General features: G+C 51.3%; 21 protein-coding genes across 26 annotated transcripts in view; 13 read left to right on the forward strand and 8 right to left on the reverse strand.

Annotated features, from left to right (window-relative positions):
- VWA5B1 (von Willebrand factor A domain containing 5B1) overlaps positions 1-17,798 on the reverse strand; it is a 43,777-nt gene extending 25,979 nt beyond the window's left edge. The window contains exons 1-10 of the mRNA XM_054394852.1: positions 17,761-17,798; positions 17,622-17,729; positions 17,263-17,325; positions 10,176-10,348; positions 8,972-9,133; positions 7,716-7,938; positions 7,423-7,565; positions 7,023-7,154; positions 6,037-6,161; positions 624-800 (exon numbers count right to left, since the gene is read on the reverse strand). Of these exons, the coding sequence (XP_054250827.1) occupies positions 624-800; positions 6,037-6,161; positions 7,023-7,154; positions 7,423-7,565; positions 7,716-7,938; positions 8,972-9,133; positions 10,176-10,314 (1,101 nt within the window). The 5' untranslated portion in view covers positions 10,315-10,348; positions 17,263-17,325; positions 17,622-17,729; positions 17,761-17,798. The remainder of the gene's footprint in view (positions 1-623; positions 801-6,036; positions 6,162-7,022; positions 7,155-7,422; positions 7,566-7,715; positions 7,939-8,971; positions 9,134-10,175; positions 10,349-17,262; positions 17,326-17,621; positions 17,730-17,760) is intronic.
- A 5,631-nt stretch (positions 17,799-23,429) lies between these two features.
- Positions 23,430-39,152, forward strand: LOC128977561 (ATP-dependent RNA helicase DDX19B). 3 transcript variants are annotated; one of them, XM_054395133.1, is made up of 13 exons: positions 23,430-23,486; positions 24,455-24,503; positions 24,666-24,719; positions 25,773-25,908; positions 29,394-29,486; positions 30,372-30,374; positions 30,570-30,672; positions 31,613-31,727; positions 31,884-32,061; positions 33,736-33,973; positions 36,033-36,195; positions 37,430-37,621; positions 39,091-39,152. In XM_054395133.1, the coding sequence occupies exons 1-13, from the start codon at positions 23,430-23,432 to the stop codon at positions 39,150-39,152; spliced, it is 1,443 nt and encodes a 480-aa protein (XP_054251108.1). The 3 variants fall into 3 exon arrangements, with proteins under 3 accessions (XP_054251108.1, XP_054251107.1, XP_054251109.1); XM_054395132.1 differs by lacking the exon at positions 30,372-30,374; XM_054395134.1 differs by lacking the exons at positions 29,394-29,486; positions 30,372-30,374.
- A 4,676-nt stretch (positions 39,153-43,828) lies between these two features.
- Positions 43,829-44,683, reverse strand: UBXN10 (UBX domain protein 10). The gene has a single exon (XM_054395099.1). The coding sequence runs from the start codon at positions 44,681-44,683 to the stop codon at positions 43,829-43,831; it is 855 nt and encodes a 284-aa protein (XP_054251074.1).
- Positions 44,684-56,406: 11,723 nt separating this feature from the next.
- LOC128977535 (phospholipase A2, membrane associated-like) lies at positions 56,407-58,975 on the forward strand. The gene is made up of 4 exons (XM_054395095.1): positions 56,407-56,449; positions 57,724-57,868; positions 58,098-58,204; positions 58,830-58,975. The coding sequence occupies exons 1-4, from the start codon at positions 56,413-56,415 to the stop codon at positions 58,973-58,975; spliced, it is 435 nt and encodes a 144-aa protein (XP_054251070.1). The 5' UTR covers positions 56,407-56,412.
- Positions 58,976-61,551: 2,576 nt separating this feature from the next.
- On the forward strand, positions 61,552-67,689 carry LOC128977346 (basic phospholipase A2 sphenotoxin subunit B-like). The gene is made up of 4 exons (XM_054394855.1): positions 61,552-61,591; positions 61,856-62,000; positions 63,382-63,491; positions 67,565-67,689. Exons 1-4 carry the CDS (start codon positions 61,552-61,554, stop codon positions 67,687-67,689), a joined length of 420 nt encoding a protein of 139 aa, XP_054250830.1.
- A 1,562-nt stretch (positions 67,690-69,251) lies between these two features.
- LOC128977347 (basic phospholipase A2 A-like) lies at positions 69,252-70,859 on the forward strand. Its single transcript, XM_054394856.1, has 4 exons — positions 69,252-69,291; positions 69,453-69,585; positions 70,484-70,590; positions 70,735-70,859. Exons 1-4 carry the CDS (start codon positions 69,252-69,254, stop codon positions 70,857-70,859), a joined length of 405 nt encoding a protein of 134 aa, XP_054250831.1.
- A 3,559-nt stretch (positions 70,860-74,418) lies between these two features.
- On the forward strand, positions 74,419-76,720 carry PLA2G2E (phospholipase A2 group IIE). Its single transcript, XM_054395031.1, has 4 exons — positions 74,419-74,446; positions 74,641-74,788; positions 75,281-75,387; positions 76,578-76,720. The coding sequence occupies exons 1-4, from the start codon at positions 74,419-74,421 to the stop codon at positions 76,718-76,720; spliced, it is 426 nt and encodes a 141-aa protein (XP_054251006.1).
- A 5,314-nt stretch (positions 76,721-82,034) lies between these two features.
- Positions 82,035-90,590, reverse strand: OTUD3 (OTU deubiquitinase 3). Its single transcript, XM_054395003.1, has 8 exons — positions 90,418-90,590; positions 89,368-89,516; positions 87,786-87,898; positions 84,940-85,062; positions 84,366-84,491; positions 83,726-83,822; positions 83,297-83,478; positions 82,035-82,309 (listed from the first exon to the last, which is right to left on the reverse strand). Exons 1-8 carry the CDS (start codon positions 90,588-90,590, stop codon positions 82,133-82,135), a joined length of 1,140 nt encoding a protein of 379 aa, XP_054250978.1. The 3' UTR covers positions 82,035-82,132.
- A 4,840-nt stretch (positions 90,591-95,430) lies between these two features.
- Positions 95,431-96,306, forward strand: RNF186 (ring finger protein 186). Its single transcript, XM_054394857.1, has one exon. It carries the CDS (start codon positions 95,431-95,433, stop codon positions 96,304-96,306), a length of 876 nt encoding a protein of 291 aa, XP_054250832.1.
- A 7,041-nt stretch (positions 96,307-103,347) lies between these two features.
- Positions 103,348-141,661, forward strand: TMCO4 (transmembrane and coiled-coil domains 4). The gene is made up of 13 exons (XM_054394858.1): positions 103,348-103,526; positions 104,232-104,406; positions 110,849-110,876; positions 115,336-115,468; positions 120,664-120,761; positions 121,330-121,473; positions 122,546-122,665; positions 125,565-125,729; positions 126,754-126,890; positions 128,021-128,105; positions 131,308-131,425; positions 135,867-135,984; positions 141,362-141,661. Exons 1-13 carry the CDS (start codon positions 103,348-103,350, stop codon positions 141,659-141,661), a joined length of 1,800 nt encoding a protein of 599 aa, XP_054250833.1.
- Positions 141,662-145,090: 3,429 nt separating this feature from the next.
- On the reverse strand, positions 145,091-149,617 carry HTR6 (5-hydroxytryptamine receptor 6). The gene is made up of 3 exons (XM_054395090.1): positions 148,889-149,617; positions 146,525-146,683; positions 145,091-145,504 (listed from the first exon to the last, which is right to left on the reverse strand). Exons 1-3 carry the CDS (start codon positions 149,615-149,617, stop codon positions 145,091-145,093), a joined length of 1,302 nt encoding a protein of 433 aa, XP_054251065.1.
- Positions 149,618-156,301: 6,684 nt separating this feature from the next.
- Positions 156,302-172,916, reverse strand: NBL1 (NBL1, DAN family BMP antagonist). Its single transcript, XM_054394859.1, is given in 6 exon segments — positions 156,302-156,556; positions 158,055-158,166; positions 158,815-159,009; positions 164,603-164,667; positions 172,444-172,624; positions 172,909-172,916. Coding segments are annotated over 6 exon segments (816 nt in total).
- Positions 172,917-186,935: 14,019 nt separating this feature from the next.
- On the reverse strand, positions 186,936-204,330 carry MICOS10 (mitochondrial contact site and cristae organizing system subunit 10). Its single transcript, XM_054395015.1, has 4 exons — positions 204,243-204,330; positions 191,653-191,700; positions 190,955-191,064; positions 186,936-187,172 (listed from the first exon to the last, which is right to left on the reverse strand). Exons 1-4 carry the CDS (start codon positions 204,307-204,309, stop codon positions 187,164-187,166), a joined length of 234 nt encoding a protein of 77 aa, XP_054250990.1. The 5' UTR covers positions 204,310-204,330; the 3' UTR covers positions 186,936-187,163.
- Positions 204,331-214,770: 10,440 nt separating this feature from the next.
- On the forward strand, positions 214,771-291,180 carry CAPZB (capping actin protein of muscle Z-line subunit beta). Of its 2 annotated transcripts, XM_054394803.1 has the most exons (9): positions 214,771-214,794; positions 239,490-239,579; positions 255,046-255,167; positions 259,864-259,977; positions 276,094-276,235; positions 277,389-277,505; positions 285,826-285,891; positions 287,527-287,603; positions 290,647-291,180. In XM_054394803.1, exons 1-9 carry the CDS (start codon positions 214,792-214,794, stop codon positions 290,732-290,734), a joined length of 819 nt encoding a protein of 272 aa, XP_054250778.1. In that variant the 5' UTR covers positions 214,771-214,791; the 3' UTR covers positions 290,735-291,180. The 2 variants fall into 2 exon arrangements, with proteins under 2 accessions (XP_054250778.1, XP_054250777.1); XM_054394802.1 differs by lacking the exons at positions 214,771-214,794; positions 290,647-291,180 and adding an exon at positions 288,743-288,850 and having other exon boundaries at positions 239,472-239,579.
- Positions 291,181-293,739: 2,559 nt separating this feature from the next.
- SLC66A1 (solute carrier family 66 member 1) lies at positions 293,740-298,428 on the reverse strand. The gene is made up of 7 exons (XM_054394860.1): positions 298,259-298,428; positions 297,451-297,580; positions 297,159-297,243; positions 295,348-295,502; positions 295,061-295,153; positions 294,517-294,702; positions 293,740-293,967 (listed from the first exon to the last, which is right to left on the reverse strand). Exons 1-7 carry the CDS (start codon positions 298,426-298,428, stop codon positions 293,869-293,871), a joined length of 918 nt encoding a protein of 305 aa, XP_054250835.1. The 3' UTR covers positions 293,740-293,868.
- An 882-nt stretch (positions 298,429-299,310) lies between these two features.
- Positions 299,311-304,036, forward strand: AKR7A2 (aldo-keto reductase family 7 member A2). Its single transcript, XM_054395131.1, has 7 exons — positions 299,311-299,518; positions 300,446-300,633; positions 301,197-301,301; positions 302,244-302,340; positions 302,442-302,538; positions 302,870-302,999; positions 303,855-304,036. The coding sequence occupies exons 1-7, from the start codon at positions 299,317-299,319 to the stop codon at positions 304,014-304,016; spliced, it is 981 nt and encodes a 326-aa protein (XP_054251106.1). The 5' UTR covers positions 299,311-299,316; the 3' UTR covers positions 304,017-304,036.
- Positions 304,037-304,611: 575 nt separating this feature from the next.
- Positions 304,612-307,439, reverse strand: MRTO4 (MRT4 homolog, ribosome maturation factor). The gene is made up of 8 exons (XM_054395129.1): positions 307,406-307,439; positions 307,269-307,327; positions 307,098-307,201; positions 306,933-307,014; positions 306,485-306,552; positions 306,113-306,264; positions 305,255-305,331; positions 304,612-304,907 (listed from the first exon to the last, which is right to left on the reverse strand). Exons 1-8 carry the CDS (start codon positions 307,431-307,433, stop codon positions 304,749-304,751), a joined length of 729 nt encoding a protein of 242 aa, XP_054251104.1. The 5' UTR covers positions 307,434-307,439; the 3' UTR covers positions 304,612-304,748.
- A 154-nt stretch (positions 307,440-307,593) lies between these two features.
- EMC1 (ER membrane protein complex subunit 1) lies at positions 307,594-323,817 on the forward strand. 3 transcript variants are annotated; one of them, XM_054394909.1, is made up of 24 exons: positions 307,594-307,674; positions 307,831-307,955; positions 308,223-308,288; positions 308,877-308,970; positions 309,465-309,593; positions 309,722-309,848; positions 310,554-310,703; positions 311,312-311,479; positions 312,301-312,372; positions 313,203-313,262; positions 313,509-313,631; positions 313,840-313,936; positions 314,605-314,721; positions 315,068-315,076; positions 316,531-316,730; positions 317,238-317,387; positions 318,587-318,748; positions 319,006-319,125; positions 319,558-319,695; positions 320,016-320,189; positions 320,999-321,209; positions 321,810-321,894; positions 322,362-322,491; positions 323,168-323,817. In XM_054394909.1, the coding sequence occupies exons 1-24, from the start codon at positions 307,595-307,597 to the stop codon at positions 323,345-323,347; spliced, it is 2,967 nt and encodes a 988-aa protein (XP_054250884.1). In that variant the 5' UTR covers position 307,594; the 3' UTR covers positions 323,348-323,817. The 3 variants fall into 3 exon arrangements, with proteins under 3 accessions (XP_054250884.1, XP_054250882.1, XP_054250881.1); XM_054394907.1 differs by lacking the exon at positions 315,068-315,076; XM_054394906.1 differs by lacking the exons at positions 313,203-313,262; positions 315,068-315,076 and having other exon boundaries at positions 313,440-313,631.
- On the forward strand, positions 323,671-451,357 carry UBR4 (ubiquitin protein ligase E3 component n-recognin 4). Its single transcript, XM_054394861.1, has 108 exons — positions 323,671-323,682; positions 324,221-324,639; positions 329,361-329,458; positions 330,097-330,200; positions 331,540-331,669; positions 331,770-331,909; positions 332,119-332,221; positions 333,647-333,788; positions 334,337-334,461; positions 336,218-336,342; positions 336,967-337,026; positions 337,197-337,387; positions 337,627-337,726; positions 337,820-337,957; positions 338,884-339,001; positions 340,004-340,191; positions 341,517-341,676; positions 341,790-341,875; positions 343,760-343,929; positions 344,935-345,217; positions 346,302-346,434; positions 346,859-346,938; positions 347,959-348,087; positions 348,863-349,045; positions 349,758-349,880; positions 349,974-350,203; positions 350,812-350,936; positions 352,389-352,486; positions 352,603-352,760; positions 353,681-353,890; positions 355,275-355,376; positions 356,474-356,574; positions 357,381-357,579; positions 358,781-358,969; positions 359,747-359,810; positions 360,001-360,192; positions 360,827-360,897; positions 361,643-361,790; positions 362,277-362,504; positions 363,274-363,444; positions 365,131-365,313; positions 367,459-367,617; positions 368,674-368,826; positions 369,106-369,333; positions 370,740-370,897; positions 371,953-372,124; positions 372,292-372,493; positions 373,252-373,415; positions 374,064-374,280; positions 375,430-375,646; positions 377,070-377,102; positions 378,760-378,823; positions 379,313-379,447; positions 380,483-380,657; positions 380,854-380,991; positions 381,183-381,304; positions 381,865-381,976; positions 382,485-382,615; positions 382,756-382,933; positions 383,405-383,509; positions 386,974-387,129; positions 388,702-388,870; positions 389,536-389,632; positions 390,664-390,771; positions 391,238-391,354; positions 393,427-393,636; positions 394,582-394,731; positions 395,417-395,644; positions 395,745-395,823; positions 396,779-397,021; positions 398,837-399,005; positions 399,853-399,997; positions 401,022-401,107; positions 401,874-401,961; positions 402,692-402,885; positions 404,249-404,488; positions 407,384-407,522; positions 408,355-408,480; positions 409,270-409,398; positions 410,403-410,746; positions 411,231-411,321; positions 411,717-411,801; positions 412,923-413,050; positions 413,697-413,826; positions 415,660-415,817; positions 415,911-416,020; positions 416,875-417,016; positions 417,757-417,838; positions 418,613-418,786; positions 419,203-419,324; positions 420,908-421,105; positions 421,218-421,298; positions 425,152-425,239; positions 426,551-426,678; positions 427,200-427,307; positions 427,525-427,644; positions 430,168-430,358; positions 430,735-430,908; positions 432,117-432,216; positions 433,519-433,737; positions 434,010-434,123; positions 434,412-434,554; positions 435,540-435,665; positions 436,626-436,820; positions 439,577-439,801; positions 446,347-446,437; positions 448,174-448,336; positions 449,369-451,357. Exons 1-108 carry the CDS (start codon positions 323,671-323,673, stop codon positions 449,431-449,433), a joined length of 15,840 nt encoding a protein of 5,279 aa, XP_054250836.1. The 3' UTR covers positions 449,434-451,357.
- A 15,351-nt stretch (positions 451,358-466,708) lies between these two features.
- On the forward strand, positions 466,709-522,601 carry IFFO2 (intermediate filament family orphan 2). Its single transcript, XM_054394997.1, has 9 exons — positions 466,709-467,337; positions 505,241-505,301; positions 506,197-506,292; positions 509,481-509,621; positions 512,149-512,291; positions 516,246-516,366; positions 519,378-519,467; positions 520,539-520,669; positions 522,496-522,601. The coding sequence occupies exons 1-9, from the start codon at positions 466,709-466,711 to the stop codon at positions 522,599-522,601; spliced, it is 1,518 nt and encodes a 505-aa protein (XP_054250972.1).
- Positions 522,602-530,604: 8,003 nt separating this feature from the next.
- Positions 530,605-545,399, forward strand: ALDH4A1 (aldehyde dehydrogenase 4 family member A1). Its single transcript, XM_054394935.1, has 15 exons — positions 530,605-530,639; positions 532,186-532,279; positions 532,670-532,762; positions 532,874-532,921; positions 533,259-533,414; positions 534,423-534,572; positions 534,666-534,740; positions 536,911-537,098; positions 539,808-539,881; positions 540,933-541,129; positions 541,617-541,664; positions 542,277-542,429; positions 543,135-543,256; positions 543,828-543,946; positions 545,278-545,399. The coding sequence occupies exons 1-15, from the start codon at positions 530,605-530,607 to the stop codon at positions 545,388-545,390; spliced, it is 1,665 nt and encodes a 554-aa protein (XP_054250910.1). The 3' UTR covers positions 545,391-545,399.
- The last annotated feature ends 7,623 nt before the right edge of the window (positions 545,400-553,022 follow it).

A 553,022-nucleotide genomic window follows, 5' to 3' on the forward strand; every position in this document is an offset into this window, starting at 1 on the left:
GCTCTTCCTCACTGCTCACCCAGTCCCTCCCAGTACCACCACTCAGCTTGGCTCTATCTCAACCAAGCTCTTCCTCACTGCTCACCCAGTCCCTCCCAGTACCACCACTCAGCTTGGCTCTATCTCAACCAAGCTCTTCCTCACTGCTCACCCAGCCCCTCCCAGTACCACCACTCTCAGTGAGGAAGAGCTTGGTTGAGACAGAGCCAAGCTGCAGACCATGCATTAGAATCTTAGAATGGTCTGGGATGGAAAGGACTTTCAAAAGTCAGCACACTGCCCTGAAATGTCTCCTGGAGTTCCCTGGAGGTTTTTTCCCTTAAGCAGGGATGGCCTCAAGCCCTCCCAGAGGTTGGGAGAAGGGGACAAGGGATGCACAAATCCTGCACTCCAGCAAGAGGGAGAAGGGAAAAGATCTTTGCATTCAATGAGCTGGTAAAGAAGAGAAGGAGGAAGAGACTGAGGGGGGAAGCAGCTTCCCTGCAGGTTCCTGACAGGCCACAGAGTTGAGCTGAGCCAAGCTGCAGCAGATAATTCCCCCTCCAGCCCCTCCTGGTGACACTCAGCAGTCCCCCACTGCTCAGTAAGGTTCAGCCCTTGGCACTTCCCCTCCTGGCTGGTACCTTGACACGGTTGATGTTCACTCCACTCATGCTTCTGCTGCAGTCTATGAGGAAGATGAACTCCCCTTGGGCTTTCTGGAGGTCAGGCTGGATGGTCCTCAGGTCAGGGCAGAAGTTGAGCATGATGACAGGGTGGTGGGGGATGTCCTTGTTCAGCCTCTTCCTGATGATTTCCGTCTGCAAGACAGCAAAGGAGAGCTCCAGAGGTTGGGGGCTCTGCCCCTCTGCTCTTTGAGAAGAAGACAAGCAGGGAGGTGTGGGCAAGATGTGAGTGTGTGGCTTGTCCTGGCCTTGGTGCTGACGACACCTCAGCTCCACAGGTTCTTCTGTCCACCCTCCCTGTGGGGCTGCTCCGTGGGTGAAGGAGGTTCCTGCCTCCTCCCCGGCCATGCTCGAAGGCAGAGCCCAAACCAGAGCCCCCCCTGCATGCACAGTGGCAGCCTGGAGGAGCAATGCAAAGGGCTGACCCCACAGAGCACCTTGCAGAGCTGATTCTCCTGATCTCCTGATCTCCTTCCTGAAAACCTGGTTCATTAGAGCAGTTCAGTGTCTCCCCAAGGCACACCAGAGGCTTTGTCTGTGCCTGCTCAATAATGAGGTGTCAGATGCAGCCCCGGGTGTGCTGTCTCCATTCCTGCCACCTCTGCCTTGCTGGCTTTGCTGCCCACCCCTTTTCTCTTTTCTCTTTGTACAGGTGGAAAAGGTTTGCAAAGCCAAGCCAGTAGCTCAGGACATGGATAGGAATCAGCCTGAGCTGTGTCTCTGTACTGCACACAACCACACAGCCAGAGAATCCTTCTGCTTGGGAAGCTCACCCAGCCCAACCATCCCCTAACCCTACCAAGGCTGGGGCTAAACCATGGCCCTCAGCACCACATCTCTGGGGCTTTGAAACCCCTCCAGGGATGGGGATTCAACCACCTCCCTGGGCAGCCTGTGCCAGTCTTTGGGAACCCTTTCAGTGAAGAGGTTTCTTCTCATGTCCAACCTGAACCTGCCCTGGGGCAACCTGAGGACATTTCCTCTTCTCCTATCACTTGTTCCATGGGAGAGAGACCAACCCCCAGCTGGCTCCAGCCTCCTTTCAGGGAGCTATAGAGAGCCAGAAGGTCTCCCCTCAGCCTCCTCTTCTCCATGCTAAGCACCCCCAGCTCTGTCTCAACCAAGCTCTTCCTCACTGCTAACCCAGCACTGCTCACTCAGTCCCTCCCAGCACCACCACTCTGCAGCTTGGCTTTGTCTCAACCAAGCTCTTCACCTTGCTCCTCCCCAGCCCTGTTCTCCAGACCCTTCCCCAGCTTTGTTGCCTTTCTTTGGCCCTGCTCCAGCCCCTCAACATCCTTCTTGGAGAGGGGGACCCCAAAATGCCCCACAACAAGCAGCTCCATTGTCAGAGGCTTTGCTGGCCTCTCCCCTCCTCCTCTTTCAAAGCCTTTTCTTTCTTTCACCAGGAGTAAACCAGACCCCAGATAACCAGGCTGGTTTTCTCCAGCCCTGAGTCTCATTCCTAGCTCTACAGGCTAAAAACCCCAACATTTCTTTTTATGGCACTCACCAAGCTCCAGAGTCCCTGTGGATCACAAGGAGCCTGGCTTCCAGCTGTGCTGCCTGAGTGCTGCTTCCCTGACCCCTGTGAAAAGGCAGCTCCCATTCACAGCAACAGGGACCCCACCATCACCCCAGCTCTGGCTCATCCTCCTGCACTTCTCCCTCATGCTTTGGAGTATAAATCAGTCACTGGGAGCTCCAAGGGCTTTTTCCACCCCTCTTTCCCTCCAGCCATATGACATCCTTCTCTTTAACATCTCAGGTGTTCAGCAGCTTTCAGCCTGGAGGGCTCCTAAATGCCTCTGTCTGAGGGCAGAATGGTGGCCCTGGATCCACAGCATTCCCTGGGATCACAGAATGAGTCAGGTTGGAAGGGATCCTCAGAGCTCACCTTGTCCACCCCCCCTGCAGGCAGCAGGGACACCTCCAACTGGAGCAGGCTGTCCAGGGCCACAGCAAGGCTGACCTTGAATGTCTCCAGGGATGGAGCCTCAACCACATCTTTGGGCAACCTGTTCCAGGGTCTCACCACTCTGTTTGTGCACAACTTCCTCCTGATGTCCAACCTAAACCTCCCCTGCTCCACTTTCAAACCACTGCCCCTGGTCCTATCCCCACAGCCCCTTCTGAACAGTCCCTCCCCAGCCTGCCTGTAGGTCTCTTTCAGATATTGAAATGCAGCTCTAAGGTGTCCCTGGAGCCTTCTCCTCTCCAGGCTGAACAGCCCCAACTCTCCCAGCCTGGCCCTACAGCAGAGGTTCTCCAGAGCCCTCTGATCATCTACCTTTGGACCCTCTCCATCAGGTCCATGTCCTTCTTGTGTTGGGAGCCCCACAGCTGGACACAGCAGTGGAGGTGAGGTCTCCCCAGAGCAGAGCAGAGCAGAGGGGCAGGAACACCTCTGCCCCTCTGCTGGCCAAGCTGCTTTTGATGCAGCCCAGGCTATGACTTGCTGCCTAGGACCCCTGACTGTGATGGGGATGAGCCCACAGCCTGGATTTCCTACTGACTGCAGAGTGGATTTTACAGGTCAGGCTTCAACAAACCCCTTCAGAGCCAGCAAAGGAGGCATCTCACCTGCACTGCCTCCTCTCCTCCCCTGCCTGCCCTCCTGATCTAATCACAGCAAAGGAATTGGGTCCTGCCCACTGACAGAGACACTTCCAGTGCACATCCCCCCCCCCCCCCCTTGCCCAGCACCCTTGCCAGCTGATGGGCATCCAAGGCTTCTGCACAAGCAAGCAAGGGAGGAGAACTGATGATCCTTCACTGCTGACATTTCTGGGCTCCCTCATTGAAGAGGTGCTCAGTGTCCTGCTTCAGCACAGCACCAACAACCTACCCCCGACCATCCAGGGCATTGCTCTGCTTCTTGCCCTTCCCTGGAGGTGCCAGTGCCCCCGTGGGGCAAAGAGGTGGCTTTCCTGCAGGGGAATGATCCCCTCACTAGGTAATTTGCCATGCTCAGAGACTCAGGCACCATCAGAGAGGCAGCTGAGCAGGAGTGTGGGAGCTGTGCTCTGTTCCACCTGCCGCAGGCTGGGCACAGCCAGAGCAGGCTCCTGCTGAGCCCTGGTCCCTGCACCCACTGCCAGGGAAGGGGAAGGGCAGGAGGGGTGAAAAGAGGCTTGCTGGGCCTCCAGTGCCAGGAGAAATCGTGGCAGCACAGGGAGGCAGCTCTGCAGCAGCTTTGGGATGTTTGCCAAGGGCTGAGCTCAGGCACCTGGGGAATGAGTCACAGGATCATGGAACTGCCTGGTTGGGAAAGACCTCAAGGTGATGGAGTTCAGCCATAACCTAGCACCTCCCTGGACACAGCTGTCAGACTGTGGCCCTGAGCTCCTCATCCAAACATCTTTGACACCCCTCCAGGCATGGTGACTCCAGCACCTCCCTGGGCAGCCTGTGCCAGTCCTTGAGAACCCTTTCAGTGAAGAAGTTTCTTTTCATGCCCAGCCTAAACCTCCCTTGGTGCAATTTGAGGCCTCTTGTCCTACCACTTGTGCCTTGAGAGAAGGGGAATATTCCAGGTGAGGCTCAGCAGGGCTCTTGGGCAGCCTGATCTAGCTGAGGATGTCCCTGCTGACTGCAGAGGGGGTGGGGGTGGATGACCTTTGGAAGTCCTTTCCAACCCAGACCATTCTGTGATGCTCTGGAGAAGAGACCATCACCCACCTGGCTCCAAGCTCCTTTCAGGGAGTTGTAGAGAGCCAGAAGGTCTCCCCTCAGCCTCCTCTTCTCCAGGCTGAACACCTCCAGCTCCCTCAGCTGCTCCTCACAGGATCTGCATTCAAACCCCCTCAGCAGCCTTGTTGCCCTTCTCTGGACTCCCTCCAGCACCTCAAAGCCCTTCAGACACATGGAGAATGAGCAAACTCTTCTCAAAGGGACCTTTAGAGGTCCCTTCCAACCCAGACCATTCTGTGATGCTCTGGAGAAGAGACCATCACCCACCTGGCTGCAAGCTCCTTTCAGGGAGCTGTAGAGAGCCAGAAGGTCTCCCCTCAGCCTCCTCTTCTCCAGGCTGAACACCCCCAGCTCCCTCAGCTGCTCCTTGTGTTCAAGCCCCCTCAGCAGCCTTGTTGCCCTTCTCTGGACCCCCTCCAGCACCCCAAAGCCCTTCAGACACATGAAGAATAAGCAAACTCATCTCAAGGGGGATGAACTCAAGGGAGATGCTCACCCCTGGTCACAACGAGCAGGGAGCTGGCACAAGCACACCCAGGGCTGTGGTTCCACAAGCCTGGCTCTTAGATGGAGACAACCAAGCTGGGAAAAATCAGCTCCACTCCAGCCCTCACCACTGAGCCCAGGCACACTGAGTGCTGTGGCAGCTCTGAAGTGCTGCCTGTCACTCACTGCCTCGGAGCTGCTGGGAGAGGAGACACAAATCCCCCAGCAGAGGTTCCTTATTTGCTGATCAGCAGAACAAAGAGAAGCTTTCTCCTGCCTTGTCTGCTGCTCAGCTCATTATTTCCAGCACAGTCACTTCTCCCTCTCTGACAGCTCTCCAGAAAAGGTAAACATTTACTGAGCAATTAAAAGCATATTTTATTCTGTGCAGTAATTACACTCCCCCTAGTGCAGTGACAATGCACCTAGCTAATGATGCTAGGCTAGAGCAGCACTAATTACACACACAGCAACCACCTCCCAGCTCCTTCCACACTTGGTCCAGCAGCAGCAGCAGCATAGAATGGTTTGGACTGGAAGGGATCTCAGACATCATCCACTCCAACCCCCCTGCCATGGGCAGGGACACTTTCCAGCTTGACTTGGTTGCTCAAGGTCTCATCCAACCTGGCCTTGGATACCTCCAAAGAAGGGGAATCCACAGCCTCTCTGGGCAGCCTGTTCCAGAGTCTCACCACCCTCCTACTGAAGAACTTCTTCCTCAGCTCCAGTCTAACCCTCCTCTGCCTCAGCTTCAAACCATTCCTCCTTGTCCTCTCTCATGGAAAGTCCCTCTGCAGCCTTCCTGCAGGATCCCTTCAGCTACTGGAAGGCAGCTCTGAGGTCCCCCTGGAGTATTCTCCAGGCTGAACACCCCCAGCTCCCTCAGCCTGTGCTCACAGCAGAGCTCCTCCAACCCTTGGATCATCTCTGTGGCCCTCCTTAGGACCTGCTGCAACAGCTCTGTGTCCTTCTCCTGCTGGGGACCCCAGAACTGGAGGCAGGATTGGAGGTGAGGTCTCAGCAGAGCAGAGCCAAGGGGCAGAATCCCCTCTCCTGCCCTGCTCCTCCACACAAGCCCCTTCTGAGGGAGGATGCTGCAGAACTTCTTGGCCCAGTGTGATATCTGATGCTTGCACAGCTCCAGCCCCAGGGTGAGCCTCAGCTGGCACCTACAGCTTCTGCTTCTCACCTTTTTCTCAGCACTGGAGTCTTTCTTAGTGCCTTTAATGAAATCATTCTTCCCCTTCAGGTGTCGTTCATACTCTGCAGGTGTCATGTCACCTTCTTCCATCAAGATGTGAGGCATGTGGGGCTCTGGAAATGCAGAGAATCAGGTGAAAACATCATAGAATCACAGAAGGGTAGGGGCTGGAAGGGCCCTCTGGAGATCATCCAGTCCCACCCCCCCCTGCCAGAGCAGGATCACCCAGGGCAGGTCACACAGGAACACATCCAGGAGGGTTTTGAAAGTCTCCAGGGAAGGAGACTCCACAACCTCTCTGGGCAGCCTGCTCCAGGGCTCCAGCACCCTCACAGCAAAGAAGTTTCTCCTCCTGTTTAAGTGAAATCTCTTGGGGTCCACTTTGTGCCCACTGCCTGTCCTTGCCCTGTCCCTGGGCACCACTGGGCAGAGTCTGGCCCCAGCCTCTTGCCCCCCACCCTGTAGCTCTTGCTGAGCATTGCTCAGGTCCCTTCCTCAAGTCTCTCCTCATGCTGAGGTGGAGCCTCCTGGGTTCCACCCATTGTTCCTTGGCCTGTCACTGGGTACCATTGAAAAGAGCCTGGCACCTTCATCCTGACCCCCACCCCTCAGGGATTTATAGATGTCAGCAAGATCTCCTCTCAGCCTTCCCCAGGCTCAACAGCCCCAGGGCTCTCAGGCTTTCTCCACAGGAGAGATGTTCAAGCCCCCCAGTCATCCTCACAGCCCTCTGCTGGACTCTCCCCAGCGGATCCCTGCCTCTCTTGAATTGGGAAGCCCCAAACTGGATGCAGAATTCCAGGTGTGGTCTCAGCAGGGCAGAGCAGAGGGGCAGGAGAACCTCCCCAGCCCTGCTGGCCACGACTTTGTGCTGCGCCCCAGGAGACCATTGGCCCTCTCTGGCCACAGGGGCACATCACTGTCCCCTGGAGCACTTGCTGTCCGCTAGGACTCCCAGGTTTTTCTCCACCTACCACTGGGATGGATGAGGATCTCCACAGGCCTGTCAAAGGTGTGTTTGTTGGCCAGGGTGATCAGGATGCTCTTGGCGGAGCGGGCGGAGGGGTCGGCGTCCGCCCGGATCTCGTGGGTAGGGCTCTCAACACCTGCCCAGGGAAACCAAGGGGAGGTCAGAGGCTGAGGGTGGGAAGCCCATGGAGAGGAGACAACCAGATGGCAGAGGAACAGGAGCCAAGCAGGCTGTGTGATGCCTCTGCTGTATCACCCTCCCCACGGTAACACCAGCGCTCTCCTGCTACATCCACCCCAGCACGGTGAACCTGCCAACACTGGCTCCACATGGAGGAGGCAGAGAAGGAGGAAGAGCTTGGCTGTTGCCTGGAGGTGGTGATCAAGCAGCCTGGCAGCCCCTACCTGCCAGCAGGCATGGCCCCCGGATCTCCAGATGGAAGCTGAACTCATACTCAAAAGGGTTGGTGACCTCCCTCTGCAGCAGCTGAGCCAAGCAGGACCTGCTCCCTTGCTCCTGCCTCTTCAGTCCACAGTGGTTCTTGTCCCTGTTGGTGAGGGGAACCCCAGTCAGCACCTTCTACCCCCCCCAGGAACTGCAAATCAGCTGCAGGTGGAGCCTGCAGCAGCTCTCCAGCCTCCCACGGCAGCTGCAGCCTTCCCTTCCCCGCCAGAGCCCATCCCCTGGTTTTCCATACGTTCGGAGCTGGTGGCTGGAGAAGCTGCTGGTGTTCTCCAGGCTGGGCTGAGGGACCCTGGGGACACACACAGCTGGCAGAAGGACCCTCACAGCCCCGCTGGGCAGTGTCTGCAGCTCAGAGGAGGTGCTGATGAAGATGGAGACGCTCTCCAGGGGAGGAATGACGCCCAGGTTAGCCACAAAAACAACCCTCTCCAAGTCCTCATCCATCAGGAGCCTTCCTGCACAGGGAGAGGACCACACCACAGGGAGATGCGGTGTCACAAGCAGGGAAAAAACTGCTGCCCAGGCCTCCTGTGACCACCCCAAAGCAGCCCTCAGTGCACACAGCAGCATTTCCCCACACAGCCTGAGCCCCAGCCCTCTGCACCACTCCCTTGGCTGTCCAGAATGGAGGAGACTCTGAAACATGAGCACCAGAACCCAAGGCTCAGCCTTTGGAAGGAACCTTCTTGATGCCATGGCATGTGCCAGGCAGCCAGCCACCCTCTGCCACCTCCCCATGCTTTGCTTCCCCATCACAGGATCAGAGGATGTTAGGGGTTGGAAGGAACCTCCCAAGATCGTGGTAAAGATATTGACCAAGACCAGATCCAGCCCTGCCCCCTGGGGATCACCACAAGCTCCAGCCACAGGAGCAGAGGATGTTAGGGGTTGGAAGGGACCTTAAAGATCATCTCAAAGGAGCAGAGGATGTTAGGGGTTGGAAGGGACCTTAAAGATCATCTCAAAGGAGCAGAGGATGTTAGGGGTTGGAAGGGACCTTAAAGATCATCTCAAAGGAGCAGAGGATGTTAGGGGTTGGAAGGGACCTTAAAGATCATCTCACAGGAGCAGAGGATGTTAGGGGTTGGAAGGGACCTTAAAGATCATCTCACAGGAGCAGAGGATGTTAGGGGTTGGGAAGGATCTCCAAAGGTCATGGAGTCCAACCCCCCTGCCAGAGCAGGAGCATAGAATCCAGCACAGGTCACACAGAACACATCCAGACAGGGCTGGAAAGTCTCCAGAGAAGGAGACTCCACAACCTCTCTGGGCAGCCTGTTCCAGTGCTCTGTGAGCCTCCCAGAGAAGAAGTTCCTCCTCATGTTGAGGTGGAACCTCCTGTGCTGGAGTTTATATCTGTCATCCCTTGTCCTATGCCAGGGTGCAACCGAGCAGAGCCTGTCCCTGTCCCCTCCCTCTTCACCCCCAGCCCTCAGCTATTTATAGACATTTATTAAATCCCCTCTCAGTCCTCCAGACCCCCCTCACCACTTCCATCAGGAGCTCTTCCATCAGGGAGGTGGCAGCCCTCGAAGCACTTGTCCCCCAGCTTGGCTTTGTCCTTGATCTGCACGGTGATGGCTCTCCGGGACACGGCCGCCTCGAACCCCACGATGGTGGTGCACTCGTCCAGGGGGTACAGGAAGAGACCTGCCACGAGAAAGGCTTTGTCACCCACACCAAGCACTGTGCCCACACCCACCAGCCAGGACCATGGCAGGGCAGGTCCCTGTGTCACTTCCCTGCATGCCTCTGGGATCTTCCAGGCTTAGAAATTCACATTGGGTGGGAAGGGAGCCTGAGAGGTCATCTGGTGCAACCCCCCCTGCAGGCAGCAGGGACATCTCCAGCTAGAGCAGGCTGCCCAGGGACACAGCCAGTTTGACCTGGAGTGTCCCCAGGGATGAGGTCTCAACCACCTCCCTGAACAACCTGTCCCAGGGTCTCCCCACCCTCATTGTGCAGAACTTCCTCCTCATGTCCTGCAGAACTTCCTCCTCATGTCCAACCTAAACCTCCCCTGCTCCAGTTTCAAACCACTGCCCCTGGTCCTATCCCCACAGCCCCTTCTAAGCACTCCCTCCCCAGCCTGCCTCTAGGTCCCCTGCAGATATTGAAATGCTGCTCTAAAGTCTCCCTGGAGCCTTCTCCTCTCCAGGCTGAACAACCCCAACTCTCCCAGCCTGTCCCCACAGCAGAGGTGCTCCAGCCTCTGATCATCTTTGTGCTCCAGCAGGTCCATGTCCTTGTGCTGGGGGCTCCAGACACAGCCCTGCAGGTGAGGTGTCACCAGAGCAGAGGGGCAGGATCCTCTCTCTCCAGCTCTGGCCACACTGCTTTGGATGCAGCCCAGGCTGCTCTTGGCCTTCTGTGCTGCCAGCACCCATTGCTGGCTCCTGTCCAGCTTCTCCCCCTGCAGCACCCTCAAATCCTTTCCTGCAGGGCTGCTCTCAATCTCATCACCCTCCCAGCCTGGATAGATCCCAGAGATTGCCCTTTCCTAGGTGCAGGACCTTGGACTGTGCCTTACTGAACCTCACAGTTGGACTGCAAAGGATCAAAGTGAGGAGGTGACAGACTTGGTCACCCTTCCCAGAGAGCATCTAAAGGTTCAAGGCCCACACAGAACCCCAGCACTGTGGTACCCCTGGCTCTACAGCTCCTGTGGTAGCTTCAGCCCCTTGAAACTTGCCTTCAAAAGCCTGAGCTTCTGGGTTGTGGTAGGTGAGCAAGGCTGTCATCCCAAAGGCATAGCCACTGACACAGGAGGTCACCTCTGACGTGGTGAGGGGCAGTGGGGAGCAGGTGGTCCAGTTAATCAGCCCTGGCATCTTCCTGGGGGTCTCCTGGTGATGGTGGAGTCACCTGGGGAGAGGTGGGAGGCTGAGAATGAGTGAGGAGCCCCCCAGGTGCCCACTACACCTCTGCGTCCCCGCATCTCGTTTTGGCTTCTGCAGCTCTGAGGAGAGAAAGGGGACAAGAAGAGAGCTGGGGCTGGAGAGAAGATGCTGGGGGGAAGGAGCAAGGCAAACACCTGCCTCAAATCCTCTCCTGTGCAAGGGGGGAGGTTCAGGCTGGCCCTGCCTGGCTGAGGAGAGGCAGATCCAGAGGTCTGTGTCGCAGTGGTGGATCACAGAGCGGTTTGGGTGGGAAGCTCCAAAGCTCACCCAGTCCAAGCCTCCTTGCAGTCAGCACAGACATCTTTGGCTGGATCAGGTTGCTCAGAGCCCCAGAGAACCTGACCTGGAATGGTTTCAGGGATGGAGCATCTCTCACCTCTCTGGGTAGCTTGGGCCAGGGTCTCACCACCCTCAGCATACAAAAGTTCCTCTTTCTCTCTAGTCTGAATCTCCAGCTTTAATCACACATCTCACCAGCTCCTGCAGCCACCTCCTGCTTGACTCTGGCCAGGAGGGGGTTAATGGCTTTTTGGGTTGGTTGGTTATATTTTGACCCTCCTGCTTCTCATTATCCCCCAAAGTGACAACTCTCTCCAGGCTAAGACCACGACCTGAAGGATTTTTCTTTAGCCTGTGGAGAAGAGGAGCAGGCAGGGCCAGGCATCCTCCCTGCCCTCCCACGCCCTTGCCCATCCTCATCCTCACTGCATTTCAGGAGGTGGCATGGCTCTGCTGCCCCACACCTCCAGATCCTTCCTGCAAAGGCTGACTCATCCCTCAGCTTTGCTCAGCTGAGACATTCAGATGCAAAGTGCCTACTTCTGCCAATTACAATCTCAACTCTTTTCCCCGAGCAGCTTTTCCTCTCTTCCAGCTCCATCCTCCCCCCAAGGCTGGGGGTTTCAAAGGAGACCTTTCAGGCAGCTCTGGGGCCACATCCACCTCCCCTGGGGCATGGGGAGAAGTTGCTAGGCAGCAGTTCTCCCTGGCTGGCTCTGCAGTGCTTCATGCAATGATTTACAAGGCCCAGGAAGAGCCAGCAGCAGTGGAATCCATCAGTTCCTCACCAGTTCCTCACCAGTTCCTCACCAGTTCCTCACCTGTTCCTCATCAGTTCCTCACCAGTTCTCATCAGTTCCTCACCAGCTCTTCATCAGTTCCTCACCAGTTCTTCATCAGTTCCTCATCAGTTCCTCACCAGTTCCTCATCAGTTCCTCATCAGTTCCTCACTAGTTCCTCACCAGTTCCTCACCAGTTCCTCACCAGTTCCTCACTAGTTCCTCACCAGTTGCTCATCTCCTCACAGTCCTGCCTTATTAAAACCACCTTGCTATGCAACTGCCATGGAGGACACCAACACAGGCATCAAGGCCAGGAGCTCACCAGGAAAATGGCATTGAGGGAGGAAAAAGGGAGAGCAAGCAGGGCTGGCAGGGATGGAACAGAGCAAGGAGGGATGACAGGGATGGGACAGGGCAAGCAGGGATGACAGGGATGGGGCAAGGCAAGCAGGGCTGGCAGGGATGGGGCAAGGCAAGCAGGGCTGGCAGGGATGGGACAGAGCAAGGAGGGATGACAGGGATGGGACAGAGCAAGCAGGGCTGGCAGGGGTGGGACAGAGCAAGCAGGGCTGGCAGGGGTGGGACAGAGCAAGCAGGGCTGACAGGGATGGGACAGAGCAAGCAGGGCTGACAGGGATGGGACAGAGCAAGCAGGGATGACAGGGATGGGACAGAGCAAGCAGGGCACCTGAGCAAATCAACCAGCAGCAAAGATCATAGCATTGTGGAATCATTGAATTGGAAGGGACCCTCAGAGCTCATCTTGTCCAACCCCCCTGCAGGCAGCAGGGACATCTCCAACTAGATCAGGCTGTCCAGGGACACAGCAAGTTTGATCTTGAATGTCTCCGTGAATGAGGACTCAACCACATCCCTGGGCAACCTGTTCCAGTATTTCACCACCCTCATTGTGCGGAACTTCTTCCTGATGTCCAACCTAAATCCACCCTACTCCAGTTTCAAACCACTGCCCCTGGTCCTATCCCCACAGCCCCTTCTGAACAGTCCCTCCCCAGCCTTCCTGTAGGTCTCCTTCAGGTACTGGAAGGTTGCTCTAAGGTCTCCCTGGAGCCTTCTCCTCTCCAGGCTGAACCCCAACTCCCTCAGCCTGTTCCCACAGCAGAGGTTCTCCAGCCCTCTGATCATCTTCGTGGCCTCCTCTGGACCCACTCCATCAGGTCCATGTCCTTCCTGTGTTGGGAGTGCCCTGCAGGTGAGGTCTCCCCAGAGCAGAGCAGAGTGTCACAATCAGCTCTCTCCACCTGCTGGCCACACTTCTGATGCAGCCCAGGACATGGTCTGCTTGTGACAGAAGGCAGCACTCTCAGGGCACACTCCTGAATCCTGGCCAGCAGCCTTGGCTGTCCCACATTTAATCCTCTTCTCCTGATTTTTTTCCTCCTCTCCTTACTCCTCAAAGGCTGCTCACACCAAGAGCTGCCCACAGAGGTTGTGTCCAGGTCCTCTCCATGAGCCCAGGGGATCCATCACACCCTAGGATGCTCCAAGCTATGCTACCAGGGCTTGTAAAGTCAGAAGCTGGCAAGAGTTCAGCTGCTGCAGAGAGATAATGGAGGTGGAGATGTGGCAGTGGCCACCAGGACATTGGGAAGTGACTGAATGCTGGGTGGAGGAAGGAGGAGGGGGATTGTTGTGCCCTAGGGAAGGAAGTGAGCAAGGAATGGCCTGGGGAGGATGCTCTCCATCAGACAGAGGCACACCTGGGGTTCATTATGGGGTTGCCAGAGAGCAGGAGTTCAGGCTCCAGGAGCCTGATTTCATCCTGGCAGCTCTCCTGGCTGTGGTGATTTATGGCAGAGCTATGAGATCCAAGCCCCTCACCACTCCTGCACTCATAGGAGTCCAAGGACATGCTCTGCCTGCAGGGATCTCTGCATCACCCAGGCCAGCACAGCCCTTGGTGAGACTCAGAGCCCCATGCCTCCATAAAGCAAGCCAGGGCAGCTGCCCCTCTCCTGCAGCTCTGGCATGGCTCAGAGGAGCCCTTCTCCATGCTATGCCAGTTGCAAAATCTGCCCCACAAGGAGAAGAAGGGCTCAGGGAGGCCCTTCCTGGCTGCTTCCCCAGCAGAAGCCCTCCTGATGGGGCTGGGAGGCAGTGGCAGCTCTGCACAGCTCGTAGCACCAACGCCATCAAGTGTCAGCAGTGTGGAAAGGGGAGAGCAGTGAGGGAGCTGGCATCTCTCCTGTGCCCCCTAGGAGCCCACCACTGCCTCCCCAGCTGCTCCCCATCCTGCCTTTGCTGCTCTGGGCCCTGCACTCCAGGTGCTGGACCCTCAGGATGGGAGCTGGCAGGAATCCAGGTCCCCAGAATTCCCACCAGCATCCCTGCAGCCAGCCAGACCTCAGTGTGTGGCCTCCCATTAACCCCCAGCAGCCCTGGGGCCAGCACACAGAGCCAGCCAGATGCTTCCTGCCCCATGGCCTCGTGCTGCTGCATCCCAGGAGCAGAAGGGGACATTCCACTGGGGAATCTCTTCAGCCAGAGGTCCTTTTCCCATTGCTGAAAATACCTCCTGGCCATCATCCTGTCAGCAGGGGACAGAAACCATCCCCTGGCCAGCCACCTCCTGGCCTCTCACACTGGGGTGCTGCCATGGTTTGCCTCTGTTCCTTGCTCTGTAAATGCTTTTTCCTTGACAATTTCCCTACAGCTCCTTGAAAGGTGGGAGCCAGGTGGGGGTTGGTCTCTTCTCCCTAGTAGCAGGGGATAGAAGGAGAGGAAATGGCCTGAAACTGGACCTGGGGAGGGTTAGGTTGGACATGAGGAACAATTTCTTTGCTGCAAGAGTGGTCAGGGATTGGCACAGGCTGCCCAGGGAGCTGGTGGAGTCCCCATCCCTGGAGGGGTTCAAGAAACCTGTGGCCATGGCACTTGGTGGCCATGGTGGTGCTGGGTTGAAGGTTGGACTGGATGATCTCAGAGGCCTTTTCCAACCCAAACAATTCCATGATTCCCTGATTACAGAGGTAAGCTGCTCACCTGGCTCCAGACCATGCCCCCAGCCCATTTATGGAGCAGACACTGATGCTGCACCAACAGGTCAGGATGGTCCTGGTGGCATGCAGCATGGGGAAGGCTTTGCTTCAGAGCCCAGACTCAGCCAGAGCTTGCAGCAGGCACTCCAGGCACCTGCCCTGACACAGGGGGGGGGAGGCTTGGGGCTGGATCTTCAAGGCCTGGCTTGGAAGGGCTGTTTCTGTGCCTCAAAGAGGGCTGTGATGCCTGGAGAGCTGACCTGAGCTGCCTGGGTGGCCATCTGTGTCCCCAAGCACTGATGTGCCCTCAAAAAAATCTGGGTTTTGAGCACATGGGGTAAAGAGGGAGGCAGAGAAATGCTCTTCTGAGGTGGATTTTCATGTGGGGGATAGGAGAGCAACCAGTGAGCACACAGCCTGGCTTCTGCATGCCCAGCAGCTCTGGAGCCCTGTTCCAGGAAGGATCTGGAGGTGCTGGAAGGTGTCCAGAGAAGGGCCACGAGGATGAGCAGAGGGCTGGAGCTGCTCTGCTGTGAGGACAGCCTGAGAGAGTTGGGGTTGTGCAGTCTGGAGAGGAGAAGGCTCCCAGGAGACCTTTTTGTGGCCTTCCAGGATCTGAAGGGGGCTCCAAGAAAGCTGGGGAGGGACTTTGGAGGGTGTCAGGGAGTGACAGGACTGGGGGGGATGGAGCAAAACTAGAAGTGGGGAGGTTCAGATTGGATGTTAGGAAGAAGTTCTTCCCCATGAGGTTGGTGAGACACTGGCACAGGTTGCCCAGGGAGGTGGTGGAAGCCTCATCCCTGGAGGGTTTTGCAGCCAGGCTGGATGTGGCTGTGAGCAACCTGCTGTGGTGTGAGGTGTCCCTGCCCATGGCAGGGGGGTTGGGACTGGCTGAGCCTTGAGCTCCCTTCCAACCCTGACAATTCTATGACTCTAAGCAGGGGGTCCCAGCTGTGCCACCACCACCACCACCACAGTGACCCTGGCACCCACACAGCCAACAACAGGCCAGTAAGACCCAAACCAGCAGCTGGCATAAAGCTGTGGTGCTGCCTGTGGCACATCCCCACCCAGCCCTGCTGCCCAGAGCAGGTGTCCAGGGGTTGCTTTTGCTCCCCCAAACACAAACACAGAGCTGTGAAGCCCACCCGTGGTGCCGCAAGCTGTGAGAGACGTTTTGGAGCCACACACAACCCTGCAGCATCCTCTTAGCAGCTCCAAATGGGGTCCCTTGGCGGGGGTCTCACCTCCAGGTCCAAGCAAGCCCTTGGCCAAGTCCACAGCGCCCGGGGGGTGGCTGCTCTGCTGCAGCGGGGTGGAAGAGTCCTCGCTCTTCAGCAGCATCAATCAACACTGACATCCAGTGGCTCTCAGCATGATTACAGCTCGGGGACAGACGGACAGCCCCGGACAGAGCTCTCCGGCTGCTGGGAGCCCTTCTTATACCGCAGCCCTGGGAGCTGCTGGGCCACCGGCACAGGGAAGCAGACTCCCACCTGATGGCAAAACCAAGGAGGGGAACCCGGCGCCCCCCAGACCTCTTGGGGGCTCTCAAGCAGAGCTCGGGGAGCAGCTGTGGGATCCCTGACTTCACCTGCCTGACCCCCAGCAGGGGCAGGTCACACCTAAGGCATGCAGAACCCCTCCAGCCACTGTACCCCCAAATCAGGAGGCTCCAGCCTTGCCAGGGGGCTGGGATTCAACCCACTGAAATATCTCCAGGAAGCAAGAGGAGAAAGCAGTGCCCAAAATGAGCCCCTGCACAGGGCAGGGAAGGGAGGCTTTGCTGGTTGATGGCAACAAATCCTGGAAGAGACAGGGATCCACCAGAGCAGACCTGTGGGAACCTCTCCTGAGAAGCTCAGGGAGCTCTTCTCCCACCTCCAGCCTCTCCTCATCTCCCTCTGCAAGCATGGGGCACCCAACCTGCCAGCAAAGCAGCCCCTGGGCTTCACCCCAGCTCTGCTGCAGGGGGACAAGGTGGCACCCCACTGCCAAGGGGTGACCAAAGTCTTGCTCAAAGGCACAGCTCCCCAGCAGGCCCCTTGAAGCCTTGGGTGTGCACCAGGGGAAGGTTGGGGAGCAGCTTGCTCCTGCCAGCACCCTGCTGAGAGGGGCACCCAGTGGGAGCAGCCTGGGCTCCCCCTTTCTGAGGCTGAGACACCATCCACAGAGCCAGATGTTGGGAGCCATCAGTCCTACCCCTGGCAGGGGCCTTGAGCTATCAGCTTTGCCCCAGAGCTGGGTCTCAAGGCCCATGGCTGATGTCCCAAGCCCTGTTTCTAGAGCAGTCCATCACGTCCCTGTGCAGACAGCATTTCTGAGCCTGGTTTGGTTAACCCCTGCCTGGCTGAGCTGGGTTGAGCTGGGGAGGGAGCTCTGAGCCCTGACACCTTTTGGCTCACCTTAAACTGCCACTGGCCTGTGCATGGGACACATCCAGAGCCAAGCAGGCACACAGGGCCCCCAGAAGCAGCACAGCCCTTCTCTATCCACCCCTGTCCTACCCTGCCCCAGCCAAGCCTGGTGAGTACAAACCAGGTCCTGGATGCTTACTGGGTGGGGGGAATCAGAAGACTCCAAGAACCCTGCCAAGGAAAGTCCTCTTGTCCTCCAAACTGGTGTGGCCACAGCTGGGACACCCCATTGGGCTGCTCAGGGGAGGAAAAGCTCATCCCCTTCCCAGCATCATCCCCTTCCCAGCATCATCCCCCCCCCCAAATCCAACCTCCTTTGCTCTCCCTGCCTGCAGGGAGCTGAAGACGGTCCCTTGATGATGGCTGGAGGATTTTGGGGAGGGGAGGGCTGCTCAGGGGGCTCAGCATCCAGCTGGGAAAAGGCAAAGCAGGGAAGCAGCAGCTTGCAAAGTGTGGGTTGGTGCCTGCAGAAATATTGTGACAGGGATGGCTTTCACAGAAGGGTTTGTGCTGAGACTGTGCCCAACCCTTGGGAAGGGACAACGCTGGGATGGAGCAGCCCTGCGAAGGGGTAGCCCTGGGATGGGAGCAGCCTCGGGAAGGGGCAGCCCTGGGATGGAGCAGCCTCGGGAAGGGGCAGCCCTGGGATGGATCAGCCCGCACCCAGACACACCTCCCCCCTCCCCCTGCAGAGCACACACCGCCCAGCCTGCTAAAAAAGGTGCAGCAGCAACAGGAGAGCAGCCACTGCTTTTCTTACCTTTCCTGGAAGAGAGGAGAAGGAAGAGGAGAAGGGATATGGGGGGAAAGGGGTTGGAGCAACTTGACCCACTCCTACCAGCCCCTGCAGCTGGGTTTGGAGGGGAGAGGAGCTGGGAGGGGATGCAAGGAAGGGCAGAAGAAATCCCGAAGGCGACAGGCACGGCTTCAGCCTGCTTTTGTCTCTGGAAGACACCGAGAGACGAGATAAGGAGAGAGAGAGAGAGAGAAAGGGAGGGAGAGAGAGGAAGAGAGAGCAAGCGCCAGGGCTCGGGGTGGGGAGCGCCGCACGACAGCCACCTCAGCAACCTGTGGCATTCAGCACCCCTCCCGCTGTGCCCTCCCCGCCGGGCAGCGAGGCTGGGGTGATGCTAGGGCTCTGAGGTGGTCCAGGGAGGTCTGGGATGGGGATGGCTCTTCCCCAGCCATGCAGCAACATGTGCCCCACGGGGAAGCTCCGCTGGCAGCTGGAGGGGGGGGTGGGGGGGTGGTGGTGTAGTTGCGAGCCCCCAGCTGGGAGCTGCGGGGTGGGCACCCAGGTCCCCGGGGAGGGCCAGCTGGCAGCACACGGGGTGTGTGGAGCTGTTGGGGTGACCATCAGCGAGCGGAGCCACTTGTTTTGTCAGGGAGGTAACCATGACAATCACCTCCGCTGGTGCCTTCCAGCCTCCTCCCCTCCCGCTCCCGGGGGACGCAAGGGAAGGGCTGAAGCCCACCCAGGCAGAGGAGATAGACGGGAGAGGAAAGAGGATGTCCACTCCTCTTGCATGTCTTCACAACTTGCCTCCCCAGGGTGAGATTTTCTGCAGCAGGGGCTGGCAGAGGAAACGAAACGAAACAAAACAAAAAAAACCCCCAACCTTACTTCCCATTGCCTTTCACTTCTGCTCTCCAAAATATAAAAGAAAGGCTCCCCCCCCAAAACTCCCCCAAAATCAGGGGGTATCACCTTTCACTGGCTGCTTCTGCAGCCCTAGGCCAGACCTCCCTTCTTCCCCCTTTGCTTGTCGCATCCCTATCTCTGCTCCTCCACCCTTTCCTCCCCAGGCACATCCCATAAGCCCCCCAGGCAGCAGCTCCCAGGCCATGGGGCACACAAGGGCTCAAAGGGATCCTCTCCGTGGGGAAAGGGGAAGGGATGCAGGATGTGTGTGTGCAGGACACAGCCTCTGCCTCCCGCAGCTGACATCTAAATACAGGAGGGGGAAAAAAATAAATCTGTAGATGAAAGGGGAAACTGAGGCAGCAGGAAGGCACTGGGCAGAGCTGGGCATCAGGGGTGGGTCAGAGCCCTCAGGTGGAGCTGCTCCTCCTCACTGCCACCTGCCCTGGGTGGGAGTGGAGCAGGCAGCTCACTGGCACTGCAAATATCACTGTGTCCCTGGAGAGGAGCTCTCTGGGCTGCAGGAAGACAGAGGTTTTGTCCCCACCTCACCCCCCCCCCCCCACAGACACACCCACCAGTCTGTCTGGCTTCAGTGCCCCACCACAGACCTGCCCCGGGGAACTAAATCCACCACCAGCAGCAGGCTGAGCTCCTAAATCAGCCTCTGTGCTGAGAAACCTCCAACCCACCCCAGTCCCCTTCCTTGTCTGCATCCAGATGCACCTGGAGCATTTTCCTTCTCCCCCTCATCTCCCAGCACAGGTCTGGGCTCCAGGAGGCCCAGGGTGAGACCAGATGCATCATATCCCTCACAAACCATCCTCTGCTAACCAAGGAGGACATGCCCCAGGGGTGAGGGCAAGGAACTCTGCAGCAGACAAATGCCTAGTTGAGAGCTTCTTCCTCAAGCCCAGCTCCCAGAGGCTGCCTTAAGCCCTGAAGCTGGAGAATTTATGGCTCTTGCTAGACAAATAAGTCAGGCACCAAGAAGCACAGGTCCCACGCTTCCAGTGCCTGACCAAATGTTTATTCAGGGTGGCTTTCAGCTCCTACAAGGAAAATAACAGATGTCAGGAGAAATCCTGGGATTCAGACAACAAATGTTTATTGATTAAACAAGAGAAGGATCTGATGTGGAGGCTGAGGCAGAGGTGGGTCCTTGGGAGAACAGAAGCAGAGTTGGTTTAGAGGGGGGGAATATGAAGTGCAAAGGGTGAGGCATCAACCTCTGAGGGTCAGAAGTGCTGCCATGTGCCAAAGGAGCTCACAGGGACCTCCTCTTCTTCCTCTCCAGTCTGGCCTACCACCAGTGATAAGAACCACATCCTCTCAGCTGAGAGTTCAGGAGCATACAGAGGTAAAACCTGGTGAAGGAGAAGCTAAAATTAAGAGTCTGAGCTCACCAGAATCCTCACCTTGCAGCTTTTGTCTTCCACATGTGGGGTCAGACAGTAACCAGTGGAAGACAGAGTATCCAGGCACCACAAAGGAGTATTTCCAGTCCTGCTCCAAGCCTGGAACCAGCTCTTGGGGGGGGGGGGGAATATAAATCATCAGCCTGTTGGTAGATAGTGATGATAAAAAGGGATAACAGAGGATGAAGCCTTCTCCTTGGAGCAGGTAATCATTTGGGCAAGGAGCCTCCAGCCTGTCTGGTGGGGGAAGACCACAGAGAATCCCAATGAAATTCCACCTGCCCTTGCCAGACCTCGAGTTCCAGCACAGCCAAAGCCTGCTGATGAGGGCATCTAAGCATTAACTGAATGTCAAATTAACCTGAGCATTTATTTGGGGGTTTTCAGTGGTGCCTAGGGACAGGACAAGGGGCAGTAGGCACAAACTGGAACCCAGGAGCTTCCATCTGAACAGGAGGAGAAAATTCTTCGGTGTGAGGGTGCTGGAGCCCTGGAGCAGGCTGCCCAGAGAGGTTGTGGAGTCTCCTTGTCTGGAGAGATTCCAACCCCCCCTGGGCCTTGTGCTCCTGGACAAGCTGCTGTGGGTGCCCTGCTGGGGCAGGGGGCTTGGACTGGATGATCTCCAGAGGTCCCTTCCAACCCCCCCAGTGCTGGGATTCTGTGAAAATAACAAATATTCATTTATTTGACAAGAGAGTCCCCAGCAAAACCAAGAACCCTGTTGGGGTAGCTACACATCTCCATCCCTACAGGCTCCAAGACCCCACCCCTGCCCCAGAGGCTTGCTGCAGGAGTCTCTTCCTTTCTTCCCAGGAGAAACATGACCACCAGCACACTGACACCTCACTGACAGCCCCCAGAGCCTTGGAAATCCCCAGCAATTGCTGCAGCTAAGGTAGAGGATCAGAGGAAGGCTTGGAGAGCTCTGCCTCCAGCTAACACTGCCAGCCAGAGGCAGTTCTCCAGTCCTACAACTTGATGTTCCCAACTCCAAGATTAGGCTAATCCCAATTATAGCTCTTTACTGGAGGGCTGTGTGCCCTGCAGGGGGGGAAGCAGAAGCATCTGAGCAGCTGAAGTGCCCATCCCATGGGGCTTCCCAGGTTTCTTTTTGTTTTACCCTAATTAAGTAACCAGCACCCCAGCCTGGCTTTTGGCTGCCTGCTCCATCCATTGACAATCTCCTCACGTTCAGCTCCTGCACTCAGCATCCTCCTGGGTTGCCATGGGAAAAAAAAAAAAAAAAAAAAAGCCATGAAGTCACCTCTCCAAATAAAGCTGCCAGACCCCAAAGTTCCTGTGTGTGGCTGGGGGTGGGGGCAATCCTGATAAGCAGAGGGAAGCAAGGCTCTCACTCCTGATGAGGAAACCTAATTAGATGGGGGAGGAAATATCAGATAAGAGCTGATAATCATGGGGAAAACAGATCAGAAGGGGGTTTGAAAGAGGAATAGTGAAGGGCTCAGGTCCTGCCTGGCCTAACACATCAATATCATCAAAATTAGGAGGTGTGGAGAAGAATTCTCATGCACAGAATGAGCCAACAGCTCAGACAGAAAGTTCCAGGGTGTGGGAATGAGCAACATGGCTCTGTGTCTTCATTAAAAGGGAGAGTGCAACTGAGACAAGGAAGTGATCACTGCCTTGGGAACTTCTGGCTGCTGCCTACAGGCTTGGCCACTTCACCTGTCCTGGAACATGGAACAGAAACACAAATTAAGATCCTCCCCGAGGGCTGCTCCTTCCACACAAGGTTCAAGGAAGCAGAGGGAATGCTGCACAGGGAAGAGTAGCCCAGTGAGGAAACCCCACAGGCTCCTCCCACAGCTCTTTCTGCTTTCTCTTTCTCTCACCTTTATTCCAAGAGCTTTGCAGAGCAGGTTTGATACTGGGTACAATCCAGCTCCTGCTCTACAGAGAGCAAGAGGACACAAATGACTTTTCCATGTTCCTGCCACGTCTACACCTCAGTGACTCATTCTACAACCTTGTTTTTCACCTCTGGTTCAGACCCAGACAGCTGCAGTTCCTCACAACTATCACTGACTCCCTTCCTCCCAGCCTCAGCTCCCAGAGGGAATCCATTACATGGGAAACAAACCCCAGCCCCAAAACACGTAGTGTGGCAGGCCCAGACCCCAGCCCCACAGCACACGGGGGCAGGTCTCAGACCGAGCAAGCTCTGACCCCAGCCCCACGGCACATGGGGGGCAGGTCTCAGACCGGGCAGGCTCTGACCCCAGCCCCACGGCACATGGGGGGCAGGTCTCAGACCGGGCAGGCTCTGACCCCAGCCCCACGGCACATGGGGGGCAGGTCTCAGACCGGGCAGGCTCTGACCCCAGCCCCACGGCACATGGGGGGCAGGTCTCAGACCGGGCAGGCTCTGACCCCAGCCCCACGGCACACGGGGGGCAGGTCTCAGACCGGGCAAGCTCTGACCCCAGCCCCACGGCACACAGGAGGCAGGTCTCAGACCGGGCAGGCTCTGACCCCAGCCCCACGGCACACGGGGGGCAGGTCTCAGACCGGGCAAGCTCTGACCCCAGCCCCACGGCACACAGGAGGCAGGTCTCAGACCGGGCAGGCTCTGACCCCAGCCCCACTGCACACGGGGGGCAGGTCTCAGACCGGGCAAGCTCTGACCCCAGCCCCACGGCACATGGGGGGCAGGTCTCAGACCGGGCAAGCTCTGACCCCAGCCCCACGGCACATGGGGGGCAGGTCTCAGACCGGGCAGGCTCTGACCCCAGCCCCACGGCACATGGGGGGCAGGTCTCAGACCGGGCAGGCTCTGACCCCAGCCCCACGGCACATGGGGGGCAGGTCTCAGACCGGGCAAGCTCTGACCCCAGCCCCACGGCACACAGGAGGCAGGTCTCAGACCGGGCAGGCTCTGACCCCAACCCCACGGCACATGGGGGGCAGGTCTCAGACCGGGCAGGCTCTGACCCCAGCCCCACGGCACACGGGGGGCAGGTCTCAGACCGGGCAAGCTCTGACCCCAGCCCCACGGCACATGGGGGGCAGGTCTCAGACCGGGCAGGCTCTGACCCCAGCCCCACGGCACACGGGGGGCAGGTCTCAGACCGGGCAGGCTCTGACCCCAGCCCCACAGCACACGGGGGCAGGTCTCAGACCGGGCAAGCTCTGACCCCAGCCCCACGGCACATGGGGGGCAGGTCTCAGACCGGGCAAGCTCTGACCCCAGCCCCACGGCACACGGGGAGCAGGTCTCAGACCGGGCAGGCTCTGACCCCAGTCCCACGGCACACAAGGGACAGATCCCCTTATGGACACCCAACGCCCCCTTCCCGTCCCCTTTATCGCCGCCGTGCTGCGGTCGGAACTCGCCGCTGCCGGAACGCTGCGGGCCGGGGCGCGGTTGCCGCCGGTCGGCGCCGGGCTCCGGGCGGGGGCAGCCTGCGGCGCCTGCGCCCTTCCCTCGCCCGCCGCCATCGCTGTCTCTGCTCCCGGCGAGCCCGGCGCCAGCGTCCCCGGCCCGGACATGGCCACCGACTCCTGGGCCCTGGCCGTGGACGAGCAGGAGGCGGCGGCCGAGTCGGTGAGTGGGGAGCGGGGAAGCGGGGGGAGAGCAGCCCGGCCGGGCCGTGCGGCGCGGGGTCCCCGGGGCTGCGCTGCTGCTGCCGCCGCCGCCGCCTCGCAAACAGCCAGCCCGGAAAACCCTTTCCCCCTCCCCCACGTTTTCTGTTCTGAGGTATCAAAGGGGCAGGGAGAGCCTTGTGCTGAGCTACTGAAGTGGGGTCCTGCTGACAGCAGCGCCTCGGGGCGACCCTGGGCTGGAGGTGCCGGGATTTAGGAGGATTCAGCAGGATTTAGGAGGAGGAAAAGAAGCAACCTTCCTTCCTTTTGAATTTTGTGATCGTTCTTTGAGCTAATTGGAAGCCTCTGTCTGTCCCCCACCTGCATTCAGACACAGCCCTGCCAGCAGGACCTCCTCACAGCTGGTCACCAAACCAAACCAGGAGCCCCAAAATTCCCTTTTCCCTGTCTGTTTTTTAATGGCAAAACTAAATTTGCGTAAGGTGTTGGGTCTGGTTTGTTTTTCTGAGCCACTCGAGTGCTGCTCTTCAGCACAGAGAGCTTTAACCCAGCTCCAGGAAGACCCTCAGGGCTCCTCTCCCTATCTCACATTTCTGGTGGTGAAAGCAAATCTCATTGAGAGGGATTCATCCTGGAGCAGCTCTTGGCACCCAGGACTGCCCTCTGCTCAAAATTCCTATCCTTGGAGTGGGAATCTCTTCCTGTTTGTGGTCAGGAGAGCAGAGACACAGGGGCCAGCAAACAAATTTCTTCTCCATGTTGTCATCACAGCTTTGAAAATGTCTTAAAACTCTTGGAATTGAGCTCATCTCCTCTCACTAACCTCTGCACATTCACCTTGGGTTTTCACTGCTGAGTCTGGAAGCCTTGGTGGAAGCTCAGGTTTTCCTGGCCAGCAGTGGAATTCAGGCACAGTGGCTCTTGCACAACTCTGATTTTGTGTCTTTTTTTTTTTTTCCTCCCTTGTAGCTGAGCAGTTTAAACCTGAAGGAGGAAAAACCCAAAGTAGATGCCAATGGTGAGTTGCAGCCTCTCAGAAGGGGGTAGAAATGTTTCTAAGGTGGTTTTGGGCTGTTCCTGCTAAAGTAAATTCCCCATTAGTCCAGAATTTCCAGAAAAAGGGAAACATAAAGCTGAAATTAAACAGCACCACCCCTAAACTGTCTTTGTTTTCATTTAGGTGCTGTGATCAAGGCTGATGACAATGTGGAGAAGACAGAGGATGAGGAGAAGGGTAAGTGCTGCCTTGGGAAAGGCTTCCTCAAGGAGTGTTGGAAAGGAATTAAGTTACATGTGCTTAGTGAGTCTGCCTTGTGTCCCTGATCCTGCGTCCTGCATGTCCTAACCCTTTTAAAGCTACTGAGTCCTGTAATAACTTAGGAGACTCCTGAATTAGAGTGGAATAAGGGGATAGCAGAGTCCTCAAAAGGCAGGACTGGCTACAGGAGCAGCTGGATAACCTGGGGCTGGAATTGCTGGAGCAACACCAAGTTGCTTTTATGGCTGTGAAGAGGTGGGTGCTGGCTCTGCATCTTTGGGTGGCTTTGAAGAAAAAAAAAAAAAGGTTTATTAGCAAAACCCCCAAAGTGCAGGGGTTTAACCTTCAGTTTTGATCTCCCTTCTCCTCAGCCCTTGCTGCTTTTCAGCCCGGGATTTTTTTTCAAAAGTACTGTTTTTCCTCAAAATTTCCTGTAAAAAAAAAAAAAAACAACACACCTGAAAGGTCTTTGCCCACAGGTCAGGTAAGGCTGCAAGAGGTTTTGAACCCTGTCCTGCCTTCCAGCTGGGTGCAAAGATTCAACATCTAGAAAGAAATTCTTTCCAGGGAGGGTGGGGAGACACTGGAACAGGTTGCCCAGGGAGGTTGTGGATGTTCCCTCCCTGGAGGTGTTCAAGGCCAGGCTGGATGAGGCCTGGAGCAAGCTGGGCTGGTGGGAGGTGTCCCTGCCAAAGGCAGGGATGTTGGAACTGGATGAGCTTTAAGATCCCTTCCAACCTAAACCTTTCTGTCTATTCTGTGAATCTGAAATAAGCAGAGTTCTGCACTGGGTAAGATTCCCCTTCAATCAGCACTCGCTTGGGTTTGTTTTCCTGGATATTAAATGTGGATCTGTGGGATACCTTGAGAGAGAGAGATCCAGAGAGTTTGGGCTCTCCTGTGACATTGCTCTGTAACAGAGGATTTCAGTGCTTGGATCCACCTCGGCCTTTTGCGCTGCCTCGGTAACCTCCCGCTTCAGCGGGGCAGGCTGTGATTTCCTTCTCCTTGCCCCTCCTTTTCTGGCAGAGGACAGAGCTGCCCAGTCCCTGCTGAACAAGCTGATCCGCAGTAACCTGGTGGACACCACAAACCAAGTGGAGGTGCTGCAGAGGGACCCCACATCACCTCTCTACTCCGTCAAGTCGTTCGAGGAGCTGCGACTGTAAGTGCCCGCAGGGATGAGCCAGAGGCTCCTCTGCCCTGAGCTGTTAAAACCTAGGGAGGGAGATTTCCTTAAAGAGGCTCCCTCCTGGCTGTGTTTTTCAGCCTACTCAGTGGTAGGCAGCCTTGTTCTTGGACTTGGGGAGAGCCTTGCCTCGTTTCTGGTGAGGCTGCAGGAGCAGGTGGGAGTTTGGAGCTGATCAGATGGAGCTTTTCCTCATGTCCCAGAAGATTCCTTGGCTTAGAAGTGCAGGGGTTTCTCTTTCAAGTTGCTTCAAAGCTGGTCATTAATAAATTAGCTCCTCATTACTGTTTAAATGCAAGGAGAAATGTTTTTGGTTGTGAAAGCTTCCATCTCCACCAAGCCCATTTCCATTCCTGCTCTCTCTCATCAGCTCCTCTGAGTTTTTAACCTGTGGGTTTTGGTCTGGTGTGTGATAAGCTGAGTGAGGAGGAGGAGGAGGAGGAGGAGGGCTGTCTTTCCACACCACTGTCACTGGGTGATTGAATTGCAGAGTGAGACATTTGCTGTGTCCCAGGTGGGGTTTCAGCACCAGCTCCCCAGCAGAGCAGGGGAGGCTCAGGCAGGTGTTTGGCAGCTGGTGCTGGTGTTTTGGGAAACCAGGGATTTGGTGGGTTTTGTTGTTTTTTTTTTTGGCAGAAGCAATGAACCCAACCATCTCCCTTCCTGCTCTGAGGGCTATTTGTGAAGGTCCTGAAGCAGCAGAGGGGGAAAGCTCATCTGGGCTCTGCCAGTGATACTGGAGATGCTTCTGGTGTTAGTATTTGTGACCCTTCCTACTGAATACCTTCACCCATGGGGCTTTCCAAGCTGTGTTTAAGGCATGATAGGTTTGTGGAGCTTTTTAATGTGCTAAAGAAGCTGCCCTGCTGGGACTGTTGTTGGTTACAAGGGTCTAGAGCACAAGTGGTGTGAGGAGCAGCTGAGGGAACTGGGGTTGTTCAGCCTGGAGAAGAGGAGGCTGAGGGGAAACCTTCTGGCTCTCTACAACTCCCTGAAAGGAAGGTTGGAGGCAGGTGGGGGTTGGTCTCTTCTCCCAAGGAACAAGTGATAGGACAAAAGGAAGTGGCCTCAAGTTGTAACAGGGTAGTTTTAGGTTGGACATGAGGAATGAATTCTTCTCTGGAAGTTTGTCCAGGCCTGGCCCAGGCTTCTCAGGGCAGTGGTGGAGTCCCCATCCCTGGAGGGGGTTTCAAAGCCATGGAGATGTGGTGCTGAGGGCCATGGTTTAGCAGCAGACTTGGCAGTGCTGGGTTAATGGTTGGACTTGATGATCTTAGGAGTCTTTTCCAGCCTAAACAATCCTGTGATCTCAGGTTTGTTGCTCCTTTCTGCAGCTCCACAGGGAAATGTGAGCTGGTGAGACTGGGAGCTGTCAGGATGTTGTTTCCCTTGGTTATTGTTAGGGGTTGAACTCCTACAAAAGAAAAGTAAAAATAAATAAATAAATAAATAAATAAAAGCCAAATTGTGCAGTGCCTGTCAGACTGGTTCCCAGCTCTCAAAAGCCAAAACTCCAAGTGGGTTAATGATGAGGCAGTTGGACTAATTGAGTCTTGGGTTTGTTATGACTTGGTGTGTCCTTGGCAACTGTGGCAGAGCAGCTCTGCAAGTCCTCCCTGCTGAGCACCACAAGGTTGTGTTTTCAAAGAGCTTTTTGTTCCAGCCCTCCATACAAGGTGTCTGAAAAGCTTCTTGTGCTGACTGGGAAGCTCTCCATGGAAGCTCTTACCTGCACTGAAGGGAAAGCCTCTGCTTCTGAGCACCATTTCAGCACTCCAGTAACTCTTTTGGGGGGGGGGGGGGGTCAGCAGCAGCAAAGAGTTCTCTGGCACCATAACCTGGGTTTCAGGTTGTTCTTGGATCTCTTTTTCTCTGCACAAGGCTCTGCTGAGATTAGAAATGTGTCCTCAGGTCCTTTTTCTCAACTCTTTGGTTTGAGTGCTGGGTTATGACTGTGGACCACCAAGTCCAGTCTCAGTGAACTAAGCTGACCAGGCCTGGGCACTAAGCCAGGATTGCTCTGGTGTTATGATGCCAGACAGAACCCATCACAACCTGCTGAAGTCCTTGCAAATGGTTTCATGATGTCGTTCTTCCCTCTGTTCCTCCTGTGCTGAAGTTGTTTTGTCCTTTATTTGAGTCTTCCAAGAGGTGGTAATTTTGGAGCTGAGATTAGGCATGGCTGAGGGAAAGGGACTGGCCTGGAGGATGAGATTTTGGAATCAGAGAGCCAAGCAGAGCCTGGGCAGCAGCAGGAGAAGTGTGGCCAGGAGGGCCAGGGAGGGGATTCTCCCTCTCTGCTCCACTCTGCTGAGACCCCACCTGGAGCTCTGGGTCCAGTTCTGGAGCCTCTGTTCCAGGAAGGATCTGGAGGTGCTGGAAGGTGTCCAGAGAAGGGCCACGAGGATGAGCAGAGGGCTGGAGCTGCTCTGCTCTGGAGACAGCCTGAGAGAGTTGGGGTTGTGCAGTGTGGAGAAGAGAAGGCTCCCAGGAGACCTTCTTGTGGCTTTCCAGTATCTGAAGGAGGCTCCAAGAAAGCTGGGGAGGGACTTTGGAGGGTGTCAGGGAGTGATAGGACTGGGGGGGATGGAGCAAAACTAGAAGTGGGGAGATTCAGATTGGATGTCAGGAAGAAATTCTTCCCCAGGAGGGTGGTGAGAGACTGGCACAGGTTGCCCAGGGAGGTGGTGGAAGCCTCATCCCTGGAGGTTTTTGTAGCCAGGCTGGATGTGAGCAACCTGCTGTGGTGTGAGGTGTCCCTGGGCATGGCAGGGGGGTTGGGACTGGCTGAGCCTTGAGGTCCCTTCCAAAAAATTTTAAGACATTTTCAAAGCTGTGATGACAACATGGAGAAGGAATTTGTTTGGTGGCCCCTGTGTCTCTGCTCTGCTGTGGGATTCCTGGGAAAGCTGCTTTAGGAGGAGAAGCTCAATGCTGGCTGGTGGAGCCTGGCACTGCTATGAGGACAGGCTGAGGGAGCTGGGGTTGTCCAGGCTGGAGAAGAGAAGGCTCTGTGGGGACCTTAGAGCTGCCTTCCAATAGCTGAAGGGATTCTACAGGAAGGCTGCAGAGGGAGTTTTCAGGAGGATTTCTAGAGATAGGACAAGAGGGAATGGTTTGAAGCTGAGGGAGGGCAGGGTTAGACTGGAGCTGAGGAAGAAGTTCTTCAGTAGGAGGGTGGTGAGACTCTGGAGCAGGTTGCCCAGTGCTGTGACACCTGGCTTGCCACAGAGCTGGGAAGGGCTGATTTACTGATGGATTGGCTTCTGCAAAGCTTCCTCTCCAGATTTTCTGCTGCCACTGGTAGCTTCCAGGCACTGATGGCCCTGGTGTGGCTGTAGGGGCACACGGAAAGGGGCAGCTCTAGCTCTAGTTGCAAGGATTTTTCCTTCTCACCTCATTTTGTGAGAAAAGCAAATGTGCTTCAACAGGTCGTGGTAGAAGACTCTTCTGTTTTTCAGGAAACCACAGCTGCTGCAAGGAGTCTATGCCATGGGCTTCAACAGACCATCTAAGATCCAAGAGAATGCCCTGCCCATGATGCTGGCTGAGCCGTATGTACACCTGCTCCCTGCTCCCTGCTCCCCTCCTCTGCCACAAGCATTTGAAGGATTTGCTGTGCTCTGAGCTCTGGAGGAGAGGGTAGTATCCATCTATGGGACAGCCAACATCAGAGAGACCTGAGGAGGGCTACAAAGATAATCAGAGGGCTGGAGAATCTCTCTTCTAAAGACAGAGTTGGGGCTGTTCAGCCTGGAGAGGAGAAGGCTCCAGGGAGACCTTAGAGCTGCATTTCATTATCTGAAGGGACCTACAGGCAGGCTGGGGAGGGACTGTTCAGAAGGGCTTGTGGGGACAGGACAAGGGGTAGTGGTTTGAAACTGGAGCAGGGCAGAGTTAGGTTGGACATCAGGAGGAAGTTCTGCACAAGGAGGGTGGGGAGACCCTGGAACAGGCTGCCCAGGGATGTGGTTAAGACCTCATCCCTGGAGAACTTCAAGGTCAGACAATGTGGCCCTGGACAGCCTGCTCTAGTTGGAGGTGTCCCTGCTGCCTGCAGGGGGGTTGCACCTCTGAGGGTCCCTTCCAACCCCATGCAGTCTGTGAATGATGATGGGGGAGCTGTCCAGGCTGTGATGAACAAGCTCCCATGCCACAGTGTTTCTGTGGTCACAAACTGTGTGACAGCAGCCTTGGATTTGTCCTCTTCCTGGGGCTGGTAAGATGTGCTGCCACCGAGGTCAATCCCAGTTTCCCAGTCAGTGCAGTGGAGAAACCATGAGGCTGCTCCAGGAACCCTGGGAGGTGGCAGCAGGGAACTGCCTGCAGGGCTGCTCTGCACCCCTGAGCTGCAGCCTGTGCAGACACTAGGGGGAGATGTGCAAAAGTGGGAAAGTACTGGCAGATAAGAGCAGCTTTCCTCCAGCTCTCCATACCAGGAGGTGCTGGAAGGGGGGCAGGAATGAACTTGTGCCTTGTGGAGTGTAGCTGGTGGAGCCCTGCACCCGTCCAGAGCAGTGGTAGAGCTGGAAGGTGTTCAGATGCCACTCTCTTGAGTCTTCTCCATCCTTCAAGCCCATGATGACGTTGTCTGGGTGCTCCACCTGTTGAGCTCATGTCTCCTGTGTGTTCTGCAGCCCACAGAACTTGATTGCACAGTCTCAGTCTGGTACTGGCAAGACAGCTGCCTTTGTCCTGGCCATGCTCAGCCGAGTGGAACCTGGGAACAAGTACCCACAGGTGATGCTTCTGCTTTGGGGCTGTTCTGGGGGGGCTTCATGAAGGGGTAGAGAAGAGGCTGAGACTTTTGATAGTTCATAGCTTAATGAACCTTCCTCTGGGGTGCCTACTGTAAAGGGCTGGGCAGGGGCTGGGGATGTGAGGATCTATGAAAATGCAAAAGGTAAGGGTTTTATGGCAGCAGAGAGTGACAGAATCTTTTAGGTTGGAAAAAGACCTTCAAGATCTCCAACTTGTTCCTGCCAGTCCCTTCCTTGCATCACTCAGGATGCCATTGCTCTGTGAAGAGTTGGATCAGGGGAATATCATTCTGGGAGGAATTGAAGCAGAGCAATGCTGTGGGCTGGAGGGGGCTGACTAAGTGGAATTTGGGATGCAAGAGAAGAGATCTGTGACAGTAGTGCAGGAGTTCCAAGGAATCATAGAATCACTAAGGTTGGAAAAGACCTCCAAGGTCATCAGGTCCAACTGTTAACCCAGCACTGCCAAGACCACCACTAAAGCATGTCCCTCAGCACCACATCCAGACCTTTTTTGAACACTTTCAGGGATGGTGGTGCTACCACTTCCCTGGGCAGCCCAGAAAGGGCTTTGTAACCCAGTCTCCTTACGAGATGGTTGAGCAGTGTAGCCAAGGGGAGAATTCTTCCCTCAAAAGATGCCATTCTTATCTCTTAGTCTAACTGTAGGCATTGGGTTCCTTGTCACTACTGTCCCCTGGCAGAGGATCTGCACTCTGGGGCCTGAGAAGCAGAACTGGCTGCAGAAAGCCAGCAACTTAGCAACTCATTCCCCTGGTCTCAGGCTCTCAGAACCTGTTCAGCTGCTCAGTGCCTTAGTCTTCAGGAAAACTTCAGCAACAAAGATTTTTCCAAAGCCAGTGTGCTGGTGTTGCCCAGGATCCTGACATCTCCAACCTGTTGTCCTTCTGTCCCTCCAGTGTTTGTGCCTTTCCCCAACCTATGAGCTGGCTCTTCAAACAGGAAAAGTGATCGAGCAGATGGGGAAGTTCTACCCGGAGCTGAAATTGGCCTACGCCGTCCGAGGCAATAAATGTGAGTGAGCTGAAAGCAGCAGCAGCAGCAGGCTGTGAGCGAGGCTCTGACTGTCTGTTGTGGTACAGAGCAGCAGGGTGCTGAAAGAGGCTCCTGCAGAGCGTGTTGCTGGCAGTGCAGCCATCCCCTGACAGTCCTTCCTTTCTGTCTTGGCAGTGGAGAGAGGTCAGAAGATCTCGGAGCAGATCGTGATCGGCACGCCCGGCACGGTGCTGGACTGGTGTTCCAAGCTCAAGTTCATAGATCCCAAGAAAATCAAAGTGTTTGTCCTGGATGAGGCTGATGTGATGATAGCAACCCAGGGCCACCAGGACCAGAGCATTCGCATTCAGAGGTAAGGACTCCCAGAATCATTAAGCTTGGACAAGGCCTCTGAGATCATCAAGTCCAACCTTCTACCCAGCACCTCCATCACCACTAGACCCGGAGTGCCACATCTTCCTTCAACATGGGGACTCCACCACCTCCCTGGGCAGCCTTGTTCCAATGCCTGGCCACTCTTGCAGGAAAGAAATTGTTCCTAATGTCCAACCTAAGCCTCTCCTGGAACAGCTTGTGGCCATTTCAAGCTATGGGACTGGCTTGAGAGCAGCCCTGAGGAAAAGGCCTTGGGGGTGCTGGGGGAGGAGAAGCTCAGCAGGAGCCAGCAGTGAGCACTTGCAGCCCAGAGAGCCAAGCAGAGCCTGGGCTGCAGCAGGAGAAGTGTGGCCAGCAGGGCCAGGGAGGGGATTCTGCCCCTCTGCTCCACTCTCCTCAGACCACAGCTGGAGCACTGGATCCAGTTCTGGAGCCTCTGTTCCAGGAAGGATCTGGAGGTGCTGGAAGGTGTCCAGGGAAGGGCCACGAGGATGAGCAGAGGGCTGGAGCTGCTCTGCTCTGGAGACAGCCTGAGAGAGTTGGGGTTGTGCAGTCTGGAGAAGAGAAGGCTCCCAGGAGACCTTCTTGTGGCCTTCCAGGATCTGAGGGGGGCTCCAAGAAAGCTGGGGAGGGACATTTTGGGGTGTCAGGGAGTGATAGGACTGGGGGGAATGGAAAAAAACTAGAAATGGGGACTCTGCAGAGAGGGCAGGGGTGGGCAATTAACCCCATCCATGATGAGTTCCCCTCTGCTGCACCCAGGAGCTGTAATTAGTGCTTCCTGATTCCCAAGTGGTGGCACAGAAGGTGATGGCCACAGCTCCAAAGCCCCAGGACAGGCTGGTGAGGCTGCCCCTGCCTCCCCCTCTCCCCTCTCCCCCAGGTAATGGTAGGGCTGGGGGGGATGGAACAAAACTAGAAATGGGGAGATTCAGATTGGATGTTAGGAAGAAATTCTTCCCCATGAGGGTGGTGAGACACTGGCACAGGTTGCCCAGGGAGGTGGTGGAAGCCTCATCCCTGGAAGTTTTTGCAGCCAGGCTGGATGTGGCTGTGAGCAACCTGCTGTGGTGTGAGGTGTCCCTGCCCATGGCAGGGGGGTTGGAACTGGCTGAGCCTTGAGCTCCCTTCCAAGCCTGACAATTCTCTGATTCTATGATTTCCTCTCATCCTCACTGCCCGAGGGGGTTTCTGTTTCTTTGGCTCTGTGGCTGTACTGCCATGGAGGGACAGCAGGGCTGGATTCTAGACTGGTGTCTTCACTGCCAAAGCAGCAAGATTAAACTGATATATTTAGCTTTAATCCAGGTGGTTAACAGAGGCAGAGTGGCAGGGCATGAGGAACAGTTTTCTTTTCTTACAGAACTAAAAAAACCTGTCCCTGGCTTGATTTAATTTTTCAGATTTCAGGACTTGGATCCCTCTGCTCCAGGAGGGAACACCCAGGTGGGATAAGATGAGCTTTAATCCTTCCAGCCACCAAAAGAACTGGGTCTGGGGCTTTGCTCATAGCATCACGGTGGTGTTAGGTTGATGGCTGGACTTGATGATCTCTTTTCCAAGCCAAAGAATTCTTTGATTCTAGGATCAATCCCATCAGGATATCAGGAACAGCCATGTTGAACCCTGCTCCTTTTGCTCCCTCTTGCAGAATGCTCCCCAGGGACTGCCAGATGCTTCTCTTCTCAGCCACTTTTGAGGACTCCGTGTGGAAATTTGCTCAGAAAGTTGTTCCAGACCCAAACATCATCAAACTGAAGCGAGAGGAGGAGACTCTGGACACTATAAAGCAGTACTATGTGCTGTGCAATAACAGAGATGAGAAGTTCCAGGCTCTCTGTAACATCTATGGTGCCATCACCATTGCCCAGGCCATGATCTTCTGCCACGTGAGTCCTGCTTGGGGAGCATTAGGGTCTGCTGGTGCTGAAAACTGCCCTGTGAGAAAGAAACCAAGAAGATGAATTCCCTTTTCTAGCTTTTTTTTTTTTTTTTGAGGAACTCTTGAAGGACACAGAGCTGGTGGAGCCTGGCACTGCTATGAGGAGCTGAGGGAGCTTCAGCCTGGAGAAGAGGAGACTCTGTGGGGACCTCAGAGCTGCCTTCCAATAGCTGAAGGGATCCTACAGGAAGGCTGCAAGAGGGATTTTTCATGAGGGGTGTCCAGAGACAGGCCAAGGGGGAATGGTTTGAAGCTGAGAGAGAGCAGAGTTAGAGTGGAGCTGAGGAAGAAGCTCTTCAGGATGATGGTGGTGAGAGTCAGGTTGCCCCAGAGAGGTTGTGGATGACCCCTCCCTGGGGGTGTTCAAGGCCAGGCTGGATGAGGCCTTGAGCAGCTGAGTCTAGTTGAGAGATGTCTCTGCCCATAGTAGGGAGGTTGGAGCAGCTGATCTCTAAGGTCCCTTCCAACCCAAGCCATTCAGTGAAATCTTGAGAGCCATGATAGCCAGAGCAGGTTTGTTTCTCTGGGTTTGGCCATTCAGGTTGGTTTTAGTCTTGATTTCTCTGAAAGAAAGATCAGAGCAATGCAGCTTTCCAGAACAAATTATGATTGAGGACTACTGGAAAAAAAAAAAAAAAAAGAAAAAAAAGAACAAACTCCCAAGGATGGAAAATGGATGAGAACAGGACAGAGAGAGGGATGGGGAAGTCTTGGATGCACCTGGGACTCTGTAGTTGGGGATCTCCTCTGGGAGAGGCTACACTGAGCCTTTTTTTTTTTTCTGGAGGCTATCATAATAACTCTTAGTTCAAAACCAGTGCTGACAGCACCAGAACAGCCATTGTAAAACTATCCCAGGCAGGATAAAACCTCTGTTTGGAGTCTTGTTCTGGCTGGCTGCTCAAGATGTGATCGTATCAGACATAGCTGGAGCTCAGAACACAAACATCCTAATGGTAAAATGTTTAATTCAAACCTTCATGGAGCCTCTGCTGGATTTCACAACTGGGCTCAGCTCTAAGCCTGACATTTCCAAGCTGAGTGGTTTTGTTTACTTGATGCTCCTTGGGAGTTTTCAGTCTCTAAATGTAATCCCTCGGAGTGATAGCTGAGGAGCAGAGCACAAAGAAAACATGGCCTTTGAGGAAGGGTTCCTGGGTGGCTGATGCACCCTTTCCAATTTCTGCTAGGAGAGGTGGGAGCAGAGTTTGTAAAGGAGCAGGGGTGAGCACAGCACTCAGAGCTGTTTGCTTGGGAGGTATAAAACCTGAGCAGCCACAGAGCTTCCAGTCAAGCTCAGAATTAGACAACCACAGGATGCTTTGGGTTGGAAAGGACCTTAAAGATCATCTCATTTCAACCCTCCTGACACTTTGCACTAGACCAGGCTGCTCAAGGCCTCATCCAACCTGGCTTGGAACACATCCAGGCTTGGAGCCTCCACAACTTCTCTGGGCAACCTGTTCAGTGCCTCACAACCATCATGGGGAAGAATTTCTTCCTCATGTCTGATCTAAATCCAGCTTTTTCCAGTTTGAAGCCACCATCCCCCGTCCTATCACTCCCAGCCCTTGTCAAAATTCCCTCCCCAACTCTCCTGTAGCCCCCTTCAGGTACTGGCAGGCTGCTCTAAGGTCTCCCCAGAGCCTTCTCTTCTCCAAGCTGAACAGCCCCAACTCTCTCAGCCTGTCCTCACAGCAGAGGTGCTCCAGCCCCCTGCTCATCTTCATGGCCTCTTTTGGACCCACCATAACAGGTCCACATCCTCCTTGTGTTGGGAGCTCCAGGGCTGGCCCCAGCAGTGCAGGTGGGGTCTCAGCAGAGCTGAGGGGCAGAATCCCCTCTCTGCCCCTGCTGGCCAGGCTGCTGGGGATCAGCCCAGGACAGGATTGGTCCCAGGACAGGGTTGGTTTCTGGGCTGCAGGTGCACGGTGCCAGCTCAGGAGGGGCTGGTTCCTGCTGTGTTAAAGCTCCCTGCCAGAGCTGGGCCCCACTTTGTGTTCCAGACTCGGAAGACAGCGAGCTGGCTGGCAGCAGAGCTCTCCAAGGAAGGCCATCAGGTGGCATTGCTCAGTGGGGAGATGATGGTGGAGCAGAGAGCTGCTGTCATCGAGCGCTTCCGAGAGGGCAAGGAGAAGGTGCTGGTGACCACCAACGTCTGTGCCAGAGGTAGGGGCTGGGGAAGGGCAGGAGCAGCCAGGCCCAGTGCTGCTGGCTGGCTTTGGAATGAGTTCACATCCTCAGACATTCCATTCTGGACAAATCAGAGTCCTTCAAGTAATTCCTGGACCTCTGGGCACAGAGAGGTGCCTGTGGTAAACAAAGGATTGCTTGTAGGCTACTTGCAACTCGAGATGAAAAGTCCATCCTGTGAGAACTTCTGGCATCAGAGTCTGGCTGGGACCTCTGACCCTCAGGGTTTAAAATAAACATGTGCTGAATTATGGAAAAGTCCTGAACACCAGCAGGAATTTGTGTTGCAATTTGACGTCCTAGAACAGTTCAGGCAACACAGCACTTGGGGGAGGGAAAAAGCTTTGGAGAGGAGGAGTTTCCAAAAGATGGAACTGGAAGGGACCTCTGGAGATTGAGTCCAACCCTCCTGCCAAGGTAGGTTCACCTAGAGAGGGTCACACAGGAATATGTCCAGCTGGGTTTTGAATGTCTCCAGAAATGGAGGCTCCACCACCCTTAAATTCAAAAAGTTCCTTTGCATGTTTAGATGGAACTTCTTATGGTCAAGTTCCTGCCTGTTACCCCTTGTCCTGTTGCTGGGCATCCTCCTGACCCCCACCCTTGAAGTATTGATCAGCATTGATGAGATCCCTCCTCAGGCTGCTCTTTTCCAGACTAGAAAGCCTCAACTCTCTCAGCCTTTCCTCACCACAGAGATCTTCCAATGCCCTCAGCATCTTTGTAGCTCTTTTCTGTACCATCTCCAGCAAGTCCCTCTCCTTCTTGAACTGGGGAGCCCAGAATTGGACACAGGACTCCAGATGTGGCCTCAGCAAGGCAGAGTAGAGGAGGAGGAGAACCTTCCTTGACCTGCTGGCCACATTCATGATGCAGCCCAGGCTGCTACTGGCCCTCTTGGGTGCATTGCTGGCTCGTGGGCATCCTGTTGGGTTAAAGCATTTCCAGCTGCTTTTCCACTGTCTCTGGTGTAACACCCCAACAGTTCTTCCTTCAGAGTGCCCTGTAAGGATCTCATGAGAGGGATCCATTTTGGAGTTTGGCTTTGAACCCTTTGCTCAACGTGGAGGCAGCCACCTGGCAGCTCTGAAAGCCGCTGGGAATTCCCCCGCTGGGTACCCCGAACGCGGGGCCCAGGCTCCAGGCTGGAGGCAGGCAGGTCCTACTTCCAAGTGCAGCTGTGTTTGATCTGCTGCTTTCTTCTGAGCAGGGATTGACGTGGAGCAGGTCTCTGTGGTGATCAATTTTGACCTTCCTGTGGATAAGGATGGCAACCCAGACAACGAGACCTACCTGCACCGCATCGGACGCACAGGGCGCTTCGGCAAGCGAGGGCTGGCGATCAACATGGTGGACAGCAAGCACAGCATGAACATCCTCAACAGAATCCAGGAACATTTCAGTATGTACCCTCAGAGGCACTGAATGGTCAGGGTTGGAAGGGAGCTCAAGGCTCAGCCAGTTCCAACCCCCCTGCCATGGGCAGGGACACCTCACACCACAGCAGGTTGCTCACAGCCACATCCAGCCTGGCCTTGAACACCTCCAAGGATGAGGCTTCCACCACCTCCCTGGGCAACCTGTGCCAGGCTCTCACCACCCTCCTGGGGAAGAATTTCTTCCTAACATCCAATCTGAATCTCCCCACTTCTAGTTTTGCTCCATCCCCCCATTCCTGTCACTCCTTGACACTGCCAAAAGTCCCTCCCCAGCTTTCTTGGAGCTCCCTTCAGATATTAGAAGGTCACAAGAAGGTCTCCTCAGAGCCTTCTCTGCTCCAAAGTGAACAACCCCAACTCTCTCAGCCTGTCCTCATAGCAGAGCTGCTCCAGCCCTCTGATCATCCTTGTGGCCCTTGTCTGGACACACAGAATGCCTTCTGCCCCCAAAATTTCATCTGATTCCTGCAGAATTTTGCCCAGATGGGAAGTGAGCAGGAATTTATTGAGCCTTAAACTGACCACAGAAGAGGACATCAGCTTGGGTTTGATTGGCTCTTAAGATTGTGAGTTGCTGCATATGAGCAGAAATCAGTTGAGTTGTTTGCTCCCTGCCTCTCTGGACATTCCTTGAAATGGATGTTCCAGAGGTAGGTAATGTTTGAGGTGGAGCTTTCTAAGTTTTATCTTGTAGTTTTAAAACCTGACTGAAGATTAAATGGAATCACAGAATCATTTAGTTTGGAAAAGAACTTTTAAGATCATCAAGTCCAAGCCAGCACTGCCAGGGCACCACTAAGCCATGTCCCTCAGCACCACATCTCCACAGCTTTGAAACCCCTCCAGGAATGGGGACTCCACCACTGCCCTGGGCAGCCTGGGCCAGGGCTTGGCAACCCTTCCAGGGAAGAAATTGTTCCTCATGTCCGACATAACCTCCCCTGGTGCAACTTGACACTGTTCCTTCTTGTCATTCCTTGGGAAACCAACCCCCACCTGGCTTCAACCTCCTTTCAGGGAGTTGTAGAGAGCCAGAAGGTCTCCCCTCAGCCTCCTTCTCTCCAGGCTCAACAACCTCACAACAGATTCATAGAATGGTTTGGGTTGGAAGGGACCTTCAAGACCATCCAGTTCCAACCCCCTGCCATGGGCAGAGTTTTCTCACCAGCCCAGGTTGCTCAAAGCCTCATCCAACCTGACTTTGAACACCTCTGGAGAGGGAGCATCCACAACCTCCTTGGGCATCCTGTTCTCCAGACCCTTCCCCCAGCTTTATTGCCCTTTAATCCTGACCTCCTCCAGCCCAGCTGAAGGGAAGCAGCTTTCCCCCTCTCTGCTCTGCATTACAAAAATCTGACTTTGAACTTCTCCTTTTTGTTTTGTTTTGTTTTGTTTTGTTTTGTTTTGTTTTGTTTTTTCCTTCCTCCCCCAGACAAAAAGATCAACAAATTGGATACTGACGACTTGGATGAAATTGAGAAGATAACTAACTGAAGCCCAGCTGCTGGCACTGGTGTGGAGCCTGCTGTGGAAGCTCTCCCATTCCAATTGGATCAGTGTTCAGATTGGCAACGCTGCTCAGCTAAGTCCTTCCCCCTCCCCTCCCTCCCACCCACCCACAACAAAAGGACTTTTTTTGAGTACACACACAAAAAAAAGAATTACCTCATTTCCAAATTGCAGTTGGGACTTTTCAAATTGTGCAACAGTGGTGGGGGAGGAGGGGGAAGGAAGGAAGAAGGAAGGAAGAGGAGATGTTTACAGAAGCTTTGAACATTTCTTAGTTTAGCCTTAAAAATAGGGGGGGGGGGAATCTTTTTTTTTTTTCTGGTTTCTATACACTTGCCAAAAAAAAAAAAAAGAAAAAGGGCAATAGGTTAATTATCTGAAATCTTAAACTATCAAAACCAACCAACCAACAAAGTTTTATTGCCTTGAATTGGAGGAAGGTTCAGCATTAATCCCATCAGTTAAAATTCAGCAGAGAGTAAGTAGAGAGGGGGGAAAAAAAAAAAAAACACAAAACCAAACCCCAAAATCCCAACCAAGGCAGCTGGTTTTGGGCTAAATCCTCAATTTAGGTGCTCCCCTCAGCTCTTTAAGCCTCATTTTCCTGGCTTCCTGATGGATTTTCCCTACTTTTCCTTAGATAGATTGTCCCAGGGATGACTCCAGTAGCTCCTCCTGGCAAACACAGGTGCCATCTTGCTTTTGCTGGGCATTGGTTTCTTTTTGTTGTTGTTGTTGTTGTGCTTCTCCACTGAACTTGGTGACAGGGCTTCAGGTCCTGCTCTAGGAGCTGATCTGAAGCGTTGAGGCTTGCCAAGGTGAGGGGTGGGGAGGTGGGGAGGGAAGGGCAGGAGGAAGGGAACTGTACTAATGAATTGTGTGGTGAATTCACCTCCATAAAATGCTAATGACTGGTGCAGTTAGTGGGGGTGGGGGGGTGGGGGAGTTGATCTCCCTTAGCCAGGTGGTGCCAGTTCTAAGATGCTGCTGTGAAGCTCTGTGTGAATAATGTCCAGAGCTGCTGGGCTTCACCCATCAGGAACAGGAAGAAAACTGAACACACACACACACACACACACAAAAAGATAAAAATAATAATGATCATGAGAGCTCATCCTGACCAAAAAGCCACCTGTACAACACCAAAACTGACCTGGTACAGCATGTTTTAAGTTCACATTGCTCAGCCAAACTGCAGAGGGGAAGCTGCTCCTTGTAGTTCCTTGCCCCAGGGTGATCCTTGCAGGAGGAGGAGGAGGAATGATCCACATCTCCTGTCCCCAAGACTGTCAGGAAGGATCCATCCTTCCTCTTCCAGGACTGTCGGGAAGGATCCATGCTTCTTCTCCAGGCTGACAGGAAGGATTCATGCTTCCTGACCCAGCACTGTCAGGAAGGATCCATGCCTCTTGTCCCTAGCCTGCCAGGATGGATCCACACCTCTTGTCCCAGGGCTGTCAAAAAAGATCCACATCTCCTGTTCCAGGACTTTCAGGAAGGATCCATGCTTCTTGTCCCTAGCCTGCCAGGAAGGATCCACACCTCTTTTCCCAGGGCTGTCAGAAAGGATCCACATCTCCTGTTCCAGGGCTTTCAGGAAGGATCCATGCTTCCTATTCCCAGGCTCTTGGCTCTGCTGGGACCACTCCTGTGCAGAGCCACAAGCCTGTGGGTTCTTGCTCAGCTTGGGATCCAGGAGATGGAGGTTCCTCAACTCCAACTCTCCAACTTTAGGATGCACAGGTCCTTTTTTTTCTTTTTTTTTTTGGAGAGGGGGTTTAAAAGGGACACCAAGTGAGCAGCCATCAGCCTGCTACTGGGTGCAGGAATTACTTCTTAAAAAAAAAAAAAAAGTGTATAAATTGTAAATTTATTAGGACTTTTCTTTGCAATTTTGGCCATCAGATTCTGTTCCAAGACAGGAAAGTGGATCCTTTTACCAAGTAAAAAAAAAAAAAAAACCAAAACAAAACAAAGAGCAAAAAACTAATAATAATAAAATAATGATGATAATAATAATAATAAAGGCTTCATTTAAAATGTACCTAAAATTTTAGGAGAAAACACAAAAAAAAAAAAAAATTGTGCACCCTTTTATCAATTTGTATAAAGGCTTTAGTGAAAAAAAAAAAAGGTAAAAAAAAAAAAAAGACAAAAAAATGTTAAAACTTTTTTGTATTCTGGGGGGTGTATCTATTTTTATTCTGTTGGAAACCTATTTAAAGTGGCAGGTGAGTGAGTGCTTGAGTGTTGAGTGGCAGACGTGTTGCAATCACCTACTTTTGAGAGTACAGCTGAATGGACCTGGTGACAGCAGAGAATTGGGTTGAGTTGTCAGGAAAACAAATCAAAGCTGCTGCTGCTGCTGCTCCTGTGTGCTGTTTCTAATGGACTTTTAATTGGAATAAAGAACACATCCTGAACAAAGCCTCTGCTTCCTTCTTCCCTCAGTGCTGCTGCCTTGTTCTTTTTTTCACAGAATCTCGGCGTGGTGGGGGGTGGGAAGGGACCTCTGGAGCTCATCCAGTCCAAGGGACCTCTGGAGCTTGTCCAGTCCAGGGGACCTCTGGATATCATCCACTCCAAGCCCCCTGCTAAAGCAGGGCACCCACAGCAGCTTGCCCAGGAGCACAATGCCCAGGTGGGGTTTGGAATCTCTCCAGACAAGGAAGCTCCACAACCTCTCTGGGCAGCCTGCTCCAGGCCTCCAGCACCCTCACACTAAGGAACTTTCTCCTCCTGTTCAGGTGGAACCTCCTGGGTTCCAGTTTGTGCCCATTGCCCCTTGGCCTGTCCCTGAGCACCACTGAGCAGAGTCTGGCCCCAGCCTCTTGCCCCCCACCCTTTAGCTCTTGCTGAGCATTGCTCAGATCCCCTCTGGGGATGCTCTTCTCCAGGCTCTCAGCCCCAGGGCTCTCAGCCTTTGCTCCTTACAGAGCTGCTCCAGACCCCTCAGCAGCTTTGTAGCCTCCACTGGACTCTCTCCAGCAGTTCCCTGTCTCTCTTGAACTGGGGAGCCCAGAACTGCCCCAAATAAATGAGTCAGATGAAGATTGCACCAGAACAAGAGGACTCAGTCTCAAGCTGCGCCAGGGGAGGTTTAGGCTGGAGGTGAGGAGAAAGTTCTTCACAGAGAGAGTGGTTGGCCATTGGAATGTGCTGCCCAGGGAGGTGGTGGAGTCACCATCCCTGGAGGTGTTCAAGAGGGGATTGGACGTGGCACTTGGTGCCATGGTTTAGATAGTCATGAGGTGTAGGGTGACAGGTTGGACTCGATGATCTTTCAGGTCTCTTCCAGCCTTCTTGATTCTATGATTCTATGATTGCCTCTTGTGCTGGCCTCACAGAGCTCCCCTATGTCCCTCCATGGCATTGGGTCAGAGGAGAAGCAGGAAAGAACTGAGGTGTCCTCCCTGTGCTGGCCTTGAGCAAGCCTCGATGTGGTTTGTGGAAAAGGAAGCAATCAAAATGAGCATTCCTGGAGGCAGCTTTATCTCAGATGGAGACAGTGAAATCCCTCCAGCAGCACAAGTGCTGTTTGCTGGGATCCAAGTTGCTCTTACCCTTCTGTTCTTGATTAAAGATCAGCCTTTGCATGCTCCCAAAGCCATGTGGTGGTCACCATGTCTCTGTTGGCACCAGGCTATCACTGATCCAAATCATTTCCTTCTTTGCTCTGAGCTTGTGTTTAACAGGGCTGCAGCTGACTGCCCACACTGATTTGGACAGTCCCTGAGGTCTTTCCTATCACATTAACAACATTTCTTCTTCAAGAGGGGAATGTGATGGCTAAACCACCACAGAAATCACCCTCCAGTTAAGTTTCAGCCTGAAAGCTTTTCTTGCTGGCCCCACAACACGGTGTGCAAACACTGAACTGCAGCAGCATCACAGGGGTGCAAGGGAATCATCCAGCCAGGACTGAGTGAAACACAGAAAACAGCTCCTGCTGGAGTTTGTAGCCCTTTGCTGTAACCTCTCCAGCAAGTCCCTGTCCTTCTTGAACTGGGGAGCCCAGAATTGGACTAAGAACTCCAGGTGTGACCTCACCTGGGCAGAGCAGAGGGGCAGGAGAATCTCCCTGCTGGCCACATGCTTTTGAGGCGCTCCAGGCTGCCCTTGGCCTTCTTGGACACATTGCTGGACTATGGTCATCATGCCCACCAGTTTAATACCTCACAAGAATCATTAACATGTTATTCCTGTTATCTCCAGGTGGTTTGGGGGGTTTGAGCTCCTTTTCAGTCACTCTCAAGAAGAAAACTGATGACAACCTGCTGAAGATGCTCCTCTAGAGGTAAACCACTTCTAGTTCCACCTTCCCAAACAGGTGCAGAGGCATCCAGATTCACTCTGGGAAGTGATTTACCTTCCTGAAACATAGAAAAGATCCCAGAAACCTCAGTCTCCAAGGAAGAACATCAACAGGTTTCAAAAGGCCAAAGGCTGGTGGCACTCAGGTAGCAGTTTGTGATGGCACAGGCGAACAAGGTGCTGCTTACAGCACAGGTGGCTTCACCTGAAATACTCTCTCAACACACAGGTCTGCTTCAAAGGGGACTCTGAGGAAGATGGTGAGATGAAGAAAAGCCCAAGAGAGGTCAAGTATCAGAAGTTCAGTATCTCACTCAGCAGAACCACCCCCGGTGGTGCCTCTGCACCTACAGGTCTGGGTCGCGCTGCCCCTTGAGTCGGATGCAGAGCACAGACTTGTGGAGGATCCCACACTCCTGGAGGGACCTGGTCAGGTCAGAGAAGCTCCTCCGGGGCACCTCCATCGTTTCGAGGATGCAGTGTTTGTATCTGGATGATGTCTTCTGCTCAGCCACGGCCAGGACGGTTCGGAGACTGTCAGTGGGCTTGAAACAGTGCTGGAATCTCTGGCCAGAGGGAGATCGAACTGCGAGCAGCAGCTCTGACTCTTCTTCAGGCGACTCTTCCACACCTAGAGTCAGCCTTGGAGGGCTCTCCTGCCTCGTTTTCCTTCCTGGCTTCTCAGGAGGACACTGCACATCAGGACCAGCCCTTTCTGACAGGGCACCGGCAGGCCCCTGCTCTCCAGCAGCAGCTCTGGTTCGGGGAGTGCCCTCCTGCCCCTCTCCCACGCTCAGCCGGTCGGTTTGCTCGGCCAGCAGGTCCACGGCCCCTCTCCAGCCGATGGAGGGGAGCACCCTGTACCTGTTGAGGGAAGAGCAGCTCCTCAGAGGCACTTGCTGCAGGAGTGCTGGCACCTCCCCAGGAGACAGCCGGCCGGCCCGGCACGCCGGGTTTGTGGCCAAGACTCTGCGGCTGTTTGCCAAGCCCTGGCGAGCCGCTGCTGGTGAGGACGGTGGCACTTGGCAAGGACAGGCCCGCAGGCTCTGGGAGCAGCTGAAGCTCGGCCTCCTGCGGCCCTTGGCAGATTTTGGCCTGGTGACGTGCATGCTGCCGGCGTTTGCCCAGGAGGAAGGGGCTGCTGTGCCCCGAGGGGAGCTGAGCCGAGCTGGTGCCGAGTTCAGGAGGGCTGCTGTGGCCATTGCTTCTCAAGGCACCTGTGGACGGGGCAGCAGAGGGACATGTTCCAGTTCCAGCTGGGAATGGCATGATCTTTAAAGGTCCTTTCCAACCTGTTCTGTGAAAGTGATAATCTAACCACAGGTTTAGGGACAGGGAGGTTGTGGATGCCTCCCCCCTGGAGGTGTTCCAAGGCCAGGCTGGATGAAGCCTTGAGCAGCCAAATCGAGTTGAGAGGTGTCCCTGCCCATGGCAGGGAGGTTGGAGTAGATGATCTCCGAGGTCCCTTCCAACCTGAGCCAGTCTAGGATTCTGTGTTACAAGGAACTGGCCAGAAAGTTTCTCAAGAGCGTCATTGCCCACAGCTCCCACTTCTGTGATGCACAGCAGCTAAAAATAAGTCACCAGCCTGGTGGTGTCAAGCCCACAGAGCAGGGATGGTGAGGTTGGAGGTGGTGGGGTGTGAGGATTTATCAGTGCTGGCAGGAATTGGTTAAAGCTGAGCCAAAGTCATGCCCTTCCCAACTTCAAGTGTTCCATGGGAAAAGCAGAAATGAATGTTTTGGTTTTTTTCTCAAGCTAAGAAACTCACTGCAAATGGGAAGTGAGTGAAGTTCAGAGCCCAATGGTGGCATTTTGGCTGTTCCTGCAGTGACAGCTCAAGTTCCTGTTGTGGCCTTTGGGGTAAGACATCTGTGAACAATTCTGATTCAATTCCAAGAAACCCATTTCAGCCTTCCGTGAGCAAAAGCTGCTTAGCAAAGATGGACATCAACCTCCATTAAAGATGAAACCTGAGGGACACTGTTTAGTGGTGACCTGGCAGTGCTGGGTCAACAGTTGGGCTTGAGGATCTCTTCCAACCAAAATGATTCTGTGCTGGGCTGTGTGTTTCCCCAGCTCAAGCTGTGCTCAGACCACTCATGCTTCAGCAGGATAGCACAGCCCAGCAGCCCAAACAACCAGGCCACCACCTCACAACATGACTCTGGAGAAGTGTGACACCTCATCCTTCCTGTGGTTTGCACAGCAGGGTTTGTCATGGGGGGCAAAACAAGTGTCAACGTTGATGGCACCAGCAGTGATGAAACTGGACCTGACTGCTGCTCACCACCCCAAGCCCAGTCAGAAGGGAAGAGTCACTGGGGATGTTCTCCCTTTGGCCAGGGATGTCTTACTTAACCCTGGGATTCATGGAATCACCAAATGGTTTGGGGTGAAAGGGACCTTCAAGATCATCCAGTTCCAAACCCCCTGCCATGGGCAGGGACATCTCTACTAGACCCCATCCAAGGGCCTCATCCAACCTGGTTTTCAACACTTTCAGGCTTGCAGCCTTCACAGCTTCTCTGGGCAACCTGTTCCAGTGCCTCACCACCCTTATGGGGAAGAATTTCTTCCTCATTTCTGACCTAAATCCATCTTCTTCCAGTTTGAAGCCATCACCTCTCATTCTATCACTCCATGCCTTTGTCAAAAGTCCCTCCCCAGCTCTCCTGGAACCCCCTTCAGGTACTGGAAGGCTGCTCTAAGGTCTTCCTGAAGCCTTCTCTTCTCCAGGCTGAACAGCCTCAACTCCTTCAGCCTGTCCCTATAGGGGAGGTTCTCCAGCCCTCTGATCATCTTCATGGTCTCCTCTGGGCTTGCTCTAACAATTCCATGTCCTCAGAATGGACACACTCAGCAAACCAAGGCTGAGCAAAGCCAAGGCAGAGTCCCAGCATGCCCTGACCAGCACTTGGAGACAGAGGGACCTGTCCCTCTGCAAGCCTGGAGCTGAGCTATGGACAGGGACATGCCACCCAAGTGACTCATAGAAGTTTCCTAGGAGCCCACAGCGGGGAGCAGGGTGGGGGTGGGGGTGTGCCTTTTGTGTATTGCCTCTAACAAATAAACTCCAAGGCAACACACTGTAGCTTGGCATCCTCTGAACTGGAAGTCCCAAGCACATTGGAGCACTTGTCAGATATCCCAAATAAGGATAAAGAGTCTATAAAGAATCAAAGAACAACCAACCTGCCAGAAGCCACAGCAGGATCTTGCTGGCCAAGGGTCTGTACCACCTCATCAGGGGTTATATTAGACATTTACCATAAGCTGCTGGTTAAATATGGTGGGGTTTACATCTGGGTGCCTGGGGGAGGGGTTGGGGATGGGGAACTGTAGTCAAGGAGGGCTTTAGCCATGGCTGCCCACAAACACGGTGACCCCAGAGCCTGGCCCTACAGCACAGCTCCAGCCCAATGGCAGAGCCTTCAACGCCAGAGCCTGGCCTCAGCCTCACAGCTAAACCTAGTCCTGTGTGGGCAGGGCCCCACAGCCAGGCCCTATAACCTAATTCCACAGCCCCACAGCCAAGCCCTAGCCCTAAAGTCGGCTCTGGGGCCTACAGTCTGCCCCTGCAGCACAGGCCTTGGCCCCACAGCCAGGCCCTGACGCTATAATGAACCTCCACAGCCAGGTCCTGACCCTATAACCTACACCCACAGCCAGGCCCTGACCCTATAACCCACACCCACAGCCAGGCCCTGACCCTATAACCCACACCCACAGCCAGGCCCTGACCCTATAACCCACACCCACAGCCAGGCCCTGACCCTATAACCCACACCCACAGCCAGGCCCTGACCCTATAACCCACACCCACAGCCAGGCCCTGACCCTATAACCCACACCCACAGCCAGGCCCTGACCCTATAACCCACACCCACAGCCAGGCCCTGACCCTATAACCCACACCCACAGCCAGGCCCTGACCCTGTAACCCACACCCACAGCCAGGCCCTGACCCTATAACCCACACCCACAGCCAGGCCCTGACCCTATAATGAACCTCCACACCCAGGCCCTGACCCTATAACCCACACCCACAGCCAGGCCCTGACCCTATAACCTACACCCACAGCCAGGCCCTGACCCTGTAACCCACACCCACAGCCAGGCCCTGACCCTGTAACCCACACCCACAGCCAGGCCCTGACCCTGTAACCCACACCCACAGCCAGGCCCTGACCCTATAATGAACCTCCACAGCCAGGCCCTGACCCTATAACCCACACCCACAGCCAGGCCCTGACCCTATAACCTACACCCACAGCCAGGCCCTGACCCTATAATGAACCTCCACAGCCAGGCCCTGACCCTATAACCCACACCCACAGCCAGGCCCTGACCCTATAACCCACACCCACAGCCAGGCCCTGACCCTATAATGAACCTCCACACCCAGGCCCTGACCCTATAACCCACACCCACAGCCAGGCCCTGACCCTATAATGAACCTCCACAGCCAGGCCCTGACCCTATAACCCACACCCACAGCCAGGCCCTGACCCTATAATGAACCTCCACAGCCAGGCCCTGACCCTATAACCTACACCCACAGCCAGGCACTGACCCTATAATGAACCTCCACACCCAGGCCCTGACCCTATAACCCACACCCACAGCCAGGCCCTGACCCTGTAATGAACCTCCACACCCAGGCCCTGACCCTATAACCCACACCCACAGCCAGGCCCTGACCCTGTAATGAACCTCCACACCCAGGCCCTGACCCTATAACCCACACCCACAGCCAGGCCCTGACCCTATAATGAACCTCCACAGCCAGGCCCTGACCCTATAACCTACACCCACAGCCAGGCCCTGACCCTATAATGAACCTCCACAGCCAGGCCCTGACCCTATAACCCACACCCACAGCCAGGCCCTGACCCTATAATGAACCTCCACAGCCAGGCCCTGACCCTATAACCCACACCCACAGCCAGGCCCTGACCCTATAATGAACCTCCACACCCAGGCCCTGACCCTATAACCCACACCCACAGCCAGGCCCTGACCCTATAACCTACACCCACAGCCAGGCCCTGACCCTATAACCCACACCCACAGCCAGGCCCTGACCCTGTAACCCACACCCACAGCCAGGCCCTGACCCTGTAACCCACACCCACAGCCAGGCCCTGACCCTGTAACCCACACCCACAGCCAGGCCCTGACCCTATAACCCACACCCACAGCCAGGTCCTGACCCTATAATGAACCTCCACAACCAGGCCCTGACCCTATAACCCACACCCACAGCCAGGCCCTGACCCTATAACCTACACCCACAGCCAGGCCCTGACCCTATAACCTACACCCACAGCCAGGCCCTGACCTTATAACCCACACCCACAGCCAGGCCCTGACCCTATAACCCACACCCACAGCCAGGCCCTGACCTTATAGCCTACACCCACAGCCAGGCCCTAACCCTATAACCCACACCCACAGCCAGGTCCTGACCCTATAATGAACCTCCACAGCCAGGTCCTGACCCTATAACCTACATCCACAGCCAGGCCCTTGAGCTATAACCCACACCCACAGCCAGCCCCTGACCCTATAACCCACATCCACAGCCAGGTCCTGACCCTATAATGAACCTCCACAGCCAGGCCCTGACCCTATAATCAACCTCCACAGCCAGCCCCTTGCCCTACTTCTAGACCTTGGGCCTTACAACTCGGCCCCACAGCCAGGCCCGGACCCTATAGCTCACCTCCACAGCCAGGCCTTTGCCCCACATCTAGACCTTCGGACCTATAACCCAGCCGCACCGCCAGGTCCCGCTCCCGCCGCCCCTCACCTGCCGCCTCGGGCCTCCCGCGCCCGCCGCCAAACACTCGCAGTGTTGCCACGGCGACGAATCCACTTCCGGTCTGGCGGCAGGCCCCGCCCTAGAACCACCGAGACACGGAGGGCAGAGCGTCCCGAGCGGCTGGCGGCCCTCCAGCCGCCGGGGTGGGGCCGGAGGACTGCGCCCCGGGCGAGGCACCGCCCCCCGGGACACGTACAGCGCCGTGGGGGCGGAGCGAAGAGCGCCTTGGGGGTGGGCTCGGGGATAGCTGCGGCGTCCTGATGTGGGACTGAGGATGGGACAAGGTGTGGGGACAGCCAGGGTGTCCCAGTGTGGAACTGAGGGTGGGACAAGGTCTGGGGACAGCCAGGGTGTCCCAGTGTGGAACTGAGGTTGGGACAAGGTCTGGGGACAGCCAGGGTGTCCCAGTGTGGAACTGAGGGTGGGACAAGTTCTGGGGACAGCCAGGGTGTCCCAGTGTGGAACTGAGGGTGGAACAGATTCTGGGGACAGCCAGGGTGTCCCAGTGTGGAACTGAGGTTGGGACAAAGTCTGGGGACAGCCAGGGTGTCCCAGTGTGGAACTGAGGGTGGAACAGATTCTGGGGACAGCCAGGGTGTCCCAGTGTGGAACTGAGGGGTGGAACAAGGTCTGGGGACAGCCAGGGTGTCCCAGTGTGGAACTGAGGGTGGGACAAGGTCTGGGGACAGCCAGGGTGTCCCAGTGTGGAACTGAGGGTGGGACAAGGTCTGGGGACAGCCAGGGTGTCCCAGTGTGGAACTGAGGGTGGAACAGATTCTGGGGACAGCCAGGGTGTCCCAGTGTGGAACTGAGGGGTGGAACAAGGTCTGGGGACAGCCAGGGTGTCCCAGTGTGGAACTGAGGGTGGGACAAGGTCTGGGGACAGCCAGGGTGTCCCAGTGTGGAACTGAGGGGTGGAACCTGATCATGCACAGCCAGGGTGTCCCAGTGTGTTCCCAGGGCACATCTCCATGTCTGGGGACAGCCATCACACCCTGGTGCATACAGGAGGGACATGCTTGAGCTGCTGTGCCCTGTGCAGGCTCTGCACTGGGACAGGATGTGCTGTCGGAGTGCAGGGGCAGTTCCCTCAGCTCCTGTGGGGCTGAAGGCTGCATCCTGAGGGGCACAAGGGAGATGGAGCTGGGTGGCAGCAGGTTCCTGGCCCCAACAGCTGCTCCAGCCCCTGTTGGTTAAGCGTGGTACTGAGGTTGTCTGCTCCCCTTCCACAGAAACTCAGTTCCTCATCTCACCCAAAGCACTGTTGTCACCCTGCTTGAGTACCAAAAAGCCTTTTTCTTTAAGCCTGAAAGTTTAAACCCACAACATTTCTCCTTCTGCTGAGCAAAGGCAGCAGGGTGGGCACCGCAGGACTGGGTTTTCAACAGGGTGTTAGGGGTTGGGAAGAGACCCCTGGAGATCAGAGAATCAGTCAGGGTTGGAAGGGACCACAAGGAGCAGCCAGTTCCAACCCCCCTGCCATGGCCAGGGACACCTCACACTAGAGCAGCCTGGCCAGAGCCTCATCCAGCCTGGCTGCAAACACCTCCAGGGATGGAGCCTCAACCACCTCCCTGGACAACCCATTCCAGGCTCTCACCACTCTCATGGGGAAGAACTTCTTCCTCACATCCAGCCTGAATCTCTCCAATTCCAGCTTTATTCCATCCCCCTCAGTCCTGTCACTACCTGACACCCTCAAAAGTCCCTCCCCAGCTTTCTTGGAGCCCCCTTCAGATCCTGGAAGGCCACAAGAAGGTCTCCTGGGAGCCTTCTCTTCTCCAGACTGAACAGCCCCAACTCTTTCAGTCTCTTCATAGCAGAGCAGCTCCAGCCCTCTCATCCAGTCCAACCCCCCCCTGCCAAATCAGGACCACCTAGGGCACCCAGGAACACATCCACAGGTGGGTTTGGAAGCTCTCCAGAGAAGGAGACTCCACAACCTCTCTGGGCAGCCTGCTCCAGGCCTCCAGCAGCCTCACATTAAAGAAAGTTCCTCTTTGTGTTTGCACTTCCCTGTGGCGTGAGTGTGACACTGGTGGGACTGAAAGAGCTTCGCTTGAGCAAGCACTGAGCACAAAATAACTCGTGGGTTTTTTTTTTTTTTTTTCCTGACAACCCTTAATAAATAAACCCCAAACAAACAAGACATTAAAATAAAAATTGTACTTTTATGCACAAGATCATCCCAGGGACCTAACACGGCTTCTCTGGAGGACTTCCTAAGCCTGGGTGGTAGAAGAGCTGCAGCTGACAGGGAGCCTCCCTCATCCCCCCTCAGGCTATAAAGGATCCCTGAGGGAGGTTTTCCTGGTGGGAACACGCCACACAACTGCTGACATTTCCATCTCTCCCTCTTAATCCCTTTTTAAAGCCACTCTTATTTACCCAGATGCTTCTCCCACTGCCAGCTGCCTACCAAAGGGCAATAAATAACTGCAGATAATGCATCTGCCCTGCAGCTGGGAGGAGATCAAGGCCCTGACTAAAAAGGGAGGAAAAATCATTGTCTGTCAGCTGGTCCCATCCACGGGGTGGTCAGCAAAGTCACACCCAAGGCACCATTTGCAGATCAAAGCCTTGGGCACGTTTGCATTTGAAGAAGGCCCCCAAGCAACAAAGAGATGTGTGAGTGGATCATGGAATCATGGAATCATGGAATCAGAGAGTCATAGAATCATGGAATCATAGAGTCATGCAGTCATGGAATCAGAGAGTCATGGAATCAGTCATGGAATCAGAGAGTCATGGAACCATGGAATCATAGAATTATAGAACCATAGAATCATGGAACCATGGAATCATAAAATCATAGAATCATGGAATCAGAGAGTCATAGAATCATGGAATCATAGAATCATGGAATCATGGAGAGTCATGCAGTCATGGAATCAGAGAGTCATGGAATCAGTCATGGAATCAGAGAGTCATGGAACCATGGAATCATAGAATTATAGAACCATAGAATCATGGAACCATGGAATCATAAAATCATAGAATCATGGAATCATAGAATCATAGAACCATAGTATCATGGAATCATGGAATCATAGAACCATAGAACCATGGAATCATAGAATCATAGACTCATGGAATCATGGAATCAGGGATCATAGAATCATAGAACCACAGAATCATAGAGTCAGAGAATCAGGCAGGGTTGGAAGGGACCACAAGGCTCAGCCAGTTCCAACCCCTCTGCCATGGCCAGGGACACCTCACACTACAGCAGGCTGGCCACAGCCTCATCCAGCCTGGCCTTAAACACCTCCAGGGATGGAGCCTCAACCACCTCCCTGGACAACCCATTCCAGGCTCTCACCACTCTCATGGGGAAGAACTTCTTCCTCACATCCAGCCTGAACCTCCCACTTCCAGCTTTGTTCCATTCCTCCTAATCCTGTCACTACCTGAGATCCTGATCCCTCTCTTTGCTCCACAGGAAGGCTGAAAGATTCCATAATTCCATAGCTCATAACTGCCAGGGGTGGTTTGCAAGCCCTGGGTTGGTGGCTTGGTGGAAAAGAGAGTTTAGCTTTGTGGGGTCACTCCCCTGAGATCCTCTGCAGAGAGAGAGAGCTTAAAATGAGAGGATTTGGTTAAAAGCCACCTGTGGATCCCCAAGCTGCATGATTCCAGCCCTTGGGTCTCCATTTTGAACCCCCAGACTGTGCCTTTCACGCAGGTTTGACCAAACTCCACAGCAAATACCCAAACTGGGGCCATCATTTCATGGAGGCATAGAATTGTTTGGGTTGGAAAAGCTCTCTGAGACCATCCAGTCCAAGCAGCAACCCAACCCCACCATGGCCACTAAACCACATCCCCAAGTGCCATGGCCACACATTCCTTGGAGGCCTCCAGGGATGGGCACTCCACCACCTCCAGTGTTCCACTGCCTGTTCCTCTATGTCCAACCTAAAAGCTCCCCTGGCACAATTCCAGGCCATTGCTTCTTGTTCTATCACCTGATACTGGGGAGAAAAGACCAAGCCCCACCTCACTCCAACCTCCTTTCAGGGAGCTGTAGAGACCCAGGAGGTCTCCCCTCAGCCTCCTCTTCTCCAGGCTGATCAACCCCAGCTCCCCTCCCCCAGCCCTGTTCCCCAGACCCTTCCCCAGCTTGGTTGCCCTTCTCTGGACCTTCTCCAGCCCTGTTCCCCAGCCCCTTCCCCGGCTTGGTTGCCCTTCCCTGGACCTTCCCCAGCCCTGTTCCCCAGACCCTTCCCCAGCCCTGTTCCCCAGACCCTTCCCCAGCTTGGTTGCCCTTCTCTGGACCTTCTCTGGCCCTTCTCCAGCTCCTCAATGTCCTTCTTGCAGTGAGGGCACCAAAACTGCCCCCAGTGCTTGAATTTCTGAACTGAGCTCACCTCAACACCTCAAACACTGATCCAGACTTGGAGGTGCAGCCTCTGCAGTGCTGAGTCAGGAACTGGGCACACCTGGCCCCACCTCCCCATGGCCAAGCCCAGGCTGGGGGTGCAGCTCCCACCCTCTGAGGTTACTCAGGTCATTGCCACAGCTCTATGGCAAAGCAAAGAGGCTGCTCCTGCAGTTGTGACCTTGGCAGCCCTTCTCCTGGGGCTGGCTCTGGGCTTTCTGCTGCCCTAGGCAGACTGGCAGGAGTCTGCTGTTAGGAGCAGAACTCCTCCTTGGAGTGAGGAGCCCCAAAGCGACCCCAGTGCCCAGTTTCCTCACCCCCCCACCCCTGTCCCCTGCTGCATTCCCTTTCCCAGCAGCTGATGCCCCCAGGGCAGGGCTGATGCTGCTCCTTTGTCCTCCTGTTTGCTCTCTAGCCCTGCGGTTTCACCACACCGATAAGAGCTTTTGTTCCTTATCTCCTCTGCTCTTCTGCCTCCCTCGGGCTCTTTTCCAGCAACCTCTCAGCTGTGCTGATTTAATGACCTCTTCCCAAAGCATTCCAAGTCGGCTCTCCACGGGGGAAACCCCACGGGGCTGTGATCTTGTGACCCTGTCCCCCACCAGCCCCTGGAGTCTCCTGTGCCCTGAGGGCAGGGCTGGCAAGCTGCAGACCCCCCCAAAATGCAACCCTTGGCTCCCTTGCACTCAGGTGTGGGCAGGTTGGGATGCAGACAGGGATCTGGGGGGGGGCTATAGCAGGGAAGTATCCCAAGGGAAACCACCTCGGAGGGAGGGTGCAGAGCGTGAGTTGGCAAAAGCAAGCACCCACTCATGGCCCAAGTGCCACCTCTGTGGGACCCAAGTGCCACTCTGTAGTGCCCAAATGCCCTCTGTGGTGTCCAAATGCCACTCAGTGGTGCCCAAATGCCACTCAGTGGTGCTCAAGTGTCATTCTGTGGTGCCCAAGTGCCCTCTGTGGTGCCCAAATGCCACTCAGTGGTGCCCAAATGCCACTCAGTGGTGCTCAAGTGTCATTCTGTGGTGCCCAAGTGCCCTCTGTGGTGCCCAAATGCCACTCAGTGGTGCCCAAATGCCACTCAGTGGTGCTCAAGTGTCATTCTGTGGTGCCCAAGTGCCACTCTGTGGTGCCCAAGTGCCATTCTGTGGTGCCCAAGTGCCCTCTGTGGTGCCCAAATGCCACTCAGTGGTGCCCAAATGCCACTCAGTGGTGCTCAAGTGTCATTCTGTGGGGCCCAAGTGCCACTCTGTGGGGCCCAAGTGCCACTCTGTGGTACCCAAATGCCACTCTCTGGTGCCCAAGTGCCCTCTCTGATGCCCAAGTGCCACTCTGTGGTGCCCAAATGCCACCTCTGTGGTGCCCAAATGCCACCTCTGTGGCAGAAACAAGGATCCACCAAGCTCTGCAGTGCCAGCTCAGCACCTCCTGGCCACAAACCTCTTTTGCCATGACCTTTCAGCCCCCAAACCCCAGCCCCCAACCCCCTTGGCTGGCCTCAGCCAGGAGCTGCACGATGCCAAGGTTCTGCCAGCGTCATGCCTGGGCAGGGAGCAGAAGGTGAGACGGTGGAGGGGACTCGAGTTCCTTCAGAGGAGAAGGATGAGGGCCCTGGGCTCAGCAGCAGGAGCCCCGGGGTGACAAATTGCACCATCAGCATGGGCAGAGGAGGGTTGGACCTCCCCCAACATATAAAGCCACCCACTCAGGCAGGGGGCGGGGAGCTGCCAGGCCCAGCTGGGGTAAGGAGAGGAGGGGGCTTGGGTTGCCCTCGTGTTTCATTAGCTGGTGTGAGGAGAGGGGTGAGGAGAGGAGGGGGCTTGGGTTGCCCTCTTGTTTCATTAGCTGGCTTGAGGAGAGGGGTGAGGAGAGGGGTGAGGAGTGAGGAGAGGGGTGAGGAGATGAGGGGGTTTGGGTTGCCCTCTTGTTTCATTAGCTGGCTTGAGGAGAGGGGTGAGGAGAGGAGTAAAAAGAGGAGGGGGTTTGGGTTGTCCTCTTGTTTCACCAGCTGGCTTCAGGAGAGGGGTAAGAAGAGGAGTAAGGAGAGGAGGGGGTTTGATTGCCCTCTTGTTTCATCAGCTGGCTTGAGGAGAGGAATAAGGAAAGGAGTAAGGAGAGGAGTAAAAAGAGGAGGGGGTTTGGTTGCCCTCTTGTTCATCAGCTGGCTTGAGGAGAGGAATAAGGAAAGGAGTAAGGAGAGGAGTAAAAAGAGGAGGGGTTTGGTTGCCCTCTGTTCATCAGTGCTCGAGGAGGATAAGGAAGGAGTAAGAGGAGTAAGGGAGGGGTTTGATTGCCCTCTTGTTCATCAGCTGGCTTGAGGAGGCATAGGAAGGAGTAGAGAGGATAAGGAGAGGAGGGGTGATTGCCCTTGTTCATCAGCTGCTGAGGAGGATAAGGAAAGTAGGAGGGTAAAGAGGAGGGGGTTTGGTTGCCCTCTTGTTCATCAGCTGGCTTGAGGGGTGCTGGTGGGACCCTGAGGAGGGGGAGCTTCTCCATCAGCGTCCCTCTAACGTCCCTGGTCCCAAAACCACAACCCAAAAGGCCCCAGCAGGAGTCAGCTGTGGGACCTTCACGATGCTGGGCATCCACAGGGACCTTCATATCACCCTGTGGTGCTGCCAGGGTGCCCCCAGCCAGCTCTGGGCACAGGAGCAGTGTCAGTCCTGCCCTTGGGGTGCTGCTCCTGGCACATCATTGTGGTTTCCTCCTCCAGGACCAGCCTGAGGATGAAGAATCTCCTTTTTGCTGTGCTCTTGGCTTGTGGTAAGTGCCCCCAGGCTCACTGGGGCTGGGTTGGGATCCCATCTGGGTGGCAAAAAGAAAAACCACCCCAAACCCACCTGAGTCTTTGTGCATGGTTTGGGGCTTTTGTTGCAATTTGGCTGTTTCTCTCTAACATTTCATAGAGCAGTGCTGCAGTCTTGGGGCTCTGTGTGACAGTGAAGCTTTGGGGTGCCCAGGTCCATAGTTTTTATGTCCAGGGGCCCTGCAGCTGTCACCTGAGCTGATCCTGGCAAGGTTGCATCTCCAGCAAGCAGAGACATCTTCTGCCAGACTGGAGCAGCCCCAGAGAGGTTGTGGAGTCTCCTTCTCTGGAGAGATTCCAAACCCACCTGGATGTGTGACCTGCTCTAGGTGCTCCTGCCCTGGCAGTGGGGTTGGACTGGTTGATTTTTCAGGGGTCCCTTCCACCTCTTACCACTCAGTATCTGAAAGGGGCTCCAAGAAAGCTGGGGAGGGACTTCTGAGGGTGTCAGGGAGTGATAGGACTGGGGGAATGGAGCAAAACTAGAAGTGGGGAGATTCAGATTGGATGTTAGGAAGAAATTCCTCCCCATGAGGGTGGTGAGAGACTGGCACAGGTTGCCCAGGGAGGTGGTGGAAGCCTCATCCCTGGAGGTTTTTGCAGCCAGGCTGGATGTGGCTGTGAGCAACCTGCTGTGGTGTGAGGTGTCCCTGCCCATGGCAGGGGGGTTGGAAGTGGCTGAGCCTTGAGCTCCCTTCCAACCCTGACAATTCTGTGATTCTATGATTCTCTCTGCTTTTACAGAGGTGACTCTGGATCAGTGGTGGTTTGTTCTGACCCACAGAACTGGGATGCTTGGCACCCTAATTTAGGTGAAAAACAGAAGCTGTAGGTAACAATTCTTTGATCAGTTGCAAGCAAAGATCAGGAGCAGCTCTCAGGGTACTGCCACAAGCCCAGTACCTTGCACAGTCACCTCTATGGGCAAGCTGGTTGATTTTTGTCAAAGGAAAGAGACAATGAAAGACTTCAGTCCAGCAAGGCAGCAGAGGCTTGCAAGGTGCCAGAGAAACTTCAGCTGAGAAGCTTCCCAGAAGCTTTTTTTTTTTTTTCTTTAAACCCTGACAATTCCACGATTCTGTGACCCTGGGAACTGGGAGGCTGCAGAAAGCAGACATCCTCCTGGAGCTTCTCATGGTTCACAGCCCTGGCAGGATCAGCATCCAGCAACCCCAGACTTTATTCAGCCCCCTGCCCCACAGTCACCTCTGTCCTTCTGTCCTTCTTTCAGGGCTGCTGCCAGCTGACAGCAGCGTTCTGGAACTGGAGCAGATGATCAAGACAACCACAGGGAGAAGTGCTCTCCTCTCCTACAGCTGGTACGGCTGCTTCTGTGGCATCGGGGGCAGAGGGACCCCAGTGGACCCGACGGACCGGTGAGTACCTGCAGAGCATCTCCACTCCCTGCCCCAGCCCCCCAAAACCTCCTCACAAAAGCAGCCTCTGGTGCTGTGCTCTGAGAGGGGAGGGCTGAGCCATGCCCCAGCCTCGTCTCGCTGCTACCTTTTCCCCCCGCCCTGAAATTTGAGCTGGACCCTCAGAGGAAGCTCCAAGTGCGGTGAGGGAGGCTTACAGGGCAGCACTTCGATGTGGTGTCTCCCCCAGCTGCTGCCAGGCACACGACTGCTGCTACAGGAGGCTGAGGGAGGGCGAGTGCAGCCCCCTGGTCACCCCCTACCACTTCAGCAGTGCCGAGGGAGACATCGTCTGCAGTGAGTACTGCCAGAATGCAACCACTGAATGCCTTGGCTTGGAAGGGACCTTCAAGATCAGCCAGTTCCAGCCCCCCTGCCCTGGCCTGGGACACCTCCCCCCAGCCCAGGTTGCTCAAGACCTCATCCAGCCTGGCCTTGAACACCTCCAGGGAAGGGGCAGCCACAGCCTCCCTGGGCAACCTGTGCCACTGTCTCCCCACCCTCACTCTATAAAGCATTGCCCCCTAATCTCCAGACTCAATCTCCCCTCTCCCAGCTTCAGTCCAGTCCCTCTTGCCCTTGGGAAGAGTCCCTCCCCACCTTTCTTGTAAAAAAAAAAAACAAACCAACCCTTCAGGCATTGGGTCCCACAGAGGTGGGGAACCAGCACTGCTCCCCACAACACCCCAGCCCCAGAGCAGGGCACATGGGAGGGCATCCCCCTGGGGACAAACCCAGCCTGGTGCTCAGCTGGGGGGGTGGACACAGGGCATGATAAATAAATGAGCATTGTGAGGGGCACAGGCAGCCTGGAGCCTCCCTGGGCACTTCCCCTGGCCATTGGGGTGGCCTGAGGGGACCCCATGGCTGCTGGCAGCCAGCAAAGCCACCTGAGAGCACTGTGTTTGCCCCCCACACACAGGTAAAGAGCAGAGCTGGTGCAGGAGAGAGACCTGCCTGTGTGACAAGGAGGTGGCTTCCTGCTTTGCCAGCACTCTGGAATCCTACAACGACTCCTACCGCTTCTACTTCAGGCTGAGGTGCAGAGGAAGCAAACTGCAGTGCTGAGGGAGGCCAATCTGTGCCCAGCTTTGCAGGGTGGGACTGGTTTTACCCCTTGCTGCAGCCTGAGGGTGGGGACTGAACAGACCTGGAGCCACCAAGGCTCCCTTCGAGGTGGCTTGGGGTGAGGAGAGGTCACAGATGGACTTCCCCCAGCGCCCCCAGAGGCACAGCAGCTGCCCCTGTGCTGTTCCTTCCCCTTCTCTTCTCTCATGTCGTTTCCCAGCAAAGATGACTCAATAAAAGGTGTTCAGAAGGATTCTCTGGGGTGCTTTGTCTGGAATGGGGGCATCTGTGGGCAGGTTTGTTGAGGGCAGTCCTGGAGAAAGAGCCTTGGGGGTGTTGGGTGCTGAACAGCTCCCCAGGAGCCAGCAGTGCCCTCATGCAGCCCAGCAGGCAGCTGTGTGCTGGGCTGCAGCCAGAGGAGTGTGGGCAGCAGGGCAGGAGAGGGGATTCTGCCCCTTGGCTCTGGATTCTGCCCCTTGGCTCTGGATTCTGCCCCTTGGCTCTGCTCTGCTCAGACCTCACCTCCAATCCTGCCTCCAGTTCTGGTGTTCCCAGCAGGAGAAGGACACAGAGCTGCTGGAGAGAGTCCAGAGGAGGCCACAGAGATGATCCACAGTGTGCTCAGGGCCACATCTAGTTTGGCCTTGAATGTCTCCAGGGATTTGGCTTCCACCACCTCTCTGGGCAGCCTGTTCCAGTGTTTCACTGCCCTCATTGTGAAGAACTTCCTTGGAAAGAAGCCAGAACTCACCTCCACAGCATGGCCAAAGGACATCCCCCAGACCCTGCCAGACCTTGAGGAGCCCAAATCTGCCTCACTCATAGAATGGTTTGGGCTGGAAGGGACCTCCAAAGGGCATCCTGTCCAACCCCCCCTGCAGTCAGCAGGGACATCCTCCACTAATCAGGCTGCCCAGAGCCCTCTGCAGCCTCACCTTGAGTACCTCCAGGGCTGGGACCTCGACTCCCTCCCTGGGCAACCTGTTGCAGTGTTGCACCACCCTCACGGTTCAGAACTTGTTCCTCCCATCCCATCTAAATCTCCTCTGCTCTCATTTCCAACCATTGCCCCTGGTCCTGCCCCTGCAGCCTTTTGCCCACGGTCCCTCTGCAGCCTTCTTGGAGCCCCCTTCAGACCCTGGGCGGCTGCTGCCGGGCTGCAGAAGCCGACTCAGGGTTTTGTTTTCCCCCTCCCCCAGCACACCACTGTGATGCTAGAAAAAAAAAAAAAGGCCCTGGAGGCATCTCCAGCTGGGGGCAGAGTGTGGGCTTCCTCCTCGGGGTGGAGATGCTGCGGCTTGGCCAGCTCACCCCAGCCAGCCCCAGCCCCCGTGCGTGGGGCACGGTGCCAGGGTGCTGGGGGTATTTCTTGAATTCCTGGGAAGAGGAAGGATGGCACTTGGCCTTCTGCAGAAGGGCCCAGTCAGCAGCTTCTGGGTGAAACACCCATCCCACAGGAGGGAGCAAGCCCTATATAAAGCAAGTCCTGCTGGCTGCGGGGTCCTGAGAGCAGGTGGAGGCTTTCCCGAGGTAAGCAGGGATGGAGGAGAAGCTTTTCCTCCTTTTCCTCCTTTAACCAGAAGCTGTGGGGAGAGGGATCCATGCTGGAAAGCAGGAGGAAAAGCCAGGCTAGCTGGGATGCCAGCCCAGAAGCAGAGTGGTGGGCTGCAGCCCACAGCCCTCAGGGGCTGCTCCTTCCTTCAACTTTTCTTCCTTTCCCTTCATTTCGCTTTTCCCCACCCTTCTGCCACCCCATTCCCATCACTTCCCACCCCTGACACACTGGGGGATCTCTGCCCCTCATTTCCCCACCCTTCTGCCACCCCATTCCCATCACTTCCCACCCCTGACACACTGGGGGATCTCTGCCCCTCATTTCCTCACCCTTCTGCCACCCCATTCCCATCACTTCCCACCCCTGACACACTGGGGGATCTCTGCCCTCATTTCCTCACCCTTCTGCCACCCCATTCCCACCACTTCCCACCCCTGACACACTGGGGGATCTCTGCCCCTCATTTCCTCACCCTTCTGCCACCCCATTCCCATCACTTCCCACCCCTGACACACTGGGGGATCTCTGCCCCTCATTTCCTCACCCTTCTGCCACCCCATTCCCACCACTTCCCACCCCTGACACACTGGGGGATCTCTGCCCCTCATTTCCCCACCCTTCTGCCACCCCATTCCCATCACTTCCCACCCCTGACACACTGGGGGATCTTTGCCCCTCATTTCCCCACCCTTCTGCCACCCCATTCCCACCACTTCCCACCCCTGACACACTGGGGGATCTTTGCCCTCATTTCCTCACCCTTCTGCCACCCCATTCCCACCACTTCCCACCCCTGACACACTGGGGGATCTCTGCCCCTCATTTCCCCACCCTTCTGCCACCCCATTCCCATCACTTCCCACCCCTGACACACTGGGGGATCTCTGCCCCTCTCCATCTCCCCCAGTCCCTGGAGGTGGGAAGCATCTCTGCTCCCAGACCAGGGGGGAAGTACAGCAGAAAGAGTAAGAGGTGTAAGAGCTAAATGGGTTTGGTTTCCTCCCCCAGGGCTGGCAGAAAGATGAACTCTCTCCTGGCCTTCACCCTGCTGCTTGCTTTGGGTAAGTTCCCTCTCTCACACCATCCCCAGGCCCTCCTGCAGTTACATCCCTGGCAATTAGGACTGGGCTGGTGATTTCTTCACCTTTCCCCATCACCACCTCCCCCCCCCCTGCACTCAGCTGGCAAGAAGTTTCCTTTTCACTGCATCTCTTCATTTCTGAGCCACATCACCAGCCTGGTGCCAATCTAGGGGCTGGGGGGGGAGGGGGGTGTGGGGATGGCACTGGACAGGGATGTGAGCCCCCCTCTGGTTTTTCATCCAGGCTTGGCCCCAGCTCACGGGAGCATCCTGCAGCTGTACAAGATGATCAGCAAAGCAACAGGGAAGGATGCTCTGCTGCATTACTCCTTGTATGGCTGCTACTGTGGTCTGGGGGGCAGAGGAACACCCAAGGATGCCACAGACAGGTAAGTGCCCACTTGAGAATCACAGAATCACAGAATGGTAGGGGTTGGAAGGGAGATCATCTAGTCCAACACCCCTGCCAAGGCAGGGTCACCCAGGCCAGGTCACACAGGAAGGCATCCAGATGGGTCTTGGGTGTCCCCAGAGAAGGAGACTCTCTGGGCAGCCTGCTCCAGGGCCCCCAGCACCCTCACACCAAAGAGTTTTCTCTTCATGTTAAGGAGGAACCTCCTGGGTTCCAGTTTGTGTCTGCTGTGCCTTGTCCTGTCACTGGGCACCACTGAAAAGAAAAGCCTGGCCCCTTCTTCTTGCCCCCCACCCTCCAGATTTCTATAAACCTTCACCAGCCCTCCTCTCAGGCTTCTCTTCTCCAGGTTAAACAGCTCCAGGGCTCTCTGCCTGCACACATCCTTCAAATAGGGGCAAAGGGATTGACATCCTTCAAATACAGGGGGCAGAGGGATGCAGGTCCTGCAGCTGGGTCAGGGCAATCCCAAGCACTGATACAGGCTGGGCAGGGACTGGCTGGAGAGCAGCCCTGAAGAAAAGGCCTTGGGGGTGCTGGGGGAGGAGAAGCTCAGCAGGAGCCAGCAGTGAGCACTTGCAGCCCAGAGAGCCAAGCAGAGCCTGGGCTGCAGCAGCAGAAGTGTGGCCAGCAGGGCAGGGAGGGGATTCTCCCTCTCTGCTCCACTCTGCTGAGACCACTCCTGGAGCTCTGGGTCCAGGTCTGGAGCTTCTGTTCCAGGAAGGATCTGGAGGTGCTGGAAGGTGTCCAGAGAAGTGTCACGAGGATGAGCAGAGGGCTGGAGCTGCTCTGCTATGAGGACAGCCTGAGAGAGTTGGGGTTGTGCAGTCTGGAGAAGAGAAGGCTCCCAGGAGACCTTCTTGTGGCCTTCCAGTGTCTGAAGGGGGCTCCAAGAAAGCTGGGGAGGGACTTTTTAGGGTGTGAAGGAGTGATAGGACTGGGGGGGATGGAGCAAACCTAGAAATGGGGAGATTCAGATTGGATGTAAGGAAGAAATCTTCCCCAGGAGGGTGGTGAGAGACTGGCACAGGTTGCCCAGGGAGGTGGTGGAAGCCTCATCCCTGGAGGGTTTTGCAGCCAGGCTGGATGTGGCTGTGAGCAACCTGCTGTGGTGTGAGGTGTCCCTGCCCATGGCAGGGGGGTTGGAACTGGCTGAGCCTTGAGCTCCCTTCCAACCCTGACAATTCTGTGATTCTAAACATCCTTCAAATACAAGGGGTAGGGGGGTTGATTAACATCCTTCAGATACAAGGGGCAGAGGGATTGATTAACATCTTTCAAATACAAGGGGCAGAGGGGTTAAAAAAAAAAACCAAAACCCTCAAAACAACCCTTCCAAAGCTCTCTCTGCCCCTCAGGTGCTGCCAGGTGCATGATCAGTGCTACAGCAACCTGCTGAAGAAGTACCACTGTGATGCCAAGGTGCAGGAATACCACTACAGATGGCTCGGGGGTCTCCCTACCTGCAGTGAGTAAGACCTGTGGTGGTTTTCTTTTCAGGCTGTACCTTTAACATTTGCCACAGGTCTTGGACAGAAAGTGGCAGCATGTGAGTAAATCACCACTGGGTGTCAACAGGAAAATCATGGTGTAAGTTCTAAACAATCCCATGGGAGGGAGGAGAGACATGAAGCTAGGTGTGGATGTGGGGCAGGCTGTGGGTGTAGGTCTGCCTGGACTTCAGCAAAGCCTTGGGCACCATCTGCCACAAGAAGCTCCTGGCAAAGCTGGCAGCTTGTGGCTTGGGCAGGTTCACTCTGAAATGGGCCAAGGGAGTGGTGGTGAATGGTGCCACATCCAGCTGGCAGCCAGTCACCAGTGGTGTCCCCCAGGGATCAGTGCTGGGCCCCGTCCTGATCAATATCTTTATTGATGAGCTGGATTGAGTCCAGCATCAGTAAGTTTGCAGGTGACACCAAGTTAGGAGCAGCTGTGGATCTGCTGGAGGGTAGGAGGGCCCTGCAGAGGGACCTGGCCAGGCTGGCTGGGTGGGCAGAGGCCAATGGGATGAGATTGAACAAGGCTGAATGCAGGGCTCTACACTTTGACCACAACAACCCCAAGCAGTGCTACAGGCTGGGGACAGAGTGGCTGAGAGCAGCCAGGCAGAGAGGGACCTGGGGGTGCTGGGTGAGAGTAGCTGAACATGAACCAGCAGTGTGCCCAGGGGGCCAGGAGAGCCAATGGCATCCTGGCCTGGATCAGGAATGGTGTGGCCAGCAGGACCAGGGAGGTTATTCTGCCCTGTGCTCAGCACTGCTCAGGACACACCTTGAGTGCTGTGTCCAGCTCTGGGCTCCTCAATTCAAGAGAGATATTGAGGTGCTGGAAGGTGTCCACAGAAGGGCAACAAGGCTGGGGAGGGGTCTGGAGCCCAGCCCTGTGAGGAGAGGCTGAGGGAGCTGGGGGTGTTCAGCCTGGAGAAGAGGAGGCTCAGGGCAGACCTCATTGCTGTCTACAGCTCCCTGAAGGGAGGTTGTAGCCAGGTGGGGGTTGGGCTCTGCTCCCAGGCACCCAGCAGCAGAAGGAGGGGACACAGTCTCAAGCTGTGCCAGGGGAGGTCTAGGCTGATGTTAGGAGGAAGTTCTTCAGAGAGAGATTTGCCATTGGGATGTGCTGCCCAGGGAGGTGGTGGAGTCATCATCCCTGGAGATGTTCAAGAGCAGCCTGGAGGAGGCACTTAGTGCCATGGTCTGGTTGATTGGATAGGGCTGGGGGATAGGTTGGACTGGAGGATCTTGGAGGTCTCTTCCAACCTGGCTGATTCTATCATTCTATGTGTAGACTCATTTCCTCTTTTGCTTTTTTGGCTTCTTTGCTCTGGGCAACACTACCTTGGTGCTTCTGCTGGCCCTTTGCTGGCCTTGGCTGCATTGCTTTGGGTTGGCTAAGTCCAGCTAAAGAACTCTCTGCTCTTGCCTCTTGCCCCTTTGTGTGCAGGGAGGGCAAGGAGGGCAGCCGGGAAGGGGGGAAGCTGTTAGCAGCTCCCAGGTCTTGGACCCGGGGGAGGGGAAGTTCTCGTGCTGTTCATGGATTGCAAATACCTCTAAAAATTGTAAATAGCTGTGAATAATATTATAAATACCTCTAAAAATTGGAAATAGCTGTAAATAATATTGCAAATACCTCTAAATATTGTAAATAGCTGTGAATAATATTGCAAATACCTCTAAAAATTGGAAATAGCTGTGAATAATATTATAAATACCTCTAAATATTGTAAATAGCTGTGAATAATATTATAAATACCTCTAAAAATTGGAAATAGCTGTAAATAATATTGCAAATACCTCTAAAAATTGTAAATAGCTGTAAATAATATTGCAAATACCTCTAAATATTGTAAATAGCTGTGAATAATATTATAAATACCTCTAAAAATTGTAAATAGCTGTAAATAATACTATAAATACCTCTGAATATAGTAAATAATATTATAAATACCTCTAAATATTGTAAATAATATTATAAATTCCTCTAAATATTGTAAATAATATTATAAATAACTCTAAAAATTGTAAATAGCTGTAAATAATACTATAAATACCTCTGAATATTGTAAATAATATTATAAATACCTCTAAATATTGTAAATAATATTATAAATACCTCTAAATATTGTAAATATTATAAATACCCCTAAATATTCTAAATAATATTATAAATACCTCTGAATATTGTAAAAAATATTATAAATAATATTATAAATACCTCTAAAAATTGTAAATAGCTGTAAATAATACTATAAATACCTCTGAATATAGTAAATAATATTATAAATACCTCTAAAAATTGTAAATAGCTGTAAATAATACTATAAATACCTCTGAATATAGTAAATAATATTATAAATACCTCTAAATATTGTAAATAATATTATAAATTCCTCTAAATATTGTAAATAATATTATAAATAACTCTAAAAATTGTAAATAGCTGTAAATAATACTATAAATACCTCTGAATATTGTAAATAATATTATAAATACCTCTAAATATTGTAAATATTATAAATACCCCTAAATATTCTAAATAATATTATAAATACCTCTGAATATTGTAAAAAATATTATAAATAATATTATAAATACCTCTAAAAATTGTAAATAGCTGTAAATAATACTATAAATACCTCTGAATATAGTAAATAATATTATAAATACCTCTAAAAATTGTAAATAGCTGTAAATAATATTATAAATACCTCTGAATATTGTAAATAATATTATAAATACCTCTAAAAATTGTAAATAGCTGTAAATAATATTATAAATACCTCTGAATATTGTAAATAATATTATAAATTCCTCTAAATATTGTAAATAATATTATAAATACCTCTAAAAATTGTAAATAGCTGTAAATAATATTATAAATACCTCTAAATATTGTAAGGAGCTGTGAATAATATTATAAATGCCTCTAAATATTGTAAATAATATTATAAATGCCTCTAAAAATTGTAAATAATATTATAAATGCTCTAAATTTTATAAATAATATTATAAATACCTCTAAATATTGAAAATAATATTATAAATACCCCTAAATATTGTAAATATTATAAATACCCCTAAATATTGTAAATAATATTATAAATACCTCTAAATATTGTAAATAATATTACAAATACCTCTAAAAATTGTAAATAACATTATAAATGCTCTAAATATTGTAAATAATATTATAAATACCTCTAAATATTGTAAATAGCTGTAAATAATATTGCAAATACCTCTGAATATTGTAAATAATATTATAAATAACTCTAAATATTGTAAATAATATTATAAATACCTCTAAAAATTGTAAATAGCTGTAAATAATATTGCAAATACCTCTGAATATTGTAAATAATATTATAAATACTTCTGAATATTGTAAATAATATTATAAATAACTCTAAATATTGTAAATAATATTATAAATACCTCTAAAAATTGTAAATAGCTGTAAATAATACTATAAATACCTCTAAATATTGTAAATAGCTGTAAATAATATTATTATAAATGCCTCTAAATATTATAAATAGCTGCAAATAATATTATAAATACCTCTAAATATTGCAAATAATACTATAAATGCCTCTAAATGTTGCAGACAGCTGTAAATAATATTCTAAATGCCGTGGATTTTTGTCCAGATTCATTGCATTCCATCCTAGATTGTAGTTTTTTGCTTGTGAATGCAGCTTTCATTTGCTTCCAGCTGGGCTGGGCTGGCAGTTTAATGTTTTGGGGATTAGGGGGGGAGGGTGTTGAATTTTCAACCCACCACAGTCAAGTAAGGGAGGTGGTGGAAGCCTCATCCCTGGAGGGTTTTGCAGCCAGGCTGGATCTGGCTGTGAGCAACCTGCTGTGGTGTGAGGTGTCCCTGCCCATGGCAGGGGGGTTGGAACTGGCTGAGCCTTGAGCTCCTTTCCAACCCTGACAAGTCAATGATTCCAAGCAGGACCCTGGCACAGGAGGAGTGTCCTGTGTCTCTCCCCTATCTTCCCCAAAAGCCAAAGCTGACCCTGGGGCTGTCTTCTGCCTGCAGAGGAAGAATCCTGGTGTGGGCACCACTCCTGCCAGTGCGACCGCAGCCTGGCGCTCTGCCTGCAGAGGAACATCAAGAGCTACAGCGTCTGGTACCTCTTCTACAACAAGAAGAAGTGCCACTGAGGGCAGCTGACACGTGGGGCTGGGCCACCCCTACGTCCTCCCCACCTCAGTGCTGCTGGAAATGCAACCAGAGTGAAAATAAACAACCTGCTCAAACCAGCCCAGAGCTCTGTGAGCTGCTGCTGGCCAGAGAGAGAAATCCTCAGGAGTTAAAGGGATTCATAGAATGGTTTGGGATGGAAGGGACCTTAAAGATCATCCAGTTGCAACACCCCCTCCCCCCCCTTCCATGGGCAGGGGCGCCTCCCACTGGAGCAGGTTGCTCGAGGACTCATCCAGCCTGGCCTTGAACACAGATTTGTGATCTGGGGCATCCACAGCCTCCCTGAGCAACCTGTCCCAGTCTCTCCCCACCCTCACTCTCAAGAATTTCTTCCTCATCCCCAGTCTCAATCTCCCCTCCTCAAACTTCAATCCATTGCTCCTCATCCTATCACTCCAAGCCCTTATAAAAAGTCCCTCCCTAGCCCTCCTGTAGCCCCCTTTCAGGTACTAGAAGGCTGCTCTAAGGTCTCCGTGGAGCCTTCTCTTCTCCAGGCTGCACAGCCCCAACTGTTTAAATGTTCTGATAAAAGCCTGTCCTGCAAATACTCCAAATCATCCTCCTCAAACCACAGGAAAACTCCAGCTCGGCCCCTGCGTCACTTGGGGCCCATGGGGAGATAAGGGGGGGGTGGGAGGTGTTGGCCAGGGAGGGAAGGGGCGTAGCATGAAGTGGTTTTGGGACAGAGGAATCATTCCAGTGCTTCCAGTTGGGAGCCTGCAGGCTGGAGACGGAGGGCAGCAAGGAAACAGAGCTGGAGCAAACCCCTGGTGAGCAACTCCCACCCTGGTCCCACTCCAGGGAGGGGTAGGGGGGGGGGAATGTTGGGAGGAGGAAGCAGAATTGCTGCTTTCTGCTTGGTTTCCATGCCAGTAGAGAAAGATTCAGATCTTTCAGACTGATAAAAAAACCTCCAAAACTCCAAACAAATCAGCTGGGAAGTTGCAGCCCTGGAAAAATTGCTGCTCTGCTGTTGGGAAGTGATGGGTGCCAAAAGTGGTGGGATGGGAGGTGGGAGATGCTGGGGAGTGGGGGTGGGGGGACAGCTTCAGGAAGGGTTTGCTTCTGGCCAGGAGGCAGCAACATTTGTCAACAGGACAAGAGCAGATGGCCTCAAGCTGTGCCAGGAGAGGTTTAGGTTGGTCCTGAGGAACAATTTCCTCCCCACAAGGGTTGTCAAGCCCTAGTCCAGGCTGCCCAGGGCAGTGGGGAGTCCCCATCCTTGGAGGGGGTTCAGAGCTGTGGAGATGTGGTGCTGAGGGACACTGTTCAGTGGAGACCTGGCAGTGCTGGGTGAAGGGTTGGGTCTGATGATCTCACAGGTCTCTTCCAACCAAAATGATTCTGTGGTTCTAACACAGATGCAAGAGGGCATTGGCTGCCTTCCTCCCTCCAAATTTTGGGGCAGTCTGACTTGTTTTCAGAGGGAGAAGGTTTACACAGCAGCACCTGTCAACCAGCCATGCTGTGGGGCTCAGCCTGTCCTCTCCTTCTCCTCCCAGGCTCTGGTGAGAGGAAGATGAAGGTCCTGCTGATGCTGGTGATGCTGTTTGCCTGCAGTAAGTGCAGCCTGGGAACCAAGCTGTGGCTCCCTCCCAACATAGGGAGCTCTGAGCTCCACAGGGAACCCCCCAGCAAAGCCTTCCTCTCCCTGCTGGTTCCCCAGGCCTCATTACAAACAGAACCTGCCCCCAAAAATGCTCTTTTCTGGTCGCTCCAGGTGTGCTCTCAGCTGATGGGAAGCACCCACGTGCCTTTGCCCCAGGACTCGAGGGGAGCACTGTAGGAAACCTCACAGCCCAGAGCTGCTACTCAGGACGGGGCAGAGGCACAATGAGGGCTTCACTGGACAGGTACAGGCTACACTACCCAGCTGGGATAATGCTGGCCCTGGAAGGGCTAATGCTGGCCCTGGGAGGGATAATGCTGGCCCTGGAAGGGCTAATGTTGGCCCTGAGTGGGCTATGCTGGCCCTGGGAGGGATAATGGTGGCTTGGGAGGGCTAATGCTGGCCCTGGAAGAGCTAATGTTGGCTTGGGAGGGCTAATGTTGGCCGTGGGAGGGTTAATGTTGGTCCAGGAAGGGCTAATGCTGGCCCTGAGAGGGCTAATGTCGGCCCTGGAAGGGCTAATGCTGGCCCTGAGAGGGCTAATTTTTGCCCTGGGAGGGCTAATGCTGGTCCAGAAAGGTCTAATGCTGGCCCTGGGAGGGCTAATTTTGGCCCTGGGAGGGCTGATGTCAGCCCTGGGAGGGCTAATGCTGGCCCTGGAGTGGCTAATTCTGGCCCTGTCATAAGCTCATGTCTTGGAGCAGCCCCAGCATCCCCTTCTGAAGCTCTGCAAAATTGCAAACCGAGGCAATGGGCAGCAGCAGGAAGGGAACAGGTTCTAAGGAAGGATGGGGGGTGAGGGGGAAGCAAGGTGGTGTTCACCCCCTAATGACCCTGGGGGCAGGAGGGTCGTGTCAGTGACAATCAGCTGAAGTCAACGGGATGGCACCAGAGGATGTGGACAGTTCCCAGCCTGAGGCCGGCAGGCAGAGGGGCTCTGGGCAGGGGTGGTGTGGGGAAACGAAGCAGCAGCTTGGCATGGGAAAAGGGCTGGAAAGAGCAGCTCCTGGGTGGCTCAGAGCAGGAGGAGGGACGCAGACGGTGGTGGCTTTTCTCTCCCCGCTTGCAGAGCCTGCTGCAGGTAGGTTAGAAGCAGCCGGTGCCACCCTGGGGATGAGGCCAGGCTCTCCTTCTCGCCACAGGTGCTGCCTGCTCCGCTCCTGCTGCTACGCCAGGCTGGCTGCTCGGCGCTGCCGTGTGGGACCCATCCAGCCCCTCTCAGCATCCCAGCCCGGGATCCCCAGCTGCAGTGAGTTGCCTGCAGCCTTGGCTTGGGATGGCTCTTCCCAGACCGCCTCCCTCCTTTGCAGTGCCCTTTTTTGGGGGCTGGGAACAGCACCCTGGGGATCTTGAAAAGAAGGTCTGAGAGGTGCTTTCTGTCTGGTCCCTGCAGGATCTGGGTCCTGGTGCCAGCGGGGTGCCTGCAGATGCGATCGGGCAGCTCGGCTCTGCCAGATGCGCGACCGGAGGCTGCGGCAGCCTCGCCGCAAGTGCCGGGGCCGAGCCGGGCGGTGTTGAAGCCACAGGGCTCTTTGCAAAGCCACCTCCGGGCCGATAAGCGAAGAGCCGGCGGCCGGAGCGTTTCCCAACCCTGGCGGGGCTCCTCCTTGGGGCCTTTTATTTTGTGTTGGCTCGGGGCAGGAGGACAACAACCCTCTGGTGAGGTTGCGTCAGCGGCCGCTGGATGCGAGGAGGGCGAGCGGCGCAGATGCAACCTTTCAGCCGAGAAAAACAAGGGAGGGGTGGACACCTGCGCTGCGGAGGGTGAAATGGAAACCAGCGAGAGCCTCTCTGCTGACACTCATTTCCCCTTGGCTCGGCTTCCCACGCAGCCTCGCAGCTCCCTCTGCTTTTTGGTTGGTTTGAGTTTGTTTTTGCTTCACCGCAGATTTCTCTTCTGCTGCCGGGAAATAAAACCAGAGAGTGCAAAACTTGGGTCCTGGGTGTGATGTGAGCCCAGCCACCACCCCTTGCAGGCAGCAGGGTGAAGATGACCTCTTTAGCTCCAGAGGAAATCATAGAATTCCAGCGTGGTGGGGGTTAGAAGGCACTGCTGGAGCTCATCCAGTCCAACCCCAGTGCTCAAGCAGGGCACCCACTGCAGCTTGCCCAAGGGCCAGGAGGGGTTGGAAGCTCTCCAGAGAAGGAAATCCACAACCTCTCTGGGCAGCCTGCTCCAGGCCTCCAGCACCCTCACACTGAGAAAGTTTCTCCTCATTTCCAAATGGAACCTCCTGGGTTCCACTTTGTGCTTTTCGGCCTGTCCCTGGGCACCACTGAGCAGAGTCTGGCCCCAGCCTCTTGCCCCCCAACCTTTAGCTCTTGCTGAGCATTGCTCAGATCCCCTCTGGGGCTGCTCTTCTCCAGGCTCTCAGCCCCAGGGCTCTCAGCCTTTGCTCCTCACAGAGCTGCTCCAGGCCCCTCAGCAGCTTTGGAGCCTCCACTGGACTCTCCAGCAGTTCCCTGTCTCTCTTGAACTGGGGAGCCCAAAACTGGACTCAGTACTCCAGCTGTGGCCTCATCCATGCACAGCAGAAGGGATACCCACCAAAAGATGACACCTGAGGGGTGATACACCTCCCACCAAGAAGCCTCTGCCCCTCTGCTCAGCCCTGAAGCCTTCAGGCTCTGAGAACTTGGGGCTGGTGCAGGACAAAGCCATCAGAGGTCAGAGGTGGTGCAGAGGGCTGCAGGCAGGCGAGGGGCTGCGGCAGGGCCGGGCGCTGGCAACCTTTGCTGCAATGGGGTGGCCACAGCTTGCTTCACACCCAGAGCACAGCAAAACATCTCTCTCACCAGAAAAGAATGTTTTGGCCCAATTCTGCATCAGCCCCCTAGGAAAAGGCAGTTCAGGCAGTGGCTGCTTCCCCCCTGCCCACTGCAACATCCCCACAGTGCTGGGTTTCTGTCCTGCACAGCAGCTCAGCAGGGCTGAGCCTTGGGAGAGCTCAGTGCTGCAACTCACCCTGTGGGGCTGAGCAAGGGAATCTGCAGAAGCAGCCATGAGACACTTTCTTTCCATGAGGACTGGTGCTCTGGGCACTGGCAGCTACAATTCCAACCTTGGTTTGCCCCAGAGCTGAAGCCAGCAGCGCCAGGAAGTCTGCCTTCAACCAGGATTAACCCAGGCAGAAAACTTTGCCACCCTCCTCACCGAGCAGCATTCAGTCCTGGGGATGACAAGGAACAAAGAGCTGCTGTTTGCAAGGCATAAATCATGGCTCAAACTCTCCCTGAGATGGGGAGAGGGTTGGCCACACAGGCAGGTTGCAAGCCAGGGTGAGCTGAAACCTGCTCTCCCTGTTTCAGGTCGAATTTTAACTTGGTCTTTTTCTGCTTGGACCTCTGGCTGCCCAAAGATGTTCACACAGAGCTCCAGCTGCTGATGGGTTGGCTCAGACACTGCACCCCCTTGGTCTCTTCTGCCTACTATCAGGTGACAGAACAGGAGGAAATGGCCTGAAATTGTGCCAGGAGAGCCTGTTCCAATGCCTGGCCACTGTCTTTTCTTACCTTTACCCCTTTTTTTACCCCATTATACACCACTTCCCCTTCTTACCCTGCTGCCTGCCTTCTTTTGCCTCTACATAACCAAGACATCAAAAAACTAATCATGATTCAGGAACATGAATCATGTTCTCCCTCAAGGTCTCCCCCTTTGCTCAGGGGTGCTGAAACACCCAGAGCTGTGCACAAACTCCATCCCAGTCTGTCCCACTCATCCCAATCCACCAAACCATTCCTTGCCAAGGTATTGAGATCCTGCTAGCAACACCAATTTGCCATGGAATAAGTGATGAAGGATCCTCAACCAGCTCTGAGACAGCAGCAATTGAATTTATTTATTAGCACTGTTATGGTAGTGCCCAAGATTAAGTTGTACGACACTTAATTATCAGCCAGTTCTTAGAGTGGATTAATTAAATTTGCTGTGATCAGCAGAGTGACTTAAAGATTAGAGGATGGCAAAGTTCCCACAAGACTTACAGCAAAGTTTCCTAAGTCAAATCAGCAAAGTCACAGAATTGTTTGGGTTGGAAAAGTCCTTTAAGATCTTCCAGTCCAACCCCTCTCTAATTCTACCAAGGCTGGGGCTAAACCATGGCCCTCAGCACCACATCTCTGGGGCTTTGAAACCCCTCCAGGGATGGGGATTCAACCACCTCCCTGGGCAGCCTGTGCCAGTCTTTGACAACCCTTTCAGTGAAGAAGTTCCTTCTAATATCCAACTTAATCCTCTACCTGGTTTAATCTGAGGCCATTTCCTCTTGTCTTATTGCTTATTACTAGGGAGAAGGGATCAACACCCACCTGGCTCCAACTTACTTACAGTACAGAGCCAGAAGGTCTCCCCTCAGCCTCCTCCTCTCCAGGCTCAACACCCCCAGGTCCCTCAGCCACTCCTCCCCAGCCCTGTTCTCCCTTCCCCTTCCCCTTTGTTGCCCTTCTCTGGACCTGCTCCAGCCCCTCAATGTCCTTCTTGGAGTGAATGCCCCAAGGCTGACCCCAGGGCCAGGTCACACAGCCCCCTGTGATCCCAGAGAGCTCCAAGGCTCTCACTTAGGGCCCTGAGATGATCGACTTGGAGCAGTATTTTTCCATTTTGGCCCCAATTCTTTGTCATGGAAATGCTGATCCTTTCCAGGGCAGGCTCTGCTCCAGGCAGCAGGAGCTGCAGGTTAGGGAGTGCCTAATTGTCCCGACTGCCTGAGCTGGTAACCAAGACAAGAAAGTAGCAGATTGGAACCCAGATAAGAAGGTGCCAGCTCGTCCCAGCCCACTGCTCTTGTAATCAAGACAAGAAGACAATGTTGGCTCCTGCTGGCAGTGCAACATGGCCCAGGGGGTCTGCACCACCAGGCTGCCCCCAGCACAGGGCATCCCTCAGCCAGGACCTCCTTCCACCCCTGCAGCCACAGCGGAACACCTCGGGGGCAGGATTGTCAATATTTGCCCACTTTGGGCTCTCCAAAGGAGGGGCCTCCCCAGGCAGGCACAAGGTGGCCTTAAAAGGTGTGAGCAGCAGCAGCAGCAGCACCTGGGGCTCAGCTGAGCAGTGGACCTGCCACCACCAGCCATGAAGGTCTTCTTGCTGCTCCTTTTCTGTGAGTAGCCCTTCCCTGCCCCGGGCCAGCTCTCACCCTGCTGCATGAACTGCTGGAGGGAGCCCAATGCTTGCAATTTCCTCTGTATCAACATCATTCTGGGGGGAGGGGGAGGGGGAAGATGCTCCTTTTTGCCCCAGCAGGGTGGGCTGGGTGGTTGCTCTTCCCAGTGCTCCTCACCCCCCCATCTGCAGTGGCAGGGCTGGTCCCTGCTGGCTGCAATGTGATTCAGTTTGGCTCCATGATCAAGCACAAGACAGGGAAGTCACCGCTGGCCTACAACGGTTATGGCTGCTACTGTGGTGTGGGGGGATCCAAACAGCCAGTGGACAAGACTGACTGGTAAGTGAGGGCGTGGAGAAAGCCCAGAGAGTGCTCCCCCCAGCCCTTCTCACATCCCCCACCCTGGGTGCAGCTCCTGAGAGCTGAGGTAGCAATGGGGGTGGGTGGGGGAATCATTGCTCATCCTCAGCTCTTGAATTAAAAAGTTGCTGGGTGGCAGGAGGTGATGGGAACAGTGCTTGGGGGTCCAAGCAGCACCTGGGCTGGGGGCCAGCCACCACCTGGGCTAGGAAAGCAGCCATGAGGATGTTCTGCAAAGCTGCTGCAGCAGCAGAGCGCTGGGAGAGCACTCAGAGAGCTGTGCTGAGGGTGCCAGGAAGGCTTTGAGTCACCCTCCCTGCCTCCTGCAGCGTGGGCAACACCCAGGAGAACAACCCTGCACCTAAACCCAGCACCAATGGAAGAGGTTTCTCAGCAGGGCTGGGTCCCCACTGGATGGTCACCACCGTGGCACTGTCCCCAGTGCTCCCCCTCCTGTCCTTGTGCTCCCAGGTGCTGCCATGCCCACGACTGCTGCTACAGGAAGCTGTCCTCTTCCCGCTGCAATGCCAAACTGGCCACCTACAAATACTCCATCAGTGGAAGCAAGATAACCTGCAGTAAGAGGCAGGGTGGGCTCTGGGAGGGCTTTCCCTTCTGAGACGTCCTGTAGACCATCCTGGCTCGGAAACCACTTCCTGGGGAGGGAGTGGAAACGAGCAAAAAGTGGCAGGAATCGGGGAGGGTTAGGTTGGCAGAGGCTGCTCAGGGAGGTGGTGGAGTCACCATCCCTGGAGGTGGTCTGGGAATGGGATGGGAACATGGGAACATGGTTTAGTGGCCATGGTGGTGGTGGCTGGACTGGGTGATCTTAGAGGTCTCTTCCAACCCAAACAATTCCATGGTTCTATGCAGAGGGCAGAGACTTATTTGCCAGGAGCAGGGTGAAGGCTTAGAGCTTGGAGATCTGCCAAAGGAGGGGCCTTGCCCTTCTGCAAGAGACCAAGCACTGAAGGTTTGAGGAGACCCTCCCCTCTTGGATGGGGACCTGGCATTGCTCCCATGGTTTCCACAGAGCAAACACTGCTCTGTCAGGGTGACAGATCAAAACAAAGCCCTTCCCTGCACAGATGCATACATTGTATAGATATTTATCTATACATTCCCAGGGAGAGGAAGTAAATTAAATGGCCCCTCAGGGCCTCAGGTAAGAGAAGGAGCAGAGGTAAGAAAAGGCCTGAGCTAAGAGGAAGACCAGAGGTAAAAGGAGAGCCAAAGGTAAGAGAGGGCCAGATAAGAGGGGGAGCAGGGGCAAAGGAGAGGGGGAGCAGGGGCAAGGGAGAGGGGGAGCAGGAGCAAGGGAGAGGGGGAGCAGGGGCAAGGGAGAGGGGGAGCAGGGGCAAGGGAGAGGGGGAGCAGGGGCAGGAGAGGGGAGCAGGGCAAGGGAGGGGGAGCAGGGGCAAGGGAGAGGGGGAGCAGGGCAAGGGAGAGGGGGAGCAGGAGCAAGGGAGAGGGGGAGCAGGGGCAAGGGAGAGGGGGAGCAGGGGCAAGGGAGAGGGGGAGCAGGGGCAAGGGAGAGGGGGAGCAGGGGCAAGGGAGAGGGGGAGCAGGAGCAAGGGAGAGGGGGAGCAGGGGCAAGGGAGAGGGGGAGCAGGAGCAAGGGAGAGGGGGAGCAGGGGCAAGGGGACGACTACCCAAGACGCCTCAACATCAACCTGTGTGCTGCATACACCGCAGGGATGGTCCCAAAGCCACCTCCCCAGACCCTCACACCCCTCACCTGAGCCCATCTCCCCCAATCTCCTTCTAGAATCTGGGAACTGGTGCCAAAAGCAGAGCTGTGAGTGTGACAAGAGGGCAGCAGAGTGCTTCCAAAGGACAGCCAGGACCTACCGCAACTCCTACAAGAACTACCCCAACTCCCGCTGCAAGGGCAAGGCTCCCTCCTGCTAGGCTCAAAACCAGACAGAGGTGGGGGGAATTAGGGGGGCTGAGGGGGAAGTTTACCTCCCCCATGGTCAAATGGGGCACAGCATAACCCTGTGGCACCAAAAAGCTGTCCAGAGCCTTTCCCTGGAGCTGCTGCCCAAGGGGAAAAGCCACTCTCTGGGATTAAATCAATGAGAAACCCAAGGGAATGCCTGCAGAGAATAATCAAAAAAAGATCTTTTGCAAAGCAGTTTCTGGAGTTGTTGTTTGTGCTTTGGAAGGGGTAAGAAACAGCAGGGAGGTTCCCAGCTGGGGGTTTTTCCTGAGGTTAAATATTTACACCCAGTGAGTTCTGCAATTTTTCTTTTGTCCTCAAAAACGTTTACCAGCAGGGACATTCTAGCAGCCAAGTGGGAAACCCCAGAGCTTCCCAGAATCAGAATGAGCAACAGAAGCAGCAAGTGGCTGCTGAACCCCAATCCCAACTCCAAATCCAACCCTAACCTCAGATCCAACTCCAACCCCAGAGCTTCCCAGAATCAGAATGAGCAACAGAAGCAGCAAGTGGCTGCTGAACCCCAATCCCAATCCCAACTCCAGATCCAACTCCAACCCCAATCCCAACTCCAGATCCAACCCCAACATCAGATCCAACCCCAACTCCAGCTCCAACCCCAACCTCGGATCCAACTCCAACCCCAACCCCAACTCCAAATCCAGCCCTAACCTCAGATCCAACTCCAACCCCAGAGCTTCCCAGAATCAGAATGAGCAACAGAAGCAGCAAGTGGCTGCTGAACCCCAATCCCAATCCCAACTCCAGATCCAACTCCAACCTCAGATCCAACCCCAACTCCAACTCCAAATCCAACCCCAACCTCAGATCCAACCCCAACCCCAACTCCAAATCCAATCCCAACTTCAGATCCAACTCCAACCCCAGATCTAACTCCAACCCTAATCCCAACTATAAATCCAACCTCAATCCCAACCCCAACTTCAAAATCCAAATCCAACCCCAACCTCAGATCCAACTCCAACCCCAGATCCAACTCCAGCCCCCATCCCAACTCCAAATCCAATCCCAACTCCAAATCCAACTCCAACCTCAGATCCAACCCCAATCCCAACTCCGAATCCAACCCCAACCTCAGATCCAACTCCAACCTCAGATCCAACCCCGACCCCAATCCCAACTCCAAATCCAACCCCAACCTCAGATCCAACCCCAATCCCAACCCCAGATCCAAATCCAACCCCAGATCCAACTCCAACCTCAATCCCAACTCCAGATCCAATTCCAACCTCAATCCCAACACCAACTCCAAATCCAACCCCAATCCCAACTCCAAATCCAACCCCAATCCCAAACCCAGATCCAACCCCAATCCCAACTCCAAATCCAACCCCAGATCCAACTCCAACCTCAATCCCAACCCCAGATCCAAATCCAACCCCAGATTCAACTCCAACCTCAATCCCAACTCCAGATCCAATTCCAACCTCAATCCCAACACCAACTCCAAATCCAACCCCAGTCCCAACCCCAGATCCAACTCCAACTCCAACCCCAACCCCAGATTCAACTCCAACCCCAATCCCAACTCCAAATCCAAACTCAACCCCAGATCCAACCCCAAGCCCAGATCCAACCCCAACTCCAGCTCCAACTCAAACTCCAACCCAACTCAAACTCCAAACCAAGCTCCAACCCCAGCTCCCCTCAGGCAGCTTGACCACAGCCCAACCCCATCCTGCTCCTAATGAACCTTTAAGCCACTCAGCAAAGCTGTGGTGGTGGTCTCAGGGGTTTGGGTGGCTCTTTGCTGTTCCTCATCTCCAGAAAGTCCTCTCCAGGCAGCTCTCCTCAGGCCACAGCTCCCCTGCAGCCACTTTGTTCCTCACCACACCTGCACAGAATCATGGAATCTGTAGGGGGGTTTGGGAGGGACCTCTGAAGAACATTGAGCCCTTCCAGGGCAGGGTCACCAAGGGTAAATCAGCCAGGAACATGTCCAGGCAGGCTCTGGATGTCTCACCTGATACTGAAGTGTCACTGCACTGCAGTGGGAGAGGACCCAGGGCTGGGGCTTAGGTCCCAACCTGAGAGAGATCTTGAAAAACCAGGAAATTAACTTTTTTTTTGTTGGTCCCAGATGGCCTGGAATTGCCTAGCAGCAGACAGCTCTTTGTGCAAAGACTTGGTCTTCAAATTCAAAGAGCATCTCTTCCACAGTTCCAGCCCACATTCCAGCAAGGAATGGTAGATCTGATGCTGTCAAAAGGGCAGTCCAAGCCTTGCAAGTCTGAGAACTTCATCCATTCACACACCTGGGACCAGGCACAGAAACCCTGAGCTATCTTCAAGCTGCTCGTGGCACCCAGGGCAGAGCAGGGTCACCTGGAGCCACACTGCTGCTGTAAGAAGCTGCAGCAACCTCCTGTTTCAACCCAAAGAAGGGGAGAAAGAAACTATTTTAGCACAGCACCAAATCAATGCTCAGGAGCAGCTGCCCCTCACACCCAGGGCCCCCCATGGAGGCATCTCCCTTTTCAATGCCACCTCTGAAGGCTTCAGAGCAGGGAGGTCCTAAAGCAAAAGTGCTTGGAGGGTGTTTGTGGAGTTTCACTGCAGGGCTCCTGCTTGACTCCATGAAGTGTTTCACTGCCACCAACATCTCCAGCACCTTCCTCTGGCTTCCCACAGGGATCTCCGTGTCTTTGTGACTCCCAAACGCTCATCTGTCTTCTTACTCATCGTCTGGGCTTTGGGATGAGGGTGGAGAGAGCAGGGAGAGAGCAGAGGAAGCCGATGCTGCCCTCTAAGGTCTGTGCCTGCACACAGGCTCCCTGCCGGTAGAAACCATTTCTGCTTCACACAGCCAGGAGCAATGACTGCGATGTCCTCCCCTCACTCACAGAGCCACAGAATCGTTGTGGATGCAAAAGCTCCTCAAGCTCATCCACTCCAACCATTCTCTAACTCCACCAGGGCTGGGGCTACACCATGGCCCTCAGCACCACATCCCTGGGGCACTGAAACACCTCCAGGGATGGGAATTCAACCACCTCCCTGGGCAGCCTGTGCCAGTCTTTGACAACTCTATCAGGGAAGAGTTTTCCTCTAATGTCCAACCTAAACCTCCCCTGGGGCAACTTGAGGCCACTTCCACTTGTTCCTCAGGAGAAGAGACCTGGCTCCAGCCTCCTTTCAGGGAGTTGTAGAGAGCCAGAAGGTCTCCCCTCAGCCTCCTTTTCTTCAGGCTGAACACCCCCAGCTCCCTCAGCTGCTCCTCCCCAGCCCTGTTCTCCAGACCCTTCCCCAGCTTTGTTGCCCTTCTCTGGACCAGCTCCAGCCTCTCAATGTCTTTCCTGGAGAGAAGGGCCCAAAACTGAACCCAGTGCTCAAGTTTTGGCCTCACCAGTGGCCAGCACAGGGGGACCATCACTTCCCTGCTCCTGCTGGCCACACTTGCTGATCCAGCCCATGCTGCTGGTGGCCTTCTTGGCCACCTGGGCACTCCCTGGCTCATCTTCAGCTGCCTGTTGACCAACACCCTCAGGGTGTTTCTCTGCTGGGCAGTTTCCAACCACTCTGCCTCATGCCTGGAGTGTTCATGGGGTTGAAATCCCAGGAAGGTGCCCTGCCCTACAACCACACATCACTAAGCACAGTGAGCTCCACTGAAGAGCAAACAGGAGCTGTGATCCTGTTCCTCTGCTCTTGTTTCCTGCTTTCTTGCCTCCCACAAGGAAAAACTCCATGACCTGTACAGAAAGCAAATTCTTTGCACAAAAGTGAGTTCCCTGAGGAATGTTGCACAAGGATTCCCTAGAAAAAAAATACACAGAGAGTCCCAGAATGTTAGGGGTGGGGAGGGATCTCTAGAGATCATTGAGTCCATCCCCTCCCCCTGCCAGAGCAGGATCACCAGGGCAGGTTACACAGGAACACATCCAGGTTGGTCTAGAAAGTCTTCAGAGAAGCTCCACAACCTCTCTGGGCAGCCTGCTCCAGGGCTCCAGCACCTTCAAGGTGAAGAATTTTTCCCTTAAGTTCAAGTAAAACACCTCCACTTACAGCTCCTGTCCTTTTACCCTTGAGAAGCAGTAGTAGGAAGAAGTTTTAACTCAGATCAGGGTAGCTCAGTCCAAAAAAAGGCCTTTTTATTTCCATGATGCTTTGGAAAGTTCCAAGAACACACAGGATTTGTTCAAAGGCAACCTTCTTTCCTCTCAACCAACCCATTTCACCCCTGCCCTGGCTGATGAGGTGTCTCCTGATATCTGCTGTGCAAGTGGTTCAGCCAAGTCCAAAACCCTGAGTGGAGCTGAAACCCTGAGGGTCTAATCAATCCCAGAGTCCTCATTCCAGTCCTGTGGTGGGAAGCATCCCAGGACTCAAGTTGTAGATTTTGCAGTACTTGGTGACCTTAAGGAAGAGGAATTTAAGACAAACAAATCCTACCCTGCAAAAAACTTGACTGATGGAGTGAAGCAGGCAGACTTCCCACTCATTACCACTACTTGGAAGCTTGTTCACAGAACTCCTGATCCCTTGGCTACACCAATTTCATTGAGGCTACTGCCTGGCTTGGAAGAAAGCTCTGGAGCAGCCCAACAGCCCCAGAGCATGGCAAAGGAGGTGAGATTCCAGCTGTCCACATCCCAACACTCAGTGGAAGTCTGCTGGCTGCTCCTGTCATGTTTTTACAAGCTCATTAGGCTGCACCAGGTTGGATTAATCAGCCCTCTGCTCCCAGGAGTCCACTGGGATGATTTCTTCCCCTTAACAGACAGCAAAGGAGCTGGACCTCAAGTTAAGCCAGAATCAAGCATGGACAAAGCAATCCCCTTCTCCTTTCTCACTCCTGAACAACCACTGGGCAGATCTAAGCTGATCCCAGCATTCCCACGTGGACAGGAATGAGGAACCTCCCTCTGGACACAGAGCTGGCTGACACCCTTGGCTTTGGAAAGGATTCTGGGATCCTGTTCACTTTATTTACACTTAAATAGAAAAGAAGAAGAAAAAAAAAACAAACAACCAAACAACAAACCATTCCTGAGGTAAGACTTGTTCAGCAGGGCAAACCAAAGCTCCTCCGAGCACAGCCAAGTCCAAAGTTGATGTAACCCCTAAAAATAAGCTGATGTCAAAGCAAATCTCTCACCTCCACCTAATTCCAAAGCCATCAACCCAAGGCTCTACTCCCTGTGAAGTTCAAACAGCTCTTCTGACACAGAGATCAATGCAGGAGCACAGAGCAATTGTTTCCCCCACACCCCCCCCCCCAGGTGAAGCAGCAGGAAGTTCACCCTGTGCTCAGAAGGGACCTGCAGGTCACAATGGGTGCTTGGACATGTGCTCAAGGGCAGCTCTGTCTCCATCAGGTTTATTTGCTTTTCTCCCCAGGGCTCCCAGAAGACATTCAGTCATATGTTTAGAGCTGCCATGGCCTTCACCAAGGTGACATGGTTGTTGGAGTCTGTCTCTCTCCTGCTGCTGTCTGCACAGTTGCCTTTGGTGGCCAGGACCTTCTGTCTGTGCCTCTCCTCCTGACGTTTCTTCTTCTCCAGCCTCTGCTGCTCCTTCTTCTGTTTCTTAGATACCTGAAAGGGAGGGAGGAAAACACAGAGTTGAAAACACATCTTCTGTTCAATGGGGGAAAAACAACACAATCCTTGAAGCTCAGCATGGTGGGGACCTCTGGAGATTATCCAGACCAAACCCCTCCTGCTAAAGCAGGGCAACCACAGCAGCTTGACCAGGAGTACAATTCCCAGGAGGGTTTGGAATCTCTCCAGACAAGGAGACTCCACAACCTCTCTGGGCAGCCTGCTCCAGGCCTCCAGCATCCTCACACTGAGAGAAAGTTTCTCATTTCCAAATGGAACCTCCTGGGTTCCACTTTGTGCCCATTGCCCCTTGGCCTTTCCCTGGGCACCACTGATGAGAGTCTGGCCCCAGCCTCTTGCCCCCAACCCTTTAGCTCTGTCTGAGCATTGCTCAGATCCCCTCTGGGGCTGCTCTTCTCCAGGCTCTCAGCCCCAGGGCTCTCAGCCTTTGCTCCTCACAGAGCTGCTCCAGGCCCCTCAGCAGCTTTGGAGCCTCCACTGGACTCTCTCCAGTAGTTCCCTGTCCCTCCTGAACTGGAGAGCCCAGAACTACACCCAGACCTCCAGATGAGGCCACACCAGGGCAGAGTGGAGGAGGAAAAGAACCTTCCTCAACCTGCTGGCCACCCTCTTCTTGATGTACCCCAGGACACCACTGCCCTTCCTTGGCCCTGAGACCAAATTTTGGGCTCACGGTGAACTTATGGGCACCAACACACTGAAAAGCAGAGCAGCAGATAGCAAAGCAGCTGCCAGAGAATGCTGATTGCAAACTAGCTATCAGGACTTTACTGAGTGTCCTTCTGCCACATGTCACTGGGAAACGTTTGCACTGGAGAAGCCACAGCTGTGGCAGCAGTGCAGCAGCAGCAGCTCTCTTTCATTCCTTTCATTCTCCTTCATTCCAAGCAGAAGACAGTTGCTGGCTGAGCAATCCCTGCTGCAGGGTGTGCAAACCCCTGCCAAGCCATCCTCACACACCTTTGGGTTCCTGCCAGCTCGCTCCTCTTCATCAGGTCTAGGCTGTCCTTTGTTGTCTTCAGTTTCCCCTGGATGCAGGCTCTGACCTCCAAGGCTTCTGGAACCACTCCTGGTCTCCCTCTGCAGCGCTCTGCCACACCACTCCTCATCTTTGCTCTGGGGATCAGCCTGCTCCTCAGGACCTACCACCAACAGAGGGTTCTCTCAGACACACTCAACCCAGAAGCTGCCTCACCATCAGCCTTCTTCCAGAATCCTGGAAGCTGGATGGAACCTGCCCTCACTACCAACCACGCTGAGCACAGAAGGGCTGAAGCAGCAGCACTGCTGACAGCAAGCTTCAGACCCTGCTGTCCTCATTGAAGTGCTGTCTGCAGCTAACCCTTCACTCCAGGAAGCCTTCTGAGGTGCCAGCCTCCATCTACTCACCCATTCTGTCCACTTCAGTCACTTGCAAGATGGCAAAGATTGCAGAGTCTACATTGTAGTCTTCCTCTTCCAGAACCCGGCTGACTAAATCCATGTCCTGTCCACAACAGGAGAGAGAGAGAGAACTCAGGGGAGTTCACCTCACAGGATCACAGAATGGTTTGGGTTGGAAAAGGAGGAGAGACCAACCCCCACCTAGCTCCAACCTCCTTTCAGGGAGCTGGAGAGAGCAGGAAGGTCTCCCCTCAGCCTCCTCTTTTCCAGGCTGAACACCCCCTCCAGTTCCCTCAGCTGCTCCTCACCAGCCCTTCCCCAGCTTCACTGCTCTTCTCTGGACCCACTCCAATGTCCTTCCTGGAGTGAAGGGTCTCAAAAGAGTCATTTGGGAACCTCAAACCATTTCGAATATTGCAGAATTCATTCCCAAGTGAATTTTCAGAGAGACTGCAACACAAATCTTCCCAAATTCTCTGGTACCCACAGAGAACACCTGGTTTCATCTGGCTTTAAGGCTTGGGTCTGGGTTGAAAACCATCTTGATTTGTGCTCCTGGTGCTGAAATGCTCCAGGATTGGTATTGTTTAGAATTTTTCCCCCTTGTCTCAAGCTTTCAAGCCCAACCAGGCTCTTCAATACTTACTGAACACCCTGTTGCATTACAGACTTTTTGTATTGCATCTTCCATTTCACCTTCAGTCTCATCTTCAGAGTCACCCCTCTGGGCCTTCACTTCCTCCTCCTTATCAGATTCATTTTTAGGAAGCATCTACAAGCAGAGCAAAGCCCAGCAGATCACACAACCATGCAACAATTTCATCCTCTGCATCAAAAACCCATTGAACATCACCCTCAGTTGAATGGGACATGGAAATAGGACTGACAAGTGAGGTATGGAGAGGACTGCTGCACCCAGCTGCTGCTTTTCCAGCTCCTTTTCCAGCTCCTTCCTCCCTCCCCTTTGTTTCTGAGCTCAGAGTGCATGAGTATGGGGTTCCTTCATGACATCCACAGTGTCAGCTTTGATGTAGACACTTCCCAGCCTGTCTCAAAAAGGCAAACAGCACTACTCATGATGGCCTTGGGGGCTCTTCTATCCTCAGCATGACACAGGGACCAAACTCTTCTCAGCCTCAACGGAAGGAAATCCCCTGGCAGCACTCCTCTGTTTGATTTCTCCCCCAGAGGGTGACTCAGGTCATTCTGTCACAACCCACCTCCATCTGAAGATTTGCTGGAGCTTCAGAATCATCATTGATTCTCCTCACACTGTCATAGTGCTCTCCATCACGATAGGCAATGTGCAGCTCCCTCACATTGCTCTTGTCTGTGCCCCGAATCTAAAAGGAAGGAAGCAAACTGCAAATGAGGACCTGGGCCTCAACTTCAGCACTGCTTTATTATTTTGCTGAAGCCATGAGAAACTCTGTGATGGGGAAACAAAGCACTGAAGCATCTTGAAGCACAAAGTGTCGAGCAGATGCACCTGCAGCAGTGACAGAGCTACTCAAGGATGAGGCAGAGACACAGCACTGGGGCAGCTGCATCACAGCAAACACAACATGGAATGAAAAGATCTGAGTGGAAAGTTTTCACACTTTCCACAGGAGCTGCTGTTTTTCAGACCATCCTGTCAGAGCCAGTCCAGTGGCACTGAGAGGACGATGCCTTTTTGCCTTCCAACATGAAGGAAAAAAGAATCTGTTCCAGGTTACCCACAGGAGGTTTTGCTCTGCAGCTGGGACAAGAGGCTGAAGCAGGTCACATTAGTGTGTGTGGTTTTTAAAAGATTAATAGAATCCTACAATGGGTTGGGTTGGAAAGGACCCTCAAGATCATCCAGTTCCAATCCCCCTGCCATGGGCAGGGACACCTCCCCCTAGCCCAGCTTGCTCAAGCCTCCACCCAGCCTGGCTTTCAACACTTCCAGGTTTGAAGCTTCCACAACTTCTCTGGGCAACCTCTTCCAGTGCCTCACAGCCCTCATGGGGAAGAATTTCTTCCTCATGGCTCATCTAAATCCAGCTTCTTCCAGTCTGAAGCCATCACCCCTTGTCCTGTCACTCCATGCCCTTGGAGAAAGTCCCTCCCCAGTTCTCCTGCAACCCCTTTCAAATCCTGCAGGCTGCTCTAAAGTCTCCCTGGAGCCTTCTCCTCTCCAGGCTGAACAACCCCAACTCTCTCAACCTGGCCTCCCAGCAGAGCCCTTCCAGCCCTGCCAGCATTGCTGTGGCCTCCTCTGGCCCTGCTCTACCAGGTCCCTGTCTGTGCTGTGCTGATCCAGAGCTGCCCCAGCACTGCAGGGGGGTCTCAGCAGAGCACAGCAGAGGGGCAGAATCCCCTCCCTGCCCCTGCTGCCCACACTGCTGGGGATCAGCCCAGGACAGGGTTGTGTCTGGGCCGTGAGAGCACATTGCCAGCTCACGTTGAGCTTCTCATCACCCAGCACCCCCAAGTCCTTCTCCTTCACAGAAGCAAAGCCAATCCATGAGAATGCATGAACTCCACTACTCAGGAGCCCTGTTACCAACCAACTCTTTCCTTGCTTTGTCAGCACTGAGCACAGCAGCTTCCCCAGAAAATTCCTGCTCGGAGTATTACCTGAGCTTATGCAAGAAGACTTCTGACCCCGATCACCCCTGCCTCAAACTGCTGGCTGAAAGCCTGCAGCACTCCCAGCTTTGCAAGGAATGCAGAAAAAAAAATCACCCTGCAATGGCAGGTCCCCTCTGCTCCCCTGCTGAGCCAGAGTTCAAAGAGCTGACAGCTCTCCTGGGGAAGACGTCAGTGAAGCCAAGGACAGGAAACCCTGGCTGCAGGGCCCCCCAGTTTCCCAATCCTTTTACGTCTTTGACTCAGCTTATCCCAGCTCACAGAACATACCCCCAGGCACCTCTCCACCACCCCTGTGGCTTGGGTGCCACTGATGGCTGCAGAGGTCACAACAGAGAGTTTCCAGTCATCAGTTCCACACTTCGAATCGTGGAGTCACAGAAGCAGTTTGGTTGGGAAAGATCTTTAAGCTCGTCCGCTCCGACCATTCTCTGGCTCCAGCAAGGCTGGGGCTAAACCATGGCCCTCAGCATCACATCCCTGGGGCTTTGAAACCCCTCCAGGGATGGCAATTCCACCACCTCCATGGGGAGCCTGTGCCAGTCTTTGAGAACCCACTAAGTTCTTTGAGAACTTCTTCTAAAATCCAACCTAAACTTCCCCTGGTGCAACTTCAGGCCATTTCCTTTCCTCTTATCACTTGTAAATAGGGAAAAGAGACCAACCCCAACCTGCCTCCAACCTCCTTTCAGGGAGCTACAGAGAGCCAGAAGGTCTCCCCTCAGCCTCCTTTTCTCCTCAGCTGCTCCTCACCAGCCCTCTTCTCCAGACCCTTCCCCATCTTCCTTGCCCTTCTCATTCCAAATCCCACAGAGAACTGATGGAGCTTCATTCCAACACACTGCAGGGACAGCCTTGCTGTGTCTTCCCTTCCATATTCCTCACTCACCATACAGGTTTCCTTAAGCCTGGCTCAAATTCCTAGCAGAAAATCACTCATGTGCAGTCTGACCTTCAGGAGAGACATATCATAGAATGGTTTGGGTTGGAAGGGACCTTCAAGATCCTCCAGTTCCAACCCCCTGCCATGGGCAAGGACACCTCCCCCCAGCCCAGCTTGCTCAAGGCCTCATCCAGCCTGGCCTTGAACACCTCCAGGGAGGGGACATCCACAGCATCCCTGGGCAAGCTGCTTCAGTGTCTCTCCACCCTCACTGTAATATCCTTAAGAGCAATGTAAAAATCTTTCAAATCACACAAATGCTGTAATCTCAGCAGCCTAGACCCAACCTATGCTGCTGTGTTTCCACAGGCTCACCTTTCAGGCATTCCAAGTTTTCTTTCACTCCCTCCCCCTCTCCTGGCTGAAACCTGGAACATTTCACCCCAAGGCTGAAAGAGCAAACACAGCTGTACCCCGTGTCCAGCCAGCTACACCTACCCTCTTTAACAGATCAGGAAGCTTCACCAGCTACAACTCAGGCCAAAATGGGGAAGTTTGGGTTCTCACCTGCCACAGGGGAGCATTAAGTTGATGAATAACCACATTCATCTGATTGTTCCTTGCAAAGGCCACAATAGCATCGTTGCCAGCAAAGGTACCAGGCTTTGCCAGGTTGGTAACTGAAGGAAAAAAAAAACCACAAAAAAAACATTCACAAGAGTTGGAAACCTTTCTGACACTTGCAAAAGGAGGGATAGAGAGGAAAAAATGTCAGCACAAGCCCAAGAAAGGAAATACCAGCTGTGAAACAGTCTGCTGAGGCAAGAGTTTGGCATCAGCGGAGGTTAATGAGCCTTCAATGGCCACAGAAACCTCTGAAACACCCAGCACAGCCTTAGGCTGTGTGAGGCTATCAGCTCTGGGTTAGCTCAGAAGGTAGAGTGCCATGCACTGAGCCTTCCATGCACCAAATAGCTTCCATGTGTCACCTGAATGGCACTAGCTAAGGTCATAGAATCACAGAATGGTTTGGGCTGGAAGGGTCCTCAAGGATGGGAGGGACACCTCCACTAGAGCAGGTTGCTCAGGACTTCATCCAATCTGGCCCTGAACACCTCCAGGGAGGGAGCATCCAATCTGTTCCTGGATTTCACCACTCTCATTGTGCAGAACTTCCTCCTGATGTCCAACCTAAATCTGCCCTGCTCCAGTTTCAAACCATTGCTCCTTGTCCTTCCTCAACCTTCCTGTAGCTCCCCTTCAGATACTGAAACACAGCTCTAAGGTCTCCCTGGAGCCTTCTCTTCTCCAGACTGAACAGCCTCAACTCTCCCAGCCTGTCCTCATAGCAAAGGTGCTCCAGCCCTCTGATCATCTTTGTGGCCTCCTCTGGACTTTCTCCAGCAGGTCCATGTCTCTCTGGTGTTGAGGACCCCAGAGCTGGACACAATACTCCTGCTGAGGTCTCCCCAGAGCAGAGGGGCAGAATTCCATCTCTGTCCACACTGCTTTTCATAGAATCATAGAATCAAGAAGGTTGGAAGAGACCTCAAGGATCATCGAGTCCAACCTGTCACCCTACACCTCATGACTATCTAAACCATGGCACCAAGTGCCACGTCCAGTCCCCTCTTGAACACCTCCAGGGATGGTGACTCCACCACCTCCCTGGGCAGCACATTCCAATGGCCAACCACTCTCTCTGTGAAGAACTTTCTCCTCACCTCCAGCCTAAACCTCCCCTGGTGCAGCTTGAGACTGTGTCCTCTTGTTCTGGTGCTGCTTGCCTGGGAGAAGAGACCAACCCCCTCCTGGCTACAACCTCCCTTCAGGTAGTTGCAGACAGCAATGAGGTCTCCCCTGAGCCTCCTCTTCTCCAGGCTAAACACCCCCAGCTCTCTCAGCCTCTCCTCATAGGGCTTGTGCTCAAGGCCTCTCACCAGCCTCGTTGCCCTTCTCTGGACATGCCACATCCCAGGCTGCCATTGGCCTTCTGGTGTGCCAGCACGCATTGCTGGCTCCTGGCCAGCTTCTCCCCCAGCAGCACCCCCAAGTCCTTCTCTGCAGGGCTCTTAATCATCGAGTCCAGCCCTTAACCCAGCCATGTTCCACAGAGAGCCCTCTCACCAGTGCCCCACAGAGGCCATACCATGCTTCTCAAAGGGCACATCATCCTCCACAAAAGGCTCAAAATCCTCCCGCTGCTTGATCATGTAATCCACCGTTTCCTGGCGGTGCCTGAGGTGGCTCCGGGAGTGTCCCTCCAGCTGGTCCCCCAGGGCTCGAAACAAACAGTTGCTGGAGGGAGAGAAACCACAAGTGGGAGGGACTGAAAGAGAGCTCACAGGCAGGACACGGAATCAGCGACCTGGAAAGAACACCGTGGATAAGGGGGAAAAGGGAAAAAAGTCAACCTGAACGAAACTCTGCTCCCTGTGCCTGCTGCGATGAGGAGAATTGTTGGGAAGGATATAAGGTTTGGAGCAAACCTCATCAGCTCCAACAGGGCAGGGACAGCACTGGGCCAGACTGGCTTAAACTGCCACCAAATGACAGAATGCAACAAAGGACACCACCATGACCTGCTGAGCAGGTGCTCAGCACACACATCCAGTGACCCTTCCACCCCAAGCTTATGGACCTTCCTCTGCTCCGCTCAGCAGGGCAGTGCAGACCCCCAGCCCCTCGGGGCACCAGGCCCAGGACCAGCAGAGCCCTCAGATCAGGAGATGAGGGGCTAAGGGAGCACTCATCCTGCCTGGGGATCAGGCTCAGGACCAGCAGAGCCCTCAGCCCAGCAGGTGAGGGGCCAAGGGAGCACTCATCCTGCCTGGGATCAGGCTCAGGACCAGCAGAGCCCTCAGCCCAGCATGTGAGGGGCCAAGGGAGCACTCATCCTGCCTGGGGATCAGGCTCAGGACCAGCAGAGCCCTCAGCCCAGCAGGTGAGGGGCCAAAGTCCCGCAGCCCCAGGGTTCTCGCCCCACCCCCGAGCAGGTCCCCCCGGTCCCGACGGCTGCCGGGGATCAGCCTCACTCTTGCAGATCCTTGGTCCCACTCCACCCTGAGGGGAAAGCCCTCAGCCCCCGGGGACCACAGGCTCCTCCTCCCCACCCCGAGGAGGAGAACCCCCCGGAAGCAGGACGCGCAGGGAGCCGCCGGCCCCGGGGGGTACCGTGCAGAGCGGTGGCGGCGCTCACCCATCGCCGGGCACCTCCCGCAGCTTGAGGCCGAGGGTCCGCAGCTGCCTGGCGAGGCCCCCACGGCCCGGTGCGGGGTCGGGAGCCTGGCCGGCCGGGGGCTGCCGCGGCCGCCGCGTTTTCCTGGCTCCGGCAGCGGCGGGCCGGGGCTTGGCCGTCGGCTTGCGGGACATCCCCGGCGGCAGGCAGGGCGCCTGCGCCGCCTGCTCCGCGTCACTACCGAGCGGCGCAGCAGCGGACGGCGCGACCGCCGGCGGGTCCTCCGGGAGCGGCTGGGGAAAGGGGAGAGCGAAAAGAGGGGTCCTGGGAACTCAGGCTGGGGGAAGCAGAGGGAAAGAGGCTGCTGCCGAGAGCCTGGAGCGGCTGGGAGAAGAGCCTGGAGAAGAGGAGGCTCAGGGGTGACCTCATTGCTGTCTACAACTCCCTGAAGGGAGGTTGTAGCCAGGAGGGGTTTGGTCTCTTCTCCCAGGCAACCAGCACCAGAACAAGAGGACACAGTCTCAAGCTGCGCCAGGGGAGGTTTAGGCTGGAGGTGAGGAGAAAGTTCTTCACAGAGAGAGTGGTTGGGCATTGGAATGTGCTGCCCAGGGAGGTGGTGGGAGTCACCATCCCTGGAGGTGTTCAAGAGGGGACTGGACGTGGCACTTGGTGCCATGGCTTAGATAGTCATGAGGTGTAGGGTGACAGGTTGGACTCGATGATCTTTCAGGTCTCTTCCAGCCTTCTTGATTTTATGATTCTAAGGGGGAGCCGTGGGGAAAGGGCTGGGGAGGGTGCCAAGCACCGTCAGGTCCGAGTGCTGACCCAAAGTGCTTCACCCCAGCTGTCAGGTCCCACACCTCCTTAGCTTCTCCTCTTCCTCAGGGACAGGGCTGAAGCCCCGCCGCTGCCCCAGCACAGCTCCCAGTGAATGCAGTGAGGAGCTGGACGCTGCCCTCCATCTCCAGTTAACTCCAGAATGTGCCTGTTCGGCACCAGACCAGCGCTGCGGAACGGAAGGAGCTGGGATGAAGAGAGTGGGGAGAACATCAACTACCCGCGAGGTGGCACCATGGGAGCATGGCTGATGGCAGGAGCAGACCTGGGAGCGACAATTAATTAACTATTCTTACGTGTAATAAACGGAACCCTGGCGTCTGATTTCCCTGAGGGAAACTCTGGGATGCCAAAAGGGCACGGCACGATGGTGGGAGGGGTGATGTCCTGCCGGCCTTGTGTTCTGCCATCATCCCCACAGCCACCAGTTAAAGAAGTCTTCCATCACCACCCCTCTTCCATCTGGCCCCCATCAGTGTAACTATTCTGCTCCTTTCCTTTGTTTTCTCTCACCCTGCTTCACCCTGTGGGTATCGTGACAGAGCCTGCCAGATGCTGGGTGGTGGTGGGGACCCCACCAGATGTGTTGTGGTTATACCCCACCAGATGATGCGCAGTAAACTGCCAGCTCTCTACTTTGCTCGCACGTACAGAGGGTAACAGGATACAAGCAGAGGCTTCACATCAGCCATTGGAACAGGCTGCCCAGGGAGGTGGTGGAGTCCCCATCCCTGGAGGTGGTCAAGAAGTCTGTGGAAATGGCACTATGGGGCATGGTTTAGTGGCCATGGTGCTGTCAGGTCGATGGTTGGACTCAATGATCTTAGAGGTCTTTTCCAACCAAAACAATTCTATGATTCCACGATTCTGTGACAACCATTTTTACTTTAAGGCCCTCTTGCCCAGATCACACCAATGTGAAGTGCAGCTTGAGCATGGCAAGAAGCTCATGGGGCCATCACCAGCATCTCCTTGGGTGTTTTGAATGTTCTCGTGCTCCCTGCCCTACGCCGAGCCAGGGTTTGACTCCAAAATGACACAGCTGCTGTGTTCTACCCCTTTCCTGTCATAAACAAGGCCACAAAAGAGCCACATTTGCTTATGCAAACAGACTCAAAGCGGGAAAACGAGATGAGCAAACTGACTGCAAGTGATTAATCAAACAGCAATTCGCCCAAGTAGCATGGAAGGGCTACAGGCAATCAGGTTAAATGCAACCTGCATCACTCACGACACCAAGGACAAGCCCAGTCGAAGTTAGGCCAAGTCCTGTGACACTTGGTGGACAGTTTCATCAATGGAGGACAACAATGAATGGACATTTCTAACCCAGAATGACTGGTAAAAAACTGGGCAGAGGGCCCACACCCTGCCTGAACTGCACTGCTGAAATCGCACCCTGCGAATCAGAGAATGGTAGGGGGTTGGAAGGGACCTCTGGGGATCATCCAGTCCAACCCCCTGCTAAAGCAGGGTACCCACAGCAGCTTGCCCAGGAGCAAAATGTCCACAGGGAGGTTTGGAATCTCTCCAGAGAAGGAGGCTCCACAAGCTCTCTGGGCAGCCTGCTCCAGGCCTCCAGCGCCCTCACACCTAACAATTTTCTCCTAACGTTAAGGTGGAACTTCCTGGTTCTAGTTTGTGTCTGCTGTCCCTTATCCTGTCCCTGGGCACCACTGAAATAGTCTGGCCCCAGCCTCTTGCCCCCAACCCTTTAGCTCTTGCTGAGCACTGATCAGATCCCTTCTGGTGCTGCTCTTCTGCAGGCTCAACAGCCCCAGGGCTCTCAGCCTTTGCTCCTCACAGAGATGTTCCATTCCCTTAATCATTCTTATAGCCTCTGTTGGACTCTCCAGTACTTCCTTGTCCCTTTTGAACTGGGCAGTCCACAGCTGGACACAATACTCCAGCTGTGGCCTCATTAGGGCAGAGTAAAGCTTGCATGGCTCCTGAGGGGCTGCCCCCATCACATTTCCTCCCCTGGAGTATCTGACCCCCCAAGTGCACACTGCCCTCTATGTCCCTTCCCCTTCATCAAGTTGTCCTGGTTGCTGACACATGTCTGTAGCCAAACAACCACACCTGTATACCAGCTCTCACCCCCACCCACTGCTGGAAGACAGAGCAAACAGGCATGGAGGCAGGATTCATCCCACCCAGTTTGAAACTGAAACATTTGAGTTAATATTTAAGTTAGTAGATGCTCCTCTTGGTGCCTGTTCTCAACATCTCCACGCCAGTTTCATGCTGGTCTAATGATTTTTCAGTCTGTACATTTTAGGGGCAGGAACTAAATGTTGAAGCTTCTAAAGCACTGTGAAACTGGCAGGTCTGTTTGCCCAGACCTTCTCGTTCTGACTTCCTAAAAATGAGGTTTGTGAACTGCAACAGAAAATTCTCCTCTTTTGAAACCCAAAGGAGCCCAGCAGCTCGCCAGCCCGCTCCTTGCACTTTGAATCCACTTCTGCCACCTGCAAGACCTTCAGGCTCCTAAAATCTGGGGTCACCTAAAAGTTCCACAAACACCACAACGTGCCACGGCAGCAGAAACAGAGCAGGAATGCCCCAACACTCACGGTGAGTTTGCTTACGACAAACCTGCTACTATTTCTCAGCAAAGAACAAGGTCTCCTCACCTCACCCCCCTCCCCACCAGTGAGTTCAGGAGATTAGATTCTTCCTGAACTCCCTGCCCTCCTCAACTGCTGTTGTTTCACCTCCTTCTGCTGAAGGTAGGGGCTGGCAGCACACAGCTTGAAGTGGTCAGGTGCACTTGAGGCTACTGGCTCAGGGCTGGGTGTTTTCAGCTGGTAACACCAACCTAATCCAGCTCTCTGGGACCCTTCCTTCCACAGAAGCACAGAATGGAAAGGACCTCTGGAGATCATCAAGTCCAACCCCCCTGCCAGAGCAGGATCACCTAGAGTAGGTCACACAGGAATGCATCCAGCTGGGTCTTGAAAGTCTCCAGAGAAGGGAGACTCCACAATTTCTCTGAGCAGCCTGCTCCAGGGCTCCAGCAGCCTCACACCAAAGAAGTGTCTCCTCATTGTTGAGGTGGAACCTCCTGGGTTACAGTTTGTATCCATTGCTCCTTGTCCTAGCACAGGACACCACTGAAAAGAGCCTGGCCCCTTCTTCTTGCCCCCCACCTTTCAGATATTTATAAACATTCCTAAGATCTCCTCTCAGATAAGCTCTCCATGGGATTCTCGCTGAGAAAACATTTGTGTTGCATCCCTCAAATAGAAACACAGGGAGGAGAGTGAGGGATTTTCTCCAGGCATTTATTTTCCAGCTGAGATGGCTAATCACAAAACCACCTAACAGCAGGGTGTTCCTGAGTGCAGGAGGTTCTCCTGTGAACACCATGGCATGGTGAAGGTGGTCCCAGCACAACACTAACCTTGCTTTTCATCTCTCAGGCATTCTCTGGGACCTGATGTGACCCTAAGTCATGGTCAGTTCTCATCTGGAGCCCTCTGATGACTGAAACCATGAGGGATGCTCTTTGGTTAAAAGAGTAGATAATAATTGGACATTCAACACTCAATAATCATGGAATGGTTTGGGTTGGAAGGGAAATCAAAGATCATCTACTTCCAACCCTCTACCATGTGCAGGGACACCTTCTACTAGACCAGGTTGCTCAAGGCCTCATCCAGCCTGGCCTTGCACACCTCCAGGGAGGGGGCAGCCACAACCTCCCTGGGCAACCTGTTCCAGTGTCTCCCCACCCTCACTGGAAAGAATTTCTTCCTCACCATCTCATTCTTGGTGCTGCAGGGTGACAGTGCAAGATATTCAACACATCAATATTACAGTAATTTCCCCTAAACTTTCATTGTCCATCAAAGCAGCATTTAGAAACCAGTTAAATTGCTTTCAATGATTAAAGTACTAATTTAATAACCCTTGTAGTGTCTGGCTCTAGAACTGCTCTGCCACAGGGTCTATTTCTGGGAAGAAATTACTCAGGGATGTTATCAGCCATTGTAAAATGTCTTGGCCACAAAGTTAATCATTAATTCAGGTCCCCATGTCATAAAAACATCATATTGTCAAAGCACAACACACTTAAAACTGTCACTAATCAATCACCCATGCAACAGGAACAGAGCAGCAGCGCATAAAAGGAGCCAGAAGCTCAGCAAATGCTCAGCTGTGGGCAGCCAAACTGCTCTGAGGTTTATCTCCATGGAGAAATCCACAGAGAAGCCAAACAATGCTCCTGGGAAGGACAGTCCTGTGCCCACAGAGGTGAGCAGAGTGGGACCCCTCAGAGAAACTACTGCAGATGTGAACAGGCTGGAACTCACTGAAGAAGGCACTAAAGAAATTAAGAGTCCTGCAGGCACAGAGCAAGACAGTCCTGACACCTTCACACCAGCCCCTGCTGAAGGAGACTGTCCAAACTCAAAGCATCTCATTAGGCTAACGAGCTCCGAGCCTCCTGAAGTGTACAGCTTTGACGTGAACCCCTCGAGCTCACCCCCAGCACCCAGGGACATGGACTGCCTGATCTGCTTCAACAAGTACAACATCTACCGGGTGCCCAAGCTCCTGGAGTGCCAGCACAGCTTCTGTGCTGTCTGCCTCAAGCTGATCCTGCGCAGGGAGCAGGGCACCTGGCTCATCACCTGCCCCCTCTGCAGAAAGGCCACCACGGTGTCAGGAGGCCTCATCCGCACGCTCCCGAATAAAGAAGACATCATGGAGCACTTGGAAAGCCCAGATTCAACCCTCGAGCTGCACATCTCTGCCCTAGGGTTGGACAGCACCAGCTGGACTCTGAGCAGCCCAGACACTTTGCACGGAGAGGAAACTGCCCCAGCAGACAACAGACTGGCTGTGCAGAGACTGGTGCTGCTCCTGCTGCTGGTGGTGATCCTCACCATCCTCATCCTTCCGTTCATGCACTCTGGGGTGATCAAATGGGTGATTTGCCTCATGCTTGCTCTGGGGTTGGCCATGTCAATGGTGCTTTGCTGTACCCCTAAACTCTACTGGAGGTGTAACAGGGACTCGCTCACCTCCTGCCACAAGGAGACTCACATCACTGCTATCGCCTGAGGCCACTCACCAGTGCTGCTGCCAGACATTGTGGACTGGTTCTGCTGGAAAAGCTGCTGCCAGGCAGTGACGGGACTTTGAAAGCAATAATTCATGTAATTAATTCAAGAGGTGACTACTCAACTGTACCTCAACAGCTGTGCGCTGTGTGGTTCAGTTTTATGACTAGAAACACTGTCAAATATTTATATTTATGAGACAAAACCTGCAGGGTTTCCTCACAATGTCTATCCCAGACTAATCCTGTTGTTGTTTTGCCTTTGTCGTTTTGTTCTTGTTCCAGTCACCTCCTGATTAGTGCTGGTGAGGCTACTCCTTGAGTACTGGGGTCAGTTTTGAGCCTCTCACTCCAAGGACATAGAGGTGCTGAAGCAGGTCCAGAGAAGGGCAACAAAGCTGGTCTGGAGAACAGGGCTGGTGAGGAGCAGCTGAGGGAACTGGGGTTATTCAGCCTGAAGAAAAGGAGACTCAGAAGAGACCTCATTGCTGTCTATATCTCCCTGAAAGGAGGTTGGGAGACAGGTTGGGGTTGGTCTCTTTTCCCTAGTTACAAGTGACAGGACAAAAGAAAATGGCCTGAAGTTGCACCAGGAGAGGTTTAGGCTGGACATGAGGAGAAACTTCTTCACTGAAAGGGTTCTCAAACACTGGAACAGGTTCCCCAGGGAGGTGCTTGACTCCCTATCCCTGAAGGTGCTTAAAAGTCACCGAGATGTGGTGCTGAGGGCCATGGTTTAGCCCCAGCCTCGGAAGAGCTAGAGAATGCTTGGACAGGATGATCTGAAATGTCTTTTCCAACCAAAGTGTCAGTTGGTGCCATTTTAAGTTACACGTGAAATGGAGAGGAAGAGGTAAAATGAACACTGAGCACTCCTCATCTTGAGTTTATGGCTTGCAAACTCTCAAACCCTCTTGAAACTCCATTCCTGATGTTATTTAAGACAGAAATAATCCCTCACACCTCAACCCTTACATCTTGTTACCTGCACCACCTCTCTTCTCACCCTCTTCCCATGACATTGCCCAGAATTCTCCTTCTAAACAGCAATCCACCAACTGCTACACCTCCCATGTGCTATTTTTATATGGAATGTGGCCATTAAAGTTTAATAATGTTAATTGCTTGCTGACTTCTGTGTTTCAATTCCTCCCTGACAATGAACTGTCAAAACATTTCAGAGTTTCCTCATTGACAGGGAACTACAGCTGAGGAAGCAGATTCAGGAGTCTGCACAACCAAGGTGGTGGAGTAAAGCAAAGCAAACTGTTAGGTTTTAATTTTTTCCCCCTTTGATTTAAAACCCTCTGAGTTGCTAAGAAAATATCCAGTAAGCCAACTAAAATTAAAGTGGGGGGAGAAAAAGAGGTTTGCTGCAGTTAAGTTAAAGTTTCATGAGTGCCCTGGATCCCAGCAGACCTTGGATCAGCCCTCTGGTAAATATTTGAGCTCGATAAGGATGGAAACTGAAGTGCTCCACTTGCCCAGTATATAAATATACATAGTGTCTCCCCAGCAGATAGAACAGATTAGACTGAGAGGGTGAGGAGCTGCCCTCTGCCCAGAGTTTGGCAAAACCAGGTCTGTTTCTGCCTAAGAACAAGAACCCTCAAGGGAAATAAATGCTTTGGTTTTCCTTATCTACTTGGACAGCAAATGGCTTATTGCAGAGCACACAGGGAGTGACATTTGCTAATAACCAGCCAGAAGAATAAAATAAAATAAAAAAAAAAAGCAGCTTTGCAGGTAGTTTGAAACCCAAATACTTACTGAACTGTATTATTTCAACTACAAAGACCTGACAGACATTAACCTGTCCTGAAAATAACTTCAGAAACTCTTGGCAAGTTTTTCACTCACCGAATCATTTTGGTTGGAAAGGACCTTTAAGCTCATCCAGTCCAACCATTCTCTAACTCTACCAAGTCTGGGGCTAAACCATGTCTCTCAGCACCATGTCTCTGCAGCTTTTAAACACTTAGAGGGATGGAGATTCAATCACAGAATGCTAGGGGTTGGAAGGGACCTCTGGAGGTCATTTAGTCCAAGCCCCTTGCTGGGGAAGGATCACCCACAGCAGGCTGCACAGAGCAGCATCCAGATGGGTTCTGATTGACTCCAGAGATGGAAACTCCACCACCTCTGTAGGCAGCCTGTTCCAATGCTCCACCACACTCGAAGTAAAGAATTTTCTCTTCCTGTTCAGATGGTACCTCCTGGGTTCAGTTTGTATCCATTGCCCCCTGTCCTGTCCCTGGGCACGACTGACAAGAGTCTGACCCCAGCCTCTTGCCTGCCACCCATTAGCTCTTGCTGAGCATTGCTCAGATCCCTCCTGGGGCTGCTCTTCTCTGGGCTCAACAGCCTCAGGTCTCAGCCTTTCCATTTATAGGGCCAAAAAATAAAGCCAGCAGAAAAGGTCTTCCCTCAAGGCAGTATACATGAGTGAAAGATGGCTCCTTTGAAATAACCCCTATGGATCCACACAATGAGATCAATAGCCCTGGACATCCAAGTTTCCACTCTAACTGCTTAGCAGTTAGCTTTGTAGCAGTTAGCTTTGCAGCAGTTAGATTTGTAGCAGTTAGCTTTGCAGCACTTAGCTTTGCAGCAGTAGCACCTTCCAAGCCTGCATTCAGCAGTGCAACCAAATTGTTCCTTCAGTCTTTGAGAGCCACCACTAAGCAACTGATTCCAAGTTCCAGGCTGTTGGTGGAGTCACCAGGCCCCAGAACCCAATATTTTATGTTGTCACCTGACAAGCTAAGGCTTGAGGACAACACAAAAACCTCTGAAGCATCAACAAAAGGCCATCAGAGCTGTATTCCCATTCCAAACCACGAAAGCCACCCTCATGCCCAGTTTTCATCCATGCCAGTCTTTCCGGCCAAGCTCCCATGGAAGAGACCTCTAAGCTCCCAAATTCCAACCTTCTACCAATGCCTCCAATTAACCACAATTGAATGAAGCCTCCTGTGCCAGTAACTCCAATCCTATTAAAAGCAAAACATGGCCCTCAAAACGTTTTACCCTGACGGTGGTGAGACCCTGGTCCAGCTTGCCCAGAGAGGTGGGAAATGCCCCATTCCTGGCAACATGCCAGGTCAGGTTGTTTGGGGCTCTGAGCGACCTTGCTCTAGTTGGGGATGTCTCTGCTGACAGCAGGGGGTTGGACTAGATGAGCTTTAAAGGTCCCTTCCAAGCGAAACCAGTCCGTGATACACAGACACACATAATTCAGCTTCTCTTCATCCAGCTCTGGGCACACAGCACAGAGTGCCAGACACCACTGAAGCTTTAACTTTCCTCAGGGACACCAACCTGTCCTGCACGAAGGTGGTAAAGAAGTCTTGGGGCAGCAGCCTGAGAACATCTTCACCAAACGGCCACCGTTCTGTCTGCCACCCTGTTCAGGGCGGGAGGAGTTGTCCCAAGGAAGGGCTTTAAAGGGAAGCGAAAGGCCTGGGGCCCAGGCAGGCCTTCATCCTGAGCAGCCCACCAAGGTGGGGGACAAGGTCCGGAATGGCAGGAAAGGTGAGCAGCGAGGAAAAGGGCAGCTACACCCATCTCGTGGTGGAAATGGTCCTACCACCCAGCCCGTCAAGGGGCCAGGAGCCGGGGAAGGGACAGCCCAGAGCCGAGCGCCAGCCTCCCGCCATCACCTCGGCCCAGCAAGGCTCCGCAAGCTGCGCGCCGCCCTACGCCAGTCGCGTAGGGAAGCCCAGGACAGCCCAGCGCCACCCACCGCCGTACGCAGACTGCGCAGTGTCGGACGGCCGGGCAGGAAGGGGCGGCGGGAGGCGGTGGGAGGCGGCGGAAGGGAGCGCGGCGGCTCCCCTGCGAGGCGCGGCCGGCGGCAGGTCGGGGTCAGGCCCGGGAGAGGGGCTGGGGACGGATGGGACGCAGCTCGGCGGGCTGAGGGGACGGGCGGGCTCCTCTCCTCAGGGAGGGGAGGGCTGGAGCGGCGGCACCCTGCTGCTGGGAGCTGGTTTGCTGCCCGCAGCGGCTGTCGGAAGCGCTGCTTTCTGCTGCCCAGGGCCTGTACTCCAGCAGCAGAGGTTTCAAACGCAAAGGAACTGCTCTAAAAGCGCATCTGGGCAGCTGTGGAGATGTTGTGCCTCACAGCTTTCGCAGCTCAGGTGTTTCCTTGGTGTGTTGCCCTGCCGGTCGCTTCCTGCTGCACAGCTTCGCCCTCATCCCCAAGCCTGACATCACTTCTGCGGCTCAACCAGGCTCGGGTTTCCTACTCTGGAAGCTTTTATCTTTCCCATATCCCCGGCCCCACACTCTCTGGGCTCTCTTTGACATCTAACAGGCGTTTCTTTGGCACCTGGCTCTAGCCCAACTGTGTGGTTTTATGGCAAGGTAGGGTTTTATCTGGGGCTGAATTAATTGCTGCCTGTGTTTGAATGTCATATCTAGGCATTAAAAGCGAAGGTCGTGGTAAGCATGCCATGTAAGCATGTCTGTCTCCATGCCAAAAGGTTTCCACAGACAGTGGTTGATGCTTAAACCACGGCTCAGCTGTGCTGTCCCATGGTAAGGAACTTTTTGGCCAGCCCCATCTGAATGGTTATCTACAGACGACGTCTCTGAGGTTCATCAGATGCCTTAGCAACTTTTGAGGGGCTCTGAGATGAAAGCTTGGCCACTTTTGTCCTAGTTGAGGACAAATGTGATGCCAGCTTTTCTTTTTCCAGCAGCAAGGAGCACGTGTGTTGTACAGCTGTAGATCACAGAATCACTAAGGTTGGAAAATACCTCTTAAGATCATCAAGTCCGACCCAGCACCTCCAGGACCACTAGACCATGTGCTGAGGTGCCACATCTGCTCAGGTTTTGAGCACCTCCAGGAAAAGTGACTCCAGCACCTCCCTGGGCAGCCTGTTGCAATGCCTGACCACTCTTTCAAGAAAGAAATTGTTCCTAGTCTCCAACCTGAATCTCCCTTGGCACAATTTCAGGCCATTTCCTCTTGTCATTAGTTACTTGGGACAAGAGGCCAATGCTGGCCTCACTACAACCTGCTTTCAGGTAGTTTTAGGGAGCAATAAGGTCTCTTCTCCTCTCCTGTACTTCAGGCTAAACACTCTCACCAGTCTCATACTGAAGAACTTCTTCCTCAGCTCCACTCTAACCCTGCTTTCCCCCAGCTTCAAACCACTCCCCCTTGTCCTATCTCTAGACACCCTCATCAAAAGTCCCTCTGCAGCCTTCCTGTAGGATACTTTCAGGTATTGGGAGGCAGCTCTAAGGTCCCCCTGGAGTCTTCTCTTTTCCAAGCTGAACAACCCCAGCTCCCTCACCCTATCTTTATATATCTCTAGCTCTCAATTCCTTCATCTTGTATTTAGTGGCAAAACTTCTTGGTGCAAGTTTTCTCCACTAAACAACATTGCTCTTTGTTTTCTTAATGTTTCCTGTCTGAAAAGCCAAGCCCTGTTTTTTTTTTTCTGGATATTTATGATGAAGTTGGTGTCTTTATATTGAGGGACACACACTGAGTGCAGTGATCAGGGCATCTTCAGAGCAAAGTCATTCAGAAGTATTCTCTGTGTGTTTTAGATGCTCAGCATTGTGAATTATTTGCTGCATTACAGCACTCAGGTTCCATGCCAGAAGCCTCTCTGGTGTCACTCCATAATTGGTCTCATCTTACCTTATTGGGAAATGAGGTTAAATGGTTGTGCTGTTTCTGAGTCCTTTTGAGCTGCTTCACTTTTCACATGAGGCTGTCTTAGCAAATCAATAACTCTGTTGCAGCAGGGACTTTTGATTTCAGTGCTGTCTCCCATAATAAGCTGATAAATCTGAGGTGAGGAGACCTGTCAAGGAATTTGTTTGTAAAGTTCTTGAAATTTAAGGATTAGATTATTTCTGGCCAAAACGGGCCCTAAGTCTGGATGGTTTTGGAAGATCAAAGTGATGGGAAATGGATTTTGGGAGGGTCCAAGTGAGGGCTTTGGAGCTCATGAGATGGTAAAACACTCTTGGGATTTTGTATGAAAGCCCTGGAAGGGATGGAGAGGCATCTTGCTGCAGCTCAGCAACTGTAAATGCTCCTGGATTTTGAGCTTGGTGCTGGAGTGGGATTGATCCCAGGCACTCATCTTCCCCAGGGAAACATAATCTGGCCCTTCCTTTCTCTGGTTGGTAGGGAAATGACAGAGTTAGGGTATTCCTGTGGATTTGGTGTTACTGAATGTGATCCTTCCATGGTGCCTTAGGTCCATGGCTTAGAGGGGTGCATGGTTGTAGGAGGCTGAGCTCTCCCAGGGAAAGTAGTGAGAGTTACAGTAACTGTCACCCTCAAGTGAGGAATTTGCCTTCCCTTTAGACATCAGCAGTTAAACAGTGCAAACCTTGAGAAGTCTGAATCACCTCAAATACATTGCTGAGCAGGAAGGCAAGTCAGGCACCTTTCCTACAAGACCATGACAGTTGCAGGCGGAGAATACAATCTCTTTAAAATGAGCCACACCCGTGTTCATGGATTCACAGAATGCTTTGGCTTGGAAGGGCTCACCCAGTTCCAACCCCCTGCCATGGGCAGGGACACCTCCCCCCAGCCCAGCTTGCTCAAGGCCTCGTCCATCCAGCCTGGTCTTGAACACCTCCAGGAAGGGGACATCCACAGCCTCCCTGGGCAACCTGTTCCAGTGTCTCCCCACCCTCACTAAAGAATTTCTTCCTTATCTCCAGTCTGTCTCCCCTCCTCCAGCTCAAAGCCATTGTCCCTTGTCCTGTCACTACAAGCCCTTGTCAAAAGTCCCTCCCCAGCTCTCGTGTAACCTGCTTCAGGTACTGGAAGGCTGCCTTAAGGTCTCCCTGGGGCCTTCTCTTCTCCAGGCTGAACAGCCTCAACTCTTGCAGCCTGTCCCCACAGGGCACACTGTCACATAGGTGTGACGATGACAAAAAGCAAAGGCACTTTTGTCCCCTTGCTTCCTGCTTTCCAGCTGTTTGTGGTTGGGTTTTGTTTGGTTTGTTTTTTTTTTTTTTCCCACTTCTGCTTTTTTCCTCTTTCAACTTGCAGGTAAGAAATGGCAGCAGAAGAGAAACAGAAAGGTTGGACTTCAGAAGAGCATGGTGGGGCTGAAGTGGCTGGTGAGAAGGCAGCAGGTGAGCTGCTGGGCCAGCAGCTGGGCGAGCCGGCAAGATTTGCTTACGCGGCGCTGTGTGGGATGGCCCTGGCATGGCTCTTCCCTGAAGAAGAACAAAGGTACTGCATGGGGTGAGCAAAAGAGGAGGCTTTTGGGGAGCAGCTGGCATGGAATTGGTGTCAGACTGAGTGTGAGACTTGGGGAGTGGAAAATCGTAGAAGGAGAGAATGGTTTGGGTTGGAAGGGACCTTGAAGATTATCTAGTTCCATCTCTCCTGACATGGGCAGGGACACCTCCCACTAGCCCAGGTTGCTCAAGACCTCGTCCAGCCTGGCCTCCTATATCTCCAGGGAGGAGGCATCCACAGCCTCCCTGGGCAATCTGTTCCAGTGCCTCCCCACCCTCACTGGAAAGAATTCCTTTCTAATCTCCGGTCTCAATCTCCCCTCCTCAAGCTTCAATCCTTTCCCCCTCATCCTATCAGTATAAGTCCTTGTAAAAAGTCCCTACCCAGCTTTCTTGTAGCCCACTTCAGGTATTGGAAAGTTGATCTTTTTTTGACGTCAGTTGCTTTCTTAAGTGTATTTCCTTTTGCTCTTACAGACATTAATACTGCAGCACAAATTCCATCCCTTAATAGTGCAGACTGGCACTGCAGACAGGTCACCTTCATTCAGATTACTTGCTTGTTTATTTAGCCTTCTTGTGTAGCAGCTTCTGCTGGCTTCTTACCATGCTTTGATTTTTGTGTGAACAGCAACAGACCAACATCTGAATCCTCAAGCTCTGCAGAGCTTTGACTGCTGCCATTGTTGCCTTCCAGCTCCTTCAGGACAGAATTCACTGAGGCCTTTGTGAAATGGCTGAAGCTGCCTGATGCTGTCTTACCTGCCATGACAGCATTTGCTAGTGGCTTAGGAGGTGAAGGCACAGAAACTTTTGCCCAGGTGTTACTGAAGGATCCCATCTTGAAAGAAAACCCATCTGGCATTACCCAAGTAAGTTCCTACACTCTCCTTGCCCTTGTTTGCTTGGCAAAAGAGATTTCCCATCCATGTCTGTTTGCAACTCAAGCTCTGTTTGCACAGGGAGGGACAGACAGAGAAGTCTGAGGGGCTGTGTGGGTGGGGAGCAGCCTCCCTGTCCATAAACAGCTCAGGGAAGTGATAAAGGTGGGTCACAGTTACTGTCTGATGAATGAATAATAGAATCATAGAATGGTAGAGGTTGGAAGGGACCTCTGGAGATCATCCAGTCCAACCCCCCTGCCAAGGCAGGGTCACCCAGGGCAGGCCACACAGGAATGCATCCAGACAGCTCTTGAATGCCTCAGGAGAAGGAGACTCCACAACCTTTCTGGGCAGCCTGCTCCAGGACTCCAGCACCGTCACATTAAACAAGTTTCTCCTCATGTTGAGGTGAAACTTCCTAAGTTCCAGCTTACACCTATTGTTCCTTGTCCTATCACTGAACACCACTGAGAAGAGCTTGGCACCTTCACCTTGGCACCCACCCCTCAGCTATTGATAGACATTGATCAGATCCCCTCTCAGCCTTCTCTTCTCCAGACTAAACAGCCCCAGGGCTCTCAGTCTTTTCCTCATAGGAGAGATGTTCAAGTCCCTTCATCATCCTCATAGCTCTATGTTGGACTCTCTCCATTAGACCCCTTGAACTAGGGAGCCTAAAGCTGGAGCCAGTATTTGTATGTCTTTGATACTTTCTCTCTAGAGAACAGACACCTGCCAGACTTTTTCCTCTGTGTTGCTGCAGTGATTTTGCTTCATGTATGAACCACTGCCCATGGCAGAGTTGATTTTTTCATCTGTTTCAAAGCCCCTTCACCACACCAGCAGCACAAACCACCTCTGCATGCATGCTCCAAACAGCACCATTCCCAGAGTCAGCTTTGGCTGGAGGGAAATCAGTTACTGTGACTCTTTCCTTTCACTGAGAAAGTATCAGTGGGACTAGGACCACCCCCACCCCAGGGCAGTGGTGCAGCCCCCATCCCTGAAAGGGCTTCAAAGCTGTGGTACTGAGGGCCATGGTTTAGTGGTGATCTGGCAGTGCTGGGTGAAGGGTTGGATTTGATGATCTTAAAGGTCTCTCCCAGCTAAAAAAATTCCATGATTCTGTAATGTGCTGATGTCAAAGCTGACACGAAAGAGGCAGAGCGTTGCAGTGTCATCTGACAGGGCTCTGGTGTTGAGTAATAGCACACACCTTGAGCAGTGGCCTGGCAGGTGTGCCAACAGGGCCAGGTAGGTGAAGATACGACAGCAGTGAACTCCTTTGGTCATCCTGGCCAACTCCCATCATGTTGGCCACCTTTCCTTGTTAATCAATAAAAGTCCTCAGATGATCTGTTCCAAATACCTGACTGTTGCAATGCCCAAAGCCCTATAACCATGAGCCAGCAAGGTGCCCTCATGGCCAAGAAGGCCAATGGCATTCTGGGATGCATGAAGAGGAGGGTGGCCAAGCAGCAGGCCAAGGGAGGTTCTTCTCCTCCTCTGCTCTACTCTACTGAAGCCTCATTTGGAGTACTGGGTGTAGTTCTGGGCTCCCCAATTCAAGAGAGACAGGGAACTACTGGAGAAAGTTCAGTGGAGGGCCACAAAGGTGCTAAGGAGCCTGGAACATCTCTGTGAAGAGGAAAATCTGAGAGCCCTGAGGCTGTTGAGCCTGGAGAAGAGCAGCACCAGAGGGGATCTGAGCAATGCTCAGCAAGAGCTAAAGGGTTGGGGGCAAGAGGCTGGGGCCAGACTCTTGTCAGTGGTGCCCAGGGACAGGAACCTAAGAGATTTCACTTAAACAGGAGAAACTTGTTTGGTGTGAGGGTGCTGGAGGCCTGGAGCAGGCTGCCCAGAGAGCTTGTGGAGTCTCTTTGTCTGGAGATCTTCCAAACCTCTCCCTGGACATTATGATTCTGGGCAAGCTGCTGTGGGAGCCCTGCTTTAGCAGAGGGGTTGGGCTGGATGACCTCCAGAGGTCCCTGCCAACTCCCACCATGCTGGGATTCTGTGCTAACATTAAGCTTAATGAAGAAGTTAGGCCACATCCTCTGAAAGAAGAGCAGCTGGTTTGATGTTGTTTGCTCACAATCAATAAAGCCACACTTGGTTCTTTCTGTTGATATTTACCAGGTTGCTTCCCTCATTGTCTCTGCCTTAGGATGGGCTCTCTAGCCTTAGGCAAGTCTTTCTGCCTTGCTGCTGAGTGAAAAAAAAAGGAAGAAAGGATAAAATTTGGGTGAAACTCAGCTTGTGTGGTAGAAGGGCTCCATGTTGAGAGAGTTGGGGCTATTCAGTCTGAAGAAGAGCAGAGAAGGCTCTGAGGAGACCTTATTGTGGCCTTCCAATATCTGAAGGGGGCTCCAGGAAAGCTGGGGAGGGACTTTTTAGGGTATCAGGGAGTGATAGGAATTGGGGGGGGGGGGGGAGGGGGGGATGGAGCAAAACTAGAAATGGGGAGATTCAGATTGGATGTTAGGAAGAAATTCTTCCCCATGAGGGTGGTGAGAGACTGGCACAGGTTGCCCAGGGAGGTGGTGGAAGCCTCACCCCTGGAGGTTTTTGCAGCCAGGCTGGATGTGGCTGTGAGCAACCTGCTGTGGTGTGAGGTGTCCCTGCCCATGGCAGGGGGGTTGGAACTGGCTGAGCCTTGAGGACCCTTCCAACCCTGACAAGTCTCTGATTCTATGATTCTCTCTGCTTTTACAGAGGTGACTCTGGATCAGTGGTGGTTTGTTCTGACCCACAGAACTGGGATGCTTGGCACCCTAATTTAGGTGAAAAACAGAAGCTGTAGGTAACAATTCTTTGATCAGTTGCAAGCAAAGATCAGGAGCAGCTCTCAGGGTACTGCCACAAGCCCAGTACCTTGCACAGTCACCTCTATGGGCAAGCTGGTTGATTTTTGTCAAAGGAAAGAGAGAATGAAAGACTTCAGTCCAGCAAGGCAGCAGAGGCTTGCAAGGTGCCAGAGAAACTTCAGCTGAGAAGCTTCCCAGAAGCTTTTGTTTAAACTTCTTGCCTGAAAATAAACAAGCTGTGGGACAAAGCTTTGTGAATTCTTCCTCTGTGGCTTTGTGGAGCTTTTGCTTCTCAGCACTCAGCTGCTGTTGATGCAAATTTTTTTTTCCCTGGTGGTTTAATAAGGACACTTGAAGTGCTCAGCATGTTCAGTGGCAGGGTCCTGTCTGCATCTCTGAATGCTCTCCAGTTTAGCAGTGCTGAAGGGATGATGCATGAGGTCAGGAGCTGAGAGGTGAGCTCACCACTGATTCAGTGGAAATTGGAGGACTGTGGAGTTTTATCTGTTTGCATTCATTGCACTCTAGCACAGACAGATGCAGGTTAACCAAATACCTTGGGGACTGTAGCCAAGCCACACAGGTTGTGGGTGCAGTATGAGAAGGCAGCAAGACAGAGCTGAAGAAGTGATGGTAGGTGTAAAAATGTTGGAAGTTCTTATTATGAATGATTTTTCTTCTTTTTTTTTTTTTTCTCTGAACATATGTAGAAGACCATTTCCCTCTGTTTTTTTCTACACACATCCACTGTGATGTGGAACACAGGCTCTCTGTGGATGAGGAAATGGGGTTGGAATCATAGAATCCTAGAATGGCTCAGGTTGGAAGGGAGCTCAGAGATCATCTACTCCCAACCTCCCTGCTATGGGCAGGGACACCTCTCAACTAGACTCAGCTGCTCAAGGCTTCATCCAGCCTGGCCTTGAACACTTCCAGGGAGGAGGCATCCACAATCCCTCTGGGCAACCTGTTCCAGAGTCTCACCAGCCTCCTACTGAAGAACTTCTTCCTCAGCTCCACTCTAACCCTGCTCTCCCTCAGCTTTAAACCATTGCCTCTTGCCCTGTCTCTTGACACCCTCAGGAAAGTTCCCTCTGCAGCCTTCCTGTAGGATCCCTTCAGCTATTGGAAGGCAGCTCTGAGGTCCCCCTGGAGTCTTCTCTTCTCCAGGCTGAACAACCCCAGCTGGCAGCAATTCACTCAGAGCTGGCAGAGACTCTTACTCGAGGTCCTTTCCCTTGCTCTGTAAGGTTTGTCAATTATATGGGTGGGAATCTTGTGCAGAGAATTCACAGGGAGAGTCAAAACAAGCCTGCAATATAACAACTGCTGCTTACAGGAAGAAAACAAACTACTTGTGAGCTAATCTAATCAATGCTGATTGCTGGCTGGCTGACTGCACAGTAGTACGTGCAGAGCCCAAACCAACTGGAAACAGCTGAGAGTGCTCCTTGGCACTGATGCCATAAAAACAGTAGTTCCTGTCTATCACCAGATTACCTCTATCTATCCTTCACCTTTTGAAATGCACCAATGGAAAGGCTTAGGCCATGTTTTGAAAGGGGTTATTTGATGTGTTGAGTGATGACAAACTCACCATGAGCCAGCAGTGAGTGCTGGCAGCCCGGAAGGCAGCTGTGTGCTGGGCTGCATCAAGAAGTGTGGCCAGCAGGACAGGGAGGGGATTCTGCCCCTCTGATCTGCTCTGCTGAGACCCCACTTGCAGCACTGCCTCCACTTCTGGTGCCCCCAGCACAAGAGGGATGTGGAACTGCTGGAGAGGGTCCAAAGGAGGCCATAAAGGCTGGAGAACCTCCTCTATAGGGACAGGCTGAGAGACTTGGGGCTGTTCTCCCTGGAGAAGAGAAGGCTCCAGGGAGACCTTAAAGCTGCCTTCCAGTACCTGCAGGGACTACAGGAGAGCTGGGGAGGGACTTTTGACAAGGGCTGGGAGTGACAGGACAAGGGGGAAGGGCTTTGAGCTGGAAGAGGGGAGATTGAGACTGGAGATTAGTTAGGAAGAAATTCTTTCCAGTGAGGCTGGTGAGACACTGGCACAGGTTGCCCAGGAAGGTTGTGGATGTCTCCTCCCTGGAGGTGTTCAAGGCCAGGTTGGATGAGGCCTTGAGCAAGCTGTGCTGGTGGGAGGTGTCCCTGCCCATGGCAGAGGGGTTGGAACTGGATGAGCTTTAAGGTCCCTTCCAACTACAATGAGTCAGTGATGCTATGAAGCAGGAGACTCTTCTCATTTAGAATGATCCTCAGGGTCCAGGCTCTTCCTTCTCCCTGGATAGCATCACCACTTTGCCCCTCTCCTAGCAGCAGCTGGGTAAGCCTGCCCTGTTCTCTCTCCCACCCTTCCCATGCAGCAGGGAAGAGATTAAAGACCTCTTTACAGTACCAGTTCTGCTGAGGAGCTTGCAGGACTAATAACCATAAAGCCTTTGGCAGCCTCCTCCATCTCTGGCTGCACTTTTTGTGCTCCCAGAGGGCTGCAGGACTCCTTGGAAAATTCAGCCATGCTTTATTTGTGTGTAGGAGAGGGAAGCAGCTAGGCTGAGCTACTGCTTGGTGTTGCAGTTACACAAAGGACTTGTTGTCCAGTGACCATAAAAGAGGAGAACACACCCTGTACAAACCCTGGCTTCTTATTTTTTCCTGGCTTTGTCCATAGAAACCATCTCTTGGATCAATTTGGTTTCCTGATTTTTGTCATGGTGAAGAGCCAGCAACAGAAGTTGAGTCCCTCAGTCTTAACAGATGGTCATCAATTATCATTTTTCTGTTTCTGAGCACTGAATCCCAAAAGAGCTTTGTGCCAGTTCAGCCTTACCACCCAGAGCTGTGTGTTCCTTCAGGGCCAAAGTAAATAGGAGCCACTGGTCCATCAGAGGGGCATCCAACCCTGTTGAAAATAGGAGGATTCATAGACTGACACACAAGCACAGAGTGGTAGTGTTGGAAGGGACCTCTGGAGATCATCTAATCCAACCCACAGCCTCCATTCATAGATTCATAGAATGGGTTGGGTGGGAAGGGACCTCAAGGAGCATCCAGTTCCAACCCCCTGCCATGGGCAGGGACACCTTCCACTAGAGCAGGTTGTTCACAGTCACATCCAGGTCTGGAGCCTCCACAGCTTCTCTGGGCAACCTGGGCCAGTGCCTCACCACCCTCATGGGCAAGAATTTCTCCCTCATGTCTGATCAAAATCCAGCTTCTTCCACTCTGAAGCCATCATCCCTCATCCTGTCACTCCATGCCTTTGTACCAACTCTCTCCCAAGCTCTGCTGTAGTCCCCTTCAAATCCTGAAAGGCTGCTCTAAGGTCTCCCCAGAAATTCTTCCCCATGAGGGTGGTGAGACATTGGAACAGGTTGCCCAGAGAAGCTGTGGAGGCTCCAGGCCTGGAGGCCAGGTAGGATGAGGCCTTGAGCAATCTGCTCGGGTGGGAGGTGTCCCTGCCCATGGCAGGGGGTTGGAACTGGATGATCCTTGAGGTCCCTTCCAACCCAAACCATTTGATTCTATAATTTTGATACCTCCAGACCAACATCATCAGTTTGAACTTAAATATTCTTTTGCTTTTTTTTTTTTTTTTTTTTTTTTTTTTCCTTTTTCAGGACCTTCTGTCCTTCTCTCTTCGAGATGGTAAGTTCACCAATTCTTCCTAGGAATAATATCCATGACTTTGATACCTTTAAAATGCTTTAAAAACTCAAGGTGCCACCTGGTTTCTAGCTTAGCTCTCATCCTGGCAAAAGCAGCATGCTCCTTCCCTGCATCCACTGCAGGCAGAGCAACAATTAAATGGGCAGGATTAGTAATACCAATAAAAATTGAGCAACTCTTCACCTCCCATCACGTGCCAGGAGTGTGTGTGATGGCAGAGAAGTTTTGACCTGAAATACCTGGGAGTGGCCTGGTTTTTCTCCAGGGTTTCCAAGGAAGGAAGTGATCTCTTCCCTGGAGAAGGCAGTGAGGCCATGGTGAAAATCTTGAGTGCTGATTCACATCGTTGTCAGTGATGTGGGAAGTGGCATTGAGTGCACCCTCAGCAGGTTTGCTGGTGGCATCAAGCTGGGTGGGGTGGTGGATTCACTTCAGGGAAAGGATCCATCCAGAAGGATCTTGACAGGCTTGGATGTGGACCAGTGACAACTGCAGGAGGTTCAACAAGTCACAGGACAAGGTCCTGCAGCTGGGTCAGGCCACTCCCAGACACAAATCCAGGCTGGGTGCAGAGTGGGGTGAGAGCAGCTCTGAAGAAAAAAACTTGGGGCTGCTGGATGCTGAGCAGCTCGCCAGGAGCTAGCAGTGCCCTCATGCTGCCCAGCAGGCAGCTGTGTGCTGGGCTGCAGCCAGAGCAGTGTGGGCAGCAGGGCAGGAGAGGGGATTCTGCCCCTTGGCTCTGCTCTGCTGAGACCTCACCTCCAATCCTGCCTCCAGTGCTGGTGTCCCCAGCAGGAGAAGGACACAGAGCTGATGGTTGGCTTTTGTGAATGGTTGTAGGGGCACTCTGGGATGAAAAATGCAATTGGATTTCTGGGGGTGGTGAGGGAGGAACCATCCCAGCAAAGACCCAGCTGCAAAGTGTGGGTTTGAGACCTGCTGCACACAGAACCAATATGGCAGATGGCAATTTATGAGGTTTGTTTGAGAGTATTACTAGCATCATTAGGTTTACTTGAGAGCATTAGTAGTAGCATTAGGTTTATTGAGAGTAGCTCTGAAGAAAGAGGCTTGGGGGTGTTGGCTGCTGAGAAGCTCTCCAGCAGGCAGCTGTGTGCTGGGCTGCAGCCAGAGGAGTGTGGCCAACAGGGCAGGAGAGGGGATTCTGTCCCTTGGCTCTGCTCTGCTCAGACCTCACCTCCAATCCTGCCTCCAGTTCTGGTGTCCCCAGCAGGAGAAGGACACAGAGCTGCTGGAGAGAGTCCAGAGGAAGCCACAAAGATGATCCAAGGGCTGGAGCAGCTCTGCTGTGAGCACAGGCTGAGGGAGCTGGGGGTGTGCAGCCTGGAGAGGAGAAGGCTCCAGGGGGACCTTAGAGCTGCCTTGCAATAGCTGAAGGGATCCTGCAGGAAGGCTGCAGAGGGACTTTTCATGAGGGTGTCTGAGACAGGCCAAGGGGGAATGGTTTGAAGCTGAGGGAGAGCAGAGCTGAGGAAGAAGTTCCTTAGTATGAGGATGGTGAGACTCTGGAATAGGTTGCCCAGGGAGGCTGTGGATGTCCCCTAGCTGAGAGGTGTTGAAGACCAGGTTGGATGAAGCCTTGAGTAGCTGAATCTAGTTGAGAGGTGTCCCTGCTCGTGGCAGGGAGGTTGGAGTAGATGATCTCTGAAGTCCCTTCCAACCTGAGCCATTCTGTGATTCTAGGAAAAAAAACAAACAAACCTATTCAGGGAATAAATTCCTGGCTGTCCTGTGAAACCTCTTTAGGAATAAATGTGCTTTTCCTCATCCATTCTATTACACATAAAACAATTTTCTGCTTTGCAATCCATAACCTGGCTCAGTCTGATACAATTAATGAACTCAGGTCTGCCTGCTGAACAAAAATGTTCATTTCTGCAAGCAGCCTGCTTTGTGTCACTGCTGGCCTTGCCCAGATCTCTCTGGTTTTACCATGTTCTCACCAGAAAGAACTCACTGCCTGCTGATTAGCCTCTTTCAGTGCATAACAAAGCACACCAGGTTTGTTCTTGCTTGATTTTGAATGGAAAAATTGACAAAACCAGTTGTTGCTTAAACTTGCTGCTTTTGCTAAGCTGGAATTACAAAGCAATCTGTTTCCAAGCCTGACTTAGTGCCAAGCTGGCTTAAGGGAAAAGCTGAGCTGTGTGTGAGCAGACAGCAAGCACAAAGGCTCCTGGTTCAGACACCTGCTTGGGCTCTCTAAGATGTGGCTCCTATCAAGGATGAAACAAAGATAAACACTGTCCTTGTTTCTCAACAGAGCACAGATCCTCACCAAAGCCTTCCCAGGCAGTCTAGTATCTTGCTCATGATGGTAATAAATAAATAAACCTCAGAGATTGCCATGGGTCATACTGGATCTACGTGCAGCAGGTCTCAAAAGCACACACAGAGAATTATAGAATCATTAAAGTTGGGTGGGACCTCAGAGATCATCTACTCCAGCCTGCCTGCCATGGGCAGGGACACCTCTCAGCTAGACTTGGTTGCTCAAAGCTTCATCCCACCTGGCCTTGAACATCTGCAGGGACAAGGCATCCACAGCCTCCCTGGGCAACCTATTCCAGAGTCTCACCATCCTCATACTAAGGAACTTCTTCCTCAGCTCTGCTCTCCCTCAGCTTCAAACCATTCCCCCTTGGCCTGTCTCAGACACCCTCATGAAAAGTCCCTCTGCAGCCTTCCTGCAGGATCCCTTCAGCTATTGCAAGGCAGCTCTGAGGTCCCCCTGGAGCCTTCTCCTCTCCAGGCTGCACACCCCCAGCTCCCTCAGCCTGTGCTCACAGCAGAGCTGCTCCAGCCCTTGGATCATCTTTGTGGCTTCCTCTGGACTCTCTCCAGCAGCTCTGTGTCCTTCTCCTGCTGGGGACACCAGAACTGGAGGCAGGATTGGAGGTGAGGTCTGAGCAGAGCAGAGCCAAGGGACAGAATCCCCTCTCCTGCCCTGCTGCCCACACTGCTCTGGCTGCAGCCCAGCACACAGCTGCCTGCTGGAGAGCTTCTCAGCAGCCAACACCCCCAAGCCTCTTTCTTCAGAGCTACTCTCAATAAACCTAATGCTACTACTAATGCTCTCAAGTAAACCTAATGATGCTAGTAATACTCTCAAACAAACCTCATAAATTGCCATCTGCCATATTGGTTCTGTGTGCAGCAGGTCTCAAACCCACACTTTGCAGCTGGGTCTTTGCTGGGATGGTTCCTCCCTCGCCACCCCCAGAAATCCAATTGCATTTTTCATCCCAGAGTGCCCCTAGAACCATTCACAAAAGCCAACCATCAGCAAGCAGCAGGTGCTACTGTGAGAGACACATGAAAAAAGCAAGAGCTGGTACATATAATTTAAAATCTATTACATTAAAAAATGTCTTTCCTTAGAGGACAGCTGCTTGTAAGCCTAGGGGTAATCATTTCTCCTCTCACCTGTTGTCTGGGTGCAGTGTCCTCTCCTGCACCTCCAGCAGTGAACTATAAATGCAAACAATTGTCAGTGGTGCTGCTGGCTGAGCTGGTGTGCGTGTGGCTTGAAGCTCCACAGTCCCTCTGGTTACCCACAAGGTGGACTGAGTCTGCAGCTTTTGCATGGAGGTGCATTTCTGACAGATCATAGATCTCAGAATGCTATGGGTTGGAAGGGACCTTCAAGATCAGCCAGTTTCAGCCTCCCTGCCTTTGGGACACCTTCCACCAGCCCAGGTTGCTCAAGGCCTCATCCAGCCTGGCCTTGAACACCTCTGGGGAGGAGGCATCCATGACCTCTCTGGGCAACCTGTGCCTCACCACCCTCACAGGGAAGAATTTCTTCCTCATGTCTGATCCCAATCCATCTTCTTCCACTCTGAAGCCATCACCCCTCGATCTGTCACTCCATGCTTTTGTACAAAATCCCTCTCCAGCTCTCCTGTGGCTCCCTCCAAATCCTGGCAGGCTGGTACAGTACCTTGCAGTGGTGCACAGCAGGGGGGTTACCCATACACACATTTGCTGTTTCCACTTAGGGCTGCTCTTGCTGCAGCATTTCTTTGGTAAGAAAGATGCAGCCAGTCCAGAACCAAAAGGCCTTTGTCACAGAGGATGAGAACCCAAGGATCTGTGATCCTTTTTCTGCCATAGTGGCAATTTCCTGCTGTAGTGACTCTTTTGCAGGGCAGAAGGATTTCCAACCCTAAAATCACAGAATGGGTTGGGTTGAGAGGGACCTTCAAGATCATCCAGTTCCAACCCCTCTGCTGCGGGCAGGGACACCTTCCAGTAGCCCAGGTTGCTCAAAGCCTCATCCAGCCTGGCCTTGAACAATTCCAAGCTTGTAATCTCCACTTTTCCATGGATCAGTCTCTTCTCTAGTGGTGTTCCCTCACTTGGCAGCCCTGTGCCATGCAGGCTGACTGATCTCCTCACCTTCCCTCTCTTGAAGGGTACTACGATGCCCGAGCCAGGGTCTTGATCTGCCACATCACCTGGATGCTGAGAATCCCCTTGGAGGAGCTGGATGTCCTGGAGGAATCTCTGCTTGAGAGCCTGAAGGAACAAAAAGAGGAAGAGTCAGAGTAAGAATGTTTGGGTTGGGGATGGGATGGAGAAGTACTGCTGGAGGTGGAAAGCTCAGCAGTAATGACTTGTGCCTGAGTGCAGTCTCTGGTCATTCCCAATTCTTCTGGTCATTTATGGCTTGGTGAGGATTGCAGAGCCCTCCCAGCACTTCAGCTCCACTGAGAATCACAGAATGTTAGGGGTTGGAAGGGACCTCTAGATGTCATCCAGTCCAACCCCCCTGCCAGAGCAGGATCACCCAGGGCAGGTCACACAGGAACACATCCTGGTGGGTTTTGAAAGTCTCCAGAGAAGGAGACTCCACAACCTCTCTGGGCAGCCTGCTCCAGGCCTCCAGCACCCTCACAGCAAAGAAGTTTCTCCTCAAGTTGTGGTGGAACCTCCTGGGCTCCATGTTTTACCCATTGTTCCTTGGCTTATCACTGAGCACCACTGAGAAGAGCCTGGCACCTTCATCCTGACACCCACCCCTCAGCTATTGATAGACATTGATCAGATCCCCTCTCATCCTCCTCCTCTCCAGACTAAACAGCCCCAGGGCTCTCAGTCTTTTTCCACAGGAGAGATGTTCAAGTCCCTTCATCATCCTCATTGCTCTCAGAGCTGAGACCCAACCTTGCAAGCTGCCAAGGGCCACCCTGCTCTGAACTGCTTCCTCTCCTTGTTCCACTTTCCTCTCCTGCACTGTAGATTATGCTTAAATGCATCAGCAGGTATGCAGAGACAGAAGATCTCTACAGAGGGACACAACATCCTAAAGAGAGGTGGAAGTGTCTCTTGCAGGGTGAAGTTCTGAAAAATGTCAGGATTAGATCCTCAGTTTGTATGTTCTGTGGGTCTGTCCTTCTCCATCCTGCTTGACAGCTTAACTGTAGTCTGGAGACAGCTTCAGGAGTCAAGAGAGGCAGCTTCTGAGGACAACAATCTGCATCTCCAGCTACTTACACACCTGACTCCTAATTCTGTGTTACCAATAAAACATTAATTGCCTGAACCCCCAATTCTTAGCCATGGAACAGCCAAAAAGATGCCAGCTCTAAATGTGGTGAGGTTTTCATTCCACTCCTCAGGCAGGGATTGTGAGAAGGTTTAGCAATCTGCAAGGCAGTAAAACATCTCCAGAGTGGACTTTCAATATTTTTATCTGTCAACTCAGCAAGCAGCTTGCCAGATTAAGCCAAGTGCTAATAAAGGCTTTAATCAGTGTCCCTGACACAGAAGACTTCAGATGTGGGGCTCAGCATGTGACAGGTAGCTTTCTGTCATAGATTTCTTGAAATCAAGCTTAACTTTACAGCACACTGTAAAAAGGGAAAGTCAAAATCATCTCAAAGATCACTAATTGCTAAACAGGAGATGTTTTGACATGCAGGAGCAAGGGTTGGTAGTAATGGAGACTGTTTTGCTGTGGCTTGTGAAAACAAACTCAGTCCTGGGCCTGTAGTGCAGCCAAATTGGTTCCCAGGCTGGGGGTATGGTGGCAAAGATGATGCTCCAGTACCTCACTCTGTATCAGCTGGACTGTGGCTTCTGTAGCAGGACCCAAAGTCATGGAATCACAGAAGGGTTTGGGTTGGAAGGGACCTTAAAGATCATCCAGTGCCAACCCCCTGCCATGGGCAGGGACACCTCGCACTACAGCAGGTTGCTCAAGGCCTCATCCAGCCTGGCCTTGAATGCCTCCAGGCAGAGAGCATCCACAGCCTCCCTGGGCAACCTGTTCCAGTGTCTCCCCACCCTCATTCTCAAGAATTTCTTCCTAGTCTCCTGTCTAAATCTCCCTTTTTCCAGCTGAAAGCCATTCCCTCTCATCCTATCGCTACAAACCCTTGTGCAAAGTCCCTCCCCAGCTTTCTTGTAGTACTGGAAGGCTGCTCTAAGGTCTCCCTGGAGCCTTCTCTTCTCCAGGCTGCACAACCCCGTCTCTCAGATGACAAGCAGTGCTCCTGCTAAGGGCAGGAGCAAGGAGAATCCTGCTGCACACTCACAGCTGTGGCCTGCAAGGGCTGCAGCCAGCCCAGTGTGGTTTCTGCTTACCCAGTGTGGTGAAAGCCACAGATTCCAGTTCTGATCTTTGCCCAGGTTGCAGCTAGGGAAGGAAATTAGATGAAAGGAAAAACCAAGCTGCAAAGTGAGAGCAGTGTGAACACTTTCATCACTGCAGTGCTAAAACAAGGCTGAGCTCTGTGGGGAATCACAGAATCATTAAGGTTGGAAAAGGTCTCTAAGATCATCAAGCCCAACCTTCTACCCAACATCTCCATGACCACTAAACCATGCCCTGAACTACCACATCTGCTCATTTTTATGAACACCTCCAGGGATGGCCTTTTAAAACCACAAAGTTAGGAGTCAGTAGGGGAAGGAAGCAGAATCTAAACCTGTCACTGCTTTGACATCACAGAATTTGGGGGCAGGCAATACATTACCATCTGCTCAGGATGCTCCCAGCTTTGACCATCCACTTTTGGATCAGTAACAAGCTAAGAGGTAGTTTTGGCAGCTTGTGCAAAGCTGATCTTTACTGATGTTTGTTAACAGGAGGTTTTACTCCTGCCTTTGCTGCTGGGAATGTTGGCCTGTGGCCCAGACCCTGCAAGGTTAAAGGTCCAATCATCTACAGAGCAATGCTCCAAACACTTCAATCTCTTTGACTAGCACCAAACATGTTTTGACTTGGAGGTGGGAACCTCTCCTTTCTACCTAGTTCTGTCAGAAACTAGAAATCTGTCAGAAACTAGAAATCCCTAACCTGCACTCCTGCCACTTTTCTTTGTTGGAAAATGACCTGAAATGGCCATCTGGAAAAATCTGTCCAAACATAATTTGTGGATCAGGCAAGAAGCTGAACATCCAAGATCAGTGAGGGCAGAGAGGAGGCAGTTAATTACCACAGTGGATAGAAAGCAGTCTGGTAATCAAGTGATAATTGTCATGCAGAAGCTATTAGGAAAGCTACTGATAGAAGCAGTTGCTAGCAGTGAAAGGTAAAAACTCCTCTGACAGCAGTTTTCCTGACTGCACCTTCAGGCAAGATGTAGCTGCAAATTCTCTTTTCAACCCCCAGAGCTCAAGCTGCTCATTACTGCACTAAAGCCAGGTGAGCTGGGTTTCAGCTCCCTCCCTGCCATTACTGCCAGCTCATGGACTAGAAAAGCTGAGCAGCCACTGTGTAGAACACAAAGTGCTGGATATTGCCCACGTGGGTATTGAGAGGCAGGCTGCAGCTCTTGGTGAAACAGCTCCAGGAGGGATTTTTCCCAAAGCCAGGTAACTGCAGGCACAAACTAGGGCATGTCCCATATGTTTAAGGGGCAATGGACACAGGCTAGAGCAGAGCAGGTTCTACCTAATCATGAGGAAAACTTCAAGGCCAGGTTGGATGAGCCTTGAGCAACCTGGGCTAGTGGAAGGGATCCCTGCCCATGGCAGGAGGTTGGATCTGGATGATCTTTAGGGTCCCTTCCAATCCAAACCATTCTTTGGTGTGAGGGTGCTGGAGCCTTGGAGCAGGCTGCCAAGAGAGGTTGTGAAGTCTCCTTCTCTGGAGAGATTCCAGACATTGTGATCTATGAGAGTTGGGGCTGTTCAGGCTGGAGAAGAGAAGGCTCTAGGGACACCTTACAGTGGCCTTCCAGCACCTGAAGGGGGCTACAAGAAACCTGGAGAGGGACTTTGGACAACGGCTTGGAGTGACAGGATGAGGGAATGGATTGAAGCTGGAAGAGGGGAGCTTGAGACTGGAGATGAGGGAGAAATTCTCTATAGTGAGGGTGGGGAGACACTGGAACAGGTTTCCCAGGGAGGTTGTGGATGTCCCCTCCCTGGAGGTGTTCAAGGCCAGGCTGGATGAGGCCTTGAGCAAGCTGGGCTGTGGGAGGTGTCCCTGCCCATGGCAGGGGGTTGGAACTGGATGATCTTGAAGGTCCTTTCCAACCCAAACCATTCAGTGATTCTGTGAATCCTGGGCAACCTGCACTGGGTGTCCCTGCTTTGGCATGGGGGGGTTGGACTGGATGATCTCCAGAGGTCTCTTCCAACCCCAGCAGCCTGACTCTGGGACATCCATACACTGCTTTGGCTGTGGGGCTGTAGAAACAGCACCTGGCTAGCCAGAAATGGCTGAGGAGACAGCCAGTGCAGGCTGCACTGTCATTATTCCCTGCAGGCAGCCCTGTTTGCAGCTGCAGAAGGTGACACAGGATGGGAGTTTTGGAGGACCTCTGTCTGTGGGAGCTCTGCCACTGACTTCAGGGATTTCACCTCCTGCGCTGCCTTCTCCTCCTGCTGCCTTCTACAAAGCTGCACATTGTTTGGGCCTCCTCTACAACTGGCTTTATCAAAATGACAGCATGCTGAGGGTGTTCCAGAAAGGATTAGGCAGTTACGTGGATAATGAAAAATCCACAATTAGGCTAGGATTAAGAGGGAAAATATCCAACTTGGGAAGCCAGATAAAATCCTCACGTTTCAAGGCCCGGATCAACTGCTGCAGAAGCAGGCTGGGAGGAACCCTCCTCTCTGAACAGCTTCAGTGTCCTCTCTTTAAGTGGCAACTAAGAGAAGAAGCAAAAGTGGGGCCTAATATTTGCTTCTTTTAGGTTTGTTTACCTGTTTCTGAGAAGCTTGTTAAAAAGGTAGCTTAAAAGCACCCAGACAAATGAACTCCTGGCTGTGTTTTGATGCTGATTAAGTTATCATATTGTGTTCTGCAATTACAATATGCAGCTCAATGGAAACCCTGCTGTTGGAAAATGGTTTAATTTCCTTTCTGCTAGCACAAATGATCCCTCTGTTGCCTTTTGCTTCAAGCACTTCCCTGGTTCCTCTTGGCCTTCTTGTGTTTTGTTTGGGGTTTTTTGTTTTTTTTCAAGGCACTACCTGGTTATGGAAACACTTCTGACTCTCTGTTTCTTTCTTTTTACAAGCTTCAGCCCTATTAGGAAAGGGGTTCCAAGTAAGTAACATCTGTTGGCTTTTGTCAGCAACTAAATCAGTTGAAAGCTGGGGGGTTTATGTCCATGCTCATAAATCTGTGGCTGTTGTCCCAGTCCACACCTGCATGTTCCTTGTTTTTCCCTCTTCCCAGCAGAGAAATTACAGTGAGGAGAAAAAAAAAGCCAGTTCTGGTGCAGCATTGTTATCTGTCAGGCTTTTCCATCAGCTTGTTGTTGTTCTCATCCCCTCACAGAACTGCAGAAGTCTCAAGAAAAAAGAAGGAAAGAAGAAGGAAGCTGAAGAGATACCTGCTGATTGGCTTGGCAAGCGTTGGGGGTGGAACAGTGATCGGTGAGGCTGCCCTCGGCCGCTGGGGGATGTACCCTGAGGAGGGCCACCAGGATCATCCAAGGGCTGGAGCTCCCTCTGCTGTGAGGACAGGCTGAGGGAGCTGGGGGTCGTCAGCCTGGAGAAGAGAAGGCTCTGGGAGTCTTAGAGCCTTCCAATAGCTGAAGGGATCCTACAGGAAGGCTGCAGAGGGACTTTCTGTGAGGGTGTCTGAGACAGGACAGGGGGGAATGGTTTGAAGCTAAGGGAGAGCAGGGTTAGAGTGGAGCTGAGGAAGAAGTTCTTCAGTAGGAGGGTGGTGAGACTCTGGAACAGGCTGCCCAAAGAGGCTGTGGATGCCTCCTGCCTGGGGGTGTTCAAGGCCAGCTTGGAAGAGGCCTTGAGCAGCTGAGTCTAGCTGAGAGCTGTCCCTGCCCATGGTGGGGAGGTTGGAGCAGATGATGTCTGAAGTCCCTTCCATTCAATGACTGATTCTATGACTCTCTCAGTAGTACTCACACAGCACAGGGAAATGCCTGCCTGTTTTTTGTGAGTGCTAACAGTCTGCTGCTGTCTCTGCTTGCATCTTCAGGCTTGACAGGGGGTCTGGCTGCCCCTCTGGTTGCTGCAGGAGCTGCTACCATCATCGGGAGCGCTGGAGCGGCTGCTCTGGCTTCCACTGCTGGCATTGCTGTCATGGCATCACTTTTTGGAGCAGCTGGAGCTGGCCTGACTGGTAAGAGAGTGACCACACATTTCTCAGCTAGGGAGGGACAGGATCAGGCCTGAATGCAGAGCTGAAGGCTTAGCTGACCTCTGCAGAGCAAGGGAAGCAAGCTGAGGTGAATTTTCCTTTCAGTGCTGATTAAGATGCTGTGTAGCCCCTGAAGACCAAGTAGAAAAATAGTGTTTGGTTTGTGGCTGAGGAAGGAAATTAAAGCTTGCTGCTCTGCTTCAAAGGATGCTGCTGTGGAGAGCAGCAGCTGCTGCAGTTGATGTCTGATGTGCAGCAAAAAAAAGCCTTCTGCTGGGGTTCCCTCCAGTCACACAAGCTCAGAAGGATCATCTTGGCTCCATACCAAGCTCTAAGTAACACATGGACTGGCTGAGGGCTTTGGAAGGGAAAAGAACCTGAGTTAAATTGCCAATCATGTCCTGAGCTGCATCAAAAGAAGCCTGGTCAGCAGGATGAGGGAGGTGGCTCTGCCCCTCTGCTCTTGTGAGACCTCACCTCTGCAGCACTGCTTCCAGGTCTGGGGCCCCCAACACAAGAAGGACATGGAACTGCTGGAGAGAGACCAGAGGAGGGCCACAAAGACAGGCTGGAGAACCTTTCCTCTAAGGACAGGCTGAAGGAGTTGGGTCTGTTCAGCCTGGAGAAGACAAGGCTCTGAGAAGACCTTAAAGCAGCCTTCCAGTACCTGAAGAAGGCTACAGGAGAGCTGGAGAGGGACTTCTTCTAAGGGCCTGTGGTGATAGGAGGAAGGGCAATGGTTTGAAACTGGGGAAGGAGAGATTGAGACTGGAGATTAGAAAGAAATTCTTTACAATGAGGGTGGTGAGACACTGGAACAGGTTGGTCAGAGAAGTTGTGGATGTCTCATCCCTGGGAGTGTTGAAGACCAGGCTGGATGAGGTTTTGAGCAAACTGGGCCAGTGGGAGGTGTCCCTGCCCTTGGCAGGAGGGTTGGAACTGACTGATCTTTAAGCTCCTTTCCACCTCAAGCCATTCTGTGATGATTCTCTGCTGATGGTGATGATTCTGTCCTTGTGATTTCTGAGCCTTGCTTCTGCCTTGCTGCGGGTAGGATACAAGATGAAGAAGCGTGTGGGAGCCATAGAAGAGTTTGAATTCCTCCCACTGACTGAAGGCAAGCAGCTTCACATCACCATAGCAGTTACTGGGTGGCTCTGTGCTGGCAAATATGGTAAGAAGACAAGGAAACTGACAGGAGCCTAAAGGTCTGGGTCTGGGTCCCACTCTAGGTAGTGTTTGTGCTTTAGAGCCTTCCCCACGCTTGGCCTGGAACCTACAGCAGGTTGGCTCTCAGGACAAGACTTTTGTCACCCAATCTGCCATCCCAACCCAAAGAGAGGCAAGAGAGGGCAGTGAATTGGGAAGGGAAGGGCAGCAGCATTGTCTCTGTTCATAACTGCTGTGTGGTTTGGCTAGGAAAGCTCTCTTTGGGCTGGCTGGTTTCCAGCACTAGCACAAAATGTCTCACCTATCTCTGAGCCCTTCTGTTTATCCCCCAGCAATTAACAGCAACAGTGCCTTTGCTTCCTCAGTGTCTGCCAGATAATGAGGCTCATTGGCAAGAAAACCCTGTCAAGTAAATCCTGTTCAGCACAGCTCTTGGAGGTGAGCAAGCAGGCAACAACCTCGAGCAGGCTGCAGTGTTTTAGTTCCCAGTGTAGCTTTGTCATCTTACATATGTCAGCTGCCTGCTGCTGTGTTCAGCAACCTGCCTGAACAGCTGCCAGGGTGTTCAGAAGCATCACAGATGGGTGGTGTTGCTGCTGAAGGATGTCTCTCTCCTGCTGCTTGTCACAGTAAGGGTATTTTCACTTTGGAGCACTGCAGTTTGGCTTTTCCCCTTGTCTGCTAGCCAGGGGTCCACATCCTTGGGGGTTGGAGGGCTCCTAGGCACTGCTACAAAGACAAGGGTCTGCTTGCCAGGGGTCCACATCCTTGGGGGTTGGAGGGCTCCTAGGCACTGCTACAAAGACAAGGGTCTGCTTGCCAGGGGTCCACATCCTTGGGGGTTAGAGGGCTCCTAGGCACTGTTATAAAGACCAGGGTGTCCCTTCAGGAACCTTTTTGTGCCTGTTTGCCCTTAAAAGGGAGTTCTGCAAGTGGCACACATTCTTCTTCCATAACTAGCAATCCACTCTGATGTTGAGAGTCATAGACTCATAGAATCATTTAGGTTGGCAAAGGCCTTCAAGATCATCTCTCCAATCATTAACCCTGCTCTACCAAGCCCATCATTAAGCCACATCCCCAAGCAGCACATCTCCACAGCTTTTAAACACCTCTAGGCACGGTGACTCCACCACCTCCCTGGGCAGCCTGTTCTAATCCCTGACAACCCTTTCAGGGACAAAATTTCTCCTAATGTCCAACCTAAACCTTCCCTGGTGCAGCTTGAGGCCATTCCCTCTTGTTCTATCACTTGTTCCTTGGGAGAAGAATTCACTCCACTTGGTACTGCCTCCTTTTGGCAGGGTTGTCAGCACTCTTCTCAGTGGTGCCCAGCAACAGGCCCAGGGCCAACGGGCACAAACTGGAACCCAGGAGGTTCCATTTGAACAGGAGGAGAAATTTCTTTGGTGTGAGGGTGCTGGAGGCCTGGAGCAGGCTGCCCAGAGAGGTTGTGGAGTCTCCTTCTCTGGAGAGCTTCCAACCCCTCCCTGGGCATTGTGCTCCTGGGCAAGCTGCTGAGGGTGCCTCTGCTTTAGCAAGGGGGACTGGGTTTAAAAAAAGGCAAAACTAGAATTGTCACCCAATTTTCCTCCTCAGAGCTGTGTCTGTCTGCTCACAAACCTACAGGACTCCTTCAAAGAGGGACTGAGAACAGGACTGTTACAAAATTCATTGCCCTGTGACTGTTGAGCCTCCAGCAGCTGCCCCTCTGTGTGTTCACAGCCCTGAACGTGGTGTGAGCTGCCACAGGCCTCTCTTGTGCCATTTTGGTCAGCAGCTGCATTGTTTGGGGTGTGTTGGACCAGTGTGTGAAGGGCTTTAGTCAATCAAGGTAAAAATTCTTTGCCCTTCAGAGTTCAGCTGCCATCAAGAGCATTGCCAGGCCCCTCCTGGTACAAACTGCACAGCAAACAACAGAGAGGATGGCTTGGAAATGAATTCTTTCAGCCAGAAATTAGGCTTGCAGAGTGGAAATTATCCATTACCTCTCAAACATCCAGGCCCTGCTGTTGGTTAGCACCTGGAAAGAAAGAGAAAATTAAACTGAAGAGCTAATTAGGCAGGATGGCAAAGTGAAACTAATTGCAGCAGGTTTGCAGCAGGGCCATTACTGCAGCCCCTGCCCACCACACTGAAGTGCTAGGAGGATGCTCTGGGCTGGGGTTTTGGTAAGATCTTTTCCATGCTTCTGGGCCCACACTTCATCTTTCTCAGGCCAGGCTTCCTCTGCTCTGCACGAGAAGCTGGAGCTGCAGGACTTGGCCTGATGGCTGATGGGAGGAGGACAGTCCTCAAGGGCTGACATAATTAGTGCCAATGTCCCTCTGAGTCATCAAGTCTGAGCCTGGCCATGCTGAGGACTCTTTGGCAAGGCAGTCAGGGCTGCATGGTTGTTTCCAAAGCCCACATTTCTTGTAAACCAGTGGAAATATGGAGTCTAAACCTCCTGGTAGATGTTTCCTTTGTATTGCATGTTTGAGGGGTGCTGCAGGAGAGCTGCAGAGGGACTTTGGACAAAGGCAGGGAGTGGCAGGAGGAGAGGTGATGGCTTCAAGCTGGAAGAAGCTGGGTTTAGATCAGACATGAGGAAGAAATTCTTCCCCAGGAGGGTGATAAGGCACTGGAACAGGTTGCCCAGAGAAGTTGTGGAGGCTTCAAGCCAGGCTGGATGAGGCCTTGAGCAACCTGGGCTAGTGGGAGGTGTCCCTGCCCATGGCATGGGGTTGGAACTGGATGAGCTTTAAGGTCCTTTCCAAGCCAAACCATTCTAGGATTCTGTGATCATTGTCTCCCAGTGTGCTGCTGGTTCTTTTCTGGTCCTCTGTGGGACTCATTTGCCAGGGGTCAGCTGTTGTTGGCTTTGCTCTGAACATGAATTCCCTCTTTGCAACCTTCCTCAGGGAGCTTCACTGCACCGTGGAGCAACATGCTGCAGTCAAGTGAGCAGTACTGCCTGGCCTGGGAATCCAAGTACCTGATGGAGCTTGGCCATGCCTTAGACACCCTGCTGAATGGCTTTATCAACATGATGGCTGAAGAAGCTCTCAAATTAACTGTCTTGTCAGGTAAGAACCTAAAGCACATCAGGCCAGTGGCAGCCTGGGCCAGAGATGGAGGGAGGGGACCCTGCCCCTCTGCTCTGCTCTGCTCTGGGGAGACCTCACCTGCAGGGCTGTGTCTGGAACCCCCAACACAAGGACATGGACCTGATGGAAAAGGTCCAGAGGAGGCCACAAAGATGATGAGAGGGCTGGAGCACCTCTGCTGTGGGGATAGGGTGAGAGAGTTGAGGCTGTTCAGCCTGGAGAAGAGAAAGTTCCAGGGAGACCTTAGAGCTGCATTTCAGTATCTGAAGGGGAGCTACAGGCAGGCTGGGGAGGGACTGTGGGGATAGGTCCAGGGGCAGTGGTTTGAAACTGGAGCAGGGGAGGTTTAGGTTGGACATCAGGAGGAAGTTCTGCACAAGGAGGGTGGTGAGACCCTGGAACAGGTTGTTGAGGGATGTGACTGAGGCCCCATCCCTGGAGACCTTCAAGGTCGCCTGGAGAAGAGGAGGCTCAGGGGAGACCTCATTGCTGTCTACAACTACCTGAAGGGAGGTTGTAGCCAGGAGGGGTTTGGTCTCTTCTCCCAGGCAACCAGCACCAGAACAAGAGGACACAGTCTCAAGCTGTGCCAGGGGAGGTTTAGGCTGGAGGTGAGGAGAAAGTTCTTCCCAGAGAGAGTGGTTGGCCATTGGAATGTGCTGCCCAGGGAGGTGGTGGAGTCCCCATCCCTGGAGGTGTTCAAGAGGGAATTGGACGTGGCACTTGGTGCCATGGTTTAGATAGTCATGAGGTGTAGGGTGACAGGTTGGACTCGATGATCCTTGAGGTCTCTTCCAGCCTTCTTGATTCTATGATTCAAGCTTGATGTAGCCCTGGGCATCCTGCTCTAGTTGGAGATGTCCCTGCAGGGAGGTTGGACAAGATGACCTTTGACAATCCCTTCCAACCCCATGCAATCTGTGACTCTGCCTTGCTTTTGACCTTTCCCTAAGAGCAGCCCAGGTGGGTGACTGTGCTGTGCTGTTTGCTTTGGGTGCTGCAGGCATTGTGACAGCCTTGACTTGGCCAACATCACTCCTGACTGCTGCCAGTGTCATTGACAACCCCTGGGGAGTCTGCCTGCACCGCTCCGCTGAGGTGGGCAAACACCTGGCACAGGTCCTGCTCAGTCGACAGCAGGTAATGGGCTGGGAATCACCCAGGCAGGATGGCTGGAGGGCATTTGGCCCTTGTTAGGGGAAGTTTGCTAAGTAACTGTCAGGTGCTGTCTCTACAGGGAGCCCAAAAGTGAATAATCAGCTGAGAAATGAAAAAGTGCTGCGTGAGGATGGGCAGCAGCTGTCTGCTGCAGTGGGCAAGAAGTGCCAAGTGAATCAGAGGAATCCTGCCCACATTTGTCCTGCTTAGCTGAAAGCTTTTCTAAAGCTCTGTGTCCAGCTCTGGCCTCCCCAGCTCCTAAAGAATGTGTCCTTGTGGCCAGGAATGCCAATGGTGCCCTGGGGTGCATCAAGAAGAGGGTGGCCATCAGGGCAAGGGAGGTTCTCCACCCCCTCTACTCTGCCCTGGGGAGGCCTCATCTGGAGGACTGGGGCCAATTCTGGGCTCCCCAGTTCAAGAGAGAGAGTCCAGTGGAGGCTACAAAGCTGCTGAGGAGCCTGGAGCAGCTCTGTGAGGAGCAAAGGCTGAGAGCCCTGGGGCTGAGAGCCTGGAGAAAAGCAGCCCCAGAGGGGATGTGAGCAATGCTCAGCAAGAGCTAAAGGGCTGTGGGGGCAAGAGGTTGGGGCCAGACTCTTGTCAGTGGTGCCCAGGGACAGGACAAGAGGCACCCAGGACAGGACAAAATGGAACCCAGGAAGTTCCATCTCAACAGGAGGAGGAAGTTCCTTAGTGTGAGGGTGCTGGAGGCCTGGAGCAGGCTGCCCAGAGAGGTTGTGGAGTCTTCTTCTCTGGAGAGCTTCCAACCCCCCCTGGGCATTGTGATCCTGGACAAGTTGCTGTGGGTGCCCTGCTGGAGCAGGGGGGTTGGACTGGATGATTTCTAGGGGTCCCTTCCAACCCCTCCCTCCCCATGCTGGGATTCCAGGATTCAGTAAATAGAGATCCAGGTCATGAAGGACAAGTGGCTTAAGGGTATCACCAGATAGCCAGGCCAGCTTAACTCCTGGGACTCTGAGAACAGAAAGTAAAGATTGGTGCAAAGGAAAAGAGAACAGAGAATGTTAAAAACATTCCCTGGTAGTGCAGGGGCACTGGCAGGCCCCTGTGGGACAGGAGTGTTGATGGTGTTTGCTCCTTTCCTTCCTCCTTAGGGCAAGAGACCTGTCACACTGGTTGGCTTCAGTCTGGGAGCAAGAGTCATTTACTTCTGCCTGCAGGAAATGGCTCAAGAAAAAGGTAAAAGTCATCTTCTGACCCTTTGTTTTCCTTAATGCTAGTAGAGAAGTTCTTCTTCCAAGAGGAAGAGTTCTTCTGGAACAGTACTCTGTGCTGGGTTCAGTTCTGGGCTCCTCACTCCAAGAAGGTCATTGAGGAGCTGGAGCAGATCCAGAGAAGGGCAACAAATCTGGGGATGGGTCTGGAGAGCAGGGCTGGGGAGGAGCAGCTGAGGGACCTGGGGGTGTTCAGCCTGGAGAAAAGGAAGCTGAGGGGAGACCTTCTGGCTCTCTACAACTCCCTGAAAGGAGCCAGGTGGGGGTTGGTCTCTTCTCCCAGGGAACAAGACGTAGGACAAGAGGAAATGGCCTGAGGTTGCCCCAGGGAAGGTTTAAGTTGGATGTTAGGAGAAAATCCTTCACTGAAAGGGTTCTTTAAGACTGGACCAGGCTGCCCTGGGAGGGGGTTGAATCCCCATCCCTGGAGGTGGTCAGAAGCCACAGAGATGTGGTGCTGAGGGCCATGGGTTAGCCCCAGCCTTGGTAGAATTAGAGCATGGTTGGACTGGATGAGCTTAGAGGTCTTTTCCAACTGAAACAGTTCTGTGATTCTTGTAGGACAGGACAGAAACCTGAACCAAATTGTTTTTAAATGTCTTTGGAGCCAAATTCTGCTGTCCTTTGCATCAGTCCTGTGGTTTAAAGCCACCACCTCCACTCAAGGTGCTCCAGTCCCTTTGGTCTCCAGCCTGCAAACAAGGAGGTGACATTTTGTGCCACTGGGCTGCCAGATCAGTCTGTGAGCTGCCCACATGCCACCATGCTCTTGGCAGAGGATGCTTTGCCTTTCTTGGAAGCTCTGAGCAGCTCTTGTGTCTCATTCCTTGAGTCCTCCCTTCCATTTTAAGTCACTTGAGATGCCACTGTCATCTGCTGTGTTCATGGTGGTTTCTCCCCAAAGCCAAGCAGCAAACCATCTGTCAGTTTCTGACCCCTTGTGGGTCTGTTTATTAATAGATTCTATTTTTAATTGAGAAAAAGAAAGAAAATGATTATGATCAGTTGATGGAAATTGCATCTTGGAGTTGAGTCAGCAGTGAGTGTGCTTGCAGCCTGCCTTCCCCCCTTCCCCCCCCCCCCCCCCGACTCTGTGCAGCTAATTTAATTCATTAACCATTTAAGCCTCTCAAAGAGTCACTAATGAATAAGGAGCTTGATAAAGGCAAGTGTTCAATAAAGGCCAGGCAGGTGGGCATGGAATCAGCTGAGCCTGGAGGTGTGCAACGTGTTGCCTCTGGACAGCTGTGCACCAGAACTTCATTGCTGGTTTGAAATGGAAGTCCTCAAATAGAGGAATTCTGGTCTCAAAATAAATCTAAATCAAATCCAGAGTGAGCCTACCAGAGCCATACTGAAGCCAGACCCTGCTCTGCTCCTTAGATCTCTTCTTGTCCTAACAGATTTTCAGGCTTTGCTTTAAAGGTCTGCAGCCTCTTGCTTGCACTAACTGCTAAGAGATGTGAAAGGAAATCCTTAGGGGGCTGGAGGGTTGGCTGCCATGCTCAAGAAATCCCAAGACTGTCATTATGGATCAGAGCAGCTCCCCACCAGACACTCATTTTTCTGTTCTTGAATGGAATTCACAAAGCTGAGCTGTCTGTGAGCTGCAGAGCAGCAAGTTTGGTGCAGGAGTTCTCTCCTATGAGGACAGGCTGAGAGAGTTGGGGCTGTGCAGTCTGGAGAGGAGAAGGCTCCCAGCAGAGCTTCTTGTGGCCTTCCAGGATCTGAAGGGGGCTCCAAGAAAGCTGGGGAGGGACTTTGGAGGGTGTCAGGGAGTGATAGGACTGGGGGGGATGGAGCAAAACTAGAAATGGGGAGATTCAGATTGGATGTGAGGAAGAAATTCTTCCCCAGGAGGGTGGTGAGACACTGGCAGAGGTTGCCCAGGGAGGTGGTGGAAGCCTCATCCCTGGAGGTTTTTGCAGCCAGGCTGGATGTGGCTGTGAGCAACCTGCTGTGGTGTGAGGTGTCCCTGCCCATGGCAGGGGGGTTGGGACTGGCTGAGCCTTGAGGTCCCTTCCAACTCTGACAATTCTGTGATTCTTCACAGGCACATTCCAGCCCAAGCCACAGAAGGAATGGAGCTGGCACCTGGCACACCTGAGACTGGGTTGGGTTTGGACTTGGCTGTCTCCCACTACAGAAATCCAAAGGCAGCTGGTGCAGGCCTTTGGTGTCCAGGTGGCAGTGGCATTGCTGAGGCCAAGTAACTCATCCTGGATCAGCAGGGAAGCAGCAGAGCTGCCCAAGATTTCCCCTTCAATCACTCTTTGGACTGAAATGCCCCTTTCTGAATCAGAGGGGAGGATTTATTATGCCTCAAAGTCAACATTCCTTTTCAGCAGCTCAGTGCCCTGGGTCAGGCTGAGGTTCAAGTTGAGATTAAAGTGCTCTTGAGGAGAATCAAACCAGTTTGCTCACTTGGTGTGGCCAAAAGCCTTCATTGTTGCTTGTCCCCCATCAGTATGAAGAGCCTGGGGAGGTTCTGGTGTGTTTGCAGCTCACCTTCTTCACCAGCTCAGCTCTGAGGGCTGGCTGTGGGAAGGGTTTTCCATGCTCAGTGCACAGCATTTGCTCACTCTATGCAGTGTCAGGCCCTGTGTGCTCTGTGCAAACCCAGATCAGCAGCACCTCTGTGGAAAGAACTTCACAGAGGTTTGCTGCTTGAGCTGCATCTTTCTGCTCAGAGGCCAGGCAGCTTCTTGCCATCAGCCTCATGCCTTATTCTGCCCCAAGATCTCCAATTTCCATATTTAGAGATTCCAGCTGGAACTGTGGACACTTAACATCACCAGAAAATGATGTTCAGGATCCTCCTTTCCATTGCTTCTGTCTTTAGATCATGGAATCACAGGATGGGTTGAGTTGGAAGAGGTCCAACATGGGCAGGGACACCTCCCACCAGCCCAGCTTGCTCAAGGCCTCATCCAGCCTGGCCCTGAACACCTCCAGGGAGGAGGCATCCACAGCCTCCCTGGGCAACCTGTTCCAGAGTCTCCCCATCTTGAGTGGAAAGAATTTCTTCCTCATCCCCAGTCTCAATCTCCCCTCTCTCAGCCCAAAGCCATTGCCAGATGGGTTTTGTAGTGCACAGCTGAACACCTAAGGAGAGATTTTTCTGACCCAACTTCTAAACCTGAGCTGTTCTGCTTTCATCTTAACAGACTGTGAAGGGATCATTGAAGATGTGGTCTTACTGGGAGCTCCAGTGGAAGGAGATGCCAAGCACTGGAAAGCCATCACCAGAGTGGTGTCAGGCAGGATCATAAATGGCTACTGCAGGTCTGTGTGTGTGCTCAGTCCCCTGCTTCCTTCTCCTGCTGTCACTCTGAAATGATTTGGGACATTTTCTCTCTTTTTAAACATTTTTTTATATGGGGGAGTACTTGGGAAGTACATGGGTTCAGAGACAGCAGGGGCAGAGCTTCTTTCCTCTGGAGGTCTTTCCCTCAAGTTCAATCTCCAGGACACACTCAGAGGCTGCTCTGCCTCCAGCTGGGAGCCTGAGGGCCTCAGTATGGTCAGGCACAGGCTGCCCAGGGAGGTGGTGGAGTCCCCATCCCTGGAGGTGTCCAAGAAATGTGTGTCCATGGCACTTGGGGACATGGTTTGATGGCCATGGTGGTGCTGGACTGGATGATCTCAGAGATCCCTTCCAACCCAAACAGTTCCCTGACTCTGTGTAGGTCCTGTCCATTCAGGGCTCTGCCACCCTGGCAGCTTCAGGCTGGGTCAGGGTGTTTGTGTGTGCCATGTGGCACGTTCTGAAGCCTCTCTGAATCTCACCTTGAGCTACAAACACAGCCCTGGAGTTTGCTGGCAGTTAAAGAATGCAAATTCAAACCTATGAAAGCTCTGAGATACAACTCACCACGGGCTGCTTATGGGAACTAGAGGTGAAAATTGCAGTGGAAGGGAAGGAGCTCAAGCAAAGTGAAGAATTTATTTTGTATCTGGAGTCAGTCTCTGGGCTAGTCCACCCAAACAAGATCTTTTACTGACAGAGGAGGTGGAGCTGTAGCAAATTTCCTGAGGATGTGAAAGAACAGAAAGGTTTCCTTGAAAGTAAATATCAGCCTTTCAAAAGAGAGGTGGCTGAGGAGAACATCATGAGGTTCAATAAGGCAAAGTGCAAGGTCCTGCAGCTGGCTTGGGGAATCCTTGATATCAATCCAGGCTGGGGGGGGTGATGAGATTGAGAGCAGCCCTGCAGGAAAGGATTTGAGGGTGCTGCTGGGTGAGAAGCTGGACAGGAGCCAGCAATGGGTGCTGGCAGCACAGAAGGCCAAGGGCAGCCTGGGCTGCATCCAAAGCAGTGTGGCCAGAGGTGGAGAGAGAGGATCCTGCCCCTCTGCTCTGCTCTAGGGGGACATCACCTGCAGGGCTGTGTCTGGAGCCCCCAACACAAGGACATGGACCTGCTGGAAAAGGTCCAGAGGAGGCCACAAAGATGATGAGAGGGCTGGAGAACCTCTGCTGAGGGGACAGGCTGGGAGGGTTGGGGCTGTTCAGCCTGGAGAAGAGAAGGCTCCAGGGAGACCTTAGAGCAGCATTTCAGTGTCTGAAGAAGACTACAGGCAGGCTGGGGAGGGACTGTTCAGAAGGGGCTGTGGGGATAGGACCAGGGGCAGTGGTTTGAAACTGGAGCAGGGGAGGTTTAGGTTGGACATCAGGAGGAAGTTCTGCACAAGGAGGGTGGTGAGACCCTGGAACAGGTTGTTGAGGGATGTGGTTGAGTTTCCATCCCTGGAGACATTCAAAGTCAGGCTTGATGTAGCCCTGGGCAGCCTGATCTCGTTGGAGGTGTCCCTGCTGACTGCAGGGGGCTTGGACAAGATGACCTTTGAGAACCCCTTCCAACCCCATGCAATCTGGGTGATAAGAGTGAGGTTCAGAGGCACAAAACAGCTGCAGAGAGCTTAGTAAAGCTGTTTAAGAATTCAAGTGACATTATCAGCTCTAATGACTGTGTATTGGAAGCTCATTGTGCCAAGACTGCTGCCAGCACAATTACAAGAGGGGAGATTAAAGTGAAGGAATGAAGCTGGGAAAGAAGCAGGCAAGAAGATCAGCAAAGGACATGGCAAAGACAAGCTGCCAAAAGCTGTGAGCCCTCAGGCTGGGGACAGCTCACAACCATTGGGATGTCCCAGACACATGGAGAGAGAGAGAGAAAAAGGAGGGAGAACTTTAGAGAGAAGAATTCAAAGCATTCAAGGTTAAACCAACAAATTCTTAATCCCATCTGTCAGTGAGGCTGCAAATTGTTGCTTTGTCCCTTTTTGGCTGGCAGGAGGTTCCAGGGATCCCGGATGCACGCCCCAGTTCCAGGATTTATTCATGAGGCAGAAGGAAAAAGCAATTGCTGCCTCCTTGGCACTGCTTCCATGCCCTTCCAGGAAGCCATAAATGAGAGCAGTTGTGGCACCCAACTGCATTTGCCCTGGCACAGCCTCCTTGTGCAACACAAAAAATCAGTTTCACTGCCAGCAGCTCAGGGGATTCACATCCTGTCAGCAAGCAAAGCAGCAGCCTGGTTAGTTCTGTGATACTCTGAAGCTCCTCCTGGCTCCAAAGCCTGCAGGGCTGTAGCTCTGCAGGGGCACTGATTTGCTTGGTCTCTCTGCTTTGCCAAAGAGATCCTGAGTGCAAAAAAATGGTGTAGAAATTGCAGCTTGTTGCTCCCAAATTGGAAGAAGCAGGCAGTATTCAACTCCTTTGCCCCCCTCAGGTGCTGCACTTGGAGGTTATTCTGTTAGCATGAGGAGGCAGGTGAGGGGCACAAAGAGTTTCTGTGAGGATATTAGATGGGGGAGAAGGGTTGTAGAATGTTTTGTGGGCAGACCTCACCTCACCTGCTTCTGATTGCTCTGCTCTCTTGCTTTTACAAGCTGTGGCCTCGTTCTGTCACTTCAGGAGCAACTCTGTTTAGGTCAGATTGAGTTTCATTGAAGAGAAATTCCTGCACCATCAGATTTGGGCCTCATTTGTAGAGCTTCAGCCCGAGTGGTGTTTGTCTTCTTTGGCTTTGAAGTCTGGAAGGACCTGGAGGGTGCAAGCCAGCTGTCAGAGCTGTCCCATCCCATTTCATAGCAGGGTTGACAAATCCCTAGTGGGAAACCTTAGCCAAAGGAGTTAAGAGTGGCTGAGCTGCTGCAGGAACTCCTGCCTGAGTGGTGTGGATGTGGTGCAAAGATCTTACAGAGCTCTGCTTAGACTTCCAGCCTCACATGGAGACCATGCTGGGGTGCAGAGGAGCAGCCAGAAATGGGCATCTGTGCAGGTGCAGTTCCACCCTGCTGCCATCAGAGAGGAGAAATTCCACTGGCATCCAACTGACATCTGCTCTGCAGAGTGCAGTGGCACTCAGGTGCACAGCTTCCAGCATGGAATCACAGAATGGCTCAGGTTGGGAGGGACCTCAGAGATCATCTGCTCCAACCTCCCCACCATGGGCAGGACAGCTCTCAGCTAGACTCAGCTGCTCAGGGCCTCATCCAGCCTGGCCTTGAACACCCCCAGGGAGGAGGCAGCCACAGCCTCCCTGGGCAGCCTGTGCCAGAGTCTCACCACCCTCCTACTGAAGAACTTCTTCCTCAGCTTCCTCAGAGCTCTAACCCTGCTCTCCCTCACCTTCAAACCATTCCCCCTTGGCCTGTCTCAGACACCCTCATAAAAGTCCCTCTGCAGCCTTCCTGCAAGATCCCTTCAGCAGCTCTGAGGTCCCCCTGGAGTATTCTCCAGGCTGCACACCCCCAGCTCCCTCAGCCTGTGCTCACAGCAGAGCTGCTCCAGCCCTTGGATCATCTCTGTGGCCTCCTCTGGACTCTCTCCAGCAGCTCTGTGTCCTTCTCCTGCTGGGGACAGCAGAACTGGAGGCAGGATTGGAGGTGAGGTCTGAGCAGAGCAGAGCCAAGGGGCAGAATCCAGAGGTACTGTGGGTTGGAAGGGACCTTTAAAGCTCATCTTGCTCAACCCCCCTGCAGTCAGCAGGGCCATCTGCTACTCCAGCACTTGATGCTGCTGCTCAGCACAGGAGAAGAGGTTCTGTGTTTCCAGAGGACACATCACCTTCTCTTCAGGGTTGTCTACCCTGAAACTGTGACTTGTGGCAGTGCTCTGCAGTGGGAAGAGACTCTTCCTGCTTCTGGCATTGAAGCCCTGTGGTCATACAGAACCTGTAGATCAGGAGCACTGCCAGCAGCTTCCCAGTCCACCTCTCTGTCAGCAGCACTGGGATCACAGGCCTCAGCCTGTCTGCAGGCTGGAGAACCTCTGCCTAGTAGTGCATTGAGAAGATTCCAGACAGGAGTGTGTGGCCACCTCTAAGAAACTACAGAAATGCTCAGAAGGGTCAGAGGTCTGGAGCTGCTGCCAGAAGGAGAATCAGGATTCAGTTCAGATGCACACTGCTTGTGTCCCAGCAGCCTGCCCTCAGCTTGGCAACTGCTCCACTTCCTAGAATGGTCTGGGTGGGAAGGGACCTCCAAAACTCATCCAGTCCAACCCCTCTGCAGTCAGCAGGGACAGCCTCAACTAGATCAGGCTGCCCAGAGCCCTGTCAAGCCTCACCTTGAATATCTCCAGGGATGGGGCCCCATGTCTTGGCCCACACATCCCTGTGCTTCCTGGAGCTCCACAGGCTCCTTCCTTGGAGCCTGTGACCAAGTCAGCTGGCTTGGTCACAGGACTTCTTCATGCTCTTCCTCTGCTCTGCTCCCAGGGGAGACTGGCTGCTGGGCTTTGTGTACAGAACCTCTTCTGTCAAGATCAGCGTTGCAGGCCTCCAGCCAGTTGACTTGGAGGACAGGAGGATGGTGAACATGGATCTTTCATCTGTGGTAAGGAGGACTTTCACACTCTCTGCTTTTTCCATCTGTCCTCAGCACCATCACTCAGTGATTAGGAGAAGATAGGAGGCTGAAGGGACCACGTAGTTCCACCTTGCTTTCTCTGAGACAGCTCTCAGACCTCACTATAGATTGAGCAGGGCCAGGCAGTGCTCAGCATCCAGCAAAACAATGACAATTGGCCTCTCTTGTCCTGCAGCTGGGTCAGGCCAGTCCCAGGCACAAATCCAGGCTGGGTGCAGAGTGGGGTGAGAGCAGCTCTGGAGAAAGAGACTTGGGAGTGTTGGGTGCTGAGCAGCTCCCCAGGAGCCAGCAGAGCCCTCATGCAGCCCAGCAGGCAGCTGTGTGCTGGGCTGCAGCCAGAGGAGTGTGGGCAGCAGGGCAGGAGAGGAGATTCTGCCCCTTGGCTCTGCTCTGCTGAGACCTCAGCTCCAATCCTGCCTCCAGTTCTGGGGTCCCCAGCACCAGAAGGACACAGAGCTGCTGGAGTGAGTCCAGAGGAGGCCACAAAGATGATCCAAGGGTTGGAGCAGCTCTGATGTGAGGAGCTGAGGGAGCTGGGGGTGTGCAGCCTGGAGAGGAGAAGGCTCCAGGGGGACCTCAGAGCTGCCTTGCAATAGCTGAAGGGATCCTGCAGGAAGGCTGCAGAGGGACTTTTCATGAGGGTGTCTGAGACAGGCCAAGGGGGAATGGTTTGAAGCTGAGGGAGAGCAGGGTTGGAGTGGAGCTGAGGAAGAAGTTCTTCAGCATGAGGCTGGTGAGACTCTGGCACAGGCTGCCCAGGGAGGCTGTGGATGTCCCCTGCCTGGAGGTGTTCAAGGCCAGGCTGGATGAGGCCTTGAGCAGCTGAGTCTAGCTGAGAGGTTGGAGCAGATGATCTCTGAGGTCCCTTCCAACCTGAGCCATTCTGTGATGCTATGTTTGGGGTTTGTTTTTTTTTGGTTCTGCAACATCTCCTCCTGGAGACACAAACCCAGCCCTGGCCTCCAGGAGAGCCCTCAGTGCCCTGCACAGCAGAGATCAGCAGGGGCCAGCAGCTGGGCAACGTGGAGCTCACACATAGGGCTGGGGAGGAGGTGCAGCCTGCAATCTTATCTTGGTGGAACCTTCACCACCCCTCAGCTTTACACGTGGCCTTGTACCTTGGTCCCCAGGGCCACCATGGTGCAGGCACCAGTTTGTGGCCACAGCAGATCTGTGATCTCCACAGCTGGGCTGCAAGGGCCAGTCCTGGGCTGATGCCTCCAAGGGTGCTGGTGGCCAGGAAGCAGGAATCAATCCACCTGCATTTCTGGCAGGCATCTGGTGCCCTCAGGGCTCTCTGGGGTCCTTCATGACAAGCCACTGGAGGTGGTTAGCAATATTCAACTCCATTACCTTCAGCAAACTCATGAGCTGGTTGCCTTCTCACTACTCACCCTGAGCTCCTCACTGCCACCCATGCAGACCTGAGCTTGTGTCTTGCTGCTCATGCTCAGCCTGGATGTGCAGTTTGCTGTCCCACACCCCAATGTTTCACCTCATTTCCTGGCAGATGCTCAGCACTAAGCTACTTCCATGCTCTTTGTTCCTGCCACGACTCCTCCTGCGTGTCCCCACAAGCTGGTGGGGATTGCTCTGGAGCCAAAGGCACTTGTGAAGGGCTTTCAGATTATTTTTGGAGCACCAGCCCACTGAGCCCATAAATACCCAACTGTCAGCAGCTCCTTTCATTCATTCGAGCTGAGCTGTGTGCAGCCCCTGCCAGCAAACCCAGGGCTTGGTGCTGAGCAGATAAAAAGAGACACTTGGCAGAACAAAACAGAGGCTTCCCACAAGGAAGTGCTCCAGTGGAGGCTTTTAAACGTGCTCCAGCACTGTAGCTGTTCTTCTCTCTTTGCATCTTGATGGGCTTGGACTCCCATCAGCATCCTCACAAGCTCCCACATCCATTTCTTCACCATTCCCAGAGCTGCCAAGCACGCAGTGACATCTGCTGCTGGCATGAAAAGAAGAATGGCCAAAGATGTGAAGCAGTGGATGGCACTGGGGTGGCTTTTCCTCACTCCATGTCACCCTCCTCTTTATGACTCCTCTTCAGAGACCCTCTTTCTGCTGACCTTTTGCTTGCTGGACTTCAACCCCCCCACCACCCCACCCCTCCAGATTGCTGCAGGCTTTATCCTGCCTGGCTCACAGCAGCTTCTCTCTCTCTTTTTTTCCCCCCTCCAGAGGAGCAGGATTTGCATTTCAGCTCAGTGAATGATGGCTGCAGAGCTGCTCTCTGCTCATCTGCTCTTCTGCATCTGTAGCCCTGCTGCCAACAGCCCAGCACTGCTCCAGCTCCTTTTCTGCTGACACTTTTCACTTGCTTCATCTCCCTGCAGAGCACTGAGGGGAGGTGGAGGGGAAGAGGAAGCCCTGCAGGGGGAAAAGCCTGTATTAAATAGGGGTCATCCTCTTGATCCATTTTCCAGCCTGTGGAGCTTTATGAAAAGAAACACAGAGCATTCTGAGGGGGGGTTGACAGGGAAGAGGAGCAAGGATGGGGAGGGAAGCATTCAGGGGCAGAGATAATTCAGAAAGCAAAGATGGATTCTGCTGCAGACAGTGCAGTGGCATAGCAGAAAGAGAGAGAGAGAGATGATTGCTGTTCTGGGGACCAGCTCCATCCCTGCAGATGCCCTTGCTGGAGGTCCCCAGGGATAAAAAAGGACAAGCTGGGAGCAGGCTGCCCAGGGAGGTGGTTGAATCTGCATCCCTGGTTTCAAAGCCACAGAGCTGTGGTGCTGAGGGCCATGGTTTAGCCCCAGCCTTGGCAGAGTTAGAGAAGGGTTGGAGTGAGTGATCTTAGAGACCTTTTCCAGCCAGCTGAATTCTCTGACTCCAAGCTGTGATGGAAGGACAAAGCATGGCTGATGCAAAGGAGCTCAGGGTGAAGAGGTTTTTGCAGGCAGCCTCAGGATTTTAGGCCTCTCCCAGTCCATCCATGGTGCAAAGTGGACTGGATCCAAAGGGCATCATAGCTCTCATGGCTGTGGCAGCAGGAGAACCCTCAGAGGAGTGGAGAACTGAGAGACCTCAGCACAAGCAGGAGCTCACCTCCAGGGCACTCCCCACTGGTCTGCCTCCCTCAGGGTGGTTTTCATCTGACTGTCAGTAAAGCTCCAGGGAGGGAATCGTCCTCCCCCTCAGCACATGCAGTTATAAAAGGCTTCCTGATGGCTCCAGGGGGGGCTGATTGATTTGACAGCACCTGTTAGAGAGACCAAGGCAGTGACTGAGCTGTGCTGGATTAGGCTGATTGCTGCTTGTTCAGGTGGCAGCCTGCACCTGAGGGCTGGCAACCACCTTGGGGTACTGCACAACTGCACGGGGGCAGGACGTGGGCAGAGTGTCTCACACAGGCTCACCAGGCAAGACTTGGGTGCTTGGCTTTCTCTGGGCACTTCTGATAGCCACACAGAATGGGGAGGGTTGGAAGGGACCCTAAAGATCATCCAGTTCCATGGGCAGGGACACCTCCCACCAGCCCAGCTTGCTCAAGGCCTCATCCAGCCTGGCCTTGAACACCGTGGTGGTGGAGTCACCATTCCTGGAGGTGCTCAAAAAAGCTTGGATGTGGCACTTGGAGCCAGGGTTTAGTTGCCAGGAGGGGTAAGGGGTTGGACTTGATGATCTCTGAGGTCTTTTCCAGCCTGGTTGATTCTGTGACCTCCAGGGAGGGGACATCCACAGCCTCCCTGGGCAACTTGTTCCAGTGCCTCACCACCCTCACTGGAAAGAATTTCTTCCTAATATCTTCCCTCTTCCAGTTTCAATCCATTCCCCTTCCTCCTATCACTACAAGCCCCTGCAAAAAGTCCCTCCCCAGCTTTCTTCCAGGACTCCTTTGACTTTTACCACAGCAGAAACCAGGAGTGAACTTGCAAGCTTGGAGGCAGCAGGAATGCCTGGCTGGAAGGCTAGCAGCCAGCCTGGATGGATTGGACTCAGGTCTGGATGGATTGGACTCAGGTCTGGATGGATTGGACTCAGGTCTCCTATGAGTCCAATCTGAAGATTGTCTCCAAGATCCTTAGACTATGGACTGTGATCCAAAGATCCTTAGACAATGGTTAAGTTTTGCATGGATTTTAAAACTCCTTGTGATAGGACAAGAGGAAATGGCCTCAGCTTGCACCAGAGGAGGTTTAGGTTGGATATTAGAGACAATTTCTTCCCCAAAAGGGTTGTCAAGGCCTGGCCCAGGCTGCCCAGGGCAGTGGGGAGTCCCCGTCCCTGGGGGGGTTTCAAAGCCCTGGAGATGTGGTGCTGAGAGATGTGGTTCAGTGGTGCCCTGGCAGTGCTGGGTGAAGGGTTGGACTGGATGACCTTAAAGGTCTTTTCCAGCCAAACCAATTCTGTGATTCCATGATTCCTTCCTTTCCCATGCTTTCAGTGGCAGCTCAATTCTCCTTTTCTTCCTCTTCACCAACCTGTTGTCTGGGTGGCAGCTTCCTTCCTGCTGCTGGTGCTCACAGATTCCCTTAAAGGCAACACCAACAGCAAGCAAACCCCTCCTGGTCCAAACACCACAGCCAGAGCTCTGCACAGCCCACAGACTAAAGACACTGCCACTTCTGACCCTCCAGAGCAGTTGTCACATGGAGAAGATCTGCAGGTGCCCTTCACAGCCACCTCCTTCTCCTGCAGCACCTCTGCCCCAATGGAAGGCAAATCCAGAGAGCTGCTTCCCAGAGGAATCTCTTTCACCCAGCAGCTTTTTCTTTGTCAGATCCCTCAGGAGCTTTGTGCCTCCTCTTTTCATTGCTGCTGCAGCACTGGGCCAGCTCTCTTTATGGCAATGCTTAAAACCCAGCACTGATTCCCTCTTCCCAAAAGCTCTCTTAGAAGAGGGGCCTCAGATTCCCTTACTGAGGGCAGACAGACAGCCTGGAGGCAGTCTGGCCTCCAGCCAGGCAGGTACCCAGGGTACACAAACACCACAACAGATGAAAAGGCTGAACCTGGGGAAAGAAAACTGCTCCAGCACTGCTCTGACTCAGGCTTTCCCCCACCCCAAATGCATTAGAGGGTTTTTTTTCCCCCCTCTGTAACCCCAAGACTCACAGCAAAGAATTCACTGTGGATTAATTGAGAACCCTGAGGAGTTCAAAAGGTTGCCTGTGCCTCCTGACACCTTGTGTGTCACTGGTTTCAAAGGAGCAGTGCCACCTCCTGTGGTGACAGGCACTGGGCAAGGGCAGAAGAGCCAGAGCTAGGAGCAGAACTGGGCTGCAGGGAGCCTGGAGAGCCTGGAGGGAGCCTGGAGAGCCTGGAGGGAGCCTGGAGAGCCTGGAGGGAGCCTGGAGAGCCTTCACTCCCATCTGGGCACTTGTTCTTGCAGGTGAAGGGGCACCTGGACTACATGAAGCAGATGGACACCATCCTGAAAGCTGTGGGCATTAAAACCAAGGAGTGCTGGCAGGAGGAGAAGGGCAGCAGCAGCCTCTGCAACCCTGCAGCCAAGAAGCCTCAGCAGGCAGCAGGCAGTGAGCCTGAGGAGGAGGAGGAGAGCAAGGAGGCAGAGCAGGATGGGGCTGGTGGTGAGGCTCTGCCAGCTGCCCAGCATCCCCCCCAGTGCCCTCGGGGGGAAACCTCAGAGCCCTGTCCCAACAGTGGGGACAGGCAGCAGGTGAAGGAGTGAACTAGAGCTGCCTGTGCTGGGCAGAGATGCTGAGCCAGCACTGCCACTGCTGCCAGCTGGCATTCCCAGAGGATTGTGGGCAGGGCTGGAGCTGTGGTTCCACAGCCTGGAGCGTGGCACCGGCTGGCACCGGATCAAAGCTTCTGGAGCAGCCACCCACAGCAGCTCCCAGGGCTGAGTCCTGCCTGGATGGGCTGAGTCCTGCCTGGCTCCTGAAGCAGCAGCTCTTCCCTCCTCACACAAGCCAGCTTTATCCTGGAAGGAAGCAGCTGCTAGGTTTATCCCTGAGGGAAGCAGCTGCCAGGTTAGAGGCTGTGCCTCTGCTGTGTAGCTCCTGGGAAAGCAGGTGGCTCAGGGGGGGGATTTTTTAAGCTGATGGTGGAGAGGGGCTCATCACTAAGGAATTAAAACACATTTTTTTTCCATCCCTGCTCCATCTAGTTGCTGGTTTTCAGGTGAGCAGGTGGGAGGCAGGCTCTGGCTGCCCAGCTGTGTGTCTCAGTGCTCTGCTTCTGCTCTGCTGCCCAGGGAGGTGAAAGGCTCAGGCTGCCTGGCTCCTTTCCCCAGCCTGCTGCAGGTTTGCTGCCAGGGCTTCTTGGGCTCTTTCCAATCACCAACTTGATTTCCCTATCTGCAGGCTGAGGGTGCTGAGTGTGTGAGGCCTCAGTGCTATCAGCAACACACTCTTGAGTCCCCAGGTGCAAGACAGCAGAAGAAACAGAGTGGGATTTGTAGGGTTTAGGACTTGGAGGAATTTCCTGCCAGGCTTTGCAAGCCAGCAGAAAAACCAGAGGGGGATTTGTAGGGTTTAGGACTTGGGGAAACTTCCTGCCAGGCTTTGCAAGCCAGCAACCCACAGTGACTTTGTTTTGGGTCCCACACTCATCTCCAGCCCTAAAAACCCCCTTCTGGACATACTCTGAGTTGGCTTTGAATAAAAGCAACACTTGGCATAGGATAAACACAAATCTGTTTGATTTCTACCTCCCAAACTGGCCTCCACCCACTTCTGCCCCAGCCTCAAGCCCTGCTTTAGCTCCCTGCCATCCAGAGCCTTCCAGACCCATAGAGGACTGAGCCACAGCTTCCACCAGAGCTCCTCCTCTGAGCCCATGAAAATGCACCCAGCAGGACCATGGCAGGAGGGACCCAACCCTGCTGAGAACACCCTGGTGGGTTTGTGGTGTAAAGCAGACAATAAATGTGAATAAATACCTCCCACATCCAGGGCTGGTGGGGCTCCATGGCTCAGGAGAGAGGCAATGGTTGCAGCTGCTGATTTCAGTGGTGGTGCTGCTGGCTGCAGGAAAGTTCTCCACCCTGCCAGAGGAGTGGTCCAGGAGCAAACAGCTGATCACAGAGGACTGGCTTGATGAGTTCCAGAGCAGGGAACACTTGGCTGGCAGAGGCTGGACCCTCTGTGTCCTTCCTTGTCTGCTGCTGCCATTCCCTGATAGACCTTCAGAGCTCAGTCTGTGTTCTTCTCCCTCCCTTTTTTTTCCCTGGTGGGGTTTTCTGTTCTAGAAGATGTCCATCAGATCTTCCTGCTTGACCCCAAACCCAAGCTCCCTGTGCATGGATACGTGGCCAAAAAAAACCCCACAACTGTGCTAAAGAGTTGGGTGTTTGAATCTCTGCTCAGTCCTCTGCTTCCTAGTAGTAACCACTGCTGGGGCAAGAAATGTCCTAGAAACACTTAGGGGGGGCAGGTCTGGAACACAGCTGGGCAAGGTGGAAAGGAAAACTCAGGAGACTTGCTTGGAGTGTGGCTGCTGCTTCCAGCATCTCCTGTCCCAGGAGACATTGGAAGAGGCTGTGGCTGCCCCCTCCCTGGAGGGGGCTTCAAGGCCAGGTTGGATGAGGCCTTGAGCAGCTTGGGCTGGTGGGAGGTGTCCCTCCCCCTGGCTGGAGGATCTCTGAGGTCCCTTCCAACCTGAGCCATTCCCTGACTCTCAGAATCATGAGCTCCAGGAGCACCAGCACTGGTGTGAGCTGGGCAAGAGGCAGCAAAGCTTGGAGGGTCCAAGTCCAGGGAGGGCAGTGACCAAACACTGCCCCAGCCCTGCAGCCAAAGGCACTTGAGGAAGGGTTTGCTGGAAGCATTGGTGGTGTGTTGGGTTTTTGAGGTGCCCACTCACCACATTACTCACTCTTCCCTCCACTCCTGGCTCTGAGGAGGGCTGGGGGCTGTCATTTAGAAGCCAATATTCCTCTAGATCCTCACTGGCAGGGAAAAACTCTTATTTTCTAATGGCATCATCTACAACCTGATGGCTTGTCAGGACAAAAATAGGAAGCTGGAGGATGAAATCTGAAGGGAAGCTTCTCTGGTTAGTTCCTCCTGTCAGGATACCCAGAGAGCCACAAACACATCTCACACCCACGGCCTCCAGGAGCAGCTCTGAACGTTCTGCAGCAGCTCCCATCCCCCCTGCTGCAGCCTGCTGGTGATTCCACACCCAGCTCCCACCCTGCTGGTGATTCCACACCCAGCTCCCACCCTGCTGCAGCTCCTCCTGGTTTCTGCAGGAAGCAGAGGCAGGTCCAGCCCTAGCCTGGCCAGGACACGAAGCTCCAAGATGTTCTGTGGGCTGCAGCAGCCCCAGCCCTCTCCTCTCTGAGTCAGGAGATGTGGCTTCCACTGGGGCTCTTAGAGGTGGTCTGCTGAGCTGGGAGAGTGGAAGCTGACTCTGAGCTGTGGTCTCAGTGTAGGGAGGTGTGGGCTGCTGGAAGGGTCTGGAGTCTGAGGGGCAGCCTAACCAGAGAGGAAAAGGCCACAGGGATGCTCTGGGCACCAGGGAGACTTGGGATGCTCTGGAAGCTGGGATGCACAAGGTGCCAGGGATGCTCTGATGCTCTGGATGTGCTGGGCTGGGGAGTAACCTTGACTCCAGGATGCTTTGGATATTCTGGATGCTGGGATGGGACCTCAAGGTACTTCAGATGGTGAGGATGCTCTGCCCTCCAGGGTACTCCAGATGTTAGAGATTCTCTGCACTCCAGGATGTTCTGGATGCTGGTGATGCTCTGAAGCCAGGATGCTGACTCTGAGCTGTGATCCAAGTGTAGGGAGGTGGGGGCTGCTGGATGGCTCTGGAGTCTGAGGGGCAGACTAACCAGAGAGGAAAAGGCCACGAGAAGCAGCTCTTGAAGAAGGCTGAGGAACTGGTGATGGTGAGCAAAGGAGGGATGGAGCAAGGCAGATGGATTCAGCCAGCAGGTGGCTTTGCACTCTTCACACCTCCCCCTGGAGCACTCGGTGGGGACAGCTCCAAGGAGATGCTCACCTTGTTCAGAGGGGCTCCAGCAGCACTGGCTGGGCAGGGAGGTGTCTTGTGGCAAAAGTCCCCTCTGGAGCCTTCACACTGAGCTGGGGGAGCCTCCCCAGCAGGCAGAGGTCCCTAACCCCTGCTGTTGGGGTGCCCTAACTCAGGCCAAGGGGGTGCTGAGCTGCTTGGGCTGCAGCTCCGTGTCCGGAGGCTCCACATCGAACAGGCTGAGCAAGGGGGCACGGGGCAGGGCCCTGGGGCCCTCACCAGCTGGCAGCAGGCTCTGCTTGTTGCCCAGCACCCCTGAGTCCACTGAGTCAGTCTCAGCCTGCAGGGTGAGGACGTTCTTGAGGGAGGTGGCAGCTCGGGGCCCACTGTTGGAGTTCCTCATGGAGAGGGAGACGGCGCTGGGACGAGGCTCCCCCGAGCGCCGGCAGCAGGGCAGGTACTTGCCCATGGCCCTCTTGAAGTCCCTCATGAAGAGTGGGTAGATGATGGGGTTCATGGTGCTGTTGCAGTAGCCCAGCCAGGTCAGCACGTCGAAGAAGCCAGCAGGGACACAGCCACAGACTGCCTGGAGCAGGGACACAGCAAGGGTTAGCCACGGCTGCCACCTCGGCCCCGCTCCTCAGGGGTTCCCCAGACACAGACTCCCAGACTGCTTCGGGGGGGAAGGGACCTTTAAAGCTCATCCAGTCCAACCCCCTGCAGCTGGCACAGCTGCAACTAGAGCAGGTTGCTCACAGCCCCAGTCTGACCTGTGATGGTGCCAGGGATGGGACATCTCCCACCTCTCTGGGCAGCCTGGGCCAGGCTCTCACCACCCTCAGGGTCAAACATTTCTCCCTTCCCTCCCCTCTGCATCTCCTTCTTTCAGTTCCAAACCATCACCTCTTGTCCTGACACAGCAAGCCCTGAGAAAAAGTCTCTCCCTAACTTGATGATGGCTCCTTGAAGCACTGCAAGGCCACCAGAAGGTCTCCCTGGAGCCTTCTCTTCTCCAGGCTGCACAACCCCAACTCTCCCATCCTGGCCTCCCAGCAGAGCCCTTCCAGCCCTGCCAGCATTGCTGTGGCCTCCTCTGGCCCTGCTCCACCAGGTCCCTGTCTGTGCTGTGCTGAGGGCTCCAGAGCTGCCCCAGCACTGCAGGGGAGGTCTCAGCAGAGCACAGCAGAGAGGCAGAATCCCCTCCCTGCCCCTGCTGCCCACACTGCTGGGGATCAGCCCAGGACAGGCTGGGGCTGGGCTGGCAGTGCTCAGTGCCAGCTCCTGTCCAGCTTTGCACCCTCCAGCACCCTCAAGTCCTTCTCATGCCAACATTTCCCTTTTGAAGGTCCAGGTCAGGTTGTTTGGGGCTGTGAGCACCCTGCTCCAGTTGGGGATGTCCCTGCTGACTGCAGGGGGGGTTGGGCTGGGTGAGCTTTAAAGTTCCCTTCCAACCCAAAGCAGCCTGGAGAGGTTTTTCCTTGCTGTTGCTCCCCTCATTGGTCCTAGAGGTTTTCCAGCAAGACCTGCAGCTGCCTAACACTGAACCCAGCTGGAATGGAAGTGCAAACCTCTAGAGACCCCAACACAACCCCCCTGACAGGTTTACCTGGGTCACATTGGTGACAAAGAAGGGGAGCCAAGCCACGAAGAACATGCCCAGGAGGATGCCCAGCGTCAGGCTGGCCTTCAGTGCCTTCTTGCTGTGCTTGTTGGTGAACCTCCTGCTCTCACTGCTGGCCACAGGCTGGCTGGGGGCACAGGGGACCTGCAGTGGCAGATGGGTGCTCAGTAAGTGGATCTCCTGGCATCAGCACCAGCCTCCTGCCCAAGGGTGCTGTAAGTCCTGCACCAAACCTCCTCTTATTTATTTCCCTTCTCCCAGGGGGCAGGAGGATGGCACAGAATGCAGACCCTGACCCATGGGTCAGGAAGAGGAAGCAGCAGAAATCCCCAACCCTGAAAGGATTTGGTGGACAAAAAGTTATCCATGGGACAGCAATGTGCCCTCGTGGCCAAGAAGGTCAATGTTGTCCTGGGGTGCATGAAGACTGTGGCCAGCAGGGCAAGGGAGGTTCTCCACCCCCTCCACTCTGCCCTGGGGAGGCCTCATCTGGAGGTCTGGGGCTAGTGTTGGGCTCCCCAGTTCAAGAGAGACAGGGAACTACTGGAGAGAGTCCAGGGGAGGCTCCAAAGCTGCTGAGGGGCCTGGAGCAGCTCTGTGAGGAGCAAAGGCTGAGAGCCCTGGGGCTGAGAGCCTGGAGAAGAGCAGCCCCAGAGGGGAGCTGAGCAATGCTCAGCAAGAGCTAAAGGAGCTGTGGGGGGCAAGAGGCTGGGGCCAGACTCTGCTCAGTGGTGCCCAGGGACAGGACAAGGGGCAGAGGGCACAAACTGGAACCCAGGAGGTTCCACCTGAACTTCTTTGGAGAGAGGGTGCTGGAGCCCTGGAGCAGGCAGCTCCTCCCTGTGTAACTGAAGAAGGCCTCATGACCACTCAGCTTCCTGCCCCAAAAGAGAACCAAAACCCAGCTGCAAAGATGGCACTTGAGTGGTCCCAGGGTGGAGCCCTCATTTCCAGCTCATCCTGAGCCAGGTTGGGAATCTCAGCAGCCTGCTGGGACACTGTGGAAATACTGGGGAGGGAGGGGAGAGCTGCTGCTGCTTTCCCAGGGCAGAGAAGAGCACCGAAGCCCCGGGTGCTGCAGGGCTGTGGCAGTCTGAGTGCAGGGGGGGAAGAAAATCGACATTCTGTGCTATTTTCTGTTCATTCTTTAATTCTCCCTCTCCTTTTGGGAGCCTGGCAGAAGCCAGCAGCAGCAGCAGAGCTGGCAGGGTCAGAGTGCTGGCTCCTTCCTTAAGAGAGGAGAAGAAGAAACTCAAGGAAGGGATTTCAAAGCAATTAAGTTTGTCTTTTCCCTGTAGGATGGGAGGTCAGGGAAGCCAATTAGCAGGAATTAAAGCTGTTAGTTGTTAGTGGCAATTAAGCTGCTCCTGGGGAAGCCCAAATGAGCTTGGGTCACGCTTTGGGCTCTAAACGACCAGGGGCAGGGCTTTGGAGCCATTTTGCTCTTCCCATTTCTGGCCCAAGTAACAAAAATAGAAGCTGGCTGCTCCAGCACGAGGTGCTCCCCAGAATTTGGTGCTTGCTATTCACTCAGCTCCTTCTCCTCCATACGTCTCACACCCACCAGGGCTGAGATTTACGAGCAGCAAGGCAGAGAAGATGAAAACCCTCCGGGATGACGCCGAGAGGAGAGGGAAAGGGAAGGCCAAAGCTGAATTTATTTCGTGCTGCTGAGCAATTGATTTTTTTTTTTTCCCCTGGATCTTCATTTTATTTCCTCTGCTCCTGCTGTTTGCTGTGCTCCTGAGCAGCTTAAATGCTGGGACAAGACACAAAGCGCTCTGGAGGACACCGTCGGGGAGCTGGGGCTTGCCTAAAAACCTCCCTCCCCCTCCGTGGCCTGGTGGCCAAAGCCCTTTGTCAGCTCCAAGCCCCTGAGGGCAGAAATCCTCCCCCCAAGGAGCAAGGTCCCTGTGAACTCCTTCCCTGCAGTGTGGTGTCCTCAGTGGTGCTGGTGACCAAACCCTTTATCAGCTCCAAGCCCCTGAGGGCAGGAAACCTCCCCCTAAGGAGCAAGGTCCCAGTGGCCTCCTCACCTGCAGCATGGTGTCCTCAGCCCTTTGTCAGCTCCAAGCCCCTGAAGGCAGAAATCCTCCCCCCAAGGAGCAAGGTCCCTGTGACCTCCTCACCTGCAGCGTGGTGACCTCAGTGGTGCTGGTGACCAAACCCTTTGTCAGCTCCAAGCCCTTGAAGACATAAATCCTCCCTCCAAGGAGCAAGGTCCCTGTGGCCTCCTCACCTGCAGCGTGGTGTCCTCGGTGGTGCTGGTGACCAAACCTTTTGTCAGCTCCAAGCCCCTGAGGGCAGAAATCCTCCCCCCAAGGAGCAAAGCCCCTGTGGCCTCCTCACCTGCAGCGTGGTGTCCTCGGTGGTGCTGGTGGCCACGTTGGAGGCCAGGGAAGCCACCTGCACCGCCTGCTTGCGGGCGGCCAGCAGGATGCGGCAGTAGGTGAAGGAGATGGCGGCGGAGGGGAGGAAGAAGGTCAGGCAGGAGGCCACCAAGGCGTAGGGCAAGCTGACCAGCAGCCTGCACTGCTCCTCGTCCCCCCGGGAGGTGACGTTTGGGGCCCGAAGCTCGAAGTCCAGCTCGTGCCAGCCCATCTTGATGGGCAGGAAGGAGGCCAAGGCGGCCACGGTCCAGGTGGCCAGGATGAGCCAGAGAGCTCTGCAGGAGGTCATCCGCAGCTTGTACTTGAGCGGGGAGAGGATGAGCAGGTAGCGGTCCAGGCTGATGAGGCAGAGGTTGAGGATGGAGGCGCTGCAGCACATCACGTCGAAGGAGTACCAGAGGGAGCAGAAGCCGCCCTGCAGCACCCAGCGGCCGTACAGCTGGTTCAGCATGGCCGGGGGCATCACCACCAGCCCCACCATCAGGTCGGACATGAAGAGGGACACCAGGAAGTAGTTGGAGGTGTTGCGGAGGGAGCGCTGCGTGACGATGAGGAGGATGAGGAGGAAGTTCCCGGCCGCGGTCAGCAGGATGATGAAGCAGAGGAAAGCGGCCAGCCAGCTGCTCCCCGCCAGCAGCGAGCGCTCCCCCAGCACGCTGGCGTTGGGGGTCCCCAGGTCGCCCTCCATCAGGAGCTGGGGGGGCAGGGCTGGCTCTGGAGCCGGGGAGGGAACTTCTCCACTGTCGCCTCCGCTAGGTGATCATTGCCGGAGCCGGCTCCAGGGGCAGAAGTCCCACCTCGGACTGCCCTCCCTGTCCAGCTTCCCTTCTCCTCTCCCGCTCTTCCCCCACGCTCCCTCCTCACTGGCACTCAGGGCAGCAACATTCCCAGGAGCCCAGCAGCAGCAGCACAAGTTTCCCTTCCCCGTTACTCACAGCCAGGCATTCCCTCCTCTCCCAGTGCTGGGATGTCCCTGGAAACTGCTTCTGGATGCTGGGGATGCTCTGGGCACCAGGGAGACTCGGGATGCCCTGGAAGCTGGGATGCACAAGGTGCCAGGGATGCTCTGATGCTCTGGTTGTGCTGGACTGGGGAGTAACTTGGACTCCAGGATGCTTTGGATATTCTGGATGCTGGGATGGGACCACAAGGTACTTCAGATGGTGAGGATGCTCTGCCCTCCAGGTTACTCCAGATGTTAGGGCTTCTCTGCACTCCAGGATGCTCTGGATGCTGGTGATGCTCTGGACCCAGGATGCTCAAGGTTCCAGGGATGCTCTGGATGCTGGGGATCCTGTGGATTCCAAGATGCTCCAGATGCTGGGGATGCTCTGCACTCCAGGATATTCCAGATGGCAGCAATGCTCTGGGCTCGGGGTACTCTGAATGCCAGGGATACTCTGGACTCCAGGATGCTCCAGGATGCTGAGGATGCTCTGGTACCCCCGAGGCTCAGCTCTTGCTTCCCCCAAGCTGTGCCTGGCTGCCCGCAGAGCTCTGTCCCCCGGGGCCGTGTGGTCCCACTGAGCTCCTCCGTGCCTGAGCCGTGCCGCTGCAGCCAGCCAGGAGAGGCAGAGCAGCCCTGAGGCGAGCCCGGGGATGCTCCCAGCCAAGCTCTGCCCTGAAGAAGAGGAAGATGCAGACGAGAGAAGGTTCCTTTCCCCCGGCAGGGACGTGTGTGAGGCTGGGTGCAGGTGCCGGGCAGACCTTTACCTGCCGCTCTGCGATGCACAGCAGAGGATGCAGAAACGCTGCTTCGGAGGAGGTGGGGCTGGGAGCGGGGGAGAGAGGAGGCGATGGAATGAGATGCTGATGAAAGCAGCGAGGCTGCTGGAAACTCCACAAAGTAGCAGCCAGAGAGTTCCCTTTTCCCACCTTAAAGAGACAGCCAGCACCGTGCTCTGCCTGCCCTCCACCTCTGCCAGGAGCAGAGACCCTGCGTTTGCCTGGCCAGCAGGCACAGACCCAGGGGCTGGCAGGGCTGTGGCTCAGCCCAGCTGGGCAGCAGTGAGCACCAGGCTCCATCCATCCTCTCTCCTGGTCGAGGAACAGAAAGGGTTTGCAAAGCCAAAGAAAAAGCAACAACAGCTCACAGCTGCCTGCCCAGGAGGCAGCCAGGGGCACGGAAGGGACTCGCTGGCTGCATTTGGAGTGACCTGCAGCCAGGGATGGAGGGGTGTGAGCAGAAGCCAAAGGGAATGGCTGTCCTCATGCTGGGACAGCCAAGGGTCTTGCCCCTCCACCCCGGGGTTCTTTGGGCTGACCTCAGAGCAGCCCAGGCCCTGCCTTGGATGGACCCAGGAAGGAGTCCTTTGGCGACTGGGAGGCAACAAGGAACCAGAGACTCACAGAATCATTTTAGCAGGAAAAGACCTTCAAGAGCATCCATTCCACCATTCTCTGACTCTACCAAGGCTGGGGCTGAACCATGGCCCTCAGCACCACATCTCTGGGGCTTTGAAACCACTCCAGGGATGGGGATTTGACCACCTCCCTGGGCAGCCTGTGCCAGTCTTTGAGAACCCTTTCAAGGGAAGAAGTTTCTTCTAATATCCAACCTAAACCTCCCCTGGTGCAGCTTGAGGCCATTTCCTCTTGTCCTGTCACTTGGTACTAGGGAGAAGAGACTGACCCCACCTGGCTCCAACCTCCTTTCAGGGAGTTGCAGAGAGCCAGAAGCTCTCCCCTCAGCCTCCTCTTCTCCAGGCTGAACACCCCCAGCTCCCTCAGCTGCTCCTCCCCACCTCTGTTCTCCAGACCCTTCCCCAGCTTTGTTGCCCTTCTCTGGACCCATTCCAGCATCCTTCTTGGAGTGAGAAGATAACAGAGAACCAAGGGGTCCTGCTGGCTTCTTCATCCCTTCTGGTTCAGAAGACACTTCTGGATCTTTAAGGGCTGCTAGGTATCCCCTGCCACCACCTCCTCTTCTCAGCACCAGCACCTCAGGGTGCTTGGCAGGGACTGATTTGTTGTGTTGGTTTGGTTTTGGTTTTTTTTCCATTAGCCAGCTGCCAAAAGGTGTTTTTTCTCCTCAAATAAATGGCTGCTGTTTCTGCTGTGGGTTGAGCAGAGCCAAGAGCACTGACTCCAGCACAGACCCAGAGCCATGTGTCTGCCCCTGTGGTGCTCCTGGCACCTAGCCCTGAGGTCACAGTGCCAGCTGCTGCTCTTTCTTCCCCTTGGCACCTCCAAAGCCCTCATCAAAGTGCTTCCCTTGGGAAGATGCTGCTGCAGATGTGAGGGTGAGCTCCAGCTGTGTGTGCTGCACGCCCCACCAGCCTCCTCCTGCTGCCCAGGACCCCACCCTGGGGCAGAAATTTGCCTCTTTACCAAGATCTACTCATCTCATCACCTTTTCTGGAGAGCAGAGCTGGTGGAAACCATCCCCTGCAGATGTGTTGAGGAACCATAGAATCAGAGAATTGTCAGGGCTGGAAGGGAGCTCAAGGCTCAGCCAGTCCCAACCCCCCTGCCATGGGCAGGGACACCTCACATCACAGCAGGTTGCTCACAGCCACATCCAGCCTGGCTGCAAAAACCTCCAGGGATGAGGCTTCCACCACCTCCCTGGGCAACCTGTGCCAGTCTCTCACCCCCCCTCATGAGGAAGAATGCAGTGCAGGGGAGAGAGCAGAGAGAGGCCATCAGAGATGCTGCAGCTGAGAGGCTTCTGCAGGGCCAAAGGGAGGATGTGGACCTCGTTTTGAGGCAGGTTTTATTGGTTTGAAACTAAAAAAGGGGAGACTTAAGCTAGATGTAAAGAAGGCATTTTTGACAGTGAGAGTGGTGAGACCCTGGTTGCCCAGAGAGGTGGGAGATGTCCCATCCCTGGAACCATTCCAGGCTCTGTCATGCTTTCCTCAGTGGCTGAAGGGGCAGCTGAGGGGCTGTGAGCAAGGCAAGAGGCAGAGCAGGACTCACCTCTGTGCCTGGCCACAGCCCACAGGCAGCCCAGCACCTCCCTGCCACTGGCAAGCTGCTCACTGGCAAACAGCTGCTGCCACTGGTACTGGGACAAGCTCTCCTGGGAGCTTGCACACAACATCTGCCCTCCCTCTGCTTCCCCAGGATTCATCTCCCTTTGGATGCTCCCAGCCAAGCCTCCCCTCCCAGGCCACCTCTGCGTCACTGGCAGGCAGCCCCGGGGCAGAGCGCCCAGGCGAGGATCTGGTCGCAGCAGGAGGTTCCTTCAGAGGAGCTCTCCCAGCACAAAGCTTCACTTCCTCAGCCCATCTGTGCTGGGAACAAGCAAGAAAAGCCCAGCCCAAGCCCAGGCTGCAGCAGCCTGCTCGGCACAGGCTGATCCCAGCTGGGGGCAGGCTGGTGCTGAGCGAGGCAGTGGTGCTCAGCCCCAGGACACGACTGCTGCTCAGCCCTGCTGCCCCCCGAGCTCAGCACCTTCCCTGCTCATCTCCAGAGCCTTTGCTCCACAGAAGGATGTGAAGTGTGTGACAGCATCACAGGATAACAGAATGGTAGGGGTTGGAAAGGACCTCTGGAGATCATGGCTCTGAGCAGCCTGATCTGGTGGGAGGTGTCCCTGCCCATGGCAGAGGGGTTGGAACTGGATGATCCTTGAGGACCCTTCCAACCCTGACAATTCTATAATTGAGTCCAACATCCCTGCCAGAGCAGGAGCCCCTAAAGCAGGTCACACAGGGATGCATCCAGGTGAGCCTTGGAAGCCTCCAGAGATGGAGACTCCACCACCTCTCTGGGCAGCCTGCTCCAGGGCTCTGCCACCCTCACAGTAAAGAAGTTCTCTCTCATGTTTAGAAGCAAGTTCCTATGCTCAAGGTTATGCCAATCACCTCTTGTCCTGTCACTGGGGACCACTGGCCCCATCCTCCTGACACCCACCCCTTAGGTATTTGTAAGCATTAACAAGATCCCCCCCTCAGCCTCCTCTTCTCCTAGCTAAACAGCCCCAGGTCTCTGTGTCCTCCAGGGCTTCTGTCCTCCTCAAGTGGGGATGTGGGGGTGCCCAGGCATCAGTGGGACTGGAGGTCTGCAAAGCCAAGCTGTGCCCTGCCCAGGGAATGCTTGATGATAGAATCATAGAGTGGTAGAGGTTGGAAGGGTTGAGGAGAGGCTGAGAGCCCTGGGGGTGGTTAGTCTGGAGAGGAGAAGACTGAGAGGGGATTTGATCAATGTTTATCAATATCTGAGGGCTGGGGGTTAAGAGGGAAGGGACAGGGACAGGCTCTGCTCAGTTGCATCCTGGGATAGGACAAGGAGCAATGGATAGAAACTCCAGTACAGGAGGTTCCACCTCAACATGAGGAGGAACTTCTTCACTGGGAGGATCAGGGAGCACTGGAACAGGCTGCCCAGAGAGGTGGTGGAGTCTCCTTGTCTGAAGACTTTCCAGCCCCATCTGGATGTGTTCTGTGTGACCTGTGCTGGATTCTCTGCTCCTGTTCTGGCAAGGGGGTTGCACTCGATGATCTCCAGAGGTCCCTTCCAACCCCTGACATCCTGTGATGCTGTGTACCTCTGGAGATGATCCTCAAGTCCAACCTCTCCACCAAAGCAGGGCCGCCTAGGGCAGGTCACACGTCCAGGATCCAAACGCCCTTGGACAGAGCCTGCTGGGTTCCAGCCAAGGCCCTCTGAGTCCCATCCTCACTCACAAAGGAACATCCATGGCCGTGTCCATGCCCAAGTTCATCTTCCTCCTCTCCGGAGGCACCGCTGGAGGCCACCAACATCTGGACGCCACAGACCGCCCTGGACCGACAGCGCCACCTGGTGGCCGCAGAGCAGATAAGGGCTGCGTGACGCCGCGGGGACCCCACACGCTTCCCACCCACACCAGTGGGAACAACCAGTGGGAACAACCCCAGGCTGCGGCAAGATGGGACCCTGAGGCCACACATGCCTGGGCACAGCTGGCAGGCAGGCTCCACATGCAGCCCAGATGGTCAGCGTTTGGGGAGGCTTTTCCCTTTAGAATCACAGAAGGGTAGGGGTTGGGAGGGACCTCCAGAGATCATCCAGCCCAACCCCCCCTGCAGGATCCCCTAGGGCAGGTCGCACAGGAACACATCCAGATGGGTCTTGAAAGTCTCCAGAGAAGGAGACTCCACAACCTCTCTGAGCAGCCTGCTCCAGGCCTCCAGCACCCTCACAGCAAGGAAGCTTTTAGCATCTTCCTCCCCTCCTCCTCCTTCTCCTCCTCCCAGATGGAAAGCAGAAAGCCAAATGGAACATCCCAATCCCATGCCTTGCTGTCCCCTCTGGTGTCCTGATGCCTACAGCCTCTGCCCCATCAGCACTGGGGTGCCTGCTGCCAAAATCCCCAGAGAGGCACCAGAGCCCTGGGAAGTGGAACCACAACTAATTTATTTCAGAAAAAAAAAAACAAAACAACAACAACCAACCAACCAACCAAAGAACCCAACCAAACCTTGTAAAAAGGAGGGGGAGGCATGGATTACAAGCTCTGGAAGCTCTTGTCAGGACAAAGAAATCAGCTTTATACAGCAGAGAGAAAGGGGCAGCAGGAGGGGCCCAGGGCTGTCCCCCCACCCCAAGCCTCCCCCTGCAAAGGGACATCAGCATCCCAGCCCTCAGCCCCCTTCTCCCTCCACCACCATTAAAGTGCAGCAGGGAGAGAGGGAGAGGGGCTGGCTCCCACCCAGAGCAGCCCAGTACCAGCCTGCTCTTGGCCCTCCCCTGTGGGCCACAAGATGTGAAGCCTCACACCAGGATCCAGCTCCCTCAGGTAGTTGTGGTGGCTCTGAGGACCACCAGGATGAGGGCTCTCACCACCAAGCTTCCAGCAACCTCAGGCATGCAGCCCCTGAGGCACATCCTGGGGCAAATGGCTCCCCAAGAGCTACCAAATCCAGGGGCTTGGGGCAGAATAAAGGTCCAGATGGTGCCAGGAGGAACAGAGTGTCCAGACTGAGCCCACATGTCCCCAGGCAGGGAGAGGAAGGGGTGCTGCTAGTCCCACACAGCCCAGCAGAGAGGTGTGGAACGGTGGAGAGGCTGCAGCCCTTCTTCCTCCACCCCAGGGATGAGCTGTTGACAAGAGACAAGCCCAGAAGGAGCCAGCAAGGGCTCCACAGCAGGTTGAGGAGCCCAGCCCAGCTCCTGCTCCTCTCAATATATTAGAACTATGATGTGCAAGTGGGTTTGCAGCCCTCCTCTCTCACCCTGCAGCTCCAGCCCCACGGCCACCCCTCAAGCCCCTCTCCTGCCTCAGAAGGCTCCTCCAGCCCCGGGGTGTGGTGGAGCAAAGCCCGAGGGGAGCTACTAGACAGGAAAGACTCCACCACCACCCCCCTCCCTCCCCAAGCCCCAGCCCTCTCCCTCGCACACAGCCCCCCTGCCCACGCTGCAGGGACAGTCCCCAAGGGCCAGGTCACTCCTCGCCCTCCTCCTCGTGGTGGTGGTGGCTGGAGGCAGGAGGCTCCTCCAGCTCCTGCTGGGGGTGGGCATAGTGGTGGGGGCTGGGCCCTTCGGGGGGCAGGCTCTCCTCGGCGTTCAGGTAGACGTTGAACAGAGCTCCCTCCTGGCTGGGCTCCTTCCCACAGGCCTGGCAGCTGCAGTGCAGGATCTTCTCCACCAGCTTGTCGACCCTGGGGATCTCCTCGTTGCCAGGGCAGTCCAGGGTCACCTGGGCAGAGCAAGAGGACAGGGTGAGGGCACACTGCTGAGGGGGAGGTCTGGCCAGCCCCGTCCCCTGCAGCGGTGGAACTGTCACAGAGTCACAGAGTCACAGAATCAATAAGGTTGGAAAAGACCTCAAGGGTCATCAAAGTCCAACCTGGCACCCAAGACCTCAAAATAATTAAAACATCTTTTCCTCCTGAAGTATTTCCTATCTGAGCTCGCTGGTCAGTGAGAGTTTCAGCCTGGAGACTGTAAAACCACAGAAGAGTTGGGGTTGGGAGGGACCTTAAAGATCAGCCAGTTCCAACCCCTCCTTGCCACGGGCAGGGACACCTCCCACTGGACCTGGGTGCTCACAGCCTTACCCAGCCTGGTCCTAAACACTTCCAGGGAGGAGCTGTCCACTTCTCTGAGCAACCTGTTCCACTCTCTCCCCACCCTCACTGCAAAGAATTTCTTCCTCCTCTCCAGTCGAAATCTGCCCTGATCTAATTTCAATCCCTTGTTCCTTATCCTGTCACTCCCAGCCCTTGTCCAAAGTCCCTCCCCAGCTCTCCTGCAGCCCCCTTCAGGCACTGCAAGGCTGCTCTGATGTCTCCCTGAAGCCTTCTCTTCTCCAGGCTGCACAACCCCAACTCTCTCAGCCTGTCCCCATAGGAGAGGTGCTCCAGCCCTCGGATCATCTTTGTGACCTTCCTCTGAACCCCCTCCAACAGCAACATTCCCAGGATTCTGGACACAGTGCTGCAGGTGAGGTCTCACCAGAGCAGGGCAGAGGAGCAGAATCACCTCCCTTCACCTGCTGGCCACATCCAAAGCAGGACACTGCTGGCTTTCAGAGCTGGGGTGTTTTAAGGCAGAAGTGATGGCTTGCTGCCCACACAGACAAACCAACCCAGGCAAGAGGCCTCTGGGAATGTCTTGCAGCATCACAAGCTGTAGAGACCTGAGGAAAATGCTCCAGGCCAAGGAGAATGCTGCTCCCAAGCACTATCAGCACAGGAATATTGGTGGTTGCTGAGCATCTCAGGCAGCTTGGACCAAAGCATCTACCCAAAGGTCTGGGCTGAAAGCAGAACTCAGCTGCCTGGCTGCCCAAGCTTGCTCCCAAGGCAGGGTGTGTGGCCCAGCCAGGATCTGTGGTGGCATGAAGCAGTGAAGCCTGAGGGTGAGTGGCAGATGGGCTGTGGGAAGGACATCTGGGAAGGCAAAAACCCCCAAGTGGGAGGAGGAGGTGACAAAGGTGGAGAAGAGGCAGGGGGTGAGCACAGGGATGAATAATGCAGGGACTGACAGGGATGCTTCTGCAGCCTGCAGGCACACTGCTGCTGCAGCCCCTTCCAGCCAGGGTACACTCACCTGAGAGCCACCCTGGAAGGACCCTAGGAGAGGGGAAAGCTCAGGGAAGGAGAAGGACTTGCCCTAGGGTGGGGGCAGAGGAGAGCTGCGAGCCCCTGAGGCAGGCTGGGCAGGGAGCAGCAGGAGCAGGGCAGGATACTCACAATTTCCCACATGGACTGGGCTGGCATGCAGGAGTCACAGTGAACCAGGGACTCTGTGGACTGAGGGAAGGTGTTGGGGACGCTGTAGCTGAAACACTGCCCCAGACAGGCCCTGCAGAGACAACAGGAGGGGTGAGGGCTCAGCAGGGGGTGCCTGCTCTTCCCAGGGAAGGTGGATTTGACCTTCCACCGGGACAGAGAGGAGGCAGCTGGGCAGAGGTTGTGCCTGGCTGCTTGTGTGACAGTGCCCAGAGCCACTCTGGTGCCACCAGCAAATCCCAGAATCAGAGAATGGTAGGGGGTTGGGAGGGACCTCTGGAGCTCATCCACTCCAACCCCCCTGCTCCAGCAGGGCACCCACAGCAGCTTGCCCAGCACCACAATGGCCAGGGGGGGGTTGGAAGCTCTTCAGGGAAGGAGACTCCACAACCCCCCCTGCCAAAGCAGGATCCCCTAGGGCAGAGGACACAGGAACACATCCAGATGGGTCTTGAAAGTCTCCAGTTCTAGAAGGAGACTCCACAACCTCTCTGGCCAGCTTGCTCCAGGCCTCCATCACCCTCACACCAAAGAGGTTTCTCCTGCTGTTGAGGTGGAACCTCCTGGGTTGCAGTTTGCATCCATTGCCCCTTGCCCAGCACCACAGAGAGCCTGGCCCCTTCTTCTTGCCCCCCCAACCCTCCAGAGGTTTATGAGGACTGCTCAGACCTCCTCTGCTGGAAAGCAGCTGGCTCCAGCCCTGCCCTGGGGGTGTCTGTACCTGTTCTGGATGGACTTGGACTCGCAGCCGCTGTGCCCCACGATCTGGGTGATGTTCTTGGCCTCACACCAGGCACTCTTGTCTGGGAAGAGGGCAAGCTTGTTTATGGGGGGTGGTGCAGCCAGGAGCAGTGCTGGGAAGAGGACCCCAACCACAAACCATAGCATCATGGCCAGCTCTGCCAGAACCCTACAGCTGGAGACAGAGAGCAAAGCGTCAGCAGGAAGCTCAGACCCATTTGTCCAGTCTGAGGGCAGGTCTCAGCTGTGACAAGAGCAGATAGGTCCTCACAGGGAGGGAGCTCCACAGCCAGGAGGGCTCCCTGGAACACCACACAGGGCTGGGCACACTGCTCTGCCTCTTCCCTCTTCCAGACAAGCTCTGGGGCAGGCAGACACCCACAGTATTGCCCCCCAAGCTTTGTGCCAGGAGCAACAAGCAGGCTCCTCATCATTTCCCACACGAAGCTGGACCAGGAGAAGTTTGCAAAACAAAAGTGTCACCACCACAGGCTGAGCCAGGAGAAGTTTGCAAAACAAAAGTGTCACCACCACAGGCTGAGCCAGGTTGGAGAAGCTGCAGAGCACAGCAATGCTTTTATTTGAGGAAGGAGCAGACTTCAGAGAATCATGGAATGGTTTGGGTTGGAAAGGGAGCTTTAAAGCTCATCCAGTCCAACCCCTCCTTAGTCAGCAGGAACAGCTGCAACTAGGGCAGGTTGCTCACAGCCCCAATCTGACTTGTGATGGTGCCAGGGATGGGACATCTCCCACCTCTCTGGGCAACCTGGGCCAGGCTCTCACCACCCTCAGGGTCAAACATTTCTCCCTTCCCTCCCCTCTGCATCTCCCTCTTTCAGTTCCAAACCATCTCCTCTTGTCCTGACACAGCAAGCCCTGAGAAAAAGTCTCTCCCCAGCTTTCTTGGCCCCTTGAAGCACTGCAAGGCCACCAGAAGGTCTCCCTGGAGCCTTCTCTTCTCCAGGCTGCACAACCCCAACTCTCCCAGCCTGGCCTCCCAGCAGAGCCCTTCCAGCCCTGCCAGCATTGCTGTGGCCTCCTCTGGCCCTGCTCCACCAGCTCCCTGTCTGTGCTGTGCTGATCCAGAGCTGCCCCAGCACTGCAGGGGAGGTCTCAGTAGAGCACAGCAGAGAGGCAGAATCCCCTCCCAGGGAACAGGATGGCTCTGGCTGGGAGTCCTCAGTGCCAGCTCAGCTCCAGCTTTTCAACCATCACTTCCCCAGCTCCTCAACCATCAATTTCCTAGCTCCTTTCTCTCCCACCTTAAACACCAAAGGTGGCCTTGCTGCAAGCCTTCCTGGAGCAAAGGGACCATCCCTGGTCAGGGAACTCTTCCTCCTCTTGGAAACGTGCAGCAGGTGTCGCTGCAAGGCAGCAGCAAGAGGTGGAAGCCTCAACCCAGGGGCTGGAAACCTCAACCCAGGGGCTGGAAACCTCAACCCAAGGGCTGGAAACCCACAGGAAAGAGCAGCACAGCTTTTATTTGTGTACAGCCCCCCAAACCCAGCAGAGGGTGATGCTGAGGATGGAACTCGGTCTGCAGACAAGGAGGGGGAGCCCAGGCACAAACCTCCCTCTCCAAGGTGGTCACAGCAGAGGAGGTTACTCACCCCCTCCTCCCCCCCTCCCCGGGAGAAATCCCACGCAGGATTCCCGAGCCAAGGTGCCTGCCCCAACCCTCCCAATCGCTGGGGAAAGGCAGATGGAAAAGCATCAGAGGAACAGGGACTTTTTTTTTCCTTTGTGGGGTTTGGATGGAGTCAGAGTGAGAGGCAGACATTTGTGCTCCCAGAGGCAGCTGAGAGCCACATTATTTGTTACTGCCTTCTGTTTGTTTAGCTAGAGCAGGATCCAAAGCCCACACTGGAAAGACTCCCATGGATTCCCATGGCTCCTGGGCCTGGCTCTCTAACACTTGCTGGGAAAAGGAGAGGAAAATTGTCTTGTTTATCAGACACTGGTGAGCCAGGCAGCTCTGCCCTGGGGACTGCCAGCTGGGTGTTGGCCTGGCTGCTCAGTCTGTCTGCACCATCACCACCAACACATCCTCAGCTGGAGGACCTCAGCTAGCACCTAGCAGCTCCAGCTAGGTGTCTGAAGGTCATCATGGGGCAGAGGAGCTTGCCCTGTTAGCCCCACACTAAGCAAAACCTCCTGGATCTGAACCATAGAGACATAGAGTCATAGAATCATAGAATCATAGAATCATGGAATCATAGAATCATAGAATCATGGAATCATAGAGTCATAGAATCTTAAAATCACAGTCATAGAATCATAGAATCTTAGAATCACAGTCATAGAATCATAGAGTCATAGAATAAAACTAGAATCACAGTCATAGATCATGAGCCATGACATAGTCAGAGTCAGAATCATAGAATCATAAAGTCATAGAATCATAAAATTATAGAATCATAGAATCATAGAATCACATAGAGTCACAGAATCATAGAGTGGTCTGGGTTGGAAGGGACCTCCAAAGCTCATCCAGTCCAACCCCCTCTGCACTCAGCAGGGACATCCCCAACTAGCTCAGGCTGCCCAGAGCCCTGTCCAGCCTCACCTTGAATATCTCCAGGGATGGAGCCCAAAACCACCTCCCTGGGCAACCTGTTGCAGTGTTCCACCACCCTCAGAGTGAAGAACTTCTTCCTGACATCCAACCTAAATCTGCTCTGCTCTAGTCTGAAGCCATTGCCCCTGGTCCTGTCCCTGCAGGCCTTTGCACACAGTCTCTCTCCAGCCTTCCTGTAGGTCCCCTTCAGGTCCTGGCAGGCTGCTGTTAGATCTCCCTGGAGCCTCCTCTTCTCCAGGCTGAACACCCCCAGCTCCCTCAACCTGTCCTCATAGCAGAGCTTCCCCATGCCATCCTCCATCCCAGGGCAGCCAGCATCCTCATTCCCTGGCCCCAGGATCTCTAGAGGAAGGAGGAGGAGCCTCTGCTAAACTTTCTTGTTTCCTGGTGATAGAGGAACCATAATGGCACCACACAACATCACCTTTAATGCCCTGGCTTCCCAATCCTCCCAGCACTCACAGTTCCTGTGAATCCCACAGGTCCTTGGTGAGGACACCTGCACAAACTGGGCTCTGCAGGTCTTGGTTTGAGACAGGCAGAGGGCTTTAACCCTTGAATTTGTACTAATTAGAGTTCAAGTAACTAATGAGATCGATGTGGTTAAACACATTTGTCCTGAAGACAACTCTCAGGGTTTACTTCTGCTCCCTGAATTCTTTTTCTCCATTCCAGAGGGGGAATTCAGCAGGTTCTGCTCACAAGCAGCCAGGTAAGCTCCACACACACACTCTTGGTTTGCTTGGTTTTCTGAAACCAGCATCACTCATTCCTCAAATGCCAGCAGCTCCCTGCTGAGGAATCCTGCTCCCAAAGGCAAGCCCGAGATCAGAGCTGGGATGTGACCCAAAGAGCAATCACAAGCCCCAGGGGAGCAGCTGAAATTCCTCTGGAGTCAGGACACAAGTTCAGTTCCACATGCCCCACTAAAGAGCAATTTCCTTCTGCCCAAAGAGAGCTGGTGGCTGGAGTCTGGTTTTTTTCCAGCTTTCTGAAGTGTCTCTACCCTGCAGCAAAGAGACAAACATTTGTGTCTGTGCTGACAGCCCTGCCTCCCTGGGACCTTTGTTTGCCTGGAGGTGTTTCTGCTCAGAGCAGAGGCTTGAAGGATCATCTCTGAGCATCTGGGCTGCTCTCTCAGATAGCAAGAGGAGGATGAGTGAGGTTGTGCTCTGCTCCAGCACAGGGCCTGGCCTGGCTTCAGGAAAGCACTTTACCATCTGTCTGAGCCCCCTCCTTTCCTCAGCTGGGATGTCTTAGTAACCAGAGCCCCAGGCAGCATGGCCACTGGGATGGTTTGCAGAGGGGCAATGTGTGAGCAGAGGATCTGGGCAGCTCTACAGAGCTGGAGCAAACACAACTCTACCCCAGTTCTTCACAGCATCACAGAATGGGTTGGGTTGGAAGGGACTTTAAAGATCATCCAGTTCCAACCCCTCTGCCAAGGGCAAGGACACCTCCCACCAGCCCAGGTTGCTACCTGGCCTTGAACCCCTCCAGGGAGGGAACATCCACAACCTCCCTGGGCAACCTGTTCCAGTGTCTCCCCATCCTCACTGGAAGGAATTTCTTCCTCATCTCCAGTCTCAATCTCCCCTCTTCCAGCTCAAAGCCATCCTGGCACTCCAAGCCTTTGTCAAAAGTCCCTCCCCAGCTCTCCTGGAGCCCCTTCAGGTACTGGCAGGCTGCTCTGAGGTCTCCTTGGAACCTTCTCTTCTCCAGGCTGAACAACCCCACCTCACCCAGCCTGTCCCTGCAGCGGAGGTGCTGCATCCCCTCTGACCATCATCTCCATGGCCTCCTCTAGTCCCTCACCAGCAGCTCCATGTCCTTCAGGGTGCTGAGCACTGCTATCCCCCAACCCCTGACGCTAAGCCTCCAGCAGCCCTCAAGCCACCATCCCCATGGTGTTTTTTTCCCCACTTCCAAGAAGCCTCTGGAACCCCGAGGGCCACGTTTCTAGTAAGTTCAGGAGGTTTACACCACCAGCACCCAGGAAAAACATCTGCTGCAGCTGAGTTTGGCAGGGAGCTGGGGCTGGACACAGGCTGCTTGCTACCTCGGCTTGGCAGAGTTCAACCCAATCATGCGAGCAGGGCTGCCGCTCAGACCATTCATCTGACAGCAGCCACCGGGTGGGGAGACAAAAGCACCGTGTTCCTTCTCCCCCCAACCCCCTCCTCCCGACCCCCAGACCCAGCTGGGAAGGGAAGGAAGGGAAAAAGGAAGATGAGGCACCCGAGCAGGTTTGCAAACCCCGCGATTAAAGGCAGGCATTGAGCGCATTCCTCCGTGACAAGCTAAATTACACGTTGCAGCCCCGAGAGCAAGGAGAGTGCGCTCCCCGCCGCTGACCCCAGCCCTGGCCTGCACTTCCCCGCACACACAGGGGCTTCTTTCTCTTCTCCACAACCAAAGCACTTGTTGTTTGCCTCTCCCCCCGACCCCCTCCACTCCCTGCTAGTCAAAGCTCTTCAAGCAGAAAGTTCAGCTCAGTTCCGGCAGAGCCATCAGCCCGTGAGGGTCTCCCCCGGCGGGGAACCGTGGGGCAGCTTCCTCCTCCTCCACCAGCCCTCAGCAGCACACATTGGAGGAATCAAATGACTCAGCCCTCCAGCCTGGCACATCCCAGCCTCCAGAGACAAACAGCTCACAGCTGCAGCCCTCTGCTGAGCTGCCCCACAGCCCTTTTCCAGGTTGCCTCTGTGCCCAAGGAGCTGAGGGGCACAACGTGCAAGGCTGGTGGGTCCCAGCCGTCCCAGCTCAGCTTCCCTGCAAGGAGTCCTGCTGAGGGCTGAGCCTCCAGAGAGCCCCGATGGGAGTCAGATATTCTTTCCAGTGAAGGTGGGGAGACACTGGCACAGGTTGCCCAGGGAGGCTGTGGATGCCCCCTGCCTGGAGGTGTTCAAGGCCAGGCTGAGCAACCTGTGCTGGTGGGAGGTGTCCCTGCCCACGGCAGGGGGTTGGAACTGGAGGGTCTTCAAGGTCGCTTCCATCCCAACCCACTCTAGGAATCTGATGGTAGCACGCTCAAGATGGTTTGCATCACCTAGAACTGCTCCTCCCTCCCATCCCAGCAGTCCCGGGGTCCCTCAGGAGCCCCACAGGCAGGACAGTCCCTGCCAAAGGCTGGAAGCAGCTGGGAAAATCTCAGTGGATCCAGCGGCCGGAGGACAATCAGGGGGATTACCTTGGAGGCCACGTTCCCACCACAGAGCCCACAGCTGTTCCCAGCCCTTTGGAAAGCAAACACTTCTGGAGGAGAATAAAACAGATCTAATCAGTTTTACTCTCTTTTTCCAGCAGGAAGTTTACACCAGAATACAAGACAAGCCTGCAGGTGGACATGGGGAATGTTTCCTGAGCAGTTGGATCTATTTATAGGCATTTTTCTTATCCAGGATCTTGCAGTTTTGCCAAGTTCAGAAAACCACAGGCACAGGTAGGTTGTGCTCATGGCCACACACACAGCATCTGGGCTTCTGAGAGACAAGAAAGGCCTGGAGCTCTACAAACACTGCTCAGCCAAGGCTCCAAGCCTGTGGATGCCCCCCAGGAACAGTGACAGCTCCTCCCTACAGCGAAGGAAAATGAAGGATGAAGCCTGGAAATGGCCTGGCCTCAGTGCCTGAGTCAGGGATTCAAGTGCTTGTGTGAAGTGCACACAAGGTGATGGTGGTGTTGGGCTGATGGTTGGACTTGATGATCTGAGAGGTCCTTTCCAACTTTAATGATTCTATGAGTCTGTGCATGACATCTCAGTGAGATGGACACAGTCAAAGCTTCAGCTCCTGGTCTGGATGACTGCTGGGATCTCCACCTTCCTCTCCTGCCTGATGGAGCTGGCTTCCCACCCAGCAGAGCTGGGATCTCCACCTTCCTCTCCTGCCTGATGGAGCTGGCTTCCCACCCAGCAGAGCTGGGATCTCCACTTTCCTCTCCTGCCTGATGGAGCTGGCTTCCCACCCAGCAGAGCTGGGATCTCCACTTTCCTCTCCTGCCTGATGGAGTTGGCTTCCCACCCAGCAGAGCTGGGATCTCCACTTTCCTCTCCTGCCTGATGGAGCTGGCTTCCCACCCAGCAGAGCTGGGATCTCCACCTTCCTCTCCTGCCTGATGGAGCTGGCTTCCCACCCAGCAGAGCTGGGATCTCCACCTTCCTCTCCTGCCTGATGGAGCTGGCTTCCCACCCAGCAGAGCTGGGATCTCCACCTTCCTCTCCTGCCTCCCTGTCCTGCCTGATGGAGCTGGCTCCCCAGCCAGCCTGGCTCTCAAGCTACACCACTCCAAGCTGCCAAGGGAACCCCTAAGCTGGTGTTAGATGTGAGCCACAGCAGGTCCAGGTCCTGCCTGTGTGTTCAAGCAGTGGTTTGGGCCATTCTGCTGAGGAAAGCTGGAGCACAGGTGAAGAGGAGGCCCCAAAGATGTGCTGCTGAGTGCACTGCTCTGTGCCTCAGTTTCCCAGCTTGTAGAAGCAGAGAGAGGGGAAGCCCTCCCCATGAGGATGGTGAGAGACTGGCACAGGTTGCCCAGGGAGGTGGTGGAAGCCTCATCCCTGGAGGTTTTTGCAGCCAGGCTGGATGTGGCTGTGAGCAACCTGCTCTGGTGTGAGGTGTCCCTGCCCATTGGAACTGGCTGATCCTTGAGTTCCCTTTCCACCCTGACAATTCTGTGACTCTGTGATTCTCTGCAGTGAGCTGATGGGTGTGGAGAGGGTGGGAAAGCACAGGGAGGTCTTTGGAATGCCAGATTTCCTTCAAGGGAAGAGGCTGCTGGGGCAGAAGGAGAGGGATGGCTGCCAGCAGCCCTTGCCCCACACGATGCAGAGCACATTCCTCGATGGGAAGGTGCTTGAGGGAAACACAGGGAAGGTGGGAGTCAGGCCAGGACATCACTGCATGGTGGGGGAGTCACACAAGGACACTGTGCTGCAGGCCAAGGTGGGAGGGTTGCTGCCTGGAGAAGAAAAAGCTCTCCAAGGACTCAGGGGGGACTGCTCCTGAGCATGGAGGTGGCCAGGAGCAAGCTCCTTGCAGGTGGCTGTAAATGCTAAAAGCCAACTGATGGTTTAGGCACCTGAGAGGAAGCAAAGCCACAGCAAGTGGCTGATTTGGTGGCAAATGTGGCTCTGCTCAGACACAGCAGCTTCCAAATACCACAGGGAATTGCCTCTTAGGGATCCCAACTCAAATGGTCAGGCACTGGAACAGGCTGCCCAGGGAGGTGGTGGAGTCCCCATCCCTGGAGGTGTTCAAGAAATGTGTGGCCATGGCACTTGGGGACATGTTTTAGTGGCCATGATGGTGTTGGGTTGATGGTTGGACTCAGTGATCTTAGAGGTCTCTTCCAACCAAACCAATTCTAATATTTGCTTACACCGAAGAGAAAAATATGAAAAGGCAGAATTATCAGCAAAAAAAAAAAAAAAAATCTAAGCTGTGAAAAACCTGAAAAATCACTTTGTACTGAAAAAAAAAAACAAACAACCAAACCAACCCTATCAAAACAACAGCTTTTATTCACTGCTTGTCCTTATTCAACTCTTCTCCCTCTGCTGACATCTGCATTTAGCTAAAATTTTACATGGTTTAATTTGGCTGCAAACAAACAAACAAACAAACAAAACAAACAAACAAAAAACCCACAACCAACCAAACAAAAAACACAAAAAAAAAAAACCACCCACAAAAAAACACCAAACCCCAGAAAATACAAAGCACAACATCCTTTGGAGACTGCTCTTGGGCCTGCAACAGCCTAAATGAATCTGATTAGGGCTGGAGCACCTTCCCTATGGGGACAGGCTGGGAGAGGTCAGGCTGTTCAGAGAAGAGAAGGCTCCAGGGAGACCTTAGAGCAGCCTTCCAGTACCTGAAGGGGCTCCAGGAGAGCTGGGGAGGGACTTCTGATAAGAGCTTGAAGTGACAGGATGAGCAGCAATGGCTTTGAGCTGGAAGAAGGGAGATTGAGACTGGAGATGAAGAAGAAATTCTTTAGAGTGAGGGTGGGGAGACACTGGCACAGGTTGTCCAGGGAGGTTGTGGATGCTCCCTCCCTGCAGGTTTTCAAGGGCAGATTGGACAAGACCTTGAGCCCCTGGTCTAGTGGGAGGTGTCTCTGCTTACAGCACAGGGATGGAACTGGATGAGCTTTAAGGTCCCTTCCAACCCAACCCATTCTGTGATTGCTGTGACAAGAATCTCAGCAGGGAGAGGGAGCAGAACTCAGCACTGAAGATGTCTGGAGGTGATCCCCCAGGACAGCAAGCCAGAGGAGTGCTTACCCATACACAGAAGCCTCTCCTGAGCTGAGAGCTTCAGCCTTGCTTTGCTGAGCTGCAAACTTTGCAAAGGAACTACAGCCACATAAAACATTTGATATTTAAAGTGTACAACCCTCCCCTATCCTAAAAACCCTTTGATGATGGAGAAAAAGCTGTGTCACTTCTCAGTGTGCTTCTGGCTGCTCCTTTCCAGGAGACCTTCGAGCTTCCCTTTCCGTAAGGTATTAATTTCCACTCAAGCATGGTTGGGTGATTCACAGATAGAAAGCAGACATAGAGCAAAGCAGAGCAGCAGGGATTGGGTTTTTTTTAAGCCCTCTCCCTTCCCCTGCTTTGGCCACCATTTCAAAAGATTTGATACCTTGAGAGTTGAACTCTGGCTCTGTGATCGTGCACTGAGCACTCCGCCAACTCATTTGGTGCAGCTAAAAAAAAAAAAAAAAACCCAAACCCTAAATCCAAGCTCCTTTACTTACATAAAAGTCATTGGAAAGCTACCTATGGACTTAGATAGGCTAAGATGGGATCCTAAAGGAGCTCTGCTGGAAAAGGGACACTCTAATAGCCTGTGGAGGAGGCAAGAGTAACATAAACAAGTTTCTGGCAATTTATTTCCATTGCTCCATTTCTTCAGCATTAAGAACAATCACAGCCAGGGAAATACATCAGCCAAAAGCATCAGAACACAGCCTGGCCCCACACCACCTTCCACTCCCTCTAGGAAACGTGGCCACAGCACTTTGGGACATGGTTAAGTGGCCACAGTAGTGTTGGGCTGATGGTTGATTCAGTGATGGTAGAGGGTCTGTCCCAAACCAAACAATTGTACAATTCTCCAAGCACCTGCTCGAAACGTGGGGCACCACAGCCCCCTAAAGGCAGCAGGAAAAGCAGGATGGAAGCAAGGATCAGCTGTGTTGGGGACCTGGAAAAGAAGCTTCCAGCAGCTGGCAGTTGTGGGGTGCCTCAGTAAACTGGGGAAAGGGAGAGGATGGAGGTGCAGTGTCTGACCCTGCACAAGGACAGAGCAGCCTGCCACACGCTGGGGCTCCAGCAGTCCCCAGTGGTAGGTCGTATCTGAGAGAAGAGGAGGAGGAGGAGGAGGCATTTTCAAAGCCAGCTGTGAGCAGCCTTTCAGCCAGAGGCTCTGCTCACATGTCTGGACCTGAAGGAGGCTCAACTCCCTCCTGTGTTTCCCCCAGAGCTGGTGTTTCCCACACGCTGGCTGTGGCAGAGCAGGCAGAGCCACCCAGCACAGCCAACTTCAGCCACGCAGCACCACCATAGGTGTCCAAAAGGGCACCCAAACCCCTCTGAAAATCTCACATGATGGCAACAGCTGCTGCTCTCCAGCCAGGCTGCTATCTCTAGAGCCATCCCTGACCACTGCAAGCATGGAAAAAGAGTTGTCTTCTCCTCCACCACAGCTCACTAACCCCAGAGCCTGACCACCATCACCTGGCCAACAGCATCTCCCCCAAGCGCTTGGCTCACTCTGGAAGCCACCATGGTACCACCTCCCCCCTTCTGACCGAGCCACAGCCTCTCCCCTCCTCTTTGGGTGAAAAAGAGCTTCCATGGGGCCGGTGGCAAAATCCTCCCAGGCTCTGGGAAAGGCCCCAAGAGTTTGATTTGCAGGCAGGCAGCAGCCATGTCCCCGGGGAACGCTTCTCCCAGCAGGCTCCAGTTCTGCTTTCACTTAGGGTGAGGTAAACTGGGACCGGCTCCTCCGAGTGACTCCAGTGGTGCAAATGAGATCAGAATCTGGCACCACTCATCTTACTCCAAACAGGCATAACTGGAACCAGACAAAACCAGTTCCAGGACCTAGTGGCCACCAGGATGAGGGCTGCTCTAGCGCAGGGCAGCCATGGGGGGCGGCTGGGATGCCAAGCGTGGCTCCAGGCCTTGCCTGGTCATCCATTACCAAACTGGCACAAAAACATCCAGCCCTGGCCCACGCAGCGGGGCTGAGCTCGCAGGATCAGGTTCCCAGCTGCTGGAGCAAGAGGTGGAAAGAGGGAAGGGGAAAGGGCTTTGCAGCTGAAGCTGTGGATCTTTGGGTGATGATGCAGGATCCTTCCCGCTGCTGCCCTCTCCCTTTCTTCCCTGTTTGGGTCACATCCTGGCCACTGTGGTACAAATCTCCTTGGCTTGAGTGCTGCTTTTTCCCCTCTTTTAATCTCTGCCTCATGCTGCAGCAGTTTGGAGGATACAAAACCCAGCGTCTGTGTCAGGTACCCATGGCACTGACCTCCAACAACAAAGCACAAAACCCACCTGGCCCTGCAGGGAAAAGGCTTCTGGGGGGAAGGCAACAGCTCACAGCTCAGGTTGGGGCATCCAAACTGATACCCCCCGGTGCCAGGGGCTGACCTCACATAACACTGGGACCTGCCTGTCCTCAAACTGCAGGATCAGGCCCAGCAACCACAACTAAATCAAACCACAAACTGAATGCTGATCTTTTCTCCTCTCTGGCCAAGGCATCTGAGCTCCAGAGCAGAGCAGAAAGAGGCTTAAAGCTTCATCTGAGAAAGTGCCCAAGACGAGGGCCCCATCCTGACACCACTTCCAAAACTCAGCTCCGAAGGATTGAAATCTGGGCAATGTGCAATAGGAGGGAGGTTGCAGCCCAGCTCCATAACTGGTAGAAAAGAGTGTTGGGGTTGTTCTGCTCCAACCATCACAGCTAATTTACACCCTGGAAAGTCCTGGCCCCCACCACCCCCCCGTGTCACTCCCTCCCCATGCAGCGCGGTGCGAGGAACAAAGGTCTGGTGAAGCAGCAAGCACAGCTCCTGCAGGGCTAACGGGAGGCGCAGAGCTCAGACCAGCCCTCCTTCCAACCCAAATCCTCCCCCAGGAGCACCATTTGATCAGCCACTCAGCTTTTTAAGAGTCTGATTTGAGGCTGAGAAGTTGCTTTGCCCTAAGCTGTGCTGGATCCATGGGTTCTCTGCTCCTTGCTTTATCACAGAGGACCTTCGAGCCTGGGCGACTTCACAGGAGGTTGGTTGGGGTTTTATTTTCCAGCAGACTCCAAAATACAAAGAGAAGGATCCAGGCCCTAGGATGGAGCAATTCCTCAAGCTCTGCTTGCCCCACAGTGACTGCAGCTAGGATACAGGAGCCAGTGGAGGTGTTGCTAACACTTTAATGGGAACAGCACAGAGCCGGGCAGGAAGAACTGCCCAGGAGCTTCTCGGGCAGGTTTCCCACGGCTACACCAACTCACCACGACCTTGGCAGTGCCACCACACACCACGAGCAAAGTCACTCCAAACACAAGCAGGTCTTCAAGGCTACTTTAAAAGCATTTTGGCCCAGGGCCCAATCCTGTGCTTCCCAGGCACCCAACATTCCCTCCAGCTGGACTCTTTTCCTCGCTGCGGAAAAGACAACCGGGCGCTCAGGAAGGCTTTGCTCCTTTGCCCCTTTTTTTTTTGTTGTCTTTTTTTTTTTTTTTTCCCCTGCAAGACCACAAACTCCCCAAGCTGGAATTTGGCACAGAGAGGTCATGCCAAGAGCTTGGATTCTTCTCAGGGCTGTTTGCAAACACTTGGGATTTTTTATACCGAAGGCAAATTCCATTTCCCATCCTGCGGTTTGCAAATGGGAGGCGAGCAGCCTTTCTTTCTTCGAGATGGGAGACTGCCTTCCAAAAGCACAAGTGCCCAGCACTTATGGCTGGTTGGACATTGCAAAGAGGTTATTAAATTTTCAGGGGGGGGAGGGGGGGAAGAAAAAAAAAATGGACCTCACCATATCACAAGGATCTTGCCCACTCGTTCCCAGGTGCAGATTTTCTACCCCCAAAAAAAACCCCAACGAACCCTGCATGGCAAAGCTATTGGTGCCCCGAATCCATAACAACCTCACAAAGGCTGAATCTGGAATTGAATGGAGTCAATCTTACACGCAAAAATTCGGCTGTGGAGCAGAGCTTAAGAGTGTCCTCATCAGAGAGCTGTTAGGAGGCAATAAGGGATTGCCTGGATCAACTTTAATGCAGCCTGGAAATGAGTTGAAGCATGTTCAGTGCCCACAACATCTCGCAGAGAAGAGGAGAAATCCCCACGGCGCATAAAAGGCAGAGATTATTGTCTGTAACAAACAGAACTTGCCCCAAATCCTCAGGCGAACTGAAACGGGAAGTTATGCCTCAAGAAGCAGGTAGAGATAAATCGGATGTAAACCTTTGTGATGTTCCAGTAAGCACAAAACTGTTTGTAGGACACGGAGGATGGAAATTCATCCTCGGCACGAACTTCCCGACTAACAGAAAGTCTACTGCTTTGCCGTCAGGAAGATCCTTCCTTCAGCACACGTCTGTAGTGAATCCACGCACCAAACCTTCCCGTTCTTTCCTCTGCACTTTTGTCCGAACCCCAAAGTAGCTGGGGAGGGCTCTGCCCCGCAGATGTCTGACCCACGCAGCGCCGCTCCACACAGCCCACTCCTTTATTTTCCTTGCCCTAAAGCAGCGGTGGAAATAGCAGAAGGATTTGCACAGCAGATCCTCCACACACACACCCCCACACACCCCTCCTCATGAAGTCCTCCTCATCTGCAACTGATTTCTGCTCGTGGCAAAGCCTTCATCCTCCGGCCATCAATTACCGGGGGAGGGAGTGGGGGAGACAGGAGGCGAAGGGAAAGAGGTAGAAAAATCTGGTGGTGCTCAGCAGCAGGTCCGGGGTGTGCTGGAAAAGGGGACACACACACAAAGCCGAGGGGGTACTCACCGGCCAGGCGACGGCGGGCACATCCCATGGGATCCGGGCAGCGGGCAGCTACAGCCCCGCGGTGCCCGGCGGCTGCCGGGGCGGGCGGGGAGCTGCCGCCTCCCTCCCCCCGGTGCCGGGCTCCGGGCGGTGCCGCCGGCCCCGCCGATTGCACAATCGGGGCGGGACGGGGCTGGTTGGGCTTGGGGGGGGAGAGAGAGGAGGGGAAAGCAGGGAGGGAGGGACAGAGTGGGGAGGGAAAAGAGCGCTGGACCGCCCCGCCGGGGCTCCGCCGGCCGCGGGAGGTGCGGGGGGCAGCGGGATCAGCAGCCGCGTCCCTGGGCTCGTTCTCCTCCTCTCCCGGGAGGTCATAGACTCATGGAGTCGTTAAGGCTGGAAAAGGTCTCTCAAAGGTCTCTTAGAGGTCTTTTCCAAGCGTAATGATTCTATGATTCTAAGATCACCCAATCCGACCATCAACCCAACCCCACCATGGCCGCTAAACCATGTCCCACAGTGCCACGGCCACGTTTTCTCCAACACCCCCAGGGATGGGGACTCCACCACCTCCTTGGGCAGCCTGTTCCAATCCCTGACCACTCTTGCAGCAAAAAAATTGTTCCTAATCTCCAACTTGAACTTCTCCTGGTGCAACTCGAGGCCATTTCCTCTCATCCTATCACCTGATACTAATGAGAACAGACCAACCCCACCTGACTCCAGTCTCCTTTCAGGTAGCTGTAGAGAGCCAGAAGTTCTCCCCTCAGCTTCCTTTTCTTCAGGCTGAACAACCCCAGGTCCCTCAGCTGCTCCTCCCCAGCCCTGTTCTCCAGACCCTTCCCCAGCTTTGTTGCCCTTCTCTGGACCTGCTTGGAGTGAGGAGCTCAAAACTGAACCCAGTACTCAAGCTGTGGCCTCACCAGTGCCCACCAGTACAGGGGGATCATCACTTCCCTGCTCCTGCTGCCCACACTGTTGCTGATCCAGGCCAGGCTGCTGGTGGCCTTCTTGGCCACCTGGGCACCCTCTGGCTCATCTTCAGCTGCTGTCCACTGACACCCCCAGGTCTTTCCCTGCTGGGCAGTTTCCAGCCACTCTGGGTTTATCTTCTTTTTCTTTTTTTTCCCTTCCATTTCTCATCTTTTTCTCTTTCCCCCTATCTTTCAGCCACACACAGTCCCAGTGAACCCCACTCACTGCTCTCTCCCAGCCAGGATGCCTGTCAGGGATCACTGGGGCTGTTTCTGTCGAGGCACAATTCACCTCAGAGGCCTCCCCACGTTAAACACTGGCACTCCCCAAATCAAAAGATACCTGCAAGGCTTGGATGTGCTTTGCTGGCTCCTGCTGGTGTGAAGATTTGCAGAGAGATCAGAGAAGCAGGTAGAGGAGGTGGTAAGGGAAGAGCAGAACAGAGAGAAGTGCTGGCACTGCCCTGGCAGTGGTGCTGGGAGGAGCCAGGAAAGGCAGTAAAGGAATGGTTCCTGCTGCTCAGTTCCTTCCAGCTTTGGGACACCAGGATTTTGTAAACAGGATGGCCAAAAAAGCCTGCTTCCAGCATCAGTTTCTTAACATGTTGGATCCAACCTACCTGGCCCCAAACTGCTCGGAATTACTGAGCTCCAAAAGGGCCAACTACAGACAAAAGACCACATCCTCCATCAGGAGCCTGAGCTCCCAGAATCAAAGACTCAAACCATGCTGGGGATTGAAAGGCACCTCTGGAGGTCGGCCACTCCAGCTGCCCTGCCAGAGCAGGTTGCACAGGATGGCGTTCAGATGGGTTTTGAATGATCCCAGAGTTGGAGACTCCACCACCTCTCTGAGCAGCCTGCTCCAGTGTTCCACCACCCTCAATGCAAAGAAGCTCCTCCTGATGTTTAGTTGGAACTTCTTTGCTGGGAGATCTGATCTCTTAACATCTCCATCCACTGCTGAACTTGGGCTGCTGACTAACCCTTAGCTGCTCCTCATGGTCAGCATGGCCAGCTGTGAGCTCCTAGCTAGGAAGCCTCCCTCAGTTCTGAATAATATAATGAGTGGATGAGGAGATGCCAAAGACTTGGAAGCAAGTTCTCAGGTCTGGGGATAAATGAGTCAAAATAAGATGCAGAAGCAAACAGCTACGAAGCAACAGAGCAGGGCCATGAAGGTGAAATTCACTCAGGTGTGTCAGACCCATGGTGCAGTGTTTGGATGGTTTTTGAGGGATCCTCAGCACTGGGGTGTGATGACTCTGAGCAGAGCAGCAGGCTGTGTGCAGAGGTGTGAGCTGGTGTGCAGCTCAGTTGCTGCTTCCCATCTGTGTTCAAGTTCTGCAAACAGCAGAAAGGGGAAACACGGCAGGCTGTAAACCCAGGGTGAGGAGGCACCAGCAGCAGAGCTCAGGTCTTCTGGTGTCAGAAGCAGCAGGCAGAGGTGCAGCATGACAGAGTGGGCTGGCTGGAGGATGAAAGAAGCTGCTGAGAGCCTGTCAAAGCCCTGGGCTGTCACTTTTCCCTTTCCTCTTGGCAGTGCAGCCAGAAAAAAAGGAGAGAAAATCTGATGCCTGCAGATGTCATTTGGACAGGCACGAGCTGGGAGCGGATGGGAGGCAGAGCAGGGAGCAAGGAACCATCCTCACCAGCCTGGCCCCTCAGCCCTAGCCAGGGTCACTGCCTTCCACAGCATTTTTAGCCTTTTACTCCACACCACCCCCTCAATAAGCAGCTCCCACTCCCCACAGGCTGGGGAGGGCTTTCTGCCTGCTCCTAACCCCCCATGGTTTTTCCTGTGGTGTGACAGATGGTATCACACAGCTCTCCACTCTGAGCCCCTCGAGGACAGTTCACCAGCCTCTTGCTCTCCAGCATACACAGACAGAGAGCCACAGAGCCTTGCCCCAAGTGCCCACACTCCCACAGCACAGGAGGTTGTACCTCAACGTGAGGAGGAACTTCTTCTCTGGGAGGGTCACAGAGCACTGGAACAGGCTGCCCAGAGAGATTGTGGGGTCTCCTTCTCTGGAGACTTTCAGGACCCATCTGGGTGTGTTCCTGTGCTGGATTCTATGGTCCTGCTCTGGCAGGGGGGTTGGACTTGATGATCTTCAAAGGTCCCTTCCAGTTCCTAACATCCTCTGATCCTATGTCTTGCCCCTCAGCCCTTTCCCCTGCTGCTGGATCCCCAAGGCTTTCATGCACTGAGACACAGCAGAAACCTGCTCTCTGCTCTCCAGGAGCTTCTTTCCTTCCCTCCCTTCCTCCCTCCCTCCCTCCCTCCCTCCCTCAGCCTCTGTTGCTGTTTTGGGCCTGCTGACAAACACCCACAGTGCCAGGGGCTCCCCGCTTGTCAGGACAGGACTAGGAACTGGCTGGGTGTGAGAATTGAAAGGGTGGATTTGTAAGTTAAAAATAAAACTATTCCTTTTATTTGTGTTTTCAGGCAGGTTCCAAGGCTCCCTGCCCATAGCTGGATGCTGGGGAACACGTTGCATGGAAAGGCAACTGGGAGAAAAGTGAGCCTGTGTGGCCAGGAAGGGCTGCAGGGAGCAAGGTGGGAATTGTCCTTCACCCATCCCTGCAGCTGGGCTCAAGCTCCATCTCTGCCCCAGTGACCTGTGCTTTGTTCTCTATCACCCAGCCACACAGTGTAGGGATCAAAGAAGCACCCTCTAGGGTTGAACCCCCTGGTGTGACCCACAGGATGCTTGGGAGATTGGAGCCTGGGTCTGCTGAGGACCACTTTGCCTCATCTCAGTTCACATCACCTCCCCACATCTCCTTCACTAAAGGGTACAGAATTCCACTGCAGCTCTTTGGCATAAAGATGGCTTTTTATCAGCTCCCTTCTTCCACTGCTGGAGCTGAACACCTACTTTTTGGTTCCCAAACAAGCCCTGAGACAGCTCTAAAAAGAGATCAGGACCTCAAAGTGCTGTGTGTTGAGGGCACACACACTGGAGGTGGAAGGAGCAGCACTCATGGCAGGAGGCAGAGGCAAAGGTTTCACTACAAAAAAAAAAAAAAAAAAAGCTAGGGGGTGATTTCTCATCACCATTTTGGAACAGGCTGCCTAGGGAAGTGGTGGCTCCCATCTCTGGAAGGACTGGAAAGCCATGCAGATGTGGTGCTGAGGGACATGGGTTAGGGGTGGACTTGGTAGTGCTGGGTTAATGGTTGGACTCCATGGTCTTAAAGGTATTTTCCAACCTAAATTATTCCCCGATTCCATGGTTTTGGGTAGACAAGAGGAAGGGTGGAAGGTAGGGTGTGAGGAGTATGTGCTTCTCACATCTGTGCAGTTCCAGCAGCCACAGGCAAGCAGGGAGCAGTCCTTACAAGCACCATCCAAGATCTGACCACTTCCCTGCTCTTCCAGCCCACCAGCTCAATTCCCCCTCAGCACTGCATCTGGTTTAGTGAGACAGAGGCAAGGAGAGGCTGGAGGGGAAGGTTCAGCCATGGAAGGAAAAACCTCTCAGTCTGCTCTTTTCACAGCTTCACACAATCAGACTGCATTGGGCTGGAAGAGACCCTCCAAGGTCATCTTGTCCAAGCCCCCTGCACTCAGCAGGGAGACCTCCAACTAGAGCAGGCTGCCCAGGGCCACATCAAGCCTGACCTTGAATGTCTCCAGGGATGGAGCCTCCATCACCTCCCTGGGCAGCCTGTTCCAGTGTCTCACCACCCTCCTTGTGCAGAACTTCCTCCTGATGCCCAACCTCAGTCTGCCCTGCTCCAGTTTCAAACCATTGCCCCTCCTCTTATCCCCACAGCCCCTTCTGAACACTCCCTCCCCAGCCTGCCTGTGGGTCCCCTGCAGATAGGGAAATGCAGCTCTAAGGTCTCCCTGGAGCCTTCTCCTCTCCAGGCTGAACAACTCCAATTCTTTCAGTCCGTAGCACGGAATTGGGTTCAAGACCAAACCAAGACTAAGATGACTCAGTTCCCTCAGTCTTGCAGATGTAGGACTGGGGCTGTCTGGCAGGGGCTGGGTAGTGAAGGAGAAGGCTTTATCCTAGAGCTCATTAGCAAACATCTGGGCTCAGCAGATGACCTGGAATGTGCCTGGGCAGCGGGGAGCTCCTCTCTTCCGAGGGCTGGGAATGTGAGTTCCCGCAGGGCAGGGCTTGAGCCAGCTGTTTCCTCTAATCCCATCAGCCTTGCCTTCCATGGGGGGCCAGAAAGTCCCATTCCTCCCCCCCTCCTCCCCTTTTGGTGACTGGAATTAATGGTTTCTCTGTAGTGCCAACGTGGTTTTGGGGCCCTGGGGCAGCAGTGATAAAAAAAAATGTCCCCTTCCCACCTCTGAGCAAGTCCAAGTTCAGTGTTCAGTTGCTTGATTTTCCACCTTGCCCAACTGCTCCCTGCTCCCAGGCACTCCAGTCCCCTCCATCCCTCCATCCCTCACTTCCCCAGCAACTCAGGTCATGCAAAATCCTTCTCCTGTTCAGTTCATGCCTGCAGGGGCAGTTTCTGTCAGGGAGGGCTGTACACAACTCTTAGAACATGGCCCTGAGCTTCTCATCCAAACACTTTTTAAATACCTCCTGGGATGGTGACTCCACCATTGCCCTGGGCAGCCTGTTCCAGTGCCTGGTGACCCTTTTGATGAGGAAAATTTTCCAAACATCCATCCTAAAGCTCCCCTGGTGCAACTGGAGGCCATTCCCCATGTCCTATAGGAGAAGGGGCTGCTTCCCACCTGGCTCCAAGCTCCTTTCAGGCTCTGAATTATAAGCAGAGAGAAAGGGATCAGCTATTAGAGGACTTTTCAACTCTCAAAGGCAAGTTCCTGTGCTCCACCTGGGAGTGTCTGGGTGAAATCAAGTGAGCTGTGACACACATGGATTTGTATCAGATGATCTAACTTGCTGGCCACAAATTCTCTTGAATTTCCAAGGCCCTAAAGGTTGGTTGCATGGTTCCTGCTCTCTTTCCTGTGGCTGAATCTGGTGTGAATGAACTGCAGAAAGGTTCAGCTAAAGGGCCCTGGGTGAAACACTCCTTGAAGATGCCCCTGGGTTGGTTCTTGGGTAGAAGACAACCTCTTTCCATGCTGATCATCACTGCTTTGTTCTTCCAGCTCCTCCCTTCTGTTTTCCTTAAGTTTCTTTGAGGGAATGGCTGATGGTGTGTGCTGCCCTCACTCTTTTTCTGGGCACAGGGCCCAGTTTTTGTTTAATTCCCTCTGAAGATGAGCTGGGTTTGTAGATACACTGCCAGGCATTGGGGTATTTCATGTGCCAATAAATGCATCTCTCACAGAATCACAGAATAGGTTGGGTTGGAAGGGACCTTGAAGCTCATCCAGTTCCAACCCCCTGCCATGGGCAGGGACACCTCCCACAGCCCAGGTTGCTCAAGGCCTCATCCAGCCTGGCCTTGAACACATCCAGGGAGAGGGCAATACATCCAGGGAGGGGGCAATACCTCCAGGGCAAGGGCAATACCTCCAGGGAGGGGGCATCCATCTCTGGACAATGGGTGGAAGCCTGGGGCTGGCATTCCAGGGGTGTTTGTAGGCTGGGACTGGAGGTGCCCTGGAAGTTCTGGATGGAAGTCCACAAAGTCCTGCTGCCTGCAGCATGTCAGACAGAAGAGAGAGAGCAAATGTGTTGAGTTCTTTTAAGGCCTGAGAAACAATTCCCTTCAATCACTGGGAGCATCCTGGTAGGGGACACACTGGTGGGAGGCTCTGGTTGACTATCTGCTAAGCTGTGGATTTTATATCCATATTAGGTAGAAACAGAGGTGGGCTGGCAGATAGAGAGAAGGTCATGGTGACTCTTGAGCACAGGATGAGCCTGCACTTATCTGCCTGAGGCTTTGGTGTTAACTCTTGTCATCCAGGGGAGCAGCCACCCAGGCAAGCCCTGCTACCAAAATTAAAAGCAGAACGATGAAGGATTGGTCCAGGGGGCATGAAGGTTGCTGAGAGGTCTTGAGCACAAGTCCTGTGAAGAGCAGCTGAAGGAGCTGAGGTTGTTCAGCTTGGAGAAAAGGAGGCTGAGGGGAGACCTCATGGTTTTCTACAACTCCCTGAAAGGAGGTTTGAGCCAGGGATGGGTTTGGTCTCTTCTCCCAAGGAACAAGGGATAGGACAAGAGAAAATGGCCTCAAGGGCAGCTTCAAGTTGTTCATGAGTTGTTCATTTCTTCCCTGCAAGGGTTGTCTAGGCCTGGAACAGGATGCCCATGGAAGTGGCTGAGTCACCATCCCTGGAGGGATTTAAAAGCCATGTAGGTGTGGTGCTGAGGGACATGGCTTAGCAGTGGACTTGGTAGTGGTGGGTTAATGATTGCAGCTGACAAACTTACAGGGCTTTTCCAGCCTAAATAATTCTATGGTTCCGTCTTGCCCTTGTCTCAAAGATTCACCTTGCCCTTGTCTCAAAGACTCACCTTGCCCTTGTCTCAAAGATTCACCTTGCCCTTGTTTCAAACACTCACCTTGCCCTTGTCTCAAAGACTCACCTTGCCCTTGTCTCAAAGACTCACCTTGCCCTTGTCTCAAACACTCACCTTGCCCTTGTCTCAAAGACTCACCTTGCCCTTGTTTCAAACACTCACCTTGCCCTTGTCTCAAACACTCACCTTGCCCTTGTCTCAAAGACTCACCTTGCCCTTGTCTCAAAGACTCACCTTGCCCTTGTCTCAAACACTCACCTTGCCCTTGTCTCAAACACTCACCTTGCCCTTGTCTCAAAGACTCACCTTGCCCTTGTTTCAAACACTCACCTTGCCCTTGTCTCAAACACTCACCTTGCCCTTGTCTCAAACACTCACCTTGCCCTTGTTTCAAACACTCACCTTGCCCTTGTCTCAAACACTCACCTTGCCCTTGTCTCAAAGACTCACCTTGCCCTTGTTTCAAACACTCACCTTGCCCTTGTCTCAAACACTCACCTTGCCCTTGTCTCAAACACTCACCTTGCCCTTGTCTCAAACACTCACCTTGCCCTTGTCTCAAACACTCACCTTGCCCTTGTCTCAAACACTCACCTTGCCCTTGTCTCAAACACTCACCTTGCCCTTGTTTCAAACACTCACCTTGCCCTTGTCTCAAACACTCACCTTGCCCTTGTCTCAAACACTCACCTTGCCCTTGTTTCAAACACTCACCTTGCCCTTGTCTCAAACACTCACCTTGCCCTTGTCTCAAACACTCACCTTGCCCTTGTTTCAAACACTCACCTTGCCCTTGTTTCAAACACTCACCTTGCCCTTGTCTCAAAGACTCACCTTGCCCTTGTTTCAAACACTCACCTTGCCCTTGTCTCAAACACTCACCTTGCCCTTGTTTCAAACACTCACCTTGCCCTTGTCTCAAACACTCACCTTGCCCTTGTCTCAAACACTCACCTTGCCCTTGTTTCAAACACTCACCTTGCCCTTGTTTCAAACACTCACCTTGCCCTTGTCTCAAAGACTCACCTTGCCCTTGTTTCAAACACTCACCTTGCCCTTGTCTCAAAGACTCACCTTGCCCTTGTTTCAAACACTCACCTTGCCCTTGTCTCAAAGACTCACCTTGCCCTTGTTTCAAACACTCACCTTGCCCTTGTCTCAAACACTCACCTTGCCCTTGTTTCAAACACTCACCTTGCCCTTGTTCTTCCAGCAAGGAGCAGAAGCCAAAGCATTTTGCAGCCTTGTGGAGCGTGATTGAATCCAGCACAGACAGGCAGTGAGCTGTTGGGTCCCAGAACTGGCTGCCTGTACAGAGCCAGATTTTACCTGGCAATGAAGTAGGTCTTAAAGCCATGGAGCAAGTGGGAGAGGGCATCACCACTTCCATTTTACAGGGGAGAAAACTGTGCTGTCACAGCTGGAGTCCTGAATCCTCGGGAAACACATGGCTCATGGGATTAGTAATGATTTTGGGTTAAGCTGTTAGTCACTGCTAACAACTTCAAGTGCAACAAGGAAGTTGGGGAGGAAGAATACCCTTGAAAAGTTCTTAACCCACCCACCTCCCCCCCCCCCCCCCCCACTACTCTTCCACACAACAGAGATTTATGAACTGCATTTGAACTGATAAGGACATGACCTTTTCCAGGGAGGGCCACACACTCCTAACCCTGAGCTTGGAGTCTTTACAAGCACTACCAGGAAAGCCTGGAGATGAAGAGTGATTTATTAGCCACCAACAACTTTCTCAGCATCTTTATAAGCTCCAGGAGGTTGGTATCCACCACCACGAGGAACATCCAGCCCTTAATAGCTAGTGGTGCTGTACAGCTAAGTGCTGACAGCCAGAAGTCACAAGAGGAACAGTGATCCACAGCTGAATTTCCATAAACTGTGTTCCCATTTAGCTGCAGCCTCACTGAAGCCTTTCACTGTGGGTGGGCTATAGGCTGGACTCTCATGAGCAGTTAAGACTGCATTGCATACAGCTGCCTACAGGAGCTGCTCTGCCAAAATCTGCACCAGTCCCATTTACAAAGGCAGCGAGGAGGAAAAAGTTTGCTTCTCACTGTTGGGATGTGTGTAGGGGGAAAGCAACAGACCCCAGGCAGCTCAGAGCAAAAGGAAGGCTCAGCAGTGGCTCAGCAACTCGAAATGCTGCTTTGAAATGGGGGTGTGCCTGGTGGGGCACTGCTCAGGTGTTCCCCAGCTCTGCCACCACCCTCTCCCTTTTGCAGCATGAGAGCTGGACCTTGTAGATCCTTGAAACTCCCACAGCCCACACAGCCCCTTTCATAGAGTCATTAAGGTTGGAAAAGACCTTTGAGACCATTGAGTCCAACTCATGCACCCACTGCTTGCATTTGCAAACAAGCAGCTGGGGGATTTCTTTTGCATTGCTCCAAGAACTCAGAGGGAACCCCAACAATTGTGTCTGGGGAAGCAATTCCTTCTGCTTTAGAGAATTCTCAGTGTGAGCCCCCCAGAAAAGCTGAGTGACAGCATCACTGCTGTGTTTTCACAACTGGAGTGACACTGCCTGCTTGACATCCTCCCTCCATCTTGCTGTGTTGCCTAAGCTCATACTGAAGGTAGATCTGCTAAGGCAGGGACTGTCTTCTGGCACTTCTCTTAGGTTAGACCTAACTCAGTGCAGTCCTGTTCCAGGAGGTGCAAAGAGCTGGTAACACACTGGAATATTTTCTCTCCTTAGCAGACTCAGATTTACACCAAGGTCAGTCCTGAGGATCTCAGCTGGTTCACTCTTATCAGTGGTTCCCTCCTGGACAACAAACCAAGAGTCCTAACTTAACAGAGCTTTGCCATGAAGAACTGGGGACGATCTGAGGACAGCAAATGGTTGCAGAACACAGCTTTGTACATCCATAGAATGGGTTGGGTTGGAAGGGACCTTGAAGATCATCCAGTTCCAACCCCCTGCCACAGGCAGGGACACCTCCCACCAGCCCAGCTTGCTCAAGGCCTCATCCAACCTGGCCTTGAACACCTCCAGGGAGGGAGCACCTACAAGCTCCCTGGGCAACCTGTTCCAGTGTCTCCCCACCCTCACTGGAAAGAATTTCTTCCTCATCTCCAGTCTCAATCTCCCCTCTTCCAGTTTCAATCCATTCCCCTCTCTTCCTATCACCTACCAAGCCCTTATCAGAAGTCCCTCTCCAGCTCTCCTGTAGCCCCTTCAGGTACTGCAAGGCTGCTGGAAGTTTCCCTGGAGCCTTCTCTTCTCCAGCTGAACAGCCTCAGCTCTCTCATCCTTCTGGAGTCTCCCAGACTATGAACTGAGCAGCCTTCCCTGAGACTCCACCACCTGTAGAGTGAAAAAAAGCAGTCAGAAATGCTCAGCTGATGGAGTCAGTGGCTGAAGACTCAAAGTCCCAGCTGCATACAACCTTCCCTCCAAGACTCACCGCTGACCTTGCCTTACAGCTTCTCCCATCTTTGCAATGGGAACTGCAAACCTTTCCACTTCCCTCAATCCCATCTGTTTAGCTTGTAAAGTCTCCAGGGCAGAGACTGGTTTTTATTTGTGTGTACAGCACCACATACAGCAAGGTCCTGCTCTTGGCTGAGGCCCCTCGGCGTGAGTGGAGCACAAAGAAATGACAGCGCCATGAGCAAACACGAGCAGCTCAGATCAACAACAGAAAAGCAGCTAGAGAGGGTTTCATTCCTGCAGCCTCTGCTTTTCTGTCACTTGAATAATCACCTCAAAGCTTCAGCAGACATCTAATCAAGCTGTTAAAAGAGTCAGATTTGCAGCCAGGCAAGCACTTAGGGAGTTGTGAGAGGTTCAAACCCAGTTCTGTTCAGCAAACAGCTGCTTCTTGCTTCTCCTAGAGTCATAGAGTCACAGAATGGGTTGGGTTGGAAGGGACCTTAAAGATCATCCAGTTCCACCCCCCCTGGTATGGGCAGGGACACCTTCCACCAGCCCAGCTTGCTCAAGGCCTCATCCAGCCTGGCCTTGAACACCTCCAGATGGGGGGCAGCCGCAGCCTCCCTGGGCAACCTGTTCCAGTGTCTCCCCACCCTCACTGGAAAGAATTTTTTCCTAACCTCCAGTCCCAATTCTCTCCACTTCCAGCTTCAATCCATTCCTCCTCATCCTATCACAACAAGCCCTTGTCAAAAGTCCCTTCCCAACTCCCCTGCAGGTTCCCTTCAGTTATGGAAGGCAGCTCTAAAGTCTCCCTGGAGCCTTCTCTTGTCCAGGCTGAACAGCCCCAACTCTCTCAGCCTGTCCACACAGGGGAGGTTCTCCAAGCCCTCTGGTCATCTTGGTGGCTTCCTCTGGACCAGCAGCTCCATGTCCCTCTGATGCTGGGAGGCACCAGACAGTGGTATGCTTTCTTTACTGGCTGTGATCTCACTTTTTTTTTTGCTACTAAACTTGGATGGGCTGAAAACTTCTCTCCTAAGAAGGTCTGACAAAGTTTTGGGTAGGGACACCTGATTTTTAGGCCTATCTTGGTTGCACTTTTTGGTACTGCTCCAAATCACGCCACAGTTAAGACGGAGCAATGATTCCAGCAGGCTTAAGAAAGGAGGAAAAATGTGATAGTTTCCAGATGAGTGCATTCTACTCAATTTAACATGCCTTTTGGTACTTAGAATTTCCACTTCCCCCCCCCCTTCCATTTATGTAATTAGAAATCAAGCAGCAGGAAACTGTTCCTAGTCCAACCTCAGTTGGGAACAAGATGGTCTCATTCCCATAGAGGGAACCAGGAGCCCTGTCCTCAGGAGATGTTTTGCACTGCATACATGGACAGCATCAAAAGGAAGGTTTGAATAGCACAACTTTAATTAAGCCAAAAAACCCCAAATACAGGCCATGATGTGCTGGTTCTATGTGCAGAGGTGTAGCTCTTAACACAAACAACAAGCAAGGCAGCTGTGAAAAACAAACATTAAGTTCTTCTCCCCCCATTTCAACAGCAATGACAATGTTCAGTTCCACTTCTTCAACTCTGCAGTCTTTCCACTCTCACCCACCCCAGTGGATTTCAGATTAATCAGCAAGATCATTTGTTCTGCTTGTTCTCACTCTGGCAGTAAAGGACACGTTGAGAATTGATGTCAGCAGTGGTACCTCTGAGTTCCAGGTCCAGAAGAATCACTTTAGCACAGGTCACAGCAGATCACATGGAGAATTAACCCTAGGAAGTCGTATCTGAGCTAAGGCAGGACAAATCCTTACCAAGAGTGGAAGCCCAAGTGACAACAGCACTAAGTGAAGGCTCTGTCTGCATGCTGGCAGCTGCTCCAGGCAGTGCTTTTGGCTCTCCTGTTTCTTACCCAGCTTGGTGCTCTCCTCTCCAGCTGAACCCACTGGCTCACCAGACTGCTAGCAATCGCAGCACACCCACAGAGAACTCAATAAAAGCCCTTTCCAAACCACAGAAGAGCTGAGGCTCCAAAGTACATAGCTCAAATTAAAAATTGGGGCCAGATAAAATGATTCAAAATTGGGAAGAAAGCAAAGAGATCCTGTTTCCAATAAGCTGTTTTGACCTGACTGATGAACACAGGCCGGCGAGGGAGGAGGTGGAAAAACAAGGACATGCTCAAGCAATGGTCCTGGCTGGTATCATGCTTTGACAGCCTCTAAGGCTGCTCTGGCATTGAAGCTATTTTATTTCACAAGTCCATTGCTCTAGGCAAGCTCTTCAGCTTCTGTTGACTCTGGGCACAGCTCAACAGGTTTCTTCAGTGTGTGATACCCAGGAGGATGGGAGGGGGAAGGAGGGTGCAGGGCTGCTGTAGCACCCAGGCCCAATCTCAGAGCTGTTGCTCACAAAGCAGTTTCTCAAGCTCTCTGAACTCTGAAGGCTGCCCCTCAGCCCATCCCTTTCCTTTGTTGGCACGGTTTGAAAAAACAAATATTGCACAACTTGTTTTCCATTGTGTTTTCCTTGCTGGGGAGGAATTCTTTTGTCCCTCTTCCATCTGCCAGCGCTCCCCATGCAGCAGAGAAGGCTTTCAGTCAGTTCCAAATCAATCTAGAGCACTCCCTTTCTGTCTCAGGAGATGTGCATTTACATCTCATGCTGTATGGACAGCATGCAGCCAGCATGGGACAGAGAAAAAAGGGCCCCTGAGAGCCAGCTCCCTAGCTAGAAAATTGTGCTGAGTAAAGAAGTGGTGAAGACAACCCCTTGAGTCAGGAGAAGAGCAGCAGACAACATGCCAACAAGTGACTGCATGGAGAGGGGCAAATGCAAGCATGGGACAGAGGAAAAAGGGCCCTTGAGAACCAGCTCCCTAGCTAGAAAATTGTGCTGAGTAAAGAAGTGGTGAAGACAACCCCTTGAGTCAGGAGAAGAGCAGCAAACATGCCAACAAGTGATTGCATGGAGAGGGGCAAATGCAAGCATGGGACAGAGGAAAAAGGGCCCTTGAGAACCAGCTCCCTAGCTAGAAAATTGTGCTGAGTAAAGAAGTGGTGAAGACAACCCCTTGAGTCAGGAGAAGAGCAGCAAACATGCCAACAAGTGATTGCAGGGAGGGGAGCAAATGCAAGCAGGCAGGAGGACTTGGCCCAGTGACTTGCCAAAGTAACAAAGACCTTTGTGACCCATTCCCAGGCACTGAAAATCTTGCTGCTCCTCCCCAGAAGAGGTAAGCTGGGAGCCAGAGGCTCTGTTGAACTCACCCACTACACCGAGGAAGTTCCACACTGGGGTCACTCCATGACTCAAAGCTACAAGAGGCTGCACTGGCTCCCTGCATCAGTCACATGGCCAGGGTCTGCCCTTTGGGATTCTGCCTCTTTGCAGAGGACAAAACTCCCCATTTGAAAGGGCAACTGTACAAACAGGACACAGGAGTATTTATATTCCTCTCCAAACAGCGGCACAAGCAGCAGGGGGCCAGTGGGTGATTTATGAGGTGGGAATGCTTCTTTGAACTGAACCTTGGCTTGGGGGGTGCCTTTCCAGGGTGGAGAGGAACATACCACGGCTGTCTCTGCTGAAGAGCTCTCCCAGTGCCTTTAGCCAGGTGGACACAGCTGCTAGGTACTCAGAATGGAGTCCTCTCCTTCCATTCTCTCTCTCTCCCTCTCACTCACATACAAAGCCAAGACACCAGAGAAGGCCATTTTGCTTTTATTTATTTCCCAGAAGAGCTCTTCCTTGCACTTTCCAGACATGATACAAAACAAGCAACAGAACTTTTGTTTCATGTACAGAAACAGTTTGTTGGAGTATAAAGAGTTACTGGTGAGCGTTACTGAAGAATGTTGGCTTATTCCAGGGCAGCTTCAGTATTCCTGAGGAATAATCATTGATTTCTCCTTCCTTCCCACTGGGATAGTCTTAGTCATTAGTCACTGTTCCTGTAAAGCAAGAAGGCTTATATTATTAAAAAGCCATTTGGGTTCCTTACAAGGAAGGTGCTGCACGATGTAAAACAAAGCCACTTAAGCTCTGTAAGGTTTCCAGAAGGCAGGTTAACATTTTCAGCCTCTGCCAGACTGAGAGGTTTGGCATGGAGAAGCTAAGCAGCTTATTTCATGCCACGTTTTCATGCACAGAACCCTCCATTCTGAAAGAAATGGGGACTTCAAAAAACCTCAATGTTATTGTTCTGGTCAACTATTTACTGAAGAGAAGTCTGAAACATTATTCTTCTGGTGAACTATTCACTGAAGGCTGAAGAGAAGTCAGAAACCAAAAGCAAAAGGCAGGAGGAAAGGCTCCAGTTCTTGTATTCACAGCAACATAATCCAGGCTGCAATCAAAGCACAGGGTTGTGCTAAATAACCTGAAAAATAGGATGCTCTCCATTTTGCAAGGAAACCTAGGCCATGCAATTGAAATAATTGCTAGATGTTGATTTTCTATTCAGCTGAAGTCACAGTGAAATCCACTCGATCAAAATAGCTTAAAAGCTCTCAGCATCTTATGACCACAAATTACAACTTTCCTACATTTCAAGTGGTCTTTTGGCCTAGCTGAATGGGTCTTGCAGAGGTGTCAGTGTTTCATGATCAAATGACCAAGCCACAGGATGAACCATCACTCCAAGTGATGGTCCAAGTCACAGCTAGAAAAGCTGCAAAGTCACTTGGTCATCTCCTAATTATTTGGGATCACGAGGGTCCTCTGTCCTCTCTTTGCCTCACTCCAGATTCAGAATTAAGAACTTGATCCTGAAGAATCAAGATTCCAGACTGGATAAAGGGCCAGGTAATCTGGTCTGACCTGACCCTGGTTTGAGGCCAGACTAGATGACCTCCCACTTGAGTTATCCTGGGATTCTGTGAATTTGACAGGTTCAGAGAACAAGAAATCATTTTGCTCCAGTTAATCCATGTTACACTTTTCTCTCCTGACAGAGCTGGGTTGCTTGCTGAACCTCACATTGTGCCAAGCTAGTGTTTGACCAGAACTCCCTTTATGCAAAGGAGCTCCTCTGGAGCTTAGCTAAACCAGGATTTTCTAGGAAACAAACCAGATGAGTGATAATGCAACAATATTTTCCATGTTCCCAACCAGGAGAAATGAAATAATTTTGTTGTAATAACCCGGGAGCCATTACCCATGACACGACATTTTGGAGAGAATTAATGACCTTAACCCTCAGATGGCTTCATTGGGCCTCTTCCTCCTCTCAGCATGTTCAGCCTCTTTGTGCCAGAGCAAGCTCCTGGAGACAGAGCACTGGAAACTATTTGTCTAGTCTTGTGCCATGCAGGCAGCTGCGCTTCTTCTGCAGTGTCCCTTCGATTACCTCATGCTTCCGAGGACCACCCTGGCTCCAGAGCACAGATCAGTCCTTAATCCAAACAAAATCCTTTAGCTAGGCTGACCTGAAAGGCAGTTTTCAGTTGCTCACCATCCCTAGTAACAAGCATCCTGGAATGAGTAATGCTTCCTTAGTAAGAACATGTGAGAGAGGCCTTTGCTATCCACAGGAACCACACACGTGGCATCCCAGATCCTTTCTGGGCATAAATGGGAGGAATCCCCCCAGGATGGAGTGGAAAGCCAACATGTTTTGTTGTTAACAAATCCAGCCAGGAGAGTCACACACACATTTTGGATTCTGGGCTGTAGCTGGCAGTGTTGTAATCAGCTGCACCTCAGCCACAGTTTCCCTATCTTGTACCCAAAATATTTAATTCTGAAGTTGTTCAAGAATCTTCTTCTTGTTTCCCTTTCTTAAAAGGCAGCTTAAGGTAGCATTTGTAAGAAGGCACTGGAGCACCTCCCCTATGGAGACAGGCTGGGAGAGTTGGGGCTGTTCAGCCTGGAGAAGAGAAGGCTCCAGGAGACTTTAGAGCAGCTTTACAACACCTGAAGGGGCTCCAGGAGAGCTGGGGAGGGACTTTTGATAAGGGCTTGGAGTGACAGGATGAGGGGGAATGGCTTTGAGCTGGAGGAGGGGAGACTGAGACTGGAGATGAGGAAGAAATTCTTTAGAGTGAGGGGTGGGGAGACACTGGAACAGGTTGCCCAGGAAGGTTGTGGATGTCCTCTCCCTGGAGGTGTTCAAGGCCAGGCTGGATGAGGCCTTGAGCAAGCTGGGCTGGTGGGAGGTGTCCCTGCCCATGGCAGGGGGGTTGGAACTGGATGACCTTGAAGGTCCCTCCCAGCCCAAACCATTTTATGAATCTATAAGGTATGGCTGGTAGGGCTGTAGAAGGCTGGCAGAAGTGCATCTGCCAGCAAATCTAAGGAGGAATGGACTCAACTTACAGCTCTAGGAAGCCTAAAAACACCTCCAAGTCTCCATCAAGCAGACGAGTGATGCAGGAGCAATTTCTGCATTCTGTGTACTTGCCACGGAAAGCTCCTGGCAAAATAATTTCTCTCAGTGCTTTCTGAAGTGCTAAATTCACTGTAAATAATGTCCTGCTGGATGCTTCTCCAGCAGCATCACTGAAATGCTTTTAGCAGTGTATGGCTTTGTGAATCCAAAATACACACACTCCTTTTTTAGCCAGATGCCACAATGATTAAATTACCATCAGAAGAGCCCCAATTTTCACATGTGAATAAAGAAAATCCTAATGGAGACATTTTTGTGGAGCAGATGGCTCCTGCTAATTAATCTGCTTTTAAATACTTTATTTCAGCATGGTCAGTGATGACACTGAACTCATTTAAACTGTCCTCCTCAAAACTGACGTGCACAATTTCTTCAGACTAATTATGACTTTACTGTCCAGCCAAACAAGCCACAAAAACTTAAAGTGATGAATGTTGCCATGTTAAAAAAACAACCCAACAAAACCAAAACAAAACCAATCCACTGAGGATCAAATCTCTGCTTCCACAGGCAGATCAAGCTGACACACTGACATGACTTTTTGTTTCTTCCTAGCTCATCTCTTTCAAACTCTGAAGACAGAATTTTCTAACACGTATTTTTGGTAGACTTGGGTTCAGGCTGCACAAAACCCTGCATGATCTGTTAAACTGATTTTGCAGATTCAACTATGTCCAGGTATAGGACCCCAGTGTGCAGCAGGATCCCCAACACTAGAGGGTCCTGTTGGAGTGGGTCCAGAGCAGGCCATAAAGATGATCAGAGGGCTGGAGCACCTCTCCCATGGGGATAGGGTGAGAGAGTTGAGGCTGTTCAGCCTGGAGAAGAGAAAGCTCCAAGGAGACCTTAGAGCTGCATTTCAGTATCTTAAGGGGACCTACAGGAAGGCTGGGGAGGGACTGTTCAGAAGGGGCTGTGGGGATAGGACCAGGGGCAGTGGTTTGAAACTGGAGCAGGGGAGATTTAGGTTGGACATCAGGAAGAAGTTCCGCACAATGAGGGTGGTGAAATACTGGAACAGGTTGCCCAGGGATGTGGTTGAGTCCTCATTCACGGAGACATTCAAGGTCAGGTTTGATGTGGCCCTGGGCAGCCTAATTCTAGTTGGAGATGTTCCTGTTGTCTGAGGAGGGTTGGACAAGATGACCTTTGAGGGTCCCTTCCCACCCAATGCAATATGTAACCAGTGTATTCTACAGAGCAAAGGCACCACCTTAGCTTCAGCAACACAGATGTCTTCTTACCTACTGCTCTGGCAGAGGAATTTCCATTTAAATGGTGTCTAGGTGTACTGCTTAATGCTAACTTATAAAGCCATTAATAGCAACTAGCACTGATACTTACTTTTACAAATTTACCATGGAGAAGATATGGAGACTGGAAGTCATGTTGACAATTGGAATAAGCCATTCCTAACCCCATCCCTGACCCAAAAGCAATAGGCCACGTCTTTCCTGGGGTGAGGGGGAAAGCAAACAAAGAGGAGAAGTCAGAAGTCATGAAGAGCTTCTTGTTCCACATTGTTAAATAAGCACCAAGAGAGAATAAATTACTGGCAAATGCATACTGGGCATGTTCGAGTTCTACAAGCCTTAAAAGCAGCTAAAAACCAGATTGGATTATTTCAGAACAAGAGTAGCAGTGAGCATGACATCAGATTTGGGATTTAATGGAGGGCACTCCCTGAACTCGAGCTATTATTGGGAAAATTATTGTGTTACCAAAGCATAAATAAAACCTAATTTAGATGAGTTTTAAAAGCCTGGCAAGGCTGATATAAACTGGTGTCTAGAGCAGTCACTGGGCTCAGGGTTTCCTGCAGCTCCAGGATCTGAGTTGAGCACAGCAGGAGCTTTGAGAGATGCTGTGTGTAACAAGTGTGTTACACAACAGTTTAAGTCAATTTCAGCTGAAGAGAGGTGACCAGTAAATAATGAGGGAATTGGTCTGACATGCTGATTAAGTTCTGCATGCCTTGGGTTTAAACTGCAACTACAACAGACATCAGAAAACGAGGCAGGCAAGCTCACTGCAGTACTTACTTTTGAAGAAGATGACTGAGAAAACAATTCCTAATCCAAACCCAGCACCTGTAAGAAGAAACACGGTGAGTAAGGACCAAAACAATGCAGAATCATTTAGTTCTTGACAGAAATTCCAACTCAGGGAGATCAGACTATGTTATTTCAGCACATCAAAAAAGATGTTAGAATCACTGCATCGTTTTGGAGAGCAAAGACCTTTAAGCTCATCCAGTCCAACCAATCTCCAACTCTTCCAAGGCTGGGGCTAAACCATGCCCCTCAGCACCACATCCCTGTGGCTTTGAAACACCTCTAGGGAATGTGGATTCAGCCACCTCCCTGGGCAGCCTTTGACAACCCTTTCAAGCAAGAAGTTTCTTCTGCTATCCAAACCTAAATCTCCCCTGGTGTAACTTGAGGCCATTTCACAGATTGCACTGGATTGAAAAGGATCCTCAAAGGTCATCTTGTTCAACCCCTCTGCAGTCAGGACACCTCCAACTAGATCAGACTGCCCAGGGCCAGATCAAGTCTGATCTTGGATATCTCCAGAGATGGGGCTTCAACCACACGTTCCAGTGTCTCACCACCCTCATTGTGCAGAACTTCCTCTTCATGTCCAACTTAAATGTCCCCTGCTCCAGTTCCAAACCACTGCCCCTGATCCTATCCGCACAGGCCCTTCTGAACAGTCCCTCCCCAGCCTTCCTGTAGGTCCCCTTCAGATCTTGGTCCTGTTCTTGAACAGCAATTTGGAAAGAAATAATTCTTGTTTCATTAGGTAACAGTAAGCAGCTAATTCAGGTTAGAACCCCAACAAGTACATCATCAGACTGATTTGGGAACAAATCAGACCCTCATTCCAGGGCAGTTTACTGAATTTGTGTCACCATCTGCAGTGTGGAATCAAGATTTATTTGGCTCGTTGTCAGCAAATGAGAAACACTTAAATGAAAACTTTTTGTGTCCTTGAGCTTCACATTTTGCAGATGAATATCTCATTGTACTTCATTTATCTCACTACTTTTAACTGCTTCAATGTGTGTCCTGAGGGCATCAAAACGTTGATGCTCTGTGTTACCCTATACCTTCCAAAAGAAAGCTCCAGGCTGCTTATCTTCCACATCCACAACATTCATTATGGAGCAGATTTAAACACATTAAGGAATGAAATGACTTTTCACATCCTTCTACTATATATAGAAATAACTGCAGCAGTTGGAAAAAAAAAATAATTATCCAGCACCATTAAAAAAAAACTCAGCTGGCATGTTTAAAAATAATTGTGACTTTCCTTGGAAGGTGTGCTTAGGATTCTTTGCAACAAGTCAGCTGCCCAGTAGAGAAAGGCCTGGGGGTGCTAGTCAACAGTGGCTGAAGATGAGCCAGCTCATGCCCAGGTAGCCAAGAAGGCCACCAGAATCCTGGCTTGGATCAGCAACAGTGTGGCCAGCATGAGCAGGGAAGTGATGGTCCCCCTGTACTGGGCAAGGGTGAGGCCACATCTTGAGTCCTGGGTTCGGTTTTGGGCCCCTCACTCCAAGAAGGACATTGAGGGGTTGGAGCATGTCCAGAGAAGGGCAAGGAAGCTGGGGAAGGGTCGGGAGAACAGGGCTGCTGAGGAGCACTGAGGGACCTGGGGTTGTCTAGCCTGGAGAAAAGGAGCCTGAAGGGAGACTTCAATGCTCTCTACCACTCGTTGAAAAGAGGCTGGAGCCAGGTGGGAGTTGGTCTCTTCTCCCAAGGAACAAGAGAATGGTTGGAATCAATGATCTTAAAAGGTCTATTCCAATCAAAGTGATTCAATTATTCTATGAACTACTGAGGGGCAAGGAGCATCTCTGTGAGGAGCAAAGGCTGAGAGCTTGGGGCAGTTGAGCCTGGAAAGGAGCAGCCCCAGAGGGGATCTGGGCAATGCTCAGCAAGAGCTGAAGGGTAGGGGGCAAGATGCTGGTGCCAGATTCTTCTCAGTGGTGCCCAGAAACAGGACACGAGGCAACAGGAACAAACTGGAACCCAGGAAGGTTTCATCTGAACAGGAGGAGAAACTTGTTTGGTGTGAGGGTGCTGGAGGCCTGGAGCAGGCTGCCCAGAAATGTTGTGGTATCTCCTTTTCTGCAGGCATTCCAAACCCCCCTGGGCCTTGTGCTCCTGGGCAAGCTGCTGTAGGTGCCCTGCTTTAGCAGGGGGGTTGGACTGGATGAGCTCCAGAGGTCCTTTCCAACACCTTCCTCCCCACCCCACCCCTATTCCTAAAGCCTTTGCTCCTTGGTTAAGCTCCTGTTGAACACGTTACTGACTGGGTTGTGTCCAGAATAGCACCAAAGAATCCTGGACCTTCCTGGTGTACAGGAGCAAGTTTCTTTTTCTTTTTAAGTTTCCTTCTGCTTTTTAAACCTTTTTCCTTGCTAAAAGCACACTAGTGGTAACTTCTACTGAAGCAGAGAGCATTGAAACAGTACCTGCTGCACTTGCTAATAAATTAACTAAGAACCTCACATTTTTCATTGAGTCTAAAACCTATCAGACCAGAAATGACCAAACATGATCAAAGCAAACCCTCTCATGCTGAGTCTCCTGTTAGGACTTCACCTGTTTACCAAAAGCTGGAAATCAGAGTTGCTCTTTTCACTGTACTACAGTTTTTCACTGCTGACAGAGGTAAATAACTACTTTAGCAGGTCATTGCAACGTTGGAGTAGGCTTACAAAACATGCAGTGCAGGGAAGAACTCTGACAGCCTGCCAAGTGGTCCTGACATAACTCCCCCAGACAGTTTAGAAAGCATTTCACAGAAGGTCAGGTTTTCACTCTAATCATTTGCACAGCTAAGAGAGAGTCACAGCTCCTCAGATGTCTGCTCAGAGCTTGAGGCTTTTGCTGCATTTCAGACAGTAAGAGATATGCTGCTTGGAGCATCTCCTACAAACAGCTAACTACTCACAGTGTGTCATCCACCAGCACTTCTAGGAGGACTGGAAGAGACATCAGGCATTATAGAGAGCAGCAGCTCAGCCGTGTGAGTGTTCCATTCCCCCTCCCTGGGCAGAGCCTTCCTGCTCTACCTTTGCTATGCTACAGCTGCTGTTGGCTCTCTCTGAATGTTTATGCTATTAGGGATAATGACTATCTGTTAGAATTCATCCAGAGGACAACTGCTTGGCCCTCTGACCTGACTCCCTTGGCCAGGCTTTTCCTCCAACACACAGTTACAGTACCTTTTCCTTTGGGGCTGTTGTGCTGCAGGTCTGAAAAGGACCTTCTGGAGGCAATTTCTTTCTGTTCAAACAGCACCAGGCATGGGTTTGAACTCTCCAGTTCGGAAGGCAAATCACACACTGAGCTATACTGGTGGCAGAAAAGATCCCTTCTGCCAATCCAAACAGTGCAATGATTGACAGGATGACAAATCCTGCATCATCTCCACACAGAGCCTGGTTGGTTTCTAATGTTACAGTGTTTTCCAACGTTTCCAGTCAAATCCACATTCTTCTTACCAGCATGGTAGGGAGGGACTTTTTACAACGGCTTGCAGTGACAAGACAAGTGGAAATGGCTTTAAGCTGGAAGAGGGCAGATTTTGACTGGGTATTAGGAAGAAATTCCTTACAGTGAGGGTGGTGAGACACTGGAACAGGTTGCCCAGAGAAGCTGTGGATGCCTCATTCTCGGGAGTGTTCAAGACCTTGAGCTGCCTGGTCTAATGGGAGGGTTTGGAACTAAATAGTCTTTAAGGTCCCTTCCAACCTAAACCATTCTATGATTCTATGAAACTGTTTCCTCTCTTGTTTTCAGAAAGGTCTGCACTAAATCAGTTATCCTCAATACCTTTTCTTTCCATCTGCTTCCTCTTGTACTCTCTTCACCTCCTTCAGATGCTCTCTCACATTACCATCCCCATGTGTAAGGGCTCCACTCAGGTGCCATCAGTGCTGCTTCCTGTTGGCCACAGGGGGAAGCTACACTTAAAGGTGAAAAACTTACTATTTCTGCCAATTTTAGCCTAAGTCTAAATCAGAGCCTAAATTTTGCCTCACATTAATACTGAGCACCACTGTTAAGCAGACGTGGCCCAGCATGACAGGCTTAGGAAAGACATTTAATTTCTCAGCCCTTCTCATGAAGAACCTCTTTCTGTGGACAATTTGTCACTCGTCTTCATTTCACTAGAAAGTATTTGTGGTTATGTGGTCATTTCCTGTATCTCCAGGACCAAGGGGCAGCTGAAATCATCTTGTCTTGGGGGAGCCAAGTAACACGTTTCACTTTAATTCTATATAAAGTTACACCAGAGATAAACAATGGCAGGGCTGCTGATGAGTTTTACAGGTTTAAGTTCTCACATGCTCAATTTCCTTTTAAAGGGGTAACACGTTGCTTCAAAGAGCCTCCCACCTGACCAGGGGACACTGGGTCTGCAGCTGTTCCTACTAAAGAGCAGCACCTCTAGGCCAGGTTTTACCTTCGTAACAATAAAACGTGAAAGGTTTCTCTTACAATGAAAACAAAGGGAACAAGGAAAAGCTAAGGGCTTGATCCATGCTGGGCACTTTTCCCTCCTTTTCTTGCATGACAGACTCTGTGCAGGAAAAGGCCACAGGAAAGAGTTCAAGGCATTTTTCACCTCCTCTTGACAGTTTAAAATGTTTAACTAGAAAACCAGTCGCTTCTACCCCACATCTATCACTTCAGCTTAAACTCATTTACAGTCAGTGTCAACAGGGCACAGGATGGCTCTGTGGACATCTTACTTCTGATTCCCCAGGCAGAGCCACACGGAATTGGTATTAGGCAGAAAGCCCAAGCTCCAAACCTTTTTTTTTTTTTTTTTTTATTCTCCTGCTTTTTTTTTTTTTTCCTTTTTGGCTCGTTCACCTCCCAAGAAAAACGTCCCAGCACCTCAAATCAATCTAACACACAGAAGAGCACGCGCCGCATGCCCAACAGGACATCATAAAAGTGTCTTGGAGAGAAACACAAATCTTCAGGATGGGCTCCTGCCCCAGCAAGAACATCTGGGAAAGGCTTCTTCTATCAATTCAATCAACAGGCCCTCCAACAGCGATACTACACGGTTCTCTCCTAGGTTACCCAAGTAGCTACAGACTGAAGCAGCTGTCACACCTAGACAGAGTTTTCTTCAATAGCCTGACACTGAAAATAGAAAGATCCAAACATGTTTGTTGACATCTGCAAAATGTGCTGCTGTTACTATAGCAGCTGGAAGTTTTTACATTACTTAACAGTTTTCTTCTTGCCACCAGATAATTTTCACTCTGCCATTCCTTACACACAAACACAACCTACAGAGCTTCAGCCTCTTTTTCTTCAGGTTCTGTTATTTTATGATTAAAAGAATTAAATGATTGAAATAAAATGAAGGTTGAGCTCCTGGAAGATGGCTTCTTGTTCTAAGAAAATGGCAACTGCTCTGTAAAATCACTGAATTGTTTGGGTTGGAAAAGTCCTCTAAGATCATCAAGTCCAACCATCAATCTAAGACCACCATGGCCATCAAACCATGCCCAAGTGCCATGTCCACATGCTTTTTCAATACCTCTAGGGACAGTGACTCCAACACCTCCCTAGGCAGCCTGTTCCAATGCCTGATCCCTCATTCAGTGAAGAATTTTTTCCTAATATCCAACCTAAACTTCCCCTGGCACAATTTCAGGCCATTTGTACAGACAAGACTCTCAAAATAGGTCAGGACTTGTTCCAACAGAGATTTCTTCCAAGCTAGAAAGACAGCTCCCATTAGGATCAAGAAAATCTGTCGAGCTCAGTTAGCTTCTCTCTGAGGACAGTGAGAGCTTCAAGGTCCAACAAGCAGATCTCACCCACGGGCCTGATGCACTGGAAGTTTCAAAAGAGCATCGGCTCAATCACTGGCTTCAGGAAAGGACATACCCAAGAAAAGTCAAGATCTTCAAAGCAAACAAAAACCTCAAGCAACTCTCAAACTATATGCTACTTCCTACTGCAGGGTGTTCCATCCTGTCCTACTCCAATCCCACTGGGAGAAGATACAGAAACAGCTGTGTAAAAATGGGGACATCCTTCTTCATGTACCAGGACCTTTATCACAGGCTAGAAATCTGAGCCCATGAAATCACTTATTTACAGACAGAATTAATTTTAAGCAGACTCTTAGCAAGGTCTTGCATGGCAGGAACCAGATTTTCTTCAACTTTGAAGCTTTCATTCTCATCTCCCCTGTTGTGTGGATTGTTTACATAGCAGAGAGAAAAATGAGCAAGGACTCTAGAAGAAAACATCACGAAACTACATACTGAGTACTCGAGGAAGAAGTAGGAAAAAAGTGTGTTTTGTTTTCTTCTAGCATTTGACTGTAGTACCACAGAATAGTTGGAATGTCAGAATATAAATATCCAAATCCTGTTATGATACAAAAATCCTGACAGGCTTTCAGGGGCCGCTTTCACCCTTGAGCACTCCTGCAGCCTGATAGTAGATAAACATCAGCACTTCTGCAGATGGACACACAGCAGTGGGAAGCATTGCTGCCAACCCATCATGGAACCACAGAATCATTAGGGTTGGAAAAGACCTCTAAGATCAAGTCCAACCTTCTACCCAATACCTCCATGACCACTAGAACATGTCCCAAAGTGCCACATATACACATTTTTTTAAGCACCTCCAGGCATGGGGACTCCACCACCTCCCTGGGCAGCCTGTTCCAATGCCTGACCACTCTTGCAGGAAATTGTTACTAATATCCAACTTAAACCTCCACTGGCACAGCTTGAGGCTACTTCCTTTTGTCCTGTCACTAGGTACCTGGGAGAAGAGTCCAACACTATCCTGACTACAACCTCCTTTCATGTAGTCAAGTAAACACAGCCAGAGTCTCTCTGTGGAGCAGAAACTTTTCACCCTTCCACAAGTGAATGAGCTGGTGAGATGAGAGGGCACACTTTTCCTTCCTCTTACTGCATCAAGCTTTTAGAGAAGATCAGGGTTGCACCTCACTTTAGAAGCACACAAATAAGAAATCAACTAACTATTCCTAATATGAAAGCCACACTTGTGACAGAAAGCAATGTCTTCTCTTACTGCAACATAATAATCCACTAATGAGAACAAAGCATTGCTACAAAGAAACGTTTTGTTGGAGCAAAACCCTCCAGGTTTAGGGCTCTTGCAAGCCTAACTGTGAGGGTTAGCAGTCGTGCTTCTTCTCACCCATCCCACCTAGGCTGACCACTACTGATGTCTACTGGCCCAGCTAAGAAATAGAGGCAATTTAGAGCCAGAAGTGTTATGGTGGCATCTCGCTAGCAAAAATGCTAGTGAGAAGCTTGATCCTTCTCAAAGCTCTTACTATTAATTTGTTATCATCAGGGATGTGCCAGCAGCCCTGGAAGGATTTCCTCAGAGAGCTCTATCTGATAGAACCAAGAGTTGGTCCCACCTACTGCTGTAACATCTCCAGGAGCAAAGGAGTGGTTTAGGGTATCACTTGGCTGGAGTCCCCTTCTCTTGGACAGTGTCACCATGTGCCATCTCCCAAAGAAGGCCCAGCTGGCAGCTTATCAGTGCAGGGGACAAGTAAGTCGGTGCACTTTGGATTCATTTCCAGCACAGATCTTACACAGCCTGGTTTTTAAACGGCTGCATTATCAGATGGGAGTCCCAGCTCCTCTTTCACATCTTCCTGCACACCAGAGGTACTGCCAGGAGCAGGCTGAAACAAGGGCAGAGCAAGGCTTGGGTTAGGGAGTGATCAGGCACACCTAAGCAGGCAGTCTCCTGACTCAGCCAGGTGGCCAGCCAAGAGGAACAGCAGGCCACAATGCTAGGAGGAGAGAGACCTGGATTCCTAAAATTTTCCTATCATTTTCTTCCCAGAGAACAGCCCCTTTATTTGTAGGCTGTCACTGTGTTCAGAACTCTGCTAACAACATAACTAAATATTGCTGTTAAATTTTTGACTACAAGCCTGTTCTCAGAACAGCATTCGTCCACCTCTTCCAAAGAAAACATTTTTTCATTGGCTCTATCACCTCCCTGCATAGACTAAACCACCAGCAGTTAATATTTACACTACTTGGTCTGCAACAAGTAGACAAGTAGAACAACTACAACAAGTAGAACTGGCTCTTCTGTAGGACAAAGGAAAAGAACTTGGGGTTACAAACAAAGCTCACATAACAACACAGTTGTGTGCTAGCAGATTATTTGTGTCCTCCAGCATTAAAAAAACAAAATCCCAAAGGAAGAACACATCTCTTTTGATCTAGTAGCTAAGCCACTTTACAATTGCTAAGCAAAAAAAAAAAAAAAAAACCCAAAACAAAACAAAACTCCCCCAACAAAACAGGAATTTCAGGATTTTTGTATATTTAGAGAAAGCCTAATCCAGTGTTCAGAAAGTATAATCAAGTTTTATCATTATACAGGCTGGCTTTAGGCGATTCATAACCATGTGAAGGATTATTTAAAAATCCTGACACTGCAATCCATACAACGATTCTGTCTGAAACATTCAATCTGTGGAGTGACACAAACAGCACAATCTCACCCTTGCTGTTAATAGAAAGAGCTACTCAAGCAGGCCAGATGATGCAAGCCAGAAGAAATCATGTAACAGTTGGAGAATTGAAAGTGCCCTTTTCTCTTAAAAATATTCCTATTAAATGGAAATTAAAAGTGTTTTATTTTTCAGATGTCAAAACAGAGGATTAGAGGAAAATGAACATCACTAGACTGGGTTATTTATACGCTTCCAGGCTGAATTTTGGTCAAACACAGACATACATCAAAACATTTGTCTCCTGCAAAAGAAATTAACTTGCACAGCAACTCAACACACACATTGAGAAGAAAACAGCTTTCCTAGCATTACTTTTCCATATCAGGTTAATGACAGCGTTCAACCCATTTAAAACTCCAACAGTTTGAGAACAAATCCAGACACCCAGGCACACAAACCTCCCTCCCCTTATTTGTTCTTAATTGCCTTCTTGCTCCCTGGAAATAGCATTTAATAATAATTTGTCCAAAATTATAGCCTCACAGAGAAAAAAACAACTCTGTCAGTCCCGCAGGAGTAATTGTCTTTGCAAATAAACAGGTATAAACTATCCAGCAGTTAAACAAACAAACCCTTTGAACAGGGTTTAAAGGTGGCAGGATGGAAGAACACCACAATGCCATTTACTTCTTTGTTCCTTCTCTGCACAGCTCAGCTGATGGAAAGGAAGAAATGGTTAGGAAGGCTGGAGAGGATGCAGGAGTTCATAAAGCTTTTGAAACTGGGAAGAAAGAGAAAGCCATCGTAGTTTGATTTTCCTTCCTCAGACACAAAACAAGCAACTTGGGGAAGAGTTGGTAAGATGGGTAAGGAAAAGGCAGGAAGATGGAACAGAAAGTTAAATTATTGAAATAACAGCACGGGTGTAAAGTCTTGAGAATGGTGCAAAGCCAGAGCCAGCACCCAGCAGAGAAATCACCTGGCCAGCCAAGAAAGCATAACCCAGCCCACGACGGAATGTTGTGGTTACAGCTAGATTTAGAAAGGGAAGGGGAACAAAAATACCCAGATCTGTCCTCAGCAGCAGCAAAACAAACAAATGTCAGTCCTAATAAGGAGGAGGTGTGGACACAAAACTCCACTTAACAATGTGTTGATGCTTTGTGCAGGCACACAGAGCTCTTTGAAATTAAATACTGCCTTGACCACTCCTGACAACCCAAGTCTGCTTTGAACTAGCAGGAAAAAGAGTCTTAATACTAAATTACAAGATGCACACAGGCAGTGACCAAAAGGTCAACAATATAATAGAGCATTTCAAAATATGTAACATGATAAATATATATTTTGGACATTTTAGTGGCAGGAGATCCAAGTTTCTTCCAGCAGTTTGATCTCCAACTAAAACAGGACAGAATAACTAAAATCAACACAGCCAACTACAAATACACTGCTTTACGGGCAGCTTGACAGATCAATACAAGCCAGGAAAAACTGCAGAGCCCCCAGCTACCATTTAAAAACATATTATTGATAATAAAGTCACCCTGATAGCTGCCACCTCCCCTTCTCACTCTTTTTTGTTTCCTATGTCCCTTCAGCCTTCAAATTAACCCTCAACAGTTATCTGTCTCTCCAGTTCTTGGACTGGAAACTGTCACATGTGCACAGCTTCAGAAATTCAGTGCTTTCAGTTCAGTGCTCTCTTTTATTTACAGGGGCTGGAATGAGGAAATACAGGGATAATCCCAGTGTTTGGTTTTCCCCAGCCACTGGCAGGAAACTTTCTCACTCTAGCATTCAGGAAGAACATAACATATGGGAAGGAAACCATGGCCACCAGAAGACAAAGCCCAACGAAGAAGTGAGGATTAGGTAAACTTCTATATTCCACATAACAAGCAAGGGAATTCTCAAGTACAAAAACTTATTTTCTTTCTTTCTCTCCAGTATAACAACTACCCTTGGTGGTTTATTGTAAACTCCAGCAGACTTTGCAGTAATATTAAAAAAACAATCATCACAACCATGTGAGGTTTTAAACTCCCTGCAGAGAAAACAATCATTTCCACTCAGCTACTCTGAGGAGGTTTGTTATCAGCATTCAGGTAACAGTTTGCACAGCCAGGCCACTGACTCACTTGGCATTTAAAGGCCATCATCATCCTCAGATGAAAACTACAGGAGGATGAAGCAACTTCTGGGTTGTTCCCATTTCCAAAGTTCACACCGAGTCATTTGCAGTTCATACCACAGCGGAGGCTGCCAGCACAGATGCTCCAGTTACTGGAGCAGGCATAAAGGCATACAAAAAAGGAAAAGCCTATCACATCTGAAGGAAAACGTGTGTCTGAGGCCATCACATGGGGTTTAATGCTAAGGATATCATCAAAGAGCTGAGCTCCACGTGCCCTTTTGGGGCAGTCTAATGAAAAGCATGAATTTTACTGAGGTCTCTACTGCGTGCCCTCATGAAGCTAACATTAGGAATATCCTTGGTCTAGAGCACCAGCGCAGGCAGTCTGAGCACATTTTATTTCTTCTGTTGCCACTTTAGGACAGAAGAAAACACCAAATTAAAAGGAAAGGCATGAAGAGACATGCTGCATTGAGATCCATCCTGTAGCCATTTCTTTCTGCCTCCTAGAGTGGCTTTTCACATAGAGGATTCTTACATGTACAGCTGCAGCATGGAACAAGCTCTTGTTTATAATTTGGCATAGTTAATATTTTATGATAAAGCAACCAATGCTACAGAAACATAAACATATCAGGATATGTTTGTCAGACAAACCTGAATAGTATTTCACAAGGCAAAACATTGCTCTGGAGCACTTGACACTTTACAGAGGCCTGTTATAAACAATGGAAGTTTCAGTTTACTTTAAATTATTAAACAGCTTTTCTAATGGAAAAGTATTAGGCAACTAAAACCTCCGAGTTCCTCATCAGCTTTCAAGCATAAAGCCACTACAGCAACAAGAAATAAACAGTCACATTTCTCAGATGGTCTTTATGATTCTCAGAGACTTCTGCACCAACGTGGAGCACATATCTTTCCTGTCAGACACTTCACTTGCTAGCTCCATACTTTGCATTTAAAGATTTCCTTTGGTACACACCTTCCATAAAGCCACCACCTCTGCCTACTCAATTCACCAGCCTGTGACACACACAATTAAAACCACTCATAAAACTCACAGCTCCAAGGGAAAAGGAGCGCTGCAGGTATGCGCACAGTCCTAACTTTAAGGACAAAATAAGCATGGAAGAAAGTCAAAAGAACTGTTCTACTCGAAGAAAAGGCACAGCAGTCTGCACAGGGCTGGGACACGGGTCAGAAAGCTTCTCAATATCAAACTGTACACACTGCACGAAGTAACAGATGCCAAAGCTATGAGCATGTCAGGCTGTGCATTGCTTTTAATAAACACAGCCCACCTCGTTCCCTGAGTGATGGGAGCAGCTCTACTGAAACACATTTCGAAAACCAAGCCAGCGTCATAGTGAAACTCCAAGCGAGCAAGGTCGTGGCACTTAAGGACCCGGTAATGCCTGCCCAGGGCCCATTCATTCCAGGCGGGAGCTGTCCCGCTGGACGCGGAGCTCAGTGTAGAGAGAGATTTCCCACGGAAACCTCTCATCTCCAATCGAGGGACTAACCAGAGATCAAACCCGACTCTCCGCTACCGGATCGCGGGTAAGCCGGTGCCGGGTCGCGGAGAAGAGCTCACGACGGCCGTGGAAGCGGGCCAGACGGGGGTCCGTGTCCGCAGCCAAGGTCACCTTGCCAGGCCCGGGGCCGCCCGGCTTGTTCCCTCCTTCCTCAAGCCGTGTGGGTCCCCGACCTCCGAGGGGAGCACTGTCTGACGCTGAAGGCAAAGCTACCAGACACCCGCCCGGGCCTACAGCGCGACAAGGCCTCCGCCGCCCTCAGCCAGGCCCGGAGAGGCGTGGGGACACCGGGCCTCACAGGGCCCTTCCTCACCGGGCTCAACCGCGCCGCGAAACCAGGCAGGCAGCGACGCTCCCAGCCCCGGAGCATCTGGTCGACCGTCCCCGCTCCTCCCCGGGTCCTCCTCCTCCGCCCTGCCCTCCCCGCCCTTACCCAGCTTGACGGCGGAGTCCGCCAGACACCGGTCCCACTTCCTGCCCAGCTCTCCCTCCGACGCCATCTTGGCCACCCCCCGCCTCAGGCCGTGCCCTCGCCTCCTCCCACAGCACAACTCTCGCGAGAGTTCTCACTGCGGGCAGACGGTGGGCAACCAAATCTCGCGAGACTTCCTCCCTGGCCTGGCCCGGCAGAGCCGCTGTTGTCAAGGTTACCGGCGGGAGGATGCCATGGCCGCTGAGCTCGACCTTGGGTCCGGCCAAAAAGCTCGGTTTTCCTCGTAGAACTCGGCCCATCACAGACCCAGCCCTGCCTCGGCGCCATCTCTTCACCGAGGGGTCCCGTTGAGCCCTTGTTAGTCCTCGTATAGTGTAGTCCTAAGGCGGGATGCCCATCGCCTCACAGGCCCCCATCTTGAGCCTGCTGTCTTAATGGGCTCCCCTCACGGCTCTCACCTCATCCTTGGTAAGAGCCTAAGTTTGCTGCAAGGATCCTATTTTTTTTACTGCAGGGTTGGGTATATTCCGCCAAGCACTCATTCCTGTGTAGGCTTTCCCTCATAGAGGTTCTGCATCCCACACAGCTCCTCCCATCTTTGCTGGCTGACCTCAGCTTTTCTTCAGGGCCCCAGATGAAGGTGCAGGTGTCTGAAAAGCCCTAGCTGTTGCCAATGTTCTCAGTGTCCCAAGGATCACATTTAAAGGAAACTAGGCTCCACAACTTCTGGCTTAATTAGGAAAAGGAGTTGAATGCTATTGAAAAGAATATCACATACTAGAAATTACACAATGGGATGCTGATATTAGCATAAGGGGTTGTGGGAAGAGTCCTCGGGGATTTATGGGTCCTTAGCATGTCCCAAAGTGTGCTACAGCATTGCAGAACCAGGAATGTGACTGAATAGTTTCAACCTTACTATAATTAAATTTATATTGCAAATGTTGTGTGGGCTTTCTGGAAGTCAATCTTTAGAAGCCTTGTGAAAAAAACCCCACAGTGTTTTCCAAGTAATAATGTCCTCGTTCACACTTGGTAAGGCAAATTTTAGCTGCATTGACTTGTTTTGATTCCTTCAAGTTCTGCTAGTTTTGTATATCAGGGTGGAGAGGAGGAGGCTCTACTGCTCTGTAAAATTGGAAGTTCTTTAACAAGTTAAAGACTAGAGCAACAAAGAGAAGTCAAAACTCTGAAGCTGGCAAAAATTGGCTGAGCTTATTACTGTTTGTGGTCTTTCATTTGCCTTAAAAGTTTAGCTGGTTTGGATCTAGAAGAGTGATGAAAGCTTTTTCTTGTTTGGTTTTGACTCCTTCACGCATCACTAAGCAATCACAATTGCATTTGCTTCTTAGCAGCCTTCCACTATTTGAAGCTATAGGAGTGCTGGAGAGGGACTTCTTCTAAAGTCATGGAGTGTCAGGATGAGAGGTGATGGCTTCAAAATGGGAAAAGCTGGATTTAGATGAGACATGAGGAAGAAATTCTTCCTGATGAGGGTGGTGAGGCACTGAAACAGGTTGCCCAGAGAAATTGTGAAGGCTCCAAGCCTGGATGTGTTCCAAGCCAGGCTGGATGGAGCCTTGAGCAAGCTGCTCTAGGAGGAGGCATCCCTTCCCATGGCAGGGGGATGGATCTTTCAGTTCCCTTCCAACCCCAATCAACCAATAATTCTATGATTATTTTCACTTAGTTAAAAAAAAAAAATCTAGATGGCTTTTTAAAAAGTGTTTTGGAAGGCAGTTAGTTAAATTAAACCCTTGCAGGTTCAAGAGGTTTCCCTGGAGGAGGCAGTTCTTGTTCTTCTGCATAGGCAGTCTCCTTTTCTCTTCTTCCCCCTAAAATTTGCTCAAATCAGTTTGCATTGCACAGTCAGGATCAAAAATAGAACCATGCATCGAGTTACTTGTAAAAATACCAACAGGATCAAGCAGTTTTTTCCCTGACTGGATAAAGAAGTGTTTTCTGAAACCACTGACCTAGTGGTACATCCCTGTGTGCCAGCTCCACCCTTCTGTTTCCAAACAGCTCTGGAAAACATCAGGAGGGGAAAAAGATACTTGAAGCCTCCAGATACTTCTGTAGTTGTTTTTCCTTTTGTGCTTCTGTTGGTTTGGGTTTTTTTTTGGGCTGTTTGTTTTTTTTTTTCCCTCAAAATTAAATTCCAGAAATTGGTGCTTAAACACAACACACAAATGTGGTCTTCTCCTTGGCAAAAACCAGCCCAGTGTGTAGTTTCACTTCACACTTACTCATTTTCAAGCTGTTCAGCCTGTTTTGGGGGGGCTGGAGGAAGCAGTTGGACTGTAAGGTGCTTCATAAAGGGTCATGTTGCTGTGCGATGGCTCTTGATGTGTTTTGACAAACTTGCCTCAGGAACCTGGTGCATGAAACCCTTTTCTAAAGAGATGGAATAGTTCAGTGTAATTGTTTTTTTGAGTGTTCAGCTTCGAAGCAGGCTGCTGTTTTTCAGTCCCAGAGGCACTGAGTGATCAGAGGGGGCTCTGGAAAACGTTATCCACTAAGGATCTAGAGCACATTCTCGGTACCCCTTCCCCACCCCAGGGAAGAATTAAGGAGGGAGGGAATGTGTCCAAAGACAGCCTTTTCTCTCCATTGCTATAGTTACTTGGCAATTAGACTCTCTCAATGTAATACTGAGTATTTATTATTGTATGACTCCAAGGTGATGTTTAGAACATGCGGTTTTGAAAACCTATTTCTACATTTTACAGCCCAGCATGTGCTGTCCCAGGGTTCCTTCCCTCTCTTCTCCCCTCATGGTCTCTTCTCCCTTTTTTCCAGTGAATAAATATATGAAAAAATAGAGGAGGCTGAAGTGAAGCTAAAAAGCTTAACAAAAAAAAAAAAAAATCCCTGCCTTTCCCTGACAGAAGTCAACATCTAGAAGGATCAGACCTTGCATCACCAGTTTTCTTAACTCTATACCTAACTTGAGTTGGTACAGAAACCTCCTGAGGGAAGTTTAGGTTGGACATGAGGAACAATTTCTTCCCCCAAAGGGTTGTCAAGCCCTAGAACAGGCTGCCCAGGGCAGTGGTGGAGTCCCCATCCCTGGAGGGGTTTCAAAGCCGTGGAGATGTGGTGCTGAGGGCCATGGTTTAGTAGTGACCTGGCAGTGCTGGGTGAAGGGTTGGACTGGATGATCTTAAAGGTCTCTTCCAACCAAACCAGTTCTGTAATTAAATTACTACTCACGAACTAATAGTTGGGCATTCACTTAAACTGCTTTTCAACAGATGGCCACCAAACAAGCTAGAGGAAGGACTGAGAACCTAAGAGGGATAGGTACCACTGTTCTTCCTCAGAATTGCTATTTCCCTGATGTCTAGTGGAAAGAAACTGTTCACAGGGCACATCCACACATGCACGTGGAGGTGAGGAGCTTCTCTGGGCCTGCCCTAGCCAGAATTCAAAGCCCATTCTCAACAAACTTCTTTTAACTGCTATCCCTGGTTTTACACAGCACAGTAGGGGATGGTTCACCTGCACCTCAACAGTTGTTGGTTTAAAACAACTCTCAATCTTCTCCAGGAAGTGTGGCATCACCTTTTAGCAATCCCACAGCATCTCTCCTGTCCCTTGCCCACTGGATGCTAACATGCTCCTGATCTCCTCTTTTCCAAAGAATACCCATGTCAGTTCTCCCCCAGTTTTAAATAGCATCAATCACCTCCCCCACACACAACTATTATTTCTGTGCTGCCAAGAGTAGCAGAGATCTGCAGAGGAAGACAGGAGTGTAGGAGTTCTCTGCTTGAAATGGTTGATGCAGCCTTTGGTCATAGGCCCCCCACTTTGCTGCCTGTACTTCAGAAAGTTTCTTTCATGGTACAGAGAGAATCAGACCTTGGCAGGAAACTTCAGCTTTTTTCCTTGCAGATACAAGCTGCATTCACCAGCAGATACTGATGCTTATGTTTCTCTTTGAAAGCCTTCTTGCTATCCAAGCAACAACACAAAAAAGTCGGAGTCCAAAGCCTGAGGAAAAAGAATCCCCTCTTCAAGAGCAGGACTTTGCCCTAAAGTGGGAAAAGTGCCAGGGACTCCATTAAGTGTACTTGGCTATTCTCATTGATTTGATGTGGGAGGCAGGCAGAGACAGTGGGGTGAACAATGGGCTAAAGGCTGAGGGAGGCTTGCATTAGGAGAGCTGCTGGTGCAGGCAGTCCTGTCTCAGTGCTCATGTTAATAACCAAGTCCATTTTAGACTTTGAGGTGCTGGAGAGAATCCAGAGAAAGGCAGTGAAGCTGGTGAGGGTCTGGAGAACAGGTCTGGTGAGGAGTAGCACAGGGACCTGGGGTTGTTCACCCTGGCGAAAATGAGGCTGAGGGGAGACCTTCTGGGTGTCTACAACTCCCTGAAAGGAGGCTGGAGCCACATGGGAGTCAGTCTCTTCTCCCTAGTAAGAAGTAATAGGACAAGAGGAAACATCCTCAAGTTTCACCAGGGGAGGTTTAGGTTGGACTTCTTCACTGAAAGAGTTCTCAGACACTGGAACACCCAGGAAGGTGGTTGAATTCCCATCCCTGGAGGTATTTAAAATCCACACAGATGTGGTTTAGCCTCAGACTTGTTAGAGTTGGAGAATGGTTGGCCTGGATGATCTTAAAGGTCTTTTCCAACCAAATGATTATGATTTTCACACCAGTTTCACAAAGCTGAGGCAATGTCATAATCAGGAGCGTGGAGCTGCTGCTTGCAGTTGTCAGGTATGGCTGGTTGGGGTGCAGCTTAGGCAAACAGCACGAGATGTGTCACAGCTTGTGGTGCTAATTCTGTTGGGAATAAGAAGTTTACCCCCAAAATCTCTGGAGGAAACCACTTGGCATGGAAAGAGTGATCTGAGCTTTTGCTAATTCTTCTGTTACAAGGTGTCAGCACCATTGTGACCTTCCTCACCTTTATTGTGTGTGCTACCTTGTGATCCTTTTTTAGCTCAGTAGTATGATAGGAAGAGAACTAACATGCTGTATTGATGGAGGTTTTCTAATGAGCCAGCCTGCAAATGAGTGCTGTTTTTCAGCTCTTTGAGTCTATTTTCCACCCATCCATGTCACTGGCTAATTCTGTACAGCTTCTAGCTACTGAACCATGACCATTGTGTTGAGAAAGAAGCCAGGCCCTTCCAATTCTTTTGGCTGGTGTATTAGCAACGTGTCAAGGGAAAAGTAAAGGAATGGAAAGTTTTTGTTTCTTTCTGGTGTGTTTAATCAGTTTCTCCTTGAATTTTATTAATGGCAGGCTGCAGACATTAAACCACAGCTAATGACCAAGCTTGAAGAGAATGCACTCAGACTACAGACATTCTGAAAGCTCCTCTCTATCAAACTGAAAAGATGAAGTTAAAAGAGCAATTGCAAGCAGAGGGATCAACAGCATCCTAGGACATGCAGCTAAGTGGAGCATGCTGGAAAACCAGTGAACCTAATAGTCCTGCAGTCAGCTGTTCTGGGCTGGGAGTTAAAAAAATGCCTCACAGTCCTGTTCTGAACAAGCATTGCTGGGCTTTTTTTGAGGTAGGATTTCAGGTGTCTTGGGCTGGGAGTTAAAAAAATGCCTCACAGTCCTGTTCTGCACAAGCATTGCTGGGCTTTTTTGAGGTAGGATTTCAGGTGTCTTGGTCACATTTGTCCATCTTGTATTAACCAGTTTATGGAATACAACTGGGTTGAAAGGGGGGAGATGTGAGCACAGTGTGGCTGCAAACAGCTTCAGGCACTTCTCAAAATGTGGGCACTTCTGGCCTGAAATAAAGCAGTTGCTGTTAGTGGAGGAGGATGTTACTTTATACATGGAAAAAATAAACCATAAGTCTTTGGTGTCCAGGATCTGGACCCAGATTGCAGAGATATGATTTTTAAGGTGACTCTCTGCTAAATACCCCCCTCTGTGTTGGCCAGAGATGAGGGGCTGAGTCTGCTTTCAGTGTCTGCTAGGAGACATGATTTGGTTTCCCTCTACTCTGCCCTAGTCAGGTCACATCTGAAGGACTGTGTCCAGTTCTGGGCTCCCCATTTCAACAGAGTCAGGGAACTACTGGAGAGAGTCCAGTGGAGGCTACAAAGATGATGAGGGGCCTGGAGCATCTCCGTGAGGTGGAAAGGCTGAGAGCCCTGGGGCTCCTGGAGCTTGAAGAAAAGCAGCCTGAGAGGGGATCTGAGCAATGCTCAGCAAGAGCTAAAGGGTAGAGGGTGAGAGGCTGGGGCCAGACTCTTGTCAGTGGTGCCCAGCAACAGGACAAGGGGCAATGGATACAAACTAGAACCTAGGAGATTCCACCTGAAGAGCAGAAGAAAATTGTTTGGTGTGAGGATGCTGGAGGCCTGGAGCAGGCTGCCCAGAGAGGTTGTGGAGTCTCCTTCTCTGGAGAGATTCCAAACCCCCCCTGGGTATTGTGATCCTGGGCAAGCTGCTGTGTGTCTCCCTGCTTTAGGACCTCTCCAGAGGTCCCTTCCAACCCCTACCATGCTGGACGTCTGGGGTTCTGTCTTATTTAGGCAAAGCAATTGTAAGGAAATGGTCAAAGCCAGAAAAGCCTCGTGCTTGGGTACTGTGTCACCTTCCATTTCTCTGCCTTTACTGTGACAGTGCTGCACTGGTAACAGAATGTCTTATTTTTGGTCAGTTTGTGGACATTTTAGGCTGCTGGGTTTATTGTCTTTTACATCAATACCATAAGCAGATCTGCTTGGGTGCTGAGGAAGTGGAAAAAAGTCTGGGTTTAGTCTTAGTAGGGGGAGGAATGCCTCAAAACCTCACACTAAATGGCCAATATGTTGGTTTCCATTAAACACAGCATTTTGATTTACTCATCAGCTCCTGCAGGCTATGAGGAAACTCTTAAAACCTTTATATTCTGTGAGTACCCTCTGAATTGCTTCAGAATCAGAAAGGGAGGTAGGGTTTTTTTATTGTTTCTGTGCTATTTTGACAATGTGTACACAGATCTCCATAGTGAGAGTTATCTGTGGTTTGAACATGGAATTCCAAGGCGCTGGGTAGTGCTGTAGGTACCTTTTTCCTACAGCAGTTTCCAAGAAATGCTTGGGTTTCAGCCTTCAGTGATGCTGCTGGTTTACTGACTCTGACTAATAAAACCCAGCAAGCTGAACTTTACCATTGCTGGGAGACTCTTGCAGCAGTAAATTCAATTTATGAGAAGCCCTAATAAAAGTTTACATATCTTTCAAGTGCTGCAATCTTGACATGAAAGAAAATGAGCAATCTCAGCTAAAATAAAGCTCAAGATGTCTTTTTTTTTTTTTCCTTTTTCTTCAGTAGAGAATGAAATATTCAACGAAGCATGAAGGACCTTCTTTCTGCTAGGCATGCTCTCAGTTCTAGGACCTTCTGAGTCACCCTTGTTCCTGGCTAAACACTGAAATAAACAAAATAAATAGTATTTCACCATGAGGGGAGAATAAAAACCACATTGTGTGGGACCACAAGTGCTTTATGAAGTTCTGGTTAAACGTGAGAAGTACTTTGTAATGCTAATAAGAATTTCTCCTTTTGCTTCCTTGCCTGTAATCAGATGTCCAGGCAGAGCACATGTATTTTACAGCTGCTGACTGCAAGATCAAAAGCCTTGTTATTAATTGCACATGAATCTGATGTTGTAGGGCCCTTAAACCCTCAACTGACATCATTGTTTGCTTCCTTTGTTTATAGACCCTTGATTTTAAGATGCAAAACGCTTAATACCAAGTCTTTGGAGCACGTTAATTTCTCTGTAGCTGATTGATTCCATGCCAGGAGGTGTGGGAAGTGCCTGTGGCACAGGTAATGCCTACCCCACAGCACTCAGATTTATTTAATGTCCTTGGATTAGCTGAATTTGCTGTCAGACCCTCCATGAAGCACACCAGAAGGCAGCATGGCTACAACTGTAGTTACAAACACAGAGATTTCTCCCTGCTGAGGTTCTCCCTGCTGTGCAGCCTGCCTGGGAGAGTCTGGTCCTGTATTTCAATAAACAAACAAACCCAAATTCCCTTCATCATGGCCTGCTATAAACAAGCAAATCAAGCAGCTGCTCCTCATTTGAGATGTTCCATCAACTGCAGGAGGAATCCACAGCTTTTCTTAATGCAAAGATGTTTGGGAAAACGAAGAGCAGCTGTTTATGTTTCTTTATACCTATTAGCAGGGAATCAAAATGCAGGATGCTTGTATTTCTTCAACTAAAAAAAAAACATCCTCTTGGCCTCAGCTTTCAGTTGGATCTCAAATCGTTTAAAATGTACTGGGCTGCCTCCTTCTGCTTCAGCCAGCAGCTAGAAACAGTTTCTGTTCTTCACCATAAAAGCAGAGTAGTCATGGAATACTTTGCAGGAGTTTTGTGACAAAAATAACAAAGTTTAAGAACTTGGGTTTTCAAATTTATCCATCTGGCCTCCCAGACTCTGTCCCAAGGAAAACTTTGTGTATTGTAGGTATGTGGCCCTGTAAGATGAGTGAATAATTTGTCCAGTGTAGAGAACCACCTTGCTTTTCTTCATTACTTCTGGAGGGATCCAAAGACTGAAGGATCTGGGGGCTGCAAAACAAAAGCTATTTGGAATTGCTGTGTCTTACAAACTTTGGGTGTAAGGATGTTGGGCTGAGTTATATTGGCATAGAGTTGTCTTTGGAGACTCTAGAGCAGGAAAAGCCTTCTAAGGCTATGTGGTTGCTCTACTAGAGACACCAATTCCCCACATTAGGGTTTATTTGGGAGTGGGCTACTGGTGGAATTATGCTCTTCTGTGAAGTGATGCTGCTCCTGTTTTTCTTGAGATCGTTCTGCTGCTTTTTATCCTTTGCTTCCTGTGGTCATTTTGCTCCTGCACTGAAAACACCAAAAGTTTAAAAATGGCAACAGAAGAATGGGAAAACAAGGGAGTGAAGGTGAACTTTGCAGGATGGGTGACAGCAGATGTTCAGAAGTCATCCACGCACAGGAGAGCTTCCATCTTCTATTCAGTGACTGCTGTTACATCTGCATGTGGTGGCTTGTCCTGCAAATTCAGGTTTACCAGTTGTCCCTCGATGTAGGGATGTATCTCTGAGCAGTTTGCTTCCCAGGAAATCCAGCCTGTTCTTTTCCAGCTGGAAGCTGTGTTTGGCTCATGCTATTAAGTTAAATGAGCAGTTGGGGTTGTTATCTGTTGTAAGGTCCTGTCTGATAACCAGGAGAGCCACAACCACCTGTAACATGGCCTGAGGGAGAAGTCAGAGCATGGCCATGGTTGTGTCCTGCAGGAAGGACATACCACAGGGCCACATCCAAGGGGGACCAAACAAGGGGGACCAAAGCGGTGTGCAGCTCCCCTGGTTGGTGTTCCAGTTCTACAGCAAACTGAGGAGTCAGTGGAACAGCAAAAGTGCTTTTGGCTCACAAGGGCCAAATCTCTTGCACAGGAGCTAGAAAACACTAGCAGAGGACTCTTGGGGTCTTGGCATCAAAACTCTGTTGGAATATGAGACAAATAATTGTTCCAAAAACGGTGCAGAGAAAAGAAAGTGTTGTCACATCATGACTCTCTCCTTGGGTCGTTTGGGTACCTCTTCAGGTCCATAGTGAGAAGTCTTGAATCATAGGATCACAGGATGTTAGGGGTTGGAAGGGACCTCTGTTTTACCTGAGATCATTGAAATGGGAATTAGTGCATTAAAGGGAAGAACAAAAGTCTGTTTCTGGGACAGCCTGAGCAGAGATGTTTTGTTTGCTGATTTCTATCTCACACTTGCAGATCCATGCCACAGCTACCTGAGCCCTCAAGTCATCAAAGCTGTAAGCACCTGCTTAGCTTCCAGCAGATACCTGCATGCTTTGCTCAATCAAAGGCTCAGCTTTTCAACTTAATTACCCCATGCCTTCAGCAGCCAGAGGCTGATTGTTTTCCCTTGTCGCTCTGGAACTGCAGTAGGTGTGTTGCAGACAGTAGGTGTGTGTTGAAGGCAATCACGCTCTATTAGTTACCCCTTTAAAGTCTTGTTTTCCGCGCTGATGAGGTCACCAAAACGTCACCAGCTCGGGATGCTGGTGCAAGCATGCTGCAAGCTTTCTTTTACAGTTAAAGCCATTTAATTGTGTAAAAGGGAATCAGAGCAGATGGCGATGCTCCCCCGAGGAGCTGGACCCCAGTGCCTGGCGCCGCCACGAGGGCCGAGCCCCAGCTGCCCTGTCCCGGCCTCTATCCCCGCCCCCAGAGTTCTGATTGGCCAATGTGTTTACCTCGGAGGTGCGATTGGTGGCTCCGTCTCACGAGGTTCCACCCATAGGCTCCGCCTTGTGCCCCGCCCCCCTGCCCCTCCCCGCCCCGTTCGCGCGCCGCGCTCCATACTTGGCGATGGCCGGCGAGCCGCACGCTGATTGGCGGAGCGGCGGTGGCGGGGCGGGGCGCGCGGAGCTGACCCGGATGTTCACTCCTAGGCAACGGCGGAAGTGGAAGGGTCGCGGCCTGCCTCGGAGGGAGACCGGACGGGACCGGGAGGCGCCTCCGCCGCCGTTGCTACCGCCTAGTGCAGCCCCGCCGAGCCGCCATGGTAAGGATGAGGGGGGCGGTCCCTCGCCGCTGCCCGTACCCCTTTCCCGCGTCCCGCTTCCTCCCGGCTGCCCGCTCCCATCCCCCCGGTGCCGCGCCCCGGCGGCTCCTTCGCTGTCTCCACTCCCGTCCACGGTCCACAGGGGGACGGTGGAGCGTGTGGGCCTCGCATAGCTCCCTGGAGCGGCAGTGAGGGAGATCCCGGTGGCTGCTGTCAGAGGAGAGGGAGGGGTGGCCTGGCCTGGTGCTGGGAACGGCGGCGGGGGGCTCTGTCTGGGGCTCCGCAAGGCCCGGGGGCGGGCAGCGGGGGCGTGGGGTGGCCAGGCCCCCCCGGCTGCTTTGCTGTCCAGTTACTTCCAGGTTTCTACGCCTGATAGCCGAGGTGGTGTTTACAGAGGGAATGCTTCCGCTTTGGACGGCGAATGTTGCCGCTTGATGTAGTTCTAAATGGAACGAGGGACCGAATGCAGCAGCAGCGGCGGTTGAGGCTGATGAGGGGGGGCCCAGTCTGCTGTTATTGCCGCTCATAAACCCTGAATTGTCAGCGACGGCTTGGCATTTCCTCTGGAAGCTGGGCTTGCTGCTTAAGGTGTGCTAAGATCGAATGGAATCTGCGAAATAGAGGAAAACCAAGCTCGGGCAGCGCAGGCACAGGGGCTGCTGCAGCACTGGGTGCTGCTCTGCTGCATGGATGAGAACTTTCCTTTCTTCAGAGGAAAACCTCGAGTACCTTCCCTCACGTAAAATAATCTCCATCTTGCTGGGTATTTGCTGGATGGGTTAAGCCCAGGTCACAAACCCTTTCAATTTCGTTTTGGCACCGTGTGTACAGGGAGCAGATTTCATCCGCTCTAAACAGATGCAGCAATAGGAGTGGGAACTCGGCCCAGGCCCTGAGCTGCTCCTGGGTGGGTGTTAGCTTTTGTGGAGCCTGAGTAAGGCAACCTAGCCCCCGTGGATGTCGTCACTGAGATATTTGATACTGTTAGGGGATTTGTGATTCAGGTTTTCTAAGCCTAACAGTTTAAGAACGTTCAAATGTCTTCAGATTCAGAGAACAACCTCTGAGTTCCTGGCTATATAGCAATGTAAAGGCTGCTGAAGCAAGCAAGTGTAATCCTTGACTACTTACCTTCAACCTTAAGGATTTCAGAGGCAATACCTTGGATTTTTTTTTCTTCAGAGCTGAAGATTGTGGTGATCCTGCTGCCTGTATTATGCAGGATAAAGATGTTTAGCTTCTGGTGAAAAGGGAAGAGTGCTTAAGATGAAGGTTCTGCTCCTCTGTTCTCACTTGAGCAGACAAACTGCTGTACCTGGCAGAATCCTGAGTGTGAGGGTGACAAGGTGGAGCACCATATTTCAGTTGTACATCTTATTTTAAGATACTGAGATCTCTAATGTGTGAGACCTGAGTTTGAAATCAGGATTCCAACAGATTCTTAGAGCTTCTGCTGTGGCAAAAATCCTTCCAGTAGAAGAATTCAAGCCAAGCAGGTAGGCTTCATGTAAAATAACAGTAGTGATACTGGCTGCTTTATGAGGACCTATAAAAGGAAGCTCTAGGAAGAATCCAGTTGGGGTTTCCATGTGACTGGATCACTCTGCTGGAGGAACCAGAGCACAAATCCTTTAGAAATTTCCTCTTAGAACCTTCTGCTGTCTTCTGATTTTTTTTTCATGTTTAGTCATAGAGACCACTGGGTGTAGGAGAAATGCAATCAAAACTCCCAATGTTGTGCTAGTCACAGAATTCCAGCATGGTGAGGGTTGGATGGGACCTCTGGGGATAGAATCCTAGAATCAGTCAGGGTTGGAAGGGACCACAAGGCTCAGCCAGTTCCAACCCCCTGCCATGGGCAGGGACACCTCACACTGGATCAGGCTGGCCAGAGCCTCATCCAGCCTGGTCTTAAACACCTCCAGGGATGGAGCCTCAACCACCTCCCTGCACAACCCATTCCAGGCTCTCACCACTCTCATGGGGAAGAACTTCTTCCTCACATCCATCCTGAATCTCCCCACTTCCAGCTTTATTCCATCTGCCCCAGTCCTATCACTACCTGAGATCCTAAAAAGTCCCTCCCCACCTAGTCCAAGCAGAGGCACCCACAGCAGCTTGCCCAGGATCACAGGGAGGTTTGGAATCTCTCCAGAGAAGGAGATTCCACAACCTTTCTGGGCAGCCAGCTGCAGCACCCCTCACAGGGAAGTCTCTGATGTTGAGTGGGCTTCAGGGGATGAACCTACCTCAGCCACTCTGTTATCTGTAGATCTGGGTGGCTGTGTTTGCACCTGAAGACTCCCTCAAAGCACCAGCAGTTTAAGGGTGCTTTATCAGCGTTCAGGATGAGTCACTGCTCCTGTTTGCAGAAGGCAAACGATCTGTGATGGTGCTTTAAAACTTTACCCACTCTTAGAATGAGCTTAGTGTTATGCAGATGGTGCAGCTGCAGCTTCCAGTTGCAACTTCGGTGCTAGCCCAGTGCTGAGAGCACTTCCAGGCTCTCCCATTTCACTGGGTATGAGAACACAGGGCTGAAATGGAGCATTGAGGTGCTTTCATTGGAGGTGACAGTGAGCTTAACCACATCTAGAAGCTGGTGTGCCACAGGATATTGAGTCAAACACCTTCTTGGTACCATGCAGTTACCAAAATCTGTGTAGAGCAGGGAGGTGAGCACCTTTGTCTCCTCTGCACCACCTCAAGTCTGACTTGCTTCTGGTGAGCTGAAGTGAGTCTTCAGAAGTGGCTGCATTTCAGTCAGGTGCTTGGTGGAACCAGGCAGGGCAACACATGAAGCTTGAAAACTGCCTGGATGGATGCTAAAAATAAACTGAAAGCACTGCTCAGGGCAAAGCAGGACTTGGGAGAGTGGATCTGCTGAGATGTCTGGAATTGTGGGTTAGGAATGGGTGGAATCCAGCTACTCTTGGTGGATAGAACAATCTTCCTTCCCAGGTTCTCAGCAGGTATTTCTTCTGCTATGCAACCCCTCAGGAGAAGGGGGGACAATTTCAGCCAAATTCTGATTTAATCATTCAATAATTCAAAGTGTTTGGTGTAGCACTGGCTGCACATCATCCCCTCAGAAGGTGTGAGGCAGCTAAAATGCAGTGAGGCACAGCCAAGGACTCATGATGTGGCACAGTGCACAACTCTCACATGCTCCTCAGAGTAATCTTTTCAAGTTTGTCTTGGTCAAGCACGTTGCTGCTTGATGGACAACTTGGTTTGCTGTGACTGCTACCAGAACCATATGAAGTGATGTGTGGAGGAGCTGCAGGTAGTGATTTTGCAGCTGCTTGAACACTGAGCCCATCTCTTGAGCCAGTGGTGTCACCTCTGAAGCCCTACCAGAGCTCAGGGGAGGTTTTCAGTCCTCTGCACCTTGTGGCTTCTGAGAAATAGTGACTTGAGCTCATTTCTAGAGTCACAGAACCATAGAATGGTCTGGGTTGGAAGGGACCTTCAAGATCATCCAGTTCCAATTCCCCTGTCATGGGCAGGGACACCTCCCACCAGCCCAGGTTGCTCAAGGCCTCATCCAGCCTGGCCTTGAACACTTCCAGGCTTGAAGCCTCCACAACTTCTCTGGGCAACCTCTTCCAGTGTCTCAGCATCCTCACAGAGAAGAATTGCTTCCTAATGTCTGATCCCAATCCAGCTTCTTCCAGTTTGAAGCCATCACCCCATATCCTATCACTCCTTTGTTGAGTCTGTGTTTTATTAGCCAGGGGTATGAGCTTAGCTAAATGTTGTCTTAAAAGGCAGATTCCCCAAAGAAGGAAGTGAGGGAACATCATTGGGATAGGGAATGCTGCCATGGCCTCTGGTTTATTAATGTAGGGGGGGTGAAAAAAAGATCCACGAGCTGAAAGTATTCAAAGAGGATTTCCTCATATGATGATCTGTGTGTTGGTGTCTTAGTAGTTGACATCTGGGAGAAAACCCAAATGAAAGTGCAGTTAACTGTTTTGAATGACTTTTTTTTTTTTTTTTTTTTTTAGTCTTCATTCCTGTTGTTGAGTGGAGAAATTGCTGTCTTTGGGAGAGGGATGTTGCTGCCCTTTTGGATTTCTGCTTCCACAGCTGTCAGCTGTGCTTTCCATCAGTTGGCTTCCATGTGTGAAGGACAGCTGATGAGCTCATGGAGGTTGTGCATGGCCATGCAGCACTCACAGAATCACACAGGGTGGTAGGGCTTGGAAGGGACCTCTGGAGAGAGCTGAGTCCAACCCCCCTGCCAAGGCAGGGTCACCTCCTAGAGGAGGTCACACAGGGACATGTGCAGGCAGGTTTTGAATGTCTGCAGAGATGGAGACTCCACCACCTCTCTGGGCAGCCTGCTCCAGTGCTCCACCACCCTTAAATTAAAGGAGTTCCTCCTCGTGTTTAGATGGAACTTCTTGTGGTCAAGTTTGTGCCCAATACCTCTTTTCCTGTCACTGGGCACCACTGACAGAAGCCTGGCCCCATCCTCCTGCCACCCACCCTTTGAGCATTGATGAGACCCCTCCTCAGTCTGTCCTTCTCCAGACTATAAAGTTCCAATTCTCTCAGTCCTCCCTCACCAGGGAGATATTCCAGTGCCCTAATCCTCTTTGTAGCCTTTTGCTGTACCCTCTCCAGCAGTTCCCTGTCCTTCGTGAACTGGGGAACCCAGAACTGGCCTCAGTGGCCTCACCAGGGTGGAGTAGAGGGGAAGAAGAACACTCTGTGCTGTGTGCTCATCCAGCTTGGCTCTGAGGAGCTGGATAATTGTGAAGACTAGGATGGGAAGAGCCTGAGAGGTGTTTTGTTGGCCTTATTTTCCCCCTTGAGCTGGTACACAGTGTAGTAGTGCCATGTCAAGCTGAACTAGAAGTGTGAAAACCTGCAAGGTGCCTGCACAGGCAACATAAAGTAGAGTTTAGGGATGTACTGAGCCCTGTTTTTGTTAGCCCCACTTTAATCCCTAATTTTAAGGTCTTCTGTCAGGCAGAGTGTGGTTGAAGGGATACAAGATGCTCAAAATGCTGTTGATCTTCTCTTTTTTTTTAATTCATGTTTTTATTCAGTCACTGTGCATTCTAATTTCCCCCTCTCCCATTGATTTCTGCTGTGAATCCAGAAGAGTTTAAAAAGCCTCAACCAAATCTTTGTCTCTCCCCTTAATCCACGAGGTCCAAGCCTGTGTATATGCTCCAGTTCTTACTGGAAATGGCAAAGGATTAGGGAGAAGGGTGAGAAAAATCTCACTTAAACCCAAGGGACTTCAGATTGGAAGTTCTTTTAGGGATGAAAGGTGTGAAGGAGCAGTTCCTACAGCTGAAGGACATGAGCATTCCCCAGGCTTCCTGCTCTCTCCAGATAGGCTCCAGCCCAGGCTTTGTTTTTCATAGATTCGTGGAGTGGTTTGGGTTGGAAGGGACCTTAAAGCTCATCCAGTTCCAACCCCCTGCCATGGGCAGGGACACCTCCCACCAGCCCAGCTAGCTCAAGGCCTCATCCAGCCTGGCATTGAACACCTCCAGGCAGGGGACATCCACAACCTCCTGGGCAACCTGTGCCAGTGTCTCCCCACCCTCACTGGAAAGAATTTCTTCCTAATCTCCAATCTAAATCTGCTCCCCTCAAGCTTCAATCCATTGCTCCTCATCCTGTCACTCCCAGCCCTTGTCAGAAGTCCCTCCCCAGCTCTCCTGCAGTCCCTTCAGGTACTAGAAGGCTTCTCTAAGATCTTTCTGGAGCCTTCTGCAGGCTGAACAGCCCCAACCATAGGTTGGCTCTCTAGCTGGGCTCCATCCCAGGGTTTGTGTTTGATTAGGTTCTGTTAGTTACAAAGCTGCTTGGTCAGAGATGAAGAATTCAGACCAGTGGAGTGGTCAGATGTGGCCACTTAAAGCTGGAGTATGAAGTGATTCAGTTAGTTATTTATTTAATAGAACACATTCTTAAATATTTACTAGTCCATGAGTGAGATGTTCATGGTGACATGAATGGGGGGATGGACCCAAAGGCAGGGGAAGGGACCCTGTGCAAGGTGACTGGACCCAAAGGCAGGGGGGATGGACCCTGTGCAAGGTGACTGGACCCAAAGGCAGGGGAAGGGACCCTGTGCAAGGTGACTGGACCCAAAGGCAGGGGATGGACCCTGTGCAAGGTGACTGGACCCAAAGGCAGGGGAAGGGACCCTGTGCAAGGTGACTGGACCCAAATGCAGGGGAAGGGACCCTGTGCAAGGTGACTGGACCCAAAGGCAGGGGAAGGGACCCTGTGCAAGGTGACTGGACCCAAATGCAGAGGGATGGACCCTGTGCAAGGTGACTGGACCCAAATGCAGAGGGATGGACCCTGTGCAAGGTGACTGGACCCAAATGCAGGGGGATGGACCCTGTGCAAGGTGACTGGACCCAAATGCAGGGGAAGGGACCCTGTGCAAGGTGACTGGACCCAAAGGCAGGGGAAGGGACCCTGTGCAAGGTGACTGGACCCAAATGCAGGGGGGATGGACCCTGTGCAAGGTGACTGGACCCAAATGCGGGGGGATGGACCCTGTGCAAGGTGACTGGACCCAAAGGCAGGGGAAGGGACCCTGTGCAAGGTGACTGGATCCAAATGCAGGGGGATGGACCCTGTGCAAGGTGACTGGACCCAAATGCAGAGGGATGGACCCTGTGCAAGGTGACTGGATCCAAATGCAGAGGGATGGACCCTGTGCAAGGTGACTGGATCCAAATGCAGAGGGATGGACCCTGTGCAAGGTGACTGGATCCAAATGCAGGGGATGGACCCTGTGCAAGGTGACTGGACCCAAATGCAGGGGAAGGGACCCTGTGCAAGGTGACTGGACCCAAATGCAGGGGATGGACCCTGTGCAAGGTGACTGGACCCAAATGCAGGGGAGGACCCTGTGCAAGGTGACTGGACCAAAGCAGGGAGGACCCTGTGCAAGGTGACTGGACCAAATGCAGGGATGGACCCTGTGCAAGGTGACTGGACCAAATGCAGGGGATGGACCCTGTGCAAGGTGACTGGACCAAATGCAGGGGATGGACCCTGTGCAAGGTGACTGGACCCAAAGGCAGGGGAGGACCTGTGCAAGGTGACTGGACCCAAATGCAGAGGGATGGACCCTGTGCAAGGTGACTGGACCCAAATGCAGGGGATGGACCCTGTGCAAGGTGACTGGACCCAAATGCAGGGGAAGGGACCCTGTGCAAGGTGACTGGACCCAAATGCAGGGGAAGGGACCCTGTGCAAGGTGACTGGATCCAAATGCAGGGGGGATGGACCCTGTGCAAGGTGACTGGACCCAAATGCAGGGGAAGGGACCCTGTGCAAGGTGACTGGACCCAAATGCAGAGGGATGGACCCTGTGCAAGGTGACTGGACCCAAATGCAGGGGAAGGGACCCTGTGCAAGGTGACTGGACCCAAATGCAGGGGAAGGGACCCTGTGCAAGGTGACTGGACCCAAATGCAGGGGAGGGACCCTGTGCAAGGTGACTGGACCAAATGCAGGGGATGGACCCTGTGCAAGGTGACTGGACCCAAAGGCAGGGGATGGACCCTGTGCAAGGTGACTGGACCCAAATGCAGGGGAAGGGACCCTGTGCAAGGTGACTGGACCCAAATGCAGGGGAAGGGACCCTGTGCAAGGTGACTGGACCCAAAGGCAGGGGAAGGGACCCTGTGCAAGGTGACTGGACCCAAAGGCAGGGGAAGGGACCCTGTGCAAGGTGACTGGACCCAAATGCAGGGGAAGGGACCCTGTGCAAGGTGACTGGACCCAAATGCAGGGGAAGGGACCCTGTGCAAGGTGACTGGACCCAAAGGCAGGGGAAGGGACCCTGTGCAAGGTGACTGGACCCAAATGCAGGGGGATGGACCCTGTGCAAGGTGACTGGACCCAAATGCAGGGGGGATGGACCCTGTGCAAGGTGACTGGACCCAAAGGCAGGGGGGATGGACCCTGTGCAAGGTGACTGGACCCAAATGCAGGGGGATGGACCCTGTGCAAGGTGACTGGACCCAAATGCAGAGGGATGGACCCTGTGCAAGGTGACTGGACCCAAAGGCAGGGGAAGGGACCCTGTGCAAGGTGACTGGACCCAAAGGCAGGGGAAGGGACCCTGTGCAAGGTGACTGGACCCAAAGGCAGGGGGATGGACCCTGTGCAGGGAAACTTGACTCAGTGCAGGGAGAATGGACCAAATAACTCTGAGTAAGAGGAAGCAGGCTAAGGGCTATGACTGGAACTTGCAGTGCATTCAGAGAATATAAAGCTGTTAGGGTTTAATTGAGGTGAGCAATACAGAGTTCCTGTGACCTGGAGCTGACCAAGTGACCAAAATTCACTCATGTGATCCTGTGTCCTGAAGCAGGATGGGGTAGATGCTTCCCAATTGATTGTCCTGGGGAATGTGAGCTCTTGCTTGGGTATTTGATGAGACATTTGCTTTTGAAACTTCCTTCATGGGGCAGGAGGGTAGGTGCTGGTCAAGCAAATTTGAAAGACATTTCCCAGTTAGTTGATCTGAGAGGATTTGTTATGAGAAGAAAATAGAGCTTGAGGGGAGGTGCTTTGCTTGCTTCCTGATTCAAATGGGATTTCCCAAACAGGTGCTGTGTGGTGATGCTCAGAGCAGTGCCAGCCCCATCCTTTGGCTGGGTTTTAGGTACAATGAAGTTTTGAGTGAGGAATTGAAACCAGGATCTATTTCTTGTGCCCCAAATAAGTTTCTGTTTAGAATGACTTCAGTTGCATGAGGTAATAGCTTGTGCTGGTTTCTTGGAGTGGTGGCCTGAACCTTAGCATCAGGCAGGAAGATGAATTTCTTGGATCATCTGGAGCTGTTCTTTTGCCTTCCCTTCTCTTTTGGGCTCTGGAAGGAGAACTTGCAGCCTGCTTTGAGCTCCTGCTCTTGGTGCTGCCTCTTCCAAGTTGAGCTGAAGAATTGCAAAGTGTATTTGCACACACTTGACTTAGCTGGCTGCCCTTCTCCTAAATTACCTCCTTTAGTCCTGCTCTATGCAAATTAAACCTTGCCAGCTCCTATTTCATCAGCATAGCCTGGGCTGCTGCTCAGCATGGGGTTGGCTTAGGGCCCCTGACTCTCAGTTGAAACCCTTGAGACAGCCTGCCTGAAGTGTTTGCAGCCCTGCTGCAGAGCATGTCCTTGCTGGTTGCTGTGTCCCTCAGGATGAAGAGATGTCCTCCATGGCTTTTTGTGGAGCAGAAGGTTTTGTTTTGTTTGCTTTTTGTTTTGGTTTTTTTTTTTTTTTTAACCCTGGTGCATTGCCTTGGAATTACAATCAGGTCCTTGTTGCAAAGTGGGAGGGTTACCAGCCTGGGTGAAAGCAGAACCCAGGATCTAACGATTTGAGCAGCATCAGCTGAAACTAAGGCTGGAAACAGCACTTAAGTAAGAGGATTTTGTGCAGGAGGAAAAAGGGTTGAGGCTGCATTGAAGACAGAAGCTTAGTGGTTGCCTTAAGCCACCAGTCGAAGCCACAATAAATGAAATACTCTTTATTCTCTGGGGGGGAATTTTGTTTGCATTTCTCCAGGTGACACTTTCTGCCTTTCCCATTAACCACACTGCTGACTTTGGGAACGATGTCTCAATCACCTGCCTCCTCCAGTTAGTTTTGCTTTGGTAAATACCAGGATTTCAAACTCCCCCTGGCTGCTAGCAGGGGTGATCAGTCCCTGGCCCCGAGCCTGCAATTTGAGATGGGCTGAAGAAACAAGAGATGAGGCTTTTGGTGAGTTAATTCAAAGGAGGAGGGAGAGCCATGAAATGGAGGAATGAGGTAAAATATCACCTGCATTGTGCTGACTGCAGCACTTAGTAGCTGTTTTTATCCACTGAGTCCTGTCACTGTGCAGATTTAGGGGTCAGCAGGGAGAGGTTTGGATGCAGTGCTTAGAACAGGTGTGATCTTGGCTTGGTGTGGAGTGGATGATCAAATACAGCTGAAAGGGGGTTGGACTGAGGTGGGGGTTGGTGTCTCCTCCCTGGAATCAAGTGATAGGACAAGAAGAAAGGGCCTCAAGTTGTGCCAGGAGAGGTTCAAGTTGGCTATTAGGAACTCTTCGCTGGTCAGGCATTGGAACAGGCTGCCCAGAGAGGTGGTAGAGTCCCCATCCCTGGAGGTGTTCAAGAACTGTGTGGACATGGCACTTGGGGACATGGTTTAATGGCCAGGGTGGTCTTAGTCCAACAGTTGGATTCAGTGATCTGAGAGAGCTTTTTCAATCCAAACAAGTCTGTGATCAGCACAGGGAGAGCTACTTCAGAGCTTGGTAAGGTGAAAACTGTCCAAAGGGAGTAAGGATTAACTTTGTATTAAACTGAAGGAAAAATCTGAGATGGATCTGAACTGGCACATGTGTGCTGGGTGATGCACTGCTCCTGCAGAAGCTGTCTCTGCTGCTTAAATTTACCCCCAGTTCTGCAGAACTCACAGAGAGATCACACACACTGCCTGGCTGCAGTTTTGACTTGAGGGTAGGTCAGATGTGTTCAGAAGCAACACTGGAAAGCATAAAAAGACCAAAAGAATAGATGAGAATGGGAAGTGCAGCAAGGGAAGGAGTCCTAGAGCTGTCATATTCTTATGACCACAAAGATGATCAGAGGACTGGAGCACCTCTGCTATGGGGACAGGCTGAAAGTGCTGAGGCTGTTCAGCCTGGAGAGGAGAAGGCTCCAGAGACACCTTAGAGCAGCCTTGCAGTACCTGAAGAGGACTACAGGAGAGCTGGAGAGGGACTTTCTGCAAGGGTTTGTAGTAACAGGATGAGGGGCAATGGTTTGAAACTGGAGTAGAGTGGATTTAGGTTGGACATCAGGAGGAAGTTCTGCACAAGGAGGGTGGGGAGACACTGGAACAGGTTGCCCAAGGATGTGGTTGAGACTCCATCCCTGGAGACATTCAAGGTCAGCCTTGATGTGTCCCTGGGCAGCCTGATCGAGTTGGAGGTGTCCCTGCTGACTCCAGGGCAGTTGGACAAGATGACCTCTGAGGGTCCCTTCCAGCCCCATGCAATCTGTGTATCTGTTCACATACACAAAATCCATAACTTTCTAGTTGAAAACCTCAAATCCTTAGCACTGGATCCTTTGGCCAAAACTGGACTGTCTGGCAGTCAGCAAAGTGCATCTGGCTAGGCACAGCAGGAGGTTTATTAACCTACTTTTGTGACCTTTTAGGCCACGGGAGAGCACTGAGGGCTAATCAGATATAACCTCTCTGCCTCCCCTCTGCCTTGCCAGGCATCTGGTTACTTGCCAGAGTTCTCTCATGAATTTACAACCCCAGCTCCTAGACTGCAGGCTGCTGGAAAGTGCTGAGTCTGTGCATTTCAACTGGGCAGCTGTGAGTGTGCTGGCAGATTAGCCAGGGTGACAGGGGCTTACCCAGGGTGACAAGGGCTCCACAGGCAGCCCAGCAGAAAGTATTAGGGCTGTTGAGTGTCTGATGTGTTGAAAGCATAACTGACAGTGCTTGGTGTCATCTTGGTAAGAGAGTAGAGATCAGAGAACTGTTTGGGTTGGACAAACCCTCTAAAATCATCCAGCCCAACCCCACCATGGCCACCAAACCATGTCCCAAAGTACCACAGCCACAGGTTTCTTGAGCACCTCCAGGGATGGGGACTCCACCACCTCCCTGGGCAGCCTGTTCCAATCCTTCACCACTCTTGCAGTAAAGAAATTGTTCCTCATGCCCAACCTAAACCTCCCCAGGTGCAATTTCAGGCCATTTCCTCTCATGTCACCTAGTATCAGGGAGAGGAGACCAACCCTCACCTCACTCCAGTCTCCTTTCAGGGAGTTGTAGAGAGCAATGAGGTCTCCCTTCAGCCTCCTCTTCTCCAGACTAAACACCCCCAGTTCCCTCAGCTGCCTCTCACCAGCTCTGTTCTCCAGACCCTTCCCCAGCTTGGTTGCCCTTCTCTGGACACACTCCAGCAGCTTCTTGGAGCAGCACACAAGGAAATGAATTTCCTGATCCTTAGCCCTTCACAGTTTATTCCCTCCTCATAAAACTTACCTCCTGCTGCTAAAGAAGTGCATTATCTCCAGTGCTGTTGATGTAAATAACTTCTCCTATTAGAAACCACCAAGTTGGAGCTGAATGGATCTGTCAGGCCAGGACCAAGTTGCTAAACTTGCCTCTTTCTGTAAGAAAAGCAAATCTCCCTTTCAGCTGAGCAGTTCCTCTTCTGATGCTTTCATGACCAGGCTATTTGGAACACAGCACAAGCAGTGTGCAGAAGAAAAGATGACAGAGGATTAGCAGGATTCTAGAGAGGGGATCAAAAACCAAGATGCTTGTGGATGCTCAGGATGACCAAGTGCACTGTGGAATCTCAAGAGCTGATGTGTTTCTAGTAATTATGGTTTCAATTTAACAGGGAAGATCTAAGTGACCCCTGTAAAGATGAAGCAGCCCTTCTCCAGGGACTGATTGGGGTTCTCCCTCAGAAATGTTTGAATGGAAGGCAAGGAGCTGATAGGACTATGAAAAACAGGGCAGCAGAGTTCTGAACCAACACAGACCTGCTGCAGAGCTCCTCTCAAAGCCTGAGCTAACCCAGTTTGCCTGCTAGTAGTAGGTGTGCAGGGAAAGAATGAAGTGGGAGGATGAGAGAATATTAATCAGTAGTTTTAGGGTACATCTGCAGGGCTGGAGCTGCAGGAGATGATCTTGCAGAGGTGAGCTGCAGGGGAGCTGTTACAGAAGGGCTGGCCAGGTCAGGAAGAGGATCCTGTGAGTGATTACTTGTTGCATGGCAACAATCTTCTGTTTGGTGAGAGGCAGCTGACAGGGGAAGGAGAGTGCTGAGGAGGTACCTTAGCAGCTTTTAGAAAACAAGACTTGCTTGAGTGCACAACACCTTGGTGGGTGCCAAAGTGTTTGTGAAGCTGCAGGAAATGGCTCAAAGGTGGAACTACGCAGAGGACTAGGTCCAGGTCAGGGCTCCCCAGCTCAAGAGGGACAGGGAACTACTGGAGAGAGTCGAGTGGAGGCTCCAAAGCTGTTGAGGGGCCTGGAGCAGCTCTGTGAAGAGCAAAGGCCTGGAGAAGAGCAGCCCCAGAGGGGATCTGAGCAATGCTCAGCAAGAGCTGAAGGACCTGTGCGGGGCAAGAGCCTGGGGCCAGACTCTTGTTGGTGGTGACAGCGACAGCACAAGGGGCAATAAGCACAGACTGGCACCCAGGAGGTTCCATCTGACCAGGAGGAGAAACTTGTTTGGTGTGAGGGTGCTGGAGGCCTGGAGCAGGCTGCTCAGAGAAGCTGTGGGGTCTCCTTCTCTGGAGAGATTCCAAACCCCCTTGGGAATTGTGCTGCTGGGCAAGCTGCTGTGGGTGCCCTGCTGGAGCAGAGGGGTGGGAGTGGATGATCTCCAGAGGTCCTCTTCCAACCCCCACCATGCTATGATTCTGTGGAACTGAGTTAGAAGGAAATGCCAAGAGGCATCTGAAGGCACTGGGTACTTGAAAGGATGCTGCATGGTCATGGTGTCAGCAGAGCTGTCTGTGGCTGTCTGTCTGTCAGAGCATACTTGTCCTCAAGCCAACATCTGTTCTGGTAGTGAGCAGGCAGATGTTACAACCTTCCTGCTGAAGTGCTTGCAAAATCAGGCCAACTCCTCCTGCCTTGCTGCTGTGAGCAGGCTTTGGCATTTTGTCTAGCTAAGGCTTCCTCTCTCTCCATCTGTCTAACAGACAGTCTCAGGTTGTGTTAAACCCAGACTCAGAACGGGGAAAACCCTTCCTGTGCCGTAACCTGAGCCTGGTACCATCTCTGTGTTCAGTGGAATCAGGTGGTCAGCTCTGCAGTCAGCTTCAGGTCCTCTAATCCCATTGATGTCCAAGTTCATAGATTCATGGGATGGGTTGGGTTGGAAGGGACCTTAAAGCTCATCCAGTTCCAACCCCTCTGCTGTGTGCAGGGACACCTCCCACCAGCCCAGCTTGCTCAAGGCCTCATCCAGCCTGGCCTTGAACACCTCCAGGGAGGAGACATCCACAACCTCCCTGGGCAACCTGTGCCAGTGTCTCCCCACCCTCACTGGAAAGAATTTCTTCCTCATCTCCAGTCCCAATCTCCCTTCTTCCAGCTTAAAGCCATCGTCCATCCTATCACTCCCAGCCCTTGTCAAGACTCCCTCCCCATCTCCCCTGCAGCCCCTTGAGATCCTGGAAGGTTGCTCTAAGGTCTCCCTGGAGCCTTCTCTTCTGCAAACTGAACAGCTCCAACTCTCTCAGCCTGTCCCACAGGGGAGGTGCTGCAGCTCTCTGATCATCTTTGTGACCTCCTCAGGACCCTCTCCAACCGATCCATGTCCTCCTTGTGCTGGGGGCTTCAAACCTGGAGGCAGTGCTACAGGTGGGGTCTCAGCAGAGCAGAGCAGAGGGGGGGATGCTGCTTTGCAGTCTGTGCCCCACGTCTGTGTAGCTGTTGCACTGCTGCCCCCCCCTCTTTTCCTTCTTCCATGTGGGGCTAGCAGATTGCACGTTCCTTTGGCACTCTGATTTATTGGGAGAGGACTTTCTTGTGAACTTTATGCTTCACAGGAATTCTTGGCACCAGATGAAAGCCAGTAAATTACATTGTCGTGTTCTGTGACAAGTTTAATAAATAAAACATTGTTTCTGTTACCCAGAAGACAAACACTGGTGCAGCAATCATTAGTGAGGGTGGCAAAAGGTCAAGATGAATAGCCTGCTCCAAAAAGCCTTGGTGGTGCTGGTCCTTCCTGCTCCTCTTCTGTGTGTGGTGGCTCTGAGTATTGGTAGAGACCCGTGTTGGGCTCTACATCAACAAAAGTGATGGATGGCCAGCCTGATCTAGTGTGAGGTGTCCCTGCCCATGGCAGGGGGGTTGGAACTAGATGATCCTTGTGGTCCCTTCCAACCCTGACTGATTCTGTGATTCTATGTTAAATTAGTTTAGAAAGTTATTAGAAGTATCTGCCATCTGCATGGTCCCTGCTCACTGCAGGGGGTTGAACTAGATGACCTCAAAGATCCCTTCTGAGCCAAACCATTCAGTGATTCCATAAATCATTGTGACTCTGCCCCTCTGCTCTGCTTAGACCTCCCTTGCAGTGCCATGTCCAGTTCTGCTGCCCCCAGCACAAGAAGGACGTGGAACTGCTGGAGGGGGTCCAGAGAGGCCACAAAGATGAGCAGAGGGATGGTGAACCTCCTCTACAGGGAAAGGGTAGGAGAGTTGGGGCTGGTGAGAAGAGAAGGCTCCAGGGAGACCTTAGAGCAGCCTTCCAGTACCTGGAGGGGCTCCAGGAAGGCTGGGGAGGGACTTTGGACAAGGGCTGGGAATAGTGGGACCAGAGGGAATGGAGTGAGGCTGGAAGAGGGGAGATTGAGGCTGCAGATGAGGAAGAAATTCTTTCCAGTGTGGGTGGGGAGACACTGGCACAGGTTGCCCAGGGAGGTTGTGGATGCTCCCTCCCTGGAGGTGCTCAAGGCCAGGCTGGATGAGGCCTTGAGCAAGCTGGGCTGGGGGGAGGTGTCCCTGCCCATGGCAGGGGGTTGGAACTGGATGAGCTTTAAGGAAATTCAGATTGGATGTTAGGAAGAAGTTTCTGCACCATGAGGGTAGTGGAACACTTCAACAGCTTACTCAGGGAGGTGGCTGAGGCCCCATCCCTGGAGATATTCAAGGTCAGGCTCAACAGGGCTCTGAGCAACCTGGTCTAATGGAGGATGTCCCTGCTGACTGCAGGGAGGTTGGGTTGGATGACCTTTGGAGGTCCCTTCCAGCCCAACCCATGCTATGATTCAGAAGTACATCACAAATGGGTTGAGATAGGATCTGCCAGAAGAGATTTCATAAAAAGAAAAAGATAATATAGCAAAGCAACTTGCAAGGAAGCCATGCAGCTGATGGCAGTGTCCTGAGTGCAGAACTAGCCTGGGATTTATGCATCCCAGAGGATTAGTCCCCTTCCCATCCAGCATCCCCAGAAGTGAATGCTGACAGCCAAGAAGGGAATCCTGCCACTTAACTCACTCCTGTGCTTTTCATTACACAGAGGTTACAGGAATTCCACCCTTTGCTGCAATTCTGTCTTGTTAGGAAAGGGAATCTTAAGCCTTTTGGGCTCTGGAAGTTGGCAGGGCTTGAAATGATGAGCAGGAGGGGAAGCAGTGTTGCAATTAAAAGAAAAAACCCTCATGCTTTAGTGGCACAAAGCTGAACCCTTAGCCAGACATTCCTCCTGGGAAAACTGACAGGAAATCAGATGGTTTACAAGCTGGGATTTGTCTGCAACAGAAAAGGAAGGAGGGGGAAAAAGTATTCCTGTGTTGGGCACTTCTGACCCTGTATTAATTTCTGAAGCTGTTTTGCTTGTAAGCTGCCCAGTGACCAAAGTGATTTGATTTGGGAGTACTTCAAATTGTGGAAGTTGGGCAAAAGTGCCTTTTTTGGTGTCCCTTCACTTTTTTTTTTTTTTTTTAGCTTATCTGTATGTTTTCTGAAAGTTGAGATGCCAACCTGGATGTTCAATTCGGGTAGTTCAGGTGCCAGCCTTGAGCAAAGCTGTTGTGTGAAGCAGCTCAGAGACCTTGGGTTTATCTGCAGGGGCCAGGACATTTTGAGGCCATCTGAAGGGTGGGTGTCAAGAAGTCTCCCTTCAGTGGTGCCCAGGGACAGGACAAAGGGCAGTAGACACAAACTGGAACCCAGAAGGTTCCATCAGCACAGGAGGAGAAAACTCTTTGGTGTGAGGGTGCTGGAGGCCTGGAGCAGGCTGCCCAGAGAGGTTGTGGAGTCTCCTTCTCTGGAGATCTTCCAAACCCACCTTAACACTGTTCTTCCCCATGAGAGTGGTGAGAGCCTGGAATGGGTTGTGCAGGGAGGTGGTTGAGGCTCCATCCCTGGAGGTGTTTAAGGCCAGGCTGGATGAGGCTCTGGCCAGCCTGATCCAGTGTGAGGTGTCCCTGCCCATGGCAGGGGGTTGGAACTGGCTGAGCCTTGTGGTCCCTTCCAACCCTGACTGATTCTAGGATCTGTGAGAGTTGGGGCTGTTCAGCCTGGAGAAGAGAAGGCTCCAGGGAGACTTGAGAGCAGCTTTCCAGTACCTGAAGGGAGCTACAGGAAAGCTGGAGAGGGACTTTTGACAAGGGCTTGGAGTGGTGAGACCAGAGGGAATGGAGTGAGGCTGGAAGAGGGGAGGTTGTGATTGGAGGTGAGGAAGAAATCCTTTCCAGTGAGGGTGGAGAGACACTGGAACAGGTTGCCCAGGGAGGTTGTGGATGTCCCCTCCCTGAAGGTGTTCAAGGCCAGGCTGGATGAGGCCTTGAGCAAGCTGGGCTGGTGGGAGGTGTCCCTGCCCATGGCAGGGGGTGGGAACTGGATGAGCTTTAAGACCCCACTCCTTATTCCCCCTGGGCAGCACAGGCTGAATAATGAATGCTCTTGCTACATGTGTCTGACTTTTTAACCTTAAATCTAACTACTGAAGTGATTTTTAGGTTGCCCAGTCCTCAGCTGGCATCACAGCTGGGCAAGGGGGGTAGGTACAACCATGCCTTGAGTAGAAATGTTCATTTGCTTTGCTGCTGGGAAAGATTTGGTGGCCCTAGTGGCTTCTTTGCCAGAAGAGCCTAAAGTAAGGAGAAGCTGCCACTGCTGTAGCACTGAGCTCCCTTGGCTGGTTTCTCTCTCTGCAGCTGTTAGCTCAGAGCTGTAGTAATACAGAAGTGAAACCAGCCTGTTTTTTTTTTTTTTCTCTTTGAAGGCACTGCCTAACTCTGTTTATGCTAGGCAATAACATAGGCAAATGAGCAGGAGCTATCAGAACAAAGCTGTGAAGATGAGGGAATTAAATCTGCAGGTCTTTGTGCTAAATAGCAGCAAATTCCAGCTGACTGTAGGGCTGGGAGGTGAACTGGAATCTTTTAGCTCCTTTCAAGTGGAGTGGCTCAGCCTTTGAAATGGGGAGAGCTATAGGTTTGGGTAAGCAATCTTCAAACCCAGATATAGGTGAAGTCCTGCAACAGAGTTGTCCAAAACTTGTCACACTATCCCAGTGTGGTGGGAGTTGGACCTCTGGAGATCATCCACTCCATGCCCCCTGCTAATGCAGGGCACCTACAGCAGCTTGCCCAGGAGCACACTGGCCAGGAAGGGTTGGAAGCTCTCCAGACAAGGAGGCTCCACAGCCTCTCTGGGCAGCCTGCTCCAGGCCTCCAGCACCCTCACACCAAAGAATTTTCTCCTTCTGTTCAGATGGAACCTCCTGGGTTCCACTTTGTGCCCATTGCCACTTGGCCTGTCCCTGGGCACCACTGACAGGAGTCTGGCCCCAGCCTCTTGCCCCCCACAGCTCCTTTAGCTCTTGCTGAGCATTGCTCAGATCCCCTCTGGGGCTGCTCTTCTGCAGGCTCTCAGCCCCAGGGCTCTCAGCCTTTGCTCCTCACAGAGCTGCTCCAGGCCCCTCAGCATCTTCAGAGCCTACCCTGGACTCTCTCCAGCAGTTCCCTGTCTTGGTAGAACTGGGGAGCCCAGCAGTGACCCAGGACTCCAGAAGTGGCCTCACCAAGGCAGAGTACAAGGGGAGGAGAACCTCCCTTGACCTGCTGGCCACACTCCATGCAGCCCACTGCCTGCCTTGACCTTGCTGGCTGTGACCAAAGCCTGTGAATCTTTGTGTCTGCACTGAGCTGCACCTGCAGAGGTGCCTTGGAGGAACTGCAGGGTACTGGTGGGTTGTAACTCATCAGATTGCTGGTGTCTGAGAAGAGCAAATGAGCAGTCTCTGATGTGTCTGGTTCTGCTGGTGGCAGTGTCTGAAAAGCTTTAGGTGTGGATCCTGGCTCCTGCTGACTTCATCTCTCAGGTGACAGCTCAGTGCCAGGCACGCTGCAGGCCTGCTTGGGGTTATTACCTTGGCTGGCAGAGCATGTTTGGGTGCCATGCCCTGCAGGGACTGCATGGGGAGCAATTTGCTTGCAGGTTTGCATGCTCTGGGCTGCCTGATGTCAGCAGCACCCAGTATCCTGGCCAGGAGACCAATGCCAGGCACTCCTGTGCCCTGTCCCCTTCATCCCAAGGAGCTGGGGGGTGTTAGGGGATGTGATGAGTGGGAGCCCAAAGGCAGTTCAGTGTTCTGCCTGGTTTCATTCTTGCACTTTGTGTGCCTCTGGGGTTTTATTTGTGTTTTCTGCCCTGGATGCCCTCTGCCCACCCTCAGCTCTCACCACAGTAGGGGTGGAATTGAAGTGTGCAGCTGTCCTGTGCCTCTGCACCTTTCCCCAACTCATTTCTTTTCTGCACTATTTATTTTTATTTGAGCCTCAACACTCTGGGCCAGAGGCCTGTAGCTGTGCTGAGAGAGTTTCTCTGTTGGAAATGAGTTGAGTCAAGAGCTGATTCAGGCAGAGGAGGCTGAACAAACACAACTGCTCCTGTGGACACACTCAAACCATTTCCCCTCTGCTGGTACCATGGGAACACTCCAGCAGAAGCTCAAGTGGAGATTCTAGATAGCCAAACATCTTCAGAGGAAACTTATTAAGGAGCTTTCATCTAAGCTAATATTTTCAGTCTTTGAGATTCCTGTGATCTCTAAACCCTTCAGTGACTTGAGCTGTAATAAAATTTCATTTAGGGTGGCTGCCTGAACTCCCTGCTCCTCCACAGGAGCTCTGTGCTGCACGAAGCAGAGGAATGGTGGAAAACAGCCTCCTCTCAAGTAAACACTAAGCTCATTAAGTCCTGCAGCCTCAAAGAGCTTGGCTAGAGAGCAGCCCAGCCTAGGAGTCAGCCTGTCTAATCACCTCTCAGTGAGCAGGGGGTTGTAAGCCTCTCCATGTCTAAAGGCAAGGATTCTGCACAAGTGTTTTGGCTGGAGGTCTGAGGAAGCCCTGACCTCAGCATGCAGGTTCACAAGAGAACTGAGCAAGGGCAAATCCAAAAGAGGTGAAGTTAAGAGAGGTAGGTTGGGGCTGCCCAAAGAAGGTTGTGGAGTCTCCCTGTCTGGAGACATTCCAAACTCACCTGGATGTGTTCCTGTGTGACCTTCTCTAGGTGATCCTCTTTTGGAGGGGGGATTGGGCTTGATGATCTCCAGAGGTCTCTTCCAACCCCTCTTGTTCTGTGGGGTTGAATGACCTAGATCCTGAGTGCCTGAAGAACACCTTGCTCCTGCACAAGTTGCGTGGAGGCTTTGTGGGATTTTTGAGTGCCACTGATAACTCCCCACTCCCAGTTCTGCAGTGACAGCACAGTGCTCACTCCTGTAAGATCAGAGAACCCTGTGCTGCTCATTTGGCACCTGGGATGTGGTTCCTGTCTCTTAAGGACCTACAGCTGCTCTGAGTGTGAAGGGCTGGTACCAAAGGATGTTTTTTTTGACCACACTTGGTTTTTAGAACCTCACTTCACCTCCAGGGAAAGAAGCAGAAGCAAAAGCTCCTGGCAGAATGACTTCTTCAGTTCTGGAATAGGACACAGAAGATGTATCCAACACTTTGTTCTGTAATCTGTGGGCTTTGTGTTGCCTTTTGACTGTGCCAGCATGGATTGCTCAAGGCTCTGGCCAGCCTGGCCTTGAACACTTCCAGGGAGGTTGTGGATGCCCTCTCCCTGGAGGTGTTCAAAGCCAGGTTGTTTGAGGCCTTGAGCAGGTCCAGTGGAAGGTGTCCCTGCCCATGGCAGGGAGGTTGGAGTAGATGATCTCTGAGGTCCTTTCCAGCCTAAGCCATTCTGTGGTTCTATGATCTCTGCCTTAAACAGATGGTGAATATGTTGCCCTGAATGTGCTCAGTCCAAGTTCCAGTTGGGAACTGGGTGATCTTTAAGGTTCTTTCCAACCTATTCTGTGAAAGTGATAATCTCACCACAGGTTTAAGGACGGAAATAGGCTGCCCCAGGGATGTCCTGGATGCCCCCTCCCTGGAGGTGTTCAAGGCCAGGCTGGATGAGGCCTTGAGCACCCAAACCGAGTTGAGACTCGTCCCAGTCTATGGCAGGGAGGTTGGAGTAGATGATCTCTGAGGTCCCTCCCAACCTGAGCCCTTCTAGGATTCTATGATCTCTGCTTTGAACAGTTGCTGAATATATTGTCCTGAAAGTGTTCATTCCAAGCTGTTTTGGTTAATCCATAAAACATTCCCAGTGGAGAGGCTTCATTCAGCAGCTATCCCAGACCTGTTGCACTGTACAACACTTCCTCTGGGGCTGCAGCTTCAGTGCTGGTTTTTAGCATCATCTTTCCCTAGGTTTTTTGTTGTTGTTTTGGTGTTTTTTTTTGGGGGTGTTTTTTTTTTTTTTTTTTTTTGTCTATTAAACAATTCCAGCTGGTAGAGGAGGATGGAGCACTTCCCTAAGTGTTCCCACGATCCCAAAGTGAGGAGCACGACCTTGTGACCATGTGCCAGCTTTCCTTCCTTGATGTAAGAGATAGCAGGAGGTAAAGACAATATGTGGTCAGAAAGAGCTCCTGCCTGAGCTTGGCTGCTGGAGCTGGGCAGGCCTGGGCCATCCAGGCAGGACCTTTCTCAGGGGGCTGAAAGGTTACTAGCAAAACAGATGAGTTGGTTTCCCTTCCCCTGAACGTGGGATGAAGGTAAGTAAAAAGATTTGAAAAATCATGGGCAGCACTTTTTGTGCATGAATATCCCAGAATCCCAGGGTGGTGGGGTTGGAAGGGACCTCTGGAGATCATCCACTCCAATCCCTTTGCTAAAGCAGGGCACCCACAGCTGCTTGCCCAGGAGCACAATGGGCAGGGGGGGTTGGAAGCTCTCCACACAAGGAGACTCCACAACCTCTCTGGGCAGCCTGCTCCAGGGTTCAGCACCCTCACACCAAGCAAATTTCTGCTCCTGTTCAGATGGAACCTCCTGGGTTCCACTTTGTGCCCATTGCCCCTTGGCCTGTCCCTGGGCACCACTGAGCAGAGTCTGGCCCCAGCCTCTTGTCCCCCACAGCTCCTTTAGCTCTTGCTGAGCGTTGCTCAGATTCCCTCTGGAGCTGCTCTTCTCCAGGCTCTCAGCCCAGGCTCTCAGCCTTAAATGTGGTGATAGTTCAGGGATCAGTTTGGGGTTGCTTTCCAGAAGAAATAACTTCAGACTCATTTCAGCCAAGGATTTGCTTGTCACCTTATCCAAGTATTTGCAGCCCAGAGAGCCAAGCAGAGCCTGGGCTGCAGCAGGAGAAGTGTGGCCAGCAGGGCCAGGGAGGTGATTCTCCCTCTCTGCTCAGCTCTGCTGAGACCACTCCTGGAGTACTGCATCCAGTTCTGGAGCCTCTGTTCCAAGAGGGCTATGGAGATGCTGGAAGGTGTCCAGGGAAGGGTCACCAGGATGAGCAGAGGGCTGGAGCTGCTCTGCTATGAGGACAGACTGAGAGAGTTGGGGCTGTTCAGTCTGGAGAAGAGAAGGCTCTGAAGTGACCTTCTTGTGGCCTTCCAGGATCTGAAGGGGGCTCCAAGAAAGCTGGGGAGGGACTTTTTAGGATCCCAGGTAGTGACAGGACTAGGGGGAATGGAATAAAGCTGGAAGTGGGGAGATTCAGGCTGGATGTGAGGAAGAAGTTCTTCCCCATGAGAGTGGTGAGAGCCTGGAATGGGTTGTGCAGGGAGGTGGTTGAGGTTCCATCCCTGGAGGTGTTTGCAGCCAGGCTGGATGAGGCTCTGGCCAGCCTGCTCCAGTGTGAGGTGTCCCTGCCCATGGCAGGGGGGTTGGAACTGGCTGAGCCTTGAGGTCCCTTCCAACCCTGACTGATTCTAGGATTTAAAGAGCCTGGGGAGGTTTGTGTTACTTGAATGTGTCCTTCAGTGACAGCTGTCATAGCCTTCTGCTCTTGGGCTCAGTTCATCCTGCTGCTTTTCAGGAGATTATTGCAGACACATGGAAGTTGAATCCTGGTTGTCCAGGGAGGTTGTGGATGTCCCCTGCCTGGAGGTGTTCAAGGCCAGGCTGGATGAGGCCTTGAGCAAGCTGGGCTGGTGGGAGGTGTCCCTGCCCATGGCAGGGGGTTGGAACTGGATCATCTTGAAGGTCCCTTCCAACCTAAGCTGTTCTATGGATCTCTGAATGAGGAATCCATCTCTAATCTCCCCAGCCCAGGCTGTCTGACTTGCTGGCTGTTAAATATTTCTCTTTTGCAAGGGAAGGGGCAGTTCCTGTTCAGAAGAGCTTTGGTAATGGCTGTGCCCTGAGCTGAGCTCTCTCCTTTCTTCATTGCTAGGGTATGGCTTAATTGCAGGAAACTTTGCTTCCTGTTTCTCCCTGACCCCGGGGGCTGCCATGAATAATGTGATAAAATAACTACTTGAGTTTGGAAGGCTTTAAACAAAACGTTTGGAGCTTGGCAGAAAGCAGGAGGAGAGAAATGAAAGCTGAAGTTGTTGCATCTGGGTGGCAAAAAGAAGCAAGGGAGGGGAAGAAGCAGTGCAAACAAACTCTGTGCTTCAGCTGCCTGCTGATCAGAGGAACTTGGGCACTCTCAGGCTTGCAGGAAGGTGTCTGTTTATATCTGTTGGTGAGCAGGAGAGCTAAAGGTTATGTCCAGGACATGGTTCAGCTCCTCAGGTGTCTGTGGTAATGTCTGTTGCATGTTTTCTGACTCCCAAGTGAAGTTTAAGGGGTGGGTTTTGTGTGTGAGTGTCAGAACTGGATATAAGAGCAGCTGCAATAAACTCTTTGGATTATTCATAGATCCACAGAATGGGTTGGGTTGGAAGGGACCTTCAAGGTCATCCAGTTCCAACCCCCTGCCATGGGCAGGGACACCTCCCCCCAGCCCAGCTTGCTCAAGGTCTCATCCAGCCTGGCCCTGAACACCTCCAGGGAGAGGACATCTACAGGCTCCCTGGGCAACCTGTGCCAGTGTCTCAATGCCTTCATTGGAAAGAATTTCTTCCTCATCTCCAGTCTCAATCTCCCCTCCTCCTGTCACTCCAAGCCCTTATCAAAAGTCCCTTCCCAGCTCTCCTGGAGCCCCTTCAGGTATTGTAAGGTTGCTCTAAAGCCTCCTGGAGCCTTCTCTTCTCCAGGCTGAACAGCCCCAACTCTCCCAGCCTGTCTCCATAGGGGAGGTGCTGCAACCCTCTGGTCCTTATGGTGCTGTGATTTCTCCAAATAACTCCAGTCCCTGATTCCCCAGTTACAGGCAGCTTTTGGTGTGTGTTTTGTAACAAGAAGGCAATATTGGATCATCCTTTGTGTGTGTTCCTTTCTGCTTTTTGATACAACTGAAGCACAGGGAGAGAGAGCTCAGTGCTGGAGCAGAATTTGCCTTGGATGCTGCTTATCTCCAGCTGAATGGCACAATACAAATGAGGAAGTGTAAAAACTGCCTGGGGAGGAGGAACTTTCAGTTCCCTAACCCAGACTGTGATGGAGATTAGCCTGGAAAAAACATGCATGAAACATTGGAAGCAGGGTTTGATGAGGGGAGGACTGGAGTCCTCTCCATCAGCAGCACCACACCAGTTGTGGTGCTTAAATCCCTCCTCTGGAAAACTCTTTCGCCACTAACCCATGACCAAATGGTGCTGGACTTGATGGGAATCTCTTTGTAGTGATACCAGAACATGCTGCTGCTCATAAGGAGGAGCTGTATCTCCTATCAGTCGGCAAGCAGTGCAGCTGTTGGGTGGGAATGTGATGTGTTCCCTGGCCCCTTTGTGACAGGAGGATGTCCTTGTCTCTGCAGAGTGACCAGCAGCTGGATTGTGCCTTGGATTTGATGAGGCGCCTGCCTCCGCAGCAGATAGAGAAGAATCTCAGTGACCTCATCGACTTGGTAAGTGTGGGATGCTCTGAGCTGGGTGTAAAGAAGGTCTGGTATGTGAGAACACTTCCTGATTCACCTGGGAGGTGTGGTGGTTTGTTTCTCTCCCTGTCAGACAGCAATTGCCCAAACAATGCCAGGAATCCAGGTGTTTGTTTTGGGCTGAGCCGACAGGTTTGAACTACTCTGTGTGTGCTCAGACAGCCTTTGGATGAGGGGTCATTAGCAGCTGTCTTGAAGTAATCACCAGCTTGGAGGCTGCTGTTTAGTGAAAGTAGTTTGGAGCAGTTCACACAAGGTTGATGGATGGCTTTGTCTCTTGATAAACTCCCTGGCTGGTTGTAGTTTGACACAGGGCTCCTGTGGTAGGTGCTTCAAAGAGAGCTGCTGAGACAATCCTAGAGTGGTCCGGGTTGGAAGGGACCTCCAAAGCTCATCCAGTCCAACCTCCCTGCACTCAGCAGGGACATCCCCAACTAGCTCAGGCTGCCCAGAGCCCTGTCCAGCCTCACCTTGAATATCTCCAGGGATGGAGCCCAAACCACCTCCCTGGGCAACCTGTTGCAGTGTTCCACCACCCTCATAGTGAAGAACTTCTTCCTGACATCCAACCTAAATCTGCTCTGCTCTAGTCTGAAGCCATTGCCCCTGGTCCTGTCCCTGCAGGCCTTTGCACACAGTCTCTCTCCAGCCTTCCTGTAGGTCCCCTTCAGGTCCTGGCAGGCTGCTGTTAGATCTCCCTGGAGCCTCCTCTTCTCCAGGCTGAACACCCCCAGCTCCCTCAACCTGTCCTCATAGCAGAGCTTCCCCATGCCATCCTCCATCCCAGGGCAGCCAGCATCCTCATTCCCTGGCCCCAGGATCTCTAGAGGAAGGAGGAGGAGCCTCTGCTAAACTTTCTTGTTTCCTGGTGACAGAGGAACCATAATGGCACCACACAACATCACCTTTACAGCCCTGGCTTCCCAATCCTCCCAGCACTCACAGTTCCTGTGAATCCCACAGGTCCTGGCAGGCTGCTGTTAGGTCTCCCCAGAGCCTCCTCTTCTCCAGGCTGAACACCCCCAGCTCCCTCAGCCTGTCCTCATAGCAGAGGTGCTCCAATATGGCTCTGGAGAGCACCCAAATCTATTTCTGCTTTATGCTGTAGCAGGTGTTCTGCAGTCAGTGAGTATCCAAAAGAACCTCACACCCTGGCCAGCAGTGCCCAGTTACCTGCTTGGCTCTGTTTGCCTTCTCTCACAGAATCCATTGGGTTGGAAGGGCTCTTCCAAGGTCCAACCAGATCAGGTTGCTGAGGGCCTCCATCAAATCTGGCCTTGAATGTCTATAACCTGCTGGTGAAGGAAACTTAGCTGCAGGAGGATGCTCTTTACTAGCTGCACAGCCTGTGAGGCACAGCTGGGTTATAACAGACTGGCTACTGTCAGCTGGCCTTCAGAACAGTCTGTGGCAGGGTGTGACTCAAGGCATTGCTAATGTAGGGACCTAATCTCTACAGATCCTACTCGATGGGTGGCTGGGAAAACTTGTTTCAATTGTGCAGGCTAAATAGATGGCTTATTTCTGACCAGAGCTGCTAAATTTTGGCAGACAGAGAGCACTGAGGCTGGGACAGGGCTGTTAGACCTTTGAATTGAGTCTTTCCTCCTGTCTGTAGTGAGAAGGACATGGAACTGTTTGAGCAGGTCCAGAGGTGGCCATGAAGAATGATGATCAGAGGGGCTGGAGAACCTCTGCTGTGGGGACAGGCTGAGAGAGTTGGGGTTGTGCAGCCTGGAGAAGAGGAGAAGGCTCCAGGGAGACCTTAGAGCAGCCTTTCAGGACCTGAAGGGGCTACAGGAGAGCTGGGGAGGGTATTATTTCTAGTGTGAGGTGTCCCTGCCCATGGCAGGGGGGGTTGGAACTAGATGATCCTTGTGGTCCCTTCCAACCCTGACTGATTCTATGATTCTATGATTTTGATAAGGCCTTGGAGTACCAGGATGAGGGACAATGACTTTGAGCTGGAGAAGGGCAGATTGAGACTGGAGATGAGGCAGAAATTCTTTCCAGTGAGGGTGGGGAGACACTGGAACAGGTTGCCCAGGGAGGCTGTGGATGTTCCCTCCCTGGAGGTGTTCAAGGCCAGGCTGGATGAGGCCTTGAGCAAGCTGGGCTGGGGGGAGGTGTCCCTGCCCATGGCAGGGGGGTTGGAACTGGATGATCTTGAAGGTCCCTTCCAACCCAACCCATTCTGTGATAAATGATAAATCCATTTGGCTTCTCTCTCCACACTGCTCCCAGCTTTTTGGATCACATCCCTTTTTCTGTGACAGGGCTGGATACTATGCATGATGCTGGCAAACCTTGTCTGAGAGCCCCTAAAACTCTCAAGGGTCTGCACACAGCAGCTATTTGAATTAGTGCCTTTTAATTTAAACTGTTTATATCATGTGTGAGCTGTTTGTCTTCTTCATGTGCAGGAGAGCAGCTGCTTACAAATCTAGGTAGGGAGATTCTTAAGTGTTGAAGCTGCTTGGGAGGAAGTTCCATGGTCATAAAAGCTGTGGCTGGCTTAGATTTCCCAAACTCTGTTAAATCCTGCTTTTGGCTGCATAAGTCAGGGTCCAGGTGAGAAAGCTTCATGGGTCAGGAGAGAAAGTACTCCCTGCAGGAAGGGATGGAAAGCATTTAGTAATTGGCTCCATCTGCGTCACCAAAACCCTTGGCAACCTCAAGTGTCCCATTTGTGGAGGTGGGACACAGAATAAGTCAGTCCTTGATGTGAGCTGGTGCAGCATGGTTGGCTTTCTGATGAGACCTGGAGGGCTGCAGGGCTTGAGCAGCCCCAAGGAGCCTTCAGAAGGAGTTGTTTGGGGAGCTGTGGTGAGCTTGGCTGTGTGATTGGTATGAAGGGTTTTTAATGAGTTGGAAAATTGCTGGGTAGCTCTACATGTTGGGATTAGCTCTGGATGGTGCTCATTAGTGCTCTCCATGCTTTCCATCAGCAACACGCTGGCTGGGCTTCTTTTCATGGTGGGAGTGTGACATGAACCAGAGCAGCTGAAATGAGGCTTGGGTAGGAGGGGAGGGTCTGTGTGATTCCCACACTGGTGATTGCAGTCCCTCCTTGGAGGCAGAGATGAAACAATTGGTTCAGTCCAGTGTGGTTTCCTCCTTGTTGAGACATCTGTAGGCCTCTGCTGCAGCCTCTCAGCCTGAGCTCCACAAGACTGAAGTCTCCACTCAGGCAAGAGCAGTGTGTGCACTGTCACCTGTAAGACTTCCAAAACCAACAGAAGCCAGACTCCAGCAAACAGATTTTTGACCTTTTGGGGCAAGTTTCATCCAAACCTCTACAGCTGACTTTTTTTTTAATTCTGTTTCCTGTGCTGTTACCAGACAATAACCTCCTTGAAGTAAAAGGGCAGGCTCCAAAGGCATGGCAGGCATGAGCAGGCTCACTCCATTTGGGGGGGAGTTATGGAAGATGGCACCTTGACTTCTGCTGCCTCCTTGCTTGGTTTCATAGAATGCTTTGGGTTGGAGGGGACCTTGAAGATCATCCAATTCCAACCTCCCTGCCACGGGCAGGGACACCTCCCACTGGCCCAGCTTGCTCAAGGTCTTATCCAACCTGGCCTTGAACACCTCCAGGGACCCTGGGCAACCTGTTCCAGTGTTTCCCCACCCTCACTGGAAAGAATTTCTTCCTCATCTCCAGTCTCAATCTCCCCTCTTCCAACGCAAAGCCATTTCCCCTCATTCTGTCACTCTAAGCCCTTGTAAAAAGTCCTTCCCCAGCTTTCTTGTAGCTCCCTTCAGGTACTGGCAGGCTGCTCTAAGGTCTCCCTGGAGCCTTCTTTTCTCCAGGCTGCCCAACTCTTGCAGACATCTCCTTCTCAGGCTGGTATTGCTGCAGGGAGGTATAACCACAGCAACTTCCCTCCCTGAGATACCTCTTACTCCATCAGAGCCATACTCTGCAGCTTTTTCTTTTTTTTTTTTGCAGAAGAGCATCTTGGTGCCAGCAGCAGTGGATGGTCCATGTTCAAGACTGTCCATTGCTGCCCCCAAGTGTTGGGCTGGCAGGGGAAAGGCTCCAAACTTGACCATGAAGTAAAAAGGTGGATGGAAGAAGAGAATTTTTGGGTCACTGGCCCTCATCAGACCAGACACTTCTCACTCATTAGCAGAGCAGTTTGTGGTTTGCCCTTTTACCACATCTGTTGTTACATTTCTTTTTTCCAGGCTATCCAGTGTTCAATTAGAGCTCATTAGAGACTTTGTCAATCACAGGAGTCCACAGGTCCTGCCTGAAAGAAGCTGTGCATGGTGCTGGTGATGTGCCTTGGTGTGGAATGCCTGCCCTGGTTGGAATTCAGTTAGTCTTTATTTGTAAACAGACTGCTGTGGGAGGCTGTCAGAATCTACAAGAGAGCTTCTAAATCTCCCCCAAAAAAGAGAGTGTGGCTTGGGCAGCTACCTTCTTAAGGAGCACTCCTGGAAATTGGAATCATTCTCCTTGTGGCTCTTTTCTTTCCAGTGAGGGTAGGGAGACACTGGCACAGGTTGCCCAGGGAGGTTGTGGATGCCTCATCCCTAGAGGTGTTCAAGGCCAGGCTGGATGAAGCCTTGAGCAAGCTGGGCTGGTGGGGAGCTGTCCCTGCCCATGGCAGGGGGTTGGAACTGGATGACCTTGAAGGTCCCTTCCAACCCAACCCATTCTGTGGATCAATGAAGTTCTGCTGCCATGGAAGAATTGCAACTTGGCTTCTTTGTAGACAGAGCAGGCAGTAACTTCCCTGGTGGTGTTTCAAGGCTCTGTTTGCAATTACAGCTCTGGGAGGTGATCATCTTTGCTTTCTCATCACAGGAGAATGTGTTAGTTTTCAGAAAGTCCCAGAGTGATGAAACTCAAAATGGATAAACTTCAGAGTCTGAAATGTTTACACAATATTCAGGACCTTGCTTGATGGAGCTGATGTGCCTCCAGGCAGGCAAGGCTCAGATCTGCTCCCATGCCTTGAAGTGAAGGTCTCTGAAGATGGAGAATTCATCCCCAGGAAAACTGCACAGACCATAAAGAACATGAGAACGTGACTGGAAGCTTTTTGTGCTTTGAGTCCAAGAGCCTAAGCAGTGTGCAGTGCTGGGCAGAAAGATAAAATAATTGAATGCAGATGGCATGCTGAATATCTAGGGAGGGTGGAAGAGGCTTGGAAACGAAATCAGACCCAGGGAAAACTTGAAAATGGTGGAAGCAGAAGTGCATTGAGAGCATGGAATCAGTCAGGGTTGGAAGGGACCACAAGGATCATCTAGTTCCAACCCCCCCTGCCATGGGCAGGGACACCTCATGGTCTCCAAGCTGAGTTTTTGACTTGAGTTCTTCCTGGACTTGCTGACCTGTGTGACAAGCTCAAAGCCACCAGCAGCCAGTCAGGTTTCTAAGGATTTTTGACTTTGGCTGCCTGAGAAAATTTATGGCTGTTGAGAGCCAGTTTTCCATGAGATGAGTGACTGTAAGCAGGAGCTTTTCCAGCTAGAAAAGATATTACCTCTGGGTATCTTGATGGCAATTGGAGATAGCAATTAATATATGCAAATTATTAATGTGATGCTTGGCTTAGGGCTACCAGCCCCACTTAGTGCAGGACATTGTGAAAGTGAATTTCACTTCTGGCTCCAGAATCACTTAGTCTTTGAGGTGTGGTGTTTTTTTTTTTTTTTTTTTTTTAAGCCTAATCTATACCTTTTTTGTTTCCAGACCCTTAAAATGCCTCTTTAAATACCTCTAAAGGAGGGGGTGTGGGGATTGCTTGGGGAGCCTGGATCCCAATTAGAAACCTCTTTTAAAGATGGGGAGAAGCTGGGATACAGAAGTGTTGTTGCTGGATATCTCCAACACCAGCTGGACTCCTGACACAACCAGTCAAGAATTCCCAAGATATTGATACACTCTGATGGCTTCTGGGATTTGGGGCTGGTAATGAAATACAGAAGCCTTCAGCTGCAGGTCACTAGGCACAGTCCAGGGCACTCTGGCTATGCCTGCCAGATGGCTACCTTCTGTTTCTCAGGGAGCTAGGGGATGGCGGGTCTAGCAAAAGCCCTCTTTAATCCAGCAAGTCTCAGGGAGAGTGGCAAGCATCCTGGTTTGGGAACAGCACTCACCTTTGGGAGCTTTGAAATGTAGCTCCTTGAGCTGAGTTGAGCAATTCTGTAATTACTCTACCATTGCTGCTCTGACATCACTAATGAGGCCAGCTTGGATCCTGCTGGCATTTGCCTTCTGCCAGAAAAATTGCCTTAAACTTGGTTCTTGCAGAGCAGGAATCCATAGATCCATGGAATGGGTTGGGTTGGAAGGGATTTTAGAGATCATCCAAGTTCCAGCCCTGTGCCATGGGCAGGGACACCTCCCACCAGCCCAGGTTGCTCAAGGCCTCATCCAGCCTGGCCTTGAACACCTCCAGGGAGGGAGCATCCACAGCCTCCCTGGGCAACCTGTTCCAGTGTCTCACCACCCTCACTCTAAAGTATTTCTTCCTAATCTCCAGTCTAAATCTCCCCTCTTCAAGCTTCAATCCATTCCCCCTCATGCTCTTGTCAAAAGTCCCTCCCCAGCTCCCCTTCAGGTACTGGAAGGCTGCTCTAAGGTCCCCTTGGAGCCTTCTCTTTTCCAGGCTGAACAGCCCCAACTCTCTCAGCCTGTCCCTGTAGGGGAGGTTCTCCAGCCCTCTGATCATCTTCATGGCCTGCTCTGGCCTTTCTCCATGTCCTTCTTGTGCAGGGGGCAGCAGAGCTGGAAGCAGTTCTCCAGCTGAATTGTCAGCAGAGCAGAGGGGCAGAATCCCCTCCCTTGTCTTGCTGCTCAGACTTCTGATGCAGCCCAGGACTTGGTCACCTTCTGTGCTGCCAGTGCCCCTTGCTGGCTCATGGTGAGTTTTCCATCAGCTGACACCTCCAAATCCTTCTCCTTGAGACCACTCTGGAGCCACTCCTCACCCAGCCAGGACTCATGCTTGAATTCAACACAACTACTTTATTATAGCTGAGTTGTTTCCAATAGCAACTCCATCTGGGCTTGAACACAAGAGTGCACTGAAGTGTCACTTCATAAAGAAAGGCTTGAAGGATGTGTGGCCCTTGGACATCATCTGAGGGATCCAGTGAAGGTTTAGCAGTGTGTGGATTTGTGGGAGTGACTCTGCCTGGTGGTTTCAGGCCCAAGCTGAGTGGAGCCAGGCTTCCTCCTTGAGTTTCCACAACATCCGTTGGGCCCTGCCTATGTTCTGCAGGAACAGGAAATTCTGAGGCTGGGGAATGACTCAGGAAAAAAAAAATAGGATAATAGTGTAGTAGATGTTGGCCTGGAGGGGAAGGGTCTGAGCTGGAAGGGGGGAAGGGTCTGAGCTGGAAGGGGAGAAGGGTCTGAGCTGGAGGAGGGGAAGGGTCTGAGCTGGAAGGGGGGAAGGGTCTGAGCTGGAAGAGGGGAAGGGTCTGAGCTGGAAGAGGGGAAGGGTCTGAGCTGGAAGAGGGGAAGGGTCTGAGCTGGAAGGGGGGAAGGGTCTGAGCTGGAAGGGGGGAAGGGTCTGAGCTGGAGGAGGGGAAGGGTCTGAGCTGGAAGAGGGGAAGGGTCTGAGCTGGAAGGGGGGAAGGGTCTGAGCTGGAAGGGGGGAAGGGTCTGAGCTGGAGGAGGGGAAGGGTCTGAGCTGGAAGGGGGGAAGGGTCTGAGCTGGAGGGGGGGAAGGGTCTGAGCTGGAGGGGGGGAAGGGTCTGAGCTGGAAGGGGGGAAGGGTCTGAGCTGGAAGGGGGGAAGGGTCTGAGCTGGAGGGGGGGAAGGGTCTGAGCTGGAGGGGAGGTCCTGTGCCAAAAGGGGAGAGCCCTGGGTACCTCACAAGGGCTCTTCACTGGAGCCCCCAAGTGATGTGGGCAGTGGTTTTGTCCCCTTCTGGAGTGATGTCACTTGGCTTAGAGAAATAAAACCAGGGCTTGAAGAGTTCACATGCAATTAAAAGATTCATTTTCCTGTGGGGCTGTGGCTTTTAATTAAAAACTGCTCTGCTCCCATGTGTGTTCAGATACCTGCATCTTAATAGGCATGAATTCAGAGGACAAATGGATCTGAATGCCTTCTGTCCTGATCTTTTGAAGCTTGCTGTTTCTTCCTTCTGATTCTTGAAGGGGGAAAAAAAAAGATGTAAATGTGTTTCAGCTGTCATTCAGCTGCATTGGAGCAGAGCTTTCCAGTGTGTAAGGTTCCTGTGGAGGTCAGCACAGGCTGACCTCTGAATAAACATAGAAGAAGGCAGTTTCCAAGGGCAGAACCTCAGAGCTGTTCTGCTTTTAAACATGAATCATTGCAGTCAGGGCTGGAGAAGAAAGCAATCACATTGGTGTGCTCAAGTTGAGTGGCTCAGAAGCCAAAATCTGAACTCCTGAACGTGTAAGGTGCAGAACTTGATGTGGTGCAGCCAGCATGATCAAAGCAAGGATGTGGAGTGTGTGTAAGACAAAGAAAAATAGAATGGTTCAGGCTGGAAGGGACCTCAGAGATCATCTGCTCCAACCTCCCCACCATGGGCAGGGACACCTCTCAGCTAGACTCAGCTGCTCAAGGCCTCATCCAGCCTGGCCTTGAACACCCCCAGGCAGGAGGCATCCACAGCCTCCCTAGGCAGCCTGTTCCAGAGTCTCACCACCCTCACACTGAAGAACTTCTTCCTCAGCTCCACTCTAACCCTGTTCTCCCTCAGCTTCAAACCATTCCTCCTTGGCCTGGCTCAGACACCCTCATGAAAAGTCCCTCTGCAGCCTTCCTGTAGGCTGTCTTCAGGTGTTGGAAGGCAGCTCTAAGGTCCCCCTGGAGTCTTCTCCTCTCCAGGCTGCACACCCCCAGCTCCCTCAGCCTGTGCTCACAGCAGAGCTGCTCCAGCCCTTGGATCATCTTTGTGGCATCCTCTGGACTCTCTCCAGCAGCTCTGTGTCCTTCTCCTGCTGGGGACCCCAGAACTGGAGGCAGGATTGGAGGTGAGGTCTGAGCAGAGCAGGGTGAAGGGGGCAGGATCCCCTCTCTTTCCCTGTTTCCCACACTCCTCTTGATGCAGGCCAGGACACCACTGGCTTTCTGGGCTGCATGAGCTGGCTCCTGTTGATGAGGAGCCAACAAACTGCTCTTGTTTCTTCTGAACTTTATTTTTTTTTTAGGTGCTTGTTTAATCACAGTAAAAAAAACTAAATCAGAATCAATTGTTTCAGTGAGAATAATTCCCTCTGAGCAAAAGAAAAAAAAAGTGAGTTAAGAAGGAATGATTCTTAGGTAAGCTAAGTGTGTGTCCCCCCCCCCTCAAAAGTGTCCAGTTTCCACTTTGACACAAGTGATTATTTGTCTTGATAGCAGAGCAGTTGCCTTAATTAAAACACTGTCCCCATCCCTGGCTTGCTCTGCTGGAGAATACTGTTACAGGAGACAAGAGGAGCCTTGTTCAACATGCAGCAGGTGATGCTTAACTCACCTTTCATTCTCTTCTCCTTCCCTCTGTGCTACTCATTCATTGAATATCTCTTTGGACAGAAGGAAGGGATAAAAAAAAAAAAAAATCCATCAAACCCTTTTGCATGGTTTGTGCTTCTGAATGCTGCTGCTCTTTGGTTCCAGGCTGAGCAGCTGAGCCTGGACCCCTTCAGATTCTTGTTTCTTTCTTTCCTGGTTTCCAGTGAGGGTGGTCTTGCCCTGTGACTACACAGTCAGCAGGAGAGTCATAGGCTGGACTCGATGATCTCAGAGGTCTTTTCCAACCCCAATAATTCTGGGGTTCTGTGACCACTGAGTGCTTCTTTGGGGTGCATTAGGGTGCAGAGAGCACTGTGGACCAAATTAAATCAGTGAGGGCTTGAGCTGAAGAGATAAGGTTAAGATTACAGGTGGAGGGAGCTGGGATTGTGCAGCCTGGGGAAGAGAAGGCTCCAGGGAGACCTCAGAGCAGCCTTTCAGTACCTGAAGGGAGCTACAGGGGAGCTGAGGAGGGACTTTTGACAAGGGCTTGGACTGATATGAGGAGGAGCAATGGTTTGAAATGAGAGAAGAGCAGATTGAGACTGGATGTCAGGAACAAGTTCTGCAGCATGAGGGTGGCAGAACACTGCAACAGGTTCCCCAGAGGAGCAGTTGAGGCTCCATCCCTGGAGATCTTCAAAGTCAGGCTCAGCAAAGCTCTGAGCAACCTGATCTGGTGGAAGATGTCCCTGCTGACTGCAGTAGGGGGGTTGGACAGGATGAGCTTTGGAGGTCCCTTCCAACCCAGAGCATTCTGTGGTTGTATTCTGTGTCTGACCTTGCTGCCTTGTGGACCTTGTTTGGCCTTGCTGGCTTAGTGTGGAGAAAAATGTGTGTCACAGTGAAGATGGGAGCCCTGCCTTTGCTCGTGAAACAATCTTCAGAGCTTCAATGCTTTCATCACAGTGACACTTATTTGTAGTGCAGTGATGAACTGAACTAAATCACAGCTCTGGCATTTCAGTGTTTGGCCTGGGGAGTGCCTGAGTTCTTGGATTTTTGAGTCTTGAGTCAAAGTTCCCTAATTAATGACTGCTGGAGACATGCACCCAGGCACCCAAATGCATTCTGGCTTCTGGGTTAACACACAGGAAGCTAATCAGAAAAGTCAAGAGAGCAAATCCACTCTTTCAGACCAAAAACTCAGAGGATCAGTTGCTCAGTGTTGGCTCTGCTGTGATCAGAAGGTTTGGCTGTTTTGGCTGAGGTTGGAAGGGACCTTAATATATATGGACCTTGCTGTATAGAAACTGAATTCTGCAAGAGGCTGAATGTGCACAAAAATAATTTAAATGCCTTAGGAAGGAGCCCTGGAGCAGGCTGCCTGGAGAGGCTGTGGAATCTCCTTCTCTGGAGACTTTCAAGCCCCATAAGGATGTGTTCCTGTGTGGCCTGCCCTAGGTGGTCCTGCTTTGGCAGAGGGGTTGGACTCAGATCTCCAGAGGTCCCTTCTATCCCCTACCCTTCCATGACTCAGTACTTGCCAGGGAGAAGAATGCAAGGAAGGGTCTTTATAGGGTGTAAAGGAATTGCTCAGTGCTTACATTGCAGCAGCTGCTCAGCCTGGCTGTGCTAAATCTCTTATTGCTTCTTCTGAGGTGCTAAGGACCTAAATTCAGAAGGAGTCAGTCAGCTGAGGTGTTTAAAGCTGCAGATTACCTTCTTCAAGTGACTGCATTTCATGGAATCTCAGACTGGTTTGGGTGGGAAGGGACCTTTTAAAGCTCATCCTGTCCAACCCCTCCTGCAGTCAGCAGGGACATCCCCAACCAGAGCAGGTTGCTCAGAACCTCAACCAACCTGACCTGGAATGGCATCTCCCACCTCTCTGGGCAACCTGGGCCAGGGTCTCACCACCCTCAGCATCAAAAATATCTTTCTCTGCAGTCTGAATCCTCCTCTTTTGGTTTCAAGCCATCACCCCATGGCCTGTCACGACAGGCCCTGCTGCAAACCTTGTCCTCATCTTTCCTGAGTCCTGAACTAGCCTTGTAAGCAGCTTTCCAGAAGGCCTAAATCTTGTAAATTCATTTTTAGAAAGGCAGCCCAGCAGCTCTTGGAAGCTGATGTAGTAAATGATACAAAAATGATTCTCCTGGGATAACTGTGCCACACTTGGATGCTTTTCCAATCATTAGGATTCCCTGAGTAGCTCCATCAGCTGGGATCTCTCTGCTCTTTTTTTCAAACACTCTTGACATCTTCCAGTCTTGCCAAAGGAGCTGAATGGGTTTTATTCCCTCTTTTATTCCAAAAGGAGGAGAAGGAGAGAAAGATCTGTTGCCTGCAGTGCTGTAGGCTGTCTGTTCCCAAGGGATAATGGCTCTGTGGCAGGCTGGTGCCGTGCAGCACTGTAGGACAGTGCAGTGTTCTGTTCTGGGATGTATGGTGCAAAGCACCCCCTGGTATGGCTGCAGGAGGAGCCACAGCTCCTAGGACTGGCACAGGGACCATGCTCATGGGTAGCTGCATTCCCAAATGGCCTAGAGATGGTTTAGTTTCACCCCTGCTGCATAGAGATTAAGTAGACTCATCTTAAACAGAATCACAGAGTCCCAGAATCCCAGCGTGGTGGAGTTGGAGGAGATCTCTGGAGCTCATCCAGTCCAACCCCCTGCTAAAGCAGGGTACCCACAGCAGCTTGCCCAGGAGCACAATGGCAGAGAGGAGTTTGGAAGCTCTCCAGACAAGGAGACTCCACAACCTCTCTGAGCAGCCTGCTCCAGGCCTCCAGCACCCCCACACTAAAGTTTTTCCTGTTCAGATGGAATCTCCTAGGTTCCAGTTTGTTCCCTTTGGCTTGTTTCTGGGTACTGCTGACAAGAGTCTGGTCCCAGCCTCTTGATCCCCATCCTTTAGGTACTCATCTGAAGAGAGCTCAACAGAGAGCTATGAGGATGTCCTTGAACACAACCTCCCTGGGCAACCTGTTCCAGTGTCTCCCCACCCTCACTCTAAAGAATTTCTTCCTGATCTCCTTTCCAAATCTCCCTTCTTCAATCCATTCCCCCTCATCGAGCTCTGAAACTGAAGCAGTCACCTCAGGTGGCTGAAGAGTCAGCCTCAAATGAATAATGGAGAAGTGAAGGAAGAGCCCAAGTGGAAGCAGCTGGACTCACAGATCCATCATTTCACTGAGCTTGGGATCAGCTCCCTGGAGGGTTTGGGGCTGTCTGCTCTTAGAGAAAAGGAAAGTTTGTCTAAAAGCCTCCTGTCCACTCCCATTTACTGGGTGAATGCATAATGCTTCTGAGCTTGCTTCAGCCAGGTCTCCAAGCATCAGATGATGAACTCCTAGGAGAGGTGTCTAGCTTTATCCTGCTGCTCAGCCTGGGCTCTACACTCCTCACCACCCCACAGCCTCTACAGACCAAAAGGAAAAACCCCAACCCAATGCTTCAGCTTTTTCAGCACTGCTGGTAGCTCTGCCAACCATTTCTTGGGTTTCCTCTTCCTTTTTTAGTGTCTGTGGGGTGCTGCTTGTGGGTTGGGTGTTGTGGCTCTGGCTAACCTCACCTTGTCTTGGCCTTTCTGGGGTTTTCTGGTCTTATGTGGTCACCTTGGTTTGTATTTCTCCCTGCTTGCTTTGACTTCACATCCTCTGGAGGTTGTTGCCTTGTACTTGGGATTAGGAATGTTTTCATTTCATAGAATCCTGGGATGGCTCAGGTTTGGAAGGGACCTTAGAGATCATCTGTTCCAACTTCCCTGCCAAGGGCAGGGACAGCTCTCAACGAGATTTGGCTGCTCAGGGCCTCATCCAGCCTGGCCTTGAACATCCCCAGGGAAGGGGACATCCACAACCTCCCTGGGCAACCTGTGCCAGTCTCACCCTTCTACTGATAGAACTACTCCCTAAGCTCCAGTCTAACCCTGCTCTTCCTCAGCTTCAAACCATTCCCCCTTGTGCTGTCTCAGACACCCTCATGACAATTCCCTCTGCAGCCTTCCTGTAGGATCCCTTCATCTCTTGCTATAGGTTCCCCCTGGAGTCTTCTCTTCTCTAGAGGACAGTTTGATCTCTTATGTCACACCCAGTGCACAGAAATAATTTGTCTCTGTGCTTTGGGGAGCTGTTGCTGCCCTCATTTGTGTTTTTTTCTCCTTTGGGCTTCTTTCCTTTGCAATGCCACCAGCCAGCTCCCTGACTCAGGGCCTTAAAGAGCAGCAAAGAACATCTCCGGTCTGTTCATTCCTTCTTCCTTCCCCTTTTCATTTCTTCTGAGTTGTGAATTCATCACCTCATGATCAATTTTACCCTTGATTGCCATTTGTCTTCATGTTCTCCAGCAGGTTTTCATCTCTTCACTGTGGAATGAAAGAGAGAAGAGTCCACATTGGTTATTTTATCTTCTAGGTCAGCATGGTTGTCACCAATACACTTCACAACTTACCAACTGTTCTATATCCTGTTGCATTCCCAGCTCTTTGTTGGGGAAAGGGTGTTTGACTTCAGTCCCTTCCAGCAAAATCTGGATGCTTACCCTGATTGTTTTGATTATTAAGCAGTGATTGTTTCATAATAGCTCCAGGAATGGTTTGCTGATGGGCCCTGGATGGATTCAGTCACACTGCTGTGCCCTGGAGGATCATAGAGTCGTTAAGGGTGGGTGGGGAGACACTGGAAGAGGTTCTCCTGGGAGGCTGTGGGGGCTCCAAACCTGGAATTGTTGAAAGCCAGGTGGGATGAGGTCTTGAGCAAGCTGGGCTGGTGGAAGCTGCCCCTGCCCATGGCAGGGGGGTTGGAACTGGATGATCTTGAAGGTCCCTTCCAACCCAAACCATTCTAGGGTTCTATGATTGGTTGGAAAAGCCCTCTGAGATCATCAAGTCCAACCATCAGCTCAACATTACCATGGTTCTCAAGTGCCAATGTCTGTTTGAACACCTCCAGGGATGTAGAGGAGAGGCAGAATTCCTGGAGGAAGCCTCCAGGAACATTGGTACTGATTCATAGTTTCATAGAATGGGTTGGGTTGGAAGGGACCTTCAAGGTCATCCAGTTCCAACCCCCTGCCATGGGCAGGGACATCTCCCACCAGCCCAGCTTTCTCAAGGCTTCATCCAGCCTGGCCTTGAACACCTCCAGGGAGGAGACATCCACAACCTTCCTGGGCAACCTGTGCCAGTGTCTCAATGCCTTCATTGGAAAGAATTTCCTCCTCATCTCCAGTCGATCAGCAGAGCCTCCATCAGCTCCAAAGCAAGCAGCCACGGGATGGAATCTGCTTGATTTGGTTGTGCTTCAAACTAAAGCTAGTTTCAGGCTGCAAAATATCCACTCCTCACAGCACATCAAAGCCTCTGTGCCACATTAAACCTGAGCTTGGTGTCTCTCTCCACGTGAAGTGCAGGGAGAGAGCTGGGATGGCAAATCCATGCCAAGCTACCTGTGTAGGAGCAGTGTCTGATTTTTCAACCTACAGACACAGGCAGATTTTTATTAGCCAGCGTGGTAATGTTTGGCCAGCTGCCTGGAAACTCTTCTAAACCCTTACCAGAGTGGGAGCTTGTGAAAAAAAAAAAAAAAAAAGGCTCTGATGTGTGGCTGGGGTTTGCTTTTAGCAGCTCCCTCCTTTCCCACTCCACTATAAATATTTACCTTCAGTCACCAGTCCTCCACAATCACTTTGCTGGTCCTCTTTGGCAAGGAGCTGAGGTGGAGAATGCAGAGATGGAAGTGTGCTGGACCACACTGGTGGCTGGGTGATTAAATCTGCAGTTATTAGAGGTGGGAGCACAGGGTTGTGTTGGAATTTAAGTGTTTGTTGTTGTGTTTTTAAAGGGTTTCTGGCTTTGGGACAGATGTGGGCTGTTAATAAGGAAATCTGTTCTTAGGGATGCCAATCTCTTTTAACCTTAATGTGTCACCCTCTTTTTTTTTTTTTTTTTTTTTTTTTTCCCTCTCCCTGTTTTTGTTCTCCCAACCCCCAGGTCCCAAGCCTCTGTGAAGATCTCCTCTCCTCTGTTGATCAGCCATTGAAGATTGCACGAGATAAGGTAGTAGGCAAAGACTATCTATTGTGTGACTACAACAGAGATGGAGACTCCTACAGGTGAGTTCTCACCAAGGAACTGAATCAGGGTTCCCTTGGGAAATGGGAGCTGGCCTCAAGTATTGCAGTCCCCTCTCCCTCTTATTCACAGATTGCATCAGATTGGAGGGGACCCTCACAGGTCATGCAGGCAGCAGGGACACCTCCAACTGGAGCAGGCTGCCCAGGGCCACAGCCAGTCTGACCTTGAGTATCTCCAGGGATGGGGTCTCAACTACCTCCCTGGGCAACCTGTTCCAGTGTTCCACACCCCTCATGGTGCAGAACTTGTTTCTCACATCCAATCTAAATCTGCTCTTCTCTCATTTCAAACAACTTCCTCTCATGCTATCACTCCCCAGCCCTTGTCAAAAGGCCCTCCCCAGCTCTCCTGGAACCCCTTCAAGTACTGGAAGGCTGCTCTAAGTTCTCTCCAGAGCCTCCTCATCTCCAGGCTCAACAACCTCAGTTTCCTCACCAGCCCTGTTCTCCAGACCCTTCACCACCTTCACTGCCCTTCTCTGGACACTCTCCAGCCCCTCAATGTCCTCCTTGGAGTGAGGGGCCTAAAACTGACCCCAGATCTACATTAACAACTATACCTGCATTTGATCAGATCCAAATTAGCAGCTAAAAAAGTTTTCTAGCTTCTGCCCTCCACCAGAGGCACTCCCACAGCTCCATCCTCTGGGAACAGAGGCTGCATTTCATCCGAGTATCCCAGGAGCTGCTTTCTCACTGAGGCTGGGATGTTCCTTGCAGTCCCTCTGCATCCCATCCAGGCTGCTGCCATCAGCATCTCCCTCCCCAGAGGCAGAGGCAATGTGCAGAGGCCCTTGCCAAGCAGAACTGTGCCACACTGCCCTGACTGCTAACACTCCTCCATCTCTCCTTGGTGCCTGAGGCTGCCACTTTCTTCAGGGTGAGTTCCATGCTTGCCTCTGAAATGTGCTCTTTCTTCTTTAAAAGATAGTTAAATAATTGTAACAGTGTGAGGAAGAAAGGGCACATTTCAGAGGCAAGCATGGAACTCACCCTGAAGAAAGTGGCTGCCACAGGGCACTAAGGAGAGATGGAGCAGCTCCTTCAAGGAAGCAGGATTTAGGCTTTTATTTTTCTAATCACTTCGAATTTTCCCTGATTTATTCAGTAATTTGGGTCCCAGAGAAGCCATTTCATTTGTTCCCATAGAATAGGCATGAGGTATTAATTGTTGGCATTAAAGAATGCTCTGTCTTGGAGGCTTTGGAGTCAGACATTCAGAAGTGATTCTTCCTTCTGGAATTGATTGGTCTCAGCTCTGTTTGGTGAAGGGAAATTCTTTCCATCAGCACAAAGCACAAAGCCTTTGAAAGCCCAGCAGGGCTAACATGTGGATGTGTTAATCCCATTCTGTGCCTTGTGTTCAGACACTGTTATTCATACCTCATAAAATCTCCAGTTGTTAGTGGGGAAGTGGCTCTTGCACTAATTTAATCAATTAGGCCAAAATCTAAGAAGAGGTTTCTGGGCTTTTTAAAAGCTTTTTGATATTTCCACAATGATTTTTTTTTTTTTTTAATTCAGAGCCACACACTCCATCAGGAGTCCCAAGAAATAGAATTTCTTCCCCTGCCTGCAACCTGCTCCAGCCCCAATTGCTGCACACTTCAAACCCAACACCACTTCTCATCCTGATTGCACAGCTTGCTGATTGCATTTCTTTCCAATCCAAAGATTTCAAAGCATTCTGCAGACAATTGAGCCTCCTGCTACTGCAGCAGGAAAAGTGGAGCTCCAGAGTCAGATTTTCTTGCTGGGAATCAAATTCTATAGGGTTGTAGGGTTTTGGGTTTGTGTTTTTTTTTTTTTTTTGTGACTGGCTTGACAATTTGCCTGGGAATTAGCTTGGAGAAAAGCTGCTGTAGGATGTTTGCTTGTTCAGGTGGTAACTCCACCAGCTTCATAGAACCATGGAATTGTTTGGGTTGGAAAAGGCCTCCAAGATATAGTCCAACCATCAACCCAACACCACCATGGCCACCAAACCATGTCCCCAATTGCCATGGCCACAGGTTGCTTGAAAACCCCTCCAGGGATGGGGACTCCACCATCTCCCTGGGCAGCCTGTTCCAATCCCTGACCACTCTTGCAACAAAGAAATTGTTCCTCATGTCCAACCTAAACTTCCCCTGGTGCAATTTGAGGCCATTTCCTCTTGTCCTGTCTCTTTGACCTCTCTTTGAGGTCTCTTCCAACATTCTTCTTGATTCTTCTTGATTCTTCTTGATTCTTCTTGATTCTTCTTGATTCTTCTTGATTCTTCTTGATTCTTCTTGATTCTTCTTGATTCTTCTTGATTCTTCTTGATTCTTCTTGATTCTTCTTGATTCTTCTTGATTCTTCTTGATTCTTCTTGATTCTTCTTGATTCTTCTTGATTCTTCTTGATTCTTCTTGATTCTTCTTGGAAGAGACCAACACCCACCTGGCTCCAACCTCCTTCCAGAAGGTCTCCCCTCAGCCTCCTGTTCTCCAGGCTGAACAACTCTAGTTCCCTCATCCTATCCTCACAGCAGAGCTGCTCCAGCCCCTGGATCATCTTTGTGGCCTCCTCTGGACTCACTCCAGCAGCTCTGTGTCCTCCTTGTGCTGAGGACACCAGAACTGGAGGCAGGATCAGAAGTGGGGGCTCAGGAGAGCAGGGGCAGAATTCCCTTCCTCCTTAGACTCCTTTCAAGACCTATCTGGCTGTGTTCCTGTGTGACCTGCCCTAGGTGATCCTCCTTTGGCAGAGAGCTTGATGGTCTCCAGAGGTGCCTTCCACCCCCTACCATTCTGTGATTTGATGATTCTTTGATCTGAGAGAGTCATGAGAAAAAGGAGCACTTGCTGTAGCTGTTGACTTTCTCCAAAGCCACCCCATTTCAAGGAACTGTTTTCAAAGGAGAGCCACCAGCTGAAAACCATTGCCCAGGGTGGATGTGCCATAATGATTTAGCTTCTCCTGCTGCCTCACCTTTGGAGTCAGAGAGGGGAGGGAGGAGTGAAGTGTTGGGAAAGCACAAAGGCAGAGGGAAGCAGAGCCTGTTCTTTGTGCTTGGCATGTAACAGATGTCAGAGCTAGGTGCCTGTGTGAGAAATGAGTAACAAATGGCTCCTGAGGCCAGAGCCCAGGCGTATGGACTGCATTAAGAGGTGGTGTTAGCAGGCTGGAGTGGTTTGAAGTGAGGAGGTAAAGGGTAGAGGCACCTACTTTAAGCCAGCAGTGATATATGGAGGTTGGTTATCCCCAGGGGAAATGAAAAGGAAAATGCAGGTTTCCAGAATGGGACTTATAAAAGTCTCCAGCAGATGGGCAAAGGGTTCCATTAATCTTTTAATACCAAATCTTTCATTAAGAGCACAAAAATCTCTTCCACACCTGTGGAAATCACAGTAAAACCTGCAGCTTTCCAAACCCTGGCAAATCCTCCCAACTGTTCAGAGGTTTTCTTAATGTGACACTAAAAACAGAGTTGATTTCAGAGCAGGATGGTGGAGGAGTGTTTGGGCTTGAATTGTAGCCAGCAGTGTGTGGCTCAAGTGCTGTCAGATCTCAAATCAGCCACACCAACTGTTTGTGTTTGCATGAGAAGAGTTGGGAATATCTGGTGTGCAACTGCTGAGGCCTCCTTTTTGAGTATTTAAGAATCAGAGAATTGTTTGGATTGGAAAAGGTCTCCTAAGATCATCCAGTCCAACCAGTAACCCAACCCCACCATGGCCACCAAAACATGGCCCTGAGTGCCATGGCCACAGGTTGCTTGAACCCCTCCAGGGATGGGGACTCCACCACCTCCCTGGGCAGCCTGTGCCAGTCCCTGACCACCCTTGCAGCAAAGAAATTGTTCCTCATGTCCAACTTAAACCTCCCTGGCACCATTTCAGGCCATTTCCTCTTATCACAGAATCACAGAGGCCAGAAGGGACCTCTACAAATTGTTGAGTCTAGCAGGACTCAACTAAGCAGGACCTCTTAGGGCAGGTCCCACAGGAACACATGCAGGCAGGTTTTTAAGATCTCTAGAGAAGGAGACTCCACAATCCTTGGGAGAAGAGCCCAACTCCCACATGGCTCCAACCTCCTTTCAGGGAGCTGTAGAGAGCCAGAAGGTCTCCCCTCAGCCTCCTTTTCTCCAGGCTCAACACCCCCAGGTCCTTCAGGTGCCTTCTCCCCAGCCCTGTTCTCCAGACCCTTCCCCAGCTTTGTTGCCTTTCTCTGGACCTGCTCCAGCTTCTCAATGTCTGCAGTGACAACTTTGATCTCTTGATGTTGTGCTGAAGGTTTTTCTTCCCCCTCACTTGAGCTGAGATTTGGATGGACCCCTGAGCAATGTCTTGGGTCTGTGGCTCACTGAGACCTGCCCCTCCTTTTCCCCAGTCCCTCAACTGCTCCTCCCCAGCCCTGTTCTCCAGACCCTTCCCCAGCTTTGCTGTCCTAAGCAGAAGGAACCAGCTTGTCTATGCAGCAGCAGCAGGAGGCAGGAGTGTGCCCCAGGTGCTGGGGTGTTGTGAGGGCTCAGCATCCCCTTTGGGCAGGGCTTGAAGTGGCTGCGGGAGGGGGTGAGACTCTTACAGGCGAACAGCTCTGGGTGCCTTGTGGGTTTGGGAAGCTGAGCAGCTGTGGATCAGCCATCTCACAGCTTGCTGAGTGTGCCTCAGCTGTCTGACTGTGTGTTTCCTTGTGCCTTTGGCAGGTCACCATGGAGTAACAAGTATGACCCTCCCCTGGAAGACGGTGCCATGCCATCTGCTCGCCTGCGCAAGCTGGAGGTGGAAGCCAACAATGCCTTTGACCAGTACAGAGACTTGTATGTCAGCTCTGCCTGAAGACCCCTCTGCTCCCCTCCCTTCCCTTCACCCCTGCCCACAAGGAGTCTGAAAGGGGCTCCCTAGCTGCCTCAGAGTGGGACATAGAATCATAGAATGGTCTGGGTTGGAAGGGACCTCCAAAGCTCATCCAGTCCAACCCCCTCTGCCCTCAGCAGGGACATCCCCAACTAGCTCAGGCTGCCCAGAGCCCTGTCCAGCCTCACCTTGAATATCTCCAGGGATGGAGCCCAAACCACCTCCCTGGGCAACCTGTTGCAGTGTTCCACCACCCTCATAGTGAAGAACTTCGTCCTGACATCCAACCTAAATCTGCTCTGCTCTAGTCTGAAGCCATTGTCCCTGGTCCTGTCCCTGCAGCCCTTTGCAAACAGTCTCTCTCCAGCCTTCCTGTAGCCTTCTTCAGGTCCTGGCAGGCTGCTGTTGGATCTCCCTGCAGCCTTCTCTTCTCCAGGCTGAACACCCCCAGCTCCCTCAGCCTGTCCTCATAGCAGAGCTGCTCCAACCCCCTGAGCATTTCCTGGCCCTCCTCTGGACCCTCTCCATCAGGTCCATGTCCTTCCTGTGTTGAGGACTCCAGACCTGGATGCAGTACTCCAGGTGAGGCCTCAGCAGAGCAGAGCAAACAGCCATGCAGAGCAGAGGAGGAAGGGTGGCAGCCCCTGTCTGCTGCTGGGGGGTGGATCTGCTGTGATTTCACCATATGAGAACATGCTCAGATTTGTCAGGCAGATGCTGAGGTGCCTCCTGCACAGATCAGTGGTGTCTTTGTCCTGAAGTGACCTCATGTTCTCTTTGATCTTGACTAAGCTCAGCCTAAAACCATCTGCTTTTTCCATTCCCTCAAGAGTGCTCTGAAAAGATTTAGAGATGGAGCAGCACCCTGCAGATCTTGCAGTGAAATGGAAATTGTAGGGGACTGAGATGCAGCAGTTGTAGGGCCTTGAGGTTCAGTTTTCAGTGCTGGGTCTTCTGTGGCAGTGATGGTTTCTGCTGTGTGGGAGATGTGCAACAGGTTCAGCTTCCAGTCACTGAGCTCACTGTGGAGGCAGTGTGCAAAAAAAACTGTTCTTGGAATCACAGAATTGTTTTGATTGGCAAAGACCTTGAAGCTCATCCACTCCAACCATCCTCTAACTCTACCAAGGCTGGGGCTAAACCATGGCCCTCAGCACCACAGCTCTGTGGCTCTTGAGCCCCTCCAGGGATGGGGATTCAACAACTTCCCTGGGCAGCCTGTGCCAGTCTTTGAGAACCCTTTCAGTGAAGAAATTTCTTCTCCTGTCCAACCTAAACCTCCCCTGCTGCAACTTGTGGCCATTTCCTCTTCTCCTACCTCTTGTTCCTTGGGAGAAGAGACCAACCCCCAGCCTGTGGCTTGGTTTCCAGCCTTGCTGGGCTAAACTGCTGGATCCTGTGCTTGCAGTCAGCAGCCAGGATGGACAGGCAGGCTGTCACAGGAGGATGTTGTGTGTCCTAACACCCTGAAAGCACTTGGCTGTGAGAGGTTGCTCTGCATGGTCTTCCCAGCTGTAAAGCACATCCCACACTGCTCCTTCCAGCAGGCAGTGGAAGTGGAAGAATCTTCTTTTCTACACCAGACCTCCTCCAAAGTGCTTCCTGTTTCTGTTCCCACTCAGCACATGGTCCAAGCTTCCTCTGGCTCCTCTCCCTCTTGCCTTTGCACACAGCACGTGAAGGTATCTCACAGAGTCCATCTCAGGCACCTCCCAGGACTTCAGCTGGCTTCAGGTTGGGCTTGTGTCAGTCCCCTTTGGCCCACACACTGTTCCCTTCTAGACTTCACTTTTAATCAGGTGTGGTGAGCATCCACCTACATCTAGTGAGTCATCAGCATGGAGCTGCCACTTCCCAAGGGACTGGCACCTGCCTGTGTGGGTGTTTGGAGGGAAGGAGCTTCCTGGGTATTTGCTAACAAGCCCTGAGAAGGGAGCCATGCAGATTTACTCCCTGGTGGAAAGTCTGACAGTTTAGGTTTGTGACCAGCAATGAGAGCCTGGAGTGTGAAAATCTGTTTGGGATCATGATCATAGAATGGCTCAGCTTGGAAGGGACCTTAGAGATAATCATCCTCAACACCCCACCATGGGCAGGGACACCTCTAAACCAGACTCAGCTGCTCAAGGCCTCATCCAGCCTGGCCTTGAACACCCCCAGGGAGGAGAGAGCCACAACCTCCCTGGGCAGCCTGTGCCAGAGTCTCACCACCCTCCTACTGAAGAACTTCTTCCTCAGCTCCACTCCAACCCTGCTCTCCCTCAGCTTCAAACCATTCCCCCTTGGCCTGTCTCAGACACCCTCATGGAAAGTCTCTCTGCAGCCTTCCTGCAGGATCCCTTCAGCTATTGCAAGGCAGCTCTGAGGTCCCCCTGGAGTCTTCTTTCCTCCAGACTGAACACCCTCAGCTCCTCACAGCAGAGCTGCTCCAGCCCTTGGACCATCCTTGTGGCTTCCTCTGGACCCTCTCCAACAGTTCTGTGTCCTTATGCTGGAGGCACCAGAACTGGAGGCAGTGCTGCAGGTGGGGTCAGAGCAGAGCAGAGGGGCAGGATCCCCTCCCTGTCCTGCTGCTCTCACTCTTCTGATGCAGCCCAGGACTTGGCTGCCTCCTGGGCTGCCACTGCCCATTGCTGGCTCTTGGTGAGTTGGGTTGGGATTTTTTTTTTTTTTTTTTTTTTGGTTGGCTTTATTTTCCATCTCATCCTGCCCCAACTTTGATGCCTCCCTGGGTTCAAAGAGGCCTCAGAGGAGGTTCAAATTCCCTCTTTTCTGTGTGCCTGTTAAACAAGCGGCGTGTTCCTTGGTTATCTGTTTTACCCAAATGCATGTCACTTTCCCCCAAAACAACTGTTTCAATTTTGATCTCCTGCTGCCAGGTTGAACTCAGACGCTTGCCTGAAGCTAATGCCCTGCTATGTTTTTGTTCAGGAGGTTTTATTGTTCCCAGATGGAAGCCTTTCATATCTTACACCCATTCAGTCGAGAGCTTGGCCTCTCCACTCCCAACCTGATGAAGATCATTTCTTCCAACACATGGTTGCAATTTCTTGCCCTTTGCTTGACGTGTGTGTGCAACTGATTGAAATCCAAGAGTGATGAGGAGCAGGGCATCTGGTTCAAGCTATCTCTTGGAGATTTTTCTGTTCCCTTGTTTTGGGGTTGGAGATAATCAGTGCTTTTAATTAAGTGATCCTAATGGCTCTTTGTTGTCTGGAAGGAATCGTTCCTGAGGTGGTTATTAAAAGAGGACCTCCCTGGGGAAAAGATGCTGCTGAGCTGAATGTTTCTCCAAACAAGATGGGTTTGGGTGACTTGGGGCTGCTTTAGGAAGCTGGCAGAGATTTAAAAAGCTGTTCCTTACCTCCTTGGGTCTCAGATTAAGTTGGATTTAGTGGGGCTCTGGGCTTGGAACAGCTCTGAAAAAGCCCTGGCAACAAAATGAGAAACCACCTGCACCATACTGCTCCTGACCATGGTTTTGGTGAGTTCCCTCCCAGAGAAAAAGCCCCAAAGCCTTTTGAACTCGAGCTTCAGGCTGGGTTTTGATGTTGAGCCATTCTCAATTTGTTGTCTCAGAGCTCTGGACAAGGGATTTGGTAGGAGGGGAAGGAGGTCTGGGAGAGGATTGACCTCTGAAATGTCTCCACTCGGTGTAATCCTTTTATGATTGAGTTGTGGGTTGGGATCCAGTCCAGAGATGGGGATCAGTCACATCTCTGCTGGGGTGAGCAGAGCTGGGGTGGCACCACTGCCAGCCAGGGGTTGGTGACATCTGTGCTGGGGTGAGCAGTGCTGGGGGTGGCACCACTGCCAGCCAGGGGTTGGTGACATCTGTGCTGGGGTGAGCAGTGCTGGGGGTGGCACCACTGCCCACCAGGGGTTGGTGACATCTGTGCTGGTGTGAGCAGTGCTGGGGGTGGCACCACTGCCAGCCAGGGGTTGGTGACATCTGTGCTGGGGTGAGCAGTGCTGGGGGTGGCACCACTGCCAGCCAGGGGTTGGTGACATCTGTGCTGGGGTGAGCAGTGCTGGGGGTGGCACCACTGCCCACCAGGGGTTGGTGACATCTGTGCTGGTGTGAGCAGAGCTGGGGTGGCACCACTGCCCACCAGGGGTTGGTGACATCTGTGCTGGGGTGAGCAGTGCTGGGGTGGCACCACTGCCAGCCAGGGGTTGGTGACATCTGTGCTGGTGTGAGCAGAGCTGGGGTGGCACCACTGCCAGCCAGGGGTTGGTGACATCTGTGCTGGTGTGAGCAGAGCTGGGGTGGCACCACTGCCAGCCAGGGGTTGCTGACATCTGTGCTGGTGTGAGCAGAGCTGGGGTGGCACCACTGCCCACCAGGGGTTGGTGACATCTGTGCTGGTGTGAGCAGAGCTGGGGGTGGCACCACTGCCCACCAGGGGTTGGTGACATCTGTGCTGGTGTGAGCAGTGCTGGGGGTGGCACCACTGCCAACCAGGGGTTGGGTTGGTGACATCTGTGCTGGGGTGAGCAGAGCTGGGGTGGCACCACTGCCAGCCAGGGGTTGGTGACATCTGTGCTGGTGTGAGCAGAGCTGGGGTGGCACCACTGCCAACCAGGGGTTGGTGACATCTGTGCTGGTGTGAGCAGAGCTGGGGTGGCACCACTGCCAACCAGGGGTTGGTGACATCTGTGCTGGTGTGAGCAGAGCTGGGGTGGCACCACTGCCCATCAGGGGTTGGGTTGGTGACATCTGTGCTGGTGTGAGCAGAGCTGGGGGTGGCACCACTGCCCACCAGGGGTTGGTGACATCTGTGCTGGTGTGAGCAGAGCTGGGGGTGGCACCACTGCCCACCAGGGGTTGGTGACATCTGTGCTGGTGTGAGCAGAGCTGGGGGTGGCACCACTGCCCACCAGGGGTTGGTGACATCTGTGCTGGTGTGAGCAGAGCTGGGGTGGCACCACTGCCAGCCAGGGGTTGGTGACATCTGTGCTGGTGTGAGCAGAGCTGGGGTGGCACCACTGCCAGCCAGGGGTTGGTGACATCTGTGCTGGGGTGAGCAGTGCTGGGGGTGGCACCACTGCCAGCCAGGGGTTGGTGACATCTGTGCTGGTGTGAGCAGAGCTGGGGTGGCACCACTGCCAGCCAGGGGTTGGTGACATCTGTGCTGGTGTGAGCAGAGCTGGGGTGGCACCACTGCCAGCCAGGGGTTGGTGACATCTGTGCTGGTGTGAGCAGATCTGGGGGTGGCACCACTGCCCATCAGGGGTTGGTGACATCTGTGCTGGGGTGAGCAGAGCTGGGGTGGCACCACTGCCCACCAGGGGTTGGTGACATCTGTGCTGGGGTGAGCAGAGCTGGGGTGGCACCACTGCCAGCCAGGGGTTGGTGACATCTGTGCTGGTGTGAGCAGAGCTGGGGGTGGCACCACTGCCCACCAGGGGTTGGGTTGGTGACATCTGTGCTGGTGTGAGCAGAGCTGGGGTGGCACCACTGCCCACCAGGGGTTGGGTTGGTGACATCTGTGCTGGTGTGAGCAGAGCTGGGGGTGGCACCACTGCCAGCCAGGGGTTGGGTTGGTGACATCTGTGCTGGTGTGAGCAGAGCTGGGGTGGCACCACTGCCCACCAGGGGTTGGGTTGGTGACATCTGTGCTGGTGTGAGCAGAGCTGGGGGTGGCACCACTGCCCACCAGGGGTTGGGTTGGTGACATCTGTGCTGGTGTGAGCAGAGCTGGGGTGGCACCACTGCCAGCCAGGGGTTGGTGACATCTGTGCTGGGGTGAGCAGTGCTGGGGGTGGCACCACTGCCCATCAGGGGTTGGTGACATCTCTGCTGGTGTGAGCAGAGCTGGGGTGGCACCACTGCCCACCAGGGGTTGGTGACATCTGTGCTGGGGTGAGCAGAGCTGGGGTGGCACCACTGCCCACCAGGGGTTGGGTTGGTGACATCTGTGCTGGTGTGAGCAGAGCTGGGGGTGGCACCACTGCCCATCAGGGGTTGGTGACATCTGTGCTGGGGTGAGCAGAGCTGGGGTGGCACCACTGCCCACCAGGGGTTGGTGACATCTGTGCTGGGGTGAGCAGAGCTGGGGGTGGCACCACTGCCCACCAGGGGTTGGGTTGGTGACATCTGTGCTGGTGTGAGCAGAGCTGGGGGTGGCACCACTGCCCACCAGGGGTTGGTGACATCTGTGCTGGTGTGAGCAGAGCTGGGGTGGCACCACTGCCAGCCAGGGGTTTGCAGTGCTCTCTGCAGCACAGAGCCATCTCCTCTCCCCTCTCAGCTGGAGCACCAGAGGCTCCAGTGAGGTCCCATGTGCCTTGAGGAGTTGGGCACTCAGGAGCCTTCTGCCTAGGGAGCTTGAGGGAGCTGCTGCTCAGCAGGAGTGGCAGAGTCCCAGTGCCAGCCAAGCTCCTCCTTTCTTTTCTAGATCACTCAGGGCTGACCTCTCAGCTACCTGAGAGTGCTGAATCTCCCTGGACAGCCTTGATCTGCTGAGCTTCAGGGCTGTCCCATTTTGCCACTGAGCTCTGTACCAAGCTGGTTCCAGTGTCCTGTAAGCTCCTGGACAGCTTCTCCTTTCAGCTGCTTTTTCCCTCTTTTCTTGCTTTATTCTGGCTTGTGTGCTCGAGCCACCTCTGACACCAGCCTTTGGCTGCTGGTCTTGAGGACAGATGGCAAACCTCTGCCCTTAGACTGGAACTTTTGCAGGGTGCTGGTGGTTTGTCATCTGAGTTCTTCTTCTCTGCCTTGATGTGCCTTCACCTGGGCTGATGTGTCTCTGGACCTGGAATCATAGATCCACAGAATGGGTTGGGTTGGAAGGGACCTTCAAGATCATCCAGTTCCAAACCTCTGCCGTGGGCAGGGACACCTCCCACCAGCCCAGCTTGCTCAAGGCCTCATCCAGCCTGGACCTGAACACCTCCAGGCAGGGGACATCCACAACCTCCCTGGGCAACCTGTGCCAGTCTCTCCCCACTCTCAGTGGAAAGAATCTCTTCCAACCCCCTGCTATGGGCAGGAACAACTCCTACCAGGCAGCTTGCTCAAGGTCCCATCCCACCTGGTCTGATGTGTCCCTTTAGCTGCTCTGATGGAGCCTGATGTCCTCAGAGCAGAATTCATTCCTCTGCTGGACCCTTAGCTCCTCAGAGCAGAATTCATTCCTCTGCTGGACCCTTAGCTCCTCACAGCAGAAGTCATTCCTCTGCTGGACCCTTAGCTCCTCACAGCAGAATTCATTCCTCTGCTGGACCCTTAGCTCCTCACAGCAGAATTCATTCCTCTGCTGGACCCTTAGCTCCTCACAGCAGAATTCATTCCTCTGCTGGACCCTTAGCTCCTCACAGCAGAATTCATTCCTCTGCTGGACCCTTAGCTCCTCACAGCAGAATTCATTCCTCTGCTGGACCCTTAGCTCCTCACAGCAGAATTCATTCCTCTGCTGGACCCTTAGCTCCTCACAGCAGAATTCATTCCTCTGCTGGACCCTTAGCTCCTCACAGCAGAATTCATTCCTCTCCTCTCCAAACACCTCACTCTTCTCAGAAGGTTTGTTGCAGTTGCTGTAGTTGTCACTTTGACCAAATCTGCTGTGTTTTGGGGACAGTGCTGCTGCCACCAAGTCAGGCAAAAGTGAGAGGTGTAATTAGAGGCCTGGGTCCAGCTCAGCCTGCCAGGGCTGCTGCCTGTAGGTAGTCACTCATGGGAGCAGTCACTGAGCTCCAGTTCCTGCAGCAGAATCATCGTGTTTGGGTTGGAAGGGACCTGTAGGAGTGAGTCCAACCAGCAACCCAGCACCACCATGACCACCCAACCATGTCCCCAAGTGCCATGGCCACACATTTCTTGAACCCCTCCAGGGATGAGACTCCACACCTCCCTGGGCAGCCTGTTCCAATGCCTGACCACTCTTGCAGCAAAGAAATTGTTCCTCATGTGCAACCTAAACCTCCCCTGGCACAGTCTGAGGCCATTTCCTCTCCTTCCATCCTCTGATAGCAGGGGGAAGAGACCAACCTCCACCTCACTCCAGCCTCATTTCAGGGAGTTGTGGAGCAGCTGTGAGGCCTTTCTGTAGGAGTTCAGTCTGTGTTTAGATGTAAACCTTGTTTGCCTGAACTCCAGCAAGCTTTTGAAGTGCCTTTGCTGCCATTAGCTGAGTGTTCCTCATTCCTGGGAACCAGCCCTTTGTGGTGGCTTTCTCCTGGGCAGGAGGTTTGCTGTGGTGTTCACAGAGAGAGATTGAATCCAGCTGCATTTGTTGTGCACCCCAGCACTAAGGCAACCATCTCACTGCTGGCTCAGGGTGTGACATCAGGGTTAGGTCATCTGGGAGCCTCTTGCCTCAGGCTTAGGCTGATAAGGACAAGATGAAGGCTCAGAAGGCAAGCCATGAGCTGCCAAGGTGCTGCTGGAGTGTTCAAATACACCCAACCACATTTGCTCTGTGGCAGCCAAACAGTTTGCTTGGGAAAGCAGAGCAGTGCTGGGCTCCCTTCCTTCACTCACCCACAGGCAGCTCAGAACTCAGAGCAGAGGCCAGGCTGAAGTTGTGGATTCACCTTAGAGCAGACTGCTGCCATGCTGGGGAAACTAAACCAGCTCCTTTTCATCTGCTGCTTTGTTTTGTCTTTCCCTCTTTGGCTGCTTCATTCTGGAGCAGCCCTGTGCAGGCTGCACTCTTATCTCCTGGCTTTGAGCTTGCCAGCAGAGGAGGAGTTTCTCCCTTGGGTTCCCCACAGTGCTCTGTGATTACATAAAAGCTGAGCTCTGGAGAGGGGAAGCTGCTTCTGAGAGGTCAGCTCTGATGATGCAGCACTATCCTCAAACACCACCCTCTGAAGGGCTTGGATCCTGAGGAAGAAATTCCTGACATGCTGTCAAGCTGGAGTCAGGCTGCGTTTTAAAGCCATAGAGCAGACTCCCAGACTGCTCTGGGGGTGGTAGGGACCTTTAAAGCTCATCCAGTCCAACCCCCCTGCAGCCAGCAGGGACATCCCCAACCAGAGCAGGTTGCTCACAGCCCCACAGAACCTGACCTGGCATGGTGCCAGGGATGGGACATCTCCCACCTCTCTGGGCAGCCTGGGCCAGGCTCTCACCACCCTCAGGGTCAAACATTTCTTCCTTGTGTCTAAATCTCCCTCTTTTAGTCCCAAACCATCTCCCCTTGTCCTGGCACAGCAAGCCCTGAGAAAAACTCTGTCCCCAGCTTGCTGATGGCTCCTTGAAGCACTGCAAGGCCACCAGAAGGTCTCCCTGGAGCCTTCTCTTCTCCAGGCTGCACAACCCCAACTCTCCCAGCCTGGCCTCCCAGCAGAGCCCTTCCAGCCCTGCCAGCATTGCTGTGGCCTCCTCTGGCCCTGCTCCACCAGGTCCCTGTCTGTGCTGTGCTGAGGGCTCCAGAGCTGCCCCAGCACTGCAGGGGAGGTCTCAGCAGAGCACAGCAGAGGGGCAGAATCCCCTCCCTGCCCACAGGGAGTTTAGCAGAGAGGATCTCTGGTGGCTGTGCTGTACCTGGTGCTCAGTGTTCAAAGATGGGGGACTGAAGACAGAAGAACTTGAACAAGGCACAGCTCTCTTGTAGTGCACCTGAGCACTACCAGGCTGGAGAAGGAGCTGTGCCAGAGGAAATCTGCAGTCTGGGCAGACTTTGGCAGGCTTCATCCAAACCACAGAAGGCTTCTGCCTTTCCCTTCCCCCCTTCCTACCCAAACTGGCAAAGCCTAAACTGTGTCAGGCTGCTGGAGGATGGAGCTGGCTGTGCCTGGGCCAAGGGATGGGCATGGCCTGGAGATTTGTGAGCAGTCAGCACTTCCTGGTGGTTAATGAAGCAGTTATTGGCTTGGACATGTTACAGAGTGCCTCATTGTCCTGCTTGTTAGGTGGCTAATGGAACTGTTTCCAGGTGACTTCTCCACAGGGATTTGCTCATTAGTTTCCATCTGCCAAGATGGAAAAAAAAATAAAAAAATTGGAGAGCCTTAAATAATGCCAGGTAGCAGAATAGGAGGCTCTGGGAGGGTTTTAGCCTTCAGGATCCCATTCTTGGGGTGCAGTCTGCCTTGCCTGGGGGAGGTTCTTGCACTTCACAGCCCTGGAGTCATCCCAGCATGGTCCAGATGTGAGCTTTGAAGTACAACTGGCACTGGAGCTGCACATGCCTGAGAGCTGTGGTATGTCTGCTCCAGGGCCTGCTGCACCTGTGTGTGCTGGAAGCAGTTCCTGGAAATCCCTGTGTGGAGTCCAGGCACAGGAACTGGGGGGTGGGGGAGGGGAGACCTGCTCTCTGTACACACCACTTTGCTTTGCAGGCTGCAGTTGTGCTCCCAGGACCCAAAGAAGGAGGGAGAGAGGAGTTGTCAGTGAGCTGTGCTGAGGCCAGTGGCAGAAGTGTCACCTCCTGGGAAGTTCCTGCTACCAAGCTCTGCTTTTCAGTGGAGAACAGGCTTGAGCCTCACTGTGAGGGAGCTGGAGGGAGACACAGGCAGTGGAATGATTTAGGATCACTGGATTGGTTGTGTTGGAAAAGCCTTCAAAGGTCCTGGAGTCCAACCATCCACCCAACCCCACCATGGCCACTAAACCATGGCCCCAGGTGCCATGGCCACAGGTTTCTTGAACACTTCCAGGGATGGGGACTCCACCACTGCCCTGGGCAGCCTGGGCCAGGGCTTGACCTCTCTTACAGTGAAGAAATTCTTCCTCATGTCCAACTTCAACCTCCCCTGGTGCAGCTTGAGGCCGTTTCCTCTCATTCTGTGACCTGACACTAGGGAGAAGAGACCAACCCCAGCCTCACTCCAACCCCAGCCTCACTCCAACCCCAGCCTCACTCCAACCCCAGCCTCACTCCAACCCCAGCCTCACTCCAACCCCAGCCTCACTCCAACCCCAGCCTCACTCCAACCCCTTCTCAGGGAGTTGTAGAGAGCCAGAAGGTCTCCCCTCAGCCTCCTTTTCTCCAGGCTCAACACCCCCAGGTCCTTCAGGTGCCTTCTCCCCAGCCCTGTTCTCCAGACCCTTCCCCAGCTTTGCTGCCTGTCTCTGGACCTGCTCCAGCCCCTCAATGCCTGCAGTGACAACTTTCATCTCTTGATGTCATGCTGAAGGTTTTTCTTCTCCCTCACTTGAGCTGAGAGGCTGCAGGTGATTTGAATGGACCCCTGAGCAATGTCTTGGGTCTGTGGCTCACTGAGACCTGCCACTGCCTTCATACTTCTGTAGCTATTTCTGTGCTGGTTTGGAATGCCAGGGGGTGCAGGCAAGATGGGAAGGGCTTGGTGACAATTGTGCCAAGTCACTTTGCATTGCTGTCATCAGATGATCAGAGGGCTGGAGAACCTCTCCTGAGAGGACAGGTTAAAAGAGTTGGGGCTGTCCAGCTGGAGAAGGCTCCAGGGGGACCTTAGAGCTGCATTTCAATATCTGCAGGGGACCTGCAGGCAGGCTGGGGAGGGACTGTTCAGAAGGGGCTGTGGGGATAGGATAAATGGCAGTGGTTTGAAACTGGAGCAGGGCAGAGTTAGGTTGGACATCAGGAAGAAGTTCTGCACAAGGAGGGTGGGGAGACACTGGAACAGGCTGTTGAGGGATGTGGTTGAGTTTCCATCCCTGGAGACTTTCAAGGTCAGGCTTGCTGTGGCCCTGGACAGCCTGCTCCAGTTGGAGGTGTCCCTGCTGGGGTTTTGGACAAGTTAAGCTTTGAGGATCCCTTCTCACCCAATGCACCCTGAGGTTCTGCTCTCTTTTAATAGTAGCTGAGGTGCTGCCTCCTCCCCTAGCCTTTAGGTCATGCTGTGGGGTTGCTGGTGGGCACTGACCTCTCAGAGTGTGACTGCAGTCCTTGTCTTGCCCAAACATCTGTAGCTGAACTCTCCAGATTGTCCTTTGGGGTAGGGATTTTAAGGGACAACTTTCTGGGGCCTGTGTTGATGTAAATAGGAGGAGACATTTCCCTCCTGTAGCTGGAAAGGAAAAGCCAGGCAGGCAGCCTGTAGGGAGCAGAAAGCTGCTCTGGTTTGCTGCTCTGAAGGAGCAGTGCAGCTCTCTGGCAGGTTTGTGTGGCCCCTCTGAGGTTCCAGGTGTTGCTCTTTGGCCTCAAGGCTTTGTGGCTTGGTGCTGCAAGAGGCACTGAGTGGGTTTGGGGCTCTGGCTTGTGGGTTACTGCCTGGCAACTCCTGAAGTGTTTTCATGGATGAGTGGTTTGGTTCTGCAGCATAACTGGAAGTCAGAGCTTGTTTTTATGGCTCCCCTGCTGGAAACTTCATTTTCTGAGGGTAGGATCCAGCATCCAGCTGCAAGGCTGGGGAGGAGCAGGGTGCTATGGGGAGAGGCACAGTGCCTTCCCTGCCCTTCAGTGGTGAAACCAAATGATCAATCTGCCCTCCTCTTGGAGGGCTGTGCTGCAAGCTGGGGGGGGATTTCCTCCCCTCTCACATCCCTCTTGATGTTTTGGCTTTGCTCTGGCCCCAGTCTCCCTATTCCATGGATTCAGCTCCAGTGCCTTAAAGAAGTTTCCATCCTGTGTCTCTGCCTGCTCAAACTTCAAACACTTCATAAAGCTTTGGATCACCCTCAGCTTAAATATTTCCTTTTATTCTTGCATTTGTAAAGTAGGTCAGGCTTAAGTGGGACTTTTTGGGGTATAAAACAGTTGGGTTTTTTTGTTTTGTGTTTTTTTTTTTTTTTTTTTTTGTTGTTGTTTTTTTTTTTTTTTTCCCCCAGGAGTTCTGTGGTTGATGAGGAATGGATAGAAACCTGAAGTGTTTGATCATGACACTAAGCCTAGAATTGGTTTGGGGTGAAGTTCAGAGTGGTTAGGGTTGGAAGGGGGACCTTAGAGATCATGCAGTTCCAACCCTCCTGCCCTGGGCAGGGACACACCTCCCACTAGACCTCATTCAACCTGGCTTTGAGCACCTTGAACAAACTCAATCACAGGAAATTCCACCTCAGCATGAGGAGAAACTTCTTTGCTGTGAGGGTGCTGGAGGCCTGGAGCAGGCTGCCCAGAGAGGTTGTGGAGTCTCCTGCTCTGGAGACTATCAAGCCCCATCTGGATGTGGTCCTGCTTTGCAGGGGAGCTGAACTTGATCTCTGGAGGTCCCTTCCAACTGCTACCATTCTATGCCTCTGTGATCATCCTCCTGCACAAAGAACATCTGTGAAAGCCAAGCTGTGCTCTTTAGAGCTCTAGTCCTCTCCCAAAGCACCCAAGGCTCAGCACAAAGCAATCAGGAGATGCTTGGGAGATGTGAAAGAGGTCTGAGGTAGGAGGAGAGCTCTCAGTTCATATTGGGGTACCTCAGAACCACCCCTCCAGGATAAAGCTTTGCCAAAGGACAGCAGTTCCCAGCCAAGCAATGGCTCCTGCTGTGCTGCAGGACACAGAGGCTCTCCAAGGTGTGCTCTGGGCTTACCTACAGAGGGTTGCTAGCAGCAGCAGTGAGAACCTCATGTTCTGCTTGGCTTCTCCCTGTCTCAACAACCAAACCACTGCCAGATGGATTCACAAAACAGGTTGGAGGACCTTAAAAGACCACCTGGTCCTAATGTTCTCTCCAAGGGCAGTCAGTGTTGTCCCATCTCTGCTGGAACTGCTTTTTAGAGGTTGCCCAGGAAGGTGACTAGGAGCTGTAAGGCCCAACATGAACACTTCTGCTTACACACCTCAGAGCCTCCTGAAAGGGGGCTCTGAGAAAGAGACTTTTGGCAAGGGCTTGTAGTGCCAGGAGGAGGGACAATGGCTTTGAGCTGGGAGAGAGGAGATTGAGGCTCTAAATTCTTTAGAGTGAAGGTGGTGAGACCCTGGAACAGGTTGCCCAGGGAGGTTGTGGCTGCCCCCTGCCTGGAGGTGTTCAAGAAAGGTGTGGCCATGGCTCTGGGACCATGGCCATGCTGGTGTGGGGTTGATGGTTGGTCTGGGTGATCTCAGAGGGGTTTTCTGGAGAAGAAATCTGCTGAAGAGTGACTGAAGGAGCTGGGGATGCATAGGTTGGAAAAGAGGAGCCTGAGGGGAGACCTCATTGCTGTCTACAGCTACCTGAAAGGAGGTTGTGGAGAGGTTGGTGCTGGTCTCTTCTCCCAGGTAATTAGTGATGGAACAAGAGGGAATGGCCTCAAGCTGCCACTGGGTAGGTTTAGATTGGACAGTAGGAAAAGAGTGGTCAGGGGTTGGAATGTGCTGCCCAGGGAGGTGGTGGAGTCCCCAAGCCTGGCTGTGTGTCAAGGTGGTTTGGCTGTGGTGCTTGGGGCTATGGTTTAGGAGGTGACCCTTGCAGAGCAGGGTTCTGGGTTGGACTTGGTGACCCTCAGGCTCTTTTCCACCCTGGCTGTGTGATTCCAAGGCACACAGTGCCATGAGTGCCTGCTGCAGTGGTCAGTGGGAGAGGGAGCAGGGAAGCTCTGCAGTGGTTCTGCCTTGCTTGAAGCCCAGAGCAGGCTCTGGCTGCTGCTCTCCTGACATGCCTTGGGTTCATCCCCTCTCTCTCCTCAGTCTCTGGCCTTGCTGCTGGAGTCTGAAGCTGCCTGGCTCTGGCTGGGGCAGAGCAGCTTTTTTATTGCAGGGGCCTGTTGGTATTTAAAGCAATATTAATGCTAGGTTTGATTCATTAAATATCCAAAGGCAAGTTAAAGCATTTCCAGCTGTGCTCTGTTGCTTCTGGCAGGAGGTTCCTCAGCTGGTTTTATGTGGTTTCAGACAACATTTTAGCACATTCTTAAAATACCCACAAAAGCCTTTATGTAAAATCTCATAAAGGTGAACCACATAAAAATGATTTTATCCTCCCTCCCCCCCCCTCCCCAACTCCCCCTTGTTTAGGATCAAAGTACAGTAGGTAAGAATAAATTTCCCAAAGCCTTGTTTTGGGTCCCTCCCTTAATGAAGGTTTCATGCTCATAAAGTGGGGAACAGGGCAACTGTCTTAGCACAGAGTCTCAGTGGTGAATTCACTTCTCCTGGAGCTGGATGATTGCTCTGCAGCTGGCCAGTAGCTCCTGCTGTCTGCCCTGGTGTCAGAGGAGGGGTCTCTTGCTTTGGAACTGAAATCCCCATTCCCTGCACTAACCAAACCCCCCCTGGTGAGTTCCCCAGGGGGTCTAAAGAAGGTGTTGGTTGGTTTGGTAGGTGGGAACTGCCTGCTGGAAGTCAGGCTTTAGCCTGCCTGTGGAGCTCTCCTTTTTTAGGGGATGTTAAGCAGATGTTACAGGACAGTGCTGGTTGTTTAAATCAGAGAAAGGGTTGGGTTGGAAAGGCCCTGCAAGATCCTCCAGTCCAACCATCACCACCACCACCACCATGGCTGTGAAACCATGCCCCCAGGTGCTGAGTTTGGTGCTGGGTAGCAGAAGCCACCCATGAAATGAAAATGGGATGGTGAGTTCCCCTCCTGGAGTCAGCACTGGCTTGGGTACAGACTCAGGTGCCTGCACTTACAAAACATCTGGGCTCTTCATAGATTCACAGAATGGGTTGGGTTGGAAGGGGCCTTGAAGATCATCCAGTTCCAACCCCCTGCCATGGGCAGGGACACCTCTAAACCAGACTCAGCTGCTCTAGGTCTCATCCAACCTGGCCTTGAACACCTCCAGGGAGAGAACATCCACAGCCTCCCTGGGCAACCTGTTCCAGTGTCTCACCACCCTCACTCTATAAAGAATTTCTTCCTCATCTCCAGTCTCAATCTTTCCCCTCTTCCACTCTCATCCTCTCACTCCCAGCCCTTGTCAAAAGTCCCTCCCCAGCTCTCCTGGAGCCCCTTTCAGGTACTGGAAGGCTGCTCTGAGGTTTCCCTGGAGCCTTCTCTTCTCCAGGCTGAACAGTCCCAACTATCCCAGCCTGTCCCCACAGGGGAGGTGCTGCAGGCCTCTGATCATGGCCCCCTCTGGACATTCTCCAACAGCTCCATGTCCCTCTTGTGTTGGGGGCACCAGAAGTGGAGGCAGTGCTGTAGTTGGTGAGAGTTTGCTGTCTTAAAGGAAAAGGAAGAACCTTTGCTAGGATGTAGAGATCCTGCTTCCTTCAGATGGTTGTTGATATCTGCCTCTGGCTTGCATCCTCCTTGCTTTTAACCTGCCTCTTGGATTGCCTCTCCTGCAGGTATTTTGAAGGTGGAGTCTCCTCTGTCTACCTCTGGGATCTGGATCATGGTTTTGCTGGGGTGATCCTCATCAAGAAAGCTGGAGATGGATCAAAGAAGATTAAGGGATGCTGGGATTCCATCCACGTGGTGGAGGTTCAGGTACAGCCTCTGGGGCAGCTGGCAGCCCTGAGTGACAACAAGCCCCAGTGAAGTGCAGGACAATGAGGGAGCACAGGTGTTCCACAAAACAAGGAGGGGTTCTGTTGGGGGGAAACAGCACTTCCCCTCTTCCTTTGGGAAAACTCCCTCCAGCACTTTGGATAGAGATAAGTCAGGGCTGGAAGCCAGCAGAATCCCAGAAGAATGGAGGGCATGTTGCTTTGTGAGCCTGGGTGATCCCAGGGGGGGATGAAAAGGGCTGCAGAGCAGCAGCACTGATGAGGTAGCAAAGGTGAGGGGAGGGGGACTTGCTCTGACTGGCGCTGCCCCGGCTGGCGCTGCCCCGGCTGGCACTGCCCGGGCTGGAGCTGCCCCGGCTGGCGCTGCCCCGGCTGGCACTGCCCGGACCGGCGCTGCCCCGACCGGCGCTGCCCCGACCGGCGCTGCCCGGACCGGAGCTGCCCAGACGGCGCTGCCCCGACTGGCGCTGCCCCGGCTGGCACTGCCCGGACTGGAGCTGCCCCGGCCTGGCGCTGCCCCGGCTGGCGCTGCCCGGACTGGAGCTGCCCCGGCTGGCTCTGCCCCGACTGGAGCTGCCCCGGCTGGAGCTGCCCGGACTGGCGCTGCCCGGACTGGCGCTGCCCCGGCCTGGCGCTGCCCCGGCCTGGCGCTGCCCCGGACTGGCGCTGCCCGGACTGGCGCTGCCCCGGCTGGCGCTGCCCGGACTGGCGCTGCCCGGACTGGCGCTGCCCCGGCTGGCGCTGCCCCGGCTGGCGCTGCCCCGGCTGGCGCTGCCCCGGACTGGCGCTGCCCCGGACTGGCGCTGCCCGGACTGGCGCTGCCCCGGCTGGCGCTGCCCCGGCTGGCGCTGCCCCGGCTGGCGCTGCCCGGACTGGCGCTGCCCCGGCTGGCGCTGCCCGGACGGCGCTGCCCCGACTGGCGCTGCCCGGACTGGAGCTGCCCTGACTGGCGCTGCCCTGGGAAGTGAAGGGCCTGGACACACTTGGAGCTGGTCTGAAGAAACAGAGTGGGCTGTGTGAGGGAGGTTGTTGCCCTGGGGGAGTTGTTTCCTGGGGGGTGGTCTTCTGGGCCAGCCACCATTTAGTTTTTGGGCGGGTTTTTAACCTTTCTTGTTTGTTTGTTTGTGGTGCAGGAGAAATCCAGTGGTCGGACTGCTCATTACAAGCTGACCTCCACAGTCATGCTGTGGCTGCAGACTAATAAAACTGGTTCTGGTACCATGAACCTTGGAGGGAGCCTTACCAGACAGGTATGTCTGCACTGCAGAGCCAGGCCTGCCTCCCTCTGCTCATCTCGAGGTACCCAGCAGCCCCCCCATGAAGGGGATTTGAGGAGGTGTGTGTGCAGCTAGCTCACAGGAGTGTGGCTCCTGGGGAGCCTCTTCAGCTTTGCTTGATGGCAGCAGAGCTTTCAGTTCAAAACAGAAATGTTCAGCAGGAGTTGAAATTTGCTTTAAAGTCTTAGCTTGGCTTTTGGTGGTCCTAAGTGTGGAAATCTTAAGAGGAAAAGCTGAGGAGCAAAGGCTGAGAGCCTGAGAAGAGCAGCCCCAGAGGGGATCTGAGCAGTGCAAGAGCTAAAGGAGCTGTGGAGGGCAAGAGGATGGATCCAGACTCTTACCAGTGGTGCCCAGGGACAGGCCAAGGGGCACAGACAGGAACCCAGGAGGTTCCATCTGAACAGAAGGAGAAAATTCTTTGGTGTGAGGGTGCTGGAGGCCTGGGGCAGGCTGCCCAGAGAGGTTGTGAAGTCTTGTGTAGAGAGATTCCAACTTCCCCTGGGCAAGCTGCTGTGGGTGCCCTGCTTTTTTAGATGAGCTCCAGAGGTCCCTTCTGATTTTTACCCCTGGGATTTGCCTCACTGGAAGATTCCAACAGGATCAGAGGAAGCCAGGGTGCCCTGGTTTGCTCTGCCTCTTGTAAGAGCCAGGCAGAGCACCATGACTGAGCCTGCAGCTTGCATTAACTGCAGAATTCTGCTGCTTGTCATTCAGTCTCCTCCTTTAGGATTTCCCTCCTGCAGTACCAGGGCAGTGATTTGATAAAACCTCTTCAAGAAACCCAGAAATCTCTTCTAAACAGCTGAGGTTATTGTGCCAGTGTTAATTACTTTGACTTCCTCTGGAGCTCTAGAGCTGATGTTCTCCAGGGAGGTGCCAGCCTGGTGCCTGTTCAAGCACTGCTGCTGCCTGAGTCTCTGCCAGGCAGGTTCTGCTGGGCCTGGCTGAAGGTCCTTCTGCCCCTGCCACCTGCTGAAGGCTGCAAGCTGAATTCAGGTCTGGACTGTGGAAATCAGTGGAGTGGAGCAGACTAATAAAGTCTGGAGGACAGGAGGCATATTGTATGGTCCTGAGCGAGTGGAGAGATTGGCAGGAGCTGAAACTCCTTTATGAGGCTTCCCAGGGCTGATACAAAGGACAAAGCAGACTCTGTTCAGCACTTTGTGTTTTTGTGCAGGTTGGAGGCAGGCAGAGAGGAAAGAAGGGTCAGGGACTGCAGAGAGGAGCTGAGGTGGTGTGAGCATTGCAGGCACAGCAGCTTGCCCTAGACCTGCCTGAGTTTCCTTTCCACCTTGTTGATTTATAGAAGGAGCTGATGGAAAAGCAGGGAGGGGGGGAAAAAAAAAGGCATCTGGAGACAGAGCATTGCCTGCTCTTAAAATGTTTGCAGTAATTACACCTCAGTTATGGTGACCTGGACAAATATTTAATCCCAGGCCTTGCTAACACTTGAAACCAGAGCTGTGAAGTGGAGGCCAAGGGCTTGCCTTTGGCCCTGGCCTTCTGCTGTGTGAGAGCTGTGCCAAGGCCAACAGAGAGTCTGCTGGGAGTGGGTGTCCTCAGTACACCTTGGCCTGAGGCTGCTGCCACTTGTTTGGTTTGACTTTCACTCTGGGAGCTGCATGGGGAGATTCCTGCTGCTGTCATCATTTCAGCAGCAGCTCATTCCATTCAGATGTGATGCATTAAAGCAGGGGCCTGCTTCCAGTGTCAGGAACCAGAAAGGAAGCCCCCTGGGTGATGATGCACTGCTCCTGCACACACAATGGAAACTCCACTTGCAGAGCCAGGTTTGCTGTTTCCAGATGCTATGGGAATCATAGAATTGTCAGGGCTGGAAGGGAGCTCAAGGCTCAGCCAGTCCCAACCCCCCTGCCATGGGCAGGGACACCTCACACCACAGCAGGTTGCTCACAGCCACATCCAGCCTGGCTGCAAAAACCTCCAGGGATGAGGCTTCCACCACCTCCCTGGGCAACCTCTGCCAGTCTCTCACCACCCTCATGGGGAAGAATTTCTTCCTAACATCCAATCTGAATCTCCCCATTTCTAGTTTTGCTCCATCCCCCCCAGTCCTATCACTCCCTGACACCCTCCAAAGTCCCTCCCCAGCTTTCTTGGAGCCCCCTTCAGATCCTGGAAGGCCACAAGAAGGTCTCCTGGGAGCCTTCTCCTCTCCAGACTGCACAACCCCAACTCTCTCAGGCTGTCCTCATAGCAGAGCAGCTCCAGCCCTCTGCTCATCCTCGTGGCCCTTCTCTGGGCACCTTCCAGCACCTCCAGATCCTTCCTGGAACAGAGGCTCCAGAACTGGATGCAGTACTCCAGGTGTGGTCTCCGCAGGGTGGAGGTTTAACAGGGCAGGGCCTCCTCAGAACCCAGGGCAGAACAGGGAGATCTTCACACTGCCTGCAGCTGTGCTGTGTGAGGAGGAGCTCCTGGTCCTCAGCCCTTTCTGTAGCCCTAGTTGGACTAAACTGAGTGCAAGGCTTTTACTTTGCTGTAAGCCCAGCTGGCCACATCACCCAAGGACAGCAGGGCTTAGTTTGACTTTCTGGGAGGGTTTTGTTGTGCAGTCTACAGCAAACTGAAGCACTGCAAGCAGTTTCAGTTCCCTCCCAAAGAGAATCTTTATAGATTCACAGAATGGGTTGGGTTGGAAGGGACCTTCAGGATCATCCAAATGCCAACCCCCTGCCATGGGCAGGGACACCTCCCCCCAGCCCAGCTTGCTCAAGGCCTCATCCAGCCTGGCCTTGAACACCTACAGGGAGGGAACATCCACAACCTCCCTGGGCAACCTGTGCCAGTGTCTCCCCACCCTCACTGGAAGGAATTTCTTCCTCATCCCCAGTCTCAATCTCAATCTCCCCTCTTCCAGTTTCAATCCATTCCCTCTCATCCTATCACTCCCAGCCCTTGTCCAAAGTCCCTCCCCAGCTCTCCTGTGTCCCCCTTCAGGTACTGGCAGGCTGCTCTAAGGTCTCCCTAGAGCCTTCCCTTCTCCATCTCTCTCTTTCATCTTAGTTTTACCTTGATGCAAGCTGATATCCTAACCATTAACTTGGAAACAACTTTCTCCATGGCTTTGGTCAGCTCCACATTTAAGCTGCTTGCCCACCTTTGGTCCTGCAGTGCAGTGGACAGCAGATGTCCTTGTGTCTGAGGGGGAGCTTTTGAAGTGTTCCCTGGCTCTGTCATATCCATGGCAGAGAGAACCTTTGAAAGGGAAGCCTGTTGAGAGCTGTTCACTTGGAAAGCAGTTCCACCTCCTAGCTGCAAATTGGGGTGGTTGGGTTTTGTTTTTTTTTTTTTTTTATTTTCCTTTGGAGTGAGGAGTGGAGTGCTGAAGCTGGTGGCTGGGAACAGCTCATGTCATGCCTCCTAATTCACCACCTCTGGCAGCTGGGAAGAGCAAGGCATGTCCCACATGGAAATGCTGTGTGGAAACAACTTGCTCATCATTCCTGCAGGTCACACTCAGGGCAAGGCATCAGGCAGTCCTCTTTGCTCTTCTGGGGAGGCACAGCTTGGTAGGGCAGGGCTTGGATTGAGAAGGGATCATGAAGGAATCCTAGAATTGGGTTGGAAGGGACCTTGAAGGTCATCTGCTTCCAACCCCCCTGCCATAGGTTGGAGCTAGATGATCACCTCCAGGTTGCTCCAGGCCCCATCTAACCTGGCTATGAACACTTCCAGGCTTGGAGCCTCCACAGGGATGTGGGCAGGGAAGGGTGCTCTGTGCTGTCAGGCTCCATGAGGGGCTGCAGACTGAGGTGCTGAGGGGAGAGGCCAGGCCAGGCCACCTTCCATTTCCAGCAGAGGCAGCAGCACTTGCAGGGCAATGAGGAACACCTTGCAGGTTCCCCAGTGACAGCAGGTGACCCCCAGCCCCCTCCCTGATTCCAGCCAGATGATTTCCTCTGTGACTGGGGGTCCTGTGCCCTTTGTGGAGGACTTCTGCAGGGCACTGCGTGGCCTCGGCTGGGCTCTGAGGTCTCCTTGGGCTGTGAGTGAGCGGAGCTGCCACGGTCTGGTGGCACTTCATGCAGAGCAGCCTCAGGCTTCCCCCTGTCTGGCAGGCAGTCAAAAGTGCACTTTGTTGGATGGGTTTCTGGAGCCCCCTCCTCCCCAGCAGGAGCAGCAGGTGCCTGCCTGGGCCCTGGCTGCACACAAAGGGCCCCGTGTGTGTGCATCCTCCGGCAGGCTGAGCGCCCTGAGGAAGGGCAGGTTTGCTGAGAGAGGAGTTTGGCTCCAGACCTGGGGTTTATTTACACAGGGAGGTGTGGGAAGGGGGAGGATATGAAGCTGTAGAGGAAGTGGAGCCTGGGATTTCAGATTAAAGCAGCACAGATGTGCCTGGGTTTGCTTACTGGAAGCAGGGTCTGGTGAAGGTGGGGAGTTCTGCAGGGCTCGGGGGGGGAGGCTGCTCTGGGGCAGTCTGAGCTCTGCCTGCCTTTGGAAGGAGAGTCAGAATCATTTAGTTGGCAAAGACCTTCAAGATCTTCCAGTCCAACCATTCTCTAACTCTGCCAAGGCTGGGGCTAAACCATGGCCCTCAGCACCACATCTCTGTGGCTTTGAAACCCCTCCAGGGATGGGGATTCAGCCACCTTCCTGGGCAGCCTGTGCCAGAGCCCTTTCAGGGAGGAAATTTCTTCTCCTGTCCAACCTGAACCTCCCCTGGCACAATTTCAGGGCATTTCCTCTTGTCCTGTCACCTGATACTAGGGAGAAGAGACCAACCCCACCTGGCTCCAACCTCCTTTCAGGGAGCTGTAGAGAGGCAGGAGGTCTCCCCTCAGCAGAAGAGTGCTTCCTGGAGGCACTCTCTAACTGCTGCCCAAGTGGTGTTTTGGGGTGAAGAGGACAGCAGAGATGTGCTGAGCAGGAACTGTCTGGGAAACCATTTCTGCTTCACATGAGGATGAAGATTTTCCAGAGATTCAGTTACAGAGCAGGGAGCAGAAGACTTGAGCTGATATGGACATGTGGTGTGGAGAGCTGGGGCAGCACCCCCAGATTTGCTGACAGCTTTGGCTGTAGTGGGCTAAAGGACATAAGATAGCTCTGGTTACTCTGTTTAACACATGAAGACCACAAGAGGATGAAGTAAGCTCTCAGGTGATACCTGCAGAGCTCACAACCTTCATTTGTCTGGTTACAGTTTGAAATAAGCATTGGAGAGAGAGAGAGGCCAAGCTTTGCCTTGCTGACATCCGAATCACCTCCAATCCTGCCTCCAGTTCTGCTGTCCCCAGCAGGAGAAGGACACAGAGCTGCTGGAGTGAGGCCAGAGCAGGCTACAAAGATGCTCCAAGGGCTGGAGCAGCTCTGCTGTGAGCACAGGCTGAGGGAGCTGGGGGTGTTCAGCCTGGAGAGGAGAAGGTCCAGGGGGACCTTAGAGCCTTCCAATAGCTGAAGGGATCCTGCAGGAAGGCTGCAGAGGGACTTTTCATCAGGGTGTCTGAGACAGGCCAAGGGGGAATGGTTTGAAGCTGAGGGAGAGCAGGGTTGGAGTGGAGCTGAGGAAGAAGTTCTTCAGCATGAGGCTGGTGAGACTCTGGCACAGGCTGCCCAGGGAGGCTGTGGATGCCTCCTGCCTGGGGGTGTTCAAGGGCAGGCTGGATGAGGCCCTGAGCAGCTGAGTCTGGTTTAGAGGTGTCCCTCCCATGGCAGGGAGGTTGGAGCAGATGACCTCTGAGGTCCCTTCCAACCTGAGCCATTCTGTGATACTTTCCTCCTGCAGACTCCTGCCTGCCCACTGCCCATGGCCTGGAGCCTTTGTCTCTCACAGCTCTGTTTGTGTTTCACTGCAGGGATTTTCACATCCCTGTGTGGCCAGAGCAGCTGTGGCTGGTGTCTGTGCTCCAGAGCAGGATGCTGGAGGAGCTTCCTCCTTATCTTTCTGCTATTTTTTAAGCCACAAAGTGTTTATCCAACTTCCAGTTTCTCTCCTTGTATTAACTCTTCCTCCAAACAATGTTGACAGAATGTCCAAAGAGCAGGAACCCATCCCAAGTGCCCACAGCCACCCAGAGCTTATCAGAGCCAGCAGAGTGAGTTCCCCCTGAGCCAGCCTGCAGCAGATGGAGGGGCAGAGAGGCAGGGCAGCCAAGCAGCACATCTCCAGCAGGAGAGGAGACTGGCCTTGGCTCCTTCTGGAGCCTTAGGTTTTGGGCTGAGCCCAACAGCAGATGGGGAGCAGCAGAGGGAAGATGAGCTGCTTGTTAACATCAACTCAGAGAATGGAATTTCCCCTCCAAGCAGATTTGTTTTTTTTTTTCTTTCCTCCCTTTCTTTCAAGCAGCAGCTTTCTGCTGAGGTCCTGCAGGCAAAGCCCCTGGAAGGACCCTTTACAACCCCAGCCACTGGGGCTGTGTGTCTGACAGGGCTGCTGACTGGCTCTCAGCTCCCTTCCAGCAGCCTCCCCTCACATCTGGCTTTCTAGAGCACATAAAAATGTTTTGCCTCCTGGCAGCAGGTTTTATGGAGATGTAATCATGCAGGTTCTGCAAAGAAAAGCCAGTGCTGTCTGCAGATCCTGCTGCTTTAGCAGAAAGCTTGGCCTGCCCAGGTGGGGAGGAGAGGCAGTGGGGACCACAGGAGGGGAGTCAGTGCCCCACTGCCAACTCCCTGGCTGCCCCAGGTTGGGTTGAGTTGCTGACTGACCTGATGTCTGGATGTCTGTCTGTCCAGTCCAGACTTATATTTCCCCTCTCCTGCAACTGGATCCTTCTCCAGGCAGTGTCTCCATCACATGTAAATAATCTGACTGCAATCTAAAGGCAAAATTAAACCTCTCTCCTTCTCTTCCCACTCCCCCCCTCACCTCTTCCAAGTTCTCTGTTGCCTGCAGGGGTCCAGCTAGCTGACATGCTTCCCCCAGCCTGTTAGAGACTTGGCTTAGGAGAAGAAACCTGTAGCTGGCCCAGATTTGTAAACCCTACCCTGAGGGAGGGATGTGAACAGATGGATAAGAAAATTCAGTGGGATTAGTAAAACCCTTTGAAGACTTCTTCCCACTACGTTTTTTTTTTTTTCCCCCCCCTCCCAGATTTGTTTCCCTGCCATCTCAGCACATCTTGTATCAGTTGAGGTTCCTGGGATGTGTTCATTGTTCAGCAGCTTGTCTGTGTCTAGCCAGAGCTGAGCTGGGGAGCATTGTTTTCCCCTGAGCACAGATGGGCAGCTGTGGCCTCTGGACAGGCACAGGCAGATGAACTGAAGCAGGCCTTGTGCTCTGCAGCAGGCCCAGCTCCCCAGCTTTGCTCTCAGTGGTGACAAATCTCACCTAGTTCAGACACTGCACCAAGGGCATGCTGGCATTCCACGCTTCAGGGGACACCTCCCACCAGCCCAGCCTTGCTCAAGGCCTCATCCAGCCTGGCCTTGAACACCTCCAGGCAGGGGGAATCCACCACCTCCCCAGGCAACCTGTCCCCGTGGCTCCCCACCCTCCCTCTAAAGAATCTCTTCCTCATCTCCAGTCTCAGTCTCCCCTCTCCCAGCTCAAAGCCATTCCCTTTTGTCCTGTCATTCCCAGCCCTCGCCAAAAGTCCCTCCCCAGTTCTCCTGTAGCCCCCTTCAGGTACTGGAAGGCTGCTCTGAGGCCTCCCTGGAGCCTTCTCTTCTCCAGGCTGAACAGCCCCAATAGTGCCTGAGGTGCCTTTTGGCAGGAGATGCTGAGAATGGAGAACCTGCCCTGCATGTGGTCGGAAGCAGCCTTTGGGATGAAGACGGAAAGCAGCAGTTGCTCCTGCAGGGATAGCTCCCAGCTGCTGCACTGACACCACCACCCTGGCCTGCCTCTCAGCAGCAGCAGCAGCCTTGTTTTCCTCCCCATGTGCTGTGCTGCTCCTGGTGTCACACATGTGCTGCCCTGGGGCTGCAGCCCCTTGCTAGGTAGGGAAGGGCAGCTCTGTAGGGCCTGTCTGCAGCAGGGCTCTGTTGTCAGCTGTGGTTTTTATTAGGCTGCATTTCTGGTACCAGCCTGTGAGCCTTGGTCAGGGTGTGGAGTTTCTTGGTATCATGGAGCTGCTGAGGTTGGAAGAGAGCTCTGAGCTCCTCAAATCCAGCCACTCCCCAAGAGCTCACAGTCCCTCCACTGCTGCTAAGCCACTGCCACTAAACCACGTCCCTAACGTCTCCAGTCTGTTGCACACTGCTGGAAGTTTCTCCAGGGTTTTTTGAGGCCTGCTTCTTCCACCCTTTCTCCTGGTAAGGAAAGCTGTCACACATCTCCTGTCACATTTCCCTGCCACCAATGCAGCTTTGCATCTTTCCTTTGCAGATGGAGAAAGATGAGACTGTGAGCGACTCCTCTCCACACATAGCCAACATCGGACGCTTGGTAGAGGTGAGTGCTGGAAGCCACCACCCTGAGCCTGCTGCAGGTTCTCCTGCCCACAGCCCATCCCATGACTGAAGAGTTTTGTTGCTTTGGCCTTTCCAGAGAGGTTGTTTAGATTGTGTCAGAGCCTAATGGGCTGAGTGGTGCTCAGTGGTTGATGTACTCCTCCTAGCAGGACTTTCCAACTGCTTGGTAGATACAAAAGCTCTGTTCTGCACTTTGTCTCCTGCTCCATGCAGCAATGAAACCTTCCTGTCAAATCCATGCTGCTTTCCTCAGACCCAGCTGACAGATTCAGAGAATGGGTTGGGTTGGAAGGGACCTTCAAGGTCATCCAGTTCCAACCCCATGCCATGGGCAGGGACACCTCCCACCAGCCCAGGTTGCTCAAGGCCTCATCCAGCCTGGCCTTGAACACTTCCAGGAGGGAGCATCCACACCCTCCCTGGGCAACCTGTTCCAGTGTCTCCCCACCCTCACTGGAAAGAATTTCTTCCTAATCTCCAGACTCAATCTCCCCTCCTGAAGCTGCAATCCATTCCCTCTCATCGTGTCACTACAAGCCCTTGTCAAAAGTCCCTCCCCAGCTCTGCTGTTTGCTTCTGCAGTCACCTGGGCAGAATTATTTCTTGTCAGGTGGTGTTGTACAAACCTGTCCCTTCAACTCAAAGTTGTGTCAGGTGCTGAAATCCACTGGAACTGGTTTTAGTGTTTGATTTTGTGGCAGCTGTGAGTTGTAGCACAAGGAAGGGGAAGGCCCTGGTGGTTGTCACCAGAGGGCTTTGGTGCCACACTGGTTTTTTTTTTTTTTTTTTGCTTGGGCAAGAGTGACCTGATGGAAAAAAATGCAGCTTTAATGAAGCAGTCACCAGCTCAGAACTTCAGAGTAACCCAAAAGCACAGAAGCGTTGAGCTGCTGGCTGTGCTGCATGACAAACTTGCCTGTCGTATTCTCTTCAGTGCCAGGAAATGAGAGAGGAAGCTCAGGGTGAGAGGCGCTTTCCTTCCCTGCAGCTGAATGCTGAGACGTGGACGGAAGCTGCCCTCTAGTGGTGCTGAAAGACACCGAGCCATGGAATCCAGGCTGCTTTGGGTGGGAAGGGACCCTTACAGCTCATCTGGTGCCACCCCCTGCAGCCAGCAGGGACAGCTGCAACTACAGCAGGTTGCTCACAGCCCCAGTCCGGCCTGGAATGGTTCCAGGGATTGGACATCTCCCACCTCTCTGGGCAACCTGGGCCAGGCTCTCACCACCCTCAGGGGCAAATATTTCTCTCTTCTCTCCACTCTGCATCTCCCTCTTGGAGTTCCAAACCATCACCTCTTGTCCTGTCACAACAGGCCCTGAGAAAAAGTCTCTCCCCAGATTTATTCCAGGCCCCTTTATGTACTCGGAGCCTGCAGCAGTTCACTGGGAGGAGAGGACAGGAGAGAGCTGCAGCTTTATTTCTTTGATGGGAGCAGAGATGGAGTCCTGCTGCCTTCTGTGAGGATGTCAGCAGCAGCAACAGGCTGGGTTGCACCATGCTGTGCAAGTGTTGTATCTCAAGGTGAACCCAGCTGATGCCCAGAGGAGTGTAAGTGAACACTCCTGGCCACACCTGGCCTGACTCAGGATCTGGTTTCTGCCTTCTCTTCCAGGACATGGAAAACAAAATCAGAAGTACACTGAACGAGATCTATTTTGGCAAGACAAAGGACATTGTTAATGGGCTGAGGTAAGAGGTTCTCCAGCTGGCTCTTGGACTCCCTTTGCTCCCCTGTGGTGCTGTCCCCAGCCCAGCACTGAGCTGCTTTTGTTTGCTGAGCTCCCCTTTCCTACACCAACCTTTTCATGTCCCTAATTGTTCACCTCCCTGTGCTTATTGATTGTGTGGAGCTGGGAACACTTCTACCTTGTAGCTATGGCAGTGTTTTAATCCTTTGTTCCCTCAGCAGGAAGGAAACAACCCAATTAGCAACACTTGGATTGCAGAATTAGTTTTAATTAGGAGTTTTATTCTTCGTGGTCCTGAAGGTTACATTTAAATACTGGCTTCTCTTTCTGCTAGTCTTAAAAAGCAGTCCCAGAATTAAGTCATGAGTTCATGGTTTGTGGTATTTAGGCTTTGGTTTAAGTTCTTCTTGTTCTTTCTCACCACTGCTGGTCAGAATTTAGTGTGCTAGAGCAGATGAAGTGATGAACCCCCTGGGCCTGCCTGGTCAGGAAACTGCTGCACTTTTCAGCCCCTGCTTGTTTCTGGCCAGGGCTTTAATAAATCCCTGGCTGGTTGTTCTCCTGTTGAGAGAGGAAAGTGGAGAATCAAGATGCCAAATCCTTTCATTTTTAAAGCTCAGCTCAGCAGAGTGATGGTGCAGGAGAAACAAATGGCACCAACAGCACAACAGAGCAGTTCTCTCACCTCCTGGCAGGTGAATGGAGATGGAAGGATGGTGCCAATGGTGCAGTGTGGGCAGCAGCTGAAGGAGCAGCTGTCTGGGGGTTTTCCAAACCCCAGCTTTCCTAACAGGCCTCTTGTTTTCACTTGTGGTGTGCAGGGGTTTAGGCAGGAAGCGTTTATTGGCGTGGAAAGGAAATATGTAACAGCCTCTGTCCTGCTGAACGTTGCCTGAAGCTGCTGTAACTGAATCTCTCTCCTCTGTCTGAGCCCTGGCACTTCGTGCAGAGCTCAGGGCTGGTAACACCCAGAGCCCTGGGGCTTTGCTTCTCCTCCAGCCTGTCTCCCGTTCCTCCTGAGCTGTGTGTTTACACTTGTTCTTCCTGGTGGATTCCAGAATGCCAGCTGCCTGTTTGCTGAGTTCTCCTGACTGTTCTTTTCCCTGTTTGCTCCCCTCCTTTCCGAACTGCTCTCTGTAGATCTATTGATGCTATTCCTGACAACCAAAAGTATAAGCAGTTGCAGAGGGAACTTTCTCAAGTGTTGACCCAGCGCCAGATCTACATCCAGCCTGATAACTAAACCAATCCAGGTACCCCTGCCTGTGAGGTGTGACAAAACCAGCACTAAACCAGGACTCACCCAGCCGAGACCTCTGCATGATAACCCAGACCAGAACTAACCCCTAACTCCTGCAGACTGATGAGCCACAGCTCAGCCCTGTTTCACCCAAGGGTTGTTTCTCAGGATGGCCAGCTCAGTGCTCTGATTGGGGTTGGAAATGTCACTCCCTTCCCCGTCCCCCATCTGCAGTGCCACGCTCTGAGCCCTGGCAGGATTGACCCCTTGGCAGTCTTGCTGAGGAGCCAGAAAGGAGCAGGTGGTCACCTACCCAAAGTGCTGTTAGCTTGGGCTGATCTGACCCAGCAGCCCTGGGGCTCTGTCCCATGTGCACCATCAGTGATTTACAGTTGTGGGACCCTGCTTCAGGGGATAACCTCCCTGTCCATCTCAGTGTCCTCCCTGGGGAAGGACTGAAATCCTGGAAGTCTCACAGTTCTGAAACATTGGCACTTGCCTGACTCTGAGCAAATGTGAGCTCACTCCATGAGCACATCCCCTCTTTGCCTGGTTCATCTTGAATTTCCTTGGAGCTGGAAAGCCAGTGCTGCTCAAGCTCTGCTGAAACACTTCAGCCTCCAGTTGCCAGTGTTCAGCACAGCCTCTGGAGGGGTTTGTTGAAGGCTCTTATTTGCTGTGGAGCTCTGAATGTCTGGGGCACCCCCAGCCAGTTTAACCTTCCCCTCCATAACGACTTACAGATGTTGTCTCCAACATGTTCAGCTGACAAAGGGGAAAAGGCTCCAGTTGTTGCTCCTGGCCAAGAACCACCTTCTGCAGCCTGGGATATGCAAAGAGAGAATGTAGAGATTGTTATTAAAGCAGCAGAAGTCTCCAGAGATAAGAAAATGGAAATCCTGTTAGGAAAAGATCTGACAGAGAGAGCAGCCTTGTTTACAGAGGCTGCTCCGAGGTCTGAGGAGGGTGTGAAATGTGGTTGATGTGTGGGGAGATCCTACCAGACTGCAACCTGAGCACTTCTCACTGGTACCAGCCTCAGAGATGTCCAGGGCTGTCCAACAGCTGATCGTATTTCAGAAGGCTTTTTTAAAAGTCCCTCAAATTTCTTATTGTAGCACTTCAAATGAAGGCTCCTCCACAACTGCCTGGCAGGGAAGTGAGCTGAGATGGCTCCTAAAAGATGGAGCTTTGCTTCTAGAACCAAGCTTTGAGCACTCTTCTTGCTGACAGCATCTCTGCTCTTCAGCTGCTTTGATTCACTGATGAATTTTGGTGAGGTACAAACTGGGAAAGCAAATTGAGGACAGGAACTGGCTGCTTTTCCCACTGGTGAATCTCCCCAGAGGGAAGTGTCAGTGTGGCTGCTTGACCCTGGGTGAACAGTCTGCAAAGAGGATCAGAGCTTCCCCCAGCCCTGCCCTGCTCACCTTCCTGGGTTGGAGGCTGGAGTTCCTCTGCCTTCCCTTCAGGCTGACTGGGAGAGTGAGAACACTAACCCCCTGCACTGGTGGTACTGGGGTATGGAAGAAGGTTGGGCATCTCCCTGCAGCAGCTGGAGGGGATCTGCTGGGGCAAGCTGTCTGTGGTGCCATTCTTGCTGGCCTGAGTTGTGCTGGGATGTTCTCACTGAGTGTTCACTTTGCCTTCTGCTTCCCCTAGCCAGGAGGCAAGCTGAGTCTGGTTTCCTCTGAGCCTGGGCTGAGGTGCTTCTCCTTCCTCTTGACTCCACCTGCTGCTGAGTCTCCTCCTCCTCCTCTCCCAGGTGTGCCCCCCTGACTTGCCTCTCCTTCTTCCCCTGCAGGTCTGTGCAGACTTTTGCAGACAAATCAAAACAAGAAGCTCTTAAAAACGACCTGGTGGAGGCTTTGAAGAGAAAGCAGCAAAGTTAAACTACTCCTCATGCTAACCAGACATTGCCATGCACTCGTTAGATTCCTTTCATAGAAAACTCATCCCCCCCAAACCCCTCTGCCCCTTTTCTGTTCCATCACCTCCCACTCTGCATTCAGAACCCCCCACCCAATGCCATCTTCTCCCCATGAATAAAGCTGTACAAACTTTTTCAGTCTCTGAGGCCTACGTTTCTGTAGAAGTCCATGTATTATTTTTTCCCCACCCCCCTCTCTCTTTTTCCACCCTCCCCCATTTATATGCATAAACACAAATCATTGTTTGTCTTTTCCTCTCCCCACTCTCCCTCCCCCATTTCCCCAAACCCCTTCCCTCCTGCCTTTTGTTACATCAGTGTAAAAAATGTAAAACAAAAGTTTATTAAATACTGTGGTGTGTGAAAGAGGGAGAACTGGAAACAAAACAAAAGGAAACAAATCTATGCCCTGGATGTCTGGGGTGGGGTGTGGGGGGCTGGGCACAGGGGCTGGCTGGTGGGGAGGTGAGGGCAGAGAAGGTGTTTCTCCTTGTTGGGACTTTACTGACCTAAACCAGAATGCCCAGTGGGAGACCTGCTGAAAGTTCTGCTCTTCTCTAGCCTGGTTCCAAGGGAGCTTTTTCCTGTCAATTTTTATGGAATGCAAAGAAATAAAACAAAAGAAACAAACAAAAAACCAACAAAAAAGGGGTTTTTTGTTCTTGTTTTTTTTTTTCCTTCGGTTTTTGTTCAGTTATTTCTTTTGTAAAACCTTAAATTGAATCTACATCTGATACTTGAGCCTCCATACTAAAAAAAACCCAAAATATTAAAAAAAAAAAGACCAAAAAAAGGAGAAAAAAACCCCCTAAAATAAAAAAAAATAAAAAATAAAAAAGTAAATCCCAGGAGCAGTTTGTGTGGTTGGTGTGATCCTTACTGCGCTCTCCTTCCTGCCCAGGGGACTTTGGGGTTGGTGCTGTGGGCTGGAAGCTTTTGTTGTGAACTGGAAGTTTTTTTTGCTTTGAAATTTTTTACTGGAGAACAGAAGGCTCCAAGGAGACCTTACAGCAGCCTGTAGGCTTACAGTACCTGAAGGGAGCTACGAGAAAGCCAGGAAGGGATTTTTGACAAGGGCTGGGAGGGATAGGATGAGGGGGAATGGATTGAAGCTTGAGGAGGGGAGATGGAGACTGGAGATGAAGAAATTCTTCCCACCAAGGGTGGGGAGACACTGCCCAGGGAGGTTGTGGATGTCCCCTCCCTGGAGGTGTTCAAGGCCAGGCTGGATGAGGCCTTGAGCATCCTGGGCTAGGGGGAGGTGTCCCTGCCCATGGCAGGGGGGTTGGAACTGAATGATTTTTAAAGGTCCCTTCCAACCCAAACCCTTCTATGACTAGTGTGAACTGATGGTAACCGCCAGCTGTGGCTGTTGGTAGGTAGCTGTGTGCTTGAGAACTCACCAAGCCCATCTCGGAGGGTCCAGCTGCTGCTGTGTAGCCACAGAAAAGTGCAAAAAAAAAAGCTTTTGTTTGTTTTTTTTCTGTTTGTTTTTTTTTTTTTTTTTTAGCTGAGACTCATTTGTTTTCAAGAGGAGGTGATGTTCACCTCTGGGGTATTGTGTAGCTGTGCTGCTACTTTGGGTTGCAGCTTGGGCCAGAGTGGCTGGAAACTGCCCAGCAGAGAGAGACCTGGGGGTGCTGGTCAGCACTAAAGATCAGCCAGTGTGTGCCCAGGCGGCCAAGGCCACCAGCAGCCTGGCTAGGCTCAGCAATGGTGTGACCAGGAGGGGCAGGGCAGGGATCATCCACCTGTACTGGGCACTGGTGAGGCCACACCTGGAGTATTTGGTTCAATTCTGGAGCCCTCACTGCAAAGAGAAATGACCTCGAGTTGCCCCAGGGGAGGTTGAAGTTGGGCATTAGAAGAAACTTCTTCAGTGAAAGGGTTCTCAAAGACTGGCACAGGCTGCCCAGGGAGGTGGTTGAATCCCCACCCCTGGAGAGGTTTCAAAGCCACAGAGATGTGGTGCTGAGGGCCATGGTTTAGCCCCAGCCTTGGTGGTCTTAGATAATGGTTGGACTGGATGAGCTTAAAGGGCTTTTCCAGCCTAAAGAACTCTGTAATTCCCTGGTTCTGTGCATACAGGCCAGAAATGGAAGTGTCTGAGAGAAATGTAATGCACTGGGGTGTGCAGGCCTCTGCCCTGCCCAGCAGGGAGGAACTGCAGGATCACTGCCACTCCAGCAGCACTTTATCCCTCCTGCCCCTCTCAGAGGAGCTCCTTCTGCCATCAAGGAAACTGTTCCAGGGCTGTGAAGAGGATAAATTCACCAAGCTGGGGATAAATTCATCAAGCTGGAGATAAACTCATCAGTGTTAGGGATAAATTCATCAAGCTGAGGGAGATAAATGAATCAATGAGAGACAGCAGGACTGAAAAAACACAACAAGCAGAGGCAGCACCTTCTGCCTGGGTGTCTCTGAAAGGCATGGAGCGACTTCCACCAGAAGGCCATGAAATTAAAAGGTGGGTGAGGCAAAAAATGAGCAGAGAAGTGGGGGCTGTGAGGAGCATTGAGGATGATGCAGGAGCTGCCAGATGAACCAGCAAAATAAACCCAAAGGAGGCAGGTGGGACAAGGACTTGTTTTATAGGCATGAGCTGTGCTAATTAAAGAGGTCTTTGGTTAGGCTGCTCCTTCCTTCTGAACTGGTTCCTTCCAGCAGCAGCTCAGTGGTGGGGACATGAGGCCCACAGAGACGAGGAGTACTTGTAGTTGTGGCAGGTTGGTCACCTCTGTCCCCTGCCTGCAGCTCCTCAGGCTCTTCCCACCTGTGCCAGCACCAAGGAAGCTCCAGGTCCCCCTTGAGAGACACAGGTGAAGCTGAAGTGACGAAGGTCAGCTGTGGGATGCAAGAGCAGCAAAGAGCAGCTTCTGAGGTATCAAGCAATTCCCTGTTTATCCCAATGGCATCACTGGTACCAAAGAAGCACAAGGTCTCTCAGCAGCATCTTCTGCCACCTCAGTGTCTTAGCAGCACGTCAGCCACTGGCTCAGGTCCTCTTCTCCCAGGAGGCACCAGGATGGAGGGGCTGTTGCCTGGCATTAAGCCCAGATCTCTTGTCTGCTTCACCCTGCCCTCACTGCTTGGTCAGCTCTCCAGGCTGCCACCCTGCTCGCCCAGAAGAGCTTCCCTCTCTTCATGGGGGCTTGGTCTTCCTTTCCGATAAGCAAGGAACTGGAAGGAGATCTGAGCAGAGGTTAAGGCTCTTCATGCAAGAGTGGAGATCTCTGTGATGTGTTTGGCCTCAGCACCTGACAAAAGGCTGCTTGTGCCAGGGGAGGTGTGAGCAAGGCAACGAGCTGAGGGCAGCCAAGGGGCTGGAGCATTTCACAGAATTACAGAATGGTAGGAAGGGACCTCTGGAGACCATTGAGTCCAACCTTGCTGCCAAAGCAGGATGACCTAGGGCAGGTCACACAGGAACAAATCCAGATGGGGCTTGAAAGTCTCCAGGAAAGGAAACTCCACAACCTCACTGGGCAGCCTGCTCCAGGGCTCCAGCACCCTCACAACAAAGAAGTTTCTCCTCATGTTGAGGTGGAACCCCCAGTTCATCTCTGTTGCCCCTTCTTAAAAAACCAGCCCCTTGAAACAGCCAATAAATTACTCCCAGGCAAGCACAACTCAGAAGCAGCTGCTGAGTAGCATCAGCCCACCCACTCCTGCCCTGAGAAGGGATAAAGCCCTGCAGCTGGGACATGATGCTGGAGGGAAGTGCTGGCAGGGAAAGGATACAACCACGTCGAGGGACAGGACCCCCAGGCTGCCCACCAGCCAGGGCAGGTGGTGCAGGACATAGTCTCCATCGCCTTGCCCTGGCTCAGGGTTCTTCAGGAGGACGCTGAGGCCATAGAGTAAGTTCCCCAACATCACCAGGGCAAAGAGGGAGTAGGAGACCCCAACTGTGGATTTCCTCTTGTGCTGGAAGAAGAGGGGCCAGAGAGAGGAGCTTGGGTGCAGCTCTCCAAAGTGTCACTAGTAAGCAGTTATTAGTCACCCTCCTCCCCAAATACAGAGTGGAGGTTGTGACTCAAAGCTCAGAGCCTTTTAGTTCCCCTTGTGCTTGTAAATAAAGACAAAATGAAAGCCCCACCCTCAAAACATTGGTCTGTTACAGGGAAGGGAGAAAAACGAATCAGATTTTGGAGCAGAAATACAGAGAAACGAACAATCAGAGATAAGGACCTGGGAGCTCTGAGCAAAGAGGAGACAGATGATGCCATGGTTTGACATCTCAGGGCCCCAGGGGTCCCTGCCCTGCTCACGGTGTGACACTCACGTTGGTGTAGATCTGGGGGACTCGGGAGCAGAGGTATAGCACAGAGGAGATGGAGCCGATGGTGAAGCCAATGATCTCACTCCTGCTGAAAGGCTGCAAGGCAAGGAGCTGCTTTCAGGTCCTCACCACCCACAACACAGCTCTGTGCAGGGCAACAGCAGGACCAGCTTCTAATCTCCCCATCTCTCCCTTGTCCCTCTGAGTGCTGATCCAGCAGGATATGCCCATCACCCCGCTGGTTGCTTCACCTTCTCTTCCCTCATCACCCAGATTTAGAACCAGCTCACCTTCAACCCCAGCTCATCCACATGGGCAGACAGCAGGGACCTCCCTTTAAATGTCACTGGCTCCTGTGCCACAGCAGCACCTCTGCCCAGGAAGGAGACAGTTGACAGCATTCCCAGGGAAAGGAAGAAGAAGGCTGCGTTGATCGGGGCAGTGACTGCAGGGAATGGAGCAGAGCCTGGTGAGGGAGGGCTCCTCCACCAGCCCCCAGCACAGCCCAGCAGCTTTGAACCACAGAATCAGAGAATTGCTTGGGTTGGAAAAGCCCTCAAAGATCATCCAGTCCAAATATCAACCCAACACCGCCATGGCTATTAAACCATGTCCCAGAGTGCCATGGCCACACGTTTCTTGAACACCTCCAGGGATGGGGACTCCACCACCTCCCTGGGCAGCCTGTTCCAGTGTCTCACCACCTCCTGCAGGAAAGAAATTGTTCCTCATGACCAACCTCAACCTCCCCTGACACAATTTCAGGCCATTTCCTCTCCCTCTGTCACTTGATACTAAGGAGAAGAGACCAATCCTCACCTCACTGCAACCTCCTCTCAGGGAGTTGTAAAGAGCCAGAAGGCCTCCCCTCAGCCTCCTTTTCTACAGGCTCAACAACCACAAGTCCCCCAGCTGCTCCTCCCCAGCCCTCTCACCAGCTTCCTTGCCCTTCTCTGGACCTCCAGCACTTCAATGTCCTTCCTGGAGTGAGGGGCTCGAAAGTGAACGCAGTACTCGAGGTTTGGCCACACCAGTACCCAGTATAGGAGTATAATCCCTGCCCTGGTGCTGCTGGCCACACCATTGCTGATCCATGCCAAGCTGTGGTGGCCTCCTTGGCCACTTGAGCACGCAGCTGGTGATCTTCAATGGGCAAGAAAAGGACCATGTGGGTGCCAGGACCCCCTCTGGGTACTGAGACCTTCAAGCTCTCTCTTATCTCTGTGGTGGCACAGCCAGCAGGAGTGACTGGGGCTGTGCTGTGTGCATTTTACCTGGCAGTGATAGGGGCAACTGCGAGCTATCAGGGAGGAAGCTGCCCCTCTCTCAGCAGATGAGAGCACTCCAGCTTCCTTGGGTTCAGGACTATGAAAAATCATCCTCCCTCTCTAAAAGCTTTTGACCATCCTAACTCACCACAGAGCATGTTCAAATCCCTGCCAGGCCAAGCCAGACTTGTGTTATGTGGTGTAAAGAAGCTCTCCAGCACTATCAGAACTGTATGTAGTTGACAGGCCAAGTGTCAGCTGGTTTAATACCTTCAAATGGCTTTAATAAGTTAAGTAATTATCAAGGTCCTGAGGAATTCCTTGCTTGTAGCTCACAGAAAGCTGCGATGCTAAAAATGTGAATTTCCTCTTGCTGTTTCAGTCTTGCAAGAACTGCTCAGGTTCCCTTTTTCACTCCATTTGAACTGGGAGGAACTTCTCCACTAATTGCAAGACCCCAAAACAGCCCTTAAAGCTCTTGGCCTGAGTCATGGTTTCCAGCTCCAAGATGGAGTCACCACACAACTGCAGGCAAATAATTTCTTTCTGCCCTTTGTGCAGCTCCCATAGGGTTTGTTTTCAATCTGAATACTGCAAATGGCATTTTGCAGAAGCTCCAGGCATGGCCAATAGCTATCATAGATGCTCAGGTTACCTAAGAACCCATCAAGCAGTAAGAGTCATCTAATAGCTGAATCAAAGCATCTGCACAGCATCTCTGCCCCAAGGCATCTCCCCCGGGGATTCCTTCCCCTCCTGACTGCACAGCCAAGGACAAGCCAGCTCCAAAGACACACCAAGGGGAGCACACTGCCCTCATAACCTCAACTTACAGCCACTCCTGTTCTTCACTTTGTAGTAGAAGTAGAGAGCGAGCATCACCAGGTCTGCCAGCACGTAGTAAATAGCTGTGTAAACCTGTGGGGAGAAGGAGAGATCAGTCCTGCCTGCAGAGCACCTCCAGCTGATGGCTGGGATGAGCCAGCACCCCTTTGAGAGAAGGGAGCAACCCCAGAGGGTGAAGGGAGGATTTCACGGATCCCAGTGCTGAATTAAGCAGCACCCATCCCTCCTCCCTGGAGTTTGGGTCAGCTCTCAAACACCCCAATCTCATCATTTCAATACCTGCAGAGGCAACTGATCAGCCAGGAAGGAACCAATGAGGTTTAGGAGGTCTCCACCCAGCCATCCCAGTAGGAAATATATGGAGAGAGCTCGGTCCATGATGCCTGTTTTGCAGGCTTGGTAAAACTGCCTGCAGAGAGAGAGTTGGGCAGAGACACAAACCATAACCCCTGGGTGGTTCAGTACTACCTAGGAGCCATCCCCAGCTTTCCCTGACACTCCTACCTAGATCATTTCACAATCTCCGACTCGAGGGGGCTGGAAAAACAGAGATTTCCTCTGGCAAAGCTACCTGCTGCCCTGAAAACTGAACCCTGCAAGAAGTCTTGTGACCCACTGGCTGCTTGCAGCAACCTGTTGGGCTCAAGCCCTTGTGATCTGTCCCTCATGCCGGGGGCAGAAAGCTGCCAGGAGGAACAGCAGTTGCAGAAACCACCTCTCTGGTTACAAAATGCACCGAGATGGAGCACGACCACCCACATCCCCCTCTGCCACTGCTGTCCCAGCACTTCCAAGCAGCTCAGGGCTGCTGGAAACATTCCTTCCACATGTATGACCTGCAATGACCGCATTGCAGTTGGCTTACGTGGGTGATTCCAGCTGCCAAGCTCAGCAATAACAATGTAATAACAACCAAAGTCCTGGGGTTGTTACTGCCTCCTCCCTCTCCTCTTGGTTAAACCCACGTTTTTCCAAGCCCAGATTGCTTTTGCTGGGAAGATTTAACAACTCAGGCAGCTTGTGCTTGAAATGTGATGGTAAAAGAAGAGTCTTGTGTCAGGGGAAGGGTTTTGGGAGCGATCCTTACGGAAAAGATGCAGCTGCAAAGCAGAGGATGGAAAGCAGCCCCAGGATGATGCTGGCGACGTCCCAGCCGTCCTGGGCACACTCACTGAACACATCCATCACCCATCGGGATCCATTGGGACAGTCAGAAAGGTTCCCAAGGGGAAGACCCCTCCAGCTCCCTGGGCCCATGGCCTCTGGCGCTTGGCTCCACTGTCAGCGTCCAGCAGTGAAACTCTTGGGACAGCTCTGAAAAAAAAAACAACACAGGAACATAGGAAAAATGAAGTAAAACAGATCTATGTTAGCAACAGACTCGGGGATCCTCTGGCTTGTGATAAAAAAAAAAAATCATTTTGGGGCAACACAGCTTAATTTTGCATCCTGTGGGATAAGCCTGGCAGCCAGGCAGAATTCATGACCTCAAAGAGAGCGAAAAACAAACAAAAAAAATCAACCCCAGCCTCGCAGATCAGCGACTCACCCGTTGCTGACAGCCTTGTCTTTTGCTTTGGAAATCTGCTTTTTCCAGAAATTCGCTTTTTTTTTTTCTTTTTTCTGTGTGTTTTTAATTCGCCAATACCCCACTTCTTCCAAAACCCGCCGAGTTGTTTGCTCAGAAACTTGCCGCTTTCCTTCCAAAAAACGAAAAAAAACCCAAAAATCAGCTGTTCGGTGAGAAACTGGTTCTTTTCCTTCCAAAAATTGCTCAGAAACTTGCTGTTTTCCGACAAAAAAAACCAACAAAAAATCAGCTGTTTGGTCGCTTTCCTTCTTTCCTTCCCCGCCAAGTCGTGAGGACTTTCTCGGTGTTTTTGCCGCCCTGCTGCTTTCTGAAGGGGAAAGAGCGGAACGCGCTGCTCTTTCGCGAAGTTTTTTGTCTTCTTTCCCGACCTGCTTTTTCCTGAAACTTCTTGTTTTTACCTCAAACTTGCTTGTTGCAGGCAGCCGGCGGCTGAGGGCGGGAGGACAGAACCGCCGCCGCCGCCGCCGCCTCTGCGCATGCGCAGAACGCGGGCAAAGCACCCCGGGGGTGCTTTGCCCGCGTTCTGCGCATGCGCAGAGGCGGCGGCGGCGGCCATGGCGGCAACCGGGGGAGTGCGGCCGGGAGTGGTGCTGGGAACCATGGAAATGGGGCGTCGGGCAGGGCCTGAAGTCAGCGCCACGCTTCTCCGTGCTTTTGTCCGGCGTGGTTATCGCCTCCTCGACACCGCTTATATGTACGCGGGGGGAGAGTCGGAGAAAATCTTAGGCGCGCTGCTGGCTGATGGCACGGAGCCCGGTAGGACCTGGGGTTGGTCGTTGTGGGGCTGTGGGGTGCTTGAGGGGGGTTATTTTGAGGGAATGGTGTTCCCTAAGGAGGTTTCTTGTCAGGTTGGCAGTGGCATTGAGGAGAAGGGACTTCGCTCAGGCTGGTTCCATGAGGAGGAAGGGCTTCCCTGGGTCTGTTCCATGAGGGGAAAAGGCTTCCCTGGGTCTGTTCCGTGAGGGGAAAGGGCTTCCCTGGGTCTGTTCCGTGAGGGGAAAGGGCTTCCCTGGGTCTGTTCCATGAGGAGAAAGGGCTTCCTTAGGTCTGTTTCCTGGGAAGGGTCTTCTGTGGAGAAAGGTTTACCCTGCCAGGCTGGCAAGGTCCCTGAGGAAAAGGGCTTTCCCTCAAGTTTCATCCCTGAGGAGAAAGGTCTTCCGTGTGTTATTTTCATGAGGAAAATGTTCTTCCCTGCCAGGCTGGTAAGGTCCCTGAGGTTAAAGGGCTTTCCCCCAGGCCCATTGTCTGAGGACAAGGGTCTTCCCCAGCAGACCAACACTGTCCCTGAGAAGGGACTTTCTCTGGGCCCATTCCCTGAGAAGGTCTTCCCTGCTGGGCTGACACTGTGTGGAGAAGGGCTTTCCCCTAAGCTTGTTCCCTGAGGAGAAGGGTATTCCCTAGGTCTCTTTCCTGAGAGGAAAGGTCTTCCCTACCAGGCTGACACCATCCCCGAGGGGGAGTCCCATGCTAGTGCTGACTCTGGGTCTTGAGAAAAAAGTGCCTCTCCAGATCTGCAGTCCCTAAGCACAAGGCTCCCCCTTCAATGCTGGCATGGTTCCTGAGGAGAAGGGCATTCCCTGGAACAGCTCAGGCAATGCTTGCATCATGCCCCTTATCCCCATTCCCTTCCTGAAACTGGAAATATCCCTGCTCATTCTTTCTTTCTTTCTTTTTCTCTGCCAGTGGAAGTTGCCACCAAAGCCAACCCCTGGGATGGGAAGACTCTGAAGCCTGACAGTGTGCGATCACAGCTGCACACATCCTTGGAGAGGCTGAAGAGGAAGAGTGTGGAGCTCTTCTACCTCCATGCCCCTGACCACGACACCCCAGTGGAGGAAACGCTGCGTGCCTGCAATGAGCTGCACAAAGAAGTAAAGTGGGAAATCCAAGCCTGGACCATCTCTTAACCTCCTCCCACCACCTTTTTTAAACCAGGGTTGCTTGTGCCCTTGTGCAGCACTGGGTTTGCTCAGCACTAGGAGATAACCAGGGCAGAGCCAACCAACCAGCACTGTGTTGCATGTTCACGTGGTGCACTTTGTTCTCAAAAGCTCTTGCAAACATTGGAACATCTGAACTTCGCTTTCAGCTGTAATAAATGACTAAGATCGGTGTTGGTAATGGGTGAAGCATTCCTGAATTGCATTCACCCAGTAGTGCCATTTAATATAAACCAGGGGAAATATTTTTTGAAGGTCTTAGAATTCACAGTCATCTAGAAGAGGAAAGAGAACTCAGTGAATAATCTTTTCACCACCTGAATCTTGCACTGCCTAGGTACAAATTAACCTTAGGTCTTAGAATTCACAGTCATCTAGAAGAGGAAAGAGAACTCAACTCAGTGAATAATCTTCTCACCACCTGAATCCTGCACTGCCTAGGTACAAATTAACCTTAAAAATCTCGAACTGAACACCCTTTTATTCCTCTGCAGGGAAAGTTTAAAGAACTTGGTCTATCAAACTATGCTGCATGGGAGGTGGCAGAAATCTGCACCATCTGCAAATACAACAACTGGGTGATGCCAACTGTCTACCAGGTGAGGATTGCAAGTCTGGCAAGCCTTTTGTTGAGGGTGAGATGAACCAAATCCAAAGAATGTGAGAGTTCAGCTCAGAACAGCTTATGGATGGTGCTGTGTCTTCACAGCAGTGGTCAGGCACTGTGGGGAAGGGTCTAGGAGCCCCAGATTTTAAATCAGCCCCTTGTGTGCCAGGTACAGACACAGAAGGGGAAGCTGCTGCAATTCTCTGGGAAGTCCTTTCAGGACACACATGATTAGAGCTGTGAGATCACTTCTCAGAAACAGCCAAAGCTCTGTTTGTTGCTCGAGTCAGTGACTCCCTTGACAGGGAACTTCAAGTTTTTGCAATATTTGCAATTCTTCAGGAAGTCTGTTCCTAAGCAGATGATAACCTTCTGTGACCTGAAGCTGCTCTCCTGGATAGGAGAATTGCTGAGAAGGATGAGGAAAAGGCTGTTCCATGTGCTCCTGCTTGCTGTCACAAGCTAGTGTTTGACAAAGGGCTACAAAGATGATTAGGGGACTGGAACATGTCTTTGATGAGGAAAGACTGAGAGAATTTGAGCTTTTTAGCCTGGAAAAGAGCAGACTGAGGGAGGATCTCATCAGTGCTGATCAATACTTAAAGGGTGGGTGTCAGCAGGCTGGCACCAGTTTTCTGTCAGTGGTGCCCAGTGACAGGCACGGGGCAGTAGGCACAAACTTGAACATAGAAAGTTCCATCTAAATATGAGGAGGAACTTTAATTTAAGGGTGGTGGAGCACAGGAAGAGGCTGCCCAGAGAGGTGGTGGAGTCTCCATCTCTGGAGACACTCAAAACCCGCCTGGATGTGTTCCTGGGTGACCTTCTCTAAGTGATGCCACCTTGGCACAGGGGGGTTGGTCTCAATGATCTCCAGAGGTCCCTTCCAGCCCCTACCATTCTGTCACACCCTTTGTTTCTCACCTCTCTGCAGGGCATGTACAATGCCACCACTCGCCAGGTGGAAGCTGAGCTCTTCCCATGCCTGAGGTACTACGGACTGCGCTTCTACGCCTACAACCCACTGGCAGGTATGGGGAGAGTGAGGGTGAGATTTTGAGGCAGAAACATGCAAATTGGGGGGCTGGGGTAGAGCCACCCCATCGCTGAAGGTGCTGCTGGCTCTTTGCAGGAGGGCTGTTGACTGGCAAGTACAAGTATGAAGACAAAGAGACACAGCCCACAGGAAGGTTTTTTGGGAACGACTGGGCTCAAGCCTACAGGAACAGGTATGGAGGGGGAGAATGAGCAGGGAGATGTGGTAGGGATGGATACATGAAAAAAACACTAGTAATGGGATTAGAGGAAGCAAAACTGACCAGAGCTTGGGCAGTGATGATGTCTGCTCATGTGACTGAGTCTGTGGCTTGTGACTGAGCTTTGCAGGGTGCTTTTTTTAGGCTCAGCTTCCTCCCAGCTGACAGTGGGGGATGGCAGAAGTCCTCAGAAGTCACAAAAAGCTGTATGAGGCTTCCTAAAAGACTTCTGTACTTGACTGGAATGTAGATACATGCTTCACTGGAGATCCCCATGCAATGAGAGTGATTTCTCTTCTTGCAGGTACTGGAAGAAACACAATTTTCAAGGCATTGACTTAGTAGAAAGAGCTCTGAAAGATGCTTACGGCTCCAGTGCGCCGAGCCTGACCTCTGCTGCTTTGCGTTGGCTGTACCATCACTCCAAACTGCAGGTGAGAGCACAGCATGGCCACAGCCAGCAGCCTGCACAAGAACTGGGCAGCTGTTGTGGCACACAGAGGGAAACATCTGTGTACAAGTGGTTATTGTTTAATCTGCATGTCCCATGGCCTCGTGGCCTTCCAGAATGAGTGCTGCTGTGCAGATTGCGCCTGCCTGGCTGTAGGGGCAAGTCAGCTCTGTGTTTAACCCACACAATCCTGTGCTCACAGGACTGGAAGTAGTGGAAGATTTGAAGTGCCAATGAGAACTATAGAAGGGACCTTCAAGGTCATCCAGTTCTAACCCCCTGCCATGGACAGGGACACTTCCCACTAGCCCAGGTTGCTCAAGGCCTCATCCAACCTGAACACCTCCAGGTGTCTCCCTGGGCAACCTCTTCCAGTGTCTCACCCTCACTGGAAAGAATTTCTTCCTAATTTCCAGTCTAAATCTACCCTCTTCCAGCTTTGATCTATTCCTTCTCATCCTACCACCACACTCCCTTGTGAAAATTCCCTTCGTAGCTTTCTTGTAGGTACCTTTCAGGTACTGGGATCTTGGTTTCCTGCTCAGACAACTTCCCTGCAAGCAGATGGCTTTACTTTTCATCTGAGAGAGAAATTCATGCTTGTCTTGCAAAAAACATTCCTCTAGCCCCTAGCAAAACAGGATTTGGCAGCTTTTGAGGAGCTTGGCATGACTTGGAGACGTTTGTGTGAACAGAACTTTGTGGTGTCAATTGCCCAAACATCCAGGAATTAATCGGTGTCTTTCATTGGAAAGAAACATTTAAAGCTTGGCCTGTGGAGGCTGGGGAGCTGAACTGCATTTCTTTTAGGCTCAGCACCTCCTCTCATGCTTTCCAGGGTTCTCTTGGAGATGCAGTGATTGTTGGGATGTCCAACCTGGAGCAGCTAGAGCAGAACCTTGACTGCAGTGAGGAGGGCCCCCTGCTGCCAGCCGTGGTGGAGGCATTTGACAAAGCCTGGAACCTGACTGCACACGACTGCCCCAACTACTTCCGCTAGAGCCCGGGGGAGGGGTGAGAAAGCAGAGGAGGTGTGGGGTGGGGAACGGAGCACAGGTGTCTTAAAGCAGGGGAGAGATACTCACCCAGCTGCCCCCTTGGTCCCTGTGCACATGGGTTGTGATTTTTCCTGTATTAATGAAGCTTTGTAGGATCCACTACAGCTGTCAGCACTTGGTGTGCTGGGCCATGCCTTACTCCTTGTTCCCTCATGAGCCATCAGCTCCAGGCAGCACACTTAATGGTGACTTATGGTGTGGACACATAGGGTTGTGAAGGCCCCAGTTCTGCTTCAGTATGATCTCAAATCATTATGTACCTTCTAACAGAGACCCTGTCTCTTAACTGTACCCACAAGCTGGCTGGCCTCTCTCTGTAGTTTTGGTATTAGAGTTCAATAGCTTCTTCTGAAGCTCCTACCAGAAAAGAAGACCCAAACCTTCAGCATCTTCCCCAGGGCCAGGGGTGCTGTTACATTTCTGCCTAGCTGTCATTTTTGAGGTGGCATTTCCTCAGATCCCAGGGTTCTCAAACAGCAACAGGCAGCAGTGACAACCATCTGAGTTTTACAGATAGATTTATATTAAAAAAAATAAAAAAAATCCCATAATTAGCTCATCTGCTGAAAAGCTGATCTGGGGTGATCGTCCTTGTCATGGTGCAAATGGAGAAGGGAAACATCCTCCTCTTTTTGTCTCTGAAGTAAAGTGGTGTCCAAGTACAAGGACTGCTGCTAGTCCTCATTGCTGTCATCATCATTGTCCTCTTCCTCTTCTTCCTCCTCCTCCTCCTCTGATGTGTTTCCCACAAGCTTCTGGAAGTCTCCAGTCTCAGAATTCCATAGAAATTTGATGGTGACTTTAAACTCTGCCATCTCGTAGCCGAAGAGTTTCTAGGAAAAAGGACCCAAAATCCATCATTCCTGCTTCATTGTCTCCATGGCCAGCCTGGCAAAACCCCTTTTGTTGGGTAAATATTGCTTCCAGATTTCTAGTGATTTCCAGCTATTTGGTAAATACCACTTCCAGATGGGGACTGCAACAAAGCAAGACTGAAAATAATTGCTGCAGAGTTTCAGCACTCGAATTAGGGATATGTAAGGATGTTTGCTGCACCCCACTGACTGCTCACCTTTGCTGAGGACTCACACCCTCCAGCCTAATTAAACTCAACAGTTAATTATTTTGTCTCAGTGGAAGTATGGGCTCACAGGAGGTGCTGCATCACAACATTACTCACCAGAACACGGGCTTGTTCAGGGGTGAGAACATCTCCTTCTTTGCAGACTTCATAATCTGAAAGCAGCGTCACCACTCCTGCAGGAACAGAAGTTCTTGGAATAGGCTCACAATGGACAAGCCTGAGCTCAGACTCCCTCAAACACTGCATGGCATCAGCCATCCAGGGCCAGTGTTAGCGTCACCCCAAGAAGCTGGGTGAGATCAGCTTGAAAAATCTCCCACAACAGGTTTCTGAATGCTCTAGGTTAGGCTGGGCCTTGATATTGACACTGACCAAGACTGGAATCTCGTACGGAATTGGTTGTTTACTTGGCCTTTAACAGCAGTTTGGGAAGGATGGTGCAATAAGGTTGTTCAGCCTGGAGAAAAGAAAGCTGAGGAGAAACCACCTGGCTTTCTGCAGCTCCCTGAAAGGAGACTGGAGCCAGGTCAGGTTTGGTCTCTTCTCTCAAGAAGTGGCAGAATGAGAGGAAATGGCCTCAAACTGCACCAGGGGAGGTTTAGGTTGCACATTAGAAGGAACTTTTTCACTGAAAGGGTTCTCAAGGACTGGCACAGGCTGCCCAGGGAGATGGTTGAATCCCCATCCCTGGAGAATTTTCAGAGGCATGCAGATGTGGTGCTGAGAGACATGGTTTAGCCCCAGCCTTAGGAGGGAATGATTGGATTTAGCTTAAAAGGTCTTTTAAACTGAAGCAATTCTCTGATTCTAAAACAGGTACTGAGTTCTAGCACCAGCTGAAGAAGAACACTGTTCACTGTGTCTTCTAGACTAAATTCTACTTGAACATTTAACGTTCTCCTCAAGAGATCTTACGTGCATAGACAAAAATCCTAACTGTTCCTCTGCACATACCTTTCTTTAAGGCTGTGGGCAATCCCAGCTGCCGTAGCTGAGGCTCCATGGAGTGGGGGAACTGCTCCAAAGGCCCCGTGTCCAGGCTTACTGTGTATGTTGCCTTGTTCCCTGCACGGGCAAAGTCCACCTCTTTGAATTTGGAGAACCACCTGAGAGGGTTAAAAAGGGCTTTAGCTGTGGAAATAACATCCTGTGGGCTAAGACAGAGACTCTGCAGTAAATTTAAACTCTCTCTGGAGGATGGCAAGAGAAAGACCAGCAGAATGAGATCACTGTTTTAAGAGGAACATCAGTGAAGTAGTTGAGTGGCAAGAAGGCTGCTCAGCATTTCAAAGTTTCACCCCACAGGTGTGACAGATGAGTACTTACTCATCCACCTCGTCCTTGGTACGGTTAGTGAAGAGGAGACCAACTTCACCTCTCAGGTGCTTGCTGACCTGGAAGAAAGAGGCTATCTGTGGGATGCTGGCAACACAGCAGAAAAGGAGGCTGAAGCCAGGTGGGGGTTGGTCTCTTCTCCCAAGGAACAAGTGATAGGACAAGAGTAAATGGCCTCAAGTTGCACCAGGGGAGATTTAGGTTGGACACAAGGAACAGTTTCTTCTCCAAAGTGTTGTCAAGGACAACTGCCCAGGGCAGTGCTGGCCTCTCCGTCCCTGGTGGAGTTTCAAAGCTGTGGAGATGTGGTGCTAAGGGGCATGGCTTAGTGGTGCTGGGTTAATGGTTGGAGATCTTAAAGGCCTCTTCCAACAAACAGCTCCATTTTCCATGAGTGAGGTACATCTTTGGGGCACACAGAATAACCCCCAGCCCCTACCTTATGCAGATTCTCCTTGTATTCGCTGCTCGGCTCACGGCCCAGCGCCACCATCATCACTTTGTTCTTTCCGAAGAAGATCCTAGGACAGGAGAAGGAGGCCGATCAGCCCCCGGGTCGCGATCCCTACTAGGGCAGCAACCACCCGCCGTCATCCCGGCTCACCTGCTGTGCTTCCAGGCGTTCCGGACGTCCTTCAGCTTGTTGTTCCTCATGTTGGCAACGGAGAAGACAAAGATGTACTTGTAGGTGTCCACACATCGCCGCAGCTGCAAGGCAGGCGTTAGCCGGGAACGGAGCGCCGGGTAGGGCCGAATCGCGCCGCGCCGTACTTACCTCAGTGATCAGCGCCTGCTTGGCTTCCAATCCCTTCCTGGGTGTCTGCGTCAGGGAGACTACCGGGAGAGGAGCAGAGAGGCCGCGTTAAGGCGGGGATGGGGAGAGCGAAGCGAAGGAGGAGAAAGGGCGCTCACCTTTGCGGTCCCGCTTCGACTTCGGCATGGCGCCGCCGTGCTTCGAGGCCCCCTCGGCGGCGTGCGGGCTGCTGGGAACACCCGCGGCCTCCTCGCGTGGTGCCTGATGCCACCCGCCTATGCTCAGGCTGGAGTTCCGCGCAGGCAGCGCCGAGGGCAGCCCAGAAACGCTAAGGCCCCCAGGACGCTATGGCGGCGGGTCTATGGGCACTGCTGCTGCTGCCCCTGGCGACTGCAGTCTATGAGGACCAAGTGGGCAAGTTCGACTGGTGAGTGTTGGGGGAAAGCTGGGGCGCCCCCACCGAGCCGAAGTCCTGCAAGCAGACCCTGGGCCTGCCGTGTTGCCTCCTGCAGCAGCGACTCGGCAGGCCTTTGCCCTTTGCCTCGTTGTGCTGTTTCACCTCCTCTCTCTTTTCCTCTCCCAGGAGGCAGCAGTATGTGGGGAAACTCAAGTTCGCCTCCTTGGAGGCCTCGCAGGGTTCGAAGAAGCTCATCGTTGCCACGGAAAAGAATGTCGTGGCTGCCCTGAACTCCAGAAGCGGTGAAATCTGTAAGTGAATGAGATTATGTTGTGGGGAAGGTGCATTTTGCCCTAAAGCTAATGTGTCAATCAAGTTGCACCATGCTTTTCGTTCTAATAAATTAAGGCTGGTGATGTTGTTTTGTTAGATTAAGAGGGTTCAGTCAGCTCTTGCTTAAGGCAGGCAGCTTGTTCTGTGCATAGCCTTATTGCCACGAAGAGTCTAGGCTTAAAAATTGTAATGAGCAGATGTCCTTAAAGGAACACATTTTGTTTTTACCTAACTGTTTCCTTCAGTGTGGCGCCATGTGGACAAGGGAACTCCTGAAGGAGTGATAGATGCAATGTTGATCCATGGACAAGGTAAGGAGAATCATAGAATGGTTTGGATTGGAAAGGACCTTAGGGATCATCTAGTTTCAGCCACCTCTGCCTTGGACAGGGACACTTCCCATTAGACCAGGATGCACAAAACCTCATCCAGCCTGGCCTTGAACGCCTTCAGAGAAGGGACACACACAGCCTCCTTGGGCAACCTGTTCCAGCATCTCACCACCCTCACTGTAAAGATTGCTTCCTAATCTCCAGTCTAAATCTCCCCTCTCCTGGCTCAAAGCCATTGCTCCTCGTCCTGTCACTCCACAGATTTGCACAAAGTCCCTCCCCAGCTCTCCTGTAGCCCCCTTCAGGTGCTGGAAGGATGCTCTAAGGTCACTGTAGAGCCTTCTCCAGGCTGAACAACCCCAACTCTTGCAACTTATCCCCACAGGGAAGGTGTTCCAGCCCTCTAATCATCTTCTTGGCCTTTCATGAACGTGCAGATGGTGTGGGGCTTGCAGTTATCTTTGTATGTGGGATCTCAACCATGTATTAGACAACAAGTTGGATTTGCTGGGGTGATCTGTGATCAACACAAGTTCTGTGTTCATCTCCCCTTCATTTCCTGGGCAGATGCCATCACAGTGTCCAATGCTGGACGTATTCTGCGTTCCTGGGAGACCAACATTGGTGGCTTGAACTGGGAGACATCCCTGGACACTGGCAGGTAGGCTGTTCTGTTTGCGCTGTCTCCTGCTTCTAGGAAGGAAGAAACAGATTCTTGACTTTGTCTTATAATGAATTTGCATTTAAATTATATGCAAATTTATATTTAATTTGCATTGAATTTGCATTATAAGGAAAAATAAGTTAGATGTAAGATTTCTGAAACAACATTTGGCTGAAATCCTTAGGAATGCCTGAGCCTGGCAGTTAAATCTAATGCTGTTTCTGTTTCTTAGCAACCAGTAAGAGGAAAAGATAGATTATTATTTGTATAGATGCATTTTCTTTTTAAATATACAACATGCTCAGCTTGCATCTGGTTTGAGGTGTTTGTCTTCCAGCCTCATGCTCTCAGTTGAAATCAGCAAGGATAAAGGAGGCCATAAATTGTACTTCAAGACTGATCTTAAGTGTTTGAAGATGTTCAGTGGGGATTTTTTTTTTTCCCTGGAAGAAAATATTTTTTTAGCTGACAGTTTCTGACCTGTTTCTTAGTTTCCAGGTGGCTAGTTTGGTGGGGCTGCAGGATGTGGTGAAATATGTGGCAGTGCTGAAGAAGGCAGCCATTTCTCTTCACTACCTCTCCAATGGCCACCAGAAGTGGGTGGAACACTTACCAGAGAGGTAAGAGCAGGTCTGAAGTAGAAGTGTAAACTTCTGACAGAGAGGAAAGGATGCTGTACCTGCCTTTGGCTTCTGAAAATAACACTGTGAGAGAAGACAACGATTCATGGTCATTGGCTGTCTTGCAGTGAGGCTACTCAGTACCAGATGCTGTATTCCCATGGGACTGGAGTGATCCACGTGCTTGGAATTGTTCCCCAGAGCCACTTGACTATTTTGACATTCAGTGTAGAAGATGGAGAAGTTACAAAACAGGTAACATTTGATTGTGGATCCCAAATGCTGAATTTGATGTTAACAGATGGACTTCCAACTATGTGGGCTGTGCTGTGGTATGGAGAGTAATTAATTGTTGTAGTACAGATAAACTTTCCTTTTGCTGTGGTATTGCCTGTGGGCCAATAAATGGATTTCACTGCTGAATTTCCTGAAAACAAAACAGAACTAGACTTGCAGCTGTTAGTTGAGACCATCCAGTGCCATTCCAGTACCTGAAGGGACCTGCAAAAAAGCAAGGAAAGGACTTTTTACAAGGGCTTGGAGTGACAGGATGAGAGGGAATGGATTCAAGCTTGAGGAGAGCAAATTTAGACTGGAGATAAGGAAGAAATTCCTTAAAGTGAGGGTGGTGAGACACTGGAACAGATTGCCCAGGGAGGTTGTGGATGTCCCCTCCCTGGAGGTGTTCAAGGCCAGGCTGGATGAGTCCTTGAGCAACCTGGGCTGGTGGGAGGTGTCCCTGCCCATGGCAGGGGGGTTGGAACAGGATGATTTTTAAGGTCCCTTCCAACTCCAACCATTCCATGGTTCTATGAATACAGGAAGTCCCAAGCTGAGAGAGAGTTTCTCCCAGGGTCATGGTTAGAAATAATGCTGGTTTAAATTCTTGCTTGTGCCCGTGTTGTTTCTTTGAAGATTTGTTCTACTGACAGCTTCATCTCTTTGTGTCTCTCTTGGCAGATCAGAGTGGCAGCTCCATGGCTGGAGAGCTTAGATGGCCTGTGTGGTGTGGTGGGGGAGGCAGTGCTGGTCTGTGTGGACATGGACTCGCAGTCACTCTACGTTTGCTCCTTGGAGACAGAGCAGGAGATGAAGCAGATCCCACTGCAGGTGAGAAGTGCTGGAAGAGCACTGTACAGAATTCATTCTCCAGCTGCTCTGGTGTCTGACTGAGCCTGGCAGCACAGGGGGCTCTCCTTTTGGTAAAACTAGAGAATGATTAGAGGTGTGTGGAGAGAGCAATCTATGAATTGAAAGAATGGAAAGAGAACTTTCTGTCTAATGATTCCTTCTGGCTGAGCTTAGCTCCAGTGACAGCCTAGACATCTTTGCTTCTGCTTTGTTAACCCTGACATGGGGAACCTTTTCTTAAAGCTTGTGTTGCTGGTGATAGAAGGAAGGGATTGGTTTCAGTGGAGCACAGCAGAATCACAGAATACATCTGGGTGGAAGAGACCTCAAAGATCATCCAGTCTAGCCCTCGACCCAGCACAGAAGGGTGAACACTAAACCACGTCCCTAAGTGCCAGGTCCATACAGTGCTTGAACACCTCCAGGGATGGTGACTCCACCACTGCCCTGAGCAGATCATTCCAGCCCTTTCAGTGAAGAAATATTTCCTGAGATCCATCCTGAACCTCCCCTGCTGCAGCTTTTGTAATTGTTTCCTCTAGTCCTGTTGCTTGGCACCAACACTTACACTTGTCTTTCTTCCACAGTCACTTGACCTGGAGTTTGCTGAAGACTTCCAGCCTAGGATATTGGCCACTCAACCCAATGTCATTGGAGCTTCAAGGACTCAGTTCTTCCTGCAGCTCTCTCCAAGCCACTTTTCCCTGCTGCAGTACAAGCAGGGGCTGCTCAGTCACCTTAGGGACTTCCAGCAGGTAACCAAGAGAAATGCTCTTGTGGGAGAGGGCCAACTACAGCTTAAAATGCTTGAAATGCACACACCTCAGGACTCAGTGTTCTGAACAAGCTGCTGAGCTGCTCCTTTCCATTGTGCTCCTGGCTGCAATACTTAAAAGTGTTTGATTTCATTCATATTAGCTGCTGAAATATTTTCAGGTGCCAGTGGAGATGTGTTTTGGTGCCAACAACTGTCAGTCTTGGGGTAGTTTCCTGGTTTTGAGGTTGGCAGAGAGATGTCTATCAAAGCAGCAGTGCTTTGAGGGATTTTGAATAGCAAACAAGCTCTAAATAGCTCAGTAAGACTGGACATGATGGTTCAGAAACCTGGGGCAGATCAACTGTTTCCATCTTTATCAGAACTGGTTTCACCCTTCACAGAATTCCAGCACAGTGGGGGTTGGAAGGGACCTCTGGAGATCATCCAATCCAAACTCACCTGCTAAAGCAGGGTACCCAGAGCAGCTTGCCCAGGAGCACAATGGCCAGGGGGGAGTTTGGAAGCTCTCCAGACAAGGAGACTCCACAACCTCTCTGGGCAGCCTGCTCCAGGCCTCCAGCACCCTCACACCAAACATAAGAGATACAACATCTGGTAGATTCTTACAAGAGGTTATTTTCTTATTTGCTAAAAGCAATGAAATTTAATTTGGCTGTGAAAGATCACCTGGTTTAAATTCCAGTATGGTTGAATTTATTACAGAGATGGTTTGTTTGGTTGGTTATTTTTTTTTTTTTAAGGGATTTGGGCAGTTTCTTGTTTGCTTTATCATTTCCTGCTATTTGTTTTTCTTTTCAGGCAGCTCTGGTGAGTTTTGCAACAACAGGAGAGAAAACTGTGGCTGCTGTCCTGACCTGCAGGAGTGAACTGGTGAGGACAATTTGCTTGTTTGTTGTCACCAGCTCAGTTTTGGTATGGATGTGCACTGGGGGTGGGTTCCACAAGTGTTTTCCTTCACAGCCCCAGGGATGGGGAGTAGCATTGAGTAACAGGACACTGTAATTAGTTTCTAAGACATGTGAAGCACCTTGGTTATCTTCAGCTAAAGCTTTCTCTGGTGAGACCCAGGGGAGATCTTCTGTCTCTGCAACTCCCTCAAAGGATGTTGGAGCCAGGTGGGTGTTGGTCTCTTCTCCTAAGGAGCAAGAGATAGGATAAGAGGAAATGGCCTCAAGCTGTGCCAAAGAAGGTTTAAGCTGAACATGAGGAAGAGTTTCTTCCCCAGAGGGGTTGCCAGACTCTGGAACAGGCTGCCCAGGGTGGTGGTGGAGTCCTCATCCCTGAAGGGGTTTCAAAGCTGTGGAGATGTGGTGCTGAGGGGCATGGTTTAGTGGTGACCTGGCAGTGCTGGGTTAATGGCTGGACTGGTGATGATCTTAAAGGTCTTTTCCAACTAAAAGAATTCTGTTACTCTCTGCTGTCCTGTGCACAGCCTTGTGTAAGGTGAGCGTGTCACCTAGCAATTGGCTTTCCTGATCTGTAGAGGATTTCATTTCTTGGGGGGGGGTGGGGGGGTGGGGTGCCAAACTTAGCAAGGTTTCATTTTGAAGAGGAACAGAACAGAACAGAATTGTTTCCTGCCTTTTTTTCAGACTCAAGCTGAGTCTTGTAAGTCACTCAGAACCCTGATTTTTTTTTTGTATGCTTCCTGGGGTCTGCAGCCTCATTACCTCTTTTTTTTTTTTTTTTTTTCATTTCAGAAACCTGGAAGTGCTGAAGGCCTTCATGCTGGAGGTACTCTGGAGGAGGCCCGGAAGCAGGTATGAAGTGCTCTTGTTCCCAAGAAGTGTAGAAGCTCTTGAGAGTCTTTTTCATTCCTTTGTGTGCAGGAACAGCATGAGAAAGGTGTTGCAGCATCTTTGTAGTGACTGATGTTTTGGAGCAGCTCCATCTGTATAATCTGAAAGTACCTTAAAAGCCACAGCTCTTGCTAAAAGGGAAATCCTCCTGCAGAGTTTGCTGTGGCATTGATGTTTAACTCAGCTCTTTTCTGCCTGTTGTTACAGGACTCCTTAACCTGTTCCAATCAAACCTACAATATTAATCTCTACCTGGTTGAAACTGGACAAAGACTGTTGGATACCACGATTACCTTTACCCTGGAGCAGAGTGGGACCAAGCCACAGCAGGTGAGCAGAGAAGGATTATTTCAGTCCTGGGGTGTTCAGACCTGCAGAGCCCTCCCTGCTCTGATTTGATTTCACCTTCAGACAAAGGCATTCTGCAGACACACCAGATTACTGCATGCAACCCCACTCTTTCTTTCACCCTGGAGTTCTGTGTTCTCCAAGGAGATGGTGTGATCATTAACCTCCCTGTTTTCCTCTCTTTTCCCAGCTATACATCCAAGTTTTCCTGAAGAAGGATGACTCAGTGGGCTATCGAGCCTTGGTGCAAACAGAAGACCACATGCTGATGTTCCTCCAGCAGCCAGGTAACTTGCAGCACACACATTGCCACTGTAGGACTAGAATAAACTCCCAAATGGTGATATTTTATCATTGCTTCCCTTGGGAATAACAAAATGAAATTTAACTAAGTCCCAGGAATGATTGTGGAGCCTCTTCCACCCCAGAAGACATCTCATCTGAGAAAAGAATTCTGCAGTTTTCTTAGTGTAGACAAAGCCTTTGAATTCAAGGGTGTTCTGCAGATTTAAAACTTCCTTTTGAGGAATGAGAGTTTTAAGTTCTGTTATAAATCTTCCAGAGTTCCTTCAGAAAAGATCCTCAAGGCAAAGATGTTAATTTGCAGGAAGAGTTGAGAGCCCATCTCAAAGACATGAACTTTCTAGGGCTGAAAAGGCAGCCAGGTGTTCACTTTGTGTGTCTGTTTTAGATGGACTCAATGACTGTTAACTCTTAAAACCCCAGATGGCTTTTACTAACCCTCTAGGGTATTTTCCAACAGTGGCTGCAGATCCATAAAGTATTTTACAGAATAGATAATCAGATGATATTGGCCAGATACACACACACAGAGTTTTGCATTTTATTGAGAATAAGGATTTGCATTTGAAAGGCCACTGGAAGGCTTATATTGAGTGAGCCTGTTCCCAGATATTCAGTTGAGTTTTCCAATGTTCTACTCATTTCTTTCCAGGAAAAGTTGTCTGGAGTAGAGAGGAGTCACTAGCAGAAGTGGTAAGCCTGGAGATGGTAGATCTACCCCTGACAGGTGCCCAGGCTGAGTTGGAGGGAGAGTTTGGCAAGAAAGCAGGTAAGCCATAAATTGAACAGAATTACCTTTGTGGGTTTGGTTTTCTTCTCAATAAATGTATTTATTGTGTTCTCTTTCCTCTAAGCTGACAGTCAGGATTCACATGTCACTGATGACAGTTAAACTGAGCAGAAATAAACCCATTTCTGTCCAAGCCTTTGAAGCCCAATGCCAAATGCAGATGTCATGAGTGTGTGACATTGCCATAGTAAACCCCAGCAGCAGTAGGAGGGGTTTTACCCATGTGTCCTTTTCCCTTTGACCCCTTTCTGAAAGACTTCACTTGCAATAGCTTCTGTTTTTGCTTTCTTTTGTTCTGTTTCGTTTCTTGCTCTCCTGGATGCAGCCATTCAAGGTAACCTCAGACTGCATGCAGTGTTTTCTGATTCCTACTAATGCTTCCTAGTGGAACTTGAGCTCCTCTGCTTGCTTTCCTCAGTGGTGACATCTGGTTGAAGTCTGGTGTTTTGCTTATTTTGAGAAGCTAAATATAAACCCTAGTTGGGCACAATTCACTGGTTTAATTTTTCTACTTCAAGGGCTTATTTTATTCTGAGTAATGAGTGCAAGGGATGATACAGACCTTAGAGGTGGGGAAGCTTTAGGGGGGGGCTTATAGGTAAGCTTTAGGTGTATATCCTTCTTCAGACACAGTGTAGCAGTGAGAAAGAAAGGCCCTGCAAGAAAGAGTGGTGGAGGAGTTCTATCTTGCCCTCAAAAGACACCATCCCCATCAATAAGACACTACTTTTCAGGGTTAAAAGTTCCTCAGGTACATTTGGAGGCTGAGCTGTTGCTGTTCTGAGCAAAACTCTGTAAACCAAATGAAGAGATCTCTTTGACTGGAAGGGTTGTCAAAGACTGGCACAGGCTGCCCAGGGAGGTGGTTGAATCCCCATCCCTGGAGGGGTTTCAAAGCCCCAGAGATGTGGTGCTGAGGGCCATGGTTTAGCCCCAGCCTTGGGAGAGTTAGAGAAGAATCAAGAATCAAGAAGGTTGGAAGAGACCTCAAGGATCATCGAGTCCAACCTGTCACCCTACACCTCATGCCTATCTAAACCATGGCACCAAGTGCCACGTCCAATCCCCTCTTGAACACCTCCAGGGATGGTGACTCCACCACCTCCCTGGGCAGCACATTCCAATGGACAACCACTCTCTCTGTGAAGAACTTTCTCCTCACCTCCAGCCTAAACCTCCCCTGGCGCAGCTTGAGACTGTGTCCTCTTGTTCTGGTGCTGGTTGCCTGGGAGAAGAGACCAAACCCCTCCTGGCTACAACCTCCCTTCAGGTAGTTGTAGACAGCAATGAGGTCTCCCCTGAGCCTCCTCTTCTCCAGGCTAAACACCCCCAGCTCCCTCAGCCTCTCCTCACAGGGCTTGTGCTCAAGGCCTCTCACCAGCCTCGTTGCCCTTCTCTGGACATGCTCCAGCAATTCAACATCTTTCCTAAACTGAGGGGCCCAGAAGGGTTGGACTGGGTGATCTTAAAGGGCTTTGCCAAGCAAAATGACTGTGTGAATATAAAGGAGGAGGTTGTGTGCTCTGCAGGAAGGTTTGCTTTGATGGTTAGGGTCATCTCTTGGAAGGAACTATACCAATGTGAAGTAGGCAAAGGTTGGCAAATGCCAGGGTCTGGCATAGAAATGGTAACTAAAGCTCTGCTGTTCTGGAGTGGGAGGCAGAAGCAGAGAATTAGCTTTTGTTCATGCATGGCAGTGTTTCTTCTGCTGGCTGAGACCATCATTTCAGTTATGGAGTGGGCCAGAATGGTTGTTCCCTTTCATTACCACCCTTGGCCTGCCTGCAGATGGCTTGCTGGGCATGTTTCTGAAGAGGCTGTCCTCCCAACTCATCCTGCTGCAAGCCTGGACTGCTCACCTCTGGAAGATGTTCTACGACGCCAGAAAACCCCGGAGCCAGATCAAAAATGAGATTAACATTGACAATTTGGCCAGAGATGAATTCAACCTCCAGAAGATGATGGTGATGGTCACTGCTTCAGGAAAGGTGAGGAAATTAGGGCAGGAATCTGTTTCTGAAGCAAGAGGCCCAGCTCTGAATTCCCACCCCTGTTTTTAGCCAGGCTTTGGGCAGAATGTTGTGAGAAGATGGGCAGAATGTTTTGTGGTAGCTTTGGAGAGGAACTAAGACTCTTCCTGATTTTTCATATCCCAAGGAAAGATGCAGTGCTTGAATGTAGTAACAGGAGAAGAGGGAATGGATTGAAGCCTGAGGAGGGGAGATTGAGACTGGAGATTAGGAAGAAATTCCTTCCAGTGAGGAAAGACACTGGCACAGGTTGCCCAGGGAGGTTGTGGATGTCCCTTCCCTTGAGGTGTTCAAGGCCAGGCTGGATGAGGCCTTGAGCAACCTGAGCTAGTGGAAGGTGTCCTTCTTCATGGCAGGGGATTTGACCTGGATAACCTTTAGGGTCCCTTCCAACCCAAACCATTCTATGAATCTGTGAGTGTGGAAGATGTCTTGTTCTGAGCTTTCCTGTGTCTCCTTCCTCAGCTTTTTGGTATTGAAAGCAGCTCTGGCACCATCCTGTGGAAGCAGTATCTCAGGAATGTGAGACCAGGCTCCTCCTTCAAGCTGATGGTCCAGAGAACAACAGCTCATTTCCCACACCCCCCACAGTGTACCTTGCTTGTTAAGGACAAGGTGAGTCCCTTTCCTCTGTCCCTCTACTGAACCTGCCTAGTGGGAAGTCTGCCCATTGAAGGGGTGAAGGAAAAAAGATCTTGGGTGTATTATCTGGTTACCCACTGATGTGGGGACAGGAGCAGAGTGAGAGCTGAAGGGAAGCAGAGTGAGAGCTGAAGGGAAGCAGACACAAAACTCTGCTTAAAACAAATTTAAGGCTGCTCATTTTGAAGCCTTTCATTGAAACAAAGGAAATAATTCCATCCAGTTTCTTTGGTCCTGTGAGTTAAATCCTCTGTTGTCCCCATTAGCTAGGTGACCATGGCTGCCCTTTAGCTAGCTGCAGGATGTTTTGTGCTCCAGGCCTCAGGAGGAGATGTTATTGTGTTGAGACTGCCTCAGCAGGTGGCAGATGGGATTTAAAGCCACCAGCACTGTGTTGTGGCACAGAATGGCTTTGGTCGAGAAATGTGGGATGGAGTCTATGCATGTCCAAAGAATGTTTTGAGGATGGAGTGGCTGAATCCAGGGCACACCCTGGATTATATAATTTTCTTCTATATATTCCTGAAGATCTGAGTAAGGAGTTGGTGAAATACTTAGGGCTCCCAGAATTTACAAGCCCAGTACCAGAGCCACCAGTGAAGGAAAGGAAATAATCAGATGTCCCTGTGGAAGCAGAACAGGATTATACTAAGATAAACAGCACCAATCTGAAAACCAAAAAAAAGCAAACTTCAAGATGTCTGCAGCACAGAAGGCTCTGGCCAAAGCTGGAATCAAATCCATTTCTCCCTTCTTCAGCTCCAAACCTAAAGCAGCAAAATAAAGACTTGTTCTTGAGAGATTTTCACACAGTGGTTGTTTTTATGTTAAGCCAAAGATGTCTCCTGGGGTTTTTTGTTAGTATGGTCAAGGCCAAGAAGAAGCAGGTAGGAAATCAGCTCGGTTTTGCAGCTTAGGAAGGGTTTTGCAGCTTAGGAAGGGTTTTGCAGCTTAGGAAGGGTTTTGCAGCTTAGGAAGGGTTTTGCAGCTTAGGAAGGGTTTTGCAGCTTAGGAATTCCTGAGTTTTCCAATTTAGGAAGAGTTTTCCAGCTTCGGAAGTCTTGAGTTTTTCACCTTAGGAAGGGTTTTCCATCTTAGGAAGTGTTTTCCAACTTAGGAATTCCTGGGTTTTCCAACTTAGGAAGAGTTTTGCCTCTCTTCTTTGCTTTTAGGAAACCAAAAAGAGCTTCCTGTATGTCTTTAACCCCATCTTTGGGAAGAGAAGTCAAGTAGCTCCCCCTGTTTTGAAGCGTCCAATTCTTCAGACTCTGCTTCTGCCCATTATGGATCAAGACTATGCCAAAGTGCTGCTCTTAATTGATGATGAGTACAAGGTAAATGGCTTTGCCTGGAGGCAGCTTTCTTCAGCCATGTATTTAATTATTCCCCTCCCTTTTGGAGCAAGGTGGAAAACAAAAATGTTGTTTGGTCACGTTTCACACAAAACAATGAGGTTATTCTGGTTAAGTCAAACCTCATCCTGATAAACATGTTTGAAATAATCTTTCTGTGTTGGTTTGGGTATTTTTTTTTTCCTCTCCTTTTGTGTGTGAGTTGGTTTGGAATTTGTGTTTCAATTCTTCTTTTCCAGGTTACACCTTTCCCAGCAACTAAAAATGTCCTTCGCCAGTTAGAAGAAATAGCTCATTCTATCTTTTTCTATCTCGTGGATGCTGAGCAGGGAAAGCTCTCTGGATTCAGGCTGAAAAAGGTATGAAAAAGTCATCACAGTCTTAAGTGACATCACTTTCCTAAGTGTCCTTTGGATAATCAGAGAATCACAGAATCTTTTTGGTTGGGAAGGGTCATGGAGTCCAACCATTTCTAACTCTCCCAAGGCTGGGGCTAAACCATGGCCCTCAGCACCACATCTCTGGGGCTTTGAAACCCCTCCAGGGATGGGGATTCAACCACCTCCCTGGGCAGCCTGTGCCAGTCTTTGAGAACTCTTCCAGTCAAAGAGCAAATCTCTTCCTTTGGTTCACAGAGTTTTGCTCAGGGGAGAAACAGCTTAGCCTCCAAACGTGCCTGAGGAACTTTTATAACTGAAAAGCATAGAAAGCTCCCAATGTTTTATTGGTGGGAATGGTGTCTTTTGAAGGCAAGATAAAACTCCTCCACCACTCTCTTTTTTTTCTTGCAGGACCTGACAACAGAGGAGAGCTGGGAGGTGGTCATCCCCACTGAGTTGCAGAGGATAGTGGCGGTGAAAGGGAAGAGGTCCAACGAGCACGTGCACTCCCAGGGCCGCGTCATGGGAGACCGCAGTGTTCTCTATAAGGTGCCCTGGCAACTCCTGGTTGACTTCTTGTGGCTGCATTTCACCTCCCAGGAAGACCTCAGCACCATTCCTTAGGCACTGCCTTGAGATGAACTGCCCTGCAGTGCTATTTTTGTTTTTCTATATATGCATCAGTGTCCATAACCCTTAGCTCGTTTTGGTGGAGATGTCTTCTAGGAAGAAATGTTTTCATGCAGCAATTAAATCCATCAGACACCTGCTAATGAGGAAATAGCACTTCCTCAGCTGCTAAACAAGGTGCCTGTGGTACTCAAGTAGGGATCTCAGTTGGGATTTTTTTTTGTTTTTTTTTTTTCTAGTCCTTGAACCCCAACCTGCTTGCTGTGGTGACGGAGAGCACAGACACGCACCACGAGCGCACTTTCATTGGGATATATCTGATTGATGGGGTCACAGGCAGGATCATCCACTCCTCAGTGCAGAAGAAAGCAAAGGGACCTGTCCACATGGTTCATTCAGAGAACTGGGTGGTGGTAAGTTTATTCTCACCTTCTTCTTTATGTTGGGAAGGTGGGGGCTGAACATTCGTGGAGGGGACATTTTATAGAATCATAGAATTGTTAGGGTTGGAAAAGCCCTCCAGGATAGAGTCCAACCATCAACCCAACACCATCATGGCTGCTAAACAATGTCCCAAAGTGCCATGGACACACGTTTCCTGTATGCCTCCAGGGATGGTGCCTCCACCACCCCCCTGAGCAGCCTGTTCCAATGCCTGACCACTCTTGCAAAAGAGAAATCGCTTCTCATGTCCGACCTAAACCTCCCCTAGCACAACTTCAGGCCATTTCCTCTTGTTCCATCACCTGATCCTAAGGAGAAGAGACCAACGCCCACCTGACTCCGGCCTGTTTCAGGGAGTTGTAGAGAGCAGTGAGGTCTCCCTTCAGCCTCCTTTTCTCCAGGCTCAACACCCCCAGTTCCCTCAGCTGCTCCTCACCAGCCCTGTTCTCCAGACCCTTCACCTGCTTCCTTGCCCTTCTCTGGACATGCTCCAATCCCTCAATATCCTTGTTGGAGTGAGAAGCCCAAAACTGAAGACAACATTCAAGATGTAGGCTACATCTTATGACAGGTGGACAATCCCTGTCATGGTCCTGCTGCTCACACCACTACTGATCCCAGCCAGGCTGCTGCTGGTGGCCTTCTTGACTACCTGAGCACGCTGATGGCTCATCTTCAGCCAGCTGTCAACCAGCACCCCAGGTCCTTTTCTGCCAGGCAACCTTTGACCATTCTCTGTGGTTTCCTGCTACCTCTTGTCTCTGCTTCTCTCTCTCAGTACCAGTACTGGAACACGAAGGCTCGGCGGAACGAGTTCACTGTGCTGGAGCTGTATGAGGGCACAGAGCAATACAATGCCACAGCCTACAGCTCCCTCGACCGCCCGATTCTACCTCAGGTCCTGCAGCAATCTTACATCTTCCCTTCTGCTATCAGTGCCATGGAGGCCACCATCACCGAGCGAGGCATCACCAGCCGGCACCTGCTGGGTAAGTCCATGCTGTTCCCTTCACAATCCCAGAACAGCTCAGGTTGGAAGGGACCTCACAGATCATCTACTCCAACCCCCCTGCCATGGGCAGGGACACCTCTCAACTAGACTTGGTTGCTCAAGTCCTCATCCAGCCTGGCCTTGAACACCTCCAGTGAGGGGGCATCCACAGCCACTCTGGGTAACCTGTTCCAGTGTCTCATCACCCTTGTACCGAAGAACTTCTTCTTAAGATCCAGTCCCAACCTACTCTCCCTTAGCTTTAAACCCTTCCCCTTCGTCCTGTCTCTAGACAGGAAAAGTCCCTCTGCAACCTTCCTTTAGGCTGTCTTCAGGTATTGAAAGGCAGCTCTAAGGTCCCCCTGGAATCTTCTCTTCTCCAGACTGAACAACCCCAGCTCCCTCAGCCTATCCTCATGAATGTCTTTCTCACATCCACCAGCCAGGTTTGGTACAAAAAATGCAATTGGCCACCAAAAGTCCTGCCTTGGACCTACTGGCAGGTTCAAGTATAAGCAGCAGGAGTGTGTTTATGTTAGGTGTTCAAAAATGCTGTCAGAAATGGCCGTTTTTAAGCTGTGTCTCTTTTAATGCACAGTTGGGCTTCCCTCCGGGGCCATCCTCTCCCTGCCAAAGGCTCTGCTGGATCCTCGACGCCCAGAGGTCCCCACAGAACAAAGCAGGTAAGGGATGCTCTATAAAAGCTGTTCCTGGGAAGCTTGGAAGAGGGGGTGGATTGGCAGGGTAATGTGAAGCAGAACAGCTCATCCTGGGCAGATTCAGGGTAATTCTTATATAGGATCAAATGAAGTTGCTTTGGTGGTGGTTTATGACAGCAGAGGGAATTTGCCTGGGATGCAGCAGCTCTTGGGATGTGGGCAAACCCAGCCTGTTGTCTGCACAACCCTCTAAAGTGCTTAGAATTACGCTGGTTTTAAAACTTCAGAAGCCTGATAGAAGGCTGCTGCTGTATGGTCTGACCCAGCTGGCCTCTTTGATTTTCATCCTGCAACAAAATTGAATCTGCTTTGGGAAAAGCTGCTCAGTTTGCTGGTTTAGGTCAGCTGTTGATGATCACATTAGGAAACACAAATGATGGCCTCCATGTACTGTTTCACTGGAGTTTAATTTCTCTTCAAATGCCTTTCAGAGAAGAGAACCTGATTCCATACTCCCCTGATGTGCAGATCCATGCTGAGAGGTTTATCAACTACAATCAAACCATATCCCGAATGAGAGGGATTTATACAGCCCCCTCTGGCCTAGAGTCTACTTGTTTGGTGAGTGCAGGGTGGTGGCTTCAATATGTGACATTGGGGTCTGTTGGTAGAGCAGCATGGTGCTGCAGCATGTGCCAGGGAGGTTTGTAACTTCTGATACCACTTAAACATTTCTGCTGTTAGTCACAACTATAGACCTCAGTCAATCACTTCTGATATGTTTGGTGGTGTAGAATCATAGAGTCACAGAATGGTTTGGGTTGAAAGGGACATTAAAGATCATCCAGTTCCAACCCTGTCCTGCCATGGGCAGGGGACACCTCCTCCAAGACCAAGTTGCTCAAGGCCTCATCCAACGTGGCTTTGAGCACTTGGAGCCTCCACAGCTCCTCTGAGTAACCTGTTCCAGCTATAGAATCATTAAGGTTGGAAAAGATGTCTAAGATTGAGTGCTGCCATCAAACCGTGGCCTCAAGTGGCATGGCCACATGTTTCTTGAACACCTCCAGGGATGGGGACTCTACCACCTCCCTGGGCACCCTGTTCCAATGCCTGACCACTCTTGCAGCAAACAAATTCTTCCTAATATCCAACCTAAACTTCCCCTGACACAACTTGAGGCTGGTTCCTTTTGCCCTAACCCTATTTACTTGGGAGAAGAGACCGACACCCACCTTACTGCAACCTCCTTAAGCTCAAAGCTTCTATGAGTAACTCCATGATCTTATCTCTTTAGGTTGTTGCCTATGGCTTGGACATCTACCAGACAAGAGTGTACCCATCAAAGCAGTTTGATGTGCTGAAAGATGACTATGACTACGTGCTGATAAGCAGCGTCCTCTTCGGGCTGGTTTTTGCCACAATGATCACAAAGAGACTGGCTCAGGTGAAGCTGCTCAACCGTGCCTGGCGGTAGGGCTGTGAGTGCTGGAGGGCCAAGGCTGGAGAATGTATTTGAGATCTGGACAGGCTGAAGATCTGCCACCCTACAGTGCTGCTGGGTTTGGTTAGAAATTCCACCTTGGGTACACCTAGCGAACGTTTTTGCTGGAAGACGTTAAGGAGATCTGCTAACACAACTCTGTCTCCCAGTGAGAAGAGATGGAAAAGAGACATCAACCTGTTATGACTCAAAAAGAACTCTCTGAAACCTCTGTTAAAGACCTAAAACCTGCTGTCTCCCCAGTGGCATTGCAGGACAGGTGCCTGCTTCCTCCTCACTGCTCAGTGCCAGCCAGAATGAGCATCTTGGTGAGAGGAAGATGGAGAGGTGGTCATCTGCTGGGCTGTGAATGCTAGGATTGGTAATGTGCGAACCAGGCCTGAGAAGAGGAGGAGATGTGGGTCATAGCATTGGGAAGAAGGTTAGAAAGTGGGTGGGGTGTTGGTGAGAAATGGCCTCATGGGGTCTCTTAATTAGATTGCAGGGCTGTGGGAGGAATTTGAATGGCAACTCTCTCCCATGTTCTTTATTTATTATGGTGGTGATGTTAATTCCTTCTCTTTTTTTATTTTTTAATGGACCTTTTTTATGTGGTGTACAACAGGGAGGTTGCTCTGGGTTCAGGAGTGAGGAACCCAGCACCGTTTCCCATCCAGATCCTAGTGGTTAACTCCTTGTAGATGGATTTCAGTTGTCACACCGAACTGTCTCAGCGACTGATAAGCCCCGTGAGAGGCTGTGTCCCATCAGCCACGTCCTCCCTGTGCAGATCGCCTCAATAAAAGCCGCGTGCTGAAGAGCTGTGACTGACTGGGGTTTTTTCTTGCCTTTTTCGGCTATTCGAAGCTCGGCCCCCAGGGCAGCTCCCAGGGCTTTGGTACTGCGCATGTGCCGCACTCTCGCCAGGCGAGGCTCCCTCGCGGCGCATGCGCCGCCTGCAAAGTTGCTGACTCATGTACTGCGCACGCGCTTCGACCAGGCCCTCCGTCTCCTCCAATCAGGGGGCGCCATGCGCGCGCGGCCTTTAGGTCACTTCCTGTCTCGCCGCGCGTGGGGGGGGAGGCGCTTCCGGCCCCGCCGTCCCCCCCTCCGCCGCCGCGGCCCCCCTTCACCCAGCGGAGCGGCAAGATGGCGGCGGCGGGCGGCGGCGCGGGGGCCGCGGCGGAGCCGGGCTGGGAAGTAGCGGTGCGGCCGCTGCTCTCCGCTTCCTACTCGGCCTTCGAGATGAAGGAGCTCCCTCAGCTGCTCGCCTCGGTTATCGAGAGGTGAGGGCTCACCTGCCTAGGGCGGCCCGGGCCCTGCTTCCCTTAACCGCCGTTCCTACGGGGCGGGTGACCGGCGGCGAGGAGTCCGTTAGAGTTAGCTCTGAGAAAGGAGCCCCCGCCTCGTTCTGGCGGTAGCCGGTGCGGGGTACGGCTGAGTAGCGTGCTTGCTCGGTGCTGGGCATGAGGCAGCGGAGGGGCCGGGCTGGTGACCAGCGCCTGTTGGGGAAAAAGGGAGCCCCGAGCAGCGTCCAGGGAATTACTCACGCCCAGCCGCTTCCCGGTTTCCTGGGGACTGGGAGGCTCTCGGGGTGGTGCCTTTGGGACCTAATAAGCGGGGACGAGGATGCACGCCTGGCTGTGAGCGCTGGCTGCTGCTCGGCCACAGCAAAAGCACCTTTGACAGTTAGCCAGCGGAGAGGCTTCGGGACTGTTCTTGCGGTTTTGCTTTTGTTCCAGCGCGTTACGGTTTTGCAGGCTGTGCGGTGAAAATTGTTGTCTCACTTGGCCTGGCTCCCCTGGTGACAGAGTCCCGGGGCAGGCAGTGGGTGGCAGTGACTTCCTTTTAGGATTCCAGCGGTGAAATACAGCTCACGTTTTAAGGAGAAACAAAGCTGAAGCAAATCAACTCTGCCCTATCTTAAGCAGAAAGGTTAGATTCAGAGCATGAGAGCTCTCGTTGGAGCTATTTAATTTAACTCAGAGCTTCTTTTATGATCTAAAACACTAGGTATGAATGTCATAGCATTATGCTCAGTTACAGAGATAAAACTCTGACCACAGTAAGTTAGGAAATAGAAACCAAACACTGCTCTAAGGAAGATAATAAAATCAAGCTTTCTGGTATGTTGTTCAGTAGAGAATGGCTGAGTGCACAAAGAGAAGACACTTCCAATTAGCACTCTACCTGTGCCCATGGAGTTGTGATTCACTTGAAACCTGCTCAAATTTGGGCAGTCTTGAGGCTAATCTTTCTTTTAGGGACTATTTCAGCTTTGCTTTTCCGTGCTGAGCTCTGCTGTTGCTTGCCTAAAGTTCATTATGGAGGTGTTTAGGCAGAAGAATATCACAGAAACACTGAAGTGGATGCACTTGGCTTGGGGAGAGGGCTGTGTCTCCTCTGTTAGTGAGGGCAATGGGTCCATTTTTCACTTCAGACAGCAGTTTGTTGCCTTAGGTAGCACTGCCCTGAGGTGTGAGCTGTGTGCCTGCTGCTGACTGCATTTCACACCCAGCAGGAGCTGATGTGAGCACAAGGCCTATGGAGGCTTGCAGGACTTTGATTTCATGCCTTGGTATATGACATGTGGCAAATCACAGAGGAGAAAATAGGATGTATTTGTGTTTGGAAGTCTGCTCTCCTATGGTGGACAAATAACCTATCTTTAGATTCCTAATCTAAAATATTTTCTCTCTTCTACTTGTTTTTAGAAGGAGGCTGTGTGCTGACACCACCCCCAAAGTGTTTGCATTTTGTGTTAAATGAACCTGGTGCAGTGACAGCAGAGTCTCTGATGTTACTGTTCTCTGTTGGAGAGAGTCCAGAGGAGGCCACAAAGATGACCCAAGGGCTGGAGTACCTCTGCTATGAGGATAGACTGAGGGAGCTGGGGGTGTTCAGCCTGGAGAAGTGAAGGCTCTGGGGGGACCTTATTGCTGCCTTCCAGTAGCTGAAGGGATCCTGCAGGAAGGCTGCAGAGGGACTTTTCGTGAGGGTGTCTGAGACAGGCCAAGGGGGAATGGTTTGAAGCTGAGGGAGAGCAGGGTTAGAGTGGAGATGAGGAAGAAGTTCTTGAGGGTGAGGGTGGTGAGACTCTGGAACAGGCTGCCTAGGGATGTTGTGGGTGCCCCTTCCCTGGAGGTGTCCCTGCCCATGGCAAGGGGTTTGGACCTGGATGATCTCTGAGGTCCCTTCCAACCCAAACCATTCTATGAATTAATGAGAACATTGCCCAAATATCCAATGCTGAAAAGCTAAAGCAGGGATATGGTGTCCAAGGTGTTTATGAAATGATACTTGAATAGCCAAATACTCCCATGGCAGGGAGGTTGGAGTAGCTGACCTCCGAGGTCCCTTCCAACCCCAGCCATTCTAGGCTCCTAGGATTCCAGTTCTTAACAAATCTGATACTTAGTTTTGAAGTTTAAGCACCAGCCAGCTCCTAGAATTCCCCTGCTCACAGCTCTGTTCAAGAATTGGTAGACCTGGGCCTCTGATTTGACATAAATTATGGCAATGCTGATGTGGAAAGACACAGCTGAGGGGGAACCAGGATTTACAAAGTCTGAGAGTGCTTTTTAGGGGAGGGTTTTTAACAGGGGGAGAACTGCACCTGCTGCTGTACCTTCTCAAGGAGGAGGCTGCCTTTGTGCTGCTGCCTTACATAAAGAGTCTATTTCAAGCCTCTTTGGGATTTGGAAGCAGAACTGAGAAAGGAGGTGGTGGTGGTTGCTGCTGCTGGGGTGTTACGTTTGCTGTTGACATGGAGGCTTCTCACTTGGTGGGAGTGATGAGTTTCCTTGGGAAGCAGATGTTTATTTAAGCAATAAATCACAATGCAACACTCTAGCACCTCACAGGTGAAGCTGCTGTTTCCTATTTACATTTCTTGGCAAAGAGTTGATGAGTAGCTGACAAATGCCTTCCACTTTTCACTGCCCTAAGAAGCCCATGACTACTTTTAGTAAACCTCAAGCCTCTTAATGCCCAATCCAGGTAAAATTCTCTGTCTTCTGGTTCCTGCACCTCTGTGTTCTTGCACCTCGTGAGTATTGTGTCTTGTCCAGCAGGATGGCAACTGAGGAGCTGCCATTTTCTCTTGTCCTTTATTATTCTCCTAAAATCCATTGCATGCCTACAGCTGCCCATTTATGGTGGGACATGCAGAGGCAGAGGAACAAAATTGGTGTCTGAACACAAGGACACAGACTTTTTTTACCAGTCTCCTGGGTTCATTACCCTTCAGTGCAGCTTCTGGCAGGAGATGGTGAGGGGAAGCCTGGTGGGACACTGCTGAGTTTCTTCAAGTAAAGCCTCTTTGTAACAGCCACTTTCCTGTTGCAGCTTTTTGGACTAAATAAGAATTCTCAGGAGTAGGAAATGAAAGCTGCAAAGCTCTTGAGTCTTTCCTGCAGTTGATTTTTTTTTTTTTTCCCCCCAGAAGAAAGGATGTGTTTTATAGTTTCTTCTGTTTCAGTCACATCTGTTACAACTGGAAATGATGACTTGTGATAGCACAAGGGCTGGTGGCTGGGCATGAATTGGGTGCTGCTCAGGTCAGCAGGGAACAGTGTGTCCTTTCCCTCCTCCCACCCTGCCCAAGCTGGTGGCATTGTGGGCAAGAAGAAAGCTTTTCACCATCAGATCAGTCAGACACTGGGAATCATCTCCAAGGGAAGCAGTGGGTTCCCCTAGATGGGGTAGTTCTAAGCCTCAGCTTGGCAGGGTGCTGGGCCAGCTCATTTCAACTCCACTACCACCTAGCAAGGTTGCACCAGGTGCTCCTTGGGGGTCCCTTCCATCTTGGGGGTCCCTTCCATCCTGGCACTCTGGGATTCTGTGAAGTGGGTTCAAGGGGGGACATGGTCTCTTTTTGCTGTACTCTGCACAGTGCTGGTCATTGCTGGAGTTGAGAAATGGGCATTTCAGTTGGGTGTAGCATGCTGTGATGGACCAGGGCCCTCTGCTCCCCACCTCTTACCCCAGGAACAAACTCTTGCCAGAGGTGGAGAAGTTTGTGTCTTGAGAGGTGGTGCAGCTGGTGAAGTTGAGTTGTTTACTCTGTTGTTCTTGCTCCTTCACATCACTCCAAAGGTGAAAGCCATTAAGTATTTAGTAGAGAGGTGTCCACATCCCTTAGGTGCTTTGCAGGAAGAATCCAAGGTAGAGCTGGCTCCAGAGGCAGAGCTCTTTCTGTTCTTGGGATGGTTGCCTTCAGGTTTCTGTGACACTTACTGCAGCAGCTTTTAAGGTGTTATTTCTGAGCAGCAGTAGATGTTCTCCATGGCCAGCAAGCCTCATGGGGCTTAACTTTGTGTGCATTGGGGAATCTTTTGCTTTACAATCTCTAGTTTTGGTTTGAGTTGGCATTAAACCTTCACTCACTCTCAGCTTTGTGGGGTGGAACAGTGCAGGTCTCCGAAGCTCTACCTCGGAGGCTAACTACAGTGAATGGATTTTCCTCTTCTGTGTGTTACCTGCCAAAACTCTTCATTTCTCCCCAGCTTGCTACAGATGCTGTTGTTGTGTATTTGTTGTTGTTGTGCAATTGTTTTGCTTCTTCTCTTTTGCAGGATTTCATAAACTCAGCTGTCTTGGGTGCCTGGGTAGAAAGGCAACGTCTGTGCTCCAGCCCTGGCACAGCCTGCCTAGCCTTAGCTGAACAAACAGTTCAAGCTTTCTGGGCAGCCAAGTTTAGAAGAACTTAAAGGTTAATGAACCTCTGTCTGGGAGAGTGATTGTGAAGGAGTTGACCTGTTGTGGTGTGCAGGAGAAACCTTGACAGTGTAGGAATTACCTCCTTCACTTCCCTGTGCGGGGAGCCACGCTGATGCTGGGATCTGCTGGAGAGCTCAGCCCTGAGATTCTCTTCTCAAAAGCTTTGATTTGGGAAGAAGATGTGATTTTAATGATCCTGCCTTGCATCTCTTACTAGGTGTGAGGTGTTCTGAGTGGTGATGCTGTCCTGCTCTATGCAACTGACACGTCTCTTGTTCTCTTGCAGCGAGTCTGAGATCCTGCACCACGACAAACAGTATGAGCCCTTCTACTCCTCCTTTGTTGCACTTTCTACACACTACATCACTACTGTGTGTGGTCTAAGTAAGTGTTCCCCATCCTTTACTTCTCTTACTCTTCAGTTATTGCTAGCAGATAGTAAAAGTGACCCAGAACTCTTCTCATTTCTTGTTTGTCCCATGAGCTCTCTCTTTTTGTGCTGGCAGAATTTCAATCCAAGCTGTTAAGGGAGGCCTGTCAGTAGGTGTGTTTGGTCACCACATCCTGGGCAGCACTGCCCACTTTGGCTGCATATTCATGGCCCTGAATTCATTTAGGGAAACCAATGAGTTGAAATCTGCTCCCAGGATGTTTAGATTGTTCTTCAGCAGTTTCTGTTACTACGTAGGAATTAATGATCCAAACATTGTGACTCAAAATATTTTCTGTCGTTCTGACTTGACAGAATTTGGCAATTTCAGCAAAACAAATGAAAAATAGAGGGGTTAGTCAGCTTGGTTTTTGTTCTCCAGTGCTTCTGTCAGTGTCAAATGCTGTTGCTGGGGAAGCCATTGTACCTAAATTGCCTTCTCTGGGTAGAAGGTTGTCATCCTTACCTTCCTGACATCTCTGGGGTTACATTTTAATGAGCCTGAGCTCTGCTGCATTGAAAGCATGAGGAACATCTTGCTCTGAAGGGTTTTAAAGCCTGTACTGAGCACAAGCATCTGCTTTTTTTGCAGTACCAAGGAACCAGCTGCAGTCAGTGGCAGCAGCTTGTAAAGTCCTGATCGAGTTCTCGCTGCTGCGTCTGGAGAACCCTGATGAAGCTTGTGCTGTGTCACAGGTGAGCACAGGTTGTCACCCTGGGGGCAAGCAGAAATGGGCTTTGGCCTCTAAGCATAGAATCATAGAGTGGTCTGGGTTGGAAGGGACCTCCAAAAGTCAATCCAGTCCAATCCCCCTCTGCAGTCAGCAGGGACATCCCCAAGTAGATCAGGTTGCCCAGGGCTTTGTCGAGCCTCACCTTGAATATCTCCAGGGATGGGGCTTCAGCCACCTCCCTGGGCAACCTGTTCCAGTGTTCCACCACCCTCCTGATAAAGAATTTGTTCCTAACATCCAATCTAAATCTGTTCTTCTCTAGTTTGATGCCATTGCCCCTTGTCCTATGACCACAGACCTTTGCAAACAGTCTCTCTCCATCCTTCTTGTAGGCCCCCTTCAGGCTGCTATTAGGTCTCCCCAGAGGCCTAATATTTGAAATATTCTGAAATATTGTGAAATATTTGTTCTAATGTTACATAAACTAAAATTATTGAAGTTCTTCAGTGGTTCAGTAGAGCCTGATGCCTGCTTGGTCTTCCCTCTGTGTTCCTTACTCAGCTTGTGAGGCACCCAAAACTGAGGTGACCTGAAGCCTTGCTTGAACAGATCTCAGCTGAATCTGCTGCAGTTTCCTACAGTCTGATTTGGTTTTCTGTAACAACCAAAACTCTTCTGTTGTCTGTTTGTTGACTTTTTGAAGATAGATTCTTCCCCAGTTGTATTTTAGTCTCAGATCTGTTTCAAAAAGCAGCAGCATGGGAGAAGTGTTCATATAATGTAGCCTCTAATAGGGCTGGCTCTAAGCCTTAGTGTGCCATAGGAGAGAGAGCTTTCCCAGATGTTTTTCCAGATGTTTTTCTACAATGAGCACATGGGACAGTGTTAGTGACCTGAATTACCTGCAGTTGATCACAGGGTCACAGGATGTTAGGTGTTAGAAGGGTCTCTGAAGATCTTTGAGTCCAAACCCCGTGCCAGAGCAGGACCACAGAATCCAGCACAGGTCACACAGGAACACATCCAGATGGGGCTGGAAAGTCTCCAGAGAAGGAGACTCCACAACCTCTCTGGGCAGCCTGTTCCAGTGCTCTGTGAGCCTCCCAGAGAAGAAGTTCCTCCTCATGTTGAGGTGGAACCTCCTGTGCTGGAGTTTATATCCACCACCCCTTGTCCTACCACAGTGTTTATAAACCACCACAATCTTTGGGCTGAGATCAGAGCGGATTTGTCATGCTGCAGTAGCTTGACTAACTCAAGGTTTGCAGTGCTCATACTGCAGCAGCTGAGAATAAAGACTGTCCAGGCCTAATGGGAATGCTGAGAGCTGAAGCTGTGCTTTGCTGTCTTTTCCTGTGCAGAAACATCTCATTCTGCTGATCAAGGGGCTGTGCACGGGCTGCAGCCGCCTGGACCGCACTGAAATCATCACCTTCACAGCCATGATGAAGTCAGCCAAGCTCCCTCAGACTGTCAAAACCCTCTCTGATGGTTGGTGCTTTGATTTCTGCTGTTATTCCTGCAGCACTTGAGGTAGAAAACCTCCTGGGTTGGATGTGTGAAAATGCTGCTTTGCTGTTTCCCCCTGCAGTAGAGGATCAGAAGGAGTTGGCCTCCCCAGTGAGCCCGGAGCTGAGGCAGAAGGAAGTGCAGATGAACTTCCTCAATCAGCTGACATCAGTCTTCAACCCTAGAGTCTCCTCATCACCATCTATCTTGACAGAGACACAGGTAAACAGCCCTAGAGGGGCAGCAGCCTGCATTTTAGCTATTAACAACCTGGAGCAGGGAAGGAACAGAGGGCAGGAAGTGGTGAGGTTTTGCTGCACAAGTGTGAAGAAAAGCTTTCTGGAGTATTGAAAGCTCTGTGTAGAGGCTTTGCTGCCACACTTTGCATTTCTGATGCTTCCATAACATGTTGAGTATGTGCTTGCTTTTAGGTGGAAGGAGAAAGTGAGGATCAAGCTTCCACAGATCAAAGCTCTGCAGCAAAGACAAAAAGCATATTCATTGCTCAGAATGTAGCCAGCCTGCAAGAACTTGGTGAGAATCAGCTTCCTAGCTCTGGGTGGGGTGGGGAAAGAGTGCTGGAGTGAATGTGTCTGCAGTGTGATAGCTTGGAATGGGAATAAACCATCTGACCTAAGGGATGCACTGGGTCGCATACTGCTGTTACCAAGGAAGGTTCATAGAATCCTAGGATGCTTTGGGTTGGAAGGGACCTTCAAGATCATCCAGTTCCAACCCCCCTGCAATGGGCAGGGACACCTCCCATTAGATCAGGTTGCTGAGAGCCACATCCAGCCTGGCCTTGAACACCTCCAGGCAGGGGCCATCCACAGCCTCCCTGGGCAACCTGTTCCAGTGTCTCCCCACCCTCACTGGAAATAATTTCTTCCTAATCTCCAGTCTCAATCTCCCCTCCTCAAGCTTCAATCCATTCCCCTTTATTCCATCACTACAAGCCCTTGTAAAAAGTCCCTTCTGGCTTTCTGGTAGCCCCTTTCAGGTACTGGTAGGAAGGTTGTGGCTGTGACGTAGTTCCCTGCATTGCAAAGAAGAGCTCAGTGGATTTACCTGCAGGAGGTTTGGTCTGGGGGAAAACCAGCATAAAACAGCCTCCAGTATGGATTGCTGAGCAGGTGTGATTACAGCTGGTGTGCAGGGCAACATGCACACAGAGCTTTGTGACACCCATTAGGAACACTGCATGCAAACTTCACCATCTGGTTTATGTCTTGTAAACTGATCCCATGCTATTGCTTCAGCTATGGTGAGGTGTGGAGGGTGTTCAGAGAGGGGCAATGAAGCTGGTGAAGGGTCTGGAGAATAGGGCTGGTGAGGAGCAGCTGAGGGAACTTGGGGTGTTGAGCCTGGAGAAAAGGAGGCTGAGGGGAGACCTTCTGGCTCTCTGCAACTCCCTGAAATGAGGTTGGAGCCATGTGGGAGTTGGGCTCTTCTCCCAAGAATTGTGGAGTCTCCTTCTCTAGAGATCTTAAAAACCTGCCTGCGTGTGTTCCTGTGGGACCTGCCCTAAGAGGTCTCTTCCTGCAGGGAACAACAAATCGGACAAGAGGAAATGGCCTCAGTTTGCACCAGGGGAGGTTTAGGTTGGACATTAGAAGAAAATTCTTCCTTGAGAGGGTTCTCAAAGAGTGGCACAGGCTGCCCAGGGAGGTGGTTGAGTCTCCATCCCTGGAGGTGTTTCAAAGCCCCAGAGCTGTGGTGCTGAGAGCCCCACCCTTGGCAGAGTCAGAGGATGGTTGGAGTGGCTCCTCTTAAAGGCCTTTCCTAACCCAAATGATTCTGTGACATTTTCTCACCGCACAGACTCACCCAGGCGGGCAGGACGAAGGAAGTCAATTACTGACGACCTAGCTCTGTTCTGCTGGGCAGCTCTGCTGTGCCACAGCAAAAGTACCACTGCTGAACTGCTTTGCTTTGCTTTGCTTTGCTTTGCTTTGTTAGGTGGCTCTGAGAAGCTGCTGCGGGTCTGCCTGAACCTGCCCTACTTCCTGCGCTACATCAACCGCTTCCAGGACGCGGTGTCGGCCAACTCCTTCTTCATCATGCCAGCCACTGTGGCTGATGCCACTGCTGTCCGCAACGGGTAAGAGCCTGGCACCACTTTTTCTGAGGGGGCTTTTTAGTCTGGAGAAGAGAAGACTGAGAGGGGATCTAATAAATGTTGAGAAATATCTGAGGGCTGGGGGTTAAGAGGGAAGGGACAGGGACAGGCTCTGCTCGGTTGCAGCCTGGGATAGGACAAGGAGCAATGGATAGGAACTCCAGCACAGGAGGTTCCACCTCAACATGAGGAGGAACTTCTGCACTGTGAGGCTCACAGAGCACTGGAGCAGGCTGCCCAGAGAGGTTGTGGAGTCTCCTTCTCTGGAGGCTTTCCAGCTGCATCTGGATGTGTTCCTGTGTGACCTGTGCTGGATTCTCTGGTCCTGCTCTGGCAGGGTGATCAGACTCAAAGATTTCCAGAGGTCCCTTCCAACCCCTAACATCCTGTGACCCTGTGATCTGGCTATGCTGCCTGAGGGAAAACAGCTCTGCCAACTGTGCAGGATCAGCTGGTGAGCTGCTCTTCCCCTGTGAGCTGCCTGGTGTGTGCATTGCCTTGCTGATCCTCCACACATCTCACCCCCACAGGTTTCATTCACTGGTCATAGATGTGACCATGGCACTGGATACTCTGTCCCTGCCTGTGCTGGAGCCTCTGACACCCACACGTCTCCAGGATGTGACTGTGCTTGCTCTCAGCTGTCTCTATGCAGGTAAAATGGATTTCCTGTGCTGTGTGCTGCTGTGGGGCTGAGGATGGCAGGTTGCTGGTCTCTGGGAGAGGTGGGTTCAGTGGGAGCTCTGCTGTCACCCCTCTGTGGCCTTGGGTGATGTAGAGATCTCATTGCTCTCTACAGCTCCCTGAGAGGAGGCTGGAGTGAGGTGAGGCTTGGTCTCTTCTTCCTCGTATCAGCTGATAGAAGGAGAGAAAATGGCCTGAAATTGTGGCAGGAGGGGTTTAGGCTGGGCATGAGGAAGAATTTCTTTGCTGCAAGAGTGGTCAGGGGTTGGAACAGGCTGCCCAGGGAGGTGGTGGAGTCCTCATCCCTGGAGGCATTCAAGCAACCTGTGGCCGTGGCACTTGGGGACGTGGTTTAAAGGCCGTGGTGGTGTTGGGTTGATGGTTGGACTCAATGATCTCAGAGACCTTTTCCAACTCAAAAAATTCTGTGATTCTGTGGATCTTCAAGTCATTTTTGCTCTGCTTCTGAGCTTCAGCCCACAAGTAACCTTTATTTCTCATGAAGATGAAAGCTGTACAGCATCCTGCATAGTCTGGGGCTGAGTTAGTGTGGAAATTTTTCTGGTGACCCTGAAATTCTGATCCATTTTGCAAATGTTCTTGTCAATATCTGAGAGAAAGAAGATGTTCTGTCTCTCAGTCTGCACAGCCTGTCGTTTCTGCTCTAATTTTTTGTGCTCATACCATTTTGCAGCACTTTTGGCTTCAGCTTAATTGGTTACACTCCCAAATCAACCTCGTTTCCCAGGAGTGGTTTAAGAACACCAGGATCCTGAGTGTTTAATTGGCTTGGGTATGAATTTAAAGAGCTGAAGCCATCTTCATACTCTTTTATCAAAGTGGTATTGGTTTGCAGGGTAACACACAGCCTCCTTTCATTTTTGTCAGCTTTCTCTAGGACAGAGTTTGACTCTTTTGGGGGTACTTCAGAAAGACTTTGTTGTCTGTCTGCTGTAATGTTGAGTGTTCCCAGCTCCATCAAGTTTCTGGGTGTGCTTCAGCCAGCCTGATTTAGTGTGATAAGGAGGCACATTGAATCCCAAGACTTGACTCTTGCAAGGATCTCGCAGGATCAAAGGATCACAGGATATTAGGGGTTGAAAGGGACCTCTGGAGGTCTTTGAGTCCAATTCTCCTGCCAGAGCAGGAGCATAGAATCCAGCACAGGTCACACAGGAACACATCCAGATGCGGCTTGAAAGTCTCCAGACAAGGAGACTCCACAACCTCTCTGGGCAGCCTGTTCCAGTGCTCTGTGAGCCTCACAGTGCAGAAGTTCCTCCTCATGTTGAGGTGGAACCTCCTGTGCTGGAGTTTCTATCCATTGCCCCTTGTCCTATCCCAGGCTGCAACCCAGCAGAGCCTGTCCCTTCCCTCATGACCCTCAGATATTTATAAACATTTATTAGATCTGGGCAGCCTGTTCCAGTGCTCTCTGACCCTTACAGTAAAGAAGTTCCTCCTCATGTCAAGGTGGAACTTCCTGTACTGTAGTTTCCATCCACTGCCCTTTGTCCTATCACATGGTGCATGTGACAAGAAGCTGTTCCTGTCCCTCCCTTCCTGACCCCCAGCCCTCAGATATTTGTAGACATTGATCAGATCCCCTCTCAGTCTTCTCTCCAGACGAAACAGCCCTAGGGCTCTCAGCCTTTCTTCATAAGGCAGTGCTCCAGTCCCTTCATCACCCTTGTAGCCCTCTGTCACCTCTGCTTGTCTTCCATCAGGTGTGAGTGTGGCAACCTGCATGGCCATCCTACATGTGGGGAGCACTCAACAGGTACGAACTGGGTCAACAAGTTCCAAAGAAGAAGATTATGAAAATGATGCTGCTACTATTGTACAAAAATGTGTAAGTAGACAAGAGAGTGGTTTGTTGGGCAACACAGCTGGTGAAGGGTCTGGAGAGGAGCAGCTGAGGGAGCTGGGGTTGTTCAGCCTGGAGAAGAGGAGACTGCAGGGAGACAACCTGGCTCTCTGCAGCTCCCTGAAAGGAGGTTGGAGCCATTGGGGGTGTTGGTCTCTTCTCCCTAGTATCAGGTGATAGGAAGAGAGGAAATGGCCTGAAATTGTGCCAGGGGAGGCTTAGGATGGAGATTAGGAACAATTTCTTCAGTGCAAGATTGGTCAGGGACTGGAACAGGCTGCTCAGGGAGGTGGTGGAGTCCCCGTTCCTGGAGATGTTCAAGAAACATGGGGACATGGCACTTGGGGCCATGGTTTAGTGGCCATGGTGTGGTGCTGGGTTGATGGCTGGACTTGATCTTAGAGAGCTTTTCCAACTGAAGCCATTCTGTGATTCATTCTCAGCAAGGGCAGTGGAATTCCTATTACTGCAATCTCTCTCTGTCCTTTCTAGGAGTCAGGCTTGGTGGTAAAGAAAAGAATGAGGTGGTTAATTGTAGGGGGCAAACTGAAATTTCTCATTGCCTGGTGTGCTGTTTAACCATTGCCCTGGGTCTGGATTTCTTTGCAGCTTGAAATCTATGAGATGATTGGACAAGCCATCAGCAATTCACGCCGGGCAGGGGGTGAGGTAAGATTTGGGTCTGGGGAAGCTTTCTTCATTGTTTTTCTGCTGCTGTGTTTTTTGACATTTGGATTGACCTTCTATATTTTGACTTCTTCATGCATTTTTGTTTTGTTTTGTTTTGTTTTATTTTTTTTTTCTCCCCTCCACCATCCCTTTCACTTTTGGGATGATAGCATTATCAGAACTTCCAGCTGCTCGGGGCTTGGTGTCTGCTAAACAGCCTCTTCCTCATCTTGAACCTCAGCCCCACGGCCTTGGCTGATAAGGGAAAGGAGAAGGATCCCTTGGCTGCTCTTCGAGTCAGAGACATTATTGCTCGTACCAAGGAGGGTGTTGGGTCTCCCAAACTGGGCCCTGGGAAAGGGTATGTAGATCCCTCACTGAAGTGATCATTGCCCATCTGTCCAACCATGCCCAGCAGGCAGCTCCCATGGGGTCTTGTTGGGCTCTTGACATTTTACATGCATTTGCTGTTCAAGCCTTGATTCATGAAAAGAAGTTTTCATCTTCAATATGGCAAAGCAGGCACTTCACTGGGTTTAGTTTGTCTATCTGGGTATTTTTTGCCCTGAAATGCCACTCTGTCCTTTTCTGTTCCTCTAGGCATCAAGGCTTTGGTGTTCTGTCAGTGGTGCTAGCAAACCACGCCATCAAACTGCTGTCCTCCCTCTTTCAAGATCTGCAAGTGGAGGCATTGCACAAGGTCTGTAGGTAGCATCTACCCTCTCCTGTGAAACATTTGGCCTTCTCCACTGAAAGACACTTGAAATTCTCTCCTCTCAATGCTCTTCTGCAGGGCTGGGAGAGTGATGGTCCACCAGCAGTGCTGGATATCATGGCTCAGAGCACCTCCATCCAGAGAATTCAGCGCCTGATCGATTCTGTACCACTCACTAATTTGCTGCTGACTTTGCTGTCTACTTCCTACAGAAAGGTAGGACCCAGCATCCAGCTCGAGGACTTCTGTAGCTGAACCACTTTGAGTAACTCATCCACATGGAAAAGTCTCACCTGACCAACTGTGTGACCATGCTAAGAAGAAGAATTCTTTCAGAAGCTGTCAGTGGGGCTTCTGTTTTCCCTCTTTTCAGAGACTGTTCATTTTAAAACTCATTCTGATACTCTTTTTTTTTTTCCTCTAAGCTCAGTGTTCAGTGGTGAGTTCAGTGAGAAGAAGAAAAGGTGATATTGAAACTGGATGCTTTTAGCTAGAGCTGTGCTTGAAATGTTGCTTACTTGATGGGGTGCAGCAAAAAAGTGTTGCCAGCAGGTCTAGGGAGGTTCTCCTCCCCCTCCACTCTGCCCTGGTGAGGCCACATCTGGAGTACTGTGTCCAGTTTTGGGCTTCCCAGTTCAAGGGAGGCAGGGATCTGCTGGAGAGAGTCCAGTGGAGGCTATGAGGATGATTGGAGGTCTTGAACATCTCTACTATGAAGAAAGACTGAGAGACCTGGGACCATTTAGTCTGGAGAAGAGAAGGCTGAGAGGGGATTTCAACAAGGCCCTGAGCAGGCTGCCCAGAGAGGTTGTGGAGTCTCCTTCTCTAGAGACATTCCCAACCCATCTGGATGTGTTCCTGTGTGACCTGCCCTGGGTGATCCTGCTTTGGCAGGAGGGATTGGGCTGGTTGATCTCCAGAGGTCCCTTCCAACCCCTACCATTCCATGATTCTATTTACAACCCTCCTGTGTAATTTTTACTACAACCTGTTGGCGAGAAGCCTTGAAGACCTGCTAGTAAATTAGTTGAGACGAATTGCTTAGAAGAAAATTGAACAGGGCTAGGAAGTTCCTCTTGTTTTCAAGTTGTTCTCCCTCCTTAATCCCCAAGCTGAACTTTTTTTCCTGCTGCTCTTCCCAGGCTTGTGTCTTGCAGCGCCAGAGGAAGGGCTCCATGAGCAGCGACGCCAGCGCCTCCACTGACTCCAATACTTACTATGAGGATGACTTCAGCAGCACTGAGGAGGACAGCAGCCAAGGTGAGGGAGTCTGCAGCAGGATTTTACACTGGCTTTCAGATTCAGTGGAAACCTGGCTGCTGGGCTGTGTCCTTTTTTGGGACTGGGATGGACTGAAAACGCAGGCAGGTTGTAAGATCTGTTGGGCAGCTTTGGTGCTGGCTGGAAGTGTTGGTGTGAACAGGAGCCTGAGGGGCTGGGATTGGGCTGTGTTGGCTTAAGAGGAGAGTGGAGATGATTCCTTGTTGGAAATTCCTGTTGGACTCGTGTAAAAGTGATTTGGGAAGGCAAAATGGAAGATGGCAGCCCCCTTAACTCTGCTCACTGAAGCTCCTTTCTAAGCTGAGCACTCCACATAAGGTATTCGTTCATAACAATTGTATCCTGAGCTGCACCAAGGGAAGTGTGGCCAGCACGGCCAGGGAGGTGATTCTCCCCCTCTATTCCACTCTGGTGGTGAGACCCCACCTGGAATACTGTGTCCAGTTCTGGAGCCTATGTTCCAGGAAGGATCTGGAGGTGCTGGAAGGTGTCCAGAGAAGGGCCATGAGGATGAGCAGAGGGCTGGAGCTGCTCTGCTCTGGAGACAGCCTGAGAGAGTTGGGGTTGTGCAGTCTGGAGAAGAAAAGGCTCTGAAAGAGACCTTCTTATGGTCTTCCAGTATCTGAAAGGGGCTACAAGAAAGCTGGGGAGGGACTTACTAGGGTGTCAGGGAGTGATAGGACTGGGGGGAATGGAGCAAAACTAGAAATGGGGAGAATCAGGTTGGATATCAGGAAAAACTTCTTCCCCATGAGGGTGGTGAGAGACTGGCACAGGTTGCCCAGGGAGGTGGTGGAAGCCTCATCCCTGGAGGTTTTTGCAGCCAGGCTGGATGTGGCTGTGAGCAACCTGCTGTGGTGTGAGGTGTCACTGCCCATGGCAGGGGGGGTTGGAACTGGCTGAGCCTTGAGGTCCCTTCCAACCCTGACAATTCTACGATTCTATGATTCTAACTCTGCACTTCTGTTTTTCCTGCCTTAGATGACGACAGCGAACCAATCCTTGGGCAATGGTTTGAAGAGACAATCTCTCCAAGCAAAGAAAAAGTGGCCCCCCCCCCACCTCCTCCACCACCCCCTTTGGAGAGCTCCCCTAGAGTGAAAAGCCCCAACAAACAGAGCACTGGAGAGAATGGGAACATCCTGGCCAGCCGCAAAGACCCGGAGCTGGTATGGGAAGCTCTTCAGGCTTCATGAGATACCTGCTGTGCCAGAGCAGGGTTGCTGGGCAGTGCCAGCTGCCTTGGCAGACAGCATAGATGTCAAGTAGCTTAAGTACATTGATGATGGAGAATCAGGGAGTGGCTTGGCTTTGAAGAAAGAAGTTTTCTCTATGTTGAGTGGAACATAGGATCCTAGAATGGTTTAGGTTGGAAGGGACCTTCAAGACCATCCAGTTCCAGGCCCCCTGCCATGGGCAGGGACATCTCCCACTAGCCCAGGTTGCTCAAGACCTCATCCAGCTTGGCCTTGAACACCTCCAGGGAGGAGGCATCCATGACCTCCCTGGTCCAGTATTTGTTAGTGCCAGGGAAGCAGAAACTGAGGGTAAAGTCCATTTGGGTTACAGAGGGAGAGGGGAAACGAGGTCAGAACTTTCAGCAAAATGACTTGCTGATGGAATGGTTTCTCTCCCAACTCCATGGGGTAAAGACAAAAAGAAATACTGCATGGAGGAGTTACAGACTTGCAGCCTTTCCAGGGAAGTGGCCCTGATACACAATGCAGAGGGCAGTGAGCTAGGTTGTGTTGAGCAGACCTGTAACTCCATGGCCAGGGGTAGAGTTCATAGAATCTTTAAGGTTGGAAAAACCCTCCAATGAAGCTGGTGAGGGGCCTGGAACACAAGTCCTGTGAGGAGAGGCTGAGGGAGCTGGGGTTGTTTAGCTTGGAGAAGAGGAAGCTCAGGGCAGACCTCATTGCTGTCTACAACTCCCTGAAGGGAGGTTGTAGCCAGGTGGGGGTTGGGCTCTTCTCCCAGGCACCCAGCAGCAGAAGGAGGGGACACAATCTGAAGCTGTGCCAAGGGAGGTCTAGGATAGATAGTAGGAGGAAGTTCTTCCCAGAGACAGAATGATTGCCCATTGGGATGTGCTGCCCAGAGAGGTGGTGGAGTTGCTGTCCCTGGAGATGTTCAAGAACAGCCTGGATGAGGCTCTTAGTGCCATGGTCTGGTTGATTGGATAGGGCTGGGTGCTAGGTTGGACTGGAGGATCTTGGAGGTCTCTTCCAACCTGGTTGATTCTATTTCTAAGATCAAGTCCAACCATCAACCCAACACCACCATGCCCACTCAACCATGTCCCATAGTGCCATGGCTGTGTGGTTTTTGAACACCTCCAGGGCTGGGCACACCACCACCTCCCTGGGCAGCCTGTTAGAGGATTTGATTTATTTTGCTGATTTTTTTTTTTTGTTTGTTTTGTTTGTTTAAAGTTGATTTTTAATCCCTCTGTTTTTGTGACTACCACAGTGTGTTTCACTTTCCTTTTCAGTTCTTGAGCCTGGCTTCAAACATTTTGAACTTCCTCACTTCCTCCATGCTGAACTCCAGGAATAACTTCATCCGCAACTACCTGAGTGTCTCTCTCTCAGAGCAGCACATGGCCACGCTGGCCAGCATCATCAAAGAGGTGGATAAGGATGGGCTGAAGGGTGAGTGAGCAGAAGCTCTGTGGGATTTATAGCTAGATGTTTTCTCAGCTCCAGGTGGAAATCTTCAGTCTAGGAGAGCAGTGGTAGTAAGCAGCCTGATCCCTGTCTTGCAGGTACATCAGATGAGGAGTTTGCTGCTGCGCTCTATCACTTCAACCATTCCTTGGTGACCTCAGATCTTCAGTCTCCTGCCTTGCAGGTGAGTCCCCCACACAAGAGAGACAGGGACCTGCTGGAGTAGGTCCAGAGAAGGGCCACAAAGGTGAACAGAGGGCTGGGGCCTTACAAGGACAGGCTGAGAGAGTTGGGGCTGTTCAGCCTGGAGAAGAGAAGGCTCCAGGGAGACCTTAGAGCTGCATTTCAATACCTGAAGGGGACCTATGGGAGGGCTGGGGAGGGACTGTGGGGATAGTGTGAGGGGCAGTGGTTTGAAACTGGAGCAGGGGAGATTTAGGTTGGACATCAGGAGGAAGTTCTTTACGGTGAGAGTGTGGTTGAGGCCTCATCCCTGGAGACATTCAAGACCAGACTCAATGTGGCCCTGAACAGCCTGCTCTAGTTGGAGATGTCCCTGCTGACTACAGGGGGGTTGGACAAGATGAGCTTTGAGGGTTCCTTCCAGCCCAATGCAGTCTGTGATTCTGTGAATCTGACTGCATGTATCAACAGAATGAAGTGTTGGTGTCTGTTAGTGTCTCTGTAGGGAGTCTCTACACCTAACAGAGCTTGGAATATTTTGGATCCAATCCACTGGGTGACCTTTGCAGTCATCTAATAGGAAACAGCCTGCTTAGGCTTAGCATCTAGAGTTCAGATGAATCCACTGATCTTTGAAGGTGATGACAGGTGAAAAGGAAATGGGTTTGTGTATTTTGTTTTGGAGACTCAACTCTATCTGTGTGTTTATCAGTCCTGCAGGTGTGCTTTGCTGTCAGGGCTGGTGCCAAAAGGCCTTGGAATTAATTCTCTCAGGAGAGAATCAAATTAATCCTTCTGCTTTCATGTAGCTTCTAGGTATCTGTGCCAGGTCATGTGCTGACCTGACTTAACACTGCCAGGAGGGGTTGTAAATCTGCTTGCCAATCACTGGATTCAATCCCTGTGCTTGGTGCTGACTCTTTCTTACTACATTTCAAACACTCTCTTGAAAAACCACTCAGACTTTCCAGGTGTCTGCCTTTTTACTCTGTTTGAAATGAAGCAAGTGTTGCTGGGATCAAAGGGGTCATCTTCCAAGTTAGATGTTACAGGTAGTAGGATAATCTCCTCCTGCTGTGGTATAGCAGCAGGTGAGGAGAGCTCACAAATGCCATGGTTTTGTGCCTTGGTGTTGAAGGTGGAAGCTTGTTGTGTTTTGGGTGGCAAAGTGACAGTGCAGCTGTCCCTCTGTGTGTGTGAGATAGGAGAGGCACTGTTGTGTGGACAAGCTCTGAAAGCCCTCATGTTAATGGCCTTCTATTTATTCACAGAACCATGGAATAGGTTTGTTTGGAAGGGACCTCAAAGACCATTCAGTTCCCACCCCCTGCCATGGGCAGGGACACCTCCCCCCAGCCCAGCTTGCTCAAGGCCTCATCCAACCTGGCCTTCAACACCTCCAGGGAGGAGGCAGCCACAGCCTCCCTGTGCAACCTGTTCCAGTGTCTCCTCACCCTCCCTGTCAAGGATTTCCTCCTGATCTCCAGTGTAAATCTCCCCTCTCCCAGCCTAAAGCATATGTCTCTTGTGTTCTGCCTCACATAGAGCCATGGAATCATAAACCTGCTTGGATTGGAAGGGACCTGTAAAGCTCATCCAGTCCAACCCTCTGCACTCAGCAGGGACATCTGCAACCAGAGCAGGTTGCTCAGAGCCCCAAACAACCTGACCTGGCATGGTTCCAGGGATGGGGCATTGCCCATCTCTCTGGGCAAGCTGGACCAGGTTCTTACCACCTTCACTGTAAAAACTCCTTCACTCTAATCTAGATTTCCCTCTTTTAGTTTAAACCCTCAGCTCTTGTCCTGGCACCACAAACAAACACTTCTCATTAGGGCATCAGCCAGGACTTGCCCCTGTTCACCAGCTCTCTGTTTTTTTGCAGAACACACTTCTTCAGCAGCTGGGAGTTGCTCCTTTCTCTGAAGGTCCCTGGCCTCTCTACATCCATCCTCAAAGTCTCTCAGTGCTCTCAAGACTTCTCCTGATTTGGCAGCATAAAGCCAGTGGCCAGGGGGATCCTGATGTTCCAGAATGCCTTAAAGTGTGGGAAAGGTGAGGTCATTTTATGTGATTTCATGTCAGTTATCTTTTACCTCTCTGCTTTTCTATCAAGTGTAGTGTACCAGGTGTGTGTGTGTTCTCTGAGCAGTGCTGCTGTGTGCTGCTAGGAGGAGCAGAGGGGCAGTTTGCTGTGTTGCAGCCTTTCTGTGCCTCCTTCTGACTCCCTTGGGATGATTGTTCAGCTCTTCCATCAAATGGATTTGCTGCTAATTGGATTTCTGTAGGGTTTGCTGTCTGCCAGCCTCATTCCAGTACTTGATGTAGTGAATGCATGAAGAAGCTTGTGGTCAGCAGGTCCAGGGAACTTTCCCTTCCCATCTATTCTGCACTTCTGAGGCCACATCTGGAATCCTGGGTCCAGTTCTGGGCTCCCCACTTCTACAGAGACAGGGAACTACTAGAGAAAGTCCAGTGGAGGCTCCAAAGATGCTGACAGGGCCTGGAGCATCTCTGTGAGGAGGAAAGGCTGAGAGCCTGGAGAAGATCAGTCCCAGAGGGGAACTGATCAGTGCTTAGCAAGAGCTAAAGGGTGGGGGCCAAGAGGCTGGGGCCAGACTCTGCTCAGTGGTGCCCAGGGACAGGCCAAGGGGCAGTGGGCACACACTGGAACCCAGGAGGTTCCATCTGGAGATGAGGAGCAATTTGTTTGGCATGAGGGTGCTGGAGGCCTGGAGCAGGCTGCCCAGAGAGGTTGTGGAGTCTCCTCTGGAGAGCTTCCAACCCCCCCTGGCCATTGTGGTGCTGGGCAAGCTGCTGTGGGTGCCCTGCTGGAGCAGGGGGCTTGGACTGGATGATCTCCAGAGATCCCTTCCAACCCTCACCGTGCTGAGATTCTGTGGTTCTGGGAATAATTTGTACAATTGCCAGTATCAGAAAAGCAAGCAGAACAACGTGATGATGAAAATGTTCTTCTAGTCTCTAGCTGAGGAGATTTTTGAAGAAGGGATCCAAGCAAGGAGCAAGGTAAACTTCATCATCTTCCTCTCTCTGGGTCAGGTTTGTGGGCACCCTGAAGCAGAACGCCCTGCAGGGGACACTTCCCAGCGACACAGAGGATCTGAATGTTGAACACCTCCAGCTGCTGCTGCTGATCTTCCACAATTTCTCAGAGAGGGGCCGCAGGTCTATCCTGATGCTCTGCATCCAGACCATCGTGGAGCTGACAGGCAACATGGAGACCCAGCAGGCCGCTGTGCCGCTCATCGTGGCACGGCTGCTCTTGGTGTTTGACTACCTGCTCCATCAGTATTCCAAGGCTCCTGTGTACCTCTTTGAACAGGTAAGGTTTTGGGAATGTGTGCTGGATATTGAATGGGTCACCAAGCAGAAATCTGTAACAGGCAAGACATAGAATGGCTTAGGTTGGAAAGGGACCTCAGTGATCATCTACTCCAACTGCCCTGCCTCTCAACTAGACTCAGCTACTCAAGGCCTCATCCAGCCTGGCCTTAACACCTCCAGGGAGGAGGCATCCACAACCTCCCTGGGCAACCTGTTGCAGTGTTTCCCCACCCTCCTACTGAAGAACCTCTTCCTCAGCTCCACTCTAACCCTGCTGTCCCTCAGCTTCAAACCATTCCCCCTTGTCCTATCACTAGACACCCTCATGGAAATAATCATTTGGGCTGTTCTGGTCTCTTCATGACCCTCGTGAGTGAAGAGTTTTGATGTTGTCCCCAGCCTTTGTAGTTGTAATATGTGATTAACTATGGATGCTGATTCCTAGCAGCAGGGTGAGTTTGTAAATTCCTTGTGTAACAAGTGTTCTAATAAACCCTGGGGAGGAAGGGATCAGTGCCTTATCTTGGGCACCAAGATTTGGCTGTTTGGGCATCATTTCCCAAACACCTTGGACACCACATCATTGCTTTAGCTTTTCAGCATTGAGGTTTTGGGCACTGTTCTCATTAATTCATAGAATCACAGAATGGTTTGGGTTGGAAGGAGCCTTCAGGATCATCCAGTTCCAACCCCTGCCATGGGCAGGGAAACCTCTCAACTAGACTTGGTTGCTCAAAGCCTCATCCAACCTGGCCTTGAACACCTCCAGGGAAGAGGCATCCACAACTCCCTTGGGCAACCTGCTCCAGTGTCTCAGCACCCTCACTGTAAATGTGATGCTGGTGTTTTGTGTGTGGCTTTTTCAGTTGAAAATTGATTTAATCTGCTTACTCCAGAACAAAAATCATCAAGCAGGGCTCAGGGCTTCCCTCAGAAGCTGGGACTGATTGTATTCTAGCAACAGAGTTGTGTTTCATGGTTCCTTTGCTGCTGGTAGTGGTGTCTTTCTTTTCCCCCACCCTTCATGACCAGGATGCCATGGATGGGTTTTTATTGCTTTTTTTTCTTATCTCTTAACTTAGGTGCAATACAATTTGCTGACTCCCCCCATTGGCTGGGTGAGTGGATCCCAGGACAGCAGCAGGCGAACATCTGTCCCTCTTTATCATGGGTTTAAAGAAGTGGAAGAAAACTGGACCAAACACTGCTCAGCAGGTAAGAAGGAGAATGGAAAGAACTCTTTAGTCCCAAGTTTTGCTTTTATAGCAAGCAGAGAACTCCCCCTGTGCCCTGGGGTGGGTCACTTTTTCCTCTCTTCGTGGGGGGATAGTTGGAGTAGACAGAGAAGTGTTTGTAATGCAAGCAAAGGCAAATTAAGCCAAATTACTGTCATCTAGGAATATGCTACAGGTAATTGGTGGTGTATTTGTTGTGTCAGGGCTATAGGAGCAGGAAGACCTTGGCTGCATGCCTGTACCATAGGTTACAACACATGATGTGTGTCATGGGGCTAGCTTAGGAGAATCTGGCATTGGTCTTAAGATGTGAAAGGATGTGGAGATGGAGAAGAGAGGATAAAACCATTCTACCTGCTTAAAGCTGTCACTTGGAACATTATTTTCTGTCCTCACCATTCCAGATGCAGTTCCACAGCCCAGGTTCTACTGCATCCTGTCTCCAGAAGCTTCTGAGGATGATCTGAACCGCCTGGATAGCACGGTACTGGGATTGCTGCTTTAAAGACCCTCCTGTAAACCTTCAGGGCTGTGTTGATTTGACCAATTCCAGGGAAAACAGACAAGAAGGGAAGACTTGATGAAGCAGAGAGGCCAGAAATATTTGACTAAGTAGAAAAAAGAAAGATAACATTCATAGAACACCACATTGGAAGGGACCTCAAGGTTCATTTAGTCCAACCTTCAGGATATGCTGAGAGAGAGCTCTCAGTCATATCCCCACTTATTTTTCAGTGCTTCTGAAACATCTGAGACAAAGCCACATGGCACTGGAGTTGTTTTCTCATCATTTTGCTCCATGTTCTTCCTGGGTTTTGTTCCTTCATTAAATTTGTTGGCCTCAAGGCTGTGGGCTTGCTTCATGCAGGTTCCCTTAGAACCACTTTGTTGGTACTCTGACAGGGGAGGGAAATACCCAACAGAACTGACTTCCTGAAGTCTTACTTTGCATAGTTTTGGTCTGTTGGTAGTTTGAGTGCTTAAGAGAAGGGCTTGGCTGTGTGCAAATGCAGAGCTGTGCAGTGTCATAGAACCACAGCCTGGTTTGGATTGGAAGGGACCTTTAAAGCTCATCTGCTCCAACCCCCTGCAGTCAACCAGGGACATCTGCAGCTGGAGCAGGTTGCTCAGAGCCCCAGCCAACCTGATCTGCAATGACTGCAGGAATGAGGCATCTCCCATCTGTATGGGTCACATGGGCCAGGGTCTCACCACCCTCAGTATCAAAAAAGTCTTCCTTGTACCTAGTCTGAATCTCCCACTTTTAGTTTAAACCCTCCCCCCTTGCCCTGTCGCAACAGGCCCTGCTGAAATAACTGCCCCCATCTTTCTTACAGGCCCCCTTTAAATACTGAAAGGCTTCAGTGTGATCTCCCCAGAACCTTCCTTTCTCCAGGCTGAACAACCCCAACTCTCAGCCTGTCCTCACAGGAGAGGTGTTCCAACTCTCTGATCGTTTTTGTGGCCCCTTGGCAAAGGAACAGTCCTGACTTCTCTCTTGCAGGTTTGTGAGGTCCTTTTCTCAAGGGCTATGAAGTATGATGAGCTATACGCAGCCCTGACTTCACTGCTTGCAGCTGGGTCACAGTTTGATACACTCAGGAGGAAAGAGAATAAAAATGTCACTGCACTGGTAAGAATGTTGCTGTCTTCTTGTCTGTGTTGAGGAGGAAGTGTTCAAACTTAGTATGTTGAAGCAAAACGTTTAACCAAAGTATTCTGGGCAGTGGTTGGAGTGCTGGGGACTTAAAAATCCCCTGGCTAATCATATAGTCATTAAAGTTGGGTAAGATCATGGAGTCCAACCTTCAACCCAACCCCACCATGGCCATTAAACCATGTCCCCAAGTGCCATGGCCACAAGTTTCTTGAACACCTCCAGGGATGGTGCCTCCACCACCCCCCTGGACAGCCTGTTCCAACGCCTGACTACTCTTGCAGAAAAGAAATTGTTCCTCATGTCCAACCTAAACCTCCCCTGGCACAATTTCAGGCCATTTGTTCTTGTTCTATCACTTGATACTAAGGACTAGAGACCAACCCCCACCTCACTCCAACCTCAGGTAGCTGAAGAGGTCTCCTCCCAGCCTCTTCTTCTGCAGGCTGATGGTAGTGTTGGTGGTGGTTCTACATCTCAGTTGTTTTTAAATTCATAGCATGTTTTACACTTACTGCATACCCCTGGTTATTCCAGGAGGTCTGGCTAGGATCTGATAACATGCTGCAGCAGAAAACACTTTGTCTCCTCATTCCTTTTTCTTTCCTCCCTCCTCTTTGTTGTGTAATGTGACAAACCCTCAGTGCAGGGCTGTGATTTGGCACATTAGAGGCGTCTGGAGTCTCTGGTGAGGCCCCCATGGAAACTGCCATCTGTCTTTATTGACTTCTCCAACTGCTGTGTTGTTTAGGAAGCCTGTGCACTTCAGTACTACTTCTTGATACTGTGGAGGATTCTGGGCATTTTACCTCCTTCCAAAAACTACATGAATCAGTTGGCTACCAACACACCAGAGATGAGTGAATGTGACATCCTGCACACCTTGCGCTGGTCCTCTCGCCTGAGAATCACCTCCTACATCACCTGGATCAAGGTAGAGCCTCCTCTTTAGTAGGGATCTTTTGTCATGTTGATAGTAAGAATCACAGAATGGGTTGGAAGGGCCCTCTGGAGATCATCCAGTCCAACCCTCCTGCCAAAGCAGGATCACCTAGGGCAGGTCACACAGGGACACATCCAGGTGGGTTTCAACAGTCTGCAGAGAAGGAGACTCCACAACCTCTCTGGGCAGCTTGCTCCAGGTCTCCAGCACCCTCATAGTAAAAAAGTTTCTCCTCATGTTGAGGAGCAACCTCCTGGGTTCCGGATTATACCCCTTGTTTCTTGTCACTGGGTACCACCACAAAGAGCCTTGGCACCTTCATCCTGACACCCACCCCTCATATTTATAGGCATTGATCATCAGATCCCCTCTCAGCCTTCTCCAGGTGTGGGTCTCTCAGCCTTTTTTCATAGGAGAGATGTTCAAGTCCCCCCAGTCATTCTCATAGCTCTCTGTTGGACTGTCTCCAATAGATCCCTGTCTCTCCTGAATTGTGGAGCCCCAAAACTGGGCAGTCTCTTGCTGTTCCACACTCAGTGCCTGTGGGGGTTGTTGTGTGGGCGTGGTGGTGAGGAATGGAAGCTCACATCCCTGTTTTCCCTGGTGTCCTAGAACATCTGGGAGTTGGCAGAGTGGTTGATTCCACAGCACTTTCAAAATGTGACAGGTGGGGTTTTTTTGGTTTTTTTTTTGGCCTCTGCAGGATCACCTCACCAAGCAGGGCATGAAAGCTGACCATGCTGCTTCTCTCACTGAGCTGGCCTCCAGCAAGTGCAGCTCAGTGAAGTACGACGTGGAGCTAGCTGAGGAATACTTTGCTCGCCAGGTGAGGGGGTGTGGGTGGAACTGTGCAGGAGAGGAGCTCCTGGGGTTGTGGAATGATTTTTTGACTCACTGTCCCATCCCTTTCTGCTTCAAGATATCTTCTTTCTGTGGTGTTGACTGCACAACTATCCTCCAACTGCACGAAGTTCCCAGTTTACAATCCATTTACACCCTGGATGCTGCCATTTCCAAGATTCAGGTCTCTCTAGATGAGCACTTTTCCAAGCTGGCTGCAGAAACTGATCCACACAAGTCTTCAGAGATCACCAAGAACCTCCTGCCTGCTACTCTACAGCTTATTGACACTTATGCTACCTTTACCAGGTACTGTCCTTAGGGTCACCAGTAGGAACATGATCTTCTTCTTTGCTTTTTGGTTGGTTTCTTGCCTTTTTTTTTAATGGTCCAGTATAACTGTTCTAACGTGTTCTCTAGAGTGTTCATTGTTTAAAAGGAGAACAAAAAGTAGCTTCTCAAGGCATGTGTGTGAAGTTGTTGCTTCTAAGCAGCTTCCTTGTTTGATCTTTCAAGGCTTTTTTGCAAGCTTGCCAAACCAGCTTCTCCTCCAGAGATCAAACCTCCCCTTACAGCACTCTAGGGCAATGCTACTTCAGATTACTTCACTGAGGTAATACTGAAACTGTCAGAGCCATCAAGAAAGAGGGAGGCTTGAATTCTTACACTAAGAGTCTGAAGTCTTCTAAACTCTCATTAGTAGCTGTGTAGAAGAAAGCAAAAGTAAATCAGTTGTTAATTTGCAGTGGGTAAGTAGCTGAGAGGAGACAGAAGCCCACAACTCCCTTAGCGGTGTATCACCACGTGCGGGGCAGAACTTGAGCAGGTTGCTTTCTTACCCTGGCACTCTCTTGCCACACTTGGTTCTGAAATGCAGAGCTGCTCCCTGAAAGAAATCCTTTCCATCCCAAATGCAGATCTTACTTGCTGCGAAGCCTCTCTGAGGAGGGCTCCACTGAGAACAAACCCTCTGAGGAGAAGCTCCGAGGTTATGCTGCTGTCCTGGCCATTGGATCCAGCCGTTGCAAGTCTAACACTCTAGGTGAGGGGACTGCATGGTCCACATTTCCTTCTCTGTAGAGGTAGAAGCTTCCTGCAGTGCTGCCAACATTCCATGTCAAAGCTGTGTGCTGCTTAAAGTGTCCCTGAGCACTTTGTTCCACTGAGTGTGTCATCCTGGCAGCAGCAGACTGGGAAGTTGCTTCCTTTTAGTATCCTAACAAAACCTTGGGAGAGTTTAAGTGTCTTGTGGGGGTTACCTGGATTATTGAAATGCTTTTAGATCCAGGTTGGTGCTCTGGTGATATGGCATAATGAGGGGGAATTGTGAAATGTTGGTGGTCACAGTGAGGGTGGGGAGACACTGGAACAGGTTGCCCAGGGAGGTTTTGGATGTCCCTTCCCTGGAGGTGTTCAAGGCCAGGTTGGATGAGGCCTGGAGCAACCTGGGCTGGTGGGAGATGTCCCTGTCCATGGCAGGGGTTTGGAACTAGGGTGGTGTGATGGTTTGAAACTGTCTTTTTAATTTTTCCTTGCAAAGTTCAGAACAGAGAAAGTGAAAGAATGTAAATAAGTCACTATTGGGTGTAAGAAAGCAAAATAACGATTGTTCTAAACACTTCCATTGGATAGATAGAAATGTTTAAGAACTATTACCCAAAACAAAGTAGGCACTCTGCACATTCTGCGTTCGGCAGTGGGGGCAGTTGCTGGGCTGTCTGGCTGCTGTTTTCTTCTTCTCTTCTGGCTGAAGATAACACACTGACCTTGGCAGCTAAGTTAACAACTTTCTGCTTAACTAACTCTGCTTCTCTGTCCAGGGGGGTCTGGGGGGGAAGCTCCTGGGAGAGGGAGGCCCCTTTGGGAGGGTCCCCTTGGGGGGAAGCAAAGGGAGATCGATTGTGCTTTTTCTGTTGATTGTATATATTTGTAAATGTTGTGAATTTTGTATATTTGTACATATTCATTGCATTTCACTGTAGATTTTAGACTCTGCTTGTAAATACAGCTTTTCATTTGCTTCCAGACTGAGCTAGCCTGGTTATTGTTGGTGGGGGGGGAATTTCAGCTCACACCGACACAGGTGGTCTTTAAGGTCCCTTCCAACCCAAACCATCCTGTGAGTCTATGAATCTATGGTGAAGACAGCTGCAAATTGTATTAATGAAGTGAAAGAAGCTGGGAAGCCATTCCAAGCTCAGGGGTTATTTTGACTTGTAGAAAAGCATTGAACTATTCCTCAGCAGGATTCCAGCTCAGTTTAGTTACAGCTGTATCTTAAGTAATGATTCAGCAGTGGTGTAGAATCATTCCAGTTTTCAATAGGACCCCTGAAATCCTCATCATAGAATCTCCTAGTTGGAAAAGACCTTAAGATGATGAAGTGCAACCATAACCCAACATCTCCCTGTACACACCTGTTAGACCATGTCCCTGAGCTCCTCCTCCAGACAGCTTTGCAGCTCAGCGAGTTGTGATTCTGTCTCGACTGCAGGTCCGACCCTTGTTCAGAACTTGCCATCAGCTGTGCAGACTTTATGTGAATCGTGGAACAACATCCACACAAATGAGTTTCCAAACATTGGCTCGTGGGTGAGTCCAGCCTCTTGGGTTGATCTGGTGTGATCTTCACTCCATGGCTGTCTGGGAAGGGTGGGCAGTGTGTGCCTCTGATGGGATGGGTCTGATCTTGGTGCCTCCACCCCCAGCGCAACGCCTTTGCCAACGACACCATCCCCGCCGAAAGCTACATCAGCGCGGTTCAGGCTGCGCACCTCGGTACCCTCTGCAGCCAAAGTCTACCTCTTGCAGCTTCCCTGAAGCACACCCTTCTCTCTCTGGTCAGACTCACTGGGGATCTCATTGTGTAAGTGATGGGCTTTCATAGTTCATTCTTGCTGCGTAGATCTCCCTGCCCCTCCTGATTGTCTGCTTTCGTCAGGCTGTTTGGGTGAAACACTTAGGGAGCTGCTGCTGTATTCTGAACCAAGCCTTTAGCCTGCCCTAGGTGATCCTGCTTTGGCAGGGAGGGTTGGACTAGATGCTCTCTGGAGGTCCTTTCCAACCCCTATCGTTCTGATTCAGCACAGTGATTTCCAGTTTAGACTGGGACTAGGGGGAATGGAGCAAAACTAGAAGTGGGGAGGTTCAGATTGGATGTTAGGAAGAAACTCTTCCCCATGTGGGTGGTGAGAGACTGGCACAGGTTGCCCAGGGAGGTGGTGGAAGCCTCATCCCTGGAAGTTTTTGCAGCCAGGCTGGATGTGGCTGTGAGAAAACTGATCTAGTGTGAGGTATCCCTGCCCATGGCAGAGGGGGTGGAACTGGATGATCCTTCAGGTCCCTTCCAACCCTAACAATTCTCTGAGTCTATGACTTCTGAATTACTGAAAGATAACCTTCCTGTCTTCATCTGATCAAACTCCCTGAGAGAAACCTTATGTAGGTTAAATATGGAGCTGAAGAAACTGGGATATAAACTGAGACAATATCAGTCCAATACATGAAGGGGGCGTACAGGAAGACTGGGGAGGACTTTTTACAAGGGCTTGTAGTGATAGGAGGAAGGGGAATGGATTGAAGCTGGAAGAGGGCAGATTGAGACTGGAGATTAGGAAGAAATTCTTTCCTGTGAGGGTGGGGAGACACAGAAACAGGTTGCCCAGGGAGGTTGGACTTGATGATCTTAGAGGTCTTTTCCAGCCAAATGAGTGCTCTGGTTGTATGACTTGTGATTTGTCCAAATGCATCACACAGAGGGTTCACTTCTTTGCTTTTCTGTTCAAGCTGGTCCGACGATTTGAACCCCCCCCAGGTGATCCATTCCCTGCTGCCTCTCCTTTTGGAGACCAGCACAGAGAGTGTGGCAGAAATAAGCAGCAACTCCCTGGAAAGGATTTTGGGCCCTGCAGAATCTGATGAATTCCTGGCACGTGTTTATGAGAAGCTGATCACAGGATGCTATAACATCCTGGCTCACCATTCAGATCCCAACAGGTAACACCTTTTGTCTGCTTTGTAATTCTCCTCCAGCAAAGCTGTAACACAAAGAATTACTACAATAGGAGTAAACATCAGTGTCAGGTCTTGAACAATGCAACAGAAAGGCAACAAAAAAAAAAATCAGCTTATTTTTTTAATCTGTTGAAGCCTTCTGTACTTGTAGACTGAAAATAGGAGCTATTTTATTCCCATTAGCAGAATTTTCAGCACTGCCATTCAGGCAGAGTGGGTTTTAATCTCTCTGGGTGGAGCATCTATATATCTGGATAGTTTTGGCTTTTTGCTGTCCTTCAAGCAACAAGAAAATCATGTCAATACAAGCACAGAATCAAAGCTGAAGATGCTGACCTATCTTGCTTTATATTCCTTTGTCTCTGCTCTTGCTGTTTGTAAGGATGGCTGATCCCTGCTTTATCACAGCAAACTAGCCAGATTTTTGCTTCCCACCCCTTACTCACTGTGTGTAGAGGGAATAAGCTCCATGAGCAGCTTGTTGATTCTATACCCAGCTGAGGCATAAAACCATTAGGCATGATGATGTTGCATCTTTTTAAGGCTGATCCTGTCTGGATGGAAGGTATTCAGAGGGAGATCTACTGAGCCTTGTGGTAGAGAATGTAAATGTAATTGGATTTTGCTTGAAGGGTGCCTTGTGGAGTGGGGATGAGAGAATGAGGAGTTAACACTGCAAGAGACTCAAGAGTGTAAAAAGAGCAGCTCTTTGGAGGGGTTTGTGGTGTGAGCTATCTGAAAGGTCTAGATTCATCTGGATATCTGGCTGGAGCTTGCCTTCAGCATCATGTCTCACTTCTTGGTGTGAGGGTGCTGGAGCCCTGCAGCAGGCTGCCCAGAGATGTGGAGTCTCCTTCTCTGAGGGATTCCAAGGAGTAATTTATTGGCTGTTTTAAGGAGATGGTTTTTCAACATGGGCAGCAGACATGAGCTGGAACCCAGGAGGTTCCACCTCAACATAAGGAGAAACTTCTTTACTGTGAGGTGCTGGAGCCCTGGAGCAGGCTGCCCAGAGAGGTTGTGGAGTCTCTTTCTCTGGAGGGATTCCAAACCCACCTGGATGTGTTCCTGTGTGACCTGCCCTGGGTGATCCTGCTTTGCAGGGGGGTTGGACTCACTCAATGATCTCTAGAGGTCCCTTCCAACCCTTACCATCCTATGATTCTTTTTCAGGATACTTGGTGGATTTCTTGGTGTTCATCAAGTATTTTCTTCCTGTCTCTTGGAGGGAGATTTGCTTGCAGCTAATAGAAAGCTGATTAGAATTGTGCAAGCAAAATTGATCACTTCTTGGCTCTCAGAGTTGTTGAAAGTGTTGAAATTAGTCCTGGATAGTCTTACTTAATATGCTTCTTTTGGTCCTCAGTGGCCTAGATGAGTCTATCTTGGAGGAATGCTTGCAGCATCTGGAGAAACAGCTGGAGAGCAGCCAGGCCCGAAAAGCCATGGAGGAATTCTTTTCAGAAAGGTGAAGTCATCCAGAAAACTGTAGCTCAAGAACTTTTATTTTGCTTCCTTTTTCTCTTAGCTTGTCACTCTCAACACCTTGTTGATGCTAAAGCCATCCTGCAGGACAATACAGAACCCTTCATGCAACACAGGAGTCTGTATGGGACAGGACTTAGGTCTTTGTCACTCAAAACATTCAGCCAGTCCTGATGATGGTCATCAGTGGGGAGTTTGTCAGATGATTGTTTGGTCAAAGGAGGGTTTTGAGAGTCCCTGGTCGAGGAGGTAGTTACAGATCAAGCTGCAAAATCCCAAGATCTCTCTGAAGAGGGCTGCAGAGGGACTGCTTCCAAAGGCAGGACAGGGGACAATAGTATGAGATGGGAGCAGAGTAGGTTTAGGTTGGATGTGAGGAACAAGTTCTATACCAGGAGGGTGGTGGAACACTGCAACAGGTTGTGCAGGGAGGTGGTTGGGGCCCTGTCCCTGGGAGATATTCAAAGTGAGGCTTGACAAGGCTCTGGGCAACCTGATCTAGGGCAGGATGTCCCTGATGACTGCAGGGGTGTCCTTTCCAACCCAAACCATTCTGTGTGATTCCTTGGGGTTGAGAATTTCAAGGATGGAGGTGGGGTGTTGGCCTGACACAGAGTTGGGAAGACAAATTGTGGTGGAAGAGCACAAGAAGAGTGTTCTGAAGAGACAGGAGAGTGATCTGGAGGAAGGTTTTTCTCTGCTGGAACCTACATTCTTTAGGCTTTGCTCTACTTGTTGCTCAGAAGCAACCTGGTGGCTGTGCTGGAAGGGGAAAAGAGGCCAGAAAATTTTGAATTGTGGGTTGGAAGCTAGTAGAAATGTGGAGAATGGTGGCAGGTCATAAAATCTCATGTTCAGCAGCTGGTGGGATTCACAGATTTTAATCAGAGCTAAGAGTTTGCTGAAAGCAAAGAGTTGTCTGAAAGAGTTCTCTGAAAGCTGTTTTGGTGGCCTGGCTGCTGAGCAGGGGTGATACAAACTACTGCTGGTCTTAGACATGAGGGCAGGTCTTAAGTGCAAGTGCAAAAGAGGAATGGGTGGCATTTTGCAAAGCTGATTTGATTTCCCTCTTTCAAATAGTGGAGAGCTGGTCCAGATCATGATGGCAACAGCCAATGAAAGCCTGTCAGCCAAGTTCTGTAACAGGGTGCTGAAATTCTTCACCAAGCTCTTCCAGCTGAGTAAGTGCCTGTTGAATCTCTTCTGCCCTGCCTGTCTCCACCTTGTGCTGTTCTGGGGTCAGAGTGGGATGTAAAGATGCAGAACAGAAAAACTGTAAGAGGAGGTGGAGTGTGGTGGGTTGAAATTAGACCCCCAACTAATTTGAGAGAATTACCCTCCCAAAATAAAATTGCCAGACTAGCTCAGAAGGTTTTAAAAGCCAATGAAGCTCTATTTATAAGCAAACCACAAGCTAGAAATATGAAATGCAATGAATATGTATAAAATATATGATATATATATATAGTCTCTGCCTCCCCCTCTCTGCCTCCCCCTCTCTGCCTCCCCCTCTCTGCCTCCCCCTCTCTGCCTCCCCCTCTCTGCCTCCCCCTCTCTGCCTCCCCCTCTCATCTATCTAATTTATAAACAACACAAAAACTCCTCAGAACCATTCACCTCTTCCCCTCTTCCCTCCCTCCTTCCTGTTACCTCACACAGCAGTCAAAACAGAGATACCCTTGGCAAGGCCAGGGGTGAGAGAGGAAAGCTGCAAGCAGAAATGACAGGAGAAGGAGAGAGCAAGAACTGTTTCTGCCTCTGCTCTGTGTCCCCATTAGCAGTCTAATGACTTCTCTAAACCTTAGCATTACTTTCCTTTGACATCCAATGGTCATTTGTTTTACTTCCAGTCTTTTCAGCCAGTATCTAGGCTAAAGTTCCCCCTTCAAACTAACAGGGAGTGGCAGCTTGACACTTCTGATAGAAAGCCACCTTCAAAGAGCTTCACTGTAGCTTCTGTCACTCACTTGGACGTTTTCTCCCTCAGCTGAGAAGAGTCCCAACCCCAGCCTCTTGAGACTTTGTGGGTCTCTGGCTCAGCTGGCTTGTGTGGAGCCTGTCTGCCTGCAGGCCTGGCTAACCAGGATGACCATGTCCCCACCCAAAGACTCAGACCAGCTGGAAGTGGTGCAGGAGAACAGGCAGCTGCTGCAGCTCCTGACCACCTACATCGTCCGGGAAAACAGGTGAAGCAGGCTCCTTGGGATGATCCTTTTGTTCTCTGGAGGAGCTGCTGATGGCTTCTGGCTGTCGGCTTTCAGATGAAGTGATGAGGAGGTGTGTGGAGGGTTGAAAATTCCCCCCACCCATCCACCCAACATATCCAGAGAAGAGCCACAAGGATGATCAAGAGGGCTGGAGCACCTCTCCCATGAGGACAGGCTTGAGAGAGTTGGGGCTGTTCAGTCTGGAGAAGAAAAGGCTCTGAAGGAGACCTTCTTGTGGCCTTCCAGTATCTGAAAGGGGCTCCAAGAAAGCTGGAGAGGGACTTCTGAGAGTGTCAGGGAGTGATAGGACTGGAGGGAATGGAGCAAAACTAGAAGTGGGGAGATTCAGATTGGATGTTAGGAAGAAGTTTTACACCATGAGGGTGGTGAGAGACTGGCACAGGTTGCCCAGGGAGGTGGTGGAAGCCTCATGCCTGGAGGTTTTTGCAGCCAGGCTGGATGTGGCTGTGAGCAACCTGCTGTGGTGTGAGGTGTCCCTGCCCATGGCAGGGGTGTTGGGTCTGGCTGAGCCTTGAGGTCCCTTCCAACCCTGACAATTCTGTAACTCTGTGATTAAATTTGCCAGACCAGCTGAGTTGGAAGCAAATGAAAGCTGTGTTTACAAGCAAAACTTGCAATCTGCAATGGAATGCAATGAATATGTAGAAAATATACAGTGTTTATAATATTTATAGGGGTTTACAATATTTACAGGGATTTACAATTAATGGATAGCACAAAGACCAGGGGAACTGCTAATAACTTCTCCCCCGCTGCCTCCCTCCTACCCTCCCCTGTACACAAAGGGACAAGAGAAAGGAGCAGAGAGATGTTAGAACTTGGGCAAAACAATGGAGCTAAGGTCAAGCAGAAGCACAAAGTTAATATCTCCCAGAGCCAAGAGACCAGAAGAGAGGGATAGATTGTTTACATTACTAGCTTAAGTCCCATATCTTTCCAATGGGATTGTTTTAAATTATCCTTATTTTCCTTTTTACACCCAGTAGTGATTTCTTGACATTCTACCACTTTCTGTTCAAGATCTGTGGGGGGGAAATTTGAGGCATAGCCTGAAACTACCACAACATGGTTGTGTGTCCTGGAGGCATTGCTGTGTCCCTGCTCTTCCAGAGTGGGGCTCAGCTGTGCTTGTGGCTGAAACTCCCTTCTCTTTGATTAGCCAAGTTGGAGAAGGCGTCTGCACCGTCCTGCTGAGCACTCTGATACCCATGGCAACTGAAATGCTGGCCAATGGTGATGGCACAGGCTTTCCTGAGCTGATGGTGGTGATGGCAACGTTGGCCAGTGCAGGACAAGGTGCAGGACACCTCCAGCTCCATGGTGCTGCTGTTGACTGGCTAGGCAGATGGTAAGAGCCAGCTCTGGACTGCTGCTTGTTCATTTGCATCACTTGGACTGATTAATTTTGTTCCTGTTGAGCATCTCTGCTATGAGGAAAGGCTGAGACCTGGGGCTGTTTAGTCTTGAGAAGGCTGAGAGGGGATCTCATCAGTGGCTAGAAATATCTGAGGGGTGGGTGCCAAGAAGAAGGGCCCAGACTCTTTGTCAGTGGTGCCCAGTGATAGGACAAGGGGCAATGGGCACAAACTGCAACCCAGGAGGTTCCATCTGAGCAGGAGGAGAAACTTGTTTGGAGTGTGAGGGTGCTGGAGGCCTGGAGCAGGCTGCCCAGAGGGGTTGTGGAGGCTCCTTCTCTGGAGACTTTCAAAGCCTACCTGGATGTGTTCCTGTGTGGCCTGCCCTGGGTGGTCCTGCTTTGAGAGGGGGCTTGGACTTGATGATCTCTAGAGGTCCTTACCAATCCCTACCTCTCTCTGATTTATTATTCTAATTTGGGGACAGAAGTTGATGTTTGATGATTGATTTTTTTTTTTTTTTTTAATTCATTGTTTGGAAGATAAATAGTCTGAGAGAGGCTGTTCTGTGTCCCCCCCCTGTTCAGAGCAGCCACGTGTTCTGTCTTTGCCACTCTCCATGGTTCAATCACTTCATTTATACCTTTCCATTTGTTTCATCTAAAGCAAACTAAATGCTTGAGGTTGGTGGGGAGGAGATTGCTTGGTGGGGACTGAGTTTCCACTTGCCAGAGGTGTAAAATGCTCTTCTCCCCTGCTTTGTGTTGCAGCAAGAAATACCTGTCCCAGAAGAACGTGGTGGAAAAGATGAATGCCAACGTGATGCAAGGGAAGGTAGGACATGTGGCTACTGTTTCACTTGCAGGAGGAGATCTCAGGCCTGAGCTGTGTCAGCTCTCCTGGCTTGCTTCCACAGTGGGAGCTTTGAAGCAGTTTGGTCAGGGGGTTGATCTGTTTGCTTGCCTTACAGAAGCTCTTTTGGGATCTTCATTGCCTCTCATTTTCCCTCATCTCACCTTCACAGCATGTGACTATCCTGGAGTGCACGTGCCACATTGTCTCCTACCTGGCTGATGTCACTAATGCCCTGAGCCAGAGCAGTGGCCAAGGACCAAGTCACCTGTCTGTTGATGGAGAGGAACGAGCCATTGAGGTGGATTCTGACTGGGTGGAAGAGTTGGCAGTGGAGGAGGAAGACTCTCAGGCTGAAGATTCGGTAGGCAGTGGTCACAGTGAAGGCTGCAAATGAGATCAGGATTCATTTTTGCAGCTTCCAGATGAGAGTTACTCAGGTTATAAACAAAAGATTTTGCTGTTGGGGCTTACTCCTGATGTGAGGCTGAGCCAGGAGCCCTGGTTGTCAGCTCTGTCACCTGTGTGCAGACCTGGTGACTTTGTGAGGTCAACATAAAGTGGGCTGGGTTGGTTTAGAAACCAAAAAGGCAGAAATGGACTGAGGTGGCTTTGCTCCTGCTGGTTTGTTTGTCAAGTACTGGCTCTCATATCTCAACCAGCAGCTCACATTCTGCTTTAAAGTGGGAAATCAAAGCTGCTGCTAAAGCTTTCTTGTAACATTTGTCATCCCAGTGCATTATTTCTGCTACTGTCTTCTTGATTCAGGCTTTTGAGTGGATGTGAAATGTCACCATTCCCTCTTTCCCTGTGGTTTGATACCAGTGAGGTGGTGCTCAAACTTCCTGGTCTCCAAATGACCATTTAGTGTCTGATGCTCATGCTCTGTACCATGTGGCTTTCCTGTGGGAGCAGTTCACAGAATGTTAGGGGTTGGAAGGGACCTCCAGAGAGCACTGAGTGGTAACACTTTCCCCAAACAACTTTCTTCTTCACAGGATGAAGATTCTCTTTGTAACAAACTCTGTACCTTCACCATTACTCAGAAAGAATTCATGAATCAGCACTGGTAAGAATCCCATCAGACTGGTGTTCAGAATTTCAGCCTCATATTTCTGGCCATTGAGAAGGAAACAGTGCATGGGGTGCAGTCCATGAGCCTTGCCAGTACCTGAAGAGGGCCTACAAGAAAGATGGGGAGGGACTTTCTACAGGGGCTTGTAGTGATAGGAGGAGGGGGAATGGATTGAAGCTGGAAGAGGGGAGATTTAGACTGGAGAATAGGGAGAAATTCTTTCCAGTGAGAGTGGTGAGACCCTGGAACAGGTTGCCCAAGGAGGTTGTGGACAGTCAACTGCCAGAAATTCTGCATCAAAGATGACTGAGTTCTGGGAGTGTTTGGGGGGAGCGGAGAGGCTGTTCAGCCTGGAGGAGAGAAGGTTCCAGGGAGACCTTAGAGCAGCCTTCCAGGACCTGAAGGGGGCTCCAAGAGAGCTGGGGAGGGACTTTTGACAAGGGCTTGCAGTGATAGGATGAGGAGCAATGGATTGAAGCTTGAGGAGGGGAGATTGAGACTGGAGATGAGGAAGAAATTCCTTCCAGTGAGGCTGGTGAGACACTGGAACAGGTTGCCCAGGGAGGCTGTGGATGTCCCCTCCCTGGAGGTGTTCAAGGTCAGGCTGGATGAGGCCTTGAGCAACCTGGGCTGGTGGGAGGTGTCTCTGCCCATGGCTGGGTGTTGGAACTGGATGACCTTGAAGGTCCCTTCCAACCCAAACCATTCTGTGGTAACTCCTCTGGTTTGTTTTGTGCAGGTATCACTGCCACACCTGCAAAATGGTCGATGGGGTTGGTGTTTGCACAGTTTGTGCTAAAGTTTGTCACAAGGACCATGAGATCTCTTATGCCAAGTATGGATCATTCTTCTGTGACTGTGGAGCCAAGGAAGATGGCAGTTGCCTGGTAAAGTGTTTTCATGTCATCTTTCCTGAGCTGCTCAAGTCTTTTGCAGAGGTTTCTGTTCTGCAGTGGGTTCTGCCATGATGCAGAGTCCTAAGACTCAAAGGCTTTGGCTTTCTAATGACCCTCTTCATTTACAGCTTGCTTGAAGCTTTATAATTTTTGCACCAGATAACTCCACTGACAAATCTCTGCCCTAGTGAGTGCTTGGATTCCACCTGCCTTGCAGATTTTGCAAGTAACCTTAAGCTATGCAGCAGGTAGATGCCACCTTTGCCATGTTTTCCACTCTGTCTTAAATCTGGCAGTTTTTCTCATCCTTGAGTGGAGAGTGGCATGCTAGACACAGCTTTAAATTGCAGCTGAAGAGGATTGCACTTTATTGTTTTCAACTTAGATGAATCTTGCTGCTGTTAGAGTCTGCATTCAATTTGTCAGTGCTGAAATGGAGTCTGCTTTGAGCTCTCAGCATCACTTTCTCGTTCCTAGGCTTTGGTGAAGAGAACTCCCAGCAGTGGTATGAGCTCTACCATGAAAGAATCTGCCTTCCAGAGCGAGCCCAGAGTGCCTGAGAGTGTCATTAGACATGCAAGCACCTCTCCTGCAGAGAAAGCCAAGGTCACCATCAGTGAGGGGAAGGGCCCTGATGAAGAAAAACCCAAGAAGAGCAGCCTGTGTAGAAACGTCGAGGGGTGTCGAGAGGAGTTGCAGTCCCAGGTGTGATCATCAGGGAGCTGTTAAAGGGAGATGGGTGGTGAGGAGGACCTTGGCAGATTGTGCTGGTTATAGAATGATAGAATTGTTTGGGTTGGAAAAGACTTGCAAGATGATGGAGTCCAACCATTCTCTAACTCTACCAAGGCTGGGGCTAAACCGTGGCCCTCAGCACAACATCTCTGGGGCTTTGAAACACCTCCAGAGATGGGGATTCGACCACCTCCCTGGGCAGCCTCTTGCAGTCTTTGAGAACCCTCTCAGGGAAGAATTTTCTTCTCCTGTTCAACCTCAACCTCCCCTGGTGCAACCTGAAGCCATTTCCTCTCATTCTGTAACTTGTTACTGGGGAGAAGAGACCAAGCCCCACCTTACTCCAACCTTCTTCAGGGAGTTGTAGAGAGCCAGAAGGTCTCCCTTCAGCCTCCTTTTCTCCAGACTCAACACCCCCAGCTCCCTCAGCTGCTCCTCCCAAGCCCTGTTCTCCAGACCCTTCCCCAGCTTTGTTGCCCTTCTCTGGACACGCTCCAATGCCTCAATGTCCTTCTTGCAGTGAGGGCCCCAAAACTGAACCCAGTGCTCAAGGTGTGGCCTCACCAGTGCTGAGGTGACAAGTTACCAGCCAGGCTGCTTGGTTTTTCTGCTCTTCTTTGTGATAAGAGAGTTTGTCCTGGTGATACCAGACTTGAAGTAGCAGTCGACATGCAGCTTTTGTGAAGGCTCCCAGCAGGAGCATCCTGTGCCTCACTTGCCTCTTCTTTACTGCTTGTAGGCCAACTTCTCCTTTGCCCCTTTGGTGCTGGAGATGCTGAACTTCCTGATGGATGCCATTCAGATCAACTTCCAGCAAGCTTCAGCCATGGGCAGCAGCAGCCGTGCGCAGCAAGCTCTCAACGAGCTGCACACCTTGGACAAGTCAGTGGAGATGACAGATCAGTTGATGGTATGTGGTGGCTTGAAAATTCCTCCCCCCTCCCAACATTAAATTTGCCAGGCCAGCTCAGGTGGAAGCAAATGAAAGCTGCATTGACAAGCAAAACTACAACCTGCAATGAATATGTACAAAAGAGAAAATATTGATAGGGATTTGCAATTGATAAACAGCACAGGAGCCCCTCCCTGGCCAAAGACCAGGGGAGCTGCAACTGCTTCTCCCTCCCTGCTTCCCCCTTATCCCCCTGTACACAAAGGGAGAAGAGAGAGAAAAGATAGAGGAAGGTTGTTGTTAACACCAGTCACAACAAAAGCCATGCAGTCAGGGTCACTAAAGCCAGGAGAAGCTTCAGCCAGAGCCAAAGAAGTGAAAAGAGAGAAAGATTGTGTACATTACTAGCTTAAGTCCCTGTGGTGGGCTGAAAATTTCCCCCCAGCATTAAATTTGCCAGGCTAGCTCAGGTGGAAGCAAACGAAAGCTGCATTGACAAGCAAAACTACAACCTGCAGTGAAATGCAATGAATATGTGCAAAAGAGACAATATTTACAATATTTACAGGGGTTTACAATTAATGAACAGCACAAGGACCCCCTTGGTCAAACACCAGGGGAAGCTAATAGCTTCTCTCTCCCTGCTCTCCCCCTTTCTCCCCTGTACCAAAAGGGACAAGGGAAAGGAGCAGAGATGTTAGACTTAGCCAAAACAATGCAGCCAAGGTCGAGCAGAAGCCAGCAGAAGCACAAAGTTGATATCTCCCAGCCCAAGGAAGCAAGAAGAGAGAGAGATTGTTTACATTACTAGCTTAAGTCTGTTACTTTTCCAATGGGATTGTGTAGAATTATCATTATTTCCCTTTTTTTACCCCCAATGGTGTTTTCCTTTCATTCTACCACTTTCTCCTCAAGATCTGTAGAGAATTTTAAGGGCATAGCCTAAAACTACCACAGTCTGTTACTTTTCCCATGGGATTGTTTAGAATTATCCTTATTATCCCTTTTTTTAACCCCCAATGGTGATTTCTTTACATTCTACCCCTTTCTCTTCAGGATCTGTGGAGAATTTTAAAGGTATAGCCTAAAACTACCACAGTCTGTTACTTTTCCCATGGGATTGTTTAGAATTATCATTATTTCCCCTTTTTTACTCCCAGTGGTGATTTCTTTACATTCTACCACTTTCTCCTCAAGATCTGCGGAGAATTTTAAAGGTATAGCCTAAAACTACCACAGCCTGTTACTTTTCCAATGGGATTACTTAGAACTTGCCTTTATTTTTCTTTTTTTTACCCCCAATGGTGATTTCATAGAACAGATTCATAGAATCAGTCAGGGTTGGAAGGGACCACATCCAGTTCCAACCCCCCTGCCATGGGCAGGGGCACCTCACACTAGATCAGGCTGGCCAGAGCCTCATCCAGCCTGGCCTTAAACACCTCCAGGGATGGAGCCTCAACCACCTCCCTGGACAACCCATTGCAGAGTCTCCCCATGCTCATGGTGAAGAACTTCTTCCTCCCACCTTTACATTCTACCCCTTTCTCTTCAAGACCTGTGGAGATTTCTAAAGGTACAGCCTGAACCCACCGAGTGGTACGAACCTAGGGGAAGGTGCTCAGCTCGTGGGGGAGGGGGCTGCCTGTAAAACAGGAAGGTGTTGCACTGATGCAGCCTGGTGTGCTTCTGCTGCCCACCCAGGTGCCAACCCTTGGCTCCCAAGAAGGTGCTTTTGAGAACGTCCGCATGAACTACAGCGGCGACCAGGGCCAGACCATCCGGCAGCTGATCAGCGCCCACGTGCTCAGGAGGGTGGCCATGTGTGTGCTCTCCTCCCCTCATGGCCGGCGCCAGCACCTGGCTGTGAGCCACGAGAAGGGCAAGGTGAGCTCTCCAAACCCCCTCCCACAGCACAGAATCGCACAGAATCAATAAGGATCATCCGAGTCCAACCTGTCACCCTACACCTCATGACTACTAAGCCACGGCACCAAGTGCCGCGTCCAGTCCCCGCTTGAACGCCTCCAGGGATGGTGACTCCACCACCTCCCCGGGCAGCACATTCTAACCTCTAACAACTCTCTCCATGAAGAACTTCCTCCTCACCTCGAGCTAAACTTCCCCTGGCATGGCTTGAGGCTGTGTCCTCCACGATAACCAGGCTAGCTCAGTCTGGAAGCAAATGAAAGCTGTGTGTGCAGGGCAAAACTACAGTCTGTGCTGAAATGCAATGAATAGGTACAAACATGCACTACTCACAGGCTCACAGGAGATCAGAGGTTGGAAGGGACCTCAAGAGATCGTCAGGTCCAAACCCCCCTGCCAAAGCAGGCTCACCTAGGATAGTCTGCACAGGAATGCATCCAGGTGGGCTTTGAAAGTCTCCAGAGAAGGAGACTCCACAACCTCCCTGGGGAGCCTGTTCCAGGCCTCTATCACCCTCACTGGAAAGAAGTTTTTCTCCTCAGGTTGAGGTGAAATCTTCTATGTCCAAGTTTGAACCAATTGTTCCTTGGCTTATTACTGTGAACCACCAAAAAGAGCCTGGCCCCCTCCCCTTGCCCCCCACCCCTCAGCTATTGATAGACATTGATCAGATCCCTCTCAGCCTTCTCTTCTCCACACTAAACACCCCCAGGGCTCTCAGTCTCTCTCCATAGGGAAGATGCTTACATCCCCAAATCATCCTTGTGGCTCTCTGTTGGATTCTCTCCAGCAGGTCTCTTGTCTCTGTGGAACTGTGGAGCCCCAAACTGGACACAGTATTGCAGTCTCAGCAGGGCAGAGTAGAGAGGTAGAAGAACTTCCCTAGCCCTGCTGGACACCTTTCTTGCTGCTCCCCAGGATCCCGTTGGCTCTCTTGCCCACAAGAGCACATTGTTGTTCCACTTGCTGCCCACCAGCACTCCAAGGTCTTTCTCTGTGGAGCTGCTTTCCAGCAGGGCAGCCTCTAACCTGTCCTGGTGCCTGTTGTTATTCCTCCCCAGATGCAGGACCCTGCACTTGTCCTTATTAAACTTCTTGAGGTTTGCCTGCAGCCAGCTCTCAGCCTGTCCAGGTCACTTTGGACTAGGGTGTGTTGTGGTAGGGGAAGAGGGGTTGGAGTGAAGCTTGAGGAGGGCAGATTGAGACTGGGAATTGAGAAGATTCTTTCCAGTGAGGGTGGGGAGACACTGGAACAAGGTTGTGGATGCACCCTGCCTGGGGGTGTTCAAGGCCAGGTTGGATGAGGCCTGGTGCACCATGGCAGGGGGTTGGTCTTTAAGGTCCCTTCCAACCCAAAGCATTCTGAGTTGGATTCTAAAGGAAAATGAAGCAGGCTTAGAGCACTGAGCAACAAGGAGAGTATGATTTGGGCTGCCTGTCCTCAGATCTGAGTCTTCTGTGAGGTATTGCATGGCTTAGGAAAACCTTCATTCCTCAGAGAAGAGAGATCTTGCAGCAGAAATGGTGAAAAGTGCAGGGACACAGTCACACAGAATCACAGAATGCCAGGTTGGACAGGACCCCAAGTAGTCACAGATTGCATTGGGTTGGAAGGGACCCTCAAAGGTCATCTTGTCCAACCCCCCTGCAGTGAACAAGGACACCTCCAATTAAGATCAGGCTGCTCAGGGCCACATCAAGTCTGATCTGGAATGTCTCCAGGGATGGGGCCTCAGCCACCTCCCTGGGCAACCTGTTCCAGTGTCTCCCCACCCTCACTGTGCAGAACTTTCTCCTGATGTCCAACCTAAATCTCCCCTGCTCCAGTTTTAAACCATTGTCCCTTGTCCTATCCCCACAGGCCCTTCTGAGCAGTCCCTCCTCAGCCTGCCTGTAAGCCCCCTTCAGATATTGAAATGTATTCATAAGGTCTCCTTGGAGCCTCTCCAAGCTGAACAACCCCAACTCTTTCAGCCTGTTTTCACAGGAGAGGTGCTCCAGGATCCTCTGGTCCAACCATTCTAGGTTTCATAGAGCTGAAATGGAAATGCCTTTATCCCCTCACTGGTGAGGCTGGGTGTGTAAGTTGATTTTGTTCTGCAGATCACAGTCCTCCAGCTCTCAGCCCTGCTGAAACAAGCAGACTCCAGCAAAAGGAAGCTGACCCTCACTCGCCTTGCATCTGCACCTGTCCCCTTTACAGTGCTGAGCCTGACTGGAAATCCCTGCAAGGAGGACTACCTGGCCGTGTGTGGGCTGAAAGTAAGTGCCTGGGCAGTTGGAAACATCAGTTCAAAGCAGCAAGCACAGAGCTGGCTGCAAAGATCTGTCACTCATTTTAAGCTCATCAGTTATTTGCCTGCTAGATTCATGAAGTAAAAGAAGCAGGACCTAGAGGAATAGTGTAAGAAATGAGGCAGTGCCTCAAGAGAGTACTTAGGGCAATAGTCCTTTAAGACATGTCAAGGGTTTATAAAATCATGGAATGGGTTGGGTTGGAAAGGACCTTAAAGATCATCCAGTTCCAACCCCCCTGCCATGGGCAGGGACACCTCCCACCAGCCCAGGTTGCTCAAGGCCTCATTCAGCCTTGTCCTGAACACTTCTGGAGACATCCACAACCACCCTGGGCAACCTGTTCCAGTGTCTCATCACCCTCACTGGAAAGAATTTCTTCCTCATCTGCAGTCTCAGTCTCCTCTCTTCCAGCTCAAAGCCACTGCCTCTCATCTGTCACTCCTGGCCCTTAACTAAAGTCCCTTCCTTGATTTCTTGTAGGCACCTTTCAGGTACTGGAAGGTTGCTCTAAGGTCCCCCTGGAGCCTTCTCTTCTCCAGGCTGAACAGCCCCAACTCTCTCAGCCTGTCCCCACAGGGGAGGTTCTCCAGCCCTCTGATCATCTTCATGGCCTCCTCTGGACCTGCTCCCGCAGTTCCCTATTGTGCTGGGGGCACCAGAACTGGATGCAGTGCTCCAGGGGGGATCTTAGGAGAGCAGAGCAGAGCAGGGGGGCAGAATCCCCTCAACTCTCTGGCATTTTAGTCATCTGAGTGTAGCAGAACTTGTCTGTCAGCTTCCCCAGTGCAGCATGCACAGATCTGTTGTTTAGCTGAGAGGCAGCTGGACCCTCTGGTTGTGCTTTGGGGTTTGTGGGGGGGGGGGGGAGTTTTTTTGACACACTTTGATGTTTCTCATCTTCATTTAGATCCTACAAATCATTATTGGCACGAAGGAGTGCTGGGTTTTAAGTCATTCTTGGCTTGAAATGTTTCTAAAGATCTAGTCCTAGTTTTTAACCAGTTCTTTTCCTTCCTGCAGGATTGCCATGTGTTAACCTTCAGCAGCTCTGGCTCAGTCTCTGATCATTTGGTCCTTCATCCCCAACTAGCCACTGGCAATTTCATCATCAAAGCTGTGTGGCTGCCAGGATCTCAAACAGAGCTTGCTATTGTGACTGCAGACTTTGTGAAGGTATGTTTGGTCATCAGCTCTTGGTGATAGCTCTTCTTGCAGCCATCAGAGCCTGGATCTTTGTGGAGTTGCATGTGGAAGAGTGTGATTAGGATTAAATTGGAGCTAGGATTGGAGCTTGGGGGTGTTTGGCTGCTCTTAGAAGAAAAAAAGCAAAGCTAAAGAACATAATAATGAGCTGTAACACCTGGCAAGGCTTCCATTGACTCAACTTCTTGGCCTTCTGCACTGGTTTGGATCACAGTAGTTAATTGATGATTTCCTTGCTTCTTCCCACAGATTTATGACCTCTCTGTGGACGCCTTGAGTCCAACTTTCTATTTCCTTCTGCCAAGTTCCAAAATCAGGGATGTCACTTTCCTGTTCAACGAGGAGGGGAAGAACATCATAGTGATCATGTCCTCTGCTGGCTACATCTACACACAGCTCATGGAAGAGGCCAGCAGTGCCCAGCATGGACACTTCTATGTCACCAATGTGCTTGAAGTCAACCATGAGGACTTGAAGGTACTACTCATAGCAGGGGTGAAGTTATTTTCTCTCTTGTTTGTGTCTTTACATTTGAAGGCTGAAGTTTCATTTCTTCCCTCCTTTTAAGCTCTCAGATCTAGATGAGTGAGCTTGCTGCCACTCCCTAAAGAGGAAAAGCCTTGCAGTGAAAGGAGGTGGGGTGAAAATTAAAACCCCTTGATCCTTTCATCTGCAAAGTGGAACATGTTTGCCCTGGCTGGCCTGGAGTCATGCCCAGCAGGATTTCTCAGCAGGGAGATGGCTTTCAGGACAGTACTGGTCTCAGAGCAAGACATTCCAGAGGTGCAGCAACCAGAATGGGCAACATTACTGACCACTGCTGGGGCTGCAAAAGGGTGGAGTGAACCTTTGTTCCTGTTCACTAGAAGCTCTGTAGGCTTGGAGGTGACTTTTAAAACCTGTTCACGTTTCACTTGGGTGTTTTTACCCCAGCCTGCTCCAAATAGTTGAGTAGGTGACCCTCAGGACAGTTCTTTTATGAGCTCCGTGTAAGACAGTCCTACAACATTCAAGCACACAGGTCATAGAATGATAGAATGGGTTGGGTTGGAAGGGACCTTTAAGATCATCCAGTTCCAGTGCCCTGCCATGGGCAGGGACACCTCCTACCAGCCCAGGTTGCTCAAAGCCTCATTCAGCCTGGCTTTCAATATTTCCAGGCTTGGAGCCTCCACAGCTTCTCTGGGCAACCTGTTCTGGTGCCTCACAGCCCTCATGGGGAAGAATTTCTTCCTCATGTCTCATCTAAATCCAGCTTCTTCCAGTCTGAAGCCATCACCCTTCACTCCACACCTTTGTCAGATGTCCCTCCCCAGCTCTCCTGTAGCCATTTTCAAACACTGGAAGGCTGCTGTAAGGTCTCCCTGGAGCCTCCTGGAGGCTGAACAACCCCAACTCCTTCAGCCTGGCCTCACAGCAGAGTCTTTCCAGCCCTCACAGCCTTGCTGTGGCCTCCTCTGGCCCCACTCCAGCAGGTCCCTGTCTGTGCTGAGGACTCCAGAGCTGCCCCAGCACTGCAGGGGGGTCTCAGCAGAGCACAGCAGAGGGGCAGAATCCCCTCCCTGCCCCTGCTGCCCACACTGCTGGGGATCAGCCCAGGCCAGAGCTGGCTCTGCACTGTGATTACACTTTGCAATATCTGAGAGCACTACCTACAGCCCTTGTGGGTGTAATCTCAGCACTCCCTTCAGAAGCCTTTGAAGCAGCTGCTGGATGAGTTCACCAAGGAGTTCAGCTTAGGAAGCTGTCACTTAGGGCTGTCTCCTCTCAGTGATGGGGAGGGGACAAGGAACCATTCCATCGTGAGGCAATGAAAAGCTTGGCAGAGCCTTTTGGAGGGTGTGCTTTGTCTGAACTGCTGCTGTTTCTCTCTGCTCCTGCAGGACAGCAATGGCCAGGTGGCAGGAGGTGGGGTCTCAGTGTATTACTCCCATGTGCTGCAGATGTTGTTCTTCAGCTACTGCCAGGGCAAATCCTTTGCAGCCACCATCAGCCGAGCCAGCCTGGAGGTGCAGCGACTGTTCCCCATCAACATCAAGAGGTGAGCCTCCTGTGCAAGACTCCCCTGGAGTTTCCACTTCTGTTCATTATTAATAAATACAACTAATTATTCTTAACATCCCAGCTCTGAACAGCTAAAGCTTGTGCTGAAGGTCCCCACTTTGGCTGCTGATTTCTTTCTGTGGTGCTTTTGCCCTAACTACGGACTGATACCGAACCATAGCTGGCTCTTTCAGCCCTGGGACTGGGATGCATTTCTTTTCCTCCCTGCTAGGCTTTGACAGCAGAAAGGTGGTTTCAGAGCAGCCTTGCTGCACAGTGCAGAGCTGCTACTGGTGCTGCAGGTGGAACTGATGGGATTATCCCACCCTGATGGAGGCTGCAGAGCAGGAAGCCTTTGTTTCCTTTCGCCACCAGTACTGCAGTGGACCTTGTGTATTGTGCATATGAAGGCTTATTTTCAGGCTCCCTTGGGGGAAACCAATCTCTTATGCTATGAATGTGGCAAGAAAAAAAGCTGTTCTGCAATCTTCTGACAAGCAGAGCTGGGCATTTAGGCCACAGACTCTTCACTAGCCTGACACAAAGCCTCCACTGTGAGTAGGCTCTGTAGAAGAGTCAGGTTCCAAGAGCTGCCTGGCCCCAGTCGAGTTTGGCTTTGCCTTTTTGCAGCTTTATTTTTTAATTCCAGAGTCAGTGTGAGCAGAGTCACAGAGATTCACCTCCACTGGCCTTTGCTAGTGCTGCTGGGTGTGTTGAAACATGGGACTGTGCATCTGTTCAGATGAAAAGGAAGATGAAAGCCATTTAAAAAACACTTCCTTGGTTTGGGGCATCAAATATTACTAAGGAAGTGTCTTTCTTCAAGTTGTCAATGCTGTGAATTGGGATTCTTGTGCCTTCTGCCTACTGAAGTGACTGTCCCAGGTGTCTCACCTGTTAACTAAGCACTGATCTTTTCCTGGCTGTTCATTAATGCTTTGAATTCCTGCTGAGGACAAAGCTTCAACCGCTGCCAACAGTGAGGAATTCAGGAATGGTTTTTACTTCTGTTGCTTTTCAAATTAATCTCATTCTGCCCTTCACCTCTTGCAGCTCAAATGGTGGCAGTAAGACCTCCCCAGCACTGTGTCAGTGGTCTGAGGTGATGAACCATCCTGGCTTGGTGTGCTGTGTGCAACAGACCACAGGTGTCCCACTGGTGGTGATGGTGAAGCCAGACACCTTTCTCATCCAGGAAATAAAAACATTGCCAGCCAAAGCAAAGGTTAGTCTGCTAGTTATACTAACTATATCATTCAACTAAGAGCTTAGTCCCCTCTATTTTTGGCCCTTAAAATTGTTGTTTCCATCAACCAGCTCTCTGGTCTTTGCAACTTTGCTAATCCAGAGAGTTTGTTTCTTCAAGCAGCAGTTCCCTGCTCTCCTTTGCAGATTCAGGACATGGTGGCCATCCGTCACACAGCCTGCAACGAGCAGCAGAGGACCACCATGATCCTGCTGTGTGAAGATGGCAGCTTGAGGATCTACATGGCCAATGTGGAGAATACATCCTACTGGCTCCAGCCCTCTCTCCAGCCCAGCAGCGTCATCAGCATCATGAAGCCGGTTCGCAAGCGCAAGGCAGCTGCTATTAGTAAGGGACTTCTCATACCTGTCCTGTGCAGGGTGGCAAAGGGAGATGCAAGGGTTGGTCAGCATTGGGTAGATGCTTGAGATGCTCACTTCTCACAGGATCACAGGCTCACGGGATGTTGGGGGTTGGAAGGCACCTCTGAAGGTCATCGAGTCCAAGCCTCCTGCCAGAGCAGGAGCATAGAATCCAGCACAGGTCACACAGAACACATCCAGATGGGGCTGGAAAGTCTCCAGAGAAGGAGACTCCACAACCTCTCTGGGCAGCCTGTTCCAGTGCTCTGTGAGCCTCCCAGTGCAGAAGTTCCTCCTCATGTTGAGGTGGAACCTCCTGTGCTGGAGTTTATATCTATCATCCCTTGTCCTATCCTAGGGAGCAGCTGAGCCTATCCCTGTCCCCTCTCTCTTGATATTTATAAATATTATCAAATCCCTCCCAGTCTTCCTTTCTCCGGACTAACCAGCCCCAGGGCTCTCAGCCTCTCCTCACAGGGGACATGCTCCAGTCCCTTAATCATCCTGGTAGCTCTCTGTTGGACTTTTTCCAGCAGATCCCTGTCTCTCTGACAATGTTAACCTCAGGGCTGAGTGCTGGCTAAGCCTGGGTGAAATGTTTCCATGGATGTGTAGCTAAATACAGACCTCCCTGGCTCACACAGGCATTGCCAAAGGAGCCAAGCTCACCTTGCAGCTTTGTTACTGTCCATAGCTTTGCCTCTTCAGCTGCCTTTTGTTAAAAGCATGTCTCTCCCCTTCCAGCAACTCGCACATCCAGCCAGGTGAACTTCCCTATTGACTTCTTTGAGCACAACCAGCAGCTCACAGATGTGGAGTTTGGAGGCAACGACCTGCTGCAGGTGTACAACGCTCAGCAGATCAAGCACCGCCTCAATTCCACCGGCATGTATGTGGCCAACACAAAGGTAGGTGGAGCAGTCTGGGCCTTCTCTTGGGCTTCTTGGTGACACTGGTGTCTGGATTGATAGCCTTGGCTCAGAAGTCTGCTTTGTCCCACTGATCCTGTGCAAGGCCAGTGACACTGTTAGCTAACACTGGAGGTGCCTGTATGCAGACTTCAGAGTCTTAGCTTAGAATCATAGAATGCTTTGAGTGGGAAGGGATGTGTAGAGCTCATCTAGTCCAACTCCCCTGCACTCAGCAGGGACATCTGCAACTAGAGCAGGTTGCTCAGACCCCCAAACAACCTGACCTGGAATGGTTCAAGGAATGAGGCACCTACCACCTCTCTGGGCAACCTGCGACAGGATCTCACTGCCCTCAGCATCAAAATATTGTTCCTTCTATTTAGACCAAATCTTCCTCATTTAGTTTCAAACCATCACCCCTTGTCCAGCAGGCCCTGCTAAAAGGTCTGTTCCCTTATCTACCCCTCTAAGCACCGAAAGACCACCAGAAGGTCTCCCTGGAGCTTTCTCTTCTCCAGGCTGAACAACCCCAACTCTCTCAGCCTGTCTCGATAGGAGAAACGCTTCAGCCCTCAAGGAGTGAATTCACAGCTTAGGAGTGAATTTTTGACTTCACTTTTGTGAGCTGTGGTGTCTGTTGTGCAGCCTGGAGGTTTCACCATTGAAGTGACCAACAACAACAGCACGATGGTGATGACAGGCATGAGGATCCAGATTGGGACACAAGCCATAGAGCGAGCTCCCTCCTACCTGGAGATCTTTGGCCGCACCATGCAGCTGAACATGACCAGGGCTCGCTGGTTTGACTTCCCCTTCACTCGTGAGGAAGCCTTGCAGGCTGACAAGAAGCTGACCATCTTCAGTGAGTCTTTGCTTACTTGATTGCTTTGCTTGATTGTTGTTTGGGTGGGTTGAAGTTCACAGCAGGAGGTTCACCTCGTAGTAGAGAAGGTTTCCATAATCTCTTTGCTTGATCCAGCTACAGAAATAGTTTGAGGGGTGGGTCTTGAGCATTTATTCCTTGTATTTATGGCTCAGTTTCTTGCTGCAGTGGATGAATGGGCAATGAATGCATCAGGCTGGAAGGGAGCCTCAAGGGTCATCTTGGCCAACACCCCTGCAGTCATGGATTCATAGATTCATGGAATGGTTTGGGTTGGAAGGGATCTTAAAAGACCTAGTTCCATCTGGTTCCAACTCTCCTGATGTAGGCAGGGACACCTCCCACCAGCCCAGCTTGCTCAAGGCCTCATCCAGCCTGGCCTTGAACACCTCCAGGGAGGGGACATCCACAACCTCTTTGGGCAATCTGTTCCAGTGTCTCCCCACCCTCACTGGAAAGAATTTCTTCCTAATTTCCGGTCTAAATCTCCCCTCCTCAAACCTCAATCCTTTCCCTCTCATCCCATTACAACAAGCCCTTGTCAAAAGTCCCTTCCTTGCAGACACCTTTCAGGTACTGGAAGGCCACTATGTGGTGTCCTTGGAGACTTCTTATCCAACCCCCCTGCAGCAAGCAGTGATATCTCCCACTAGATCAGGTGGTTCATGGCCTCATCAAGTTTGAACTTGAATGTCTCCAGGGATGAGACCTCAACCACATCCTGCTCTGGTATTTTACCACTCATTGTAAGGAAATTCCTCCTTCCTTCCAACACAGCTAAGAATTTTGTGTTGGCTAATGGAGGAGGAAAGTGGCCTGGAAAGGGAGATGAAACCATCAGAGTGGCTGTGGCTTGGTGATGCAGCAGGTTGGCTCTCCTGACCTTGTGAGGTGATGTTTGTGTTCAGAAGGAACTGTTCTGTTAGTTTTTAATCATAGAATTGTTAGGGTTGGAAGGGACCTCAAGGATCATCCAGTTCCAGCCCCCCTGCCATGGGCAGGGACACCTCACACCACAGCAGGTTGCCCAGAGCCACATCCAGCCTGGCCTTAAAACCTTCCAGAGATGAGGCTTCCACCACCTCCCTGGACCAAGACATTCTCTCATCACTTCTTTCATCCCTGCAGTTGGAGCTTCTGTGGATCCTGCTGGAGTCACCATGATGGATTCCATCAAAATTTATGGCAAAACCAAGGAGCAGTTTGGGTGGCCTGATGAGCCCCCTGAGGATTTCCCCTCTGCCTCAGTCAGCAACGTTTGTCCCCCAAACCTGAACCAAGGGAATGGCGCTGGGGACACCGAATCTGCTGCCCCTGCTGCTGCCAGCGGCACTGTCCTGGAGAGGTATTTCTGCAGCCTTGCTTTGATTTCTCCTTGCCAATGGGTAGAGGGGCCCCAAGTCCACTTGTATGCCTTTCCTCACTGGGAGAAGTGGCAGGAGTTAGTGAGTTGTTCTCACTGCCACACAAACTAACAAGTGAAAAGTCGACAGTGATCTAAGGAAGGCTTTGTGCTTGCTTGTGTTTGACCTGCTGGAGTAGAAGGGTAGATCTGTGTGCGTGCTTTGTCTTGCCAAGTTCATTTGTGACAGCAGTCTTGAAGAGCTCAAAGATTTCTGCTTCCTTGGTACATTTTCTCATTTCAAGCTGGTCCTTCTTTTTTTTTTTTTTTCCTCATTCTCTAGAGCTCACAAAGTTAGACCTTTCTGAAGTTAAGCTGAGTTTTGAGAAGAGCTTTGTGTGTGACCTTGCTTTAGGGCAAGTAGGTCCCCACCAACTTGTCTCAGGATTTAACTACTGTGGTGGAGAAAGTGCTGGGGTTTTTTTTGGCCCTCATATCCCTAAGTGAGAATCAAACCACAAGGGTGAGCTGGGCATGAATTTAGCAGGAGAGAGAGAGAGAACTTTTTTGGTGTTACATCCATCCTGAGCTCATACAGCCTGCACCGTAAGGAGTGTAGAAAGCCTCTCAAGTTAGCAAGGAGAGCACAGAAATAGATCACTGCTGAAAAGGAGCATTTTAACGGATGGGCTGCTTGGCTGGGAGTAAATGAGGGTTGATTTTGTCTTAGTGAAAGGCTCAGGTCAGGGTTCAGGGCTTGAAGTGCCAGTGAAGCCCAGCTGAGGGACCTGTCTGGCCATCCTTTGGTATTTTGTCTAACACCTTGTGGGATTTTTTTCCCTGTGCTTACATTCTCTTTTCTCCCCTCCTCTGCTGTGGCATCTCCACAAGATGTCCCTCTCTGCACAGACATCCTTTCTGGAGGATTATAGTAGATAAAAAAATCAGAAGCAAGGAAATGATTCATTTCATTTTGATTTAAGTGGCACAGAATGCAGCATGGTCACCTTACGAAGGGCTCTTGGGTAGGAACAACGAACAGCAAGCAAGAAGCAGTTTTCCCATAAGAAGTTTGGTGTCTGCACTTCAGATTTAACCTTCAGTGGTGCTTTAAGCAGTGTTGCTTGGCTTCTCTGTGCTAGGTGGCCTGGTTTTCCTTTCTCTGTTCTGCTTTTAGGCAAGTGTTTGTTGCCCAGGTAGCAAGAACCATGCTTAGATTCCCTGTCTGTAGCACTCTGCCACCCTCCTGATTTCTCTCCTTTAATTTGCCTGTTGCATAGAACGTGTTCTAGGGAGAGTTGTTTGGGGTTTTTTTTGTTTGTTGGTTTTTTTTCTGTGAGCTTGACTCTTTTCTTTTTTTTTTTTTTAATTTTCATTTTTATTTCTTTTTGTTTTGTTTCCTTTTTTCCTTTGCTCCCCCAAAAAGTTCTGAAACTGAGTCCCTAACCACCCTGGACCGGTTAGTATGCCATCCTTTTCTCTGCACGAGTGAGTGTGTGTCAGAGAGGCAGAACACATGATTGTGGCTTTTGGTGACTGTTTTCTTTCCTTTATTATGTTTCTGTTGTTGTTGTGGCTGTTGTTTCCCAAGTGCCATTTGCTTCTTTACATTCTGGTCATTGCATGGCAGATGGTTTAGAGAAATGTAAAGGCTGAGGGGGTTTGCGGATTCCTGCTGTACACGGCGTAACTGTTGCTTGTTTGACAGGCTCCTTGTTTGGCTTTGTTCCCTCCTTGCCTCTCTTTATCCCTCTTTTATTCCCCTACCAGCTTGAAGGGGGGTGGCTGTGGGTAGAGGGGAATGTCATGTTACTTACCACCACCACCAGACCAGACAAGTGTTGTTTCTCCTACCTCATATCCAATCCTATGCTGTTATTTCTCCCCTTAATGCTCTCTCTTCCCTCCTTTTCCCTCTATTCTTCTTGCACTGCTCCTCTGGTGTGTCAAATGGCATAGAATCGAGGTTGGAAAAGACCTCTAAGATCATGGAGTCCAACCACAACCCAACTATCATGACCACTAAACCATATCCTGAAGCACCACATCTTATTTATTGAACACCTTCAGGGATGGGGACTCCACCACCTCCTTGGGCAGCCTGTTCCAAAGCCTGACCACTCTTGCAGGGAAGAAATTGTTGCTACTCTCCAACCTAAACCTCCCCTGGCACAATTTCAGGCCATTTCCTCTGATTCTATCACTGGTTACTTGGGAGAAAAGACCAACCCCTACCTCACTTCAGCCTCCTTTCAGGGAGTTGTTGGAAGCAATGAGGTCTCCCCTCAGGCTCCTTTTCTCCAGACTAAACAACTCCAGTTCCCTCAGCTGCTCCAGAGGCCCTCTAGACCCCTTACCAGCCTTGTTGCTCTTCCCTGAACACACTTCAGGACCTCCCAAGGCATGAACTGGTGCTGCAGGGGGAAGCTCAGCACTTTGCCCCAAGCTGTCAAGAAGTTTTTCCCCTTGGGGCAAGTACTTTACTTCGCTTGCCTTTACCCCCATCCAAAGGTTTTTTTTCACTCCAAAATCTCCCACTTGGGTCATCCCCAAGTTAGACTTCTCCTCTGAAATATTTTTGGGTCATCCCCAAGTTAGATTTCTCCTCTGAAATATTTTTGAGCTGAAACTCCCAAAATGGGAAAGAAGCAACCTGTGTGTGAAAAGAGCAAGTGAGTAGAATCTTGCTCCCTTGGAGAAGTCGGTTCCGCTGTTTTTTTTCCCCATGTGTCATCCCAAGCCTTGATCTGCAGTCATCTGTACGTCTGTGGGCCATGGTGAATTGGTACTGTCAAGACAATCCAAGTTATCCCTGCTGCAGGCTGCGTAAGGAAATGTTTTATCCTCTTTGGTAGAGAAAAGCCCCTGTCTTTCAGCTGTGGATTATTAAAGCAGTCCTAAGTTTGTCTGTGAGCGTGAGCCAGGTTTAACTCTGGTCTGTAACACAATGAAATGATATGCATGGTGCCTGTGGCAGGTTTTATCATGCTTTGATTTTGTACTTGGCATTCGTTAGCTGTCTCTGAGCTACTCATGACTGTAGCCTGCACAAAGCAAAGTGCTAAGGGAGAGAGAAGGGTTGCTGTACTCAAGCCTGCTTTCCTTTCTCCCTCCAGGCTAGTAGTGAGTTCTTTAGAAGCGCTGGAAAGCTGCTTTGCTGTAGGACCAGTCAACGAGAAGGCAAGTAACTTTCTGAATACATTCTTGAGCTTTCAGAGCTGGGGGGGGGGGAGGAGGAGGAGGGGTGAGAATCAGCAAGCACCTCCTGCAGCCCTGGGGGCCTGATACAGACGAGAGCTGGAACCGTTTTGCTCTGAGCCCTGATCTGAAAGTTGACTTAGCGAAAAGCATCTGAAACTAGTTTGGAACGACAACTGGCATTTGCATTTAGTGCTGGTGGGATTTGTGGTGCTGCAGACTGACCTCGTTTACAAAAAAAGACCCAGCAGGGTGGAAGAAACCCAGAAATCTCAGAAAGGACTTTTCTGCTGTAGAGATGTGAAGTGTTCCTGTAAATGTCACATAGGAAATGGAGGAGGCTGTCAGAGCGGTGCTGGAGGGAGGCAGAAACGGCGTAAGGAGGGGAGGGAGCCACAGGTACACTGAGAAATCAACCTTGTACCTCACCTTAATACTGAAGAATGATCTTTTGTCTGTTCTTGGGAGCAGGAGAAGAATAAGGTGGCAGCTCAGGAACTGGCCACTATGCTGCTGTCCATGCCAGCTCCTTCCAGTGTGCAGCAGCAGACCAAGAGCCTCCTGGCCAGCTTGCACACCAGCCGCTCTGCGTACCACAACCACAAGGTAACCCCTGCAGGGCTCCAGCTGCAGTCTGGCAAAGGGCAAATCTGCACTGGAGATGAGGAAGAAATCCTTGACAGTGAGGGAGGTGAGACACTGGAACAGGTTGCCCATGGCGGTTGTGGATGCTCCCTCCCTGGTGGTGTTCAAGGCCGGGATGGATGAGGACTTGAGCAGCGTGGACTGGTGGGAAGTATCCCTGTTCATGGCAGGGGGTTGGAACTGGATGGTGTTTAAGATCCCTTCCAACCCAAACCATTCTGTGATTCTATAATGATTTCAGTGTCTCTTGCAACTTGCCAGCTCATGGTTGAGGGACAGCATGCCCCTGGAAAGCCCTTCTTCCACACAACATAAACCTGGTGGCTGACTGTCACAGAATTACAGAATGTTAAGGGTTGGAAGGGATCTTAAAAGATCATCCAGTCCAGCCCCACTGCCAGAACAGGATCACCTAAAGCAGATCACACAGGAATGCATCCAGATGGGTTTTGAGTATCTCCAGAGAGGGAGACTCCACAACTCCCCTGGGCAGCCTGTTCCATTGCCCTCAGCTGACTGACTGTCCTTCAGCTCCTGCTGCCGGCATTGCTGCCTTTTGTCTTTCACCAGACCTTAGCTACTCAAAATGCTTTTGGAAGATTTTGGGGGGGAAATCATGGTAGTTAACCTTGAGAAATCACGATCTGGAAACACATGAAGTTTATCTGCAAACTGTAGCTCTAGTTTCCATTTCCACAGGCTTAGGGTGCTAGGAGAATCCAGCAGTGATTAGCCCAGTTCTGATATAATTGCAGTAGGTGCACAGCTGCCTGCAGATAGCCTTTGCTAACCCCTTGAGTGGTTGTGTTTATGCACTGCATTTACATTTCTTCTGCCACAGGTTGACTTTTTCATATTAGTGGTCCTCCTTAGATGACTTTGGCCAAGACTTAAAGCAGCAAATTGCTATTTCCCCAGGATCTGTCCTGCAGTTGTGCTTCAGGTGCTCTGCTGTGCTGTTGTTTTTCATTGCCTGTGTCCTCTTCCACTTCACAGGATCAAGCATTGCTAAGTAAAGCCATTCAGTACTTGAGTTCCTCAACCAAAGAAGGAAAGGACCTTGACCCAGAAGTGTTTCAGAGGCTGGTCATCACTGCTAGATCCATTGCCATTATGAGACCCAACAATCTGGTCCACTACACAGAATCAAAGCTGCCACAGCTGGAAGCAGGTAGAGGAGTCTGTCATTTCCTTCAGCTTTCCTCTGTGCTAATTGAAGATGTCTTGGGGATAATCTGGTTCTGGGTGACAGGAGCTGTATCCTGACATAGGTGTGCACATGGGAGCCTCTGACAAAAGCCTGCTGTTACCCTTCTTGTTCCATTGTTCCCTGCCAATATCTGACAACTGTGGTTTAATCTCTGCAGAGGGTGAAGAAGGGCAGGATGCCCAGAAGCACACCGAAGGAGATGGCTGCACCTTCATTACCCAGCTGGTTAACCACTTCTGGAAGCTGCATGCATCAAAGCCCAAGAATGCCTTCCTTGCCCCTGCCTGCCTGCCAGGTGTGCTACCTCTTCACTTCTCTATTTTGAAGGGTCCTATTTTAAGCTTGTAAAGAGAGAAAGGAGAAACTTCAATGCATTTGTGGTGCAAACACAGTGCCTTGAAGTCTACAAACTGAAGATGCTTCCTACAGTGTCTCACTCTGTGCTGAAATGGTTGATTTTAGTCCTGCTTTTTCGTTCCTCCTTAGGTCTCACTCATGTTGAAGCCACAGTCAATGCTTTAGTGGATATTATCCATGGATACTGCACATGTGAGCTGGACTGTATCCATACAGCATCCAAGATCTACATGCAGATGTTGCTTTGCCCGGTATGTTATCACACTCTGCTCTGCTTCAGCCTGTAACAGGGGAGGTTTAGGTTGGACATGAGGAGCAATTTCTTCACTGGCAAAGTTGTCAAGGCCTGAATCAGGCTGCCCAGAGCACTGGTGGAGTCCCCAGCCCTGGAGGGACTGAAGAGCCACATAGATGTGGTGCTGAGGGACATGGTTTAGTGGTGACCTGGCAGTGCTGGGATAATGGTTGGACTCGATGATCTTAAAGAGTCTTTTCCGTGCTTCTGTAATATGAAAAAAATTAAATACAGGTAGAAAATAGAGGCAGGCAGCCAAACCCACTCAGCCAGAAGTGAATGAAGGAGAATTTTCTGTCTCTTGTGTCTCAGCAGCGTTTGTCATGTTCTGTATGTGCAGTGCTAGGTCTTGCTTTGTGGCTGCTGGGGGTAAGAGGGAGTTTAGAAGCTAGGCAGTGCCGTGTGTCTTACTTGAACCACAACTAGCTGAGAGCTGGAAGGGTTTGGGTTTTTTTAGCTGTCTTTCCAATACTGGCAAAGCTTAAGAAGTGTAATGATTAACTATTAACCCTTTAGGATCCTGCAGTGAGCTTTTCTTGCAAGCAAGCTTTGATCAGAGTGCTGAGACCGAGGAACAAGCGGAGACATGTCACCTTGCCATCCTCCCCTCGCAGCAATACTCCTATGGGTATGCAAGGTCCCTCCAGCTTTGCTTTTAAATGAGCACCGCCTCCTTTATTTGTCAGAAAAGACAAGAAAATAAGGTAGTCTGATAAATGGGGACTGAAAACAACACTAAACCCAGTCTTTCTCATTCCTTTTGCTCTTCTCTTGTAAGCCCTTTTTTTAGATGAACGTTCAGCTTTGCTTCGGTATGAAATGGAATGGAAAGAGATCTCTGAGAGATTCTCCTTTCAGTGACAAGGAAATCTGATTATTTTCTGCAGTAATCCAGCCTGCCTTAGGATCTCTGTGGCTATTTCTAAATCCTTAGAAATCAGTCATAAAGATGTGTGCAGCCAAAATTAGGGTATCAGCTCTCCATCCAAGAGAGCACTGAAGTGAGTTGTGGTTCTAATGGAATCTGATAGTGGCTGGGGGGTACAACTGAGGCTAGCTTAGGGGATTTCCAGCATTAATTACCTTGGTTGTGATGAGGAAAGAGTAGATTTGTGAATGAGTCCTTTCTAACTCAGGAGATAAGGATGATGATGATGATGACGATGCAGAAGACAAGCTGCAGAGCTCTGGGATAGCAAATGGGGAGCACATCCGGCAGGAAAGCCAGGAGCAAAGTGAAGTTGATCATGGGGACTTTGAGATGGTGGTAAGTCCAGAGTGCTTCTCTTTGGAGCCTTCCAAGGACATAAGTATTTGAGTTTGATTTGGCTGTGATGAATGAGTTTGTAGTGCTTCATCAGCTGGTGGTGGTGTGGAGAAAGCTTTCACTGTGTTTCCTCTCCCTAGTCTGAATCCATGGTTCTGGAAACTTCTGAAAATGTGAATAATGGGAACCCTTCTCCCCTGGAGGCTCTTCTGGCTGGAGCAGAGGGATTCCCTCCTATGCTGGATATTCCTCCAGATGCAGATGATGAAACAATGGTGGAATTGGCTATTGCCCTGAGCCTGCAACAAGATCAGCAAGGTAAGATGTAGACACTGCTGACAGTCAGAAGGGTAAATAAAATAGGATGACAAATAGATAGGGTGAGAGGGGGTGGATTGAAGCTTGAGGAGGGCAGATTGAGACTGGAGATTAGGAATAAATTCTTGCCAGTAAGAGTGGTGAGACACTGAAACAGGTTGCCTAGGGAGGTTGTGGATGCCCCCTCCCTGGAGGTGTTCAAGGCCAGGTTGGATGAGGCCTTAAGCAACCTGGGCTCGTGGGAGATGTCGCTGCCCATGGCAGAGGGGTTGGAACTGGATGAGCTTTAGGGTCCCTTCCAATCTAAACCATTCTATGAATCTATGAATAGGAGGAAACTGGGAAAGAAACAAAGCAGAAGCTATTGATGTCTCCACCATCAAAGCAAAGAGCTATGAAATGGACAGAAAAGGCCAGAGATGAAATCATTCTCTCCTGGGAGGATACTCACAACTTGTTTTCTTCTTGCAGGGAGCAGCAGCAGTGCACTTGGGCTCCAGAGCTTAGGGCTGTCTGGCCAAGCACCCAGCTCCTCTTCTCTTGATGCTGGCACGCTCTCGGATACAACAGCATCAGGTAACTGTTCACTGCAAGCACTCAGACTGTTCTGATTCTGACCTAAATAGTGGCTTAGCATTTGTTTGTAAAGTTGGGTTTGAAGACCCAGTTACTGCTGTTGGCTTTATGTGGTTTTGAGAGTATATTTTATGGGCTTTTCCTGCTCTGATAGGCTTTCAGCGTAGGCTTCTGAGGAAGTTTTTTCCTCTCCTTAAAATGATAAAATAAGATAAAGATAAGATAAAATTTAATCTACTGATAAAAGAAACCATGTGCAGCATTTCCTTTGCATTTAAACCTAGCCTGGCATTGTTCTTTAGTAACTTGCATGACTTGCATCCTTCTCAGGGTGTCTCCCCTCAGCTGCTTTTAGCAGGCTTCAAAGTATTGAAGGATATTTCTAAGTTTCATAGATGCATAGAATGGGTTAGGTTGGAAGGGACCTTAAAGACCATCTAGTTCCAACCCCCTGCCATGGGCTGGGACACCTCCCACCAGTCCAGGTTGCTCAAGGTCTCATCCAGCCTGACCTTGAACACCACCAGGGATGGGGCATCCACAACCTCCCTGAGCAACCTGTTGCCTTTTGATTTGTAGTTAAAAAATTGCAACAAACGACAAAGACTTGGGGCTTTTTTTTTTTTTGTCTTTTTTTGGTAGCATAGAATCATGGAATGGTTTGGGTTGGAAGGGACCTTAAAGATCATCCAGTTCCAACCTTCTGCCATGGGCAGGATCACCTCCCCCCAGCCCAGGTTGCTCAGGACCTCATGTAACCTGGCCTTTAACTTCCCTGGGCAACCTGTTCCAGTGTCTCACCACCCTCACTGGAAAGAATTTCTTCCTAATGTCCAGATGTGCTTCCCATCTTTCTATTTTCACCTGAGATCACGCTCATGGCACTTAATTTAAGTCATCTAAAAGGGCTTCCAACAAGACCTAAAAAAGGGATTTGGGCATTTCAGAAAGATATGTGAAGGAAAAAAAGGAATGATGATGATGATAATGATGATGATGATAATGATGATGATGATAACGATGATGATGACAATGACGATGATGATGACAATGACGATGATGATGACAATGACGATGATGATGACAATAATGATGATGATGACAATAATAATAATGGCAGTGGGGTTGGTACTGGCTGATCTTTAGGGTCCCTTCCAATCTAAACCATTCCATGAATCTATGAATAGGAGGAGACTGGGAAAGAAACAAAGCAGAAGCTATTGATGTCTCCACCAGCAAAGAGCAAAGAGCTATGAAATGGACAGAAAAGGCCAGAGCTGAAGTAGTTGCTATTATTATTACTACTATTATTATTATAGTTATTGCTATTATTGTTATTATTTATTTGATTTGATATATATTTCAAATATTATCATCATTGTTATGACTATTATTGCCACTATTATTAATATTATTTTATTTGATTTTATATATATTTGAAATATTATTACTGTCACCATCATTATTACTACTACTACTATTATTGCTACTATTATTAATATTCTATTTGATTTGATATTTGAAATATTGCTATCATCATCATTGCTACTACTATTATTAATATTATTTTATTTGATTTGATATATATTTGAAGTATTATAACTACTACTATTATTGCTACTATTATTAATATTATTCTATTTGATTTGATATATATTTGAAATATTACTGCTATCATCACCATTATTATTACTACTGCTATTGCTACTATTACAAATATTATTTGATTTGATATATATTTGAAATATATTTTATTACTATCATTATTATTACTACTACTGTTATTAATACATTTTTATTACTATTATTATTATGACTAGTACTGCTATTGCTATTCTTTTATTTGATTTGATATTTGAAATATCATTATTATAACTGCAATTATTATTACTACTATTATTACTACTATTAATATTTTATTTTATATATATTTGAAATATTATCATTAGTATTATTATTACTGCTATTATTAGTAGTACTATTATTACTACTACCATTATTAATATTCTTTTATTTGATTTGATATATATTTGAAATATTACCATTATTATTACTACTGCTATTATTAGTGGTACTATTCTTATTGTTATTACTACTACTATTATTACTATCATCACTATTATTATTGCTACTACTATTATTACTATCACCACTACTATTATTATTACTACTACTATTATTATCATCATCACTACTATTATTATTACTAATATTACTATCATCACCACTATTATCACTACTACTACTATTATTACTATCACTACTATTATTATTACTGCTACTACTATTATCATCATCACTATTATTACTACTACTACTATTATTACTAGCATCACTATTATTATTACTACTACTATTATTACTATCATCACTACTATTATTACTACTACTACTATTATTATCATCATCACTATTATTATTACTACTATTATTACTATCATCACTACTATTATTATTACTACTACTACTATCATCATCATCACAATTATTATTACTACTACTATTATTACTAGCATCACTATTATTATTACTACTACTATTATTACTAGCATCACCACTATTATTACTACTACTATTATTACTAGCATCACTATTATTATTACTACTACTATTATTACTATCACCACTATTATTACTACTACTATTATTACTATCATCACTACTATTATTATTACTACTACTACTATCATCATCACTATTATTATTACTACTACTATTATTACTAGCATCACTATTATTATTACTACTACTATTATTACTAGCATCACCACTATTATTACTACTACTACTATTATTACTAGCATCACTATTATTATTACTACTACTATTATTACTAGCATCACCACTATTATTACTACTACTACTATTATTACTATCATCACTACTATTATTACTACTATCATCATCATCACTATTATTATTACTACTACTATTATTACTAGCATCACCACTATTATTGCTACTACTACTATTATTACTAGCATCACTATTATTATTACTACTATTATTATTACTAGCATCACCACTATTATTGCTACTACTACTATTATTACTAGCATCACTATTATTATTACTACTATTATTATTACTAGCATCACCACTATTATTACTACTACTACTATTATTACTATCATCACTATTATTATTACTACTACTATTATTACTAGCATCACCACTATTATTACTACTACTACTATTATTACTATCATCATCACTATTATTATTACAATTATTATTACTCGTTTTTTAATTTTTTCAAATTACCGAGGAAATAAACCAAGAACTCAAATAAGCCTAAGGCAAAGTATCCCCAAAGTATCTCCAGAAGAGCTGTTGAAATAGCAAACGAGACAAGGTGGCCTTGGAGGATCCCTTCCAACCCGCTGCCACCTGTCGCATGTCACGGCTAAAACCGCGTCGTGCCTCTCGAGGTTCCACCCAGGCAGTGTTTTTACTTGTAACAGCTCTCTTCATTCTCTTAGCTCCAGCGTCTGACGACGAGGGCAGCACCGCCGCCACCGACGGCTCCACCCTCCGGACCTCCCCCGCCGAGCACGGGGGCAGCGTGGGCTCCGAGAGCGGCGGCAGCGCGGTGGACTCGGTAGCTGGGGAGCACAGCGGTGAGTGGCTCTGCCTTGCCCCTGTAACAGAGTGAGAGCTGAAATCCCTCTCCCACACTGACTACAACCAGGCTAGCTCAGTCTGGAAGCAAATGCAAGCTGTGTTTACAAGCAAATCTCCAATCCATGATGGAATGCAATGAATCTGTACAAACAGACATTATTCACAACATATACAGATATGTACAATCAACAGAAAAGCACAACCCAGCCCCCTTTGCTTCCCCCAAGGGGCCTCCCCACCAGCCAGAAGGAATCCCCCCAGAGGCCCCTGGCTGAAGGCAGAGAGTCAAGAAGCAGAGAGATTGTTAGATTTAGCTTGTCAAGGTTATTGTGTTATCTTCAGCCAGAAAAAGAAGCAGCAGACAGACAGAAGCCCAGCAAGCCAAGACTCAGACTGCCCAACTGCCCAATCTTGTTTTGAGTAGAGGTGGGGTTGGTCTCTTCTCCCAGGGAGCAAGTGATAGGACAAGAGGAAATGGCCTCAGGTTGCACCAGGGGAGGTTTAGGTTGGACAATAGAGAAAAGCTCTTCTCTGAAAGGTTTCTCAAACACTCGACCAGGTTGAATCCCCATGCCTGAAGGGGAGCAAGGTAGGGATTTGTCTCTTCTCACCAGTAACAAGTTACAGAATGAGAGGAAATGACTTCAGATTGCACCAGGGGAAGTTTAGTTTGGACATGAGAAGAAAATTCTTCCCTGAGAGGGTTCTCAAAGACTGCAACAGGCTGCCCAGGGAGGTGGTCTAATCCCCATGCCTGAAGGTGTTTCAAAGCCACAGAGATGTAGTGCTGAGGGCCATGGTTTAGCCCTGGCCTTGGTGGCAGAGTTAGAAAATGGTTGGAGTCCATGATCTTGCAGGTCTTTTCTAGTCATAGAATCAGTAAGGGTTGGAAGGGACCACAAGGATCAGCCAGTTCCAACCCCCCTGCCATGGCCAGGGACACCTCACACTAGATCAGGCTGGCCAGAGCCTCATCCAGCCTGGCCTTAAACACCTCCAGGGATGGAGCCTCAACCACCTCCCTGGACAACCCATTCCAGGCTCTCACCACTCTCATGGGGAAGAACTTCTTCCTCACATTCAACCTCAATCTCCCCACTTCAAGCTTTATTCCAATCCCCCCAGTCCTATCACTACCTGAGATCCTCAAAAGTCCCTCCCCAGCTTTCTTGTAGCCCCCTTCAGATCCTGGAAAGCCACAATAAGGTCACCTTGGAGCCTTCTCTTCTCCAGACTGAACAGCCCCAATTCTTTCAGTCTGTCCTCATAGGAGACAAGCTTCAGCTCTCTGCTCATCCTGGTGGCCCTTCTCTGGACACCTTCCAGCATGTCCATATCCCTCTTGTAACAGAGGCTCCAGAACTGGATGCAGTACTCCAGGTGGGGTCTCACCAGAGCTGAGCAGAGAGGGAGAATCACCTCCCTTGACCTGCTGGCCACACTTTTCCTGATACAGCCCAGGCACTGGTTGGCTTTCTGGGCTGCAAGTGCACAGTCCAGACAATTCAAGTCATTCTCTGTTCAGGGGTGCTGACATTGCCTTACCCTTGCTCTGTTTTCTCCTCCAGTGTCTGGCCGCAGCAGTGCCTATGGGGACACAGCAGCCGAGGGCCACCCTGCTGGACCAGGCAGCGTCAGCTCCAGCACAGGCGCCATCAGCACTACCACAGGCCAGCAAGAGGGAGATGGTTCAGAAGGGGAAGGGGAAGCAGAGGGAGATGTCCACACCAGCAACAGGCAAGGAGCTTTGTTTTGCTCTTCAGGAGTAGCTCATCTGAGCTACTCCATGTTCAGAGATAGGGGGAGCCCTGTGGGTGCTGTACTTCATGGAGCACCGTTTGTGACCCTTGCATGGTGACAATCAAAAGCCAGCAACACAGAACACAGCAAACAGGCAATGCAAAATGCCTCCCTCTGTGCAGTCACCATCTGACGTCTCCCACACACCTAATGTATGTCCCCCAGATCTGCTGCCTGTGCCAAGTGCTGAGAAAACCCTGCGTGGGTCTAGCAAACAGGAATCACTACAGTCTGCTGCTGGGAAATTCAGTGTTAGGAAAGAAGCATCTGCAGGAGCACTTGGGGAAAGATTTGGGTTTCATTCTGCTCAGTTACTTTTCCAGAGAAGTTGGGAACTGATTTGCAGGATCAGTTTCTAGACAGCTGATTTCTGCAGGTGGTTGTGCTAGGCAGGGTGGCTCTGGAGTGAGCAACCACAGCTATTATCAGAGCTGCTCTGCATCTCACTGGGAGGTCTGAGGGAAACTCTGCAGGTTTGATGACCTCAGGGTTTCCTCATGCTCGGAGCATCCATGGTAAATCACAGTGATCCTGCTGGGTCTGGTTTTCTTTGTGAAGTGTCTGAAGTGCTCTGTGTCTGATTCTTGGCTTCTGACCTGCAGGCTGCACATGGTCCGACTGATGTTGCTGGAGAGGCTGCTGCAGAACTTACCTCAGCTGAGGAATGTTGGAGGAGTCCGAGCCATCCCTTACATGCAGGTGAGAGAGGATGGCTCAGGAGTTAAGCCTTAATCAAAACAGTTGATCACTACTGCTAATGTTTTTTTGTTTCCACATGCTTTGCCCTTTCTCTTTGTGCCTAGTCACAGTGTGTGGATCCATCCCTAAGTGTCTGATCTGTTGCACAGCATTCCTTGCACATAGATTTCTGCTGGGCCTTTACCCTGAGTGTGGGTTTTACAGCTGGCTGATATGCTGCAGGGCTAAAATCCTTGAGCTCTGATGTATTTGGGAATCCTAGAATGGCTCAGGTTGGAAGGGACCTCAGAAATCATCTGCTCCAACCTCTGTGCCTTGGGCAAGGACACCTCTCAATTAGCCTTGGCTGCTCAAGGCCTCTTCCAAGCTGACCTTGAAGACCTCCAGGCAGGGGGCATCCACAGCCTCCTTGGGCAACCTGTTCCAGAGTCTCACCACCCACCTACTGAAGAACTTCCTCAGCTCCACTCTAACCCTGCTCTCCCTCAGCTTCAAACCCTTTCCCCTTGTCCTCTCTCTTGACACCCTCATGAAAAGTCCCTCTGCAGCCTTCCTGCAGGATCCCTTCAGCTATTGGAAGGCAGCAATAAGGCCCCCCCAGAGCCTTCTCTTCTCCAAACTGAACACCACCAACTCCCTCATCCTATCCTCACAGCAGAGGTGTTCCAGCCCTTGGATCATCTTTGTGGCCTCCTCTGGCCTCACTCTGCCAGCTCTGAGTCCTTCTTCTGCTGGGGACACCAGACCTGGAGGCAGGATTGGAAGTGAGGTTTCATCAGGACAGAGTCAAGGGGCAGAATCCCCTCTCCTGCCATGCTGCCCACACTGCTCTGGTTGCAGCCCAGGATAGTGTTGGCCTTCTCTTGGGTTTATACTGAATGTTCCTATTAGGACTTGATGACACAGGAAGAATTTGGGCAAGAGCAGAGATTAATCAGGATAAAATCTGTGATGTTTTGTGAAAGATAATCTCTATTTATTTTGAAAACATGGAGCCTGCCTTCTGTTAATTCTCTGCCTTCTATTCCCAGGTTATTCTGATGCTTACAACAGACCTAGATGGAGATGATGAGAAAGATAAGGGAGCTTTAGATAACCTTCTGTCCCAACTGATTGCAGAGCTGTGCATGGACAAAAAGGTAAGCTGCAGAGTGTGCACACACTCAGCTGGCTCCTTCTAGCCAGGGCTTCTTCCCCTGCATGAGAATCACACCCACACATTGCTGTGTGGATGTGTTCAGGCAGTTTTCTTTCTCTTGGCTCGCTTCCCATAAGGTAGAAAATGACATGAGTGGAACTCTTGCTGTTTCCTGGGTCTGGCATCCACATGTGAGCCTCACAACTTGTTCTGCTTGAATTAAACTCTTAAGCCATGATCAATAATGCATTATTGACACAAGACAGCTTGGCATCTGGGTCAGGCTCTTCTCTGGCATCCAGGCCGCTTTCTACCCTTACACTGAAGGATTTCTGCTACTTTTTTTTTTTTTAAACATTAATGCTTGAGCTTCAATTAGAAATTGCTTCCTGAGGGTCAGAGCACTAGAACTGAGGTGCTTAAGACCTTGTGTTCAGCTCTGTAACAAGGAAGTTGTCTCCTTGCAGGACGTGTCTAAGAAAAACGAACGCTCTCCAGTCAATGAAGTGCACTTGGTGGTCATGAGGCTGCTCAGTGTGTTCATGTCCAGAACTAAATCAGGATCCAAGTCTTCCATTTGTGAGGTACATCCTTCAAACTGGGGGATAATGTGGTTGGGAGAGTGGGAAGGGGAGCAGGGTGAAGACTTTTGTTCGTTATAGATGGTCCAGAAAGCTGCCAGCTGGGATAAAAATGAGAAACAGTTAGAAGTGCTTTGGAGAAAAAAAAAAATCAGGAGGAGTCTGTAGTGTGACTAGAGTTGTGAAGATCTTTGCTGGGACTCAGGATGGAAAAAAAAGGTGTGAGGACAACTGGGTTCAGTTGGTTTTGTGCACAGATTCTGCCTAAGCCAGGGGCAGGAGGTTAACTTAAAACATTCCAGCAGATTTGATACTATTTTTTTCCCCCCCTTGCATCTTCCTGGTGCTGAAGGGGTTAAAAGAGGATTTGTAATGTGATTATTGGCAAGCAATATGCTGCTGTGTCAACGTAAAAGTGGCTAAGAGGATTCCTTAGATATTTGTTGCTAAAAGGTACAGTAATAAGGCATAAAGAAAAAAAAAAAAGCAGTGTGTGTGTGTGTGGTGGGAAGGAGATTAATAAAAAAAGCAGAGAGGTTAAAAAAAAAATTTAGTCTGAACTGCATCAAATTTTAATGAGCTTATGAGCTGTGGGGTTTGTTTGGATTTACAGGGCTGCTTTAATAGTTTTATTTACAGTAGCTTTTTTTTTTTTGCTTTCTTTTTTTTTTTTTCCCTTTCTGGCCTTTTTGTTATTCACTTGAGCTTCCCACAGAAATCAAAGCTCCATCCTCTTGCAGAATGCAGGTGGAGCAATACCTGGGTGGAGCAGATGCTTCTGAGCTGCATCTTGCAAACAGGGACTCTTTCTCTAGCAGCATTCACTCCTAGATAAACAAATAGAAATCCTAACTTAAAAAAAAAAAAAAAAGGGAAGAAGGAAATGAGGGAGGGGAAAAAAAAAAAAGAAGGCAGGGAAAAAGAGAAAAAAAAAAAAGCCCCTAGTAGTCTAATCCATAGCAGAGTGGCCTCTGGCACATGTGTCGAGGGGAGATTAGACTTAAGAGGAGATTTTATTTTGTTTTCCTTTGCTAAGCGCTTGTTCAAAAGAAGTCTCTGTAAATATTTGAGTTGCTTTTCAGCAGACACAAAAACCCCAAAAAACCCCAACCTCAAAGAAACCCCAAACTTAAAAGCTGCCTGGAAAAAAAAAGTTTGAAGAAAAACCCTGCTCTGTCTCTCTCTTATCCAGCCTGTCAGCAGCTGCTGTCTGACTGTCACAGCTTCCACTGGGTGCTGGATCTCAGGTGCTTTAGTGCTGAGGTCTCACCAGAGCAGAGTAAAAGAGGAGAATCACCTCTCTCACAGCTCCCCCTGCTCTTCCTGCTGGATCTCAGGTGCTTTAGTGGTGAGATCTCACCAGAGTAAAGGAGGAGAATCACCTCTCTCTCAGCTCCCCGTGCTCTTCCTGCTGGATCTCAGGTGCTTCAGTGCTGGGGTCTCACTAGAGCAGAGTAAAAGAGGAGAATCACCTCTCTCTCAGCTCCCCCTGCTCTTCCTGCTGGATCTCAGGTGCTTTAGTGTTGGGGTCTCACTAGAGCAGAGTAAAAGAGGAGAATCACCTCTCTCACAGTTCCCCCTGCTCTTCCTGCTGGTTCTCAGATGCTTTAGTGGTGAGATCTCACCAGAGTAAAGGAGGAGAATCACCTCTCTCTCAGCTCCCCCTGCTCTTCCTGCTGGATCTCAGGTGCTTTAGTGCTGGGGTCTCACTAGAGCAGAGTAAAAGAGGAGAATCACCTCTCTCTCAGCTCCCCGTGCTCTTCCTGCTGGATCTCAGGTGCTTTAGTGCTGGGGTCTCACTAGAGCAGAGTAAAAGAGGAGAATCACCTCTCTCTCAGCTCCCCGTGCTCTTCCTGCTGGATCTCAGATGCTTTAGTGGTGAGATCTCACCAGAGTAAAAGAGGAGAATCACCTCTCTCACAGCTCCTCCTGCTCTTCCTGCTGGTTCTCAGATGCTTTAGTGCTGGGGTCTCACTAGAGCAGAGTAAAAGAGGAGAATCACCTCTCTCACAGCTCCCCCTGCTCTTCCTGCTGGTTCTCAGATGCTTTAGTGATTCATCTCCTCTTTGTTTCAGTCTTCCTCCCTCATCTCTAGTGCCACTGCTGCTGCATTGCTGAGCTCTGGTGCTGTTGACTACTGTCTGCATGTGCTGAAGTCTTTGCTAGAGTACTGGAAAAGCCAGCAGAATGATGAGGAGCCTGTAGCCACCAGCCAGCTCCTGAAACCTCACACTACTTCATCTCCACCTGACATGAGCCCTTTTTTCCTCCGCCAGTACGTGAAGGTGAGTCCTCCCCTGTGCTTGGTAGTTTTCCACCACCTGCATTCAAAGGCTGCTGTGCAGAAGGGAGTGAAAACCTCCTTGCAGAGCAGGTTTGCCTTTAGCAGAGCCATTAAAATCCATTCCCTTAACACCTAGCTTACAACTAGGATTGCTCTGAGTTCTCTCAAGCAGCCCTACCCATCAGGACACTCCTCAGCCAGGCCCTTTTGTGGAGTTGCTCTCACTGTTCCTGGCTGGGGAAGGGAAGCTACTCCATCAGCTCCTGACTCCTTTTGCTTGGCAGGCAGAATTTCTGCTACTTGCTGTGGCAAGGACTTGATGGAGATTTCCACCCTAAATCCTGGACTTGGTCAACCACCATTGGTGCCTTTATGCTAAGGTGCTGCTGGGGCAGGGGTGGCTTTGATGTATGTAGAGGTGCAGTGGAAAAAGCCCTGTTCAAAGTAAGAATGTCTCCTAAGCTGAGAGCTCCAATGTTTTAATGATTTACTACTCCAGACTAACTCACTGCATCCTCATAGTTGCCATCTAGTTGAAGGTTGAGGAGGGGAGATTTAGACTGGAGATTAGGAAGAAATTCTTTCCAGTGAGGGTGGGGAGACACTGGAACAGGCTGCCCAGGGAGCTTGTGGATGCCTCCTCCCTGGTGGTGTTCAAGGCCAGGTTGGATGAGGCCTTGAGCAACCTGAGCTGGTGGAAGGTGTCCCAAAGCAGATGGGACTAGATGATCTTGAAGATCCCTTCCAAGCCAAACCTTTCTGTGAATCTTGTTGAAGTCCTCATGCAGGTTTGTTGGCTTGTTCTTATTTATCAGCTGGATTTGTGGCTGCAAAGATGCAGAAATGCTTGGGGTTTAGGAAATCAGTCAACGCATCCTGGGGCTTGTGATGCCACCACACTGGGAGTATTCAGTGCCAGAGCCTGACTGATTGCTCTTCCTCTCAGGGTCATGCTGCAGATGTGTTTGAAGCCTACACTCAGCTCCTGACAGAGATGGTGCTGAGGCTGCCCTACCAGATCAAGAAGATTGCAGACACAAACTCCCGCATCCCACCTCCCATCTTTGATCACTCCTGGTTCTATTTTTTGTCTGAGGTGAGTGAGAACATGGAGTAGGTGAGAGTGCTTCATCTGGAGAAGAAGAGGCTGAGGGGGGGAGACCTCATTGCTCTCTACAACTCCCTGAAAAGAGGTTGGAGCCAAGTGGGGCTTGGTCTCTTCTCCCAATGAACAAGTGATAGAACAAGAGGAAATGGCCTCAGGTTGCACCAGGGGAGGCTCAAGTTGGACATGAGGAACAATTTCTTCCCTGAAGGGGGTTGTCAAGACCTGGCCCAGGCTGCCCAAGGATGTGTTGGAATCTCCATCCCTGGAGAGAGACAAGAGTTGTGTAGATGTGGTGCTGAGGGCCGTGGTTGAGCAGCAGACTTGGTAGTGGGGGGTTAATGGTTGGACTGGTTGAAATTAAGTCTTTTCTGTGGTTCCCTGAGGTGGTTCAGTGTAACATGGTGCTGGGCTCTTGGTCCTTAACTTAGTCCTGAAGAAATCAGTAAGACACTGGAGCATTTCTTTTCAGTTCCTTTGACTATAGAGCTCCTTGCTTGACCTGGCTTGCTCCTTACTCCCATGGCTGACTTCACAGTACCTTCAAGCTGACAGCTTCCTGAATGCATCTCTTGTATCTCCTTGGAAGAAAAGCCATTGTTTTTTGGGTGGTGGTGGTGCAAGCTGCCTGCTGCTGAGTTGAGAGTGCTGACCTTGAAGGGTTTCCTTTGTCTAGTACCTGATGATCCAGCAGACTCCATTCGTGCGCCGCCAAGTCCGCAAGCTCCTGCTCTTCATCTGTGGATCAAAGGACAAATACAGGCAGCTCAGAGACCTCCACACCCTGGACTCTCATGTTCGTGGCATCAAGAAGCTCCTGGAAGAACAAGGCATCTTCCTTCGTGCCAGTGTGGTCACAGCAAGCTCAGGCTCTGCCCTGCAGTATGATACCCTGATCAGCCTGGTAAGGATGAGGAGCAAAGTGTCTGTGAGGCATTGATGGGAGGTGTGAGGAAGAGCAATACTGACCTGGGGCTTGCTCCTGTCCCCTTTGTCCCTTTCAGATGGAACATCTAAAGGCTTGTGCAGAGATTGCCACGCAGAGGACAGTCAACTGGCAGAAATTCTGCATCAAAGATGACTGTGAGTTCGGAGAGTATTTGGGGGGAGCAGAGAGGCTCTCCAGCCTGGAGCAGAGAAGGCTCCAGGGAGACCTTGGAGCCAGTACCTGAAGGGGGCTACAGGAGTGCTGGGGAGGGACTTTTGACAAGGGCTGGGAGTGATAGGATGAGAGGGAATGGATTGAATCTTGAGGAGGGCAGATTTAAACTGGAGATGAGGAAGAAATTCTTTAGAGTAAGAGTGAGGAGACACTGGAATAGGTTGCCCAGGGAGGTCATGAATGTCCTCACCCTGGAGGTGTTCAAAGCCAGGCTGGATGAGGCCTTGAGCAACCTGGGCTGGTGGGAGGTGTCCCTGCCCATGGCAGGGAGTTGGAACTGGGTGATCTTGAAGATTCCTTCCAACCCAAACCATTTTATGAATCTCTGTGTCTTGGTTTGAATCAAGACTTCTCAGATGGGGCAGCTCAGCAGAGAAGAAGGGGAGACAGCTGAGAGTTTTGAGTAGGACTGAGCTGCTTCCAGTATTAATTATCACAGTGCTTTAATTGCATCTGTTCCCAAAGGACACAATATGGTGCAGTGGGCAGAAGAACAGAAGTTAATCAGAGAATGGTTTGGGTTGGAAGAGACCCTCAAGATCATCCAGTTCCAACTTCATCCCATGGGCAGGGACACCTTCCACTAGCCCAGCAGTAGGAGATCTGAGGTCTCTTGCTCGTGCTGCCCTTTTTCCAGTGTGTCATTTGGGATGGAGAATACCTTGGTGTCCCCAAGTGTTGTGCCTGGTGTCCCCAGATCTTCTACCTGGCACACCCTTCCGTGGTGCAGAGCAGGAAGGTTCTGTGAGCTTGTGGGATGATCCTTGTCACATTCAAAGTGGGGTTTTGGTTTAGGCTGGGGTTGTTTGGTTGGTTTTGTGTGGTTTGGGTTTTTTCTCAGTTCAGGCTTCAAGGATTTTCCTCTTCTCTCTGCAGCTGTTCTCTACTTCCTCCTCCAAGTCAGCTTCCTGGTGGATGAAGGAGTGTCACCCGTTCTGCTGCAGCTGCTCTCTTGTGCTCTGTGTGGCAGCAAAGTGCTGTCTGTGGCTTCCTCCTCTGGATCCTCAAGCACCTCTTCCACCTCTGCTCCTGCAGCATCAGGCTCTGGGCAGCCAACAACACAGAGCAAATCCTCCACTAAAAAGAGCAAGAAAGAGGAGAAGGAAAAGGAGCGAGAGGGTGAGCTGTGGTGGTGCCCCGTTCTGGGGTGGATTTAGGGGTGAAGTCTGCTCCTCTTAGCCTTTCTTACTCTGTTTAGAGAGAACTGCTTGCAGCTTGGGTGACAAATACCACCCAACAAATACCATGTTGTGAAAAAGGGTCATGGATCCTGACAGACTACAGCAGCAGCTAGGAGAGAAGAGCAGTTTCAGTGTATGCAAATTGGAGAGGGGTGAAGATCGACTAGATGACCTTGAAAGGTCCCTTCCAACCCCAAACCTTCTGTAATTCTGTGAAGCAATATGGGCTGAGAGCTGGGGACTGAACCCCTGAGAGCTGGGGCTGAACCCCTGAGAGCTGGGGGCTGAACTCCTGAGAGCTGGGGCTGAAACCCTGAGAGCTGGGGCTGAAACCCTGAGAGCTGGGGCTGAAACCCTGAGAGCTGGGGGCTGAACCTCTGAGAGCTGGGGGCTGAAACCCTGAGAGCTGGGGGCTGAACCCCTGAGAGCTGGGGGCTGAAACCCTGAGAGCTGGGGGCTGAAACCCTGAGAGCTGGGGGCTGAACCCCTGAGAGCTGGAGGCTGAACCCCTGAGAGCTGGGGGCTGAACCCCTGAGAGTTGGGGGCTGAAACCCTGAGAGCTGGGGGCTGAACCCCTGAGAGCTGGGGGCTGAACCTCTGAGAGCTGGGGGCTGAACCCCTGAGAGCTGGGGGCTGAACCCCTGAGAGCTGGAGGCTGAACCTCTGAGAGCTGGGGGCTGAACCTCTGAGAGCTGGGGGCTGAAACCCTGAGAGCTGGAGGGTGAAACCCCTGAGAGCTGGGGGCTGAACCCCTGAGAGCTGGGGGCTGAAACCCTGAGAGCTGGGGGCTGAACCCCTGAGAGCTGGAGGCTGAACCCCTGAGAGCTGGAGGCTGAACCTCTGAGAGCTGGGGGCTGAAACCCTGAGAGCTGGAGGCTGAACCCCTGAGAGCTGGGGGCTGAACCTCTGAGAGCTGGGGGCTGAAACCCTGAGAGCTGGGGGCTGAACCCCTGAGAGCTGGAGGCTGAACCCCTGAGAGCTGGAGGCTGAACCCCTGAGAGCTGGAGGCTGAAACCCTGAGAGCTGGGGGCTGAACCCCTGAGAGCTGGGGGCTGAACCCAACTGCTGAGTGTATCCCAAACTCAGTGTATTTATCCACTTGAGTGGGCTTTAAGTTGTCTAATGGAAGTGACCTCTCCTAATAGTGAAGCAGCTTCCACCTAACTTGCCCATTTTGGGTTGTAGGAGGTTGAAATGCTCCCAGGGATCCAAAGAAGGCCTGGAGATGCACACCCAGTTTGCTCTTCAGTGATTATGTCCAGACTTGTTTCTTTTTTTTTTTTTTTTTTCCTCTCTGTCTGACTCGTGAGCTGTGTTGGAGCCAGGGCTGCTGCTTAATGGCAATCCAAAGGCCTGGGAAAGTAATTAAGCTTTCCTGTAAAAGTCATGGGCATAAATTCCCTCTTGGCTTTTCTTCAAGGAACCCTTTTGGCTTTCTCTATCAGATGGTTCTCTGTGAGTCTTTCTTTTCACTGCCCCGTGGTTGATCCTTTTCTCTCAATCAGGCTGTGCAGCATATTTCTCATGTCCCTCCTGGCAGGTATTCCAGTAACTTTCTTTTTGTTCTGTCTCCTGTGCTAATCAAGAGTCCTAGGTTGTAATTTTGGAAAGAGAAAAGGAGTGTTAAAGTTGCCTGAAACACAGTCATTTGTCCTCATTAGCCTGACACTACAATCTAGAGAGTAGGAAGCTCTGAGCTACTCCGTTTCTCTGCTTGCTCAAGTCTCTTCTTCCACCACCTGCTGTGCCTCAGGTGAGAGTCTGGGCAGTCAGGAGGATCAGCTGTGTACAGCTCTGGTGAACCAGCTGAACAAGTTTGCTGATAAGGAGACCCTCATTCAGTTCCTGCGTTGCTTCCTGCTGGAGTCCAACTCCTCCTCTGTCAGGTGGCAGGCTCACTGCCTGGCCCTCCACATCTACAGGTGAGCTGCTCTCAGCCACTCTCAGCTCAGTGACAGGCAGCTCTGGCCTTGGGTAGGAGGCTGTGCTTGAGTCTCTGTCCTGAAGGGTGCTGACACTTGCAGAGGATTGCATCCCCCTGAATCCCTGACACTGTTCTGCAGCTGTTTGGGCTGGAGGGAGAAGCTGTGACTTAGCTCCTTGAGTTACCATCTGCAAGGAGCATTTTGAGTTGTGTCTGCAGAACCTGGCTCCTGACATCTATGGGAGCAGGGTTTTGTGGGCAAGGGAATTCCTGAGGCAGAAGCACATTAGCACAGTTAAAAAGTTGGGAACTCTGTAGGGATCATCAGGGTGCTGAGCTCCTCCAGGGCTCTATTCAGTTGTTGCAAGACAGCTGATTTCATTTCAGAGAGTGCCAGGAAATGGTGGCAAAGAAGCAGAAAGATTTCACTTTGGATTAGCTGCAGCACCTCCCATATGGGGACAGGCTGAGAGAGTTGGGGCTTGGAGAAGAGAAGGCTCCAGGGAGACCTTAGAGCAGCCTTCCAGTACCTGCAGGGGGCTAGAGGAAAGCTGGGGAGGGACATCTGACAAAGGCATGGAGTGACAGGACTGAGGAGTGATGGCTTCCAACTGGAAGAAGATGGATTTAGATTAGACATGAGGAAGAAATTCTTCCCCATGAGGGTGGTGAGGCACTGGAACAGGTTGCCCAGAGAAGCTGCAGAGGCTCCAAGCCTGGAAGTGTTCAAAGGCAGGTTGGATGGGGCCTTGAGCAAGCTGGGCTGGTGGGAGGTGTTGGAACTAGATGATCTTTAGGGTCCTTCCCAACACAAACAGTTCTGTGATCTGTAATCCATTCCACAGGAACTCCAACAAGTCTCAGCAGGAATTACTGTTGGATCTGATGTGGTCAATCTGGCCAGAACTTCCAGCCTATGGAAGAAAGGCTGCCCAGTTTGTAGATCTCCTGGGATACTTCTCTCTGAAAACCCAACAGACTGAGAAAAAGGTAACAGTGTCCTCCTGGGCAGGAGGTAACAGCATCCTGCTGCTGCCTCTGAGCTGTCTCAGTGCTCTTGCACGACACAGCTGGGACAGGATTTCTGTCAAAAGAACTTCTGGTGGAAATTCTAGGGACTGGTGGACTTTCTGGGATCTCAGGTAGTGACAGGACCAGGGGGAGTGGAACAAAGCTGGAAGTGAGGAGATTGAGGTTGGATGTGAGGAAAAAGTTCTTCCCCATGAGAGTGGTGAGAGCCTGGAATGGGTTGTGCAGGGAGGTGGTTGAGGCCCCATCCCTGGAGGTGTTTGCAGCCAGGCTGGATGAGGCTCTGGCCAGCCTGATGTAGTGTGAGGTGTCCCTGGCCATGGCAGGGGGGTTGGAACTGGCTGAGCCTTGTGGTCCCTTCCAACCCTGACTGATTCTAGGATTCTAAATTTCTTTTCTTCCCCCAAATCTGAACATTCAGAGAGGTCCTTAAAAGGGTCCTTAAAAAACTAGGGAGGGTGGATTTTTTTTTGTTTCATTGTTTAGGAGGTTTTGGTGTTGGTTTTTACAGGCAGGATGTTGGGGTTTGGGTGTTTGGTTGGTGGGTTTGTTTTTTTTTTTTTTTTTAATTTAGATTAAAACTTTTATTTAGATGAAAACAGGAAGCCTTTGAGTGCAAAACCATTTATCTGCTAGCTCAATTGTTTTCTGTTTTTTGATATTTCAGTTCTTAGAAATCCTTTGGAAGCACAGCTTTGGAAGGAAGTCAGTGGTAGGATCTCTTAGGGGAGCAGTGGGCTTGAGGACAAGTCATTGAAATGTGTGTGTGTGTGTGTTTAAAGGGTTGGGAATGCCTTACAGATCCTAGCAGGCACTGGCTGACCATCAGCACTGTCACTGTGGTAAAGGTCTCACTTGGGGGGTCTCTTACATTCCTGGGCAATGATTTACCCACCTGAATTCCTGTGGGTGTCTGCTGGGGGGACTTGGAATGCCACAGGATGAGGAACCTTGAGAAGATAATGTTTTCCTTGTTGTATTTCAGTTGAAGGAATACTCCCAGAAGGCTGTGGAGATCCTCAGGACCCAGAACCACATTCTTACCAACCACCCCAACTCCAACATTTACAAGTGAGTTACTCCTGGCTTGGATCTGTTTCACCAAAGAGTGAAGCAACTGCAGGCCACAATTCTTGTAATACAATGGTGGTGGAGGAAGGGCCCCTGCTGAGAACCTGTGCTTGATGCAGCTGCTCTGGGCAGGAGAGGAGGATTCCTTCCTGCCATCCCAGGACAGGACATTTCTCTGTGCTGTCAGCAGGAGCTGGGCTTTAGCTTTTTTGCTTTCATTTTTGGTACCTGTTAGAAAATGTTAGAACCAGATAGAGAATGGAGACTTGGAGAATTAACAGGGAATGCCCAGCTTGGTATGTCAGTGTTCTTCCCTCATCCATTAAGGCCAGCAAGGCTGGGGAAGGGCCTGGAGAACAGATCTGGTGAGGAGCAGCTGAGGGTTGTTGAGTCTGGAGAAAAGGAGGCTGAGGGAGACCTCTTTGTTCTCTACAACTCCCTGAAAGGAGGTTGGAGACAGGTAGGAGTTGGTCTCTTCTTCCTAGTATCAGGTGATAGAAGGAGAGGAAATGGTCTGAAATTGTGCCAGGGGAAGGTTGGGTTGGAGATTAGGAACAATTTCTTCCATGCAAGAGTGGTCAGGGACTGGAACAGGCTGCCCAGGGTGGTGGTGGAGTCCCCATCCCTGGAGGGGTTCAGGCAATGTGTGGCCATGGCACTTGGGGCCATGGTTTAGTGGCCATGGTGGTTGTTGGGCTGATGGTTGGACTGGATGACCTTAGAAGCCTTTTCCAACCCAAACAATTCTCTGATTGTGTGATTCCAGCACGTTGTCTGGACTGGTGGAATTTGATGGCTATTACCTAGAGAGTGATCCTTGCCTGGTCTGCAACAATCCAGAGGTGCCCTTCTGTGTAAGTAACTGCTGCTCTTCAACCCTTTGCACTTCTAGGGGGTCCCAGCTGGTTGCAGGCAGCTGGTTGCAGGCAGCTGGTTGCAGGCAGCTGGTTGCAGCAGCTGGTTGCAGGCAGCTGGTTGCAGGCAGCTGGTTGCAGCAGCTGGGTTGCAAGCAGCTGGGTTGCAAGCAGCTGGTTGCAGGCAGCTGGTTGCAGGCAGCTGGTTCCAAGCAGCTGGTTGCAGGCAGCTGGTTGCAGGCAGCTGGTTCCAAGCAGCTGGTTGCAGGCAGCTGGTTGCAGCAGCTGTTTGCAGCAGCTGGGTTGCAGGCAGCTGGTTGCAGGCAGCTGGTTGCAGCAGCTGGGTTGCAAGCAGCTGGTTGCAAGCAGCTGGTTGCAGGCAGCTGGTTGCAGCAGCTGGTTGCAAGCAGCTGGTTGCAGCAGCTGGTTGCAGGCAGCTGGTTGCAGGCAGCTGGTTGCAGCAGCTGGGTTGCACGCAGCTGGTTGCAGGCAGCTGGTTGCAAGCAGCTGGTTGCAGCAGCTGGTTGCAGCAGCTGGTTGCAGGCAGCTGGTTGCAGGCAGCTGGTTGCAGGCAGCTGGTTGCAGCAGCTGGTTGCAGGCAGCTGGTTCCAAGCAGCTGGTTCCAAGCAGCTGGTTGCAGGCAGCTGGTTGCAGCAGTGTGTGGTTTGCTGTGTTTCTGAGGTTTGGGGATGTCATTACCTAGGAGCTGTGTCTTTGTTTTTGTCCCCAGTACATCAAGCTCTCCTCCATTAAAGTGGACACACGGTACACTACCACCCAGCAAGTGGTGAAGCTCATTGGCAGCCACACCATCAGCAAGGTGACAGTGAAGATAGGAGACCTGAAACGAACCAAAATGGTCAGAACCATCAACCTTTACTACAACAACAGGACAGTGCAAGCCATAGTGGAGCTGAAAAACAAGTAAGCATGGCCCCAGGGGGTTTGTGTGTGCAAACCTCCCCAGGAGCAAGGAATAGGACAAGAGGAAATGGCCTCAAGTTGCACCAGGGGAGGTTTAGGTTGGACATGAAAAGGAACTTCTTCACACAAAGGGTTCTCAAAGACTGGAGCAGGTTCCCTGTGGAGGTGGTTGAATCCCCATCCCTGGAGGGGTTTCAGAGCTGCAGAGATGTGGTGCTGAGGGCCATGGTTTAGCCTCAGCTTTGGTAGAGTTAGAGAAGGGTTGGACTGGATGAGCTTCAAGGTCTTTGCCAACCAAACCAGTTCTGTGGTTGTATGAATTTCACAGTGTGATTTCTACTGAGGTGTTTGGCTTCTTGTTTCAGTTAACTTTCCCTCTTGGACTGTTACTCATTGCTGCCAGCCCACAACAGGGGGGTTGTAAATCTCCTACAAGAAATGGTTAAGATCCAAACTTCCCCTAGAACTTGAAACACTCCTGTAAAGCTCGTGTATGCCAACTTTGTGCAGGCTCAGTTTTAAGCTAAACCTGACTTAATTATGTGGAAATCACTCCTAATACCAAAGCACCTCCTGGAGATTTTGACCTGGGAAGGGATTTGGATGTTGCAGCATATCCAGAAATGCAGGAAGTGTTACCAGGACTTGTTTGAAGCCATATAGCAGCATCAACATTAGAAGTTGGATGGCCCAACTCTTGGCTTCTGCTTTACCTGTGAGAAATGGCTGCTTTTCAATACACTGCTCAGTCTGGAGCCAGTCCTCTTATATGCTTTCCCCCTCTTACTCCCTGAGATGTTCTCCCCAGAATCAGATCTCTTTGGCTTAGGGATTAATCTGTGCCTGCCTGCTTATTGCTTATTTGAAGTCTTAATCCTCTGTGACATCACAAGTGGCTGCTGTGGAGAGGATTATGATGTCACAAAGAGAGGATTCTTGACTTCAGGTTGAGACTAAGCAGTGGGAGCAGATGAGATCTTCAGAAATAAATATCCTGTTTTCATGCAAATGTCCTTACTAAAAAAAAAATTTGAAAAAAGGAGGTGAAAATCCCTAGAAAAATGTCTGTAGAATTAAAGTTGTTTTTTTTTTTTTTTTTTTTCCTCCATGAGGCATCAACATCTCTTTAATCCCAAACAGTCTCTCTCTTATGAAGAGGATAAAGGCTTAAAATGTATTTCTGGCTACATATCATGTCAGTACAGAAGCTGAGGAAACCAAGCCTAGAACTGCTCTCCATTCCTCACATTTAAAGTCGATGTGGAGCTGAGACAGTTGGGTTTGGGCTCTCTTCCTGCATGGCCAGGGAGGCTTTTTCCCTGCTGGAAAAACCCACCCTGCTTCTTTCCCTTTCCTTCCCCAGGCCAGCTCGTTGGCACAAAGCTAAGAAAGTCCAGCTGACCCCAGGCCAGACAGAGGTGAAGATTGATCTACCCCTGCCCATTGTGGCTTCCAACCTGATGATTGAGTTTGCAGATTTCTATGAGAACTACCAAGCCTCCACCGAGACCCTGCAGTGCCCTCGCTGCAGCGCCTCCGTCCCGGCCAACCCCGGCGTCTGTGGCAACTGTGGGGAGAACGTCTACCAGTGCCACAAGTGCAGGTATGGCATCCCCCAGTGCTCACTTCTGGGGCCCTCACTCCAAGGAGGACATTGAGCCTTCTCTTCTCCAGCTGGACAACCCCAATTCTTTCAGCCTGTCTTCACAGGAGAGGTTCTTCAGCCCTCTGATCGTCTTGGTGGCACTAGTGATGACAGCAACGCAAAGTGACTTGGCACAGTTGTCACCAAGCCCTTCCCCCCTGCCTGCACCCCCTGGCATTTCAAACCAGCACAGAAATAGCTGGGGAGGCACTTTTTAGGATCTCAGGTAGTGAAAGGACTAGGGGGAATGGAACAAAGCTGGAAGTGGGGAGATTCAGGCTGGATGTGAGGAAAAAGTTCTTCCCCATGAGAGTGGTGAGAGCCTGGAATGGGTTGTCCAGGGAGGTGGTTGAGGCCCCATCCCTGGAGGTGTTTAAGGCCAGGCTGGATGAGGCTCTGGCCAGCCTGCTCTAGTGTGAGGTGTCCCTGGCCTTGGCAGGGGGGTTGGAACTGGATAATCCTTGTGGTCCCTTCCAACCCTGACTGATTCTAGGATTCTAAGTATGAAGGCAGTGGCAGGTCTCAGTGAGCCACTCTCCAGCACACCCAAAACATTGCTCAGGGGTCCATTCAAATGACCTGCAGCCTCTCAGCTCAAGTGAGGTGGAAGAAAAGCCTTCAGGACAACATCAAGAGATCAAAGTTGTCACTACAGACGTTGGAGCAGGTCCAGAGAAGGGCAACAAAGCTGGGGAAGGGTCTGGAGAACAGGACTGGGGAGGAGCAGCTGAGGGAAGTGGGGTTGTTGAGCCTAGATAAGAGGAAACTTGAGGGGAGACCTTCTGGCTCTTTAAAACTCCCTGAAAGGAGGTTGGGGTAAGGTGGGTCTCTTCTCCCTAGTATTAGGTGATAAAATGAGAGGAAATGCCCTGAAATTGTGCCAGAGGGAGGTGTGATGGGTTGAAACTCCCCTCCCAGCATTAACTTCCCCAGGGGTTGGACACGAGGAAAAATTTCTGTACTGCAAGAGTGGTCAGGCATTGGATCAGGCTGCCCAGGGAGGTGGTGGAGTCCCCATCCCTGGAGGTGTGCAAGAGACATGGCACTTGGGGACATGGTTTGATGGCCATGGTGGTGTTGGGTGGATGGTTGAGCTCAATGAGCTGTTTTCCAACCCAAACAATTTTCTGATTGCTCCCCACAGAGCCAGCAGTGAGGGTTTACAGAGCCCTGCTGCTGTTGCCTGTGTTGGATGTTCACCAAAACAGCCTGCTCTTGAAAATCCCTGATTCTGGTTAATACAAGCACACAATCAAATTAGTCAGGAAGTATAAAACAGGCTTACAGGGATTTACAGTTAATGCAGCCTCACAAAGGAAACCTGATACCAAAACACTGAAGTTTCAGATCAAGCCCTCTGAAGTTTCAGAAAGAGCCAGTTCCCAGGGGGGGGTTGTTTTTGGGCTGCCTGCTGATGAAGGGCATGAGGCTGGAGTTCAGTTCTGGGATGGCAAGGGGGAGGGGTGGTGTTTCCCCTCAGCTTGCTGGCTGGACAGTGCCTGTTTGTCTGTTGAGAGCTTTTGTTGTGCTCTCCTCATTCAGAGCAGGGCTCAGGGTGTAATTTACTGTGTGCTATTCAGGCTTTCACTACAGCATTCTAAATCCTGCTCCTTTGTGAGCTTTGTCTCCTTATCTGATATCTCTTCTCCCCTTCTTGTCCCATATTCCTCTCTAATCCCTTTGGGATTTCAGATGTTTAGAAGATTCTTTCCACAGATCAGATGATAACTGATACATTGAAAGGTTTCCAGATCCCCTCTTGAATTAGGGGAGCTAGAAATGTTTGTCTCCTGCTGCTCCACTCTGCAGCAGGATAATAAGCATGCTGTAGCTGGTCCCACTGCAACTGGGGAAAGAGTGAGAGCTATTCAAAGCCTGGACCTTAACAAACCTAAATGATTTCCTTTTTCTCTGTCTGCTTGTAAAGGGCACAGTGCCCTGCTCTGAGGTTCTGCTGGGAATTGCTGTACTTAAAGTAGAATTGTTAGGAGCAAATTCCCATCTCTTTCTGCTTTTTCCAAGCCAGATTGTGGCACCAGGACTGTAGGGATTTTGGTTTGGTTGCCTGGTTCAGTTTTGATTCTCAGGTCATTCGTGCCCCCAGCACAAGATGGGCATGGATCTGCTGGACAGGGTCCAGAGAGGCCACCAAGAATATCAGAGCCTGGAGCACCTCTGCTGTGAGGACAGGCTTAGAGAGGCTGTTCAGCCTGGAGAAGAGAAGGCTCCAGGGAGGCCTTAGAGCAGTCTGCCAGTACCTGAAGGGGGCTACAGGAGAGCTGGGGAGGGACTTTTGACAAGGGCTGGGAGTGACAGGACAAGGGACAATGACTTTGAGCTGGGAGAGGGGAGATTGAGACTGGAGATGAGGAAAAAATTCTTTCCAGCAAGCGTGGGGAGACACTGGGACAGGTTGCCCAGGGATGGTGGTTGAGTCCCCCTCCTTGGAGATGTTCAAGGCCAGGTTGGATGAGGCCTTGGGCAGCCTGGGCTGGTGGGAGGTGTCCCTGCCCGTGGCAGAGGATTTGGAACTGTATGACCTTAAGGTGCTTGGGGATATGGTTTGGGGGTGAACCTTGTAAAGTAGGGTCAGTGGTTGGACTTGGTGACCCTGAGGGTCTTCTCCAACCTGAATGTTTCTGTGATTCTGTGACTGAACTGCTTCCAGTACTAATTATCACAGTGCTTTAATTGCCTCTGTTGCTAGAGGACACAATACAGTGCAGTGCTCTGAAGAACGGAGCAGTAGGTTAGATGTTTGAAGAAGTCATCCTCCTCCTTTACCTAAGCTGCACCTCAGTCACCTTCCTAAAGCTCAGCTGCATTCTTTGACCTCTCTGGCTTGCCCTTCAGGTCCATCAATTATGATGAGAAGGATCCTTTCCTCTGCAATGCCTGTGGCTTCTGCAAGTACGCTCGCTTCGACTTCATGCTCTACGCCAAGCCTTGCTGCGCCGTGGACCCCATCGAGAACGAGGAGGATCGTAAGAAGGTGAGGCCCACAGCAGCTGCAGGCATCAAGTGTTGCATCCACTCTGCTCTGCTCTGCTCAGACCTCACCTGCAGTGCTGTGTCCTGCTCTGGGACCCCCACCACAAGAGAGACGTGGAGCTGATGGCCGGGGGTCCAGAGGGAGTCGCCAAGATGATCAGAGGGCTCTGGAGAACCTCTGCTATGGGGACAGGCTGAGAGAGTTGGGGCTGTTCAGCCTGGAGAAGGCTTCAGGGGAGACCTTAGAGCTGCATTTCAATGTCTGAAGGGGACCTACAGGAAGGCTGGGGAGGGACTGTTCAGAAGGGCCTGTGGTGATGGGATGAGGGGCAATGGTTTGAAACTGGAGCAGGGGTGATTTAGGTTGTGCAAGGAAGGAAGTTGTGCACAACGAGGGTGGTGAAACACTGGAACAGGTTGCCCAAAGATGTGGTTGAAGCCTCATCCCTGGAGACGTTCAAGACCAGATTTGATGTAGCCCTGGACAGCCTGATCTCATTGGAGGTGTCCCTGCTGAGTGCAGGGGGGTTGGACAAGATGAGCTCTGAAGAGTCCCTTCCAACCTGATGCAATTTGTGACTCTCTGAATCTCTTGGCCAGGGGTCAGCAGTGTAAGGACATGAGAATTCCATCCTTCTTGGGACTAACATGACAAGCAGGGCTCATGCAAGGTTTCTCAGTGACTCTCACTTGCTCTACCAAATCAGTAATTCTTCAACACACATCATTCAGTGCTTCACAAAAGAGACTGAAGACTTGGAGGTTGGTAGGTGTAGAATTAAAAATTTTGTCTGGGCATAAAATAAGAATTTCCTTTCCTTGATTCTTCTTAGGCAGTAACAAATATCAACACCCTCCTGGACAAGGCTGACAGAGTGTATCACCAGCTAATGGGACACCGACCACAGCTGGAAAACCTTCTGTGTAAAGTGAATGAGGCAGCTCCTGAAAAGCCACAGGTAACAAGGATGGATTCCACTCCCTGGAAGTCTTCAAGGCCAGGATGGATAAGGCCTTGAGGCCTTGAGCAACCTGGGCTAGTGGAAGGTGTCCCTGCCCATGGCAGGGAGGTTGGAACTGGGTGATCTTTAAGGTCCCTTCCAAACCATTCTATGATCCTGTGATCTTGCACAGAAGCCCAAGCTGGGGGGCCACTGGGCTTTATATCACCAAATAAAGATCCAGATGGTTCCCTGGAGAACTGTGGGCATGGACATCATTTAGATGGGCTCAGAAGGAACCATGCTGAAGCTTGGATCTTATTATCTCACAGTGAAAGGGAGTCCTGTGGGTAGTTAGAGGCAGAGTATGGCCATGGGAAGACAGCTGAGGGAGTTCCCTTTTGAGCTTTACAATTCCAGGTGGATTTTGCCCAAAGTTGTGCCTAAATCTGCTAATCTAAGGTGTGGGAAGGGGAGATCTGTTGCTTCTCAGGCTTTGGAAAGTTTCTTGAGTCTGTGTTCAAAGGGCTGATTGGTTCTGAGACACTGGAACAGGCTGCCCAGGGAAGGTGGTTTGAATCCCCACCCCTGGAGGTGTCAAAACTTCAGAGATGTGGTGCTGAGAGCCATGGTTTAGCCCCAGCCTTGGTAGAATTAGAGAGTGGTTGGACTGGATGATCTTAAAGGTCTTTTCCAACCAAAATGATTCTGTGATTCTCTGATCCTTGCTTCAGATGCTGTTCTGCACTCATTGATTTGTCTGTACCCTCCACACATAATTCCTTTGTGTTTTCCCCTCTGTTCCAGGATGAATCTGGTAGTAGTGGAGGGATCAGTTCTACCTCAGCCAGTGTGAATAGATACATCCTCCAGTTAGCCCAGGAGTACTGTGGTGACTGCAAAAACTCTTTTGATGAGCTTTCCAAAATCATCCAGGTATGATGTGCTGAGCTCTGGATTTGGGTGATGTGTTTGATAACAGTGGGCATCAGAAACAGCAAGTGAGGTGCAGCCATTGTGCCTTTGATGATACCATGAACAGCAGGTGATCAGCTGCTGTTTGCAGGGGAATAACAAGAGAATAATTTCTAGAAGCTGTGCTTACCATTACTGCTGTGGATTTGCCACATTTCCAGGGTTACACTGCATGGAATGTAGACAGCAAGCCAACCAGGGCAGATAACTGGGAGTTGGGCAGATTATTTCTAATGGATTTCCCAAGTCTGCCCTGGACATAAAGGATTTCAAGTTAAAAATATTTCAGCACATAATACACAGTGAAAAACAACCTGAGAGTGGTAGTTCTGTGCTGCCTCACAATTCCACAGCTTGCTGGGGGTGGCCCCCCAGCACAAGAGGGATGTGGAACTGCTGGAGCAGGTCCAGAGAGGCCACAAAGATGATCAGAAGGTGGAGCACCTCCCCTGTGGGGACAGGCTGGGAGAGTTGGGGCTGTTCAGTCTGGAGAAGAGAAGGCTCCAGGGAGACCTTAGAGAAGCATTTCAATATCTGAATGGGAGCTACAGGAAGGCTGGGGAGGGACTGTTCAGAAGGCTCTCTGGGGGGACCTTGGAGCAGCCTTCCAGTACCTGACCAGGGCTCCAGGAGAGCTGGGGAGGGACTTTTGACAAGGGCTGGGAGTGATAGGATGAGAGGGAACGGATTGAAGTTGAGGTGGGGAGATTTAGGCTGGAGATTAGGAAGAAATTCTTTCCAGAGGGTGGTCAGACACTGGCACAAGTTGCCCAGGGAGATTGTGGATGCTCCTTCCTTGAAGGTGTTCAAGCCCAGATTGAATGAGACCTTGAGCAACCTGGGCTGGTGGGAGGTGTCCCTGCTCATGGCAGAGGGGTTGGAACTGGCTGATCCTTAAAGTCCCTTCCAACCTAAACCATTCTATGAATCTCTGAGCCTTCGTTTTATCTTTTCTGTCTTTCCAGAAAGTGTTTGCCTCTCGAAAGGAGCTCCTGGAATACGATCTCCAACAGAGAGAGGCAGCCACCAAGTCCTCCCGCACCACCGTCCAACCTACCTTCACTGCCAGCCAGTATCGTGCCTTGTCTGTGCTGGGCTGTGGCCACACATCATCCACTAAATGCTATGGCTGTGCCTCAGCTGTCACTGAGCACTGCATCACCTTGCTGCGAGCTCTGGCCACCAACTCTGCCATCAGGCACATCCTTGTGTCCCAGGGCCTCATCCGAGAGCTCTTTGACTACAACTTGCGGCGGGGCGCAGCCAGCATGCGGGAGGAGGTCCGGCAGCTCATGTGCCTTCTGACCAGGTGAGCTCTGCAGCCCTGGCACCCTTCCAGGGGCCTCTGCACAGTCATCCTTCCTGCCATTTCATTTAGTAACACTTAAAGAAATCTCTAGAGTTACTTGGAAGCATCTGAACGGCCTCTCCAGTGCCTGAAAGGGGCTGCAAGAAAGCCAGGAAGGGACTTTTACAGTGGGTTGGAGTGATGGGACAAGAGGGAAGGGATTGGAGCTTGAGGAGGGGAGATTTAGACTGGAGATGAGGAAGAAATTCTTTCCTGTGAGGGTGGGGAGACACTGGAACAGGTTGCCCAAGGAGGTTGTGGATGTTCCCTCCCTGGAGGTGTTCAAGGCCAGGTTGAATGAGGCTGTAAGCCACCTGGGTTAATGGAAGGTGTCCCTTGCCCATGGCAGGGAGGTTGGGACTGGGTGATCCTCCAAGTCCTTTCCAACTTCAAGCATTCTGTGAATCTATGAATAACAGAGTTCTCTTTTCCCTCCTGCAATCAGGGACAACCCAGAGGCCACACAGCAAATGAATGACTTAATCATTGGGAAGGTGTCTGCAGCTCTGAAGGGACACTGGGCAAATCCAGACTTGGTGAGAGACTCCAGTGTTCTCCTCTTGCTTTCTTTTTTTGTTCTGCTCCTCTACAACTCTTGGTGTATTCTAATCCTTGCATCTTCTCTATTATCATGGTCTAGTTGTAATCTGGAAGGTGTAGAGCAGCAGATAAACATCAGAGCAAAGCACAGAATGATGTGATGAGGTCACTGCCTAAGTTTCCTCAGGCACTTTTTCCTCTCTTGGCTGTTGCTTGCAGCTCTCTCCAATAGGTTTCCAGTCACCCCAAATGGAGATGGGATCCAATTTGCTTGGATTGATGTGTTCTCAACCTGTGTTCTTAAATGTCAGAAGGCAAAAAAAAAAAAAAAAAAAGCACTGCTGCCCTCACGAAGACTTCTGAAGCCTTTGAAAATGTCTCTGTGTTACAGGCTAGCAGCCTCCAGTATGAAATGCTGCTGCTCACAGATTCCATCTCCAAGGAAGACAGCTGCTGGGAGCTGAGGCTGCGCTGTGGTGAGTTCAGCCTTGAGTTCAAAATGCTTTGCCCCAGCTCCATGCACTTCAGTCAGGTTTTATGCAATGGAACTGATCTTGACTCAGCTTCTGATAGGGACTCAAAGTAGGGTTAGCAGCAGGTAGCTTTGTCTTGGAGTGGTGCATTTCACAGATTGCATGGGGCTGGCTCAAAGGTCATCTTGTGCAACCCCTCTGCAGTCAGCAGGGACACCTCCAACTAGAGCAGGATGCCCTGAGCCACATCAAGCCTGATCTTGATGTCTCCAGGGATTGGAGTCTCAACCACATCTTTGGGCAACCTGTTCCAGTGTCTCACCACTCTCATTGTACAGAACTTCCTCCTGATGTCCAACCTAAATCTCCCCTGCTCCACTTTCAAACCATTGCCCCTCATCCTGGACAGTCCCTTCCCAGCCTTCCTCTTGGTCCCCTTTAGACACTGGAATGCAACTCTTTGGAGCATTCTCCTCTCCAGGCTGAACAGCCCCAACTCTCAGCATGTCCCCATAGCAGAGGTTCTCCAGTGCTCTGATCATCTTTGTGGCCCTCTCTGGCCCTGCTCCACCAGCTCCATGTCACTCTTGTGTTGGGAGTATGATTTCAAGAATCTGTGCTGAGAAATAGAAACATGGAGGTGTAAAGGGAAGTTTGGCAACACTCTCTGGCTGGAATCACAGAATGTCAGGGGTTGGAAAGAACCTCTGGAGATCATTGAGTCCAACACCCCTGCCAGAGCAGGACCACCCAGAGCAGGTCATACAGGAACACATCCAGATGGATTTTGAATGTCTTCAGAGAAGGAGACTTCTTAACTTATCTGAGCAACCTGCTGCAGGGCTCCAGCACCCTCACAGTGAAAAAGCTTTTCCTTCTGTTCCTGTGGAACCTCCTCTGCTCCAGCTTGCACCCAGTGCTCCTTGTCTTATGGAAAGCAATTCTCCAGTAGTAGAAAGCAATTCTTCACCATCCATGGCTGCATGAGAACGTGACAGTTTTGCTTGAGGACATCAGGTCTTGCCTTACTCCACACACTTCCAATGTGCTGTATGGAGCTGTGGAGGTGTCCTGTCTGCAGATCTTAGAGTGGCATGAAGGGTTTTTTATCTGCTCTCTTCCAGCTCTCAGCCTCTTCCTGATGGCAGTGAACATTAAGACTCCAGTGGTTGTTGAAAACATCACCCTCATGTGCCTGCGCATTCTTCAGAAGCTGATCAAGCCACCTGCTCCTACCAGCAAGAAAAACAAGGTTAGTGCCTCAGCTGCTGAGAAAAGCACCTGAAAACCTGCTGCTTCAGGCCTGGCACACTGATCTCAGTCCTTAGGAACTCTGTGAGGAAGCATTTCCTGGTCACACCAACCTGGGGAAGTGCAAGTCCTGTCGCTCTTGTCTTTGCAGGCTGTGAACTGCAGCTCTCTGCTTCCTGTGTTCTGCTGCTCTTTGGTGGCTGTGGCCACTGCTGTTCAGAACAGGGCTTGGCTCTCAGATTTGAGGGCAAAAAGGTGCATCAGAGCTACAGCTTGCTGCTTTCATCAGTTTTGTAGAATCAAGTGCTTTGGACTCCCATTTTTAAATGCAGAGCTTCAGCTCTGATAGGAATGGAATTAATTGGCTGCTACTTTATGGTAATCTAGGATAACATTTGCAAGGCAGAAGAGAGTTTCTGCTTTGATCTAATCACAGGTGGATGTCAGAGATGGCTTTACTGATATTTCAGTAGTACCTGGAAGGAGGCAGCTCTCTCAGCTCCTCATGAACAGAAACTGTTTAACCTGCTCTGGTAGAGCTGCATTTATCAGCTCGTGGAGCAGTGATTCACCAACAGGAGTTACTCCAAGGGAACAGGCTGCTGCTTTCTGAAGAATCACAGAGCTTTTGTTTGTTTGTTTATTAGGATGTGCCTCTGGATGCTCTCACCACTGTGAAGCCTTACAGCAATGAAATCCATGCACAGGCTCAGCTATGGCTCAAGAGGGACCCCAAAGCATCATATGAAGCTTGGAAAAAGTGCCTCCCTGCCAGAGGTAGTCCTGTGCTTGTGTCCCTCCAAACTTTAATACAGAATGGACTCTGTACAGCTGTGTTGGCTTCTGGCCTCTGACATCTTCACAGACAGCTGCAGAGTCCTTAGAGAAAAGTTACTCTTTTCTTTCTTTCTCTTCCTTTTCTCCTCCTTTCTCTTCCTTTTCTCCTCCCTTCTCTTCTTTTCTCCTCCCTTCTCTTCCTTTTCTCCTCCCTTCTCTTCCTTTTCTCCTCCCTTCTCTTCCTTTTCTCCTCCCTTCTCTTCCTTTTCTCCTCCCTTCTCTTCCTTTTCTCCTCCCTTCTCTTCCTTTTCTCCTCCCTTCTCTTCCTTTTCTCCTCTTCTTCCTTCTCCTCCTTTTCTCCTCTTCTTCCTTCTCCTCCTTTTCTCCTCTTCTTCCTTCTCCTCCTTTTCTCCCCTTCTCCTCCTTTTCTCCCCTTCTCCTCCTTTTCTCCCCTTCTCCTCCTTTTCTCCCCTTCTCCTCCTCTTCTCCCCTTCTCCTCCTTTTCTCCTCCTTTTCTCCTCCTTTTCTCCTCCCTTCTCCTCCTTTTCTCCTCCTTTTCTCCTCCTTTTCTCCTCCTTTTCTCCTCCTTTTCTCCTCCTTTTCTCCTCCTTTTCTCCTCCTTTTCTCCTCCTTTTCTCCTCCTTTCTCTCTCCTTTTCTCCTCCCTTCTCTTCCTTTTCTCCTCCCTTCTCTTCCTTTTCTCCTCCCTTCTCCTCCTTTTCTCCTCCCTTCTCTTCCTTTTCTCCTCCTTTCTCTCCTTTTCTCCTCCTTTTCTCCTCCTTTTCTCCTCCTTTCTCCTCCTTTTCTCCTCTTCTTCCTTCTCCTCCTTTTCTCTCCTTCTCCTCCTTTTCTCCTCCTTTCTCCTCCTTTTCTCCTCCTTTCTCCTCCTTTTCTCCTCCTTTTCTCCTCCTTTTCTCCTCTTTTTCTCCTCCTTTTCTCCTCCTTTTCTCCTCCTTTTCTCCTCCTTTTCTCCTCCTTTTCTCCTCCTTTTCTCCTCCTTTTCTCCTCCTTTTCTCCTCCTTTTCTCCTCCTTTTCTCCTCCTTTTCTCCTCCTTTTCTCCTCCTTTTCTCCTCCTTTTCTCCTCCTTTTCTCCTCCTTTTCTCCTCCTTTTCTCCTCCTTTTCTCCTCCTTTTCTCCTCCTTTTCTCCTCCTTTTCTCCCCTTCTCCTCCTTTTCTCCTCCTTTTCTCCTCCTTTTCTCCTCTTTTTCTCCTCTTTTTCTCCTCTTTTTCTCCTCTTTTTCTCCTCCTTTTCTCCTCCTTTTCTCCTCCTTTTCTCCTCCTTTTCTCCTCCTTTTCTCCTCCTTTTCTCCTCCTTTTCTCCTCCTTTTCTCCTCCTTTTCTCCTCCTTTTCTCCTCCTTTTCTCCTCCTTTTCTCCTCCTTTTCTCCTCCTTTTCTCCTCCTTTTCTCCCTTCTCTCCTCTCTTTCCATAGTGTCCTTAAGCTCTGAATACCTCTTACCACTGTGAAGTGGCTGCCAGCCTGTGTCTCTCTTCACCAGCTTCATAGTCCTCATAGCTCTGGCTTTTCTAGGCTGTATGGTTCAGATGCTGAGCAGAAAACACCCTGTGCCTGAAGATGCCCAGGGAGATGTAACAAATGAAACTTGTTGCTTGTTTAAAATGACACCAGCCAACTGAAAAGCTGACTGGGAGGGGATTTGCATCTGACAGATGGTAGTGAACATTGCTCCACGGAGTGAAAATGGCAGCAGAGAGAAATGGGAAGCTGCTCAGCTTCTCAGCTGGAGTTTGGAGAATTCCAGTATGGAGGGAAAACCACAGTGGCAGCTGGCAAGTGATAGCTGCTGATAGTTCTCTCTGGTCAATCCTGCAGGTGTAGATGCCAGTGGGAAATCTCTCAGCAAAGCTGAGATTCACCAGCTCTACTTGTCAGAGAAATATGTCTGGAAGTGGAAACAGTTCCTGAGCCGCCGCGGGAAGCGGACTTGCCCTCTGGATCTCAAGCTGGGCCACAACAATTGGCTGCGACAGGTAACAGCCGTGGCTGGAAACGCTGGTGGGATGCAGTGGGCAGAGTCAGAGTTACATCACTGCTTCAGCTGTGCACATCAAATCTTGCCCTAGGTGCTCTTTACTCCTGCCACTCAAGCTGCAAGGCAAGCTGCCTGTACCATCGTGGAAGCTCTGACTACCATCCCCAGCCGCAAGCAGCAGGTCCTTGATCTCCTGACGAGGTATTGCTGTGTTGCCACACTTGGCAGCTCCAGGATTAGTTGACTTTTTCATTCCCATGAGACTCTCTCTCCCTTCTTGCAGATTTTCTCACACCTCTCCCTTCTGTACCTCTGATTCACAGGTCTTTTGAGGCTGCATTCTCAAACTTAAATCAGCTGGGGTGGTGGAGATTTAGGGAGACCTTTCTTTTACTGCCTAGCAATAAGCTATTGCAGTTCAGGTCTTTGTCCAGAGGTAAGCAGGTGATGTTCAGCTGCATGGACATTTCCCCTTTCTCTTAGACAGCAAAATAACAGGGGGAATCCTCTTCCAACACCTGTGACAGAGCTTAACCCCAGCTGACACTAAGAGCACAGTTAGGGAACTCTTTTTGGGGACAAAATCCCACTTTAGCCATTGAGTAAAGAGTAACAGGGAGGACAGACTTGAGGAGAATTTTTCTTTTCTTTCCTCCTTTGCCTCTCTCTCTTTTCTTCCATTTCTCTCCCCTCTCCCCCTTTTCATCTCTCTGTTCCCTTTCTTATTTTTCCTCTATTTCCTCTCTTTCCTTTTTCTCCTTTTCCTCTATTTCCCCTCTTTCCTTTTTCTCCTTTTCCTCTATTTCCCCTCTTTCCTTTCTTCCTTTTCCTCTCTCTCCTCTCTCCCCCTTCCTCCTTTTCTTCTCTTTCTTCTTCCTTTTCCTTCTCTCCCCTCTTTCCTTTCCTCCTTTTCCTCTCTTTCTTCCCATTCCTCCTTTTCCTCTCTTTCTTCCCTTTCCTCCTTTTCCTCTCTTCTCTCTTTCCATGGTGTCCTCAAGCTCTGAATACCTCTTGTCACTGTGAAGTGGTTGTCAGCTTGTGTCTCCCTCCACCAGCTACCTGGATGAGCTGAGCATTGCTGGTGAGTGTGCTGCAGAGTACCTGGCACTGTATCAGAAGCTCATCAAACCAGCCCACTGGAAGGTCTACCTGGCAGCCCGGGGGGTTCTGCCCTATGTTGGCAGCCTCATCACCAAGGTATGGATCTGTCTGGAGGTATTAGGGATCAGCAGAAAGCTTATCCCTCACCTGCCAGTTTCCTGCTTCTAGGTCTTTATCTCTGTGCTCAGTGCCTCACTGCTGACCCTTGCCAGCTTTATGGAGTTCACTCTTCTGCTCTGTCATCTCTGAGCAGAAGCAGCTGTCCAGTGGCTTTAGCCCCAGCTGTAGCATTCCTCAGTGCAAACTGCCTGTGACACATGACTGAGCTGCTCTGGGGGCAGCAATGCTCAGGGGTATAAATATTGCCACACTGACTTGGCACCAGGACCAAGCTGGAAGCTGCCTTAGCTGCCAAGCTGGACTCCCAGAGCCCTTGGTGACAGGGGAGGATTCGATGTGCTCCCACTGCTTGAGTGGGAATTGCAGCCTCCTGCAGAAGCACCACATGAAAGTTGCAATCTTCAGAGTGTTAGTTCTTAGGAGTGTTTTGTGGTGCACTCCAAAGAGGCAGTTGACTCCCTCCCATATTAATGGTGGCCTTGAGTGCATTATGGAGAGCCACCAGAGCCAAGCAGTGGTGATAGGTAGGTGTAGGGAGAAAACAAAGTTTGGGGCAGTTCTCTGTTTTCCCTCTTCCCTCCCAGCTGCTGCCTTGCAGTTCTGGTTTCTCCGTGGCTGGCTCTTGTTTCTTTGCTGTCTCCCTTTGCACCCGGGGTCAGACACCAGCCACTGGCACTGCAATTTCTTGTCCTAAGAGGCCTGTTGATTATTTCCAGGAAATAGCTCGTTTACTTGCCTTGGAGGAAGCCACACTCAGCACTGATCTGCAGCAGGGATATGCCTTGAAGAGCCTCACAGGTATGTGGTGACATCAACTGAAGTTCTGTAGCAGGAGTAGAGATGGGGTGGTGGTTGCTCTGTAGCAGCATGGAGCAGGATTTCAGAGGGATGTGGTTCAGTCTTTTACAGTTGCTATCAGTGGATGTTTGCCATCCATCTAGCACTTAACTCCTGCATGGGGTGTTTTTCCATACTTTTTTTTTTTTTGTGGTCAGTTGGAGTTTTTAATCACTTGAGCTCTGGTAACGTAGCATGAGCAAACTTCATCACATCACTTCCCTTCTCACACTGACAATTCCTGGGACCCACTGCAAACACTGCTGATGTATTCCTGCCTCTTGTTTCCTACCTACTTATTATTCCATGGTAGATTTTCCTTTGGAATCTTCTCTAGGGCAAGCTTGGTGCAAACGGAAGCACACCATTAGCTAGGATGTTCTCTTCTGTAGCCTCTTCCATATTCTTCAAAAATTCCTAAAGCCCATGAAAAACCACCTTGATAAAGACAGCCTGGGAAAGGATCAAGCACTTAGAAAGCTCCTTACACCTTTTCATGGTCCCTCAGAATGACCCCATGGTTAAATTCAAAGACACCTCTCCGAGGCCAGCAGTTTTGCTTCCAACCTTTCAGCTCTTAGAAGTGAGCTGCTTCCATGAGCTTCTCCAGATGGGTGCTGCTTTGATGTCATTGTGCCCTGATTGCTGGCCACATGAAATTTAGAGCTAACAAATCAAACTCTCTCTTTCTCTCTCTCCCCCACAGTTCCTGACTGTTGTCTCCTTGCTTTCTAGGTCTCCTCTCTTCCTTCGTGGAGGTGGAGTCCATCAAGCGGCACTTCAAAAGCCGCCTGGTGGGGACGGTCCTGAATGGTTACCTGTGCTTGAGGAAGTTGGTGGTACAGAGAACAAAGCTGATTGATGAAACCCAGGACATGCTGCTGGAGATGCTGGAGGACATGACCACAGGTAAAAAAACCACCTTGGTTCCATAAACGCAGAGTCTGGGTCAACCAAGGTGAAAAGCAGATGGAGCTGTTTGAAAAGGCTGCTGTGGTGAAGAGGTTTTTTTTATGGCTGGGACCTTCCAGTGTTTCCATTTGGCACAGAAAAGGTCAATAACATTCTTGGAGTTGTCTCTTTGTTTCCCAGGAATTTAAATCATCTCCTTTTATGGGATTGCTTTACTGCAGCCCAAGGGTTCTCCTAGTAAACACAACATTCAGTAGCCTTTTGTCTTTGAAGCAGTGGATCGGCAAAAGAAGAGGGCACCCAAGTGTGGTGCTTGTTGCAGAGGGATTTGTTGTGAATACTGAGTTAAAATGGAACCTGGAAAACTGACTCCTGTGTTTGTTTGTTTTTTTAACACTTCTGTTTCTTGGCAGGCACAGAATCTGAAACCAAAGCTTTTATGGCAGTGTGTATAGAGACTGCAAAACGTTACAGCCTCGACGACTACAGGACTCCAGTCTTCATCTTTGAGAGACTCTGCAGTATCATCTACCCTGTGAGTACAGAGGTGGCTGTGCCATGGCTTGTGGAGTTCACCTTCTCACACAGAGTCCAAAAAGCCAAGGGTGTGATACAGTGATTTCATTGTGGATGAGAAGCTTATCATGAGCTGTCAAATGTGTACTTGCAGCCCAGAGAGCCAAGCAGAGCCTGGGCTGCATCAGGACAAGCGTGACCAGCAGGGCCAGGGAGGGGATTCTTCCCCTCTACTCCCCTCTGGTGAGAACCCAGTCTGTGTCCAGTTCTAGAGCCTCTCTTACATGAAGGATCTGGAGGTGCTGGAAGGTGTCCAGAGAAGGGCCACGAGGATGAGCAGAGGGCTGGAGCACCTCTCCTATGAGGACAGACTGAGAGAGTTGGGGTTGTTCTGGAGAAGAGAAGGCTCTGAGGTGATCTTCTTGTGGCCTTCCAGTATCTGAAGAGGGCTCCAAGAAAGCTGGGGAGGGACTTTTTAGGATCTCAGGTAGTGACAGGACTGGGGGGGGATGGAACAAAGCTGGAAGTGGGGAGATTCAGGCTGGATGTGAGGAAGAAGTTCTTCACCATGGGAGTGGTAAGAGCCTGGAATGGGTTGTCCAGGGAGGTGGTGGAAGCCTCATCCCTGGAGGTGTTTGCAGCCAGGCTGGATGAGGCTCTGGCCAGCCTGCTGTGGTGTGAGGTGTCCCTGCCCATGGCAGGGGGGTTGGACCTGGCTGATCCTTGTGGTCCCTTCCAACCCTGACTGATTCTAGGATTCTGTGTTAGCCACTGTGGAACTATAGCAGTGGGATATATCCCCTTTGGGGCTTTGTTATCCAGGCTCCCTGCTGTGGCATGCTCTGGGCACAAAAGCAGAACTGCTGTTGGCTGTCACATGCTGAGGAATTTGCTCACTGAATGACACAAGACATCTGCTCTGCTTTGTGAGACCTCACCTCCAATCCTGCCTCCAGTTCTGCTGTCCCCAGCAGGAGAAGGACACAGAGCTGCTGGAGTGAGTCCACAGCAGTGCCACAAAGATGATCCAAGGGCTGGAGCAGCTCTGCTATGAGCACAGGCTGAGGGAGCTGGGGGTGTTCAGCCTGGAGAAGAAAATACTCCAGGGGGACCTCAGAGCTGCCTTCCAGTAGCTGAAGGGATCCTGCAGGAAGGCTGCAGAGGGACTTTTCATGAGGGTGTCTGAGACAGGCCAAGGGGGAATGGTTTGAAGCTGAGGGAGAGCAGGGTAGGAGTGGAGCTGAGGAAGTTCCTTAGTATGAGGGTGGTGAGACTCTGGAACAGGCTGCCCAGGGAGGCTGTGGATGTCCCCTAGCTGAGAGGTGTTGAAGACCAGGTTGGATGAAGCCTTGAGTAGCTGAATCTAGCTGAGAGGTGTCCCTGCCCATGGCAGGGAGGTTGAAGTAGATGATGTCTGAGGTCCCTTCCAACCTGAGCCATTCTAGGATCCTCTAAATGTGTTAATGGACAGCAGGATGCACCAAGTGAGGAAAGGACTGAGTGTTTAGGGCCATCTTGTCACTTGCCACAATAAAAATGCAGGCTTGGAAGCAGTTAGGAGGTTAAGGAGAAGCTCACTGTGTTTGTGCTGCTGTTCTTTAGGAGGAGAATGAAGTCACTGAGTTCTTTGTCACTCTGGAGAAGGATCCCCAGCAGGAGGACTTCTTACAGGGCAGGATGCCAGGCAATCCCTACAGCAGTAATGAGCCTGGCATTGGGCCACTCATGAGGGACATCAAGAACAAGATCTGTCAGGACTGTGACCTGGTAGCTCTGCTGGAGGATGACAGTGGCATGGAGGTGAGAATGCACAAGTGTGGATTTCTTGCACAACAATGCTGCCACTTCCAGGCAGCTGGGATGGTGATGCAACCTGAGCTTGTTCTTGACCTTTTTGTTTTCTCCCTTGCAGCTTTTGGTGAACAATAAGATCATCAGTTTGGATCTGCCTGTGGCTGAGGTCTACAAGAAGGTGTGGTGTCCCACTAATGAGGTGTGTGTTACCTTCAGAGATGTTACCAGCACAAAGCACCTGTCCTTGATAGCAGCAAAGCAACAAATGAAGAGAATAAAAGTATCACCCAAGTCAGGATTTATTTTCTGGCCTATAAATCACTGGAACAGGTTGGCCAGGGAGGTGGTGGAAGCCTCATCCCTGGAGGTTTTTGCAGCCAGGCTGGATGTGGCTGTGAGCAACCTGCTGTGGTGTGAGGTGTCCCTGCCCATGGCAGGGGGGTTGGAACTGGCTGAGCCTTGAGGTCCCTTCCAACCCTAATAATTCTGTGATCCTTCTTCCCCATGAGGGTGGTGAGAGACTGGCACAGGTTGCCCAGGGAGGTGGTGGAAGCCTCATCTCTGGAGGTTTTTGCAGCCAGGCTGGATGTGGCTGTGAGCAGCCTGCTGTGGTGTGAGGTGTCCCTGCCCTTGGCAGGGAGATTGGAACTGGCTGAGCCTTGAGGTCCCTTCCAACCCTACTAATTCTGTGATTCTAATTCCTCAGCACCTTTTTGTGCTTTCTTAGGGTAGATCTTTAACCAGTTTGTGACATAAAGGATTTAAAAGCACATCCTGTTGTCCCAGGTGAGTGTCTTGGACTTAGCTGTGGAGTTATCAGATACCTGAGCTGTCTTTTTCAGCACCAGATCTTTTTACATTCCTTTGGGGAAAGAGCTGAACCTTGTGGCTCTGCCTTTCAGAGCACATTTCCCACTCCATCTGCATGTGCCACTTTGATGTGTGTGCACAGCCAGACAGGGACACCAGATTGCTCCAGCAATCTGTGCTCCAGAGAGGAGCCCAAGTTATTTATGCAGGGAGAGCAGCCAGCATTTCTCTCATTTCACTTTGTGCTTCTGCTCTTGTGCTTTTCCTCTAGGAATCTTGAGAACCTGACAGATTTCATCTTCCCACTTTGCTTTTAATAGTTTGTACTACAGAATCACAGACTGCTGGGGGGGGTTGGAAGGGACCTCTGGAGGTCATAAAGCAGGGTCAGCTGTTGCCTGGTTTTGAGATGCAGAAATGAACCCAACAGTCTGAACAGTCCACCATATCACAATAAGCTTGTTCCAGAGGGGGGATGTGGTCCAGACTAAGCTTTTCCCTTCATTTTTGGTGTAACCACTAAAAGAAATTCCCCCTGACAAGGAATCACAGAACCCTTTAGGCTGGAAAAGATCTTCAAGATCTAACCATGAGCCCAACACTACCACATCTGGTCCTAAACTATGTCCCTTAGCACCACATCTGCATGGCTTTTAAACCTCTCCAGGGATGACGACCCAGCCACACTCCCCTGGGCAGGCTCTTCCAGGGTTTGATGACCCTTTTGGGGTTAACAATGGTTCCTCATGTCTAAACATTAGGCTAGGTCTTGTGTGTATTACAAATACATTCTTCAGAGGCATAGCAAGTAGCACTTGAGATCCTAAAAGAAGAAAAGAAAACTGGTTTGCCCAACATTTCGTGGAATCATGGCATGGCTTGAGTTGGAAGGGACCTTCAAGATCATCTAGTTCCAACCCCCCTTGCCATGGACAGGGACATCTCCTCATTTACTCTTGGGGTGTGGTGATCTTTGACTGGAACTTCAGTTTCCTGAAGCCATTTGCTTGCTGTGCTTTGGGGGAGGGATTCAGATTGCCTGGTGTCAGTGGATTGTGGTATGGGGAATGGTTCTGCTCAAGCTTTGAAGTCCAAGAGCCTTCTGTCCTGCAAAAATGAAGCTCAAAGCTAGGTGACAGAGATCAATTTTTCTTAGTAAGGTACCAGCTTAGTTAGGAAACTGATCTTAGTCTGTGCCTTCTGATTTGAACTCTGAGGATGGGACATGGTGAAAGGTGCTGCCCCTGCCTGCTTGGAGCAGCGAGGTGCCAGAGCTGTGAGAGTCATAGATTCACAGAATGGTTTGGATTGGAAGGGACCTTCAAGATCATCCAGTTCCAACCCCCTGCCATGGGCAGGGACACCTCCCACCAGCCCAGGTTGCTCAAAGCCTCATCAGCCTGGCCTTGAACACCTCCAGGGAGAGGACATCCACAGCCTCCCTGGGCAACCTGTTCCAGCGTCTCCCCACCCTCACTCTAAAGGATTTGTTCCTTCAATCCATTCCCTCGTCTTGTCCCTACAAGCCCTTGTAGACGCAGAGCTGAGCTCTCTCAGGCTGCAGAGCTGCTGATAGAAGGCAGAGTTTGCTCAGCACTCTGCCTCTGAGCAGCTTTCATCTTGTCTCCCTTTGTCTACACCTCCCCAAAGCGCTCCTGGAGCTGCAGCTCAGCGCTCCTTAGGAAATAGACAGGCTCACAAGAAAGCAACCTCAGGCCCCTTTTTGTTTCCCTTGTCTGGTGGGTTTTTTTGTTCATCTGCCGTTTTACCAGGGCCCCTGTGGTGTTAATTGCTGGTCTCTAGCATGGCCTTTGAGCAGATCTTCCCCCCGGGGCTTTCCCTGTGCTTCTGTATTTGCTGTGACATTAAGCACTGCTTATTCCACATTAGGCTTAGCACGTTCCCTGACAGGTTTTCTCTCTCACAAGGTCTCCTGCTCCCAAATCTGGGATTTCTCTTTTCTGCTTTGTTTTGTTTTGTTTTGTTTTGTGTTTTGTGTTTTGTTTTGTTTTGTTCAAACCTATGGATTAAAATGGAAAGTTTACTGATGTGCTGTCAGGGTTGCCACTTGGAAACACATCTGGAAAACTAGCCCTTATCCTGGGGGGAAGGGGGAGAAAGAAAAGCAGAGGTGGGTTTGGCTTTTCAGTGGGTTTGGCTCCTTCATTGTAGTCATGTAGTGGCTTACTGAAAGCTCCATCAAATTGCCTTTTACTCCTCCTTTCCCATTTTCCATCGTTGTAGATCTTATCTGTTTGAAAACACTCAGCCAGTTAGCCTCTCCTGTTTCTTTTCCTGGCCTCTGTCTGCTCCCTGTGTTCCCCAGGAAGACTCTGCAGTGCCTTGAGAGGGAAGGGTTGCTGTGCAAGGCAAGATGGACATGTTTTCCAGTATGGACACTGCCTCCAGTTCTGGTGTTCCCAGCAGAAGGAGGACATAGGAATGTTGGAGCAAGTCCAGAGATGATCCAAGGGCTGGAGCAGCTCTGCTATGAGGACAGGCTGAGGGAGCTGGGGGTGTTCAGCCTGGAGAAGAGAAGACTCCAGGGGAACCTTAGAGCTGGCTTCCAATAGCTGAAGGGATCCAACAGGAAGGGTGCAGAGGGACTTTTCATGAGGGTGTCTGAGACAGGCCAAGGGGGAATGGTTTGAAGCTGAGGGAGAGCAGGGTTAGAGTGGAGCTGAGCAAGAAGCTCTTCAGTAGGAGGGTGGTGAGACACTGGAGCAGGTTGCTCAGGCAGGCTGTGGATGCCTCCTCCCTGGAGGTGTTAGGGAGAGGTTGGATGAGGCCTTGAGCACCCAAGTCTAGTTGAGAGGTGTCCCTGTCCATGGCAGGGGGGATGGGAGCAGATGACCTCTGAGGTCCCTTCCAACCTGAGCCGTTCTAGGATTCCTTGGCTAGACCTTTCATTGAGGGTGAAAGACACTGTGGGAGGAGATGTAAGGAGGAAGAGACTCTTTATTCCCGGCCTGCCCATCTAAAGAGCAGTGCCAGCCCAAGCTGGCCAGCCCAGAGGATGAGCTGTTGATGTTTTTGCAGGTGGTGGCTTCACTGTTGCTGTTCGTTCATCTCAGGGAGGGGAGAATGAGGGAGTGGAAGGTTCCTCTGTGCTACCCTCCACAGCAGGACAGCCTGGAGGAGAACTGAGCCTGGAGGGTCTGTTACACACTGTACCAAGAGCTGGGCTTGGCCCAGAAGTGTCCACAGAGGTGGAGGTGATGAGCTGCTCTGCTCTCTTGCAGGGGGAGCCGATGAGGATCATCTACCGCATGCGAGGGCTCCTGGGAGATGCCACTGAGGAGTTCATCGAGTCCCTTGACTCCACCACTGGTAATGCATTTGTCTGCTGCAAGCTGGGATTAGATTTGAGATCTGAGCTTTGCTGCACAGCACTGACACCCTCATCCTTACAGCAGGGAGCTTAAACTTGATTGACATTGCTTTTGCCACGTTTACCTGCTTCACCTAGAGTGGAGGAGGATTTGCACAGCCCTTTAAGTCTGTGCTTTGACTGGCAGCACTGGCATGGCACAGGGACCACTCTGCCTGCCCCTCCTTCCTGTTCCTTCTCAGATGGCACAGGGACCCTTCTGCCTGCCCCTGCTTCCTGTTCCTGCTCAGATGGCACAGGGACCACTCTGCCTGCCCCTTCTTCCTGTTCCTGCTCAGATGGCACAGGGACCACTCTGCCTGCCCCTTCTTCCTGTTCCTGCTCAGATGGCACAGGGACCCTTCTGCCTGCCCCTTCTTCCTGTTCCTGCTCAGATGGCACAGGGACCACTCTGCCTGCCCCTTCTTCCTGTTCCTTCTCAGATGGCACAGGGACCACTCTGCCTGCCCCTTCTTCCTGTTCCTGCTCAGATGGCACAGGGACCACTCTGCCTGCCCCTTCTTCCTGTTCCTGCTCAGATGGCACAGGGACCACTCTGCCTGCCCCTTCTTCCTGTTCCTGCTCAGATGGCACAGAGACCACTCTGCCTGCCCCTTCTTCCTGTTCCTGCTCAGATGGCACAGGGACCATTCTGCCTGCCCCTTCTTCCTGTTCCTGCTCAGATGGCACAGGGACCATTCTGCCTGCTTTTCCTGTTCCTGCTCAGATGGCACAGGGACCACTCTGCCTGCCCCTTCTTCCTGTTCCTGCTCAGATGGCACAGGGACCACTCTGCCTGCCCCTTCTTCCTGTTCCTGCTCAGATGGCACAGGGACCACTCTGCCTGCCCCTTCTTCCTGTTCCTGCTCAGATGGCACAGGGTCCATTCTGCCTGCCCCTTCTTCCTGTTCCTGCTCAGATGGCACAGGGACCATTCTGCCTGCCCCTTCTTCCTGTTCCTGCTCAGATGGCACAGGGACCACTCTGCCTGCCCCTTCTTCCTGTTCCTGCTCAGATGGCACAGGGACCACTCTGCCTGCCTCTTCTTCCTGTTCCTGCTCAGATGGCACAGGGTCCATTCTGCCTGCCCCTCCTTCCTTTTCCTGCTCAGAATTCTTCTCCAGTTCTGTACAGCTGAAGTGATTTGAGCTGATGGAAAACATGTCCCACTCTACCCTCTGTTTTCTTTCGTTGCTTTGTCCCCTGTGGGCTTCATGACCTTGTCATGTTGTGGTTCCTCCCTCTCCTCATGATCTGTGTCTGCCCTGTAGATGAAGAGGAGGATGAGGAAGAAGTTTACAAGATGGCAGGTGTCATGGCCCAGTGTGGAGGCTTGGAGTGCATGCTCAACAGGCTGACTGGAATCAAGGACTTCAAGCAAGGCCGGCACCTCTTGACTGTGAGTCTCAGCTTCAGCTCTTTGGGATCAAGAGTTCTGGGATGGGAAATGCCAGAACTGGGATGGGAAATGCCACTAACCCAGTTGTTACTGATGTTTAGCTGTCTGCCTTGTTTTGCACTGTTGGAACAGAAGTTTCAGTTCACTGACTAAAAGCTGAGTAATTCCTTTTCTCCCTCTCCCATCCCTCATGGTTAACAACTCCTTTACAAAGACTTGGAAGAAGCTGAGGAGGTGGTAAGACTAAATGCTGCCTTTCTGGGGTGATTGTTTTCTGCCTTGACCTTACTGTGAAAACCAAAGCTGCCCCAATCATAGGATCCCAGACTGGCTTGGGCTGGAAGGGACCTTTAAAGGTCATCTAGTCCAACCCCCACTTAATACTGGTCTGAAACTCCAGTTTGTGCTTTACCCCAGAGGTCTGGAAATCACCTTTATTACCTCAGGTGATTTTAGTTTCAGCAATATCCTCCTCCTGATCCTGAAAGCCCTGCAGAGAAGACATTCTCTGTGTTTTGTAGGTGCTGCTGAAGCTGTTCAGTTACTGTGTGAAGGTGAAAATAAATCGTCAGCAGTTGGTCAAGCCAGAGATGAACACTTTGAACGTCATGCTGGGGACTCTTAACTTGGTAAGGAGAACCTGGGCTTGTTAAAGTCTTATCCATCAACTCCACGGGCTTGAAATTGCTTCTTCCTGTCAGACTGCCTTGAGATAACTGCAGGAGATCTGCAATACTGCTGGCCTGGCACTGCAAATTCTTGGCCATTCCTTATCTGTTAGGGAGTGGGAGTGTGGGGGTCAGTGCAACCTGCTGCTGTTACAATAACTGCTGCCATCTTCTCCAGGCTCTGGTGGCTGAGCAGGAAAGTAAAGACAGTGGAGGAGCAGCAGTGGCAGAACAAGTGCTCAGTATCATAGAGATCATCCTGGATGAGTCCAATGCAGAACCTCTGAGCGAGGACAAGGTGAGTGCCTGGGGCTCGGGACACCAGTGGAAATGCTGAGAGGCGTTCAGGGCTTGCAGTGATGCTGAGCTCCAGGACCTGCAGAGCTGTGCTGAGTGGCAGCCTAACCCTTGGCACGCTTGCTGGCATGTCTTGGCAGGCTGTGGAGGTAGGGCAAGAGGAGTGCCCTGCACCAGAAGCACTGCAAGGCTTCTTTGGGATGATCTTGCACAGTCGGGGTGGGGGTTATTAGGCACTGCTTGGATCCCTTCCTTGCTGCTTTGGGCCACAGGCCAGTGAGAGACAAGAAAAGGCACAGCTCTGCCTTTGTTTTTGGAGTGTTTTGGTACATGTTGAAAAGATGATTGGTTTTTTCCAGCTAATTGAGGATGAAAACAATACCTCAGCAACACTGAGAACGAGAAGAGATTCTTGGTCATCTTCTGAAGCTGTTGGTGTACAGGAATGTGATGTCCTTTGGGCTAGAATTATTAGAACTTTTGGCTAGAAAATCATTTAATAGTAAGTGGAAGAAGTCAGTTGTCAGCTAGAGGAGTTAGAATCATGGAATCTTAGAACTGTTTGGGTTGGAAAAGACCTTGAAGATCATTGAGTCCAATCAGCAACCCAACGCCACCATGGCCACTAAACCATGCCACAAGTTTCTTGAACACCTCTAAGGATGGAGACTCCACCACCTCCCTGGGCAGCCTTTTCCAATGCCTGACCACTCCTGGAGGACAGAAGTTGTTCCTCATGTCCAACCTAAACCTCCCCTGGCACAATTCCAGGCCATTTCCTCTCTTTCCTTCACCTGATACTAGGGAGAAGACACCAACTCCCACCTCACTCTAACCTCCTTTCGGGGTGTTGTAGAGAGCAGTGAGGTCTCTCCTCAGCCTCCTCTTCTCCAGACTCAACACCCACAGTTCCCTCAGCTGTGGCAGCCATTCCACAAGAGGTTTGGGACCAAGGCAGAGTTTTGTTCTTCCTCAGACTGCCTGATCAGAGGCTAGACTGGAGCAGAGTTTTGTTCTTCCCCAAGCTGCCTTGTCAGGGGCTAGACTGGAGCGGAGTTTTGTTCTTCCTCAGACTGCCTGATCAGGGGCTGGACTGGAGCAGAGTTTTGTTCTTCCCCAGGCTGCCTTGTCAGGGGCTGGACTGGAGCAGAGTTTTGTTCTTCCTCAGACTGCCTGATCAGAGGCTAGACTGGAGCAGAGTTTTGTTCTTCCCCAAGCTGCCTTGTCAGGGGCTAGACTGGAGCAGAGTTTTGTTCTTCCCCAGGCTGCCTTGTCAGGGGCTAGACTGGAGCAGAGTTTTGTTCTTCCTCAGACTGCCTGATCAGAGGCTAGACTGGAGCAGAGTTTTGTTCTTCCCCAAGCTGCCTTGTCAGGGGCTGGACTGGAGCAGAGTTTTGTTCTTCCCCAAGCTGCCTTGTCAGGGGCTAGACTGGAGCAGAGTTTTGTTCTTCCCCAGGCTGCCTTGTCAGGGGCTAGACTGGAGCAGAGTTTTGTTCTTCCTCAGACTGCCTGATCAGAGGCTAGACTGGAGCAGAGTTTTGTTCTTCCCCAAGCTGCCTTGTCAGGGGCTAGACTGGAGCAGAGTTTTGTTCTTCCCCAAGCTGCCTTGTCAGGGGCTAGACTGGAGCAGAGTTTTGTTCTTCCTCAGACTGCCTGATCAGGGGCTGGACTGGAGCAGAGTTTTGTTCTTCCCCAGTCTGCCTTGTCAGGGGCTGGACTGGAGCAGAGTTTTGTTCTTCCTCAGGCTGCCTTGTCAGGGGCTGGACTGGAGCAGAGTTTTGTTCTTCCCCAGGCTGCCTTGTCAGGGGCTAGACTGGAGCAGAGTTTTGTTCTTCCTCAGACTGCCTGATCAGGGGCTGGACTGGAGCAGAGTTTTGTTCTTCCCCAAGCTGCCTTGTCAGGGGCTGGACTGGAGCAGAGTTTTGTTCTTCCCCAGTCTGCCTTGTCAGGGGCTGGACTGGAGCAGAGTTTTGTTCTTCCCCAAGCTGCCTTGTCAGGGGCTGGACTGGAGCAGAGTTTTGTTCTTCCCCAGGCTACCTTGTCAGAGACTGGACTGGAGCAGAGTTTTGTTCTTCCCCAGGCTACCTTGTCAGAGACTGGACTGGAGCAGAGTTTTGTTCTTCCTCAGACTACCTTGTCAGAGACTGGACTGGAGCAGAGTTTTGTTCTTCCTCAGACTACCTTGTCAGAGACTGGACTGGAGCAGAGTTTTGTTCTTCCCCAGGCTACCTTGTCAGGGGCTGGACTGGAGCAGAGTTTTGTTCTTCCCCAGGCTACCTTGTCAGAGACTGGACTGGAGCAGAGTTTTGTTCTTCCCCAGGCTACCTTGTCAGGGGCTGGACTGGAGCAGAGTTTTGTTCTTCCCCAGGCTACCTTGTCAGAGACTGGACTGGAGCAGAGTTTTGTTCTTCCCCAGGCTACCTTGTCAGAGACTGGACTGGAGCAGTTCCTGACGCTGCGAGGGTTTTCTTGACTGTTCCAGTTTGATTTCCTGCTCTGAACCCAAGCTCTTCTTCCTCTGCAGGGTAACCTCCTCCTGACTGGTGACAAGGATCAGCTGGTGATGCTGCTGGATCAGATCAACAGCACCTTTGTGCGCTCCAACCTCAGCGTCCTGCAGGGCCTCTTGCGCATCATCCCCTACCTGTCCTTCGGGGAGATGGAGAAGATGCAGATCCTGGTGGATCGCTTCAAGCCCTACTGTAACTTTGATAAGTATGTTGGCTAATTCCAGCTGCAAGCACATGAAATCACTTGCACTGACAGCCCTTCTCTTCCCCCCTCCTCCCTCCCCATTGATGCTTACTTCAATGTGATGCAAAGCTTCAGAGATTCCTGGTGCGGAAGCTTAATTTCCTATTTCGCTTCTAAGCCATTTGAAGGGGGGGAAAAAAAAAAAGAAAGAAATGTGTGAGCTTGTAGCTGGAGAAATAGGGCTTTGGAGAGTATCTTCTGAGGTGACAAGGGTCTGAATAGCTGTGCTGAGTCTGTGAGCTGCAGTGGGGATGTGGATTCCGTGATAATGTAGTGGGAATTACAGGCAGCTGCTGTTGGGAGAGCTTTCGAGTTACTCTTTCTTTTCTTCCTTCAGGTATGATGAGGAGCACAGTGGAGATGATAAAGTTTTCCTAGACTGCTTCTGTAAAATAGCAGCAGGAATAAAGAACAACAGCAATGGCCATCAGCTGAAAGATCTCATCCTCCAGAAGGGAATTACACAGAATGCTCTTGACTACATGAAAAAGCACATTCCCAGTGCAGAGAAGTAAGAGTCTCTGCTTGATGTCTGTGATAATCCTGATCACCCTCCCCTAGGTTTGTGGTGGGTTGAAAATTCCCCCTCAACATTAAATTTGCCAGAGCAGCCCAGCTGGAAGCAAATGAAAGTGTATTTACAAGCAAAACTACAATCTACAATGAAATCATAGAATGGTTTGGATTGGAAGGGACCTCTAAAGGTCATCCACCCCAACCCCTCTGCAGTAAGCAGGGACATCCTCAACTAGAGCAAGTTGCCCAGAGCTCTGGAGCCTCACTTATAATATCTTCAGGGTTGGGGCCCCAACCACCTCCCTGGGCAACCTGTTCCAGTGCTCCAGCACCCTCCTGGTGTGTGTCACTGTGTAAGGTGCCTCTGGAATTAGCAGTATCAATACACATAGATCTGGTGGTGTGTTACAAGATGAGACAATCTGACCTGTCCCTTTTGGACTGACTGCAAGCCTGGTGTGAAAAAAAAAAAAATACTTCAACCAAAAATTCACCATCTCTAGTGTTTGATCTGTCAGGTGCTGTTCCTCACTCACAGTTCTGTCTGGGAACTTCACCTTACCCTGCTGGCAGATGATGGTGTTAAAGATGCAATGGATATGTACAAATGTTGGAAAAATGAAGATGTACAAATTGCAATGAATTTCTACAAAATACACAATATTTACAATTTATGAACAGCACAATAACCCCCCCTGGCCAAAACCCAGGGGAGCTGCAACAGCTTCTTCCCCCCCCCCCCCTACTCCCCTCCTTACCCACCTTGGACACAAAAATCACCCAAGAAAGCTGCTCACAAGTCCATGTTCAGAAGCATTTAGGCTTGGTACAGCTGTGATGGCAGAGGGGTAAGACTGGGATGGGCTAAAAAGCCTGGAATCTTCCCAGTGGATACCCATCTGAGCTGATTTCTTGGATATCAGCATGCTTGTGCTTCCTGCCTGTTCCTTACCTACTGCACTGTGCCAGAGCTGAGGAGCACAAAGCCAAGCCCAGGGCTGAGAGCTGGCACTGTGGCTGTTAACGTGCACAACGTGGCAGCGGGAGTGTGAATGTCACTTAATCCATTAAAGGAAGGAGGGACATGGGAGGAAGGGTGCTGGTCATGCCTGCAGCATGCAAGCTGTGCTGCTGGCTGCCTGCCAAGTGTCCTTTGGGAATGGGTGAGTGCCCTTCAGCTGCTGCTTCTTGTTCTCTGTGCAGTTTGGATGCAGACATATGGAAGAAATTCTTATCCCGACCTGCACTTCCTTTTATCCTGCGCCTGCTCCGAGGGCTTGCCACGCAGCACCCTGCCACACAGGTAAGGAGCCTGTCCTGAGAGCCAGGCAGGACCTGGCTGGCTTGTTCAGTGCTGCTTTTTGTGGCTGTAGATCACAGAATCACAGAACCTTTTGGTTGGAAAAGACCTTTAAGATCACACGTTCTCTGACTCTGCCACGGCTGGGGCTAAACCATGGCCCTCAGCACCACATCTCTGTGGCTTTTAATCCCTCCAGGGATGGGGATTCAACCAGCTCCCTAGGCAGCCTGTGCCAGACTTTGAAAATCCTTTCAGTGAAGAAGTTTCTTCTAATGTCCAACCTAACCCTGCCTTGGGGCAACTTGAGGCCATTCCCTCTTGTCCTATCACTTGTTCCATGGGAGAAGAGACCAATCCCCACCTGGCTCCAGCCTCCTTTGAGGGAGTTGTAGAAAGCCAGAAGGTCTCCCCTCAGCCTCCTTTTCTCCAGACTCAACAACCCCAGGTCCCTCAGCTGCTGCTCACCAGCCCTGTTCTCCAGACCCTTCCTCACCTTTGCTGCCCTTCAGTTAGCAATCAGCAGTTATTTCTATAGCAGTTAATTCTGTGCTGGTTTTCTTGGGCTTGGAGGGACACAGACATTGTTCTTGTCTGGAAAAGGCTGGAGAGCAGAGATTTTTGACTTGGATGTCTTCTCATTCTGTGTGGTGTGGGATTTGCACACCCACGTGAAATGAAGGTCCTTTAGGACTGTGAACTCTCTGTACTGTGGGGAGGCTTCTGAGGGCTTGAGTGTTATTTGAAGCAAACTTTTTATCCATCTTGGTATTGGCCAACCTGGAGGAGAATTAGCCCAGTGCTAGGATGCAGGCTGCATGTTGTAGGAGCATCACAGAAGACGGACACTTGGCCACAGTTGTTGCAGGTCATTGCTGCTTCTGCTTGGCTGTCATGGGTGGGATTGGAGGGGACAGTCACTGTCATGAGCACCCTTTGAGGAAGCTGCTGTCTTCCTGAAGGGAGGTTGTAGCCAGGTGGGGGTTGGTCTCTTCTCCCTGGCAAGCAGCAGCAGAATCAAGAGGACAGAGTCTCAAGCTGCGCAGGGGGAGGTTTAGGCTTGAGCTTACAAAGAAGCTTAGAAAGAATCTCTCTTCACAGACAGAGAGATTGCCCATTGGGATGTGCTGCCCAGGGAGGTGGTGGGGTCAGTGTCAGTGTCCCTGAAGGTGTTTAAGCAAAGCCTGGCTGAGGCACTTAGTGCCATGGTCTGGTTGATTAGTGAGGGTTGGGTGGTCGGTTGGACTTGATGACCTTGGAGGTCTCTTCCAACCTGGTTGATTCTATGATTCCAATCCCTCTTAGGTGCTGATAGGCACAGACTCCATCACCAACCTGCACAAACTGGAGCAGGTGTCCAGTGATGAAGGGATTGGGACGTTAGCAGAGAATCTTCTGGAGGCCCTGAGGGAACACCCGGAGGTGAACAAGAAGATCGACGCCGCCCGCAAGGAGACGCGGGCAGAGAAGAAGCGAATGGCCATGGCCATGAGGCAGAAGGCCTTGGGCACTCTGGGCATGACGGTAATGGCTGCTTGCCCTGACAGCAGACCACTCATCTCATCACCTTTTCTCTCCCTCTTGCTTAAAGCTGGCACCTGAGGAATCGTTTGCAAATGGTTTGGGGACAGATGTCGCCGAGCTGGGGCCCAGGCTTTGCCTGGCGCTGCTGGGAGAGGAAATGTGGTTGCTAATAACAGGCTGGGAGATGGGTTGGGAGTTGCTGTTAGAGTTGGGGGGCTGGTGGGGTGTCCGTGGTGGTCTTTTTAACCTGCTTGAGCTCTCCTCTCTTTCAGACAAATGAGAAGGGTCAGGTAGTGACCAAGACCGCGCTGCTTAAACAGATGGAGGAGCTTATAGAGGAGCCAGGGCTGACTTGCTGCATCTGCAGGGAAGGATACAAGTTTCAGGTACAGTGAGGGAACACAGCCCTCTGTCACCAGCTGAGGGGACCTGGCAGGGTCCAGCTGCACAAGGGATGGTGCAGAATGATCAAGGAGATCTCCTCTGGGAGATGAGGAATTGTCAGGTTTGGTTCCTGGGGTCGGCAATTCCAGAGGCAGCTGGGAAGTGGAAGCGTTGGGTTGGTTGTTTTGTTTCCAGTGAAAGCTCAGGGTGATTTGAGGTTGGGAGTGGGAGAGGTGACACTGAGAAGCAGTGTCACAGTGACCCTGAAGGTGGCTGTTGTGTCATTGCAGCCCACCAAAGTCCTGGGGATCTACACCTTCACCAAGCGTGTTGCACTAGAGGAGTTTGAGAACAAGCCCCGCAAGCAGCAGGGCTACAGCACCGTCTCTCACTTCAACATTGTCCACTATGATTGTCACCTTGCAGCTGTCAGGTGAGTCCTGCTCACACACTGGACAGTGGATCTACCCAAGAGAGCCCAACAGAGAGCTACCAGGATGCTGAAGGGACTGGAGCACTGCCCTAATGAGGAGAGGCTGAGAGCCCTGGGGGGTGGTTAGTGTGGAGAAGAGAAGACTGAGAGGGGATTTAATAATGTTTCTAAATATCTGAGGGCTGGGGGTCAGGAGGGAGGGGACAAGGACAGGCTAAGCTCAGCTGCACCCTGGGATAGGACAAGGGGCAGTGGATATAAACTCCAGCACAGGAGGTTCCACCTCAACATGAAGAGAAACTCTACTCTGAGGGCACTGGAGCCCTGGAGTAGGCTCCCCAGAGAGGTTGTAGAGTCTCCTTCTTTGGAGACTTTCCAGCCCCATCTGGATGTGTTCCTGTGAGACCTATGCTGGGATTCTATGGTGCTGCTCTGGCAGGGGGGGCTGGAGTCGATCTCTGGTGGTCCCTTCCAACCCCTAACATCCTCTGATCCTGGTGGCTGATGTGATTTTCCAAGGGGCTTTGTGAGCACAGCACTTGGCCTTGTAACTCATGGTGGGTTTGCTTGTGAGACAAGCCCCAGGCTTCTCTGTTGAGGTTTGCTGTCATGTCCCAACTAGAGATTAGGCCTGGGCACTAAAATGAGAGGTCCATCAGGACAGAACACACAACGTTCCACCTCAACATGAGGAGAAACTCTACTCTGAGGGTGCTGTAGCCCTGGAGCAGGCTCCCCAGAGGGGTTGTGGAGTCTCCTTCTCTGGAGACTTTCAAGACCCACCTGGATGTGTTTCTGTGCGACCTGCCCTGAGTGATCCTGCTCTGGTGGGGGCGGGGTTGGACTCGATCTCCAGAGGTCCCTTCCAACCCCTACCATTCTGTGCTTTGGAGAAGCTGTGGAATTGTCTGGTTTTTCCTGGTTTCTTAGACACAAACTTGGATGCTGCTAACTTGCCTGGGTGTGGTTTGCTTTCTCAACGCAGACTTGCTCGCGGCCGTGAGGAATGGGAGAGTGCAGCCCTACAGAATGCCAACACCAAGTGCAATGGGCTCCTGCCAGTCTGGGGACCTCATGTGCCAGAGTCTGCTTTTGCTACTTGCTTAGCAAGGTGAGCAGACAAAGCTAGCTCCTTGAGCTGTTTTGCATCTGGGTAGGTGAGTCAGGAGGTTAGCACAGAGGCGTGCTGGCTTCAAACCGTGGAGTCAAAGCCTGATGGGAGCTAAATCTTCTCTGTGAAGATGTGGTGTGGAAGAAGAAACCACCTGAAAGCTGTGAGGCCATTCAGTGAGACTTGGACAGCCTGGAGAGCTGGGAAGAGAAGAACCTAATGAGGTTCAACAAGGATAAGTGCAGAGTCCTGCAGCTGGTCAGCAATGTGCCCTTGTGGCCGAGAAGGCCAATGGGATCCTGGGGGGCATTCAGCAGAATGTGTCCAGCAGATCCAGGGAGGTTCTCCACCCACTCTACTCTGCCCTGGTGAGACCTCACCTGGAATATTGCAGCCAGTTCTGGGCTCCCCAGCCCAAGAGGGACAGGGATCTGCTGTAGAGAGTCCAATAGAAGGCTACAAGGATGCTGAAGGGCCTGGAGCACTGCCCTAATGAGGAGAGGCTGAGAGCCCTGGGGGTGGTTAGTCTGGAGAGGAGAAGACTGAGAGGGGATTTGATCAATGTTTATCAGTATCTGAGGGCTGGGGGTCAGGAGGGAGGGGACAGGGACAGGCTCTGCTCACTTGCACCCTGGGATAGGACAAGGGACAGTGGATAGAAACTCCAGCACAGGAGGTTCCACCTCAACATGAGGAGGAACTTCTTCCCTGGGAGGCTCACAGAGCACTGGAACAGGCTGCCCAGAGAGGTTGTGGAGTCTCCTTCTCTGGAGACTTTCCAGCCCCATCTGGATGTGTTCCTGTGTGACCTGTGCTGGATTCTATGGTCCTGCTCTGGCAGGGGGGTTGGACTCGACAATCTCTGGAGGTCCCTTCCAACCCCTAACATCCTCTGATCCTGTGACCATGTTACAGTTCTGAAAGGGTTGTTTTAATCAAGTGAGCTGCTGTGTTTTTCAGGCACAACACATACCTCCAGGAGTGCACAGGACAGAGGGAACCTACCTACCAGCTGAATGTCCACGACATCAAACTGCTCTTCCTCCGCTTTGCCATGGAGCAGTCCTTCAGCGTCGATACTGGAGGAGGAGGAAGGGAGAGCAACATCCACCTCATCCCATACATCATCCACACGGTGCTCTACGTCCTCAACACGTCAGTACCTTCCTCTCACGTTCCCCCTGGGGTGCTCTGTCTCCCCAACATGTCAGTACTTTCCTCTTAGCAGCTGCCTCTGCCTTCCACTCGGTCCCCAAAAGGTGCGGAAGGGCTGAAGTCTGATCTTTGTTTGTGTGTGTGTGGCCCTGGTGAGACCACACCTGCAGTGCTGTGTCCAGTTTTGAGCTCCCTGATTCAAGAGAGGAAGGGATATACTGGAGAAAAGTCCTACAGAGGGCTGTGAATGTGATGAAGGGACTTGAACATCTCTCCTGTGAAGAAAGGCTGAGAGACCTGGGGCTGTTTAGTCTGGAGAGGAGCAGCCTGAGAAGGGATCTGATCTGATAAATATCTGAGGGGGGACAAGATGAAGGTGCCAGGCTGTCTTTGGTGGTGCCCAGCAATGGGACAAGGAACAGTGGGTATAAGCTGGAACCCAGGAAGTTCCACCTCAACATGAGGAGAAACTTCTTTGCTGTGATGGTGCTGGAGCCCTGGAGCAGGCTGCCCAGAGAGGTTGTGGAGTCTCCTTCTGTGGAGCCTTTCAAGACCCATCTGGACATGTTCCTGTGTGACCTGCCCTAGGTGATCCTGCTTTGGCAGCAGGGTAGGACATGATGATCTCCAGAAATCCCTTCCAACTCCTAATATTCTATGATGCTATGAAATCACACCAAAGTTTTTTAGGAGGAAGCAAATTGCCTCTCTTGAAGCAGTTTGCTCCAGGTTCACATGGTTTGGAGCGAAGCATTGCCGCCCGAACATGCAGGATAACAGAGAACCCATTGAGTAAAAGCAATTGGGAATTAGCTTCTCTTTCCATTCTAGATGTAATTATTACCTCTGGGGCGAGCTACAAGGTTATTAGATTTGAAAGAAACACTGCCAGCTTCCTTTGCTCTGGAACAGACAGAAGAGAAACACTAGGATGAAGTAATTGTTGTTAGTTGAAAGCTTAACCCTGGTTATCTGATACTTAGAATTACACAATGCCCTCTTTTGTTCCCAGTTTTGCCACACTGGAATTCTCCTGCAGTCTTCAGATCCATCAGATTTCCCTGGCATTATTAATTTTATTTATTTATTTATTTCCTCCATAAACACAGGAACACTTGTGCTGAAGTGTTTCGGCAAGGTCTTTATTGATGCAAAGCTTGAGGGGGCGTTTGGGCTCGCCCTGATGTCTGAGTGCACCTAAATGGTTTGGGTGCAGGAGCTGGTTCTGATCATGCAGCCCCTCCTGTGCACAGATGGAATGCCCCAAACACCTTTTGATTTGGTTTAGTTAAGATGCTAGAAACTAAGTCATGAAATGAGGGTGGAAATGGTAAAATGTACATCACATCTCCTAAAGGGCACTGCAAGTGGAGTGCAGCAAAATCTCTCTCCCTTTCCCACCTGCAGAATCTATGTCCTGGCTCTAATATAATTTGTCTTTAATGCCTATCTCCAGATCCCTGAGCTGTTGTTTTCCAGCTCCTTTGGGAGACAAATAAATGAAATGTTCTTTTAATCTCAACTGTTCTTTTCATCTTGTTAGTCTGCTCATTGCCACCAGAGAGCCCAGAACCTGCTGGGCAGCTGCTGGATCAGAATGCAGCACTGCTCTCTGAAGGAGGCCTGAGTGAGGTGGGGGTTGGTCTCTTCTGCCTAGTATCAGGTGATAGAAAGAGAGGAAATGACCTCAAGATGCACCAGAGGGAAGTTTAGGTTGGACATGAGGACTGATTTCTTTGCTGCACTGGAACAGGCTGCCCAAGGAGGTGGTGGAGTCCCCATCCCTGGAGGTGTTCAAGAAACCTGTGGCCATGGCACTTGGGGCCATGGTTTAGTGGCCGTGGTGGTGTTAGGTTGAAGGTTGGACTGGATGATCTTTGAGCTCTTTTCCACCCCAAAAAACTCTCTGATTCTATGATCATTTCCTTTCCAGACATCATTTTTTGCTAAAGACATGTCAGTGTTCAACAGAGCAAACCAAGAGTTCCTGGTTGGCTGCCTGCTGCATCGTGCAGCAGATGAAAAGCTCACCCAACACTGACCCCAGACACAGCTTCATCTGCTAGGAGCCTGCTTTACACCTTCCTGACAGGGAGTGTAGATCTCACTGAGAAACTCAGGGACCTGCCTGATGAAGCAGAGCAGTAGGATGTGGTCAGGTGTGATCCAACTTCACAAGGTCTGCTGTAACACAGTGTGCATGGTCAGCTCTGGGCTGTCAGGGCTGCTGAAGAGGCTGGAGCTCAGGGAAAGGGGAAAAAAATGATCTATGTGTGAGCTTACAGTAAATACACTTATCTTTGGGGGGGTTGAAATTGGCTTGCAGCTTCTCTGTGATTGCTTTTGTGGTAGATGAATAACAGGAATTGATTCTGAAGTCTGGCTGTAGGAGCTGCAGCCATCTGCTCAGTGTCAGGTGGGAGATGGCACAGCCTGAACACATGGGCTGGCCTGGCTGCTGCTTATCTAAAAGAGAAGGAAAATAGCTCTGCTGTAGTGTTCTCCTCTGCTGGGGCAGTGCTTCCTAGCAAACCCCCCTGGTACCATACCCAGCTCTGAGGAGAGCTCTTTGCCAGGCTTGTGAGCTTCCCTGGGAGCAAACGCCCAGCCAGGGGCTGATTTGGGAAGAGCCAAGCCAGGACTGCTTTTCCCTGCACAGGATTGTGTGATGCAGGACCTCCAGGCTCCTGAGGTACAGCACATCAGCATGGAAGAGCCAGAACAGAACAGCCACTGAAGCTTTTCTTGCCTTTCAGAACTCGAGCGACGTCGAGAGAGGAGAAGAACCTCCAGAGCTTCATGGAGCACCCCAAAGAGAAGTGGGTGGAGAGTGCCTACGAGGTGGATGGGCCCCATTACTACACCGTGCTGGCACTGCACATCTCTCCCCCTGAGAAGTGGAAAGCCATGAGAGTGGAGATCCTCAAGAGGCTCCTTGTCACCTCCCACGCACGAGTGGTGTCACCAGGGGGAGCCAGCAGGTTGGTCACCAGCACTGCTCCTGGGTTACAGCTGCTGGGTTACTGCTCCTGGGTTACTGCTGGCACTGCCACGGGAGCCAGGGCCATGGCACAAGAGGCAAGATCATGCCAGGGCCGTGGCACAGGAGGCAGGACCATGCCATGGGAGCCAGGGCCATGGCACAGGAAGCAGAGCCATGCCACGGGAGGCAGGCCCATGGCACAGGAGAGCCAGGGCTGTGGCACAGGAGCTATGGCACAGGAGCCAGGGCCATGCCACAGGAGAGGCAGGGCTGTGGCACAGGAGCCAGGGCCGTGCCACAGGAGCCATGCCACGGGAGGCAGGCCCATGGCACAGGAGAGCCAGGGCTGTGGCACAGGAACCATGGCACAGGAGCCAGGGCCATGCCACAGGAGCCAGGGCCGTGGCACAAGAGGAAGGGCTGTGGCACAGGAGCCAGGGCCATGCCACAGGAGAGGCAGGGCTGTGCCACAGGAGCCAGGGCTGTGCCACAGGAGCCATGCCACGGGAGGCAGGCCCATGGCACAGGAGAGCCAGGGCTGTGGCACAGGAACCATGGCACAGGAGCCAGGGCCATGCCACAGGAGAGGCAGGGCTGTGCCACAGGAGCCATGCCACAGGAGCCAGGGCCATGGCACGGGAGGCAGGGCCATATCATGGAAGCCAGGGCCATGCCACAGTAGCCGTGGCACAGGAGGCAGAGCCATGCCATAGGAGCCAGGGCCATGCCACAGGAATCAGAGCCATGGCACAGGAGCCAAGGCCATGCCACGGGAGCCAGGGCCATGCCACAGGAATCAGAGCCATGGCACAGGAGCCAGGGCCATGCCATGGGAGACAGGGCCATGCACAGGAGTCAGGCAGAGCCACACAGAGCTTTTGGGGAGCAGAGAAGTGTCTGTGTTAGAGCAGCAAATAGTAACCCTCCCAAGCAGGGCTGTGCTCAGCTCAGGGCTTTATGAGATTATCAGGCTGCCCAGAGAGGTTGTGGAGTCTCCATCTCTGGAAGCATTCCAAACCCACCTGGATATTGTGGTCCTGGGTGGTTTACTCAAGGTGATCCTGCTCTAGCTGGGTGATCTTCAGACATCCCTCCCAACCCCCACCAGTCTGGGATGGTGTGATGAGCAGGATGCCTCCTCCCTGGGGATGTTCAGGGCCAGGTTGGATGAGACCTTGAGCAGCCAAGTCTGGTTGAGAGGTGTCTCTGCCCGTGGCAGGGAGGTTGGAGTAGATGATCTCTGAGGTCCCTTCCAGCCTGAGCCATTCTGTGATGGCTTTTGGAGCTGATCAATCAGCTGCTGTGTGGAAACAAAGCTTTTCCTGAGAGTGTAGCTGAAGTAGGAGGGTGGAAGATGCTTATTCCCCTTTACCTCAAGTGAAAAGCTGTAGTAAGTTCTTAGTATGGTGTCTGAGAGCTGATGGTGTGCTCTCTGCCTGCCTTTCTGAAGAAGCTGTTTCTGTGCTCTTTTGCAATGGGCAAGCAGCTCCCTTTAAATAGAGAGAAATAGAAATAGAAATCAAATGCCATTGCTTTTAAAAGAGCAAAGAGAGAGAGAGAGGAGGGGAAAAAAAAAAAATCAATAGCAGCTGTCAGGTACAGGAATAAATGGCTGTGCCTGCCTGACAAAGGCACAAATTGCCAGAGAGGGAAGGGGAATTCCATGCTTCTTGAAAAGATGATTTTAAATAGCTGTCATAATTAGGAATAGATTCATTATTATTCCAAGTTGCCTTAAAGGGCCTCCTTGCTCTGATGACATTAATTATGTGGCTGATAAAGTCCTCACATTGTAGTAACCACACAACACAGCATGCACCAATGCTATTAGAGGCATCAAAAGGGAGAGAGGCCTGAAAGGGGCTCCCTGTATTGATTTCTCTGCTTGCTTTTGCTGTTCAAGCTCAGCCTGCTCTGGGTTCCTGTCTCTTGTTTCCACCACCCTGCCTGACCTCCGGGAAAAAGGGAGGTGAAGAGTTACAGGAGACACATCCTGGAGGGCAGGGTAAAGCAAAAACCCCCTGAGTGGGTTTGCTGTGGGTGTTTGGTGGTTTTTAAAACCCTGAGTAAATTGAAGGCAAATCCACAGCCTGGGCTGCATCCAAAGCAGCATTGCCAGCAGAGCCAGAGAGGTGACTCTGCCACTTGGCTCTGCTGAGACCTCACCTGCAGTGCTGTGTGCAGGTCTGGAGCTCTCAACACAGGAGGGACATGGAGCTGATGGAGAGGGTCCAGAGGAAGGCCACAAAAATGCTCAGGGGGTTGGAGCAGCTCTGCCATAAGGACAGGCTGAGGGAGCTGGAGAAGAGGAGGCTCCAGGGAGACCTAATAGCAGCCTGCCAGTACCTGAAGGAGGCTACAGGAAGGCTGGAGAGAGACTTCAAAGGTCTGCAGGGACAGGACCAGGGACAATGGCTTCAAACTAGAGCAGAGCAGATTTAGATTGGATGCTAGGAAGAAGTTCTTCACTATGAGGGTGTTGGAACACTGCAACAGGTTGCTCAGGGAGGTGGTTGAAGCTTCTTCCCTGGAGATATTCAAGGTGAGGCCCTGGGCAGCCTGATCTAGTTGGGGATGTCCCTGCTGACTGCAGGGGGGTTGGACTGGATGAGCTTTGGAGGTCCCTTCCAACCCAGACCATTCTGTGATTCTGCTTCTTTCCCAGCTAAACATCCCTGTCCCAAAAGCACATGGAAACAGAGCAAGCAACTTCCCAGCTAAAGCAGCCAATCTTTGGAATTTCAGGGGAAAACACTCAAGAAATCAGTCCTCAGGAATTATGTCAAGGTTTATTCAAGGGCTTGCTTTCATCCCTGCAGACTAAGGGAGCATGAAAGCCTTCTCCTGATGGTACCTCCCAGCAACAGCAAGGTGGCAATTCTTGATTTCCAAGGGCTGTCCTTATTTATTCTTGTGGAAAATCAGGAGAAGGGCACTGGAGGGTGAACTGCTCTGCAGATCAGTACCTGGCATTTGTTAGGGGAAGGCAAAGAGGAAGGCAGAGTCTGTCACATCAGAGTGATCTGTCTGCATACAAAGGATTCAGGTTGGCATTCCAGGTTGGATGCACTCCAAGGGTGTTAGCAGGAGCACCACCATGCAGAACACACTGGAGTGAAGGTTAGAGACACACAAGGACTCACTCCTGCCTTTGCTGGAGGAGATGGAGAGGAATCACTGTGGGAACCAGCTAAAAGCAGCTGAGGATCAACTTGTGACCCAAAAAAGGACCTGAAAATCTTACTAACGAAGACGCAGCAGTTCCCTCCTGCTGAAGTGAAGGCACCAAGCACAGCTGGGGCCTGTGGTTAGGTGTTTTATCCAGCTGCTCAGCTGGAGTGCTCAGAGCAAGCCAGATGTGAGGAGAACACAGCCAAAAATGTCTTCTCCCTCCAGGAGCTGCAGTTGGTCTGCAAGAGCAGAGTGAGGAATGCTCTGCACCTTTCTGTTTAACCCAGAGATGCAGTTGGCATGGGTGGGAGTTCTGAAACTCCCAATCATTACTCCATCATTACTCAGGAGTAGCTAAAAGTGTTCTCAAGGGCTGGAACAGGCTGCCCAGGGAGCTGGTTGAATCCCCATGCCTGGAGGTGTCAAGGCTGCCTGGATGTGGTGCTGAGGGCCATGGTTTAGCCCAGGCTTGGCAGAGTTAGAGGAGGGTTGGACTGGATGAGCTTAAAGGTCTGCTCCAACCAAACCAAGTCTGTGAAGCTGTGATTCTGGTTTGTAAATCTCATTTTCCAACCCCAAAGACCTGAATCCTTCTCACTGAACCAACACTTCTGGCTAGAGCAATCCTATCAATGCCTTGCAGTACAGCTTTCAGCTGGAGTTTGGGAGGAAAAGATCCTTTTGATTTTAGTTTGGGGTGGGTTTTTTTGATTTTAGTTTGGGGTGGGTTTTTTTGATTTCAGTTTGGGGTGGGTTTTTTTGATTTTAGTTTGGGGTGTTTTTTTTTTATTTTAGTTTGAGGTGGGTTTTTTTGATTTCAGTTTGGGGTGGGTTTTTTTGATTTTAGTTTGGGGTGGTTTTTTTTTATTTTAGTTTGAGGTGGGTTTTTTTGATTTCAGTTTGGGGTGGGTTTTTTTGATTTTAGTTTGGGGTGGGTTTTTTTTATTTTAGTTTGGGGTGGGTTTTTTTGATTTTAGTTTGAGGTGGGGTTTTTTTATTTTAGTTTGGGGTGGGGTTTTTTGATTTTAGTTTGAGGTGGGGTTTTTTTATTTTAGTTTGGGGTGGGGTTTTTTGATTTTAGTTTGGGGTGGGGTTTTTTGATTTTAGTTTGGGGTGGGGATTTTTGATTTTAGTTTGAGGTGGGTTTTTTTGATTTTAGTTTGGGGTGGGGTTTTTTGATTTTAGTTTGGGGTGGGTTTTTTTATTTTAGTTTGGGGTGGTTTTTTTTTTCCCCTTTGCTCCTGACTGTGACCTTTCTACATTACTCCTGAAGTGTTAATATTCAACTTTCTGCTGGCAGCCCAGGCCCAGCTGATGACCCTGAACCAGCTTCCACTAATGACAACCAAGAAGAAGCTGTTCCAGACTTTTTTAACCCACAAGGGCCTTTTAGTTTTGTTTTGGTTTGTTTTTTTTTTTTTTTTTCAATTAAAGGAGCAGACTCCCAATTAGATCAAACCCATTCACATAGGAGGAAGAATAAAAAAAAAAGGCAGCTCTGGCTTTGCAGTATTTGGGAGGCTGGAATTAGCCATGCTCTGAAGTTGCTGTTCTTCCCCTGGAAATTTAGTCACCTTCACTAATTGGTTTCCCTTTAATAATTAAGCCCAGCTGCCCCCAAGCTGCCTGCTTTGAGGGCAGAGACACCAATGCAGCCTTTTAGAAGAAGAGCAAAATGTTAATTTCCCATCCCCTCCTCTCCCAACCCCCCCAAAAAAACCCCAAATCCCAACTTGGGGCAGGTTGATGTTGGGTCCAGGATCAAACCATTGCTGACTTGCAGCTGGGCTTGTTCCACAGATGCATAAAAAAGGTTTCATTGGGGTTTGGTTTTGTTTTCTTTCTTCCCAAAGCTTTTAAGTGGTGAGCAGGAAGCAGCATGTGATGGAGGCAGATGTACCTGAGAAACACATGCAAGAAAATTCCAAACCTATTAGAGTTTGCTGGCAGGAGGTTCTGCTTTGCCAGAACCTGTTGGTGATTAATCCTATAAATTTTGGGAGCTGTTATCCCAGGACAGTTGGGAGGTTGTTTGGTTTGTTTGTTTGTTTTTTTTTTTTTTTAAACAAGATCTTCAGCCAGGTGCTGAGTTTCCCAAGGAAGTCCTTGCATGGTGATGGAACAAGCAAGAAGGTGGGAAATGGAAATAGGTCAGCAGGTTGAGAGAGGGGATCCTGCCCCTCTGCTCTGCTGAGACCTCACCTGCAGTGCTGTGTCCACTTATGGGACTCCTAACACCAGAGAGACATGGAACTGCTGGAGCTGGTCCAGAGTAGGGCCACAAAGATGATCAGAGGGCTGGAGAAGCTCTCTTACAAGGACAGGCTGAGAGAGTTGGGGTTGTTCAGCCTGTGGAGAAGAGAAGGCTCCAGGGAGACCTTAGAGCAGCCTTCCAGGGGGCTATAGGAGAGCTGAGGAGGGACTTTTGACAATGGCTTGAGGTGCTAGGGTGAGGGACAGTGGTTTGAAACTGGAGCAGGGGAGATTTAGGGTGGACATCAGGAGGAAGTTCTGCTCAACAAGCAGCTGAAGAGGAGCCAGCAGTGTGCCCAGGTGGCCAAGAGAGCCAAAGGCATCCTGGCTGGGATCAGCAATGCTGTGTCCAGCAGGAGCAGGGCAGGGATTGCCCCCTGGGACTCAGCTCTGGTGAGGCTTGTGTCCAGTTCTGGGCACCTCAGTGTAAGAGAGATGTGAAGGTGTTGGAGGCAGTGCAGAGGAGGGCAAGGAAGCTGTGAAGGGCCTGGAGAATAAATCTGATGAAGAGCAACTGAAGGAGCTGGGAATGGTTAATTAGGAGAAGAGGAGGCTGAGAGGAAACCTCTACAGCTACCTGAAAGGAGGTTGTGGAGAGGTTGGTGCTGGGCTCTTCTCACAGGGAATTAGTGATGGAACAAGAGGGAATGGCCTCAAGCTGCCACTGGGTAGGTTTAGACTGGACAGTAGGAAAAGAGTGGTCAGGGATTGGAATGTGCTGCCCAGGGAGGTTGGTGGAGTCCCCAAGCCTGGCTGTGTGTCAAGGTGGTTTGGCTGTGGTGCTTGGGGCTATGGTTTAGGGGTGACCCTTGCAGAGTAGGGGTTCTGGATTGGACTTGGTGATCCTGAGGCTCTTTTCCAACCTGATTCTGTGATTTTCTGGGCTTAGCTGCCTTGGTTCCACTTGGGCAGAGCTGCTGAAGCAACTTCCCAGCCGCAGGAATCCTTGCAGAGAACTCAGGGCTGCTTTGTGTTGTGTCCAAAGCTTGCTCAGAGCCATTCCCCATGTGTACTCTTGATGGGCTTCATGGCCCTTTCAGCTTTCCTGCTATTCATCAAGCTGGTCACCAAAGCACAGTGAAGTAATTAACTCCAAGCTTGATTTCATTATCTCCCCAGACTGGCAGATAAGGCAGTGAAGGACTACGCCACGTACCGCTCAGGCCTTCTCTTCTGGGCCCTGGTAGATCTCATTTACAACATGTTCAAGGTAAGGAAGTGAAACAGGGAAGCCTCATTTCAAGCAGCTTCCTAACCTGAGCAACCATCTTCAATGGAAGAAGGAAGCATTGAAGTTCATTCCTGGCTGCTTTCCACCCTGACCCACCTGCGTGCGTCTGAAACAAGGCAGAGTTCAGAGCCCTTTTGTCCAAGATCCTTGGAAAAACTTCCCCTTGTGTGAGCAGAAAGGCCCCCAAGAGGCTGCCTGGGCTTCTTGTACCCCTTGCAGCCTGGTGTCTGAAGGATTGAGAGACTTCCCCAGTTTGCAGCACTCCTCCTGTGCTGTATATTCACCCTGTTCCAGGAAGGATCTGGAGGTGCTGGAAGGTGTCCAGAGAAGGGCCATGAGGATGAGCAGAGGGCTGGAGCTGCTCTGCTCTGGAGACAGACTGAGAGAGTTGGGGTTGTGCAGTCTGGAGAAGAGAAGGCTCCCAGGAGACCTTCTTGTGGCCTTCCAGGATCTGAAGGGGGCTCCAAGAAAGCTGGGGAGGGACTTTTGAGGGTGTGAGGGAGTGATAGGACTGGGGGGAATGGAGCAAAACTAGAAATGGGGAGATTCAGATTGGATGTTAGGAAGAAATCCTTCCCCATGAGGGTGGTGAGACACTGGCACAGGTTGCCCAGGGAGGTGGTGGAAGCCTCAGCCCTGGAGGTTTTTGCAGCCAGGCTGGATGTGGCTGTGAGCAACCTGCTGTGGTGTGAGGTGTCCCTGCCCATGGCAGGGGGGTTGGAACTGGCTGAGCCTTGAGGTCCCTTCCAACCCTGACAGTTCTGTGATTCTATGATTTTCTCTGTGGTTCCCGTTGAGAGCTGCACCAAGGAAGCTGTTGGGGAGGGAAGGAAGGAGCAGTGCCCACCAGAAAGAGCTTCCAAAGCAGGTTCAATTTTTAGGGTGGGAAAATGCCTGGGAGCTTGGTAGCTTTGTGCACAAACAGATTCTGAGGTCAGATATGGGATCACTCTCCCTGTGTGCCTTGTTTCCAGGAGTCAGGGGATGCAATTCCAAAAGCAATGGCAGAAAGCATTGGGGGTTTGCAGTTGTTCCTCAGGGTGTGGGTTGGTGGCCATGGTGGTGGTAGGTTGATGGTTGGCCTTGTCCAGCAGATCCAGGGAGATTCTCCCCCTCTACTCCACTCTAGTGAGGTCACACCTGGAATATTGCATCCAGTTCCAGGCTCCCTGGTCCAAGAGGGACAGGGATCTGCTGGAGAGAGTCCAAGGAAGGGCTACAAGGATGCTGAAGGGACTGCAGCACTGCCTGGGGAGGAGAGGCTGAGAGCCCTGAGGGTGCTTAGTCTGGAGAGGAGAAGACTGAGAGGGGATTTGATCAATGTTTATCAATATCTGAGGGCTGGGGGTCAAGATGGGACAAGGACAGGCTCTGCTCGGTTGTGCCCTGGGGCAATGGATGTAAACTCCAGCACAGGAGGTTCCACCTCAACATGAGGAGGAACTTCTGCACTGGGAGGCTCACAGAGCACTGGAACAGGCTGCCCAGAGAGGTTGTGGAGTCTCCTTCTCTGGAGACTCTCCAGCCCCATCTGGATGTGTTCTGTGTGACCTGTGCTGGATTCTATGCTCCTGCTCTGGCACAGGGGCGTTGGACTCGGAAGATCTCTGGAGGTCCCTTCCAAGCCCTAACATCCTGTGCTCCTGTTTTCCAACCAAATCACTTGTAAAGAGTTGGGTTGGGGGCTGATTTGGTCCTGTCTTCCCCTCTCCTAGAAGGTGCCTACCAGTAACACTGAGGGGGGCTGGTCCTACTCTCTGGCCGAGTTCATCCGACACAACGACATGCCGATACACGAGGCTGCCGACAAGGCCCTGAAGACCTTCCAGGAGGAGTTCATGCCAGTGGAAACGTTTGCTGAGTTTCTGGACGTTGCTGGTAAGTGCCTTGCTCGCCCTTTTCTTAGGGCTTGCCTCACTGCAGCTCCTGACTGCTGCTCACTTCAGGCAGCCAGAGCGTTCCTGACGCCGCCGCAGCAGCAGCTTGGTTGGCAGCCAGGGCCAGGAGCTGGTTCCAAAGCACTTGGGACTGAACATCCCCAGGCAGCAAAACTGCTCTCACCTGAGCCTGTAGATCCTCCCAGAATGCATCAGATTGGAAGGGGACCCTCAAAGGTCATCTTGTCCAACTCACCTGCAGTCAGCAGAGACATCTCTGATAAGCCAAGGAACAATGAGTTCAAACTTGACCAGGGAAGATTTCAGCTCACCATGAGGAGAAACTTCTTGACAGTGAGGGTGACAGAGGCCTGGAGCAGGCTGCCCAGGGGGGTTGTGGAGTCTCCTTCTCTGGAGACTTTCCAACCCCACCTGGATGCATTCCTGTGCAGACTACCCTCAGTGATGCTGCTCTTGGCAGAGGGGTTGGACCTGATGATCTCTTGAGGTCCCTTCCAACCTCTGATATCCTGTGAGACTGTGACCTCTGGCTGCATCAAGTTGCTCAGGGCCACATCAAGTCTGACCTTGAATGTCTCCAGGGGGTGGAGCCTCAACCACATCTCTGGCCAAGCTCCTCCAGCTCTCTTAAACATCACAGCTGAAGCGTGGTTTGGGATATGTGTGTTGAAGAGTACCTGAAGGGAAAGCTGGGGAAGGACTTTTGACAAGGGCTGGAAGTGAGAGGATGAGAGGCAATGGCTTTGAGGTGGAAGAGAGGAGATTGACACTGGAGATGAGGAAGAAATTCTTTAAAGTGAGGGTGGGGAGACACTGGAACAGGTTGCCCAGGGAGGTTGTGGATGTCCCCTCCCTGGAGGTGTTCAAGGCCAGGCTGGATGAGACCTTGAGCAAGCTGGGCTGGGGGGAGGTGTCCCTGCCCATGGCTGGGGGTTGGAACTGGCTGATCCTTGAGCTCCCTTCCAACCCTGACAATTCTCTGACTGTTCTCTGTCTTTTCTTCTCTTTCAAGGCCTCTTATCAGAGATCAATGATCCTGACAGCTTCCTCAAGGACCTTTTGAACTCCATCCCCTGAGCCACCAGCACAGAGGAGCACTGGGCAGAGACTACACTACTTTGCCTTTCACCCCTTTGTGTTCCTCCTTGTGCAGTCTGTCCCTTCCCTGAGGAGTGCTGCAGTTGGGGTTATTTTTTTTTTTGTTGGGGTTTGATTTTTTTTTTGGGTTTTTTTGATTTTTTTTTTTTTTATTTTCTACCAATTTCCCCCTCCCCTTCCCCCCTTCTTTGGAGTGATTTGGAATTTAGATTTGTTTTATCCTGTATTTCAATGCTTCTGTCTGTAAAGCCTTGTGTATTCCAGCTGGTGGGAAGAACTTGTACAGAGAGGAATCCAAACCAGTAAATCTTAAATGCTTTAGTGTCCAGCTCTTGAAGTGACATACAGCCCACAGATGGGTAAGGTGGGGTTGACTAGTCCTTTCCCCATGGGTTGACTAGTCCTTTACCCAGGGTTTTCACTAGTCCTTTCCACATGGGTTGGACTAGTCCTTAGCCCATGGGTTGACTAGTCCTTTCCCCAGGGGTTTGACTAGTCCTTTACTTGTGAGTTGGGCTAGTCATTTACACATGGCTTGACTAGTCCTTTGCCCATGGGCTTGACTAGTCCTTTCCCCATGGATTTGGCTAGTCCTTTACACATGGGTTGACTAGTCTTTTACTCATGGGTTTGGCTAGTCCTTTACTCATGGGTTGCTTTGGCTAGTCCTTTGCCCATGGGTTGCTTTGGCTAGTCCTTTGCCCATGGGTTGTGACTAGTCCTTTCCACATGGGCTTGACTAGTCCTTTCCCCATGGATTTGGCTAGTCCTTTACTCATGGGTTGACTAGTCCTTTACTCATGGGTTGACTAGTCCTTTACTCATGGATTGACTAGTCCTTTGCCCATGGGTTGACTAGTCCTTTACTCATGGGTTGACTAGTCCTTTGCCCATGGGTTTACTAGTCCTTTACTCATGGATTGACTAGTCCTTTACTCATGGGTTGACTAGTCCTTTGCCCATGGGTTTACTAGTCCTTTACTCATGGATTGACTAGTCCTTTACTCATGGGTTGATTAGTCCTTTACTCATGGATTGACTAGTCCTTTACTCATGGGTTGACTAGTCCTTTACTCATGGATTGACTAGCCCTTTACTCATGGGTTGATTAGTCCTTTACTCATGGATTGACTAGTCCTTTGCCCATGGGTTGTGACTAGCCCTTTCCCCATGGGTTGACTAGCCTTTTCCCCAGGGGTTTGACTAGTCCTTTACTCATGGGTTAACTAGTCCTTTGCCCATGCAGTAGCCTAAACCCCAGGTCCTCTCTGCTGTGCTCTCTGAGCTCCTCCTCTCCGGGCTCAGAGCTGCTGCTGCCCTTCCCAGCCCCAGGGTCAGGACGAGGAGGGAGGAAGCCAAAGGCTCCTGGCGAGCAGGGACACATCCTGAGGCTGTCCTTGCTGCCTGGATGCACACAGCAGGTTTCCACTCCTGGGACACGAGCTGCAGACACTGGTGGCTGCCAGGACAGCCCTTTCCTTCCACCCCTTCTCCAGCTGGGTGTGGGCAGCTGTCCCCTTCTCCTGCTCCCCTTCTCCCCTGGTGTCTCCTGAGCTGACTGTGGGAGGCTGTATCCGAAGCGGGGGGCGCACCTTGGCCACCTCACCTCCCAGAGGGGTGCTGCTCACATCCCCACTTCTTCTTCTCTCTCTCTCTCTCTTTCTCTCTCTGGGAAAAATTCCAGCTTCAGCAAAATGCATGGGAAACAGGCACTGCACACATCCTGAGCCCTTTCCATAGCTTACATTTCAGTGTGCATGCCCCAAGCTGAAGCCAAGGACCTGCTTTGGATACAGCTTCGCCTTTCCTCTCCCGGTCGTGCATGCTGGTCGCTTACCTTCCCCTCCACTTCTCTTGTCCTGTAAGCCAGCTGACACCTGGTGAAGCTGGACTCTAATAAAGCTTTCCCTGTCTTCCTTGTCTCTGTCTGAACTTGAATTTCCACAGTCCTGTGACACAGTCCCATCCCACAAGCCATCATCCTTTCGGAGGCTGAGTAACCAAGCAGCCGATCTGATGGCCTTCTGCTAGTGTGGAGCAGCCCTGAGGAGCTGGCAGCTGGGTGAAGGCACAGTGGTTTTCTTCTCACCTCTCTTGGTGTCACTCTTGGCATGAGGGTTGGCTTCTGGGGAGGAGTATGAACAACAAAACCACCTCGAGAATTGTAGAGTCACAGAACAGTGGGGGGAGAATCTGTGGAGCTGTGAACCCCCCAAGCTGCTGCACAGCACCCACCCACAGGTGCATCAGAGCTGCTGCTTGGGAGAGAGGACTCTTAGGTTGGGCTTCACAGGGCTCTGAAAGCAAAAGGCAGCTGAAGCAGGACTAAAGAACCAGCTCCACGCATCACCTCCCTCCTGATGTACCCCAAAGACAAAGCAGCCCTACTGACGTCCTCCAGGTCCTTGGGACTTGGGAGACCCTAACCCAAACTCAGGAAATTTCACCTCAACATGAGGAGAAACTCCTTTAGTGTTGAGGGGGTGCTGGAGGCCTGGAGCAGGCTGCCCAGAGAGGTTGTGGAGTCTCCTTCTGGAGAGAGACATTCCAAATCCACCTGGATGTGTTCCTGTGCAGACTACCCTGGGTGCTCCTGCTGTGGCAGGGGGGGTTGGACTGGATGATCTCTGGAGGTCCTTTCCAACCTCTGTGTTCCTGAGTGACCTCCCCTAGGAGTTCCTGCTGTGGCAGGGGGGGTTGGACTGGATGATCTCTGGAGGTCCTTTCCAACCTCTGTGTTCCTGAGTGACCTCCCCTAGGAGTTCCTGCTGTGGCAGGGGGGGTTGGACTGGATGATCTCTGGAGGTCCTTTCCAACCTCTCCTGAGGTTCTGTGCTCCTGAGTGTCCTTCCCTAGGAGTTCCTGCTCTGGCAGGGGTGGGTTGGACTTGATCTCCACAGCTCCCTTCAAGCCCCTACCATTCTGTGGTCTCCTTTGTCCTGCTCCCTTTTTCCTTTGCAATTCCCTTTTCCCAAGCCCTCCTGGAAGCTCTGCACGCTGCTTGCTCTCCCCAGCAGCTATCCAGCTGGAATGGGAAACCTTCCTCCTGCTCCTCCCTGCCCTGCTACCAGCACTTCCGACCCTCTCTCCATCCAAGTTTCTCTGCTGTGTTTTGTCTCTTGCTGTGAGTACCTGGAGTGTTTCCAAACCAGCAGTGGGTTAGAGCTGCTGAGCACAAACACAGGGTGAGCTGCAACCTTTTAAATGCCAGAGAAGATTCCCTGGACTTTATCCCAGGCAGGAAGAGTGATTTCTCTCCCTGCACAGGCCCACACAGCCTGTTTTTGTCAGGCAGGGGAAGGACTCATGGATCATGTGTGCCCAGGGAGACCGTGGTGGAGCTTCAGTGTGGCTGCATCTCCTCAGGGTTGCAGCCTCCAGTGCAGAAATTTGGAGCAAGAGCCTCTTCTCCCTTTGCCCAAAGTTCTGGGGGAGCTTTGCTGTGTGTGAACACACCTAGAGCCAGAGGCTGCCTCAGTATTAAACAGCAGAAACCCCTCTGCTGCAAACCCATCCCCGGGTTCTGCCAAGACAATGCTGAGATCTTGCACAAGGAGCCTCCAGCAAAGAAAGGAGACAGCAGCTGTGTGCCACTGGCCACTCAGCCACAGCAAAACAGCTCCTAGGGCCAGGCTGGAGCTTACCCTGGCAGAAAAGCTTCCTGAAGGAGGGTCTGGTGTTAGCAAAACATCTCCTGAGGCGCCCAAAGTGCTGGCTCTGGGAAGCACAGAGCCTTTTCTCCATGCTGGGTGGCTAATTCCCAGGGAAAGATCCCCCCCCGTGTTCCTCATCCTAGAGGGCACAGCACAGGGCTGGGTGCTCCCTGCTGCTGCAGCTTCCTTGAGCTGCCCTCAGCGCCTTGTGGCTCTGCAGACCTCATCATCCCCAGCCCTGGAGGTGTTTAAAAGCCCTCAGGGATGTGGTGCTGGGGCACAGGGGTTAGCCCCAGTCTTGGTGGAATTAGAGAAGGGTTGGGCTGGATGATCTCAAAGGGCTTTGCCACCCAAACAGTTCTGTGATTCTGTGATCTTCTCCCACCTGGCTCCTGGCTGCTGCATGGACACTGAGCCAGCACCATCCCTCACCTGGGATGAGTCCCAGGGGCTTCTTTTGGCTGCTGAGCACCTTTTCCTCCCCCAGCCCAGCCTTTTCCATCCCCATCCCAGCAACAAGCACCCTGCCCAGGCTGTGAGCTCAGCCCTGGCTGTGCAGTGCAAGCAGCAGGCACTGCTGTGCTGCTCTTGCCATCTGCCCCTGCCAAGAAGGCAAATCTTCTGGAAAATTCCTTTCCTACCCCAGCCTTGCCTTTCAGACCAGCCCTGTTTTCACTTCAGGACTTAATCCTCACCAACTGATGCCCCATCAACCTTGGGGCTCAGCCTGGACCTTCTCTGAGCAGGTAAGGGACACAAAAAAAGTCACAAGCACTGAGTTCAGGCTCTCAAAGTGGCTTTCAACTCACAAGTGAAACCTGGAAGGGTTTCAGCTGCTCTGGAGCAGCTGCCAGCCCATTCCCAGCACATCCCAGGAGACCTCCCATGGTCTGTGTGAGCTTATTTAGAAGTCACCCTTTGGGTCCTGTTGGTTCCTTGCCCAGCTCCAGGCAAGAAACTCAAGATTGGCCTTGACTCGTTTGCTGCACGTGGCTGGGGCACAGCCTGGCCACGTTATCAGCCCAGGCTGGGATGATTCACAGCTCACAGGTACAGAGCTGAGGGCACAGGGAAAAACAAGCTGTGCAGCTTCCAGGGCCTGCTGGAAAAGGGCTTGGGATGAATTCAGTGCAAAACCACTTCTAGGATTTGGGGACATGGTTGAGAAGTGACCTGGCAGCTGCTGGGTTAAGGGTTGGGCTTGCTGACCTTCAAAGGTTTCTTCCAACCAAAACCATTCAGTGCCAGCTGCAGCCACCTGAAACAGAGTCCAGGGGAGGCTCTGAAGCTGCTGAGGGGCCTGGAGCAGCTCTGTGAGGAGCAAAGGCTGAGAGCCCTGGGGCTGAGAGCCTGGAGAAGAGCAGACCCAGAGGGGAGCTGAGCAATGCTCAGCAAGAGCTAAAGGAGCTGTGGGGGGCAAGAGGCTGGGGCCAGACTCTGCTCAGTGGTGCCCAGGGACAGGCCAAGGGGCAGAGAGCAGAAACTGGAACCCAGGAGGTTCCATCAAGGAGAAAGTTGTTTGGTGTGAGGGTGCTGAGCCCTGGAGCAGGCTGCCCAGAGAGGTTGTGGAGTGTCCTTGTGTGGAGAGCTTCCAACCCCCCCTGGGCATTGTGCTGCTGGGCAAGCTGCTGTGGGTGCCCTGCTGGGGCAGGGGTTGGACTGGCTGAGCTCCAGAGGTCCCTCCCAACCCCTAGCATGCTGAGGTTTTGGGATCTTCTGCATCTGTCTCTGCAGTGGGGATGCAGCAGGGGCTGGAGAAGCTGAGAGAGGAATGAAGGAGATGCTTTAATGTCATGGAGTCTCAGAGTCACTTCGACTGGAAAAGACTTTTCAGATCGTGGAGTCCAACCATGAATTTGGAGTCCAACCTTGCCCGTTTGTGGAAGGGGAGGTAGAGGGCAGGGCAGCCAGGGAGCCCCACTGATTGATGTGCTGTTGGACTCCAATTCTTCAGCTGCAGACACCTTCCTGCCCCCTCACGGTGACAACCCTGCTAATTACCGTCGTTAATGATCATCCCACTCGCTGCTTTCCCAAGCGTTGTGGCAACGAGACCTCAGTGACCCTCCTGCCCCTGGGGTGAGCCAGTGCTGTCCTCACCCCGAGATGGGCAAACTGGGGTGGGAAAGGGCTGAGGATGCTCCTGCGAAGGTTGAAGTCCTCTGGGGCTGGAAGGAAATTGCAGCCCTGGGTAGGAGAGGAAAGCCAAAAGCAGCTCCCCAGGGCAGCAACCTGTGCCCGGCCAATGAAATGCACTTTGCAGCCCCGAGGGCTGTCTGTGCTGGGGTCTCTGTGGTGCTGGTTCCTCTTGTTCCCTGTGGTGCTGGTTTCTCTGTGGTGCTGGGGTCTGGTTCCCTGGGGTGCTGATGTCTCCGTGGTGCTGGGGTCTGGTTTCCTGTGGTGCTAGTGCCTCTGGTGCCCCTGGCTCCCTGTGGTGCTGGGGTCTCTGGCTCTCTGTGGTGCTGGGGTCTCTGGCTCCCTGTGGTGCTGGGGTCTCTGGCTCCCTGTGGTGCTGGGGTCACTGTGGTGCTGGTGTCCCTGTGGTGCTGGGGCCTCTGGCTCCCTGTGGTGCTGGTGTCCCTGTGGTGCTGATGTTTCTGGCTCCCTGTGGTGCTGAGGTCACTGTGGTACTGATGTTTCTGGTTCCCTGTGGTGCTGGGGTCCCTGTGGTGCTGATGTTTCTGGCTCCCTGTGGTGCTGAGGTCACTGTGGTACTGATGTTTCTGGTTCCCTGTGGTGCTGGGGTCTCTGGCTCTCTGTGGTGCTGGGGTCCCTGTGGTGCTGATGTTTCTGCTTCCCTGTGGTGCTGAGGTCCCTGTGGTGCTGATGTTTCTGGTTCTCTGTGGTGCTGGGGTCCCTGTGGTGCTGATGTTTCTGGCTCCCTGTGGTGCTGAGGTCACTGTGGTACTGATGTTTCTGGTTCCCTATGGTGCTGGGGTCCCTGTGGTGCTGGTGCCTTTGGTGCCCCTGGCTCCCTGTGGTGCTGGGGTCTCGGTGGTGCTGGTGTCCCTGGTTCCCTGTGGTGCTGGGGTCCCTGTGGCACTGATGCCTCTGGTGCCTCGGCTCCCTGTGGTGCTGAGGTCTCTGTGGTGCTGGGGTCCCTGTGGCACTGGTGCCTCAGCTCCCTGTGGTGCTGGGGTCTCTGTTTCCCTGTGGTGCTGGGGGGTCTCTGGGCTCTGTGGTGCTGGGGTCTCTGTTTCCCCTGTGTTGATGACCTTGGTGCTTGCCACACCACCCAAGCAGCAGAGCCCTGCATGTTGGGACACCCCCAGGTGGTTCTGGGGCTGTTTGATCCCTGCAGCTTCTCCCAGGCTGCTGGGTTCTGATCTCCTTTAAGGAGCAAACAGGAGTGGGGTGCTCCAGCCCAGCCCAGCCCAGGAGCCAGCCTTTAATTAGCCCTAAACGTTGGATGACAACAAACTGATTCCCAGCTGGTGCCATTAGCCATGCAAGGCACATCTCTCTCCTGCCTGCTAGGTCATTGCATTGCTCTTCTCCCAGCCCAATTTTTTTTTTCTTTTTTTTTTTTTTTGCCTGCTCTAAGCACTTTTGATGCAAGGAGCTTGGTGACTCCAGCAGCTGGCACAGAGCAAAGGCATTCAGCAGCCAGAGGCCACCAGCCTGGTGTTATGGGCTGGGAACCAGTGCAAACTGGGTGTCATGCTGGCAGGGTGCTCCACCCGAGGGCCTCTCCCTCAGAAACACCCCAAAAGGTTGGGAAATCCAAAAAGGGAGCTGTGCTGACAGCTTCAGCTCATCCACTCACCCTGCTGACACCACCTTTGCTTGCTCTTGCCACAGGAGCAGCCCTCTGGGTGCTGGAGGGGAGGTTGGAATGGTCCAGGACTGCCACCAGCAGCTCTCACCAGCAGCTCCCTCACCAGCAGCTCCCTCAGCTCCCCCACCAGCAACTCCCTCACCAGCAGCTCCCTCACCAGCAACTCCCTCACCAGCAGCTCCCTCACCAGCAGCTCCCTCAGCTCCCCCACCAGCAACTCCCTCACCAGCAGCTCCCTCACCAGCAGCTCCCTCAGCTCCCCCACCAGCAGCTCCCCCACCAGCAGCTCCCTCACCAGCAGCTCCTTCAGCTCCCCCACCAGCATCTCCCTCACCAGCAGCTCCCCCACCAGCAGCTCCCCCACCAGCAGCTCCCTCATCACATTTTCTTTGTCCTGTGTCATGTAAAACATGTCAGGGAATGAAAATACCCAAGGAAAGAAAGGAGCAGCTGAAGGACCCGGGCTTGTTCACTCTGGAGAAGAGGAGGCTGAGGGGAGACCTCACTCCTCCCTACAGCTCCCTGAGAGGAGGCTGGAGTGAGGTGGGGGTTGGTCTCTTCTCCCTAGTAACAACTGATGGGAAACAGCCTCAAGCTGCAGCAGGGGAGGTTGGATATTAGGAACAATTTGTTCACTGCAAGAGTGGTCAGGCACTGGAACAGGCTGCCCAGGGAGGTGGTGGAGTCCCCATCCCTGGAGGTGTTCAAGCAACCTGTGGCCATGGCACTTGGGGCCATGGTTTAGTGGCCATGGTGGGCTTGGGCTGATGGTTGCACTGGATGAGCTTGGAGGTTTTTTCCCAACTGAAGCAATTCTATGATTCTATGAAAATACTCAACTCATGGCTTCTGCAAGAGAGATTTAGGCAGGGAGCTAAAAATATCTCCCAGTTCCACTTAACCCTCCTCTGTGCTCTGAGCTGTGACTGCTCTTGAGTGCAGCAATGAGCAGCAAAGCAATTGGCAGAATGAAAATCTTAACCCCTGGTGGGGGCTGAAGCTGTGCACTGAGTGTGCACAGAGCACAGAATTGCTTTGGTTGGAGATCCTAGACTCACAGAATGGTTTGGGTTGGAAGGGACTTTAAAGGTCAGCCAGTTCCAACCCCCTGCCATGGAACATCTTCCACCAACCCAGGTTGCTCAAGGCCTCATCCAGCCTGGCCTTGAACACCTCTGGGCAGGGAACATCCACAGCTTCCCTGGGCAATCTCTTCCAGTGTCTCACCACCCTCACTGGAAGGAATTTCTTCTTCATTTCCAGTCTCAACCTCCCCTCCTCCAGCTCAAAGCCATTCCCCTCATCCTCTCACTCCCAGCCCTTGTCAAAAGTCCCTCCCCAGCTCTCCTGGAGCCCCTTCAGGTACTGGCAGACTGCTCCAAGCTCTCCCTGGAGCCTTCTCTTCTCCAGGCTCAACAACCCCAACTCTCAGCCTGTCCCCACAGCAGAGGTTCTCCAGCCCTCTGCTCCTCTTCCTGGCCTCCCCTGGATCTGCTCCAGCAGTTTGGTGCCCTTCTTATGTTGGGGGCACCAGCACTGGCCACAGTACTCTAGGTGGGGTCCCACCAGAGCAGCTGATCAGCAGCACTGGAGCACCCTGCAATTATCCTCCTGGAGCTGCCAAAGCAACCACTGTGTCCTAGAACATAACCTGTGGTGGCCTGCAGGGGCTCATCAATGCATATTTGCTGCTCTACTCCATACAGATGCAAATATTTGGTTACTAAGGAAGCAGAGAACATTGCCACAGTCTCCAAGGAAATGCTCTGGCAGGTCTCAACTGCTCCACCTTAGTGGATGCTTCACAGCATCTTGATCTCTTGGTCCACCTCCTGAGTTCACTCAACCTTGGGGGCTGCCCCTGGTGCAGAAGCTTTTGTTTCCAAAATATCGTTGGTCTCCCATGGAGAATCATCCCCAGCTTGGGTGAGAGGGGATGGGGATGTCCTGGGTTCATCCAGCCTGGGTCCATCCTCTGCCTCCACAATGCTGAGGGTAAATGGAGCTCTTTGGCATGGCAAGAATCATGGAATCACTTTGGTTGGAAATGACCTCTAAGCTCATCCAGTCCAACCACTCTCTAAGTCTACCAAGGCTGGGGCTAACCCATGGCCCTCAGCACCACAGCTCTGTGGCTTTGAAACACCTCCAGGGATGGGGATTCAACCACCTCCATGGGCAGCCTGGTCCACTAAGGGTTAAGAACCCTTTCAGGGAGGAATATTTTTCTCATGTCCAGCCTAAACCTCCCCTGGAGAAACTTGTGGATGTTTCCTCTTGTCCTATTCATTTGTTCAACAGAAGAAGAGACCAACCCCCACCTGGCTCCAACCTCCTTTCAGGGAGTTGTAGAGAGCCAGAAGGTCTCCCCTCAGTCTCCTCTTCTCCAGGCTGAACAACCCCAGCTTTGTTGCCCTTTGGCTGCTTGGTTGGTTTTTGTTTTGTTTTGTTTTGTTTTCCTTTAAAGGGAGAAAAATAGAGCAGAAAACAGTTTAGAAGTCCTTAATGCCCTGGAAAATGTTTTGTCTCCTTTTCTCCAAGCTCAACACCCCCAGCTCCCTCAGGTGCTCCTCCCCAGTCCTGTTCTCCAGACCCTTCCCCAGCTTCATTGCCCTTCTCTGGACCTGCTCCAGCCTCTCAATGACCTTCATGGAGTGAGGAGCCCAAAACTGAACCCAGTGCTCAAACCAGTGCTGAGTACAGGGGTTGGGGATGTAAACCCAGCACCAAGCTCACAAGTTCCTGCCCCTGATCTGTGCTCTGGGGTCCTTCCTTCAGACTTTGAGCAGCTGAGCTGAATGAGGCCTCAGCATCTGAAGTGTTCTTGTTGGTAAGAGTGTTTGGTGGTACTGATGCATGTAGAAGTTCCAAAAGTGATTGAATGAGATTCTCCCCCCCCCCCCAGAAAAAAAACCAACAACCCACCTGGAGCAAAGGAACAGCCCTGCAGCAGGGGAAGGTGCTGGGGTTAAGCAGCAGCTCCTGCTTCCAATCAGCACCTCCTGTTTCCAATCAGCAGCTCCTGCTTCCAATCAGCTGATGGAACCCTTGGAAAACACATGGCAGGGGAACAAACCCTCGCGGTTTGAGGAGGAGAAACTTCCTTTAAAGGCAAGGACGAACCTGCAGGGAGGAAGCGCTGCTGCTCTTGTAAGCACTGATGTCACTCATTCCTGCCCCATTATCAAGAGCCAAACCTTTGCTGCTTCCCCCCCGGGAGGCTCCGAGTGATGCAATTCTTTCACGGCACCTCAAAGGCTTCCCTTATAGGGCTGGGATAGGGCACACAACCCCCTGCTGACTAACCCAGCCCTTTCTCCAGCGGACAACACCTCGGTGATGTGCGGAGGTGCAGCCTTTGTGTGTCCTCCATCCGCCCACCGGGAGCAGCTCGGTGGGGGCTGAGTCACCGCGGGAGTCACCGGCACAGCCCGAGGCTCCCTGCCTTGTCCTCTGCCTGGTGTCAAGTGATAGAAGGAGAGGAAATGGCTTCAAGTGGCAGCTGGGGAGGTTTAGGTTGCATAGCAGAAGAGGTTTCTGTCCTGCAGGAGTGGTCAGGCATTGGGACAGGCTGCCCAAGGAGGTGGTGGAGTCTCCATCCCTGGAGGTGTTCAGGAAATGTGTGGCCATGGCACCTGGGGACATGGTTTGGTGGCCATGGTGGGGTTGGGCTGGATGACCTGGGAGAGCTTTTCCAAGCAAAATGATTCTGTGATTCTACTGCAGGGCATGGTCAGGGCAGGGATGGTTTCTGTTCTAGGTTCTCAAGAGCAAGCCCCAGTGGTGGTGCAAACGTGGGAGGGGAAAGAGGTTGACTGGAGCTGGAGACACTCTGCTGGCTAAAAATGCTGCCAAGATGTGGTGAGGCTCATTGCAGCAGCTCCTCAGCTGCTGATCATAGAATCATAGAACATTAGAGGTTGGAAGGGACCTCCAGAGATCATCCAGTCCAACCCCCCTCCTGCCAAAGCAGGGTCACCCAGGGTAGTCTGCACAGGAATGCATCCAGGTGAGTTTTGAAAGTCTCCAGAGAAGGAGACTCCACAACCCCCCTGGGCAGCCTGCTCCAAGGCTCTGTCACCCTCACTGGAAAGAAGTTTCTCCTCATCTTGAGGTGAATCCTTCTCTGTTCAAGTTTGCATCCATTGTTCCTTGGCTTATTGCTGTGCACCACCAAAGAGAGATTGGCCCCCTCCCCTTGCCCCCCACCCCTCAGCTATTGATAGACATTGATCAGATCCCTCTCAGCCTTCTCTTCTCCAGACTAAACAGCCCCAGGGCTCTCAGTCTCTCTTCACAGGGGAGATGCTCAAGTCCCCAAATCATCCTCCTGGCTCTCCCTTGGACTCTCTCCAGCAGGTCTCTGTCTCTCCTGACCTGGAGAGCCCAGAACTGGACACAGGATTGCAGCTGTGGTCTCAGCAGGGCAGAGCAGAGGGGGGGAAGATTCCCCCACCCAGCTGATGCTCAGACATCACCACACAGATCCAGGTTAAAACCCAAACGTTCTGGGGAAGGCACTGTTACAAATTCTGCTTATTTCAGCAGCTTGGTTTGCACAAAGCCTCATTCAGGCAGCAAAGTGCAGTGCCAGGCTCAGAGCCCCAGCTGAGTGACACTAATCCCAGTTTAACCACTGGTTGTTAAAAGGCAGCCTCAGCAAGAAGCCTCTTCTTGCTGCTGCAGAGTTTGGGGTGGCTAAATCACCCCAAATCCATCTGTGAGGTCAGTGAAGAGCAGGCTCAGGGGTTACCGCAGCCCAAGGGAGCAGGAAGGAGGCTGAGGGAAGGATGCTGAGATCCCTGGGGGCTTTGGAGGGGATGCTGCTTCACCACGATGCTGGAAAAAGCCAGAGCCAAGGAGGGATTCCCTCTTCCCACTGAGATTCTTGAGTGTGGCATTTCTGAGGGCTGAGGAATTCCAGGGATGTTAAGCCACAGGATTTTTGCTGGGTTGGTTTGGAGGGTGGTGTGTGTGTCTGTGTGTCTGTCTGTGTGTCTGTATGTGTGGTGGTTCTTCAAACACACAAACCACAACTCAGGGGTGATGCATTTCAGCTCTGGGGACCATCAACTGCTGAACCCAGCCCAGCATGTGTTTTTTTTTTTTTTTTTTTTTTTCACTGGAGAGGCTGTGGAGTTTGGTTTGGTTTGGTTTGGTTTGGTTTGGTTTGGTTTGGTTTGGTTTGGTTTGCCTGGAAAATGGTTATCTAGAAGGAGACAACAACTTTCCATGAGTACCAAGACTGGAAAAGAAACCAACCAACCAACCAAAGCCTCACCACATATAACCAAAGCCAGGAAAATGCATATTAAACCAAGTTCTGCAGAGGTCCTGAAACAGCCACTGAGGTTTGAGAGTGAAGGTAAAAAGGGAGGAAATTTGTTAATTGTGTAGTGCCAGGATGAGGGGCAAGGGATTGAAGATGGAAGAGGGGAGATTGAGACTAGAGATTAGGAAGAAATTCTTTGGGGGATGGAGACTGGAGATGAGAAAGAAATTCTTTCCAGTGAGGGTGGGGAGACACTGGAAGAGGTTGCCCAGGGAGGCTGTGGCTGCCCCCTGCCTGGAGGTGTTCAAGGCCAGGCTGGATGAGTCCTCGAGCAACCTGGGCTGGTGGGAGGTGTCCCTGCCCATGGCAGTGGGGTTGGAACTGGCTGATCTTGAAGGTCCCTTCCAACCCAACCCATTCTATGAATCTATGAAAAATCAACTCCAAGGGTCCAGATTCCTCAGCCTGCATTTGGGTGAAGCAACTGAGAGCCAAAATAAATCCAGCTGCTAAATCACTGCCATGGCTGGGGGTGGGCACAGTTATTCTGCCTTCTGAGGTCAGAAAATAGCCTCATTTCCCATCCCTTTTCCTGCCTGTCCAAATAGGAAAGGGCTGATCAGTGCCTCATTATTTATATCTGCAATTGGCAGGCAGCAGAGAGCTTTCCACGGCAGGAATTGGAGGAATCCCTGCAGGAATGTCCCCGGCCGCTGCCGGGGGTTGTCCCACACGCCAGACCCTGCCTGCTTGGCACCCTGTCTGTGGCAACACAGCAGCTCCATGCTGATCTTGCAGGAGCCCTGGTGGAAGAGGGATTCCCATTTCTCCCAGCCTAATTAATTGTTGCAGTTCATTCAGGATGATTCACTTTCAGGGGCTGAGATGAAACCGTAGCCCGGTGGTGGAGCAGGATGCTGGTGGTGACCATGTTCATCCCAGGGCTGAGCCAAAGCCCATCCCCATGGACTCATGGATTTAATGACCTTCAGATAGGGCTGTGGAGAATCCATCCTCAGCACCATGGCCATGGGTGCTGCCTAATGAGTGGTCACAGCATAGTCTCACCAGGCAGGTACACAAAGCATTCATTGACTGCTTGGTTTATCATCCCCTCTGATGCTTTCCTGCTTCCTCAAAGGGGAAATAAAAACATCTCTGGTTGTCCAGCAGGGTTTGGGGGTAACAAGGCCAAGTGCTGGATGACAACACCCCCGTGGGTTGGAGCAGAGTGGCTGGAAAGTGCCCAGAAGAGAAGGACCTAGGGGTGCTGGTTCACAGTAGATGAAGATGAGTCAGGGTGTGCCCAGGTGTCTGCAGCCTGGCTTGGATCAGCAATGGTGTGGCCAGCAGGACCAGGGAAGTGACTGTGCTCCTGGACTGGGCACTGGTGAGGCCACACCATGAGTCCTGGGGGGTGGGAAGGTCCGTGCATGATCACACCCTGCTCCCAGTGAGCTGCTCTGGTTGTCCACCACCAGCTCCAGAACGGAGCCCTCACCACCGCTGCTTTCGGTAGCCTCAGCAGCCAGCAGAGGTTACAGCTGAGGGTAAAGCCTTCTGGTGTTGGGCCAGAGATAATCTTTTCAGGTGTTCCTTTGAGTCACCCTCTTAACAAAGAGGCCTCCACCCAGGACTTTTCATTTCTTTTCCAGGAGGTGCTGGCAAAGCAGAGGTTTGTAACACCTTAAGAGAGCCTTTGAAGAGCCTTGGCTTACGGTGCTGAGCTCAGCTGGTGGCTGCTGATGGACTTTGAGCAAAGGGGGGGGCTGCTGCCTGTGCAGCTCAGTACAAACACTGCCCCTCTAGCAATGCTGGCTCACTGGGAATGGTACCAGGCAAAGCAGCAAATTCTCATTTCAAAGCCTATTTGAGCAAATACAGACAAGAGAGGAGATTCTGCCTCTTCATTCTGCTCTGCTGAGCCCCCAGCCTTAAATGCTGCCTCCAGTGCTGGTGTCCCCAGCACAAGAGTGAGTCCACAGCAGTGCCACAAGGATGGTCCAAGGGCTGGAGCACCTCTGCTGTGAGGATAGGATGAGGGAGCTGGGGGTGTTCAGCCTGGAGAAGGGAAGACTCCAGGGGGACCTCAAAGCTGCCTTCCAGTACCTGAAGGGATCCTGCAGGAAGGCTGCAGAGGGACTTTTCCTGAGGGTGTCTGAGACAGGACCAGGGGGAATGGTTTGAAGTTGAGGGAGAGCAGGGTTAGAGTGGAGCTGAGGAAGAAGTTCTTCAGTAGGAGGGTGGTGAGACTCTGGCACAGGCTGCCCAGAGAGGCTGTGGCTGCCTCCTCCCTGGAGGTGTTCAAGGCCAGGCTGGATGAGGCCTTGAGCAGCTGAGTCTAGCTGAGAGGTGTCCCTGCCCGTGGCAGGGAGGTTGAAGTAGGTGATCTCTAGGGTCCCTTCTGCTCTAAGCCATTCTATGAACTACAGCTTTACATCAGTGTTACTACAGCTTTACACCAGCACTCCTGAGAGTTTTCCATGCACATTGCTTGCTCAAGCAGCATCATTCCAATCTGGGGCACTGAAACAAAGTAATCAAGTCATTCAACTAAACAATATCTGTTGATTGCAGCATTGGGAAAGGTTTATTTAATAACTTAATTATTTTAATATCAATGTTATTTAGCACTTGGGCAGGACTCTGCATTGGGATAACAAAATTCATCCCTCATAATCTAATCTCATCAATTAGATGATTTCCCTGAGAGCCAGGAGCAAGGACAGGGAGTGTTTCACTGGGCAGAACCACCCTGCTCTCTTTGTTCATTGTCACTCAGTGGTGTAACCTCAGCCTGGTGTCCTCCAGGGCTCAGTTCTGGGACCAGCTGTCTTCAATATCTTTATCAATGATCTGGAGGAGGGGATTGAGGCACCCTCAGTCAGTTTGTGCTAAGGTGAGAGGGACTCTTGATCTGATGGAGTGTCAGGAGGCTCTACACAGGGATCTGGCCAGGCTGTATCGATGGGCTGAGGACGAAGAGATGAGGTTCAACAAGGCCAGGTGCTGGGTCCTGCACCACAACCCCAGGAATGCTCCAGGCTGGGGGCTGGAAACTGCCCAGCAGAGAAAGACTTGAGGGTGCCAGCCAACAGCAGGCAAAGATGAATCAGTGTGTGCTCAGGTGGCCAAGGAGGCCAACAGAATCCTGGCTTGGCTCAGCAACGTGACCAGCAGGACCAGGGAAGTGATTGTCACCCTCTACTCAGCACTGGTGAGGCCACACCTTGAGTCCTGGGTTCTGCTTCAGGCCACTCACTCCAAGAAGGACATTGAGAAGCTGGAGCAGGGCCAGACAAGGGCAAGGAAGCTGGGGAAGGATCTGGAGAACAGGGCTGGGGAGGAGCACCTGAGGGTGTTCAGCCTGGAAAAAAGGAGGCTGAGGGAAGAGCTTCTGGCTCTCTACAGCTACCTGAAAGGAGGTTGGAATGAGGTGGGGGACAGTCCCTTCTCCCAAGGAACAAGAGATAGAAGATGAAATGGCTGCAAGTTGCACCAGAGAACTTTTAGGTTGAACATGAGAAGAAACTTCTTTGCTGAAAGGGTTTTCAAGCCCTGGGCCAGCCTCCCCAGGAAGCTGGTTGAATCCTCATCCCTGCAGGTGTTTAAATGTGGTGCTGAGGCCCATGGCTTAGCACCAGCCTCGGCAGAGATAGAGAATAGTTGGACACAGAATCCCAGCATCCCAGCAAGGCAGGCATCGGAAAGCACCTCTGGAGATCATCCAGTGCAACCGCCCTGCTAAAGCAGGATCACCCAGAGCAGCTTGCCCAGGATCACAATATTCCAGCGGGTTTGGATTTTCTCCATAACCTTTCTGGGCAGCCTGCTACAGGGATCCAGCACCTTCAGAGTGAAGTTTCTCCTTCAGTTCAGGTGAAACCTCCTGAGTTCGTTTGTACTTGATGCTCTTAAAGGCCCTTTTCCAGCTGACACCATTCTGTGTTTCAGCGTTGTATGGATTAACCTGGGGGGGCTTTTGGCCCCTTAACTCCTCCTTAGCTCCCCCAGCGCCACACGTGTCGGGAACCGCCACGGACACGCGGCGGCGGGGGCGTGGCCTGAACATGAAAGGCGGGGTTTGGGGCGGGACTACGCGACAGAGAGGATGCAATGAGAGGCGTGGCCTGTCGCTGTGGGCGTGCCCCAGCGCCGAAGAGGGCGTGGTCTGTTTGATGAGGTCCTATCCTGGTGGTGGAGGGGCGTGACTTGGTGGTTGAGGGGCGTGGTCTGCTGACCGAGGGGCGTGGCCTGCCGGCCGCGCTCCCGCAGCCCCTGGCGCCGGGGGGCGCGGCGAGGCGGATCAGGGCCCGCCCCGCGCCGCCGGCCGCTCAGTGCCCGGGTAGCGGCGGCGGCAGCCGCAGGAGCGTGGAGGTGTGGGTCCAGGTGTCTCGCTTCGTCTCTCAGCTCTCGGCCCCGTGGCTGCTGGCGTCTCAGCGCGCTCCGCAACGGTCATTCCGCCTAAGCCGCGGCGACCGTTAAGCAGCCTCTTCCGGCCGCAGCCCCCCGCTTCCCGCCTGCCCTCACCTCCCCTCAGGGTCTGAGGCGATGAACTCGCTGCTCTTCGGAGAGATGGCCCGCGCCTTCTCCCCCGCTGCCGCCGCCGCCGCCGCCTCCTGCCCTCTGGGCCCCGGCGGCGCAGGCGGTCCCGGCAGTTCAGCGGCGGCAGCGGCGGGGGGTCCGCCGGTAACGGCGGCTCTTCGTAACGACTTGGGCTCCAACATCCACCTGCTGAAGGGACTGAACGTGCGGTTCCGCTGCTTCCTGGCCAAGGTCCATGAGCTGGAGCGGCGGAACCGGCTGCTGGAGAAGCAGCTGGCGGCCCAGCAGAGCGAACGCGACCGCCGCCTCCGGTACAAGACCTTCTCCCGCGACCAGGCCGTGCAGACCGACTCCGGTACCTCGCCGCTGCTGCTGCCGCCTGGCCCCGGCCACGGGCTGGCCGCCGCTCCCCTCGCCTCGCCCCCCCACTACAGCCGCTTGCCCGGTACCATCTGGAGCTACACCCAGGTGCGGCGAACCGGAGGCGGCGGGTTGGAGACGGTGCAGGGGCCCGGTGTCTCCTGGATCCATCCCGACGGCGTCGGAGTCCAGATCGACACCATCACCCCCGAGATCCGAGCCCTTTACAACGTGCTGGCCAAAGTCAAGCGGGAGCGGGATGAGTACAAGAGAAAGTGAGCGGCTGGCGGCGGGGGGAGCCTTGAGCCTGCGGGAGAGGGCGGGGGGATGCGGGCCGCCGGCTCCTGCAGTGCGGGGAAATGAGCAAGGCCCTCGCTGGGTCGGAGGAAGCCTTAGGCAGACTCCTGGGGACATGCGGATGGGCCTCTCCTTACCCCAGGGCTCTTTCCCAGAGGCAGAGGAAGCCATGGTGAGACCCTTGGGGCTCCTTCCTTGGGATAGAGGAAGCGTTGAGGAGACCCTTGGGTATATGCGGCCAGGCCTCCTCCCACCCTAGGGTTCTCTCCTTGGGGTGGAGGAAGCCTTGGGGAGACCCCTGGGGACAAGCCTTCCACCATCCCGGGGTTCCTTCCCTGGCGAAGATGCTCCCAGGATGCTCCCAAGGCTTTGCCACAATGTGTATGTGGGGGGTTGCCCCTCAGCTTGGCGGCCTGAAAATTGTAGAGTCCTTCCCTGGGAAGCTGGCAAGCTTGATATTAAAAAGAGAATTGTCAGTTTGACTTAAAAAAAATAGAGTAATTAAAAAAAAAAAACAACCTTTTTTTTTTTTTTTGGAGAAGGGAAAGAATCTGTTATTAATATTGTATTGCATAGTTCCTCCTAAATTTAGCTTGCCTTCGTTTTCTGATCTAATCACTCCAGTAGTCGATTTTTTTGTGTGCCAAGCTCTCCCAAAATTAGCTCAGTGCTGCAATATTTGGGTTGCAAATACTGCAGGGGGAAGGTTTTTTGCACTCTTAAAAGATCTTCCTCGGAATTAGGCAAAACAAAAGCCCTAACAACAGCCTTTGTGTAAAAACCCAGGCGATCAGGAGGTTTCTCTTAAGCCTTCTCGGGAAGTCCTGGGCTGGTGTGTTTGTTTTTTTTTCCTTTTCTTTTACATGGTGTTCTCCCCTGCTCGATGGATAGCCTTCTCCTCGGCTTGCTGTGTTCTCCTGCCTAGCATAACTGTGGCAGAGATGGAGGCCAGAGGGATGGAAAGGAAAAAAAAAAAAAAAAAAGAGAGAGAGGCAGTTGGGATTCTGCAGGGAGATTCCTGCATTGTCTGCTGAGCTGCGGGTCCTTCGGGGCTGGTGTGGACACTCCCGTTTGGAGTTTGGGCATCTTTCGGTTTCAAAACGTGGTGTTTTGGGGTTTATTTTGCCTCCTTTCCTAGCCTTGTGGGTTTTTTTTCCTTGTCTGCAGAAGAAATGTAATCCTATCTCAGGGTGGTGCGGTGGTGGGTTTTTTTTTTTCTGTTGGAGGCAGCCGGCGTTTCTCGGCGCTGTGGGCTCTGAAGCGTAGCTGAATCTCTTCTGTCCAGCGTTAACAGGACTGCAGTGTGCTCTCGGCGTAGCTCTGAGCCATCAGCTTCTCTAACAGCCTTCCTTTAGCGAATTAACTCGGGGGGGTAGAGAGATTTTTTTCTTTATAGGCAGGTGGATGTGTTGGAGGAGTCGTTTCTGGCCTGGTTAAGTGAAAGAGAGTCTTGAGTGCATCCGTTTCAAGCCTGTGTGACTCTGCTTCCGTGGCTGGAGCACCGACAGAACGTGGATGGGAAAGAAGTTGGCTTCTTTATTTCAGTCTGGAGTAGTAGGTGCCATGGTGGCACTGGGTGGTGGTGGTTGTTTTTGTGGTTGGTACCAAGGAGATGGGAGTAGTGGTGCCTCAGAGGAAGCTGCGTTTGGTGGAGGAGGATGTGCTGGCTGTGAGGTTATGTCATCAAAAGTGGAGAATGCTTCTTCTTTTTCATGGAGATGTGATTTCTTTTCTCCTCTCGGGGAAGAGGAGGCTTGTGGGCCATTTAAGTTCAACCTTCCTGCTGATACATGCTTAATTCTATCTATTCTGCTCATGCACAGCTTAGTTTCACCCCCAAGCCTGTGCTGAAGGGTGGCTGCTCTCACATAGAGTTGTTTCAGTTGGAAAAGACCTCTGAGATCAAGTCCAACCATCAACCTAAGGCCACCATGGCTGTTAAACCATGTGCTGAAGTGCCATGTCCACACATAAACCACAGACATTCAAGAGAGCAAAGGGGGACTCCTTTTTAGGCAGTCACAGCTCCTGTTTCCAGCACCCTTCCTGCTCTGGAAACAGGTTTTTGTCCTGATGCTTGACAATAAAATTAATTTTGGTTGGAAAAGACCTCCAAGATCGAGTCCAACCATCAACCTGAGGCCACCATGGCCATCAACCTGCATCCCAAAGTGCCACACCAACCTGTCCCACAGCAGGATTTGCTCTGCAGCGTGTTTGATGGCACATGCATCTCTCTGAAATGATTATTCCACTCTCCAGTGACCTTCAGCCACCAGCTGGCCACCACACAGCTCTTTTAGGGGGGTAGCTTGGTATTTTTTTTTCATTGGTGGCCTGGAGCATTCTTTTTGCATGCAGATGGAGTAATGGATGTGCTGTTTAAAATGTGTTTCTTGCAGCCAGAACGGATTAGTCAATTCCATTTCATTCTCATCAGCCTAATGGGGGTGTTGCAGTGTTTGTCAGCACCCCACTCTCCTCACCCTGCTGGGGCCAGTGATTTCTTGTTTGTTTTTGCAGGGAAAGGTTTCTCTGCCCTGGCATGTTTGTGCCCAAGTGTTTATAAATACACACGTTGGGTTCACCTTATCTTGCTGGGAAGCCTTTGATGCTGGAGTTTTCTTTAGGGCAATGAGCTCCAAGTGGGGGGAGAAAAAAAAAAATTCAACCTCATGCCCATCTCCTGATGGTGCTGTTAGGACCTGCAGAAAGCTGGATGTGCACCTGAGCTTCTATCTCAGGCTTGTGATCTTGCAAAGGTGGGTGTGTGGTTGTGCACAGGCTGCTGGGAAGCCCCTTGGAAAGGCACTGCTGCAGGTAGTGGAAACCTGGTGGTGGTGGAAACACCAAGCTGGCCAGATCACAGAATGTTAGAGGTTGGATGGGACCTCCAGAGATCATCCAATTCAACCCCCTTCCTGCCAAAAGCAGGGTCACCCAAGGTAGTCCCCGCAGGAATGCACATCCAGGTGAGTTTTGAAAGTCTCCAGAGAAGGAGACTCCACAACCCTCCTGGGCAGCCTGCTCCAGGGCTCTGTCACCCTCACTGTAAAGAAGTTTCTCCTCATCTTGAGGTGAATCCTTCTCTGTTCAAGTTTGCATCCATTGTTCCCTGTCTTATTACTGTGCACCACTGAAGAGAGATTGACCTCCTCCCTTTGTTCCCCACCCCTCAGCTATTGACAGACATTGATCAGATCCCTCTCAGCCTTCTCTTCTCCACACTAACCAGCCCCAGGGCTCTCAGTCTCTCTTCACAGGGGAGATGCTCAAGTCCCCTAATCATCCTCATGGCTCTCCCTTGGATGTCCCAGAAGGTGGTTTTTTTTTTTTTTTTTTTTATTATACCTTGTTGTTGTTTCACACCAAGAACAGAACCACTTTGCTTAATTCCAGCAAACGGGGCCAATGAGCCACCAAGTCAGTGTGCAAGAATGCCAAGCAGATAGTGATACATCACATTTATTTCCTTTCCAGGATGACCACTTGATTAAAGAGGTGACAGCCAGCAAAGATTCCTTGTTTGAAATGCTCAGCTACCAGGAAAGCACCAGGCAGGTGATTATGTTGGGAAGTCACTGAAGTCAGTCTTGGTTTCAAAGCCCTGTGTGATGTGTCTGTGGTTGGTTGAAGACACAAAGCCCTTGTGAAGTGAAAAAAAATGCAGTGGTGGAATTCAGAGGTGAAAGAATTCCTTTAAATAAAGGCAGCTGGAACTTCTACTCTTAAAAATAACAGTGGGAGGTGATCCAAGATGATTTTTCCATCAAATCTCTGCCTGTGCATTTTTTTTTAGCATTCCCAATGGCTTCATGTTAGGAAAATATCTTCCAGCTCCTTTGTTCCATTCCCCCCAAATAGTTTTTTTCATGGACATCCCAATGCAAGAAACAGTTCTGAGGTCTAGAAGGTATTAGAGTGCACAAGCAGGACAGCACCTAGATCATATTTTACTCTTGTTTTTGTTTGCAACTGAATTACAGAAGAGAAAAAGGAGTCTGGCAGATATTGCAGTCCTAAATTGCCTTCTTTTTTTTCCCTTTCAGTGAAGAATTTTCTTCTAATATCCAACCTAAACCTCCCCTGGTGCAACTTGAGGCCATTTCCCTTTGTCCAACCTCTTGTTCCTTGGGAGAATTGACCAACCCCCACCTGGCTCCAGCTTCCTTTGAGGGAGTTGTAGAAGGCAATGAGGTCTCCCCTCAGCCTCCTTTTCTGCAGGCTGAACACCCCCAGCTCCCTCAGCTGCTCCTCCCCAGCCCTGTCCTCCAGACCCTTCCCCAGCTTCCTTGCCCTTCTCTGGATCTGCTCCAGCCTCTCAATGTCCTTCTTGGAGCGAGGGACCCAAAAATTAACCCAGGACTCAAGGTGTGGCCTCACCAGTGCTGAGTACAGAGGTTGGGGATGTAAACCCAGCACCATGCTCATCATCACATAAGTGCCTGCCCCTCAGGCTTTGGGCAGCTGAGCTGAATGAGGCCCCAGCATCTGAAGTCAAAAAGTGTTGTCCATGTTCCTGTTGGTAAGTGTGTGCCTGCTTATGGCAATGGGAAGATAAATGTGCTTTTTCCTTATTTTTTTTTTTTTCCCTCAATTAATCAAGTTCCATGGCCAGTTGAGGCTGGAGTGCTGATATCCTCCTGTCTTCTGGGAAAGGCAGGAAGGACATAGGCTGAGAGGAGACCCTATTGCTCTCTACAGCTAAACGGATAGGTGGGGGGGAGGGTAGGAGGCAGGGCGAGGGCGCCGCGACCAACTTACCACACAGGGCTATGGAGGAATGGGCCGCATGCTGTGAAAGGGGTACGATGGGAGGTGGGATGTGGTGGTTATTGGCAGGGAAGGGCTAGTGGGGGCATGGGCATGGGTTGTGGGACGGCTAAGAGGTGTTTTAGGGGGGGGGGTTTTGGAACTGAACCGGGTGGGGGGTGATTGTTTGGTGATGTGATGTGGTTGCTGGGTTGAGGGGCATGGGGGGGTTTGTCGTAATATTGGAGATGAATGGGAATTTAAAAAGGAATGGGAATGGGTATCCGATAAGTCTGATGGAGTGAATGTTTTTGAAGATGAATGAGGGAAGGTTTATCAGAATGTGTGGGCTGGGGCTGGGCAGGAATAAATAAGAAAGGGTATGAAATGGCATGGCGAGATAATAGCGATTAGAGTGGGATGTTAGGAGGAAGCTGGTCATGCGGTTGCGCAAATAGGAATGAAGGGTGGACATAGAAGACAAAAGGAAGGTGATGAGTAAGGTGTGCCGTTTTAGGACAGACAAATTGAGTGAGGGGTTTGAACAAGGATGTGAAGGGCTTGTGTGGATAATGGTTGGGCTCGCAGTGGAAGGCGGGGCGACTTCTAGGTTTCTGCGCAAAAGTTAGAGGGCTGGAGGGGGAAGATGTGGTGGTGATGTGATAAATTACAAGAGGACGATTGCCGCTGGGAAGATCGGCGAAGTGGGGGAAACGATGGGGGGGGGGTACGGGTGAGGGAGTGAAAAGGGACGAGATTCATTAATGTAGGAGGAGGGTGGATGAGGTATGTATGGGGGATGAGTGTGGGGGGATGGACGGGGGTGGAGAGATAACTATGGGGTGTGGTGGGGGGGGGGGGGGGGGGGGGGGGGTGGGGGGGGGGGGGGGGGGGGGGGGGGGGGGGGGGGGGGGTGGGGGGGGGTGGGTGGGGTGGGGGGTGGGGTGGGGGGGGTGGGGGGGGGGGGGGGGGGGGGGGGGGGGGGGGGGGGGGGGGGTGGGGGGGGTGGGGGGGGGGGGGGGGGGGGGTGGGGGGGGGGGGGGGTGGTGGGGGGGGGGGTGGGGTGGTTTAGGCTGTGGGGGTGGCGAGAGCTGTAATGGTGACGGTGTGAAAAGTGTGTGAGGGGGATGGGGTGGGGGGTGGTGGGGGTGATGGGGAAGAAGTTAAGGTTTTATTATTTTGTTTGTTATTTTTAGTGATATGTATTGGTGGGTGGGTGTGTTATTGTATCTGGCGTATTTCGTTATATTGGGTAATCTTTATTGGGCTGAAAGCTGTGCCAAATTATGTCGTCTGCTCACCTGTATATCCTGTTTTAGTGAGATAAACCTTCTGTATTACTGAATACCACTCATTTTTTACATTTTTGAAATTCTATACAGTATCTATTTTAATATCTTCTATTATCTTTTATGTTTTTTTTTTGCTAATTTTTATTTGTAAGGTCCCTGAACTACTTCCTGGTATGTCTTATTCTTTTTATATTATTTGCTTCCCTTTTGACTTGCTTGTTAGAACATATACGTGTCGTATTGTATTCTTGTAATACCGGTTTTTTTGATTGTTGTTTGTCATTTTGTTATTCTTCTGTTTATCTGAAAACCTTTCTATGGCATGTAGTCGCTATTCCCTGCTCATTTTTTTTTTTATTATTTTTTTATTCCCCCTCTCTCTTATATATATTTTAGCTGCATGCAGGTGCTGAGCTGTTCTGTGGAGAGCTTTGTCTCAACCTACTATTTTGACTAGTTTTGGGTTTCGATTGGACCTATTTTATTGAATCCCCTAAAGCACAGATCCAAGGACCTGGCATGTTGTAAGTGCTGTTTTTTTTTACTAGAGTAGCAGCCATATGAGGAGTAGGGACTTGGTATTTTTAATCTTTATAATGTAATAATATCTTTAGCTGTTTGCTGTGGGGATAATTATTACTGTATGTAGAAGGCTCACCAGGAAGCTTTGGTCAGTGACACTTGCAGCCCACGAGAGCCAAGCAGAGCCTTAGGGGCTCTGCAGCAGGTAAGAAGTGTGGACCAAGACAGGATGTCCAGGGAGGGGATTCTCCCCCTCTGCTCCTCTCTGCTGAGGACCACTCCTGAGAGTACTGCATCCAGTTCTGGAGCTACTCTGTTAACAAGAGGGCTTAAGGTGAGTTTATGCTGTTTGAAAGGTGTCCAGAGTAAAGGTAGACTCACCAGGGATGTAGCAGAAGGGCTGGTAGTTCTGCTTTCGGCTATGAGGTACAGACGGAGTGTGGTGGGGGTTAGTTATTGCTGATGGTGTGCTTGTAATAGGCGCGGTTAATATTATTATTGGTGATCTTCGGCGGGTGGCTTCGGCCTGGATTCTGGCGTTGTGGCAGCATTTTGAATGCTATGTGAGGTGATGGTAGGGTAGGGGAGTGTGAGCTGTGGTTGGTATTAATGTCAGGGACTGTGAGTTTGTGTTGAGTTGGATTGATAGCGGGTTTGTTTTCAGGGGTATATTAGATGTATTGCAGGTCATGTGTGGTGATAGGAGGAAGACGGGCTGCACCTGTTAATTGAGTGTGTACTGTTTTATTTGATAAGAGCCTTGGAATGTGGTTGTTCCAGTGGGTGGTGGTTGATTGGCTCCAATCCTCTGGAGGTGTTTAAGGTCCTAGTGTCTGGGTTGAGGCTTTTACTAGGCCAGCTACTGATGTAGTTTATTTGTGTTTGGTTATTTTTTATGTTTGCTATTGTTGGGTCCCTGCCCTATACCGGCAGGTGGGTATGGTTTGGAAATGGTGATCCTTGAGTGGATGTCGACACCTTGTCAAACACATGACTGATTCTGTGGATTCTTTATTTATTGTGATTACTTATGTGATTCTGTGATTCTGTGATTCTGGATTCTGTTGATTCTGTGATTCTGTGATTCGTGATTATTGATTCTGTGAAGAACTGATTCTGGATTTCTCTGATTCTGTGGATTTCTGTGATTCCTCTGATCCCTGTGGTTTCTCCGTCTAGCTATATCTGATTGTGATTCTATCCTCGTGAAATCCCTCTTGGCTGATGTCCCCACTGATTGACGTACTGCTTGCTCTTTACGGATGTCGTCGGATGCGCGGTGTGTCGCATGGTCAAATCTGCTCTGCCGACATTAGTGGCAGATATTTTTTAGAGTATAGTTATGGTCTTCTGCCCCAGTTTATAGTTTGGTCTTACATTGTTTTATTTTTTTTTCCCCTCGTTTACCAATTAAAGAGACTTTAATGGTGTTTGGTACTAAGAATTGAACTGGAAAGAATTGTTTTTAACCTCAGGATGGTAATTTTTCATTGGGGATAGATTTAATTAAAAAAGTCCACTTTAAAAAAAAAATAAAAAAGGAGGATCTTTTATTCTTAAATTGTGCTGCAGCTGGGTGTAAGGACAAAGCTTAGCATTGTCAGAGGCAGCAGGGGTCAAAACTCGTTGGGTCTTGGTGTTTTTTGCCTTTCTTAATGAAGGGAACTTATAAAAATGTGCTTATGAGAAGCCCGGGTGGGGGGGATGTCTGAAAACTTTTGGAAGCTAAAATATCAGTGGTGTAACAAGATGCAAATGTTCTGCCTAGATTCAATCAAAACCAAATCATTTGGGGAGCCTGGAGCTGGAACCCGAGCAGCGCTAAGGGCGGCGGGAACGGCCTCTTGGGTACAGTGGGCAAGAAAGCTCTGTATTGCTTGGGTTGCGCGAGCCTGGGCGGTCATGGGGGAAGGGGAGGTAATATTTCCATGTGGATTTTTCAATGAAATGGTGTGTTCCTGCCAGCAGCCAGCCATGCAGCTGGTAATTGGAATGTAATATGGCTTTTTTTTTTGTTTTTTTTTTAGAGGGGGTTTCCCCTTCTGAGATGTGAAGTTTGTAATATGGGAACCGGAGACTGGGCTGACATGATTTTTGGTTTATTTTTTTAAATGTACTTGCACTGAGAAGTTGTCTTTGTGAAGAGTGGCTAAAATTCATCGTTCACAGATGGGTTTTGGGGGGAACGGGTCGGGGTTTAAGGCTGTCGTAGGGGGGGTGGGTTGGATTGGGACTGGGATATAAGGCTTCGATTGGGGTTGGGGGGTTGGGCTAAGGTTTTTGGTGACAAGGCCTTCGGCCCCACGGCCTAGGGCATGGGTGTCCGCACTCCTTCCTTCCGGGCCGGGTTGACCGCCTGAGTGGGCCGCGAGGGGCTACCGGGGCAGGGGAGCAAACATTCCAGCCAGGGGGAGGTGGTTGGGCCGCAGGGGGTCGGACCGAATAATCAGCGGCGTCCTGATCAAGTGCCACAAATTCCCTCACCTCTATCACTTCAAGCCCTTGTTTAGGTCCTCCCCAGCTCTCCTGTAGCCGACGGCAGAAACTGGTAGGCTGCGCTAAAAATAAGGGGTGGGGTCGACGTGTAGCAAGTCTCTTCTCCCAGCTGTCAGCCTGGCCCCATAGAGGGAGGTTCCTCCAGCCCTTTTGTTCATCTATGTGGCCTCCTCTGGATCTGCCTGGTCCACCCCTTTAGAAGTGGTGAAGTTGGGAAGCTGCTGCGTGAAGCTGTGCGCCAAATGAAAGCCCTCCAAGAAGTAGGTTTGTATGGGGTGAGTGCTACATTTTGTTCTTGGACGTAGATTGCCAGGTCTTTGTTGTCTAAACTGCTGCTGCAAGGTACAGTTGTGCATGCGTCAGCCATTAGCATGAGGCCAGGCTGTCCAAATCCTCTGTTGGTTTCTTTTTTATTTTCTGTGGTTGGCAGCCTGAAGAAAACTTGGGTGGTTGGTATGCTAATGTAGGGATGTTGTTATGCGAAGGAGGAAGGAGGATGCTTCCCTTTGATCCTGCTTTTCTAACAAGTGCTCCACAGTGGGCCTTGGCCCTCTGAGATATTGAAGTGGTATGAATCCTGTGGCTGCCTTACTCCAACTGCGTTTGTAATGGGAGCAGCCCAAGGGGGGCGGGGTGGAGAAGAAGAAGAAGTTGCTTAGGTGTGATGCTGGTATGGAAGGCAGGCTGTCTGTTCATAGCTGTGCTATAGGTCTGTGCTTCATTCTGAATTCTTTTTCCTTGGTTAACTCTTAACTCTTGCAGTTGATTTTGTTGATTTAATAAGCTATGGGCAGCGGGGACCCTGGATTGGATGGTGGTTTATTAAAGAGGTTGTTTTATTGTTATGTGGGTCTTTATTTAAATAATTAATAATAAAAAAATGAACAATATATTACTGAATAACATCTATCCACCTCATGTTTTGTGGGTTTGTACGATTGAGTTTTATTTCAGATTTGATAACCTGGGCCTAGGTGTTACTATGTGCTTGTATTGTTCTTCAAAGATACAGCTTCCTCTGTTGCCAGTGTAGTCCACTTGTGTCACTTTCTGTGTATGGTGCATTTAGAATTTACCTTTTGATTCCTCCTGTGTATATCTCTATTGGTGGGAAGCTTTAATTCTCTTATCTAGAAGCTTTAGGAAAACAAAACTTTAAGAACCAGCGTTCTCAGCGTCGAGTAGGTCTGGGGCAAAACCTTACCCTATACCCTTAAATTGGAGCTCTTGAATTTCTTAACAACTTCAAATAAGATCTCTGTAGATTAGACCCTTGCAGTTTGCAGATAGGACTGGATGGCTGTGGAAAACAAATCACTCACTCAAGCAAGACAAATGTAATACATTATTTTCCATAAGCTTCTAAATTTGACTAAATCTTCATCTGTTACTCTAATTACGGCCTTGCGGGTTGCATATGATGTCTGCTGGTGAAGTGCGTGGGTGCTATGGAGCTTAAGAAGAAGGCACTGAGCCCAATGAGACAGCTACACAGATGTCATGGGCTATTAGTGTATGGGTTGGTTTCTATATTCGTGGGGTTGCTCGGCCTAGGTCGCGAGCTGGGATTATGCCGGTGTTGGTGTCGGGGCTGGGGTCTTGTTTGTGGGCTTAGGGGGTGGGGGGGGGGGGGGGGGGGCCTGCGAGTGTGGGGTGGGGTGGCCCGGGGAAGCGAGAATTCGTTGTTACTATGTATCGGGTATGGGGTCGGGTAGGTGCTTGGGAGGGCTGGTGGTATGTTGTTCGCTTCAGACCAGAGGCATAGCGTCGTACAAAACTGATAATAGTTTTGTTTTGGCTAGTTTTTTTGTTTGATTTTTAGTTCCAGCTTGGGTTTGTGTCTTTTAGTATCAGTTTTTGAAAAATGAAATATTCTGCTAACATGCCTTTGGAAAACTTTTTAAAAACGTCTCCAGAATTAGTACTAACATCAACTGAAGCTTAATTTATAATGTTTTTCTGAGAGGGATTTTTTATATATTGAGTATAATTATGATCCAAACCAATATTTTCATTCAGAACATGATACTCATTAAGTTAATTACTTTTATCAGGCTATAATTCAATTACTGGGGATAATTCTAATTAGCCTCGGAGTTTGTACCTTCCTATGTATATAGACTTAACACAAAAGACTACCAGAGGGATGCTGATTTCCTAGTGAAGTTGCTTTGCTATTCAGAGGGTTAAATTTTTCTGTATATTTGTGGGCGTGTCTGAGATTCAGATGTGGCTCAAGGAGTAGATAATAATTTAAGGTTATTTGTATATAGATACTGATAGGTAGAAATTGTAGAAAAGAAAGCACCGTAGGTTTGTATATGTTTGAGTGTTATAATTTGATCCTCGACAGTGTTGATGTGAATTATTGCAGGAGGTACAGGCTGCCCAGGTGAAATATCATAGCACAATTTCCTGGAGTAGCTGGGGTGGGACGGATCTTTTTCCTGCTCTGGTGTGTGAGTTTGGCGGATCTTATGGAGTTTTGGATATGTTTGTCAGCTGGATCTGTGGTTCTCCTTGGTCTGGTCTGTTTCCTCCCCAGTATTGCATAGCACTCTTAAAGTAATCGTGCTCTCTTTTTGGAACAATGACCTCTCGGATATGAAAGACCATCATTGGAGGAGACCTTCTGGCTCTCTACATAAACTACGTGATATAGGAGGTTGTTAACAAGTCAGTGGCTTTGGGTGTTGGTCTGTCTTCTCCCTTTGTTATAAAATTTATATAGTAGACAAGAAGTAGAAATGGCCTCAGTCTTATCTCTGTCAGTCTCTAACTAGATGGTGGAAGGTTTTAGGTTGGTATTCTTAATGTCATGGAACAATGTTTGTTGTTCTTGTCTTAATAGAATTATTCGTAAATGGTCAGTAGGAATTAATGGAACAGGTCTGCTGCAAAGCGTATCTAGAGTATGGTGGGCTTTGGTTTGCATCCGTGTGTTAGATCATTGGGTTGTTTATCTAACAGGCTTGTATTTTTTGGCCATTTGGCTAAATTCTTGGGGCCATGGCTTTGTGGCCCATTATGGGTTGGTGTTGGGTTGATGCTTGGACTGGATGATCTGGTAATTAGGCGGGGTTCTTTTCCAACCCAAACAATTCTCTGCTTCTCTAGTAAGATTTTGGCTATCTCTGTCTCAGGAAGTGTGATATTTGCTACAAGCTAGGATGGCAGCCCTCTTTAGCCTTTTGATCTTGACATCGCTACTTATTGAACAATTTGGTGCCTGGCTGTCTTCTGTGCATTAAAGCTGTTTTGAAAAATCCCCATCTTACTGCCCGACCGTGCTAGAGATCTGTAGTGTAAAAAACCCTCTCAGTGTGTTAGTTATTGTTGAAATCTTCATTTCCTTATGTTCTCTGTTTCTTTTGCTCATTATTCTTTTTAAAATTTCTATTAGTGAGCCTATTTCGTGTTTCGATTTAGTTTTTTCAGCTTTAAATAATTCTACTATTTTTGTATGTCGATCCATGTGCGCACCACATTGCCATCTAGCTCTAGCTCATTGGAAGCTCCTCGCAATAGCAAGATGCATTGGAGGGGGTAGACTGGGGAATGCTATTTTCTGAGAATGGTGCTGCTTAGTTGCCCCTTAATGATATTGTGTCTGCTTTGTTAATGACACAGATGACGATGGCTGAGCTGCATGTGGTTTCCTGGGTGTGAAAGTTGAATCAACAGCTGATGCCATTTGCTTGCCAAGCCTTTTTGTTCAAGCATTTCCACACTAACTCCTCATCTGCATGTGAACTTGGGGGCTTGCTGGACTCAATTTGGAAGCCTTCTGCCTGGACTCATGTGTCTCCTGCCATTCACCCAAAAAGATTGTTAATTTTGAATCCCTTTCCAAGTAGATTTTGTTGTTTGTTTTTTTTTTTTTTGGGACTGGGACCTAGTCCACGTCCTGCCTTGTTGCTGTGGGTATTAGGGCTTCAAGTATAAGCCCACTGCCTGCCATTTTTGGAGCTTGTTCCCCTATCTGGAGAAATGTTTTACTTGTTTCCTTTTTTTGGGGCTTCCTTCTTTTTTTTTTTTTTTTTCTCTTTCTGTTTGGGAAGCACCATTGTGTATTGCTTTTAGGCAGGAGAAGGATATTTAGCGGTGGGGTGTGATGGAATGGATAAGTCAATTGGGATGGAGGCAGAGGAAAAAATCTCCCCAGTCAAGACCCAGGGCTGAGGGGTAAGGCTGAGGCTTTGGAGCAGAGGAGCCCTGAGGGTCTGCCCCTCCATTGCTGGGGGATTAAAGATGTGTGCCAGGGAAGTGTGGGGGAGGATGGTGGCCAGGCGCTCTGCTTCAGGGAATGTCCCAGTGTGATAGGACAAAGGGGGCAAATGGATTGCAAGCTGCAAGCAGAGAGAAGGTACCAACAGGACATATAAAGAGAAACATTTTTCACTGTAAGAGTGCTGCAGCCCCTGGAGCAGGCTGCCCAGAGAGGTTTGTTGGGCTGCCCCCTCCCCCTGGAGGTGCTCAAAGGCCAAGGTTGGATGAGACCCATTGAGCATCCTTGATTTTAGTGGGGTGGGGTTGCCCCCCCCTGCCCACAGCAGGGGGGGGCTGGAACTGGCTGAGCCTTTAAGGGTCTCTTCCAACCTTAAAACCTTCAATGGAGACATTCAAAACCCACCTGGATACATTTCCTGTGTAACGTGACCTCTCTAGCTGATTCCTACCCTGGCAGGTGGTGGTTTTGGACCTGGATGATGCTCTGGAAGAATCCCTTCCAAACTTCTGCCATTCTGTGACTGTATGCTTGCATTGCAGCTGTCACTAATGGGGCTCCAAGTTTAATCCTCAATCTGCCCCCAGTTTCAGGGGGGTTCATTCTGAGTTTGCACTGGGAACACAACCAAAAGCAAAACTTGGCTCTCTACCTGAGCCTTAATTCCACATCACTTCCCCAATCTCTCAGTGCTATGGACAAGCCAAATGTTTTGATTTCCTCATCTTCAATGGTTTCACAAACCTGCAGAGTCATTACCAAGCCTTGGTGAAGAGCTAAACTTGAGATCAAGTTGTGTATTGTGGTCAAACAAACAGGAGTGCCACCACAGGACAAACCCAGATTTGTTGTTTGCTTTCAGGGGAGTTTTTGTGTATGTAAGCAGAGATCAGGGGTTGAAAGCCATGGCAGCTCTCAGACCTTGGGCTGAAAAGAGGAGGAATTTAATTTAATCCTCTTTATGAGGGCAAGGAAACTTCTCAATTTAACAGTGCTTCATTAACATGGAGAGCACAGGTGTTGAAGGGAGTGAGGATGGATAGAGCTTAGGAAGAAATTCTTCCCCATGAGGGTGGTTGAGAGCCTGGCAGAGGTTGCCCAGGGAGGTGGTGGAAAGCCTCATCCCTGGAGGTTTTTGCAGCCAGGCTGGGATGTGGCTGTGAGCAACCTGCTGTGGGTGTGAGGTTGTCCCTGCCCATGGCAGGGGGGTTGGAACTGGCTGAGCCTTGAGCTCCTTTCCAACCCTGACAGTTCTGTGATCCCACTTTACCCTGAAGTACAGGAAATGTGTTTAGTCCATGTGGAACCTCATGCTGGAGTTAGAGATCAAAGGGAACCTGGCTCAGGGTTTTTATTCCATGGAAAATATCTTTCTGTCTGTGGATTCTTGCAGGTGGCTGCATGTCTCTTGAGGGGAGAAAAGAGAATTGTGGGGTTGTTTGGTTTTGCTGGTTGGTTGTTTAATGAAGATTTCTCCGATACAAAGACTAGAGTTGAAATTCAGCAGGCCTGCATCTCATCAGTCACAGAACTGTTTTGCTTGGAAAAGGTCTCTGGGATCATCAAGTCCAACCATCAACCCAACACTACCACAGCCACTAAACCATGTCCCAAGGTGCCATGTTTGCAGAGGTGGTTTTTAACATCTCCAGGGATGGGGACTCCATCACCTCCCTGGGCAGCCTGTTGCGCTGCCTGACCATATTTTCAGGAAAGAAATTGTTCTTAATATCCCTAAACCTTCCCTGGTGCAACTTGAGGCCATTTCTTCTTCTTCTATCACTTGTTCCTATGGAGAAGAGCCTGACCCCCACCTGGACCCAACCTCTTTTCAGTGAGCTGTAGAGAGCAATGAGGTCTCCCCTCAGCCTCCCTTTCTCCAAGCTCAACACCCTCAGGTCCCTCAGCTGCTCTTCTCCAGACCCTTCCCCAGCTTTGTTGCCCTTTGGCTGTTTGGGTTCTTTTGTTGTTGGTTTTTTTTTTGTTTGTTTGTTTGTTTTGTTTGTTTGTTTTTTGTTTTATTTTTCTTTAAAGGGAGAAAAATAGAGCAGAAAACATTTTAGAAGTCCTTCATGCCCTGGAAAATGTTTTGCCTCCTTTTGTCCAAGCTCAACACCCTCAGGTCCCTCAGCTGCTCCTCCCCAGCTTTGTTGCCCTTTGACTGCTTGGTTTTTTCTTTTTTGTTTGTCTGTTTCATTTTCCTTTAAAGGGAGAAAAATAGAGCAGAAAGCACTTTAGAAGTGCTTCATGCCCTGGAAAATGTTTTGCCTCCTTTTTTCCAAGCTCAATACCCCCAGCTCCCTCCGCTGCTCTTCCCCAGCCCTGTTCTCCAGACCCTTCCCCAGCTTTGTTGCCCTTTGACTGCTTTGTTTTTTTTTTTTGGGGGGGGTGGGGTGGGGTGTTTGGTTTTGTTTGGCTTTGTTTGGTTTTAAAGGGAGAAAAATAGAGCAGAAAGCATTTTAGAAGTCGTCAATGCCCTGGAAAATGTTTTGCCACTAATCTGTATTCTTAAGCAGAGCCTAGAACCTGCTGGTTGTCAGTGGGAGGGCAGCTTTTCTTGTTAAAAGGGACAAAGTGACCCTGGGAATGCAGTCCCACTTGCAGAGATGCTGTAGAGAATTTTATCCGTTCAGGAAAGGCTCTGGGATGTAGGTAAGCTCCTTTGGTGAGAACTTTCCCTGAAGGACAGCAAGCTGCTGGTGGCAAGTGTGTGATGAATCTGCAAATAAAGGCTTTTCCCTTCAGAGCTTCCCTTCCCCTCTCGGGCATCAGATCCTTCTGTCCATTTGTATGCACCACAGTCAGACTCTTCTCTGTTAGCATTCACTGACTGCAAAGACTTTGCTGCCTGCTCTGCCTTGTGTTTTAAAGGATCATGGAATTGTTTGGGTTGGAGATGATCTCTAAGGTCAAGTCTTAACCACCATGGCCATCAAACCATGTCCCACAGTGCCATGGCCACGCTTCTCTTGAACACCTCCAGGGATGGGGACTCCACCACCACCCTGGGCAGCCTGTTCCAGTGCCTGACCACCCTTGCAGTGAGGAAATTTTGGTTAATCACCAACTTAAACCTCCCCTGGCTCAATTTCAGGCCATTTCCTCTCATCCTATCACCTAATAATAGGGAGAGGAGACCGACTCCCACCTGGCTCCAGCCTCCTTTCAGAGAGTTGTAGAGAGCAATGAGGTCTCCCCTCAACCTCTTTTCCAGCCTAAACACCTCCAGTTAGAACCATAGAATCAGTCAGGGTTGGAAGGGACCATAAAGATCAGCCAGTTCCAACCCCCTGCCATGGCCAGGGACATCCCACACTAGATCAGGCTGGCCAGAGCCTTAAACACCTCCAGGGATGGAGCCTCAACCACCTCCCTGGACAACCCATTCCAGGCTCTCACCACTCTCATGGGGAAGAATTTCTTCCTCATGTCCAGCCTGAATCTCCCCACTTCCAGCTTTATTCCACTCCCCCCAGTCCTGTCACTACCTGAGATCTTAAAAAGTCCCTCCCCAGCTTTCTTGGAGCCCCCTTCAGATATTGGAAGTTCCCTCAGCTGTTCCTCCCCAGCCCTGTTCTTCAGACCCTTCCCCAGCTTTATTTCCCTTTCTGGATGTGCTGCAGCCTCTCCACGTCCTTCTTGGAGTGAGGGGCAGTTGAAGTGGGATTTTTAATTTTTTTTTTTAAGCTGATAACAGTGAAAACCATGCAGACATCCTCTCCAGTGTAATCCTGGGCTTCATGGTTGGTGGGTAGCTCACCAAATCCCTCTTCATTGTTTGCCTGGGACTTTAGGTACCAAACAATTCAATCCTTGGTGATTCCTGCAGCAGCAGCAGCAACAACAACAACAACTCTGTAGGTGTGAGTTTTAAGTCTCATCTGCCTTTGTACAGATACTTTAAAATGCCTGATCTTGACTTCTCTATCCTCCTGGCTGTCATCTTTATTAATTCTCTTCCTTCTCAATAGCACAAGCAGCATGGGTTAGTGGTAATTCTGTGAAGGCTACTCACACCATAATTAACTAGAAATACTCAACTATTAATCTGCCCATTGTAGTAGAAGTGATTAAAGCAGCTTAAACAGAGTGAGCATTCTTCTAGTCCCTTGAAGGAGGGTGTGAGGAGCACTGTGTGTTTCCTGCAGTGTCACAGGAGCCTTTGAAGAGCAGTTTTATTTCTCACCTTGTGTTAATACCTGTGTTCTTGGGTTCCCGAGGCTGCACATGAAAGCTCCACTTGGATAAATTGAGCTTTACAAAGGTAATAAAACTCTTGCACTTGGAGATAAGATAGTGGATACACAGGAGCACTGTTGGGGGAGACTTTGCTACATGCTAGGTATGTATCTGCCCTGACTTTTTGACTCCTGGAAGGAGATAAGCATTATCTCATTGAATAAATAAATTCCTTGATCCCTGAAGGTTCAGTAAAGGTATTTAGTGTTGAGGCAGAGATTAAGGTGACTTCTAGCTCTCTGTTCTGAGGCTGTGGAGGAAAAGGGAGAGAGCAGATGGAGATTTATAGATTCGTGGAATGGTTTAGGTTAGAAGGGACCTTAAAGATCATCCAGTTCCAGCCCCCCTGCCAGGCAGTTTTATTCTCTTTGTTCTGAAGGGTTTCTCTCCTCCAGCTACAGGCCATCATCTCTGGAGGGATTTAAAAGCTGTGTAGATGTGGTGCTGAGGGAAATGGTTTAGTAGTGTTGGGTTAATGGTTGGACTTGATTCATAGAATCTGGTTTTATATTCTCTGTAGTTCTCCCTACTTCAGGCAGGAACAAAAGTTCAGTTTCATGGAAGCACAGAATGGTTTGGATTGGAAGGGACCTTCAAGATCAGCCAGTTCCAACCCACTTGCCATGGGCAGGGACACCTCCCACCAGCCAGGGTGCTCAAGGCTTCATCTAACCTGGCCTTGAACACCTCCAGGCAGGAGACAGCCACAACCTCCCTGGGCAACCTGTTCCAGTGTCTCCCCACCCTCAGTGGAAAGAATTTCTTCCTCATCTCCAGTCTCAATCTCCCCTCTTTGAGCTTGAATCTATTCCCTCCCATCCTCCCACTACAAGTCCTTGCAAAAAAAAAAAAAAATCCCTTCCTGGCTTTGTTGTAAGCCCTCTTGAGGTCTTGGAAGGCTGCACTAATGTAAACCTAAATACCAGGTAAGGAGAGCAGTGAGGGCTTTAGCTGCAGCTTGCCATTGTTGGCATTTCAGGCTGAGGAACTGCAGAAGTGGAAGAAGAAATGGCAATAAATTCCAGGAGGACCTCTGGTGCCTTTCCACAGCAGAGTAACCCTGATCTATTATCACTCAGTTTTATCAGAGCCTTTCCCAAGGAGTTGGAGGTGATAACAGCAGAGTGGTTACAACCTGGCTAGCAAGGCAATGGCTATTTATAGAAAGCATTTCCTGCCTGATATCAGGAAATCAAATGAAAACCCTTTCTGAGAGAGGCTGTTCAAGTAGCAGTGTTTTGAACTGGGTACAGGTTCCATTCTAGCAGCCAAGCTCAGCGAGCTGTGCATTTAATTTACACAGCTCAGGGTTTCTTCACAGAACTGCAGCACTCTTGCCCTGAAATGGATGATTTGCCTGAATACTGACATGAAAGAAGCTGAGGAGCATCTGTTGGAGAGGAGGTGTGGTTGATGTGTTAGGAGATGGCAGGAGGTGTTGGCAGTGGTGCTGTCTGGTGGTTCTGTGCTGTGCCACTGATGTATTTCTGTTTTCTTTTAAGGTCAGCAGCTAGCCCAAGTGTGACACAAGCTCTCTAGACTGACACATTCCTGAGAGCAGCCCTTCAGAAAGGCTATCAGGGAATCAGAGAACTGCTTTGGTTGGAAACAACCTGACACCACCATGGCCACTAAACCATGGCCCCAAGTGCCCTGGCCACAAGTTTCTTGAACACTTCCAGGGATGGGCACTCCACCACCTCCCTAGCAACCTGTTCCAATGCCTGACCACTCTTGCAGGACAGAAATTGTTCCTAATATCCAACCTGAACACTCTCAGGTACAACTTGAGGCCATTTCCTCTTCTGTTCCTTGGGAGAAGAGACCAACACCCTCCTCACCTCAACCTGATTTCTAGGTAGCTGTAGAGAGCCATAAAGTCTCCCCTCAGCCTCCTTTTCTCCAGACTAAACACCCCCAGGTCCCTCAGCTGCTTCTCATCAGCCCTGTTCTCCAGACCCTTCCCCAGCTTCCTTGCCCTGCTCCAGCCCCTCAATGTCCTCCTTGGAGGGAGGGGCAGTTGAAGTGGGATTTTTTTTCAGCTGATAACTGTGGAAATCAGGCAGACAGCCTTGGTTTGCTCTCCAGTATAATACCCTGGGCTTCATGCTGCCTTGCTGTGCAAACCCCTCTTCACAAGACATCTAGCTGGGGGTCTGTTTGGTGGAACTCAACTTGGAGCTCTCAGACTCAACATGAGTATAAATATTCCCAGACCAGGAAAATCCTTGCTCTGTCTGGAGAACTGAAGACCTTCAGTGCTCAAAACATCCATCTAGAACAAATTCATAGAATTGTTAGGGTTGGAAGGGAGCTCAAGGCTCAGCCAGTTCCAACCCCCCTGCCATGGGCAGGGACACCTCACACCACAGCAGGTTGCTCACAGCCACATCCAGCCTGGCTGCAAAAACCTCCAGGGATGAGGCTTCCACCACCTCCCTGGGCAACCTGTGCCAGTCTCTCACCACCCTCATGGGGAAGAATTTCTTCCTAACATCCCATCTGAACCTCCCCACTTCTAAATTGCCACGAAGCCCTAAGGCAGAGAAGCAATAAACCTCAACCCTACATGGGAAGACTTTTTCTCTGTTGTGAAAAGCTCTGCTAGATCACCACTTTTTGAGCTGTGATGTAAGGATCTTCCATGGAGTCATGTGCAGCAGCTGAGATAATGCACTATTTTAACTTGGCAGCCTGCAAGAGGACATTCAGGAAAGCTTTCATTAGGTGTTTATGAAAGAGTAGAAAGGAAATTCATGCCACAGAAGTTTGCTTGGACTTTCCGACAGCTCCGGCGTTAGATCTTATTATGGCTTTAAATCTCTCCTGCAACTATTTGTCTCCTCAGCTGCCAGACTCTTGGCAAGGTGTCTGCTTATTGCTGAGAGTCCTCAGCAGCAGTAGGAGGTGAGAAATCACAAATGCAATGTCCTGGGCACCATAAAAATACAAATGTATTTTTAAAACAGTGATGGTGGACGTTGGAGCGTGCTCCTCTGACATGTTTTGCAAAGTGCTTCAAGGCTGGAGCTGTAAAGAATTATTCTGCTTTTCATAGTGTATCAGAGGTTGGAAGGGATCTCAAGAGATTATCAGGTCCAACCCCCCCTGCCAGAGCAGGATCACTGAGGGTAGTCTGCCCAGGAAAGCATCCAGGTGGGGTTGGAAAGTCTCCAGAGGAGGAGACTCCACAACCCCCCTGGGCAGCCTGTTCCAGGGCTCTGTCACCCTCACTGGGAAGAAGTTTCTCCTCAGGTTGAGCTGAAATCTTCTATGTCCAAGTTTGAACCAATTGTTCCTTGGCTTATTACTGTGAACCACCAAAAAGAGCCTGGTCCCCTCCCCTTGCCCCCCACCCCTCAGCTATTGATAGACATTGATCAGATCCCTCTCAGCCTTCTCTTCTCCACACTAAACACCCCCAGGGCTCTCAGTCTCTCTCCATAGGGAAGATGCTTACGTCCCCAAATCATCCTTGTGGCTCTCCCTTGGACTCTCTCCAGCAGGTCTCTGTCTCTGTGGAACTGTGGAGCCCAAAACTGGACACAGGATTGCAGCTGTGGTCTCAGCAAGGCAGAGTAGAGAGGTAGAAGAACTTCCCCAGTCCTGCTGGACACCTTTCTTGCTGCTCCCCAGGATCCCATTGGCTCTCTTGCCCACAAGAGCACATTGTAGTTCCATGGAGAACTTTTGACACTGAGGTCTTGACTCTAAGGAGATTTCCAGGTCTGGTTTGTTCATAGATCCATGGAATGGTTTGGGTTGGAAGGGATCCTAAAGCTCATCCAGTTCCAACCCCTCTGCTGTGTGCAGGAACACCTCCCCCCAGCCCAGCTTGCTCAAGGCTTCATCCAGCCTGGCCTTGAACACCTCCAGGGAGGGATTATCCACAGCCTCCCTGGGCAACCTGTTCCAGTGTCTCCCTACCCTCACTGGAAATAATTTTTTCCTCATCTCCATTGTCAACCTCTCCTCCTTAAGCTTTCTTCCTAATATAGCATTATTCTCTCTTTTTTTTTTTTTTTTTTTAGCAGTGAATTCTTGTCTCTAAGGAGATTTCAAATCTGCTTTTTCTGCTTTCTTTTCCTTACTCTTTTTCCCTCCCACCCCAAGGCCTTCCCATGTTGTATTTTTTTTTTTTTTTTGGGCCAGGCTGCAGAAAGCTTTTATTTATTACAAATATTTACTTAACTCCACTGCTGTCCTGTTTATAATGAGGTGGAATTTTTTTTTTTCTCCCTGAAGTACTCATGTTTAGCAGTCTCACACCTTTAAAACTGTACTAAAGGCAAGCACAAGATTTATTTTTGTATTAAATTATTTTTCTTTCAAGCCAGTGAAGCTTCAGATTCTGGGGCAAGCAGGCTGTGATGCCTATCTCCTGCTGCTTAAATCCATTTGATGAAATTAAAAGCATTAAGCAATTTAATTTATTGAATTTATTTTTTTCCCCCCCAGTTTCCCTAAACAATGGCTGGATTTTTGGTTTTCTTTTCCTTTACCTCCCTGTGATTACTCCATGACTCAGTTCTAATAATCCCTTTTCATGGTGCAGTTTCGGTGCTGAAACCCAGCACTGAAGTTTTGTTGGTGACTCCCTTGCAGACAGCTTCCAATTTGCAGAAGAAATGTTTCTCCCTCCTGTTCTGTTCTGTTCTCTTCTCTTCTCTTCTCTTCTGCTTGCAGCCTGTATTTATTTCAGTAATGATGTGGATGGTGGAGATGAGCTGTCCAAAGGAATCACATGGCTTTACTGGGACACTGGGATAATAGCCTGCTGTGTTCCACAGCTCAGGCTCTCCTCTCTTTGTCTGCACAAGGTCTCTGCAAGCTTGTGTTGACCTTTTCAGGCAGACCACAACCCTACAACTTTCTCACATTAGCACTTGTGGGCCAGGCTCTTTCTGTATGTCAACCAAAAGAGTTTTGAGATGGTGAAGAATTGCAGGAGGATTTAAAAGCACTGGGATGGGGCTGCTTGTTTTCCTGCCTTGCTCTTGCAGGGTTAGCAAAAAAAAAAAAAAAAACAAAAAAACCCAAACCACCAAACAGCCCAAAAACCAAAACCAAACCACTTCAAGATGTCCAGCTTCTGCTTTTCATTTGTCTGGAGATGCTTGTCCATATCTGTGTCAGAGCTACTTAATGAAATGTAACCTCCTGTCACACTGTAGGTGGGTGGAAGTTTCTCAGGAGCAGAGAAGAGGCAGCTCTTTGACTTTGGCAGGAAGTAAACCACAAGAAAAAGAACTTTTTTTTTTTTTTCTCTCCTCTCTTTAGTCAGTACTTTTCTTCTGGCTCGTGGGCTCTGTTGTGTTCTTTGTCATAGAGTCACAGAATGGTTTGGGTTGGAAGGGACCTTAAAGATCATCCAGTTCCAACCCTCCTGCATGGGCAGGGACGCCTTCCACTAGCCCAGGGACACCTTCCACTAGCCCAGGATGCTCAAGGCCTTGAACACCTCCAGGGAGGAAGCATCCACAGCCTCCTTGGGCAACCTGTTCCAATGTCTCCCCACCTTCACTCTAAAGAATTTCTCCCTAATACCCTGTCTAAACTTCCCCTCTTCAAGCTTCACTCTGTTTTCTCTCATCCTATCACTCCAAGCCCTTGTAAAAAGTCCCTCCCCAGCTCTGCTGCAGCCTCCTTCAGATACTGGGAGGCTGCTCTAAGGTCTCCCTGGAGCCTTCTCCAGGCTGAACAGCCCCAACTCTCTCAGCCTATCCACACAGCAGAGGTTCTGCAGCCTTCTGATCAGCTTCATGGCCCCCTCTGGACTGCTCCAACAGTTCCATGTCCTTCTTGTGTTGCCCTTCACTTTTATAACCTCTGCCCCTCTATTTACCAAAACATTTCAGTGATATTTTCTTCAGAGGCTATGGCTCTTAGGAGCAGTGGGTGATTTTCCTGGGGGAGTGTCCCATCAGCATTACATCTGCCCCTGTTCCAAGGTGTTTGGCCAAAACACCTGAATGTGTGACACAGTAAATACCATCCACCCATTAAGCACCATAAACCCACAGCCTGGTGATAGGGTTGTAAAATAAAGGAAGATGTTTCTGCATGCTCAGCTTGCCTTTAATTCAGGAGGTTTTGCAGGACCTGTGTTTACCAGAGATTTCCTTCCATGGGAACTGAGTGTTTGCTCCTTACCTGGGAGCTGGCAGAGCCATGCTGTAATGCTGTGCTTCTCAGGTTACCTGCTTCCAAAGGAGCCAGGGGAATTATTTCATCTGCAGTTATGACAGCAGTTTCCCAGGAATGCAATGTTCTGTGCCTTGGTTGTTTCATAAGCTGTGCTTGCAGTCATCTTCTGCAGGCCCAGAGAATGCAAAGCTCTTTATTTTGTGCTTCAGTGGCAAAGGAAATCAGAGAATCCTAGAATGGCTCAGGTTGGAAGGGACCTCAGAGATCACTGACTCCAACCTGCCTGCTATGGGCAGGGGTAGCTCTCAACTAGGAACAATCTCTCTTCCAGGAAAAAGGTATTTTGCAGCCTAGATGAGACTTAACTGTTGGAAAGGAGCCTTTCAGTGGCCAGGCAAGGCTTAGTGCCATGGTCTGGTTGTTTGGACAGGGCTGGGTGCTAGGTTGGACTGGATGATCTTTGAGATCTCCTCCCACCTGGTTGATTCTGTGATTCTGCTTTGACCAGAATCCTAGAATGGCTCAGGTTGGAAGGGACCTTAGAGATCATTGACTCCAACCTCCCTGCTATGGGCAGGGGTAGCTCTCAACTAGGAACAAACTCTCTTGCAGGAGAAAGGTATTTTGCAGCCTAGATGAGACTTAACTGTTGGAAAGGAGCCTTTCAGTGGCCAGGCAAGGCTTCTGCTTTGACCAGAATCCTAGAATGGCTCAGGTTGGAAGGGACCTCAGAGATCATCTACTGCAACTTCCCCACCATGGGCAGGGACACCTCTCAGCTAGACTCAGCTGCTCAGGGCCTCATCCAATCTGGGTTTGAACACCCCCAGGGAGGAGGCATCCACAGCCTCCCTGGGCAACCTGTGCCAGAGTCTCACCACCCTCCTACTGAAGAACTTCTTCCTCATCTCCACTCTAACCCTGCTCTCCCTCAGCTTCAAACCATTCCCCCTTGACCTGTCTCAGACACCCTCATGAAAAGTCCTTCTGCAGCCTTCCTGCAGGATCCCTTCAGCTATTGGAAGGCAGCTCTGAGGTCACACTGGCGTCTTCTTTTCTCCAGACTGAACACCCCTAAGTCTGTCAGGCTGTCCCCATAGCAAACAGGAATTTCTTCCCAATTGTCTCAGCTGCTTGAACTCTCCTTTTGCTTTCTGCTTTGTGATTGCCCAGCTGGGGGGTTGCTGGCACAATGAAAGCCTGTGAGACCTGCCAGAGGTAAATGGTAACAGCAGCCTGGGAATCAGCTTTGTAAATGTGATGCTGTCCTCCCACACAGTCAAATCAGGATGTGTCCAACATTCTTGCATTTCCTTTCAATTGTTAATAGGAGAGAGAAAGGAAAAAGAAGCAGCGGATACACCAACGAAATGGGGGAAGTGCCTTGGGTTTAGCTGACACAGGAGGAAGACAACTCTGAGTTTGAGCTTTGTCCCAGGGAAGTTCATGTCCTGTGAGGACAGATTGAAAGATTTGGGGGTGTTCAGGTTGGGGGAGGTGATTCTCCCCCTCTACTCCACTCTGGACTACTGCATCCAGTTCTGGAGCTTCTATTACAGGAAGGATCTGTTGGAAGGTGTCCAGAGCAGGGCCACGAGGATGAGCAGAGGGCTGGAGCTGCTCTGCTGTGAGGACAGACTGAGAGAGTTGGGGTTGTGCAGTCTGGAGAAGAAGAGGCTCTGAGGAGACCTTCTTGTGGCCTTCCAGGATCTGAAGGGGGCTCCAAGAAAGCTGGGGAGGGACTTTGGAGGGTGTGACAGAGTGATAGGGCTGGGGGGAATGGAGCAAAACTAGAAGTGGGGAGATTCAGATTGGATGTTAGGAAGAAATTCTTCCCCATGAGGGTGGTGAGAGACTGGCACAGGTTGCCCAGGGAGGTGGTGGAAGCCTCATCCCTGGAGGTTTTTGCAGCCAGGCTGGATGTGGCTGTGAGCAACCTGCTGTGGTGTGAGGTGTCCCTGCCCATGGCAGGGGGGTTGGAACTGGCTGAGCCTTGAGGTTCTTTGCAACCCTGACAATTCTATGATTCTATGTGGCAGCTACAGGAAATACTTACAAAGATGACATAATTCTGCACAGCTGAGCCCAAACTGCAAGGCTTTTGTTAATCCTCTTTATTAATCATTTTCCCTCTTCCCCAAAGACTTCTTAAGTCTTTGCCTTGTTTGGAGCTCTGAGTATTTTCCTCTTGCCCACAGTGTCATGCTGCATTGAGCTGTGTCCAGTGGGTGCTTGGCTATAAACCTTATCAGATGTTTGGTGGTGAAACCTAATCGTATTCACCATGCCATGTGTGGCCTCTATCATATTCCTGCACTCAGAGCTGACTTGGCAAGCAAAGGAGGTACCTTGGAGTCACCAAGATGGGGTGCTGGAAGGGCTTGCTCCCCAGGAGCTGGTTGATGGTAGAAACTGAGTATCCTGTTGGCATGGGGAACAGTAATTATGTGGCTTAGTGACAAAGAGCAGCTTGGTAGAAGTTGATTAGATTGGAGATAGGGAAGAAATTCTTTCCAGTAAAAGTGGGGAGGCACTGGAACCAGGTTGCCCAGGGAGGTTGTGGATGTCTCCTCCCTGGAGGTGTTCAAGGCCAGGTTGGATGAAGCTTTGAGCACCCTGGGCTGGTGGGAGGTGTTCCAGGACACAGGGGGTTGGAACTGGCTGATCTCAAAGGTCCCAAACCATTCTAGATTCTCTGCTGATTTAATTGCTCTGTGTGTGTTGTCAGTGCTGTCTCTGACAGCTGCAAGGCTGTCTAAGGAAGCCTAAGGGGCTGATCTCAGTCACTGGAAGTCTAAAGTTCATCACAACATTTCCCTTCTGCAAGTGGGAATTTCCTAGAGCTAGGCTGGTTTTAGAGCAGTTCCTCTTTGTTAATCATTTTCCCTCTTCCCCACTTGTTAAGCCTTTGCCTTCTTTGGAGCTCTGGGTGTTTTCTCTAATTGCAGACTCTTTTGTCTTTACCTTGCCCTCTTGGCTGCTTCTCCTAATGGCCATAGTGGTCTTGGGTTGAAGGTTGGACTCAAGGATCTTAAAAGTCTCTTCCAACCAAAACAATTCTGTAATTCTTTTATTGCTCAGAGTAAATCCTTCACACTTCCCCCTCCCCAAAGCAAGCTCACAGACCAGACTTTGTAGCTCTTGCATTTCTCTGAGTCAATTTCTCACAAGGCTCTTTTGTTAGAAGCACTTCTGGGCCAGCTTCAGTCCCCCTGAGCTTGCTGGAAAAAGGAAGGCAATTCCTGCTTTCTCATATCACTCAACAAATCTCTCTCCCCTTCCCTGGGCTCTGCTATACCCAGTGAAAAACAACCCCAAACCCCCTTCATTTCAGCTGTTCAGAACTGCCAGAGATCCATGCTGCAGAATGATTTCTTCATGCTTTCAGAGCTGGCTATTTGTTCAGGGGCTGTGAACACCCAAGATTTTGACAGGAGTGAAAAATGAACTTAAGTTGGTGGTACAGAAGGGAAGGGGGTGGAGGGTGGGGAATACAAGCAGTGCTAATTCTGCCTGCAGCTTGCCAGTGCCACCCCACTCTGTGCTGAGTGTTTTGTTTGTGGTTACTGGGACAGACTGGGCATACATTTCAGTCTCTCTTCTTGATACCCTGGCAAACAGAGGAGGCTGCAGAAAGCAGGGTTTAGTTTACCCTCTGTGTTAGTTACTGTGGCATGAATTACACCCTGAGCCTTGCTCCAACACCTCACAGCCTGATGGTTATCTTATCAGCTGGAACAGTTTATGACTAACCAGAAATCACTTCTCTGTGTTCCTGTGTGTAGCACAGGGCTGTAAGGTGTGCAGGACACCAGGGAGAAAACATGAGTTTGAATTATACTGATAGGGTGAGAAGGAGTGGCCTCAGGTTGCACCAAGGGAGGTTTAGGTTGGGTATTAAGATCAATTTCTTTGCTGCAAGAGTGGTCAGGCATTGGAGGAGGGAACAGGGGGAAAAAGCAGGGGAAAGGGAGGGAAAGAGGCACTGGAACAGGCTGCCCAGGGAGGTGGTGGAGTCCCTATCCCTGGAGGTGTTCCAGAAACCTGTGGCCATGGCACTTTGGAGCATGGTTTAGTGGCCATGGTGGTGTTGGGTTGATGGTTGGACTCTATCTTAAAGGTCTCTTCCAACCAAAACACAAGAAGGACATGGACATGTTGGAGTGGATCCACACAAGGCCATGGAGATGATTAGGGGGCTGGGACATGTCTCCTATGAAGGCAGGCTGAGAGAGTTGGGGTTGTTCAGCCCGGAGAAGAGAAGGCTCCAGGGAGACCTTAGAGCAGCCTGCCAGTACCTGAAGGGGGCTGCAGGAGAGCTGGGGAGGGACTTCTACAAAGACCTGGAGTGACAGGATGAAGGGCAATGGCTTCAGACTGAAAGAAGCTGGGTTTAGATCAGACATGAGGAAGAAATTCTTCCCCATGAGGGTGCTGAGGCACTAGAAACAGGGTGCCCAGAGAAGCTGTGGAGGCTCCAAGCCTGGAAGTGTTGACAGCCAGGTTGGATGGGGCCTTGAACAAGCTGCTGTAGGAGGAGGTGTCCTTGCCTGTGGCAGGAGGGTTGGAACTAGATGATCTTTAAGCTCCCTTCCATCCCAAACCATTCTAGGATTCTGTGATTATTTTTTTTCCCCCCTTCTCTTGTTTAGCTCTGAGGTTGAAAAGAGCTGAAGCTCCTGAGTGGTATTTTTTGCATCATTCCAAGTCCTTTGCAAGGCCAGGAGATTGCTTGTGGAAACACCCAGCAGCAGCCTCACCCCCTGTGTTAGACCTACTCTGAATAAGTATTTTCTGTCTTTGTTGATGGGCTTGAGTGTTTGGGGCTGGGTGCAAGTACAAAAGGAGAGGCTCCAAAGCTTGTCTGAAGACATCTTGGGTTGCAAAGTGACCTTTTATTTAGTGGAGGAATAAATCATGCAAGGAGAGTCTGACTCTTAGCTAGGTAGCTTCAAGTGTAGCTCATGTTGCTGGGAATGTTGCACAATTAGATGTGGAATTCTCCTCAGGTATTAAAAGCCCCATAATTTTCTTTCTGAAGGAATGCAGGGCTTGGTGGTTGCTTCTGCTTGAAGTTGTTGAACTCTTGTGCCCATTATGCATGGCTGTTGTTTAAACACCTCCTGTGGTCAGGAAGAAAACACAAAGCAACTTGCAGATGATTTTTTTCTTTTCTTGTTGTGGTTCCAGGAACAGGCTGGAGCATCTTTCCAGGTGAATGTAATGGGGAGGGATAATTACACCATGTTGTGGGCTGTTTGGTTTTTGTTTTTTTTTTTTTTTTTTCCTTATAGTAAGGCCTTTTAGTAATTCTCTCCATAAGGAATTGCTGCTGTTCAAAGGTCTGGCTGCTGTTTTATGTGGAGCATAAGTCTGGAAGAGGACTCAGATATTAACCTCTGCTTTGTCATGAAATAGTGAAGTTATAATAGTGCACTTGGGGTATTGTGGCCAGCTCTGGGACCTCCAACATGAGAAAGAAGGACATGGAACTGCTGGAGTGGGTCCAGAGGAGGCCACAAAGATGATCAGAGGGCTGGGGAACCTCTGCTGTGAGGACAGGCTGAGAGCTGGGGTTGTTGAGCCTGGAGAAGAGAAAGTTCCAGGGAAACCTTAGAGCAGCCTTCCAGTACCTGAGGGGGGCTCCGGGAGAGCTGGGGAGGGACTTTTGACAAGGGCTTGGAGTGAAAGGATGAGGGGCAATGGATTGAAGCTTGAGGAGGGCAGATTTAGACTGGAGATTAGGAATAAAGTGAGGGTGGTGAGGCACTGGAACAGGTTGCCCAGGGAGGTGGTTGATGCCCCATCCTTGGAGGCATTCAAGATGAGACTTGATGTAGCCCTGGGCAGCTTGATCTAGTTGGAGGTGTCCCTGCTGACTTCAGGGGGGTTGGACAAGATGACCTTTGAGTGCCTCTCCAATCTGTGAGTTCTGCTGCAGGGATTTTTACCTGCATCATCTAGAGCATGGCTAGAGCTTCAAGGATACAAACTCCTTCATCTCTCTGCTGTGGGAAATGTGATGCTGCAAGGACTGACTTCTAGCAAAGAGCTGCCATGGAGAGGATGTTGCTTGCAACAGGCAACAAGCATGACTTCATTCAGGAGTGCTGCTGCTGCTGCTGTGTTGCAGCCAGGCTTTAATGGAATCAGTCTTTCACATGAAATTAAAACATTTGACATGGAGCCCATCAACTAACATTTAATTAGCTTCATTGAGAAGCCAGGGATCCAAATGGTTTGTGCTTGGGATAACCTGGAAGAATCCCTGTGTTAGAGCATCTTAGAAATGCCCAGATAAACAAGAGGCAGCATTTGTGAATCAGCTAATTGCTTAATGCAGTCTTGGATCTAATTTAGTGTTAAATGAGGGCTGGGTAGGAAAATGATCTCTAAGGCAAGGATTGTAAAAGCAGAGGGAATGGTGCCTCTATTTTTGCTTAACAAAGCAAAGAAGGCCTCATAGAGGTGTTTTAAAAATGAAATCATGGAATCCTAGCATGGTTTGGGTTGGAAGGGACCTTAAAGATCACCTAGTTCCAGCCCCCTGCCATAGGCAGGGATCCTTCCTACTGAGCCAAGTTGCTCAGGGCTTCACCCAACCTGGCTTTGAACTTTTCCAGGCTTGCAGCCTCCACAGCTTCTCTGGGCAACCTGTTCCAGTGCCTCACCACCCTCATGGGGGAGAATTTCATCCTGATGTCTGATCTAAATCCAGCTTCTCCCAGTTTAAATCCATTACCCTTCTTCAAAGCCAGGTTGGATGGGACCTTGATCAACTTAGTCCAGTAGGAAATCTCCCTGCCCATGGCAGGGGTTGGAACTAGACAATCTTTGAGATTTTTTCTAGTCCAGAGCATTCTAGGATTCTGTGCTTCCTCAACTAAAGCAACTACAGCATGAAGTCCTGCTGTGAGGACAGGCTGAGAGTTGGGGCTGTTCAGCCTGGAGAAGAGAAGGCTCCAGGGAGGCCTTAGAGCAGCAGAAAGCTGGGGAGGGACATTTTACAAGGGCTTGTAGTGACAGAATGAGGGGGAATGGATTGAAGCTTGAGGATGGGGGATTGAGGCTGGAGATGAAGAAGAAATTCCTTCCAGTGAGGGTGGTGAGACACTGGAAGAGGTTGCCCAGGGAGGCTGTGGATGTTCCCTGCCCAGAGGTGTTCAAGGCCAGGCTGGATGAGGCCTTGAGCAACCTGGGTTGGTGGAAGATGTTCCATGGCAGGGGGTTGGAACTGGCTGACCTTTAAAGTCCCTTCCAACCCAAACCATTCTGTGAGTCTAGGATCTCCAACCAAAGCAATTCTGTGCTCTGTGCACACTCAGTGCACAGCTTCAGCCCCCACCAGGGGTTAAGATTTTCATTCTGCCAATTGCTTTGCTGCTCATTGCTGCACTCAAGAGCAGTCACAGCTCAGAGCACAGAGGAGGGTTAAGTGGAACTGGGAGATATTTTTAGCTCCCTGCCTAAATCTCTCTTGCAGAAGCCATGAGTTGAGTATTTTCATAGAATCATAGAATTGCTTCAGTTGGGAAAAAACCTCCAAGCTCATCCAGTGCAACCATCAGCCCAAGCCCACCATGGCCACTAAACCATGGCCCCAAGTGCCATGGCCACAGGTTGCTTGAACCCCTCCAGGGATGGGGACTCCACCACCTCCCTGGGCAGCCTGTTCCAATCCCTGACCACTCTTGCAGTGAACAAATTGTTCCTAATATCCAACCTCCCCTGCTGCAGCTTGAGGCTGTTTCCCATCAGTTGTTACTAGGGAGAAGAGACCAACCCCCACCTCACTCCAGCCTCCTCTCAGGGAGCTGTAGGGAGGAGTGAGGTCTCCCCTCAGCCTCCTCTTCTCCAGAGTGAACAAGCCCAGGTCCTTCAGCTGCTCCTTTCTTTCCTTACCCCATGGCCACAGGTTGCTTTGAGCAACCTGTGCTGGTGGAAGCTGTCCCTGCCTGTGGCAGGGGGCTTGGAACTGGCTGATCTTGAGGATCCCTTCCAACCCAGCCCATCTTAGGATCCTCTCCTTCCTTATCCCAAACCACCCCAGCACTTTCCCTTCCAGCAGCAGGCCCTGCCCAGGTCCCTGCCTTGGCCTATTAGGGGATTAGGGCTGAGGCTGCTTTGTGTGGGCAGAGAGGTTTTGTAGATCTGAGGAGCCCTGAAGTCAATGGGAATGAAACCAGCCCCGGAACAGAGGGCAGGGTTATAAACTGTAATGGTGAGAGGTGTTCTCTAGGTGTTGGAGAAGGGATTAGTGGGCATGTTCCTACAGCCCCACAGTGCCAGGGGGGGTGTGTGAGGAGGGTGATTCAGGCCAGGGGGGGTGTGTGAGGAGGGTGATTCAGGCAGCATGATTCAGGTGGTTTCAGCCTGCTGCACGTTCAGCCTTAAATCTCCTGCCAGCTCTGCTGAGCTTCACCCCTTTGGAGTTCCTGTAAACAACCTCTGGGCGTCAAAGGGATCCCACCAAGCTGCCACAGAGGAGCAGCAGCAGCACCCAAAGGTGTCTCCAGCCATCCCAGGCAGGCTCTGGAGGTGTCATTACTTGGTGCTGCCTCGCACCTCGTGGGTGTCTGCGTCAAGCTCCTCGCAGGTGTGGAGCGTCTGAGGATGCATCTCAGGTGCTTCCCCACCAATGGATGGGCAAGGCTGGGGGCATCTCCTGCCAAAAAGGGAAGAGTGGTGGCTTAGCATGCAAGAAAAACCAGTCATGGGACGAGGAACAACGGGTACAAGCTTTTTGGGACACAGGAGGTTCCGCCTGACCGTGAGGAAGCATCATAGAATACAATCATAGAATCAACCAGGTTGGAAGAGACCTCCAAGATCCTCCAGTCCAACCTATCCCCCAGCCCTATCCAATCAACCAGACCATGGCACTAAGAGCCTCATCCAGGCTTTTCTTGAACATCTCCAGGGATGGTGACTCCACCACCTCCCTGGGCAGCACATCCCAAATCTCTCTCTCTCTGAAGAACTTCCTCCTAACATCAGCCTAGACCTCCCCTGGCACAGCTTGAGGCTGTGTCCCCTCCTTCTGCTGCTGGGTGCCTGGGAGAAGAGCCCAACCCCCACCTGGCTACAACCTCCCTTCAGGGAGCTGTAGACAGCAATGAGGTCTGCCCTGAGCCTCCTCTTCTCCAGGCTGAACACCCCCAGCTCCCTCAGCCTCTCCTCTCAGGGCTGTGCTCCAGGCCTTGTGTTCCACATTTCTTTGGTGTGAGGGTGCTGGAGCCCTGGATCAGGCTGCCCAGAGAGGTTGTGCAGTCTCCTCCTCTGGAGGCTTTCAAGACCCCTCTGGATGTGTGACCTGCCCTAGGTGATCCTGCTTTGGCAGGGGGGTCTGGACTCAATGATCTCCAGAGGTCCCTTCTGTGATTTGGTGATATTAGGAAAACTTTCTTTCCTGCAGGAGTGGTGTGAGGCATTGGAACAGGCTGCCCAGAGAGGTGTTTAAGGCCAGATTGAATGAGGCCTTGAGCAACCTGGTCTAGTGGAATATGTCCCTGTCCATGGTTGGGGGGTTGGAACAAGATGATCATGAAGGTCCCTTCCAACCCAACCCTTTCTAGGATTCAAGAAAGGCTGGACCAGATGATCCTTGAGGTCCCTTCCCTGGCATTCAGTGATTGTGGGTGGCTCAGGAGAAGACTTTGAACAGACATTATCCAAGTTCTTGAGAATCCTCCAGGGGCTTTCATAGGTGCAGGAGATGATGTCAGTATCTGTGAACTGGTAGCTTACTCTTTCAATTTCAAAGGAAACACACAATTTGTGGTGTGACTCAGCTTTACAAGAACACAGCTTTAAGCAATGTTAATCCTGGCTGACTGCTCTGGGTTTTGTTTGTCTAATATCCTTGCAGTGTAGCTGTTGCCTTTAAAGAGAGCCAGCAGCCTTTGTTCTCCTTTAAGCTATGTAAGACACGACTGCAGAAATAGTTTGGGGCCTGAAGCTGCAGTGACTGAATGCAGCTGGAATGCACTGTGTCACATCTGGGAAAAGGCAAGGAGATCCCATCAGCTTCAAGAATTCAGGCTAGCCCTTTATTTGAGGGGTGGGGAAGTGGTGGTTGGATCTAAAACATCCTTGGGAGGTGAGGTTGTGCAGTCTCTTTCTCCAGAGATGTTCAAAACCTGCCTGCAGACCTGCCCTAGGTGGTCCTGCTTTGCAAGGGGTGGGGTGGGGATGGGGTTGGACTCAATCATCTCTGGAGGTCCCTTCCAACCCCCAGCATTCTCTGATTGTACGAAAAGAGCTTGGGGAGATTTGAAATTCATATTGCTAGTTATTTTTTCTTTAAGAAAAAACTGAAAATACATGAAGAACCCCTGAGGTCTGGTAGACTTAAGATGCCAACTTTTGCATTTCTGGGTCAGGAAAATACATGAAGAACCCCTGAGGTCTGGTAGACTTAAGATGCCAACTTTTGCATTTCTGGGTCAGGAAAAAGATGGGATTTTTTTTTTTTTTTTTTTTTTTTTTTTTTTTTTTTTTTTTTTTTGTTGGATGCAGCTGGAAAGCATAGGAATGGCTGCATCTGAGCCAAGAAGGAAGTGGATTGGAGAGCAGCAGGAGCAGCTGGGGGAGTTAACACCCTGCAGCAAGTATGTGAAGCTGGTTTTTCAGCCTGCAGTGTGCACAGCTATTTCCCTGGTCATAGAATCACAGAATGGTTTGGCTTGGAAGGGATCTTAAAGATCATCTAGTTCCAACCCCCCTGCCGTGGGCAAAAGACACCTCCCACTGGATCAGGTTGCTCAAGGCCTTTGGGGAATTGCAGTCCTCATCATCCCTGCTGCCACTTCTGCTGTGGTTGTGACCTCTTCCCTCAGCTCTTTGCTGTGGTGGTGGTTACTCAGGTAGGTGCTTCCCTCCTCCTTGACATGCAGGCCAACAACACTGGGGAAGGGTCTGGGTGAGGAGCAGCTGAGGGAACTTGGGGGTGTTTAGTCTGGAGAAGAGGAGGTTGAGGGGAGACCTTCTGCCTTTCTACAGCTCCCTGAAAGGAGGTTGCAGTGAGGTGGGGGTTGGTCTCTTCTCCCTAGCATCAGGTGATAGAATGAGAGGAAATAGCCTGAAATTGTGCCAGGAGAGGTTTAGGTTGGAGATTAGGAACAATTTCTTTGCTGCAAGAGTGGTCAGACATTGACACAGGCTGCCCAGGGAGGTGGTGGAGCCCACATCACTGGAGGGGTTCAAGAAATGTGTGGCCATGGCAGTTTGGGCCATGGTTTAAGTGGCCATGGTGGTGTTGGGTTGATGGTTGGACTCAATGAGCTTAAAGAGGCCTTTCCAACCCAAACAGTTCTGTGATTCCATGAAGGGAGCATCCTGGCTTTGGTGCTGCACACACAGGTGGCCTCCCTGGTTCTGTTTGCAGAGGGCATCTGGGCTTAGGACTTGGGCAAGACTTAAGTCTTCAGTGGTTACTGAAGGGGAAGGTATTGATTACTGGGAGAATAATTTTGAGTCTGTTGAATATTCAAGCAGCCAGAGTCCATGGTTTAGCATCTTCTCAGTGATGCTGAGTCCTTACTGAATCAGTGTAGTAGCAGAGCTGCCAAGGCTGGTGTGCTACAGCAAAGAGAGGATGATGGCATGAATGAGCCATCTGCCTATTGTCTCACTTCCTTGGAAGTTTAAATGGAGAATTAATCCCCTGCTCCATTGTCATCCTCCACCTTCCCATCCCTCTCCTCATTAGAAATAGCCTCTGGAGGTTTAAGTGTGAAGAGAAAGTAAGATTGGCATTTTGAGCTGGTAAATGAGGTTAATCAGCTTGGTAGTGGGTGGGAGAAATATGCTGTGAGGTTGAGAATGGGATAGGAGTGGGGAGCAGGAGCCTCATTGTCAGTCCAGGGTCCTTCTGGTTAGGTGTGAGCTTCTTGGGTCAAAAGCACCTGGTTGTTTTATTGTTCCTCCCATGGAGAGAACCACAGCAATGCTGAGGAGAGGGGGCGTGTGTGACAGCAGCCATCCTCTTCCTCTTCTGAGTTTGGCAGAAGGGAATCAGGGCTCTAAATCTCCTCCGCTCTGCAAAAGAAAAAGACCAAACCTGGCAGAAAATGAAGAAATTGGAACTGTTGGAATTTCTGCAGGAGGAAGGAGGGAAGGGTTAGACTGAGCAGACTTTGAGATGTGTCATTTTGGCAGGTGCCCAGAGTGGCTGAAGAGCTGGGGGGGGGAAAGAGGAATTTCAAGTCCTTGATGATAGCTTTTGGCACAGGCAGCAAAAATGCTCAGCTGGTGTCTTCCAACAACACCACCAAAAAGAAATCCATCCCTCCTTTATTTCTTTTTTTTTTTTTTTTTTTTTTTTTTTTTTTTTTTTTTTTTTGTTTGCAGAAGGGGGATGCAAAGATCCAGCAGGGCACCCTGAACACAAGGCAGCATTTCTCCCTTCCCACAGTTCAAACCTTGAGAAGCAGCATATCAATTTTTGCAATGTCTGCTTTGACTTCCATCCATCTGCTGGCAGAAAAAACCTGGGCTGGGGGTGGGGGATGGGAGGAGGAATGATTAAAGCCATGCAACACTCCTCCTGTAACAGAAGGAGAGCATCTTACAAGATTGCAAGGATAAATTGATTGCTGGAATTAATTTCACCTTTTTTTTTTTTTTCTCTTTTTCTGACTTCTGATATTAAAAATCCCTAAACCAAAGTTACTATTTTTAGAGAAGCAAATGTAATTAGTAATGAAAAAAAAAACAAAACAACCAAAAACACAAACCAAAAAAACCCAACCCAACCCACCCCCAGCTAGGAGATGGAAATGAAAACTAAAAACATTTGCTGACAAATACAAATGTCAACCTTAAATATTTTACCCTGCTTGGCAGGGTTGCTTGTAAACACAAAGAAAGCACAACAAACCTGCCTGCATAAATCAAAGGTGGTGAATTGCCACACTTCTGCACCACAAGAGCAGGAAAAAAAAGGCAGCTGCAGCTGGAGTGACCTCCTGGCACTGTGCTCCTCAGAGCTGCTGCTGCTGCTGCTGCTGCTGCTGCTGCTGCTGCTGCTGCTGCTGCTGCTGCTGCTGCTGCTGCTGCTGCTGCTGCATTAAGGTGCAACCCATTGAGGTACCTCTGAAGACAGCAAACTGCAGCAGCACCCTGCCTGCCTGCCTGCCTCTGCTCCTGTTGAAATGATCCTGGCTTCCATGTCAGGGGGTGGGATTCCACATGCACTTGGAGTGCAGAGGTGTATGGAGTAGCATAGGGATTACCTAGGCATCAAATCTGCTGCCTCAGGTGGAATAGAAAATTGTAGAATATCAGAGCTTCATGGAATTGTTTGGGTTGGAAAAGTTCCCTAAGATCATCCAACCATCAGCCCAACACTACCATGGTTACTAAACCATGGCCCCAAGTGCTGTGGCCACAAGTTGCTTGAATACCTCCAGGGATGGAGACTCCACCACCTCCCTGGGCAGCCTGTGCCAATGCCTGACCACTCTTGCAGCAAAGAAATTGTTCCTCATGACCAACCTAAACCTCTCCTGGCACAATTTCAGGCCATTTCCTGTCCTTCCATCACTTGTTCCTTGGGATAAGTGACCAACCCCACCTGGCTCCAGCCTCCTTTCAGGGAATTGTAGAAAGGCATAAGATCTCCTCTCAGCCTCCTCTTCTCCAGGCTGAACAACCCCAGTTCCCTCAGCTGCTCCTCCCCAGAACTCTTTTCTAGACCCTTCACCAGCTTCCTTGCCCTGGTTCCCTCAGCTGCTCCTCCCCAGAACTCTTCTCCAGACCCTTCACCAGCTTCATTGCCCTTCTCTGGACCTGCTCCAGCCCTTCAATATCCTTGCAGTGGAGGGCATGCAGGTTATTGAGGATTTAGATGTAGAAGGCACGTAAATATATGAATCTGATTGGACTGAACAGATAAATACTTGGAGTGTTTCACAGAACTTGCATTCAGCTGATTCTTTTTTGCCCTGAAAATTTTCCCCACTTTATTTGCAACCCAACATTGCAGAGGAGAGCAGGAAGAAAGTCTCACTGGGAGTGGGTTGAGCTTTTATTCTCTTGCAGACTTAGTGCTTTACAGGGTGTACAAGTGAGGGGGACCATCTGCTTTACATCTCAAAGAGCTGTCAGCACCCTCCAGCTAGCAGAAGACTCCTGATTTTGGTGGCAATAAAAAAAAAGTCCTTTTCTTTAGTTAACCTTTTGCCTGCCAATCTTCTCTTTCAGGTGGGAAGAGGAACTGACAAGGAGGATGAGCCTGGAATCGATGGTAGAAACCTTGCGAGAGGTAAGCCTTGAAGAGTCTGTGGTGAGAGGTTCAGCTTTGTTCTTCCCCTTCTGTTATGCTTTTAATTGTGTGTGCCCAGGTGGCCAAAAAGGCCACCAGCAGCAGCCTGGCTTGGATGAGCAATGGTGTGAGCAGCAGGACCCCCTCCCTGGTAGAGGCCATACCTTGAGTCCTTGGTTCAGTTTTGGGCCCTTCATTCCTTTGGGGGGCTGGAGCAGATCCAGAGAAGGGCCATAAAGCTGGGGAAGGATCTGGAGAACAGCAGGGAGAAGCAGCTGAGGGACCTGGGGTTGCTGAGCCTGGAGAAGAGGAGGCTGAGGGGAGACCTCATTGCTCTCTACAGCTCCCTGAGGGGAGGTTGGAACCGGGTAGGGGTTGGTCTCTTCTCCCAAGGGACAAGTGACAGGACAAAAGGAAATGGCTTCAGGTTGCACCAGGAAAGGTTTAGTTTGGACATGAGAAGAAACTTCCTCACTGAAAGGGTTTTCAATCCCTGGACCAGGCTGCCCAGGGGAGGTGGTTGAATCCCCATCCCTGGAGGTTTTTGAGAGCTGCAGAGATGTGGTGTTGAGGGCCATGGTTTACCCCCAGCCTTGGCAGAGTTAGAGGATGGTTGGACTGGATGCTCCTAAAGGTCTTTTCTAACCCAAATGATTCAGTCACTCTAATTACTTGAAGCTGTTTAATTAAAAGTCTTCTAGGCAGAGCAGCTGCCTGTGTTGCTCTGTGCTAGAGAACAGTGCTCCTGTTTGGAAGCCGAAGCAGGAAGGTGCTGAGGTTTCTGGCAGTGACATGAGGAGGTGGTGACCTGCCCTGTCAGCCCTGCTCAGGTGAAGTGCTTGCAGCACACCTTTGCCTCTCACCTCTCAGCTCTTTCTGTGCTTTTCCCTTGCAGGAGGCGCAGGAGGCGGAAGCTCTGCAGGAGGAGTTGAACGAAAAGATTGAGAGGCTGAAAGCAGAACTTGTGGTCTTTAAGGGTCTGATGAGTGATGTAAGTAAACTGCAGAGCAGAGTGGCCAACTCCCACTGCCTTTGTGAAGTGTGTGTGTCATGCAAATGGCTTCATTCATGAGAAGGGTATGGTCCTAGTGAGTGCTGCTTTGTAGTTAGCATTATGGCTGCCTTTATGACCTAATGCATCAGACAGATCACCCTGCCCCCTGCTTCCTGTCTGGTCTGTGTAGAGATGCATTAACTTGCTGCTTAGCCCATGACCTGGACTCTTCCCTCCCCTTCCCAGTTCTCCACAGCTGGCAGAGCCAGCAGTCAGATCCACCGCCCTGCACCAAAAACTCTTGGAGACCTCACAGGTCAGGGTAAAGGATTCAACAATGTGGAGCACCAGGGGGACTTGGCTCTGAGAAAGTCCCTCTCCAAAGGAAGATGCTCTCTGTGTTAGCAGCTCCCTTTCTGGAAGCTCTGAAGATGTTTCACCCAGTGTCACTGGGTGTCAGGTGTCTGGCTTTGTTTCCAGTGCTGCTTTGACCTAATTTTTTTTTTTTTTTGTTTCAAGGGCCTCGTTCTCTCAGGAATTTCCTCATCTGTTGTTAGATGTTACTGGGTGAAGCTGGGTTACTTCTAGGCTGTGCCTGGATAATTTTCTTACAGGCAGAGCAGCACTGTTGATGCCTAGAGAGATGAGCTGGGGTAGCAGTGAGGTGCCATGCTCTAGGACTGAAGGAGTGCTGCTGCCAGATGTCTGATGGATCTGTCCTATTGTGCTAATTTCTCCTGTAATTTGGGGTAGAACTGCTGCCTTCTGTCTCTGTTTAAAGCTTGCAGAACCTGCTCCCTGGTGTCAAATCCATTCTCTCAGGGCTGCTAGATCTGTTGATGTGGATCAATTCAGCAATTAGCTGGCTCTTCTTTTGGTGTTCAATGGAAAACAGGCATGCTTGGGTAGAGGCAGAGTGTGAGATACTTGTCAAGGCTGCCTCACCATGATGACTTTTCTATTGGGCAAGAAGTGTTTGTGTGTACAAAAAGGGTGGTGGTGAGTGCAAACATCCTCCTCAGCTTTGAGAGAAAGTGTGCTCTGGGCTTTGTGAAGTCTCTAAAGGAGAAGAGAGCCCAAGGAGAGCTTGGTTTGAATCCCTCTGGGTAAATATTTAGAGTAGGGAAGCACAAAATGTTGGCACGTGGCTCTTGCTTTCCTGCAGATCACAGGATCAGAGTATGGTAGGGATTGGAAGGGACCTCTGGAGATTGAGTTCAACTCCCTTGCCATGGCAGGTTCACCTAGAGAAGGTCACACAGGAACATGTCCAGGTGGGTTTGGAATGTCTGCAGAGATGGAGACTCCACCACCTCTCTGGGCAGCCTGCTCCAGTGCTCCACCACCCTTAAATTAAAGAAGCTCCTCCTCATGTTTAAATGGAACTTCTTACAGTCAAGTTTGTGCCCATTACCCTTGTCCTGTCACTGGGCACCACTGACAAAAGACTGGTCCTATCCTCCTGCCACTCACCCTTTGAGTATTGATCAGCATTGATGAGATCCATCCTCAGTCTGCTCTCTTCCAGGCCTGGTCCCTATGCAATTGGTAAGATTGTATTGACAGTGTGGCAGTGCTTAGAGGTTTCCTTTTTCTCAGCATATTTGCAAGACCCAAAGCTCTTGTCCAAAGGTGGCTGACAAGGCTGGAAAAGAGCTCTTTAATAATCTGAAAGAAAACAAAATCCCAACCCCAAAGCTTTCTTCTTGGAAAGGGGGTAGGGTATTTAAGAATGTTCTAAAAAGAGTTGATCTGCAAAGGATGATCCAAGGGCTGGAGCAGCTCTGCTGTGAGGATAGGGTGAGGGAGCTGGGGGTGTTCAGCCTGGAGAGCAGAAGACTCTGGGGGGACTTTAGAGCTGCCTTCCAGTACCTGAAGGGATCCTACAGGAAGGCTGCAGAGGGACTTTTCCTGAGGGTTTCTAGAGACAGCACAAGGGGAAAGGATTTGGAGCTGGGGGAGAGCAGGGTTAGAGTGGAGCTGAGGAAGAAGTTCTTCAGTAGGAGGGTGGTGAGACACTGGAATGTGTTGTGCAGGGAGGCTGTGGATGCCTCCTCCCTGGAAGAGTTCAAGGCCAGGTTGAGAGGTGTCCCTGCCCATGGCAGGGCTGTTGGAGTAGATGATCTCTGAGGTCCCTTCCAACCTGAGCCCTTCTAGGATTCTGGTCAAAGCAGAAGCCTTGCCTGGCCACTGAAGGGCTCCTTTCCAACAGAAAGTCTCATCTGAGCTGCAAAATGCCTTTTTCCTGGAACAGGGTTTGTTCCTAAGGAGCCAGCTGTAGTGTCTGGTGGGACTCTCTCTTACAAATCCCATTTCTAATTACTGGCCAGGGGGAAGCAAGATAAAATTTCTTTTCCATGTTGAATTTGTGCTAGGCTGGAAGCCAGGTTGATGCCAGAGAAGAGTATTTGCTGTTAGCAGCTTTCATGGATCTCTTCAGATCCAGTCTTGATCTTTATGGTATAGAATCACAGAATGGTCTGGGTTTTGGAAGGGTTCTCCAAAGGTCATCCAGTCCAACCTCCTCTGCAGTCAGCAGGGACATCCTCCACTAGATCAGGTTGCCCAGAATCCTGTTGAGCCTCACCTTGAATATCTCCAGGCCTCAACTACCTACTTGGGCAACCTGTTCCAGTCTCCCACTACCCTCATGGTAAAGTTGCTGAGTAGCCTGGATTCTGTTTTAAAAGCCACTTCTCCCTGCAGGCAGAGTTTTTCTGTCTGAAAAGGGAGGGGGAAATTGGTGCAAAACTCAACCAGGTTTTAGACTTCATTCTAGTCTCTGTATTCTCCATTTTATTCTCCTCCACAGGGTTTTTTTTTTTTTCCTCCTTCACTTGGAAAAGTTTTTCTTGATGCGTAAAAAACTGTGGCCACACCTAGCAGTCATTTTGGGGTGGGTGTAGGGTTGTTTGGGGTTCTCTATTTTGTTTTGTTTTGTTTTGTTTTGTTTTTCTGGTGGCAAATGACTCTGAGTTGCAAGTTTCTTAGAAGCAGCTGTGAATGTTCCTTGTTAGCTGTCTGGTCTGCTTAGACTGTCCGTGCCCTGCCTTTCCCGGAGCAGATGCAATGTCGTTTAAGAATGGTATGCCCCTGGGGTTAGAGAGAGAGAGATACTGTGGGGTATCTCTTCTTTCCTTGAACTGTATAATAATAGAAGATAATCACTGCTGTCCTTCCTGCAGCCCATGACAGACCTGGACACAAAGATTCAAGAAAAGGCCATGAAGGTGGACATGGACATCTGTCGGCGAATCGATATCACAGCCAAGCTGTGCGATGTAGCGCAGCAGCGCAACTCTGAAGACGTTTCCAAGATATTCCAGGTGATTAGGCCATGAATTTTCCAGAGGGTAGGATGAGAAGTGAGGGGACAAAAGGGAGCAGTGTTGACAATTGTGGTCTCTTAGGTCATTTGCCTCCTCTGGAAGTTTCTCTGTGTCAGATGTATTTCCCTCTTTTTTCCTTTCGGGCTCGGAAGCGTAGCTTTCTCCTGCAGGAGCTGCTCCAAGAGGACAAAATGGAGAGAGTTTGGGGAAAAGAAAAAAAAAAAAAAGCAGCCTCAGGATGACTTTTAAGACATGCTGGTAGGCTACAATGAATGCAGGGATAAAAAAAAAAAAACAAAACAACATCATTGCAGGGTCTAGGTTTGTGTAAATGGCTTCCTCACTTTTGTTCCCTTCGCAAGTGAGAGGTTGGAAGCTCGTCGAACTGTCAGCTGAATGTTCTTATTTCTGCCTCAAGCTCCATGGCCAGAAATAAAGCTGCTGTGGTGGTGAGCTACAGCTGCTTTGTGAGACTAGAAACTCCAGTTGTTTTCCTTGAGCTACTGTGGCTCCTTGGTGCTAGTAGGAAAGTCCTTGAACGTGCTCCAAAAGCAAGGAATTAACTAACAGCTGTGTGTGGAGCAAACCTGTAACTCCCAGTGCAGCTGGTCTTTGGTCAGAACTGGAATTTCAGCTTTGATTAACCCAGCTTCCTTCTACTCTGATCTAAATGTGCCTTGTTCAGCCTTTCACCAAGTCTGATGCTTCTCTTTGTGTAGTGGTAACCACAGAGTGTGCTGAAAGCTGTCCCCAAACCACTGGAGAAGATCCTCGTGGTCTCTACTGGTTGTGTTTTCATGGCTGCAGTGAAGTTGCCTGAAGGCTTACTGGGTTGTTTTTGTTTTCTTACATAGCCTGCAAGAGCCAAATCTCCTTCCTAGAGACAATTCTTTTTTTCTAGCAGGTTGAGCCATTGGGCACAAAGTGGAGAGAGCCTCAGGATGACTTTTGAGACATAGAATCATAGAATGCATTGGGTTGGAAGGGACCTTTAAAGGTCATCTAGTCCAACTGCCCTGCAGTGAGCAGGGCTACCCCACCTAGATGAGGCTGCTCAAAGCTCCATCAAGCCTGACCTTGGATGGCTCCAGGGGTGGGACATCCACCACCTCCCTGGGCAACCTGTGCCAGTGTTCCACCACCTTCACAGTAAAGAACTTCTTCCTAATGTCCAATCTAAATCTACCCTTCTCTAGTTTGAACCCCCTCATGCTATCACTACAAGCCCTTCTAGACAGCCTTTCCCCAGCTTTCTTGTAGGCCCCCTTCAGGTACTGGAAGGTTGCTATTAGTCTTCCTGGAACCTTCTCTTCTCCAGGCTGAACACCCCCAGCTCCCTCAGCTTGTCCTCATAGGTAAGGTGCTCCAACCCCTTCATCATTTTTGTGGCCCTCCTCTAGATCCACTCCATCAGATCTGTGTCCTTATGTCCTTCTTGTGTTGGCATCCCCAGAGCAGGGCACAGCACTGCAGGGGAGGCCTCACCAGAGCAGAGGGGCAGGATCCCCTCTCTCCATCTCTGGCCACACTGCTTTTGGTGCAGCCCAGGCTGCCATTGGCCTTCTGGGCTGCAAGTGCCTGTTGCTGGCTCCTGTCCAGCTTTTTGTCCACCAGCTTTTTGTCCACATGCTGTCTTGCATTGTGTTACTGGTTCCTTCTGGTCTTTGAGGAGAACTGCTGGGGCTTTCTGCTCAAAGCTAACTACAAACCACACTTTGGGGCCAGCATGCAGTGGTTAAAAGGATCAGCAGGGAGAGCAGCACCAATGAGGGATGGCTGAGGTGCCAAGTAGAGGAAAAGCTCCAGCAGGTTGGGAGTGGACTGTGTGTTTTGTGAGTCTGTGGCACCATCTGTGACTATCTTCCATGCTGACAGTCCTCAGCTGAAGGAGTGATCCTCTGCAGCCTTTGCAGGGGCATCCCTTGAGTTCTCTGCACGTCTGTGAACTTCATTTCTTTGGGGTGGTCCAGGTGTTTTCATGGTTCCCTTAACCCTTCTTCTGTCAGCCTGAAATTGAGCACTCTGCCTCTGCTGATGGGCTGGGAAGGACTCTGACATAAAGGCTACCTAGGAAGGCTTCCTGTCTGCTCCTTTGTGGTGGTTCAATGCTGGGAGCAACAGCCTGTGGCGGTGGCAGGAGAGGGAGAGTTCTGTCATTGCTCTCAAGCCTGCTGCCTGGGCACTCCTGCCAGCTTTATGCTTCTACCCTCTATCATTCTAACCTCTGCATGTTCCTCTGGTAGATCACAGACTGGTGTCAGTGAGCAGACAAACCTCTGTAGAGCACTGGCAGCCTGCAGCTTGCTTTGCTCCTCACCCTTCTGAACTGCTTCCCTGCGCTCTGTGTTCACCACCCATTAACGGACGCGGTTCCTGTCCTGAATCCCAGCGATCCCTGGGCTGCCTGGGAGCTGATGAACACTTCTCTCACTCCAACCTAATGGTTCTCCTCTCTTTGTTTCTGCCCCTTATGGCACAGCACCTCAGCTGAACCTTCTAGTTACTGCTCTTCTCTCCAATTAAGGTGGCTTCCAAGAAGAAGGAGCGCAAGCTGACGTCTGACGATGACCTCTCTGAGCAGGATGGAGACAATGGCAGGTTCTCTGATGATGAGGTCAGCTGTTCCTTGAACATCACAGATGAAATGAAGAGGATGTTTAATCAGCTGTGAGTATCATGGAGAAAGCCTCACCTGTTGAAGCCCAGAAATCCAAGTGTTGGCTTCTTTCACAGCTTCGCAGATTGCCTTGGGGTGGAAGTGACCCTCAAAGGTCATCTTGGCCAACTCCTCTGCGGTCAGCAGGGACACCTTCAACAACAGCAGGCTGCCCAGGGCCACATCAAGGCTGATCTTGAATGTCTCCAGGGATGGGGGCTTCAACCACCTCTCTGGGCAACCTGTTCCAGTGTCTCACCACCCCCATTGTGAAGCACTTCCTCCTGAGTCCAACCTAAATCTGCCCTGCTGCAATTTCAAACCATCGCTCCTTGTCCTATCCCCACAGGCCCTTCTGAACAGTCCTCTCCCCAGCCTTCCCTTTCAGATATTGAAATGCAGCTCTAAAGTCTCCCTGTAGCCTTCTTCTCTCCTCAGCCTGTCCCCACAGGGGAGGTGCTCCAGCCCTCTGATCATCTTTGTGGCCTCCTCTGACTCCAGCTCCATGTCACTCTTGTGTTGGGGGTGCCATGGCTGGATGCAGTACACCAAGTGAGGTCTCAACCAGAGCAGAGACCTCCTGTTGTAGACATGATGGCTGTGGCCACAGCCTGCTGAGACTTTTGAGGGTCCCTGCTGTTTGTTTTTGCCTGAGGAAGGCCCCAGGAAGCTCTGTAGCTCTGACTTTTCCCAGCCTTGCAGTATGGGTGTCTTCTGCCAACTTCTGCAGTGACTGCAGAGGGAAGAATTCCCAGAGTTTTCCCACACAATGTAGGCCAGTGTTCCAAATGTAGGAGTGTGTGAGAAACCCTCTGAGGAGCACTAGCTCATCCTCTGCTGTCAGCTGCTGCCAGAGGCTCTGTTCTCAGAGTGTCTCTCTTGTCTTTGCACTTGAATTTCACCTAGGAGAGGGCACATTATTCACAGAATCTGTGGGGTACCTCCTCTTGTCAGACTTTTGGGTTAGATTTTAGTCTCTTATTCATATTTAGTGTAGTAAATAAAGAGCTCCAGGCTTGGGGCAGAGTGCCTGGAAGCTGCCCTGCAGAAAAAGACCTGGGGATGTTGGGTGATAGCAGCTGAAGGTGAGCCAGTGTGCACCCAGGTGGCCAAGAAGGCCACCTGGATTAGAGATAATTTGGCCAGCAGGACCAAGGAACTGTTTTTTCCCCTGTACTGGGCAGTGGTGAGGCCATACCAGGTTCAATTTGGAGCCCCTCACTCCAGGAAGGACATTGAGGGGCTGGAGCAGGTCCAGAGAAAGGCAAGGAAGCTGAGGAAGGGTCTGGAGAAGAGGTCTGGCGAGGAGCAGCTGAGGGATCTGGGATTGTTGAGCCTGGAGAAGAGGAGGCTGAGGGGAGACCTTCTGGCTCTCTGAAAGGAAGTTGCAGCCAGGTGGGGGCTGGTCTCTTCTCCCAAAGAACAAATGACAGGGCAAGAGGAAATGGCCACAAGTTTCTCTAGGAGTAGTTTTGGTTGGACAGGAGAAGAAATTTCTTCCCTGAAGGGTTTCTCAAAGACCAGAACAGGCTGCCCAGAGAGGTGGTCAAATCCCCATCCCTGGAGGTGTTTAAAAGCCCCAGAGATGTGGTTCTGAGGGCCATGGTTTAGCCCCAGCCTTGGCAGAGTTGGTTGGAGTGGATGACCTTGCAGGTCTTTTCCAACCAAAACAATTCTACCCTTCTAAGAAAAAGCTCAGCCAGGTCTGTCTGAGGTTGCTGGGGTTTTAAATCCCTTTCCCAGCCCTGCTGACTCCACACAAGCAAGCCTGTCTCCTTAGCCCAGCTCCTCAGCCTCCTACAGACACTGCTGGCCTCAGCTTCCTCCCTGAGATGTTATCTGCCTGAGAGGAAGTGAGCTCAAGGAACAAAAATGCATCAGCCTGAAAGGAGCAGCCTCATTCTGGGAGCCAGTTGCAGGCATTTGTCAAACCTCCCTCACAAAGCCAAGGAGCAGCTACCAGTGTTCCACTCTGCTGCTGTTCAAACCAAGAGGGATTCAGCTGCCTCCTGAAACTTTCCTTTATTGCACAACTGCCCAGGGCTTGTTCAGGCACCAGTGTGAAAGGTCACTCTTGCCTCTGTTTGCTCCCATCTTAGGTGGCTGTAGCAGTATCTTTGAGTCCACAGTGAGGATTTGTGGAGTCAGAGAACTGTTTGGGTTGGAAAAGACCTCCCAAGGTCATCCAGTCCAACCTTCAACCCCACACCACTGTGGCCTGATATCAAACCATGGCCCCAGGTGCCATGGCCACACATTTCTTGAACAGCCCTCCAGGGATGGGGACTCCACCACCTCCCTGGGCAGCCTGTTCCAATCCCTGACCACTCCTGCAGCAAAGAAATTGTTCCTCATGTCCAACCTAAACCTCCCCTGCTGCACCTTGAGGCCATTTCCTCTCATCCTATCACCTGATGCTGGGGAGAAGAGACCACTCCCCACCCCAGTCCAGCCTCCTTTCAGGGAGCTGTAGAGACCCAGAAGCTCTCCCCTCAGCCTCCTTTTCTCCAGGCTGAACACCCCCAGGCCTCTCAGCTGCTCCTCCCCAGCTCCATTGCCCTTCTCTGGACACACTCCAGCCCCTCACTGTCCTTGTGGGAGTGAGGGGCCCAAAAACTGAGGTGCACCCTCCCCAGTGCCTAGTACAAAAGCACAGTAGCTTCCCCTGCACATCATTTTGGGGTTCAGCTTTCCCTTGTGTAGCTTTCACTCCTAGTTGTGCCTTTTGAGAACACCATTTTGAAGTGCTGCAGGGAAAACCTTGGCTGAACTTCCCTCATGCAAATCAGCAGGGAGGCTTCTGGTGCCTGTTTCTTGTACAAATCCTCACGCTGCCTTTGGGCTTTTGTATGAAAAGAACAGTTTGAACCATTTCTGGTGGTTTTACAACCAAAGGGGGAAACTAATGTGCAGCTCCATCTGGAGGGCAGAGCCAGCACTGTGGGCTTGAACCTTGGGAGTGGGAACAAGGATCTGTTTATTCTGCTCTGGGGTGGCAAAGAGCCCAGCAGGCAGGCACTTGGAGAGGGGCAAAGCCTGCTTGTACAAACTGGGAGGGGTTTCAGCTGCTGCATTGTCTCTTCCATTCACTTTTCAAGCCTCCTTTTTTTTTTTTTCCCAGAAGATTAATTAAAGAGCTGAGGGAGCAGGGTTGGGGCTGTTGCCACTGGAGCTGGGGCTGTTGTCACTACAACTGGAGCAGTTATCACTAGAGCTGGGTTTGGTGTCACTAGAGCTGGAGTGGTTGCCACTTGAGCTGGAGTTGTGGCCACTAGAGTTGGGGTGGTTGCCACTAGAGCTGTAATAGTTGCCACTAGAGCTGGGGTGGTTGCCACTAGAGCTGGAGTTGTGGCCACTAGAGTTGGGGTGGTTGCCACTAGAGCTGTAATAGTTGCCACTAGAGCTGGGGTGGTTGCCACTAGAGCTGGAGTTGTGGCCACTAGAGTTGGGGTTGTTGCCACTAGAGCTGGGCTGGTTGCCACTTGAGCTGAGTAGTTGCCACGAGAGCTGGGGTTGTTGCCACCAGAGCTGTAGTAGTTGCCACCAGAGCTGTAGTAGTTGCCACTAGAGCTGTAGTAGTTGCCACTAGAGCTGGGGTGGTTGCCACTAGAGCTGTAGTAGTTGCCACTAGAGCTGGGGTGGTTGCCACTAGAGCTGAGTAGTTGCCACTAGAGCTGGGCTGGTAGCCACTAGAGCTGAGTAGTTGCCACTACAACTGGGGTTGTTACCACCAGAGCTGTAGTAGTTGCCACTAGAGCTGGGGTGGTTGCCACTAGAGCTGTAGTAGTTGCCACTAGAGCTGGGGTGGTTACCACTAGAGCTGAGTAGTTGCCACTACAACTGGGGTTGTTACCACCAGAGCTGTAGTAGTTGCCACTAGAGCTGGGGTGGTTGCCACTAGAGCTGGGCTGGTAGCCACTAAATGTGGGGTGGTTGCCCTGAAGCTTTTCCTCTTTCCTTCCCAGTCGTGAGACCTTCGACTTCGACGACGACTGCGACAGTTTGACCTGGGAGGAGAACGAGGAGACCTTGCTGCTGTGGGAGGACTTCACCAACTGCAACCCTTCCATCGACCTCCAAGGAGAGGTGAGTTTCTCTCCCTTATTTCCTCCACCCTCTCTCTGCCCCAACCTTACCCCTCAGCAGCTTTTTCAGCTGCCTGAGCCTCTGGGTTTTTGAGTGGTGATTTACTTTGCCACACCAACCTGGCTTTGATTTTTCCCAAATCCTCTTAGTGCTGTCTCTCTCTGGTTGCTTTCTCAGCCTGTGCAATCAGTTTGTTTACCAATCTTCATTTCTTCTGCTCCTTCAAACTGAGTGTTTGAAAGCACCAAGTGAGGGTCAGAAGCCCTCCAGCATGTCTTGTGGCTCCAGGAGCATCACACAATTGAAAACTGGATTGCAAACTGGCTTGACAAGAGAGGTCAGAGGGTTGGCATCAGTGGCACAGAGTCACCTTGGAGGCCTGTGGCCAGTGGTGTCCCCCAGGGATCAGGACTGGATCCAGTTTTGTTCAGTATCTTTATCAATGACCTGGCTGAGGGCATTGAGAGGACCCTCAGCAAGTTCCTGAGGATACAAAACTGGTGGGGGTTGGCTGGCACCCCTCAGGCTGTGCAGCATCCAACGTGACCTGGACAGGCTGAGAGCTGGCTGCAGGCAAACCTCAGGAAGTTTAATAAGGACAAGTGCAGGGTCCTGCACCTGGGAAAGAATAACAACAGGCACCAGGACAGGTTAGAGGCTGCCCTGCTGGAAAGCAGCTCCACAGAGAAAGACCTTGGAGTGCTGGTGGGCAGCAAGTTCTGCATGGGACAGCAATGTGCTCTTGTGGCCAAGAGAGCCAATGGGATCCTGGGGAGCAGCAAGAAAGGTGTCCAGCAGGGCTGGGGAAGTTCTTCTACCTCTCTACTCTGCCTTGCTGAGACCACAGCTGCAATCCTGTGTCCAGTTCTGGGCTCTCCAGGTCAGGAGAGACAGAGACCTGCTGGAGAGAGTCCAAGGGAGAGCCAGGAGGATGATTTGGGGACTTGAGCATCTCCCCTGTGAAGAGAGCCTGAGAGCCCTGGGGGTGTTTAGTGTGGAGAAGAGAAGGCTGAGAGGGATCTGATCAATGTCTATCAATAGCTGAGGGGTGGGTGTCAGGTGGTTCACAGAGCTCCAACAGAGGTTGGAACTGGCTGATCCTTGAGGAGCACAAAGGAAGACAGTTCAGTGCAATAATCCTGCCTGCTGCCACTGTCACTGCAGTGCAAAGATGCTGAGGCAGCAGTCCCCTGCACGTTCTCTTGCCTTGGCTGCCAGGGGCCTGCGCTCATTTCCAGCTCCCCCTTTAGTGCATCGTCTGGCATGGGCTGGAACCGCAGAGATGACTCCGAGGTGCTGGGGCTGCAGAAAGCAGCCTGCTTGGGTGCCTTTGGAGCAGGGAGAGAGGCAGAGTGCTCTGACATGCAGCCCATGTGCTGGAATTAGTGGCAGGTTGATTTGCATAGAGCCCTGCGCGCACGCCTCAGCGCAGCTCTCGGAGGAGCAGCGCGGAAAAAAACTCTGTAAAGGTTTTAAGCAGCTTAAATCCTTCTAAATGAAAAATTATCCAAGGCAAGGGTAGATTTGGCTTGTAGATGGAGATGCAGAATAAAGACTGCTCCATCTGTGCCTGGTCTTTAACACAGTGCTTTACATGCCTGAATCTTCCTTCCGCTGGCTTTATTCCTTCTCACGTCCTTACGCGCTGCCCCAGCCACCTTCTTTGGTGACCTTCCTCCTTAAAGCCCTGCTGCATATAAAAGGATAAGTGGAATGATTCTTGTAACTGGTTAGCCTGACACATTGCTACCAAGGTAGGATCCTGATAAAGCTGCTGCAGATGTGGCCCAAGGATGGGAACATAATTAAGGTTGAATTAAATGGAGGATAATTTCTTCTCCTGGAAAAAGGTAGGTAGCAAATAACACGAAAGAGAACAATGAGGTTGTTGCAGGCTCTTTGTGGCAGCATGAAATAGTGCTGTGTGGTTTTTTGGTTTTTTTTTTTCTGTGCTGGCAATCCAAAGCAGGGGTGATAACAGGGGGCTGTTGTCTGACAGGATGTCCCCTCTGGGACAGAGCATGTTCTCGTGTGGGCTGTTTGATCAGGAGCGTGCTGGAGTCAGCTGGCTTCAGCCAGCAGGCAAGTGGAGAATTTCAATAGGAAAGAGCTGGGTGCAGAGCGTACCTGTGAGGTAAGGGAGGCTGGAAGGACTTGAGAGCAAAAAAGCTGGCACTGGAAAAATGACAATTCCAGCACAAAGCTGCAAGTGATGGGGTGGGTAGTGCAAGGGGGAATTTTTATTTGATGGCTGAGAGCAGTTAGAGAGTATCTCAGTGTGATCAGGCTGTGGATGGGCTTGGTTCTTTGGCATATGCATCAGGTAGAATCCTAGAATCAGTCAGGGTTGGAAGGGACCACAAGGATCAGCCAGTTCCAACCCCCCTGCCATGGGCAGGGACACCTCACACTAGAGCAGGCTGGCCAGAGCCTCATCCAGCCTGGCCTTAAACACCTCCAGGGATGGAGCCTCAACCACCTCCCTGCACAACCCATTCCAGGCTCTCACCACTCTCATGGGGAAGAACTTCTTCCTCACGTGCAGCCTGAATCTCCCCACTTCCAGCTTTATTCCATTCCCCCCAGTCCTGTCACTACCTGAGATCCTAAAAGTCCCTCCCCAGGTTTATTGTAGGTAGCTGTGTTTAATTGCTGGAGCCTTGCTCTGTAGGTTCCTTGAGAGGCTTTATCTTTGTGTGTACAAAACCCTGTTCCTGGTACAAAAACGTTTCCTGGTGTGCCAGTTTGAAGGAGCAGAATATCCCAGTGTGAGGTGTCCCTGCCCATGGCAGGGGGGTTGGAACTAGGTGATCCTTGTGGTCCCTTCCAACCCTGACTGATTCTCTGATTCTATGATCCCTTGTCTGTGTAAGAATGTCTTAAACAAATCTTGGCTGAAAAAGCACAGGAACCTGCATTCCTGAGTGAGGTTAGACAAGGAAATCTTCAGCCTGCCTCTGAACTCCTTCTCAGTTTCCTGCTAATTCTTTGTGTCCTCCTTTCCCCTACAGGAAGAAAACCTGGGAAACTTGATCCATGAAACAGAGTCTTTCTTTAAAACAAGAGACAAAGAATACCAAGAAACAATAGGGCAGATAGAGGTAAGGAAGGGGAGCCTGATGATATAAAAACATGAAGGGTGTCCTGGTCTGGTACACCCATGGAGGAAAGGTGGAGTGCTGCATATCTAAGAAGACAAAAGCATTTTTCTTTGCCATACCCTTGGGATTATTTCTAAATACCATCCTCTACACAGCACTATTGCTGAGTAAGCAGAGAATCACAGAATCATTTAGGCTGGGACAGACCTTTAAGAGGGGAGATTGAGGCTGGAGAGGAGGAAGCAATTCTTTAGAGCGACGGTGGGGAGACACTGGAACAGGTTGCCCAGGGTGGCTGTGGATGCTCCCTGCCTGGAGGTGTTCAAGACCAGGTTGGATGAGGCCCTGAGCAACCTGGGCTAGTGGAAGATGTCCCTGCCCATGGCAAGTGGGTTGGAACTGGCTGATCTTGAAGGTCCCTTCCAACCCAAACCATTCTGTGCTTCTATGAACCTGAACTTTTGTTCCTGCCTGAAGTAGGGAGAACTACAGAGAATATAAAACCAGATTCTATGAATCAAGTCCAACCATTAACCCAACACTACTAAACCATATCCCTCAGCACCACATCTACACAGCTTTTAAATCCCTCCAGAGATGATGGCCTGTAGCTGGAGGAGAGAAACTCTTCAGAACAAAGAGAATAAAACTGCACCATTTATTCTTTTTTCCCCCCTTTCTTTTTCTTGCATCTCCACCATCACATTGGGAAATGCTTTACAAGCTGTGGCCTTGGAGGTTGCCAGCCACAACAGCTATAGCTTCTCAGTGTCTTTGCCCTGCCTAGAATGTGCTTTCATTAATTACTGGAGACAAACAAGATGCCAAGCAGCGGGAAAAGAAGAAAATCCAAACAAACCAAACAAACTCAGGCTGCTGAGCTTTTGATTAAAATACACTCCCCAAGCTTCTGAATGCATTGGCACTATACAGCACTGAGGTTGAATATATATTGTGTGGATGGCCTGGTTTGGTTCTGGGCAGCTTTAGCACCCTCACCACTGTGTAAAATGGAGAGGAGGTGGGAGAGAAGCTGCTGGCAGGTTGATTATTTCCTCTTCTTTCTTCCAGCTGGAACTGGCCACGGCCAAGAGTGACATGAATCGGCACCTTCACGAATACATGGAAATGTGTAGCATGAAAAGAGGCCTGGATGTGCAAATGGAAACCTGTCGGAGGCTTATCAAAGGCTCAGCTGACAGGTAAGAAGATATTTACCACTCTGCCCTGGGGGGGATGCTGCAAGAATGTATTTTGCTTTTGTTTCCTGCCAAGTTGCTTTAAAGGCAACGGAATCGTCGGATCACTCGGGTTGGAAAAGACCCTTTGAGATCATCAGGGCCAACCATTCACCCTACTCTACCAAGTTCACCACTAAACCATATCTGAATGAGCTTTAAACCCCTCCAGGGGTGGTGACTCCCATCACCACCCTTGGCAGCCTGTTCCAGTGTCTGACAACTCTTTCAGTCAAAATTTTTGTCTCATGTCTAATCTAAATCTGCCCCATTGCAGCTGGGGGCCTTTCCCTCTTGTTCTGTCACTAATTACCTGTGAGAAGAGACCAGTGCCCACCTCTCTCTATTGTTCTCTCAGGCAGTTGTAGAGGGCAATGAGGTTTCCCCTCAGTCTCCTCTTCCTCACACTAAACAGTCCCAGTTCCCTCAGCCACTCTTCATAAGACTCATTCTCTGGGCCCTTCACCAGCTGAGCTGCAACTTTTTGTACTTTGCAATAAAATCCTAGAATGGCTCAGGTTGGAAGGGACCTTAGAGATCATCTGCTCCAACCTGCCTGCCATGGGCAGGGACACCTCTCAACTAGACTCAGCTGCTCAGGGCCTCATCCAGCCTGGCCTTGAACACCCCCAGGGAGAGGGCATCCACAACCTCTCCAGGCAACCTGTGCCAGAGTCTCACCACCCTCCTACTGAAGAACTTCTTCCTCAGCTCCACTCTAACCCTGCTCTCCCTCACCTTCAAACCATTCCTCCTTGTCCTGTCTCTAGACACTCTCATGAAAATCCTTCTGCAACCTTCCTGCAGGATCCCTTCAGGTACTGGAAGGCAGCTCTAAGGTTCTCTTCTCCAGGCTGAACACCTCCAGCTCCCTCAGCCTGGCCTTACAGCAGAGGTGCTCCAGCCCTTAGATCATCTTTGTGGCCTCCTCTGGACTCACAAAGCTTTGTCCTTTAGAGAATCTTATTTTGTTCAGGATCATGTAGCAGTCTGTAACAGCATGTAAGGTCATGAACACATCAGAGATTAACAAAGATCTGCTGATACAACAAAAGGCCTCACAGAAGATGGAAGGCACTGAATTAGAGATGAGAACTTGAAGTATAAAGCAGAACAGCAAGGTTCTGAAGGGTGGGTAGCAAGAAGAATCATAGAATCAGTCAGGCTTGGAAGGGACCACAAGGAGCAGCCAGTTCCAACCCCCCTGCCATGGGCAGGGACACCTCACACTGGATCAGGCTGGCCAGAGCCTCATCCAGCCTGGCTGCAAACACCTCCAGGGATGGAGCCTCAACCACCTCCCTGCACAACCCATTCCAGGCTCTCACCACTCTCATGGGGAAGAACTTCTTCCTCACATCCAGCCTGAATCTCCCCACTTCCAGCTTTATTCCATTCCCCCTAGTCCTATCACTACCTGAGATCCTAAAAAGTCCCTCCCCAAGGTGCCAGTCTCTTTTCAGTGGTGTCCTGTGATAGGATAAGGGGCAATAGACACAAACTGGAACCCAGGAGGTTCCACCTCAACACAAAGAGAAAATTCCCTTGATGTGGGGGTGCTGAAGTCCTGGAGCAGGCTGCACAGAGAAGTTGTGGAGTCTCCTTCTCTGGAGGCTTTCAAGACCTATCTGGAAGTGTTCCTAAGTGACCTGCCCAAGGTGATCCTGCTCTCTGACTCGATGATCTCCAGAGGTCACTTCCAACCCCCAGCATATTCTATAATTCTATGATGCTTCATATTTTTGTGGGTTTTTTGTTGTCTGAACCTTTCTCTGAATCTTCCCCCACAGAAATTCTCCATCTCCCAGCTCTGTAGCCAGCAGTGACTCAGGAAACACAGATGAAATTCAGGATGACTTGGACAGAGAGACGGACGTGGAGCCCATGGTCAGCTGATACGTAGCTGGAGCATTCCAGTGAAAGGGAAGATCCAAGAAAAGATTAGAAACCATGATGGGGGGGGGGGGAGGAAAAAAAAACCAAACCCAAACCAAACAAACCAACCCCAAAACAAACCACAGAAAAAGACTTTGAAAAGTCCTTGCACAGGGTTTCTAAGGACTCACTCCTCCACGCATCCCCACCCCACCCAAGGATTGGTGCTGTAAATTTCTATTGTTCTACAAATCATAAATGCAGAGTCCTGTATGAAAACCATGGTGGTTTAATTGTGCCTTTGCCCCAAGCTGAGCTACTTTGAGCTCCAGTGAAATCTTAATAGCAGGTGGTTTTATATATATATATATATATATATCTCTATATATATATATATAAATAGAAGTATTTAAATACAACCTGGTGGCAGCAGAGAACGGTGCTGCAAAAGGCTCTGGGTACTTCAAGAAGCTTCTGGTTTTATTGAACTGCTGCACTGGTTGGCAAAAGGAACCCTGGCAAAATGAGAAATGAACCCAATCATGGTACAATTCACCATTGCCAGTGCCTGGCACAAACCAGAGTGGCTCCAAATTGAACTGTGTGAACACTGCTACATCACAGCAGCTTTACAGACAGAGTTTTTTAGGAGGAAAAGAATCCTAAAACCCAAGGAATTTCTTCATCTTTCTAGCTGAAGGAAGGAATTTGGAAGAAATAGGTCCAAGCTTTCTGCTAGAGACCAGGATTTGAAGCAGCAGGTCTCAGCCTGGTGGCAAAGCAGGTGGCCCAAAAGGGAGGGTCCAGTGGGGTAGGACTATCACTGATAAACTACTATGCAAAACAAACAAAAGCTAGCCTTATTTCTATGGAATGTTTGGTCCCTGCTGGGCTACACTTCTCTGGTGGGGAAGGGAAAGCTAAAAAAGAAAAGAAAAAAACAAAACCAAAACCACTTCTGCACTTGGTAGTTATCTGTAGAGCTTCTGTTGAGGAGGAATCCTGTATCATGATGCCTTTGTTTCCAGTGATTGGATTAAGAGGGCAATCAGCCCTTCAGTTCCTCTCTTGTTTTGTGTTTTCCTCCTCTTTTTTTCCCTCCCTCCCCCAGGATTTTTTACTTTTAAACCATGGTGTCTGCATATTTTCCTTTGCTGACAGGGAGGTGACTCCATTTGATGCTGCTTTCATGGTGTTTAGAGAGGGGGTAGGTGAAGCATCAGGCTAAGCTGACACGTGGTGGCATAGCTAGAAGCTTGAGATGTGACACTTGGGGTGAGTTGCAGACCTCTGTTCTTCAGGAAAGTTGGACTTTGGGAAAATCCTGCAATCCTTTTTTTTTTTTTTTTTTAGGAGTAAAATGAATCCCAACCTGCCCTAGAATTGGGGAAGAACAGCCATGTGCTTTCTCTGTGAGAAAAAGGAAAAGACCTAAGCATTGTCAATCTGTATTTTTAACACAGGAGAAAGCAGCATCCAAAGTCAAATCACTTGGTGGCATTTGAGGCACCATCAAGCTGTTAATGGTAATTGTAGCACCTCAGCCAGGTAAAAACAGGGTATAAACCCCAGCCAATAATTAGTTTGTTTGGTTTTGGTTTAGACCAAGACTAAAAGTGTAGTTAATCCTGCCTAAAGGTTACTGTGTGGTTCCCTGGCAGCTGCAAGACTCAGAGCAAATACCAAATGTATTTTTTTTTTCCTCTGCCAGGAAACATAAAAACTCCTTTGTAGGAGCAGTGCTAGGACTGGGCAGGGAGACACCTGATGGAAGCCCCCTCTCAGTGTTGTGTGAAGGTAAAGAGCTGGGCAATCTTTTTTAGCTTCCTGAGTATTGTTTCCAAGCCTTTTATGGATTGATCTGAACTCAGTAAGCATCCAGCCAGTAGAGATCAGTGTTGCTATGCCCAGAAGGAGCACAAAGTGTTTGAGCAAACAGCATGTTCCTAGGCAGTGATGTAGAGGAGCAAGATCTCAGAGGGCTTCTGCTTGCACTTAGACCTTGTGGCTAGAGGAATGGCTTCTCAGTTTGAGTGTCCTGTGTTGCTCTTTGTCCCCATCTCCTGCTTGGTGGGATGGTGCTTTTAGGCCACATCAATCAAACAGGCTCCCTGTTGTTTTTCAGAACAGGGAGGAGGACCAGGATGATCCATCTGGATCCACAATAGGGAGGCCACAATCCCTATGGATGGCTTCTGTCCCAGTTAATAGATCCAAGGATATTCTTTGGTATTCATAGAATAGCTACCAAGTTCTTGGTTCCTGTGGTGTGGGTTAGGGGCTGCTGCTGCAAAGCCTGTTGCATCATGTCAATGTAGGTGACTTTTCTCTGGAAGAGAAACTTGATTCCAAAGTGCTCATTTCTAGTAGCTCTTAGGTGGCCCAAGTGGTAAATGTCACATTTGCCAGGGCTGCAAGTTAGGGTTGGGGTAGGGACAGGAGAAGGAGATATTTTTGTGGAGGGGGCTGGGACTGCATGTTTTCAATCAAGTACTCTAAAGGTTTTCAAGCCTGTTATGAACTTGAGCTGCTAATAGGGAGTTTCTCAGGAGGCTGAGAAACCATTTGCCAAAGCTGGATGTCTGTGATGCTTTAGTGACTCTGGTGGAGGTGGTGTTGTCAAGCATTCTCCTTGCACAGTGAGATCAGCCTCGTTGGAGGCTGTTGGGCAGCTCTCCTCAGCTCTGAAATGCTCTTTGGGAGTGGAGATTTTAACAGCCATCCAGCTTAGCTGCTCTGTTGTGTGAAGGGTTTTTTTTTTTTTTTCCCCTTTAAAATTCATTGTCCTAGAAGGAGAGAAAAAAAAAAAAAAAAGCTGGTTTGGAAACTGGTAGTTGGTATGTTGAGGGTAGGAAGGAATATCCTTATTTTGAGGGAAGTGAGGAAGCAGAATGGAGCTGTTGAAATGAGCTGTAACCTCCAGTTGATCTCCCAGCCATAATTAGGAGGAGCATCTCTAACAGGGCTGGTAAGTTGTGAGGGATGTGGGTCTACAGTAGAGGGTAGAGATATAATGTGTCTGGTGGTGATGTGTGTGACAGTGAGACACCATGGTTGTTGGTGCCTGTTTTGTATAGCCATATGTAACCCATTTGTGAAGCAGAAAAGGTGTCTCCAGGTGTGGGGTTGGGGTTTTCTTTTCATTTTTGAGGGCTCAGCAGATCGACCTTTCAGGAGCTAACAAGGGTTGGCCCTTGGATTGTATCCCAAGGAGGTCTTTTGGTTTAGTTGCAAGCAAGGCTGGGTGGGCAGAGGCCAATGGGATGAGATTGAACAAGGCTGAGTGCAGGGCTCTACACTTTGACCACAACAACCCCAAGCAGTGCTACAGGCTGGGGACAGAGTGGCTGAGAGCAGCCAGGCAGAGAGGGACCTGGGGGTGCTGGGTGACAGTAGCTGAACATGAACCAGCAGTGTGCCCAGGGGGCCAGGAGAGCCAATGGCATCCTGGCCTGGATCAGGAATGGTGTGGCCAGCAGGACAAGGGAGGTTATTCTGCCCTGTGCTCAGCACTGCTCAGGACACCCCTTGAGTGCTGTGTCCAGTCCTGGGCTCCTCAATTCAAGAGAGATGTTGAGGTGCTGGAAGGTGTCCAGAGAAGGGCAACAAGGCTGGGGAGGGGTCTGGAGCACAGCCCTGAGAGGAGAGGCTGAGGGAGCTGGGGGTGTTCAGCCTGGAGAAGAGGAGGCTCAGGGCAGACCTCATTGCTGTCTACAGCTCCCTGAGGGGAGGTTGTAGCCAGGTGGGGGTTGGGCTCTGCTCCCAGGCACCCAGCAGCAGAAAGAGGGGACACAGTCTGAAGCTGTGCCAGGGGAGGTCTAGGCTGATGTTAGGAGGAAGTTCTTCAGAGAGAGATTTGCCATTGGGATGTGCTGCCCAGGGAGGTGGTGGAGTCATCATCCCTGGAGATGTTCAAGAGCAGCCTGGAGGAGGCTCTTAGTGCCATGGTCTGGTTGATTGGATAGGGCTGGGGGATAGGTTGGACTGGAGGATCTTGGAGGTCTCTTCCAACCTGGCTGATTCTATGATTCTAATGCTGCTGCTGGAACTGCCAGTGGTCCTGTTTGTGTATAGAAACCAGATCAAAAACTTGCCAGAAACCAAACCAAACCCAAACCCTGGTGAAAATGCTGGAAATGATTTTGATGACCTCTTGCTTTTTTGTTTTTTTCTTCCTTTGTAAAGCTGTAAATACTTTATTTACCACCCCCCCCCCCACCCTCCTGTTTTCCAGTCTTAATGCAGTGTCATATTGACACTTTTTTTAGACTTGAACAATCAGAAAATCCTCTCATTGTTCCACTTTTTTCTTTGTTTGTTGTTTTGTTTTTTTTTTTAAGGGGATTTGAAGGAAGCAAACTGTTTTGGGTGAGTTTTTGTTCTTGTTCTCTCCTTGGCAGTGGCATTAAACTTCTCTGCTTCCTGCCATGGGCTTGTACAAAACTAACTTTTTCCATGGCTTTTGTGGATGCATGTTGTTCAAAAAAAAAAAAAAAAAAAAAAAAAAGGTCCAAAGAACAACCATTTGTTATCATGATGATGATTATATATTTTTTTTTCAAAGACTTAATAATTAGTTCACATTAAAAAAAAAGGCAAATTCTTTGAACAACAACAAAAAAAGCATTGGGGGGGAGGGGGGTGGAATGAAACTCATTAAGCTGAATGTGTAATCTATTTATAAAACCACGGCATATCTTCTGTTTTTCTTAGAGGTTTTTAAAGTGCAAACTGAATTCTGTTGGCAAATGCAATTTGCTTTCTTGCCTTGTAAAGGATCCTTCTGCTCTGGTGGGACTCAGATGGGTTTCAAGCCACTGACACAAATAGGACAGGGAGGGCTGTGGAGCACTCACCCATTGCATCCTTGGAGCAAGAATGGGAAAGCTGAGCTGGTTAACAGCTTTTCTGCCACTGAAGAAGTGTTGCTGATCCCTCTAGTTTGGTTTGTTCTTCCCCCTGATGGTGAGGCATTCTGCTGGAGAGGGTAAAAACCTCCCCTTTTAAGCCCAGGGGTACGGAGTTTGTGTTCTGCCTGATTGGAAGAGAAATTGTCAACAGCAGAATGGATTGGAAAGAGCCTGGTAAAGCAAAAAGAATAGAGCAGAATGGTGCCTAAAGCTGCTAACAGGAGATATTTTGATTGCATAACCATTCCTGCCAAGTGGGGTCAGCAGCCTGAGGTTGGCTGAGGAAAGGCCCCAGGCATTGGTGGGTGCTCACAGCCCTGCAGTCTCCCTAGAGCAGCTGTTTCCTTCCTTCTGTTCCCCTTGGCTCTGGAAAAAAAAAAAAAAAAAAAAAAAAAAAAGAAAAGAGGTGGAAGAATGTTTGTGTTGGAGCACATGAGGAAGAGAATTGCAATACTTGGGAAGTGTCAGGTTGTGTTTCCCATTGGGGAGCTGGATGTTTAAAACATTCACAGCAGAACTGAGAGCACTCTCCTGGTGTGATAACAGCCTGAGGAGGATCTAACACATCTTGCTTGAGGACTTCTGGGGTTTTTAATTCTTTTGCACTGAGCCAGGACTTGGCCTCAAGGGTCACACACAGGTTTTAAACATCTTTGCCTTCGGTGTCCTCACCCAAACACTTGATTTGAAGGTTTGAGGAGAGTGTAACTTCTATCAGTTTGAGTTTTAAATGAGAAATCACCGACCAAGGCCACGTGTAGTATCCTGGGGTTCATCATGCTGGGTTTGGAGGTGAACTAGAAACACTGCCTGCCAAATTCTAAACTCAACCCCTTGCCAACCCCTTCGTGGAGAGGGGAGCACTGAAGGCTTGAACCCAAGTCTTTGGCAGAGCAGTGAAGAAACACTTGATTATTTCTTTTTATTTTTTTGTCTTTTTTTTTTTGTGTGTGTGGAGCTCAGTGTCTTAAGACCCTTCCACGTTAGTGGGAGCCTTTCAAAGCTTCTCTTTTGAAGAAGCAACAAATTATGTTTAAGAAGTGGGTGTTTGATGCTTCTAGAAATCACAATTCCCTCCTAACTCGAGGCACTCCAACAGAAGAGCACTTTTGTTAAGTAAAAGTGGTGCTTTGTAGGTCTGGCTGGCTCCATTTTTGGAGGAACTAAGGATGTTAACTGCTTCAAACAGCCCCTGGGGGTGACTTCAAACCTGTGTCATTTCCATGGCAGAACCCACCCCAGCACCACAAACCCCCCTTGGGTTTGTGGGCTATCCAAACTGACAATCCCTGCACAAGATTTATTGGGGGGGGGGGGGGGGGGGGTGTTTGGTTTTTTGTTTTTAACCTGAAATCCTAAAATGATTATTAGGGGAGGGGTTGAGGATGATCAAAAGCTTGGTCACTAGACACACTTCTCGTGTAACGTGGCTTCACCAAAAGAAATTCACATTGCAACTTAGGCCTCAAAACACCTTAACCTGTGGCTAAAGTGTGCATAGCAAGGTTCTGCCATGGAAAAAAAAAAAAAAGAAAAAGAAATAATAAAATTATTATTTATTATTTAATGTGTTTAAATGGGAGGAGGAGAAGGGTATTGATGACTCTTTCCCCCGTGCTGTGTCACTTCTCGTCTGTTCCTTCTTAGGTCATGTAAGGATTTCTTTTATACACATTCAAACAGACTACTGATCAGTGTGGAAATGAACCTGTTTACTGTTAACGTTGTAAATATTGTGCTTTATATTCTGTATATTAGCTTCTTTTAATGAAAAACGAACTGATGATGCTATTTGAGCTCTGCTGAGGAAAGGACGAAGGCTGAACCAGCTCCCCCAAGAGGGTAAATCGATTCCCTTCCAGGGCTGGAAGTCCGTCCTGAGAATTTGCAAGCAGACCAAACGGTACAGGCAACTTGGGGTGGATTTTGGACCATCAAAGGCTGTCACAAACCTAATCCACTTGAGCAGGAGAGCTGAGAAACCCCCGCGGCGAGAGCCAGCAGCGTTCGCCCTCCTCCGAGTTCCGACGGATTATCTCCGTTTGCCTTTCTTAGTGCCAAACCCCACCTCACCCACCCCTTCCAGGTCTGCTCCCCGACCAGACAGCGCTCTGGGCTCCTGCCTTGCGTCCGTCCGTCCATCCATCCTTCCTCAGCCGTGCTGCCTCTCCAGAGCACTTCACCCTTCACCGGAGGGGGTTCATCTTTCGTCACTCAACCCATCGGCTGCGTACCCCGCGGGGGCTTGGGGGCGACAAGGGGCGTGCGGGAGCTTGGCCATGAAACGGGTTACAGTCGTCCTCTGGGTACAAGGAAAAAAAAAAAAACAAACCACACACACACAAAAATATAAAATAAATACCAAACTCCTGGTTTAATGCCTCCGTGTGCTCATTCTCGGCTTGCAAACCACCTTTTCGGGCAAAAGCTGCTTCCGCGTTTGGATCTGGGAGGGGATGGACCTGGAGCAGGTGATTTGGGGGAACCAAATCCTCCAAGCTCCCTAAAATATTAGCATCTTTCAGCAGCCCCTCTTATCGTTTCTGGAAGTAAAATCACCTCGGTCAACCCTAGTTTCCTGTCGCAGGCCAGGTCCATATTTTGGGTCAAAATTCCTCTTTTTAAGTTGATTGCTAATTTCTAGAGGGGAGGGGACCAGCAACCTCAGTGCGCTTCTTTCTCCACGCAGGGCCAGCCCCGGAGCACCTGTCCAGGCCGAATCCCGTCGCCAGCCTCTCCCAGCGCATGCTCCGGGGTGGTTTGGGGGTCTAATTTGTTGTGTTTTTAATGATTTTAATTATTTTTAGCTGCTTTAGAGCGCCGCCTCTTACCCACGTGCTTCGTGGCCACCCCTTTAGCCGGGCGCAACCATCTCCGCGCCGGGGAGGGGGGAATTGGGACGGGCAAGGACCCCCTTGTCCCGGCCCTTAGTGGTGGGAAATATCCCCCACAGCCCCACCACAGAGCGTGTGGTAATGAGGCTGCGGTGGGAGCTGTCCGCATCCCTCTCCTTTAATTTTAATTATATTGAATTTAATGGTTTTGTCTTAATTCCTTCCCCCTCGTTGTGGTGGCTTGGACGCGGCTGCGGCCGGGGAGCGCGGCGGGGCCGGGATGTGGCGGGCGCTGAGGGGGCTGCGGGGCAGCGGGTGAGTGCCGGGGGGACCTTCCTCACCCCTTCCCCTGCCCCTTCAGCTCCCCTGCGCTCCCCCTTCCCAGCTCCGTCCCCCGAACTGCACCCGGGTCCCTCTATCTCGCAGCATTTCCACGCGTGGCGGGTGGAAGAGCAGCGGGTGCGGTCCCCTTGGCTTGAGAGTCCTTTTGCTGCAGGCTGAGCGTCCCCTTGGCTGAGGATCCCCTTGCTAGAGGGTCCCTTTGCTGCAGGCTGAGGGTCCCCTTGCTAGAGAGTCCCTTTGCTGCAGGCTGAGGGTCCCCTGCTGAGTCCTTGCTGAGGTGAGGTCCCTTGCTAGAGTCCCTTTGCTGCAGGCTGAGGGTCCCCTTGCTAGAGTCCTTTGCAGCTGAGGGTCCCTTGCTAGAGAGTCCCTTTGCTGCAGGCTGAGGGTCCCCTTGCTAGAGAGTCCCTTTGCTGCAGGCTGAGGGTCCCCTTGCTAGAGAGTCCCTTTGCTGCAGGCTGAGGGTCCCCTTGCTAGAGAGTCCCTTTGCTGCAGGCTGAGGATCCCCTTGCTAGAGGGTCCCTTTGCTGCAGGCTGAGGATCCCCTTGCTAGAGAGTCCCTTTGCTGCAGGCTGAGGGTCCCCTTGCTAGAGAGTCCCTTTGCTGCAGGCTGAAGGTCCCCTTGCTAGAGAGTCCCTTTGCTGAAGGTTGAGGGTCCCCTTGCTAGAGAGTCCCTTTGCTGCAGGCTGAGGGTCCCCTTGCTAGAGAGTTCCTTTGCTGCAGGCTGAGGGTCCCCTTGTTAGTCCCTTTGCTGCAGGCTGAGGGTCCCTCTTGGCTTGAGGGTCCCCTTGGCTGAGGGTTGCTGCTACAGCCAACCTCTTGGCTTGAGCATCCCCTTGTTAGAAGCTGAGAGTCACTGTGGCTGAGGGTCCCTTGTCTTGAGGGTCCCTTGTCTTGAGGGTCCCTTCTCTCAGCATCCCCTTTGCTCTCCATTTCCTTTTGCTGACTCCAGCTCTCCCTCACCTCTTCCTGCCCCCTTTCCCTGCTGCCAACTGCATGCAGGTACTTCTTTCCCTTCTTTTCCACTTTTTTTTTTTTTTTTTTTTGCTGAGATGAGCAATTTAATGCTCAGTAGGGGTTGGGAAATGTATAGCCCAAAGCTGCCAAGGTCCAACCACTCCCCGGGGTGGGCAGAGCCTGCTTTTGCCCCCATGCCCTGGACTTTGCCAGGGTGCTGGAGCAGAGCAAATCGATTTGCAGCTTGCTCCTGCATCTCGTCCCTTAAAAATTCCCATTCCAGCACCTTTTTCCTAGCAAGAAGAAGGGATAGCTGGTTGGAGGGGATATGTCCAGGCTCAATTTCCGGCTCTGGCATCATCATTTGGCAGGATGGAGCCCGGGGGTGATGACAGGGTGCTGTGCCTGGGCATGTGGAGCTGGTTTGGCCAGGGAGCACGGCAGTGAGGGATGACACACGTGTTGCTGGAGTGACACACGTGTTGCTGGGAGGCTGGGGTGTGGAGGGAAGGAAGAAACTGGGGTGGGGGGGAGGATTTCAGCATCTGTCTTGTTCCTCTCCTAGGCGGAGATGGCAGCACTGTTCAGCCCTGGAGGTGACCAATGAGCCCATCCTGGAGTTCAAACCAGGGAGCCCTGAGCGAGCAGCGCTTCAGAAGGTACCTCCACAGGGGACTGGGATTTGGTGGGAGTCTTTAAAGTCCTGGGTTGTGCTTCAGGCTCTTTCCTGGAGTGGGGTAAACCCCCTTACCCCCTTCTGCCCAGTATCTGCTCTTTTCTGGGGGTCTTTAAACTCCTGCCTGTGCTTCAGGCTCTTTCCTGGGGTGGGGGAAACTCCATCCTGCCCAGCACCTGCTCTTTCCCTTTGGGGACAGTTGAAGTTGTAGGTCCTGTCCCTCCAGCCTGCAGGCATCCCTTACCCAGTGCTGCTTGCTGGGTTTCCCTTTGCTCCTGGGGCTGGTGGGGAGGATGGAGGGAGATGGAGGAGGGGAAGCTGGTGGAGCTCTGTGTGTGCAGCTCCCACCACACTGCTCTCCTTCTCCTCTTAGGCTCTTGCTGACCTGAAGGGCAAGACAGAAGCCATCCCCTGTGTGGTTGGGGGAGAGGAGGTGTGGACGTCAACAGTGCGGTACCAGCTGTCGGTGAGTTGGGGGAGAACTTCCTTAAGAAGTGAGGAGGGAGCAGGAGGATGCATGTGGCAGAAGAGAGGTCTCTTGGGCTGGTAACTGTGGAAGGTTTTCTTCTCTTTTCAGCCATTCAATCATGCACACAAGGTGGCCAAGTACTGCTATGCTGACAAGGTGAGCACACCTCACTGCCCTCCCTCTTCCTTTTGTGTTTCCTGGAGGGTTTCACCTGGGTTTAGTCTTACTTCCTGGCACGAGATTGCTTGGAGTTTGCTGATGAGAAGCTGAGGAAATGCAAATCCCTGCTCAGGTTGTCAGCAGTGTGGCTGCAGGGCTGACTGTTGGCTTCCCAAGTTCCCAGGGATCCTGGAACAAATCGTTACCAGGACCTGCAAATTTGGGATTGTGATGGGGAGGTGGCTGCTGTGGGTGGTGCCTTGGTGCTGGATGGCCTTGGTGAGGGCTCTTGGTGGTGCTTCTTCTGTGCTGCCTTTCCCCTTCTCTTCCACAGGAGCTCATTAACAAAGCCATTAATGCTGCCTTGGCAGCCAGGAAGGAATGGGACCTGAAACCTGTCCAGGACCGAGCCCAGATCTTCCTGAAGGCAGCTGACATGCTGAGTGGCCCCAGGCGAGCAGAAGTGCTGGCCAAAACCATGATTGGGCAGGTAATGGGGCTGTGGGATTGACCCAGCAGAGAGCTGGGAGGGAATGGGAGGGAACTGGAGGAGCTGGAAGGCAGGAGAAGCTGCCAAGGTGGTTTTTTTTGGCAGCGGGAATGGCTGTAATGGTTGAATTGCTTATAGCTGGAGGGGTACAAACTGATCCTGCTCCTGCTCCTGCTCTGAGAAGGAGAAATGAAGTGTCAGCTGATGTGGTGGGCTGTGATTATCAGAGTTCACCCTTGCAAAATGCCCCAGCAGCCCTGGCTTTCCCTCAGAGGCACTGAGGAGTGGTGGGGGAACAGGAGTGGATGTGATGTCCCCTGGCACCAGCACGGACCAGGGTGCAATGGAGATGGGGTGGGATGGGGGCTTGCAGGAGGCCACATCTTGTGGGAGTGAGCATGGGGTCTTGTGTCCAGTTCTGGGCTCCCCAGGTCAAGAAGGACAGGGGGATGCTGGACAGGGTACAGCAAAGGGCCACAAAGATGCTGAGGGAACTGAGACATCTCTGTGATGAGAGAGTTGGGGCTGTTTAGTCTGGAAAAGAGAAGACTGAGGTGGGACCTCATCAATACTTCAAGGGTGGGTGTCAGGAGGGTGGGACCATGCTTCTGTCAGTGGTGCCCAGCGACAGGACAAGGGGCAGCAGGCATGAACTTGAACATAGGAAGTTCCATCTAAACACGAGGAGGAGGTTTTTTAAGAGTGCTGGAGCCCTGGAGCAGGATGCCCAGAGAGGTTGGTGGAGTCTCCACCTCTGGAGACATTCCAAACCCACCTGGTCATGTTCCTGTGTGACCTCCTCTAGAGGTGACCCTGCCTTGGCAGGGGGGTTGGGCTGGATGATCTCCAAAGGTCCTTTCCAACCCCTACCATTCCGTGGGAGACGGGCAAGCCACAAACCACATCCAGACGCTCTGTGCCACCCTGCTGCAGCTCAGGGCTGCTGCATTGCCCTTTCCCAGGCTCTCCCTCACTCAGTGCTTGGTGTGCCATGGCCTCTCCTGGCAGGGTAAAACTGTGATCCAGGCGGAGATCGACGCCGCTGCCGAGCTCATTGACTTCTTCCGATTCAACGCCAAGTATGCCCTGGAGCTGGAGAAGAGCCAGCCCATCAGCGTGGACATCAGCACCAACAGCATGGTCTACAGGGGGCTGGAGGTGAGGAGAAGGGTGGGGGATCCCTTGTTTTCATCCTGAGCTGTTGGGTGGAGGCTCCCACCAGCTCCTCTCCTCTTCTTCTCCCCACCGCAGGGGTTCGTGGCAGCCGTCTCGCCCTTCAACTTCACTGCCATCGGTGGCAACCTGGCAGGGGCTCCAGCACTGATGGTGAGTGTTGTGCTGGGCTTTCTGGAGAGGACAGGCCAGGAAAAAGCTGGGAGGGGCACCCACCCTCTCCAGAAGCCATGGTTTATAGATTCATTTTGGTTGGAAAAGACCTTTAAGGTCATCCAGCCCAACCGGGTCTCTGACTCTGCCAAGGCTGGGGCTCGACCATGGCCCTCAGCACCACATCCGTGTGGCTTTGAAACACCTCCAGGGATGGGGATTCAGCCACCTGCCTGAGCTGGGATCCACAAGGTGTGAATTTGGCCTCTCTGGTACCATTGACTAGGACACACTTGGACTGCATAGGACCTGGGTTCAATAGGACCACTCCTATGGCCTGAAATTGTGCCAGGGGAGGTTTAGGTTGGACGGGAGGAAAAATTTCTTTCTTGAGTGAAAGTGGTCAGCATTGGAACAGGCTGCCCAGGGAGGTGGTGCAGTCACCATCCCTGGATGTGTTCCAGGGAGGAGTGGGGAGAAGAAAGGGAGAGGTTGAAGCTGATGTGGAGCTGGGAAGCTTCTGGGGGAGGGGGAGATGTGTTCCTCCCACCCCAGGACTCGAGGAAAGTCCTTGGCTTTGGGGCATTTGGTGATGAAGTCATCTCAGAGGGGATGAACCTCAACTGGGATGGGGTGAGCCTATGCTGGTGGGTCTGGGTGAACTGTTGTGGGCATCCACCTCTTCCTCCTTGACATTCCTGCTGGGCTGCTGCAGCAGCACAATAAAATCCCCCTGGATCTGGACCTGGGGCAAAAAGGAGCCAGGCATCAGCAAGTGACTTGAAAAGCTCAGCAGCAGGTGGTACCTGCAATTAAATTTAGGCCCAAATGGTGCTTAATAAGTGGGTATTAATTAGCTCCCCAGTGTTTAGTCACTGCAGTGCACTTCCCAGGGGATTTAAACATTCCTCTTGCCTAAATAGCTGGAGAGATCAACGTGGTTAATGCCATTGCAGTGTCAGGAGTGGGATTTCCTTGGGAATGGAGCAGTGCCCCACTGGTAGCTGGCATGCCAGGCCTGTCTCCAGCTGTGGTCCCAGTGAGGTGTCCCACCTCCTGGGGAGGGTTTGCAGAGCCTGGTTTTGTTCTCTCACCATTGGGAGTGGAAGGATTAGGAGGGCCCAGGAAGGAGCTTTGCCTGCACCTCAGCTCCTTGGAAAGCACGTGCCTGATTGGGACAGAGCCTGAAAATCCCTTTCCTGCTCCCCTGGGGCTGTGACCCTGTGGCACAGTCACGTGTGGCAGGGGCCAGGCGGCGTGGCAGTGACACAGGGAAGGTCACAGAGCCAAGGGGAGGATGGTGGCAGAGAGCCAAAGGGGTGGGGTGCCCCTGGCAGCGTGCTAGCACCCAGGCCCTTGTTTGCTTGTGCACCATTAACATGGGTGCAGGGTTTTGTTGCGCTGCCTGGGCTGGCACAGCCACCTGCTGGGTGGCAGCGAGGAACAGTGCTCGTGGTGGGGTAAGCACATTGCTTGGCAGTGCCAAGCCCATTTCCTGAGACATAAAACAGCTCCATGCTCCATGGCTCCTCTTAGGGAAGGCAAAACTCTGTGTCCCTGGCAAGGGAGGGCGTGAAAGGGGAGGATTTTTGTGCCTTGAGCTGAGCAGGGCAGTCACAGTCCTTTATGAATTCAGTGCTTGGGGTCCAGGGGAGGTGGGGATCACCCCAGAATGCCACTGCTCTGTCCCCATCCACTGCAGGCTGCAGGAAAGGTTTTCACCAGAGCATTAAAACATTTGGGGCTGTTCAGCCTGCAGAAGAGAAGACTCCAGGGAGACCTTAGAGCAGCTTTCCAGCACCTGAAGGGAGGTACAGAGAGCTGGGAAGGGACTTTTGACAAGGGCTAGGAGTGACAGGCTGAGGGATAGTGGCTCTGAACTGGAGGAGGGGGGATTGAGACTGGAGATGAGGAAGAAATTCCTTAGAGTGAGGGTGGGGAGACACTGGAACAGGTTGCCCAGGGAGGTTGTGGCTGGAGGTGTTCAAGGTCAGGCTGGCTGAGTCCTTGAGCAACCTGAGCTGGTGGGAGGTGTCCCTGCCTATGGCAGGGGGCTTGGCACTGCCTGATTTCGAAGGTCCCTCCCAACCCATTCTGTGACTCCATGCCCAAGTTTGGGCTTTTCCCCAGGTGCTGACTTTCTCCTTTGGTTTTTTCCACCCCTCCCTAGGGAAACGTGGTGCTGTGGAAACCCAGTGACACCGCCCTGCTCTCCAGCTACGCCGTCTACAAGATCCTGCTGGAGGCTGGGCTGCCTCCCAGCGTGGTGCAGTTCCTGCCTGCGGCCGGGCCGGAGTTTGGGGACACCATCACCAGCTCCCAGCACCTCTGCGGCATCAACTTCACCGGCAGCGTGCCGTGAGTGGGGCAGGGCAGCCAGGAGCTGCTGCCTGGGAACAGGGGGAGGCACAGCAGGGGATGGGGGGAAGGGACCTCCAAGCTCAGCCAGACCCCCGCCCCTGCGGGCTGCAGGGATGGAATCAGAGAGTCACAGAATCAGACAGGGTGGAAAAGAGCTCATAGGGCTGTTAGGGTTGGAAGGGACCTCGAGGGTCATAGATTGTCAGGGTTGGAAGGGACCTCGAGGATCATAGATTGTCAGGGGTGGAAGGGACCTCGAGGATCATAGATTGTCAGGGGTGGAAGGGACCTCAAGGATCATAGATTGTCAGGGGTGGAAGGGACCTCGAGGATCATAGATTGTCAGGGGTGGAAGGGACCTCGAGGATCATAGATTGTCAGGGGATGAAGGGACCTCGAGGATCATAGATTGTCAGGGGTGGAAGGGACCTCGAGGATCATAGATTGTCAGGGTTGGAAGGGACCTCGAGGATCATAGATTGTCAGGGGTGGAAGGGACCTCGAGGATCATAGATTGTCAGGGGTGGAAGGGACCTCGAGGGTCATAGATTGTCAGGGGTGGAAGGGACCTCGAGGGTCATAGATTGTCAGGGGTGGAAGGGACCTCGAGGATCATAGATTGTCAGGGTTGGAAGGGACCTCGAGGATCATAGACTGTCAGGGTTGGAAGGGACCTCGAGGGTCATAGATTGTCAGGGTTGGAAGGGACCTCGAGGGTCATAGATTGTCAGGGTTGGAAGGGACCTCGAGGATCATAGATTGTCAGGGTTGGAAGGGACCTCGAGGGTTATAGATTGTCAGGGGTGGAAGGGACCTCGAGGATCATAGATTGTCAGGGTTGGAAGGGACCTCGAGGATCATAGATTGTCAGGGGTGGAAGGGACCTCGAGGGTTATAGATTTTCAGGGTTGGAAGGGACCTCGAGGCTCAGCCAGTCCCAACCCCCCTGCCATGGGCAGGGACACCTCACACCACAGCAGGTTGCTCACAGCCACATCCAGCCTGGCTGCAAAATCCTCCAGGGATGAGGCTTCCACCACCTCCTTGGGCAACCTGTGCCAGTGTCTTACCACCCTCATGGGGAGATTTAGGTTGGAACATCAGAAGAATCTTCTTCACTGGAAGGGTTCTCAAAGACTGGAGCAGGCTGCCCAGGGAGGTGGTTGAATCCCCACCCCTGGGGGGGTTTCAGAGCTGCCCGGATGTGGTGCTGAGGGCCATGGTTTAGCCTCAACCTTGGCAGAGTTAGAGAAGGGTTGGACTGGATGAACTTAAAGAGCTTTTCCAACCCAACCCAACCCAACCCAATTGTCTGATTGGAGCCACAGACAGACCTGTGTGTGACCCTGCCCTGCCTCCCAGGGTGCTGTGACTTGGGTTTAACGACCTGCCCTGTCCTGGCAGGGTGACACAGTCTCCACACAGGTTGGCAGAGCTGTGCTGTGCCCACACCTGGTGGTGGGGAGGGAGGTCCTGGTGATGCTGAGGGCCCTGGCAGCCCATAACAAGCTGTTAAACCTGGGCACCTCCCTCCCCTGGTGAGGGACATGGTCTGCTGAGCAGTAGGCTTTAGAGGTGGGAAGCTCATAAATTAGTGTTAGTGGCTGTGCCTCCTGGGGGGGAGCCCATTAGCATTTTTATTGTTTTTGCAGCCAGAGGTTTGTCACAGTAAGGGATTGAAAGGAGAGGAGGTGGGGGAAAAGGAGGCCAGGAACTTCTGCTGGGTGCTTGCTCCTCTGGGCTTCCCTGTGACACTTGCAACAGTTCCTCATCTTTAAACCCAGGGGGGTTCCAGCAGGAGCAGGGAGGGGTTTGTCCCCTTCTACTCAGCTCTGAGGAGGCCAAACCTCAAGTATTGTGTCCAGTTCTGGGCACCTCAATACAAGAGAGATGTGGAGGTGCTGGAGGCAGTGCAGAGGAGGGCAAGGAAGCTGTGAAGGGCCTGGGGAATAAATCTGATGAGGAGCAACTGAGGGAGCTGGGGATGGATAGTTTGGAAAAGAGGAGGCTGAGAGGAGACCTCATTGCTGTCTACAGCTCCCTGAAAGGAGGTTGTGGAGAGGTTGGTGCTGGTCTCTTCTCCCAGGTAATTAGTGATGGAACAAGAGGGAATGGCCTGAAGCTACAACTGGGTAGGTTTAGACTGGATTTGCCATTGGGATGTGCTGCCCAGGGAGGTGGTGGAGTTGCCATCCCTGGAGATGTCCAGGAAAAGCCTGGATGGGGCACTTAGTGCCATGGTCTGGTGATTGGATAGGGCTGAGTGATGGGTTGGACTGGATGGTCTTGGAGCTCTCCTCCAACCTGGTTGATTCTATGATTCTATGGACAGTAGGAAAAAAAAATTTCCCAGCAAGAGTGGTCAGGGATTGGAATGTGCTGCCCAGGGAGGTGGTACAGTCTCCAAGCCTGGCTGTGTTTAAAGGTGGTTGGGATGTGGTGCTTGGGGCTATGGTTTAGGGGTGAATCTTGTAGAGTAGGGTTCTGGGTTGGTCTTGGTGATCCTGAGGCTCTTTCCCAACCTGAATGTTTCTGTGATCCTGTGATCCCATTGCTTTGGGGTCTCATTCTCAACCAGCTGCTTGGAGGTGTCCCTTCTTTTGGGGATGGACAGAGGGGTTTGCTGAGGTCCCCTTCAGCAGGACACATCTCTTCCACTTCTGTAAAGGCCAGAGCACACTAACCAGCTCCTCCTTTCTCTCCCAGGACTTTCAAGAGGCTCTGGAAGCAGGTGGCTGAAAACTTGGATCGCTACCGCAATTTCCCACGCCTGGCTGGAGGTAACTGCCTCTTCTTCTGCCTTTTTTTGTGCCATGCACTGGTGGGAGGACAGTTTCTCTTCTGCCTGGGGAGAAACAAAAGAAGATGAGGCTGAGGAGAGACTTCTGGCTCTCTACAACTCCCTGAAAAGAGGTTGGAACCAGGTGGGCATTGGTCTCTTTCTCAGAGAACGTGGGACAGGGATAACAGAAAATGGCCTCAGGTTGCACCAGGGGAGGTTTAGGTTGGACATGAGAAGAAACTTCTTCAGTGAAAGGGTTCTCAAAGACTGGCCCAAGCTGCCCAGGCAGGTGGTTGGATCCCCATGCCTGGAAGTGTTTAAAAGAGACAGAGACGTGGTGGTGAGGGCCATGGTTTAGTCCCAGTAGGGCAGATTTAGACTGGAGATTAGGAGGAAATTCTTTCTAGTGAGGGTGGGGAGACACTGGAACAGGTTGCCCAGGGAGGTGGTGGAGTCCCCATCCCTGGAGGTGTTCAAGAAATGTGTGGAGATGGCACAGAGGACATGGTTTAGTGGCCATGGTGGTGTTGGGTTGATGGTTGGACTGGATGCTCTTAGAGCTCTTAGTGCTCTTTTCCAACCCAACCAATTCCATGATTCCATGATATTCCACAACAAAGCCAGGAAGGGACTTTCTGCAAGGGCTTGTAGAAAGGGTAGGATGAGAAGGAACAGATTGAAGCTTGAGAAGGGCAGATTCAGACTGGAGATTAGGAAGAAATTCTTTATAGAGTGAGGCTGGTGAGACACAGGAACAGGTTGCCCAGGCAGGCTGTGGCTGCCCCCTCCCTGGAGGTGTTCAAAGCCAGCTTGGATTAATCCTTGAGCAACCTGGGCTGGTGCTTGGTGTTCCCTGCCCATACCCAGGTGGTTGCAACCAGCTAACCTTTAAGACCCCTTCCAACCCAACCCATTCTTAGACTCCACAAACACATCCAGCCAGCTCTTGAAAGCCTCTAGAGAAGCAGATTTACACCTTTGGAAGGTGCTCCCATCCCTGACACCCTTTTTTTTTTTTTTCCTTCCCCAACTCCTGTGGCTAACGTCAGAGTGCGGGGGGAAGAACTTCCACCTGGTGCACAGCTCGGCCGAGGTGGGCAGCGCCGTGAACGGGACCCTGCGCTCCGCCTTCGAGTACGGCGGCCAGAAGTGCTCCGCCTGCTCCCGCCTCTACGCCCCGGACTCGCTGTGGCCCCAGATCAAAGAGAAGCTGCTGGAGGAGCACAGGAAGATCAAAGTGGGAGACGTGAGCGGAGCTGCCGGGCTGCTGGAAGGGCTTTGCGGCTCAGCGGGTGGTTGATGGGATTAGAGACTGCGGTAACTGGCTGCTAATTCCTATTGAACCCAGCCTTTTTTTTTTTTTTTTTTTTTTCTCTCTATTTGCTGCTTCTCCCCACCACGGACCCTCTCTGGGCACACCCCCCGCCTGCTCCCCTCTTCCCCCTCTTCGTCTTTATTTATTTATTTTGTTAAATTTGGTGGTGGTTTTTTTTTTTGGGGGGTGGGGTAGAGGAGTGATTAGAAACGAACTCCTAGCCAGAGCCTGCAGGAAGGAGCAGGGCTAAACACTGCAGGCTCATTGAAAAGGGAGTCACTTGTACTCTCCACAGAGTCCTTGGGTTGGGTGGATGGAATTTGGGGCATTTCAGCTCCTCCTAACCTCAGACTTTGGTTTTTTGGGGGGGTTTTGGCTGGCTGCATCCTCACTTTGCTCCCTTTCTGCTTCCCCGCAGCCCACCCAGGACTTTGGGACCTTTTTCTCTGCAGTGATTGATGACAAGGTGAGCTCAGCCCCTCCTGGTTCTGTTGGTGTGAGAAGGGAAGACCACCAGGCTTGGGTTGGGTGTTGGGTTAAGTGGGTTTGATTGCTTACAGCAGTCAGTGAATAGTCAGAGCTGATTTTCAGCCTTCTTTGCATCCCTCCTTGGAGTATTTGATGGCTCAGTCATTGCCCCTCTTCAAAAGTGGTTTATTTTGCTGAGAAATTTGCTCAGATAGAATCAGAGGATTGTTTAGGTTGGAAAAGGCCTCCAAGATCATGGAGTCCAATCATCAGCCCAACACCACCATGGCCACTAAACCACGTCCCCAAGTGCCATGACCACAGGTTGCTTGAACACCTCCTGGGACTGGAGACTCCACCACCTCCCTGGGCAGCCTGTGCCAATCCCTGACCACACTTGAAGTGAGGAAATTGTTCTTCATGTCCAACCTTAACCTCCCCTGGCACAGATGTAAGGTTTAGAGTGCCCAGGGCTGTCTTTCCAGCCCCCAAGCCTTCTTTTGAGCTAGAAGAACACGAAGAGCAGCCGAGCCCTGAGAGGGATTGTCCAAACCTGCCTTCAGGACCCCCCCCAAACCCATCCTCATTTATAATTATTTCCTTTTGCCAGTCTTTTGCCAGGATCAAGAAGTGGCTGGAACATGCCAAGAGTTCTCCCAACCTCACCATCCTGGCAGGAGGAGGTTGTGATGACAGTGTTGGGTACTTCGTCGAGCCCTGCATCGTGGAGAGCAAAGACCCACAGGACCCCATCATGAAAGAGGTGAGGTGGCAGCTTGTGGGGAGGTTCTTTACAGTAAGTAAGGAGACACTGGAACAGGTTGCCCAAGGAGGTTGTAGATGCTTCCTTCCCTGGAGGTGCTCAAGGCCAGGTTGGATGAAGCCTTGAGCAACCTGGGCTGGTGGGAGGTGTCCCTGCCCATGGCAAGGGGTTGGAACTGGATGGTCTTAAAGGTCCCTTCTAACCCAAACCATTCTTTGAATCTGAGGCAGCAGGAAAAGGAGCTAAAGAGGCAGTAGATCCTCCTCCTGAGGTGTCCATTGGATGTGTGGAGAGGAATTGACCAGTGCAAGGATGTTCTGTTCATCATGGTATACAATAGGTTGGGTTGGAAGGGACCTTAAAGCTCATCCAGTTCCAGCCCTTTGCCATGGGCAGGGACACCTCCCACCAGCCCAGCTTGCTCAAGGTCTCATCCAGCCTGGCTTTGAACACCCCCAGGGAGGGGACATTCACAACTTCCCTGGGCAACCTGTTCCAGTGTCTCCCCATTCCCATGGAGAAGAATTTCCTCCTGCTTTCTCATCTAAATCCAGTTTCTTCCCCTTTAAACCATAACCCCTTGTCCTGTAGTGACAAAAGTCCCTCTCCAGCTCTCCCTCTTAGCTATCTGGGTGCTGCAGCACCCAACGCTTCCTTTTGGAGGCTCTCCTCGTTGAATTCTTTCTTATTTTTTCGGCTGCCCAGGAGATTTTTGGCCCTATCCTGACCGTGTATGTGTACCCTGAGAAGAAGTACAAGGAGGTGCTGGAGCTGATCGACACCACCACACCCTATGGCCTCACGGGGGCGCTCTTCGCCCAGGAGAAGTAAGAGGTCCCCCCCTGCAGAAAGGAATCCATCCCCAGGCACCACAAAAGCTCTTCCCTTTCTTGGGATGAACCTTCCAGCTCTCTCCAGAGCCCTGTGCTGTGTGGTGAGGAGGGGAGAGAGCACTTCCCCCAAAGCTCATGCTGCTTATAGCCCTCTTCCCACTGAGGAGGAGGGGAGGGGATGCCTCTAAAGTGGCTTTTCAGCCCCAAATTGCTTTTCTTTTTGGGTGTGAAACTACCCCAGAGGCAATGCTTTGATGCCTCCCCAGCCCCCTCAAGCAGCAGGAGGGCTAAGAGCAGTGTGACCTCAAAGAGGCCTCATCCTTAAGTTAAAATCCCCTTCAATTTATGACAAGAAAACTTAAAAAGAGGAACAAAAACTGGAAGGAAGCAACACTGGGAGGATTTGATGAAGCTCCCTCTATGCACAACCTCTTCCAGGCTGCTTTGAGCAAACCTGCAGCTGGGAGCAGAGAAACACAGAGAGGCTTTTTCTGCACCACAGAGGCCTCTGCAGGAGGTTTTCTGTGGTGGTGTCATGGTCACAGCTCCTTCTGTGCCCCCTCAGGAGGATCATCAAGGAAGCCAGGAGCCTTCTGCGCCATGCAGCTGGCAACTTCTACATCAATGATAAGTCCACAGGGGCTGTGGTGGCTCAGCAGCCCTTCGGAGGCTCACGCATCTCAGGTGAGACCCAAAGCCTGGGGCTGGGGCTGCCGTTCAGCTGTGTGGCTCTGTGATGAGCTGTGTGCCCTCAGCACCTGCCCCTGGGTTGATTCCTGCACCCTAGGTTGATCCCCTGCACCCTAGGGGAAGGTGGATCCTCTGCTCCCTAGGGTGAGGTGGATTCCCTTCCTCCTAGGGGAGGTGGATCCCCTGTTCCCTAGGGTGAGGTGGATTCCCTTCCTCCTAGGGGAGGTGGATTCCCTGTTCCCTAGGGTGAGGTGGATTCCCTTCCTCCTAGGGGAGGTGGATTCCCTGCCCCCTAGGGGAGGATGGGATCCCCTGCACCCCAGGTGGGGCAATCCTCACTATCGATCCAGGCCAGGGGATGATGAGATTGAGAGCCCTGCAGAAAAGGACTTGGGGGTGCTGCAGGGGGAGAAGCTGGACAGGAGCCAGCAATGGGCACTGGCAGCCCAGAAGGCCAAGGGCAGCCTGGGCTGCATCCAAAGCAGTGTGGCCAGAGATGGAGAGAGAGGATCCTGCCCTCTGCTCTGGGGACACCTCACCTGCAGGGCTGTGTCCTGCTATGGGACCACACACAGAAAGGACATGGACCTGATGGAGAGGGGCCAGAGGAGGCCATAAAGATGATCAGAGGGCTGGAGCACCCCTTCTACAAGCACAGGCTGAGAGAGTTGGAGAGGACAAGGCTCCAGGGAGACCTTAGAACTGCGTTTCAATATCTGAAGGGGACCTACAGGAAGGTTGGGGAGGGACTGTTCAGAAGGGGCTGTGGGGATAGGACCAGGGGCAATGGTTTGAAACTGGAGCAGGGGTGATTTAGGTTGGACATCAGGAGGAAGTTCTGCACAAGGAGGGGGGTGAGACACTGGAACAGGGCTGGAGCACATCTCCCATGAGGACAGACTGTGAGAGAGTTGGGGTGGTTCAGTTTGGAGAAGAAAAGGCTCCCAGGAGACCTTCTTGTGGTCTTCCAGGATCTGAAGGGGGCTACAAGGAAGCTGGGGGGGGACTTTGGAGGGTGTCAGGGAGCGATAGGACTGGGGGGGGGGATGGAGCAAAACTAGGAAGGGGGAGATTCAGACTGGATGGTAGGAGGAAGTTTTTCACCATGAGGGCGGTGAGACACTGGCACAGGGTTGAGTCCCCATCCCTGGAGACATTCAGGATGAGACTTGACATGGCCCTGAGCAGCCTGCAGTTGGAGGTGTCCCTGCTGCCTGGAGGGGTGGGTTGACAAGCCGACCTTTGAGGGTCCCTTCCAATCTGTGAGTCCCCCTCTCCTCCATCTCCTGCTCACCAGTGCTTGCTTGCCTTTCCTTCTGCTCCAGGCACCAATGACAAACCTGGGGGTCCCCACTACATCCTGCGCTGGACGTCCCCCCAGGCCGTCAAGGAGACACACGTGCCCCTGAAGGACTGGCGCTACGCCTACATGCAGTGAGGGTGCCTGCTCCTGGGCCTGAAACCTTCTCCTGGGGCTGCTGCTGCTGCCTTCTCCTGGTGGTGATACCTTCTCCAGGCCCTGACACCTTCTCCTGGCCCCGACACCTTCTCCTGGCCCAGCGCCGCTACTACTGATCCTCAATGCACAGAGTGGCTTCCCCGCTCCAGCCTCACACAGCACTTAACTCTTACTGATCTGCCCCCTGAGCAGCTTAGGGGTTGTTTTTAAAGAGGGAAAGTCTAGTAATTAAATTGTTAACTCCTAAAAAAGGAGTCGTCCTTGCGGGTTTCTTACGGTGGAGGAATCGGGTCATGGAATCAGAGAATTGTCAGGGGTGGAAGGGAGCTCAAGGCTCAGCCAGTCCCAACCCCCCTGCCATGGGCAGGGACACCTCACACCACAGCAGGTTGCTCACAGCCACATCCAGCCTGGCTGCAAAAATCTCCAGGGATGAGGCTTCCACCACCTCCCTGGGCAACCTCTGCCAGTCTCTCACCACCCTCATGGGGAAGAATTTCTTCCTAACATCCAATTTGAATCTCCCCATTTCTAGTTTTGCTCCATTCCCCCCAGTCCTATCATTCCCTGACACCCTCAAAAGTCCCTCCCCAGCATTCTTGGAGCCCTCTTCAGATCCTGGAAGGCCACAAAAAGGTCTCCTGGGAGCCTTCTCTTCTCCAGACTGCACAACCCCAACTCTCTCAGTCTGTCCTCAGAGCAGAGCAGCTCCAGCCCTCTGCTCATCCTCATGGCCCTTCTCTGGACACCTTCCAGCACCTCCAGATCCTTCCTGTAATAGAAGCTCCAGAACTGGACACAGTACTCCAGGTGGGGTCTCACCAGAGTGGAGCAGAATCCCCTCCCTTGCCCTGCTGGCTGTGCTTCTCTTGATGCAGCCCAGGGTGGGATTTGCTTTCTTTCATCATAAAATGGTTTGGGGGGGAAGGGAACCTTTAAAGGTCATCTGCCCCTGCAGTCAGCAGGAACATCTGCAGCTAGAGCAGGTCACCATCCCTGAAGGGGATTAAAAGATGTTGGTGTGCTGAGGGATATGTTTTGGGGGTGACTTGGTGGTGCTGGGTTAGCAGCTGGAGTCATGGAACCATAGAACTGTGGAGGGTGGAAGAGGCCTTTGAGCTCATCAAGTCCAACCACTCACCCAGAGCTCACACTCCCACCACTGCTGCTAAGCCACTGCACCACATCCCTCAGCACCACATCCTTGTGGCTTTGAAATCCCTCCAGGGATGGGAACTCCACCACCTCCCTGGGCAGCCTGCTCCAGTGCCTGAGAACCTTTGCTGGGAAGAAAGTGTTCCTAATGTCCAACCTGAACCTGCCCTGGCACAGCTTGAGTTGGGCTTGATCATCTTCAAGGTCTCATCCAACCAAAACTATTCTGTGCTTCAGGGTTGCTCAGAGCCCCATCCAACCTGTCCTGGAATATTTCCAGGGATAGAGCAGCTACCACCTCTCTGGGCAACCTGGGCCAAGGTCTCATCACCCTCAGCATCAAACATTTCTTCCTTCTATCTGGTCAGTTGATGAGGGGGTAGCTGGAGGGGTGGTTGCAGACACATACCTGGACCCCAGGTTCCTTTTTTCCTCCCACTTTGTCCATCCCCAGTAGATCCAGCATGGTTCCTGGCCCCTCAATGAGGCTTGAGTGTGCTGGAATTAGAGTAGGAGATGGTCAGGAAGACTCTGTTCCCACCCACCTGTCCTACTCTTCCCTGTCCCCAAGGCCTCCTTTAGCCAGCAGAGGATGAGCTGAACCAGCAGGAATCCCTGGAAGTTCAGGGCTGCCTGTGCCAGCCTCCCCAGGAGGGGTGGGCATCCTGACTTGTTCAGCCAGAGGTCAGCCTGGTGGGATCCCTGAGCTGGATTCTCTCCCTGTTCCATATTTGGTCCCTGATCCATATTTTCTCCCTATTCCTGAGCAAGAGCAAAGCCTTCAAAGCCCCCAAAATGCTCTTGGTGCATGAGGGGAAGCTGGCAGAAGGCTGCTTGTGCCAGGAGAGGGCAGCTGTGGTGCTGCTTGGAATAAGCTGAAGCTCCTTCCCTCACCTCTCTGAAGCCACCAGCCAGAGTCACCTGCTCCTTACCTTGGGAATGGTCTCAGGGTGTGCTCAGGCAGATGAGGCAGCACCACACAGCTTGGTCCACTCCTTTGAGTGCTTCCCAGCTTCCCAGCACTGGTTATCAGCTGCTCCCACTGCTCCAGTCCTTGCCTGGCTGCTGGAAAAGAGAAAGATTCTGGGAGCTGTTTGAAGAACCTTCTGCCTCAGCTGCTTCCCTCACCACCCCTGGAGTTTGAGTATGAGCAGGAGGAGCTGGGACAGCAACTGGAGGGCTGCAATCAGAGCAAGAAACATTTCCCAGCCTGTAGTGCTCTGCCCAGGACCTCACTCACCTCCTGGGGAGCCACTTTCTGGCACCACAGCCTGTCCCCAAGGCTCCCCAAGCTGCTGAGTTGAGAAGGTGAATCATAGAATCACAGAATGGGTTTGGCTGGAGCAGACCTTTAAGCTCACCCAGTCCAACCCTTCTCTAACTCTGCCAAGGCTGGAGCTAAACCATGGCCCTCAGCACCACATCTCTGCAGCTTTGAAACCCCTCCAGGGGTGAGGATCCAACCACCTCCCTGGGCAGCCTGCTCCAGTCTGTGAGAACCCTTTCAGGGAAGAAGTTTCTCCTCATGTCCAACCTAAACCATCCCTGGTGCAACTTGAGGCCATCTCCTCTCAACAGTTCTGACCTTTCTGGCCCTTGGTTGTGGTGATCTGCACAGCCTCTGCCTTCCCCATCCTGATGGGAACATGAAAAGGGATCTTGGCCACAAAAACCCTGCATCCTTCCATGATGGTTTCTCATTTAGGAACACCAATAATTAACTGCTCCATCAGCAGGTGGAGCTGATATCCCTGCTCTGGCTGTTGGAATAAGCATTAGGCACTGATCTGGTCCATGCTTGGGCTGGGATGTGGCAGGTGGGTCATGGACAAGCTACATTAATAGCTGAGAATCCTTCTGCAACTGAGAAACCTGCAGGAAAGGAAGTCACAGAGAGCTTGTAGGAGTTCTTTCATCAAAGAATTTCCTCATTGGCAGCCAAAGACCTCAGCTGGGCGTCCACCTGGTAACTTTGGGGCATGAGATGTGATCAGAGAAGATGGGGACAAGGTGTCTCTGCCCAAACCTGCTGTTTCTGCCTCAGAAGAGGATGTCACTGTTTGTCCTGGCACCTCTGGTCCATCCTGGGACTCTCCTTTGTGCTGCTGCACCCAGCCCAGAATGCCAGGTTGGAAGGGAGCCCAAGGACCATCTGGTCCAGCCTTTCTAGGTGATAGTGGGGTTGAAATGAGCATCCTGGCAAGCTGGGTCTTAAAAGTGATCCACTGCTTCCCTTGTGAGATGATTCCAATGTCTGACTCTTCTCATCCCTGAGAGAAAAAAAGAAGAACAATCTCAAACCCACCCCAGCTTGGTGTTCTGTTCCTTTTTCTTGCTCAAACTAAGGCAATCTTCCTGCAGGAGGATGAGAGGGGCAGGAAGGACTGAGGAAGGACCTGATTTGGTACCAACCCAGGTTCCTACAAAGCACAGCACCACACACTGCTGTGTCCCTGCAGCACAGCAGCTGCCCATCCTCTGCCTCTCCCATTTTTTCTCCCCATGGATGAACAGATCCAGAGTGCCCTGCTTTTCTGCTTTGCTTTGCTTCAAAGCCATCACACCCAGGGCTCAAAGTGTCTCTTAGACTCACAGAATGCTTTGGATTGGAAGGGACCTTCAAGATCAGCCAGTTCCACCCCCTCTGCCATGGTCAGGGACACCTCCCACCAGCCCAGGTTGCTTGAGACCTCATCCAGCCTGGCCTTGAACACCTCCAGGGAGGGACCATCCCTGGGCAACCTGTTCCAGCGTCTCCCCACCCTCACTGTAAAGGATTTCTTCCTGATCTCCAGTCTAAATCTCCCCTCTTCCAGCTCCAAGCCATTCCCCTTCTTGCCTATTCATCCTCCCCCCCCTCTCCCAGCTCCTGGCTGCTCCTGGTGGTTCCCATTAGCAGCCCTGCACAGCCCCAAGGTGCCTGGGGAAGGCGTTTGGGCTCCGTCCAAGACTTGCTCCAACTCTGGTAACCACCACGTAGCTAACACAGGACATGGGAGGGTTTGATCTGCCAATTAGGCTCAGCCAGGCTGCTAACAGGAAGCAGATGGAGCTGTGTGTGTTATCCAAGGGGAAAATCTGCCACTTCCCAGGGAGGGAGAGCCTGGCTCAGCCTCCTGGCTCCCAGGACGGACAGCTGAGCACCACAGGGACTGTGCAAGCCAGGCCACCTCTGGCTGGCCATGGGAATGGGGTTGAATCCCAACCACAGATGCTCCAAACCCGTTGCCTCTCTTTATTGGGTCCCATGAGGTTGTGCAGACCCTCAGAGATCATCCAGTCCAGCCATCAGCTCAGCACCACCATGTCCCAGAGTGCCATGGCCACAGGTTGCTTGAACACCTCCAGGGATGGGGACTCCACCACCTCCCTGGGCAGCCTGTGCCAACACCTCACCACTCTTATAGGAAAGAAATTGTTCCTCTTGTCCGAGCTAAACTTCCCCTGGCATGATTTCAGGCCTTTTCTTGTCATTCTATCACCTGATACTAGGGAGAAGAGCCCAACCTGGCTCCAGCCTCCTTTCAGGGAGCTGTAGGGAGCCAGAAGGTCTCCCCTCAGCCTCCTTTTCTCCAGGCTGAACAACTCCAGGTCCCTCAGCTGCTCCAGGCCCTTCCCCAGCTTTCTTGCCCTTCTCTGGACCTGCTTCAGCTCCTCAATGTCCTTCTTGGAGTGAGGGACCCAAAACTGAACCCAGGACTCAAGGTGTGTGAGGACAATCACTTCCCTGCTCCTGCTGGCTTCACTTTGGCTGATCCAAGCCAGGCTGCTGGTGACCTTCTTGGCCACCTGGGCACCCATCTGCTGTCAGCCAGCACCCCCAGGTCCCTTTCTACCAGGCAACTTCCCAACCACTCTGCCTTCCCCAGGTCCTTTCCCCATTCCTCCCTCCATGCAGATTTGTTTTCCCCATCCCAGCTGTGGGCAGAGAGGTCCAGGACCATCAGAGAAGGCAGGATAGTGCCTGGGGCTGGGGTATGCTGTGCCAGCCCCTGTCTCTCCCAAACACCTACCCAAGTGTTTATCAGCTTCAAAAAGCCAACTGTTTAAATAGCATTAGGGGGCTGATTTAAAGTCACAAAAGCCATGAAATTCAGAGTTAAGGCTCAAAAAAAAAAAAAAATCCACTTGACACTCTGGCCTGGAGTCATAAAAGGCATGAGCCAGAGGCAGCAGCTGGAAGGAGCACACAGCCCCTGGGGTTGTGGCTCTCCAGAGCTCCTGGAGAAGGTGGTGAGGCAGAGCCCTTAATGAGATTTAAATGAGGGAAGGGTTGGGAATGTTATTTGGAGGAGCTTTGGGGGGGGAGGATGTTTATCCTAAGCTGGGTGGCTGGAGGTGACTTGGCTGCAGAGGACATCATTGGGGTCCCACCTGGATGAGCTCTGGGGTTTCAGCAGCCCTCTCTGGATCTTTTCCTCCCTGCTGTGGGACTGGGAGTCTGGGGGAGCTGAACTGAGCTCTGTGTGTCCTCCCAGTATGCAGCACAAGGCTGAGGAGAGACCTTCTGGCTCTCTACAGCTACCTGGAAGGAGGTTGGAGGCAGTGGGGGGGTTGGTCTCTTCTCCCTAGTAACAAGTGCTAGAACAAGAGGAAATGGTCTCAGGTTGAAGCAGGGGAGGTGCAGGTTGGACACTGAGAACAATTTCTTTGCTGCAGGAGTGGTCAGGCACTGGAACAGGCTGCCCAGGGAGGTGGTGGAGTCCCCATCCCTGGAGGGCTTCAACAAACACATGGACCTGGCACCTGGGGACATGGTTTTGATGGTCTTAGGTTGAACTCAATGACCTTGGGGAGGTCTTTTCTCAACCAAAGCAATTCTATGATTTCCATGGGGAGCAAATCTCTGCTCTTACCTTACACAATCGAACCTCCTCCCAAAGCAGCACTGACCTGAAGACAGATCTGTGGCCCAAGCCATGTCCCTTCTCCAGAGGAGCAGCACAGCCCTGGATCACTGTAGACCTTTGCTCTCCTCCTTCCCAGTCCAAGGTTTTGGGTTCCTTCCACTGCAGCCCTCACACCTGAGGGTGAGGCTGAAGAGGAAGGTTTCTGCCCCACCCAGAGCCTCTTTACAAGCTGCAGCTGGTTAGAGGGAGGCTGTTGCCCCTCCTGTGTCCCTCTTTTCAGCTACCTGCATTGGGGAGCACTTTTAGGGCTCCATCTTCCTGATTTCCTCCTTAGAGTCCCATACTCAGTGTCCTGGGGTCACATTTCCTGCCTGAGCAGTGCTTCAGGGGGGAAGAGCAAGTTCTAAAACACAACCCCAGAAGCTGCTTTCACCTTTAGCTGGTGCCAAGAGGGTGGCAGGTGAATGTTTCTGACCAGGAGGGGGGTGTTCACCTTGTCTCCAGGGGACAAGCTATGGTGGTGAAGGGCTGTGTAGGACCCAGGGAAGGGCTGAGGATGGTTGTGGGATGCAGGGAATCTCTTACCTTTAGGTATTACAACCCCCTGAAGCTCTGCTTGTTGGAAAACCTCCCTCCCTCCCTCCCCAAGGCTTGAAAATTCTTTGGCTCCCATGGTTCCAGTGAGGGGGGGGTTCTGTGTGCAGCCCTCCCCCAACATGGCTCTCCCATGCCTTTCCCCTCCCCATGCAGGACTTCTTTATGGTCCTGGGGCACCAACAACCTGGTGTCACCCATTCCACCTCCAGGGATTGATCTGGGAGCCTTCAGCATGGCATCTGCAGCCTCTCAAGGGTCAAGCAATGCAAGCAAAGGGGATCCCAACCTGGTGCCTCTGCTTTTCTCTTTTACCACCCCTTGAAGAAGAGGATGAGGAGGAGGAGAAGAGACACAGGGGTGGAAAGGGGAGGGGAACCCATGACAGATCCCTGGAGGTGTTCAAAGAAAGGTGTGGCCATGGCACTTTTGGGACATGGTTTAGCTGCCATGGTGGTGGTGGGTTGATGGTTGGACTCCATGATCTTAAAGGTGCTTTTCCAGCCAAAAAGGTTTTGTGGTTGTCTCAGGGAGATCCAGAAATGCTGAGCATCCTGAGAAGATGGTTCCTAGGAGGACAGATACCTCCTTGGTCTTTTTTTTTTTTCTCTCTGCCTTTTATCATTTCTCCCTTCGTGTGGTTTCAGCCTGAAGCTTCACCTCTCCTGTTTCTCCAGGGCTTTGTGGCTTTGGAAGAGCAGAGGAACCCTCGGGGGGTGCAGGGAGGAGCTGTTTGCAGTACAAGGACTTAGCAGCAGATGGTGGTCTTTACCCCAGTCTCTGCACAACAACCTGGCAAACCAGCAGCCCCCACACTTCTCCCACCAGGCTGCAGGACCTGGGGGTTGTGCAACCCTTGGAGTTTGGGACTGGGAAGACTGACTGTGGGGCAGGGGAGGGGTGGTGGGGCAGAGGGGACAAGAGTGTGAGTTTAGGGGAGAAAGGAGAGAGCCACAGGGTTGAGCTCCAGAATCAGATTTTCCCACAGTGTGGATGGGAGAAAGCAAGCAAG

The sequence above is a fragment of the Indicator indicator genome, chromosome 32 (genome assembly GCF_027791375.1).
Source record: "Indicator indicator isolate 239-I01 chromosome 32, UM_Iind_1.1, whole genome shotgun sequence".
NCBI classification, from domain to species: domain Eukaryota; kingdom Metazoa; phylum Chordata; class Aves; order Piciformes; family Indicatoridae; genus Indicator; species Indicator indicator.

What these genes read in the sequence shown, in the direction of transcription:
- LOC128977561 (XM_054395133.1), top strand. Translation starts at nt 23,430, where the DNA reads ATGGCCACCGACTCCTGGGCCCTGGCCGTGGACGAGCAGGAGGCGGCG. An exon ending in AGGAGGCGGCGGCCGAGTCG is followed by an intron (nt 23,487 to 24,454) that starts GTGAGTGGGGAG and finishes CCTCCCTTGTAG; the next exon opens with CTGAGCAGTTTAAACCTGAA. An exon ending in CAGAATCCAGGAACATTTCA is followed by an intron (nt 37,622 to 39,090) that starts GTATGTACCCTC and finishes TTCCTCCCCCAG; the next exon opens with ACAAAAAGATCAACAAATTG.
- UBXN10 (XM_054395099.1), bottom strand. Translation starts at nt 44,683, where the DNA reads ATGGCCACAGCAGCCCTCCTGAACTCGGCACCAGCTCGGCTCAGCTCC.
- LOC128977535 (XM_054395095.1), top strand. Translation starts at nt 56,413, where the DNA reads ATGAAGAATCTCCTTTTTGCTGTGCTCTTGGCTTGTG. An exon ending in TGCTGTGCTCTTGGCTTGTG is followed by an intron (nt 56,450 to 57,723) that starts GTAAGTGCCCCC and finishes TCCTTCTTTCAG; the next exon opens with GGCTGCTGCCAGCTGACAGC. An exon ending in CGAGGGAGACATCGTCTGCA is followed by an intron (nt 58,205 to 58,829) that starts GTGAGTACTGCC and finishes CCCCACACACAG; the next exon opens with GTAAAGAGCAGAGCTGGTGC.
- LOC128977346 (XM_054394855.1), top strand. Translation starts at nt 61,552, where the DNA reads ATGAACTCTCTCCTGGCCTTCACCCTGCTGCTTGCTTTGG. An exon ending in CACCCTGCTGCTTGCTTTGG is followed by an intron (nt 61,592 to 61,855) that starts GTAAGTTCCCTC and finishes TTTTTCATCCAG; the next exon opens with GCTTGGCCCCAGCTCACGGG. An exon ending in CCCAAGGATGCCACAGACAG is followed by an intron (nt 62,001 to 63,381) that starts GTAAGTGCCCAC and finishes TCTGCCCCTCAG; the next exon opens with GTGCTGCCAGGTGCATGATC.
- LOC128977347 (XM_054394856.1), top strand. Translation starts at nt 69,252, where the DNA reads ATGAAGGTCCTGCTGATGCTGGTGATGCTGTTTGCCTGCA. An exon ending in GGTGATGCTGTTTGCCTGCA is followed by an intron (nt 69,292 to 69,452) that starts GTAAGTGCAGCC and finishes TGGTCGCTCCAG; the next exon opens with GTGTGCTCTCAGCTGATGGG. An exon ending in GCCCGGGATCCCCAGCTGCA is followed by an intron (nt 70,591 to 70,734) that starts GTGAGTTGCCTG and finishes TGGTCCCTGCAG; the next exon opens with GATCTGGGTCCTGGTGCCAG.
- PLA2G2E (XM_054395031.1), top strand. Translation starts at nt 74,419, where the DNA reads ATGAAGGTCTTCTTGCTGCTCCTTTTCT. An exon ending in CTTCTTGCTGCTCCTTTTCT is followed by an intron (nt 74,447 to 74,640) that starts GTGAGTAGCCCT and finishes CCCCATCTGCAG; the next exon opens with TGGCAGGGCTGGTCCCTGCT. An exon ending in TGGAAGCAAGATAACCTGCA is followed by an intron (nt 75,388 to 76,577) that starts GTAAGAGGCAGG and finishes ATCTCCTTCTAG; the next exon opens with AATCTGGGAACTGGTGCCAA.
- OTUD3 (XM_054395003.1), bottom strand. Translation starts at nt 90,590, where the DNA reads ATGTCCCGCAAGCCGACGGCCAAGCCCCGGCCCGCCGCTGCCGGAGCC. An exon ending in TGTGCCCTTTGAGAAGCATG is followed by an intron (nt 87,899 to 89,367) that starts GTATGGCCTCTG and finishes TTTTTCCTTCAG; the next exon opens with TTACCAACCTGGCAAAGCCT. An exon ending in GACTGAAGTGGACAGAATGG is followed by an intron (nt 83,479 to 83,725) that starts GTGAGTAGATGG and finishes TGTTGGTGGTAG; the next exon opens with GTCCTGAGGAGCAGGCTGAT.
- RNF186 (XM_054394857.1), top strand. Translation starts at nt 95,431, where the DNA reads ATGGAGAAATCCACAGAGAAGCCAAACAATGCTCCTGGGAAGGACAGT.
- TMCO4 (XM_054394858.1), top strand. Translation starts at nt 103,348, where the DNA reads ATGGCAGCAGAAGAGAAACAGAAAGGTTGGACTTCAGAAGAGCATGGT. An exon ending in TTCCCTGAAGAAGAACAAAG is followed by an intron (nt 103,527 to 104,231) that starts GTACTGCATGGG and finishes GTTGCCTTCCAG; the next exon opens with CTCCTTCAGGACAGAATTCA. An exon ending in GGAAATGGCTCAAGAAAAAG is followed by an intron (nt 128,106 to 131,307) that starts GTAAAAGTCATC and finishes TCATCTTAACAG; the next exon opens with ACTGTGAAGGGATCATTGAA.
- HTR6 (XM_054395090.1), bottom strand. Translation starts at nt 149,617, where the DNA reads ATGGAGGGCGACCTGGGGACCCCCAACGCCAGCGTGCTGGGGGAGCGC. An exon ending in CCGAGGACACCACGCTGCAG is followed by an intron (nt 146,684 to 148,888) that starts GTGAGGAGGCCA and finishes CTGCCACTGCAG; the next exon opens with GTCCCCTGTGCCCCCAGCCA. An exon ending in TTGTCACCAATGTGACCCAG is followed by an intron (nt 145,505 to 146,524) that starts GTAAACCTGTCA and finishes TCCCTGCTCCAG; the next exon opens with GCAGTCTGTGGCTGTGTCCC.
- MICOS10 (XM_054395015.1), bottom strand. Translation starts at nt 204,309, where the DNA reads ATGGCGTCGGAGGGAGAGCTGGGCAGGAAGTGGGACCGGTGTCTGGCG. An exon ending in GGACTCCGCCGTCAAGCTGG is followed by an intron (nt 191,701 to 204,242) that starts GTAAGGGCGGGG and finishes TTCTTCTTACAG; the next exon opens with GTGCTGGGTTTGGATTAGGA. An exon ending in CTCAGTCATCTTCTTCAAAA is followed by an intron (nt 191,065 to 191,652) that starts GTAAGTACTGCA and finishes CCCTCACCCCAG; the next exon opens with GAAAGACGTGGCCTATTGCT.
- CAPZB (XM_054394802.1), top strand. Translation starts at nt 239,472, where the DNA reads ATGTCCTTGTCTCTGCAGAGTGACCAGCAGCTGGATTGTGCCTTGGAT. An exon ending in AGAGATGGAGACTCCTACAG is followed by an intron (nt 255,168 to 259,863) that starts GTGAGTTCTCAC and finishes TGCCTTTGGCAG; the next exon opens with GTCACCATGGAGTAACAAGT. An exon ending in TTTGACCAGTACAGAGACTT is followed by an intron (nt 259,978 to 276,093) that starts GTATGTCAGCTC and finishes CCTCTCCTGCAG; the next exon opens with GTATTTTGAAGGTGGAGTCT.
- SLC66A1 (XM_054394860.1), bottom strand. Translation starts at nt 298,428, where the DNA reads ATGGGCCCAGGGAGCTGGAGGGGTCTTCCCCTTGGGAACCTTTCTGAC. An exon ending in CTGATCAGTTGCCTCTGCAG is followed by an intron (nt 297,244 to 297,450) that starts GTATTGAAATGA and finishes TTCTCCCCACAG; the next exon opens with GTTTACACAGCTATTTACTA. An exon ending in TCCTGTCCCTCGACGTGGTT is followed by an intron (nt 293,968 to 294,516) that starts GTATCCTTTCCC and finishes ACCTCTGCTCAG; the next exon opens with ATCTCCTTCCAGTTCCTTGC.
- AKR7A2 (XM_054395131.1), top strand. Translation starts at nt 299,317, where the DNA reads ATGGCGGCAACCGGGGGAGTGCGGCCGGGAGTGGTGCTGGGAACCATG. An exon ending in GGCTGATGGCACGGAGCCCG is followed by an intron (nt 299,519 to 300,445) that starts GTAGGACCTGGG and finishes TTTCTCTGCCAG; the next exon opens with TGGAAGTTGCCACCAAAGCC. An exon ending in GCAATGAGCTGCACAAAGAA is followed by an intron (nt 300,634 to 301,196) that starts GTAAAGTGGGAA and finishes ATTCCTCTGCAG; the next exon opens with GGAAAGTTTAAAGAACTTGG.
- MRTO4 (XM_054395129.1), bottom strand. Translation starts at nt 307,433, where the DNA reads ATGCCGAAGTCGAAGCGGGACCGCAAAG. An exon ending in AACGCCTGGAAGCACAGCAG is followed by an intron (nt 307,015 to 307,097) that starts GTGAGCCGGGAT and finishes CTCCTGTCCTAG; the next exon opens with GATCTTCTTCGGAAAGAACA. An exon ending in CTGAACAAGCCCGTGTTCTG is followed by an intron (nt 304,908 to 305,254) that starts GTGAGTAATGTT and finishes CCTTTTTCCTAG; the next exon opens with AAACTCTTCGGCTACGAGAT.
- EMC1 (XM_054394909.1), top strand. Translation starts at nt 307,595, where the DNA reads ATGGCGGCGGGTCTATGGGCACTGCTGCTGCTGCCCCTGGCGACTGCA. An exon ending in ACATCCCTGGACACTGGCAG is followed by an intron (nt 308,971 to 309,464) that starts GTAGGCTGTTCT and finishes CCTGTTTCTTAG; the next exon opens with TTTCCAGGTGGCTAGTTTGG. An exon ending in ATGGAGAAGTTACAAAACAG is followed by an intron (nt 309,849 to 310,553) that starts GTAACATTTGAT and finishes CTCTCTTGGCAG; the next exon opens with ATCAGAGTGGCAGCTCCATG.
- UBR4 (XM_054394861.1), top strand. An exon ending in GTCCTTGATCTCCTGACGAG is followed by an intron (nt 416,021 to 416,874) that starts GTATTGCTGTGT and finishes TCCCTCCACCAG; the next exon opens with CTACCTGGATGAGCTGAGCA. An exon ending in TGTCACCTTGCAGCTGTCAG is followed by an intron (nt 434,555 to 435,539) that starts GTGAGTCCTGCT and finishes TTCTCAACGCAG; the next exon opens with ACTTGCTCGCGGCCGTGAGG.
- IFFO2 (XM_054394997.1), top strand. Translation starts at nt 466,709, where the DNA reads ATGAACTCGCTGCTCTTCGGAGAGATGGCCCGCGCCTTCTCCCCCGCT. An exon ending in ACGTTTCCAAGATATTCCAG is followed by an intron (nt 509,622 to 512,148) that starts GTGATTAGGCCA and finishes TCTCCAATTAAG; the next exon opens with GTGGCTTCCAAGAAGAAGGA. An exon ending in AAGAGGATGTTTAATCAGCT is followed by an intron (nt 512,292 to 516,245) that starts GTGAGTATCATG and finishes TTTCCTTCCCAG; the next exon opens with TCGTGAGACCTTCGACTTCG.
- ALDH4A1 (XM_054394935.1), top strand. Translation starts at nt 530,605, where the DNA reads ATGTGGCGGGCGCTGAGGGGGCTGCGGGGCAGCGG. An exon ending in CTGCAGTGATTGATGACAAG is followed by an intron (nt 541,665 to 542,276) that starts GTGAGCTCAGCC and finishes TCCTTTTGCCAG; the next exon opens with TCTTTTGCCAGGATCAAGAA. An exon ending in GCGCTCTTCGCCCAGGAGAA is followed by an intron (nt 543,257 to 543,827) that starts GTAAGAGGTCCC and finishes GTGCCCCCTCAG; the next exon opens with GAGGATCATCAAGGAAGCCA.